Source organism: Cnephaeus nilssonii (assembly GCF_951640355.1).
Source record: "Cnephaeus nilssonii genome assembly, chromosome: 7".
NCBI classification, from domain to species: Eukaryota; Metazoa; Chordata; class Mammalia; order Chiroptera; family Vespertilionidae; genus Cnephaeus; species Cnephaeus nilssonii.
This window is the reverse complement of record NC_137078.1, coordinates 50,088,413-50,665,128: the sequence shown is the minus strand read 5'-3', so window position 1 is coordinate 50,665,128 and position 576,716 is coordinate 50,088,413. Positions and strand designations below refer to the sequence as shown.

At 39.2% G+C, this 576,716-nt stretch overlaps 5 protein-coding genes across 7 annotated transcripts; 2 read left to right on the top strand and 3 right to left on the bottom strand.

The window, feature by feature from the left end:
- Positions 1–13,675: 13,675 nt before the first annotated feature.
- On the bottom strand, positions 13,676–106,868 carry LRRIQ3 (leucine rich repeats and IQ motif containing 3). The gene is made up of 8 exons (XM_079777686.1): positions 106,820–106,868; positions 104,986–105,234; positions 102,612–102,935; positions 91,076–91,209; positions 77,101–77,257; positions 53,716–53,836; positions 18,628–19,351; positions 13,676–13,889 (listed from the first exon to the last, which is right to left on the bottom strand). The coding sequence occupies exons 2-8, from the start codon at positions 105,232–105,234 to the stop codon at positions 13,733–13,735; spliced, it is 1,866 nt and encodes a 621-aa protein (XP_079633812.1). The 5' UTR covers positions 106,820–106,868; the 3' UTR covers positions 13,676–13,732.
- A 221-nt stretch (positions 106,869–107,089) lies between these two features.
- FPGT (fucose-1-phosphate guanylyltransferase) lies at positions 107,090–116,720 on the top strand. 3 transcript variants are annotated; one of them, XM_079777687.1, is made up of 4 exons: positions 107,090–107,221; positions 108,497–108,664; positions 110,124–110,216; positions 112,878–116,720. In XM_079777687.1, exons 1-4 carry the CDS (start codon positions 107,140–107,142, stop codon positions 114,314–114,316), a joined length of 1,782 nt encoding a protein of 593 aa, XP_079633813.1. In that variant the 5' UTR covers positions 107,090–107,139; the 3' UTR covers positions 114,317–116,720. The 3 variants fall into 3 exon arrangements, with proteins under 3 accessions (XP_079633813.1, XP_079633815.1, XP_079633814.1); XM_079777689.1 differs by having other exon boundaries at positions 113,695–114,001; XM_079777688.1 differs by lacking the exon at positions 110,124–110,216.
- Positions 116,721–142,004: 25,284 nt separating this feature from the next.
- TNNI3K (TNNI3 interacting kinase) lies at positions 142,005–443,998 on the top strand (the record flags this gene model as incomplete). The annotated part of the gene is made up of 25 exons (XM_079777685.1): positions 142,005–142,044; positions 142,634–142,742; positions 161,064–161,149; positions 162,210–162,307; positions 181,702–181,812; positions 222,703–222,801; positions 226,708–226,846; positions 235,153–235,297; positions 235,384–235,488; positions 238,642–238,736; positions 239,342–239,491; positions 258,971–259,057; positions 259,615–259,671; positions 260,397–260,489; positions 260,571–260,628; positions 260,755–260,949; positions 261,698–261,802; positions 339,724–339,776; positions 340,093–340,145; positions 344,546–344,678; positions 360,406–360,515; positions 388,187–388,246; positions 391,033–391,202; positions 440,161–440,240; positions 443,879–443,998. 25 exons carry the CDS (start codon positions 142,005–142,007, stop codon positions 443,953–443,955), a joined length of 2,508 nt encoding a protein of 835 aa, XP_079633811.1. The 3' UTR covers positions 443,956–443,998.
- On the bottom strand, positions 365,690–381,031 carry LRRC53 (leucine rich repeat containing 53; the record flags this gene model as incomplete). The annotated part of the gene is given in 7 exon segments (XM_079776404.1): positions 365,690–365,863; positions 365,865–365,893; positions 365,896–366,142; positions 366,146–368,046; positions 370,747–371,262; positions 377,562–378,377; positions 380,944–381,031. Coding segments are annotated over 7 exon segments (3,771 nt in total).
- Positions 443,999–468,661: 24,663 nt separating the features above from the next.
- ERICH3 (glutamate rich 3) lies at positions 468,662–573,873 on the bottom strand (the record flags this gene model as incomplete). The annotated part of the gene is given in 18 exon segments (XM_079777824.1): positions 468,662–470,994; positions 473,897–474,022; positions 483,753–484,196; positions 492,397–492,633; positions 498,610–498,902; positions 503,081–503,267; positions 512,548–512,728; positions 523,979–524,197; positions 529,572–529,730; positions 535,433–535,561; positions 537,434–537,505; positions 543,867–543,992; positions 547,546–547,639; positions 572,895–573,017; positions 573,019–573,062; positions 573,064–573,147; positions 573,149–573,236; positions 573,818–573,873. Coding segments are annotated over 18 exon segments (4,995 nt in total).
- Positions 573,874–576,716: the final 2,843 nt, after the last annotated feature.

Sequence of the window (576,716 nt, the reverse complement as noted above, 5' to 3'; positions counted from 1 at the left end):
TCTTTCTTTGTTTCTTTCTCTCTCTCTCTCTCTTTCTCTCTCTCTCTCTTTCTTTCTTTCTTTCTTTCTTTCTTTCTTTCTTTCTTTCTTTCTTTCTTTCTTTCTTTCTTTCTTGGGTTCTCTCTCTCTTTCTCTCTCTCTCTCTCTCTCTCTCTCTCTCTCTCTCTCTCCCTTCCTTCCTTCCTTCCTTCCTTCCTTCCTTCCTTCCTTCCTTCCTTCCTTTCTTTCTTTTATTTTATTTTTTAAATTTCTTTATTGATTAAGGTGTTACATATGTGTCCTTATTCCCCATTACCCCCCCCTTACCCCCACCCCCACTCATGCCCTCACCCCCCTGTTGTCTGTGTCCATTGGTTAGGCTTATATGCATGTATTCAAGTCCTTTGGTTGATCTCTCCCCCTTACCCCAACCCTCCCCTACCTTCCCTCTGAGATTTGATGGTCTGATCGATGTTTCTCTGTCTCTGGATCTGTTTTTGTTTGACCAAGATTTTTTTTTTAAATTCCTGTGCAAAGAAGGAGTATTGCATTATAATTCTTTGCATTGATCACAGGTCAAGCATGATATATTGCATATAGTAGGACCTCAGTAAAGATTTGTGTGACAAAAGAATTGACTGATCCATTGTTATGGGCTGACTATAATACAAACTGAGTAAAATTGGATAACATTTTCCTGAGAAAACTTCATAAAAGTTTTATGTGTGAAGATTAGAAGACAAGATTCACAGGACATTTCTGAAAACTTCTGCCATAAGTATTTTTATATGTTCTCTAAATACTTAGTATCCTAGAATACACACTATGCAATATATAGTCTATACTAATAAAAGGGTAATATGATAATTAGACTGGACGTCTTCTGGACATCCTTCCGGACAAAGCCACGGTGGCGGGGGCAGAGGTCGTTAGGAGCAATCAGGCTGGCAGGGGAGAGTAGTTAGGGGCAATCAGGCAGGCAGGCAGGTGAGCGGTTAGGAGCCAGTGGTCCCAGATTGCAAGAGGGATGTCCAACTGCCGGTTTAGGACCAAACTGGCAGTCGGACATCCCCCAAGGGGTCTCGATTTGGAGAGGGTGCAGGCCAGGCTGAGGGACCCCCCTCCCATGCATGAATTTTGTGCACTGGGCCTCTAGTTATTATATATATTTGAGAACAAAGATCGTCTTATTTTTCCCTCTATTTTATTCAAAGCTACTTTTATGGCACATAATAAGTATTCAACAAACATTTTTTTAAAAAATAAATATATGAACCATAATCACTAGGTCATAGTTTATGTACCAAATTATGTACTGCAATTACTAGGTCACAGTTTATGGAAACTGTTATATATACAGCTTATACACTACAATGACAAAATGTGAAAGCCCAATTTTAATAATGGTCACACTAAATAATAGATGGGTTTTATGTAATTTTTACTGTCCAATAATCACATAGTATCTTTGGTTGCTATCTTTGTGATATATTTGTAGTTGAAGTCTGTTCCTTTACATCTGAGCAGTTCTGCCTCCATCTGCTAGTGATGCCAGATGGAGGAGAGGCAGGGAGACCAAGAGATTAATGAAGCAACTCATCAAGTTGTTCGAAAGGCAAAAATATATAAGAAAATCAAATCTGTTGAAATGCCCTTTCCAAAGAGTGATGGTTGCATATTCGTATAAGTTTAAAGTTTCTGAGAGGAAAAAGAAAAAAAAAAAAAAACTATGGGAAAACTTCTGGGAGATAAATTTGTTAATGATTTGTAAATATGTCCATCTTGGAAAAACACATAGTATTGTCGTCTCCTCAGTGTCTATGTTTCACCCTGCTAGCAGAGGACATTAACTCTTTCTGACCACAAGGGTCAAACTAACTACACTGGGGAGTACAGTGTCCATTAGTGGAAATGGCTCCCCAAGGCTCTTCATTGGTGATGGACTCAGACACCATGAAATAAGGGTGCAAACTAGTCTTTGAAAAGAAAAGTCAGTACTTCAGAACAGGGATATTGCCTGTTATTTATAGGAGGTAGGGAAAGGCAAAATCGGGTGAACTCTGCTGGATCTTGCAATACTTCAGAAAGAAAGAGTGAATTGGAGGGGAAAAACACACACATATCATATTTTCGGACAGTACCAGTCTCAGCCAGTGGGAGGTCAAATAAAATGTCCCTCAAACAGTACTGTGATGCAATAAGTTATGTTGTACAACTCACCATACAAAATATATTCTGATAGAAATAAATTAATTATAAGTGGTGGCAACGTAATGACAAAAAAAATGATATTGGTAATATTACAAAGAAAAAATAAAGAATGAGAAAATATGTTTAAATAACAATCATAAGATGTGAATAAATCTATATATAATCAAAAATAAATATTATTAATATAGGAATCATGGAAACATATTCATTAAAATTAGATTCCCCTCACTAAATATAATTCCTATTTGCTCAATGTTCCTTATCAGCTGCTTCTGAGGCAAGTGTCATGTGGATCTATAGTTGACAGTAAAATTCTCCCTGGGCTTAACTTTACTTTTCTCTAAATTTAATTTCTCAAGGTCAATTTTTTTGTTTAAGAAATATTGATCCAAGTAAAATGTCTGAAATCAAATTTTTTGCTAAGCTTGGCACACTTGGAAAAATATACAATTTTTGAAATGTCAATATTTTCATTTAGTAAAAGCAACAATCAGGACAGATCTAAAAAAAGATATAGATAATTTAAAGAACAGAGATAAGATATAGTGTTAAGGTTTCTTGCTGCATAATTTAGCTTGCTTTTTGCTTCTTACAGGAATTAGAATCGTTGTGAATGGTCTATATTTCTTCATTTAGCCCTTCACTCACTCATTCAGTAAACATTTATAAGGGTTCACTATATGCCCATCACTATTGTAATTATTAAACATACTACAGGCCTGGTGCACGAAATTCAGCACCCTCTCCAATATGGGACCCCTCAAGGGATGTCCGACTGCCCGTTTAGGCCCGATCCCAGTAGGATCGGGCCTAAACGGGCAGTCGGACATCCCTCTCACAATCCAGGACTGCTGGCTCCCAACTGCTTGCCTGCCTGCCTTCCTGATTGCCCCTAACCACTCCCCTGCCAGCCTGATTGATGCCTAATTGCTCCCCTGCCAGCCTGTTTGCCCCTAAATTCCCTCTCCTGCAGTCCTGGTCACCCCTAACTGCCCTCCCTTGCAGGCCTGTTCACCCCTAACTGCCCTCCGCTGCAGGCCTGGTCCCCCCAACTGCCCTTCCCTGCAGGCCCGGTCACCCCCAACTTTCCTCCTCTGCCAGCCTGGTCACCCCTAACTGCCCTCGCCTGCAGGTCTTATCACCCCTAACTGCCCTCCCCTGCAGGTCTGCCCTCCCCTCCAGGCCTGGTCACCCTAACTGCCCTCCCCTGAAGGCCTGGTCACCCCTAACTGCCCTCCCCTTCAGGCCTATGTCCCCCCCCAACTGCCCTCCCTTGCAGGCCTGGTCCCTCCCAACTGCCCTCCCCTGCTGGCCATCTTGTGGCAGCCATCTTGTGTCCACATGGGGGCAGCCATCTTTGACCACATGGGGCAGCCATCTTGTGTTGGAGTGATGGTCAATTTGCATATTACTCTTTCATTAGATAGGATTTATTAGATAGGATAGAGGCCTGGTGCATGGGTGGGGACCAGCTTGTTTGCCCTGAAGGGTGTCCTGGATCAGGGTGGGGGTTCCCTTGGGGCGTGGAGCATCCTGGGTTAGGGGCCTGTGGTGGTTTGCAGGCTGGCCATGCCCCTGGTAACCCAAAGCGGAGGCCCTGATATCTGGAATTTATTTATCTTCTATAATTGAAACTTTGTAGCCTTAAGAGGAGACCAAGGCAGGCCAGGGCTGCGGAAGCTTGGCTTCCTTCATCGCCAGGGAGGAAGCCTCCTGCTCTCTCCAGCTCCGTGGCTGCCACCATTTTTATTGAGATATATTTATCTTCTATAATTGAAACTTTGTAGCCTTGAGTGGAGGCCTGGCCGGCCAAGGTGTGTGGAAAGCTTAGCTTCCTCCATTGCCAGGGAAACCCAAGCCTCCTGCTCACTCCATGGATGCAGCCATTTTGGTTGGGTTAATTTGCATACTCGCTCTTGATTGTTTGGTGGGCGTGGCTTGTGGGTGTAGCGGAGTGATGGTTAACTTGCATATTTCTCTTTTATTAGATAGGATACTAGAGGCCTGGTGCATGAAATTCGTGCACGGAAGGGGGTGTCCCTCAGCCCAACCTGCATCCTCTCCAATCTGGGACCCCCAGGGGATGTCTGATTGCCGGTTTAGGCCCGATCCCACAACCAGCAGTTGGACATCCCTCTCACAATCTGGGTGAGAGGGATGGCTCCTAACTACTCGCCTGCCTGGCTGTCTGATTGCCCCTAACCACTCTGTCTGCCAGCCTGATAGTCCCCACTCAACTGCCCTCCCCTGATGGCCTGATTGAAACCTAACCACTCCCTGCCAACATGATTGACACCTAACTGCTCCCTGCTGGCCTGATCGCCCCCAACTGCCTTCCCCTGCAGGCCTGGTTGCCCCCAACTTCCCTCCCCTGCCAGCCATCTTGTGACAATGGGGTGGTGGCCATCTTATGACAATGTGGGGACGGCCATCTTGTGACGTGAGGGCATGAGGGTCAATTTGCATATTACCTCTTTATTATATAGGATATGGCATAGACTTTAAGTTTCCATGCATGTATAAAGATCAGAAATGTAGTCTCCTTGTGATGATTGGTTAAAGAGACTGCCCAGTCCAGCCGGTATGGCCCAGTGGTTAAGCGTCCGACACCCATGAACCTCTTACCTGCCACTCAGCATTATCTTTTTGTTTTCTTTAGTTATTTATCTCACTTTCTAAAAGTAAACTAGATAAAAACACCTTCTCTCTTCCGGGCTTGGAAATTATAATGTGTATTTTCCCTATTTAGGCAATTGAACCCAAGAGATGCTTCCTTTGGCTGAATGTCTTGAACCACTGCTTTTCATAGCTTCAGTAATTTTCAGTAGCTTTCATTTGCACATACACACTGGCACCTGTGTATTTATATATCCATGGAAACACATTCATACCCCCACAGACAATGGACACACCCAGTATGTACATTTCATGATGTGTTATGAGTTTTTCCCCCATATATTAAGATGACTATAATAGACACCTTTACAACATGACAAAGTAAGATGTACAAGGTCATTGTATACAGATTTCTGAAACACAAATCAGCCATGTTGTTGAGATCCAACTCATCTCAGAGGCCACGTGTTGTATTCTGAAGCAAATTAGATGAATAATTAAAAACCTGTGCTGATGGATTTTCTGGAGTTAGCATTCTTTGGCCCTTTAAATAGAAAAAAACTGATGTCTGCAGGATTAGCAGGTGGCTTTTCTCTTTTTCAAAGCACTGTATTTTGTACATCTTAGGGTTGTGGCATGATTGTGGCTGACATTTTTACAGGGAGCCTGACTGAAATCTTCATTCTAGCAGCAGAATGCCAGCAGGAGGGGCGAGGCGAGGCCAGGAAATGTGCAGTTAACAATTATGCATTCAGGTAGTGTTAGGGACTCTTTCCAAATCTGTGATGAAGTACTTCATTCTTTATTTAAACTCTCATAATCACTCTTCTTCTTTATCTAAAGAACCACATTTTGAGAAGAAGCAAGATTCTTTAAAAAACATCATCTCTCAAGTTTGTTTGTTTCCCTCTAAATATGTGAAAGAAGGAAGAGTAGGAGGTTTTTGAAATTACTATAAAAGGGGCTTTTAACCTAAAAGTTGATTTCTCAGCAGAACAGTTGAGGTAGTTAATTCAAAATATAAGGCAGAAAAGAGTGTGTGGGGTTTTTTTTCCTTAATATTTTAATGGTACTGAATGCCTGTATCTTAGTTTTATCAATCTGTAGAATATATTCATCAATCTGCTGTCCCTACACAGGTCACAGAAATGTAATAAAAACACATATATTAAGGGGAAAACTTTTGTTCATGTAACATCCAAAGATTAAATAGAGAACATTTAAAAATACCCTCTTTCATGAATTTTAACACTGATAATACAAAAATAAATAATATACAGAGAATATACAGTCAAATGAGTGGACCAGTATGTAATCAATTTGTCATAATGCCATGAAACAAGTGTTATCATGGAGCAGTTGGAAAAAACTCTTACAGAGCATGCCCCTTGATTCTGGAACAATCAGCAATTCTCCAAGTAAACAAGGAAGTTGTATGGGTACTCCAAGCAAAAGAACTTGAGAATTATAAATAGTTCAATAGCTAGAATATTGGAATTATGAGTTCTGCTGGCAGGAGAGAGCTAGAAAGGCAGGGGCTGGCAAGATCATGAAGAAGGTTTTTTTCCTGCTAAGTAAAAAGTGTTTTGACTTTATCCTATAGCAAAGGGGCCATTACCAAAGAGTAAATTTGCCTTTTAGATGGATATGCAAGACAGATTTGAGAAAAGAAATAGTAAGAACTAAACAAAACATTGACATTGGAGATTCAGAGAAGAGTTGCGAATGCAGAGATAAAAAATGGCCAAGATCTGATTATATAAGTTGTGAAGTAAACAGGGATGTTAGGGATGACCCACAATCTGTACTAATAAAAGGGTAATATGCAAATTAGACGGGACGTCTTCCGGACGTCTTTCCAAACAAAGCTGTGGGAGTGGGGGCCAAGGCAGAGGTGGTTAGGGGCGATCAGGCTGGGAGAGGAGCAGTTGGGGAATGATCAGGCTGACAGCGGGAGAGCAGTTAGGCGCAACCAGGTCATCAATGGGAGAGCAGTTAGGAGTGTTCAGGCCGGCAGGGGAGCAGTTAGGGGCATCCGGCAGGCAGGCAGAGGTGGTTAGGGGCGATCAGGCTGGCAGGGGAAAGCAGTTAGCGGTGGTGATCTGGCTGGCAGGGGAGAGCAGTTAGGGGCATTAGGCAGGCAGGCAGAGTGGTTAGGGGCAATCAGGAAGGCAGGCAGGTGAGCGGTTAGGAGCCAGCAGTCCTGGAATGTGAAAGGGATCCTGGATTGGAGAGGGTGCAGGCCTAGCTGAGGGACCCCCTCCCATGCATGAATTTCATGTACTGGGCCTCTAGCAAGTTATGAAAGGAAAAGTAGTGATTTTAGTTTTCAGCATGTTTACTTGGGTGCTATGGGGGATACCCAAGTAAACATGTGCAGTGATGGTTAGAAATATATTTGGATCTCAGGAGGCACTGTTAGGATGTGTTAGAATATTGGTGGTGTCATAAACTGTGGTCCTGTGTACTGTCAGCCAGGAAACATATATGAACCAAATAAATATACATGGAAGCATGAGTAACTCCAACATTTCAGGAAAAAGCAATAGGAGCCCCACAGAAGGTCAGAGGGTAAGAAAGGATATGAAGAAGAACAGCATGCGGTGTCATGGAAGATACAGTGGAAGAAGATATGTCAAAGAGGGGGAAACAATAGTAAACAATGCTTCCACATTCAAGGACAAAATTTGATTTAACCAATAGATTATTAGTGATTTTGTTAAAGGTGTTTTCACTGGAGTTTCATAGGAGGGAATGCATGTTGAGTTTATAGGATTGACATGTAAAAAATATGACAGGATGTTTGTGCATTTAAATAGGACTTGAATTGCCTAAGATATATATTTAGCATATAAGAATTCAATAAATGTGATAAAAGGGACAGATAGAAAACTACAACACAAAGGGAATAATGATTCAATTATTTAAAAATACACATTTATAATAAAAATAATAAATATATAAGCAGTTTTTATGTTATTTTTTGGATGTAAGCTTTAAGAAAGGTATTTTAAGGCAGTTCCCCCAAGGGAAGACTTAACTAAATTACACCTGAGGAAAACATCAGTGAATGTCTACCATGCCTTTGGAAATATAGGAAACATACTAAAATTAAAGATGTAATCTAGAGATACTTATTTTTGATTCTTCAAAATAGAAATAGTAAGTGGCACTAAAGGTCATGAGATTGACCTGTAACAGCACATAAATAAGAAAACAGAGCTAAAAAAAAAAAAAAGCACTGTGTGTAATATAATGCCTGTCTTACTACAAAGTAAATGAAACAGAGAGATGAGTAAAATAGTCTTTGGCTTCAAGAAGCTCATAGTTGTGCAGCAGGTGTGGCTCAAATGGCTGAGCATTGACCTATGAACCAGGAGGTCATGGTTCGATTCCCAGTAAGGGCACACGCCTAGGTTGTGGGCTCCATCCCCACTGGGGGGCATTAGTAGGTATCTAATAAATGATTATCTCTCATCATTGATCTTTCTCTCTCCCTTCCTCTCTGAAATTAATAAAAGGTTATATATATATATATATATATATATATATATATATATATATATACTAGAAGCCCGGTGCACGAAATTCGTGCATGGAGGGGAGTTGTCCCTCAGCCCAGCCTGTACCTTCTCCAATCTGGGACCCCTGGAGGGATGTCCTCTCACAATCCAGGACTGCTGGCTCCCAACTGCTTGCCTGCCTGCCTTCCTGATTGCCCCTAACCGCTTCTGCCTGCCAGCCTGATCACCCCCTAACCACTCCGCTGCCAGCCTGGTTGATGCTTAACTGCTCCCCTGCCAGCCTGTTTGCCCCCAGCTTCCCTCCTCTGCTGGCCTGGTCACCCCTAACTGCCCTCTCCTGCAGGGTTGATCACCTCCAACTGCCCTCCCTTGCAAGCCTGGTCCCTCTCAACTGCCCTCCCTTGCAGGCCTGGTCCCTCTCAACTGCCCTCCCTTGCAGGCCGGGTGCCTCCCAACTGCCCTCTCCTGCTGGCCATCTTGTGTCCACATGGGGGCAGGATCTTTGACCACATGGGGGAAGACATATTGTGTGTTGGAGTGATGGTCAATCTGCATATTACCTTTTTATTAGATAGGATTTTTATGAGGCCTGGTGCATGAAAATTCGTGCACTGGGGAGTGGGGGGTCCCTCAGCCCCGCCTGTGGCCTCTTGCAGTCCAGGACCCCTCAGAGGATGTCTGCTTGCTGGCTTCAGATGTCCTTAGCACAGCCATCAACCAGTTTGTGGCTGAGCAGCGCTCCCTCTGTGGAAGTGCACTGATCACCAGGAGGCAGCTTCTATGTTGTGTCTGCCCCCTGGTGGTCAGTGCATGTCATAGCGACCAGTCATTCCCAGTCGTTCCTCCATTAGTGTCAATTTGCATATTATCCTTTTATTATATACTAGAGGCCCGGTGCACGAAATTCGTGCATGGGGGGGGGATTGTCCCTCAGCCCAGCCTGCACCCTCTCCAATTTGGGACCCCTCGAGGGATGTCCGACTATCCATTTAGGCCCGATCTAAACAGGCAGTTGGACATCCCTCTCACAATCCAGGACTGCTGGCTCCCAACTGCTCGCCTGCCTGCCTTCCTGATTGCCCCTAACTGCTTCTGCCTGCCAGCCTGATCACCCCCTAACCACTCCCCTGCAAGCCTGTTTGCCCCTAACTGACCTCCCCTGCAGGCCTGGTCACCCCTAACTGCCCTTCCCTGCAGGCCCGGTCACAGCCAACTTCCCTCCTCTGCCAGTCTGGTCACCTCTAACTGCCCTCCCCTGCAGGCTTGATCATCCCCAACTGCCCTGCCTTGCAGGCCTGGTCCCTCCCAACAGCCCTCCCCTGATGGCCATCTTGTGGTGGCCATCTTGTGTCCACATGGGGGCGGCCATCTTGTGTGTTGGAGTGATGGTCAGTCTGCATATTACTCTTTTATTAGGTAGGATAGAGGCCTAGTGCATGGGTGGGAGCCAGCTGGTTTGCCCTGAAGGGTGTCCCGGATCAGGGTGGGGGTTCCCTTGGGGCGTGGGGTGGCCTGGGCGAGGGGCCTGTGGTGGTTTGCAGGCCTGCCATGCCCCCCAGTGACCCAAGTGGAGGCCCTGGTATATGGGATTTATTTATTTTCTACAATTGAAACTTTGTAGCCTGGAGTGGAGCCAAGCCTTCTGCTTTCTCCGTGGCAGCAGCCATTTCTTTTGGGATTTATTTATCTTCTATAATTGAAACTTTGTAGCCTGGAGTGGAGGCCTAGGCTGGACAGGGCTGCAGAAGCTTGGCTTCCTCCATCGCCGGGAGTAACCCTAGCCTTCTGCTCTCTCCAGCTCCATGGCTGCCCCCATTTTTGTTGGGATTTATTTATCTTCTATCATTGAAACTTTGTAGCATTGAGTGGAGGCCTAGGCCGGCATAGGCAGGCGGAAAGCTTGGCTTCCTCCATTGCCAGGGAAACCCAAGCCTCCCTCCTGCTCTCCATGGCCACAGCCATCTTGGTTGGGTTTATTTGCATATTCACCTCTAATTGGCTTGTGGGTGTGGCTTGTGGGCCTGGCTTGATGGTGTAGTGGAGGTATGGTCAATTTGCATATTACTCTTTTATTAGATTGGATATGCTCATAGTTGAATGGAAATAGTCAAGAAGGAAATTGTTCATTACCTGCTGTGTGTAAAGGCTATAAAAGTTCCATATGGAATGAGAGCATAAGAGAGATGAAGAGCAACAAACATTCAATAAATATATTGATTGAATGAATGAATTATATTCAGGTCTATCAGACTAAAAATTCTACTATTCCTTGATGGTATCCCTTAAATCTTAGATAGTTGACAAATCCTCTGATAAGTTTATAGAGAAGACTTCTGCCTCTACTCCTACACACTTACCTTTATTAAGTGCTTACTCTTTGGAAGGCACTGTATTACTTTATGTGTTTTCCTTATTTAAGTTTTGTAATAATATTACATGATATGAATTATTATTTTTATTAAATTCCAAGAAGATGTGTATTATTTCCAAATACCAAACAGAAAACTGGGAAAACAGAGAAATTATCTAATTTGTTATGGGAACCTACATCTGTCACACTTTTTACCACCTCACAGAATCTCCTTTAGTTCTTTATAAGAATAATCAGAAATAATAAAATGACTGGTTCATTAGTTATCTTCAAATTAACAGGAAAGTGGAAGCTGGTGACATGAACTTAAACAGATGGTTACCATTTTACCAAAATTAAAAAATTACTACCAATATTATTTAGCAGGCCAGCATAAAAGCACAACTGATTAACTGGTTATTTAATTTTTTAAAAATATATTTTATTGATTTTTTACAGAGAGGAAGGGAGAGGGATAGAGAGTTAGAAACATCGATGAGAGAGAGACATCGATCAGCTGCCTCCTGCACACCCCCCACTGGGGATGTGCCCACAACCAAGGTACATGCCCTTGACCGGAATCGAACCCGGGACCTCTCTCTCAGTCCACAGGCCGACGCTCCATCCACTGAGCCAAACCGGTTTCGGCTGGTTATTTAATTTTTGAAAATTTACCATAGACCAATATAATTAGAGAATTTTAAAAACTCCCATGTATAATTGATGAGTATTAATGAGAAATTTTGAATGGCATTAGCTACATTTTATTAAGTGAGCAATGTCATAATAATAGTGAGACATTTATCTTTCTAAATAAATGAAAACACTATTGAAAAGTGACAATTTTGTAAGGGATTTTTACATCTTTCTAATAATATCCTTTATTTTTCAAATTTTATACCATGTGTATGTGTTAAATAGACTTAAAACTAGTATATACCATTTCTGTATACTTTATGATCACAATTATCTATACTAATAAAAGAGTAATCAGATCAGGAGACCTTCCGGATATCCTTCAGGACAAAGCCGGGGGCTTGGCTGGCCAGCAAACCACCCTCAAACAGCCCTCAGCCCCTTGCCCAGGCCCACCCCGCCCTCAGCAGAAACCCTCACCCTAAAGGTGGCATGGCTAGTCTGCAAATGGCCATCTGCCCCTTGCAAAAGCCCACTCCACCCCCTGCAGGGACCCTTACCCCGATGGCATGGCCAACCTATAAACGTCCATCAGCCCCTCGCCCAGGCTGGCCACGCTACGCAACAGGAACCCCCACTCTAAAGGGGGTGTGGCCAGCCTGAAAACGACCCTCAGCCCCTTACCCAGGTTGGCCACACCCCCCAGTGGGGACCCCCACCCTTATGGGGGCATGGCCAGCCTACAAACTGCTCCAGACCCCTCGCCCAGGCCAGTCCCACCTCCCAAGGAGACCTCCACCTTAATCCGGGTCTCCCTTCAGGGCAGACCAGCCGGCCCCCACCCGTGCATCAGGCCTCTATCTATACTAATAAAAGGATAATATGCTAACAAAAGGGTAATATGCTAATTAGACCAGGAGACCTTCTGGGAGACCTTTTGGATGTCCTTCCAGACAAAGCCATGGTGTCAGAGCTGAGGCAGAGGTGGTTAGGTGTGACCAGGCCAGGATGGGAGGGCAGCTGGGAGTGATCAGGCCAGCGGGTTGGGGCAGTTGGGGGCAAGCAGGCTGGCAAGGGGAAGCAGTTGGGGGCAAGCAGGCTGGCAGTGGGGGGCAGTTGGGGGCAATTAGCCCAGCAAGGGGGTGCAGTTGGAGGAGAGCAGGCCAGCAGGCAGAGTGGTTAGGAGCAATCAGGCAGGCAGGCAGATGAGCGGTTAGGAGTCAGCAGTTCCAGATTGTGAGAGGGATGTCCACTGAGGGGTCCCAGATTGGAGAAGGTGTAGGCCGGGGTGAATTTCATGCACTGGGCCACTAGTCTATATAATAAAAGACTAAGCAACCATTATGGCAGGACGACCAGACATCTAGTCACTATGATGTGCACTGACCACCAGGGGGGCAGATGCTCAATGCAGGAGCTGCCCCCTAGTGGTCATTGTGCTCCCACAGGGGGAGCGCCCTTCAGCCAGAAGCTGGGCTCATGGCTGGTGAACGCAGTGGCAGTGGCGGGAGCCTCTCCTGCCTCCAGAGAGCCGAGCAGTAAGGAGCAGGGAGCAGGTGGGCGGTAAGGAGAGAGGGGTCCTGGACTGTGAGAGGGATGTCTGACTGCTGGCTTAGGCCTGCTCCATGGGAAGTGGGCCTAAGCCAGCAGGCAGACATCCCCCGAGGGCTCCTGGACTGTGAGAGGACACAGGCCGGGCTAAGGGGAGCCCCCTGCCCCTCAGTGCACAAATTTCATGCACTGGGCCTCTAGTATAATTATATGTGTCCTCTCCCACTCTGTTTTCATCCCATATGTGCAAAGGAAAACATCTAAAAATACGTATACAAAATCATATAATATCTAAGAAAGTTAATAGGAATATTTAACTTCTCTTTTATATTTTTAATTTCCTGAATTTTCATAAAACTATGAGTCACTGATACAGTGGTGAAAACTTTATTTTGAAAAACAATTCAGATATTGTTCTTTTTTAAATGAACAGAAAATATAATTAAATATATGAAAGCAGGGTAATGAAACTAATCAAAGTACACAGTGTCTTATTAAAAGTCAGCAGTTAGAATGGAAATAACTAGGGTAAGATTGTCAGAGAAACTGAAAATAGCTTTGTTATACTAGGATATGAAACAATATAAGCAACACCTTTTGTAATATTTCCTGCTATAAAGGAAATCTGTTTTAATTGTTCCTTGGACATCTGGATATATAAGGAACATTTGAGGTGTCAAGTCAACTTGATATAAGTTAAATTATGATCAATAAGAGAAACATTTTAATTACTCTTTATATTTTTAAGAAGATTTATATACAAATCCATCTTGTATTTCTTCTTTCATAGTATTATTTTAAAGTCCTTTAATTGAAAATAATGGCTATAATTCAAAATGACCATTGGATATGCTCTGGTATTGGTTCATTTTGTCATTCCACTAGGAATTTTAACAACCACCTTTGTTTTCACACTTTCAATTTTTGCTTTAGCATCTTGTAATCTTTCACAAGCTTTCTGAAAGGCAATCATATCACAAACAAATTTTTCTTCAGAGTGTCTTTTATACGTTTCTTGAGCCCTAAGAGAGAAAAGGAAAGATAGTGGAGTGAGGTATTTTAAATTACTAAAATCATAACATTTAGTTAGATAGTTAATGATAATTAGATATATTAAAAATAGACATATACAAATGGGAAAAAAGACCAAACTTCACTTATTACATATAATTTTATTATAACATTCACTAATATTCATTTTAGGCTATTATTTTTATAGTTCTATTGGCTATAACAGAATCCATACAAACCATGGCTTAGATTCCTAAAGAGGCATCTAAACCAGATTATGACATGATTTGCAGAACTTTTACTTAAGCCTCACTAAATCCAAACTTCTAAGAGTCTAGTTTTTTTGTTTGTTTGTTTGTTTTTTCATTTTCTTTTTGCTTAATCCCTTCACTTATTTCACCCAGCCCCGAAATCCTCTTCACTCTGATAGCTGTTAGCCTGATCTCTATGAGTCTGATCCTATTTTATTTGTTAATTCATTTTGTTCATTAGATTCCACATATAAGTAAAATCATATGGTACTTTTTTCTCTGATTGGTTTATTTCACCTAGCATAATGCTTTCAAGGTCCATCTATGCTATTGCAAAAGATAAGAGCTCCTTCTTTTTTACATCAGAATAGTATTCCATTGTGTAGGACTCCGTTATTGACTGGACTATGTCCCTCCAAATGTATACATTGAAGTCCTAACTCCCAGTACCTTAGAATGCAACTGTATTTGTAGAATAGGTCCTTTAAGAGGTAATTAAATTTAAATGAGATCATATGGGTGAGCCCTAATCCAATATGAGAAGATGAAGAGACACCAAGGATGTGCACACACAGGATGAAGGCCATGTGAGGACACAGTGAGAGGCAGCCACCTACAAGCCAAGGAGAGAGGCCTGAGGAGTAACCAAACCTGTCAACACCTTGATCTTGGACTTCCCACCTCTAAAATTGTGAAAAAATAAACTTCTGTTTAAACCACACAGTCTGTATAGTACTTTGTTATAGTAGCCCTAGCAGACCAATACAGACTCTAAGTTAGAGAAAGATGAAGCAGGTTACACTGTCAAATCTGGAAATGTCATGGACCTTAGATTAACTCATTCACTCCTACTCATTCATTCAAGAGTTATATATTATAATTTTTGTCATATTCCCTAGATTCTATAAATATAAAGATACATATAACATGATATGACTATGAGAAACTTATAAAAAGTAAAAAGAAATAAAGGTATTTAAATCTACACTAATAAAAGAGAAATATGCAAATTGACCATCACTTTGCAATGCTCACCAGCCAATCATGAGTGAGTATGCAAATTAACCTGACAAAGATGGCGGCAGCCCTGCCCCTCAGCCACTCTGGGCCTCTGGACAGCATGCATGCAGGTGCGGAGCAGCTGGGTGGGGCGGGACGCCTGCTATGAGGGGAAGGGCAAGGAGCGGAGGAAGCTTCAGGAGTGGCACTCTGGCCGGAGCAAAGACTGAAGGCTTCGGCCAGAGCAAAGACTGAAGGCTCCGGCCAGAGCAAAGACTGAAGGCTCTGGCCAGAGCAAAGACTGAAGGCTCCAGCCGCAGTGAAGACTGAAGACTCTGGCCGGGGTGAAGATGGAAGGCGGCCAGAACAAAGGCCTGGGTCCCGGGTGCCAGAGGAAAACCAGTGCCAGCAGCCAGGGGAAGGAAGGCCTATTGCATGAATCTTCGTGCAACAGGCCTCTAGTATATAAATAAAATGCTGTAGTACATAATGAAAGCACTATGCAACAAGACTGAGTGGAACATGGTTTAAGCAGGCAGAGGGAAGACAAGACAGGCTTCTGTGCTAAAATAAAAGCACAGAGGGTAGCACAGCTTGGCATCCCTGAGAAGTGGCAGCACTCTATTTGTAAGGGTCAGACAGTTCTGGTAGGAATAGTAGAGCAGATAAACCCAGAAAAACAGACTTATATAGATCATCATGTTCTTTATATATGTTTAAGGGAACTCAAAATCTAGATTTGGGAAGTAAAAAAGAAGCCTAAGTCTAAAAAGTCTAAAAATTAATTACCAAGTGACATTGGACAAGTTCTTTACATTCCCTCTACCTCATTTTCTTCATCTGCAAAGAGGGGATAATCCAACTCAGAATTTGGTAAAAGACTAAATGAATTAACACATTTAAAATCCTTAGAGGAGTGCCTGAAATTTAATCATTCCTTCTACAGGGTAGATAACAGTGGCATTCATCAGGACAGAAAATATAGGAAGAATAACTAGATAAGGAAAAGATTAGGGTTCTGTTTTTGTAAAATTGGGTTTAAAAAGCCTGGCTATCCATATGGTGATGAGAAGAGAGTTGAACAGAGAGAAGCAATGGCTTATGATTAAGAGTACAGGAAGTGAAGCCATTCTGCTTGGGTTAGAATCCCAGATCTACAACTTATTGATTGTGTGATTTTTGAAAAGTTATTTTAAGCTCTGTCTGCACCATTTTCTTCATCCTTAAGAAGGGACAATTCATCTCAATGGATTTAGTAAGGAGTAAATGACTTAATACATGGAAAATCTTTAGAGAAATTCCTAGACTTTAACAACCACACATTGAAAATCAGCGACAACTATTGTGTCTGGAGCTCTGGATAATAGTCTTGTCTGGACATGTAGCAGAGTAAAAGTCATGGCAAAAGGGACTTTGCACCTGTAATTAAGTCTAAAAAATGTATTGAAATAGCCATCCTATTCTACCTAATAATAGACAAATATGCAAATTGACCATACCTTCGCTATGCCCGCGATTGGCCAGGAGGTGCGGGGGGGCGGGACTTGGGGTGGCTGGGGTGGCCGATTGGGCCAGCGGGATGCTGAGCTCGCGTCGCCAGCGGCGGCTCGAGCTCAGCGTCTGCGCCATGGCTGTGCTGCGGCACAATAGGGGCCTCTGGGGCAGCGAGCTCACGTCCCACCATGGATCATCAAAAGCAGGGGAGCTGGGTGCCTGTCTGCTCAGGCACCAGCGGACAGGCACCCAGCTCCCCTGTGATCGAAAGCGAAAGCGTGTAGGGGACCCTACACGTGCATGATTCAATCATGCACTGGGCCTCTAGTAGATAATAATTATAAACTGTGGAAAAATGTTTTTAAAAAACCCCAACTATTTAAAAGAATTGAAGAGAAACACAATGATTTATTATAATTAAATAGTATACCAGGATCAAATAATTGGAAAATAAAATTATAAAATTAATTCCATTTTAAAATACCATAAAAATCATATAAAATACTTGGATGCAGACTTAATAAAAATACGAAAGGCCTATCTTTGAAGAATATATGTGGTGAAAGTAAAGGAAGAGCTAAAAAATAAAAGATCTTAGGCATAAATAAGTATACAAGAGTTTCAAATTTAAGAGGTAAAGCAGTTCCAAGTGATGAGAGGGGTTTTGTTATGTCTTTGGAAACGAATTTAAAGGTTTTTGGGGTACAAGAGTGTTTAGGTTAAACCCGTGGTCGGCAAACTGTGGCTCGTGAGCCACATGCGGCTCGTTGGCCCCTTAAGTGTGGCTCTTCCACAAAATACCACGGCCTGGGCGAGTCTATTTTGAAGAAGTGGCGTTAGAAGAAGTTTAAGTTTAAAAAATTTGGCTCTCAAAAGAAATTTCAATCGTTGTACTGTTGATATTTGGCTCTGTTGACTAATGAGTTTGCCGACCACTGGGTTAAACAATTGAGAGAGTTGTTCTTATGAATTTGGAAGTGAACTATAATTACAGCACTTGGATGAAGGAAAGTTTTATAAATCAAGATAAGACCACAGTTAATGAAGAGGGTAGTGGAGGAGGTCAATGGATGACCAAAATAAAAACAAGCAGAGATGATATAATTGGATAACTGCCTTATGTGCCACAGCTTCCTGATAGCTGATACTCAACTTCACAGCGGACACCCCGCTGTTCTGCCCTGAGCAGTGTCAGCACTTTTTCAAAGTATGGACAAGAATATTTTGGAAAACTTAGGACCAGCTTTTACCTGGTACATAAGTTTTTTAATTTCAAAGTCTCTTTTTAATTCATTCTTAAGTGCCCCTGTGGGTATTTTATACATTTTCTAAACTAGAGATTTATGGTTCACCTTTCTTCTTGCATGCTCCCTCACTCAACAGCAAGAATAGGGAGGTACTGTCTCAATAATGACTTCACAGGTTATTGAGATTTATCAGAATGCGTTTAGGTCAAGTATTTGAACCAGAAAGAAAATGAAAAAATAATTGAAAACTGAAGTCTTTAGACAGACAACTTTTTTTGAGTCACAGCTCTTTTCTTCATGTTGATACTCCAGCTTTATTTGAAAATGTTTATAAATAAAACTCAATAATACCTTTCAGGACAACACTATATTGCCTTATTCTTGTGTGCTTTCAAAGATAATATCGTTGTCGCAGTTTATAAGAGAAGATAATTCAGTTAAGATACATTAGGAAGCTTTTAACTCTGTATCCTCTACAAATTAATGATGGCCAGACATTCAATTTGCTGTGATAAACTAAGCTGATTACATCCTTCTAATACTGATTTGTATTTTGATATAATAAAAAATCTGAAGATAGAGTTGTTTTATTGTCTCATCTTTGGTAATATATTAGAACATATTTGTCACTTTTGGTTGTTTCTGTTTTCCAAAGTAGAATATATCATGTTGTAAAGTACTGTTTATTAGATCTCAACATTTAGTATGCAATATTCACATTAAATTAACTTAAACACTTATATCAAAACTGTACCTACCTAAATTCCTTCATGTATTTACATAAATCCCTTTGAAGTTTTTCTGTTTCTCGTTTTTGCTGAACTATCAGATATTTCTCTTTTAGGAGATCACTGTTCTTCTTCAATTGCTTCATTTTATTTACATTTTTGTCCCAAATAATGAGCTCATTATTTAAGTTTTGAATTAATAAACGGTCATTAGCTTTTTTGTGTTTTTCTTCTAAAAACAAAGCTCTCCTCTCTCTAACTTTTTCAAGGTATTTGGATCTGACCTGCCAAAGTTGGTACAAACCATCTCGAATTTCCCTGTTATCTTCTGCCATTCGTTTTTGTACAGCCCTTTTTTTCTTCTGTAACATTTCTTGAACATTTAAGCTGACTTTTTCTTGGGCAGTTTTTGCCATGGTTATAGCCATTCCACTTTTCTGGTGGCTTTCCTGCTTCTTTTGTTCTAAGTGATATTCATCAATATCATAAAGTGTTTTGAGCTTTATACCAGTTCTGTGTATCGTAAAAAACTCTCTTCTTGCATTCTTCTCCAATAGCAGGTGTGGTTGTGTAATTACTGGTTTTTGATGAGTAGTAGAAAATGGTTGTTTATACGTAGGCAAAGAAGCTTGTTCTTTCTTTTTCAATACTGCATACTTCAATGAATCTGAAGAATGTATGGGTAGTTTGAATACTGATATCCTAAAACTGGCATGTAATTCTTCATCCTCAATTTCATCTTCAGACTCCTGACCTACATCAGAAAGCAGACAAATATAATGCATGATATAAGTGTTAACCACAGTTTATTTTCTGTCTCAATTGTCTTGAAAGATACATTAATAAAATTCACAAGAACCTATTATTTATTTATATTAAAAAGTATTTTTCTAAACTAATGTTCCTTTTCAATTTGTGAAGCAATAGTGATTTTAGAAAGAAAATCACTATTGAAACATTTTAACACAGAAATGCACTGATTCCTATATTATATTTTTTAATTATTTAACTTGCACTGACTCAATAGCAGTATCTTATACTTAATCATACATATTATTTTTACATATAGCTATCTCATGTTTTCAAAGAACTCTGTATCTGTTTTATCTTGTTTTTCTTAACTCTGGTGGAGACTAATAGCTGCCAACAATGTTGTTTTTCTCTTCATGGGACACACAAAGGAAACAAATCTCTCAGCTTCCTTTGTTATTATTGTGACTATGAGACCAAGTGCCCTCAAATAGAGTGTGGCAGAAGTAATACATATCATTTCTGGTCTTTAGAAACAGATGTGCCTCCTCCTTCTTTATTCTTCTGATCTACCGCACACCTCGAAGATGGTAGTTAGAAAAGGTAGGAGGACCCTGGCTCCCTGAATCATTGCTTGAAAAACTACTCATTGATAAGGATTATCTAATTCACACTCTATGGAAATCAGAAATAAATGGCAATTATGTTTGAGTCAATAAAAATTTCTGAGTCTATCTGTATCATAGAAAACCTAACTAATGTAATATTTTCTGACAAACCTACTGATGAATTTAGTGGCAAATACTGGTTAAAAAGTTATGTTGATTAATCTCAGGAACAGATGTTTTCATGTTTGACTTTATTAAAATTACATCCTGCTAATTCTACTGTATAAGTATTTTATCTTTTCTAATAGAAGATTCTTCTAAAGCCTTTATATATCAAATCTGATGGTGGAGGTTGTATGAAAGTTAAGGTCTCCATGAAGAATGGCAGAACCTGTGGTCTGGGCAGGAAGTGGGGAAAAAGAGAACAGGTAAGATTTTCAATAGAGGCCACAGGAATGTCAACATTAGAAAAGGAAGCAGTGTTTAGAGCTAAATAGAGAACCAAGTCTTAGGAAGTAAAAAAGGATATAAGGCTAAAGTATCCACAAATAAATGTTAAGAGTTTGAGCCCAAGCCAGGCTGGTGTGGCTCAGTGGTTGAACATTGACTCATGAACCAAGAGGTCACCGGTTTGATTCCTGATCAGGGCACATGCTTGAGTTGTGGGCTCCATCCCTAGTAGGGGTGTGCAGGAGGCAATCAATCAATGATCATTGATGTTTTTATCTCTCTCCCTCTCTCCCTTCCTCTCTCTCTAAAATCAATAAAAGCACATTAAAAAGAGTTTGGGCCCAAAGCAAATTAGTAGAGACACAGAGAAACAAAGCCAGAGTTTCAGGTCTATAGTAAATAGGGTGTGGTCTGGGGCAATTATCTAGAAATAGCACTGTTTAGTGTAATTTGATTTTATATGTGAATTTTGGCATGGAAAAGCTGACTAAGAGTAAAAGATCAGGTATAGAAAATACAATAGTAGTAAATTACTAAAGGTTCTGGTCACCAAATCCAATTTGTGTAGGGGTAGGAAGGTTTTCCCACACAACCATGCAGTGCTCTGAAACCAGCTGGGTATCTTACAATTCAACTCAATTCTGACACTATCTACTAGGAGATATGGTCAGACACTACAGGGTAAGGGATTCAGTCCTACAAGATTGTGCACCCCTGCTTTAGGTGCCAATTGCAAGTCCAGGTTATGATGATCAATCAACTATAGACTGGCAGTTCTACTGACCCCTCCTTGGGTTCAATTAAGTTGTTAGAGTGGCTCACAAAACTCAAACATTTTACTTACTAGACTTCTGGTTTATTATGAAAGAATTTATATATATATATATATATAAAATCAGAAACAGTCACATGGAAAAGGTACATAGGGCATGGTATGAGGAAAGAGTGTGGAGTTTCCATGCTCTCTATAAGTATACTATTCTTCCTGAAATCTCCACGTGTTCACCAACTTTGAAACTCTCTGAGCCCTTTGGGTTTTTATGGAGGCTTCATCACATAGTCATAATTGACTAAATCAATGGATATTGGCAAACTAAACTCAATCTCTAGCCCCTCTCTCCTCCTCAGGGGTCGGGGGTAAGACTAAAGTTCCAACCCTCTAATCATATCTTCAATCTCTTGGCAACTAGCCCCATCCTTAGGCATAGTCCAAAATTAATCTAACAAAAAGACATCTTTGTTGTTCTGCTCTAATCACTTAAATTTAGGAGCTCATTTAGTCCTCTCAATAAACTTATGAGGTAAGTATAAATAATTGTTACCTTCATTTTCAGATAAAGAAATTGAAGCTTAAAGAAGTAGCCAATTTGCTGGATTTGATCCTAACATCTGGCTAACATTTTGCAGAATAATAAAATATATATAAAAATAAAAATAAATGAATGAACAAAAGTAAGTAAATTTTAATAGCCTGTTAAAACAAAAATATCAACATTCATAAAAGAATCCAGGGTATTATAACACAACATTGCAATGCCACATATAATCTGAAACATGTCATGTGAATAAAAATTATATTGTGAAGTGATATCCTTATCACAAAGGATATCACTTCACATAAAATACAGAAACCATATAACCATATAGGCCACTTAAGCTTTCTTCCTGTATTTTATTTGAGTGTTACAATAGTAAGAAGATTTATATTATAATCCCTAGAGAAAATAAAGATAACTCAAATAGAGTCAACTAAAAATCCAACAAATACATTAAAATGGACTATAAAATAAAATGGACTATAAAAAATCTTTGAACAATTCTAAAGACAGGGAAAAAGAAACAGAGGAACAAAAAAACTGAGGACATGTAACAAACAAACAAAAAAGCAGAAAAATAAAATGGTCCTGATCTAAGAGAATTAGTTTCCTTATACAAAGGAAAGAAACACAAGAGAGTTCACTTACTCAGTCTTTCCATGCACACATACTAAAAAAAAAAAAAAACACCATGTGAGCACACATCAAAATGTTATCATCTACAAGCTAGAAAGAGAGGCCTCAATAGAAATCATCCTTGCTGGCACTCCGATCTCAGATTCCCAGTCTCCAGAACTGTGAGAAAATAAATCTGTTGTTTAAGCCACTCAATCTGTGTTATTTGAATATGGAAGCCTGAACAGACAAATACAAAAGGAGTACCTTGTCTTCTGAAGTTCTGAGTACATGTCCCCACTAGTGTGATGTTGAATAATGGGAGTGCCCAGAGACACTGACTACCCTGATGGGGATGGAGTGGCTACAACCTCTGGGCTTCCTTTTGCCATAAATTTCATCTGGAGTCTTTGGAGATTAAGTGTGGTCTGACATACTATTCTACAACCATGGCAGTAGAGAGGGGCTCAGGAGGTAGTCTATCACTTAACCATGAGTTATTGTATGTGGTACTGTTTACTATTAAAAAGAGAAGGACACTTATTGGGGTGGAGAACAGACTATAATATACAGATGATGTGTATTTTAGAATTGTACACCTGAAATCTATATAATTATATTAACTATTCACCCCAATAAATTCAATTAATAAACACACAAAACATGTCACATAGCCCATGGTGTAGCCAATCTTGGGTGGGGCTCCCTCAATTCAGACTATAAATAAAATCAGATACTTCAATCGATTTTGGGTTGATATACATGTTTAATAATATTCTGCCTAGCAGCAGTGTGGCTGCTCTTCTGTAAATTAGAGTTCCATTACATTGAAATATAGAATGATATAAAAAATTCAATTAAATTTGAAGTCCATTCACATTTTCACATAAACACACACACACACACACACACACACACACAGAGAGAGAAATGCACATTTTCACCTACACACACAGACTCAATGTTACATTTGTCAATAAAAGAAATGAAATAAATATTGCATAGAATATTTCAGTTATTTAAAATGTCTGAATTACTATAAAAATTGTATTATATTTGTAACAGTTATTCAGATTTGTCACTGACTACTATGAAGATTATAAATGATTATTAAAAACTGGTATATTAGTTACATATTGCTACTTAACAAATTACTCTAAAACACAAAGGCTCTAAAACAAGAAAAGAAATATTTATTATTTCACAGTTTCTTGGGGTTAAAAAGTGTAACTTTGGAGGGTGGTTGTGACTCAGAGTTTCCCAATGATGTTATAGTCGAGATACCAATCAGAGTTGTAGTCATCCAAAGGCTTGACTGGAGTTGATTTGTTCTATGACTGGACAATTTGGATATACTGTCTTATAGCAGTGAGATCAAATCAACTAATTCATTTATAGAGAATTAGTTTGTGCTACAGCAGCCTATTTCAACTCTTAGGGCAAATTTTAGCTTTTGGAGAATAGAGAATATGTCATATATCTTTGTATCCTCTAATAAGCTAGCATAGTGTTCCGTATTTTTGGTATTCAATTTTAAAAACTCAACTATTAATTGGATATGGATATTTACACTCAAAACTATAATTTTTAAAATACAGGTTATACTTTTAAATATATTACTTTTTTTCAAAGGCTATATTTTATAAGGAAGTCCAGAGTCCCACTATAAGACTGAGGTATAGCAGAGGAATGAATAATTGGAAATAACTGATATGTACTGCTTTCCTCATCACATTAACTTATTCTTTTTCCCTTTCCCCTCTCTGGCATCTTTGATCTGCTTATTTTTCCTACAGACTTTTTGCTTCACCTTTCCTATGCATCAAGAGTCCTTGTTAGCCCTGACCAGGGAGCTCAGTTAGTGTTGTCCCCAGATGCCAAGATTGTGGGGTTCAATCCCCAGTCAGGGCACATCAGGAAGTAACTAAGGAATGCATAAATAAGTGGAACAAAAAATCAATGTTTCTCTCTTTCCCCCTCTTTTTCCCTCCCCGCACCTGCCCCCCGTCTCTCTCCCTTCCTCTCACTCTCTGTAAAAAAATCAAAAGAGGGAAGTTCATAGGATTACAGGCCTACATCAAGAAGAAGATTTTTTAATAAAAAATCTAACCCTACACCTAAAAGAACTTGAAAGAGAACAAGAAACAAAGCCCAGAGTAAGTAGAAGGAAGGGAACAATAAAGATCAGCATGAAAATATATGACGTAGAGACTAATAAAGTAATACAAAATACCAATGAAACTGAGAGCTCGTTCTCTGAAAAGATAAACAAGACTGATGAATCTCAACCAGACTCATCAAGAAAAAAAGAGAGAGGATTCAAATAAATAAAATAAGAAATGAAATAGGAGAAGTAACAACTGAATCCACAGAAATACAATGGATTGTAAGAAAATACCATGAACAACTATATGCCAACATATTGGACAACCTGGGTGAGGTGGACAAATTCCTAGAAATATACAATCTTCCAAAACTGACTCAAGAATAAGCAGAACACGTGAATCTATAATAATGAAAGCATAATATGCTAATTAGACCAGACAGCTGAATGACATTCCTTCTGGATGTCCTTCCAGATGACCTTCTGGATGTCCTTCTGGATGACCTTCTGGACAAAGCCAGGACTGTGAGGGCTGAGGCAAGCTGCCGCGGCTGGGAGGGCCAAGCCCCTTGCATGAATTTCATGCATCAGGCCTCTAGTAGATCAATAAGAACTAATGAAATATAAGCAGTAAACAAAAAATTCCCAGCAAACAAATGTCCTGGACCAAATAGCTTCACAGGCAAATTTTATCAAACATTCAAAGAAGAACTAAAACCTATCCTCCTCAAACTATTTCAAAAAAATTCAAGAGAAGGGTAGACTTCCAAGCTCTTTTTATGAGGCCAGCATTATCCTAACGCCAAAACCAGATAAAGACACTACAAAGAAAGTAAGTTACAGGCCAATATCCCTGATGAACATTGATGTTAAAATCCTCAACAAAATATTAGCAAACCAGATCAAGAATATATTAAAAAGGGGAGAAACCAAGATGGCGGCATAGGTAAACATCTAAACTGCTAACTCGCACAACAATTTCAAAACTACAACTAAAAGACGGAACAGAAATCATCTAGAACCACAGGAAAGCTGGCTGAGTGGAAATTCTACAACTAGAAGGAAAGAGAAAAGCTCACAGAGAATCAGAGGAGCTGCAAGGGGCTGAGGTATGGAGACATGTGCGCAGAGAGGAAGGGCGGCTGAGTGCCTGGCTGGCTTTCTCTGGCAGGAGAGGGAAGGAAGCCCCTGACTGCACTGAACCCCCATTCCAACTGCACTGAACCCCAGTTCCGGGCAAAACCCTGTGGACCCAGGCTCATACGGGGGGAGTCTGGACTGTTAGTTAGAGAGAAAGGCACACGGAGACTCGGAGACTGGGGGAAGCCACAGCGGGCAGGGGTCTGGAGGCACGCGCAAGGGCAAGGCTGACGGGAAGCCAAGACTGTCTGCTCAGCCCTGAGACTCCGCCCCATCCAAGCTGAGCACAGAGGCTTTTGCAATTTTGCAAGTCTGGTCCTATAAGGCTGTCTCCAGCACAGGTCTCCTGGCATAGACACAGCTGATACACATAGCCAATTGGCCTGGAGGTCAATTCCTCCCAGTGATACCAACAACAATCAAGACTTAACTACAATAAGGCTGTACACACAGACCACAAAGGGGTGCACCAAGAGAGTCCACCTCAGGTGACTGGGGAGGCCGACCCACTGGGCCATATAGGAAACCTAGCACACAAAGCTACCCTACCAACTCAGGGAAGCAGCAAAAATGTGGAGACAAAGTAACAGATCACAAATGAAAGAAATGGAGGAAAACAAATGACTGGATATAGAATTCAAAAAAACAGTTATAAGGTTTTTCAAGAATTTCCTAGAAAAGGCCGATAAATTTAGCCAGACCCTTGAGTATATGAAAAAGGACCAATTAGAAATTAAACATACACTGACTGAAATAAAAAAATATTATACAGAGACCCAACAGCAGACTAGAGGAATGCAAGAATCAAGTCAAAGATTTGAAATACAAAGAAGCAAAAAACACTCAACTGGAAAAGCAAAAAGAAACAAGAATCCAAATAGTTGAAGATAGTGTAAGAAGCCTCTGGGACAACTTCAAGCGTACCAACATCAGAATTATGTGGGTGCCAGAAGAAGAGAGAGAGCAAGATACTGAAAACCTATTTGAAGAAATAATGACTGAAAACTTCCCCCACCAGGTGAAGGAAATAGACTTACAAGTAAAGATAAAAATTATGAACAACAAATACATATCTATCAACAAGTGAACCTAAAAATCAAGTGAATTAAAAATCTGAGGAACAGAATAAACTGGTGAATATAATAGAATCAGGGGCATAGAAAGGGAGTGGACTGATAATTCTCAGGGGGAAAGGGGTTTGGGGGGTGCAGGAAGAGACTGGACAAAAATTATATACCTATGGATGAGGACAGTGGGGGGAGGGTAAGGGCAGAGGGTGGGGTGGTAACCAGGTGGAGGGGAGCTATGGGGGGAAAAAGGAGAAACAATTGTAATAATCTGAACAATAAAGATTTATTAAATTAAAAAAATATAAAACTAGGTTTTCTGATACAAAAAAAGAATATATTAAAAAGATCATACACTACGATCAAGTGGGATTTATTCTAGGGATGCAAAGTTGGTACAATATTTACAAATCAATAAATGTGATAATCACATAAACAAAAATGAAAGATTAAAAATAATATGATCATATCAATAGATGCAGAAAAAGTATATGATAAAATCCAGCACCCATTTATGATAAAAACTCTCAGCAAAGTGGGACTAGAAGGACCATACCTCACTTAACAAAGGCCACATATGAAAAACCTACATCCAACATCATACTCAATGGGCAAAAACTAAAAGTGTTTCTCTTAAGGTCAAGGAACAAGACAGGGATGTCTTCTTTCACCACTCTTATTCAACATATTACTGGAAGTCCTAGCCACAGTGGTCAGACAAGAAGACAAAATAAAAGGCATCCAAATAGGAAAGGAGGAAGTAAAACTGTCATTATTCATACATGACATATTAGAAAACCCTAAAGACTCCATAAAAAACTACTAGATCTAATAAATGAATTTAGCAAAGTAGCAGGATATGAAATTAATATTCAGAAATTGGTGGCATTTTTACACATCAATAATGAATCGTCAGAAAGAGAAACTAAAAAACAATCCCATGTACTATTACAATAACAAAAAAATGAGGTACCTAAGATTAAATTTAACCAAGGAGGTAAAATAACTGTACTCAGAAAACTACAGGGCATTAAAGAAAGAAGTTGAGGAAGATACAAAAGAAGTGGTAGCATATACTGTATTCATAGGTTGGAAGAATTAACATCACTAACAATGTCCAACTACACAAAGCAATCTATAGATTCAATGCAATTCCTATTAAAATACCAATGGTATCTTTCACAGATCTAGAACAAATATTCCAAAAACTTATATAGAGCCAAAGAAGATCCTGAGTAGCCTTATCAGTCTTGAGAAAGAACAACAATGTAAGATGCATCACAGTATCATATATGAAACTATATTACAAGGCCATTGTAATCAAAACATCCTTGTACTGGCTAAGAGGCCAGAAATAAACACACAATTATATGGTCAATTAATATTTGACAAAGGAAGCAAGAGCATACTATAGAGTCTCTTTGAAAAATGGCGGTGGGAAAACTGGACTGGGATCATACCTATCAGAGTGCCTCATTTTCTGTTTCTACAAAAGTACCTTACACATAGCAAATGCTCAATGTTACATGAATATCTTTCACATATATTATATTTATCTGATTGCTGTGTTTAGCAAAGAAAACATTTTTCTATTAAAGAGAGATGGCTAATACCCACAGAAACCAAATAATTCTCAGAAGCTTTTTGTTTTCTTTTTTCTGTTTCTTAAACAGAGGGCTGAAAAGAGTATACTTAAACACAAAATGATGCAATTCTGTTTAATTTGGTAAATAATAAAGGGGCATAAAATAACCTTTTGATAGGTCTCTGTCTTAGTGCCTTAAAATGTCTAACTCAGAATGACTAAAGAAAATGTGGTATATACATACAATGACATATATTTAGCTTTTAAAAAGAAGGAATTCTGCAATATGCAACAAATTACATGAGGCTTCAGGACATTATGGTAAGCGAAAAAATTAAATCACAGAAAGACAAATACTGCACGATTCCATTTATGTGAGATGTCTCAAGTAGATATTTAGAATTTTTAATTGCTACTTGTAATCATATTAGAGTTCATTTTTCTGGTTTTCTCATTCGTAAATTATTAATTTCTATCTTATTTCAATTGTAATTCATCCTGATATGTTAATAATTCTTCTATTTTAATTTCTTTTTGGATAATATACCTAGTATGTCTAAGACTCTGTGAGCATTTATTGAATCTTAGATCTCAAATCTCAATTTCAGTGTTTTAGTAATGTAATAGATGCCAATTTTCCCCAATGGCAGCTACTTAAAATTACATATGGTCTCAATGAGGAATTTAATAGCTTCTAGATTCCTAGAGTCATTTTGATTTATCTATCTATTAATTCATCTATGTATCCACCTTTCCATCCATCCATTTATGTTTTAGTAGCTTGAAAATTCAACTGAAATTCAATAATTACAACTATAAAATTTCTGATTCAAACTCCCTCCATTTCTTAATTTTCCCTCTAAATTTTTAGTTTAATTTTTAATTGCTTGAGAATTATGTTGTTTCTGTTGATATTAGCTATCTCTCTTTAATAGAAAAATGTTTTCTTTGCTAAACACAGCAATCAGATAAATATCATATATGTGAAAAATGTATATGTAACACTGAGCATTTGCTATGTGTAAGGTACTTTTGTATAAACAGAAGATGAGGCACTCTGATAGGCATGATCTCAGACCTCATGAAACTTCTAGTGGCAGAAAGCAGATAACAATCTCATAAACAAAAAAAAATATCATACAGGAATGAGGGCTCTGATGAGAATGAATAGGGTAAAATGACAGGGAGTCTAGTAATTTTACTGGGTATACAAGAAAGATTTTTAATAGGGAATTCAATTGAATCTCAAATATGAAACACAGGAAGGAATAAGCAGTGGGAAAATTTGGGAGAAAGTATGTTCTAAGAGAAATGAGAAGTTACTGTAAGGACAATAGGTAGGAGCACATTTGGCCTGTTAGGGATACAAAGAGAAAGTCATTTTTGTTGGAACCCTGTAAATAAGATACATACAGGTGGTTTTGAGATGTAATGAGAGAGGTAAGATGGATTATCTAGAGTATTGTAGGAAACTGAAAAAAGTTGGGATTTTATTATGAGATTTCAAGCATAGAGGAAGGAAAATTTGGGATATTTTTAATAGGCAGTCAATAGGGCTGCTGATAAATTAAATCACAGAGGAGACCAAAACAAATAAACAAACAAAAAACCCACAAAACAAACAAACAAAAAACCCACAATCAAGAGTGAATGCTCCTAGCATTTTGTCTCAACAAATGGTGATGCCATTTGTTGAGATAGGAAATATTGGGGAAAAATAAGATTTAGTGAACTAGGTTAAATATTCTATGTATTACTAATTATGAAGTTCATAGTTTTCATATTCAGACACAAGCTACCATTTCATTAATATGTCATATTTAAATTCTTTATCTTTAAAAATATTATTTCCTGGAGGAAAAAAATGGCGGCTGGCAGGACGGAGCTGAGAAAGAGGAAGTGAGTGAGTGAGGGTATGAAAGGAGTGTGTGTGGATGTGCGTGGGGTGTGTGAGAGTGAGTGAGGGAAAGTTAAATCGCGCAGGAGCAGCAGGGGCTGGACTACAGTCTCTCCTTGACAAGGAGAGCCTACCCCTGCTTCAGGCACTCCCCAGAAGGCGGGACTCCAGCACAGAGACCACGCCATCTTGAACGGCCTTTTTGAGAAATTCATCAACACCACCAACAAGACAGGCCTTGGAACTGCCCTGCGACCCAGCACACACTGCAGCCAATACCCTGCTACCCCAGCTGCAGACCCCCGGACCCTGGGAACTCCACCCCCAAAGGTACACCTTTCCGCAGCTGTAAGTGCAACTCCCCCCGCCCCCCAACAACAGAACTCTGGATTCGCACAAGCGCGCGCACTTGCGTGCGAGTTCCCCATCCCATAGGCAAGCTTGAACACTTTACTCCAATTTGCGTGTTTCTCCTTGGTGCTTGGAGACAAAGGTAACACATCTCTTGATATTTTAGAATTACAACAGCATAATGTACAATTATCCCAAACAAACTAACAAACCAATTCTTTGAATGTCTGGCAGCAATTTAAAAACGACATGAAAGGATTTAATCCCTTCCACTGTCTAGAGGGCCCCCTGGGAAGGCACCTAAGCATTCTATATTGGCCCCTCTTGCCCTTTGGGCCAAGAGTGACCCTCTTCTCGTGGTCCAGTTGCCCTCAGCGGTTGCCTGAGCTTTCAGTTCATGCCGAGGTTGAAGCATCATGGTGGCTGGTACCATGGATCTGTCTCTCACCCAGTGGAGTGAGCTGGGCCCTCTCTGGAGAAGGAACCTGGGTTCCCCAAAATATAAGATCAGTGCCCGGGCCTCGCCAGCAGGCGAGGGGATCCCAAGGCAGGTGCTGGGGGTGAAGGCCATGGGGGCATAGGCTACCAAGGAGACAGAACTGAACCTCACATCACACTGCTTGGCCCCGGAGGATGGCTGGTTAGCCAGAGACTGTCAAACCTCAGAGGGAAGGTAGGGGAGGGTCGGGGTAAAGGGGGAGAGATCAACCAAAGGACTTGTGTGCATGCATATAAGCCTAACCAGTGGTCATGGACAACAGGGGGGTGGGGGCATATGTGAGGAGGGGTTTGGGATGGGAATGGGGGATGAGGACAATTATGTGATACCATAATCAATAAAGAAATTTAAAAAAAATATTATTTCCCATTTACATGATTACTAATAATGATATGGGAAAAACTGAGGAAAATAACAACTTTGTATACTTTTTCTTAATTATACCAGATTACTTTTGAGGTATAGCCATTAATTCCATGAACTGCATAATTCAATGCAGGATAACTACTTTTTCAAATATAGCTTACCCTATGAAAAATAAATGTTTGCTAAAAAAAATTATCCTTATATTTTTACAGCATATAAAATTCCCTATTTAAGAGCAAAACACTGGACCACATTGTCATCAATTTATTTTCAACTGCCTCAACAGATAGTTTTAACTGTCACATGAAACTTTTAGAACTCACAGGAACACAGAAGCCAGACCCATTTCTGGTCAACAGAACTTATTTGGTTCTTCTAAACGTATTACAGATTGGTAAGCCATCTGTGAAGAAACAAATGATCTAAGACTATTTAAAATCAGTGCAGGAATGATCTGAATGTTCACAAATGGGTCTGAAGCAGTTGCTCTCTTCAGCAAAACTGCCTGACATCTTAGCACAAGCAGATGGCTTTGTGTGGTAAACAGCCTTTGAGGCAACTTTGAGTTCAGGTGAAGCAAAGAAGAATAGGAGGGAAAGAAGTAAATATAAACAAAACAATGTGACATCAACTTCTGCCATGCACAGAGTTTTCCCTGATTTGTTAGGCACATAAATATCATTGAAATTATCGTGACACAATGGCTATTTTCTTCCTTTGAGGTTTTCTTAGTAACAATACAAAAGGGTCTGAGGTTTTACTTCACCCATTACATATACACACATAATCCTATATAATAAAAGGCTAATGTGCAAATAGACCGAACAGCGGAACAACCAGAACAACCTGTCACTATGACGTGCGGTGACCACCAGGGGGCGTGCGCAGAACATGGCAGGCATTGACTGCAGTGGGATGGTGGAGCAGGTGAGTGGGGGCACCAAACCAAGGTGGGGCGCCGGTGGCTGTCATCGGTGCGAACCTCTATCTAGTGATTTCTAAAAATTCGTTGCTCCCATGCGCTGCAATCCCACTAAGCGCTTGCATCTGCTGCCGGCACCAGCTCCACTTGCACCCGCTGCTGGTGCCGGAGCCACCACTGGCACCCACGGCTAGCGCCCCCACCAGCCCCGATTGCTCTGCGCCATCAGCGGGCGCGAGCAGCTGCTGCCAGCCCTAATCACCCCTCAGGATTTCTCCACCTCCCCATGCTCCTGAGGGGAGATCGGGGCAGCAGCTGCTGCTCGTGCCCACTGCTGGCGCCAGCCCCAATTGCTCCGCACCTTCAGCAGGTGTGAGTGGAGCTGGGACCATCAGCACATGGGAGCGTTGACAGCGGGAGCGGAGCTGCTGGCAGACAGGGGACCAGGGGCTGTGGCACGAGGGGCTGGGCGGGAGCACGGAGGATGCACCGAGACCCGCCCCTGTGCCTACCACAGCCTCCAGGCCCACAGTTCCTTTGAAGGTTCACGAATTCATGCACTGGGCCCCTAGTGTGGTATAAATGGCCTAAGACAGTGGTTGGTAAACCACAGCTCACGAGCCACATGCGGCTCTTTGGCCCCTTAAGTGTTCTAACGCCACTTCTTCAAAATAGACTCGCCCAGGCTGAAAACCGACTTCTGCGCATGGGCCACGAAGTTTCGATCGCACTCCATGTGTGCGCCTGCACGTGGTATTTTGTGGAAGAGCCACACTCAAGGGGCCAAAGAGCCGCATGTGGTTCGTGAGCCGCGGTTTGCCGACCACTGGCCTAAGATATACCAATCCAAGGTCATCATAATACACAAAGTTTACAAAAAACTGTACATGTCACATGTAACAGAATTATATGGGGACTGATTGCAATAGGGTAGAAAGTTATAGAGATGTATAGAAATTTCCCCTCTTAATACCATTATACATTTTTGAAAATTAGATATATTGTGTGAAAATGCTGTACAGAAGCCTACTTCTCTAAAGTCTACATGGGAAAAAGTGTAATGAATTCCATGCTAACTACAAAATCTTATACTTAACAAAAAAAACCAACAACAACAAAACAAAACCAAAAAAACATGGCAAACATGAAAGCAGTAAACATACTTATAAGATGTATATTAATATGTAAGATATTTAAAATATTATTATTTGAACATTAACAAATGAGGTTTCTTACAAATAATTGTTTCAATTGCAAGGATATGGTTGCTGTTGCTGACAACATCTCAGATAAATATACCCATTGTTGACATCCAACATGCTTTAAAAATGTCTACATATGATTTTTTCAATATCTTTATTGAGATATATTTAATACTAGAGTCCTGATGCACGAAATTCGTGCAAGGGGCTCGGCCCTCATAGCCACAGCAGCATGCCTCGGCCCTCGCAGCCACGGTGGCATCTGGAAGGTCATCCAGAAGGTTGTTCAGCTGTCCGGTCTAATTAGCATATTATACTTTTATTATTATTATCCTATCTTATAAAAGAGAAACATGCAAATTGTACCTCTGCTATGCCCACAAGCCATGCCCATCAGCCAATCAGGAGCGAGTATGAAAATTAACCCAACCAAGATGGTGGGGGCCACGGAACTGGAGTGAGTATAAGGCTTGGGTTGCCCCTGGTGACAGAGGAAGCCAAGCTTCCGGCCTGCCCTGGCCACTGTTCAAGGAGTGGCTAAAAAAAAACAGGGAGGGGCTGGAGGCCTGGGTCACCGGGGGTCATGGCCAGCCTGAAAATGACCCTCAGCCCCTCACCCATGCTGGCCAGGCACCCCAGCAGAACCCCCTACCCTGAAGGGGGTGTGGCAGCCTGAAAACAGCTCTCAGCCTCTTACCCAGGCTGGCCACACCCCCATGGAGTAAGAGTCCCGCTGGGGGTCGTGGCCAGCCTGCAAACAGCCATCAGCCCCTCACCCAGGCTGGCCAGGCATCCCAGCGGGACCCCCACCCTGATCCAGGACACCCTTCAGGGCAAACCAGCCGGCCCCCACCCGTGCACCAGGCCTCTATCTATACTAATAAAAGGGTAATATGCTAATTAGACTGGGAGACCTTCCAGGAGACCTTCCGGACATTCTTCTGGACAAAGCCATGGTGGCGGGGCCAAGATAGAGGTGGTTAGAGGCCAAGAGGGGAGGGAAGTTGTGGGTGATCAGGCCAGGATAGGACGGCAGTTGTGGGTCATAAGGCTGGTGGGTGGCAGGGCCGTTGGGGATAAGCAGACCAGCAGGGGGGCCAGTTGGGGGTGAGCAGGCCATCAGTGGGGGTCAGTTGGAGGTAATAAGGACAGTGGGGGGGCAGTTTGGAGTGAGCATGCCAGCAGGGGGGCAGTTGGGGGCAAGCAGGCCAGTGGGGAGGGAAAGAGGGGGTGAGCAGGCCAGCAGGGGGGGCAGTTGGGGGCAAGCAGGCCAGTGGGGAGGGAAGGTGGGGGTGAGCAGGCCAGCAGGGGGGGGCAGTTGGGGGTGAGCACACTGGCACAGGGGGCAGTTGGGGGTGATCAGGTTGGCGGGGGGTCAGTTGGGGGCGAGAAGGCCAGTAGGCAGAGTGGTTAGGGGCATTCAGGAAGGCAGGCAGGCAGGTGAGCAGTTAGGAGCCAGCAGTCCCAGATTGTGAGAGGAATGTCCGACTGCCGGTTTAGGCCCAATCCCTGTAAACCGGCAGTTGGACATCCTTTGAGGGGTCCCAGATTGGAGAGAGTGCAGGCCGGGCTGAGGAACACCCACCTACCCATGCATGAATTTCGTGCACTGGGCCACTATTAGATACCATAAAATTAATCATTAAACCATTAAACTATACAATGTGATGGTTCTAATATATTAAGGGTTATCCAACTATCACCACATAATCTATATTTAAAACATTTTCATCACACACCAAAAAAATGTTACAACTATTAGAGTCACCCTCCACCCCCAACCACTAAAACCTCCTCAACCCTAGGCAACTGCTAATCTACTTTACATCTCTGTAGATTTATGTGTTCTGTACACTATTATAAGTAGAATCATATAACCTGTGTCCTTTTTTCATTATTCCAAAGAAATCCATTGCAACTTTACGATTTCTTCCCTTTTTAAGCTCACCTTTTATACAGTTTTCCTCCATCTCTACCTTTGCCTATTCCACCCTGAGTTCTACTGGTCCGACAATTTTAGAATAAAATATATATACCAATTAAATTCCTAGCCATAAACACTGAAAAACCAAATGAATTTCTGTCTGGGCAAATGTTGGCTCAGTATGAAGGTCAAAGTTTCTGCAGTTTACTGAATGACTATGAATCAGACTCTTGATGATATTATTATTTCACTAGAGGCCCAGTGCATGACATTCGTGCGCTGGGTGTGAGGGGGATCCTTCAGCCTGGCCTGCACCCTCTCGCAGTCTGGGACCCCTTGGGGGATGTCCGCCTAAGCTCTAAGCTGGCAGGCGGACATCCCCTGAGGGGTCCTTAGCACTGCCGCAGAGGCAGGAGAGGCTCCTGCCACTGCCGCTGCGCTCACCAGCTGTGAGCCTGTCTTCTGGCTGAGCTGTGCTCCCCCTGTGGGAGTGTATTGACCACCAGGGAGCAGCTCCTGTGTTGAGCATTTTCCCCCTGGTGGTCAGTGTGTGTCATAGCGACCGGTCATTCCGCTGTTCGGTCGATTTGCATATTAGGGTTTTATTATATAGGATTTTACCAACTTTGCTATTTCTGTAACCTGCTAAGAAACATGATGCCTCAGTCTCCCATCTCCCCACCCACCTCCACCATCAGGATCTTAGTATGAAGATCTAAACATCTAATCTGGTATCCTGAGGTCAAATCTGTGTGCTCAACTTGGACCACCCTGACTACACAGAACATACTAGTCTAATGTCTATTGACATAATGCTTTGCCTCTACCTCTCTGTTGCTTTTGAACCAGTGAAAAGCAAGAGCCACTATTGGATAGTGGTTAGGGGTATAAAACCAGGAGTAAAATCAGTTGATTTTCCAAAATGCCATGTCCTAGCATTTCAGAAAGTAATTTCAAGCAAGTTACTTCACTTCACAAAGCCACAGTTTCTTCACCTATAAAATGGAAGAACAAAACTGCTTACCTTAAAGATTAGCTGTGAGGATTGAGAGAAAACTGTTTGGTACACAGGAAAAAATTTTAAAATCTAGATTTCATTAGTTCAGCTATCAATTCCATTATGAACTCTATAAATTCTCATTTCCTTGAAAATGGCAGGCATTTCTAGTTTACCCAAAAGTCTTTCTCACACTCCCAGATGCTGCCTCAGAATTTAACAGTAGCATTCTGCCTAGAGTGCTGTAATTCATCAGACTAGACTATGAGCCAATACACTTACTATTTTTATCTGAGATAATAAGCTTCACTTAACCTTTTCTTATACAATAATTACAAATTCCTTTTTCTCTTTATTCAATATACTCAAACTGAATTTCTTTTTACTCTCAAATATCTCTTATACCTGACTGTTCTGAAACAAAACATAATTTTATATTTTTTAAATCTGAAACCTGATATTAATCCAGCTTTGCACTTACATTTTGGTTTAAAAGTCATTATTTACGAATTTGTCTAGTCACTATTCTTTCTGATTTTTAAAAATATGTTCATGTAGATGTAATTCACATACCAAAGAAATATTTTTATAGTGTGTGATTAGTGAAAGAACAGACAAATAGATCAATGGAACAAAATAAAGAAACTAGAAATTGATCCACATAAATATATTCAACACAGAAACAAAAGGCAAAACAATGGAGCAAAGATAAGTCTTTTTGAAAAATAATCCTGGACCAACTGGACATTCAAATGCAAAAAATACTAATTTAGACACAGAATTTATACCCTTCACAAAAGTCAATTCAAAAAATGGGTATTAGAGCTCAAAATAAATACAAAACTTCTAGAAGAAAAACTAGGAGATAACCTAGATAAGCTTGTGTATAGCAGTGATTTTTTAGATGCAAAGTGAAAGGCATGATACATGAAATAATTAATGTACAGGACTTCACTAAATTTAAAAACTTTTAAGAAAGACAATGTCAAGAGAGTGAGAATGTAAGTCACAAGCTTGGAGAAAATATTTCCAAAAGATATAACAGTTAAAGTTCTATTATCCAAAATATATATTAAAAAAATAACTCTTAAAACTTAACTATAAGAAAGCAAACAATCTATTTAATAAAATGGTCAAAAAACAGACACCTCACCAGAGCTTATATATGGATGGTAGATAAACATATGAAAAGATGCTCAACAGCTATGTCAATAAGGGATTTCAAATTAAAGTAACAAAGAGGTAACACTACACACCTATTAGAATAGAGAAAATCCAAAACACTGAGAGTAGCAACTGCTGGGAAAGGTGTGGAGCAGCAGGAACTCATTCATTGCTGGTGTAAATACACAGTGTCACAGTTACATGGGAAGACAGCTTGGCGCTTTCTTATAAAGCTGAACATAATCATACCAAAGGGTTTCAGAACAGCCGCTTCAAGGTATAGTATGTGGGCATATTCTTTATTTTGAGCTAAAAGCAATTAAGATCCTACAGGCTCAAGATAAACTTCTGCCACTTAACCCCTAACTACCTAGAAAATTTTAAATTAGAGGCCTGGCCCTTAATAAGAGTTATTTCCAGAAATAACTTTTTATGACCTATCTATAGGGCAGAAAAACACCTCATTACTGAACACCTGTTTTTCGTATTGATCTGAAGATTATCCTCCACCACTTTGAAGCTTCAGGCCTCTTACCATATTCCTTAGCTCAGGATGTTGTACATACCTCATTTTACCTTCTGAACCCCTCATGTATGTGGAGTTCCCATACATACATGTGTAATTAAATTTGGTTATTTTCTCATTAATCTGCTTCATGTTGATTTAATTATTAAACCAGGAGAAAAAATAAAAATAAAATAAAATAAAAACAAAAAAACAGGAGAAAGAACCTAGAAGTGCACAGGTCAATTTCTTCCTCCCCACAATGCTCCTCAGTATTTAACCTAATGAACTAAATATTATGCCCACATAAAAACCTACACATGGATGTTTACAGCAGCTTCATTCATAATGATCAAAACATGAAAGTAACCAAGATGTTCCTCAGTAGATGAATGGATAAATACACTGGGTACATATATTCAATAAAATATTATTCAGCACTAGAAAAAAATGATTTAGCAAATGATCTACAAGGACATAGAAGGCCACCAACATTATGAAACAACCAAATTTAACATAGCATTCACAACAGCAGAATACATACTCTTCTCAAGTACCCACATTTTCCAGGATAGATCATATAGTAGGTTATGAAACAGTTTTTAATAAATTGAGGAAGATTACATAATAAAAAGCATGACCTTTAACCAGAAGGCAATTAAACTCGAAAGCAATAATAGAAATTTTTGAAACTCACAAATATGTAGGAATTAAATAGTGTAGTCCTGAATGGGGATATGGGGTTCTCATAGATACATGTGTATAAAACAATATGAATGAAAACAAAAAGAAATTATGGAATTCAAGTACTGCAGTGCTCAGAAGGAAATTTACATCTATAAAACCCTATGTTCAAAATGAAGAAAGATCTTAGATAGTGTAACCTTCCAATCCTTAAGAAACTAGTAAAAAATGATAAACTAAACCCAATACAAATAGGAGAAAAATGATAAAGCAAACATAAGTAAATGAGAAAATGTAAGTTGGTTTTTGTAAAAGATCAACAAAATTGACAAATCTTTAGATAGATGTCCCCTTTTTAAATCTTTTAGCCAAGTTCAAAAACCCTGCCCCCCCCCCCCCCCCATTAAACATAGGCACATTTATTGGTCAAAAATTGTGTTTTATTCCCTTCAGCCAGTTAAGGTTTTTACATTTTTTAAAAAATGTATTTTATTGATCTTTTACAGAGAGGAAGGGAGAGGGATAGAGAGCTAGAAACATCGATGAGAGAGAAACATGGATCAGCTGCCTCCTGCACACCCGCCACCGGGGATGTGCCCACAACCAAGGTACATGCCCTTGACCGGAATCGAACCTGGGACCTTTCAGTCCGCAGACCGAGGTTCCATCCACTAAGCCAAACCGGTTCCATCCACTGAGCCAAACTGGTTCCGGCAAAGGTTTTTACATTTTACTGTTAGATGTCTGTGTGTGTGTGTGTGTGTGTGTGTGTGTGTGTGTGTGTGTGTGTGTGTGTGTGTTTAGAGGTTGCCATCACAGTTCAGATTTTATGTTTTTGCCTTATGTTAAGCCAGAAACTAGTAGAACAATATTTGAGAGCATGCAATCTTCTAGACTGCCAGAAATGTGTGTGATTTTATTCTTAAACCTGGCTTGTTAGGAGTTGACCTTGGGTCAAAGTAGCTTGTTGTTCAGCCAGCATTTGGTCAGAGGTTTTGCTTAAACCCTTTGTGCCAGTGAAGCTTGTGACTTATGTTAAAACATCTGTGTGGATGGGAAATACTTTTAAATCTATCCCATTTCCTCTTCTAATTGCTCCCAAGTGGGTAAAACCTAGCACATAGGCACAAACTTCTGGATCCTTAAGGTTGACTGTGATCCCTGGAGGGCTCTTTGCTCTTGTTTCCCCTGGTATCTCTTATTAAACTTCTGGTTGTTCTGTCATTTCACTTATTGCAACCAATATTAGGAAACTATGAGCACCCTCTTAATTGCTCTCCACCAAAACCTCCACTTTTTTCAACAATGCCTTTAGGCATAGAATCTTCCTTCTGTTTCAGATAAACTCAAACACTTCAGTCAGAGCTGCAGAACTCTTCATCCTTAGGGTCTGTCTCTCATCCTGGGAAATACTTCTGCTCCATTGCACAGGAGTAGGGGGGGGGAGGGAGGGGTCCACTCTCCTGCACAGGAACAGGGGTGAGGAGAGGGGTCCACTCCTGGGGTGGCAATCCTGCTCTATGAGCAGGCACCGGGAAAGAGGAGTGGTAGCCACTGGTCTTATTTGCTTGCCCCTCCCAGTGTGGAATCTCTGCTTTAAGAGCAGCTGGTGTGAGGGTAATTTAGCCCCAGTATTCTCACCCTATCATGCCTGAGGTAGAGGCTGGGAGGGGGTATAGGGATTCTCAGGCTTTTGTCTGTGCCTTCTGCAACACAGGGCTGGGTGAATGAAAAATGCCAGAAACCTGACCCTACAGGGTAAAACTGTAGTCTTATACTGGGCACAAGAGGAAAGAGAACCTGTAGCAAGGATGATGAGGACAAAGGAGCAGGTTACGGCTCAAATGTCACAGGTTTTCACTCTTCTTACCAAAATTTAATATATTTTCTTGAATAAAGTGTTTCTTTATTTGCTATATGTCCTTAGGATCATTTCCAGGAATTTAAAATAATTGATTTTTATAATTTTCACAAGCTAAAGGTGATTTTGCTGGGGAGAGTATGTGCCAGGCTGCCCCCTCTACTATTCTGGAAGTCCTCTTCTAAATCTGATTTTGATGAACTTGCAATATGACTCTAGGCTTTGGCCACTTATCATTTGTTTGAAATATATTGAATTCTGAAGTTATGAATATATTTTTTTCTTATATGAATATGGCTGAAAAAGGTTATATTTATAGATAAACAAGGGGCCCAGTGCATGAATCTGTGCACTTTGAAAGGAACTGTGGGCCACGAGGCTGTGGTAGGCACAGAGACGATTCTCAGCCCATCCTCTGCACCCCCGCCCGGCTCCTCCCACTGCGGTCCCTGGTCCCCTGTCCGCTGGCAGCCCCCCTCACACTGCCACTGCTCCCACGCACTGATGGCGCCAGCCCTGCTCACACCTGCTGATGGTGCGGAGCGACTGGGGCCAGCACCAGTAGAGGGTGTGAGCAGGGCCAGTGCAGTCAGCGGCTGCGAGCAGCGGCTGCCGCCCTGATCACCCCTCAGGAGCAGGGAGAGGTGGAGAAGCCCTCAGGGGTGATCATGGCCAGCAGCCGCCTTTCACACCCACTGATGGCGCCCAGTGATTGGGACCAGTGCCAGCAGCAGGTGCGAGTGCTGGGTGGGATTGCGGCACGGGGGAGCAAAGAATTTTCAGTAACCACCAGAGGTTTGCCCCGATGACAGCAACCTGTGCCCCACCTTGTTCTGGCACCCCTACTCACCTGCTCCATAGTCCTGCTGCGGGCCAACGCCCGCCATGTTCTGCACACAACCTCTGGTGGTCAGCGCACATCATAGAGATCAGTTATTTGGTTGTTCCGGTTGTTCCACTGTTCGGTCTATTTGCATATTAGCCTTTTATTATATAGGATATGGAGAGTAGTACCACAGGTAAACCTGAGTTCTGATACTTAGGTTACTTTGGTTTAGAAGGCTCTTCCTGTTTATCCAACCTTGTCATTCTTTTTTTTTTTTTAATATATTTTTACTGATTTTTTACAGAGAGGAAGGGAGAGGGATAGAGAGCTAGAAACATCGATGAGAGAGAAACATTGACCAGCTGCCTCCTGCACTCCCCCTACCGGGAATGTGCCCGCAACCAATGTACATGCCCCTGACCGGAATCGAACCTGGGACCCTTGAGTCCGCAGACTGATGCTCTATTCACTGAGCCAAACCGGTTTCGGCCAACCTTGTCATTCTTTACTCACTATATACTAGGTTCATAAGACTTCATTTTGAGCCTCAAACCTGAAGCTTATTCCCAATTTATGACTTTTGTTGTTACCTTTGCTTGACATACTTTTTCCTACAATCTTTACTTGGATTATTTTTATATTCATTGCAGTATTATTCACAATAGCCAAGATATGGAAACAACTTATGTGTCCACAAATGAAAGGATAAAGAACATGTGAAATACACACACACACACACACAAATAGTATTCAGTCATAAAAAGGTGAAATCTTGCCATTTGTAACAATATGAATGGATCACGAGGGTATTATGCTAAGTGAAACAGTCGTAAGGAAAAAGACAAATACCATATAATCTCATTCTATGTGGAGCATGAAACAAAAACAAAATAAACAAAACCCACCATCTTTGTTGGGTTAATTTGCATACTCACTCCTGATTGGATGGTAGGCATCACGAAGGTACAGTCAATTAGCATGTAACTCTTTTATTAGGTAGATATATATTTTCATCAGCTCTAGGCATTCAAAATCCAACAGTAAATAAGGCATATAAAAACTCTGTCCTTGCCGAAACCGGTTTGGCTCAATGGATAGAGCGTCGGCCTGCGGACTGAAAGGTCCCAGGTTCGATTCCAGTCAAGGGCATGTACCTTGGTTGCGGGCACATCCCCAGTAGGGGGTGTGCAAGAGGCAGCTGGTCGATGTTTCTCTCTCATCGATGTTTCTAACTCTCTATCCCTCTCTCTTCCTCACTGTAATAAATCAATAAAATATTTAAAAAAAAAACAACTCTGTCCTTGTGGAGCTAGATATTAATGGTAAGGATAATATTACATGTTTCAGTGTAACGTCTGTAGGATTGTGAAGTAAAAACGCCCTGTCTGTAACTTGTGAATAAGGATAAGTATTATATTGTCTTATTTATATTATAAATTATGTAAAACAGTTGATTGCTTTTGTTGTAAACATTATCCAAATACCAGTTTTACTAATTATTTGCTTGTAATAAATTGATATGTTTATCTTCTTTAACTTAAGTTACACCTATTACTCCTTCTAATTTTTATCTTATATTGCCTTATCAAATATATTTTTCTTTATGAAAATGATATATCACTGCAGGTCTGGTTTTTAAAGAGACATGATGCTTCATGAATGCTTTTTCTATTTTATATTAACCAATGTCACCCCAATAAATTCAATTTAAAAAATAATTTTTTACAAAAGAAATTAAGCCCTAGCCGGTTTTGCTCAGTGGATAGAGCGTCGGCATGTAGACTGAAGAGTCCCAGGTTCAATTCTGGTCAAGGGCACACACCTTGGTTGCAGGCTCTGGTCAAGGCGTGTACAGGAGGCAACCAATTGATCTCTCACATCAATATTTCTCTCTGTTTTTCCCTCTCTCTAAAAATCAATGGAAAAATATCCTTCTGTGAGGATTATAAAAAAATAATTAATAAATAAAATAAAAAAGAAATTAAGCCCAGCCAGTGTGGCTCAGTGGTTGAGCATCAACCAGTGAACCAGAAGGTCACAGTTCCATTCCCTGTCAGGGCACATGCCCAGGTTGCCCAAGTAGGGGGTGTGCAGGAGGCAGCTGATCGATGATTCTCTCTCATCATTGATGTTTCTATCTCTCTCTCCCTCTTCCTTCCTCTCTGTAAAATCAATAAAAATATATTTTTAAAAAGAAATTAAATATATAAATACCTTAATTTTTACTGAAAGGATATGGCATACTAGACAGACATTGTAACCCTTAAAGTGTGTATTATGTTAGTGTTTTTTAATCCTTTTATAGTGAGTATAGCTGGAAAATGGGCCCATCTTCTGCAGCTATATCAGAACAGCATTTATATTTCAAATATAGTTATGAGGAAGTAAATTCAAATCCTTTACAAAAAGTGTTTGCTGCTATGAAACACATTTCTGAGAACAAAACTGCTATTTTCTTATTCGAAATGCAAGGTCAAAGGCTTTGTTATCTGAGGGTCATTATATCAAAGAGCCTGGTCAGACTTATATAATCTTTCATTTTGCCCCCATTACATACTTTGTCTTGCTCTAAATCCACCTAGGAGTCTGATATGAAGACTCGAAAGGAGATTTTATGTTCACATTTTCTGCCTCCAACATTTGTTTTCAAATTCATTCAATTTATTATATCTTGCTGATTTCATTCCACTTGTGCTTTAGGCAATTTTAACAGTTTTTTTCCTTTCTTCTAAATTGTTTGCTGGAATGACTGAATTTTAGCCCAGGATATAAAATAGTATCAACTAAATCACTTCACATAAACAATTAGAGCAGACGCATGCATATAAAACTAGAAATCTTTGTTGCTACATTTAAAATTAAAAGCAAAAACATATTTTTGTATCAGTATAATAGCTCAAATTAGTTTAAAAATGTTTTTAATATTCTTCTTACCAAGAATAAAGAGGGTTAAGATTATATTAAAATAAAAGTAAGTATAACTTGATGGACAAAATATAGATTTTTGAGTCACGTACATTTGGACTTAGTTTTGATTCTAAGCAACAATGTCATACATTGCATTGCCTGCTTCCCATGTAGTTATGTAGGAATTATGTTATTATTTATGTCCATTTGACTGTGAGCAAAAGTGAAACATCACTTGAGCGTGAAAGCAATTAAGATCACCCTTCTCTCCCCTGCCATGTAGATCCTGGAGGCCATGTGTTCCATTAACATATCCTCAAGGTCCTACTGACACACATTGGTTCTTAGATGACAGATAGATGAATCCTTACTGTGCTAAGCTATTGAAATTTCAGGGTTTATATGAGATAGACGTTAGGATTAATTATGCTATAAATACAGAAATTGGTTCCATAACAAAAACCTTAAATATGGTCTCATCTTAGTGACCACATGGGAAAACTGATGTCAGAGATTGGAAAAATGGCAATCCAAGCTTTGTAGTAGCAAGGTAAGAAAGAGAGTATTAATTGCACTGCACTCTGTTTGGTAAGTCACCCTAAAGAAAAAAGAGCTCAGCAAACTAGCTGGTTTTCAAGGCAAAATAAAAGAGAATGGAGAGTTCAGAAATATAGGTCCTTGCATTTTTGGAAAGCTATTTGCTTTGGTAACCCCAAATAATAAAACATGAAATTTAATAACACTTTGAGACAAAGACCCAAACCTCTTAGTTGAAAATAATAATTCAGGATAGAGTGTAAGTAGGTGGGATTCTCACCTGTGGTCCCAGATAGCTTTATAGTAGCTTCCATTAAATTGCTAGAGTGAGAGAGATTGGAAGAAAGTAAGGGGGGAAAAAAGCAGCTCTAAGCATTGCATATGACTCCAAAGAATTTTTTTTAATTGAGATAATATTGGCTTATAAACTTTCATGTTTCAGGTGTGCAACATTATAATTTGATGTCTGTATATACCACATGGTACTCACCACCAAAAGTTTAGTTTCCATATGCCACTATACAATTGATGCCATTCACCTATTTTACACCTTTCTTTCCCTCCTGTAACCACCAGTCAGTTGTCTGCCTCCATGAGTTTAAGTTTGGTTTTTTTTACTGATTCCGGTAGGATTCAGGCCTAAACGGGCAGTCGGACATCCCTCTCACAATCCAGGACTGCTGGCTCCCAACCGCTTGCCTGCCTGCCTGCCTGCCTGATTGCCCCTAACCGCTTCTGCCTGCCAGCTTGATCACCCCCTAACCACTCCCCTGCCAGCCTGATTGACGCCTAACTGCTCCCCTGATGGCCCGATTGGCCCTAACTCCACTCCCCTGCTGGCCTGGTCACCCCCAACTGCCCTCCCCTGAAGGCCTGGTCACCCTCAACTGCCCTCCCCTGCAGGTCTGGCCCCCCCCAACTGTCCTCCCCTGCAGTCTTGTCCCCTCCAACTGCCCTCCCCTGCTGACCATCTTGTGTCCACAATGGGGTGGCCATCTTTGACCACATGGGGGCAGCCATCTTGTGTGTTGGAGTGATGGTCAATTTGCATATTGCCTCTTTATTATATAGGACAGGCGTCCTCAAACTACGGCCCGCAGGCCACATGCGGGTGTTTCTGACATTTTGTTTTTTTACTTCAAAATAAGATATGTGCAGTGTGCATAGGAATTTGTTCATAGTTTTTTTTAAACTATAGTCCGGCCCTCCAATGGTCTGAGGGACAGTGAACTGTCCCCCTGTTTAAAAAGTGTGAAGACCCCTGATATAGGATTATAACAAATCCTCAAAATAAATAGCTTGGCAACATCTCCACTTCTTTACTTCCATTCACTAGTAACCTTCACCAGCATGAGTTCTGTCTCTGCCATTTTGCAGAACTTTCTGTTTGTCATGGTCACCACTGATTTTCCATATTCCAATTCAATAAATACTGGTTTGTTCTCCTATCTCAAGACTTGTTGCCATGCACATTACCTCTCTCAGCTAAAGGTTGACTTCATTTACAACACTCATTCAAGATCACATAACAATATTTTGTGTGGGCACAATACACTGCTAGATGTTATAGAAGACAGAGAGAAGTAAAACCCTGTCATTGTTTTCAAGCACCCCTTTGTCAAAAACAACCATAAAAAGAGGTATAAACAAAGTGTGGTGAGATGCATAAGACCAAAGCATTAATTGTTATTATAGGGGGAGAATAACAGCTTAGTAGAGAAAACAAATGTAATTACTGTATTGCAGAATAAGTGGGTTTTAACAGGCAAAAATGGACACATTTTCAGATGGAGGAAAAAATATAAGCACAGTCACAGTGCTATAGTTGTTGAATTATGAGTGGTATTGTATAACTAGAACAGTCTTTGTGAAGAAGAAGAAATACTGAGACCCTTATAGATATGTAGTAATTCCTTGTTCCCCTCTCTTAAACACAACTTTCATGTATTGCTATAGAATTAATAAGGAAAATAACCCCAATCCTGATTATGTAAAAATTTGAAATCCACATCAAAAATGTTTATGATCTTTTATTTAAAGCTTGAAATAAGGAAATAATATAATCATATATATGTTTTTGAAATACTATGTTGATAGCAAAAAGATCAGTTGGGAGTCTCTTTCTGCAAGAAAAACCTAGTATGAAAATATGGCCTATAAATGGTTGCACTACAATCTAGGTAGATTCTCTATTTCTAAAGTTTTAAAGAGTAACTGATCTGAAAAATTGGTGAAGTAATACCATATGGAAATACGTTATTTGTGGAGCTTCATGGTCTCTGCCAGAAAGTGCATCCCTTCTCCACTCCTTGAACTTACCTGAATTGGCACAGACTAAGATATGGAATTGGGAATTTCCCAATTCACATTATCAAACACAGAATTTAATACCCCTGGACATATAATCTCACAACAAAAATAAAACTACATCAAGAGAAAAAAACAACAATCTGAACAACTGATGCTACTGAAAGCAAGTTAGACAAAATAAGAATTTTAAATAATGATTTAAATGTACAAAAAGGAACAGGAAGATAAAGCAATATGAAATAAGAATGATAAAAATAGTAATAAAACTATTTAAGTTAAAATATTCATTAGGTAGATGATATAAATAGTAAAATGAATGCTGCTGAAAAATAATTCATGAGTTTAAAGATCATATGGAGAAATTCTTCCAAAAAAAGTCTGGGAAGGATGAAGAGATATAAAAAAAACTTTTGAAAGTTATGGAGGGTACTTTACTGCCTCTGTATCTATCTTTTTTTTAATCAGGTTATAATGTTCTTTATTTTCCATAAATGGGTGAGATCATGTGGTATTTTTCTTTCATTGCCTGGCTTATTTCACTTAGCATAATGCTCTACAGTATCGAACAGACTGTCAAATTACAGCAGGAAGGCTGGGGTGTGTTGGGGAGAGGGGGAAAGAGATCAACCGAAGGACTTGTATGCATGCATATAAGCACAACCAATGGACACAAGACACTGAAGGGGTGGGATGAGGGCATGTGACAAGGGTTAGGGGAGGCTGGGGGAAGGTCAATGGGGAAAAAAAGGAGATATAAGTACTACTATATGTAATACTTTAAACAATAAAATAAAATAAAAAAATTTTAAAAAGAAAGATATGGAGGGTAGAAGTAACAGTAATTAGGTAAAACTGGTGTCCCAGAAGAAAGAAAAATAAAAATGGAGAGGAAAAATATGCAAGGAAATAATGGAAGCTATGCCAAATAGAAGAGATCAAGAGGAAAAAATATCTATATTGTTATATATCATAATAAAACAAAGACACCAAAGACAAAGAGACAATTTTAAAAGCTTCTAAAGGAATAAGAATAAAGTGGCCTCTTATTTCTCATTAGCAATCTAAATTTAAAAAAAAAAAACCCACAATAAAATAATATTTTTAAAGCACGGAAAGAAAATTTTGAGCAAAGACTAAATTTAACCAACTTATTTTTTAAATGTGGGGGTAAAAATATTTCTTTTATAAAAGGTGAAATGTTTTCTAGTATAGCCTCACATCATAAACACTTAAAGAAAAGTGAGATGAAATAAGATGAGAAACCAATCTAGGAGATGGTACATATATTGAAAGTAAGGTGGATCAAATAACTTGGTAATATTTGCTGTGTCTTGAATAGTTATTTTTTAAAAAGCTAAACCAAAATAAACAGAATAAAAGAAGCATATACATAATGACAAAATTAAAAGCCATATAGTAACATTGGGTTTTAGACAAGAAAAAAGACATTAGACAATTGGCGATTCATGAATATGGTTCAGAGATGAGTTAATGGTATTGTATCAATGTTAACTTCCTGGTTTTAATAATTGTACCATGATTATATAAGACAACAGCATTTGGGGAATGGGTGAAAAATATTCAGAAATAATTTGTAATTTTTGTAACATTTTTATAATTTGAAATTAGTTCAAAATAAAAAGTCAAAATAAAGGTGGGAAATATAGATGTCAATTATGAAAAAGAAAACAAGAAAGAAGAAAGAAATAGAAAGAGTAGAACTGGAAAAAAACGTAGAAGATAGAAAGAGGCCTAATTCTTTCAATAAATATATACACAAATGGGCTAAATAAGCAGATCCAGCCATTTGCTGTTTCATGATACATATATATAAGCAAAAAGTCAAAAGTAAAAGGATGGAAAAACATATTAGGTAAATTTTAACTAATATAGAGCTAGTGCAGTTAACACTAATATCAGATAAAATAGGTCTGAGGAAAAAACATTTTTATGAATAAAGAGGATAAATGCCCAGCCTGCATGGCACAGTGGTTGAGCATTGACCTATGAACCAGGAGGTCACAGTTGGATTCCCAATTAGGGCACATGCCAGGTTGTGGGCTTGATCCCCAGTGCGGGGCATGCAGGAAGCTGCCGATCAATGATTCTCATCATTGATGTTTCTATCTCTTTCTCCCTCTCCCTTCCTCTCTAAAATCAATAAACATATACTTTAAAAAAGAGGATAAATGCACAATGATAAAAGGTTCAATTCAATAAAAAAATTGTAACAATAACAATCATGCAGCTCTTTAATAAAATCACTTCAAGATGTAATAAACAAAATTTGATAAAATTAGGGAGAAGCCAAAAAATCCATAATTATAGTGGGATATTTCAATATCTCTCTCTCCCTTCTTGGTTAAGCATACAAAAGAAAAAATCAGCAAGAAAATAGAATATTTGAATAACAATGAAAAGTTTTATCTAATAGACTTAGCATTTATTATAACTCCATTTTAGCAAACACCAAGGAATAGGTAGAAGCCAGGATTAAAAAGGATCCTCCTTACAAAAACCATCTATAATAATCTATAATAATAAAAGCATAATAATAAAAGCTGGGGCTGTGAGGGAAGCCGGGGTCCTAGGTGCTAGAGGGAAGCCAGTGCTGGCAGCCAGGAGAAGGAAGGCCTACTCTTGCATGAATTTCATGCATTGGGCCTCTAATGAAAGTTATAAAAGGCTACTTCTTAGGAGACTGTCCCAGCCCTCTTCCCACTCAGTACTCCAGGCATTGCTCATCTTACAATTGAGGGGAAATACTAGTAAATGAGTAGTCCAAAAAGGGTCTGCATCTCAAAAACAGTGCTATTACTTAATATTAACTAAACTATAGACCTGGTACATGAAACCTGTGCACGGAAAGGGGGGAGGGGTTTCCCTCAGTCTGGCCTGCATACTCTCGCAATCAGGGACCCCTCAGGAGAAGTCTGACTGCCAGTGGGATTGGGCCTAAACTGGCAGTCCTACATCCCCCTCGCAATCCGGGACCGCTGGCTCTTAACCACTCACCTGCCTGCATGATTGCCCCTAACCACTCTGCCTGCCTGCCTGATCGCCCCTAACCGCCTCTGCCTGCCTGCCTGATCGCCCCTAACCGCCTCTGCCTGCCTGCCTGATCACCCCTAACTGCTTGCCTGCCTGCCTGATCACCCCTAACCACCTCTGCCTTGGCCTCCGCCACAGCGGCTTCATCTAGAAAGACGTCCGTAATGACGTCTGGAAGGTCGTTCGGCTGTCTGGTCTAATTAGCATATGATGCTTTTATTATTATAGACTAGAGGCCTGATGCATGAAATTCTGCATGGGGGGGGGGATATCCCTCAACCCAGCCTGCACCTTCTCCAATCTGAGACCCCTCGTTATTATAGATAGTAGAAGAAGGAGACTACCAAACTCCCTAAACTTCCAAACTAAGGTTTGCTGAGCCCATATTTTAGTAAGATCAGAGAAAGAAATAATACTAATCATTCTTAAATAAAAAACTTTGTATTTAAGGAAGGAGTGATACTGTTAGGAAGAAATCTTTTTCTCATGTTATATGACTTTGAATATATGCTAATAGGTATCAGTTGGCAAAATGGATTAATAGAAAGATACAATACCCCTATTTAAAAATTAACAGAAAATATTACTTGGTGAAAGAAAAGTAGTTTTTAACACTGGATTGATAAAATCTCATGCCAGGAAATAATAATAACAATCTGTTCAAGCAAAATTAGTACAATTTCTATTTGCTTTTAAAATTAAACATTTTTTAAAGCAAGTATAAGGTAATTTGCTGTTAGTTAAATGAAAAAAATATGATGAAAATGTTATTTTTACTCTAATTCTTCTAATGATTCAAGAAAAGTAAGATACTTTTCAACTCCTCCAGTTTTAACCAGATATAAAGAATTTTATATAAGTGGGTGGTTGCACAATATTTAAAATAACACAGGGAATGACAGAGTGTGTTATATTTCATAAATTCAGATAGCTAAGACAACCATGTGCCCATGCATGTGATTTAATGATTACATAGCAATACATTTACAGTCCTCAGCAGGCATCATGGTTAAATATAAAGGGCACTAGACTTTGGATGAGGAAACAGAGCCTGGAAATAGCACTAGCAGAAGAAAAGAAATAATAGATATTAGAAGGATAAATAAAATGGAATTATAAAAACAACAGAGAAAATAAATGAAAACAAGAGTTGGTTCTTCAAAAATATAAACAATATCAATAAGCTTAGCTATAAAGACCAAGAAAAAAAGAGATGATGGTTGCACAACAACATGAATGTACTTAATGGACAGTTAAAATTTGTTAAAATGGTAAGTTTTTGTCATACATGTTTTAGCATAACATTAATACAAGAGAAACACCTAGAACTGAGTAATATTTTCAGATTAAAAAGCCACAATAAATTAAATGGAAAGAAAATCCACCTTAGGTAACAAACAAATATGAGACAAATCACTGTGAAATTGCAGAACAGCTGTTATAAAGAGAAAATGCTAAAAGTTTGTCAGATGGGAAAAATAATAAACATGTTTATATACAACAAACTGAGAACTAAATGGCAATATACATCTTAAGGGTAACAGTGGAAGCTAGAAGAAAATAAAGCAATAAAAAAATTCAGAAGGAAGTTCTACACAGTCAAATTATTGACCAACTGCAAGTGTAGCATAAAGACATGTTTTGACTTTCAGGCTTTAAAAAATTAACCTCCCACATATAATTTCTCAGTAAACTAATGAAGAATACATTGTATTGAAATAATAAAATAAATCAAGAAAGAACAAGATGTAGAATACTGGAAACAAGGGTCCCAACACAGCATAGAGACAAATACATTCTTGAGATCACAGTTGATGAAATGATAGCCTTTAACATCGGCTTTAGTCAGTAAGCAGTTTTGAAGAATTCAGCAAAATGAAAGGCTAAAGTAGAAATAACTTGAAGAAATATGTAATGCACTTGGGGACAGCAGTGGTATAAGATTTTCAAGCAAGTTAAAAAAACTGTATAAGGAAGTAAATTTAACCCTAATATATTGTGTGGCTCAGCTGTAATATTTACATAGTCATAAAATTAAAATCCTCTCTAATAAAATGGTAATATGCAAATTAACCATCACTCCGCTACATAAGCCATGCCCACCAACCAAGCCACGCCCACCAGCCAATCAGGGTGAATATGCAAATTAACCCCAATCCAAGATGGCTACAGCCACAGAGATCAAGGTTTCCCAGGTAACAGAGGAAGCCAAGCTTTCCATAGCCGTTGCAGGCCTAAGCCTCCACTCAAGCTACAAAGTTTCAATTATAGAAGGTAAACGAATTCAAACAAATGGCAGCAGAATGGAGCTTGAGAGAGCAGGCCAGGGTTGCCGGCGGCAACAGGGGAAGCAAAGCTTTCCGCACACCCTGGCGGGCTCACCTGCTTAAGGCTACAAAGTTTCAATTGTAGAAGGAAAATAAATTCCAGATACCAGGGCTCCCCTTGGGTTGCCAAGGGGCGTGGCCGGCCTGCAAACCACCACAGGCCCCTCACTCAGGCTGCCCCACACCCCAAGGGAGCCCCCACCCTTATCTGTGACACCCTTCAGGGCAAACCAGCTGGCCCCCACCCCTGCACCAGGCCTCTATCCTATCTAATAAAAGAGTAATATACAGATTGATCATCACTGCAACACACAATATAGCTGCCCCCATGTGGTCAAAGATCCTGCCCCCATGTGGACACAAGATGGCCACCACAAGATGGCTAGCAGGAGAGGGCAGTTGGGAGGCACCTGGCCTGCAAGGGAGGGCAGTTGTGAGGGACCAGGCCTGCAAGGGAGGGCAGTTGAGAGGGACCAGGCTTGTAAGGGAGGGCAGTTGGAGGTGATCAACCCTGCAGGAGAGGGCAGTTAGGGGTGACCAGGCTGGCAGAGGAGGGAAGTTGGGGGCAAACAGGCTGGCAGGGGAGCAGTTAAGCCTCAACCAGGCTGGCAGCAGAGTGGTTAGGGGGTGATCAGGCTGGCAGGCAGAAGCGGTTAGGGGCAATCAGGAAGGCAGGCAGGCAGGCAAGCAGTTGGGAGCCAGCAGTCCTGGATTGTGAGAGGGATGTCCGACTGACCGTTTAGGCCCCACCAGGATCGGGCCTAAACGGGCAGTCGGACATCCCTCCAGGAGTCCCAGATTGGAGAGGGTACAGGCTGGGCTGAGGGACAACTCCCCACCGTGCACGAATTTCGTGCACCGGGCTTCTAGTATTAAATATTAGCTAACCCCCAAATAGTGATAATATAATTCTATTGTGATAATAGAGGAGGAGCATCTAAGCATATGAATTAGGAAGGATTTATAACTGTATAATCTGAATATTTGTAAAATGTTAAATGAGATATGGATATTTTATCTAGAATGCTCAACTTGAATCTCATGGAGTCTTATATTTATAGATCAAAATTAACATGTCCAATTTCTGAAAAATTTAATTACTCTTCATCAAAATCTACTCTTCAAATATAATTTAAAAATTCATATAACTAACCTTTTTGAATGAGATGTCTTGATTTTTTGCCAATATCTTTTGTCTTTAGTTCAGATAAAAGACAGGAAACATGTTTTCTCTGTTTATTAGAACTTACTAAATCAACAGGAGAAAGTATATTCTGTGGAAACAAAATAAAAGCAATGACACCAATGATAATCTCATATACTATATTTTAGAGTTCTCAAAGACTTCTCACTTGTTAAACATCATCGATTTTCATTTTAAAACAACAAAAACCTGTGAGACAAGCCAGAGTTAGGAAAGGTGAAAAGAATGCCATTGTGTGTTATTCTGATTAATTATTTTTCTATTAAGAGTTAATGACAATGCTCTAAGAGACATTAAACAAAAGGGGGACATTTCAGGATGATGGCATAATTAAAGGAACTAAGGGGGAGGAGAAATAAGAAATAAACAGAGAAGTATTGAGTGTTTAGTGATGCTGCCCAGAAAGCCTAAAGGAAAATTCAGAGTAAGAAAGGAGATGAAAAATTGCTTCACAGAACACTAAAAGGCAGTAAAAAAGAAAGAGAGAGAAATTGGACAAGAATCATCACAAGTCTTAAAAGTACAAATGGATCAGACATGTGTGGGAGGAACAGATATCGAAAGGAGCTTCACAGAGAATGGGCCACTCTCAGATGTAAACTGGGCTATATCTGTAAAGTGGCTGGGAATGTTTTAATAACTAATACTGTGTTATTCCTTTTTCCCTTCACAGTCCATCCAGGAGTGATTCAGAGGATCCATAAGGTCACGAACCCAGGCTCTTTAAAAATCTGTCATCTCTACCTTACTGCATCTACCTGGCTTCTATACTCAATGTTGACTCTGGAGTAAAATAGCTACTTGAGCTCCAAACACAATGTGTGTATCTCAGTCAGCAATATGGAGAAGAGGGTGAAATGATAAAATACAGGCCATGTGTCTTAAGAAACTTTCCATCCACGTCCTTTCAAATAACTTTAGTTTATTTCTCATTGGTCACCCATAACTACAAAGGAGAGTGCAAGAAATACAGCCTTTTGCTACGTAATTTGCTGCCTGAAGTAAAAGTGAGTATCTCTTACAAAAAGTAAAAAGACAAAGACAGATATTGGTAGGTAATCAATAACAGACTGCCACAGAAGGGGATATACATTTGTATTTTGAAAAACCTTCCTATTATGCTTTCCTTGACTAGAACCATTGGTCTTAATTCTGAAGACTCTAAATATATATCTTCAAATAAATCTCCTTTGGGAGATGTTTGCTTCTGTATATTTGTGTATGGAATACTTGTATAGTGCTTATCATTTGTCACTGTTTTAAAGCTCTGTATAAATATTAATTTATGTCATACTCATAATGACCATGAGCTATGCTCTTTCACCTAGAAAATGTCAGAGACATTTTACACTCAAGAAAATTGAAGTCATAACTTTCCTCTAAACCTACTATACTTACTTCTAGTTTTGGTGACTAGCACCACCTTCATCCATTGAGAGAAAATCCACAGAAACTCTCTAATATGTGATAGCTGGCAGAATTTTAAAATAGAGAACTCATTATCATATCCACCTTGACCTGACCACTTGTGCAAACATCCTTATTGTATAATTTAACAGAGACACTTGAATATGTGTCTTGGTCCCCTGTATTTACAATTTTCTTCCCAAATCCCTATACCATACAATAGATACATATTTAAATAAATATCATTGAGTTTCTATATTTTAAATTTTATATGTGACTAGAAGCCCGGTGCACGAAATTCGTGCACGGCAGGGGGTTGTCCCTCAACCCAGCCTGTACCCTCTCCAATCTGGGACTCCTGGAGGGATGTCCGACTGCCCGTTTAGGCCTGATCCTGGTGGGATTGGGCCTAAATGGGCAGTCAGACATCCCTCTCACAATCCAGGACTGCTGGCTCCCAACTGCTTGCCTGCCTGCCTTCCTGATTGCCCCTAACCGCTTCTGCCTGCCAGCCTGATCACCCCCTAACCACTCCGCTGCCAGCCTGGTTGATGCTTAACTGCTCCCCTGCCAGCCTGTTTGCCCCCAACTTCCCTCCTCTGCCAGCCTGGTCACCCCTAACTGCCCTCTCCTGCAGGGTTGATCACCTCCAACTGCCCTCCCTTGCAAGCCTGGTCCCTCTCAACTGCCCTCCCTTGCAGGCCAGGTGCCTCCCAACTGCCCTCCCCTGCTGGCCATCTTGTGTCCACATGGGGGCAGGATCTTTGACCACATGGGGGCAGCTATATTGTGTGTTGCAGTGATGATCAATCTGTATATTACTCTTTTATTAGATAAGATAGAGGCCTGGTGCATGGGTGGGGGCCAGCTGGTTTGCCCTGAAGGGTGTTCTGGATCAGGGTGGGGTTCTCTTGGGGCGTGGGGAGGCCTGAGCGAGGGGCCTGTGGTGGTTTGCAGGCGGGCCACGTCCCCTGGCAACCTAAGCGGAGGCCCTGGTATCTGGAATTTATTTTCCTTCTACAATTGAAACTTTGTAGCCTGGAGCGGAGCCAAGCCTGCTGTTCCCTCCGGGGCGGCAACCATTTCTGTGGCAGTTAATTCACCTTCTACAATTGAAACTTTGTTGCCTTAAGCGGGTGGGCCTGGCCAGGGTGTGCTTTAAAGCTTTGCTTCCCCTGTTGCCACCGGCAACCCTGGCCTGCTCTCTCAAGCTCCATTCTGTTGCCATTTGTTTGAATTTGTTTACCTTCTATAATTGAAACTTTGTAGCTTGAGTGGAGGCTTAGGCCTGCAACGGCTATGGAAAGCTTGGCTTGCTCTGTTACCTGGGAAACCTTGCTTTCTGTGGCTGTAGCCATCTTGGTTTGGGTTAATTTGCATACTCACCCTGATTGGCTTGGAGGGTGTGGCTTGGCTGGAGGGCATGGCTTGGCTGGTGGGCGTGGCTTATGTAGCGGAGTGATGGTTAATTTGCATATTACCATTTTATTAGAGAAGATGTTCTCTAATTTATTTATTGAAAATGATTTGTTTCAATGTGATGACTCACTGTGCAAGAATTTTTGAATGCTCATGACAGATACAAACTGGTCTTAGAATAAATCTCAGTTTTTGTTTTTCACTAAAAAATTTTTTTGCTAACCAATTCTTACATTTACATGACAAAAATATACTTTTTGATAGAAAAACAAGTAGGTACTTTTGAGCTCATGTATTCTTTTTATAGTTAGATTTTCTTACAGTTGACAAGAATAATTTTAATATAATACACAACGTCAACACTATCAAAATATAACTTTTAATAATGTTGCTTCTATTTTCATCTGGGTTCAAATCTTTCTATTAAACAAAGTAGGACAAAAAATATAGACAACTGTTTTGCAACCAAATCTGTAACAACCAATTGCAAATGCTTTTCAACCTCAAATTTACCCATCAATCCTATTCTTAACTCTTCAAGTTATGTCATCATTTTATATTTTCTTACTTCTAGACATTTTCCTCTATTTTAGTAATCTCTTTGTCTGTCCCTCCTAACAATATAATTCATCAAAAATCTTTGCCATTCTACCTTCTAAATGTATTTCAAATCTGTTCACTTCTATTTTCACTTCACTTCTAGTTTAAACTATAAAAACTGCTTCCAACCATAAATAGCCTCCTATAGGTTTCAGTCTTCACCTTGGCTTTCACAAGACATTTACATTTATTAAAAGTACATCTGATTATTCTTCTCTTTAGCTTTAAATCCTCTGATAGACTGCCTAAGGTGCTCAGTCTTTACTATAAGATACAAAAAAAAAACAAACCCCCCCAAAAAAACACCAACCAACCAACCAAACAAACAGCAAAATATGGTCCTTGACCACACAGCCAAACTCATCTCATTGCTACTAGACTTTGTGTATTATGCTCCTGCCACACTGGATTTCATTCAGTCCTTGAACCCAACTGAAATTAAACAAGATATTGCATGCCTCAGTTCCTTGTGCAAGCTCTTCTCTCTGCCTAGACCACTCCCCTTCCTCTACTTTGCATGGCTAACTTCTTACTGTTCAGATCTTAACTTTAAATATTATCTCCTCAGAAAAACATTCTGTGACAATCTTGTAAAAAGTAGGCTTCCTCCTACAATTCTCTATCTCAGCACCCTATTTATGTAGGTTATAATTTCAAATTGAGAGAATACAATGCTAGCTCAAGAATAATAATAACTGATACTATCTAGATAAAGTAAAGGGCGTGAGGAAGTTTCAGAGTGTACAGGTTTGTTTCTTTGAAAATCTCTCCAAAAATGTAGTTGATTAATTATTACTTTTATGACATTGCCATTCTACTCATAATACTATCTTTCCTAATACATTTATTACCTTGTATAATAGTTAACATATTATATAGTGATAATTGAGGATCATTCTGTATCTGGTTTACCTAAAGATCACTCTTTAAAAATAGTATAATGAACACTACATAATAAATATTTTTTTTTTGTTCAGAACTGTCAAAGTGCTAGTTTATTCTACCTTATATCATAGTTAAGAACATTTCTCACCCGTAGAAGAAATTTTACTGTCTGAGTACTGGGATTATGTTTACTTATATCAATATCCCTGCACCACTTTGAATTCTTCAACCTCTGTTGGCAGTACCAACTCACAAATGGCAGCAATAAAAATATTGATTAGTTTGAAATTTTATTAGTTTATTCAACAAATATGTATTGAGTGCTAACTAGTATATCCGTGACTATGCTAGGCATTGGCACGAAGTTATTATTTGGTGAATATTTAAATTCTATACTTCTCAAAAATATTTCATAATTTAATGACTTATCCTCTATGTGGATGTGAAAAACATGAGAAGCAAGAGAAAGATATTGAAACTGAGAAAAACACAGTAAAAAGCACAGGCTGAATGCTACACGCACTCATGATAAAATTATGTATTTTTATTAAACCACAAGTATTAATTCAATTGTTTAAAATAATAGTTTTCAATGCTGCTCAAGTAATCCCCAAAAGACACAAGTTCACGGCGTAAAATTTAATGATGGGCAATTAAACAGAGATTTCTAAAGGAAAAATACATACTTTTTTTTCTTAAGAGTACAATATATACCCCAAGAGTCTATATTTCTACACATATTTGAGTACTGTCTGGTATTTATGAACTGAGGAGAAAAAAAGCAACAGATAGGGACAGCCAACAGTTTACTAATGTTTAGGTTGATCTTCTATACCCTAAACACCTTAAACATTCCCAGCATTTTAAAGACTTTATACATTTTAAATTTGGGTTTAGAATCTGAAGAAGGGTTATATTTACCATAAGGAAAACATTTCAATAAGTTAACATAGAAGCTATGGCTTCTACATAATTATATTTTTAAAGTAAAACATCATAATTAACTTAAATATGCTTAGTAAACATATGTTGATAAACTATCAAATTGACTCAATATTTTCTAAAGTTGAAGTTATAGCCTCCTGCAACTCAGAATAATATACTCATTTTTGAAGTTCAGAATATTTGTAAATGCTGGTTTGTATAAGCTTTTGTTGCAATACTAAGGATTAAAATGACTATTTCAAATTCATATAATTATTCTCCCCTCCCCCAATGCTAGAGCAAAATGTGGATTATTTAATGGGTGGATTATATAATAGATGAATGATGTGATACATAAACTATATACATGTATATGTAGTATACATACACATACTCAGGGAATATATATTTACTAGAGGCCTGGTGCACAAAATTTGTGCACTGGCGGGGAGGGGGGTGTCCTTCAGCCCAGCCTGCACCCTCTACAATCTGGGACCTCTCAAGGGATGTCCGACTGCCTAAACTGGCAGTCGGACATCCCTCTCACAATCCATGATTGCTGGCTCCCAACTGCTCACCTGCCTGCCTGATTGCCCCTAATCACTTCTGCCTGCCAGCCTGATCACCCCCTAACCACTCCCCTGCCAGTCTGATCAACGCCTAACTGTTCCCCTGCCGGCCCAATTGCCCCCAACTGCCATCCCCTGCTGGCCCAATCACCCCCAACTGCCCTTCCCTGCTGGCCCGACCACCCCCAAATGCCCTCCCTTGCCAGCCTGGTCACCCCCAACTGCCCTCCCATGCAGGCCTGGTTCCCCTCAACTGCCCTCCTCTGCTGGCCTGGTCACCCCTAACTGGCCTCCCCTGCTGGCCATCTTGTGACCACATGGGAGTGGCCATCTGTGTGATGGTGTGATGGACAATTTGCATATTACCTCTTTATTATATAGGATAGGCTTAGTAAAGTACTAGCACTGACCCTGTTAGCCAGCTCACAAATTATTCAGTGCAGATCTCAATTTGTGTGACTTCACAGTGTATTGGCACAGTTTCTTTAACAACCTGAGTTCTACTGTCTTATCAAAAATATTTCAGCCATAATACAAATGCTTATTATTCACATAAAGTCCAATATTCCTATGGCTGGATAAAATGACTCAAAACAGTAGTTTACCAGGACTTCCAAATATACAAACAGCCTTATATTAGGTTCTTAAACTATTAAAGGAGGAATTGTCTGAATGTTTATATTTTATTAAACAAAGACTTAAATATAAGGACATGCCTGCAATTTATTATGAGTCTCTCAGAGCTTTCTAGGAGAATACTGTCAGCAAAAATCCATGCGTATTTGGAATATCTCTAAAACTAACGTAAGTAGACCAGAGAGCAGCAATGTGATTTCATAGTTACTATTTTCTAAGACACAGTACCTAAATTTGTTTTGAGAAAATTCAGTCCTATCAATTTCTAAAACACAAACCTTGGTCATTCAAAGCTTAGGCCAATATTGAAATAGCCATAGCCACTCTCTCTTACCTGGAACAAATAAAAATTCATTCTAAGTAAGTGGTAAAGAATGGTCATTTTATTGTTTTTGTTATCTTTGTTATTAGGAAAAAGAGGGCTTAAAGGGTTTTGCATTAGCAGTCTTTGCAAAGCAAATTTTAGATGATACATTTCACTGGATTTAAAAATGGTAATATTAGCTTTCTTGTATGAGCAAGTAAATAATTTCATGAACATTGTTATACAAGTTTCAAATTGTTAAAATATGCTGGCTTGGATGAACTAAGTGTATTTCTCTTGTCAACTTTACACTTGTGTGTACAGCTGATATCCCTAGTGTCCAATCTGAGTACAGGCTTTCATCCTGTTGTCCAGGGAATGATGGGCACAATTCCTTTTGACACTGATGAGAGGTGAATACATAAATTCAGCCCACTTCAGTGAAAATGGACCCATAATTTTTTTTTACCCTGAAGAAAAATACAGTAATAAAGTTTAAAGATGGAAAAAATACAGTCAAACTCTTGAGGTGTACCATTAGTTAATGATAGTCTGCAAACATTACATTTTGCCTTGAGGACAGTAAGTTCCAGATTTGCATTTAGGTGCTCATGAATTCTAATAATCATGGATCTCTATATGATAGCAAGAAACCTAAAAACACGTATGATAGGTTTTTCACATTTCACTGAACTCAAAAGTTGAAACTAAAAAGGAAAGGTGTGCGTTTTACATATTTTTTTCTACCTCTATTCTCCACTAAGATCTTTCTTGCAAAATGAGTATATGCATTTCCTATAAATATTTAGAAGTTGAGAATATATGCTATTTCTTACATAAAGACTTTGCACCAAATTTAAAAAATGTGTATCTTGTATAAAACTTTAATGGTGTCTCTGAACTAGTATTTTCAAGATTACATCAGCATTTCTAAGATTTGGGGGGGAAATTACTTGGCATAGTGTGTAAGAACAATTACCCTTATATAAGTATCCTACCACTAATAGTAGCTAAAGAAACATGCTATGAAAAAATCAAGGCTATGCAGCACAACATTTTTATTTTCTTAACTAGAGGCCCGGTGCATGAAATTTGTGCACGGAGAGAGGGGGTGTGCCTCAGCCCAGCCTGTACCCTCTCCAATCTGGGACCCCCCAAGGGATGTCCGACTGCCCGTTTAGGTCCGATCCCAGGATCGGGCCTAAACGGGCAGTCGGACATCCCTCTCACAATCCAGGACTGCTGGCTCCCAACTGCTTGCCTGCCTGCCTTCCTGATTGCCCCTAACCGCTTCTGCCTGCCAGCCTGATCACCCCCTAACCACTCCGCTGCCAGCCTGTTTGCCCCCAACTTCCCTCCTCTGCCAGCCTGGTCACCCCTAACTGCCCTCTCCTGCAGGGTTGATCACCTCCAACTGCCCTCCCTTGCAGGCCTGGTCCCTCTCAACTGCCCTCCCTTGCAGGCCTGGTCCTTCTCAACTGCCCTCCCTTGCAGGCTGGGTGCCTCCCAACTGCCCTCTCCTGCTGGCCATCTGTGGTGGCCATATTGTGTCCACATGGGGGCAGGATCATTGACCACATAGGGGCAGCTATATTGTGTGTTGCAGTGATGGTCAATCTGCATATTACTCTTTTATTAGATAGGATAGAGGCCTGGTACAGGTGTGGGGTCCAGCTGGTTTGCCCTGAAGGGCGTCCCGGATCAGGTGGGGGTTCCCTTGGGGTGTGGGGCGGCCTGAGCGAGGGGCCTGTGGTGGTTTGCAGGCCGGCCACGCCCCCTGGCAACCCAAGAGGAGGCCCTGGTATCTGGAATTTATTTTCCTTCTACAATTGAAACTTTGTAGCCTGGAGCGGAGCCAAGCCTGGGGCTCCCTCTGAGGCCAGCAGCCATTTGTGTTGGGGTTATAATTGAAACTTTGTTGCCTTAAGCGGGTGGGCCCGGCCAGGGTGTGCAGAAAGCTTTGCTTCCCCTGTTGCTGGCGGCAACCCTGGCCTGCTCTCTCAAGCTCCATTCTGCCGCCATTTGTTTGAATTTGTTTACCTTCTATAATTGAAACTTTGTAGCTTGAGTGGAGGCTTAGGCCTGGCAAGGGCAGGTGGAAAGCTTGGCTTCCTCTGTGACCTAGGAAACCTTGCTCTCTGTGGCTGTAGCCATCTTGGTTTGGGTTAATTTGCATACTCGCTCTGATTGGATGGTGGGCGTGGCTTGTGGGTGTGTCAGAGGTATGGTCAATTTGCATATTTGTCTATTATTAGATAGGATAACCCAGTAATTATTTATGATTAATTGACCTACATAATTTATTATTACACTTGATCTTAGGCAAAAGGCCGAGAAGCGATGTTTTATTATTAGTCTGTTTATATCATTAGCCTCTATCATTTCTGAGATAATAAATTTTATTATAATGACCACAGTATCTATTAACCCCTTTACCTTCTCTAGTAACCTCTTTACCTTTTCTATTTTTGAGGGTGTTCTGAGTTCTAGTATACTGGCAAGAAAATCCATTTTATTTACATAGTTCATAACTTTTTAAGATCCTCTTACACTCTATGCTTTATTTTTTACTTGCATGTTATTTTTAACCTATGGTCTTTAGATTCTTCTCTTCCCACATATAAAAATCTCAATAATAAGAATTCTGTTAGCTATCTTTTCATAGAATCACAGTAGATTAATATTTTCAGAAAATAACGGCATGCGTTATAAATTATAATACAAAATAACCTTAGAGTTTGAAGTATATTTATTGTGGATGCAATAAATATTATTTTAAATCAATATTTTGTTGAGTGCCTCCTATGTGCATATCACTGTGCTAGGTAAAAGGTGTCAAAAACAAATAAAACACAACCTGCTATAAAGCGGCTTCTATTCCTACAGTAAAAACCATTCATATAAAACAGCCACCTTCAAAGGAAATAGGACATAAATAAATTTAAATAGAAACAGATACCAGAAAACTATTAGCAGCAATATTCTAATTAATTAGAGAAATTAATTTCCCTGAATATTAAAAGAGAACAAGCCTTTGTTCTGAGTCTCATCAGCAACTTTATCCTTTTAGTTAATGCTGCAAGAAGCAAAGAGGAAAACAGATAATGAGGTATAATGCTGAAATAATCTCATTCATAAACAAAAGGAAGTAAAGATCATATTCCAGGAAGGATATTTGGGGCTGGGCATTAGGTGAATGAACAAAGGCATTTTAGCGCCTACTTTGAGATGGATACTGTCTGATGGCATAATTGTTGAAAGAAGGTAATGTGCTGAAATGCAGGTGCATTGGAGGGAGGATCCATAGCAGTGCTTTTTTATCTTATTATCCCTATCTATGAATAAGATTCAATGCTCTCAAATAATAGCTGACTGATTCAGAGTAACCAAGATCAAATATAGTTATTTTTACCAAGCTTAATCCTTCTACTGGAATCTCTCACAATATGCAGCAATGGTTCTCTTCTGAAGGAAGAGCTGTTTGTAATATATAATGCTCTATTTCTGAAGTTATCTTTTCCTTCCTCTGGAGCTACTAAATCTCCGACATAAAAACTCTACTCTCCTTCCAATTCTAAGCCTAAAGTTGGGGACAATAGGCCTTTCCAGACCAGTACTTACCATGAGAGTTCCCTATTAATTTCCTTTGCTCATAGCCTAACACTTCATCCTGGTAATCAGTTGTTTTTTAATCCTCACCCAAGGATATGTCAGCATTTATTGATTTTAGAGAGAGAAAGAGAGAGGAGAAAGAGAGACAGAGAGAGAGAAACACTGATGTGAGAGAGAAGCATTAATAGCTTGCCTTCCATATGTGCCCCAACTGGGGATCGAACCTGCAACCGTTTTGGTGTACAGGATGATGTTCCAACCAACTGGGCAACCTGGCCAGGGAAATCCTGGTATTTATGTTTTGATCTCATTCTTGATCATTCATCACTCTGTTGTGTTTTTGCAATGTTTCCCAGTTTTAACTTGATATCTTCCTTGAGCTATTTCCCAAGCCATCCAGTCTTTAGTATAAGTTTTGTTACTAAAACAATCCTTCAACTTAGCTCCTAGGTTTTGAAACCCGATGGGAGACAACATTAAGACCAATTTTCTATCTCAACTTGACCCGATTTCAATGTTGGCATACTTTTCATACCCTCTTCCCCTGTGTACATATGAGTCTACAAATTGTACAAATGGTCAATTGGTGCTAGCCATATAGACAGAGAATAGAGCTTACAGTACTCCTTGAATTTGAAGGTACTTACCAGACTGGCCACCCTTTGCTAGTTCCTATCACTATAACCACTGAATTTCCAAATTCTTTCTTGCCTAATCAATTTTGCTTCAATTAATATACCATTCCCTACAAACTCCAAGATAAAATGTATGTTAAAGTTGCAATTTGAGTGATATTTAAAAAACGGTAAATGTTATCAGAAGGTTAAACTCAATGGAAATCATCTTGAAGAAACAGGGCAGATGTAAAAAGGTATATAATACTCTATTTACATAAGAAAAACATGGGGCAAACAGGTAAGAATAAACAAGGAAACTGAAGAGAAATGTAAAAATACTAAACAAGCTGAAGTGTATTATTTATAAAATAATAAGAAAAAAACATTGAAAAGGTAAACTGAAACAAAATTTTAAGAGGCCCATAAATTACTGAAATCTATAGCCTCTATTATTATCATTCATACTCTGGAAACCTTCCTACATTCTCTTGTCATCTGTCCATAAAATTCACTACCTATAAAACTTTAGGCTAATGGTTATAAGATTCCACACTTTACTCTCTCCTTTATATTATAAATAAAACAATTAAATAATCATCCTAACATCTGGTTCTCCACCATCCTATACAAAAGTTTGAATAAAAAATGTAACTTAATTTTAAATAATTTAATATGCATAAATGCACTATATTAAATGCATACTTTTTCATATCTATACAAATAAAAGGCCTGTGGCCATGATGCCATAACACTATCATGACCAAATGAGCAGTGGCTCTCGTGGCAGGCGGGCGGGGTGCGAGCTACTAGCAGCAGAGAGCTATGAGCAGCGGAGGGCAGGGCAAGAGCTATGAGCTACAGAGAGCTGAGCAGCAGAGGGTGGGGTGGCCAGCTGAGGCAAGGGGAAGCAAGCTACTTGTGCACGATTTCATGTGCACTGGGCCTCTAGTCAAATAATAATTTTAATCCCTCAAGTGAAAATTAATATGCCCATTAACAGCCCTATCCAACTTCAGTTTCCATAATTCCTCTCACAAATCTCTTAGTATAGTTAGGATGATGTCTTTTCCATTCATACATGTACCAAACTAATTCTCACCTTCATAGCTTTGGTCAAGAAGTTTTGTGTGTGTGTGAGTGTGTGTATGTGTGTGTGTGTATGTGCGTGTGTGTGTGTATTTTTAATTTTACTTTCGATCTTTTATTTTTTGACATTCAATTATTTGTATGTTTGAACCCCCCCCCCCAAACATGGTGCTTAAATATATAGATATACTGGTCATTATTCTATTACCTCATCTAAACCAGAAATTCTTAAAGAATAAAAGATTCCACTCACTCTTGATTTGCTCATAGTATGCTGAAGTAAAAGAGCACTGAAATTAGAGTATAGTATCAACATGTGTAAGTATATATCTATTGCCTAAAAGTATACAGGTAAAGCTGGTTTTGTGATGATAAAGGCCATGAAATTTACACAATAACACATGGTCTATCAGTGATATAAAACAGTGTTCTGGTTGGGAGCATGTGGGAGGCAATCAATCAATGTGTCTCTCTCACATGTCTGTCTGTCTGTCTCTCTCTCTCTCTCTCTCTCTCTCTCTCTCTCTCCTTCCTCCTGCTGCCTCCCTCCCTCCCTTCCACTCTCTCTAAAAAGCAATTGAAAAAATATCCTTGGGTGAGGATTAACCAAAAAAAAAAAAGATATTGTGTTTGATTGAATAGACACAAGAAGAATATCATATAGAAAGATCTTTAAAAGATAGCAATATAATTAACATATAGCAAAATTTATATCCCCCTTGTAACTCCTAATTTCTATATCTGAGTTTTAAGTAATTTAATTTTTCTTTATTCACCTCAATGCACAAAATATTTGTGGAGTATTATTATAAGCACATTACACTTCCTTACCCTTTATCTTTTCCAGATTTGTTTTGCTATTATGTAAATCCTCTACTCAGTATTCTTTTTCTAGTGATCTCTCATTTGACCTTGACAACCCCACAGTTTTGTATCTAAGATTATGTATTAATCTACATCTCCCTTCTGCTTTTCAAAACTAATTGTACAATTGCTTGGTTTCAAATCCAGCCTATCCCCATCTAAGGGGGATATTGCTTCTCTCTCACATCAGTTTTTCCAGAAAGGAGATAAGCATAATAATAAATGGTGTCACAGGTTGGTTTTTCCAGAAAGGAGATATCAAAACATAGTTAAGTGCACAAAAGGTTTATTAGGAAGTACACACGTTATAGGAAAATGGAGGAATGAGAGTAAGCAGGGAAGAGTCAAAGTTTCTGCCAACCAACCATAAACCCCGGAGCAAAGTCTGTCTATCTGCAAGTCCCACACTGAGCAGAAATGGCCAGGTCCTTGTAACTCTGCCTTACTCAGGAATTGCTGGAGGGTGCCTAGAGAATAGTGTGACCTCAACTTGACAGCAGAGGTGGACCCTAAAAAAACTAACAGTTGGAGTTGTCAGCTAACTGTATTCCTTGCATCTGAGCAACTATAAATGGTAACTAATACTATCCTTGTCTGCTTCTGTCCTAGGTTTATTCATCTAACTCCAATTCTTCTCCATTTAGCCTCAGTAAAATCTTTTATTAAGGGGAACAGTCTCTATTTTATTTTTCCTGTCAGTGAGGAGCATATGGCTTGAAACCTAGAAAGCACATAATAAATACCTGTAAAACTTTATTAAATGGTAAGTTTAGCCCTTTTTGCATTGCTGAGGTCATTAAGCAACAGCTGTAGTTCTAAGCCATCATTATTGCTTCTAAGGATCACTTAAAAAGGCTGAATTAAACACAAATTAAATTATCCTTAGCTTCTGGTAGCCCTAGTATCTGCCCTTATAAACCCTTCTGATAAGTATCTCATACTTCTACCCCACATTAAAAGCCACTACTTCACAAAAGTCTTAATATTCAGGACAACTCCAATTTCTTTCATGAGCCCGTTAGCGGTAGAAAACAGGCTAATCTGAGTTTGAATTTGTATACTCCTTTCAATCCCACACTTTACATAATCAGTCCCTACCCAGTGAATGTTTCCTAGTGCTTTCCCTTCCCCTACAAGTTTCAGCATAGAACTTGCTTGACTTCAATTTTTAAGGCCTTGGAGTTTGTAACAGTGCTAAGAACGGTCTAAATATTTTAAAAAATACCCATCTGAAATGAACTGCATTGGTGATGGGTCCCCAAAATGACTGTGAGAGAACAACAAACGGCGATTTTTAGAGATGATATAAGCATATTGTTACAAAGCTTCTTTCTCAGAATTATATAAGTTAAAACAACATCCCAGAAGCTCATCGATAATAAAGGTCTGTTTCCAGTATAAGGAAGGACTCTCACTTCACGAAACAATACAATTTTAAAAATTTAAAATATTTATCCATAATTTTCTTAACACTTCACAATAAAATGAGGTGACTCATTCCACATCTCCTGAGTTTGATATAAGATCAACGTTCTCAATCAACCTTAGTATCATTTACTGTTAAATTAAAGAGGGCAAAAGTAGATTCAATATTTTGTGGTTTGCAAATGGAGCTGATTATACTTTCCCCTTCCTCCATATTTACCTGAACTTAAAGTAGGTACCAAAAAGCCCTTCAAATATGATTAGGTACTTGGATTTAGAAAATTAGGGCCACCTGGCCCTGCTATGCAAGCTGTGCTCTGCACAACTCCAGGGAATGACTTCCACATAGACTGTGATGTAAATGCACTCGTGCCCTGTGCAATGCAGGGGCCCTGAGGAAGGAGAATCTTTCTCTTTCCTCTGCTACTCACATTCACAATGTGATAAATCATCTCATTTTTCTATAGTCAAAAGAAAACTAAACTTCACCAAGGAAGATACACATATAAAAATATGTCATTGGGGAGTTGCAAATTAAAGCATCAATAAGATACCATTACACACATATTAGACTCACAAAAATCCACAACACTGACAACTCCAAATGTCAGTGGGGATATGGAGGAATAGAAACTTTCATTCATTTCTGGGGGGAATGCAAAACGGTACAGCAACTTTAAAAGACATTTTGGCATTTAAACAAACAAACATGCTCTCACCATCTAATCCAGCATTCATGTTCCCTTGTCTTTACCTTCACCCTCCCCCCCCCCCAAATAAAAAATGTTATGACTACACAAAAACTTTCACACGGATATGTACAACAACTTTGTTCATAATTGACAAAACTTGGAAGTAACCAAGATATCCTACAATAGGTAGATGAATAAATAACATGTAGTACTGAGAGGAGTTGGACAGGGTTAGGAAGACTGGGTAAGTGGGGGAAGAAAAAGAAAGTACAGACATAACTTCGGAGTGAGAAGGGCCAAGCTCCAAACTGCAAGGATGTTTACCTTGCAGGAGCAGAATGTTACAGGATTACAGGGCAGGAGGAATAGGGAAACTGAGACAGAAAAGTTAAAACAAGGCCAAACAGTGTGGGCAATTTACAGCCAGCTTGTAACTAACCTATTATCTTCCTCAGCCAAGGACACAGAGCAAATGGTTAAAAAACCTCCCTAATGAGAAAATGCAGGAAGGCAGGGAGAAAGGGAAAAGGGAAAAAAAAGGTCGTTTTACTCCTTAAGCAGAGAATCCAGCAGTCTCAAGGATTGCCAGGTGCTTTTCATGAATTCTGGGAAAGCCACAGCAAAGTAAAAAAGGAACCTTGAGAATTAATCTGTACCAAAATAGCAGAGGAATTTTGAAGTCTATGGACAGGAGGGTGTATGATGCCTCTGACCCCCACTCAACTTGCTCTTCATATTCGAACCTAAGAACCTGTCTGTGCTTCATGAGCCAGATATATAAGTTTGCTTGCTTTGCTTTTGCTTTTTCAATAAAGGTGCATGTTTAATTGCTTTAATAAATTGGCTTTTCACAAGGCAGTCAGGGTCTCATATAAATGCATTTATATGAGAAGACAAGGATGAAGGTTGGGGACAGCCCTCTCCCACTGACTCAGGGGGCTGTCCTGTCTGGTAACACCTCTCTGGTGTCATTGAGAGGTGCCTGTAAAAGTAGCAATGACATACAATTTAGTGCTAAAAAATATGAGCTATTAAGCCATTAAAGGGCATGGAGGAAACTTAAATACATATTACTAAGTGAAAGATGTCCATCTGAAAAGGCTATAAACTATATGATTCCAAATATATGACATTCTGGAAAAGGAAAATCTGTGGAAACAGTAAAAGAATTACTGGTTGCTAAGAGTTAGGGGGAGGGAGGGATGAATATGAAGAGCACAGAGGATTTTTAAGGCAATAAATCTATTCTGTATGATACTCTCTAATGGTAGATATATGTCATTATATATTTGTCACAACTCATAGACTGTACAAGTCAAGAGTAAACTCTAATGTAAACTATGGACTTTGGGAGATAATGATGGGTTAATTTAGGATCATAAAGTATAGAAAATGCACCACTGCAGGAAAGGTTGTGCATGTGTGGGGACAGGAAATACATGGGAACTCTGTACTTTCCACTAATTTTGCTATGAACCTGAAAGGGCTCTAAAAAAATAATGTTTATCTATAACAATCCTCTCTAATAAAAGAGTAATATGCAAATTAACCATCATTCCGCTACATAAGCCACACCCACCAGCCAAGCCACGCCCACCAGCCAATCAGGGCGAGTATGCAAATTAACCCCAACCAAGATGGCTACCAGAAGGGAGGCTTGGGTTTCCCCGGCAACAGAGGAAGCCAAGCTTTCCACACACACTGGCGGGTCCAGGCCTCCACTCAAGGATACAAAGTTTCAATTATAGAAGGTAAACAAATCCAAATGGTGGCAGCCACGGAGCTGGAAAGAGTGGGAGGCTTGGGTTTCCCAGGCAATGGAGGAAGCTAAGCTTTCTGCACACCCTGGCCGGCCCAGGCCCCCGATTAAGGCTACAAAGTTTCAATTATAGAAGATACATCAATCCCAAGAGAAATGGCTGCCGGCCACGGAGCGAGCAGGAGGCTTAGCTCCACTCCAGGCTACAAAGTTTCAATTGTAGAAGGTAAATAAATTCCAGATACCAGGGCCTCTGCTTGGGTTGCCAGGGGCGTGGCCAGCCTGCAAACCACCACAGGCCCCTCGCCCAGGCCTCTCCACACCCCAAGAGAACCCCACCCTGATCCAGGACACCCTTCAGGGCAAACCAGCTGGCCCCCACCCATACACCAGGCCTCTATCCTATCTAATAAAAGAGTAATATGCAGATTGACCATCACTCCAACACACAAGATCAAAATAGCTGCCCCTATGTGGTCAAAGATCCTGCCCCCATGTGGACACAAGATGACCACCACAAGATGGCCAGCAGGGGAGGGCAGTTGGGAGGGACCAGGCATGCAAGGGAAGGCAGTTGAGAGGGACCAGGCCTGCAAAGGAGGGCAGTTGGAGGCGATCAACCCTGCAGAGGAGGGCAGTTAGGGGTGACTGGCCGGCAGAGGAGGGAAGTTGGGGGCAAACAGGCTGGCAGGGGAGCAGTTAGACATCAATCAGGCTGGGATAGTAGTGGTTAGGGGGTGATCAGGCTGGCAGGCAGAAGCAGTTAGGGGCAATCAGGAAGGCAGGCAAGCGAGCAGTTGGGAGCCAGAAGTCCTGGATTGTCAGAGGGATGTCCAGTGGGATCAGGCCTAAACAGGCAGTTGGACATCCCTCGAGGGTTCCAAGATTGAAGAGGGTGCAAGCTGGGCTGAGGGACACCCCCCCCCCACTCCCGTGCACGAATTTCGTGCACTGTGCCTCTAGTAAAAGCATAATATGCTAATTAGACCGGACATCCTTCTGGATGACCTTCCGGATGAAGCCGCGGCAGCAGGGGCGAAGCCCCTTGCAAGAATTTTGTGCATCAGGCCTCTAGTTAACTATAAAAAAGAGAAGTGATTATGTGAAATATGATACAAAATAGAGGTTCCTGAAAGCAATATTTCCATATTTATATTATAAATAATGCAGGTATAATCATTTTATCCACAATAAAAAATCTTTTTTGTTTTATTATGTAAATAAACATGATTTCTGATTAGATAAAAAGAAAAACTATCAGAAAAAAAGGAATAATTACCTAACATTCTGACATTTAAATAGCACTATAAAAATATTGATAATGCTCTCATGTATTTGCCATGCATAAGTATTATAATTAAAGAAACTAGAAGCACCCATCAGAAAGGATATATGCACCCCCATATTCATAGCAGTACATTTTACCATAGCTAAGATTTGGAAACAGCATAAGTGCCCATGAGCGAATGAGTGGATTAAAAAACTGTGGTACATCTACACAATGGAATACTACGCCACTATAAAAAGGAAGGAATTCTTATTATTTGCAACAGCATGGATGGAACTGGAAAGCATTATGCTAAGTGAAATAAGCCAGTCAGAGAGAAATAAATATCACATGATCTCACTCATTTGTGGAATATAATGAACAGTATAAACTGATGAACAAAAATAGATCCAGAGACAGAAAAGCATCGATTAGACCGTCAAACCTCAGAGGGAAGGTAGGGGAGGGTGGGGGTAAGGGTGAGAGATCAACCAAAGGACCTGTATGCATGCATATAAGCCTAACCAATGGACACAGACAACAGGGGGATGAGGGCATGCATGGGGGGGATGGAGTGGCAATGGAGGGATAAGTACACATATGTAATACCTTAATCAATAAAGAAAAATAAATTTAAAAAAATAAAAATAAAAACCATGAATGAATAGCTGATTTATATATACCAAAAAAAAAAAGTTAGGTTACATTTTTGAACCTTTATTAAAAATTACTGTATAATATAGTAAAATACCAAAAGTTCATCAGGTTTAAAAAATAAATCTATAAACCTTCAGTAAAATATATTTAGTAATAATTGATGGAAAGGATTCACAGGAGAATTATATTTGAGAAAATTTTATTTTGTTTTACAAAAACATGGCAAGATTTTAGTAATGAGAAAAATGAATCTTTGGAAGGAAAAATCAATAAAATATGCTAGAATTAAACCAAATCAACAGTTCTAAAGCAAGTCTTACCTTAGTATAGGTAACTGCCATATTAGATTATATCTGGTGTTTCCAGGAACTATGCAACGCCATAAAGGAATACAAGATGTAAACACTCGCCGTTTGAGAAGTGGCGCCAAATAAGAGATCCCTTCCACAGAAATTCGATTGGATGGCTCTATTGATCCCTTTCCTCATTTTGCTGATGACTAGGGAGAACATATGCACTCTCTCTAGAAGTGTCAAGACAAAGGGTGTGATGTTTCCTGACCAACACTTTCTAACCTCTTTCATTCTTTCTGTTCCTTCCTAACAAAATATGACTAAACCAGCTTAAGGAAGTGTCAGATAAGAGAGTGTGGGTGGGTGGAAAGGGAACCACTAAGCTGCCTCAGAGATAAATATATAACAAATTGCTCCTCCCCCACCCCCTGAACCTCTTTCCTTTTGGCTCCAATGGGTGTGACTTTTTCTCATACATTATCCCTTCTAAAATTCATGGTTGCAATTTAGGAAATAAGTAAAAAGAGACTATTCGAGCTAACAAAGAATAGATAAAAAAGAATATCATATAGTCTAGCCCAGACTACTAAAAAATTACAATGAAATTTTAGGTCAAAGCCCCAGTTAGAAACTGCTTTGTTTACTATTATTCCTTGTACATATCTTCTCCTTGGTATCCTTTAAGGAAAAGTGTTGATTATGCCAAAGCAGATTTCAAATAATCTCAGCAAAATCAATAATAATCTAGATTTAGTTTCTAGATTTCCCTGAAAGCCATTATAATAATATACAGGTTTCCCTAAAATATAGAATTATGGTGGTTTATGTTAACCTATTCTACAAGAGATGCAACCATCATTTGACCAATAACTATAAGTCTTATATAAAAATAACATTTCTAGTGATTATTTCAGATCCTTAATTTCTTCCATTCTGACCAAGTTTTTCAGAGTCCTTCCTCTTGGCTCCTGATATTTGGTTCTATATCTCATTTAAAGTTTATTCTTGCACCATAAACTCTGGTGTTTCCATGAACTTCTGGTTTTGAAGCACAACGTTTATTGAATGAATGCAACTTGAACTTACTCCTCTGACTCTTTCAATGAATATAAGAAGTTGTGAACCCTTTAGACCAGGGGTCCTCAAACTTTTTAAACAGGGGGCCAGTTCACTGTCCCTCAGACCGCTGGAGGGCCAGACTATAGTTTAAAAAAAACTATGAACAAATTCCGATGCACACTGCACATATCTTATTTTGAAGTAAAAAAACAAAACGGCAAAAACACCTGCATGTGGCCGGCGCCGTAGTTTGAGGTCGCCTGCTTTAGACAAACCCTTCATCCCAAAATAGAAGCAGATTCAGCCATTGATCACTTTTACTAAATACTAAAACTTGAATTCTGTTCTTGACTAATCATTTTTCATTACTTTGAAAAGGTCATCTTTTTGTAAAATGAGCTCCTGATATTAAATGGCAATCTTTTCTCACCTCCTCCCTTTTACCTACTCCCTAACTCAAAGTTATTGGATCCTAGGTTCTCTTAAGCATTGTAGGGTATCAATTATCTCAGTATAGTTTTTAATGAACCAAGCTCCAAGTCACTAAAGATTAGATATATTAGCAATAAAAACAGTTAAAGCATAAGTGAGCTGAAGAGGGGAGTACAAATAAAACCAGCAGAAGATGGAACAACAATTTTATACAAAGTATTCGGAGATAAATCTTATAATTAAAGTTCATTTCAATTACTTTAAGAAATTAAGCTGAAGATAACTTCTATAATGTTCTATGAATGAGAGATATACACAATGAAAAAGCATAGAACAATGTATATATTTATAAAATATAAATAAATAGTTGTTAATAAAAATGACATTAATAATGATGTTAGCATCAATAACACCAATGAACTTTAGAAATTTCTCAAAATAATTAACATATTTTTCCAAAATATTCATAACATTCAAAACACTTCTAAATCCCAATATATAATGATATATTCTATATAACTGCATAGATATTATATAATATCCTATCTAATAAAGAGGGAATATGCTAATTGACCCTCATGCCATCGCAAAGATGGCGGCGCCCACAGCCAATAAGGAGGGAATATGCTAATTGACTGCCCCGCCCTCAAAGATGGTGGTGCCCACAGCCAGTAAGGAGGGAATATGCTAATTGACTGCCACGCCCTCAAAGATGGCAGTGCCCACAGCCACAAGATGACAGCGCCCAGTCCCCTCAGCCATGCCGGGGTGGCAGGGGCATGGCAAGGCCATTACGCGCACCTGCCTCCAGAGTCCCCCATTCCCTTCAGCCCCCCAGCCCCCAAGGGCTTGCCCGAGATGCAGGCAAGCCTCGAATGGCAGCTGCCCAGCCGCCCAGAGCCACCTGAGGCTCAGGTAACCAAGGCTGGCCAAGGATTGCGCTGCCAGCAGTGGTAGCAGCAGAGGTGTGATGGGGTGTCGCCTTCCCCTGATCGCTGGGTCGCCACCTGCCCCTATGAGAGGGGGCAGGCCAGACTGAGGATCCCCCTCCAGTGCATAAAATTTTATGCATCAAGCCTCTAGTAACCTTTATAATATGAATATTTTACTCCTATTGATGCCCATAATAGTCACTTGCCATAACATAACCTACATCTATGTATATGAATATATAAATATATGGATACGTGTGTATGTATATGGATATGTGTGTCTTTCTAAACATATATATATATATATATATATATATATATATATATATATATATATCCAAATTGGTTATCATCATATCCAAATTGGTTACAATATTCAGTGAAAGACTCCTCTGTTTAAAGCATATAAAAAGCAAGTGTCATGCCTAAAATAAGTAAGTTTATATTCTACATAGAGGGCCAAAAGACACTTCACATGAACTTTATAGTTTAATAAAGCATGCTGTCATCTGGGGCAAATTAATATAGTTGGCAGTGAGTGCTCATGAGGGAAAAGTTTTGAGTAGGATGCCTTTGCCTTTTAAAACTATGTTTTTATTCAATGAATAACTTGTGAGATTTAAGGGCTTGAGGATATCTCTGTGCTATATTTAGAACACATGTCCTCAATTACATTGAAATCAGACTAATGGCAGCCTAGACCTTTTTGTAGACCCTCCTAATAATTTTACTATAATAAAAATATTTGTAGCTTAGGCTACTCAGGAAAAGTCCACACATAAAAAAGTTTATCACAAACACAGTGCTTTACAAATTATAAAAAGTTCATTTTTGTTCATTATACTATAACTAGTAGCCCATTTGCAGGAAGAATCCTGCAAGCGGCCACTGTGGCCGCGTGCACTGCTGCTGCCGCTGCCGATGCGGGCGCCGCACCTCCACCCACGCTCTGCTGCCGCCCTCCCCGCTCCGCCCTGCCCTGCCCTGCCCCGCCCGGGCTTTCCCTCTGGCAGCCACCTTGCTTCCCGCTTTTCCTCCCTCTTCCTTCTAAGTTGTCTTCAGTCTTCACTCCTCTCTCCCTCCGCGTATGCAAATTAACCACTATCTTTGTTGGATAATTTGCATACTCACCCTGATTGGCTGGTGGGCGTGGCTCGGGCTGATGGGCGTGGTTTGGGCGTAGCGAAGGTGCGGTCAATTTGCATATTACTATTTTATTAGGTAGGATATTGTCTTCATTTCTACCATTACCTAATGTCCAAGTCAAAACAAAAAGCATAAACTCTGGTGTCAGGAGACCTGAAGATAAGTCCCAGCAATGTTACTTAACTGTGTAGCTTTGGTAAATTAACAAACTCCTCTGAGACTTAGTTTTCCTGTTTATAAAAATGAGATAAAAATACCTATCTTACAGTGTTGTGGAAAATAAATTACATATTACATGAAATATATCCAGTGCAGTGCCTGGTACACAGCAGGCACTCAATAAATATGCTTCTATTTCCACTGTGTCCTCAAAGCAGTACATAATTTAAAATCAAATAGTGAATTAATATTATGCCATATGTGGAATTATCAGCCTTTAATAAACTACATATTTATATTTTAAACTACTAAGAAGTAATTTTATACTACTATTAATATCTACTTATATTCATAAGAGAAATATATACACAAAGCATAAATTATAAAATGGTCATGATAAGTGTAATTAATATATCACAAAATTACATTTGTACTACATTATTATATGACTTTTCTCACATCAAGAAAATCACAAGTAGAATATTAACAATATGATACAATGTATTTTCCTTAAAATGTTACAAAAATTATAATTATAGTATCTTCAATAAAAATATTTCAAAGAAAAGTAATAAATTCATTTGACTTACATGTTTCCTTCGTGCAAGCTTTCCTGTTATATTTGTTTCAGGCTTAATAATGAGATCCTTAAAAACCTTATTTTCATATCTTCTGTGTTTGTAAGTCCATTTTGTTTTACATTCACTAATAAATTTTCCTTGACGTTTTTTACGCAAAAACAAGGGGCTGAATAATAAAGGAGGAAAGTAGTCATTTAGTATTTTAACCAAAATAAAGAGAAGGAAAATACATCTTAGAAAACATGGTGGTAAATTTAATGTAATATTTATTTTAATAATACATTATACTATTTAGGCACTAAGATTTTCCATCAACATTCATTATGAGATAAATGAGTGATGAGAAATCTGTGGTGACTTGAATCCATAAACAATTCTATACTTATATCTGACTCCACATTTTATGATATAACTAGAGGCCCAATGCACGAAATTTATGCAAGAGTAGGCCCTCGCAGTTGCGGCTGCCTCGGCCCTCACAGCCCCTGCTGCCTTGCAGCCCCACCCCCCACCACTGTCTTTCCAAAAGGTCCTCTGGAAGGTCATTCTGTAAGTTTGTTCTGCCAACCGGTCTAATTAGCATATTAGCTCTTTATTATATAGGATGAAAGAAAGAACATGACTAAATTATCTAGAAAAATATAAGGTAACCTATCTTTATTTTTCCTTTCCAGTGAAGAAGTTATTTTTATTTCCATCTAGGAAAATTACTGTAGAGTAGTAGTGTTCAACAGAATATAATGTAAGCCACAAAATAATTTAAAATTTTCTATATAAGTCCCACTTTAAAAAGATTGAAAGAAATAACTGAGGCTAACTTTAATATTATGGTTTATGTAAATATTACCTGATAAATTGATTAAACAAACTAATATCATACTAAGTAGTGAAGTTTTTTAATGTTATAAACTTCCAGCCTTTTGCAAAAGTTTTTTCTCTGATCCCAAAAGAGTTCTTCTTAGCTGTCTTTCCTCCTAGTTCTCTTTGGTCAACTTCAAGATGGTTTACAGTTCTCTTAACTATCCTATCTAATAAAGAGGAAATATACTAATTGACTATCACACCCTCACAAAGATGGTGGCACCCACAGCCAATAAGGAGGGAATATGCTAATTGACTGTCACACCCTCAAAGATGGCAGCGCCCACAGCCACAAGATGGTGGCACCCAGTCTCCTCAGCCCCACCGGGGACTGGGCACCAGGGACTGAGTCCCCTAGTCCCCTCAGCTCCCCCAGCTTCCCAGGGCCAGCCCAAGGCACAGGCAAGCCTCAAATGGCGGCTGCCCAGCCGACACCTGAGGTGCAGGCAAGCCTCGAATGGCGGCTGCCCAGCCGACATCTGAAGTGCAGGCAAGCCTCAGGTGGCAGCTGCCCAGCCACCCAGGGCCGCCTGAGGCTCAGGTAACCAGGGCTGGCCAAGTCTTGCACTGCCGGCAGTGGCAACAGCAGAGGTGTGATGGGGGCATCGCCTTCCTCTGATCGCCAGGTCGCCTCCTGCCCCCGAAGGCTCCTGGACTGTGAGAGGGGGCAGGCCAGGCTGAGGGACCCCCACTCCACTGCATGAATTTTCATTCACTGGGCCTCTAGTGTATAATATAATTATACTTGTTCTCTACTTGCTGAGAACACTGGTGATCAGAGCTCTACTATTCTCTGCCTTTTGAACTGGGTGAGAGCTTCTGCCCTACAAGTAAGAGCTGAGAAGAGGAGGAGAGCCCAAGACCTCTTAGCTACTCTTGCCTAGATTAGATTTTCTAAGATATTTTTCAATTTACTTTTGTAAAGGGTCAGATATAGAGAAATTTCTCAAAATATTGTTAAAAACCATAGAGAAATCAGCTGGCAATTAGTGGAGGCTATTAACAGTTGTGATGTCAAAGGTTTCAAAGAGCTTAACAGAGAAATCAGAAAAAGAGATAGTTAAAGAGAGCCCTGCTACAACCACTATCACCCCAAGGGTGGCTGCGCCCGGCCAAGGGTGTGCACGCTAAGAAGCAGTATCACAGGCTGCTCAATGTGGGGGGAATAGACTTCACTAAAATAGTCCACCTAGTCATTAAATAAATTAACAAGCAAAAAAATGCATCCTGGGTGAAGAGATCAGTATCCAGAGTTGTTACAATATGCTATCTAAAATGTCCAGTTTTCAACAAAAAACTATGACAGGCAAAGAAAGACAAAAGTGTAAACTAGACAGATAAAAAGAGCAGGCCTTTGGAACTGCTTTTGAAAGGGCACAGATGATAGACAAAACAGATAAAGGCTTCAAAGCAGCTATTATAAATATGCTTAAAGGAAATAAACCTTAAATAAGTAAAGAGAGGAATAATAATGATGTCTTCTCAAATACAGATTATTCATAAAGACACATAAATTACTAAAAAAGAACCAAATGAAAATTCTGCGATTAAAAAGTACAATAACTGAAAATGTTTGCATAAGTAGTTCAACAGCAGATTTTAATTGGTAGAAAGAAATCAGAAATTTTGAAAAGGTTGATAAAAATTATGCTGACAGAGAGAAAGATATTGAAGACAAGTTATTAGACCCACAAAGAAATCTGGAGTATCATTAAGTCCACCAACATAGGGATAATGAAAGTAACAGATAAAAGAAGAGAGAAGAAAATAAATATATATATTAGAACTAATGTCTAAAACTGTCTGAAATCTAAAGAAAACATTAATCTATAAATCTAAGGGCTCAACAAATTATCCTACCTAATAATAGACAAATATGCAAATTGACCATACCTTCGCTACGCCCAAGCCACGCCCACCAGCCAAGCCACGCCCACCAACGAATCAGGACGAATATGCAAATTACCCCAACAAAGATGGCGGCTAATTTGCATATCTAGACAGCATAGAAAGAAGCCAAGAGCTGCAGAAGGGTGCAAAGCTGCGGAGAAGCAAGCAAGCTGGGGGGAGGAGAAGGGAGGAGTGGAGGCGGGGCCGGGGGAGAAGGGAAAAGCAGGCAGGCTGGCAGAGAAGGCGGGGCGGGGGAGAAGGGAGGAGCGCAGGCGGGGCCGGGGGAGAAGGGAGGAGCGGAGGCGGGGCCGGGGGAGAAGGGAGGAGAGCGAGCGGGCTGGCGGAGAAGGCGGGGTGGGGGACAAGGGAGGAGAGCAGGCAGGGCAGGGTAGAGTGCAGCAGGAAACCCTATTGCAGGATTTTTCCTGCAACGGGAACGCTAGTAAAAAGAATAAGTGCAAAGATCCACATTCAGACACCTCATAGTAAAACTATTAAAATCCAAAACAAAGAAAGGAAATTTTGAAAAAAGCAAGAGAAAATGACTAGTTCTTAGTTATTCTATTAAATGTGATAATCAGATCCAATTATTAAAGCTTTAGTTCAGGCATGATCTCCTAAAAGTATTCTCTGACATTTCATAAGCAAAGTTAATTACATCTACATCCAGTCTACTCCAAGAAAATGATTCATTATAATGAGACTTTCTGATTTTGTTTAATAAACTGTCCTTTGAAGTAGGTAGTCAAAATGCATAGGTCACAGACACAAAGGTTGCTGTTAGAGTAGCTTAAATGCAAGTGCCATGTGTTGCATGTGATTTGTTTTGAACTATATATTTCTAAAGGAGACTTGTTTCTGGAATGGCAACAAAGGCTTAAGAGAGTCAGAACTGTCCTCATCTGAAAGAGAAGGCAGACAGGAGTGATCCTGCTATGAGAGCTTGAATCATCAGGGCATGGTACCCAGGAAACAAGACTATTATTACATTTCCTGAATTCTGTTTATGGATGTGCTGCTCCTGCCCCAAGTGCAGGAAGAACCACACAAGGTTAGAATGAGTCTATTCACCTCTGTAAGCCATTAGTTTGCTAATGAATCTAATGAGGACAAGAAGATGGTACTAAAGCTTGCTTGTGTATCTATGTAGAAGCTCACTCATTTTGAAAGAAAACAATCATACAAAATATTCTGCTTCTCATACCACTTCAAAAGTGAAAAACTAGTTTCTAAAAAGACTAAGATATGTTTATTTTTTTATTCTGAGTTTCAAAAAAATCAAAACATTTTGTAAAGTGTTAGTAAAATTAAAATTATTATGTGTAAACTTAAAAAAATAAATTATTCAGTCTAATTCTGACAAGTTAAGTAGAGGCATTATTAAACTCAGAAAGATATTATAAGACTAGATTCAATGTATTTTATTTGTTAAATTATTAAGTTGCTTACACAATCATAAAATATTTTCAGTCATTTAATAATATTTTAACAAAGATTATATTTTTGTTTAGCAAATAGTAGAGGAAAGGACATCTGTGTTCCAAAAGAGTATTAAACTGTATTATTTTAAAGCTGCAAATTTTAGATAACACTAGCTTGAATCTGTACCTTGTCTTTACAGATTATGATTAACGATCCAAACCATATGCAAAGATAGATTTTATTTTAAATTATTTATATCTGGCAAATTCACCTTACTCAAATATTTTCATAGGAATGTTGATCTAAATTTATCATTGAAAATAGGATTTACTTTGAAAAAAATGTGTGCTACTTCTATTTTGATATACCTATTTTCTAAGGTAGGAATTAACTTAATCTTTATTATATATAAATAATGTAGTCACTATTGAACAAAATCAGCATTCAAAATTACATAATTTACTATAAAAAATAGGCTATTATAATTCCTTTTCATAATTCCAAAATAAGGACTAAAAACGTACACTCCATGTAATAGTCAATTACCATCCAAATAATAGATGTATTACTGAAAAGTTGCCTCTAATGCTTTTATATTATGAAATCATGTTAGGTACATTATAAAATTCTTATAAAGAAAATATTTTATGTGGATAATTTGAAATGAGGCTAATAATTTCCTGCATCATATACATTTTGACATTACTATGTTGAGTATTATTTGATAATTCATACCCATTTAAAAACTAGTAGAGGTTTAATAGTGTATGTTAAAAAAATGCATTCATAGATGTTAATGTTCAAAGATTTTGTCTTAGAATCAACTATGACCTATTTATTCTTTACCCTTTCAGGGGACCTTCAAGTTAGTAAATCTTTTATTTATGTATGTATGTATGCATGTATGTATGTATATATGTATGTGTATATGTATCTTTATTGTTGAAAGTAATACAGATGTACCTTTTTTTTCCTCCATTGACCTCTTCTAGCCTCCCCACCCTGCCCCAGGCCTTCACCATACTATTGTATTGTCTGTGTCCATGGGTTATGCATATATGAATATAAGTTCTTTGATTAATCACTCCCCACCCACCCTCCCATCCCCACCTTCCCTCAGAGATTCATCAGTCTCTTCCATGTTTCTATGTCTAAGGAACTATTTTGTTCATAAGTTTATTTTTTCTTTAGATTCCACATATGAGTAAGATCATGTGATACTTGTCTTTCTCTGAATGACTTATTTTGCTTTAGCATAATAGTCTCCAGGTCATAAATCTTGTTTGTTCTCTTTTTCCCCTAGTAAGTTGCCCTTTAGTTTGATGAACCAACTGGTAGCTCAGTTGCAACCTATAGTCTAATTCCCTAGATTATAATCAACATTTTTTTTCTTTCACAGGGAGTCTTATTTGCAAACATTTGTCATGATTCCAGGATATTCATATATCAAATAATTATGGGGCAATTAACAATATAGATTTCAAAGTTAGTTATATCATGTTACCTACAACAAATTTCTGTAGTTTTATTTATGCACTTTTATCCTTCATATAAATTTTATAGTTCAGGAAAATTAAATTGATATTTTTCTAGCAACCTAAAAATTAGGGGAAAAAGTTTTTCTTGCTTTCTTGAGCACAGCTCCAAGCAAAGTTTAAATTCAACTCAAAAACTAGTAACATACATAACAAAACCAGCAATGAAATTATCCATCACATCAAAATTCAATTAAAATAGAAATTTTATCCTTGTGTTTTGCATAGTCTTCTATATCAGGATCAAAAACTTTTTCCATAAAGAGCCAGAGAGTAAATATTTTAGGTTTTTGCAGTATATATTTGGGTATGTTGCACACTCTTCTATATATTTATAATTCTTTAAAAATATAAAAAAGCATTCTTCTTGTGTAACAAGCCATGTTGGATTGTGCCCACAAGCTGAATTTTGTAAAACCTTGATCTATACCATATTCTGAAACATACACACACACAAACACAAACATTTTTTCTCCCATTCTACCTTATAGAAATTTGGAGAAGAATAGAAAACAAGTGCATATATACATATTTGGATATAGATTTATACATATACAAACTTAATTGTGAATTAAATTTAAAATAAGAAATTTGTAACTTACAAAAATATTCTAGAGATCCTAGAAAACATATTAGTCTTGCTTATTATAATAATACTAAAGGCCTGGTACATGGATTTGTGCACCAGTGGGGTCCCTCAGCATAGCCTGTGGGGATCAGGCCAAAATCGGCAGTCCAGCCGAAACCGGTTTGGCTCAGTGGATAGAGCATCGGCCTGCGGACTGAAAGGTCCCAGGTTCGATTCCAGTCAAGGGCATGTACCTTGGTTGTGGGCACATCCCCAGTAGGGGGTGTTCAAGAGGCAGCTGATCAATGTTTTTCTCTCATTGATGTTTCTAACTCTCTATCCCTCTCTCTTCCTCTCTGTAAAAAAAATCAATAAAATATATATTTTAAAAAAAAGAAAGAAAAAGAAAAACAATGAATAACTTAAAAAAAAAAAATCGCAGTCCAAAGCCACCTGCTGCTCCTCCTGCTGCTCCTGCTGATCCTGGCCCCACTGTGACTGCCACTGCTGCTGCTTGGTAGGCTCGCTGCCCCTCCGCTGTGGTCTCCGGGCTGCGGCGGCCAGCCATGATCCCTGCGTCTGGTGCCCATCGATCAGCTGAGTGGCACTTCAGCTGTGAGAACACACTGACCACCAGGGGGAAGCTCCTGCATTGAGTGTCTGCCCCCTGGTGGTAAGTGTGCATCATAGCGACTGGTCATTCGGTCGCTTAGGCTTTTATATATATAGATGGCTATGCAAACCAAAATGAATTTAATGTACATTTAGTGAAGCTGCATAGTACCTGAAGACCCTGCCATTCTGGCTACCTGTATTGATATATTGTTATCTCCAATGTATGCTTGACTTAAGGGAACAGATACTTCCTTTTTCATTTTCCTAAGAGCTAAGACATTGTCATATATCTTAGCATCAGCCTATTTAATGCTTTCTCCCTGAATTTATATTTTTTTAGGAATAATCCAAAAGCCCAAGGACAACTGCAGCAGAATGACAAGGTGTCATAAGTTAGTAAATGGAAGCTCCCTAAGCAAGCTCTGTCTCTGGTGGAGTCATGGTTCTGCATTGCCTCTCATTGCTACTTATTTCTCAAGTCCAATTATTGTGTCTTCCTGAATATTCTGTGAGTTTCCAGGATAAACCTCTAACAAATTACATTATTCCCTCAGTCATTTAGAGTTAGCTTCTATTGTTTGCAGATAAGAACTTGAGGGATGTCCGACTGCCCTCTCACAATCCAGGACTGCTGGCTCCCAACTGCTCGCCAGCCTGCCTTCCTGATTGCCCCTGCTTCTGCCTGCCAGCCTGATCAGCCCCTAACCACTCCCCTACCAGCCTGATTGATGCCTAACTGCTCCCCTGCCAGCCTGTTTGCCCGTAATTGCCCTCCCCTGCAGGCCTGGTCACCCCTACCTGCCCTCCCCTGCAGGCTTGATCTCCCCCAACTACCCTCCCTTACAGGCCTGGTCCCTCCCAACTGCCCTCCTCTGCTGGCCATCTTGTGGTGGCCATCTTGTGTCCATATGGGGGCACCCATATTTGACCACATGGGGGCAGCCATCTTGTGAGTTGGAGTGATGGTCAATCTGCATATTACTCCTGCTTTCTCTGTGGCCACAGCCATCTTGGTTGGGTTAATTTGCATACTTGCTCCTGATTGGCTGGTGGGCGTGGCTTGTGGGTGAAACAGAGTGATGGTTAATTTGCATATAACTCTTTTATTAGATAGGATAAAGAGTTTGGGGAGCTATTCCACTACTAAAATAAATTCCTTAGTTTTCTTTGTATTATCTTTGTATTAAATAAGTAAATGTAGTACTTTCTCTTCTTTTCATCTACCTTTTTTTTTTACTAATCCTCAGTTTGTCTCTTATAGTATCTATTAAATAATTATATTTATCTCACATAATTGCTGTGAGGATTGAGTGAGCTAATTATATTTAAAACTTTAAACATGAAAAAAGTATATTGCAGTAAAAATAATTTAGTAAGAGTAAAGTCACATGTTATTTTTGTAAAGTAATATACAAAGCTACTGTACCATTATATAAGATGTCTGCCTTCCGCCTGCTCGCCAGTCCCCAGTCCTGCTCCGCCACCACCCATATTGGTTCCCCGTGGTTCCCTGTTCATCATCCAGCAGTGATTGAAGCCTGCGGGCCGGGATGGGAGCAAGAGGCCATTCTGCCTGCTTGCCAGTCCCCAGTCCTGCCCCGCCGCCACCCACCTTGGTTCTCTGTTCGCCATCCAGCAATGGGAGCCTGCAGGCCAGGTGGAGGGACTGAGAGGTGGTCAATGCACCTCATAGCGACTGGTCGAGCAGTCATTCTGGTCATTACACCATTATGGTCACTGGGCTTTTATTATATAAGATACTATTATATATAGAAAATAATAATTCCACTAGGGTGTTTCTGGTTGATAGTAGTTTATGTATACTTATTGTCAAACAACTTTAATCATTATGATTAACACCTTAAGCACCATGTCAATCACCAGTGACTGACACTATACTTTCTGGAAAGGAAGACAAAACAGGCTTGGCGCTTAACGTGTTAAGCTAATAAGTAAAATTATTGGCAATGTTGGCAACCAGAATTTACATGGTAGAAGAAGGGAAATATAACATGGAAATAAGGGTAAGCAGTGAAGAACCCTCGGTGTTGGGTTAGCATTGGAGGTATCAGTATGTATTCACAATGAAGAAAATAATAATCCATTTTCTATTCAGTCTGGTGAAGTGATCTAGGAACCATGACACCCCAGAACAAGGAACACATCTAGTTCCATGATTTTGGTTTCCAAATACCATTCCCTCGTAAACAGCATAGGGCTCTTTGGAAAATAACTGATTCCAGGGCTGTGGAAAAGAGAGAATACAGCCGAAACCGGTTTGGCTCAGTGGATAGAGCGTCGGCCTGCGGACTCAAGGGTCCCAGGTTCGATTCCGGTCAAGGGCATGTACCTTGGTTGTGGGCACATCCCCAGTAGGGGGTGTGCAAGAGGCAGCTGATCGATGTTTCTCTCTCATCGATGCTTCTAACTCTCTATCCCTCTCTCTTCCTCTCTGTAAAAAATCAATAAAATATATTTAAAAAAATAAAAAAAGAGAGAATACAATTTGGGATATGGCAAACCTGACATTTGCATTTTTAACATACACATTTTCATCTCTTTATGTGTTATCACAAATGTCCTAAACATAAATACATTTCTGTCTCACATTGGACACATAACCTAAATTCTCAACCAAGTTAAATTCTTAATATTTCATCAACAAAACAGAAAATACAGGACAAACTTAAAAGTTCTAATGTATTAAATAATATACAGTGTACTAAAGTATCTAATATGGTACTTGACATATACCACACATTCAATGTTTGTTTCCTAATTTTTTCCATTCTTTTGTCTTTTTTATATCACATTGACCCAACCAATAATCCTCCCTATTACCTCAATAGCTGTCCTTACATAGGTTTAGAAAGCTGCCAATCTAAGCACAACACTTCATTCTAAAAGTAAAAGTGCACCTTCCTCAGACCCCCATGTTAAAATAGTATGACTTTAAAAATAATAACAGTAATCATAATAATTTTCTAAAGTTAGGCAGTATATAAAATTTAAAAGCTATATACAAAATTTCAAGCAGTTTAAGTGAACAAATTTCAAGCAAGGTGCAAAACACTGGGGCATGAGGGACATTTCTCATAGCTAGAAACAGATAGATGAGAACACTGATTGATTGGACCTTTAGGAATCCATAGGCACCTTTCAGGGTAGCTTTATATGTTTCCCAGTTCTTTCTGGTTTTGCTTTCCCATAGATGAATCCAAAAATGCTTTTATGGTTCTAGCTTCCACAGTCTCTCCATTTATTTATGTATCATCTATTAAGCAAATATTTTTGAGCACCTACCATGTATCAAGCATTATGGTGTATGCAGGGATATGGAGTGTGCAGTACATCTGGAGATGTAATTATACAGACATCTGCAAGACAGTATGGTAAGTGCTTGTGATAATAAAGGTATGTGATGACTATTGCATGGGCAAATATCCTAGTCATTTGCCCCTAGCAAATTGGGAGCAATTGAAGGATTTCTAAGTTGATCAATGAAATTACTCAGTGCATGTTTTGGTAAATATAATTGGAAGGGAGAAAGAAATCCAAAGAAACATTTTTCCATGCAGTCTAATAATGCAGAGAGCACAACATATAATAACCACAATAAAGATGATATTTTGGTGAAGGCCTGGGGTAGGGTAGGGGTTGGGAAGAGGGAGGTAAAGGGGGGGGGGGGAAACTGGAGAACATCTGTAATACTATCAACAATAAAATAAAATAAGATATTTTTAAAAGACTGAAGAGATCTTACTACTATTATCTTTACAGTATCATATGAGATAATAAATATAAACATAAGTATATAACATTAATATAAAAATAATAGCTAATAAGAATGCAATATCCATATTTGCCAGGTGTTATGTGCTTTATATACATGATCTCACTTCCCACAAGCAAACTGCTGTTAGCCTCTGATCTCTACCATTTAACATATCAGGAACTCAGACTCAGAGTAGTTAATTAATATGCCTAATGGAACAGCATTTTAAAGAGAGAAATAATCCAAATTTGTCTGTCTTGAACCACTCTGATATATTTTTACTAGTGGCCCAGTACACAGATTTGTGCACATTGAAAGAAAATTAATTAGAAGAAATATTTTAATATCACTATTTGTTCTTTCTCTATAATAGAAGTGTCAACCAAATTCAGGATCGACAATGACAGATCAAAACATGTGCGTGTGACTGGTGCCAGCGAGAACTTCATATGCATTGCGCATGCATGAGTCAACTTAGCCTTTTATAGATATAGAATAAACTTGCTTCACTAGACCTGCTTTCTGATGTAGCTAAACTTTGTTCCAGCCCAGTGAAGCACCCTAACTTCTCTTTCAGGTAATTGTCAGCAACACAGAGGTAAATATCAACATGAAGTAGATTATTATTGTAGATCATGCAGTTAGAACAAAGGGTAAAATATTTAACTGCAGCAGTGTTTGACTATATTCTGTGCAGTGAGAAAACCTAAAGTCATTTTCAAGGTCCACCATTTCTTACATCTTTTCAGTAGGGTCAAGTTTCTAAGCTTTCTAAATCTGTTTTCTGGCTAATGAAAAGAAAATAGAATTCTACCAAGTATCCTATCTACCTACTCCAGGACTTCTGTGAGGATCAAATGAGATGAGGCATGGGAAAATGCTTCACAGACATTTGGTTAAAGTATGAAATGTTTGCACCTGGCTATAAAGCAAATCATATTCCTGGGCTGAAGAAACTGCAAGGAGGCTAGTCGTCACTAGGGAGAGGAAGCCAGATGTTGCTACATGACGTCATTACCCGTTCCCACAGTGACAGTTTCTGGGCTGGGCTGGGCTGTGGATCGCATTTTGCACTATTGGGACTTGGCAACATCGGCTGTGATTTGGTTGGCTGTCACTCTGGGATGGCGGTGGGGCCTGTGTCCCACTTAGGGGAAGCCAAGTGTGGATGCTTGGTCCACGGTGCCAGTGTATGTCATGGCAGCTCCAGTGTTGAGTGTCTGCCCCCTGGTGGTCAGTGCGGTCATAGTGACCAATCAGATGGTTGGACACTTAGCATATTAGCCTTTTATATATATAAATTACAGACATCTCTCCCCACAAATCTTATTCAAATTCTATTCATGCTGAATTTTGAGATACCATTTCCATGCACAAGGTTTTTAATCTAATGTTACATGCATATACAGGAAATCTTGATTCTAAAAGTAAAAAACTCAATTGTAGGGGCATAGCTAAAGATAAGTCCCTTTAATTAGACCTTTATTTCATATAAAACTCACACTAAATTTAAAGAAAGATGAGACAGAAAAAATATTTTAAATAAATATGCACCTGTCAGCAGCTGCCTGATCCTCTTCCACATCTTTTATTCCATATAATTTTACTTGTTTCCACTCTGAGTCCAATTTCTCTCACACTTTTACCTTAGTTTGAAAAGTATATGGAACCTCTTCTTCAGAAGTTGCAGGCACTGTATTATGGTCAGTTTGGCTCCTTGATCCTCATACTTTTCTCTCTCTAAGAGGGCTACTATTATCTATGATTTAGCCATGCAGGCTAATGCAGGAGACCATTCTCTCTGCCTACCACACAATGCTGAATATCATTTCAATGAAACTTCCTAATCTGAGTTGCCCAATTCTGGATCTATTTTAATCCTACCTATATTTCAGGGGGAAATTTCATTTCTATCTTCTGTACTCTTTATCATTTAGCATCTGAAAATAAGCTATAAAAATTTTTCATTTACTTTATCATATGTGTGATGTTTGGCATGACTAATCCTACCTAATAATAGACAAATATGCAAATTGACCATACCTCCGACACACCCACAAGCCACGCCCACAAGCCACGCCCACCATCCAATCAGAGTGAGTATGCAAATTAACCCAAACCAAGATGGCTATAGCCACAGAGAGCAAGGTTTCCTAGGTAACAGAGGAAGCCAAGCTTTCTGCCTGCCCTTGCCAGGCCTAAGCCTCCACTCAAGCTACAAAGTTTCAATTATAGAAAGTAAACAAATTCAAACAAGTGGCGGCAGGATGGAGCTTGAGAGAGCAGGCCAGGGTTGCCGCCGGCAACAGGGGAAGCAAAGCTTTCCACATACCCTGGCTGGGCCCACCCGCTTAAGGCAACAAAGTTTCAATTATAACCCCAACAGAAATGGCTGCTGGCCTTGGAGGGAGCCCCAGGCTTGGCTCCGCTCCAGGCTACAAAGTTTCAATTGTAGAAGGAAAATAAATTCCAGATACCAGGGCCTGCGCTTGGGTAGCTAGGGGGTGTGGCCGGCCTGCAAACCACCACAGGCCCCTCGCTCAGGCCGCCCCAAGCCCCAAGGGAACCTCCACCTGATCCGGGACACCAGTGGGATCGGGCCTAAATGGGCAGTCGGACATCCCTCGAGGGGTCCCATATTGGAGAGGGTACAGGCTGGGCTGAGGGACAACCCCCCTCCATGCATGAATTTCATGCACCGGGCCTCTAGTATATATATATAAATTGATGACAGAATACCCTATCTTGTCTCCCCAAGTTCAGTGTTCAGAGATTCTGCCAAGAAAGGTGTTCCTCTATTTGCAAATGTCAGCTACTGGAAACAAATGCAAGGAACAAAGAGAAAGAAAAATACAATTAACCAAAATACAATGTAGATTGATATGGTAGCAGATGTTTCACCAAAATTATCTTCACATTCAAACAAAATATGAAATCCTCATATATGTTTCATGGTTTATATTTCTATTTCATCCCATTACATGAGGGAATTCAGTATGTTTTAGATTGTTGCTTTTTAATTTAAGAGAAACGACTATAGAATTACTCAATTATTAATTAATAAAAACTTTATTACTTATATACATATATAGTCAATTCTTTTTAAAAAAGGAAAAGTATCAAATTTTTATTATGCCAAATATTATAAGATATTACTATAAAGTCTGTGGTGTGTTCCTTAAAACTAATTCAAGTAATCAATAAAGTACCATTTTAATAGGAATGCAAAAATGAGTATTATTGGACAAATGCCTTTTTATCATTGATTTTCTTAACATCTTAGTTTAATATTCAAATAGTAGAGAAAATAAAACATACCTCAAATGTTTTCTAACTAGAAAACCACGTATCCATCTTTGAATAATCAAAACTGGTGAATTATGAGCCATGATTTCATTTATTTTTGAAATAACAAATTTGATGTTATTAGTTTCATCCTCATAGGTTGATCCCTGTATAAAGAAAATATGTTTAATAATTATATTTTATGAAATTATTTCCAAAAGACACTTTAAACTCGGTACTCTCTTGGTAGAAACTACTAACACATTCACAGGTATCTTAAAGGCACAGCAGTTGAATAATATACATTTTCACATATATTTTATTAGATCAGTAAATCAAGATTTAGTAGCACCGAATAACTTCAATTCTCTAACAAAATGCAAGATCCATGATGATAACTTCCTCTATTCTCTAGATCAGTGATGGGCAACCTTTTGAGCTTGGTGTGTCAAACTTCGCCAAAAAACTGAGCATAACTCGGGTAGTGTGTCACTTTGAGGAAAAAACATTATTTCGCAAATGTTTCATCCTCAGCATGAAACATGCCATGTCATCAGAAATGGCTATGCGTGTCAGTGCTGACACGCGTGTCAGTGCTGACACGCGTGTCATAGGTTCACCATCACTGCTCTAGATTCTTCTCCCAATCTGATAGCATAGATATCAACTTTGACCAAAGTATCTCAACCTCTGAAAAGTAGTTACATGAATAGGTATTCAGTGAAACTCTAAAAGTATTCTGTGGATCCCCATCCAGAAAACTGTCATGTTGGATTCATAAAATAATTTACAGTAGTTCAAAATTTTGTTGCAGCTTCACTACGATGTTGGACACTAGTATTGGAACACAGCACATCCCCCTGGGGAAAGATATATTCTCTCTTTCCTTTAAAGAAATTATCTCTAAGATCTCTCACCTGCAAATTGTTTACTTTTGGAAATATAGACTCCCTATATCTTTTCGATCATTTTACTGGTTAGTAATAAAGCCAATTTGGTTATGTTATGAATGTAAGGATTCTGCTTTAAAAAACTAAAATTTGTATTGTTTGAAAATCACCAAACCCATCATGGTATGAACACACACCTTTTCTGCCTATACCTTCAATCATCTATGGACTGCTAGAATAACAACAAAATCTTGCAGATTAGTGCTACTTTATGCCACCCCATAATATGATTGTAGGAGATCAAGATATGCCAACCCAAAATATGCTCCTTTGGCATATTCATTATTTTGAGTGGGTGACACTTGAAAAACAGCAAAAACAGGGAGGGGATTTCTCTGAACTTCCTTTATATGCCTAAAGGAAGATCTTCCAAAATGCATTCAAAATAAATCCTCTTGTCAATAGTTTCATCAACCAGGAAAGATGGTTTCTTATTAAGGGGAACAAAATGAGAAGATTACAAGGAAAGGAGTTTAAGAGAGACCACCACACCCAGATGAATTTTGTCACAAACTCCCATCTGTTCTTCTTAGGGCCATTCATCTTTCCTAAAAATCATTTACTCCCCTAAGAAGCCTACATTCTCTCTCCCCATTCTTTAAGCATTAATTCTAAGCCACTTCAGGAGTTACTCATTTTACCCTGAGTATCTCTGATGTATATATGAAGAAGACAGTAACAAACTTCCGTTTGTTTTTCTCTTGTTAATCTCTTTTATTACAGAAGTCTTAGCCAAGAACTCAGAACAGTAGAGGGAAAATTATTTTTCCTCCCCTACAGTAGCTTGGGGGCAGGGAGTTTGAGAGCATAAGAAAGAAGTGAACAAGAATATAGTAGGGAACTTAGGTGGCTAGTCTTAAGTGATCCTGGTCAGTTGCTGCAGTTCTCACCAGCAGAGAACCTTTAAGTTCACACTGCAGTTAAAGCAGAGTCTGGATTCTCACCAAGGCATGAGTAATTCCTTCTCTTTATAAACAGAACTAGAAGCCCGGTGCATGAAATTCGTGCACTCATGGGGTGGGGGGAGTACCTCAGCCTGGCCTGCACCCTCTCGTAGTATGGGAGCCCTCAGGGGATGTCTGACTGATGGCTTATGCCCACTCTCCACAGGGAGCAGGCCTAAGCTGGCAGTCGGACATCCTTAGTGCTGCTGTGGAGGCGGGCGAGGCTCCCGCCACCTCTGCTGCGCTCACCACCTGTGAGCCCAGCTCAGGGCTTCTGGCTGAGCGGTGCTCCCCCTGTGGGAGCGCACTGACCACCAGGGGGAAACTCCTGCATTGAGCATCTTCCCCCTGGTGGTCAGTGCGCATCATAGAGCAATTGTTTCGCCATTTGGAAGATTTGCATATTAGCCTTTTATTATATAGGATACTCTTCACCTGTGGGCAGAGTTAGTGTCCCTGCCAGAGAACAAGTAACCTCTACACTCAGCTTTCTGATGTCCTAAGACAATTATTTTGTAAAATGACAATAAAGCTGCAGTAAATTTGTACAAATGCCATCAACCGTTTGAAATCTGAGAATAAATGGAAACATCCTCTTTCTAAAGGGTAAGTAATACATTTCCTCTACTAGAGGAATATGGCTTGGGTTTAAATCCCAGTTATAAAACTTGCTAGCAATGTGATTTAGGGTAAGTAACTTACCTGTCCCCAATTCATCATCTGTAGAGATAACAATAGTACGCCTCACTGGGTTGGTGTGAGGGAATATCTGTAAAGCACTTAGAATAGGGCTAAAACGTTTCAAACATCCAAATAATGTTATCTGTAGCAGTTTCATAATAATATTTCTTAAAAGAATATATTTTAGAGTTTACAAAGAACCTATATACCTTCATGTATTTAATACTCAAAAAAACAGTCTAAACCAATTTATCCAAAGTATATAATGTAAAATTATGAAAAAATTAACTCTAAGGATAATTAGTACTAATATCTTCAATTTAATAAAAAGAATTAAATTATTATAGTAAAAGTTTAACAAAGAACTATCAACAATCAACAAAATAGATGGTAGAATAATAAAATACCTATGGTCTACCACTTGCTATTATAACCCTGAAATGAACATGGGGCTATTGCTAACCCTGGTATAAAACATGATGAGGCATTTCAAAAACATACTAAGGACTTTTGTAATATGACTCATATGGAAGAGAGTACTTTGTGTTCTAACAGCAAAAGTAGTTCTTCCTTGCCAGTGTGGCTCAGTGATTGAGCATCAACCCATGAACCAAGAGAGCACTGGTTTGATTACTGGTTAGGAAACATGACTGGGTTGTTGGCTAGATCCTCAGTAGGGGCTTGTAGGAAACAGCCAATCATGATTCTCTCTCACCATTGATGTCCCTATCTCTCTCTCCCTCTCCCTTCCTCTCTCTCTAAAAAATCAATCTATACTAATAAAAGGGTAACATGCTAATTAGACTGGGTCAACCGAACATCTTCTGGATGTCCGACTTCCTTCTGGACAGTTAGGGGGGAACCAGGCCAGCAGGGGGGCAGTTAGGGTTCAGCCAGGCCGGCAGGGGCGGTTACGGGGCAACCAGGCCAGCAGGGGGGCAATTAGGGGGCGACCAGGCCAGCAGAGGACCAGTTAGGGGGGGATCAGGCCGGCAAGCAGAGGCAGTTAGGGGCATCAGGCAGGCAGGTCGGTAGAGTGGTTAGGGGTGATCAGGCAGGCAGGAAGGCGAGCGGTTAGGAGCCAGCAGTCCCAGATTGTGAGAGGGATGTCTGACTGCTGGTTTAGGCCCCATCCCACAGAGACCCCCCCCTCCATGCACAAATTTCGTGCACCAGGCCTCTAGTAAAAACATATTTAAACAAAAAAAAAAAAAAACTATATTCTATTCATATTGTATGTAATTACCCAGATTCCCAATCAATTTTATATTTATTTTTACTTGATTTTAGAAAGGGAGGGAGAGAAACAATGATGTGAGGTACATTAATCCATTGTTAAAAGTGGGGTATGGAATTCCTCTAAAATTACTTATGCTCTATACTTCTCCCTTAAAGTCTGTTAATATTTGATTTATATATTTTGATACTGTATGTTAGGTGCATATATATATATACACATAATTATATAGTGACCTTGTTTGTCTCTTATTAAGGTCTTTGGCTTAAAGTTTACATCATCTAATAAATATATAAGCTATCCTTGCTTTCCTTTGTTTCCATTTACATGGGATATTTGTTTCCATTTACATGGAATATCTATTATTTTTCAGTCTATTTTCTTGCTCATATTGGGCAATTTCTACTATTCTGTTTTTCCTTTCTCTCATTCTTTCACCTTTCCCTTTCAATCTTATGTTAAATTCATTCACTAAGTGTTTTTGTTTGTTTGGTTGGTTGGTTATTGCCTTTCTGAGATCTCAAATCACTATTTATTCTTTATATCTGCTATTACTCTACTAAGATCTTCTATTTGCACATGTTTCAAGCATGTTTATAGTTGCTCATTGAAGCTTTTTTTTATCATGGGTGCTTTATAATCTTTAACCATTTTATCTTCTTGGTGTTAGCATCTGTTAATTGTCTGTTTTTATTTAATCTAAAATCTTCCAAATTCTTTTAATGTTAATCAATTTTTTATTAAAACCTAGATTGTATTATGTTGTAAAACTTTTAATTGTATTTTCATCTTTTTTTTTTTTTTAGCTTTCTTTGAGATTGCTCCATCAGAGGAAATGTGTCATTTTCTTGTGACTTCCAGGTGTAGGAAGAAGGTCAGGTTCCTCACCACTCAACCTCTATTAACACCCAATTGGTGAGAGGGCTCCTCATTTCTTCTGCTTGAGGATGTAAATTTCAACTTGTATGCGGTCTTCAATGACACTACTATGGGGGTGGCCTTATTATATCTAGGCAATGGTGAAAATCCTTATCTCCTGTGGTTGCACCTTCACCCATGCCAGTCTAGACTCCCCACTCAACCTTTGCTGGCATGGGTGAAGTTGCAACCACAATTTCTTCTACGGTTTTGACTATAATAGAGTGGTTATGATCTAAAAGTTATCTATCTTACTAAACTGAAACTTTCTTGGTCATTTAGACAGAGAGAGCCGGCTTCTGTTTGTATTATTGGGTATTTTGTTTATTGATTTGCACATTTTGGCTTTTCTGGGTTACTGTTTCTTAAGCTTCAATTTTAGGATATAAAAAAGAAAAAAAAGAAAAGCAGGAAACTCACTTCACTACTGTATAATTTCTCAGGTTATATTGTCTTAGCCATACAGTCTCTGCTCTTTCACATTCATAGAATTTTTAGGTTTGTTTTATATGTAATGCATTATAAAACAATACATAATTATTATATAATAAGTAATAACTATATTATATATATAAAGTCCAGAAAATTGAGTTGTATGCTGCAAGAGGAACATATATTCTATCTTCCCAGAAGTGGAATCCTGTATGCATCCTTTTTAACAAAATGATTAATTGAGATAAAGACTTTATGTTCTCTACTACTTTAATATTTTCTGCCCATTTAGTCTCATATTTCCAAATATATTTGTTGTATGTTTTTGTATAATACCATTTTGTACATTAATGCTAAACAAAAATATATTTATTGTAGCAGTTATTTTTATATCACTTGAAAGAGATCCTATTAATGCCATTTGATGATATGTGTGCTCAATTCTACATTAAGACTAATGTTAAAATCCTCTGCTTTATTCAACTTAATATTTACTTAGCATTTTACTTTCATTTTTATGATTTATTTTGGTTATTGAATTTATCATCCTAATAAATATCTTGCTTTTGGTTTTCACACCTATTTATAATATATTTACATTTATTTATAACTAAATAACATTCATAAATGTAACTATATAATAAATTTTTATAAATATAGTTTTACTTTTAACATTTTATCTTATGTTTTTTATATTTCATATGGGTTATTGGCTTCTTAAGCTTCAATTTTAGGATATAAAAAACAAAATCAGGAAATTCACTTCACCACTGTATAATTTCTCAGGTTACATTGTCTTAGACAGTCTCTGCTGGGCTATCTTTATTTTTTGGAAAGCAAAAGCATTTTAAGCTTTACAAACATTAATCTATATCACTCTATTAAGTCAAGCATATATTTTTTAAGAATGTATTTGTGATGCAATGTAGATTATAGGACTGTGAAACCAAGACAGACTTGAAATCCCCACAACTAAAAAAGAATGTATTTGTTAATTATATTTGATACATATGCATTTTTCTCTTCACATTTACATTGGAATGATAAACAAATGGATGCTAAATGTTTGAACCAAAAACTTCCCCTTGGAATATCAATGCTGCACTGCATTTTAAATGTATTTTTCACTGTTTAACAGCAAGTATTAACTGCCTTTGAAAAATCTATCTTCCTTTCTTCCTTATTAACAGAATGTTCTGAGAAGTTAACTGACTTCAACTTCCTTAAGGTCATGTATTTATGAAAGGGCAAGGAAGGGATCTGAGCCATAGCTATGTATGTCTTCCTTTTGGACCAATGTACCTCTTAAGTATAGTAATTCAGAGTTCTCAAGACATATATTTACAGGATGTCCCAAAAAATGTATTCATACAACGTTTGTAGAAATTACTTTTTGACAATGAAATGTATTTTAATAAATGTTGCATTTATAATTTATAAAAGCCCATTTACCATTGCAACCAAAAAAATTAAGATACTTCAGAATAAACTTAACCAAGGAGGAAAAAGTCCTATAATGGGAAAATTACAGGATGTTGAAAAAAGGGATAAAGATATAAACAAGTGGAAGAAAATACTGTGTTCATGGATTGGTAGAATCAACATCATTAACCCTTTGCACTCGCTTGCTTTTTTCTCAATTCCTTTATTCTACTCGGGATTTAATTTTTTAAATACCCCAGATTTTACGAAGCGTGGCAGTAGAATAAAAAACTGGAGTTTCTTTTCATACAAACTTATTTATTTGGATTTTTTATATTTCAAATTATTGATACATTCAAAGAGTATAAAAAGAGCTGCTACCGATGCTAACCGTGTCGAGTCACACTCGACATCAGAGTGCAAAAGGTTAAAATGTCTTTACTATCCAAAGCAATCTATAGATTCAATGCAATCCCTATTAAAATGCCAAAGGCATATTTCTCAGATCTAGAACAAACTCCAAAAATTTATATGAGACCACAAAAGACCCCGAATAGCCACAACAATTTTGAAAAAGAAGAACAAAGTTGGAGGAATCACAATACCAGATACCAAGTTATACTACAAAACCACTGTACTCAAAACAGCCTGGTACTGGCACAAGAACAGGCATATAGATCAATGTAACAGTACAGATACCCCAGAAACTGACCCAAGCTATTATGCTCAATTAATATTTGACAAACGAGGCAAGATCATACAATGGGGTCTCTTTAATAAATGGCGTTCGGAAAACTGGATAGCTACATGCAAAAAAATGAAACTAGATCACCAACTTACACCATGCATAAGAATAAACTCAAAATGGACAAAAGACATTCTGGATTTTTTATTGTCATAGGCACAAGTTTTAATCACACTACTAATTTGTTTCTTTTAGAATTTGTTTCTTTAATTTCTGCATCATTGCCCTCCAGTTAAAAGAACAATACTTATTGAAAGTATTGCATGAACTATTATAAAGTTCATAATTATTTTTAGTTTTCATTGTATTCTTATAGTTAATAACAAGTGCAAAAATAAATAAATTATTATCTTCATAGATTATAATTTGTTCATTCTCGAGTGTTTGTTTAATATTGCTATAAACTAAATAAAAATATTAAAATATTCAAAAAATAACCTTGTAAGCAGAATCCTATATAATAAATGGCTAATATGCAAATAGACCGAACAGCAGAACACCGAACAACTGGTTGCTATGACGTGCGCTGACCACCATGGTGTCGGCCATGGCAGGATGGTGGAGCAGGTAAGCGGGGGCACCAGACCAAGGCAGGATGCTGGTCTTTGGGGCAAGCCTCTGGTGGTTACTAAAAATTCTTTGCTCCCACATGCTGTGGTCCCGCTTGGCGCTCACACCTGCTGCTCACACCCACTGCTGGCACTCGGTGCTGTCAGCAGGTGTGAGCAACAGCTGCTGCAGGTGTGAGCAACGGCTGCCGGCCCCGAATGCTCCTGAGGGCTTCTCCACCTCCCCCTGTTCCTGAGGGGTGATTGGGGCAGGCAGTGCTCACACCTACTGACAGCGCTGGTCCTGCTCACACCCACTGCTGGTGCCGGCCCCAATAGCTCTGTGCCATAATCGGGTGGGAGCAGTGGGGGAGGGAGCGGGGCTTCTGGCAAACAGGGGACCGGGGGACACAGAGGGAGGGGCCGGGCAGAGGATGGGCCAAGACCCAACCCTGTGCCCACAGCAGCCTCATAGCCCACAGTTCCTTTCAAGGTGCATAAATTCGTGCACTGGGCCCCTAGCATTGCTTATAAGCAGAAATAATGAATAGAAATGCTTAAACTGAAAACTCAAATAGATTTCATTACCTCTCTAGATTCACAAAAAATCTGCTAGAACTTATAGGTATAGAAGTATACCTATATTGCTTTAATGCTTACTCCATTTTTATGTCTTTTAATCATACTTTGAACACAATATTTTTATTCAATCACTAGAGGCCTGGTGCATGAAATTCATGCATGGGGGGTGTCCAACAGCCCAGCCTGCACCCTCTCCAATCTGGGACCCCTTGAGGGATGTCCGACTGCCCTCTCACAATCCAGGACTGCTGGCTCCCAACTACTCGCCAGCCTTCCTTCCTTATTGTTCCTAACTGCTTCTGCCTGCCAGCCTGGTCACCCCCAACTGCCCTCCCTTGCAGGCCTGGTCCCTCCCAACTGTCCTCTCCTGCTGGCCTGATCCCTCCCAACTGCCCTCCCCTGCTGGCCATCTTGTGGCAGCCATCTTGTGTCCACATGGGGGCAGCCATCTTGTGTGTTGGAGTGACGGTCAATTTGCATAATAATCTTTTATTAGATAGGATAGAGGCCTGGTGCACAGGTGGGGGCCAGCTGGGGTTTGCCCTGAAGGGTGTCCCGGATCAGGGTGGGGGTTCCCTTGGGGCATGGAGCGGCCTGGATGAGGGGTCTGTGGTGGTTTGCAGGCCAGCCACAACCCCTGGCAACCCAAGTGGAGGCCCTAGTATCTGGGATTTATTTGTCTTCTACAATTGGAACTTTGTAGCCTTGAAGGGAGGCCAGGGTGTGCAGGAAGCTTGGCTTCCTCCATCACCAGGGAAACCCAAGCTTCCTGTTTGCTTCGTGGCTGCAACCAGTTTTGTTGGGATTTATTTATCTTCTATAATTGAAACTTTGTAGCCTTGAGCAGAGGCCTGGGCCGGCCAGGGTGTGCAGGAAGTTTGGCTTACTCCATTGCTGGGGAAACTCAAGCCTCCTGCTCGCTCCGTGGCCATAGCCATTTTTGTTGGTATTTATTTATCTTCTATAATTGAAACTTTGTAGCCTTGAGTCCAGGGCCGGCCAGGGTTTGCTGGAATCTTGGCTTCCTCCATTGCTGGGGATACCCAAGCCTCCTGTTCCCTCTGTGGCCACAGCCATCTTGGTTGGGTTAATTTGCATACTCACTCCTGGTTGGCTGGTGGGCGTGGCTTGTGGGTGTAGTAGAGGTATGCTCAATTTGCATATTACTCTTTTATTATATAGGATTATATAGGATTGCCTCTATTTCTGACATTTTCAATCTTTTTTAAAATTAAAATTTGTTTCCTTCAGCTTAAAAATATGTTGAAGTTAGCATCATCTCACATAAAAAGATGTATTAATCCTATTTCCTACAGTTAACATTATCTTTCTTTTTTCCCAAATTTTTCTGAAAAAAGGTTCTATACTTGGCATTATAATTTCAAATTTGTCCCTGCAAGCTATTGAAATTCCAAAGATGCAACCTTCTCACCATCAAAAAGCCTTTCAAATAGTTTTGTATCACTGCTAATTTTCCTTGGCCATTTAAAATATTCTTCATTTTTTAAGATGGTGGTGCCCACAGCCAGTAAGGAGGGAATATGCTAATTGACTGCCACACCCTCAAAGATGGTGGCACCCACAGCCACAAGATGGTGGCGCTCAGTCCCCTCAGCCTCGCCGGGGCAGCAGGCGCACGGCAAGGCCGGGCCCACCCTCAGGCAGGCCCAGCTGCTCCGCGCACCTACCTCTGGAGTGCCCCAGTCCTCTTAGCCCCCCAGCAGCCCAGGGCTGGCTCGAGGTGCAGGCAAGCCTCGGATAGTGGCTGCCCAGCCACCCAGGGCCGCCCGAGGCTCAGGTAACCAGGGTCAGCTGAGGCTTGCGCCGTCAGCAGTGGCAGTAGCAGAGGTGTGATGTGGGTGTCGCCTTCCCCTGATTGCCAAGTCGCCTCCCGCCTCTGAGGGCTCCTGGACTATGAGAGGGGGCAGTCCGGGCTGAGGGACCCCCACTCCAGTGCATGAATTTTCATGCACCGGGCCTCTAGTAATAAAATATTACTCAGCAATCAAAAGGAACAAACTACTGATTCATGTTACATTAATGAGCCTCAAACCCATCACAATAGGTGAAAGATGGCAGATGTAAACAACTACTTATTATATGATTGTGAAAGAAATTTTAGAGCCAGGACAGCAAGTCTTAGGAGATAAGAGAGGGTCCATGGGAGAGGAATGGATAGATGAGGGCTTGAGATGCCAAAATACTTATCTTATAGAGGACAGAAGAAAGTTGCAAGATAAAGGGGGAGAGGAAGATAGGTGCACCACATGGGCTTTGAACTTTGAAACTAAGTAGCAGAGTGAGCAATGAGGAAAGCAAGGGGGTCCTAAATTAAGGAAGGTAAAGAACTACAGTATATATAAATCAGAGACAAAGGAACATGGGACAGATATTAGATTATAGATTTTTGGATTTAGATTTTTCCTATTAGAGAGCAAGAGAGAAGGCTTTCTCCATTTGGGGGCCCCTGCTCTCAGGTGGAGTTTGTATATGCTTCCAATAAACTTCTACATTTTTATTAAAGAAGCCTTTAGTCCACGAGTTTATTCTTCAACCTTCGTTGGACAAGGGCTCATGAGAAGAAATCTACACCCTGAACCCCACGTTTCACTTCCTTTAAATTAAATGCTTAGTAAAGGAAATTTATGGAGAATGAAAACAGATCAGTGTTACCTAGGGCTGGGTGTTGAAGTAGGGATTACCTGCAAATGGGTAAGAAATTTTTGGAATGGTAAAAAATTTCCAGCATTGAATTTTGGAGATGGTTATATAGCACTGTTAATTTATTAAAATTATTGAGTCACATGTATAAAATAAGGGAATTTTACAGTATGTAAGATATATATACTTAAAGCTATTAAAATATAACGGAGACATTATATTTTTTTTCTCTACAATTTGGTACTTTTCTGCTCAACAATTTTTATGCAGTAAACATACAAGCTTTTTAATAAATTCACATATAACACATTACTAATGTATCACTAGTATATGATATCTTATACAAATGTTGCAAAATATTAGTTTTATATAATTTAGATATGGAGCTTAGAAGCTAAAATTTCATTTCTATAAATTTATTTAAGATAAAACATAAAGAAACCATTTACCTTTTTCAAAGCAGGGCAGAAATTAAAGAAAAGCCGATGGTTATATGTTTTGAATCTTTCAGGAAGATGAAAGTTCTGAACTATTTCTTCATCAGAAATAACATGATGATCCAATGCTTTGAGAGGCCATATACTGTTGACAAGAACATGTCTATATCCTTTTTTAAGGCTTACTGGGCAATCAAACATAGTGAGGGCAATGAGGCTTGGACAGGCAGATAACATGCATACATTCTTTAACTTTGCAAACCCATTGTCATGAAGATAGAGAAGTTTTAGGCTTTTTAATTTACTCCAAAATCTGACATCTGGTAGACTCTTTACCTGAAATATTATTAATAATAGTGCTTTAAATACATATATAAAATTTATATCAATTGCTTAGAAAATGAAATATATTAAACATATTCTAAAATTCAGTTATTTTCCCAAATTGAAACTTTCTCATTAGTAAACAAAAACAGAACTTCTAATTATCGAAATTATGACTAGTATAAAAACATAATATGCTGGACATCTTAAATAACTATCATTATTAATATAATTGAATTAATAAACATACATACCTCATCCAGTAAAAATGCCTTTGTATTAGGCTGACTCTTTAAACCTCTCTAAAATACTTCCTTTACAAAAACAATTGAAAAGTCAAATCAAATATGTGATAACATTACACTAATTAAAGATGAAATTTATATGATCCTTTCAACAGAGGCAGGAAAAAAGCTTTTGACAAATTCTACATCCACTTATGATACAGACTCACAGGTAGATAGCATGCTGAGAGATGTTGGAGGCTGGGGAATGGAGGGATTGAGAAAAAAAGAAGAAGAAACTCATAGATAGGGACAATAGTGTGATTACCTGAAGGAGGGGAAAAGATGAAGGACTATAGGGGAGGTAAATGGTGATGGAAAAGGACTTGACTTGGGGTGGTGAACACACAATACAGTGTACATACAACGTGTGGTAGAACTGTGCACCTGAAACCTGTATAATTTTATTAAACAGTGTCACCCCAATAAATTCAATAAAAATAAAAAAATTCTGAGAAAAAATATGTTTTTTGTATTTTCATACACTAATAACAAACTATCTGAAAGAGGAATTCAGAAAATTCCATTTATAATTGCACCTAGGAATATTTTAACCAAGAAGGTCAAATACCTATGCACACTGAAAACTATAAGACATTATAAACATATTGAAGAAGACACACATAAATGAAAATATATTTTATGTCCAAGGATTGGGAGAATACTATTAAGAATATCCAAAGCATTCTACACATGCCATGCAATCCCTTTCAAAAATTTCAATGGCATTGTTCACAGAAAGAAAACAAGCAATCCTAAAATTTGAATGGAACCTGAATAGACAAGAAAAACAAAGCTGGAGGCAATAGGTTCCCTGATTTCAAACTACATAATAAAGGATTAGTAATCAAACAGTATGGTACTGGCATAAAAACAGGTACACAGTTCAATGGAACAGAATAAAGAGCTCACAAATAAATACACACATATATAGTCAACTGATTTGCAACAAAAATAGTAAAGAAAATACAATGATCAGGAAAGGACAGTTTCTTCAATAAATAATGCTGGGAAAACTGGACAGAAACATGGCAAAGAATAACCATATGAGAATAACCAAAGAATAACCAAAACTGGACAGAAACATGGACCACTATCTTATACCATATACAAAAATTAACTGAAAATGGACTAAAGACTTGAAGGTAAAACGTGAAACCATAAAAATCATAGCAGAAAACATAGACGGTGAGCTCTTTAATGTCAGTCTTAGTCATGTTAGTGATACTTTCTTTTGTTTTTAAATCTGAAACCAAGACAAAGGCAACAAAAGAAAAAATAAACGAGACTAAATAAAAATTAAAAACTTCTGCATCACAAAGGATACTATCACTAAAATGAAATAGCAATCAACCAAATGGAAGAAAATATTTACAAATATGATTTGTAACCATGTGGTGATGAAAATTATATAGAGTATTATGGTGATCATTTCACAATATGTACAAATATTGAATCACTATTTTGCACCCCTGAAATTAATATAATGTTACACATCAGTTAGATGTCATTTAAAAAAATAAGGGGCAAGAAGTATTCCCAATCCAGACTATCTTTTTAAGAAGTAAACTAAATCACAGTTTATTTTATATGCTTTTAAGTTAAAATTTTTGCTTATATTTGAAATTTTACATTTCTACATTTCATATTTTTATTTATTTTTAAGTTTTTGTTTATGTCTTATATAAAAGACTATCTGTGAAACATATTGTGGATCAATAGTGCTTATTAAATATAATTTCATGTATCTGAAAATATCTGCAATGGCTATTGCTTACCTGATTCCCATGGAGATCAAGTTTGACTAATTTTATACAACTTTGAAGTGGACTAATATTGGTAATAAAATTGTTTGAGAAGATGCATACTGTAAGAGAGACACAATATTGCAAACTTTCCATAGATTTTAAATGAAGACCAGTGAACTTCACAAAAACAAAATTTTTCTGATCTTCTATTATGTTTTCATTATAGTGACTCCATTCTTCATGACTGATTAGCTCTTTTGTGATACTTGCATGAAACATCTAGAAAAAAATGATAAACTCCTTTAAAAATGTTTTTTCTACTTTCAAAAGAAATCCATTTATAATAATAAAAGAATAATATGCTAATTAGACTGGACATCCTTCCAGACGTCCTTCCTTCCAGACAAAGCCACAGCGGGCGGGGGCTGAGGCATAGGTGGCAGAGGCCCCTGGCCGCAGCGGCAGCAGGTGGGGGGCGGGGCCAAGGCCCTTGCACAAATTTCATGCATCGGGCCTCTAGTATGAAAATAAAAAACATTTGCTAATAGTGATAATAAAAATAGATAGAAACTAAGTTAATTTTTGTAAAAAAATCTGATTCCCATAAAATCTATCTTAAAGCATCTTAAATGTCTAACATTTATATAACTACAACTCAAAACTGTATTTTTGCCCTCACCAATAAATTAACCAGTAAGAGGAAGAAAAACTTTCTTATCCCTAAAATACTTAGAGAAAACGAAATTCAGTAAAATAGTTGATATGAAAACATCAACTATTGGCAAGACAACTAAAACAAACAAAGGAAACTATCTTAGCAGACCTTGTATAATAGTTTTTGCTAAAAGGTATTTTAAATAAATAAATTATTTGAATTATGAACTCCTAGCTCAGGAAAGTGGTATTTTTTGTGGGAGGGGCTAAAAAATGCAACTAAATGAAATTAAGGTGCAATGCAGGGTTTCAACTGTTATATTTATTTTCTAAAGAGATAATTAGCAATTACATTATACAGGGTGGGGCAAAAGTAGGTTACAATTGTTCATATGAAAAAGACAATAAATAATAAATAATAGCACAACAAACTCAACAGGGTCAAGTCTTTAGAAATAAAAACTAAGTTCATGGCAAGAGCTTGTACGGCCTCGAATGCCTAAGGTCCTGATAAAGACTTCAATGAAGACAGGCCTCTACAGTAAATCCAACTGCATGGTGTGACAGAGTGATGTCTGCATGCAGTATCGAAATACCTCGCTAAAGCCTCTCACTAATTGTGAGACCTTGACTAAGTCACTATTCTCATTCATAGCTCTCTGATGCGTCAAGATGAAGACATTGATCTATAAAACTCATTATAGACCTAGTGCTTTGCCAGAGAAATACACAGTTAACCCACCAAAAACACATCTAATAAGGCTGATTTATCCCCAGGAATGCTACTGCAAGTTCTTGATTAATCTGCATATACAAAAGGATGGCAGAGAGTTAACCAAAACAGCACAAAGGTAAAGGGCCTGGTGGCAGAATGAATGATACACAACTTCTAAAAACTGTGAACTCAAAACGGAGAGGGTGGATCCTGGACCTCGCGAAGGCCGAGAAGCCACACACCTGCAGAGAATGCAGGTTGTAAATGTTCCGATTATGTGTCTAGACCCTAGGGTTGGGGCCGAAGGCTTCCGATGGAGCCCAGAGGGGGAATTAACTATCTAGAGGTTCTGGGGAACTGCTCCTGAATGAAACAAACCAGGAGTCAGAAAAAGACAATCGCCTCCAGAGACCCCGCTGGAAGCTGGCGTGTCCTTTCGTCTTCCCCTTAGCGGGTCAGTTGTAGCAATCTTGTCGCCCAACCTGTCCCACTCACCGGGTCAACCGAGCTGCGAGGCCTTATGAGTTTGGGAACTAGAGGCCAGGCCCGCCACAGACTGAGAAATCGCTACGTGGCCATCAGCTCCAGAGACCATCACTAAGGAAACGGGGGCCAGGTTCCGGGATTACCCCATCATAGCTCCCCCAGCGCCAGCACCAAGACCTTCGGGGGCGTGGCTACGTGAGTGACGCACGGAAGGGGCGGGGCTAGGCGCAGCCGGACCCGGCGCGGGTGACAAGTCCAGGGCGCATGCGTGCTGCGTGGAGCGGTGGGCTACCTGGAAGTTTACAGCCGGCTGCGGCAGAGGCGGGGATATGGCCGGTGCACATGTCCCTCCGGGCCTGTCTCTGCGGGAAGCCACCCAGCAAAAGTTGCAGAGGTTTTCCGAGCTGAGAGGTACCGGAGGAGGAAGCCCGGCCCGCCCGGGCCCTAGAAAGGGAGGGTCCTTGACGTGCGGTGAAATCTGCTGGGCTGTCACTTCCGGGATGGTTCTCTCTCACCTGTGGGCCCAGGACGCTGGCCCAAGCGTAGCTAATACACCTTGAATGTTTTATTCTTTTCTTTCACTGTCCTTTCTTTACGTAGTGCTTGTCACTTTCTTTAACTTTGTTTCTAGTTTCTAGGTAGATAGGTAGATACAGGTATAGCTAGTGAAGCTATAAATTCAAGTTATGCATTTGGTTAGTTCATTAACACAAATGATTTAAGTAAATCTGAAATATCTAAAACATAGTGTTTTGACCTTTACAAATGTGATTTTTAGCCTTCTCCCACCTCCCTACCTACTTCACCAATTTGTTCCGTGATGTGAACGCTTACTGAGTTAAAATATATATATATACTAAAACACGGAGGGATTATGGATTATTAAAACGAGTGAGGGTGAATCAAAATGTTTTTTTTTTAAGGCTATGTCACTTGTCATTCCTTGTACAACTGTGTAATAAAATTCCTTATTTTTTTTATGAAGTTACTGCTTTAAGAATACAGGAAATAATACTAGGATGACAGTAAAACGTTCAGGACTATTACATTCTAGGTGATAAGTCCTGTTCGTTAACTAATAAGAACAATTTTTATCTTTTTTTCAATAAAAAAGAGCTTCCAGCTGTCTACCAAAAGTTTAGTCTGTCTTTTAATGAGTTCATCTGGGAGTTGGGAACTTTCCTATTACCCAAAATTGTATGTCATACTCCATTAGCCTTTGTAAAATTGCATGGCTCTTTTTAAGGTAGTAAAAAATAAAGTACCCACATTTATAAACAGCAACATTGTAGTAATGGATATTTGGGTTGAATCTTTCTTAGCCAAGGAACACTAGTCCTAATAATATGAAAATTGATTCATTTATTTGTTCCTTTGTCTTCTTATTTAAGAATTGAGATAATCTTTAGAAAATCAGTAATATTTCTCTTAATAGAATATCTAAATAAATGGGTCTGTAGATCATAAAAAAGAAGAAAGTAATCTAAAAGAGAAAAAAACATAATTTATGAACAGTCCTCAGAATTATTTTAATCACACTGACTACTAATTGCTTAATTCTCAAAAGCAAAAGATACATTTATGAAGTTGATAATATTACCTCTTTGTTTTCCCCTCTTTCCAAATAAGTAAACCTGTAACAGAGAATTCTGATATTTATCATTTCCGTGTTGTTTTTTCACATAGGCAAACCTGTGGCAGCTGGAGAGTTCTGGGACATTGTTGCAATAACAGCAGCTGATGAAAAACAAGAACTTGCTTATAAGCAACAGCTGTCAGAAAAGCTGAAAAAAAAGGAGTTACCCCTTGGAGTTCAATATCATGTTTTTGTTGATCCTGCTGGAGCCAAAATTGGTAAGCTTTTATGGTCAGATTTATATCATAGAGTCTAGGTAGAATAATCATTGAAGAAAAGTTTTCCTGTGGCATGTAATTTATAAACTGCATATCTTCTTTAGTCTTTACTAACTTTAAAATTTTTATGTGAATTCACTAGTTTTTAAAAAATGATAAAAGTCATAGCAACTTTCATATATATATATATATATTAGTCAATTTCAGGGAGGAAGGAAGAGGGAGAGAGAGATAGAAACAATTATGAAAGAGAATCATTGATTGGCTGCCTCCTGCATGCACCCTACTGGGGATGGAGCCTGCAATCCTGGGCATGTGCCCTGACCAGAAATGACAGGGGCATAGATCTACACTCAACTACTGAGCCATGCCTGCTGGGCAAAGCTTAGCAACTTTCTTATACATTGTGACTTACCATGAAAAACTTCCCAAATGTTATGTTATTTAAAAGACAATTGTATTAATTTTAATAAAATTTATTCAGACGGTAAATAATCCATTGGACCTTATCAGTCGGGTTCCTAAGATCCCTGCAAACTCCACATTTTCTTCAGAAATTTATGTAAGGAGATCAAAACAAGAAAAATATATACTACTTGACTTCTTGGGTCCACAATTGCAGAATACAAAAGAGCACAGTCTAATGGCTTATATATCAGAGATATTTACTTTAAAAATCCAATTTCCATAAAGTTTGCCTTTTAACCTGTCATTGCATGCTATTTTTGTGGGGGCAGTATTTCATGTAATGCTAAAACTGAATCCCCTTAATACCAGAGATAGGATATCTACATCTGACATTGGCATTGTTCTAATTAGCCATGTTTTAATCCTCACAGCTAGCAGTCAGTACTATATGATTCCCATTGTATAGATGAGATTTAGAAGCACAGAAAGTTAAATAACTTGCCCAAGGTAACTAGTAAGGAAACCAAATTCTAAAAAACTTTTTAAAAAGCAAGTTTAACTTACATATTTGATTGTCATAAGGGAGAATTATTTAAATGGTTTTTGCAATTTGTCATTCCAAGTGAATTATACATATAATACAGTGGGGATATATATATATATATATATATATATATATATATGTGTGTGTGTGTGTGTGTGTGTGTGTGTGTGTGTGTGTGTGTTTGTGTGTATTTACAGTTTTCTGGTGTTGTGGATTGCCTATTTTTTAATTAATTTATTGTGTATTAATATTTTCGGGAGAAGATTAGCTCATCATTTATTACCAGGTCTGATCTCTGGTTTTCATTGCTAATTGTTTGTTTATTTATTTAATTGCTATGAAATGTGTATTTAAATTGATTCTTTTGTCCATATTTTTGTTCTCTGCCTAGTTAATTGTAGCCAGCAAGCCATATCCTCAGAGTTCTGATACCTAAATTTACCATACTTACAAAATTTTAGTAGGTTTATATGAAATAAAGTGTACATTTTTAACTTTATTTTTAAGGTAATGGAGGATCAACATTTTGTGCCCTTCGATACTTGGAAAAGCTATATGGAGATAAATGGAATTCTTTTACCATCCTATTAATTCACTCTGGTAAAATTATACTTTACTGATTACCTTTGATATCTTAGAACAGTGGTTCCTAACCTTCTTTTGGCCATGACCCACCTAAGCATCACTAAAATCCTGATGCTCCCCCCGCACCCCCGCACCACCCCGTGACATATAATTCTTACTATTCAAAAAGTGAACTCCTATTCAAGTGGAGGAAGCCTTAAAGGCCATTAACTTGGTCTAAACAAGCTTCCAAAGAACATGGCATCCATGAAAGAGAAAAATAAAAGAACGAAAGGACAGTTGAAGTACTGAGGAAGAAATCACTAAGAAATTGTTTAAAAAATAATAATAATGTGAAGTGATATGAAAAAATAGCAAATAAGTTTCAAAACATATAATAGAGAACTGAAATGCATAAATATTTCACTATATATTTATATAATATGAGGCCCTTAGAACCATAAGAAATGCAAAAAATTCACTGTTAATTGCCCTTCTTAAAAATCACATTGTGCCCCATGTTGGGAACCACTGTCTTAGAACTTTCCTTTTTTTTTTTTTTTTTTTTTTGGTCTTAGAAGTTAGTCTGCTTTGAAAACAAATATTTTATGCTTTTTTTGATATTTTTAGTTTGTAAGTAATATTATGTTTTCCACAATATTTATCTTTAAAATTGTGGATCACATACATTGACTATTTATGGGTATTATGTTTAGTATGTATGTACAAAATTATTTTCCAAAGACAAAGCTCATCAAAATGTGAACATTTTTCAATAAGTCTTTAGAAGGGATTCTTGCTGTAGGGAAGAGGCTGGTTTAGCACTGTGATCCCCATACAATTGCCAGAAACCTTATATCTTGCATTTTTATTTGATTATTGGTAGACAAAGTCTACAATCGTTGAAGGAGTTACAAGAATAAAAAGGTGGTGACAAAACATGGAGTTGATGAGAAAATACCTGAGGGAAAATTACATATAAAAGAGGTCATTGTAAAGCAGAAAAGTAGGAAAGAAATAATCTCAGAACAGAGGGTAGGTGTTTGTTTTAATTGGAGAAGTTTAGTTGTATGAAAATATTTATTTTGTAAAAACCTCTATTATATTTCTCTATGAATTAGGTCTGATGAAAACTTTGTCATGGACTGGCACCGTGGCTTCCAACGCACTTTCTATTTCTTATGATTGTTATACAGAACAGTGATTTTTTTTTTAATTCTTTATTGATTTCAGAGAGGAAGGAAGAGGGAGAGAGAGATAGAAACATCAATGATAAGAATCATTGATCAGCTGCCTCTTGCACACCCCCTACTGGGGATCGAGCCTGCAACCTGGGCATGTGTCCTTGGCCAGAATCGAACCTGGGACCCTTCAGCCCCTAGGCCAATGCTTTATCCACTGACCAAACCAGCTAGGGCTGTAACGATGATTTCAAATAAAGCATCCAAGTTATGATTTTATGGCTGGCTGTAAAACATTTTCAAATTTAGCCCAGCTGGCATGGCTTAGTGGTTGAGCCACCTATGAACCAGGAGGTTACGGTTTGATTCCTGGTCAGGGCACATGCCCAGGTTGTGGGCTCGAACCCCAGTAGGGGGCGTGCAGGAGGCAGATGATCAATGATTCTTTCTCCCTTTCCCTTCCTCTCTGAAATCAATTAAAAAAAAAAAAGATGTCAAGAACATGTAGCAAAATTTTTAAGTATTACTCAAATAAAAACAATTAGTTTTCCTAAGCCATCAAAAAATTTTTCAAATGTATAGTTTTATTCCAGAACAAGTATTATTTAGTAAAAGTTAAATTCGATATCAGAAAATATATAGTTTAAAATATTTAATTCTTATAATGCTAAGCTTTGCTACTGGCTAGTCTTTGGAACAGTGTACTACATGCCAAGTGCTTCACATGTATAATTGATCTCATAAAACATGACAAGGCAAGTATTATTCTACATTTGCTTATTTGGAGTGTGTCCAAAGATAAAAAACTTAACAGGTAGTAAGCCTGAGTCTGAACCCAATTTTGTCTGACTCTCTCTACTATTGCAATACTGCCTCTCACTGTACTTACTAAACATGAAAATGATGTAAGCTATTTAATTTACTTACAAGAACACACTTCAAGCAATTAAGAAGTCATTAGGCTAATCTTAGAGGGAAAGCCTATTTAAATTAAAAAGAAGTATAAGTTTTAAAATGCTTTTACATAAATGCACCTTTGCTTCCTTTAAGTCTATGTAATAATTTGAGGAAAGACACTGCATTTGGAAAGTACAATTTAGTAGATAATGTTGAAATTGGTATATTATTTTTTTTGTGGCTTGCTTTTACCCCTGTAAAGTGGATTATTATTGTAGGAATTTAAATATGGTTGAAATTGTTTAAAATGTGGATTTGAGGTCATGGTCCATTTTATTAGCTATACAGTGGATTTAAAACAGTTCACATTCTCTAAAGTATATGGGAATTCTTTTCTAATTTAGAGTCTTTAAAACTACAGTATTTCCAAAGAATTGGGGAGAATTTTTCTTTGAATTTGTATTCTGGAGTTTATTATTCTTTCCTGAGTTATAGTAATACATTGTATATATTGAATATTTTTAGATACATTTTGAGTTACTCCTGATGCCCCTGGGTTTTTAAATTATTGAAAACATTCATAGAAACATTTTATGAGTAATTTTATTTAATTTTATAGGTGGCTACAGTCAACGCCTTCCAAATGCAAGTGCCCTGGGGAAAATTTTCACTGCTTTACCTTTTGGTAACCCTATTTATCAGATGTTAGAATTAAAACTAGCCATGTACATTGATTTCCCCTCACATATGAATCCTGGGATTCTGGTTACCTGTGCAGATGATATTGAACTTTATAGTATCGGAGAATCTGAGTTTATCAGTTTTGACAAGCCTGGCTTTACTGCTTTAGCTCATCCTTCTAGCTTGACTGTAGGTACCACACATGGAGTATTTGTCTTGGAACCTTCCAATTGTTTAGAATACAGAGACCTCGAATATCGGTGTTGCCATCGTTTCCTTCATAAGCCCAGCATAGAAAGGATGTGTCAGTGTAATGCTGTGTATAGACCTGGAAATTTTTCTCAGCAGGACTTGTCTGGGGGTGACACTGCCTCTCTTAAATTTGAATCTGAGTATGTCTACACAGACAGCCTATTTTACATGGATCATAAATCAGCAAAAAAGTTACTTGCTTTTTATGAAAAAATAGGCACACTAAACTGTGAAATAGATGCCTATGGAGACTTTCTGCAGGCTTTGGGATCTGGAGCAACTGTGGAGTATACCAGAAACACATCAAATGTCACTAAAGAAGAGTCAGATTTGGTAGACATGAGGCAGAGAATATTTCACCTTCTTAAAGGGACATCACTAAATGTTGTTGTTCTTAATAACTCCAAATTTTATCACATTGGCACAACTGAAGAATATTTGTGTCACTTTACTTCAGCTAGCAGTTTGAAGTCAGAGCTTGGCTTACAGTCCATAGCTTTTAGCATCTCTCCAGCAATACCAGAATGCTTTGGTAACACATCCTGTATCATTCAAAGTATATTGGATTCAAGATGTTCTGTGTCACCTGGCTCAGTTGTGGAGTACTCCAGATTGGGGCCTGATGTTTCAGTTGGGGAAAACTGCATTATTAGTGGTTCTTCTATCATAACAACAGCTGTCCTGCCTGCATATTCTTTTGTGTGTTCCTTAAGCTTGAAGATGAATGGACACTTAAAGTATTCAACTATGGCATTTGGAGTGCAAGACAACTTGAAAAGGAATGTTAAAACATTGTCAGATATAAAGTCACTTCAATTCTTTGGTGTCTGTTTCCTGTCATGCTTAGATATTTGGAATCTGAAAGTTACAGAGGAGCTCTTCTCTGGAAACAAGACATGTTTGAGTTTGTGGAATGCTCGTATTTTCCCAGTCTGTACTTCTTTGAATGATTCAGTTACAACATCCATAAAGATGTTAAATGCTGTGCAAAGCAAGTCAGCATTCAGCCTGAATAACTGTAAGCTGTTGTCCATTGAAGAAATGCTTGCCTACAAAGACGTAGAAGACATGATAACCTATAGGGAGAAAATTTTTCTAGAAATTACTTTGAGTAGAAAACTCTAATTTAGAGACATCTTAAATATTGCATACTTTGCCTTTCTTAATTGAGCTAGATTGCAAATATAGGAGTTTTCTGTAGATGCTTTTCTTTGTTTTATTGAAGTCATTTAATGAAAATTATATTAACATAATTGCTGCAGCATAACATCAGTAACACAAAAATACAGATAAACCATTTTTGAAGAAAGAATATTTCAAGGTTGTAAGTTCAGGAAAGGGATTTTTAGATGTTTATTACTATTTTAATATTTTTATAAATTAAGATGGATTTATGGAGCATTAGTTTGTTCTCATAATAATGTACTAGTTTTAAAAGTAATTTTCTAAACATATCTTTAGTTTTTCCCTTTTCTTTTGGGCTTCAGTTCCAAAAAAGTTCTTAGTGTTTATTGGCAGTTCTCGTCTCAGATGTAGGAATTCTACTGATTAACTAATAAAAATAACATACTATCTGATCTTCAGAGCACTGTAGGAATATTGTCAAAATAACATTTGCAGGGACAGACTTATAACTGGCAAATTTAGATTAAATTAATGCTTAAAATATTGTGATAATCTTAATTGATAAGTGATGAACAACTCTGAAATTGATGCTAAAAATCTCATTTATTGATCTTACCAAAAGGAAACAAAAAAGGGTATATGTGTTATTTTATCCATATAAACTTGAAAATGTGTTTGTATATCTTAAAAATGTTCCCTAAATTTTCATCCATAGGAAAGCATACACACCCACAAAAGTCAAATATCTGTGTGGGGAAGATGGTAGGAATAATTGGGATTCACTGGTAATAATATGTTTATTCCGAGCATTACTTTCATCCTCATACTAATCTCTTTAATAGAACTGTTAAATTACCAGATGGACTGATTTTACTTTTCATTTCTTATTTTCTGCCCATGCATTGGTAATGATGCTGAGAAGTAATAACCAAAAGATAGATAGCAGAAAGGAGCCAAAAGAAGAGAAAGACTAAGAAAATGCACACATGATAAACAGCTTTAAGAACTAAAAATTGGCTGGTATCCCAAGTTATGTGTACCTATCTATATATATATATAAAAGCCTAATATGCAAAGTGTCCCCTCGGGAGTTTGACCTGGAGTTCAATCGCATGCTATGATGTGCACTGACCACCAGGGGGCGGTGAAGAATGAAGGAAAGCCCCAGCTGGCAGCCGGAAGGCCCTGATTGGCCCTGATCGCTGGCCAGCCTTAGGGACCTTACCCGTGTACAAATTTCGTGCACAGGGCCTCTAGTTTTGATATAAGTACATAAGTGAAATGTGCTCATACCAAAGTCTAATAAGAATTACAGAAAATACTTGTAAGAGTTTGTATTTTAACATGAGTAAATTGAAATAAGAACTGGTCTGTGTCACTTTTATTGATGTATCCAATGACAAAATGAAAATAATTATTTGGTAAACCAGAAGTGACTTGTCTGTAACTCTCAATTATGATATTTATGTCTTGTTTTTTTCTTTTTTAAAGGTTCTTTCCAAGGACAAAATAAAGATATATAGTAGCTATTGTGTAGCATTTACTGATTTACTTGCACAGTTTTCAGAGGATATTATGTTATCATTTATTAAATGTTCAATATTGTATTTCTCAGTATAATCTAAATCTATAATTTTGTACAATCTAAAAGGCTATCAATTATTAAGAATCACCATTATTTTATGTTCCACAAAAAAGAGAAAACACTACCAATAAAATGTTACTCAATGCTTTCTTTGTTACTTGACATTTTTATATTTATTGGTGATCGCTTTTAAATGCACTTACATATTTTTATTATTTTACCTGCTTACATATACATATAAAGGATCAAAATACAGTATTGAAATATAGTCAGTCATTTTCTAAAACTTCACATTCAGAGACATTTTTTTTTCTAAAGCACTCTTCAATTGAATACTTATTGATGTCCACACGTTTCCACCTAGTACCATCCTCTGTACTGTCAAATGCATTTCCTAAGTGCCTCCATTACATTACTGTCTGGGTTTTCCTTCAAGCAGTGGACTCCAGATACCTGTTTTGCAACTTTTTGATGCTATTTGACAAAATTGAGTTTCATTTTTGCCTCAATTTAATCATATCTCTAGAAGAATGTGGATTCTACTCAGTCAGTGGGTGGTTTCTTACAAATTGATGGTCACCATTTTAAGCATAATTCTGCACAATGTCTGGATTCTAGCTGCTTTGAAATGTTATCATTTCCCAAGAATTTGTCAGTGTCTCTTGCCTTGAGATAAATTATTTGGTATGTAGTACCATCTATGTATCACCAATAGTGTTCCTAATTCAGTGAGGTGATAATCCTGAGCACGTATAAATAAGAAATTGGACATTTTCTTAGATTTATTATTTTATTTCATAAAATTACAGCCCTTAAATCATATACTCTCTAGTTTTGTAAAGGATAGCTACAATGTGTAATTAAACATATTTTATAAACTTATTGATGAGTTAATAATTAACAGTGACCAAGAGGGGCATGAAAAGCAAAATCCATCATTTGGTGTTAGTCTTCTACCTTCAGCATTTATTTACCAAACTAAGCAAAAAGGATATCAGGAATGTGTATCCATGTATATACTAAATTGAAATAAAAACTCAAAAATCTAAGTGATATGTTTAGAATCAAAAATGTTTAATGGTATTAATGCAGAATTCTCAGAACCTGTGGTGATCTATTCATCTCCTGAGGCTAAGCAATATTTCCTATGTTAGGTAAAGCTAACCAAATTGAGCATAGAGCCGAAATCCAAACTTCGCCTGCTGCAAAATGTATGTATGGCTCTCACATACAGCTGATAACTGGTGTACTATGAAATACCAGGGATGCCATTTGCATACACCATGTTGTCTTCTGGACTTGAGCAACTTGGAGACCCAGAATTTGGGCACCTTGATGTATATAGTCTAGCAGAATTAAGAAGGAAAGAAAAACCAAAAAAAATAAATAAATTTGTTCAAAGTTATCTGAAAGATTTTTAGATGTTATTTTTGTTGTTATTTAGCGAATGAAACAGTTTCCATCTATGTTAAGAACTAAGGGATAGAGAACCAAGATGGCAGCATAAGTAAACATGGTTCTCACTGCCTCCCACAACCACATCAAAATTACAACTAAAACACAGAACAACCATATTCAGAACCACCTGAAAGCTGGCTGACTAGAAGTCCTACAAGTAGAGAAGTAAAGAAGAAAGTTAATCGAGACTGGTAGGAGAGGCAGGGGGGCAGAAGAGTGGAACCAGCTGATCTGACATCCACATGTGGAATTTTTTTAATTGGGAGGGATATCTCCACTGCAGAGGCCTCCTGTGAGAAGCAAGGGGTCTCAGCCCCACACCAGACCACCAGGATAGGGTTCCAGAGCTGTGAAGAGAAGTCCCCATAATTTTGGGTTGCAAAAGCCAGCAGGGATTGTGGCGGAGTGACATGGAGGCTACTGGAGAGCCAGGCAGTTCCTCTTAAAGGGCCTGCACATGAACTTTACTTGGATTCACTCCCTCTGGGTTCCTGCACTGGGCAACAGCTTTGGGGGATCCAGGGACATACGGGGAGGAACTGGATTGTCAGGAACTTGGGCAGCTTCTTCCAGACAGGGGTGCTTGCAGGGGTCATTGTTCCTGTACTAGAACATCCCTCATCACAGAGCTGACTGGCAGCCATATTTGAGTTTCCATCAGCCTGGTTCACACTGTTTGCTCCATCCTGATGATTCCCTGAGACCTTACTCCATTCAGTTTGCAGCCCCATCTAATCTGTTTGCAGCTGCTTTTCCATATGAATAGCCTATCCTGAATCAGGCTTCAGGCTTTACTAAAATCTCTTAAACAGGCAGCAGTTGGCATCAGCATGCCCATACCTATCAATAACAGGCCCAAGACTTGGCACTAGCACCAGCCTGCCTTGCTTCACAGCTTGGCTTTGCCTGGGCACTTCCAAGCTCAATACAAGTAGCAGCCAACTGCAGATCCTTCTGTAGCTCCTGCTAGGTGGCCCCAGGCAGTGGCTGACTGCACCTCCTGGGAGACGCAGAGCCAGTGCACCCAGTGGACAGCTTCAGACCACACCAGATTACAACTCTACCACACCCATGAGTGATATGCTCAAGGGACAGAGTCAGCACCAAAGCCCCACTGAAGCAAGTCCTGCTCTGTAGATGCATCTCCTGCACAGAATCTCTTCCACTGTAGTTGCAGTTGGTCCTCACAGCCAATTGGCCTGGAGGTCAGTGTCTTCCCGAGATGCCAACAACAGTCATGGCTCAACTACAAGACTGTGCACACAGCCCACATGGGTGCACCTACAGTGTCCAGCTCAGATGACTTGGGAGGCTGAGCCACTGGGTCCTACAGGGCACCTACTACACAAGGCCACTCTACTAATTCCAGGAGTCATAGCAACTCTTCCTAATATCTAGAAACAAACACAAAGGAGCAACCAAAATGTGGAGACAATGAAACAGGTCACAAATGAAAGAAATGGAGGCAAGCAAACTACTGGACACAGAGTTCAAAACAATGGTTATAATGTCACTCAAGGATTCTAATGAGCTTCAAGGGACCTAAGAGAGCTTCATGGGACTTAGTGAAACTTTCAAGATAGTAATGAGAATTTCAAAGACATGAAAAGGGACCAGTCAGAAATTAAGCATACACTAACTGAATTAATTATTTATAGGGACTCAACAGTACAGTATTACAAGAATATGAGGAAGCAAAAAACACCCAATCAGAAGAGCTAAAAGTAAAAATAATAAAAAATATGAAGATAGTGTAAGGAGTCTCTGGGACAAGAAATATAATGAACAAAATAAACTGATGAATAAAATAGAACCAAAGGCATGGAAACATGGAACAAACTGACAAATCTCAGAGGGTAGGGAGGATGGGTGGTGGGAAAAGATTAACCAAAAATCTTATGTGCATACTAGAGGCCCGGTGCATGAAATTTATGCACGGGGGTGGAGGGGTGTTCCTCAGCCCAGCCTGCACCATCTCCAATCTGGGACCCCTCAAGGGATGTCCAACTGCCTAAACGGGCAGTCAGACATCCCTCTCACAATCCAGGACTGCTGTCTCAACTGCTCGCTTGCCTGCCTTCCTGATTGCCCCTAATTGCTTCTGCCTGCCAGTCTGATCACCCCCTAAACACTCCCATCCCAGCCTGATTGATGTCTAACTGCTCCCCTGCCAGCCTGTTTGCCCCCAACTTCCCTCCTCTGCCGGCTGGTCACCCCTAACTGCCCTCCCCTGTAGGGTTGATTGCCTCCAACTGCCCTTCCTTGCAGGCCTGGTCACTCTCAACTGCCCTCCCCTGCTGGCCATCTTGTGGTGGCCATCTTGTGTCCACATGGGGGCAGCTATATTGTGTGTTGGAGTGATGGTCAATCTGCATATTACTCTTTTATCAGATAGGATAGAGGCCTGGTTCATGGGTGGGGGCCAGCTGGTTTGCCCTGAAGGGTGTCCCGGATCAGGGTGGGGGTTCCCTTGGGGCGTGGGGCGGCCTGAGCGAGGGGCCTGTGGTGGTTTGCAGGCCAGCCATGCCCCCTGGCGACCCAAGCAGAGGCCCTGGTATCTGGAATTTATTTTCCTTCTACAATTTAAACTTTGTATCCTGGAGTGGAGCCAAGCCTCCTGCTCGCTCCATGGCCGGCAGCCATTTCTGTTTGGATTTGTTTACCTTCTATAATTGAAACTTAGTAGCCTTGAGTGGAGGCTTAGGCCTGCCAGGGAAGGCGGAAAGCTTGGCTTCTTCTATCGCCTTGGAAACCCAAGCCTCCCTCCTACTTTCTCTGTGGCTGTAGCCATCTTGGTTGGGTTAATTTGCATTCTCGCTCTGATTGGCTTGTGGGTGTCGCTTGTGGGCGTGGTTTGTGGGTGTAGCGGAGTTAGGGTCAATTTGCATATTACTCTTTTATTAGGTAGGATATGCATTACCCAGGGACACGGACACAGAAAATAGGGTGCTGAAGGCCTGGTGTGGGGTGGAAACTGGGTGGAGGGAAGCAAGGGGGAGGGGAAGGGAAGGAGACATTTGTAATACTCTTAACAATAGAGATTTTAAAAAATAAAACAAATTTAAAAAGAACTAAGTTATTAAAGGAAAGATCTTTATAAATTCACGTGCAAAATACATTTTAAAATTCATTTAGTGCACGTGAAATAATTGAAGCAACTATTAGTTGCTTAGTTTAATATTTTGTACCTCTAAAATTTTGTTTAGACAAAGCCAAATTCTATAGAGGTTGAGAAACGATTTTTATTGTTTATACTTGGTAGAAGTATATTATTAATATTATTTCTATTGAACTTTGTCAAAGGTTAATACACATTCTCCTTTCCTTTAATATCAATGTGTTAAGCTCCATATCACATACTAATATTCTTCATGTTTCTATTTGTTTATATTCACAGAAATTTCTATTTAGATTTTGTAATATATTATAAGGGGCATATTACAGCAGTCTCTGGTGGGAAAGGACCACTATCTGTCCCTGACATCTAGTTTCATAAGCCACAACCAAATTACCACATATTCAAACTTGCCAGTTTTGCTATAGTCCAGTAGAATGTAATTTGGTGTCAGGATAAAAACTGGAATAAAGCCCTGACTGGGCAGCTCAGTTGGTTAGAGTGTCATTCTGATACACCAAGGTTGAGGGTTCTGTTCCTGGTCAGGCACCTACAAGAATCAACCAATGAATGCATAAATAAGTGGAAAAACAAATGAATGTTTCTCTCTCTCTCCCTCCCCCCCCCCTCTCTCTCTTCTCTCTCTCTCCCCACCTCTTGCTCTAACATCAATAAATAAAGTTTAAAATTGGAATAAAAGAATAAGAAGCTGTTGATTGCCTATTGCATTGATATTTGCAAGAGGTGAAGATAGAGGATACCTGTGAATTAGTCACAATTATCATCCACCTGTAAGGCTTTTTGATTATTGACATTCGTATCTAAAGATGTTCATCCCAAGGGCATTATTGCACATGCAAGTAACTGATTGAAACTAACAGACTTAACGTTTCCTTCTGGGCTGGTTTGAGCAAATAGTCTATCTTTTGAAGCCTCTGGGTAAAGGAACCTAGGAGCCTTCCAAAGTATAAAATTCAACCATTCAAACAGAGCAATTTATCTCTGATTGCTGCAGACTGGTGCAATCCATCTACTGTCATTTCCCAGCTCTCTGTGCCAGAATTATATTCCTTCAATTGTGCTTCAGTGCATCACAGAAACAATCTAAACTCTGTCTATATTCTTCGGGCACTGTTCTATGGTGTGTTATACAGATCAGCATGTTCAATCTCCAGCCTCCTTAAAGGCTCTTAAAATCTTTGCTACAACCAACTCTGTGGCTAAGTAATGTAAATGGATTTTTTTTAAATGTCTTTTCTTCACTAGTAACCATTCTTTTCTCTCTGCAGAACAATCAGATGGTTCAAGTTAGTTTTCATTATATGAGAGCATCCCACTGCTCAGAAAAGAATTAAAGCATTTACATCTTGAGGCAAAAAAAAAATGTTTTAAAACACAACTCTGGAAATCAAGTAAGTATTCTTTTCATTTGCAGGTTGAGAAATGTTGCACTACTAAATGAAGTTTTACATGATTGGTTTCTTTCCTATTATTTTTAGCCTTGGGGTTTGAGAAAGTAAATTATATTCACCAATATGCTGTTCTTCAGAGAAGTTTTAAACATTTTTAATGAAATCTAGAACCAGAAAACTTTTAATACACAAAGAAATAATTATGATTATAACAAGTGGTCCAAGTGCAGATTTTAAATGTATAGGCACCCTGACAAGGTTGTAAATTAACTTATAAAATCCACTACTTACATATCACTGGGATCAATTTTTAATGAAATTTAGTAAGAAAGATCATCACTCATTATAACTGCTTAAAGTTGATAGAGTTTCTAATTAACTATTATCCTCTCAAAAGCTGTGGGTAAAATCTAGCCTATGAGAAGGGAGATAGAAAGTATAGAGTTTTAGAGAAATTCTTTTTTATTTTATACAACTGCAGATCTTTAAATGCAAAAGAAATATTTGCCTTAAGTTCTCTAGAGAATGAACAGTTTACAAAATTATCTATGCTTCTGGTATCTGCAATCCATCTTTCTCCATATCTCTAGACTACAAACATGCTGTAATTTCCCAAAAGGTAAAAATAAATAACAAGAAAAGCAAAACTTCTTTTAGCCATATTATATCATCAGGATACAGTCTCTTTTATCTTTTATTTACAGTGATTTTGAAGGTTTCTTTACTAGTCATCATAATATATTCAACACTGAATTCTAGCTTTGTACATATACTTGCCTGCTTCATACCTCTCTCTCAGAGAAAGAAATCCAATAGACATCTCTCTTGAGATAGCTCTCATCTTCTACCTATCAATCCTAATGATCTTTTCATCTGGGTAAATATCCCAATCATCCACCAAATTATTCAAGGCAAGAACATAGAAATCATTCATGATATCTCACATACTTTTCCCTCCTCCTTTTCATCCAGTTCTTCAAGTCAGTGCAATCAACACATTGAAACATAACCAAAATCTGCCGACTTCTCTCAACCCTATTCAAGTTACCATTCACCACTATATAACATCTTTTAATGTACAGTAATAAAAAACTATCATCTAATTCTTATAATTGTGTGTGAGAGCAAATTTGCAGATAAACCACAAAGGAAAGATATTTTAACAGATTGGCATTAAGTTGTATTGAGGGAAAAGGAATATTGTGGCCATCTCAACACTGCGTCACTTATTTGATCTCTATCTCATTTTGCTCCCCTGAAGACTGCCTTTTAGGATGATGATTCATACTACTTTCTAACATGGTACACTTCTTTTTCTGTGAAGTTTTGCTTGGTGATAGATAGTCTGCAGTCTCTTTACCACACACATTGTTGTTGTTGGTTTTTTGTTTGTTTGTTTACCTTTATTTAGTATATCTAATCAGATGTCAGCTGGAATTTTGCTTCCCTTTTAGATACTGTACATGCAACATTAGCTCAACCTCCATTCTAAACCCCATGAATATTCAAAATGTCTCCCAAGTATCTATGAATTATTGGACAGCAGATAATGTCTACACTTCCATCTCCAATACCTTTTCTTCCATTCCCTCTACAACTTGGTTCAATCAGGCTTTAGCCCTCATTCCCAACCTCCACTCCATTGAACCTTTTCTCAGAATTCCCAGTGCTTTCTATTTTGACAAACCCAGTACTCTTTCTGGTTCTGATCTTTCAGTAGTATTTGTCTGGATCCCTCCTTCTTTGAAATGCATTTTCTATTTAGCTTCAAGAAAGTCCACACTACTGGTTCTTTTCTCAACTCATCTGCCACTCTCTTCAAGTCTCCTTAACTTGTACCCCATCATCATCCTTACTTCATATCACTGGAAGGTCACAGGCCTTTTGGTTTAGGTTTCTCTATTCACATTCACTCCTTTGCAGTATCATACGTTCTTATAGATCAATGTGGTATCAACTTTGCTATATTTCTAATTACCAAAGTATTCTCAAAAAAAGTTAAAAATATATATCTCCCATAAATTGTGAGCATGGATTAAAATATCATTTAACCCATTAATGATTATATCAGTACAATGATAAAGTTGGTTTTATATGGTTCCAGATGTTAGAAGGAAGAAAATGTTTATACAATATTAGAAATAACTTCATCTAATAATAGAGTGGGTTCCCTTACAAGATAATAAAACTTCATAATACCAGAAGTGTTTGTGAAAAGTGACTGAAAGACATTTACCAAAAGTTTTCCCAATAAGTTCTTGTTTTAGGTAAGAGGTAGGGTTAGATAATGGCTACCGATTGAGTTTCCTGGAAAGCAGAATCTGAGATGGAGTTTAAAGTGTAGTATATTTCTTAAGAAGTGCCCTTAGGACTAATAATTGTACAAGTGAAAGGTTTGGGGTTGAGCCGGGGTCACACAGAACAGACTCAAGGCTCAGTGTAATCAAAATGATATTTATTTGAGGCACCTGAGTGCAGGTGGTCTGACTGGAGAAAGAGTCAGTGGTGAATTGGGGAGGGATCAGGCTTTTTATGTACTTAGGGAGAGCTACAGACGGGGCTTCGGTTTGACACATCTATCAGGACCATAGTTTTATGGCCTTGCCCTTTGTCCTTCTGCTGGAGCCGGACGTCCTTCCTTCGGAGGGCTGTACAGGAATTATGGTCTTCGGGCATTTCTGTAAAATAATCACTCAAGGGGAGCATGTTTGTGCAAGGCTTGGGCTTGTAGAATGAGCTTTCTTTAGTTAGCCCCTGCTAAGTTAGCCCTGTTTCTTGATTAACCCTTTCCCAAGGAAGGGGACAGAAGCAGAATTACGCAGACGCAGACTGGAGAAATCAAGTTGTGATGCAGGCCCGATGATAGCCTCCAGGAGGAGTTGTGACTCAGAATGGCACTTTAGTACTGGTTAGAGTTGGACCTGAGTGGCCACAAGTTATATCACATATTAATCATTATGGGATGTGGGCAACTTGGGGAGGAGTGTCTTGGGTGTGATAGCTCTCAGTGGTTGAGACAATTTGTGAATAGGGCTGACAGATGAAAGCTCTTTACTGACAGCACTCCCAGTAGATGAGGTAATAAGCCCTTCATTGAAGGAAGATCTGGGTGCCACATCACCAAACCTATAAAGTCCAACCCAACCTGGGTGTCCACGACAAAAAACCTATAAAGTCCAACCAATCCAATGCCAAGATTTCATTTTATTACAGCTATTTTAATAAAACATCGCATGTTCTAATTCAAGTAGAATTATAATGACTTCCAAACAAAGCAGTATTGTACCTGGTTTAAATAGACTCAATCTCTGATGAAACTGATAGGGGTCAGAAATAGAATACTGGTGACCAACTATAATTGTAAGAAATATTAATCATGTTTTGTTAACTGTGATTGTTTTGTTCTGATTAAAGAAGGCACATTCTAATCTGGCTGGGAGTTACACATGGGACCTGGGAGCTCACCTGGAAATGCAGCCCATCCTTCCCATCAGGGAAGTGCCTATTATCATGGAAAGATTAACAACCTTGTTGCAGAAACCATTGCTTCCAGTCCTTTGAAGACCCCCAGCCTTTGCATACCCGCAGGCCTTTGCAAATCTCCAGTCTGCATTACCTGTTTGGCATACCCTTTTGCCTACTTCCCCATGTAATCTTTGTCCTTCTACCCAGTATAAGCAACTGGCTTAAGGGGAGAGGCAGCACAGAATTTTGTGGATGACCTGCTGCTCTCCCAAACTGCCAGCAGTATGGGAATAGACGCTCATATACTAGTATGATTCAACCCTCTCTTTGCTTAATTGGCTCCAGTAGTGACAGGCAGCACGAACCCATTGATTGTCCAGTTATAAAACTATACTTTAATAGATGTGTCAATCATGATTGGTAGAAGAGCATTTTTTTATAATACTGTCACAAATCTACATGATAATACCAAGTGCCAGATTTTACTTTTGACTAGCTGAGCAAGCTAAAATATTCATAAATTCACATGGAGCCAGATGGCTTTCCACTGAATATGCATTTGAATAATTCCTGTACATTATTTATTCCAAGAGGTGCACAAAATGCACCATCATCATAGCAGGGACTCCTAAAAAGTTTGTTTTAGAAAGGAATCAAGAAATAACAAGTATCCAGTGCTAACTATATTTTGGGTTGAACTTTGATTCCATGTGTATTTGTGAATTACTGAGCAAAATAAATATAGTTACTTCCCAGTAGTCTCTAAAATATCAGGAATGTACAATAAGGCAGTTTCAGCAATAATGGCTAGCATTTGGTAAAGAAGACATTTCAACTCCGCAAACATGCTTTTTTTTAAAAAAAAATAATTTGCTTATGTCTTTTTTAACACTTAAAAAAGTTAGATTGATTTTAAAACTTTACTGTTTAATTCTATATGTTCTATTTAAACACATATTTCTGGGATTTGTTTTTGTTTAGACATGAATAGCTATCTTTTGTCTTTATAAGACTTTATCATCATCTGTGCTGAACTAAAAATTCAGTGTGCAGGTGGCTTTTTTATTGATAACGAAATAACATCACATATGACACTATTATATCAAACTGATTTAAAGAACAAAAAGAATGTGTGTGCTTTTTAAACGTGTTTATGTAGTAGGCTACACTCCATAAGCCTTTTTTTCCAAGGCTCTTAGTAGAAAAATAACATCAGTAACAAGCAAAATTTTTACATGAATACATATGTTATAGCCCATAGTCAGGTATTCGCTAAAGCAATGAAGAATCTTCGAAGTTTTCCAGTAAATAAAAACAAAACACAATTTTCTAGTTAAGCATAGAACTCAACATAGGGCAAAGTGTAAACATTGAACAGCATTTGAGCACAGTTCCAGGTCTACCATTAATTCGCTGGGCTTTGAACTAAAACCAAAAATCAAGATATATGAACACTAAGAGCCACAAGGCAATATGAGACTGTAATGGTTTAACAAAACTTACCAGAAATTTTTGGAAATTGAAATCTAGAAAAAACAAAATTTGTTCTAAATGGGTGATAATGAGCTTCCCATTCAATTATGATATACTAGAAGCCCGGTGCACGAAATTCGTGCACGGCGGGGGGTTGTCCCTCAGCCCAGCCTGTACCCTCTCCAATATGGGACATCCCTCTCACAATCCAGGACTGCTGGCTCCCAACTGCTTGCCTGCCTGCCTTCCTGATTGCCCCTAAATTGCTTCTGCCTGCCAGCCTGATCACCCCCTAACCACTCCGCTGCCAGCCTGGTTGATGCTTAACTGCTCCCCTGCCAGCCTGTTTGCCCCCAACTTCCCTCCTCTGCCAGCCTGGTCACCCCTAACTGCCCTCTCCTGCAGGGTTGATCACCTCCAACTGCCCTCCCTTGCAAGCCTGGTCCCTCTCAACTGCCCTCCCTTGCAGGCCGGGTGCCTCCCAACTGCCCTCTCCTGCTGGCCATCTTGTAGTGGCCATCTTGTGTCCACATGAAGGCAGCTATATTGTGTGTTGCAGTGATGATCAATCTGTATATTACTCTTTTATTAGATAGGATAGAGGCCTGGTGCACGGGTGGGGGCCAGCTGGTTTGCCCTGAAGGGTGTCTGGATCAGGGTGGGGTTCCCTTGGGGCGTGGGGTGGCCTGAGCGAGGGGCCTGTGGTGGTTTGCAGGCCGGCCACGCCCCCTGGCAACCCAAGCAGAGGCCCTGGTATCTGGGATTTATTTAGTTTCTGCAATTGAAACTTTGTAGCCTGGAGCGGAGCCAAGCCTGCTGTTCCCTCCAGGGCGGCAGCCATTTCTGTGGCAGTTAATTCACCTTCTACAATTGAAACTTTGTAGCTTTAAGCGGGTGAGCCCGGCCAGGGTGTGCGGAAAGCTTTGCTTCCCCTGTTGCCGCCGGCAACCCTGGCCTGCTCTCTCAAGCTCCATTCTGCCGCCATTTGTTTGAATTTGTTTACCTTCTATAATTGAAACTTTGTAGCTTGAGTGGAGGCTTAGGCCTGCAACAGCTATGGAAAGCTTGGCTTACTCTGTTACCTGGGAAACCTTGCTCTCTGTGGCTGTAGCCATCTTGGATTGGGGTTAATTTGCATACTCGCCCTGATTGGCTGGTGGGCTTGGCTTGGCTGGTGGGCGTGGCTTATTTAACAGAGTGATGGTTAATTTGCATATTACCATTTTATTAGAGAGGATAGCAAATTTTATTGGGATTATTGAAGGAGCATTAAATAATATATACAATTCCTCTCTTTAGCCAGGACGAATATATTTCATAACCTGTTTTTTTATTTCTAAGAAAAGTTTTCTTTCTTTGACCTTCTTTTAATTATAACTAATGAGGTAGGTGTCTAACATTAAATACTATCTTTCTCTTATATATATACTATAGGCCCAGCACGAAATCACGCAGCCCCGCCCACACGCATGCACCTCGCAGTGCCCGCCTCCCCATGCCCCACCTGCACACACCCTGCCCACCCTCACACTGCCCTGCCATGCTCACAGCCCGCCCACCTGTGCGCACCCCAGCCACCGCCTTGCCCGACCGCCAGCTGCCAGCCTTGCTGCTATCAGAGCCTGTGGGCCACAAGAGAGGGACTGAGAGGTGCTCTAACCCACTTCATGGTGACTGGTCGTTTGGTTGTTTCGGTCGTGACACCTCTGGCCTTTTATTATTATGACTAGAGGCCTAGTGCACAAAATTCGTGCATGGGTAGGGTCCCTAGTGGCCAGGCCCTCCTTTCCCTGGCTGCTGGCTGCCAGCTGGGGCCTTCCTTCATTCCGCACCACCCCCTGGTGGTCAGTGCATGTCATAAACACTAGGTCGAAATCCTGAGGGGACACTGTATATTAGGCTTTTATACATATAAGATTAGAGACCCTGTGCACTGGTGGGGTCCCTTGGCCTGGCCTGTGGGGATTGGGCCAAAACCAGCTCTCTGACATCCCCCGAGGTGTCCTGGACTCCAGCAGCAAGCTAACCTATGGGTTGGAGCATCTGCCCTCTGGTGATCAGTGTGTGTCGTAGCTACTGGTTGAACAGTTGAATGGTCCAATGGTTGCTTAGGCTTTTATATATATAGACTAGAGGCATGATGCCTAAAATTCATGCAAGAGTAGGCCTTCCTTCCCCTGGCTTCCCTCCAGCACCCAGGACCTCGGCTTCCCTCCAGCTGCTAGCACCCAGGACCTGGGCTTCCCTCGCAGAGGGAGGCCTCACCTACCCACCGCAGCTCGCCGGTTGGTGGCTTGGGCCTCCCTCTTTGGGGCGATCGTAGAGCCCTATGATTGATTGCCTTGCCGGCCAGAGGCTTAGGCCTCCCTCTGCAGGGTGATTATAGGGTGACAGCTGGGCCCTCGACCAATTGCATCGCACCCGCCTTGGCTGGCCTGGCGCCAGTGAGTTTCATAGCATGGTCCTGATGGTTGTCTGGATGGTTGTCCAGATGGTCATTTCACTGTTTGGTCATTCCGCTGTTTGGCTGTTTGGTCAATTTGCATATTACGCTTTTATTATATGGGATATATATATATATATATATATATATATATATATATATATATTGATTTCAGAGAAGAAGGGAGAGAGAGAAAGACATAGAAATATCAGTGATGAGAGCGAATCACATTTCTGCACACACCTCACTGGGGATCGAGCCCACAACCCAGATATATTCCCTGACCGGATATCAAATCATGACGTCCTGGTTCATAGGTTGACGCTCAACCACGGAGCCAAGGTGGCTGGGCTAAACACTACCTTTGAAACCTCAACAGACTAGAAGCAACATTTTTATGATTCTATTTATAAAATAATGCCTTTGTTTAAACCACTAACTTTCCTCACTATATTTTTGTCATATGTAATTTGCATATCTCTTTCACTGATAGAACACTGGCTTTTGTTACTTCCCAGGTGCTTCTCTCCTCCAATATGTATCTTTTTTGTTTGTTTTTCAACTTTCCTAAGCTCTCTTGATTTGACTTTCTTTTTTTCTTGTGAAATTCTTACTCCCTTTCCTATTCATATTTCTACCATTGCATCCACTTAATGTAATTTTTCAGTCACTTAGCATTTATGACTTTGCTTAACTTAATCTCATCAATTATTAGTCTCAAGAAAAAAAATTCAAGATGGAGTTTAAATTACTTTGGTCCCATCAGTTTTGTTTAATTTGTTTTACTGTGTAGAGCAATGATAGGGTTTTTAATGAACATCATCATCATAATTTGTCTGAATCCTCTGAAGTGATATAATGATTTAAAAATTGTGTCCAAGCTCTCAGTTTATCATATGCTTGAGATTAAATAGTTATTTCTGTTCCCTTTAAGATTTTAAAAACTCCACAAGTAGCAAGACCTATTTCAAGTCTGGTATATTAAAAAATCCCTCTGTAGCTAGCCCAATAAAACACTTTCCTCTTCTTAACTTATATAGTATGTGGTTTTTACACCACATTTTTTTTAATTCATCAAAAGCTACTTTGTTGGGTAAGTAGTATTTTTCAATATCATATTAAGTTATAAATTCTTTGCTGGCTAGGATCCTGCCTTTCATTTATGGAAGAGCTATATCCAAATCACTTTTGGAGTTTTGTTTTGCTTTTTCCTAATTCAAAGATCTAATCTAGCAGATTCTAATTTAGTTGATCATAAATGAGTCCTAGTAATTGTATTTTTTAAAAGCTCCCTGAAAGTCTGATTTGTAAATTATTGCTAGAGCATCACATTTACACTAATAATAGCCTAGGTGGTCATCACACCCTCACTTCATCATAAGATGGCTGTCACAAGATGGCCGTCACAAGATGGCCACACACACAGTGGAGGTGGGGCCAGGAGGCTGCTCCATACAGTGAGTCCTGGGGGTCCCACGGCTCCATGCGGCATGGAGGAAGCCAGTCCCAGCATCTCCACCACCTTGCGCAGAGGAGGCAGGTCACGACAGGGGAGGGCAGTTGTGGGCGATCAGGCTGGCAAGGGAGGGCAGTTGTGGGAGATCAGGCTGGCAGGGAAAGGCAGTTGTGAGAGATCAGGACAGCAGGGGAGGCAGTTGTGGGCGATCAGGCTGGCAGGGAAAGGCAGTTGTGAGAGATCAGGCCAGCAGGGGAGGCAGTTGTGGGCGATCAGGCTTGCAGGGGAGGGCAGGTGGGGGCCATCAGGTTAGGTGTCAATCAGGCTGGCAGAGGAATGGTTAGGGGGTGATCAGGCTGAGGGACACCCCCACTCCATGCACGAATTTCATGCACTGGGCCTCTAGTGCTTTTTTATAAATTACTAATGCTAATAATGGCAAGTAATGCAAAAAACCCTTATGATAGAGATAAATTTTTAAATGGAAGATGAAGAAAATAAAGAGATTAAAATTTCTTTAAATTATTCTTCCATGGAATTTCAAAATGCTCCCATGTATCATCTGCAGAATTGGCAATGACTTCATCTATATTCACTTTACCTCTTTTCAAGACCTTAGCAATATTTTCCTTACTGAAGGGATTGATTCTATTCAATTCAATTGGTTCAATTCAATTCAGTTTGTTTCAGTTTAGTTCAATTCAATTCAATCCAAAACAATTAAGTTTACACATATATCTGCCAAGTACTATGCTAGGCTTTTGGGAATGCAAATATAAATAAGACAATTTCTGCTCTTAAATTGCTCACAGCCTATCAGGAGAGACAAAGACACTAATTCTATCTTTGTAATAGGTGCTTTCATGAAAGTAGGTGTTGCATTCATATAGGCTTAACTTAGAGTAAGACTGGAGTGTTATTGGTTTGTTTTATTTTCTAGCTGCTCTTGAAATCATAGCACTCCCTTTAATTTCTATTCAGGTTATTCAAGATTTTATGTACTGTGAAACTTTAGCTTCGAAGGAAGCCAGGCTATTCCCACAACTAAAGTATAAAATGGATAGAAAAATATACAATTGAGTCAATGTCATTCTGATGGGTGTGATACTTAGCTGAACCACATGAACAGAAGGAAGATTTTGAACCTTTAACCACTTTTCAAAGGCTGGTGCCTTTCCGACACTGATAAGACGCAGGATGGCAGGAGGGGGGCATAAAAGTGTGTGGCATGATAACCATTATCACCATCGTTCCACTGTGATATAGGAGGAGATGTAATAAAAATAATGGTAGCTGTGCTTGGACAGATTACCTACTGAGATTGTTTCTGCTTAGAAGAACTAAGCAAAGAACTGGTAGCATGGAATTACTCAGTAGGCTCATAACAACCACATATTATATAGGTCTACTTTTGAACCTTTAAATAATTTTCCCTACCTACATCAAATCAGTTTTATTTTCACTTTGAGGAACAGCCATGGGTGAGTAATTGGTAAGTAAAAATAAGACTAACTTAAAGTAAGTAGAACTATTTTTGTTTCCTCCACCTTTTTTGTTTGTTTGTTTGTTTTAGTTTTATATAAGTGACACATTTCAGACATGGAAATGTTATTTTCCCAAAGGCAACAATTAGTTATTAACTGAACTATAATCACAACACAATGTTATTTCCTTAGCAGGGCAAATGACTCTTAGAGGGAAGAAGGAAGGATGGAGGATTGGAAGTGGCTCAAGTCATGAAGTTTAGATTATTCGGAAGGTTTTAATGCCTCAAATAATTTATTTCTCATTGGAATCTAGGCTTTATTAGATGCACCATCTCATTATCAATAATCTATATTGCTGTTATAGGACAAATGCTTTATTGCAATTGCCTGTTTACTTGTCTATTCATGGGCCACATAAGATTTTTGGAATGCTTGATACATACAAAACATGCTTATTGACTGAATAAATTAATCAATCAAACCAATGAAGAGCTGAACTGACAATTGAAAGAAGTCCTGTTAGTTTGGAAAAAGAAAGTCTTAGCCAATGACAGAGATATGACTCATCTCTATTTAATTTAAATTATTTAATAAAGTTCACTTCATACCCAGCAGCAAAGGAAGGCATAGCAAACATTAAGATTTTTGCATTTGTAGTTCTAGTGTATATTGGAGATAAAAATAGCAAGATTGTTTTATTCCTTATTTAATTTAATATACTCTCACAGAGATACTGAGAATACCTATTTTAAATTACTGTGATATTGGTTTTTCACACTTACTTTCATTATTATACCTATATTCTCAAGTACTATGCATTTTTTAAGATTAATATTGCCTCAACAGTGTTAAGATTTATAATGGTGATTTATAGTTTCATCCAACATACTATGCATTTAGGTATTTCAGTAAAAAAGAAAGGAAACTTTGTTGACAAGTAAGAATCTTGCAAATTATGCTGGTTAAAATGCACAAATATATTGTTTAAAAAGAAATCAAAGAATTTTTAAAAATGAATAGTAGTAGACATCTTGGCCAATGATCAGTTTTCCTTTTATGTAACTTGGTTTTAATATAAGTAATTTAATGTTTAAAAAAGAAGGATGTATACCAATTAGTAATTCTGGTTAGCTATTAATCATGTTTAAAGCAATGGTTATCTTAATTGCTTGTCAACCAAATGCAACCCATCAAACATTTAAACTTCTCTAAAATTTAGAAACATATTAATAAGAACTCATTTACAATGGAAAAATGATCTAAGTTTTAAGTGTAAATGACTCAGGCTCCTAACTGTGATAAGAATTGTTCCAAGTACATCAGTCAGATTCATGGGATATATGTCTTTATAATTCCTCTGTTGGAATCATAAAAGTAGAAGAAATATCAAGGTCAATTTTTATCTTTTTTTTCATCTTGAAAGCATCCTTTTAAATATTTATGAAGAGTGTAGTATAAAATATAAATAGCAGATGCACAAGTGTAGACTGGGATAAATAAATCATATGAACCCAAAATAAAGGAATTCAGAAAGAATGTAAATAGGCTGATTGAAAGAGTATTAGCACATGTCTATGTATGTGCTGAAGTAGTCTAATAAATCAGTTGAAAAGATGGAGGCATTAATGTTAGATTTAGGCAATTCAATGGAACATGAAGGTTGATCAAAAATGAATAGTTGAAGAAATAACTTATTTACTAAATCTATCCTGACATTCTGAATGAAAAAGAAAAATACCAAGCAAGTATAAAAGAACAAAATGCTTACTATTAGTTAGCCTCCTTAGAGAAGGCTTTTTCTTACGCTCTATCCCTTGAAACACTCAAATTGTCCTGTTAAGGAATTACTAATTTTTTATCATATTTATTTATTGTTTTAAAATTTTCCTTAATTTTTAAACATTACAGACTTCTCTGTTAAAACAGTTTTAGATTTATAAAAAAATTGAGCATAAAGTACAGATAGCAGCCATATACTCCTTCCTTCTCTCTTCACTCCCCTGCCACAATTTCACCTAATAGGAACATCTTATATTGGTTTGGTAAACCAATATTGATACATTATTGTTGACTAAAGTCTTCATGTTTTACAGTTCTGTGAGGTTTTCCAAATGCATAATGTCATGTATCTGCCATTACAGTTCTTACAGAATAATTTCACTAGCCTAAAGATTTCCAGTGTTCCAACTATTCATCCCTTCCTTCTCCCCTGCTGGGAACCACTGATCTTTTGCATTTTCCAAAATGTTATGTAGTTGGTATTATGTAATATGTAGCCTTATCTAACATTCTTCATTTAAGGTTCTTTCATGACTTTTTGTGGTTTGTTAGCTCATTTTATTTATTTCTGAACAATATTCTACTGTATGGAAATAATACAATTTGTTTATTCATTCTTCCCTAAAAGGGCATGCTGGTTGCCTCCATATTTTTGTAAATCACTTAAAATATGAGACTGTACATGTACAGTCAAATCATCTATTGCCCCCGTGATAACCCAGGATAGAACTCTGAAAAACTGAAACAATTATTTTTTCTCTTTACTCTAGTTCTCTTTTCTCTTAGATGGAATTCAAGTAGACATCTCACTTTAATCAACCTTAAAAGAGTGCCTTCAAAGTATGTCCCAAATATCATCTATATTAGAATCACTAGGAGTGTCTATTAAAATTCAAATTCCTGGGCCCAGAACTTCTGAGAATGGAGCCCAGGATTATGTTTATTTACAAAGTATCATTAGGTGGATTCTACTTTCACTAAGTTTGAGAAGATGAACACTTTTGTAATTAGGTTTTTTCTGTTTGTTTGTTTGTGGTTATTTAAATAATATACTAGAGGCCCGGTGAATGAAATTCCTGCACTGGGGGAGGGGGGCGTCCCTTAGCCTGGCCTGCGCTCTCTTGCAGTACAGGAGCCCTAGCTCCTTACCACCCACCTGCTTGCTGCTCCTTACTGCTTGGCTCACTGCTCCTTAGCACTGCAGGAGAGGCTCCTGCCACCGCTGCTGCGCTTGCCAGCTATGAGCCCGACTTTTGGCTGAGCGGCGCTCCCCCTGTGGGAGTGCACTGACCATCAGGGGGCAGCTCCTGCATTGAGCATCTGCCCCCTGGTGGTCAGTGCGCATCATAGCGACAGGTCGTCTGGTCGTTCCACCATAATGATCGCTTAGGCTTTTATTATATAGACTAGTGGTCTGGTGCATGAAATTTGTGCACATTAAAAAGGGAATTAATTAGAGGAAATATTTTAATATTGCTATTTACCCTTTCTCTATAATAGAAGTGTCAGAGATGAAAGAAAATTAGTAAAATGTATATGAAAATCTCCCTCCTGTTAGAGTCTGGGGCGTGCCACGGGACCCAGAGTCACGTCCCTGCCCACCCATGCATGCCTCAAAATTGTGCAAAACCCAGACCTGGCCAGCCCCACCCCTGTCAAGCCCCGCAGGGTCGGGGGCGCAGCCTCAGGTCCCCTGGCCTGGCGCTCACCCCCATCACCGGGGCGAGGGGTTCCGCCTCAGGTTCCCTGGCCCTGGTGCCAGGGGAGGGGATGGGGCCTCAGGTCCCCCAGCAAGCCCCGCTGGGCGGGGGGTGCAGCCTCAGGTCCTCCATCCTGGCCTCAAATCCCCGGGGGTGGTGCAAGGGTGTGAGAGCGTGATGACCTTTTGCATATTAGCTCTTTATTATATAGGATAACTTAAAATGTCTTCCATACATCTGGAAGTCTTAGAACTGAGATGAGTAGATTTCCATTTGCAGCATGTGGCCAACTAAGGTAGAGAAAAGTAATTTTTACAGAAATGGACTGAGTAGTGGGGAAAATATTTCCTGCTTCCATGTGGATTCTCTTCAGCATTCTTTATAAAGGAAAGCAGGAGTGTTATCCTGGATCACTTACTCATTTCAGCTCTTGGTTCACCTCACTAATGACACTCAGGAGGAGTAATCCACATTCTTAAAATGGGCTTATACATATTGTGGTTTTAGAACTAGGAAAGTATTATATAGTTCAATGATGTTTAATATTTTAGGTATTAATATTATCATTTCCTGCTATTCTCCCATTTTTTGAATAAAAGTATTGCCTCTGGGTATGGGAAAATTCAATTGAGATACTGATTGGATTTTCAAACTCATAGCAGAAATAAGTAACTTTGAAAATTAACCCTTTGCACTCGATTGCTTTTTTCTCGATTCCTTTATTCTAATGCTAACCGTGTCGAGTCATACTCGACATCCGAGTGCAAAAGGTTAAAGCTTTCATTTGTAAGAGCTAACCTTTTAGGGAAAACAAAAATATTTTTTAAAGTAAAAAGGAAAAATCTTAAAATTTTGTGGATCAACTCTCATGTTATATCCAAAAGAGGAAATTGGAAAAGAAAACGCAAAATGATATGAACTAACCTTTTCTTCCTTGATAGGGGTGGCACACACATGCACACAGTACATGGGTAGAAGATCCGAGATGGTGGAGAGAGGATATAAGAAAGGAAATCAGGAAAAATACACAAATGTAAATGTTGTACAGAAGGCCTAGAGGCCTGCCTCTCATCCCTATCCCTCTGGATTAATGATATGAAAACCATGGATTTTAATTTAATTTTTTTAAATTTATCTTTTTGTTCAAAATATTACATATGTCCTCCTTTATTTCCCCTTTGACTCCCTCCATCCCACCCCTCTCCTAGGCCTAGTGCACTATTATCCGTGTGAGACATAGGTTATTTTTAAGGAAATTTGAGAAAAGAGAGTATTTGTAAATTACTTTCCAAGACATAGCCCTGGGTAATTGCAAACCTTGCAAAGAATACCATCTAGTAAGATCTTCAGAACAAGGAAGCACTGAAGAAGCCAGGTGCTGAATTCCGTGATCCTGAGGGCAGCGTACCTGGGGAAAGCAAAGACTTTCTGACCTGAAAGAAAGCTGGTGCAATTAAGATGTCTGCCCTTTGAACAAAGAAAATTGAATGCATGGACCAAGTAAATAGAGGCCCCCAAAGCATAGCAGACATCAATAACCATGGCATATACTGATGAGGAAATATAAGGAGAGTTATATCTAGGGGAGTACGGAGATGTCCGTGAAGTCAGATACCTATTTCTCCAGCTCTATCTGACCAGTATGGAAGCTCTACCTTGGGAACTTCACTTACTTATTCTGAGAAAAAGTTGTGCAGAAACAAATTTATCTAAGTATTTGATTTAAAAAATAAACAGTTATTTGAACATTCTATATAAATAAATTTTGTATGCAAATTGTCCCATCGACCAGCAGTTCTTCTGGGAGTTCTATCAGGGGGCGGGGCTGGCCAGGGGAAGGGAGGGAGGCCCTGGCCAGTGGCAGGCAGCCAGGGGAAGGGAGGGAGTACCTGGCTGGCCACTGCCAGCCACTAGTGACCCTACCAGTGCATGAATTTTGTGTACTGGGCCTCTAGTTCAACTATCATAAAATCTATACCTGTTACATTCAAACTATAGTCTCTGGAGGTGAATCTCAACATTAAAATGTATACTTTATAGGTATAATTACATTATACAAAATAAGTATGTAGTTAAAAATCAGGTATCTTTTCTTTCAGAGTTTTTCATTCTATCTGCATTGTACCCTGGGTTCATTTATATCGATATAATTATACAAAGAGAAATGCCCTCATGAAGTTAGTGGAAAGTGAAAGAGAAATTATAGAATATGTATCAATAATAATATCTAGCTTGGACTTTAGAATCATAAAGATCAGAAATTATTCCAGACTCTACCACCTACAAGAGAATCTGTATTTTCTCAACCGTAATATGGGAATAATATATACCCGATAGGATTGTATGAGTATCTGCCATACAACAGGCATTTAGTCTTATTATCTTGTTAATGTAAAAAAACATTCAAACCTGTAAAGAATTTTTGTGAGTTTATTTGACCCAAACTGTCAACAATTGCTGTGAAGCAGAATCTCAATGTAGTGGGATAATTCTCTGGAGAATGGCAGGTTTTGTGTTTTTTTTTTAATCTTTATTGTTCAGATTATTACAGATGTTCCTCTTTTTCCCCCCAATAGCTTCTCTCCACCAGGTTCCTACCCCACTCCAGGCCTTTCCCCCTCCCCTAGCTGACCTCATCCGTAGGTGTAAGCTCTTTGTCCAATCTCTTCCCCCACCCCCCACAACTCCTTCCCGCCGAGAATTGTCAGTTTGTTCCCTTTCCATGCCCCTGATTCTATTACATTCACCAGTCTGTTCTGTTCATCAGGTTTTTTATTCATTTGATTTTTAGATTCACTTGTTGATAGATAAGTATTTGTTGTCACTTTGTTGTTCATAATTTTTTATCTTTACCTTTTTCTTCTTCTTCCTCTTCTTAGAGAATACTCTTCAGCATTTCATATAATACTGGTTTGGTGGTGATGAACTCCTTTAGCTTTTTCTTGTCTGTGAAGCTCTTTATCTGACCTTCAATTCCAAATGATAGCTTTGCTGGGTAGAGTAATCTTGGTTGTAGGTTCTTGCTATTCATCAATTTGTATATTTCTTGTCACTCCCTTCTGGCCTGCATAGTTTCTGTTGAGAAATCAGCTTACAGTCATATGGGTACTCCCTTGTAGGTAACTAACTGTTTTTTTCTTGCTGCTTTTCAGATTCTCTCTTTGTCTTTTGCCCTTGGCATTTAAATTATGATGTGTCTTGGTGTGGTCCTCTTTGGATTCCTCTTGTTTGGGGTTCTGTGCACTTCCTGAACTTGTACGTCTATTTCTTTCACCAGGTAGGGGAAGTTTTCTGTCATTATTTCTTCAAATAGGTTTTCAATATCTTGCTCTCTCTCTTCTTCTGGCACCCCCATAATTCTGATGTTGGTACGCTTGAAGTTGTCCCAGAGGCTCCTTACACTATCTTCATATTTTTGGATTCTTTTTTTTCTGCTTTTCCAATTGGGTGTTTTTGCTTCTTCGTATTTCAAATCTTTGACTTGATTCTTGGAATACTCTAGTCTGTTGTTGAATCTCTGTATATTATTCTTTATTTCAGTCAGTGTATCCTTAATTTCTGATTGGTCTTTTTCATATCCTTGAGGGTCTCACTACATTTCTTAGAGGTTTCTAGAAGATTCTTGAGTAGCCTTATAACTGTGGTTTTGAACTCTATATCTAGTATTTTGCTTTCATCCATTTCTTTCATTTGTGACTTTTTTTTTGTCTCCGCATTTTGGCTGCTTCCCTTTGTTTGTTTCTGTGTACTGGGTAGCTGCTAAGCCCTTGAGTTGATAGAGTGGCCTAGTCTTGTAGGTGTCTTATAGGGCCCAGTGGCTCAGCCTCCCCAGTCACCTGAGATGGACGCTCTTGGTGCACCTCTTTGTGAGCTGTTTGCACAGTCTTATTGTAGTTAAGCCTTGATTGCTGGGAGGAATTGACCTCCAGGCCAAATGGCTGTGATGACCAGCTGTGTATACACTGGAAGATCTGTTGTGCAGGAGACACCCTTATGGGCAGGACTTGCTTCAATGAGGCTTTGGTGCTCACTGAGTCTGCCCCTTATGGATGTGAAGAGTTGTAATCAGCTATGGTCTCACTCTGACCACTGGGTACACTGGCTCTTGGATCTCCAAGGAGGTGCAAGGTCAGCCACTGTCTGGGGCCACCCAGCAGGAGCTACAGAGACATCTGCAGATTCCTCCTCTTTGTATGGGGTTTGGAAGTGCCCAGATGAGGCCCAGCTGTGAAGCAAGGCAGGCTGCTGCTGCTAGGCCTTAGGCCTTCTTTTGGAAGTTCTGGGGCTCTCTGACCCAGCTGCAGTTTTAGGTGGAGAAAGGATAGGCCATTCATATGCAAAAGCTGATGTGCACAGCTTAGATGGGGTTGTACATTGGGTGGGGTGGGGTCTTTGTGAATCACCAGGGCAGAGCAAACAGCAGTGGCTGCCAGTCAGCCCTGCATCAGAGAGGTCCTTGGGTCTCCATGTCCCGCACCCCTGTGCAGGAACAATGATTGCTGCAAGCACCTCTGAGAGAAAGCTGCCCTTGCGTTCCTGTCCTGATGCCAGTCCAGTTTCTCCCATGTGTGCCTGGGTCTGCCAGACTCTCCCGGAACTGGAGTTCAGAGCAAGTGGGAGCTTGTATCTCCCTCCCGATTAAAAGAGCAGCACATACAGGTGCCTCTGTACCTCTTACCAGTCTCAATGTGCTTTCTTCACCTCTCTAGTTGTGGAACTTCCATTCAGCCAGCTTTCCTGCGGTTCTGGGTGGTAGTTGTTCTGCCTTTTAGTTGTAATTTTGATGTGGTTGTGAGAGGAGGCAAGTATAGGTGTGTATCTATGCAGCCATCTTGGTTCTCTATCAGAATGGCAGTTTTTTACCTTGTTTTATACATTACAATCAACCAAGTAGACATAAGAGGGATACACAAAATCCACTCGTGATAGATTAGGGATGTAGGAGAAAGCAAAGAGGGGGGGACCTCTGGGATTGGATAAAAAGTAAAATGATAGACACTTATTTTACTTAGGTGGGTCCAGGATAGTTAACAGTTAACAATTAACATGATAACAATAACAACGAAGGAGTTTGTGGTCTCAGTCCTGGCTCCAGCAGGCTCATTTGGTTGTGCTCTGAGGGGTCCAAGAAAAGGGAAGTTACAAATTACTCTGATATTTCTCAGGTATGTATCTTAGATGCAAAAAGACAATAGGCTCAGTAAAGTTGATCTTTGTCAGGGAAGATACTGGCCTAGGACTGAACTACCCACCATAAACTGCCTTTTAACTAAAGGTTTTTAATTTCAGACCATCCTTGTGGGCACTTTAGGTGTCTAGAGTTTTCAAGGTTGCCACTCAGGGCAGGCCCTCCTTGAATTAGTCAGGTTACCATGTGGCCCCTTTTCATCTACAATCTGTACTCTTATTGTTCTTGTCATTATTTTATGAAATGTTTTTTTTTGTAAAACTCAGTGTCTTAGATTCTTATCTATGATTCTTAAGGTCGGCATGAAGAGTAATTAGTATAAATAAATCATGGTTTATGTTGAAAATTTCTTCTTACAAACATAATTTTGTAGCTTTAATATAGGAAAAACTTGCAATCATTTCTATTAGTAACATGACATAGGATGTGGGTTTTCATTATTTATATGTAGAGGTAAATTCTATTACAGTCACTCTTCTCCAACTGCCATAAGTTTGGCTCAGGAGAAAATGATTCTGAAAGAAAATCTGAGGTAGTTTTTATAGTTCTTTGTGGACCTCATATATAACTGAATCACTTTATAGATATGGCTATTAAAGAACCGAGTCCCCATAAAAGCATATATCTCAGAGGAAAGGTGGAGGTGGATGGGTGGGTGGGTAGGAAGAGATCAACCAAAGAACTTGAATGCATATATGCATAACCCATGGACACAGACAATAGGGTGGTGGAGGTCTGCAACTGGGGGCTGGAGCGGGCTATAAGGGGTTAATGGAAGAAAAAAGGGGACATATGTAATATTTTCAACAATAAAGATTTAAAAATATTTTTTAAAAGTATACATGGGTAGGTAGTCAATTGATGGAGGCAAATAATCCTATTAAAACATTTACTATTTATTTTTGATATAGCACTTTTAAACAGGCTGATTAATTTCCTTTATGATTTTACCCTTGAAAGTACACACTATTTTGTTCTTTGTCACTATTGGGTGACATTCCATTTGGTAGTCTGCTTATTTTTAGCCAGACTATCAAAGTATTCTTCTACTGGACTGTTACAGCACTTGAACTTGGAATCTTGTAATGTGAGGAACTGCACTGGGGAAAAGAAGAAACATCTAACAAATGGGAAATTATAAATCTAGACCAACCCAAACTTGCACTGGTAAATATTTTATATCTTTAAATGTAATATGGTTCATTAATAGTTGTAGATAATTAACATTTCCTTGGAATATTTGTTAATTTTTACACAGGTGATAAAAGGATATATTATACAAAAGTGTTATGAATATTATCTGAATTCAAATTAATTTTTTGAAATAGAGAAAACAAATTTACTACAAAAATGTATTATTAGTTCCTATGTATAATATTGTAGGAAAAAATTGTAATACTGCTGAATATAGGGATCTTAGAATTATATCTTAACTACCTAGTATTTAGAACCAAAAAACTCTTTTCTAGAAACTGGAGATTGCTATAATTAAAAAGCGATTAAATCCAATGAAATAAGTCAAATATATATTTTATGTAAATGTATTATCCAATATCAAATGGGTTCTTAATCACTTCAATTCAATATGATTGCCTTTTAAATATAAACATCTGCATTTTAAGCTCACAGTCAGTAATTTAAATTAAGTATATAGAATTAAGAATAAAAAAGTTTTAATTACTTCTATATTATGATCTGTGTTTACAGTTTGCAAGACAATTTAAATTATGAGTTTATTTCTTTTTTTTTTTCCTAGATGAATGGAAAAAAAAGGTCAGTGAATCTTATGTTATTATAATAGAAAGATTAGAAGATGACCTGCAGATCAAAGAAAAAGAATTTACAGAATTAAGGCACATATTTGGGTAAAGTTATTATTTCTTTGTATAAGTGACTTCATTATTTATCTTGTTTAAAATATATCTCTATATATTTAAAAACAAAACCCTATGCAGTCATGTTCTCAGTCTTAGAATGTAAAGTTATCCTTTCTTGACCATATAAACAGATTATATCCTTAAAATATGGCTTCTACACTCCAATTACTGAAGTTTAAAAGGAGAGGAACCTAAGGGCTAGCCTTTGAATATGGTTGCTGATGCAAATAATCTTCTCTGGAATTAGATCTTTCTTGTAAGCCATGCCAGCAACAAACAAGACGTCTTTTCCCAATGGTGGCAGAATATTGGCCACATTGTTTTCTTTGCACGACTAGACTAAGTCTAATTTTAACAAACCCTCTGGTCTCTTGACATTGAAAGGATGTCTCTTAATGGAACTATTATTCTGCCCCTGAAAAATCATATAACAATGAGTTATATTGGCTTCAGGCTTTCAGTGGGTTTTATTCTAAGGTAATAATAGAAAAATAATCTGGCATAGTGCCACAACCTTGGAAGACATAAAACATTCAGAAAAGGGGGTCAGACCCTTATACTAGTATATACAAGCATCCTTATGGAGAAATTGAATCTGGCCTTGAGAAACTTGATGCATTGGGGGTGGGGAGGGCATTAGTTTAAGTTAGCTGCCTGACTGAGACACAGTTCCATGCAGGCCAGTTAGTCATGTTCACTTACAGCTGTGTTAGTCATATAATGCCCTCATGACAAAGAACTCCATGTTACTTGGAGAACAATTACAAAGCAATGACAAAATTACATTATATTTTTAAATTTCAGATATAGTAAACATAATAAACTCACATAACTGGCAAATAAAATTATCCAGTTATAATATAGCATATATGAAATTTGTTAGGGGTTCATACGGCCTTCATAAGTGTTCAGTTTATAGTTTGGGAAATAGCATATTCTTCTGTTATTTATTTGGCACAAAATGATTAACTCAGCATTGACACACGTGATGAGATACCCTGGTTTGAGTTGACTTTTGCAAGTATTATCCCTTGCTCAGATATGGGGAAACTTTTAAATTTCCTGTAAAGATGTGACTGGTACTTTGGTATAATAGATTTATACATACATATTTATTTTGTTGGAAAAGAGATATGAATATAGAACTTAATCATAAGTCCTCTAGCTTTTATTAACTAAGATAAATATACATAATGAAATGTGATCCAACTGAAGAGATTTTCCCCAATTTTATAAAGTCAAAAACCTTATTTATATGTTTTAATTAAGGAAATATTATACAAATATATCAAGCCTGATTTAAAAAAACAACAATATCCTCTTAAGGATTAAGCAGTGGGCTTGAGATGTAAATTTTTCTCTCACACCACATCAACAAGCAGCTATTTCGACAGCTCCCACTATAGCTGCCTTTCCCTACACTTTCACTACATGTGATAAAAGTGACCGCCTTTTTGCTGATTAGTATTAGAGGTGAGAGGCAAGAATCAGCAGCAGGGAGATTATAGTAGAAAATGTATTGTGCCAGCTATATTTAAGGTGCTATTCTAGACACATCAAATATAAGACATTATTTATCCTCACCATGACCATGCATGGAAGATAATATTTCTGGTGGATAATAAACTAAAGAACAGAGAGGTTGTGTTTGTTCAGATCATGTGCTGGCACTGTGATTTGTCGCAAGTTTGTTGTGACTCCATAGAGAGAGCTTTTCTTGTTTGTGTGTGTGTGTTTTTTAATATTGACTTTCTTTTTAATTTTTAATTTAATTTAATTTTTCCATCACCTTTTAGCCCATCTATGCCCTCCACTCATCACCCTCCACCACCACCAATCACAACATGTCCATTAGTCCACTCTTATTTTTTTATTTTTTGCTCAATCTCTCCACCCTGCCTAGCATGGCCACTCCCACTCCCCACAACTATCTGTTTGCTCTCTATTTATGCATCTGTCTCTATTTTGCTTGGTAGTTCAGTTTGTTTATTAAATTCCACATATGAGTGAGATCATATGGTACTTGTCTTTGACTGGCTTATTTCACTGAGCATAATGTTAGAGAAAGCTTTTCTTCCTGTAATACCTGCTTCTTGTTATAGGACTTCAAAATCTGGTTGAGAGAAAACACACACACACACACACACACACACAACTGGTTGCTTAAAACCCTAAGCAACCAGTTGACCGTTCAACCAGTCAACCATTTGACTGGTCGCTATGGCACACACTGACAGCCAGGGGACAGATGCTCAATGCAGGAGCTGGCCCCTGGTGGTCAGTGTGCTCCCACAGCGGGAGTGCCACTCAGCTGACCGATGGGCGCCAGACACCTGACTTACCGCTGGCAAGTGCAGCTGCAGTGGCAGGAGCCTCTCCCACCTCTGCGGCAGCACTACTGAGCAGCTGCGGCGGCAGGTGCAGTGGGGCCAGGATGAGCAGGAGCTGCATGGTGCCCGGCTCAGGCTCCTCCCCAGCCTCCTGCTGCTTCGGGCACTTCTACATCCCTTGGGGGATCTCAGACTGCCGGTTTTGGCCCGATCCCCTGCAGGCTGGATCAGGCCAAAACTGGCAGTCTGACATCACCTGAGGAGTCTTGGATTGCGAGAGGGCACAGGCCAGGCTGAGGGACCCCACCAGTGCATGAATCTGTGCACTGGGCCTCTAGTCCTACCTAATAAAATAGTAATATGCAAATTGTCCGCACCTTCGCTACGCCCAAGCCACGCCCACCAGCCAAAGCCACGCCCACCAGCCAATCAGGGCGAGTATGCAAATTACCCAACAAAGATGGCGGTTAATTTGCATATGCTGAGGGAGGGAGGAGTGAAGACTGAAGACAACTTAGAAGGAAGAGGGAGGAAAAGCAGAAAGCAAGGTGGCTGCCAGAGGGAAAGCCCAGGTGGGGCGGGGCGGGGTGGGGTGGGCAGGGCTGGGGTGGGGCTGGGCAGGGCTGGGCGGAGCGGGCATGGCGGCCACAATGGCGGTGGCAGCGGCAGCGGCAGCACACGCGGCTGCAGCGGCCACTTGCAGGATTCTTCCTGCAAATGGGCTACTAGTATATAAATAATTCACAGAAGACAGTCTATGACAAGGGCCAAGTAGAAAAAAAATAAATATAAAATAAAGATTTGGGGTCTTAATTGATTCATTGATTTCAAAAAGCATTTCAGATAAAAAGCATTCCAGCAAAGATATATAGGCAAGAATAAATGTGAACCATGGAAAGTGAAGAAGAGACAAGAAAAACTAACATCTTGACCATTTTATGTAAGTTGAGTAAGAAAGCTATGTCAGTCAGGTTAAGGGTTTTACAATCATGCAAACAGTTTTAAATCTAGCTTCTTCTATTTACAAACTCTATATCCTTAGATATTTCACTGAATCTCCTGAGCCTTATTTATATTTTAAAATGAGGTTAATAACCTCACAGGCTATCTGCAAAATGATGTCAATTAAATGCTGAGTACAGGGCCTAACACACAATAGGCATTGAATAATTGAAGGTTTTTATTACAATGATTGATTGGACAAATAGGGCAGTTTGAAAGACCGAAGACTATTATCGAATGGGAGTAACAAATAGTTTATTGAAAGTTAGAAGGTGAGAAAGTTAGAATAAAATGTTTTTATCTGAAGAGGGTGTTTTCAAAAGTAAAAATGTAAAATGTTAGAGCACTTCAAGATTATGCAAAATTCCAAAATATAAATTTTAAAAATTGTGATCAGAAGAGATTTAACAAGTTTTTAGGCACTCTATTAAAAGGCTCATCAAACTGGATGTCAAATTCCCTGAGAATAATGGTAGGGCATTTTGTAGAAAGGAAGACTGGTAGCCTGGTGCTAAAGCCATTAAGGAAGCCACAGACACATCCAATTAGCCAGAAGTGATAATAATGAAGCCAAGGAGAGGATTACCAGAGCCCAGGATCATGTTTCTCCAAGGGCTACGCACCTCCTATGTAGAGTAGCCGGCAGTGCTTGCTAAAATTTTAGATTCCATGGTTCCACCCCATCTCAAATGAATCAGAACCTCTGGGGATGAGTTCCAGAAACCTGAATTTTTAACAAGCTCCCCAGGTAATACTTGTATGCTAAAAACGATACTTCTGCTAAAGTTTGAAAACTAGACTTCTAGGAAGATATCCGAGTTACACTGAGAACTCTGCCTGAGGTGATATCAATGAAGGAATGCAGAACATGAGAACAGAAAGCTGGCAACTAGTATGATCTCCAGAGAGTTAATGGAGCAAGCAAACAAACAAACAGAAAAAAGGAGTACCCTGCTTTGTCTGATCCCATCAAGGCCAAGAGCATCATCCAGGAAAGAAAGTCAATTGTGCCTAGGGCAAAATTCACAGAATTTTCTTTCCTCTAGAATAAAATGATGGATGACAAGGAAAGAAAAGAATGGAGTACTGAGAATAGAAATTGTCTCACTCACTGGCTCACATACAAAAATCTTAAGGGTATTTGGGAAGATAAACTATAATATTGTACAAAATCACATTTAAATGAGTAGGACATTTTAGGTGTCAAATATGTGTTAAAATATTTCTCTTTCTCATCTTTATTCATGTTTTACACAATGTGAGGAGTATTCCTGTGATGAACAGTTGTGTTATGCTGCCTGACATCAGGCTTTCTCTAAAACAAGATAGCAGAAAAACTGTAAAAGATACACCCCCCCCACACACACAAAAAAAATGGTTTTTTTTTTAACACTAGAGTAACAGGTTGAGCATCACTGAGGTAAACAGGTTCTTCTGGGGTTTTATTTTGGATTTTGTTTTGTTTTGTTTTCATTTGCTGACAAGTTTCTTTATAGCATTGATGGTAGATCTTCATTTTGTTCATTAAGAGGCCTTTCTCACCATAGAGCACCAAGGCTTCTTCCTGTCAGCTCAAATACATAGTCTCTTGGTATAGCTTTCACCCATAATATAGTACAGAACAATATAGCATTAAACTTTAAAAACACAGAAAGACCTAAAGCATTATCTTGCTTATGCCAATTTATGGCACCTTTGGAATGAGAACTTGATATGAGTAAGAAGAGGAATGGAAATGGAATGTTCCTTCATCTTCCACAATAAAGTTGCATTCACTCATAACTTTTGACATTTGTTGAGCTAGTGGTTGGGTGATGGGAAGAGATGAGGAAAAATAGAAGGCAGAGAAGGAAGACAGAAGTGTACAGTGGAGGACCATTGTCTGATTATTTCGTCTATTATGTTCTCTTTGATCTTTGCATTAATCAATATAATGGCACTTAATTCATGGTGTTGTTATCCATTTACAGGTCTAACTACTAATATATGTGTTCACTAAAGACAGCCTCTTTATCTTTTTTAACTTCATTTATATTTTTTATTTATTTCTGATACCTATTTGTATAGCAATTGAAAGAAAAACAAACTAAAAATTTAGTGTCGACTGTATGCTAGGCATGCTACATGGTATTTTAATATGTATTAGCTCATATAATCCTAAATGTATACAGGGATGGGCAAAAGTAGGTTAATAATAATAAATAACACAGTAATTAGTAAATAAATTATAATACAAGAAAAAACTGTTTTGCATACTCAGAACTGTGAACCTACTTTTGCCAACTCCTGCATATGTAAAGTGCTTTAGCACAGTGACTGGCACATGGTAAATACTAAAAAATGTTAGTTAAAAACTATTCATCATTGTTTATATTAACAACACTATGAAGTAGATATTGCAATTTACATATTATACCCAAAGAAATGAGTCTAATCAAATAAAGCTGGTGTTAAATAGGCTGCACAACTGGTATGGTTGTGCTGGGATTGCATTCAACTCTACTTAATTCACAATTTTCATTATCTTGGTTTTCAACCTGGGCATGGGAAAGAGGTATAGATCAGAATTATCTTTGAAAAACTTTCATTTTTCCCATGCTACTCCACAATTTTGCTATATCCTATGTATCAAAATTATTCCTAGGTGTGGAACTAGAACATAGAATATATTTATGCCCCCACTCCCACTGTCTGATGATACATTTACTATTCTAGGATCTTTGAAAAATACTTATGTAGTGGAGTGCCACATGCAATTTTTAAAAGGTTCCTAATTAAATTATTTTGTTTCAATATGATTTTAAGTCATTAGCAATTTTAGAACACTGTTTTGCTAATTTCACTGTAAATCTTTTTGTCTGATTAATCTATATTATAAAATTTGGATCATTATCACCATACTCCAGAGAAGTTATAATTTTACAAAACCATGACTTGTCCACATAATCAAAAGAACCCTATTTGTTTATTTTTTCCTTAGTCGCCATTGCCCTAGGAGCTGTGTCTGTAAAGAAATTGCTACGACATATGTCTGCTATTTTGCTGCCTATGGAGTCTTGTAGGATTTTTATGGTTTCCCGTCTTATATTTAAGTCCTTTAGCCACTTTGAGTTTATTTTTGTGTATGGTGTAAGTTGCTGATCTAGTTTCATTTTTTTGCATGTATCTGACCAAATTTCCCAGCACCATTTATTGAAGAGACTGTCTTGACTCCATTGTATGCTCTTGCCTCCACTGTCAAATATTAATTGAGCATAATGGCTTTCTGGGTTCTCTGTTCTGTTCCATTGGTCTATATGTCTGTTTTTGTGCCAGTACCAGGCAGTTTTGAGAACCGTGGCTTGGTAATATAACTTGATATCTGGTATTGTGATCCCTCCAACTTTGTTCTTCTTTCTGAGGATTGCTGTGGCTATTCGGGGTCTTTCTTTATTCCAGATAAATTTTTGGAGAGTTTATTCTAGATCTTTGAAATATGCCATTGGTATTTTCATGGGGATTGCATTGAATCTGTAGATTGCTTTGGGTAGTATGGACATTTTAATAATGTTGATTCTACCAATCCATGAATATGGTATGTTCTTCCATTTGTTTATGTCTTCTTCTATCCTTTTTTCAATGTCCTATAGTTTTCCGAGTACATGTCTTTTACCTCCTTAGTTAGGTTTATTCCTAGGTATCTTATTTTTTTTTTGGTGCAATGGTAAATGGGATTGTTTTTTTTTTTTTTCATTTCTCTTTCTGTGAGTTCATTATTGGTGTATAAAAAGGCCATAGATTTTTGCATATTAATTTTGTATCCTGCTACATAACATCAAAATTAAAAACTTCTTCACAGCAAAAGAAACCATCAACAAAACAACAAGAAAGCCCACTGCATGGGAGAACATATTTGCCAATGATATTTCAGATAAGGGTTTAATCTTCAAAATTTACAGAGAACTCATACAACTTAACAAAAGGAAGATAAATGATCCAATAAAAAAATGGGCAAAGGACCTAAATAGATACTTTTCAAAAGTGGACATACAGAAGGTGGAGAGATTTATGAAAACATGCTCTAAGTCACTAATCATCTAAGAGATGCAAATCAAAACAACAATGAGATACCATCTCACACCTGTCAGAATGGCTATCATCAACAAATCAACAAATGACAAGTGCTGGCGAGGATGTGGAGAAAAAGGAACCCTTGTGCACTGCTTTTGGGAATGCAGACTGGTGCAGCCACTGTGGAAGACAGTATGGAGTTTCCTCAAAAAGTTAAAAATGGAACTCCCATTTGACCCAGTAATCCCACTTCTAGGACTATATCCCAAGAAACCAGAAACATCAATCAGAAAGGATATATGCACCCCTATGTTCATAGCAGCACAATTTACAATAGTTAAGATTTGGAAACAACCTAAATGCCCATCAGCAGATGTGTGGATTAAAAAACTGTGGTACATCTACACAATGGAATACTACATTGCTATACAAAAGAAGGAACTTTTACCATTTGCAACAGCATGGATGGAACTGGATCATTATGCTAAGCAAAGTAAGCCAGTCGGAGAAAGATAAATATCACATGATCTCACTCATATGTGGTAAATAATGATCAACATAAGATGCTGAACAAGAATAGATCCAGAGACAAATGGCGGTTTAGAGAGCAACCAAAGGACTTGCATGCATGCATATTAGCATAACCAATGGACACAGACAGTGGGGCAGTGGGGACTTGCCCTGGGTGGGAATGGCTGGAGAGGGGGTTAGTCGAGGAAAAAGGTGACATATGTAAAACTTTAGACAAAAGTAATTTTAAAAAATGAAAGAAAAAGAACCCTATTTTTTCTCATTTTAATATATCTTGACATTGAGTAGCTATATATTGGCCAATAATGACAATATCTCACTTTAAATTGATTAGGTTTAATAAATGAACAAAAATAGTCAGAAAATGCTGTTCTAAATGTTGCAACATTTAGAGAAAATTTTAAAAACAGAAAAAAAAATTAAGGAGGTTTTCTGAGATGCACCTTACTTCTTATTTTCTCCCTGAAAAGTTCTTCTGGGCCCAACTACAGATCACGATACTTATCCTCCAAATAAGACATCTACTTTTACAGAACTATAGCCAATTATGAAGTTTAGCTATTATAAAATGAATAAGCATTGCAGACGGAGCTTATCTAAGAAGAGTGAAAGTCTCTATCAAGTTGCTGATAGAATATTGAGGGAAGAATGTCATCTTTTGAAAGGTAAACTAGAGTAACAGTAATTTGCCCATCAGCAGATGAGTGGATTATATGCCAAATTAAACAAACAAACAAAAAACAGCAGCACCAACAGAAAGACTTCAAACCAAAAAAAGTTAATTTACATTGCCCAAGACTGCCTACCTTCCTACTTATTTTCTTCTTTGCCTAGTTAAAATCAGTTATGTCCTGAGCAGTGTTTCTCAGTGGTGTAGCATCGACCTATGAACCAGGCGGTCACAGTTCAATTCCCAGGCAGGGCACATGCCTGGGTTGCAGGCTTGATCCTCAGTAGGGGGTGTGCAGGAGGTGGCCAATCAGTGATTCTCTCTCATCACTGATGTTTCTATCTCTCTCTCCCTCTCATTTCCTTTCTGATATCAATAAAATATATATATTTTAAAAATTAGTTATGAATAAAAATTTAAAGGAATATTGTGTAAAAACCTTATGAAGCAGCTTGATCTTAATCTCTTGCTCTCTATCGCTCACTCTCTATTTCTGTCTCTTTCTCTCTGTGTGTCTCTCTAACTTGCTACCTCACTCTAACTTTCCCTCTTTTTATTTTTTTAAAATATATTTTATTGATTTTTTTACAGAGAGGAAAGGAGAGGGATAGAGAGTTAGAAATATCGATGAGAGAGAAACATCGATCAGCTGCCTCCTGCACACCCCGTACTGGGGATGTGCCCGCAACCAAGGTACATGCTCTTGACAGGAATAAAACCTGGGACCCTTGAGTCTGCAGGCTGACGCTCTGTCCACTGAGCCAAACCAGTTATGGCTAACTTTCCCTCTTTTATCTTCCCTCTGTTTTTCTTTTCTAGGCCACATTGCCTTCATGTTTTCTTTCTCTTTCCCTTTCCCCTTTTCAAATGCAAAGCAAAACAATAAAAAAGATAAAATAATTAATATGAAAGCTTCAGTAAAAATAATTATTATAGCAGCTAATATTTACAAAAGCCTTATGAGGTCATATCCACTTAAACCTCAAAATCCTATGAGATAAGAATTATTATTGTCCCAATGTTATCATCCTTAGCTATTCTTTATCTTCCACCATATCTCAATAATTGTTTATTGTATCTATGAATGAATAAATGAATGAATATACTTCATATCGTTAGTTTGCAGATTTGATCTGGAAGATATCAGACAAACAAGATATACTCCTTGGGATATATCTTGGGAAAAGATCTTATTGATGATTGTTTTCTATTTCTATTGTTTTTTGGGGAAAACAGCAGCATCCACAGAGAACTACACAGAAACTTACAGCCAGCCATTTGAAACCTAAATTATCAATTTGGGAACTAGATGATCCATAACAAATTCTTACCTACTTCTACCTCCCTTGGTCTTTCCTTAAATTTCAAACAATGAGTTAATTTAAAAAAATGTGTCTACCTATCGGAATATTTTGGACAGTAATGTATTATTTTTTGGCCAACTGTTGAAATGTTATATTTTTGAAAGTTTCCACTGGTGGTCATGTCAGATATTGTGTTGAAAAGATGAGGTCATGAGGAAGAAGTTTAATTGGATCACAGAACTGCCTACTTTCCTGGATAAAAGCTAAAGACTAAGAAAAGAGTTCATTATGCTACAAGAAAGAAAGTAACCTTTGGGTACAGAACTACAATTTTTTAATGATTAAGGAGAGACTTAGAAATGTATTCATAATAGTGACTTCATTTTAATTAGGAACTTCATTTATGCCCCAGCAAGCACTGTGAACTCATTAGGATATGTTAAGTTACAGTATGGCATGGTAGGTGATGAAAAATGTAAGGGGAAATTAAAAAATAAATTGAGTGTAGTGTATTAGAATACATAAGTGATGCTCAGTTGGCAGTGAAGTTGACATACACAGTTGCTTTAGAAGAGGCAAAATAAAGTAAAATTAAATATCTCTCCTAGGAATGATTGCTTTAAAATCTTGAACATTTTAATTTCATGTATCAAAACAGAAACATTCAGCTAGAAGTTAATGGGAAGTGAGAATTAGGATTCAAATATAGTTTCAAAGTAACTCTTTTTAAAAATTATGTTCCAGTTATTAAAGTTAAGATAAAAATTGTGCTATTAAAATTGCACTTGACTGCCAGATATTGTGAGAGTTTATTCTCTGTTGGTTTATTTTGTTGGAATTAATAGAAGTTGCATGAATTCAAGGAGGATAGAATTCAACAGCAGAACAAAGCAACAGGCAACAGCTCAGTTTTGAGCGAGGAGCTCTTTAGAACTGTATTATACTGAATTACTTAAGAATGGTCAAGTCTAGTTTAAGATTCAGTGAGCTGCTCTGGCAAGGTATTTTAGTTGGTTAGTGTGTACGCACAATATACCAAGATTTCGGTTTTGACCCCTGGTCAGGGCACATACAAGAAGTGACCAATGAATGCATAAATAAGTCAAACAACAAATTGATGTTTCGCTCTCTCTCTCTCTCTCTCTCTCTTTCTCTCCTTTCCTAATCTCTCTCCCTCCCTCCCCCCTCTCTGTAAACCAATCAATCATTTTTTTAAAAGATTCAGTGAGCTAAGGAGCTAAGAAATGATTGTTAAATAAAAACTCAAATATAATTCCTGCTTTCAATTTTATTTATGTAAAGAGTAGACATTCACTTGCTGTTATTCTTTTTTTTTTTTTAATAAAGCAGTGGACTTTAGCATCTTATATTTTCAGTTTATTTAGTGTTTACTTTCTTTGCAAGGCTGATAGGAGCAGTAGAGATAAGAAATAATGCTCAGGTCAGTTACAGATTCTCTCTAACTTGTATGTTCCCAAAACAGATGCACTAAAAAAGATCCAGGAATTAATAAGTAGTTTATATCAAGTAGACTGTTGAAAACAATCTGAAGGGAGTATTAAGAACCAAGGTGGGGCACACAGTTGGTATTCAGTAGGTATTATGCCAGACTGATCCAAATGCATTGGCAAAGTTAGATAATTGGTTGAATGATAAAATGATTTTAAGTACAACCTATTTTTTCCCCATTTGGATTTATTGTTCTTTTAATATCTCCATTGTTGAAAATATAGAGTGTCCCCAAAAATGTATACACACTTTAACAGCTGATAACACACTTAATTTTCACTCCCTTTCAGGTTAACTGATTTGAAATAATTGGTGAAGCCAGACTAAGCTTTGAAGCAAGAAAATTTAACCTAAAGTGCCATTAGACTTTTTTTTTTAGTTCTTACTTAATTTTATTAGGCTATTATAACTTAATATCTAAACCAGACAAGGACTTTATGATAAATCATAAATAAATGAGATTTTTATATAACATGTTCATAACAGCATTATTTACAATAGCAAAAAGGTAAGGCAACTCAAATGTTCATCAATGGATGAATGGATAAAGAAAATGTGATATATTCATCCATTTTGTTATGTGTCAGAATTTCCTTCCATTTTAAGGCTGAAAAATATTTCATTATACATATATATGTTTGCATATATATATGTTTGCATAATGTTTGCATATTATGTATAATGAAATATTTTTCAGCCTTAAAAAGGAAGGAAATTCTGACACATAACAAAATGGATGAACCTATGAACCTTGAGAACAACAGTATGCTAGATGAAATAAGACAGTCACAAAAGGACAAATAATCTATGATTCTACTTATATAAGGGACCTAGAAAAAATATTCAAAATGCCATTAGACTTTTTTATGGGGATACATAAAAGCTAAAATTTGCAACACAGAATCGGCAACAGTAGGCAATTGAGGGCACACAAATACCGAACAAAATGATTCTTGAGGTTTTCTTTTTTTTTTTAAATATATTTTATTGATTTTTTACAGAGAGGAAGGGAGAGGGATAGAGAGTTAGAAACATTGATGAGAGAGAAACATCGATCAGCTGGCCCCTGCACACCCCCCACTGGGGATGTGCCCGCAACCAAGGTACATGCCCTTGACTGGAATCGAACCTGGGACCCTTCAGTCCACAGGCCGACGCTCTACCCACTGAGCCAAACCGGTTTCAGCTGATTCTTGATGTTTTTTATTCCATTGCTTCATGTTATCAGCAGTGCCTGGACCAGAACGGGTCATCAGTTTGAAAATAGGCATTGACAAAAAAAATTATTCATTTCTGTAGATTCTTTTAAATTTTGAAAACTAACTGTATGTTAATAAACACTGGCTTTATAATCATTCAAAATGTGTAAAAATTTTTTGAACACCCGGTAGTTTCCCTATTTTATGATGTCGCTGGACTTGTGTTGCGAAACTGTGATTCTAGCAGTTGCTCTGAATCACTGATAAGTGTTACTCTCACAACCTGGTGGCCATTTTTAAAAACAGGGAAGAAAAGGTCATACATTTTCTGAAAATCCAACAGAGTTACTGTGACCATAAAATACTTACATTGTATCTATAGAATTAATTGTGAAAATCAGAAAATTTTACAGGTCATCAAATGTGAAAGGTTGACAATAAAACTTGGTTTGAAATTTTTGCTAAAATTCATGGAAGGGTCAGATTACAAAAGAAAAGCCAAATATTTACAGTGGACTTGATAACAATAGTAATAACAATAAAATAACTATTTGTGGGTAACATATACTGTGCCAGCTACTGTAGTAAGCACTTAACCACATTTATTCTTCACAACACAATGTCTTATGTGTTACTTTAATAATTTTATAACTGAAGAAATTGAGGCTTGAAGAGGTTAAATAGCTTGCCTAAATTGGAGAAAGAAAAGAAAAACGACTTAAAAGGCAGAAACAGGATATTATTTTAATCCTGGTGTAAACATAAGGACCAAGCTTTAAGAATTACCTACATTGACGAAATGACTTTTTCTACTTTTAAAACATTAAAATACGGCAGATATTGTCCTATCTAATAAAAGAGTGATATGCAAATTGACTGTACCTCTGCTACACCCACAAGCCACGCCCACCAGCCAATCAGGAGCGAATATGCAAATAAACACAATCAAGATGGCTGCAGCACGGAGAGCAGGAGGGAGGCTTGGGTTTCCCCGGGAATGGAGGAAGCCAAGCTTTCTGCCTGCCCTTGCTGGCCTCGGCCGGGGGAGGAGCCAGGAGATCAGAGCCAGCTGGGGGTCCCCTGCCCAGGGCCAAGCCTTGGCCGGGGGTGGAGCTGGGCGATTGGAGCCAGCTGGGGGTCCCCTGCCCAGGGCCTGAGCCTCGGCCAGAGGCTTTAGGCCTTGGTAGGGGTGGACCTTGCAATTGGAGGGAACTGGTGGCGGGGGGGGCCTGCCCAGTCTCCGAGGCTTTAGGCCTTGGCAGGGGCGGAGCTGGAGATCGGAGGAGATAGGTGTGAACTACAGAGGAAACACCTTTTCTGACCGCTCATTGGCTAAGCTCCCTGTATGCCACTGGTAATATTCTTAGTATTAGAATCCAAAAGGTGATCTAGGGCTTTTCCACCACACTCCTGGCGAAAAAAAACAAAGGCCCACTGCTGGAGGGCTAAGAAATGTCATATCCTGCCCTAGGCGGTTTGGCTCAGTGGATAATGCCTAGATTTGCCAACCGCAGGGTCCGGGTTAGATTCTGATCAAGGGCATGTACCTAAGTTGCAGGGTCCTCCCTGGCTGGGGCCCAGGTCAGGGCTCATGCAGGAGGCAACCAATCAAAGTGTTCCTCTCACTTTGATGTTTCTCTCTGTCTTTCCCTTTCTCTTCCACATTCTCTAAAAATCAATGGAAACATATCCTCAGATGAGAAAGAAAGAAAGAAAGAAAGAAAGAAAGAAAGAAAGAAAGAAAGAAAGAAAGAAAGAAAGAAAGAAAGAAAGAAAGAAAGAAAGAAAGGAAGGAAGGAAGGAAGGAAGGAAGGAAGGAAGGAAGGAAGGAAGGAAGAAAAAAGGAAGAAAGGAAGAAAGGAAGGAAGGAAGGAAGGAAGGAAGGAAGGAAGGAAGGAAGGAAGAAAGAAAGAAAGAAAGAAAGAAAGAAAGAAAGAAAGAAAGAAAGAAAGAAAGAAAGAAAGAAAGAAAGAAAGAAAGAAAGAAAGAAAGAAAGAAAGAAAGAAAGAAAGAAAGAAAGAAAAAAGAAAGAAAGAAAAAAAGAAAGAGAAAGAAAGAAAGGTCATATCCCATGAAAGACACATCTTGAAAATGCCTAAAGAAAGTTGTCATTTTTTCATGGTGAAGGGACTGGAGTCCATGTTGATAAAAACACCTTGGTGGCTGTGGTGACTGGCAGTGGCTACAGTAGCGGGGTGATGGGGCTGGTGCCTTTCCCTGATTAGCCCGGTCATCTCCCACAAAGGGAGGCCAGACTTCGGCTTAGGCCCGCTTCTCAGGACATCCCCTGAGGGCTCCCAGTATGTGAGAGGAGGCAGGCTGGGCTGAGGGGACCCCCCCCCCCAGTGCACGAATTTTGTGCACCGGGCCCCTACTCTCGTTATATAATATATATTAGAGGCACACGTTGAAAAACTAATTTCCTTAAGGATTTATTGCTACATAGGAGCCCCCTAGCTTTTTCTTCTTTTAGTATTAAGTTCAGTATAGTTAGCTCAAAAGAAAGTGCTTCCTTCCCTGTTTTTCTCTTCGCCTGAAGTTTATATAGTTCTTTATTTAACAGGATGCTTCCCTGTCTTCCCTCCACCCCAATACTTTGATTTCTGTCTTGTGATCTTCCTGTGTGTTTCATTTGCTGGATAATGGAAAGACCAAGGAAGAAAAGCGAAAGCAAGCTTAGCCTCAGGTGAGAGGAGTAGTGTTAGTGATTTAATTAAGGAAAGCCTTGCCTTATTTGAATAAAGACTATGGTCCCAGAAGGGTCCTGGAGAGCTACAGGTAGCCTTTGAAAACAAAAAAAAAGTAAAGCTAAAATTATTGACCTTGTGAGGTCCTTGGTACTCCCAGAATGGTTTTCAGTAGAAATGATGGGATCATATCCTTGGCCTCACAGGTCAATTTCAAGGTGCCTCCTGCCTATTTAAATAAATCTCTTGAAGCTTCAGGCTCAATTATTGCCAATCAGCCTCATCAACTACTGGTCACAGGTTATTTCCCCTTTTTATTTAAGGACACTGATGTCCTACAAACTTTAAGAGAAAAAAATCAATCCACCCAGCTTTACAAGCAGAGTTCAGCTTTTCAGAAAACCTTTACTATTTGAAATCACATTCACAAAAAAGGCCTTTGTGGATGCATTTCCAAGCATGAGTTGCTGAGAGCACTTTGTTCTGTACTACCTAATAGTTTAATTTCTCCAAGACATCTCCAATGCAATTGGCTTTGAGAGTTTAAATGTCAGGCTCAGGAAAAGGCCACACATTTTATAATGTGTACTGCACACATTATTTTGTAAAGGTACTGCACATATAAAATAGCTACCCTACCTAATAAAATGGTAATATGTAAATTACCATCACTCCGCTACGCCCACGATTGGGCCAGCGGGAGGCGCAGGGGGCAGGACTCGGGGTGGCCGGGGTAGCCGATTGGGCCAGTGGGACGCTGAGCTCGCAATGCCAGCGGTGGCGCGAGCTCAGCGTCTGTGCCATGGCTGTGCTGCGGAACAGAAGGGGCCTCTGGGGCAGCGGACCATCAAAAGCGGGGGAGCTGGGTGCCTGTCTGCTCTGGCACCAGGCCTTTCAGAAGCCTACGCCGCGCTGGAGGCTTCTGAAAGGCCTGGTGCACCAGCGGACAGGCACCCAGCTTCCCCGCAATCGAAAGCGAAAGCGTGTAGGGGACCCTACACGTGCATGATTCAATCATGCACTGGGCCTCTAGTATTGTTTATAATTAGGCTTATTTTAGATAGACGTTTAAAATAGTGGTATTTTCATCAGAAGTCATTTTTTTTCGCCAATTTTCATTGTGCTTGGGGAAAGTGCAGATAGAAGTGAGTTCAGTTAACTATATTTCATGAAATCCTGGGCTCCTTGCTATATTATATTACCAATGTTAGTAAAAATGACTCATTGGAGTTCATTTTACTTCTATAAATGGCATTCTAAACAAGTCAAGGTATGAGGTATAAGGAAAGCCTTGCCTTGTTTGAACAAACACCATTGCCCCACAATGGCCCTGGAGAGCTATAGGTAGCCTTTGAAAAAAAAATGTAAAGCTAAAATTATTGACCACCTGAGGTCCTTGGTACTCCCAGGATGGTCAACAGCGTTGTTGTTGGAAAGTTGATCGTGAAAATGCAGAAAGTTTGGAGGGTGGAAAAGTTCTGGAATATCCCCACATCTATGAAAACAACCACCAGACTTGCCATTGCTTACAAAGTGTTTCACTGAGATCCTCCAATATATCCAGATTTAGACACTCTCTCTTTTTAGCAGCACCCTGGAGAATAATACATTTTCTTTTTCTATTTCAAAATTCCAATGGGTTTTGAAGTTCTTAACTGGATGCATTGATGATGACATTCTGAATTTACAGTATCTTTTAAGTGTAAGTACTTTACAAATGACATGGAAGTCTCACTTACCAAAGACTATGCTATCTCACTGAAGCTTTGAGAGATTTAAATAGGCAGGAGGCACCTTGAAATTGACCTGTGAGGCCAAGGATATGATCCCATCATTTCTACTGAAAACCATCCTGGGAGTACCAAGGACCTCAGGAGGTCAATAATTTTAGCTTTACTTTTTTTTTTTTTTTTCCCCAAAGGCTACCTATAGCTCTCCAGGGCCATTGTGGGGCAATAGTCTTTGTTCAAACAAGGCAAGGCTTTCCTTAATTAAATCACTCACACTACTCCTTTCATCTGAGCCTGTACACTATCAGAGTTTAGACCTTCTTTATCTGTGAAACCTGACCCAGTCAGAGTACAAGGCAACTTTGCTTCAGGCAGAATTTGTAATACTTTTGGGAGTGTATTCTTTTCCCAGTCTCTTATCAGATGCTGACTTTTTTCTTTTCTTTTTGGAGTGGATTTCTTGAAATTTACCATAACTATGGTGTGAAATGTTGAGTGTGAAGGAAATATTTTATTTTCAAATGTCTATACTTTCTATATATACATAAATTTTAATTCATCAAGATGCCCTGAACCATTCAAATTTTACACAGAACAGACTGTGTGCATGAATCTTTAACATGGTCTCTCAAACTTTCAATATTACTTTATCTTGATTTTACAGTTCTTTATACAGAGATATATTCAAAATACATTTTCTAGGTACAAAAGAATCCTAGAAAAGATATACTTCTGAATTTATAGTAACACTAGAGGCCCGGTGCATGAAAATTCATGCACTGGAGGGGGGGTCCCTCAGCCCGGCCTGCCCCCTCTCACAGTCCGGGAGCCCTCAGGGGTGAGAGGCGACCTGGAAATCAGGGGAAGGCGATGCCCCCATAACACCTCTGCTGCTGCCACTGCTGGCAGTGCAAGCTTCGGGCTTGCCCTGGTTACCTGAGTCTCAGGCGGCTTTGGGTGGCTGGGCAGCTGCCATCTGAGGCTTGCCTGTGCCTCGGGCCAGCCCTGGATGGCTGGGGGGGCTGAGGGGATGGGGGGGCTCCGGAAGCAGGTGTGCAGAGCGTCCGGACCTGCCTGGGGGCGGGCTCGGCTGTGCTGCATGCCTGCTGCCCCGGCGGGGCTGAAGGGACTGGGCGCCGCCATCTTGTGGCTGTGGGCGCTGCCATCTTTGATGGCATGGCAGTCAATTAGCATATTCCCTCTTTATTAGATAGGATGATTCCCTTCTATAATTTTTCAAATGAAAGGTAATAAACTAAAAGATGAAATTTATGATCTGTAAAATATTTTTTTTCAGCTCTGATGATGCCTTCAGTAAAGTTAATTTAAATTACCGCACAGAAAATGGACTGTCTCTGCTTCATTTATGTTGCATTTGTGGAGGTGAGTGCTTGAAGCTCAATACTTTATAAACTAGTTGTACATATACTAGTATATGGTCAGTGATTTGAGCTGCTTAACCATCTATAAGAGAATTCCATTTATACTCAATTTTCTCTTTTGTTTTGCCCCTGCAACTCTGAAAACCTTCAGTTGAAGCAGTAAATACCAGGCAGATATTCCAATTGATTTAGCTCTGAGTTTGTTTCATTGTGCTTCTACCCTGAACCAAGTCACTCAGCTAGCTTGCTTGGAAATCCAAAGAGCATTTTGCAGGATTGGGCATGCTAGTGAGGGATTAGGTTAAATTCAGAAGTACTCAAAACATTATCAAGCAATTGCTTCACCATCTGCAGTAAGATATGTGGAAGGTAATAAATGCCAAGGATAAAATCTCAAAGTGAAGACTGATCAAAGGGAAGATTAAGAATTAATTTGACTTATGTTTTGTTTTGTTCACTAATGCATGTATCCCTAACACCTAGGATGGTAACTGGCATATAGTAGGTACTCAATATATTTACTTAATTAATGAATTAATAGTTAATATTTATTTTAGTTAATTCAAACTAGCATTCATTGAACTCAGCTTTTTAAATAGAATACTGATGTATAAGTATTGACTTTCATCAGATCTCTTAACCATTTCTGTCAAATTGATTGTTTAGACTGCTCTCATCCAAATAAGCTTGACTGCTAATGATGTTATGAAGATTCCTGTACAACTAGATTTTTATCTAAGCTTTTCCCCTAATAGTTTATTAAGATGATTTTTCATGTTTTTATGTTTTAAAACCATCTGATGATGAGAGCACTAAATAAAACAATGTAACACAAATGCATTAAAATGCACGGCATTGATACAAAGTTTTATAAGTGTTATAGAAATGTTCACTACTAAGTAAGGCTGTCAATTAATAGAAAACTTTAAAAATGGCCTGCAGAACAGCAATCTGACACTGTCATACATCAGTGTGACATTTGCCATTAACTCAGAGAGATTTTAAAATCACTTAGTCTACCCCCTCAACAGTTTAACCTTTTTAAAACTTTTCTCTTTAAGGCAACAAGTCTCATATTAGAACCCTTATGTTAAAAGGGCTCCGCCCATCTCGACTGACAAGAAATGGATTTACAGCCTTGCACTTGGCAGTTTACAAGGTACAGAATTTTTGTTCCAATAAGTATTGCATGAGAACCAAGAGTGTGTGTATCTTTAGGCTCCTTTTTTTTTTCAAATTAGTAATGATGGAAAACATTAACAGTGACCAGAATATTATAATACTGGATGGGCTTCTTGCTCTTTATTGAGTAGGTTTCATCTAAATACCAGACACATACTCTTTTTAATGCTTTATATATTTAACTCATTTAATTCTCACAAGAACTCCGTGAGGGAATACTATCGTCTCCAAGGTTACATGGCTAGGCAGTGGTGAGCCAGGAATGAAGACCTGGCAATCTGGTTCCCTCACCAGAGCTCCTTACCAGGAGACCAAGCTGTCTCTGTGCAGACGGGGATGAGGTTGCATTTGAAAAATTCATGAAAGAAGCACATTGAAGTTGCATTCTTTTTCTGCATGTTTTCCTTCATAAAAAAAATATCTCCGGGGTTCCCTTTAGTTTCCTTTTTTTAGTTTTCTACTTTTGCTCCAGTTATTTATTTCCTTATATCAGTCCCATGTTCCAACCTAATTTCAGTACCTGATCAGAAAATAAATGGAAAAGTGGATTGGAAAAACTGGGGTACTCAGTGGTGAGATAGATCTTTCAGATTTTCATAAATACATACTTATATAAGTTAAATATATGTAACTTATTCATTCTTTAATTATAATAAGGTTCTACTTGCTCTGCATTTATTATGAGCTAAATATCACAATAGGTTTATATACATTATTTCTTTAACCATTAAAATAATCTAGTGAGTTCCATATAGGTTTTATTTTATAGAAAAGGTTAAAGTTCGATTTTCTAGTAGATGCTAGAATAATGATTAAAATCAGGAACAGTGGGTCATACTTTCAGACACTCCTTGTTATATTGCATATTTTGTTTTGTCAATTTCAGTGCTCTGTGATATGATTTTATATCAGTTTTGTATGTGCAGGTGGGGGGAGGGGCAGCTGTTTGCTTATGTCAAGATCACTTTGCACTCTACTCCTTCCCAGCCTTTAGAGAGTTTACCACTGTGGGGAAAGAGCCATAACCCCCATGATTCAGATTCACATACTCCTGTGAGTCAGAGTGCAAGTGCTCTAATGATCATCCCTTTTCATCCCTGTCAATGCCTAGTCAATTTTTCTGATTCCTTCTGGGAGAAAGCATCAGGTAAGTGCTAAGTAGTCTTTAATACTTACTAGTCATTCTGCAAAACTGGAATGGAGCGGGAGTTCAGGGTGTAGGAAAAGTGTCTGATGCTGGTTTTCCTGCTAAATGACAAGAGGTGAAAGTAGGAGAGCTCTGATGACTAGGAAGATGCTGATGGCTAGTCGCGGCAATATGTGAAACCATAAATTCTGAATCTGTCTGGGAGATTTTTTCCATATTAGGTAATTTTCCTAAGATTTACCCTGTCACAACCACACAAATGGGTTCTGAATGAGTTAGAGCTACAATCTTTATGAGAATACTAAAGGCCCGGTGCACGAAATTCTTGCACGGGGGTGGGGGATGTCCCTCAGCCCAGCCTGAACCCTCTCCAATCTGATCCCCACAGTGGGATCGGGCCTAAATGGGCAGTTGGACAATCCCTCTCACAATCCAGAACTGCTGGTTCCCAACCGCTCACCTGCCTGCCAGACTGATTACCCTCTAACCACTCCCCTCCCAGCCTGATCAATGCCTAACTGCTCCCTGGCCAGCCCGATTGCCCCTAACTGCTCTCCCCTGCCGGCCTGGTCACCCCTAACTGCCTTCCCCTGCCAGTCTGGTCGCCCCTAACTGTCCTCCCCTCAGGCCTGGTTGCCCCCAACTGCCCTCCCCTGCAGGCCTGGGTCCCACCAACTGTCCTCCACTGCAGGCCATCTTGTGGTGGCCATCTTGTGTCCACATGGGGGCAGCCATCTTGTGTCTTGGAGTGACAGTCAATTTGCATATTACTCTTTTATTAGATAGGATATTTATTTCTCCCACCTCTGTTTATCAATTCTAAAATTCAATTTTTAGAGTTCCTTTTGCTGTTTCTACTGTTTTCTTATATTTTACAGAAGAATATAAGGACTAAAATTTTTTTTTGTAGAAATTTCAAACAAATTTAGAATCTTAGGATATAAGGTAGTCAATAATTATTAAAAGGCCATGATAGGATGAATGATTGATTATTCTACTTATTCCTTAATGAAGGTAAAAACAAATTTAATTTACCATTAAATACAGAAACAATGTAAAATAGCCATTCACACTTCTATTGTACTAAATTTAGTTCTAATTATCCCTTTCTTAACTACTGTAATATGTATATAATTCATTTTGGGTTCCAGTTCCTTTCCCCCATATATTTTAATAAATGTTTATTTTATTAAGTTTATTTTTTAAGTTGCCAGACTAGTACAAGAAACTCCTATTTACACATTATCCAGATTTACTAAATATTTATAGTTTGTCTCATCTTCATTATTATTTTTTTTCTTGAAACCTTTGAAAGTAAATTGAAGGCAACATTGCCTCATTATTACTAAAACTTTAATCTTTATTTCTTGAGATAAAGGAAATTCACCAACATAATCACAATGTAATGATAAAAATCAGAAAATTTAACACTGCTATTATCTAACCTGTAGTCCAAATTCAAATTTGGCCAGTAGTCCCAATGGTGTCATTTATAGCTTTTTATTTTTTTCTAGTTTAGGATTCAGTCCAGAAGTATGCATTTTTAGTTTTCTTATCTCTGCACTCTCCTTTAATCTGAAGGAATTACCTTGCTTCTTCTTGCTTTTCTTGATCTTAATATTTTTTATATATACAAAATAGTTATTTTTATGCATTACTTTGGATTTTCATAAACATTGCAATTAAACTTTATTTTGTTCTTAACATTCAAAAAATGAATAATGTGAGTTTTACATATTTTTATTTGATGTATCAGCAGCTCTTTCAATTACACACCCTGGCATATTGGGCCTACCACAGGACTGGGTATTGGTTTTTTTTTTTTTTATCAGTGGGGGCATCATTAATAGTAAGAATGGAGCAGTTGTTTAAATTTTGTCATTTGGATGGTTAGCCCTTATACTTTGTTTTGTTTTAATTTTTAATAGAGATTAGATTTATTGAGGTATAATGTATGCACAATAAAATTTACAATTTTAAGTATACTTTAAAAAATATAGTCATGTACCACATCACAATCATGATATCATTCACAAAGGTTCCTTCATAACCTTTTGTAGTCAGTTTCTTCCTTCATCTCACCTGGTCTCCAGAAACCACGGATGTATTTTTTAACACTATAATTTCCCCTTTCTGGAATTTTATATAAATGCAATCCATTAGTATGTTTTATTTTATATACTAGAGGCCCAGTGCACAAATTTGTGCACCATTGGGGTCCCTCAGCCTGGCCTGCGCCCTCGCGCAATCCGGGATTGGGTCAAAACTGGCAGTCTGATATCCCCCGAGGGATGTATTAGTGCATGAAGCGGCAGGCGGCCGGGAAGGAGCCCAAACCCAGGCCAAGCACTGCGCCACTCCTACTCATCTCATCCCTGCCGCGTCCGTTCGGTAGCGCTGCTATAGAGGCGGGAGAGGCTCCCGCCATAGCTGCTGTGCTTGCCAGCATTGAGCCCAGTGTCTGGCACCCATTGGTCAGCTGAGTGGTGCTCCCACTATGGGAGTGCACTGACCACCAGGGGCAGCTCCTGCATTGAGTGTCTGCCCCCTGGTATCAGTGCACATCATAGCAACTGGTCAAAGGGTTGACTGGTCAAACAGTCAACCGGTCACTTAGGGTTTTATATATTTAGACTAGAGGCCTGGTGCATGAAATTCGTGCACTGTGGGGGGGGGTCCCTCAGCCAGCCTGTGCCCTTTTGCACTCTGGGACCTCTCGCTACTTACTGCCCACCTGCTTGCTGCTCCTTACTGCTCAGCTCACTATTCCTTAGCACTTCCGTGGAGGCGGAAGAGGCTCCTGCCACTGCTGCTGCACTCGCCATCCATGAGTCCAGCTTCTGGCTGAGTGGCGCTCGCCCTGTGGGAGTGCACTGACCACCAGGGGGTAGCTCCTGCCACCACTGGAGCCACCACTCGCACCCACTGCTGGCACCCGGCACTGATGCTGATCACTCAGCGCTGTTAGCGAGTGCGAGCAGTGGCTGCCGACCCCGATCGCTCCTAAGGGCTACTTCACCTCACCCTTCTCCTGAGGGGCGATCAGGGCAGCAGCTGCTGCTTGCACCTGCTGCTGGCACTGGCCACAATTGCTCTGCATTGTGAGCTGGTGCAAGTGGGTGTGAGTGGGACTGGTGGTCAGTGTGCATCATAGTGACTGGTCATTCTGGTCATTCCGTAAAGGTCACTTAGGCTTTTATTATATAGACTAGAGGCCTGATGCACGAAGATTCATGCAAGAATGGGCCTTCCTTCCCTGGCAGCCAGTATCACTTTCGCTGTGGCCGGAGCCACCTTTCCACCTTCCCACGCTGCCCAGAGGCCTGGAGCAGCTGGGGCAGTGTGGAATGCCCCGCCCCTGGCTGCTCGGTGCCCGCGTATGCAAATTAACCTGCCATATTTGTTGGGTTAATTTGCATATGCATTCCTGATTGGCTGGTGGGCATCACGAAGGTAGGGTCAATTTGCATCTTTCTCTTTTATTAGTGTAGACTAGGGGCCAGTGCATGAATTAATGCACCTTGAAAGGAACAGTAGGCTGCGAGGCTGCAGTGGGCACAGGGGCAGGTCTCAGCCCATTCTTCGCACCCCCGCCTAGCCCCTCCTGCATGACCCCTGGTCCCCTGACTGCTGACAGCCCTGCTCCTGCCAACGCTGCTCCCATGTGCTGATGGCGCCAGTCCTGCTCACACCCACTTGCACCAGCTCACAGTGCAGAGCAATTGTGGCCAGTGCCAGCAGCAGGTGCGAGCAGCGGTTGCTGCCCTGATCACTCCTCAGGAGCAGGGTGAGGTGAAGTAGCCCTTAGGGGCGATCGGGGTTGGCAGCCACCGCTCGCACCCGCTGACGGCGCCGAGTGATCAGCATCAGTACCAGGCGCCGGCAGTGGGTGTGAGCAGCGGCAATGGGTTTGAGTGGGCAGGACTGCGGTGCGCGGGAGCAAAGAATTTTCAGTATCCACCAGAGGCTCGTCCTGATGACAGTGACTGGCGCCACACCTTGGTCTGGCACCCCTGCTCACCTGTTCCACCATCCCACCGGGGCCAACACCCGCCCTGTTCCACGCTCTGCTGCCTGCTTGCTGACGCCTGCCATGTTCTGCACACACCCCCTGGTGGTCAGCGCACATCAATGCAACCAGTTGTTTGGTTGTTCTGCTGTTCAGTCTATTTGCATAGGGTTATATATATATATATATATATATATATATATATATATATATATGGTTTCTCCCACTTGTTCTAATGATGTTGTGCATTCAGTAATTTATTTCTTTTATTGCAAAGTTGCAGTCTCTTATATGGATATTCCATAATTTCTTTAATCATTCACCTGTTGATAGGTACAGGAGTTATTACCAGACTTTCAGTATTATAAATAACACTGCTATTAGCATTCATTTGCAAATCTTCATTTGAACAAATGTTTTTATTCCTATTGGGCAGTACCTAGGAGTGGAAATGGTGGGTCATATCATAAGTGCATGTTTAATTTTATAAGAACATGGCAAACTTTCTATCAAACTGGCTTTATCATTTTCCATTCCCATCAGCAATGTATGAGAATTCTAGTTCCACATCTTTGTCAATACTTTGTATGGTCAATATTTTTTATTTCAGCCATTTCATTTGATGCATATTAGGATCTCATTATGATTAATTTGCATTACCCTAATGATTAATGTGTTTGGGTGGATTTTCATGTGCTTATTTGTCACCAATTTTTTTAGGTGTATTGTATATTCAAATATTTTTTTCCCATTTTAAAATTTGATTTATTGTTTTTTTGAATTGTAGGCGACCTTTATATTTTTGGGATGTTGATCCTTTGTTAGATGTACATTATGCAAAGTTTTCCCCACTCTATGGTTTGCCTTTTCATTTTCTTAACAGTGTCATTTAAAGAGCAAAAGTTTTATGCATTATAAACTAATGACTATGTATTTATGCATTTTTACAAATGAAGTCATATGCATTTTTAACTGATGCTCTTGTGATTACAGTTTGTATTCTCAATATATCCTAAGCACTGTCTGTTAATACTGGCCTACTTCACTTTAAATACAAAAATCTTTCAATAGTACAGTTCCACTTTATTTCCATTCTTTATGCTAGTGTGGCCAGGTACATTACATCTATACATGTTATCAACTCCAATATATTGTTAGAATTTTTGTGTTAAACACTCATGTCTTTTAAAGAAAATAAGAGAAGAGAAAATATCCTTGGATTTCAGCAGAATGATTATAATAATCCTATTTATGGTTTTCTTTGTACAATTCATTTTGAAGTTCATTGAGCTTCTTAAGTCTGTAAGTTTACGTTTGTATCAAATTCTGAAATTTTTACCATTATTTTTTAAAATGTGTATATTTGACTATTTGTTAATCTTCCACAGGTTACCATGTGTCTGTTTATTTTCTTCTACATTCTTTCTGTTCTCAAAATTTGATTATTTCTATTTATTTGAATTCAAATTCAGAAACAATTTCTCTGCAACCTTCCACTGGATGCTAACTACGAAGAATTATTCATTTCAGATGTTATACTTTCCAGTTCTAGTATTTTTACTTTTTTTAAAATATATTTTTCATTGATATTTTTACAGAGAGGAAGGGAGAGGGACAGAGAGTTAGAAACATCGATGAGAGAGAAACATCGATCAGCTGCCTCCTGCACACCCTCTACTGGGGATGTACCCGCAACCAAGGTACATGCCCTTGACCAGAATCGAACCTGGGACCCTTCAGTCCACAGTCCGATGCTCTATCCACTGAGCCAAATTGGTCAGGGCCTAGTATTTTTACTTAGTGTTAAAATATCATTGTAATTTCTCTGCTATCATTACTCATATTTTTCTTTATTTTTTCAGATTTTACTTTAAAATTTTTGAACCTAGCATTAATGGCTGCTTTAAATGTTTTGTTTTTTTCTAACATCTGATTGCCTCAGTGTTTGTTCTTATTAAATAATTTTTATCTTAAGTATATACTACATTTTTTGTTTCTTTATATATCTATTAATTTGTATTTCATGTTAGGCATTATATGTTGCAAGAAATCTTTATCATGTCATCTTTCTTTAATGGGTTTTGAGTTTTTATTTGTTTTGTTTTTGGTAGGCATTTTCCTATTCTTCCTACATTCATAATATATATTTGGTCTGTGATTTCTTCATAGGAACATTTTAAGAATAGTCTACATTCACCCAGCTGGAGTGGCTCAGTTGGTTGAGCATCATCCTGTGCACCAAAATGTTGCCAGTTCGATTCCCAGTCAGGGCACATATGGAAGGCAACTGATCAATGTTTCTTTCCCTCCCTTTCCTCTTTCCTCCTTCTTCTCTGTAAGCATGTCCTCAGGTGAGGATTTAAAATAAATAAATAGGCATACATTAAAAATAATAATCTGCCATTTTAAGGGTCAACTCAGTTAAAAGTAGATGGTAATATTTATAAACCCACTTATTTTGGCTCACATAATGCATCCTCTTGTACTAAATGCTGAAAAAAGAATGAGAGTCTCTTTTCATTTGGAATTCTAAATATTTATTTATTACATATATGACTAACTGACATATGAACTGAGACTACCAATACAAATCTTCATGTTGAATATTAATAAAATTTTATTACATTATTATATAAAGTTAAGTCAAATTTGTATTTTTTGTACCCTAATAAACTGTTTTGCATGATTTCTGTCATATTTGCAACCTACTTTGGGGCATACTTATTTATTTATTTACTTATTTATTTATTTTTAATATATTTTTTATTGATTTCAGAGAGGAAGGGAGAGGGAGAGAGAGAAAGAAACATCAATAATGAAAGAGAATCATTGATTGGCTGCCTCCTGCATGTCCCCTACTGGGGATCGAGCCTGCAACCCGGGCATGTGCCCTGACCTGGAATCGAACCATGACCTCCTGGTTCATAAGTCAATGCTCAACTACTGAGCCACAATGGGCGGGCTAGAGCCTATTTCTTTAGATGGTATCTGAATTGTACAGTACTCTTAAAATGAAACATAAGACTTTGTGGGGGAAAATGAGATTTATAGTTTCAAGGATCTTAAGTAAGACTGTTAATGAACAAAAGCATATTAGAACATCTCATTTGACCTCACACATACTTCTACTTTAATACACAAACTACTTAATAAAATTATTTAGTGAGTGAAAAGTAGCATTTTGATTAGTCAACTCTTTTTTAACATTTCATATGATAAAAGCAAATGCTGAATGATCATTGATTCCACCCTATAGATAGCTAGCAAGATATTCCCATTTTTCAGAAGAAGTTATTTTCTATGTTATCACAAAGGGAAAAGACATGGAAGGGAGAAATTTAAAAAATATATATATGTTTTTATTGATTTCAGAGAGGAAGGAAGAGGGAGAGAGAGATAGAAACATCAATGATGAGAGAGAATCATTGACTGGCTACCTCCTGTATGCCCCAAACTGGGGACCATTCCCCCAACTCAGGTATGTACCCCAACCTGGAATAGAACTATGACATCCTGGTTCATAGATCAACAATCATCCACTGAGCCATGCTGGCTGAGCAGAAGGGGGAAATTTTAAATTCAAACCCATGTCTGTCTGACTCATAGACCTAGATCCTACTTAACCATGTCTATCAGAAAACTGTATTTTATTCATGGTGATTCATAGCCTGGAAACTCTTGTATCTGTTTTCCTGATATATATATTTTTTTCTTTCTTAGTACATGTATTTGATTGCAAAGTTGAGATTTTTATTTCAACTATCCTAAAATCCAGGACCCAAAGCACATTTTTCATAGTTTCTGAATCCTCCATCTTTAGATCAAGATTTCTCTGTCTTGACATGACTGGCATTTTGGATTGGATTATTTCTTGTTGTGGGGGGCTGTCCTGAGATTGTAAGATGCTTATCAGCATTTCTGCCTGGCCTCTCTTGTCTAAAAGCCAGTAGCCATTTCTCCTATTCCAGCTGTTAACATCAAAAGTATCTCCAGATATTGTTCCTGGTGGGGGGAGGGGGGGTGGGGGAGGAAGGGGGGATTCCTGAACGAGAACTACTAATTTAGAAGATAAAGCAAATTGATATTTTTAAAATTCAATTTGCCTTTCTATTTGAACAGATAATTTCTTGATTAAAGATTGCATTTCCCCCAAGTGGGAATTTGTTAAGATAATAATAAGAAAGTTCTCAAGGAAAAAAACAAAATTCTGAAGAATAAAAAAGGAATCTCACTTTTTGCATACTTAACTAAATCTTCCAGTTGATTGCAACTTTTAAATACCATTTAATACCCCTATCTGGTTTGGCTCAGTGGATATAGCATTGGCCTGTGGACTGAAGGGTCCCAGGTTTGATTCTGGTCAAGGGCATGTGCCCAAGTCGTGGGCTAGGTCTGCAGGCAAGGGGCGTGCAGGAGGCACTCGATCAATGATTCTCTCTCATCATTGATGTTTCCATCCCTCTCTCCCTCTCCCTCCCTCTCTGAAATCAATAAAAATATATTTAAGATAAATAAATAAATATCATTTAATACTTAATCCTCACTTTAAGGAACTAGAGAACATTTATATCCACAAATCAGAGCATTGTTAAGATGGATTTCTTTATGCTCCCATTTCTTTTTAATAACTACATATTTTATAATATCTTTCTAAATTAACATGGTCTCAATAAACAGTTAATAGGATGATAACTACAGATGTTAACTTATCCTTCAATTCTTATATTAGACACCATTGTTTCCTGAGGAACCTTCCCTGACCCAAGTCTCGGTTAGGTGCTCATCCATTGTATTCTCTTTGCACCCTGTACTTGCCTTAGAATACTGTGAATGAGTCTAGACTTTATTATCTGGTTACTTCTCTACATCTTTTCCTAGGTTAGGGGTCACAGTCTTCCTTGCCTTCAGGAATGATGCAGGTAATGTAAATGAATGCACATGTTAGATAATATGTCAAAGTTAAGTAGGAATTAACACTTAGACTCAATATTTTTGAGATGCAGGAAGTGGTGGAGACTATGCAAGTTATGTAATTTATACCCCATGTAAAGAGAACAGTCAGTATTCAGGTCCAGCTAATCATTGCCATGTAGGAATGTAAGCCCAGTGTTGCCCAAAATTTCAGAGAATCAGAAATTATATTAAGTTTCCTGATATTTAAATATTGGCTATGAATTCAAAATTTTAGTCATAAAATACTATGCAGGGCAGTATACATCTGTTCCCCTGTTAGTAATCTCTCATAGAAATTATGAACACTACTGAAGTCAGAGATTAAATCTAAATGCTTATCATTCTAAAAGTATAGTTAAAAAAAAAAGAAAGAAAGCATAAAATGGATTAACAATAAATGGAGTTAGGGAAATGGCGGCTATGAGTATTGATTTCTCTCCCAAAAGGCAAAAGATTGGTCATTATCTTTTTAAAAAATCTTTATTGTTTTGAAAGTATTACATAGGTCCTCCTTTTCCCCCCATTAACCTCTTCCAGCCTGCTCCTGTCCTCCCCCACACCTCCCAGGCCCTCACCACCCCATTGGATTAGTCATTATCTTGAGGAATGGCAGGGTCACAGAAACTTTTTTACAATAGTGTTTTTTAGTCTTTTTGGTCTCACCTATTTGGATAAATAAAATAAATAAAATTTTAAAATAAAGAAACAAGAAGGGAAAACAAATTAAAGAAATTATAGTATTCAATTTGCTTTTCAAGCAGCATGTGTTTGCATTCTGCCAAACTCCCTGAGATTCTGATTTAGCCCCTCCCTGTTACATCATCACTGTATTATTGAATGAGAGGATAAGTATATTCAAAGGCCAGTTGGATGCATCCCACCAGAAGAAAGTGACTACGGGAAACTGGAAAGTAGAAAGTGAAGGTTCAGTGGCGGTGATAAGAAGAAATAGGTCAAAAGCAAATTTAGAGGCTTTAGCCTGGAAAAAGTGTCAGCACTTCTTCAAACTTTCAAGCAAAGTCAAGTATCTCCATTACACTAAAACCTTTAATAATTGATATCTTTTGTGAAGATAAATGCAGAATTATTTCAACAAGAGGCATATGTAGGTGTGAACTTCATGAACAGTTATTTTTATACTGATTAATGGATCCTTTCATTGGAAATGTCTATGACGCATGAGGCAGGTCTAGTCCATTAAAATTCAATGCCTGGGACTAAATACATATCATACTGAAGCTCTGCATGCTTCTTTGTCCTAGAAGAGACCTTAATATTCTCTTGACTACAAAACTGCTTTTCTTACTTTTCCTCTTACAAACACAAACAGGCTTTGACAATAACTGTAGTGGGTAAATTGGGTCAATGAAGAAAACTACTTAGAAAAGCACATTATTAAAATATTTCTTTGTATATCTCTATTTTTACATGTGGAAACTCAATCTTCTTTCCCAACCAAGTTCAACTCTGCCATGGAGCTTAATGTGACACTTCAGGGAACATCAGAATATTAGAGGTAGTTAGAATATTTCAGGAAACAATATAGCTCAACTCTGAGATATTATAGATTAAAAAATGAATTATTTCATGATTAAACATCTTTGGGGACTGAGACATAAGATGAATATTTTAATAGAGTTAGGTCAATCTTGGGGTAATGCATTTACTATCCTAGCTAATAAAGAGGGAATATCCTAATTGACCATTATGCCCTCACAAAGATGGCAGTGCCCACAGACAATAAGGAGGGAATATGCTAATTGACTGCCACACCATCAAAGATGGCAATGCCCATAGCCACAAGATGGTGGCGCCCAGTCCCCTCAGCCCCCCAGCTGCCCAGGGCCAGCCCGAGGCACAGGCAAGCCTTGGATGGCAGCTGCCCAGCCACCCAGAGCCGGACTGAGGGATGACCAAACGACTGAACAAGCAGGTTGGGTGGGGTGACCAGGCTGGCAGGTGGGTTAGTGCGGGACGACCAAACGACTGAACAGCAGGCTGGGTGGGGTGACCAGGCTGGCAGGTGGGTTAGTGAGGGACGTCCAAACGACTAACAGCAGGCTGGGTGGGGCGACCAGGCCAGTGTGTGTGGGGGATAGTTGGGGGCCACCAGGCCGGCAGCAGGGGGCAGTTAGGGCCAACCAAGTCGGCAGGGGGGGGCAGGTAGGGGTGATCAGGCTGGCACACAGAGGCAATGAGGGGTGATCAGGCTGGCAGGGGGAGGCAGTTAGGGGCAAGCAGGCAAGCAGGCAGGTGAGCAATTAGGAGCCAGTGGTCAGGATTGTGAGAGGGATGTCCAACTGCCGGTCAGACATCCCCTGAGGGGTCCTGGATTGGAGAGGGTGCAGGCTGGGCTGAGGGGGACCCCCCCGTGCATGAATTTTGTGCACCGGGCCTCTAGTAAATATATAAACCTATACTCATAAGGATCTTGATTGAGTTTACAACATTTTCACATAAATAATGCCATTTGACCCTTCTTATAGTTCTATATAGCAGGTATTAGATTCCCCCTTTTAAAGGTAAAAAACAAAGAGTTAGGGCTTTTACATGAAAGGCAAAATATTGGGAGTAGAGGAGTCATTGGGAGTTGAGGCTAACATGTCATACTGAGAAAAGCATAGGATTCAACGTCAAAAGACCTAAGTTTAAATCCAAGTTCAATTTCAATTTAAATGTACATTAAAGAAAAATATTTCATTCTATGCTATGCTATGTCAGTTGAGTTCTTGTAAGTTCGTAAAGGGACTTGGGAGTTCAAGAGATTTATGTGGAAAGATCAGCTAAAGCACTGTGGAAAGTAAAAAATGAAACATGGACTTTGAAGTCAAACAGACCTGACTTTGTATCTAGCTCCAACACTTACAAAATATTTAGGTTTCTACAAGTAATTTAAATTCTTTGATCCAAATTATCAATAGCTATAACATAGACATCATACAATTGGACCTTATATAACATGAGGTTAGGGGCAGCAAGGCAGTTGAAAGTTTGCATGACTTTGACACACCAAAAGCTTTACTGCAGTTGGCCCATTTCATCCACAAACGCAAGCAAGTACAGATTGAAAACAGCATTTTTGATTGGGGATCTCTCTTGTGAAACCATGATTCGGAATACAAAAATACTGTTTTCTGGTTGAATCTGAGGATGTGGAACTCTGTGAATCTGAAGGGCCAACTGCATTTGTTGAAGAAAAAAAATCCACATTAAGTGGACTCCTGCAGTTCAAACCATGTTGTTCAAGAGTCAACTGTAATATTTATCTTATGGGTAAGTTGTGGAGTTTGAAAAATGTGATGTGGATAAAGCATTTTACATTTTAACGAACAATTTGTAAGTAGCAATGATTGTTTTATTATATTCTCTTTAGCATGGCTTGGTAAGACAAAAGTTTTATTTTTATAGTACTTAGTGAAATATTGTTTAGATCAATCAGAGGTCAACCTGAGAAATCCAACCAAGATATGAAAGCATAATTTAGTACTTCTAACTCTTGACCTCACCATTTGACCATGCTAAAGCAATCATAACACACATTATTTTAATTCTACAGATTTTGGCTAAATAAGGAGAAAATACAAAGATAGTGGAAGAAAAGATGAATGTGTGTTTACTAGAATCTGTCTGATAGATAAATATGTCATATGCTTCATGATTTACATACAATTTATTTTAATTTAGTTTAGCACAGTGCTTACCATAAGGTATACATTCATTAATAAATATTTGTTAAATTAAAGAGTATCTATCTTTCTACTGATTTATAAGAGTTCTTCATACATTAAATATACAAACCATTTGTCTGTTTTATGTATTGTGACTATTTCTCTAATTTGTCATTTATCTTATATTGTGTGTTTTTAATACTTTCATTTGCTCAAATTTATCACATTTTCCTCTATTTAAAAAAAAACACCCCACACAATTCTATGCTTAAAAAGACCTTCTCCACTTTCCTGCATTTAAATGCCTGCTCATCTGCCGGGAAAAATGTTTTAAGGTAATGTCTCTCCCATTTATCTCAGAGACTGCTCATATCTTTAGCCCTCACCATTCAAAATTAAAGGTTATTATTGAGGTTAGAGTTAACTCCTATGAATTTTTTTCTGGAGGAAGGAGAACTAGTCAACATTTTCTAATTTTCAGTACTGGTTCAGAGTTTTCCTCTGTTTTATTCATTCAGTGATTTCAATGGATAACTAATGAAGTAGAGGAAGTGAAGTAATGGAGGGGTAGGGGGGCGTAAAAAGAAAGGAGAAAGAAGAGCTAAATGATGGAGTCAAATCACTAACTTGGAAGTTTCCCTGAGTCCCAGACTTCTATGTCCAATGGTAATGAGTTTCACTGAATATTGTTTGGCAAGTATCTTTTAAGTGCTTTATATGTATTGTCACATCAGTTGTGGATAAACAATTTATATGTGTATCACTTTAGGTTGAAACAGTTTTGTTCCCTTTTTTATAACCAAAGATATTAGTGTAGAAAGGTTCTATAAGTCACCCCAGTTTGCATAGTCATTAGCAGAGCTGGAATTCTAACTAGGGAGACTTAGTCTAGTATGTACAAACTTAAACCTGCATTGTAATTATCTCAAACTTGTAAAAAACAAAACATTTATATCTACCTCAAAAACGACTATTTCTTAGTCTTCTCTAACTCAATATCATGTCATTCCCCAGCTATCTATTGCACTTGGAAAAAATCTGAACACCTAATACAATGGCCGGTGAGACCCTACAAGAGCAGATGTCTTTGATTTCATCTTGAACATTACTCCTCTCCAGTCCCCCCTTTTAATCTTCTACTCAACACTGACTTTCAAATGCACTAAGCTTATCTCCATTTTAGGATTTTTACACTACTCCCTTCCTTGAATGCCCATCGCTGAAATTGTGGCTTGGATTTCTTTCTTCAGTGAAGCTTTTCCTGACTACTCAAATTAAAGTAGCCTACTTTTATCACTTGCCTGTTTTATCTCATAGCCATTGGTACATCACTTACACACAGTAAAAATATAAGCTCCATGAAAGCAGGGATTTAACTGTCGTACTCACTGCAGTGTCTCCACTACTCAGAGCAATGTTTCACACACCACATAGTCTCCATAAATATTTGTTGAGGGTCTAAAAAGTTTATTGAAAAGGAGAATGATGAAATCAAAGCTGTGTGTAAGAACACTTATCTGGTAGCCATGTAGAGGAAGGACTACAATGAGAAAAGGCTTACTCAAGGAGACTCGTTAGAGGGCTATATAAAATGGAGGGTGATAATAGAAATAAGGAGAAGAAATGTGATAAGTATTATTGAGTTAAAACCAGCAATAGCTAAAATTGATTGAGTTGAAGGGGCTCAGGGTCATTTAGAATAAGAAAGTGCCATAAATATAAATAAGGAATACCAAGAGATGACAGATCACCCTGAGAAAGTGATGAATGGGATTCACAAAAGCAGTTTTGAATTTCTAATTTGAGATGTCATTGGTAGGCAGGATACATGAGATTTGAACTTATTAAAGACTAGTGGCCCAGTGCATGAAATTCATGCACATTAAATGGGAATTAATTAAAGGAAAAATTTTAATATTGCTATTTGCCCTTTCTCTATAATAAAAGTGTCAGAGATGAAAGAAAATTAGTAAAATGTATATGAAAATCTCCCTCCTGTCAGAGTCTGGGGCGTGCCGTGAGACCTAGAGTCAAGTTCCTGCCCACCACCTGCATGTGCTTTGAAAATGCAGGTGACCTAGACTCGGCTGGCCCACCCCCATTGGGTGAGACACAGACCCAGCTGGTCCCCCCTGTCAAGCCCTTCCGGGAGGGGGGCGCAGCCTCAGGTCCCCAGGCCTGGCGCCAGGTGGGGGGCGCAGTCTTAGGTCCCCCGCCAAGCCCTGCTGGGCAGAGGGTGCAGCCTGAGGTTCCTCATCAAGCCCTGCTGGGCAGGGGGCACAGCCTGAGGTCCCCCAGCTCAGCACTGGGGCAGGGGGCACAATCTGAGGTCCCCTGTCAAGCCCCGTGGGACAGCAGACGCAGCCTGAGGTCCCTCACCCCAGCCAGACACCATGCAGCCACAGGTCCCTGCTATTCGGTTGTGACATTACAGTATCCTGGATAATTTGCATATTCCTCTATTATTAGATAGATAAAGTTATCAGATTTTTGTAAGAATTACCAAAGATGGAATATAGAATGAGAAAGGACTAAACTCCTAAATCACTAACTTTTTGGAGACAGTGACAATGAAGAGGCAAAGAGAAGGAAATCAGGAATATATGGCTTTATGAAACCAATATAAAAAGGGATTTTAAGAAGATGATCTGACTACAGAGATGAGGGAGATTATTGACATTTCATTTGGTAATCCAAAAATTACCTCTTGAAGCTGAGGAAATGGATTCAGAACTGTGATGAGGTCCTAATGTTGCAAGTGGAAGAAACAGGAATGGTTATTTCTCTTGATTATAGAGGGCAAGAGAAGGGAGTAGTCTGAGAAAAAGCAAAGTGCAATGAGTAAGGAGTATGGTGAACTCAGTTGGGATTTATGCAAGATTTGGGTCTACGTAGCTAGGGATTACTAAAGAAATGAGATCGGAGTTGTCAGTAGTGAATATCAATAACTTTTCCCAGAAATCAAAGGAAAAGATAGAGATAAAATTACCTTGGCTTCAGTAAAATAAATAAATAAATAAATAATAAAAATAAAAAATTTGTTGTTTTTGTTTTTTAATAGAGAAAACAAATGTCTATAGACTGAGCAGAAGGAGCTGATGGAATAGTAAAAGAAGATGAAATCTTTATTTAACTTTCTTGGTAGAATAGATGTGCAGAGTGGAAGATTTGGAAACTGGCAAACCTCATTTCAATGCGCTTTGCTTTATATTGCTTTGCATATTCTGTGTTTTTTACAAATTGAAGGTTTGTGTCAACCCTTCATCTAACATGTCTATGGGCACCATTTTCCCAATAGGATTTGCTCACTTCATGTATCTGTGTCACATTTTGGTAATTATGAAATATTTCAAACTTTTTCATTTTTATTATATTTGCTATGATGATTTGTAATCAGTGATCTTTGATATTATTATGGTCACTAGAGGCCCAGTGCATGATTGAATCATGCACATGTAGGGTCCCCTACACGCTTTCACTTTTGATCACGAGGGAGCTGGGTGCCTGTCCGCTGGTGCACCAGGCCTTTCAGAAGCCTCCGGTGCGGCGGAGGCTTCTGAAAGGCCTGGTGCCTGAGCGGACAGGCACCCAGCTCCCCTGCTTTGGAATGTCCGTGGTGGGACGTGAGCTCGCTGCCCCAGAGGCCCCTTCTGTGCCACAGCACAGCCATGGCGCAGATGCTGAGCTCGAGCCGCCGCTGGTGACGCGAGCTCAGCATCCCACCGGCCCAATCGGCCCCCCAGGCCCCCCTGAGTCCCGCCCCCCCGCGCCTCCTGGCCAATCGTGGGAATAGCGAAGGTACGGTCAATTTGCATATTTGTCTATTATTAGGTAGGATTGCTTTGGGGAATGAGCTGTGCCTATCTGCGTAAGACAGTGAACTTAATCGCTAAAGGTTGTGTGTGTTCTGACTGCTCTACCAACTGGCTGCTCACTACTTCATCCCTCTCCTCATGTCTCCCTATTCCCTGAGACAAAACAATATTGAAATTAGGCCAAATCATAACTCTCAAATGGCTTCTAAGTGAAGCAAGCATTGCACGTTTTTCACTTTTAAGAAAAAAACTGGATATGATTAAATTTAGTGAAGGATGCACGTTGAAAGTTAAGATAGGGCAAAAGTTAGGCCTCTTGTGCCAGCAGTTAGCCAAGTTGTGAGTGGAAAGGAAAAGTTCTTGAAGGAATTAAAAGTGCTACTCCAGTGAACACACAAATGATAAGAAAGCAAAAGACCCTCATTGTGGATATGGTGAAAGTGTTAGTGGAATATCAGGCCTGTGTAAACAGTGTCAGTCAGCTTGATGGAGACTCAGATATGGCACTCACCTGCAGGCTCTGCAGGGGGAGGGCTCAACAAAGAAACAATGGTATCTGCCAGCACTTCTGTCTGAGAGAAAGCTGCCCCTCCTTCTATTGCCCCAATGCCAGACAACTCAGCTCCTCCCCAGGTGCTCCTGGTGCCTCTAGCATTGGAACTCAGAGTGACTGAGTCTGAGTAAGTCCCTGTGTGGGCCTTTTAAGAGGAATGCCTAGGAGTCCAGCTGCCCTCCTACTCAGCCACAATTCCTACTGTTTATTACAGATAGAAGTTATGGGTTCTTCTCTTCTGGCCACTGGAACCATTAGCTGGGTGGGCTGGTGTGGGGCTGGAACCCCTCGCTCCTCAGGGAGGACCTCTGCAGCTGAGATATCCCTCCAGATTTTTTATCCACCACATGTGGTGTCGGACCAGCCCATTCAGCATCTCCATCCTCCTACCAGTCTTAATGTGGCTTCTTCTTTATATTCTCAATTGTAGGACTTCTGTTCAGCTAGATTTCAGGCTGTTCTGAATAAAGGTTTTTTGGTAGGTTAGTTGTAATTTTGATGTGGTTGTGGGAGGATTCCAGTACCGCATTTACCTATGTCACCATCTTGACTGGAACCCCCTACACTTTGTTTTTTAATGGAAGAATTTTCTTAACCAGCAGTATTTGAAATTATATGTATATGCATAAATGCAGTGGCCAATCCTGTGCCAACTTGACATTATTGCCATTGAGTATGTTTGAGATAGAAACACAATGCAAATAATAGTATAAATAACATAAAGATTACTTTGTCATTTAAATAATTTATTCTCACAAGCTCCAATGATACTCCCAACATTTTCACTATTATAATGAGTCAAGTTAAGAAAGACTCTATTGATTAATTATATATAAAGCACAAGACACATATGCATTAGAGAAGAAGCAATTACTAAACTACCATGAAATAGTCCACCACAGTCAGTTCAATACTGCAGTCACTAGAGAAAGGACATTTATTGGAGTGACCTACATGTAAGTTGGAATTCAATTTGCAAGAGCCTCACTATAGGTAAATGTCCTTTCTGTCTTTCATGGTCAGGTGGTATAGGATTGTAACGGAATGGCCTGTCATTTGTTCCTACGTTTTAACCATCTGAGAGCTGCTCCTTGCTATGACAGAAATCACTTAGGTTTTCTTTGGGTACCTAAACTCTGACAGTCAGGGAACCAATACATCCTGTTATACAGCATTCAGACCTGCTATTAGTATAAAGGTAACACTAAGGATGTGTTTCCTTACAGGATAGTGCAGAATTGATCACTTCCCTGCTTCACAGTGGAGCTGACATACAGCAGGTTGGGTATGGTGGTCTCACTGCCCTGCATATTGCTACAATAGCTGGTCACCTGGAGGTAAGTCACACCTTAGTTACCTGTTAAAGTAAACCTGCCTCTTTGTATTCTTGTTCACAACTCTTTTCAAATACCGGCTTCCTGGAAGTTATCTATTTTTTAGCTATTAAACCCACTCATTTATTTTTTGGATCAAATTAAGCTATAAATGTTCTTTTAATAGTCAATTCAATCTACTTCATAACAGTGTAATAAAACATCAATTAATATAAAAATAGCTTGATACACAGAGACTTTACAGCAGTAAGTAAGAGCCTCGGTTTAGGAGTCAGACAGTTCAGTTTCCATCACTTACTATGTTTACCTCAAACAAGTTACTGTACCAGTACATCAAGACATCTATCTATGTTTTCTTCATTTATAAAATAGAAATAGTAAACAACCTATTGTAATGATTAAATTAGCTAATCCATATAAAGCACTTCGCTGATTGTTTCATACAGAATAAGGACTCAATGAAAGATTATTCATTGTGCACTAGATACTAATCTAGTTGTTGAAGTGACATAACAAGAAAGACAGGCAAATATTCATTATCTTAGAGTTTAGTTGTTGGGAGTGAGACAGACAATAAAGAAAGTAAAATATTATACAATGTTAGTAGTGAGTACTAGGAAATAATATAATGATGTAAAATGAAAACAGAGTGATGAAGAAGTAGGCACCATTTTATAAGCTATACTAGAGGCCCAGTGTATGAAATTCATGCATGAGTAGGGTCCTTAGGCCTGGCTGGCAATCAGGGCTGCTTGGGGCCTTCCAGCTGCTGGCTCAGGCCTTCCTTTGTTCTGCGCCGCCCCCTGGTTCTCAGCGCACATCATAACGAGCGATAGAACTCCCAGTCTCCCGGTTGAACACCCAAGGGGACATTTTGCATATTAGCCTTTTATATATATAGATAGTGATGCTATGTATCATATATATAATAGCACATACAAAAGCCCTGAGATAGGAAAGTGCTAGGTGTGGGACATGAGTGAGGGACATGAGTGAGCCAAAGTTATTATTGTAGTGTGAGCTAGAGATGGAGTGATGGAGATGAGGTCAGGTGTCACACTGAAAGGCTCTTACTTTCAGTAAGTATTAGCATATTAATAGCAAAGTAGTTTTCTTCATGTTGACATTTTCACTCCTTACTATGTCATCTTATTTCCCACAAAATAAATATTTTTAGTGACATTCAGTGTATTAGTGAATTTGTGTTAATTAAGAAAGGGGAAATCCATATAGAATCACTTAAATATAATCTTTTTATAAAAAAAAAAAATAAACCAATTGAGGCCAATGATAAAGTAAATGAAAGGTAAGTATCAAGATGCCTGAGTGGAAGAATTTTTGATGTAGACCTTGAGTGCTAATGAAACACCTTCAAGCTCTGAATGCCAGGAAAATGACAGAATATGTTTTGTAAAGCAAAATCCTTTTTGCCTGGTGCTAAATTAATTAGATATGCAAGTGCTAGATCTAAAATAGGGTCAAAAGCAAGGTGGTTAAGAGCTTTTGTCTTTTCATCTCCTACTCAAATAGCTGTTTTCTTGATTTGTAATCATAGTTTGGAAGGAACTATCATATTGATTCTACAAGCCTTAGGGAAAATTCTACTAATATAATTCCCAATAGTTCTTTACTCTTGTTTTGCAATTCTCCATGGGTTCTCTATCTTCCTTTATGAGCTGTTGTAACATTTAATGACTTTTAATGTCACTCATTGATGGTGCATAAAACAGGTGTACATTTATTAGACTTTATTCTCTTCTTGTCTAATGGACTAAATAAGATATAGATAAGATAATAAAGGATAATGGTATCCCAAAAACCTCATATTTAAAAATGCAGAATTTTTTCTTTGACTTATTTCAAAACTATTAATTGTAATAAATACTCACTTTCAATGTGTTTTAGTTGCCCTCATAGTCATTCATTGATTTAACAGATATTTTTGAGCCTCTATTTTTTTCATAGCATAGTGCTAGAATATGGGAATGATACGAGAAAATATGACATCATATTTCCCCCTAAACACTTTATAATGTAGTTGGACACACAAAATGAATACCCAGGAAAAATTACATAAGCAATTTAAAAGTAAAATAACAATCTCTATATATAAAAAGCCAGCAACTGGAACGCTGTAATGACCAGAACGACCGGTCACCATGACGCCCACTGCAGCCAGCAAACTGGCCCAATCGGAGAGTGGGGCTGGCTGGCCAACCTCCCACGGCCCTTCCCTCCTGGCTGGCCCCATCCCCAGTGCGCCCCCACCACCTCGATTGGCCTGTGGCTCCTCCCCCCTACCAGCTTTGCCCTCAATCGCCCCCCCCCCACTCTGATCAGGGGCAGGGCTGGCTGGCCAACCACCCATGGCCCCTCCTCCAGGCTACTGACCCCTGATCAGCCCCCTCACCCCATTTGGGGGCAGGGCTGGCCAGCCCACTACCCACAGCTGGCCCCACCCCCAATCAGCCCCCACCACCCAGATTGGCCCGCAGCCCCTCCGCCCAGCCATCTCCACCCCCAATTGCCCCCCCCCCCACAACAATCGGGGTTGGGGCTGGCCGGCCAACCTCCCATGGCCCCTCCCCCAGCTGCTGATCCCTGATCAGCCCCCACCTCAATCAGGGTTGGGGTCCGCTGGCCAATAGCCCATGGCCCCTCACCCCAGCTGGCCCGGCCCTGATCGGGTCCTGATCAGGGCAGGCCAGCCAGCCAACCTCCCGCCATCTCCTCTCCCAACAGGCCCACCACTAATCTGCCCCCATTGGGGCTGGGCCGGCTGGACCCCACCTGTGCACGAATTCGTGCACTGGATCTCTAGTATGGTCATAATAAAGGAGGAGGAAAGAGTCAAAGACCAGAGTCAATTTAATAATTAGGAATAATTAGAAATATGAATGTCAAAGAACACAAAATTAGAAGCTATCAATGTGAACTAAAAGATTTAGGAAAGGACTTATGAGAGGGATTTGAAATTGGGCTGAGCTTTGAAGAGTGGTGAGAACTGAACAGAGGAAAGAAGAGGAATTATGTCCAAACATGGGAAGGAAGAATGATCTGAGCATATTTAGGTGAAAGTGAATAGAACAATAGCATGAAACATATTATGAAGAGTCCCTGTAGGTAAATTTGGATGTTAGAAATGCACCAGACTAAGGAAACTGAGAATGGAAGTCTAAGGAGTGTAATTCAATCCAATAAGAAATTATTATGGTTTACAATGTATAATACACAAGACTAGATGGTGTGGTAGGTTAATAGAACACAGAAGCTCCCACTCTTTAAATACACTTATAATCAATAGGATTTTTCCACTAGGAAATGGGGATCCATTGAAACATTTTGAGCAAGAGAATGATTAGAGATTTAATAAGTAATATGTTGAAGAGGATTTCATTGACCACATTATTTAGTATAGATCCCAGAGTGACAATATGATGTTTAAGCAGACAGAGAAAAGGGATTGGGTAAAGGATTCAATTTAGAGCAATAATCAATTAGTTCCAGACATGTAAATTTACTAATTAAATGTTCATTAATAATTTAGAAATATACAACTGGCATTCAGTGAAGTTGAGACTTAATTTAACTTTTTAGAAATCATATGCAGAGGTTATATCTGGAGCCATAACAATAGCTGAAAGGTATAAATTGGGTCTGATAAATGGCCAAGGATCGAGACTAAGAGAATATCCACAGAGACCTGAAGAATTAGTGAATAGCCATTGAGGAAACAAAGCAGGATGGGTCAGAGTGGTATAAGGAAAACAAGGATATTGTAGTATCACAATAATTCAGTGTATAGAGAATTTCAACAGATAAAGAATCCTGGGTATCAAGTGGTACAGAGAGACTGAGTATAATATATATATATATATATATATATATATATATATATATATATATATATATATATATATATATATATAGTATTTAATTACTGTACCAAAAATTTAGATGCTTTTTCTACTCTTATTTTTTTACTCTATTTAGAAGGGATGGTGACAGTGGAACAATGGGAGTTTCCTTTCATTAGTAGTCACTTTCTTTTATTGCCTACCTTTCTCTGTGAAGCAATAACTGATGCCAAGTCTGATAGGCCTCTTTGTCTGCACATATCAAATTCAGACCCTCCATTAGTGTCTCAAGTGTGTTTGTCCTCCCATATCCGTGAATTCTATTAAACAATTTTACAATAAAATTTACATTGACTAGGCAGCTGTCTTCTTCAATAATAGAAGAAAACGTGCTGTGGTTTCCTAGACATGCTGACTGCAATTGCAATTGGAGACACAGATTTAGATTTACTGTGCTTTGAAAAGCAAGCAAATATTGGTTGTCCTGGCTCTCAATACTTCTCCCTGACTGATTTATCCATCTATCAATACATATGCATATGCTGCTTTATGCAAGGCCCAACATCCTGTTGGAAATCCATAAACATGTGTTAAACCCTCTTCTCCCCTTTGAGTTCAGGGGGCATGTGCATCATGTGCTCTCTCAGCCATGAAGATTAAAAATATTAGCTGACCCTAGCTGGTTTGGCTCAGTGGATAGAGCGTTGGCCTGCGGACTGAAGGGCCCCAGGTTTGATTCAAGCCAAGGGCACATGCCTGGGTTGCAGGCTCAATTCCCAGTATGGGGTGTGCAGGAGGCAGCCAATCAATGTTTCTCTCTCATCATTGATGTTTCTATCTCTCTATCCCTCTTCTTTCCTCTCTGAAATCAATAAAAATATATTTTAAAAACTATAAAAATAAAAATATTAGCTGACATTTGGTAGTGCTTTATTATTCACATGCACTTGTCATTTGGTTATCCTGTGGGACAACTACCATTAGACTCAGTTTCTCAGTAAAGAAACTGAGAATTAGAGAAGTTAAATGATTTCCACAGGGCCATTCAGACAATAGATACATGAGATGGATAGGACTCAACCATGGTTATCTGACTACAAATGTGTAATCTTACCTAATAATAGACAAATATGTAAATTGACTGTACCTTCGCTATGCCCACAGCCAATCAGAGTGAGTGAGTATGCAAATTAACCCACCAAAGATGGCAGTTAATTTGCATATGAAGGCAGGGCGGGCAGCACCATGGCCTGCTTGGGGGGGTAATGGTCCATCGGGGGCGGAGGAAGCCCTGCAAGCAGCACCAAACACCGCCCACAAGGTACCAGTCCATCGGCCGGGGAGGCAGTGGGGTGGGCAGCGCCAGACGGCACAGGAGGGGTCCAGGTCCATCGCAGGCCCCAGGAGGGGCAGCGGCCTGCCTAGACGCTCTGGGGGGGTCTCTGGGAAGATCAGGGCCCTGGGGAGGTGAGACTGACCCGCCTAGCCACTCCCTGGGGTCCCTGGGAACATTGCAGGCATTGGGTTGCTGAAACACAGACCGCGCCTCTGGCCACAGATTCATAGCTTCGCGGTGATCGAGTGCAGGGATCTGCCTCATCTGCAGAGAGACAGAGGTTCTGCAGTGGCCCCAAGACGCGGGTGGGCCCAGCCAAGCATCAAGGGGCATGGAAGGACTCCCGGGCAGAAGGGCAAGGACCCTCACCCCTGAGGCGGGGGTTGAGGGGTGGTGCCACCTCAGTGGAGGGGTGCTGCACTGCAGGGTACTGGACTGACTGATGTGATTCAGAGAAGCTCCCAGTGCTAATGGGCTTTGCTCAGGTGGCCTTCACACTTCAGAGGCAGTGACTCCTGCTCCTGCCTTGACCCAAAGGCAAGCCCGCGACACCCTGCCCCATAGCAGAGCATGCCTAGGCAGTGAGTGTGAAGCCTTCCACCTGCTCCAGAGAAGCGGGGGCAGTAAAGAATGGGGGCAGGGGATGGGGAGAGGAAAGAATATGGAGCATCCGCAATGAAGAGGTGCTCGAGAAAGAGGCTCGGAAGCCTGACTGGAAGGTTTGTTCTGTTTGCTGGGCGGCTGCCTCTTAGGAAGCGCAAAGAGCATGGCTCTGAGGGCTTCCTGTGTGCTGAGTCAAGTTCCACAGCCAACTGGAATTGGCCTCAGTTTCCTGGTCTGTAAAATGGATGAAGCGCGTCCCAGTGCCTTCACTGAGCTTTGATGGCCAATTGAGATACTATATAAAGAAAATGAGGGAAGAAGTTAGAAAGAAAAGGAAGGACAAGCAACATAAAAGAAAGACTGAAAGGAACCTGTAAACCCATTGTCACTTAAATAGGGAATATAGTCAATAGTGTTGTAATGATGGTATGATGCCAGGTGGGTACTAGAAATACCGGGTAACACTTTGTAAAGTATATTATTGTCTAACCACTATTCTGTAACTAATATAAAACCTGAAACCAATAGAAAATAATATTGAATGTAAAGAAATGAAAATTGGAGTGAAATTTTTATAAATTTCAAAGTTTAAATAAAAGCTGTAAAGGAAGGAAGGGGAGAATTAAAATAGTGTTTTTCATTTTACCACTTCATTAAAAAGACAGTTGTCTTTATATGGTGCTTTTATACTTTTCTAAGTCATCATCTCATTTTAATTTCAGGGCAACTTAAAGACAAGATAATTATTCCGTCCACTATTCAAAGAAAGGAAATCTTGGTGTCTGGTCCTAATGATTCAATCGTCAAGCCCTTATTGTACAGCAGGGTTAGTAAAATTTTCTGTGCAGGGTCATATCTATACTAATAAAAGCCTTGGGGTGATCAGGCCAGTAGGGGAGGGTATTTGGGGGCAATCAGGCCCACAGAGGAGCAGTTAGGTGTCAATCAGGCCAGCAAAGGAGCAGTTAGGGGGCAATCAGGCATGCAGGTGAGCGGTTAGGAGCCAGTGGTCCCGGATTGTGAGAGGGATGTCCAACTGCAGGTCTAGGCCCGATTCCACAGGGATCAGGCCTAAACCTGAAGTTGGACATCCCCCGAGGGGTCCCATATTGGAGAGGGTGCAGGCTGGGCTGAGGGACACCCTCCCCCGTGCACGAATTTCATGCACCGGGCCTCTAGTCTTGTAAATAAAAGAACAGTTCCTCCCTGTGACTCTTGTATGTATTGCTAAAACAGAGCTTACATCTGTAGGACACAAAAAATATTCAGAAAACAAAACATAAAATCTCTATATTACTATCTAAAAGCCAGACATTGCTACATATACAACAACAACATTGATTGATTCAAGAATAACTTAATATGGCACTTATTATATGGGCACCAAAACCCATGTATAGATATAAACCCATTATATCTACACCATGTAGATATAATGCATGTAGGTGAGTGTATCACAAACACACCTACACACACATACACACATATACATATACCTTAAGTGTAAAACACTTTATACCTAGTCAAATAACTCTTTAAAAAGTTGTTATACTTGAGTGTTTCATGGTATAGTTTTTGCAGTTATCAGAAGACAAATCAATTAGCAAATAGAAAAAGCATGTCAGAAATAATGCAATATATAATGCATAGGTGTCGTGGAGTATTTTATTTTTCACAGAAAGGCATAGTTTCATATATACTTTGTGGAGGTCAGAGTATTATTTTAATAGTTGAATTGATTCTATCCTACCTTATCCCATTTTCAGATTGTAAACACTTATCCAAGCACTGCTTTAGAAATGCTTCCCAGTTATTATATAATTTATTTCTGATTTCAAGAAAATGCAATTGATGTTGTTCCAGTTCATTCTTAACTAAATAATGTAAATGTTTTAGGAGAGAATTTTGTTTACCAAGAATCTTCTAACTCTAAGTTATTTATTTTATAATGGCTTTAGGTTTTCCCCCAAAGGCACAAACAAGCAAATGCTTGGAATTATAAAATGTGGTTTCTCTCTCTCTCTCTCTCTCTCTCTCTCTCTCTCTCTCTCTCTCTCTCTCTCTCAAAGAGATAACTTACTCATGAGTTTTACAATTAAAACGTATCAGATCTATCTCCAATCCTATGAATAAGCAATAGTCCCTTGTGAACTTCATTTGGAATCAGAACTAATAGTAAAACACACACACACACCAGTTATATTTAATAGCTTTGAAATGATAATGGAGTACCAAACATATCAATTGACTTAATCCTCACTTGGGATTTTATCTGCATTTTCCATATGAGAAAACAGAGGCACAGAGCAGTTAAGTAACTTGTGCAAGGTGACAGCTAATAATTTGTAGAGCAGGTGTTCACACGCTGTCAAGGGTCAGAGCCAACTCTCACAGTGATGCACTGCCCTTCTAACCTAGGTATTTTATCTTTTTATTGCTAATGTAAATGACATTGTATTTTCTAATTTTTATAGTTTGTTTATAGAAAATGTATTGGTTATTATTTTTTAATTTTATAACCATTGAACTTATGGATTTATTATTTCTATAGATTTTTAGGTGAATCTTTTGGATATTGCTGGTTTATAATTAAATTTCTTAAGTGCAGTAATAATTTTTACTTCTTTTCCAATAATTAATCATCTTATTTTTCTCTTTCCTAATTGCCTTGGCTGATACTTCCAGCACAATTGTCATTCTTCAGTTGAATCATCTTGTACTCCCACAATGACACAATAGGTCATGGCACATTATTCTCCTAGCCTGCTATTGAACTTGCTTTGCTAATATTCACAAGCGAGGTTGGTCTACGGTTTACTTTTTTGGACCATTATATTGGTTTACTAGGGATTTTGGAATAAAACACCCTGACCGAATGGCTTAAATAGTTTATTTTCTCACAGTTTGGAAGCTAAAAGTCTGATATCAAGGGGTAGGCAGGTTAATTTCTTCTGAAGTTCTTTCCTGGACTTGCAGATGACTGCCTTCTTGCTATGTGTTCACATGGTTGCATCTGTGCATGTACATGCCTGGTATTCCTCAGTCTTAATCTCCTCTTCTTATAAGGACATCAGCCATATTTTATTAGGGACCACCCTAACTTAATAACCTCTTTAGAGGTCCTATCTCCAAATACAGTCACATTCTGCACATTCTGAGGTGCTGGGGTTCAGGGCTTCAATATATGAATTTGATATAGATGGGGGAACAAAATTCAGCCCAAAACAATCATCTTTGACAGCTTTTGGAATAAGTGCTGGATTTGTGAAATGAGTTCAGGAATCTCTCTCTCTCTCTCTCTCTCTCTCTCTCTCTCTCTCTCTCTCTCTCTCTCTCTCTTCCCTCCCCCTCTTTCTCTCTCAGATTCAGGAGTGTAACTCTATGTCATTTCACAGTATGCTGCACTGTTAACCTTATATCTGATAAGTCTCCCCAAATTTTGCATACAGTGAAACAAATCCTATATGACCATTGTGGGCTGCCATAATTCAGGTGCAAAACATATAGCAAGGGAAAAATATACCAACCAATTTATATCATTGTAAATTTTGGTAATATTACTTCAGTGAATGCCATTAATGATTGATAGGTATTCTAACACTAGTCACTGGCATTAACTTGTTGTAAACTTGTTCTGAATAGTCATTTGCAGTCCCATGATATTACACTTTGATATACATTCATGTCAAATGGTTAAGTCCGAAACAAAACCTTTATTGCACACATAGTCTTAAATAACCAAGACTTGATTTAAGAACACAACATCTTCTGTGGCATTCAAAAGTGGTTCTCTCAGAAGTTGAAATCAGAAACTCTATGCCCTAATTACAGAATGTGTCCTGTCTTACAGAATACTGTTTATTAAGGCAAGGAGGCAGGCTCCTACTTTCTAGGCTTTTGGTCTGGAGATTGAGAGAAGATCATAGATCATGCATTGTAATCAGTAATTTTATGATCTCAGAGCAATGCTTTAGGCATGTATCAATTATAAGAGTGGTGTAAGAGGACACTAGCTTGAGTGTCACTTTTATGTTTGGCACTTGAGTCTTTGCTAGAGAATCTATTAGCTACTCTTAAACATTAAGTATTGCTCTCAGGGTGAGGTAAAAGAGCACAAGCAGGAAAAGCTTTATAGGCTAATAAAAATGTAAATGAGAGGTTCATCAGCTTGTTACCCTGGAAAATGATGAAATAAACATTACCTGAGAAATTAGAATCAAAGATTATTGCTAATCAAATCAACCTGATGAGAAATTTCTTTGTAACCATTCTGTGTTGTATGTGAATTTTCCTCTTTATGCCAACTCTTCTATGCACTGAATTTGATTCCAACATTCTAGGTCCTCTATACATTAAAAAAGAGTTGATATATGATGATAGATAGATAGATAGATAGATAGATAGATAGATAGATAGATAGATAATATGATTTATCTATTTATCATATATTATTTTTATATTAATCATGTTATATAATGCATCAGCTAGGCAGAAAATTTATGTTAGATGTTTGTGGCAAAAAGAGACAGCTATATATTTTAACGCTATTCTCTCTGCCAGGAATTTGAAGGCTTCGTTTTGAATCAAGGTGTCTGTTGCTTGCTCAAGTCATATCCCCAGAGTTTTAGAGCCTCCAAGGTCCCTATGTCTCAGGAGGGCAGAGAATGATTACTCTTTTTTTCGCTCAATTAGAAATACATCAAAAGATCAATATTTTATACCTGACCTTCTAATATAGTAGTAAAGTACACAGTGAACACTACTTACTTTTTTTCAGGGATGTTTCATTCTGGGCTGGTATTTAGGGAGTAGAGGCTTTTAAGTATTTTATCTTCTCTGAACTTTGTGTGAGTTATTCTCCTTGATGGCTCCCTTTGGTGGATCTCCAAAGAACCTTTAAAAACTTGCTGAGGTTGGGGTGGTGGGAGTGAGAGGCTAGAGCCCCCATGACTGGCTCTCAGCAGCGTCCCTTTCTCACAGCATCTCTCTTATGAGGTGTCCTTCAAAGGCACTTAGCACCTCTGCCTCTCATCACTCATTCTAGCACAACTGAATATCAGATCAATTTAGCAATTATAAAGCATGGAACCAGTAAGGAAAGCACACAAAGCCTACTAGAGTCTCTCTCAGAAGCAATTCAAGTGTAACCCATTGAAGCATCTTTAACTTTGCTACCCTCTTTGTTTCTATGCCCTGAAGCAGGCTACTAACCAACTCCCTTAGCTAAATGCTGAGCTGTCTCCTAATTACTGCAGATCTCCACACCTGCAAAGGTCCTGCCAGGACTTGAAGAATCATTCTCATAATTCTTTCCTGAAAATATATACATTGAGCTAATCAGGAGACTTGGGGAAATTTTCAAATTAAATAAGACAAAGAACAATGGCTGCAAATCTTTTGTCTAGAAATGTTAAGGATATTCCTGTTGGTTGCCAGTATGTTGCTTCCGTTTTCTTTACATTCATATTGCCCTTACTCTCCTGGACTTAATGCAGTAGTATTCTGACTTATTAGACCTGTCTCCCAATCTGTTATAGTTCACTTCATTCTAAACATTCCTGAAAATTTATCAGCTTCTCTGAAGCATGGTAAAGTCACCCCTCTGACCAAGAAAGTTGCTGACCCCACAATATACCCAGCAGGGGATTAAGTCATAATGATCCAGCTCACCTATATTTTCAACCATGCGTTCTCATGCTCTGCATCTTTCAATCAGTGATCTAGATTAAATGAACTGTTCCCCATGTTTATGTCCCTTTTCATATACCTTTTTATCACACTATAGTTTCTTTATAGTTTGCCTCCCCCACACATCCTCAAACTTCAGCTGAAACGACACGAACTTCATGAAACAGCTGGATCCCAATAGCCTGAAGTGTTTCCATGTTTCCATGTTCTCAACAACCAGAGCCCTTTATCTATACATTTTTCATGGCATCAACTCTGCTTGTTTTATAAACATGGTTCTATGTGATTTTTTATGCATTTTTTTAATATTATGCTTTTCCATACAGTAGGTTTTTAATACATGTTTGCTGAGTGAATAGATTAATGATTATTCAAGAGTTGTTTCAGACAACAACAACTCTTGAATAGAAATTATACACAATGAGGAAAATTATTTCTCCTCTCAATAAAAGCCAAAGAAGAGTTTATAATAATACCAATTATTAGAAAAGTAGCTTACAAAATCACAAGTAATTTTCATGAATAGCTTCATACAAATTATTCTTTAAATCTATAAAATAATAATCAAGTTTTGTCTTGAAATTTTTCTTTCTGCCCATTCTGTTGTGACCTATATAAAGGAGTAATTTGGACATAATCCAATAATGAAGTTTAACCCTTAACAAAAGAGTTACAGGGCTTAAGTGTATTCCACTCCACAAAAAAGAAGTCCAACATACACAAAAGGGAGCATCGTTAGTCTTTTAGACTCATATGTCTTTATATATGACTTGGCTGCACTGTCCTAATCATTCTGATCAATAATGTTGTCTTTAATCTAACATGAGAATTTTCTCTCTGGCATAAAATCAGTTACTGACTCAGATACCTGTGCTATCACTCGGTCTCAACATTGATAGTTTGTGACCCATTTATGAACTGTCAAGATAAATAAGGATCTTCAGATTACTTATACCTGCTTTTTTTTCCCCTTCCAGTAGCCTTACACTTAGAGAAATACTATATGTCTATTCCCTCTCTAACTTGATTTTATATATTTTGTCACAATAGGTTGCCAAACTGAATACACAGCTTCACACTGATTATACTTAGAAGGATTGAAAATGTGTTGTTTCAATAAAGGACCGTCATTTGGTTTAGATGCTGACAATCTCATGAGCAAATATGATAACATAAAATTTTGAAAATCCAGTCAACAAGCTCTGTAATTATAATATTTTATAGTAAAAGCCTTTGAACTTTTTAGCTTGATGTCTTATTGTTTCCATTAGATAGTTGCTCCTAACTTTTCTGGCCATCCCCAGGAAAGAAGAAATCGGTGAATCAGGCAAACTTAATTAAGTGCAGCTAAGCAAGCACTCTTTGAGCCCCTCCCACATATGATAATACACCAGGTATGGAGTTACAGGGGTGCATTCTTTGCTTAAGATATTGTGCCATTCTACATTCCTTTTCTTTCTGCAAGAGATCAAGTCTGAGCCCTCACTGGAACTCCTCGAATTTTTGAGATTTTTGTCTAATTTAGGTAATTAAACCTTTTAAATATCTCTGAGCTTATATAACATTTGTAATTAAACAAAACCCAGAACCAATATGTGAATAATACATTTGCACTTTAAGTCTTCTGTCAAAATTATGATGAAATATTTCTGCATTTCAGGCCTTAAAATTTTGCATATGACCTAGCAAATCCACTTTTAGGAATTTATTTCTTTTAAATAATAAGAAATTGAATTGCAGAGCTGCCCGTGTAAAGATCTAAATGTCCAGCCATAAATATTGTTTAAATCAAAATGGTGCATGGGTACAATGAGATACCATGCAGTCATTAAACATGACATTTTTACAATACTATATGTTGACATGGGAAAAAGCTCACAAGGACTTTGTTAAACACATATAATTTTATTTAAACTTTATTACTACATTTAATTTTTTCTTATCTTATTAGAGTGGATATATTTTCTAAAAATTTAAGTTTTCACAAATGGCTACAGAGTTAATGGCTACATAACTCTCCCCACTCATTGCTACCCAAAGATGAACACTGTGACATTTTCTTTCAAATATTTTTTTTTCAAAAATGGGATCACACTAAATACTTTTATAACATTTTTATTTAAAAATATGTAACAGCTTTTTAAATGGGCCACAATATTTTAAAACTATTTTTTTTTGTTTTTAAATGTTTTACTGGGGTGACATTGATTAATAAAATTATATAGGTTTCAAGTATACAGTTCTACAATACATCATCTGGATATTATATTGTGTATTTAACATGCCAAGTCAAGTCTCCTTCCATCACCATTTATGCCCCCTTTACCCTCTTCTACCCTGCCTAACCCCCTCCTGTCTGGCAATCACCATATTGTTGTCTGTGTACATGAGCCTTTTTTTTTTTTTTTTGCTCAATTCCTTCACCATTCTTACCCAGACCTTAACCCCCTACCCTCTGACAGTTCTCAGTATCCATGAGTCTATCTCCACTTTGTTAGTTTATTGTGTTCATTAGATTTCACATATAAGCAAAATTATATAGTACTTGTCTTTCTCTGACTGGCTTATTTCACTTAGCATAATTCTCTTCAGGTCCATCCATGCTATCACAGAAGGTCAGATTTTTTTTTTTAATGGGTGAGTCGTATTCTGTCGTGTAAATGTACCACAGCTCTTTTATCCCTTCATCTACATTTGGGCTACTTCCAAATCTTGGCTATTGTAAATATCACCACAATGAATATGGGAGTGCATATATTTTTTTCAAATTAGTGTTTTGGGTTTCTTGAATATATTCCCAGAAGTGAAAGTGCTAGGTTATAAGGCAGTTCCACTTTTAATTTTTTGAGGTAACTTCATACTGTTTTTCACAGTGGCTGCACCGATCTGTATTCCCACTAACAGTGCACCAGGGTTTCCTTTTCTCCACATCCTCGCCAACACTTATTTTTTGTTGATTTATTGATGATAACCATTCTACATTTATGTTTATATCTCTTTGTGGTTTTAATTTGTGTTTCTCTGATGATTAGTGATGTTGAGCATCCTTTCATATGTCTATTGGCCATCTATATGTCTTTTTTGGAGAAGTGTCTACTCAGGTCCTTTGACCATTTCTTAATTGGATTGTTTTTTTGTTGTTGTTAATTTTGCTATTTTTTTTTTGTAATTTCTTAAGATGAATGTATAGCTTAACTCATTGATTTTTTTGCCATTTTCTAGCATCTATTAAGAGTATACATTTCGAACTTCTATTTTGGCTATATTGTTCAAGTCCCGCTATGTCATATTTCATTATTATTCAGTTCAGAATATTTTTTTTACTTCTACTCTGAATTCCTTTTTACCCACATTTATTTAGAAGTAGGTTTCTCACTTTAAAAACAGTATTTTTAATTTACATTTTTCTTATTGATTTTTAAATTAGGTGGTCAAAGAATTCTGTCATTAGCTTTTTCAGTATTTGAAATGTATTGAGTATTGCTATATGGACCAGTATATAATCAATTTTGTGAATGTTCCCTGTGTTCTTGAAATAAATATGTATTATGCAGTTGTTTTTTACATGTTTTATATGTGCCAATTAGGGCAAGCATTTAATTGTGTCTTCCATATTTTTAATACTTATTTATTTATTTATTTATTGGCTTAGTCCACCAACTAAAGTTTTAAAATATCCTACCATGATTGTGGATGTTTGTTTTGTATTTTAATTCCATAAGGTTTTGCCTAAAGTATTTTGATACTATGCATTGCTATGTATGCAGAAATTTAACATGATTATAGATTCCTGAGAGAATTGATTATTTTCTTACAATAAATTGAAATTATCTCCAGGATTACTTTATTTAACCCATGAAGTCTAATGTTTTCTCATATCAATATAGTAATATCAACCTTTCTTGCTTAGAATTTATTGGGCATATCTTTTTCTATCCATTTACTTTGAACCTTTATAAATATTATGTGTTAGCAGTATCTCTTATAAATAGCATATAGTTGAAGTTATTTTATCTTACTCAGATATTATTTTAAAAAAAAATTTTTATTGATTGATTGATTTTAGAGAGAGAAAGGAAGGGAGAAAGAAAAACACTGATTTGTTGTGCCAGTTATTTATGCTTTCATTGGTTGCTTCTTGTGTGTGCCCTGACCAACTGAGCTACCCGGCCAGGACCAGATATCATTATTTTATCCTCAAGATTAATCTCTTTGCATTGTGTGTTATTTCTTATACGTTTATAGTTAAATCCATCAACATATTTTGTACTTCCATTTTTTTCATCATGTTTTATGCCAACAATTGTCTGTATGTGTAATGGTCTATTTCTGGATTCTTTATTCTGTCCTTTTATTCTATTTGTTGTATGTCAAAACTACATTGTCTTCATTGCTGAAGCTTTATAATGAGTTTTGGTATCAGGTATAAATGTGCTTTTCTTAAGATTTTATTTGCTATTTTGGTCTTTTATTAAATTCCATTATACATTTTAAAATCAGATAGTCAATTTTTGTGATGTCTTTTGATACAACTATGTTTTTAAATATACCTTACCCTCATATTCAAAATACACTCATTCCTTCCAACATTCCTTCAAAGCCACATTCCATTACTACTTTATGCTGAGATTCCAGGATCTCATCAAATAAATCAGGTCTAAGTGTGGATGGAGACCCTTGAATTCAGTTTCTCTACTATGGTTTATCTCAGTCTGAATGCTTATGAACTAGAGACAAGTGCCCTGCCTCCCACATACCCAGCATACATTGGCAAAATAGTCATAGTCTATCATGATAGACACACCTGTTTAAAAGTAGAAAATGGAGGTATGCAGCAGATAACCTGATACTGGTGTCACAAAAACTCAAACACCACAATATGGTCAGGTAGTGCAAAAAGTAATGAATGGTAGTAGTGAGTTGTGAAGGCTCTAGGTCGTTTATACAATTTGGAGGTAAGCATTTTAAAGTAATAAATTGTTGTGTGTGTAGGTTTCACTTAATTGTAAATGTATAACTACAAACTATTATAATTTTTATAATGTTATATGTTATATTAAATTTTCTGAGCATTCCACTTTGCAAATTAAATCATCTAAATTTTTAGAAGTATCATAAATCTGGAGTAGATCAGGTCCTAGGCATTTAGCTAAATCATCTTCTACTCTAGCTTTCTTGCCATTTAAATATTTAAATCAAATCATAATTTTATACTTATCAAGCTGGGGCCATAAAAACTAAGGCTCTTTTCCCATGTACTATATAGAACATCCTTCCCTTTACCTATGTGGGAGACATGTGAGGGAATAATACCTAGAATAATACCTAAGATCAACTAAATAGTAGACACCTCACAGATGATAAAATTTCATAAAATATTTTAGTTGTTTTCATTTTAATGCTGAAGGAATCAGGAAGTATCCATTTTGGCTTATAAAGAACATCAGTATTTTTTCTTAACAGTGTCATAAATAAGACACCAATTGACAGATTTATTGTTGATCTGTGTTTAATATAAACTTGTTTTTAGAATATCGGAAAAGTGGTGAAAGGAAGCTTGACAGCTTTGTAGAGATATATGGTCTGAAACTCTGTAGTATATCACTCATTTTAAATTAAGACTTGATATTATTCTTTCTGAATTATATCAGAGGTAGAAAGAGACAGAGTGCGGTCCTGTTCATCATAGAAGGAAGAAACAAAAAAAGACCCTCCTGAATCATTGATTTTGTGAAACATGTTAAATTATTTGCCACTATAAATGTAGCCGCCTCTATCTTGAGGTGTACTGACAGGTGGTGACCTCATGTGTTTGGATGCTTACGGTTTCTGTATTTTGCACCTTTATGACAGAACATTGATGTTTATTTTTTATTTAGATAATTTATCAATGTATAAGTTTGTAATCTGTCTATCTTGGTATTTTATGTGAGCCCAATATTTTGCAAAGATGTATTAAATAAGTAGACTTTAAAAATCTTGAAATAGTTTTTTTGATACTTTAGATTTTCATAGTAGCAGTATATCATTGGCTAAACTATTGGAAAGTAATAAAACATAAAGCCACCTATCTATAAAGACATGTTTTATTGAGTGTTTTCAATATTCCAGTTATTTTCTAAATACTAAATTGATTACTTTATTATTTTTCTTCACATTCAAAAATATTTTCCAAACTTCATAGCTAATTTTGTGACTTAGAGTTCTATATATTTGTTTCCATTTAGAATTCATTCTTTTTGGCTATAGAACTATCTTCTTTGCCTTATCTTTTGTAGGCAGGATTAAATGGAATCTGTCATAATTTTCAGAAAGCAGAAATGTAAGTAACCCATTGGATATCTAGGGACATGGTAAGAAAGAGAAACATTTCTGAGAAGATGAATTAAATCCAAGTTGTGAACCACAAGACTTGTTTTTGTGTGATAAATTAAATCTTACCTTTTGCAACAGCATGTGTGGACCTAGAGATTATTATGCTAAGTGAAATAAGCCAGACAGAGAAACACAAATACCATATGATCTCACTTATTATATGGAATCTAATGAACAAAATGAACTGATGAACAAAATACCAGTAGAAAAAGAGGTATGGATACATGGAACAGACTGATAGTTATCAGAGGGACAGGTGTTGGGGATCTGGATGAAAGAAGGTGAAGGGATTAAGCAATAAAAAGCATATGTATATAACACATAGACACAGACAACAGTGTGGTAATAGCCAAAGGGAAAGAGCTTTGGGGGAGGGGGAAGAGGGCAAAAGGGGGATAAATGGGGACAAAAAGAGACTTTGCTTTGGGCGATGAGTGCACAATGCAGTGTGCAGTTGCTGTTTTGTTGAGTTGTACACACACTTGAAACCTGTATGGTTTGTGAACCAGTGTCATCCCAAAAAAATCCATTAAAGTAATTAAAATAAAATAAATAATGATAACAAAAAAAACTAGCACATTTACAAAATCATATATTTCACAGTGTATTTAAATAGCTATATCAGAATCTCAGCTAAAGGAGTTTCTTTAAACACAACTTATACCTGACCTCCAGCCAATGTTAGTTACTGTTCCTGATAGAAAATCCTTGAGTAGAATTACAGAATTAACACTTTAGTATTAGAGCTAAAGTTGTGAACCACTATGTGCTAAAGATTGAAGCACATAGTTGGTAGATGATTTGCTATGGGGCAAAGTGAAAGTCAGGAGAGTGCCTAGAGAAGAACAAAGAGATATAAAATCTGAAGGCCAAAGCTTTGGTGCTCTAACTCTAGTAAAGAACATTCTTCCATTAAGATATTGAAATAGAATTGAGCATATTTATTCATAATTCCTATCTCAGTTTTTAATAGACATCAGTCATGAGTCAGTATATCTATTAATTAAAAGTATAGGTTTGCTCTCGAGGGCAAATTTAGATTTAAATATCAGTTTTGCTATTTATACCTTGTTGGCCTTAAGTGGTGATTGCTTTAGCTCTAACTTTAATTTTTTTTCTAACATAAAGATAATAACAGGATTTATTTTGTATGTTTTGTGAGGAATGAATGTGACTAAAGAGGATTATACCGTGACTACTATTGATATATGAGCATTCTGTTTTCTTTATTTAGCATAAATTTGCAAGTGTGGTTATGAATTTCTATGGAAATGTATACAGGAGCATTGTTAAAAATATGACTATAAAATTCATGCACATTCACTTTGCTTTTTTTGTGTTAAGAACACTTAACATCAGATTGATCCTCTTAATAAATTTTGAGGTGCACAATATCATATTGTTATCTATAAGCACTATGTTGTACAACACGTTTGTAGAATTTATTTAGCATAACTGAAACTTTATACCCATTGAACAACAACTCTCCATTTATCCTACCCAATAGCCCCTGACAACCACTATAGTATTCTGTGCTTATTAAAATTTTACTACTTTAGATACATCAAAGAAAAGGAACCATATAGTACTTGAACTTCTGTGACTGCCTTATTTCACTTAACATAATGTCTTCCAGGTTTATTCCAAGTTGTTGCAAATGGCAGGATTTTGGTATTATTTAAGGCTGACTGCTATATTCCATTCTATATAATATTCTATTATATTCTAACTAGAGGCCTGGTGCATGAATTCATGCATGGGTGGGGTCCCTCGGGGTGGCTTGCGGGGATCAGGTGGAAACCCACAGTCCAATGCCGCTTGCTGCTCCCGCTCATCCCGGCCCCACTGGGCCTGCCACGGGCTCGTGCCCAGTCAGTTGCGAACGGGATGCGATCAGCCCTCCGGGTGGGCAGTGGGATGCCCTTGCTGGCCCAGGATCTGGATCTGTCCTGCTGACATTCACACCGGTTGTTGGGAGCCACCTGGAGGCCACTTTTATATTGTTTCTTCGTCTAGGGAGGAGAAACCACCACAGTGCCCAAGGCCAACTTCCAAGAGGCCAGTGGCACTGTTGGGATCATGCCGGTGGTACAGGTCTGTCGGTGCCTGGCCCGTTCCCCAGAGATTGGACCTGCAGGACTACTGAGGGAGTGAGTGGCTGCCGCTCAGTTGGTGGGCCACAGGGATGGGTCGGTCAGCTGAGCAGCGCTCCCGCTGTGGGGGCACACTGACTACCAGGGGGCAGCTCCTGCGTTGAGCGTCTGTCCCCTGGTCGTTCAGTTGTTCGGTTGCTTAGGCATTTATATATATAGATATGTAATGTATATTATATGTTGTAATACATCATATTATAATATGATATGATATTCATTATATATTATTTATAATTAATATATTATATGTACATATTATACTATACAATAATATAAATATGATATTAAAATATGTATTTCTCTCACATTTCTTTATCCATTCATCTGTCAGTGGGTATCTGGGTTGTTTCCATATTTTGGCTACTATGAATAATGCTGCAATGCAGGTGGGAGCACTGGTATCAGTTTGAGATACTGACTTTATTTTCTTTGGATATACCCTGAAGTGGGATTTTTGGATCATATGGTAGTTTTACTTTTAATTTTTTGAGGAACATCTAGACTGTTTGCCATAATTGTTGTACCAATTCACATTTCCACAAACAGTGTACAAGGGTTACCCTTTCTTCACATAATTACCACTACCTATCTTTTGACTTTTGATCATAGCCATACTGAGAGGCATGAGGTAATATGGCACTGTGGTTTTGATTTGTGTTCCCATGTTATTAGTGATGTTGAGTATCTTTCATATACCTGTTGTCATTTGTGTGCCTCTTTGGAAAAATGTCTATTCACATTCCTTGCCCATTTTGAATTAATTTATTCTTTTTGCTATTGAGTTGTGTTAATTCCTTATATATTTTAGATATAAACCCCCTATCAGATATATAGTTTGTAAATATTATCTCCCATTTGGTAGCTCTCCTTTTAGTTTTATTGTTTCCTTTGCCTCTGCTTTCCTAGTTCATCTCATTGGGCCTGCTAAGCTCTTCTGAGAAGACTCAGGGTTTTGTTTTTTTAGTACCAATCCAAGCCCAAGAAGACAGTATTCAACAGCTTCACCCACATTTTACCTGGTCCCTTACTATGCAATTGAGAATATTTCAGTGTCCTGGACTCTGGAGCCTGGTATTCCTCTAGTATTTGTATGTTTGGAACTTCTTTCACCTTTATTTTGGATAGCTTCTATGCAATCTTCCAAGCACAATTTAATCCAAGCATTTCTCTTTGGGGAAGTTGTCCTCCCACCCCCACCGCCCATCCAGTACCTCATCCTTGCCCCACAATGCCAGGTTTATCTCTAGCATACCTCTTTTAGTATGTTGATACTAGAGGCTCTGAGCACAAATTCATGTAACAGTGGGATCCCTCGACCTGGCCTGTGGGATCAGGACGAAACTGTCTCTCTGACATCCTCCGAGGGGTCCTGGATTGCTAGAGGGCACAGGCCAGACCCAGGGACCCCACTGATGCATGATCAGGGCCGGGGAGGGATGCAGGAGGTTGGCCAGCCGGGGAGGGACCACGGGAGGGCTCCAGGGCCTGTCTTGCTCAGTCCCGATCGTCTGGACACCAGCAGCAAGCTAACCTACCCATTGGAGCATCTGCCTCCTGGTGGTCAGTGCACATCATAGCAACTGGTTGATCTGTCAACTGTATACCCCCTGGTGGTCAGTGCACGTCATAGCGAGCGGTTGAGTGGCCTTAGCATATCGTTAATATATTACGCTTTGCTTGGTTGAACGGTTGACTGGACGACCGGACACTTAGCATATTAGGCTTTTATTATATAGAATTATATATTAATTTTTCTTTCACCCTGGAAAATAAACTCATTAAACACAAGACCAGGAATCTTTCTTTATCTCCTATGCTCGACACGATTTTCAACCTTTCCCATCTCATGGCACATATAAACTAATTAATAATATTCTGCAGCACACCAAAATATATATTATGTTTCTTGCCAATCTGACAAAAAAACAACAACTATCATTTTGACTCATTCATACTGGATGGTTATTTTGGGGTTGGCTGTTTTCGTTTTTTTATTTGACAATCTAAGGGAAAAAAGGTCAGTATTCCTGACTAAATAGTCAGGTATTAGATGTTTTAAAAATTCTTGCGCTCTGCAGTTGAAAATTGCAGCATTAGGCACTTACAAATGAATGAATGGAAGACTCAATTTGGAGTTGTCTGGAGGCACAATTTCCTCACAGCAATTCCCAGGCCTGGCTTTCTGTTTAAGCTCTTCCATTCCTATCTTCATCTTGTCAAACTTCTCCCTCAACCTGGAGTCCTGGCTTCTAGAGCTTCATAAGCTTAACTGATTCCTCAGAAGATTGTCATCTGCCTTCTGGACTATAGTAGTGCACTCAAGACTTCAACTACTGGGCTTCTTCAATGGATTCAGACCTTAGGGTTGCCCCCTCAGAGCTAGACTTGCCTTGCTTTCAGACATGGTAGCAGGCATGATTTGGCTCCCTTGCCATCTCTGTACTTGCTCTCTCCTTGTAGGAGTCTTCTTTCTCTCTCTTTTTATAGGGTAGTGTTCTAACCCAAAAGCTGAGGAAATGAACATTTATAAAGGATTTGCTTTAGTCAACTCTTTTGCTTATTATCATACTGTCTCATTTAATCCTCACATAAATGTATTGATAAAGAAATTGAGTCTCGCCCTAACTGGTTTGGCTCAGTGGATAGAGCGTCAGCATGTGGACTGAAAGGTCCCAGGTTTGATTCCGGTCAAGGGCAGGTACCTTGGTTGCGGGCACATCCCTAGTAGGGGGTGTGCAGGAGGCAACTGATCAATATTTCTCTCTCATCGATGTTTCTAACTCTCTATCCCTCTCCCTTCCTCTCTGTAAAAAATCAATAAAATATATTTTTTAAAAAAAGAAATTGAGTCTCATTTAATTATCATATAAAGTATATTAATGAAGAAACTGAGGAACAAAGAGACTAACTTTTAAGTATCAAATTCTAAACCAGGCTATCTGACTCAAAAGACTGAGGGTGTAAGGGGAGGGACCCTGCCACCTGGGCATGTGCCCTGACTGGGAATCAAACTGTGACCTCCTGGTTCATAGTTCGATGTTAAACCACTGAGCACCTTTGGAATGATTACCTCAGGGAAGCTAACAGGAAAAAGTCCATTGCTTAAATTTATTTCCACTTCTAAATTTGGCTTTTTTGTTTTCAAAAGATTACTCCTATGATTCCTCATGCATCTTTTGAAAATTATACTTCCTGTTATCTTTTATTTTTCATTTGTCTTTGGTGAAAGGCTAGAATATTAAGGGTATATTTCAAAGGAATTTAAAAAGCAAGAAAAATGTTTTTAAAACTTTTCAAAATAAATGTTTTCTTTATTGATTCTGATTAGGACCTCATTTTCTATGGCACTGAAAATATTATATTTAACTAAGTAACAGAAAATTTTGTTTAAAAATTTGCAATAAAGAGTCACTTTTTTTGTCATATGTTTCTATCTTATTTGTTGCTATATCATTTGTTTCCACTCCTGTTTTCAAACCTAATCAATTATAGTTCCACGCATTACTTTCTTCTTTGTTCAGAACTTTTATATTATTGGTCTGCTCAATTTACTTTGTACCTGAACTGGCTACATAATTTGCAGATCTCAATGAAAAAAAAAAAATGGAGCTCCTTAATTTAAAAAAACAGGGATAATTTCAAGAAAGTAATAGTAGAGCATTAAAACAAACATGGGGCTATTCTTAATATGGGGTACTGTGTGAATGTATATGTTGCACACTGCGATGTTGATTCTACTTCCTATTTAATTTCTTAAATATTGTTGAAAATGTTCTTAGCAAGTAAATAATTGAAATAAAAATTAAGTGAAAGACTGAGAATGGAAAATGTATATATATTTATATAATTGTCTGTTTTTCTTAATTTGATTAGAATGGGAGTATGCCTTTAGTTACATAATAATGATGATACTACACAGAGTCTTAAGCTGTATGTTATATTTTGCTGGCTTTTAAGAAAATTATTTGGGTCATTCATAGTTTGTACTTGAGAAATAGAGCAGAGGAAGAGAAAGCAATTTGAAATTTGTGTTTTTTAAGTCTCTACCTCTTTGCTTATTCACAATCACAAGTTTCCTTTTACTAAACCTCCACTAATTGTGACCAAAACACAAGAATATTAAAGGATATTTCTGAAAAGGAGATACAATTCATTGGAATCTCTATACTATATTAATGTTGCATGTGCTCCATGATTTACATACAAATTATTCATGGAAAGAAATTAGGTTTTGTTTTGATTTAGTAATGGGAATGTGGCTCCTAGTGAAAGTGGACTCATACTGGCAATTTTACAAATAAAGGTATCTTTAGAGATGAAAAAGTAATCAGAGACATTGAAGATTCCGTTATTATTCTAGTTTAATTAAATACTTTCCTAAGCCTAGTGTTTAAAAACATACATTTTTAGACCAGCAAATATTTAAAAGTTATTTTAAAAATATGATGTAAATATATATTTGTGTATTTAAAATTTATCAAGTATTTCCAAGCAGAAAAATGTATTATTGTTGCATAATTCAGTCAAACAATTAACTCCTACATTTTTATATTACACTGTTAGTAAACTGGACTGAGCCTTGATTTGGTGAATACTGTAGCTTTGGTTCTGTCAATGTATATTTGATAAATAGGACTGAGTTTAGCTTTTTAAAAAAATTAAATCCAAAAGAAAACAAGATTGCTTCCCCCATTATTATTGTTTTCCTGAGGCAATTTTGCAGCTATGATTATAAATAAACTTCTATTATTAAGTCTTATTTCCCAAAAGACAAGGGGGGAAAAAATTCATCATTGGTTCTCCCTTGTGTGTTTCATAGTTTCTGGCAATATGTAAACTTTAAGAGATCATGTACCCTCACCCTCTTTAGGTTTAGACTTTTTGAAGCTTATCTTGACTTTCTAGTAGTTTCTACATATTTTTCTTCAAGGAAATTTAGAGTATAGAAGATGTAAAAAAGTGACTAGGGAAGAGCAAATTAAGTTAATAATTGTTTATTGAGCACATATACAAAAGAACAGAGGCTAGCTGTGGTAGAAATTGAAAGTATAAAATATAGCTTTGAATGCCATCTAGGAGCTTGCAATCTATTTTCAAAAACTGAAATATAACAATATACATTCATGTTTTCTTTCATTCAACATTCTGCAAATGAGGAACTAATGGGTTTCCAAGATCGGTGTTTGACAATAGTAGTTTAATGGTGAGTAATATTATATACGATTCCTAGCCTTGTGGAGCTTATGATCTGGTGGTAAAGATAGGCAATCAAATTCTCAGACAAGCAAACCTAAAATTGCCACTGTGATAAAAGCTGTGAAGGCCAACATGGTGCTATGTCTAAAAGAGAGCAATTTGGTCTCCATTCTTCTGCCCTTTTCCCTCAGCCTGTTCTTCTGACAGGGTAGCCTGTGTGAGTCTTTTAAAATGTGTATCAGATCATGCCACTCCTCTGCTCCAAAGACTTCCCGTATCCTTCAGAGAGAAAAAGTACTTATTTCCTCTCCAAATGTACTTCTCATTTTTCTTATTCACCTTTTAACCTTAAGTTCCCCAAACATACCAGCCATGCTCCTGCCTCAGGGCCCTAGAACTGCTCTTCTATTTAGACAGTTCTTCCTTAATAACTGAATATCTTAGTTCCCTACCTTTCTTGAAGTCCTGGTTCAAATGTAGTTTTCTCAATAAGGTCTTTCCAGATCATCTCAATTAAATTAAAACATCAAATATCTGGAACTCTCTAATCTCTTCCTCCCTTTATATTTCTCTAGTATTGATCACTATATAACATAGTTTATCATTTATTTCCTTTATTGTCTACATCCTGAGCTAAGTTACAAGCTCAGTAAAGACACAGACTTTATTGTTGCTGTTTTCTCTAAATTATCCTGTTTCTAGCACAGAGCCTGCCTGGCATATAGTATAAATTATTACTTATTGAATAAATAATCCATATTCATGAATAATCAGAGAGAATCTCTCAGAAATTTGGTTTATAATTCAAGGACCTAAGTAGGTGTTAATCAGCTAAAGAGAAGAAGAAATAATAATGATAGTAGCAATGGTAGTAAGAATTGCCTTTAGTACTTTTACTAAGCCACTTACATATATTAAGTCTTGATCCTTGGCTTTTCCAGACTTGTCCCTGTTACTCCATAGTGGAAGTAACAAGAGGAAGTTGACAAGGAACTTTTTAAAAATACTCATTTGTAGTTTCTAGAGATTTGATTCAGTCATTCTAAGGAGGGTATCTGTAATACATTCTTTTTATAAGCCTCAATGTGACTCTAAAGGATATTAAATCACTTGTCTTGATAATTAGTTCAAGGAGCCTAGAGGTCTAAAAAGATTTCATAAGATGAAGTAGCTTTTAAAAAGTGGTAGAAGTGCCCTAGCTGGTTTTGCTCAGCAGTTAGGTGCACATACCTTGGTTGTAGGCTCAATCCCTGACCCTGGTCGGGTACATTCAGGAGGCAAGCAATAGATGTGTCTCACATTGATGTTTCTCTCTCTGTCTCTCCTCTCCCTTCCACTTTCTTTAAAAGTCAATGGAAAAATATCCTCGGGTGAGGATTAACAACAACAAAAACAGTGGTAGAATTTAGCAAGTATATGTTCTATGCTAGGTACTGTTGGATGATCAAATATGTTTGAGGGATGAATGAACTGATTGATCTTTCCTTTCTTTCTACTTCAAATCCCAAGTTTATAACCCCCTCTATAGTTTTCTGAATCTTCTCCAAACAGAATTTATAATTTATACCTCCTTTATTCTGTTAGCCCCTATGGTATCTCCATTAAATCCATATTACTTTATATCATAGTTATTTTGTTTTGTTTATTCCACTTCATGTTTCAATGCCTTTTAGCAATTAATGCTTTTGACCCCCAGAACCTAGCACAGTGCTTAGGATACATAGGTACTCAAAAATATTTGCTGATTTTGTCCTCTTTTAATATCACAAGTGGGAAGTAGTTAACTATTTTAATGTAGATGTCAGTTCTACATTAGTAGTGAATTGAGAGGTACAATAGTATATTAGCTAACTATTGCTGCATAACAAAAATTTACCCTAAGACTCTGTGGCTTAAAACAGCAAACATTTATTGTCTTGCAGTATCTTTAAGTCAGGAATCTCAGGGTGTCTTAGCTGGATCCCCTGGCGTAAGGTCTCTTATAAGGTGTCATCGAGTGGGGCTGGAGTAATCTCAAGGACCAAGGAAAAGCATCCACTGAGTTCATTCAATAAATTAAACAAAACACAAAACTGCTTGAAATGATTGGAAAGCGTGGATCTTAGAGCAATGGTTTTGGGCTATAACAGTATAGTATGCTTAATGGTTAGGCATCTGGATTCTGGAATCTGCTTGCCAGGGATTTTTTTTGTATTCAGGTTATACCATTTGCTAACCATATGATGGGATTCAGAACTTGAGTCCCATCCAGAATTGTTTCTTGGCTCTTTATTTTTCTGAAGCCAAAACTGCTTGGGCAAAATTGATGCTGTACTTCTTTTTATTTTTATTGCAGACTTCTACTTTTAGCCACCATAAATATATCTTTGTTTAGCACAACCAATGGGATGGTTAGTGCATTTACCACCATTATGTCCACTGTTTTCTGTCCTGATTAGATGATGTGTGTTCTTCATTTTAATAAATGCCTTCTCTAGAAAGAAAATTACCTGTAATTGATTTCTATAACTGCCAATGCATAGTGTTTTATAATCAGTTAAAACATTTTTACAACTGTGGATTTACTAATGTATTGTGTTACTTATTTCAAGTTCTTACAGACCAACATTTTCAATTACATTTTTAAATAAAGAGCCTGTGAGATACAGTTGATTACCCATGTTTTTATATTAAAAAATAAATTAAGGTAGTATTTTGCAGTTTACATAATAGTAAGTTTTCTGGCTTATTTAATGATGAAGCTCAAAAAAGGGAGTACTATATATTTCATATATGTGCTTGTAACAGGACTAACCCTTGACCTGAGACTTAATTTTCAGCTGCTGTTTTTAAATTCCAGCTGCTGAAAATTAATTGATCATTGATGTAGTTTTTAGGAAGATTATTATTAGTCTCATCTAAGAGACAAAAATCTGTATGTGTTTTTCCTTATGTTCTATAAGTTGACTCCAACTCACCTTCAAAGTATTATTTAGAAGTTGATTTTTCATGTGGAGGCAAATCACTTGTTTTCAAAATGCTTTGGCAGAAGGGTTTCTTTGGAGAAAATGGGAGTAGTTCACCAGTGGGAAGTAGTTAGCAGGTGACGAGGTGGTGAACAGAAGTCCTGAGAAAGCTGGTTGTCAGGTAATAATTGTTCTTCTCCTTGATTATGATATCCAGTTTGGGGAGGAACATCAGTGAGAGGGAGCCTAACTTGTACTCCAATTTTCAAACCTCTACCATCACAATAAAGTGAAAAATGTTAGGTCTCTGGAAAACTATATAAATAAACCTCATAAGAAAAAATGTGACTCTTCAAATGCATAGAACATGATGTTTTCATAACATGGTGAACATTTGAAGCCTGTTTTCTCAGCCAGGGATTTAAAAATAAGACCCTCGCATAAGGAAATGCTGGGGGGGAAAAAAGGATATATAAAGAAGGAAATAGCACTGCAAGGTGATGATTAGCTGGAAGGCTCATAAAAGTTTGGCCGTCTTCTCTTAAAAAAATATGTCTTCTGTGCATTTCCTTAACAGGCATTTCTTTGTTCTCATTTTTCTTCTTAGATGACTCTTCTCTTTCCTTTGCTGGCTCCTTTGTTTATCACTTTCTAGCCGTAAATATCCCACCAGTAACTCCGCTTACCTTGCAGAAGTAATGCTATCTCCTGTCTTTAATTATTACCTCTGTAAAATAATACCACATGTATCTCCAGCCTTCTCATCACTATTCTTTATCCATTGGCTTTCTACTTATGTTCTCATTATTTCCTAAAAAGTGATAAATGTATTTAATTGATGGAATTCCTTTATTATATGTATACGAGTGGCCTGGTGCAAGAAATTCGTGCACATTAAAGGGGAATTAATTAGAGGAACTATTTTAATATTGCTATTTGCCCTTTACCTATAATAGAAGTATCAGAGATGGAAGAAAATTAGTAAAATGTATATGAAAACCTTCCTCCTCTAGAGCGTGCCACAGGACCCAGAGTCAAGTCCCTGCCCACTCACGGTGCCTCAAAATCACGCGAGACCCAGACCCAGCTGGCCCTACCCCTATTGGGCAAGATGCAGACCTGGCTGGCCCCATCCTTGTCAAGCCCTGCCGGGTGGTGGGGGAGGGGAGGGGCAGCCTCAGGTCCCTGGCCCAATCCCAGGCGGGGGGCACAGCTTCAGGTCCCCTGGCCCGGTGCTGGGGCAGGGAGTGTGGCCTGAGGTCCCCCATTCTGGCGCCAGGGTGGGGGGCACGGCCTGAGGTCCCCTGTCAAGCCCCACCAGATGGGGGATCCTCTGCCCCAGCTCAGCACCATGCAGCCTCAAGTCCCTGCTGATTGCTCGTTAAGGCTCATTATGGGAACTTGGCCGCCACTGTGGGTGCAGTCATCTTGTGTTATGGAAACCTCACCTCCGCTGTGGGCACCACCATCTTTATGATGGTGTGATGGTCAATTTGAATATTCCCTCTTTATTAGATAGGATAAGTTAATATATACCTAAGTTTTATTTTTACAACTTAAGAATGTGGAACTTCCCTTTAATTTCTTTGATAATATTATCTTGTGGAATCATTTTTCTGAGTAATTTTCAGGCCAAATTTAATTTTAACCTGAAATAATATGAGAAAGATCACAGACAAGAACATAATTTCTGTGACAGCCTGAAGAAACTATTTTCCAATAGGTTTTTGTATTCAAATATTTAATTAGAGCTATGTCAGATTTTTTTAAAAAGTCATTACAAAAATATTCAACTAATGTTATAAGTGAAAAACTCTGTAACTACAAGGCAGAGTGTTCTCACCTAACATTTGTAATGCGTATCAAGAAGTGAATATATATATATATTTAAAAATGGAAAATTCTACTGAAATTAAAGCATAATGTCAAAAGAAGTACTTATTAAATCTAAAAATGCTACCATCTGAAATTCTTTCTAAGTAATATAAACCTTTGATACAAATGGATAAGCAATTATTGGTATCTTTAATTGGCACCGCTTTTGATAGTCATTTAGAAACTTGAAAATTATTTTCATATCTTGATTAAGGGTGTGGCCCCAACTGAAACAGCTTGTGGTGTCTGATAAGAACACGATGAATGGCCAAAGGGAACTGGAAGAAACTTGCTCTTGCAAGTAATTAATTTGAGAATCAGAAACTTTAGATGATGTTCTTACTTCCTAAATTTATAAAGGAGAGAAAGTTTTATCTTCACATTCATCTCCCTTTAGAGGCTTCCTCTTCTACGGTAATCATCTGTTGATAACTTCTCATCTACCCTCCATCACCAGCTCTCCCATATGCTGAGTCACATGATTCTACCATCTTAATAACTCTAAAAATCCATTCTCTCTGATCTCCAGGCTACTACCACAACCTCAGCTCATTTTACCCTTATCTCGCTTTTCTTAATTTACTGCAGAACCTGTTACATGATTACCCTGCTTCCAGTCTTGCTCCCTCCACAATCCATTTGCTATATTATTACTAGAAGGATCTTTTTAAGATGCAAATAAGAACATACTTTACTCCTACTTAAAATCTCTCTGTGAGTTCCTATAAACTAAAATTTTAGAAAGAATGCTAAATTTTTTATAGTATATGACTCTTCGAGATCCGTAATGTACAACTTCTACTTAGAATAAGTTTTAACTTCATTTCTTTTTTTAGTCAACTGGGAACAATTACATAGTCACGATCATGCTTACTGGTAATATTGCCTGTGTGGTCATTTTTTAAAATTCTTGAAAAGTAATATTAACCAAGAGCTTTATCCTCTACAGGACTATTTGAGATGACAAGGTAAGGAATTGCTAGTTGGCCTCAAATAATAACACAAGAAGAAAAACAGCATGAAGTAAAATGGTTCTTTGGACTTCCATAAACTTGAGGATAAACTTTAGAATAAAGTTTCAGTTGGGTCCACACCCTTAATCAAGATGTGAAAATAATTTTCAAGTTTCTAAATGATTATCAAAAGCTGTGCCAATTAAAGATACCAATAATTGCTTATCCATTTGTATCAAAGGTTTATATTACTTAGAAAGAATTTCAGATGGTAGCATTTTTAGATTTAATAAGTACTTCTTTTGACATTATGCTCTAATTTTAGTAGAATTTTCCATATATATATTAAAAGTATATATATATTTACTCCTTGATACCCATTACAAATGTTAGGCGAGAATGCTCTGTCTTGTAGTTATAAGAGTTTTTCACATATAACATTAGCTGAATATTTTTGTAATGACTTTTTAAAAAAAATCTGACATAGCTCTAATTAAATATCTGAATACAAAGTTCCATAACCTTACAGGCTGAATAATTTGGAACTTTATTGTCCATATTTTCAAAATGGTGTTATTGATAACAATTCCGTAAGATGATTGTGAGCATTAAATGAGATAGATGTGCTTATATAGATACTAGAGGCCCGGTGCACAAAATTTGTGCATTGGGGGGTGTCCCTCAGCCCAACCTGCACCCTCTCCAATCTGGGACCCCTCAGGAGATGTCTGACTCCCGGTTTAGGCCCAATCCCGCAGTTGGACATCTCTCTCACAATCCAGGACTGCTGGCTTCTAACCGCTTGCCTGCCTGCCAGCCTGATCACCTCCTAACTGCTCCCCTGCTGGCCTGATTGGTGCCTAACTGCTCCCCTGCCAGCCCGATAGCCCCAACTGCCTTCCCCTGCTGGCCCGATTGCCCCCAACTGCCCTCTGCTGCCAGCTCGATCGCCTCCAACTGCCCTCCCCTGCTGGCCTGATCTCACCCCCAACTGCCCTCCCCTGATCTTGTGAAGACATGGGGGCAGCCATCTTGTGATGACGTGAGGGCGAGACGCCACCTAGGCTTTTATTAGTATAGATTATCATAGTAAACATTCAAGAAATATTTGTTCCCTTTGCTTTCTAATGTCTTATTCATATTTATAGGAATAAAAAAGGCAAGTAATAAAGATGAGGTTTATGCAGGGGACTGTATCAACCTAGGGTAAAGGTGGTTGGGAAATAGAGTGAAAATACATAAGAAGATTATTGGTTGCCAAAGAAGGTAGGCCCTGTGTTGGAGGAAATCTGGGAAAACATGCAACTGGAGAGGCAAGTATGTGTGTGTGTGTGTGTGTGTGTGTGTGCGCACACGCATGTGTGCTATCAAAATAGTAGTAGCAATAATAGTTAGAAAATGTATAGATCAAGATATCTCAGAGCTTCCACTTACTGAAAACTTACTATTATGTACCAAGCACTGTGCTAAGTGCTTTGCATGAAGTAACTTAAATACAAGGGAATTTGAGCAGACAATGGAGATCAAAAGGAAACACAAGTATCAGTGTGGAAAGTGCAACATAAACACTTAAGAGATAAACACTTCCCTATGTGTTGTATCGTAAATCAGCGAATGAGATACAAGACACCTTAATAAGCCAGTTAATTAGGAGTCGTTTATTGTGCGTGGCCCAGAGGGAGGTGTCTCTTCCAAATCTTTGAGCAACACATACAGGAAGTTTCCCATATTTATACTTTTTGAGCTTCTTTGTTTGTAGACATTACAAAGAGCTCTGTGTGAATTATAGTTACAGACAGTTTAACCTTGAATACTTAATGAATTAGTACTTGGCATAAGAATATGGGAGTTATTATCAGTATTAGTCTACATTAGTCTATTACATTAGATGGCTAGCTTGCAAGGTCAGACAGTTAAGTTTATCTTTTTCTATTATTTGAACTAAAAACAAAGTCATTTTATAGAATAAGAGACTGTCTTAAAGTGACAGAGTTTATAATAACAGAGTTTACAGAACTATGGACTATCTAACAATAGCAGAGAGTTTCAAACAGCAGTTTTTTATACAAGATGGAGGTTATTATGCTTCATATGGAGGTAGAGAGTAAACTCAAAGAATATGATGTCAGTCAATCTAAAAAAACACAGAATATTAACAGACAAGTAGGAACAAATGCTGGAGAAATATTAAAATAAGGAAAAGACTAAGAAGTGTCCATTGGAATGGGCTATTAGGAGGATTTTGATGTCATTTTTTCAGAGACATTTCCCTGAAGTGGTGAAGTCTGAAGCCAGATTGAGGTGAGCTGGAGAGTGAATAGGTGGTAAGGAAAAGGGGACAGAAAGTGTAGACTACTCTTAAAAGAAAATGGTAAAGATTAAGTGAGACAGCAATAGTTTGAGGGAACATAATTGAAAACTGGTTATTGAATGTTAGAACTGGAAATAACTGTAAAATATCAAATCTAAAGCAAGTTGCATATTAATGTCTTTGCGATCATTTTGGATTCATGAAGCATACATGTTAGAAAACATTTTCCTCTAAAGCTTTGGTAATACAGACTTTCCACTAAAGAAAACAATGGTATAAGCACAAATATGAGGAAGGAATCCAAAGAAGTCATAGGGAATGAGATAGTCCTGAAAGCAAAGAAAAATTTAATTTCAAAGTATATATACTTATTTAAGTTAACTAGGCATAAGACACTGTATTTAATTTTGGCCATTTTTACTAAGATTGATTGCCATTTTACTTCATTGATAATTTACTTTATTTTATTTTCTCTTTCTTGGGACATTTAGTTTCTCTTGATATGGTCATTTGTTATCCTTCTCTATCACTTACAATGACTTCCATAAAATGAAGTATAGAGGGGGAGCTAAATGGGACCAAATAAAAAAAGCTAAAGTCATACTGTAGAAAAAAAACATTCAGCAAAAAGAATAGTGGGTGTCTCTACTCTTACAAGCATTACTTTTAGAAACTCTGAAATTTTAAAATAGTAACTTCTGGCTATATCAGTTAGGAGGATTAAATTTCAGTGCCTCTGATAAAAAATTATTTAACCTGAAGTCAAAACTTCTTATACTCCATTGAGACAGTTTTAGAATATAAAAAGAAAAAGTTTAAAATTGTATACAGTGGTAATTAATGGAATAATTAAGGTGTAAAGATAAGTAATATAAGCATTCAGAGAAAGAAATGCTCAATATGGTAAAGTATTTGCAGAAGGTTCTCATGGAGAACGTGGGAACTGAGCGTGGCCTTCACACTGGGTGTGTGGCAGACAGAGAAAGAGAAGGGAGGCTTTCCAGGAAGAGGAGCAGGATGTACAGTAAGTGTTGAAATTGCAACCTGGAACTCAAAGGGACTCCACTTGGACCTTTTTGGGAGTCAACTAGTAAATAAAAAATAACTATAAAGGGTAATTTATGTAGTAATTCCCCTACTATCAAAATAAAGAGCTCTGATCCATTTTCTGTGCTCATAAAACAATCACTTCATGGGAGATATTTTATGGTGCTTATCTTTCCATCAGTAAAAGGTACCAAGTTACTAACCTATATTTGAATCTTTACTCTTAATAATAATAATACTGATATATGTGTTAGTTATACAAATATAACCATTATACAGTTAATTTCCTTAAAGAGTTTAAACATTATTAAGATAGCCTTTCTGACCCTGCAGGTATTGTTCAGTGGTTGAGCATCGACCTATGAACCAGTAGGTCATTGTTTGATTCCTGTCAGGGCACATGCCGAGGGTGTGAGCTCAATCTTCAGTGCAGGGTGTGCAGAAGGAAGCTGATCAATGACTCTCTCTCATCATTGACGTTTCTATCTCCCTTCCTCTCCCTTCCTCTCTGAAATCAATAATATATACATATATATGTATTTTTTTAAAATAAAAATAGCCTTTCTGTGATAAGAATTGTTTCTAGATTACAACTTTGCTCATAGTTTTGCTATCGGTGAGGTTCCTCGGTGTCCCCACCTGTTATTGGTGGAACTGGAGCTCTTGGAGTGCCATGGGAATATGAGATATTGTGAAAAGCTATATTGATGATGAAACATTAGGGGAGTTTCCCTCCAAAGTCCCATCTCCCTCCATTTGGCCATGGAAAACGTCCCATTTTGTCTTCAGTAGGGCTAAGATCAAAGCCACTATCCTGAGTTTTCACTCCATATTAAAGTCCAGTCCAGTTCAGCATCTGGCTAGGTTAGCTTGTGATACCAGCTGTAGTCTATTGCCTGTGGGGTCCACATGGCCATGGGCTTTGCTACTTCTAGAACTATATGGCAGGTTAGTGCAGATACTGAGCAAGTAAGAAACAAGAGCCTAAACATCAAGAAAAAGAGACTATCTTGCAGATTTTGATCGGGATTTTTGCTAATGAATCCTTCAGAATTTTATATGCTTGCCTTGGTTCCACCCCTCCAGCCAATCCATGGTTCCCCAGGCTAGACTGACAGGCAAGTAAGCACCTTCCTATGTCACCCTGAATTTACTGCACATGCATCGATTCCCTTCCCCCAGTGATTTGCAGGGAATGGACTGGTGGTTCCCTGTGGAGCATGAAGTTGCAGCTTCTTGGTGAATCTCCCAGATGACCATGTTTATAATGTCTGGCCTCCCCTTGGCTTTCTTCCTATTACTAATGTTAATAACTAGCTATTTATGATGGTAACAATCTTGTTTTTGAGGAACAAAAATAAAACACTATGTACTGTCTTAAAAATTGTAAGGCAACGGGAATTTTATGCCCTACAGAAATCTTAATGAGATCATTTATTTTAAGATTCCAATCACAGTTTCTGCCAGTTGGGGTTTGCTAAAGGTTAATGTAAAGTAAATGATCAATACGTATTTGTTGAATGTATTATTTAAAATTTCTACCATATAATTAGTTCCTAATTTTAATGATTAAATTCCCTTATGATTAATGGTAGATATATATTCCATTTTTTTACTAGAAATACAGTCCAATTTAATAGTTATTTGAATGTCTATCACATACTTAGCATAATGGCAAAGTAGATTCAGTCTGTAACTTCATGTGGTTTCAAATAGTAGACAGTGAAGTTTATTTACCAACTTTTTAAGGTTCTGAAACTTTTTAAGGTAAGGGAAGCATGAATAAAATGATTATATATATATATTTTTTTTCTAACCTAAGTGTTAATATGAGTGCATTTATCTTAATCGCATGATAGGCATATTTTTTCATTACATTATATTAAATTCCCATAAGATTTATGGAAGATGCTTTCCCCATAATGATTCCAAAAATTATAAAAATCAATAAATGCAATTCTACTCATAAGTAACATGAAATTATTCAAATAACTCCAATATGCATTACTTTCAATGGTTAAATACTTCCTTACATTTTAAAACAAACTCAATAAAGCATACAATAATGACTGTATGGTTTCATTAAAACTTACATTTGACAGTTTCTCAGAAAGCCAACACTTCATAATTAATAAACACTCAGCTAAAGATTAACTTTCTGAATGACTGGATAAGTACAAACTTAGAAAGAAAAAAAATTGCTTTGGACTATTGAAGCCTAAGAGCTGTTATCCATTAGAATGAAAGTTAGTTCTGGAACCCTGCCTAAGAAATTGGCTCTATAATGTTAACATTAGAGATTCTTTTTTGCAATAAAAAATCATGCTGTCTATTTTATGCTATATTTAAAATAAGAGAAATTATAAAAAGCTTCATTTACCTTGATCGTTAGTGACCTCTTTTAAAGGTTCCTGAGATTTAACTTACAGGCATGTGAAGTCTAAGATATAAGCGCTTGATACAAAAGGCTCTGGCATTCATTTTAAAGCTGAATCTATAGTGCTTCTAACTGACAGAATACTTCCTCCTATCTGAGTCAGTTAATTCATCTACTTAAAGGTTAGTGTTAATGAGATCAAGGTCACAGGTGGGGCTTGATGAAAAGAAACTTTGAAGTCAAATAGACCTAGATTCTAATTCCAGGTCTGGCCTTTACTGGCTGTATGACCTCATAAGTTACCTAGCCTTCACAAGGCTCAGTTTCTTCACCTTTAAAATGAAACAGCAGCACCTGTCTTTCTGTGTTTGGGGGTAGAACAGTTAAAGGATACTCCAGTTACTATTTATGCACTTAGTGCAGGGTCTGATATATAATATGTCCTTAAATGTTAATTGCGGTCTTAATTTTGTAATATAAAAACAATTCACTTTACACATTGTGTATTCTATTAATCATTAGTCACCAATATCCAAATATCAGCAAAAACATTACCGTGAAAATGTATAGAAGTGTATACACCTGCATATATTTTGGGACCCACCAGAAATTTTAGATGATCCAACAAGAATTCCTTATCCCTTCTTTGAAAATAGTAATTAGTTCTAATACTATCCCTAGGATTGAATAATCTATGAGGATAATCATGTGAAAAAACAATTTTAGCTAAATAAATTTTGTTTGATACAGGAATAAGTATATGATTAATGATTGAGCTATTTTTAAAAAAATATATTTTATGGAGAAACCAAGATGGTGGCATAGGTAAACACCTAAACTGCTGCCTTGCACAACAATTTCAAAACTACAACTAAAATACAAAATGGACATCATCCAGAACCACAGGAAGGCTGGCTGAGTGGAATTTCTACAACTAGAAGGAAAGAGAAAAGCACACTGAGACTCAGAGGAACTGCAGAAGGCAGAGGTACTAAGGCGCGCACGTGGAGAGTGTGGGCAATTGAGTACGTGGCTGGCTTTCTCAAGTAGGAGGGAGACAAAAGCTCCCGACTGCACTGAACTCCAGTTCTGGGCGAGACTCTGGGGACCCAGACCCATTCGGGGAGAAATTGGACTGTCTGGCAGCTGGTGGAACTCGAGGGTGGCTTTCTCTCAGAGGTGCTTGAAGCGATTACCACGGGACACTGAGACACAGGGGCCTATTAGGGCAGGGCTGACAGGAAACCAATGCTGTCTGCTCCACCCTGAGACTCCGCCCCATCCAAGCTGAGCACAGAGGCTTTTGCAAGTCCTGTCTCATAAGGGTGTCTCCAGCACAGAAGTTCTCCCAGTGTAGACACAGCTGATCCTCACAGCCAATTGGCCTGGAGGTCAATTCCTCCCAGTGATACCAACAAAAATCAAGGCTTAACTACAACAAGACTGTGCACACAGCCCACAAAGCGGTGCACCAAGAGTGTCCACCTCAGGTAACTGGGGAGGCTGAGCCACTGGGCCCTATAGGACACCTAGCACACAAAGCCACTCTATCAACTCAGGGAAGCAGCCAAAATGCAGAGACAAAGAAACAGATCACAAATGAAAGAAATGGAGGAAAGAAAATGACTGGATATAGAGTTCAAAACCACGGTTATAAGGTTTTTCAAGAATTTTCTAGAAAAGGCTGATAAATTTAGCGAGACCCTGGAGGATATGAAAAAGGACCAATCAGAAATCAAGCATACACTGACTGAAATAAATATTATACAGAGATCTAACAGCAGACTAGAGGATTGCAAGAATCAAGTCAAAGATTTGAAATACAAAGAAGCAAAAAACACTCAACTGGAAAAGAAAAAAGAATCCAAAAATTTGAAGAGAGTGTAAGGAGCCTCTGGGACCACTTCTAGTGTACCAAAATCAGAATTATGGGCGTGCCAGAAGAAGAGAGAGAGAGAGCAAGATACTGAAAACCTATTTGAAGAAATAATGACCGAAAACTTCCCCCACCTGGTGAAAGAAATAGACTTATAAGTCCAAGAAGCACAAAGAACCCCAAACAAAAGGAATCCAAAGAGGACCACACCAAGACACATCATAATTTTGCCAAGAGCAAAAGACAAAGAGAGAATATTAAAAGCAGCAAGAGAAAAACAGTTAGTTACCTATAAGGGAGCACCCATACGATTGTCAGCTGATTTCTCAACAGAAACTATGCAGGCCAGATGGGAGTGGCAATAAATATTCAAAGTGATGAACAGTAAGAACCTACAACCAAGATTACTCTACCCAGCAAAACTATCATTCAGAATTGAAGGGCAGATAAAGAGCATCACAGATAAGAAAAAGCTAAAGGACTTCATCACCACCAAGCCAAGTATTATATGAAATGCTGAAAGGTATTCTTTAAGAAGAGGAAGAAGAAAAAGGTAAAGATAAACATTATGAACCACAAATACATATCTATCAACAAGTGAATCTAAAAATCAAGTGAATAAAAAATATGATGAACAGAATAAACTGGTGAATATAATAGAATCAGGGGCATAGAATGGGAGTGGACTGACAATTCTTGGGGGGAAGGGGGAAGGGTGTGGGGGATGTGGGAAGAGACTGGACAAAAATCGTAAACCTATGGATGAGGACAGTGGGAGGGTAAGGGCAGAGGATGGGATGGGAACCGGGTGGAGGGGAGCTATGGGGGAAAAAAGAGGAACAATTGTAATAATCTGAACAATAAAGGTTTATTAAATTTAAAATATATATATATATATATATATATATAGTTTCAGAGAGGAAGGGAGAGGGAGAGTGATAGAAACATCAATGATGAGAGAGAACCATTGATCGGCTGCCTCCTGCACTCCCCTCACCAGGGATTGAGCCCACAACCTGGGCATGTGCCCTGGACTGGAATCGAACCTGGGACCCTTTAGTCTGCAGGGCAACCCTCTATCCACTTAGCCAAACCAGCTAGTGCATGAATTAGCTATTTAAAACTGTGGAACACTCAGAAACAAAGCTTGAGGCAATTGACTAAAGATTCACTTCCTATTGGCAGTGACTTGCTCCATGACTTTGAGAAATTTCCTAATTCCTTGGGTACTCAGTTTCTTCTTCATTAAAACATAGGGGTTTGACATATAATGTCCATGGTCCCTCTTTAGTTCTGTGGGGCTGTGATTCTCCTAAGGCAAGGAAACTTGACTTAGGAGGCAGTTTGTTTATAGGAACAGAAAACGTGTTAGAGGGTAAGTCCATTGAGCTCTTAGATCCCATCTTCCTGATTTGTCTTTTCAGTCTAATAGACTTTTGAAATTTCCCAAATGTGTATTATTTGGCGAACTGAAGAATAAACAGTGCATTAGGAAAATCCACAATTAAAATGAACACATCTTAAGGAAATTATTCCAATTATTTTTCCAGAGAAGAGAGAGTTAGAAATGGGTCTTGGGAATAGAAGAAACCTGAAGGTTTGTTGGTGACCTATGGCTTTTGATAAAGACACCTTGGCAACAGATACTGGTAGTGTTTTTCACTTGCTCATTCATTCATTCATTCATTCATTCATTTAACAAATGCTTAGTGAATCATTAATATTTGCATGGCCACATGCTAGGGTAGGATTATAAAGATGAATCGGATATATATATATTATCCCTAAAGCACTTTCTCTTTAGTAGGGGTGATAAGGCATTATGAAAATTCTTTAAATTTTCTAAATGGCATGAAAAAAGTTATATGAGATTTGAGAGAAAGGAAGACAACTCAGTTGGTAGGAAGCGAGGGAAATCAAAGAAATTTTAGAGGAGATGGTATTTAGCTTGAGTGTAAACATCTATAGATTGGACAGAAGTCAATTCCTGGCTGAGGAAGTAATATGAACAAAGACTCAGAAGGGGCAGAAAATAAATACAGTTTGATTATACAATTGGGTTTATGATAGCGAGGAAAATAACTAAGTAAGACACCATCAGATTGAGAGGACCTTGAATGCCATATAAAGGGCTTGGTCTTTATTATCTAGGCAAAAACAAGCCTTTGGAGGTTTTGGAGAAGGAAGTTAGAAGAAAAATGTGTTTCAAGATTCCTGAAGAAGAATGTATGGTGGTTGTAAAATGAACATCCATGGGCAGATTCCCCAAATAAAACTCCTGAGAGTCTCTTTCTTTTCCAGGCTGTCGATGTGCTGCTGCAGCATGGAGCTAATGTCAATGTTCAAGATGCGTTTTTTTTCACCCCATTGCACATTGCAGCATACTATGGGCATGAACAGGTATTTCCAAAGGCTGGGAGACCACCTAAGCGCTTTAGGCTTTTGTTGAACTGTCCTAGCTTCAAAGAAACGATATTTAAGGTATCCTTTGAATTATTTTTCCATATTCTTATTAGCTCCATCCTTGAGGAAATTGTAGATCATTAGAAGCATTGCAGTTGCTGAGTTATTAATTTTTACTGATTATTTTAGTAAACAGGGGAGGCTGAAGAGAACACTAGTAGGTGTGCAGCCACAGTCAGCCTGAGTTTTATAAATTGCTAACTTTAATACCATGTGATCTTCAGTTTCTTCATCTAGAATGGGAAAAATATTAACAGAATCTACATCAGAGGGTTGCTGTTATGACGAGCTATTAAAGTGTTTGGCAAATGCTTAATAAATGTCACTGTGTTGATACCAATGATGATATCAGTCAAACAAATCACAATATCCTTTCCAGTAGTTCTCTGAAAAAATATTTTCAGAAATTGTGTTTCCTTTTTTTGATTGTCACGGGATATGGAAAGCTGAAAAACATCTCCTGAAATATGTTCTAGTTTCCAGAACTTGTGAATATAACCTTCAGAGGCACTTTGCAGGTGTGATCAAGATAAGGACCTTGAGATGAGAGATTATCCTGGACTATCTGGATGGTCCTGATATAATCACAAAGAAGTAGGAAGTCAGAGTGACTAATAGGTGATGTGACAATGGAAGCAAGAGGTTGAAGTAATGCAGGATGGGGCTTCAAGCTGAGGAATCCAGGCAGCCTGCAGAAGCTGAAAAAGCAAGGAAATGAAAGCCTCCAGAGAGAATGCAACCTTCATTTTAGACAGCTGACCTCTAGAACTATGAGAGAATAAACCTGGGTTGTTTTAATACCATAAGTGTGGTAATTTGCTATAATGACAATGGGAAATTGACACTGGAATAACCTAGATAAACTAAAAAGCAATCACTAAAGGTGCTTTAAATATATAATTTTCTTTAAACACAATTATATGACAAGCACCTATTTATAACATTTGATATCTATAATAATAAAAGCATAATATGCTGATTACCAGTAGACTGGACAGCCGAACGACCTTCTGAATGACCTTCTGGACAAAGCCGGGCCTCCAAGGGCTGAGCCCCTTGCACGAATTTCATGCATTGGGCCTCTAGTTCTATAATAAAGTAATATGTATAGAATAACTTAAAGTTTACAATGTACATTCACTTAATACATAATTTTATTTGACCTTCAGGTCAACTTTATGAACTTAAGTTGTAAGTGAGCTCATACTATAGGACAGGCACTGTGTTGAGACCTTTATTTGGATTTTTTTAAAAATTTAGCCAGAACCCTGAACTTAGCTGTCATTTGCCCCTTCTTATGAATGCTACATATGGAGCCCACTCGGGTCAGGGAGCATGCCAGAATTATGCAGCTAATAATAGAAAACCTGGAATAGGTATCCAGGCCTGTCTTATCCTAAAGCCCATATTCATTCTGGTATACCAAAGAGCCTCTTGCTATTCCTCTTATACCAATGAACCAGATCATGAAGTCCAGGCAGTTTGTCTAGTGTTGGAGCTAGAATTCAAGGACAAGTGCTCTATGACCAAAGTCCATTGATCTTCAACCTTAGCATATTGAAAATGTGGTGAAGGCCTGGGGCAGGGGTTGGGTGCCAACTAAAAGGGATAAGTGGGGGAGAAAAGAGGACATCTGTAATACTTTCAACAATAAAGATTTAAAAAAAGACAAAAGTTTTACACACTGCTTTCAAACACTGCCCTTTAGCCATTCTCAAAGAACTAAATAGAATCAAATAAAATAGAAAAACAAACATCACTGGGAAATCAAAACTTACGTGATCTTTTGACATCCCACTTTCACTCTTCCTCGTTTTATATTCTAGATCACTAATCTGACTCCGTTTTTGAGTAGGGTGATACTTTTTTACCGTTGTAGAGGTCATTCCACTGTACTGCCTGAGGATCCCAAGTTGAAAATCAAACTTACTTCTGTCCCTGTGCTGTTCTAGTCATTCTGCCTTTATTTTCTATTCTAGCTGGCATTTGCTTGGACACTCTCAGGCCTGTGAAGTGTGACTTATAGCTAGGGAAGACTGCTCAGTTCATTGATGTGCTGCACAAAGGGCACCGGAGTGCACTGGAGGACTGGGCACTGAAAATGCTTTTGAAAGTACAGGGTCCAAAAGCCCAGGCGATGAAAAAAGCCCATACTTTTCTGACTTCAGGCACAGGCAGCATATACACAACACATGTTATCTGTAGAGTCATTCTCTGGATATTAACCTCATCACCCAGCAGAACTCGAAAGAGCTTCTATACATGTTTGCTGTAGAGCTAAATTTGTTTACTTCCCCTGAATATATAGTCACAGACTTATACAATTATGCTAAAATGTGGATGGTCCTTTTACGATAAAGGACTCGCTTTCTGTATGCAAAGACAGCACATAAGTAATTTATGGGTGCTACTGTCATTTGCTAAAATATGCTGACGAGAGAATGGCCCATTTAATATATAAATGTGTCTGATGTGCCATGTTCCTTGCCATTTGTTTATTTACTTATTTTTAAGTAGAAGAGTAGATGTTTTGTACCAAGAGCAATATTTCCTAGGTATATAATAATACTGCTTAATAGACAATCGATTTTGAAGATAGTTTAAATCTGTCCATTATAAAGTCACATAATCAGAATTTATGGAGTCTGTGTAAGTGGAAATATCTGCTTAGGAGTGCAAGGTTCTTGAGATTAAACTTCTACTGCTCTCATTTCTCCTGAATTAAATATTGGTCTACCCAGTAGCCAACAAAGGGACAAAGTATACACGTTTCACATAGGTGCTCTCACTTCTGCCAACATTTATTAATAGGCACTTTTCTAAGTGCTTTATAAGTAATAAGTCATTTAATTTTCACAACAACTCTATGAGGTATAACTATTATTATTCTTATCTTAGCAATGAAGAAACTGATGTTTCAAAAATTGAATAATTTATTTAAGGTGACATAGCTAATAAAAAAAAAGTCTAAACTTTGCTAGTAGAACCTTTGTTGCTTACCACTACACTCAATAGGAAGTTTCACCACACCCCATTCAGCTAATATTTTTGCGTGGACTTTCTATCAAATATGTACCATATTCCTGAGAGGTTTCTACCCAATACATGTTTATTTGATGCCATATAGAAAGTTGAAATAGTTTTAGAACTTAAATTCACTTATACCTCAGTGGTCAGGACAAGTGAGGGGTCTTCCCATAACTGTCATATTAAATAACTTACTTCTGGGGGTCACTGTGGTGACTTCTAAAATTCTCAGTGAAGGAGGCAACATCAGGTTTAGAGAAATTATTTGGAAGATTCCTAAGTGAATATGTAAATAATTCAAATGAATCCCAATTACCTGAAACAACCTCTGGCCGACTCCTAAATTGTTAAATACTTCGTTTCTCTCCATCCATTTGGAAGTGATCTCAGCTTAATGGGGAAGATACCCAGGACTAGGGCAGCTATCTCCCGTTTACAAAAAATCCAGAAAAGGACATAGAAGTCCATTAGCAAGATGACCATGAGTGACCTATGAATGGAGGTGCTGTGAAAATCAAGAATCAAGGGAACACTGCTAGCTCTAGCCAGAAGGAGACTTTCCAAAAAATTTTTTCAGTAAATTATGGGTGAATTCAGAGGATTATTTATATACAATGAAGACCCCGCCCTAAACATCTTGTTAGATGATACAATAATAAATTATTTGTTTTTTAGATCAGCTGAGTTAGGATTTCCTGTTATTTTCAGGTAAAACTAACTTAAGAGAAGGCATTAATATGCCTTCTTCCATATTGCCAAAAGTTTTGCATGATTTTTTGACTTTTGATACTAATTTCAAATGAATGGATCCTTTAGGTAACCCGCCTCCTTTTGAAATTTGGTGCTGATGTAAATGTAAGTGGTGAAGTTGGAGATCGGCCCCTGCATCTAGCAGCTGCAAAAGGATTCTTTAATATTGCAAAGCTCTTAATGGAAGAAGGCAGCAAAACAGATGGTAAGATTATATATTTAGAAGACCTTTGCCCTCTTTTCTTATTTACTAGAAAATAATCTTAAGGAAGATTAATTCTGTTCTTATGTAATAATTTGTTCTATAAGTCATAACTTATTATACTTAATATATTAATTAAATCTATGTGTTCATTCTTCTTTATACATTTTAGCTCAATTCTTAATATATTAGGTGCTGCAGTTAACAGTAAAGGGGTTGTCCTAGGTAAATGATTCCTATTTGTTGTTATTCATTAATCTTTTTCTTTAATTGGGATCAAGTTTATACACAGAAAATTTTTTAAATCTTAAGTGAATATTAACTTAACTGAATATTTACTTATGCATACACCCATGTAAAAAAAGTCATGTCAAGTTATAGAATATTTTCATCTGGAAGGTTGAACTCTGGAAATTTCCCTTGTGCCTCCTTCTGAGTAAATAGCTTTCACCACCATAGGTAATCAATATTTTGACTTCTGTTGCCATAGGTTAGTTATTTTTCTGTTCTGGCAGTTAATAATTTTGTGACCACCTTCTTTTGACCAACACTATGATTTTGTCTTTTATCTATATTGTTGCATGAATTATAGTTCGGAATTTTAAAATATGTATTTTTCAATTATAGTTGACATACAATATTATATTAGTTTCAACATGTATACAATATTAAATTAGTGTACAACATGTATATGTGTGTGTATACATGTACACACACATATAGTTATGAGTGAAATTACTAAATCAGAAGGTATGCACATGTTTAACATTTGAAGAAATTTCAGAGTTTTCCAAAGTGTCAGTACCTCTTTTCACTCTCATATCAATATATGAGAGTTCCCCATACCTCCCCTAACATTTGATATTATTATTATTTTAAATAGAAATGAAATTAGAGTATGATACATTTTGGGGGAAATAGCTTTAGAAAACTACCTAAAGATTTTAGATGTAATTAATAGAATAGAATTTCCTGCAACTTTATATTTTTTAAATTATAAAATGAGTTTTTAGAAAATTGATTGAAAGTAGAGCATGAAAAAAATTTTCCTTTTTCTTTTTCTCTTCCTCATAAACTTTACTTTGACATAGATTCCCTCAGAGTTACATCTTGTCATTAAATTCTCTCAGGCAAATCCAACATTCTTTCATTGACCCCCCAAGAGACCTAATTAAAAGCCCGGCTGTAAGAGCTGCTGGCCTTTGCAGCAGAAACGATGCACATTTATAAAAGGACAAGGTTGTCAAAGCTCTAGAACTTCCAGTTCCTTGGTCCAAAATTGAGACTGATATTCAGCTAATAAAGCTAATCGAAGTTTTCATTTACTCATAAGGAAAACACAAAGGCTTCCAGAGACAACTATGAGGAGAGGCTAAACAGAGCCATTTTATCTTGTAAAATTTAAGAAACCTAGTTTGTGTCATTTTTTATGAGCCAGTGTGCAATAACTTAGGCATCTTTATAGCATTAGCATAAACAACCTGTGCTGTCAGGATGCAGGGAAGGCTGTCCCTGAACCTTGTTAAGTAGTCTCTGGGATTCTGTTAGCTTAGAATAGGCAGAGGTACACCTCTGTGAACCACTGAACACATAATTGTGTTTTTGAAACCGCCTCACTCTTCCAAGGAGCCAGGAACTGCTCACTTTTTCCCTTTTATTGTCAATGCCAAACTGCTTTTTACTCATCTTCGTAACTCCAAAGCTCGGTGGTGTCAAAATGAGTGTCATTTATGATCAGCATGTCTCCAGGATCAAAGGACTCTTCTACAAAAGGTATTGAAATGTGTACTGCACCTGAATTCCCCTTACGCCCCAGCCTCATGTGATATAATTATGAGCATTTTCTTTCTGATTGACACAAGCTCTACATGCCTCCTACTCAATCATTTAAAAACTTGAGAGACAGCATGACTCAGATTTTTAAATATATTTTTAGATGATCTTTTAGTACACACTTGATATTTAAGTCCCTTTAGCACTTCAACCAATTTCAAAGAATAAACCAGAAGATCTGTAATGGTGATGGACATTACACATTTATTATTAGCTAGTTCACTGATTCCAAAATGTAGCTAAGCCTCCAGATGATCTATTTACTTACACAGGATCTGGCCTATCATAATGGACCTAGGAGGAAGAATAAATGAATGACCCCAAAAAGGAGCACAATTTGAAATCTGATATTTTCAGTATGTTTCCTTGGTAACAGAATGCGACAAATGAAAATAAATTTGGGTTACAAAATTAGCCAAAATGCAATTCTGAAAGTACCCTCTTCAGTTTAACATGTCTGGGAGACTGACCTACTCAGTCATGTATCTTTTAAGTCTCCATCTTTTTTCTTATATCTCTCAGGGCAATGAAAAGGGATAAATGTAATGCTTATTGAATGAGATTGAAAAGGTCAAAATATTTTTGAACTCCCTAAGAAGAAAATGGTGATACATTTGTCACAATCTTTAAAATTCAGGAAGTTTAAATTTGTTATCCTCTGACTGTTAAAATCTATAGTTACTTTAACATGAAACTGAATATTGTAGAAAGTCATAAAATTTCTAGGACATGGTCAATAAGAGGAAGTATTTATTTTTTAAAGTATACCTTGACAGAAATATTACACAAATTTATTATTGAAAATCTAAGACACACTTGGGAATTGCTTTAGAGAGCTAATGATATGTGCTGACATTGCTGTTAATATGAAATTTTTTTATCTTTAAGATCAATAAACAGACATAAGCAAGTAATAACATCCATTCACTCACCCCTTTATCCAATCTTTCTTTCAAAAGACATTACTGAACACATACTCTCTTCAAAGTAGAGGAATAGGCACTAAATATTTTTCAAATACCAATGATTCACAAATATTGTTTTGCTTGAAATTTTACTTTATTTAAATATTTCAATAAGATGTTAAGTTAGAGAAAATAGAATATCATTCACACATCCAATTTCCTCAGAGAAGATAAAATAACAAATACTTTTCTTGTCCTTGCAAATTGGTCCAAGACAAAACTAAGTAAATCACAATGACTGAAGCATAAGTAGAAGTGTATACACCTGAGCTCTGTACCTGATCCAGATTTCTCCTGACTTGTCCCTTTGGTTGGCATTTACTAATTGATGGGAAAAATATCTAGGCCATTACAGGTAATTCACCAAGTGGATAATCTTCTTTGAAGTTTCTCAATTCAACGATCTACACTAATAAAAGAGAAATATGCAAATTGACCATACCTCTACAATGCCCACCAACCAATCAGGAGTGAGTATGCAAATTAACCCAACAGAACCAAGATGGCGACCGGCAGGAAGGTAGGGAGAGAGAGAGTGTGAGTGAGGAACCCATAGAGGAGAGTGTAGACGTGTGTGGTGTGTGTGTGTGTGTATGAGCTAGGGTCAGTTAGATTCTGCAGGTCTTCCCAGGGCCTGCCTAACCGGGCAGTCCTAGACGGTGGAACCCCGCGCACAAAGCGGACACTTCTCGGTGGCTGATGCGGATGCGGAGACCATGCCATTTTGAGAAACAGAGCTGCCTGAGACTCGGATCCTGGCTTCTGACACAAACCAGAACCCTGCAGCCACTAGGAACAGAGAACTGCTATCACAGCTTCAGACCAACAAACAACAAGAATCCAGACTTCCCGGCAGATTTCCGTGAGTCAAAGAGCCTATCCCCCTCCTCGCAGGTGTGCGGATAGCGCCATAGTAACTGATAGACCTGCCCCTCGCCCAAGCTGCAGAGCGCCCTCAGCCTCGCGATAGTGCCAAAGTAACTGATAGACCCGCCCCTTGCCTAAGCTGCAGAGCTTTGCGCAGGGACGCGCTCCCCCTTAGGGAATTTGGCGCGCAGGACAGAAGCAGCTCCCCTTTGGGTGAATCTGACAGTGCGTACAGAGGGCTCCCCTTCGGGGAATTTGGGAGAATTTGGCTTGCGGGTCACATCTCCCCTTCGGGGAATCTTAGAGCGTGCACAGAGGGGCTCCCCTTTGGGGAATTTGGCGCGCAGGACGGACTCCGCCCCCCTTCAGGGAACCTGGGAGAGTGCACTGAGGCAGCTCACCTTCAGGAATTTGAGAGTGTGCAAAGCCCTAGCTGGTTTGGCTTAGTAGAGAGAGCACACACAGGACGCAGCTCCACTTCAGGGAATTTGGCACGCCGGACACAGCTGCCTGGGATCCCTGACTCACAGCGCATTCACACTAAGAGCCAGCGACCCCAATTGTTGGTGCATGCACACACAGGGACCCTGATTCTCAATGAGAAACCGCACAAGGCAACAGAGACTCTGACACTCGATTCTTGGTGCAGACACAGGGAAACTCTGACTCCTGGCACATGCTAAGGATCTCAATTTCGGCACATACCAACAGTGTGGTGCAGACAGGGCCCCTGATTCTAAGTGTGCACACGAGACCACATGGAACACTGGGGACACTGACCCTGGGCAAGTCTGGTTCCCACCAACCAAAGGCAGCCACACATCCTAGTGTCAGAGCACTTCAGTGAAACTCGGGTGGTGCGAAGTCCCCACAGCACACGGCCCAGGTCCACACAAACGGAAGCTTGAGCTTTCTGGTGATAGCCAGAATGGGGAAACGAAATAACTCACAGAGGAAAGAAAATGTGGAGTCGCCAAGAAAGGAAATTAGTGAAACTGAAGCTTGCAACATGACCGAAAAGGAGTTCAGAGTAATGGTCGTGGAATTTATACATACATCGGATGGATGAGAAAATCAACAACTTATGCAAGAATCAGGAAGAAATGAAAAGTGATATAGCTACAATCAAAAACACCATGGAAAGTTTCAACAGTAGACTACAAGAAGCAGAGGACCTAATTAGTGAGTTAGAAGATCAGGTACAGAAACAAGCTCAATCTGAACAGCAATTGGAGAAAAATATTAAAAAGCAGGAGGAAAGCCTAAGGGAGCTTTGGGACAACATGAAACGAAGTAACATGCGTATAATAGGGCTGCCAGAAGGACAAGAAGAGCAGCAGGGATTAGAAAATCTATTTGAAGAAATAATGACAGAAAACTTCCCAGATATGGGAAAGATAAAAGTTATGGAAGTACAGAGACTCCCAAGCAGGATCAACCCCAAAAGACCCACACCAAGACATGTCGTAATTTCAATGGCAAATATAAATGATAAAGAGAGAATCTTAAAGGCGGCAAGAGAGAGACAGAGAGTTACCTACAAAGGAACACCCATCTGATTACTCAACAGAAACACAACAAGCTAGAAGAGAATGGAATGAGGTATACAAAGTGTTGCAAAGCAAAGGACTGAATCCAAGAATACTATATCCAGCAAGGCTATCAATCAAAATTGAAGGGGGAATCAGGTCCTTCGAAGACAAAAAAAGGCTCAGGGAGTTTATCACCACCAAACCAGTAATGCAAGAAATGCTAAAGGGAATACTGTAAAAAGAAGAAACAAATTAACCCAACAAAGATGGCGGGTTAATTTGCATACACAGGCGCAGAGCGGCCAGGCAGGGCAGGACACCTGCTATGAGGGAGAGTGCGGGGGGTGGAGGGAGCTACAGAAGCGGTGCTCCAGCCACAGCAGAGAAGACTGAAGGCTCTGGCCAGAGCAAAGATGGAAGGCGGCGGCCAGAGCAAAGGCCTGGGTCCTGGGTGCCGGAGGAAAACTGGTGCCGGCAGCCAGGGGAAGGAGGCCTATTGCACGAATCTTCATGCAACGGGCCTCTAATAGAAGAATAATGTTGGGTGGGGCCAGGGATGGCCAAAGGCAAATTATGAATTAATAGAAGATTGTGCTTCATTCTGCTTTACAATGTCCCCTCTGGACCTCAAGAACTCTTATGTGACCTCCAGATGCTCTGGACTCCCTACTGTCCTCAGGCATTGACTCACAGTATTGACTTTCCCTGGCTTCCAACAGGAAGTGAACAAAGGAAAAGTATCATAAAAAGGAAGATAATCAAAACAACTAAAACACTCTTCTGAAGGAAGGGTGCCCTTCTGAGTCACTCATTAATAGAAAAAAATCAAAGATTTATTTTTCAGTAACAGCTTCTGGAGGAGTTCAGTGATTTTGCTGAAGAATTTCCCTGTGGCTTAAGATCTTGCAGGAAAATAAAATGAGAATAATTATCTAAAAATATAGCAGCTACAAGGCCTAAATTCATGTTCATTACATATCAAATGATGATTATAACAACAGTACAGTAGTATTGAATTAGTACTTGCACATTTTTAAATTAACTATTTTCTTCCCTTTTTTTCCCCTGTCATTCATCATTAAATTTTTTCCCCTTTGATTCTTTTGGTTCTATGAACAATTTGTATATATATGAGGATTAATTGGGTTTGTTAAGGACTATTATTTTCTATCTTGAATAAAGCACTCTGTACAGATGGGATAATAAGATATTTTTTAAATGGCTATAAACCAGTTGATTCAGTTATTTTAGTTTTTAAAATTATGCTAAAGCTAATCCAGAATTGGTGTTCAGTTATTATTACTTTAGTCCTGTAATTCTTGACTATCCAACTAGCTTTTAAGTTATATGAGGGTATTGACTCTATGCATTGATAGCTTATTGGTCTTAGCACTTAGCGAATGTCTAGGAGGGAAATTAGTAAAAAGGAAGAGAAGACATTTTTATTAAGTGCCTAATATGTGATAGGCATCATGCTAGAAGCTTTCCAATTATTCTCTCCTTGAATCTTTTCAGCATCCCTGCAACAATTGTGTTATTACATCTATTGCTACTGAGAAGAAATCAATACATCTGACATCTGGCACAGTGCTAGTGCCTAGTGATCATTTCATTCTTGTTGAGGAATGAATAGGTATCAGTCAGGTCTTCTCATTTGCAAGCACTGGAAACTAACTTTTGCTAATTTATAAAAGGAATATGTTAAAGGATATCAAGCAGCGTGCAGAACCTTCCCCAATACAGGGTTGGAAAGCCAGTCCCGGAATCCTCATAGTGAAGAACGATATCCAAAATCACACTCCACAACTAGTCCTATGAAGATACACGGCCACCCTGCTTGGCACACACAGCACCACTTGGATTCTGGCACCAGCAATGCAGGGCACTGAGTCTGGGGCTGGATCACTCCTGCTAGAAACTGGCTGGCGCTACTCCGCCAGTGCTGCATTGCCCAGATAGCTTAGGCTTTGCTTTTTTTCATGTCATCAGCTCCAATGTCAGAGTCTCATATAATGTGTTGCTGGGAAGAACCTATAGATAAGTGTCCAAGGGCACTATTGAGAGTGAAAAGGTCACCATGAAACACTATGCTAGACCAGTGGTTGGCAAACTCATTAGTCAACAGAGCCAAATATCAACAGTACAATGATTGAAATTTCTTTTGAGAGCCAAATTTTTTAAACTTAAACTTCTTCTAATGCCACTTCTTCAAAATAGACTCGCCCAGGCCGTGGTATTTTGTGGAAGAGCCACACTCAAGGGGCCAAAGAGCCGCATGTGGCTTGCAAGCCGCAGTTTGCCGACTACGGTGCTAGACTAACAGGCCTAAACCAGAACATATGGTCACCCTCTGCCAGTCCTGTTCCCTCGCTACAAAGGAAACTTGGAAATATTTTCAGCTTTTATGATAGAACATGGTTTTGGCTTCTTTTAGTACAGGGAATTCACCAAATGTCAGAATAGGTTATAAGGCTGGGTGGGCCGAAGAGAAGGACAAATGCCCACTACTGAGTGAGCAATTGGATGTTAAATAACTGTCTACAGTAATGGGATTAATGAGGTCTGTCTCACTCTAAAGCTCATTGGTTTTTATCATACCTGCTCTGTATACCATAATGTGACAATTCTCAGTTAAGGGTGCATCGGAACCTCCCAAACAGTGTTGTAAACATACAGAGAGCTAGGCCCCTCCCTAACTTGTTAAACCCAAATCTCGGAAATGGTGCTCTGGCCAGGAGCTGTAATTTTTAACATCCTCTAGAGGAGGAGAAAATCAATTTGAAATGAGATACTTGTGGAATTAAAGCCATGAGCACCTTTTAGGTGCATATTAGTTTCCTGAACTATTCCATTGTGCAAGGTAGATTTGATTAGATGAGTTCCATAGAATTTATGGGAACTAGAAGAAAGCCTGCTTAATGTGGTAATAAGCAATAGAATATAATTATAACTTTTTAAATTGGTTGCACTTAATTTCCTTTATTATTATCATTAATTGGCAATTTCTAGGAGTCTCTCAGGCACTTGGGAAAAATCCCTGACACTACCCATGAGAAGGCTAAGGAACAAGGGCTTCCAGGTGACATGCCTTTTTCTTTCTCACTGATGACAGTGAATGCTCAGGACAATGAAGACCACGTCCCACTTCATTTCTGCTCTCGCTTTGGACACCATGATATAGTGAAGTTCCTGCTTCAGAGTGATTCAGAAGTCCAGCCTCACGTTGTTAATATCTACGGAGACACCCCTTTGCACCTGTGAGTATTATGTATAATTCTATAGGTCCTCCAGGTATTTGACATGTGCCTATTTACTGTAATCAAAACATGTTCTTTAACTCTAGGGCATGCTACAATGGCAAATTTGAAGTCGCCAAGGAAATCATCCAAATATCAGGAACAGAAAGTCTGACTAAGGAAAACATCTTCAGTGAGACAGCTTTTCACAGGTAAATGAATATTTAAATACAATAGCCACTACACTTAGCAGACACCCTATGGCACCTGCAGTTGTGTACATACAGCAAGAACAAATAGTGGCAGATGTTGCAATCAGAGAGCAAGAGCAGAGGGTGGGCAGGAGACAAGGTTCCCAAGCTACAAGCACAGAAGATAAGGTAGAGGCAGATGCTGCTGTTAGTACAACAGATGGGGCCTGTGCCAGATGCTGCATTCTTGGCAGCAGCCCCAAAGACAGGGACTGATGTTGCCAAGGCAACAGGCATATCAACATCTGTAAGCATATTGTTTCCTTTCCACTTCACTCCACAGAAAGCTGCCAAAAGGGGCAGTGCCCATAGTCCTCCTCCTACAAGAATCTCATTACTGGAATTCATTAGCATTAAATGTGACACTTTTTTCCTAAGCACATAAACCTTATGTGCAAATGTATCTACCTATCTAAGACATCCATCTGTCAGCCTATAAAAGCTTAGTCAGGGTGGCCAGTGAGAGACCTAGGAAGGCATTAGCTCCTTTCTAACCATCTATGAGAGTCCTTTACAATATGCTTTTTGCTCTAGAAAAGCATTCTGAAGGAGCAGCTGGATTTGGAAAAGTTGCAACAAAGAAGGAAAGAAGGGAGGGAAAGGAGGAGAGAGGACAGGGAAAGGTAGCTAATAACTCAGAGCTATAACTTCCTAAAGTGTCCATAAGGAACAGATTTAAAACCTTCATTTTTAACAGGTGACTATCCTATATAATAAAAGTGTAGTATGCAAATTGTCCCCTCGATCGTGAGTTGTCCGGGAGTTTGAACAGGGGGCGGGGGAAGGGAGGGAGGCCCCAGCCTCTAGTTTGGCTATAAAAATGAAAAGAATAATTTTAATTTAGTAAAACTTGAATATAAGATAATTTACCTGCACATTTCAGATATCTTGGCCAGTTTGTAACCCCTAAAAAATAAACCAAATAAGCCTGGGACTCTATATTTATGTAGTGTTTCTATTACAGTGGTAAATAATTAAATGAAGAGGCCCTTTTTCATACTGCACTAAAGTTAAGCTTGTGCTTCTGCATTAGGTATCAACCTGTCAAATTCCACTTGGATTTCCAGATTTTTCTTAGCAACCAAGAGGTCAGCGAAAAGGGAGGCAAAGAAAACTACCACTTATGGAGTGATTATATGCCAGATTATTTGTGTCTGTTATCTTATTTAAACCTCTAACCATTTTACAAAGTTGGATTTATTATCCCTCTTTTACAGATGAGAAAAATTGAGGCTTAGAGAAGCTAAGTAACTTGCCAAAATTCTTATGGCTAGAAAATCATGTAATAAATGCCTGCCTAATTCCAAATCCTGTACTTTTTAAATATGTCTTCATGTTCTAGTACCAAAATATTGTGTCTGTTTTCTATACACTCTGTAACAGAACATATTCAAGAACTTTTCAGATCCCACCTTCAGTCGAAATGGATCAGTGGGATCTGTCACTGAAGGGGACAATTAGCAGAACTGATATGTACAGGTTGCTGGTGTTCTTTTTTCCCATAGGTCATGCTTGTTAAGGCTGATACCTCAGGCTAGTTTTCAAATCATTTTGCTATTCAGTCCACATAAATTGGAACCAACTCTAATCAGAAGATGATTGTCACTTCCAGAGAATTGCTTATATGACAAGATTAGCTGACAGATGCGTTAAAAGTATGTTCAGTTGTTTTATTTTTGTGCAAGCCTGTGGCAATTAGAAATAACATGATGTTTTTATTCTAGTCATTTTAATCATAAAGTAAACTTCCCTTTTACATGAGAAATTTACTCAATTATGAATTATTTTATGTACTAATCACAGTGCTTTGTATATAGCAAGCACTCAATATATTTACTTCTGTGATTGTTTTCATATGTATATGTATACACAGATATGTCCTATATAATAAAAGCCTAATATGCCAAGTGTCCGGTCATCCATTCAACCAATCAAAGTGTAATATGCTAATGATATGCTAAGGCTGCTCAACTGCTCACTATGACATGCACTGACCACTAGGGGGCAGACAGTCAACCAGTTGACCAGTTGCTATGAAGTGCACTAACCACCAGGGGGCAGACGCTCCAACCGGTAGGTTAGCTTGCTGCTGGGGTCCGGCCAATCAGGACTGAGCAAGATGGGCTGGACACGCCCTGGAGCCCTCCCACAGTCCCTCCCCGGCTGGCCAACCTTCCACATTCCTCCCTGGCCCCAATCATGCACCGGGAGGGGGGGGGGGAGTACTTCAGCCTGGCCTGCACCCTCTCACAATCCAGGACCCCTCAGGGGATGTAAGAGAGTGGGTTTCAGCCCGATCCCCCAGGCCAGGCCAAGGGACCCCACTGGTGCATGAATTTGTGCACTGGGCCTCTAGTATATATATATTCAGAACTCATTATTTTTTGTAAATAGTTGCTTTGAAAGAAACAATCAGGCAATTCAACAATGGAACATTAAAAGTGCTGTATTATGGGAACTATTTATTATGCAACTAATCAATGCTGGTAAAGTCTATTGCAGTGAGATGGTAGCTTTTTATTCACTCAATGAATTATTCAAGAAAGTTTAATTAAGAACCAGCCTTGTGTTGGTGCAGTAGGAACATTAAGATGACAAGATTTCTTCTCTTCTTAAAAGAATTCTGTTGTAAGGTATCAAGGTAAGCAGAGGCACTCCTACAAACACCCCAGCATCTAGAGTAGCCTGGGTAAATCAGGGCTGTATTTATTTTCTAGGGCGGCCATAACAAAATGCCACAGACTCTGTTGCTTGAAAACCAGATGTTTGTTTTCTCACAGTTCTAGAAGCTGGAAGTCCAGATCAAGTCATCAGAGGGTTTGGTATCTTCTGAAGTCTCTCTCCTTGCCTTGCAGATGGCCACTTTTCTGCTGTCTTCTGTTTCTGTAACTGTGTATGAATCTCCCCTTCTTATTGGGATACCAGTCATATTAGGTTAGGACCCACTCTAATGGTTCAATTTTTAACTTAATTACCTATTTAAATTGTATCTCTTTAGATATGGTCACATTTTGAGGTTTTGTGTGTTGGGGTGTCAGCATATTAACTTGAGGGGCATGCAATTCAGCCTATAACAAGGGCCTTCTATTTTCTTTATGGTATATTTTTTTGTAGTGCTTGTACCTATGGCAAGAACATTGATCTGGTTAAGTTTCTTCTTGATCAAAATGTTGTAAGCATCAACCACCAAGGAAGAGATGGGCACACAGGTAAGGCTGTGGTGAGATCATCACGAGTTTATGAGGCATATCCAAAACTGTCAAGAAAAGTAGTATGCTCTAGAAGAAAGGGGGCAGTGGGAGTGGTCCACTCCAGCGGGGAGGGATATTTTATCAATTGCATCATTTAGAATTGATGGTGCATGGTGATAACAATAAGCAACTGACTTTGAGGTAGTTTCACTGTTGTGCTAAAGTATCTCCAGTCAATGAATTCCTTGTGCCCTGCACCAGGAACAGACTAACAACACTGCCCTCCCCTTGGTTGGCTGATCAAAAAAAATACTTGATTGGGTCTTTGTTCTTTGATATGTACAAAGATGCCAACCTTTTTCTTGGTAATTACAGTAGGTATAAAAATACTAGGAATTATGCTAAACAAAAAGGCAGTCTATATAGGTCAACTAGAATAGTATACTTCTTTTGCCTAAAGTATATCTTGTTTGCTCAATAATGGAATTAATTCATTATTAAAGAAGTAAATCCTTCCTTTGTATCTCTGGCAACAAATCTATTACATGGTAATGACTGTCTTTTGAAAATTGGGATTGTTTTCCTCTTTTTTCCTTTTGCACTTTCATTCTATTCTATTATAGGATTGCACTCTGCTTGCTACCATGGTCACATTCGCCTGGTTCAGTTCTTACTGGATAATGGAGCTGATATGAATCTAGTAGCCTGTGATCCCAGCAGGTCTAGTGGTGAAAAAGATGAGCAGACATGTTTGATGTGGGCTTATGAAAAAGGTATATTTTTCATCATTGCATCTCTCTAGTAATACATGGAACTGTGTGCATAGATTATGGCATCAATAATTTCTTTTGCTTGCATGAGTTGTACACTCCCATTTCTCTGTAAATTATATCTGAGTCACTGGGGACTTGCATCAAAGAGTCCAATAGACCATCAGTACGGAAGGCAACCCCTGAGCTGCAGATGAACTGAAGGCATGCTTGGTATTGGCACTTTGTAAAGAGAATGAGCTCACATTCCTAGATACTAGAGAAACAAAATCGTGATGGATAATGACAGTTACTTTCTTAGAGTAGACATAGAGTGAGTCTTTATCTCTTATATGGGGGAAATTTTTATGTGAATTCAAATTTTTTAAAAGGAAATAAATACAAAGAAAGAAAGGGAATGTTTGTCAGATCTGCTGACAATGCCTCTACTTTAAAAAGTAAAGGAGCTAATGATTAGTGTTTAAGTATAAACTTACTGGAGTGCAAAGTGGTGCAAGCTTGGGCTAGGATGGGAGAATACCTGGGTTTAAATCAAGCCATGCTCTTTTATCTTAGGCAAGTTATTTATTATTGCTGAACTTCAGTTTCTTCATCTGGAAAATGAGGACAACAACAACTCCTCTTTTACAAGATTGTAAAGAGTAAATGAGATAGTATGTGCAAATTGCTTACAACAGTGTCTGGCATAAATGAGTACCTAATAACTGTATTTTAGTAATGATAACATTGGTAATAGCGGTAGTATAGAAATAAAGATGATTAATAACAAATTCTTAATTTTAAGGGAAAGGAAACTAGAGACAATTAGAAGGTGAACTAGCATCTTTGTCATTGTTATTAAAATATATTGTGTCTTAGAAGCAAGCTGTACATAAGCAAGCTTTATACACATGAGGCCGTATGGAGTTTAAATTTCTAGAGGACATGGAACAATAGACATTGTAATTGAAATCAGAGAGCTACAACTAAATGCTGTAAAATATGTCAGACTTTGATATCTGCATTACCTTATTAGGAAGTTTAAAGTATGTAAAGAAGTGTTTTCATCTTTTTAAATGCTAGAATCTTAGCAGTCCATACTAAAGGAGAACAATTACTAAATTGGAAGATTTATCAGGCTACCTGAAGTAAAACATGAAAGTCCATTATTGAAAGGAGAAATGGAGTTTGATGGATAGAAATAGGCAGCTATTATAGAACATAGAAAAGGAGAAAGGAAAACATACAGGTTTGCAGATTTCTAGTAAAAAAAAGACATAGTAGTTACTTTAATAGAAACAAGTGAACAAATATGGAATATTAGGGACTTTGTAGATATACTAGTAGCCCTGCTATTTTTATTTGTGTTTTATAAATACACACGCACACATATATACTTGCACATTGTAGTTCAATGAATTTTCACAAACTGAACTCACTCTAGCATACAGATGAAGAAATGGGTCATGGCTAGCACCCCAAATCCCTACTTACATTCTCTTCCAATCACTCGTCAAAAAGGGTACCACTGTCTTCATGGGGCATATATTAGCTTTGCCACTTTATGTATTTTATATAAATGGAATGGTATGCTATATATGTCTTAGTGTCCAGCTTCATTTGACCCACAATTTGTAAGATTAATCTAGGTTGTTGCAGATACTTGTAGATCATTCATTCTCATTGTATAGTATAATGATTTGCAACTATATCACAATGTACTTATTCATTCTACTGTTTAGGGGCATTTGAAGAATTTTCAATTGCAGATTATAAAAAATGCTGTTGCTGTGAACACTCATGTACATGTCTTTTGATAAGTATCTGTAAAGATTTCTGTTAGGTGTAATGACCTGTTGCTTTGTATAAAAGAAATTTCAGGTAGTTCTATATTTGAGTATCAGTTGGAAAATCTTACATATCCTGAGGCTTCCGAAGGCCTTACTAATTTCTAGTTACTCAACACGTGGCATTTATTTAGATGGTTATCAGTGTCTCTTAAGAAATTTGAGTTTCAGAGAAAGATTATTTACAAAGCATTAGTCTTCTGGAAGACAGCTCAAAAATAGCTGCTGCAGCTAGCTCTTCACAGGCACTGGCTTTGTTTGTGTTTAGTTGATTGAGAATGATAGTTGAAAACTGGTTTTATTTTATGTTTTTTGTGGATCTACACACTTTATAAGACAAGAAATCATGGTATAAGCTCCTTAGAGTTTCTACCAAATGACAACAAAATTCCTTTAGCTTAGAGGATTTAGTCACTGGTCTCTGCAACATATGCCATGCTTGTCACTCTTATTTGTTCAACTAATGTGCCAGGCACCAGTGTTGCAATTCATTATTACCATGAATTTTAACAAATTGAATGTTAGTACTCAGGAGACAGATGGATGGTTTGAGTATGTTCTTAGGATAGAAGAAATCAAACCAACAAAATGGAATTGTTGCTATTTTTTCTTGCTGGAGAAATGTTGCATCATTTTCATGTGTTCAAGGAGGATTGAAATGGCCTTCTTAAAATATTGTCAACAGTACACTGTCCCTGTTTTATTTAGATAAAGAAATGCTTTCCTCCCTAGCTGATTTGGCTCAGTGTACAGAGGCATCAGCCTGGGGACTGAAGGGTCCCAGGTTGAATTCCGATTGGGGGCACATGCCTGGGTTGTGGGCTCGATCCCCAGTGGGGCGCATGCAGGAGGCAACCAATTGATGATTCTCTGCCATTGATATTTCTATCTCTCTCTCCCTCTCCCTTCCTCTCTGAAATCAATTTTAAAAAAAGGAAAAGAAATGCTTTCCTTTCTTGCTCAGAGAGGGACTCAATAAATTAATGGGTGTGGCATACTAAGGATTTCCCTGGGCAAGTTGGAGATGGAGAAGAAGAAGCTCTAAAACTTCACTTGGAGTTTCTTCTTTCTGCAAAAGAAATTATGTAGAAATGGCCCCATCCAGGACAGATAAACCAGGACTGATAAACCAGAAGGGACCTCATAACCAAGGTCTATCTATTTGAAAATGTATAATTTTGGATGGGTCCAATTTGAATAGCTCATCCTACTTTAACCTCTCAATAGAAAATTGAGAATGTTTTTCAAAAACATTAACCTCTGTTTGGATTATTCTAAGACAAATTTTCACCTGACCCAACAAAACTTTCAGTTGATATCTCTGATATTCTGATATAGCAGTGGTCGGCAAACTGCAGCTCACGAGCCACATGCGGCTTGTGAACCGCGGTTTGCCGCTCTGTTGTCTAATGAGTTTGCCAACTACTGTGCTATAGCATGTTGAGGGGTGCTTTGCACTGTTGGAAGAGTTATCTTTTTCTTTTTTAGATACTTTCAGAAAAGAGCTGAAAGTAGGATCAGATATGAAAAATACTTTCTATTTACATATCCCTTTTATTTTTATTTAAGTATAGTTGGTATACTATACTGTATTAGATATATTAGTTTCAGGTGTACAATTTAGTGATTTGACATTTTTATACCCAATGTGATGACCCCACTAATTCTAATAATCATCTGTCACCATGCAACATTATCAAAATATTATTCACTCTATTTCTCTTCAGCTTTTTCACCCATTCTTTCACCCCCTCTGGTAACCATCCCTTTGGTCTCTGTTTCCTATGAGTCTGTTTTTGTTTTATTGTTTCTTTATTTACATAGCCCTTTTAACCTAAAGATATCAAAATAAATCCTGGAAATATTTTTTCTTGTGACCTTGATTCTACACAGAACCCTACTGGTTAAGTTTCAGTATTTCTCTACCATTCTGCTCAGAGCTCCAATTTTACAATATTTAGAGTGTTTCCCATCCTTAAGTCTGCCTCTCTCCCGCCAACCTTTTTTTTTTCTACGCCATCTGAAAGTAGCGATAGCTGTCTCACTCACTTGGATTTGTTCTGCCCTTTCCCTGAGGTACAAAGGACTTGTATGAATCAATTTAAATTGGCCAGAAGAAATAGCCAGCAGCCTGCTTATGTTCAAATCCTCTGTCCTAATCACCAGTATGGAAAAACCATTGAAAAGACCTACACATAATCTTACATCCATTGCATTAAAGATGAAACTGCCAAATTGAAAAGATCTCTGCCAATTAGAATTGAACACATAGCTCAATAGTGTGTCTGGCAGTTAGATTTGAAAAGGCTGCCTTTGACAAAGAAAAGCACTCCTTTATGGCAGGCTGTTTAGGGCCAGAAAATCACCCAAACTAGAAACAGAACTGAAACTCTGTTTTGCTAAAACGTCTTATTTGCTTCAGCACTGACACCAGTTAAAGTAATTTGCAGAGGGTCCTATCCCAATATCTAATTGCCCAGAATACAATATTTGTATACGGCAGTCCCACTCTAATTCACAGTGACAGGGAGCTGCAGTTGGAGAATCAGTGAGTAAGTGAGCAAAAACAATAAAAATCAAGGCTCCTATTGCATGATGTATACTTTGTTCATTCGTTTTGACAAGTGTACTATGGTGTGAATTATTTATAGTAAACATACTATAGTGTATTCTCAAAAAGTAATAAAGTCTTACAGTGGTGAATTTCTATAGTTTTCAACCAGTTAAAAATAACTAAGAGATAAGGGTGTCAGAGGAGTAGAAGGAAGATGTGGTGGATTCATGAAATGTTTTGATAAATTTTCATCAATGAAATAATAAATATTCAAGTTTCTTCTATATTGAATTCTATATTTGGACTTTAGTGAACCTACTTAATTTTGTGAATCTAGTTTAGTGTGCTTGCATGGATTAGGGTAGGGTAGAGGAAGGAATACACAAAGGATTCAAATGGTATTTAAAAATCTATGTGTGATTTTGTGTATACTTGTTACCTTTCTACATGTTTAGTTACTCTCTCCTTTAAAAAGAAATAAAAAAAAATACTGATTCTCATTAGAAGAGGAAAAACTTCCATTCTTTTAGGGAGTTACTACAAAAGTACTTTTGAAACATAATACATAAGAAACAACATATATTAAAATGGATAATGGAAGAGAAAGTACATTCATTAAGCACCTATTATATATGCATTTATCAAAGTAACCCTTTAAATTGGTAGGTTCTTTCTATTGGATAGTTTGAGACTTAGAGCTGTTAAGTAAGTCACACTTGCCCAAACCACACAGCTCTTAAGTGGAGAGCTGGTACCAAACAGAGGTCTATCTTATTACAGAGGTCAGTCTCTTTCCATCTGACTCTAGAATCAGATAGATCCAAGTCCCAATTTTATCCTTAATAATTAATTATCTTGGAAAAGTTATTTAACCTCTCTAAGCCTTAATCTTTAAACTTAAAATGAGTAAATTAATAACAACTTTACAGAATTCTGCTGAAAATTAGGGATACGATGTAAATGTCTGGAACATAAATTCTCAATAAAAATGGTGGTGTCTGTTATTAAGTGTGTAGCAGAGGTTCAGTCAAGTTCCACATAACTCCCAAACCTCATGGTCTTTCCTAATTTACAACATGCTTTAGTGTCTGGAAAGAAATATGACATAATGATGCATTTAGATGAGGGGCATCCGCTACAAACCTGCTCATGAAGGGTTTATATCCCTGCCAAACACCACTGACAAACTTGGGATATATGAAAACATGTGTTGTTTTGGTGTATTGATATCTCTTATTTATGACTCAAGTAATAACATTCATTTTAAAACCTCAGGACCAAAGCAAATTCAAGGAGATTTTGAAAATCACTAATCAAAATATTGTGAAAGCAATTTAAAACTATTACTCTAATATGTATATTAGCATGCAAAAAAACCCCCCACAAATTTGCAGATATCTTTACTACAACGGTCAAGGAAAAGTGTCAAAAAAAACAAAAACAAAAAACATGCAGCCATGTTTTAAAACCACACCAACTGACATACTCAATCCCTTTATTTGGGGATCTGAGGAGCATGTGTAATTCAACCCGCCTACAATTGAACTTAACACTTTTTAAAAAATTTTATTTTATTGTTTAAAGTATGATACTTAGTAGTACATATATCTCCTTTTTCCCCCCATTGACTTTCCCCCAGCCTGCTCTACCCCCTGTCGCATGCCCTCATTCCACCCCTTCAGTGTCTTGTGTCCATGGGTTGCACTTATATGCATGCATACAAGTCCTTCGATTGATCTCTTTCACCACCTCCCCAACACTCCCCAGCCTTCCCGCTGTAATTTGACAGCCTGTTCAATGCTTTACTGCCTCTGTATCTATCTTTTAGTTCATCAGGTTATAATGTTCTTTATTTTCCATAAATGAGTGAGATCATGTGGTATTTTTCTTTCTTTGCCTGGCTAATTTCACTTAGCATAATGCTCTCCAGTTCCATCCATGCTGCTGCAAATGGTAAGAATTCCTTCTTTTTTATAGCAGCGTAGTATTCTATTGTGTAGATGTACCATAGTTTTCAAATCCACTCATCTGCTGATGGAAATTTAGGCTGTTTCCAAATCTTAGCTATGGTGAATTGTGCTGCTATGAACATAGGGGTGCATATATCCTTTCTGATTGGTGTTTCTAGTTTCTTGGGATATATTCCTAGAAGTGGGATTACTGGGTCAAATGGGAGTTCCATTTTTAGTTTTTTGAGGAAACTCCATACTGTTCTCCACAGTGGCTGCACCAGTCTGCATTCCCACCAGCAGTGCATGAGGGTTCCTTTTTCTCCGCATCCTCGCCAGCACTTGTCATTTGTTGATTTGTTGATGATAGCCATTCTGACAGGTGTGAGATGGTACCTCATTGTCATTTGGACTTGCATCTCTCAGATGATTAGTGACTTTGGGCATGTTTTTATATGTCTCTTGGCCTTCCTTCTGTCTTCTTTCGGAAAGTATCTATTTAGGTCCATTGCCCATTTTTTTATTGGATCATTTATCTTCCTTTTATAAAGTTGAATGAGTTCCTTGTAAATATTGGAGATTAAACCTTTATCGGTGATAACATTGGCAAATATGTTCTCCCATACAGTGGGCTTTCTTGTTGTTTTGTTGATGGTTTCTTTTGCTGTGCAAAAGCTTTTTATTTTGATGTAGTCCCATTTGTTTATTTTCTCTTTAGTTTCCATTGCCCTAGGAGCGGTATCAGTGAAGAAATTGCTTCGGCATATGTCTGAGATTTCACTGCCTGTGGATTCCTCTAGTATTTTTATGGTTTCCTGTCTTATGTTTAAGTCCTTTATCCATTTTGAGTTTATTTTGTGTATGGTGTAAGTTGGTGGTCTAGTTTCATTTTTTTGCATGTATCTGTCCAATTTTCCCAACACCATTTATTGAAGAGACTGTCTTGACTCCATTATATGTCCATGCCTCCTTTGTCAAATATTAATTGAGCATAGTGGTTTGGGTCAATATCTGGGTTCTCTATTCTATGCCATTGGTCTATATGTCTGTTCTTCTGCCAGTACCAGGCAGTTTTGAGAACAGTGGCTTTGTAATACAGCTTGAAATCTGGTATTGAGATCCCACCTACTTTGTTCTTATTTCTCAGGATTGCTACAGCTATTCGGGGTCTTTTTTTATTCCATATGAATTGTTGGAGAGTTCTTTCTAGGTCTGTGAAATATGCCATTGGTATTTTAATGGGGAGTGCATTGAATCTATAGATTGCTTTGGGCAGTATGGACATTTTAATGATGTTGATTCTACCAATCAACATGATATGTTCTTCCATCTGTTTATGTCTTCCTCTATCTCTTTTTTCCGTGTCCCATAGTTTTCCGTGTATAGGTCTTTTACCTCCTTACTTAAATTTATCCCTATGTATATTATTTTTTTTGTGTGTGATGGTAAATGGGATTGCTTTTTTAGTCTCTCTTTCTGTAAGTTCACTATTGGTGTATAGAAATGCCATAGATTTTTTTGGCGTTAATTTTGTATCCTGCTATATTGCTGAATTCATTTATTAAGTCTAATAGTTTTTTGATTGAGTTTTTAGGGTTTTTTTATGTACAATATCATGTCATCTGAGAATAAGGACAGTTTTACTTCTTCTTTTCCAATTTGGATGCCTTTTATTTCTTCTTCTTGTCTGATCACTATGGCTAGCACTTCCAGTACTATATCAAATAGGAGTGGTGAATGTAGGCATCCCTGTCTTGTTCCTGTTCTTAGGGGAAATGGTTTTAGTTTTTGCCCATTGAGTATGATGTTGGCTGTAGGTTTGTCATATAAGGCTTTTATTATGTTGAGGTATGATCCCTCTATTCCCACTTTGCTGAGCATTTTTATCAGAAAAGGGTGTTGGACTTTGTCAAATGCCTTTTCTGCATCAATTGATATGATTATGTGATTTTTGTCTCTCAGTTTGTTTATGTGATGTATCACATTTATTGATTTGTGGATATTGTACCATCCTTGCATTCCTGGGATAAATCCTACTTGGTCATGGTGTATGATCTTTCTGATGTACTGCTGGATCCGATTTGCTAGAATTTTGTTGAGGATTTTGGCATCTATGTTCATGAGGAATATTGGCCTGTAATTCTCTTTCGTTGTGTTGTCTTTATCTGATTTTGGTATTAGGGTGATGCTGGCTTTATAGAAGGAGCTTGGAAGTGTTCCTTCCTCTTGAATTTTTTGGAATAGTCTGAGGAGGATAGGTTTTAGTTCTTTCTTGAATGTTTGGTAGAACTCCCCTGTGGAGCCATCTAGCCCCAGGCTTTTGTTTGCTGGAAGCTTTTTGATGAGTGCTTCAATTTCTTCCATAGTTATAGGCCTATTGAGATTTTTAAATTCTTCCTGATTGAGTTTTGGAAGGTTGTATTTTTCTAGGAATATGTCCATTTCCTCCAGGTTTTCCAGTTTGTTGAAATAGAGTTGTTCATAGTATTTTTTAACAATCCTTTGTATTTCTGTGGGGTCTGTTGTTATTTCTCCTCTTTCATTTCTGATTTTGTTTGTTTGGGTCCTCTCTCTTTGCTTCTTGGTGAGCCTGGCTAGAGGTTCATCAATCTTGTTTATCCTTTCAAAGAACCAGCTCTTGGTTTCATTGATCTTTTGTATTGTTTTTTTTGTTGTTGTTGTTGTTTGTTTGGTTTTTTGTTTGTTTTTTGTTTTGGTCTCTATGTCCTTTATCTCCACTCTGATCTTTATTATTTCCTTCCTTCTGCTTACACTGGCTTTTCTTTTTTTTTAATATATATTTTATTGATTTTTTTACAGAGAGGAAGAGAGAGGGATAGAGAGTTAGAAACATCGATGAGAGAGAAACATCAATCAGCTGCCTCTTGCACACCCCCTACTGGGGATGTCCCCGCAACCAAGGTACATGCCCTTGACCGGAATCGAACCTGGGACCTTTCAGTCCGCAGGCTGACGCTCTATCCACTGAGCCAAACTGGTTTCGGCACACTGGCTTTTCTTGTTGCTCTCTTTCTAACTCTTTGAGTTGTAGGGTTAGGTAATTTATTACCATTGTTTTTTGTTTTTTTGGAGTAGGCTTGTAGAGCTATGAACTTCCCTCTCAAGACTGCTTTCACTGTGTCCCATAGATTTTGGATTGTTGTGTTTTCATTGTCATTTGTTGCCATGATTTTTTAAATTTCTTCTTTGATCTCTCTGGTAACCCAGTCATTGTTTAATAGCATGCTATTTAGTCTCCATGGGTTTTATTTTTTTTTATTGTTTTTATTGTAGTTGATTTCCAGTTTTATGCCACTGTGATATGAGAAGATGGTTTATATTATTTCTGTCTTCTTGAATTTGAAGAGACTTTGCCTGTGACCCAATATATAGTCTATCTTTGAAAATAACCCATGTGCACTTGAGAAGAAAGTATATCCTGTGGCTTTGGGGTGAAATGTTCTGAAGATGTCAATTAATTACATCTGGTTTAGTGAGTCATTTAGGATTGATGTTTCTTTGCTGATTTTTTGTTTAGAGGATCTGTCCAATGGTGATAGTGGGGTATTAATGTCCCCTACTATGATTGTATTGTTGTCAATCTCTCCCTTGATATCCTCCAGGAATTTTTTTATGTATTTGAGTGCTCCCGTATTGGGTGCGTATATGTTTACCAGAGTTATTTCTTCTTGTTGGATTGCTCCCTTTAGTATTATGAAGTGGCCTTCCTTATCTCTTTTTATGTCCTTCACTTTGAGATCTAATTTGTCAAATATAAGTATTGCTACCCTAGCTTTGTTTTTCATTTCCATTCGCCTGAAAAACCTTTTCCCATCCCTTCACCATCAGTCTGTGTGCATCTTTTTTTTTTTAGGTGGGTTTCCTGTAGACAGCAGATATATGGGTCATGTTTTCTTATCCACTCAGTTACCCTATGTCTTTTGATTGGGGCATTTAATCCATTTACATTTAAAGTTATTATTGGTAGGTACTTGTTTGTCACCATTTTTATTCTTTACCCCTGCATTCCTTCTTCGCTTCCTAGTTCTCCTTTTACAGCAGACCCTTTAGAATTTCTTGCATTGCTAGTTTGGTGGTAATAAATTGCCTTAGTCCTTTTTTGTCTGTGAAGCTCCTGATTTCAGCCTCAATTTTGATTGATATCCTTGCTGGGTACAGTATTCTTGGATTCAGACTCTTCCTTTGCATGACGTTGTATATTTCATTCCATTCCCTTCTGGCCTGATGTGTTTCTGTTGAGAAATCAGTTGAGAAATCAGATGCTAGTCTGATGGGGGATCCTTTGTAGGTAACTTTCTGTCTCTCTCTGGCCGCTTTTAAGATTCTTACTTTGTCGTTGGTGTTTGCCAATTTAATTATAATGTGCCTTGGCATCGGTCTTTTGGGTTCATTTGATCTGGGACTCTGTGAGCTTCTTGGTTTTGTGTGAGTTTTTTCTTCCCTATATTAGTGAAGTTCTCTTTCATTATTTCTTCAAACAGGTTTTCTATTCCTTGCTCAGTTTCCTCTCCTTCTGGCACCCCTATTATGTGGATGCTGTCTTGTTTCGTGTTGTCCCAACGTTCCCTTAGGCTCTTCTCCTGCTTTTTAATTTTTTTTTTTTCTAGAAGCTGCTCTGCTTGGGTATTTTTTCCTACCTTGTCTTCTAGCTCACTGATGCGGTCCTCTGCTTCCTCTAGTCTACTGTTGATGCTTTCTATTGAGTTCTTTATAGCAGCAATGTCATTTTTCATTTCTTTTTGGTTCTTCTTCATTTCATCTTGGTTCTTACACATATTGTTGAATTTGTCTTCCATTCTTTTCATCCACCTTATGATCATTTCTCTGACAGGTTGCTTGCCCCCAATTCATTTACTTCCTTTTCTGGTGATGCCACCTTTTCTTTCATATGCAGGCTGTTTCTTTGTCTTCCCTTGATCTCTCTTCTCCAGGTGTCTGGTTATATAGTTCTCTCTCTCCTTCATGGGGTTGAGGCCTTAGTCTGAGACATTCAGAGGGACTCACAAGTCTTAAACCAGAGATGGGCAGAAGGGGGCGGTGGGTGCTGGGAAGACATCCCTCTGCTAGAAGTGAACTTAATACTTTTTTAAAAAAAATATATATTTCTTATTGATTTCCAAGAGGAAGGGAGAAGGAGAGAGATAGAAACATCGATGATGAGAGAGAATCATTGATTGGCTGCCTCCTGCATGCCCCCTACTAGGGATTGAGCCCACAACCCGGGCATGTGCCTTGACTGTTAGGGCTGATCAAGCAATTGAATTGATACCCCTCCCCCAGCAACTGACTTTTCAGGCCACTTCACTATGGATATTCCCTTTGCTGAGACCACATTTCACTTGCTTAGACCACATTCCATTATCTCCCCTTTGGGTATGCATAAAGAAGTCCTGCCCAGGAAAAAGCCCGCCAAAACTCCTTTAAAAGCCACTGACTCCTGTCACTGGGTGCTGGAGCCATCCAGGCTCAGTCACCTGGTGTACAGATGATCGAATAAATTTGTAATTCCTCACTATTCTGGTCTTGTGCATTCCTCCTTTGGTGACCTAACATTGTCCAAGAATTGAACCTTGACCTGGTTCATAGGTCAACACTCAAACATGGAGCCATGCCAGGTGGGTGAACTTAACACTTTTTTGTCTTCATCAATCAGTTTCTCCTACAGTATCCCTTATTCACTCTGTCATTTTAAAGCAGTATCACCCACTTAGTCACCTAAGTCTGAAATCTGGATTGATACTTGACTACTTTTTCTCCTTCAGTGTCCCCTACCCCATATTCATTCAATGAAGAAGTCTTGTTCATTTTACTTCATAGATATATTTGAATCCATTCTTTCTTTATTTTTGCTACCACGATTTTAGTCCATACCATGATCCATTTTATAGCCTCATAAGTAGACTTTTAAAAAAAAATATCTTCAGCATCTTTTGAATCCATTTTCCAACTATAGTCAGAGATATATTCAAGGTACAAATAGGACCATATTATTTCCCAGCTTACAACCCTTCACTGACCCACAGTCACCTATAGGAAAAGGTCCCAGTTTGCTATCATGGCATATCCTGTGCCTTTCCTACCTCTCAGATTTCATATTCAGTTATTCCTGTCACCTGGATGACTTCACATGCCACAAGCATCATCACATTCACCAGATCACTATTCACTGGGTATTCACTCTGTGACAGGCACCTTGGAAACACTCTATTCACCTTAACTCATCAAATCTGAACAGTCACCCTGTGAGACAGTGAAACACAGAAATTAAACTGAAATGCGTTGTTTTCCTCTGGGCAGTATACAAAGGCGATTTCCCGGGTTCTTGTCCAGGTGGATTTGAAGAAGGAAGCCACCAACAAAAGGTGGTATAGGAAAAGGTGGAAATTTACTGGGAAACAAGCACAGACTCCCACATGGGGAGGGGGAGAGAGACCCACTAAGTCCCTCTTTCTTAAGATTTATAAAGGCTGTGGTTCTTTGTGTCCTGATATTCCCTCTGATTGGTCACTATAGTAGCATCAAGACTCAAACCCCCAGTGGGGTCCTCCTCTTTTTTTTCCCTACTCTCTGTGACTTTCCCCTTTATTCTGTGAATGAATGGCGTTCTTTCCCTTTATTTTGTGAATAAGTGCCTTCCTTCTCCTCTATTCTGTGAATGAGTGACTTCTTCTTTCTTTATTCTGTAAATGTATACCTTTTGGCAGCTCCCAGCCTCCCAGCTTTGCAGCCCTGCAGTTCTTTCCCATGGACCCCTAATTCCTAAAACTCTCTAAACCTGCCTAATTTACCCCTAAAAACTCTTTTCAACTGTATCTATGCACATGATGGCAATACAAAAGTATTGGTTGTCCCTACACATATCACATTATTCTATGTTTCCAAGCCTTTTATCGTGCCTTTCCACACCCTTCCATTCTCTCTACCCCACTTCACTCTTCACATCTGATTTCTACTTAGCCTTCAAGAATCAGTTTATGGATTTCCTCTTCCAGAAAGTCTTCCCTGACAGTCCAGCCTGTACATATGTCTTTTCTTTATGTTTTATTGTACCATATGCACATCTCAATCTCTGTACTTACCACTTCAGATTAAAATATTCTCTCTCCTGCTAAATTGTAAACATCTTGCGAGCAAGCATCTGAGCTATTAAATTTTGCCTTTCAGAAACTTAATTCAATGGCTGATTCCCAATAGATGCTCAATACATGTTTGTTGAGGTGAAATTGAGTAGGAGCACATATTTCAGTTATAACATTCTATTCCGTGTGTCACTAGATGGCATCTGGTCAGTTGTAGTATAGTTGATGTTCTCAAGAATACTAATTACCACTATTCTGTTGTCTCTGTAGATATTTCTTTAAATATAACAGGTTTCTAATCAACTGCACTATCCTAATACTCAAATTAATAGGAAGAAATATTTAAAAAATGCTCCAAATAAAGTGTTGCAGAATTTATCAGGTGACTGGAAAATACACAATGAGTACTAGAGATTCAGGAAAAACCCTTTATTTAAAGCAGTGCTTCTGGCTCAGGGGATTCGAAGATCCAAAGCCTGAACAACCAATACAATGAGATCACCCCCTATATATATTTCTAAATCCTTTGTTTCCTTATTTCCTGGCTTTTGTGGCGGGCTTTCACAGCCCCTCCTGAGTCAGTTAGAATGGGCAAGTTAGATTATATCTGAATGCCTGGCCTGGGTGGCACCAGCGATCCCCCCCTCCCCCCCCCCCCCACTGGGCCAAGCTGCCAAATTCCCAGCCAGTGGCCCCTGCAAACTGGAAGCACCCAGGAAAACAGACTATTGCCTAAGGAAGGGGCAGTGACTTAATTATAGGCTAACAAGAATGTGCACTAGGACACTGGTCACTGGCACAGATTCAGATTGCTACCCCCTCCCCCAGATTGCCCCCTATATTCCTCCTCGAAAGCTCTTCCTTCTATGCATTGGAACTACAAAAATTTTCCCTCTTGCTGGGATGCTTTTCTCCACTCTTTTTGCTTAATCAACTCACACTGATCTTTCAAGTCAACTCAAAAAACAATTCCTCAAGGAGCTCTTCCCTGACCCCTTAGCCTATTGTAAAATAAGCACATGCACAGCATCCTTCACCTTTCCTTCCTAGAGCTTGGCTAAATAAAATCCGAGTGAACATTTACATAATTAGTTTTTCTTTTCTATTAGATAGAATTCTTTACAGGAGTCAAGAGCATTTCAACATTATCTTGTACCAATCAATCATTCAAACAAAAACTGTATTACACACCTACTATATGATAGTCATTGTTCTGAGACCTGAAGTAAAACAGTGAGTTAGACAGACAATATCTCCCTGCTATTAGGAAGTCTGCTTTTCTAGAAGGAAGAACTAGGCTGCAAGCAAGAAAACAAATAGAAACTATCAGATAATGATAAGTGCTATGAATAAAATACGAAATGCAATGGTGAGTAAAAAGTTTAAGGACACAATTTAAAATTGAGAAGCCATGGAGGGCTTCCCTGGGAAGATGTCATTTGAGCTGCTTCCTAATGGGCGCTCAATAAATATTTGTGGAAGGAAAGGAAAGGGGAAAGAATGGCCAATGGAAAGCAGAGGAAAAAAATGAAAGAGGGAAACTAAAGTGACTTCATTTGAATATAATGTTCTTTTGCAAAAACATTCATGCTTGTGCATTCTTATCTCAAGGTGAAGGGCTGGTGGCATTCTTCTTTGGGCCTGGTGACTAAGGGACAAAGACAATGGAGGAAAGGGGATGTGGGCTCCCTCTCTGTGATACAATATTAAACACCTTTCAGATTCAAGTCATGAGAATATGTAGCAAGTTTAGAATTTTCATTGCCTCTGATTTAATTGACAGTGTGTGGGACCAGGACTGACAGGAGGAAGATGAGTCATAAGGGCAACCATCAGGAGCCATGCCACCCTCTGATCCTACCTTTCAACGCTTCTGGAAAGTTAGTTTTTAAAATGATGAGAAGATAGTGGAAAATTGAGCAAAATCTTATCCAGTTATTGCTGTGAACGTTTTATTCTTTGAGGCAGACTGCTCCTTTGATGACCCGGACATGTGGGACCTATGAGGTCAAATAGAAATTCCTTGGTTTCTCTAATCAAGACCAAGTCTCCAAGTTCTCTGCTAAACCTTGGACCTAACAGGCCTCAGAGTTATAAAGTTAGGCAAAAGATTTCAATACTGGTATCATTTACCATTAATATTCAGACTTGATTCTTAAAAATAATTTTTATACTAAGGTTTCTTCTATGTTCTTAACATAATTTCTCATAGAATAAATTACATTCATTGTTCCTAAGATGAAATGGTGGGACAGAGAAGCAACCTTATAGGGAAATAATACAATTTATACATTTTCTTCTTGAATAATATATGAATCCTCTGTTGAGTGACCATGAGGTAGATACTAAATTGTCTTTGTAATAGCCCTTAGGGTGGACTTGTAGCCTTAAGCAACAAAGTAGGTTTTAAAATAAAGAGCTATTCAGAAAGTTGAAAGCAAAGAGCCTTGAAAGGGATGGGGGGAATCTCTCCAGGTGTAAGGAGTAAAGGGATACAAGAAGAAGACAAATGAAAGGAAAAGCATGAAATGTGGGGAATACAAACAGGACTAGAAGAGTGGGGAGCAAGCAATGAAAGAGACTTCAAGCCAGCAGTAGAGTCTCATTTTCCAAAAACCCTCAGGGGCTCCAATGAATAATACTCTGAAAGTTCAAATCATTATTATAGCTGCATTAGGCTAATAGCATAGCAATTTCCTATTTGGGTAAAATGCTTGGATGTAGATAGTAAATTCTGAGATATAGGAAAACATTTTATTTAATTAGTGGAAGTTTGATTATCTCTGGATGTGTTCCATTAGTGTACCTTGGTTATCAGGGTGAATCCATTATCAGGAGTCTGGCTTACCACGTCTATTTAGTGAGTTCCATCAGAGCATTTTTTTTTCTGCTTAACTGTTTGTGGCCACATTTCAGGGATCTAGGCGCCAGGAGTCTTCAGGTTTCCTTGCATGCTAGTACACATCAGTAGTTTGTCAGAGTGGTGAGAGCTGTGGAGAATTTCCCCTACGTGTAAGCCTTTGCCCACTGTTAACAGGCGGTGGGAAATCAGGCGGAGATGCCTTCCAGAACTGAGAGGGCCTCTTGGCATTTCTCTGGCAGCCTCATGCTTATCATCAGCCAGAACCCAGGCACTCATTAGGCTCTTGATGAAAAGCATCCCAAAGAAAATGCCAGCAAATCGTGCCACGGTGCTGGCAGGAAATTAAAACTGCTCAGAGCAAGTGGCGCCAAGAGAGCTGTTGAAATGAAAGGTAACGTCGAGGGTGTGATCACGGACTTACTCAGGCGTTCAGGATTCAAGATGTGGATTTCTGCTTCGCTAGGGAGAGCAGGAGTCCTCTCTTGGCTTGTCAGCTGCAGTCAGTCCAACAGAGGAGCTGAGACAGGCCAGGCGAGGAGTGGGCTCAGTGAATTAAGCTCTGTTGTGCTTGAGTAAATGCTTGGGATTTGGGTTGTTTTCTTTCCCCAAAGATGCCTCTCCTAGGAAAAACAGAAATAAGAAAAACATTTTTGTGTGTTTTGTTTTTATTCCTGGTCCCAAATCCTTAAAGACCAAATTAAGTAAAAGAACGGCTCCAAAAGCACCACAGGTCCTATTGAAGAGGGGGCAGAAGGTATGGAGAAGAGCAGACAGAACTTCAGAACCTAGGAATCCAGCAACGGGACAGATGAGGGAGTATTTTAATCCCAGATTTTTATTTTTTATTTTTTATTTTTTTATGATATTACTTTTGTCCTGAGGCTAAATAGCCTTCAAAGACGGGGAAGAAAGGGAGGTACTCAACAGGAGGCAGCACCAACACACAAAGGGCACTAAAATTGCCATCCCATTGGGTGTGGTAGGCAGAGCAATGGGCCCCATAGATGCCCAGGTCCTAATACCTGGAACCTGTGAGTACGCTGCCCTACGTGGCAAAGGGGATTTAAGGCTGCAGGTGGAATTAAGGCTGATAATTATCTGACTTTAAGAGAGAGAGAGAAAGATTACCCTGGATTATCCCAGTGGGCCCAATGTAAGAACAGGGGTCCTCAAGTGTGAAAGAAGGAGGCACAAGCAAGGTCAGAGTGACATGCTGTGAGAAGGACTCAGACAGACATTGAGCACTTTGAAGAAAAATCTAGAAAGAGGGCCCAGAGCCAAGGAATGTCGGTGCCTCTGGAAGTTGGAGAAGGCAAGGAAACCGGTTTCCCCCTAGACCGCTAGAAAGGAAAGCAACCCTGCCAGTGCTTTGATTTTAACCTAGTGAGAACTGTGTTTGACTTCTGACCACCAGAACTATCTATAATAAAAAAAGGGTAATATGCTAATTAGACCCGACGTCTTCCAGATGTCCTTCCTGACGAAGCCGGGGCCGGAGGGAAGCCAGCCCAGGTCCCGGGTGCCTGCGAGTGGCCTGTGGGAAGGCACCCCACATCTCTGGTGCCTGCAGGCGGCCAGAGGAGAAAAGCCCGGGTCCCAGGTGCCGGAGAAGCCGGTGCCAGCAGCCGGGGGAAGGAAGGCCTACTCTTGCACGAATTTTCGTGCATCAGGTCTCTAGTAACATAATAAAACCGTATTGTTTAAGCCACTAATTTTTTGGTAATTAACAGTAGCAGTAATAGAAATGGAATATATTGGTATTTATGAAATGTATCTGAAGTTCCATAAAGGAGTTAACAAGTTCCTTTACAATTCTTAGGGCAAAATAGTAAGATGTGAAAAGATCCAAAGGGCATATTTATGTGTTAGAACTATTAGGCATATTACAAATTTTATCTTACCTAATCTTTACAACAGCCTATTGAAGATGCATCATCAGTTCTAATCTGTAAATGGGGATGTTTTAAAAATATATTTTTATTGATTTCAGAGAGGAAGAGAGAGGGAGAGTTACATAGAAACATCGGTGATGAGAGAGAATCATTGATCAGCTGCCTCCTGCATGCCCCACACCAGGGATCAAGTCACAACCTGGGCATGTGTCCTGACCGGGAATCAAACCGTGACCTCCTGGTTTATAGGTCAATGTTTAACCACTGAGTGACGCCAGCTGGGAGAATGGGGATTTTTTTTTTTTAAAGAAAAATAAAGCATATCCTTCAACTAATTAAAATCCTTAGTGGCTTCCCATTTCCTTTACATTAAAATCCAAACTCCTTATCCTACCCAATAAATCTCTACATCAATAGTATAAAGGTTAAACAACTGATCAGCATACCTGGGACTTCGTTAGAAAAGTAATGCTGGGGACAGACCTTGTAAATCAGAATGTCTGGGGGTTGCACTCAGGAATCGTTGTTTTAAAATGTACTCCAGGTGATTCTTATATACCCTAAGACATTGATGAGGCACTATTCCACATGATGTGTGCTTACCTACTTCTCCAAGCAAGTCCTGTACCACTCTCATCCTTGCTTGCAGGGTACCAGACACACTGGCCTTCTTTCATTTCCTGAACATGATGTGTCTGCTCATGGGACCTTCATAGTATCTGTTCCTTTTGCCTTGTAGGCTCTTTCTTTATAGGTTTGCCTGTTGGGTAATGGCATTTGGGTCTTGTAGTCTCACTGATTGTGAGCACAGGAGAGTCCAGAGAAAGAGTGCTAATATGACTGGCTCCCCATTATTTCATTACTAGAGGCCCAGTGCACAAAATGTTCAATCACAGCAAATGCATCTCTCCTTCCTGATTACCGTATGTGCTGTTCACCAGTATAATGGTCTCCTTAATATATACTCCCATAGCTCTTGATTTTTCCTCAGTTAGAAATTCTCATTACTCATATTATTTGTTCAACTCCAGTAGGCTTCTTAAGGGTAGGATGATAGTTGCCTTGTTTGTTGTGTCCCCAGTAGCGAACATAGTGCCTCATCTAGTAGAATCTTAATGAGTGATTTTGAATGAATGAATGAATGAATGAGTGAGTGAACTAAATTTCTATTGCAATATATTATCTCTTAAAATACATCCTATGTTTCAAGCTACCTCTGGTCATTTTTGGATTGGTTGGTAAGCTGAATAAATCAAGCAAAAATTAAGACCCTCTGTCCTTTTTCTCTTTTCATGAAGGACATGATGCAATTGTCACACTCCTGAAGCATTATAAGAGACCACAGGATGAACTGCCCTGTAATGAATATTCTCAGCCTGGAGGAGGTACCTTGTCCTTATTCAGTTTTTGTTGTTAGTGCAATATTGTCCTGAAGGTAAAACTATGTTTCTATTACTATCATTCTGGGATGAGGGAGGAGAGCATGTCAGATTAGCTTTATTTTAAGAAAACTTATGGCTGGGTGAGGCTGAAAATAAATAAGCCCCAACTTTCTAACTCACCAATCTACAATTCCTTCAAGTTTAACATTCCCTGGATAGGATGTTTATGAGGCTCGTTCATGACTAGGAAGGCCTGGGAAGGCTGAGAGAAGTCATTTTCCATTTCAGTTACCTATTAAGGCATCAGGGAATGCTCATATCCAGATACAAGTTAAATATGTTGGAGTCTGCTAGACCTTGGATTTCTAATATTTCTATGTGCTTTCTAAGTAAATATTTGCTGTATAGTTTTAATGTCCGGTCTACAGTTTAAGCTATAGTCTGACTTGATTTTCCTAGCAAATATGTCACCTACTTTTTCAATAATGTTTAACTTCCACATAGAAAAAAACAAACACCTGATTGCTACTTTCAACACCATAATGTAATTTGATTTCTAGATGGCTCCTATGTGTCTGTTCCATCCCCCTTGGGGAAGATCAAAAGCATGACAAAAGGTATTTTAATATGGTACAATTGCTATATTTTATTACTAAGGATAACTATTGCCTCAACTATGATAACTTTCTATTTTGTTTTACATAGTATAAATGACTATTTTGTAAGTATAAACAATACTATCAACAAGCCATTCTTTCTGTAACCTCACTTGCTGTTCTATTTTGTGTATGCCTCTGTTCATTAAGGTATAACAGTGAAAATTTTAATTCAATGTTCCAACTTAAACAGTTAAACTACCTAGAACTTGAAGTCTTTTAAAATTATTTTTTGGTTTTGCGTGTTTCCTCTGAATGATTCATGTGCTTATTTCCTGATATCTAATTGGTATGTATCCCTTTGAGGTTCAGTCTATGGATCTTTGGCTAAGCCTATTGTGATGGGTTGCAGGGCTTGACCAGATAAGACTCTTTATCATGATGTGGTACGGACTGTGCTCCAGGATTTCGGTGGTATGCAGACAAGCTAGTTGTTGATCAGATCAGGAATAAACTCTTGGCCCTGATAACAAAGGTTGAGTAACATAGAGAGAACTAACATCCTTTTAATGCAGGGATCATTTGTAATAAGGTTTTCATATCTCCTAGTAGTCAATGATAGCTGAAAAAGTAAATGTTACTAAGGAATGATATTTTTGGTTCCGTAATTTATATTTCCACATGCACTTGTGCACATCCACATGTGTGCTTTTTATCTTAAAAAATAAAACAATTTCTGTTTGCAGAGAAGGCAGATGTTCTCCTCCTAAGGGCTGGATTACCTTCACATTTCCATCTTCAACTCTCAGAAATTGAGTTCCATGAGATTATCGGCTCAGGTAACCTAAGAAATTCCTAGTCAGCTTTAGTGTAATGAGCTCAGGATAATGTCTTTATTTATTTCTCTTAAACAATTTTAGGTTCTTTTGGGAAAGTATATAAAGGACGATGCAGAAATAAAATAGTGGCAATAAAGCGGTAAGCAAGCAATTGAGAAAATGAAACATCCGAGTGAAACTGTGAACTTTGAGAAGCGTGTGAATGGTGAGCCCCTTGTTTTGATTCATCTGTTGACTGAGGATTTCCTGTCGATACCGTCTCCAGGTATCGCGCCAACACCTACTGCTCCAAGTCAGACGTGGATATGTTTTGCCGAGAGGTGTCCATTCTCTGTCGGCTCAATCATCCCTGTGTCATTCAGTTTGTGGGAGCTTGTTTGAATGATCCCAGCCAGTTTGCCATCGTCACTCAGTACATATCAGGGGGTTCTCTATTCTCCCTCCTTCATGAACAGAAGAGGTATGGGGCTCTTATTCTGAGTTATTATTTTATATACCATTGGAATTACCCCGGCAACAAACACCTCAGAGGCTTTCTGCTTGGAGTAAGACTTTGCCTTCTGAAATCTCTGAGTGCTAGGAAATGTGGCATTTTAAAGATGGCTAATAATTTATTCCCAATAATTAGAGAATATAAATACTTCAGCGCTTTCTTAAATGGAATTCAGTTGGAGATAACAAATTCAAGGAGTTTAAATCGGTAACTGAAGATTGTAATCTTTAGGCTAAATTTGACATACCAGTAAAGTAGATATATGTAAACTCAGATAAAATAATTGCCAGGGGTCATTATTTACAGTTGTTTATTTTTTTTAAAGTTTTTAAAAAGAGTGGTCTTTCACATGTCTAATTTGAATTCACTTTCTCTATCTATGCATATAATAATTAGAATGTGGTTTCCACTCAGTGATTATAGCAGATTTAATTTTTATGATACTAGAAAGAAATTTAGTATAATATTATAAAATAAAGTAGAATATTTTAAGTAAAAGAGTTTGGTATTTGAATTGATTTGTAATTAAACAGTATCTGATGTAGAAAAGCTGCTTTTTAAAGATTTGTTGAATTTTTAGCTTATTCTGTAATAGAGCAAAACAGGCTGAAATTATACAGAAGAACAAACCACATATACCATTGATTTATTTTAAAAAGATATGGCATTGGCTTTGACCATTTCATCCTCATTAAATGTTATTTTTAAATTCTAGGATTCTTGATTTGCAGTCTAAATTAGTTATTGCAGTAGATGTTGCCAAAGGTATGGAATACCTTCACAACCTGACACAGCCAATTATACATCGTGACTTGAACAGGTATTTTTCCCCCCTGAATAATGAATTTAGAATTGTGTAACTGACTAGAAGTCCAAAATGTATTTCATTGAAGATGCATTTTAGATTTATTACAGATCAGGGTTTTCTGCTCTGTGGGTAAGGGGACAGACTCCCATAAGCCTGAGCAATATAGTTGTGTCATTGAGTTTTACAGAAATAGAAAGCTATATAACAACCTCTCAGGGATCTTTTGAATACATTAAAAATTTCCAGCAAGGAAATGATATCTGTGAGATTCACCAGCTAACTAGTTCTTAGATCAGTAAATTCAGATTAAGGTTTGAAATTGATCACTGGTATAGAATGTCATGCCTCAAACAAAGTCAGATGCTATATATAGGAGGACCTGGTATAAAATTATCTGAAACACTACTTTTGTGCTACTATTTTGGTATTTCTCTAATTGTAAATTCAATTAAATCACAGCATCTCGTTTACCTGGTTTTTATATGAAAATGTTTTCATATGGAATAGAAACTTGAAACAAATATAGAATCAAAGGGTTCCAGAGGTGGAATATCAAGGGATTTCAAAAATAATTTTTTAAACAGTGAAAGTTTTCTCTAAAATGTGCCTTAGAAGAAGGCCCGTATACAACATGGATCAGTTTTAGTTGAAGGCAGAGTTCAGGGTAGATAATTGTTTACTTACCATTTTTCCCTCCCAAGGAGAGAAATTCCTGGGCTGCTTCTGTGGAACCCCAAAGATTCTGTTGAGAATAGCTGGACAACCACTCATATAGTTTATGAAACATATCAGAATATCAAAACCAATGACTTTCATTTCATGATTATCAATAGGTTCATATAGATCCCACTTGTAGACTTTTGTAAAACTACTAAATATTAACTAAATAAATTAAGTACTCCACTTTGTCATTTCTTCAACAAGTATTTGGTAACTGCTATGTTTGGAGCCTTTATACTTGGCACAGTAGAGTTTGCAAAGTGAAACTGCCATAGACTCCATTCTCAAGGAGCTTTCATACTTTGGCAGAGGAGAAAGATATTTGCCTAAATATATTTTTAGTTATAAAATAACAAGTTCTATAAAAGAGATAGTGGAAAATTTCTATACACTTTCAGAAAGAAGAATATTCAGTACTTCTGAGGACTTTAGAAACAACTGCATGGAAGAGATGCCAGCCCTGGAGGGTGGATAGGATTTGGAGAAGTGTTTTAGGCTCAGGGAAGACATAAAGGAAATAGAGATTAGAAGGTTAAAGGCATACAGAGGAACAATATATAGTTTCATTTTAGTGGATGAAGTGTATAAATATATATAGTGTATGTAATGTATGAGGCAGACTATGGGGGAAATTTTCAGAAAAATAAATTGGAACAAGAGCACAGAAATCAGAAGTTGCTAGCCTGTGGTAAATTTCACTTCGTTCTGTAAGCAAGGAGAAGGCACTGAGAATGTCTGAGCTAGGAATCACAAATGTGGAACTGTACGTTGGAAAGATCAATTGAGCATCTTTGTAAAACATCAACTTGAAGGGGAAGTCAAGAAAATAGTGAAGCCGCCGAAACCGGTTTGGCTCAGTGGATAGAGCGTTGGCCTGCGGACTCAAGGGTCCCAGGTTCGATTCGGGTCAAGGGCATGTACCTTGTTTGCGGGCACATCCCCAGTAGGGGGTGTGCAAGAGGCACCTGATCGATGTTTCACTCTCATCGATGTTTCTAACTCTCTATCCCTCTCTCTTCCTCTCTGTAAAAAATCAATAAAATATATTAAAAAAAAAGAAAATAGTGAAGCCATAGTTACAGTAATCTAGATGAGAAGTAATGCAAAGCAAAATTTCACATGTGGCAGTAGAAGTGAAAGGAAGAGACAGATCTGAAAGATAGAAGAAATAAAATAAAAGAAACTAGATATGAGCATGGTGGAAGCTTAGTTCTTGGAAGTAAACATATGGAGAACTCTATTTATAGTTATTTACTAGTTTTCAAATAAAATTAATTTCTTCACTATTAGACATTAGTTCTTTCCTTATCTTTTAAAAACATTTATGTTCGTAAACAAGTTTCTTTTCATTTCAGTAACAATACTTAGGAAACAGATAACAAAAGGTAATAAAGTAGCGTAATGCAAACTGGTAACCTGTGAGTTTTAGGAGTATTACCTTGTAATCCCAACCATTTTTGCATGTGGTATTAAAATAAATGAGTGACCATAGAAATATTTTTTCTAGCTGTAACTCTTCACTTGTGGGGCAATTGAATGTGTGTTCTGTTGCCCTGTTAGTAAGTACAAGTTGTTACCACCAGGTTATAAAGCAGGACCAAAAGTAATATTGATTAAAAATGAAAATAAAACATTATTAAATAACAAATAAAGGTTTATATTTACCATTTTTTTTGGTCTCTAAACTAACCCAAAGTCTTAAATTATATAAAAAAAGTCTTCAAATTTTATGAAACATTGTTTTATATGTGTCTTCAACATAAGAAAGCCCCAAACTATTGCATTTACTATTTGTGGGTTATTTTTTATTAATCTTTAATCTGGCAACACTAAAACAGTTGTTCAGATTAATGCAGATAAAGTATTGCCCAGAAGAGTGTAAATTCTTCGCCTCAGAGGGCTTACTGCAGTCTGGTTGGGTACATAGAACATATGCCCAGGAAGCAATTTAATTGCTACTTAAGGTAGCAAATGCTAAAGGACCAAAATGATTAAACAGCAATTTTCAAAGGATTTCAAGTAAGTCAAAGATCAAAGTAGAGTGAAAAGCTTCTTGGAGGATGTAGAGCTAAAACTAGACTTTGGAGAATAAGCATGTACATGTCCTGCGTCTTTTTACAGCATACTAATCTTTGCATTTCTACAATACTTAGAAAGTCTGGCTGAAAGACGAGGAGAGAAAGGTGCCCATCAGAGCATGAGGAACTCAGACATGTTTGTATTTGTAGTGAAATGACCTCTTTACATTTTTCTCTCCCCCCACCATCTGTGCATGTCAGGATTTCCAAGGAAGAAATCCAGTGCTCCTAATCTCAGAGAGGATGTTCAATCAATGCATCAATGCATTTTTAACTGAACCAAATTCTTGGAGAGTTTCTATGAATGTCATTTTAGGAAGCACTGGCCTACTTGGTGCTAAAGAGAGTCTGATTAACTTGCCCAATGCCTTTTATAGTTCTAAAGGAAAGGGGCTATTCATGTTAATTGACCAGCCCAGAGACAGAGGATACTTTTATCTTTGATTTTGTGGTTGGTGATATGTTTGATGAAAGGAAAGAACTCTGCCTTTCTCCTGGCAGGCATCTTACCATACAGGTCTGAAAATTAATTGCCATCTTTAGTATATTCTAAGAAGTTGTTCAAGGAATGAGTAAGAAGAAGTGTGTGTTTTTTCCAATGATGGTGAGAATGAGGATAATACCTACCATTTATTTAGCACTTAAATTATGAAAGGACCTCTGCTAACCCCTTCTCATGTACATTCTCATTTAGTCTTGCAACAAGCTATAATATAGTTATTATCTTAGTTTTACTGGTAAGGAAACTGACTAAAAAGTACAGGGTCACATCACTGTAGTGTTCTTAACATCGTGTTATGCTGGCGCAACAAGGACAGCAAAACCAAGTCAGAATGGGAAGATCGAAGGAGGAAGGTGATATTGAAGGAGCATCAGCCACGTTTATCAACCTTGCACTTTGTAGTTCAGTCCTTAACAAGCTTAACTCCTACATTCTAAACCATATTTTATATCCTCTTCTTGTGCTTGTGTTCCTGCTTTGTTTCTTTTTCTACACCTCATGTTCTGTTACTGTGGAGCAGAGGCTGCATATGAGGCACACAGGTATTGGCCCATCATGTTTAAATATTTTTAAATGCATACAGCTATATGCAGGGACGTATGTTCCAATTTGTTGTAGGCCCCACTGCCTAGCAACTTACCCACTGACACCTGGCCCAATTTATTCATTCATTTTGTGGCATTGAAGCTTGCAAAGCATGGTTTACAGCTAAAGGCTTTAAAAGATTTTTACTTAATACTAGCAACTGTCTGTGTTTTCTTGCAAAAGTACATTTCGCAAATTGTTTGACCTTAAACCAAACCATCATTGCAAACATATATGGATTAAATGAATGATCTTTTTTTCCTGTATAAAGTCTGTAGTACAGCATCCCTGTCAACAATGGAATAGAAACACTTCCATCACAGTGACCAGGGCACTCCCATGGGAGGTGCATATGAAAGCACTTTGTAAACTATAAAGCACCATAAAAATGCCATTTGTTATTGCTATTAATGCCTCACTTGTTCTCTGATATGCTAAGAATGGAAAAACACTCTACAGTATTCTCATACATACAGATATTTTTTATATAACACAACTAATTAATTGGAGGTCTAGGTCTAGATCTGAGAAAGACTCACTGTTGGCTTTTGAGTGTCAGCTCATTCGGGTGACTATAAAGGAAAATAATTAATGATAGTTTAAAAATAGCCAACTTACTGATGACAAATGACAGCTAATTTAAAATGACAAAGATGTAAGGGCTAAAAGAATTTTAATTTTAAAGATGACATTTAACTAAATTAGTGAAGATTTCAGAAAATATCAAAGAAAAAAAACTATTGGTACAAAGTTTAATAATTATTTTTAAGTTGAAGTGTGCACTTGCCTTTAAACTGAATACAAAATATAAAAGACATGCATTTTAGAAAACAATCAAGTACAACTAAATGAATGATTAATTGTCTTTCTAATTATCTAACTCTTAATACAGTTGTTTCCCTCAGTTCTCATAAAGTCCACTCTTACCTATTCTTCTCACTTGTGACTTTTCTAGTAAGCAGTTATACAGAAAGCATTTAGCATTCACTGGCAAATACCATCTAGCAGAGAATTCTGAATAGAAACTGCAGGCCAATTAATTTATTACATTACAATGCTTACTAGAGGCCCAGTGCACAAAATTAGTGCACAGGGGCAGGGGTGTGTGTCCTTCAGCCCAGCCTGCACCCTCTCCAATCTGGGACCCCTCAAGGGATGTCCAACTGCCCATTTAGGCCCGATTGCCCCGGGCCTAAACGGGCAGTCAGACATCCCTCTCACAATTCAGGACTGCTGGTTCCCAACTGCTCACCTGCCTGCCTGCCTGATTGCCCCTAACTGCTTCTGCCTGCCAGCCTGATCACCCCCTAACAACTCCCCTGCCAACCTAATTGATGCCTAACTGCTCCCCTGCAGGCTTGGTTGCCCTCAACTGCCCTACCCTGCAGGCCTGGTCCCTCCCAACTGCCCTTCCCTGCAGGCCTTGGTTTCCCCCACCTGTCCCCCCCTGCAGGCCTGGTTGCCCCCAACTGCCCTCCCCTGCAGGCCTGGTCCCCCCAACTGCCCTCCCCTGCAGGCCTGGTTGCCCCCAACTGCCCTTCCCTGCAGGCCTGGGTTCCCCCCAACTGTCCTTCCCTGCAAGCCTGGTCACCCCCAACTGTCCTCCCTTGCAGGCCTGGTTTCGCCCAACTGCCCTCCTCTGTAAGCCTAGTCCCCCTCAACTGCCCTCCCCTGCAGGCCTGGGTTCCCCCCAGCTGTCTTCCCCTGCAGGCCTGATTGCCCACAATTGCCCTCCCCTGCTGGCCATCTGGTGGCAGCCATCTTCTGTCCACATGGGGGCAGCCATCTTTGACCACATGGGGGTGGGCATCTTGTGTTGGAGTGATGGTCAATTTGCATATTACCTCTTTATTATATAGGATAATATGTCTTGAAAGAGAAGCCCATCAAAGCTTGTGAAAAACTTTACAACTCTACTTCTGTAATTCTCTAGTATAAAATCCGTCACAGGGACATTTTAAATTTTGTCAATTTTAAAAATTTATTTCCACTTTAAAAGTAAATTAATTAATGTGTTAATTAATTAAAATATCTGAATGCTTGATATGGGCCAGAGTCTATGCTATGCCTGGGAATACAGCTGATAATGACAGACCATAGCACTTTTCCATCTTAGAGCCCAATGAAGTATTTCTCAAAATTTTCCAATTGAGAGAACCATCTGGGGCCCTCATTTAAAAGAAAAATTCAAAGACTCTTCACTTGAAAGCACAGATAGAGAATGTCCTGAACTGGGCCTGATAATCTATACTTTTAAACAAAATGCCAGCTAATTCTTCTGATCAAACAAGAGGAAGAAATACTGTTTCAGTGCAGTGGTTCTCAACTCTGGCCACATGGTAGAATCTGTGGGTCTGTGGGAGAACTTTAAGAAAATTCTTTTGCTACTTAATTTAGAATCTCTAGGAGTGAGCCCAGGTATCATATTTTTAGAGAGCAGTTCAGGTGATTCCAGTATGCAGGCAGCATTGGTAACTGCCTTTTAGTCTAATGCTGATTACATCTCTCAACCATTTGCCATACAACCTCATTCTTCTATGCTGTTGGAATGGAATGGGAATATTGTGGAATCAAGTCACAGTGAAATCTTAAATGCTTTGAGAATTATTTCCCTAGTACAGTATAATAATTTATTCACTCATTCATTCATTAAATCAATAACGAATGTAAAAGACAGAAATCCACATGCCCAGGGTACCTATGGCACAAAGATCCAATCATTTACCAGGGAGTTGTGCTTATGCATAAGGCATTCTGGAGCTATTTTATAACACATGGTTGATACTAGAATGTTTCCAGGAGTATGGAATCTTCATAGGCAGCCAAAATAAGAATAGAAGTTTTAATATTGGACAATTATAGTACACACAGTTCACATAGATATTCAGGGCTGGAAAATTTTGGAAAATTACAGAACTATCTATACTAATAATAGGGAAATATGCAAATTGGTCAGGATGCCCTCACACATAATGACCGATTAGCAGGCTGTGTGTGCAGCAGGCGTGGGTGGGCGGGGACTTGCAGCGTCAGGGACTTGCATCACACTGTCACAATCCATCACCAGGAGGGCCTCCACATGGCCCGGCCCGGGGGCAGCCCCCGGTGAAGGTGCGCGGAGGCCTGCCCAGCGCTAATGTGACACTGCCTGCATGCGTCCCTAGCCAGGGACATAACGCTGCCTGCGTGTGTCCTCAGCCTGGGACACGGTGGGGGGGCAGTTGGGGGTGAGCAGGCCAGGAGTGGGGGGCAGTTGAGGACAATCAGGCTGGTGGGGAGGCAGTTGGGGGTGAGCAGGCCATTGGGGGGGGGAGTTGGGGTCAATCAGGCTGGCAGGGGCGGCACTTGGGGGCGATCAGGCCAGCAGGTAGTGTGGTTAGGGGCAATCAGGCACGCAGGCAGGTGAGCAGTTAGGAGCCAGCGGTGCCAGATTGTGAGAAGGATGTCCAACTGCTGGTTTATGGGATTGGCCCTAAAACAGCAGTCGGACATCCCTCAAGGGGCCCCGGATTGGAGAGGGTGCAGGCTGGGCTGAGGGACACCCCCTTGTGCACGAATTTCATGCACTGGGCCTCTAGTATATTCTATATAATAAAAGGCTAATATGCAAATTGTCCCCTCGACCAGGAGTTCCACCGGGGGTGGGCTGGCCTGCCAACCTCCTGTGTCTCCTCCCTGCTGCCAGCCCAGTCTGATGGGGCCTAATCAGGCGGGCTGGCCAGACCCCACCCATGCACGAATTCTTGCACTGGGCCTCTAGTACATAATAAATTAATATATACTATATATAAAGACTTATATGAATGTTTATATGATTATTATAAACCAATGCACATATAAGCAATCACATTTCCATGTTGTTGTAATGCTTCCAACCATTCTGAACTGGAGTTCTGAGGGAATTAAGCTCTATGAAAAATGATTTGAAGAACAATTTTATCAATTCTCTCAGGGATGAGACATAGCTATTACCATTTGGAATGAATAGAAATTAATTTGTTATATGCAATGGGTGTCTAGGGCTTAGGGACTCAGAGCTTATAGTTATGAAATGTTTATGTCCAAAATAGTAATTTGACTTTCTATTACCAAATTTAAAAAAAAACAACAACAACAGTGTATAAAAGCAATTAGTTGTGATCTGTTTCAACTTCATTACTATTTCGAGTAATGATTAAAAAAACTAAGTTATACAATTTTTAAGATGAAATTTGGATTTGTTAGGATAGGTTACCTGCTACAATAATAGATACTCCAAGATATGTAATGTTTCCAAACAATAGAAGTTTGTATATTGATTATATGAATAAACAGGCTGTTTGGGGAATCCCTATTCATGAAGTCATTCAGAGTCCATTTTTAGTATCTGGATTCCAGGTTATCTTTGGGGATCATCTCCATTAAAGTGAGCATAAAAGGGACAAGAATATGTGAGATGTGCATGAAATGCTTTATGAGCCACCATTAGAGTAGCATTCATCACTTTCAATCACATCTCATTGGCTAGAGCTCAGTTGTATGATCAAGACCAACTGCAAAGGGTACTAGGAAGAATAGTCTATCTGCATGCCCAAAAGAGGAAGTGAGTTTTGGTGGGCAGCCAGTATTCTGTGCTACATTTACTAGTAGACGCTGTTTACACTAATGACAACAGCTACTAGAGTTTGGGTAAAGACAATAGCTGAAAAGCCTGGTCTAGCGTGTCATGAATCGATTGCACAAATATGATGTTAATTGCATACCAAATATATTTAGTTTTTAAACAAAGTGTCAAAATTTATAAACTAATATCAATAATTGGCAAATGTAGTGAAAGCTATTTAATAAAATGTATTATATATGGATTAATTTTGTAATAATTCACTTTTATTATTTGTGGTAAAGACATGAGACTAGCTTTGGGAGGGCAGAGACATATGCCCCTGAATCAAAGCAGGGTCCAAGAGTAAAAACATGTACTGTATTAAGATATAATATGAAATATGCTTTATAAAGTCAAAAACATACATCACAGTTTCATGTGCTCCATGTCTATAACAACACACACATACACATACACCTATTTTTCTTTGAGTAAAAATTGAAACACAGGAAAATTATTATTATTATATTCAAGAACCTTATTGCACTATATTCAGTAGAGAGTTTCTCAACCATTTAATTCTACAAATTATTCTACTCCTCCTTATGAGCTTTACTCAGGTGTTAATTTTCAGTCATAATTTCCATTCCCATTTCTGACATCTTTAGTCTCCATGTAAAGCCAACCTGTCTGTTCTCAGCCTTGCTCGGGATGGAGAAATTCCTTTAGTCCTATTGACTTTTTTTATTGCTGGACTAATAACAAAATTGACACAAAACCAAATTAATAGGAGAAAAACAAATGTAAAACATTCACAAGGGAGATCATCAATGATGCTCAGAAATTATTAAAGCAGGCAGCATTTTATACTTATTAAACATAGAAAATAATACATTTGTGAGTATTTTAAAACAGGCTTTGTTTTTACAGGCTTGTTGGCCCTGAATTCTATAATTCTGGTGATAAGAGTATCTTTCTTAACCCTCCTACCCCCCTGGAGCAAGGAGGGCACTTCTCACAGGGGAGTTTTAAGTGTTCCATTTCACGGAGAAATGAAGGTCAATATGCTCTTCTTACACCTGCTGCTTTTCAAGTAGCTTTCATTCAAAATGATTAATATGCCATTGTGGGATTTTGGGGGGCTGTATGTCTTTGCTCCTGGCAGTTCCTTCCTCTGAAACTTCCCTGGAAGTTTCACACATTAAAAGTTGAGCTGATAGATTATTTCATCTCATTGAACCAAAATCTTAGTCCTGATAATAGGTCAGTTCAGTTAAATTTATTTTAGGAGGTGGTGATGCAGGCGAACTCCCAAAGTTAGGGTTATAAGGTACAAAAATTAGGTATTTAAAAGTGGCATTTCTATGGAAGACTAAAAAGAAGGCAATGGTCAATCATCAGAGCAGACGGTGAATCCAGTCTGGGTCTGGACCACAGCCAGTCAAGAAATTTCCAGACGTAGGAGTTGAGGAATCTTTTGTAGTTTGAAATGTCTCTGATGTTGTCATTGGGAGCACAGGTAGACTTTTTCAGTGAGTTACATATCAACAGGCATGAAGATCGACCAAACATGATATATGCTGGCAGTTTCTGTGAAGTTTATTTCAAGTCATTCATCTAGTTTGCATGGTTTCAGAAAAGGGAGCAGTTTTAGTTCTCAGTGACTTCAGGTCAGAGAGTGAGAGAAACATTGGAAACATTAGTTTGGAGAGTTATAGCCAAATATCAGGAAACTAGAAGAATTCAAGGTCCAATCCAGCTTATAAAGAAGAAAATCACAAAGATAAGTAATAGAACTAGACTATGATATCAAATTAAGTATTATAATTTCTACTAAGACATATTTTTTCTCTCTAAAATCACCCTAATTTTTTTTCACTAAAGATAGCCAAATTAAGATTCATTTGTTTGAAAATAATCTAGTTTCAATAAACCTGGCCTGATTATTCATATACATGCAATAAGAATAGCAATTGATCATGTAAGCTTTTTTAAATCTGCTTTGCTAGAAGTTTTCATAAGGAATCTCTAGATTGAACTTTTAATAATATTCCAAACCTAAGAAGCCAAGAAAAATATTCGTCATCAGACTTCATTTGTTAATACCTTTAGATTTAGGTCTTCTTGAGGTTTCCAAAAATATCCTGAGCTTCTTGTATCTGCCCCGGTAAGGTTGCTGGGAACACTGTAAGCAAAGTAGCAGGCCTATATTTCTAAGGGCTTTATTCAATTCTACAAAGTCAACCTTAGTTCCTTAGAGCTGTCTGGCCACATCTGATTTTCTGTAGGTCTCTCACAAACATGATATTCCAGTCAAAGTCTTGGTAAAAATAATCAAATTTCTAATTGAGTTCTATTACAAGCAGAACAGATTCTTAGTGAACTTATGTGAATAACTATATTGCCATGAAAATAAGAGTGCTTGCTCATTGAGAGTCTTTGAATTTTGGAGGGATCATATCATGATATAAATGTTTCAGTTCTGTTTACAAAGGCATAATTTAACAAATTCCTGTGAGTTATGGGTAGTTTAAGAGGAAAAAAAGTTTCCTTAAAACAAAGATTAAAGAACCAGTAATATTTCAAATAAAAATTTATAGAAATTAAAATCATACTCAATTAATGCAGCCCCATGTATTCATTTATGTTGCTCTCTATCTTTTGTTAGCAGTTTTATGAATTCCGTTTTGTTTCTTTAGTATTCTGTAAATGCTTATCTAGATCAATGGTATGACCTGAAAGTCACCAGAAACCTATGTTTGAGCATACTTTGAACCTCTTTGGAGAAGAAGCATTTTTGCAAAGGCATCAGAGTAAACTAGCTGTCTGTAAATGATACAGGACTTAAAATGGCATAGTTAAATATCTGATTACAATGCAGTTGACAAGAAAATTTGGTTACTTCTGTAACACACATTTTAAGATAGTGACTAGAATTATGACTGACAACATTATATGAAGACGTTTCAGGTTTTTAGGAATTTCATATAATTTTTAGAACACTCATATTAATAACTTTCACCCATCCAATGTAAGTTAAGAAAGTTTATCACTCTTTATTTGACTATGCTCCCAATGTAATTTAACATACTAAGTAAGTATAATTAGTTTGATATCTTCCTTTTTATAAAAAGAGAACAAATTATTTAAAATGTTCCAGAGACATTGCAAAAATATTTCATATAGATGAGGTCAGAAAGACTTCATTTAGGATTTTATTAGGAGAAGTTTTCTAAAAATAATGAAAGATTTTTAAATAGACCAATAGGATCATAGGTCACTGTGAAACACCACTTAGTTACCCATTTAATCATGGTGACAATTAAAGACTTCTCAGGCAAATACAGAGAGTTAAGTAGTTGTAAGCAAAATTGAGCTCTTTCAATATTAAGACCTAATCAACACAGTGTGAAGCACAGTTGCTAAGACAAAAATCTTTGCTTTCTGAGAAGACTACTTTAACAGGTAAAGAAAAACCTTTTACTATCCATATCAGAAGTGGAGCATAGTCCAATAAAGCTTTGTCCTCTTAGCAAATAGACAAAACCTATGATTAATATTAATGTTCAATATTTTGCCTTATTTGGAAATGATCTAGATATTTAATGAATTCTTATTTAATTAATTTAATACAACTCTAAAGTTTCAAGCTACCAAAAACATTTTGGAAGCTGCTTTTAAGTACACTTATTATAAGCATAATTATTATACCTAAAAACTCTTATCTCATTTAAATTTATTTGATTTATTTATTTTCAACAATTATGTTTTGGTAATTTATGAAAATTTTATTACACCAAGTTACTTTTTTATTTTTTGCTAACAAACTTTGTACTAGAGATAGCATAAACATATTTGACTTTTAATAAACCTAGGTATAATAAAAGCATTATATTATTTGTGCATAACTCTAAAGATATGCCTGTTTTAATGAAGCCAATAAATCCAAACCAGCCATAAATTGAAGTCTTTCCCAGATCATGTGAGCCTGAAATTTATTGGAGTTAGTTTTTATAGGTCCCTACCTATATAAGTGCTTAATTCTTAAGACAATAAATAGAGCTCTTTACAGATTAATTTTGATAATACCATCCAGAGGTAGAAAACTATCATATATCTACACCATACAAACAGCGCAGGGAAAAATTAGGCTTATAGTTGTTTGTATGGAAAATAATACAATAATTAATAATAATAAAATGAACTGTGTTTTGAGTACTCACAACTTTAAACCTACTTTTGCCCCACCATGTATGTAGGCACACAGAGACACAGAGATCTTATAGTATTTATGGAGAAGATTTTTATTTGCCCAATTTCTCCTTTTAAAAATGTTCTTCTTAATTGTAGGGCAATTATACTTCCAATGTCTTGATTTTTCTTATTACAATATCATCAGATGTCTAAAGGCAAATAGGAAGGGGTCTGAATGGACTCTGATTTTTGTTCTAATTTCTGTCTTTTCATCTTATTAAGGAATCACAATGGCTAGCTGTCATGTGAATTTGAGAGCTCTCTAAAACCTTTGTTGAATTTAGAAGTTTTTCCAACTCAATAGATCCATCTGGCCATTGATGAGTAGCATCTGTTAATCTTAATAGCGACTCAAACCAATAAACCTTTTTATGTGCAAGAGGCATTTCCTAAGGTAGTGCAAAAAGCAAAAAGCAAAAACCAGCCTTCACAAGTTCCAGATAGTTCATTCCCAGACTTTACCTAAGAAAAAAACCTAAGGAGCCCTGTCTCCAAATAGCCATTCTAAAACATGTGAATCAGTCCTTTTTCCTCCCTTTGAACAGAATAGGGTTTTTGATTCCCTAAACTGGACCCACAGCCCATTCGACTGTCAGCCAGATGTGTATACATCCTCTGGCTGGTGGGACCAGAGCGAAGAGTCTTATTGGTCATTAAGAAAAGGAAAAAGAAAACAATGATCATTTCTGGGAGGAATGGAATCAACAGAAAGCAAGAGTACTCATCCCAAGTTTTTACCAAAGTCACTTATGCTTAAGCAACTAGCTCTGCAAACATTTTCAGCTGCTAATCTAAATTTAGAGAGAGGAAAGGGACTCTCACCATTATTCGTTTCCACTGGGCTTGGCAGACAGAGACTGTGGAGGCCGACATGGTAAGAAATCTTACATTTTGCTGACACTTGTCAGATCTCTTTCTCTGTGGTAGTTCCAGAGAGAAAAGCAGTTTTCCAGCCAGTGGAGTCTCCTGACTGGTTCACTAAAACTGTTGCAGAGGAAAATCACCCTGTTTTCCTCTCTCAGTTCTTAGGACTATACTAACAATAACATTGACACAGACCAGATTTACAGAGGAAAAACCATTTTAATGCATGCACATGGGAGATTATAAATGACTAGTGGCCTGGTGCATAAAATTCGTGCACATTAAAAGGGGATTAATTAGAGGAAATATTTTAATATTGCTATTTGCCCTTTCTCTATAATACAAGTGTCAGAGATGAAAGAAAAGTAGTAAAATGTATATGAAAATCTTCCTCCTGTCAGAGTCTGGGAAGCGCCGCGGGACCTAGAGTCAAGTCCCCGCCCAACTACACGTCCCTCGAAATTGCGCAAGACCCAGACCTGGCCAGCCCCACCACCATTGAGCGAGATCCAGACCTGGCCGGCCCCACCCACATTAAGCCCCCCTGGGTGGGGGATGCAGCCTCAGGTCCCCCAGCACACCCACAGGTCCCCCGGCCTGGCGCTGGAGCAGAGGATGCAGCCTCAGGTCCCTGGTGCATGCCGGGCGGGGGGGTGCAGCCTCAAGTACCCTAGCACACCCTCAGGTCCCCTGGCCTGGTGCTGGGGTGGGGGCATGGCCTGAGGTCCCCCATCAAGCCCCGCTGGGTGGGGGGGTGCAGCCTGAGGTTCCCTGTCAAGCCCCACTGGGCAGGGGGCATGGTCTGAGGTCTTCTGTCAAGCCCTGCCAGGTGGGGGACACAACCTGAGGTCCCCTGTCAAGCCTTGCCAGGTGGGGGGCACAGCCTCAGGTACCCCGGCTGGATGCTGGGGCGGGGGGTGCAGCCTCAGGTCCCCCACCCCAGCCCGGTGCCACGCAGCCTCAGGTCCCTGCTGATTGCTCATTCTGGGAACCCCGCCTCTGCTGTGGGCGCAGCCATCTTGTGATGGCATGAGGGTTATTTTGCATATTACCTCTTTATTATATAGGATGATCAGAGAGATGACTGAAGCAGGCAGATTTTCATACTCTTTAGATAAAGAAACAATAAATTGGTGAGGATTTGACAGGTCAAAGACAGGTTTGGATGCTCATTTAGTAAGGACTCTAAACAGAAAGAGGGATTAGGGTAATAATTAGTGAAGAAGTAAAAAGGTTTGTTTATATATACACTTTGTCCCTTAATTCCTTAACTCTGGTGTTGAGGGTGTCTATATTAGCCCCCCCAAACCCTCACCCTGGGCAAGGAGAGCACTTTTCACAGGAGAGATCTATTTCTTGCATTTTCAGGAGACAAAGAAGGGTCATGTACCCTTCTTGCACTGGATGCTTTTCAAGTAACTTTCATTCAAAAGAATCAATATGACATTGTGGGATGTTTTGGGGCTGCTTGCCCTGGGCTCCAACAGCTCCTGGAATCTCCAGATAAGCAGAGAGTTCCTATTAACTTTCAAGTTCCTACATATTATTTATTTATTATTTTTAAAAAATATATTTTTATTCATTTCAGAGAAGAAGGTAGAGGAGAGAGAGATAGAAACATCAATGATGAGAGGGAATCGCTGATCAGCTGCCTCCTGCAGGCCCCACACTGGGGATCAAGCCTGCAACCCGGGCATGTGTCCTGACTGGGAATCAAACGGTGAGCTCCTGGTTCATAGGTTGACGCTCAACCACTGAGCAACACCATCTGGGCACTACACATTATTTAAATAGAACTTTGCCATCTAACTCATGATCATCTTCTCTCAATGTAGATTTATTCCTGCCCTCTTACCTGATTCTCATAGTTCAGAGGGAATTTGCAAACATTTTCAACACATTTTGTTTGGGTTCAAGTTCTCATCCCGAACCAAAATAGTAGGTCCCTTCCCCTCTCTTCCAATACTAGAATGTTCTTTAGTCCTGATCTTCCTCTCTTTGTCCAATGGAAATAGCTAAAGTTTACTCCCAGGCCCAGGTATAATGTTCTTCCTCTTTCAGCTGCCTCCTGAAAAATCTCATTTAATTTTGGCTACATCCACTAATTCTAAAAATAGTGCTCTTACTTAACACCTCATTAAGTTAAATTCCCTTAGGCAATACTCCCTTTAAACTAAAACAGGTATATTTAAATCAGAGGAAAACTCATTTATTCTGCCCACACTATTATATTGCTCACACAAACCTGGTCAAACCTGCCATCTCTCACTGTAACTTCCACTAGAATCTGCCTCTCCATCTATGAGTCTGTCTGTATTTTGCTTGTTAGTTCAGTTTGTTCTTTAGATTCCACATATGAGTGAAATGATATGGTACTTGTCTTTCTCTGAGTAGGCTGACAGCTGTCTGGGGTGGGGTGGGCTGGGCTGGGGGGTGAAGAAATTAAGCAAAAAAAAAGAGAGAAAATTCATGGACATAGGCAAGATTGGGAGGGAGGTGGGGAAGGTGAAAGAGTATAGGGGAGATAAATGGTGATAGAAAAATTAAATTAAGAATTTTAAAAAAGAGTATTTGGGGTGGGGGGGCAATGTGGGAATAAGGGCACATATGTAATACCTTAATCAATTTAAAAAAAAAAAAGAGTATTTGCCTCAGTCATCCCAGTCAGACAAACTCCTGAATCTCACATTTTAGGGATGGGTTCTAAGCCATCATAGCCATTTGAAACAATATACAGGTTTATGTGTGTGTGAAAAACAAATACACATGTGAGTATAATAAAACATAGAAAGTCAGGGTTTGGTGGTGGAAAATGGGAATTCTGTAATGTCCAAATTCACTTTTGATTTTACATAAAAATTCTACTGCTTCACACTGGAACCTGGCCTCAGGATTTCCTATCCCAGTGCTTTTTGCGGTGATGTGGTTCACTCTGCTACCTCTTTCCTTCATAGGACACAGCCACACCCTGAGAGTCCCAAAAACCGGGGGGCAGGAGTGTTTTTCCTGTGGCAGTGTCACCTTCGCCCACCCAAGGGCTGAGCATACACTGGTAGAAGTGATGCCCTTCTTGAGCCTCGAAACCTTTCAAATGCTTCCCTGTGACAGGTGGTGAACTTACTGGCCTGCAATTTTCTAGTGTTACTGGTTCCCTGCATTGCCATTTTCCATTCTTTGGGGAATGGCCTATATAAAGTCAGCTTTTGAAAATGTCAACAAAAGCTTTTCTCTGTTTGGCCTCATTTCTCCTCTGCTCTCATTTCTTGGGAGATACTATGAGTGCCCCTCTTGGTACCTTGCCAATTTCCTGAGTGTCTAACCATTCAATAATGGTATTAATGCTGCCTCGTGGCTATCTCTGCATTTCTCATTCATCATTTTCAACCCTTGCTTGCTGAGATTCATTTATGTTGTGTTCTTAAGGTCCTGGAGTTTAATTGACTGCAACCTGACTAGTAACCCAAGGCCAGAATTTCTAGCTAATAAATGAGGAACATTCTTAATAGGTTGATATTTCTTTGCCCATTGATTGAATTTCAAATAGCTTTACCTTGAATTTGGCCTAGAAAAAGAGATCCAGATAATTGTAAACTGCCTTGGCTTGCTTAATATTTTTTAGTTCAGATTTCTTCCTACCAGCCTTGAGAGGAAGCAGCTTTTCAAATACTGCTAGTCTTCTCTTGAGATTGTAGAATGGACCGCTCTAGACATCTGTGTGGTGTGGGCTACCACCCTATTGGAAGGCCACAGGATGAACCGACTGAGAGCAGGGATTATTGAGCCAGACCAGTGGTCGGCAAACTCATTAGTCAACAGAGCCAAATATCAACAGTACAACGATTGAAATTTCTTTTGAGAGCCGAAAACTGACTTCTGCGCATGGACCACAAAGTTTCAATCGCACTGCACGTGTGCGCCCGCACGTGATATTTTGTGGAAGAGCCACACTCCAGGGGCCAAAGAGCCGCATGTGGCTCGAGAACTGCAGTTTGCCGACCACTGAGCCAGACCATGAAGGTTCCAGTAGTTCCATTACCAGCTCCTGTGACCTTGAACAATCTATTTAAGAAACAGTTTTGTTTTTTAATTTCTAAGGTGCCATAATAATACCTATCTTACTGGGTGTAAATGAGAAAATACATTATCTATTAGTGTCATTATTTTTCATCTTTATTCTTCTAAAAGAATGGATGACCAAGTTTCTTTACTGAATTAAATGTTTCTAGGGCCCTGTCTCTCCTTTGATTGTATTACCACACACTTTGCTTGTAATATATCAGATGGCTAATTTCTTCCTGTCATGAATATCTAGTAGGAAACTGGAATGTTTATAAAAGAAGGACCAGGGAATTCTCTTCCTATATGCTGCCTTCATGGAGACCTCTCTATTCCTTCATAGTTCAAAGTTGCATCAGGGATTCAGTCTTGACACTCCCATTAATTAAGTAGATGCAGATCTGGAACAGAATTTGTATTAAAAAACACATGTGAGGGTTCACAGGGTTATTTCATTATTCAAGATCCTTCTTCTCCGGGATTCTTTTTCCTAGGACTCATTAGCAAAACTTAAGCGTACAATTTAAACACGAGCCATTCAATTATTCCACAGTCATTTGTTGGTGAATATAATGGCACAGAAGGGAAGCCCCTTCAGAAGCACATCCCACAGGTCATGCCAGGCAAACAAGGTCAAGTAGCAGAAGCCCTGGTTTTGCAGAGGGTGTACGGAGCCCCAAGTGGGGAGGCAGCTTTCCTTCCCTATGCCCAATTAGCGCCCCCAAGGATTCCACTCAGCCATCGTCCTTGTCCTTCTCACGATAAAGAACAGAGGATGATGTTCTCATAGTTAGCATTGAGAAGGTTGTCCCCTGCCCTTTTTTCTCCAATAGTCAAAGAAAAGGAAGAGTTCATCCCATGACACCTTCTCAATTCCTAAGAGAAAATCATTTTTCTCATTTCTATTCCTGTACTTCCTGTGTCACTGTGGTTATGTCACTTGACTTCTTTCTGCCTCAGGTTCCTCATTTGCCGATGAGATGATGTCTACGTCCACCTGTCCACAGACATCCTTGCAACTAGTGGGGGTGTCAGGACGATGCATGGGCACTTTAGAGGGAAGATTTGACCAGAGACATCAGTATATCACTTATATGAGTTGCAAGGGAACTGATTTGCCAAAAAGTCTCAAAACAGATTTATTTCCTATCCAGCTGCTAGATCTGGACTGCTTGGGAGTAGTCTGGATTGTTTTCCTCCCACTGGCGGCGAAACGAGTTGTGGTTACTAAATGGTGTGGGGAACAGCATGCTCCTTTTCCAAAAGGCTTCATATTACCGTGAGCAGCATGGAGAAAAGGGCAGGCCAGCCTCAGGAAATGATTAGAACTCTTTAATCCCAGAGGGATGGTCTTTGTATCAATTACATTTTAAGCCTTGTATGTGAAGAACTGTATTCTCGGTCACTAAGCCCTCATTTAATGGTTTTTAAAACCTACAGAACATGGGTGAAAAGCATGCCTGCTGCCACAGATGAAACAGTATTAGAGCGTTGATGATGTCGGGCTTCTTTTCTTTGGGGAGGGAAATCTCTCCTAAACTCTTAAAATAGCAGTTGGTTTTCATTAAATCTATTCGGAGTTAAGGGTCTAAGGATCTCGAGTGACCCCTCTCCTTGGGACTAGAGCACATTTTAATGGGCTTTTTCCTGTCTGTGGTCCCTGAAAGGTTTAGCTGCTGGCAGACCTCCTGAATGGCTGGGATTTGTAAAGGAAAGAATTGATTACCTGCTTCTTCTAATTCTTTCTCTTTCTTTAATTTATTTTTCCCATTTCACACAAAGAATGAGAAAGATACTTTGAGTCTCCTTCCATTGAGATATGGTTGGCCTCAAGGGCACACATTTTAGCATTGAACTTTTATTAACCTCTTCTGGGTTTGACGAAGTTTCTCCTTTTTTGCTTCCTAAATATGAGGCTAAAGAGCTGTTATTTGCCAAGCTTTTTCCTCAGCACCATAAGCAATAGAGAGAAAAAAAAAGATTTTTTGTTTTGTTTTGTTTGGCTTTTTCAGTTGAATCCCATTTGCAGTCTCTATCTAAAAAGGTAAATTATAGGTCTTAACACATGCTATTCGCACTAATGGAACATTCCACCCCTGCACTACCTCCCCATCTCCTTCCCCTCAGTGCCCCTCTGCACCACTTTTCTCCTGGCCAATTCCTGTCACTTCCTCCAGGAAGCCCTCCTATATGATCCCACCATGCACTTGCTTATCTCAGGATAGCACTCTATTAACCTTACTCATGTCTTTGAGTGTATTTTCTATAACACACTAAGCTTAATCAGGACAGGGGCTGTGAATTTTGTTCCATTTTATTCCTAAATGCTTAACACAGTGACTGGGTCCTAGTAAAAATTCAATTAATATTTGTCAAATGCATGAATGAATTATTAATGTTTCAAGGACTATCAGAGTATTATATATCAAACTTTCTTTGCACCAGCTATTCCTCTCAGTGTTTCACAGGCATTAGCTTTCTGAATACTCAGAACTCTGTAAATGGCTTTTTTTCAAACAAGTAAAGACAGAAAGGCTTAAGTAAATTAAACAAATTACAGCTGGTAAGTTAAAGTCATCTAGTCCAAAACATAGAGATATATAGTCAATTAAGTCATTTAGTCCCACAAACCAGGAGCAGCTCTGACTGAATAGCAAAGCAATAATTGCTAGATTGCTTTACCAAGGAAGGCATAGTTTATAGAATTCCTAGCAGAAATGAGAAGGTAGTTTTCATTTAATATTGAACAATTCAGTGACATTTAATAACATGAAAGTCATTATTTTTCTCAGTTAAGACTGTAATTCCACAAGTGACTTGCATGGCTGTTTTGTGCTACAGATAATTATTCGCATCCTGGTCACTAAAGCCTGTCCATAAACACAGTGAAGACATTGAGAAGAGAAGGTTTAATCAGTTGTATGACTGCTAATTTACTCAGGTGCAAAGTTTGCCAAATAAACTGCATTTGCAGTAATAGACATAGCCCAAGACTATCTGATTATTTTTCAGAAAAATACAATCCCCTGAGATTCTAGTGATTTCTAGTCACCACTGACCATGTAGATTTGAACCAATGCCTGCTTCTTCTGAACCGATTGATTTTCTTTCTCACAGGCAACATTTTAATTTTTTTAACCTGCAGCCTTTCTGTGCCTGACTGGAATATTTTTGCATTTGATTAATGTTTTCATTTGACTTTCAATGAGGTCTCAAAACAGTTTGGCTTGTCACAGTCACATTATCTAAATATCCTCTGAAAAGAGTATGTAGAAACTAAAATCAGATTCATGTGAACCTGAAAAACCAGTGGCGACATTTCCTGAACTTGTTATATTTTTATGTCTGAATTAATCATTTCACAATTTTGTTTTATAATGATCCTCAGCTTCCTAAATACAGTGATTATTAGATACCTTAATGGAAAAGTTTCAATTTTTAACTGACCTAAAAGTTATTCTCTAGCAAGAATTTGTGTTCCTTTTTTTTTTTTTTTAATATTCCTTGTGGTTTCAACAGCAAATACTATATTATGACTTTTATTTGTATTAAAAATATTTTCCTTTGGTTCTTTATTATTATTACTAGAGGCCCGGTACATGAAATTCCTGCACGGGGGGCGGGGGGAGATCCCTCAGCCCGGCCTTCAATGACGCCAGTGTCCTGCGCCCTGGCCGGCTTCTAGCCAGAGGCCCACCCACCTGCCCTCCCTCCCTCCACGGGCCAGGGTGCGTGGGATGCTGGGGCTCGTCGCCAGGGCGATGCCGCCAGCATCCAGCATCCCGGCCGCTATGGGCACCATCATCTTTGTGACGGAGTGATGGTTAATTTGCATATTACCCTTTTATTAGATAGGATTATATTAGAGAGGGAGGTAGGGAGAGAGAGAGCAAGAAATGTTGGTTGCCTCCCATACTACTGGGAACGGGACGCAACCCATGATGTTCTAATGCTCCAAACCAGTGATCGGCAAATTCATTAGTCAACAGAGCCAAATATCAACAGTACAACGACTGAAATTTGTTTTGAGAGCCACATTTTTTAAACTTAAACTTCTAACGCCACTTCTTCAAAATAGACTCGCCCAGGCATGGTATTTTGTGGAAGAGCCACACTCAAGGGGACAAAGAGCCAAATGTGGCTCGTGAGCCGCAGTTTGCCGACCATGGCTCCAAACCAACTAAGACATACCAGTCAGGGCCCCTTGGTTTCCTGAACACAAATATAGTCATTATTTTCACTTCTCAGGTACTCTTCACTCCTAGTTGATCAGAATTATCCTAACCACGGATTTAACTATGTTCAGCTTTCTGTCTACATTCGACTTTGTGAAGGAAAACACACAAAACAGTACATACCATATGATTTCATACCATACGATTTCATTTACATTTGATTTTAGAGAATGCAAACTAATTTCTAGGTTCAGAAAGCAGATCAGTGGTTTCCCAGGGCTGCACTAAGAGAGGGGTGCACTGCAGGGGGAGCAAGGAATTCTGTTCGGGCGACAGAATGTTTTGTATCTTGATTGAGGCAGTAGTTTCACAGGAGTGTGTCTGTTTAAACTCATTGAATTGCAGTCTTCAAATAGATGGATTCTTCCTTGTCATGGGGACACAAGTAAACTGTCTAATATAAGTGGTAAATATACAAAGTAAAATCCTTTAGAAGAGATATGCACAGTACTATAAGTTTGCACCTTTAAAATCATGAACAAAAGATATTTAGTCCTTTTTAAAACCTTTAAAAAGGAGAAATAATCACATGCCAAATAATCTCACTGAGGATTTCAAAACCAATTCTAGCTAAAGGGGAAGAATCAACATAACTGAATTGGAGGAAAAAAGGTTTACTCAGATGCCATCACTGAGTACAAATCTGTATCGCACTAAGGTCGAGTTAGCTGTCTGCAAATGTTAGCATTCTGTCAAAGGACCACAGACATTGACAGGAAGGGAGATGAGAGGGCGTCTTTGAAAATACGCACTTACCTTCTATTCACTCTTGCTGGTTCTGGGCTGACGCAAAAGATTTTCAGTGCATCAATGTAATCTGCAGCCAAATGTGAAAGTGCATATATTGAATGGCTAAGGAAAGGTCTAGAGAGAAAGAGAGAGAGAGAGAGAGAGAGAGAGAGAGAGAGAGAGAGAGAGAGAGAGAGGAAGGAAGGAAGGAAGGAAGGAAGGAAGGAAGGAAGGAAGGAAGGAAGGAAGGAAGGAAGGAAAGAAGGGGCCCAGAGTGTTTATATATTATTTAAAAACTGGTGGGTTGAGGACCACATTAGACCTCAAAAATTGCAAAGTGGGCAATATAACGTCTGAAAAGGAAAACAAAGCCCAAAACTGCCCTCATACCCTAAGTTGACTAAAAGCCATGTGCTCCTTCCTAGATGTGCAGCATGAAGCAGTGGATTATGGGGATGCAGACAGAATGTCTTTTTCCATTTTCAAAATGTCACTTAAGAGAGAAGACATCTATGGGATCTAATGAAAACTGATGCTGTGACTCATAGAAAAATACAATACATTAATTTACAATCAAAATCATGGAAGTGAGATTGCATAAATAATAATACTCGTGGGCAAGAAATATAAAATCAGGCTTCCTCTTCAAAATTAGAACTGGAGAGCATTTCTACCTCAGTCTTAAGAAATGAAAAAGTATGTCACATAACTGGTCTGTGAAAATGTTCTCATGTACGCTCTAATCTAAGGTAAATTTAGCCCAAACTCAGAAAATTAGATTGGATAATTGTAAATTAGTTGGGACAAGGAAATGAGCAATGTGAATGTTCAGGCTTCAACAATATACACAATGAAGGTATCTGTGATAAACTGAATCTTATCCTGATGAGTATGAATGACTTAAAAGGTAAACAGCTCAGATGGTTCTTATTTGAGCAGTGGTTTATTTATTTCGCTAAAGTTAGCTGGGTACTAAGCACCTATACACATTGTCAGAGCAAGACAGGTTAGCCATTTCAGAGAGTCATTTTACTTATAAATGTTAAAATGTCTATAGATAAGCTACACAGCATGAATCATCTATATTTATACTTTTAATTTAGCAAATACACTTAATGAAGAATGTTTGCTACAAAAACTACAGCACCAAAAGAAGCTGAAATTGCCTAGCTTCAAAATCCTACCTTCTTTGTTCAAATATCTCAATAATAAAAGATTACATAGACCTAATTATATATTTTTTCTATATTGCTCTATATTTTTAGACTATTTTAAGGAAAAGTATGGTGTTTTTGGTAAATAAAACTTACACTAGTGAGAATTAAGGAGAATATACTCTAGGTAAAAGAATAAAAAAAGCAATAAGTAAATTAAGGAACTTAAAAATTTTTATTTTTAACATTTGATCAATAAAATGATGTTAAAAATCATAGATTGGTCAAATTCTTATATAACCAGGAGGTTACACAACTTTACACACAGGAAGTTTCTGCCCTGGAGGCTAATGCCAACGTGTTACAAAGAGAGATGTCTTACAAAAGGGATTTATTACAAAAAGAGAACTTTGAAACTTCTCAAATTGAAGCTCTTCTCCCAAAAGTTGGGCTTGGCTTGCCTACAATAGCTTTCAGTATTATTTCTTACAAAAGAAGTTCTGTAGGTTTTGCCCAACTATGCAGAGATGGAAGTTTGAGATGTCAGCGGTAGGAACAATGGGAGCATCAAAGAGAACCTGTAGCCCAGGTGTGGCCGAAAGATTGTGTGCTTCCACGTCAGAAATATCCAGGCTTAAGCCAAGCTCTGCCACTTCCCAGTGCTGCAGTGGTTGACAAGTTATTTGTAAACATCAGCTTCTTCACTGATAAATAGGGGAAGTATCTACTTCGTAGCAGTGTCTGCACATAGTAGATATTCTATAGTATTAATATTTAATGCCTTCATCTAAAATGGTTCCAGAAGTAACTTATTTTCATGTAAGTATATCGAATTCCAGCTCTCATATCTCTGCTACAAAAAAGAGTTACAAAGACTCTCTCTAGAGAAAAATACTTAATAATTATTTCTTTTTCTTCCCATCTTCCCACTTAAAAGAGAGAGAAAAGGATGAGGAAGAGTTGGAAGAGAAGAAGGAAGATGAGAGGAGGAAGAAGAGGAAGGGGAAGGAGAAGGAGAAAGCATGCAGAGGCAATGTCAGTGTACAGGAAGTAATAGTTCAAAGGTCATTATTAAAATTACTAGAGGCCCGGTGCATTAAATTCATGCACAGGTAGGATCCCTAGGCCTAGCCGGTGATCAGGGCCGATTGGGGCCTTCTGGCTGCCAGCTGGGGCCTTCCTTTGTTCCGCACCACCCCCTGGTGGTAAGCACACATCATAGCGAGCGATTGAACTCCCTGTCTCCCAGTTGAACTCCTGAGGGGACACTTTTATATTAGACTTTTATATATATAGATATCTTCTAACAGTTAAACCATAAATAATCAGTCTCCCTCTCTTTTCCTCTCCTGCAGTGTCAGACCTTATCTTAACTCAGCCATCTGAAGTCTGGTTAAATAAAAAGAAAATATTAGCTCACCATAATAATTCATAGATGGATAATCAAGAATTGACACTATTCTGCTTTTGTTAGTATATTTCTAAAGGATAGCTTAGATATTCTGACTTACTTGAAAAAAAATAGACAAGGAAATAGTTCTCCTATTTGGACATTTTGAGGGTATTTTATTAATTTGACTCTTGGAGAATCTACCTGCAAATTATAGAGACAGATTCTATTCTAAACTTCCACACTGCCCTGAGTAGCATCTCTCAGGTAAGTCTCCTCACCTTCAGCCTTTCAAATTGGGTAACAGCTGCAAAGGCCAGGGCATTGCAGGAGCTACCATTCTTGCTAAGCATTCTTTTTCCCCATTATGACATTTGCTTGCTGCCTGCAGTAGGCAGCTAATGCAAAACTTTTATCTTCCAAAGCACTCATGTCACTGTGAATTCATTGTTGGGGGCATACCCTACCTCATTGTTAGCTAACAGACAAGGGAATGCACAACAGATTCAGGACATCATAAGACAAATTTCAAAAAAACTCTGGAAATATTATGAAGAGTGGCTTAGTACAGGAGCACTTGCCATAGGTTAGGAAAAAATTAAAACAACCCAGAAACAAAAAAAGATAGATACAGAGACAGTAAAGCAACAAACAGACTTTCAAATTACAGGGGGAAAGTTAGGGAGAGGTGGGGGAGATAAGAAATCAAACGAAGGACTTGTATGCATGCATATGAGCATAAACAATGGACGCAAAACTCTGGGGGGTGAGGGCATGTATGGGTGTGGGGTGGGGGGGTAATGGTAAGATATGTACACATATAATACCTCAATAAATAAATAAATAAATAAAATTTAAAAAAAATCTGGAAATATTATGAAGAGTGGCTTAGTACAGGAGCACTTGCCATAGGTTAGGAAAAAATTAAAACAACCCAGAAACAATAAGGCTCTGGATTAAAATAGTAGCAATGGGAAAGCAAAAGAATGTACGGATTATAGGTCTATGGTAGATGTGAAATTGACTGGATATGGTAATTAATTTGAAGTGAAGGTGATGAGGAAAAAGGATTGAAAGATAAGATTTTAGTCTGGGTGGCTGGATAGATGGTGATCACACATTAAATTGCAAGGTTATTAAAACTGACTTCAGCCCTAGCCAGTTTGGCTCAATGGATAAAGAGTCGGCCTGTGGACTGAAGGGTCCCACATTTGATTCCAGTCAAGGACACAACCTCAGTTGCAGCCCTTCTCACCCCCTGGTCAGGGGTATGCCAGAGGAACCAGTCAGTGTGTCTCTCTCATATCAGTGTTTCTCTCTGTCCCTCTTTCTTCCACTTTCTCTAAAAATATCAATGAAAAAAATGTTTTTGGGTGAGGATTAAAAAACAAAAACAAAAACTGATTTCAGCCATGTAAGATTGAAATTCTAGTAAAATAATCATATCTACTTTATGGAAAATTGTGATAAATATGTTAAAAAGTATTTGGGAATTGCTTGAATTTTATTTCCCTTTTGAGGCCTATTCTGATCTACCTGTCCTCCTAGATCATGTTAGCTGCTTCCATTCTGTACTCTTATGATACTTGATTCCTTCCCTATTTTAGTACTTACTTCCCTTTATTGAAATTGCCTTTTTTATTCTGTCACCTCGATTAATCTGTAGGCTTTGTGAGGGCAGGGACCATGACCATTTTTCTTATCTTAGTGTCATTATACCAAGTGTAGGGAATAATAAATAATAGATGCTCAAACACTGTTTGTCAAGTGATTAGTGGTGCCTTGTAACCTTTGGAATTTGTAAAGGGCTAATTGTACATTTCAAAGAGGTTGTAGCTATAGCTATGGGATTAATTGACTTTAGGTAGATAATCCTATAAATAAAAGGCTAATATGCAAATTGTCCCCTTGACCAGGAGTTTGACCAGGGGGCAGGGCTGACAGGCCAACCTCCCATGCCCTCTCTCCCTGGCCAGCCCGGCCCAATCGGCCACGATCAGGGCAGGCTGGCTGGACCCCACCCATGCACGAATTTGTGCACCAGGCCTCTAGTCCAAATATAATAGCAGTAGAGATAAGAGGTGATGCAAGATGAGGAGCAATATATTAGAGAAGGGAGAAGGAAACAGTCAGAGGAACAAGGGGTAAAGGAAAGGGGAGGTATTTTAGAAGAAAGATGTCAAAAGTATCAGGTACCTCAAAAAATCCATCAGGGTGTCTAGGGAAAGGACAGTGATACTGGAGACCTGTGAATGGTAGTGGACAAAGGGGAGCATCAGCAGAGCAAAAACACAGGATGAACATTATTATTTCAAGAACATGTTTAAAAAGAATGTAGAAGGCACCATAATGATCTCTACAATCACTGGGTACTTCAGTTCAGTGTTTGAATTCTAGCCAAGTGTGATATGCCACGAAAAAACACACCTCTTTGATAAAATAAGTTTGGGTAAGGTTGAGTATTACCTCTCACTTTTAGATATGCAGAAAATACATTAGAAGTTCTGTAGTAATTATTCAATTTCAACAAAGCATTTCACCAACTTCTTGGACAACTTACAACTTATTAACATTCCAAAGGAAGTCATATTCCCTGGAATGAGGTTTGAGATATTCTGCTTTGATTGTGTGACTGCCAACAGGCTTGTGTTCTCTCATTTTAAAAGGTATTATAGTGGGTACTGTCAGTGTTCAAGCCAGAAATCTTACTGGTTCAGATGACTCTGTGAATGTGATGTACTCTTTGCGTTCCATTGAAGTGCGCTCCATTGTAGTAGTGATAACATTGTCCCTTGACATTCTTTTATTCAACCAGCATTTACAGGATGCCTACTATGTACCAGGCACTATGCTCAATGCTGAAGATACAGGATTAAACAAGATGGCAAACCCTGTTTTCATGAAGCATACAGATTAGAGAGGGGCAGGGGATGGGTGGGTGTAAGGAGAAACACACACAAAAAATAAGCAAGATAAGTTTCAGATAATGATTAGTGCTATAAAATGCATAGAAGGCATAGAAAGTTTAGGGGGACAGAGGGACTGATTTTAATTGTTGCTCATGGAAGACCTCTATGAGAAGGTTACATTGAGCTGAGATCTGAATAATACAAAGGAGCCAGCATGGTAAAGATATGAGTGGGATATGACTCCAGGGACACAACAAGTATACAGTGTAGGAGTAGGAGCTACCAAAAGAGACCAAGAAGGCCTGCCCAAGAGTTAAAGGAAAGCTGTAGTGTCATGGGGTCCAAGAGAAGGGCATATTATAAATAGTTAATAAAGAGTTACCAGCTGTGTTAAATGCAACTGAGAATTTAGGTAAGATGGGGCAAAATAGTGACCACTGGATTTGTCAGGATTGGAGTCACTGGACACCATGACTAGCATAGTTTTAATTGAGTCGTGGGGACCTGTAAGAATAAATGTTCCTGATCACTCAGTGTTTACTATGTATCAGGTTCCAACTAAAGGCTTTTACATGTTTTGCACTTACTAATAACCACTATGAATTAGAAGCAATTTTTATTCCATTTTACTTTTCAGGAAACTGAGGCAGAGAGACATCAAATAACCTGTCTCACAGTTACTAAGTGACAGTGCTGGGATTGAACCTAGAGAGGCTGGCTCCAGCATCTGAGTCTTCACTACTTCACTGTACTACTTCTCTAAAACCAGGTGATAATGGAAGGCAGGGCTGTGGAGATAACAAACACATTTTGCAAAAAGTTTTGAAGTGGGAAACTGAGAAATTGGTTTATAACTGGAGGGGTCTCTGGGCCAGGGAGAGCTTTTAAAAATGAGAGCTACTAGAGCATGTGTGTATGCTGATGGAATAATCTGGAAAGAGGAAAATTTGATGTTGAAGGATAGAAGCATTTCATTGTGTGAACCAAGACCTTGAACTTAGCTGGAAGCCTGACAGAAGTAGGGACTCGTAGGAGTCTGCTGAATTCCAATAAGTTACTTAACCCTGGCAAGTAATGGAACTGGGATTTATCCCCAATCTGGATGCCTGGTTCAGTTCTCAAGCCACTAGACCATGCTGTCTCATAGCCCTTAGTCTAGTCTACTTCTCATCTAAAAAGTAATTTTCTGCTGGTTCTGTCAATAGCCCTCTCCCCCAACCCTACCCCCCTTTTTTTTAGATGCAGAAGCTCTGATTCAATTTCCTGCTGGAATGGATTCTCTACAAATAAGGATAATCCTCCATTTCATGTTTACTCACTTGGTTGACTTCCTGTATTCTACACTCTTCCCACAACAGGCTTTGCAGTTTTTGTATTTTGAGACATTTAAATTAATGTGAGTTGGCATTGTGACCAACTACCTCCTAAAATGCATAATTTCCCTCCTTTATCATTTTTTAAGCAAGTGGATGAGTTGCAAAGGAGCTACATTAATGAGATGTTTAATCTGAAGTTTTAATTTTGTGAATGTTGGGAAACATAATTAAGGTTCAGGCAGTACGTAAGTGTCTTCAGGAATATAAAAACTATATTTTGCATCTAGAATTTTGGGAACACTTTCTGCTTAAACACAAACCTCTTACACCTGTGTTCCTTTTTTTCTCAAGTGCCCTGGACACTGCGAGAAATCAGAACCTGTAGTCCTAACAGAGGTGGCCAATAAATAACCAACATGGCTGTTATTGTGACAATTAGCAGAAAACAATGTACTGGAAGGGGTGCGCTGGAGGTGAAAGGAAGTGGGCACTGGTTTTATATTTCTTTAGTCTCAAAATTGTAGGGTGGTTATCTTCCATTTTGTTCTAGATGATATTTCAGATCATTAAAAGAGTGGAGAGAGAAAGGAATAATGAATTAGAGGGGATACCGATAGGATGGTAAAGGCTTCTAAAGGCTTCTGGGGAGAAAGGTGAGCACAAAGGACTTCAAAGCTTAAGAAAAAAAATCATTTATGAAGCATATCTCTGGGTCAGTATACCACATAATTATTAAAAAAAAATTCTTACACAAATGTGGTACATCCATCAAGATGGATGAGGAAAATAAAGCAAGCTTACTTCACTTTAGATGATGAAGAACTATTGGTGTTCAAGCATCTGAAATGGCTATTTCTGACCTAGATTTAAAAATGGAAATTAATCTCCCAGGCAATTTCTCTTTCTTAGGCTATGTCTACACACACAAGTCAGTTTGAACAAAAACAAAAAACAAGGCGACTCAAGTAACAAATATTAAAATTGATATTTCTAGCCTTTTTTAGCTGTAGGATAAAAACAGTAAAAATGTATTGATTTATTCATTGCTTTATGCATTCATACAATAAATACTTATTGGGCTTATGTTAAGTTAAACCATATGAAATTGTTCTCTCTTGGTCAAAATGGTTGCAAATCAACAATAGCCAGTGGAGAAAATTTCTCTAATGATTGAAATCAATCAATACATACTTACTGAACATGGATTATAGATTCAGGATGTCCCAGATGTTTCAAATCAGCGGTAACAAAGTTTTTAAGTATGACAATCTCTTTTAAGCAGACCTTAAGGGATGCTATTGAACCTTTAGGGTCCATCAAGTGAGAGGATGCATAACCAAACTGACACAAAGTCAATGACACAAACAATTTTCTGTATTTTATTTATCACAGTAGTGTTGCATATATTTAAAAATAATAGCATGCACACACACATTTGTATGTATGTGTACATTTATAGTTAATTTCTTGACTTGCAAGACAGAAAATGATTTTCATTTACATAACATGCTTAGAGCTAGGGTTTTAAATGATATTATCAAAACTTGTTCTTTCTCCCTATATAGGCTTTAGTTACTATTGGTTTTATTGTTGTTGGTTTAATTCTTAATCCACTCTTGCAATGTAAAGAGATCTTCTAGATCCATATTACCAATATACACTGAGTGGCCAGATTATTATGATCTCTGAATGCATAATAATCTGGCCATTCAGTGTATATCCTATATAATAAAAGGCTAATATGCAAATTGTCCCCTCGACCAGGAGTTCCACTGGCAGGTAGGCCGGCCAACCATCCATGTCCCCTCCCCCTGGCCAGGCTGGCCAGACCTCACTAATGCATGAATCCATGCACCGGGCCTCTAACATATAAATATTAGGCCTCTATATCATATATATATATATATATATATATATATATATATATATATATACACACACACACACACACACACACACACACACACACACACACTGAGTGGCCAGATTATTATATGTTCAGAGATCATAATAATCTGGTCACTCAGTGTATGTCCTAAAACTATATCATTGGCTCTAACTGGTCTTGCTTTGGCCTCATGCTTATCCCTGAGCCAATCACTGTACATAGAAAGATGTGATGTTCTGATTGGCCACATTGTTCACATACTGCTCCTAGAATCCTAGAGCAACATGAAACTCATGACCTAAATGTGAGGAAAGGGACTCCCCTAGAAAAATAAAGAAGTGTGAGTACATGCTGATCAAGCAAAAATAGCAGTTTGCCTCTGTGTCACCCCTCTGAAATAATTCCATTGCCACCCTAGGGACCATGGCCCATGGGTTGGACATCACTGCTGTATAAGACTATACAGTGAAAGATCTGTATCCTTGTCTTGTTCTCATATGTAATTGGCTTGTTCATTTAATCAGCAAGAATTGAGAGTCTACTGTATATTATGTTTTGTACTAGGGGATTCAGATTTGGTCAGGACATCATTTTTATCCTCAAGGAGCTCTAGACCTAGTAGTAGAAAGACAATATTCCCGAGTGATAAACCAAGTGTTATGAGAGTGTAGAAGAAAATGTAACCAACTCTGTGCAAAGAACATGAAAGGGCTCACAGTGAGGCTTGAGCAGGAACATGAAGGAATAGGAATTTTCAGTTAGAACAAAAGTAATAAAGTGAAACATCAGTGACTAAACAAGCCAGGGTAATTTGGTGCATAATTGGGAGACCTAAGCAATCAGGGCTATATGAGTTGAGAGAGCAAGGGAAGGTCAGGAGGGAGAACTGTGTGCTCACACATATGTCAGACACAAGCACCAATGGGGTGAGGAGAGTTGGGAGCAGTTTAAATCATTATGGGGATTTAGAGAAAAGCCCTATACATTTCAGACCACTGTTAGATAGTGCAACTTTCCTCCAGAGCTATGGAGCAAGAGAAGCCTTCTAAAAAGGGAAGAAAGTGTCCACCAATCCCGTTTGGTGCGAGAAAGAGGAATGGGGAGAAATGCATATTATTGCAGTGATGTCTTTCGGAGCAGGGTACTGGACCATTTCAATCCTTTGGCTTATAAGGAAGAGAAAAGTTTTGTGTGATTTTTACAGTCTAAAAGAGAGCCAACCTTGGTAGCACTTAGAAATAGAATGTCAAGAATATTGAAAAGTTTTAAAGTCTTAAATTCAAGAGTCACTTTCTTACTTTTCAAAGCTGACAATGAGCCTCATACTAAAAGGAATTTTTAAAGTAGTTATTCTGTACTGGCAAAGGGATTGAGCCAGCATAGACTCTATGGGTTTTTTCTTTGGTGTAGATATAACTTTGATAGAGACATATTTATTTCTATAACTCATTCAAATCCATATATATAGATACATATGACACATTGAATGCTATATTTGGTTGATTTTCCAGGTCATAGCAATTCTGTTACTTTGTACATTGCTTTGTGATGAGCTAAAGAAAATATTTTTAATGCATTCACAGCAGGCCAAAAGATTTAAAGTTTTTTCTTCATTTATTGGTTTTTAAACTTAACTATATAATTCAGCCCTTTGTTATTCACAAGTGGTATTGAATCTTTAATAACACTATCAATGAAAAGGCATGTACCTGTCTGCATTTGGTAACAAAAAGGAAAATATATAAATAGCTTGCCATTGTTTGGTAAATTCCGCTGCTCAATTATGGGAAAGCTAAATAATCTATACTCCATGTGAACAAGGTAGAAAAGAACATTTAATGAGCTATAGAGGGAAGTATTTCCAGAGTACTACACTCATTTTCATAAATGTTGCCGGAGAGGCAATTGCTCAAATATAATTGTCCCATTAGGAGGTTAAGAGAGATAATAACAGCTTAACACAGACGGAAATAACAAAAGAAATAAGATGTCAAATATGATCAGATCTGTCTTTGACATATAAATTCAAACAATAAAATTGCTAAGTAATTATTTAAAAACTCAGCTTATTTTATTTTTCAATCTTAAATTCTTCAAGCAAGAGTCTGCTAGTACATCTGGGCTTTGGATCACCCGTAGTATTTGCATCTGGAGGGGTGTTTGTTATTTTCATATTAAAGAATGCAATTTTGGATCAATGCTTTTGACTGTCATCCTAAATGATATTCATAGAAGTGATACAAAGTTTAGATTGGTATATATTGAACATTGAATGATAAACTCAATGTGGAATAATCTGAGTTTTTCATCCTTTATATTTTTTAGTTTCTTTGTTTTTTAGTAGCTAACTTTTGTTTCATCATAAAGACTTATTCAAGTGTAGATAAATGAAAATAGCACTGGGTCAAAAGACCTGACTTCTTATATCAGCTCTTGACAGTTGTTTTGTGAATCTTGGAAGTGAAAGAATGGGGTAGTGTTAAGATGATATTTCAGCAGGCAACCCTAAGGCCTGCTTTGATGGTGATTGGTGATTGTTCTGCTCTTCTTTTAGAAGTCCCTAAGGAAAATTTATGTACAGAGAACAATGACAAAGCAAGGGATAGTAAGGGATTAATAGCTCAGAATTTGGCCCCTAAACCTACAGAAAAACTTATTTCTGATCTGAATAATATGGAAAAATAATATTTCCCCTACTCTAGAGATAGAGTTGAACCATGGCAGGTCAAATCTAAACTCCAATCTTTAATCATTACCCCTTCCCCTCTCCTGACATAGATTAGTTTTGCATGTTTTTTCAGCTTTATTTATATGCATTCTTAGATAACTTTTTTTACATCTGGCTTCTTTTCTTCAACATTATTTTTGTGAATTCATCCATTTAAAACACTCTATAGTATTCCATTCTACAAATAGATTTTTCTCTCCTAGTGTTGATGGATATCTGGGCTATTTCCATAATAAGAATGTATTACTCTGAACATTCTTTACATGTCTTTCAGTGGTCATATGCATGCACTTCTGTTGGTTATTTATTTAGGAATGGAAGAGGACGATTCCCAAAGGGGAAAATTGACTTCACACCTTTGCATTTACATCTCTGTGTTTCCTTCTCCAGATCTTAGATGCATAATTTTGCATTTTTAGCTGTTTTGTGCCTTTAAATAGATTTTTTAAAAGTATTTTGTATAGCTCCTCTCAGAATGATGCTTGATCTGCTATTACCTGAAGTGGAACTCTTATGGCACAGCCTCTTTTAACTGATTTTAACTTGTCAACATTAAGCTTCAGGTTCAATTCCATATAGCAAATAAGATTATATTTTGTTCTGAATTTTCTTTAACTTCTGTATCACTGCCAAACTTTGGGTATCTCATTGCTAATTTAATTGGGCATTGCTGAACTTACAGTAGGATTAAATAGACATTTGATCAATAGATTCAGAACAATAGCAAGTTACCAGAAGGAAAAGAGAACATTGTACTGGCTGTAACTACCAAAACATCTACATGAACAGTGAAAATAAATCAGTGGCATTGTTTATACAATGCCAAATACTTAGAATTGGAGAAATTCTTAAATAATCTACTAATTAGTGTGCTGTTTTTTTATGAATCTTTGGCATCATGTATACAACCACATGGAAATTGTATTTGTTAGAATTCTTGTACATAGGTCATGAGGAATGTAGTTGAAAGACTTGGCTGAAGTCCACGCCAATCACGTTACCATGGATAATGAAACATAAACTGAGTATTTGTTTATTAAAGTTTTACTTTCTGTGCTTCATTTTTCCTACATTATTGTTATCATTACCATGCTGGGAATAAGGAACTGAAGCTTCTTAGCAATGTTATCTACTTAGAATGGGTGTCAGCTAAGAACCTGATCCCTACTCCAATAACTAACTATTTGAGCTAGATTGGCTGTATCCTACCTATGCTTAAACCTCATTTCTGTCTCTAAGTCAGGATAGTTGGATAAGGATTCTAAAAAATAAGCATCTCACCAAGGAACAAGAGGTAATACATATCTGAATCACTTGAAAAGACTTTATTAAATATAATTTTTTTTACCCCATTTCTTTTATCACAACCAAGAATGTATCAGAATCCACACCTCTTATTAATCCCTAGCCTTTTGAGACCTATCACCTTAGGAAATACTGGATCAATATTACAGTCTTATTTGCTTTTGTTTCTCTATAACTAGTGCTCTATCACTCTGTGCTTATTCAATTCCTCTAAGGATTGTTAGCTTAACTTTTCATATCCAGTGTCTTTTAACTTTGTCCCTTCTTCAAGTAAGTCCCTTAGATATTTGACACTGCTTGCTGAAATCCAAGTCCCCATCTAATTCTCTTGGCCTATGCCTGTGGTTCTAAGACTACCATCTGGAGGGCTTATTAAAGCACTGGTTTCTGGACTTTATTCCTAGAGTTTACAGTAGTTCTGGGTCAGGTATAAAACTTTGCATCTCGAACAAGTTCCCAGGTGAGACTGATCCTGCTGATTTGGGAACCACACTTTGAGAACCACTAAACTATGCTGATCCCCCCAGACTTTGGACTCATTTTTCCTAAGTTCTGTTCCCTATGGTTCATCTCTTACATGAATCTCCTATGTTTTGGACTCTAATTCTTATCTGTATTTATAGTATATGATTCTCTACTAACTAACCTCATGGTTCTAACTCTGATTTTTCCCAGACCCTGAAGAGCAACTAGAGCTGTTAGCTGATTTGATTGATTGATTACATGATTTATTGGTTCATTTATTAATTTCATCATTCATCACATATTATTTAATGCCTATTATATGACAGTCATTGTCTATACAAAATGAGGAAAAATATACTCTTTATTATTAAGAAGTTTATACTTTAAAAAGGAGGGATCATTGAGTACATTAATATTGTCACTATGATACAAGTCATATAATATTGGTTAAGCCTTGGGTTCTACAAAAAGACAGAGATGAAAGATCTAACCCTGACTACATAGGAGCAGAGAAGACTTCTAGAAAGAGAGGGTGCCTAAATTGAATTCTGACGTACCATTTGGAGTTATCCAGTTGATGAATAAAACAAGGCACCCGGAGAGGGTAGGGCAGTGGTCAGCAAACTCATTAGTCAACAGAGCCAAATATCAACAGTACAACAAATGAAATTTCTTTTGAGAGCCAAATTTTTTAAACTTAAACTATATAGGTAGGTACATTGTTATTAACTTAATTAGGGTACTCCTAAGCTGGCCTTTGCTAAAAACTCAAGGGGCCAAAGAGCCCCATGTGGCTCGCAAGCCACAGTTTGCCGACCACTGGGGTAGGGCATATATAAATAGCTGTGAAGAAGTTAACAATCTCAGTGTGGCTGATCAAAGGGTAATATACAGTATATGAGTCTAAAAAGAACATGAGGATGAATAATTAAGCAAGGGCCAAAATATGCTGGGTGGTTTAGGCCAAGCAAATGAGTATGGAGCTGTGCAGAGTCATTGAAGGAGTTTAAGTAGGTAAATGATCTGATCATCTTTACATTTTTAGAATTAGAAAATGTGAATACTACTACTCAAAGGGAAACATTCAATGCCCTAAGACAGTGAATGATAATAAAATAAAGTGATATGCAGTGAACTAAAGAGGTATTTAAAGCCTAATTATGATATAGCACTATACAACTTCATGACATAGAAAAGTGCCAAGGAATATTTCACTATCTTGTAGCAGAACCAATTGGCACACCAGGATGAAAAACTGCAGAGGCTAAACAAAAGAATGAGGTGTTAAAGAAGAAATTTTCTAGGAATGGAGAGAACGAAACATTTCTTGTGAACTACTAAGTTCCCTGTAAACATCCTTGAGTAATGTTAAAATGTGCCAACTGAGGTAGTATTATTTCCTCATGATTTTCAAAAAGTCATTTGAGTGCTAATCTGAAATTTTTACATCTAAACATTGATCTTTTGCTTTTAGGTGCAGCCTCACATTTAGTTATACTTTGTATTGGTTTCTGCTAATTAGTTGTTGGCTTCTATACCAACTGCTACAGATTTAGCCATTTAAAAACAATATAAACTTATTTTCTCACAGTTCTATAAGTAAAATCTGGGTTGGCTTGGCTTTTCTTGTTTCTGATTTTACAAAGAAACAAACAAACAAAAAAATTGAGATATCCATCAACCAGGCTCTTACTGGAAGGCTCGGGGGAAAACCTACTTCCATAGTCCTTCAAGTGGTTGGCAGATCCAGTTCCTGTGGTTGTGGGACTGAAGTTCCTATTTACTTGCTGGCTATTAGTTGCAAACTTCCCTTAGTCCCTAGAGACAAACTTTTCTCCAGTCCTTGCATGTTGACTATCTCAGAGCCTGAGAGGCATGTTGAATCCTTTTCATGCTTGGCATCTCTCTCTGACTTCTGCCACATCTCTGTGCCTCTAGGCCAAGAAAGTTCTGTGCTTTTAAAGGCTCAGGGGATTAAACTGAGCCCTCCCAGATAGTTTAGTATAACCTCCCTATTTTAAGGGTCTGTAGCCTCAAGTACATCTGCAACGTTTTTTTTTGTCACAAAAGTAACATATTCACAGTTTCAGGGATTAGAATATGGACTTCTTGGGTGACCATTCTGCCTACCATAATTCATATTAAGGCTTTTCATTTACTAAGATAAACAGAAATTATAGCACAGTGTGAAAGGCCTGTGTCATTTACCATTGTCATGGAAGTATTTTTCTGCTTCTCCCCTACTTAACACAAAGAACCTCCATAAATAGCCCTCATTAGGTAACTTCTTAAAGATTGCTCTTTGCTTCTTTTTAAAAGAATATATCTTTATTGATTTCAGAGAGATAGAAACATCAATGATGAGAGAGAATCATTAATCAGCTGCCTCCTGGACCCCCCTACTGGGGATCGAGGCCACAATCCCAGGTGTGCTCTGACCGGGAATTGAACCCTGACCATTGAGCAACAAGGGCTGGACTCTCTTTGCTTCTTTCTTTCTCCTCTTTAGTTACTCCATTTGTCAAAGATAGGGTCTTTAGTATCAGTGAAAATGTATTTGTGTCAAAGCTGTCCACAATAAATCAGTTGTTGATTTGAGCTCTTTTTAACCTAATGAACACATCGGATTAGCATATATATTTGGAATCACAGTGTTCAATGAAAGGTGAAGTTAATGGGAGAAACAGTGAAGATTATTTTGCTCACATTTTTGCCATCCCTTCCCCCCCTAAAGTCAATATAGCATGAAAAATAATTCATCTATTGATGATGTGGTTAATATACACTAGAAAGTCTACCAAGGGCTTCTAACTCAGAATTCCTTGGAAGATGTAATTGAATAATATTCTTTATTGCAATTATTATGCTGCTTTGCCTTCCAGCAGGGATTTCTGCCATATCAGATACACGGAAATGTGATTCTGATACATAATGTGAAAAGGAAATATGATAGCAGGTATCAATAGGAAATTAAATTAGTAAGTTTTACTAACAATTTTTTCAGGGAAACTTTTTTTTAGGTCTTATGATTAAAGATTTTTGCATTTGGAACAATCACAAGTTTTATTTTCTTTATCTAAAAATATATGTTGGAGTAGAATTTAGGCTTGGATCCTTATGTCTTCTCCCGACTTACATACTTTCTTAACTTTGAAATACTTGAACTGTCATGTGTTATCTTTTAGTTATTCTTTTAGTGTTATAGAAAAAAATAGGAACACAAGCCACAATTCTTGATTAGCAAAATGGCTAAAAGAATATTTTTCCTGCCTTTGTTGGCCTTTTTCTCATTTCTTTTATTTTTTAATTTTAATTTCTAGAAAAAAAGAAGAAATTCATTCTTTATAAACCTAGACCCTGTGGTGCCTGAGCCTGAGAGGAAAATTTAAGTTTTTGGGACTTTTGGCTTCTCTATATTTGCTATAAGCTAATGTAAGGAGACACCACTTATGATGCCTAAATAAGAACAAAGGTAGAATTGTAGCATTATAATAGCTGTCTACTTTTTTGGAAACCATGTAGGCATGTGCCCATGATTACCACCAAGTATTTCTCAGTTCTGTAATGTCACTCATTCTCCTAGATCTCACTCATGAATGTGAAATACTTTACTCTCTGCTTCAGTCACTCCTGGTAGCAGCAGTACTACCCCATGGCCAATAATAACCATCCTTCTCCAAGAAATCCCCAGATTTTTAGAAAATTTTCCTCCATCACTTGAAGAACAAGATGTTCTCTCTCAACCTTATCACAATATAATTGCTAGGTCTGAGAGATTTATACCTCAAAACAATCAGTCATCCTTGCTTCCTACCACAAAATTCTACAGGTATGTGGGTGGAGCTTTGGATGCTAAGCTGATGACAACTTTCAAGTATGGCTAGCCCTTCTTATGAAGTATTGGCTTTAGAAAAGAGGTTATGATCACTGAAATTCCTTTACCTCTGTTACTAAGTAGCTTATGGACTAGACCAAGTATTTCCATTTTATTCACACTCACTTTCTTCTATAAAAAAATGAAGTTAATATTGCCATCTGTACAGTGTTCCTATGGAGAATAAATGAGGATATGTTTATAAATATCTTCCATACTGCCAGGTATGTAGCAGATATGTAAAAAGTATTAGTTTCCTTTCCTCGGTTTTTATTTGCTTGTTTTTGTCACATTTCCATTTCTATCTTCCCAGTCATTCTCTCTAGGCAATCTACACCCATGTGATACATTTTATCCTCCCACGAATCAAGTTCAGAAAAGATAAACACCCTAATTTTGTGTTCCTTATTAATCAAGTTAACTCGAGTTAGTCACAAGTCATGGGCCTAGAATGTTAAGTCCTTCTTCATTTAATGTGCCTTGATAGACAAATCAAAAGTCCCTTCTTTAAATCCAAATGCAACATGGTGTTATATTTTTTAAATTCATCAGGCTAAGGTTATATTTTGACATTTAACTTGACAGTTTAATAACCCAGATCTGTTTAAGACATTTTGTGGTATGGTGCTTTTTGTAGAAATCTATTTCTACTCATTATACATACCCCTTAATTAGGAAAATATCCTCATTCTATATAAATGTAGAAGACTTCATGAAAGATAACACTCATAGAGTGTCTCCATATAGCAGGAGAACAAAGGGTCTTCATAGTACCCATATTAGCTACTATTCCATCAATTAAGATTACACTGGCATTGCAATTTATAAATAATTTTCCATCTATTGCTCATGTGATCGTCTCAATAGTCTGTAAGATAGTCAGGAAAGACACATTTATCAACAATTTGTATAAGAAAATTGAGGCTAAGAGAGGTTCTGTTGCTTGTCCAAGATCATATACCTAATAAGTCCAGGAACCAGTGTTCAAACCCAAGTTTGATTGAGGATAGAACCTAAGGTCCTAACCATTGTGACAAGGAGCCATCCAAATCTCTTACTCAAATTGAAGTGCTGTTTGCTTTAGTCCATGTTGCCACTTTTAAAAATCATTATTTTTAATGATTTAATATTTATTCATAGTATGACAATGACATCTTAACCATTTTCAAGGAAAGTGCGGGGTTTCTATACATTCCAATTCTTTGAAAGTGGATATCCTAAAACCTCTGAAATAGGCTGGGTCATAGATACTATGAAAACACTTATATCCATTAATGGTACTTCTGTATATTGTTTCCAAGTGTAATTATTTTTTTATACACTAAACATCTAGGTCATATTTCAGAAAAAAAACAACATTTTGATGAGATTATTCTAAAAAATTTAAAGCTGGGGTAATATAAGTGGATTGCCTGTTTTTAAGATTCTTTAGTGGACCAGGTCCATGTGGCTCAGTGGTTCAGCATGGACCCATGCACCAAGGGGTTGCCAGTTCAATTCCCCATCAGGGAGCATGGCCAGGTTGTAGACTTATTAACCCCAGTACAGGATATGCAGGAGGCAGCCAATTGATATTTCTAGCTCCCCCTCTCATCTCCACACTCTAAAATCAGTAAAAACATGTTTTCACACTACTGGCATGGCTCAGTGGTTGAGGGCTGACCCATGAACCCAGGAGGTCACAGTTTGATTCTGGGTCAGGGCACATGCCCGATTGTGGGATTAATTCTGAGTGTGGGGCTTGCAGGAGGCAGCCAATCAATGATTCTCTCTCATCATTGATGTTTCTCTCTCAATTCTCCCTCTCCCTTCCTCTCTGAAATAAATAAAAAAATATTTTAAAATATTCTATGTAATAAAAGCCTAATATGCAAATTGACCGAATGGCAGAACAACTGGTGGAACAATTGGTCACTATGATGTGCACTGACCACAAGGGGGCAGACGCTCAATGAAGGAGCTGTCCCAGCCCGCAGACCCCAGGCCAGCCAAGGTGGGTGCCAGTGGGCTTCCCCCCAATTGCCCCACTGGTTGCCCCACAGCTTGGTCCTGATTGTTGGCCATGCCTAGGGACCCTACCCATGCATGAATTTTCTGCACTGGGCCTCTGGTAAATATATAAAAATATATTATAAAAAAAGACTCACTTATGAGACATTGCTTTCTCATGTCAATGTTCCTCACCTAAGATTCATCCTATCATAAAATCGTTATTTTTAAATATAAGGAAGAGTTCATTTTTTAGAGCTTTGGTGTTTGTGTGAGGTTCCACGCATACACTTTGAATTCTGTATTCTGTAATATGTAAACTATTTTATTTCATACTTCAGATTACATCTGTGTATATATTAAGTTTGAATGTAAAATTTTATGTAGATATTTTCTAAATAATGTTTTTCTCTTTCTTTTATAATTGGTGCTTAGATAGCCTCATGATTTTATTGGGAAAGTCAGTGAGTGAAGTTGTACCAACATTCTGACTGATTCAGCAATTATCCTATATAATAAAAGGGTAATATGCAAATTGACCCTAACAGTGGAACGACCAGGAATGACCAGTCGCTATGACACACACTGAGCACAGGGGGCAGATGCTTAACACTGGAGCTCCCCCTGGTGGTCAGTGTGCTCCCACAGGGGGAGCTCCGCTCAGCTACAAGCCAGGCTGATGAATGTGAGCATAGTGGTGGTGGTGGGAGCCTGCCTTCTTGGCAGCACTAAGGATGTCTGACTGGAGCTTAGGCCCACTCCACAGAAGGAGCAGGCCTAAGCTGGCAGATGGACATTCTCCGAGGGCTCCCAGGCTGCCAGAGGGATGTCTGACTGCCAGCTTAGGCCCAATCCCCTGGGGAGTGGGTCTAAGTTGGCAGGAGGACATCCCCCAAGGAATCCTGGACTGTGAGAGGGTGCAGGCTGGGCTGAGGGACCCCCCCCCCCCCCCGAGTGCATGAAATCTTGTGCACCGGGACTCTAGTTTCTAGATACTCTAAGAAACAGGTTCTATGGAAGTGCCTCAACCCCTGACTTCTGCTAAAGATGCTGAGGCAAAAAAATTAGTTGAGTAGGAGTGATTTAAACCACAAATGAAAGAGCAATTTTGTTTTAAAATAACTCTTGATTGCTGAATACAGTAATGGGTTTCTACATGATGAATTACTTCTGATAAAATCTATTAGAGGACCCAGGCTCTAATCACATCAATAAAGGCAGTTTCTACTTTTTAATTCTATATTTCTACTTACAGAATTTCACCTCAAAATATAATATTAAGGTAACTATTAACTCCCAATTTCTTATCTTAAAAATATAGAATGTAAGGCTTCCCAGAAAGGTTATATTAATTTCCTCCAAAGTCATACAACTAGTTAATGGTAAACACAGGTTAGAACTTATGTGACTGACTCTTAATCTAGTGGTCTTTCCACTTCTCTAGGATCCCTCAACATATTAATCACCAAAATTTCATGTGAAAATAAATGTTGTAGCTCTTAAGAAATAGAAAAGTATATTTCATTTCTAATACAATAGGAAATTTCTATTTTTATCTGCATTTCCCCCTTTTCCTCAAGTTATACTACAGTTTTCTCATCAACCTGATTTCAGACCTTGTCCTGTATTTCTTTGAAAAGTTCACAAGCTACAAAACTAAGCCATGAAAGATCAGAAATAAACTTGACATCTAAGATGGAAATGGAAAATAAAAACTACCATTCTTCTAAGACACAGTAGCATAATAGCCATGATGATGAGATAACTGTCAGAAGCCAATAGGGATCTTGAATTGAGATTTATTCTTTGAAGGCCTAACTATGCTCTTATGGTGCTCTCAAAATCAGTAGTGTCTTATGACTGATCACAGCCTGAGACTGGCTTTGAATGATCTCACCAAGAGTTTCAAACAGACTGATTTCTTTCAGTGCTCACTCATGCCCTGTGGGGATTAAGAAATTGTTGAAAAGAAAAGGTTTCTCTCCTTGACAAATGGTGGGTTATTGTAGAAGGCATTTTTTTTTTCTTTATGTAGTTGTACCTTGGAGCATATGTTGCATGCTAAGTTTCAGGGCTAGAAAGTACTAATAGTCTTCCACATTTTGATTTTATAGTAAAATTGAAGGTGCTAGTGAAATGCATAGCATCACTAACTCTATAGGCTCCTAGGCTTTTATGACATCTACATACTATAGGTTTATATTTTGGAAGATTTCTCAATAAAGGACAATAGTGTGATTGTTCCATTAAATAATAAGCATGGCTGTAAGGCCCCTGACAGTTGAGGTTCTATTTAAATGCTAATTATCATCATTATAATGCATTTGGGATGCAACTAAGTGTGGCTACCCTGAGATAAAATATTTTTATCTAAAAGAGAGGATAATAACCGTGGGTAAAACTTACTGACTCTTGTAGGTATCAACCAGAGATAATCCTCAATTAGAATTTTTCTTAGTACAAAAGTGGCAAAAAGGGGTCTATTGAGTATGTCAGATAGGTAAAAAGAAAAATATGGTGTGGCCCTGGCCAGTTTCTCAGTGGTTAGAGCTTCGGCCCACAGACCAAAGGGTCGAGGTTTGATTCACAGTCGAGGGCACCTACCTTGGTTGCAGGTTTGATCTCCAGCCCTGGTTGCCCTGTGTGCATGTGGCAACCAGTCGATATGATTCTTTCACTCTTTCACATCACATCGATGTTTCTCTCTTTCTCTCTCTCTCTCTCTCTCTCACTCCCCCCCCCCCCCCCCCCATTTTCACTCTTTCTAAAAATGGATGAAACAAATATCCTTGGGTGAGAATTAAAAAAAACCCAAACTATATATTGTGCATTGAAGAAGGACCTCCCCTACCACACACACACACACACACACACACACACACACACACACACACCTTGTCCAGAAATGATGGCCTTAGAAAACTATGAGCCTTAAATTCACTAAAACTTTCTTGATTGCCTATTATGTATTTTGCATTGAGGAGATAGAAAAACAAATAAGAAGCGATCACTGCTTTCAAGAGGATAGGGTAAGTAAAGAAAGAACATTCGAAAAAACAAGAGAAAACCATATGGGATATAGGTAAAGTGGAGAGATATTAACATCTAATCCTAGGGAGGAGTAGGCCTGAGGGAAGAAGAAATAGAGAAGGTGTATTTGAATATGCTCTTGAAGGATAGACAGGATTTAGACACATAAAAACATGAAGAATGGGCACTCCAGATATTAGGATATTAGGTAAATTAGAGAACTGTTACCTATTAACATCCAAATACCTATTGAATGTACTCCATCAGTTAATGGCAAGTAACTAAAATTAATTTACTAGATTCAACAATAAGATGAGTAGATGAGTCAAGGAGGCCTATGACTTCATCGTGTTTCTCACTTCAAGTTTCTACCTATGATAATTTTTTTAATGTTTAATTATTTATTGTCTTTAGAAAATTAATAAACAGCCCTAACCAGTTTGGCTCAGTGGATAGAGTGTCAGGCTGCAGACTGAAGGGTCCCAGGTTCGATTCCGGTCAAGGGCATGTACCTTGGTTGCAGGCACATCCCCAGTAGGAAGTGTGCAGAAGGCAGCTGATCGATGTTTCTCTCTCATCGATGTTTCTGACTCTCTATCCCTCTCCCTTCCTCTCTGTAAAAAATCAATTAAAAAAAAGAAAATTAATAAACAAAAGAAAAATAAGTTCACTGATTCCATGTTTTCTTGCAGATATTGCAATAGGTCTATTCCCATCATAGGCAAACTTCTGGCAAAAATTAGAGACACTGAAATATCTCTATTTCTGCTCCCATTCCAAATGCTATATTTACTAATCTGAATTTCTAATTATTATCCCGTTGCAATGTTGTTTTCAAGGTGACTTCATGGCTTTAATGATGATCTTTAATTTTTATCTTTGTCTTCAGACCTCTCTCTCTGCTCTAGATCTAAATATCCAACTACCTGTTTGGCATTCTCACTTGGATAACTAAAAGAAGTCTCTGGCTAGAAATATCCAGCATTGGATTATAGCATTGTCCTTCTCCAATGTTTCTTACCTCAGGAATGGTACCACCCTTTACCCAGGTGTACATACAAGAAATTTTAGTCATCTTGCATACCACCTCTCTCTCACACCTGTGTTCAATCATACCAAGGCCTTTTATTTTAACTCATAAATAACTTTCAAATTCATCCACCACTCTCTATCCCTATTACCACTCTCTTAGTTCAAGCTACTAATACCTCTACCTTGGTGACTGAAATAGGCTCTGAACCAGCCTCTTCAGATTTTGTCTTATTGACATATGATTCTTTTCTACTTTGTATCTGGGGCAACTGTTGTAGTAAATATAATCCATTGTGTTACTCTTTGGTATTTTGTTATATTAACCCCGAACCCCAATGAATCATTTCCCCTAAGAATATATATCCCCATGTAGACTGCCCTTACCCAACTCGAGGCTTGGACAAGTGACTAAATTTGGCCTAAAGGAAATAAAAAAACATGACACAAGCAGAGGTTTGCTAAGTACTTGTTCATGGAGACTTGTTGTCTGGAACACTGCCATTACCACATGAAAAAGTTTAAGTTAAGAGCAAGGAGGAGGTGGTAGATGCAGCCAGGGTATATGGTTGCTGAATATTTTGGATATTTTAAACACTAAATATGATCTCACCTTGACTCAATAGCAGCAGACCACATAATTTTGTACTTTTTCTTGGTCATACTCAATTCCCTGTTTCTTAAATATAGGTAACTAGTAGCCCGTTTTCACGAAGATTCGTGCAATAGACCTTCATTCACCTGGCTGCCTGCACCAGTTTTCTGCCGGCACTGGGGACCCAGGCCTTGGCTGTGGCCACCGCCTTCTGCCTTCTTTCAGGGTCGGGGCTTGGCCCCGGGCCGCGGCCTTGGCTCTGCTGCACCCCAGCCTCCCTGCTACGGATCGTAGGAGCCTACCCCCTGGTCGTTGCCTGCGATCCGTGCAGGCTCCCCGCTGGTGCCCAAGGCCAGGAAAGCCTCCGCCCGAGGCTTTCCCGGCCTTGGGCTCGGCCGCACCCAGCGTCCCTGCAACGGTTTCCTGGTGGGCGTGGTTGGTGGGCGTGGCTTGTGGGTGTAGCGAGGGTATGGTCAATTTGCATATTACTCTATTGTTAGGTAGGATGAGTTCTGAGTGACCCAGATATAAAAAATATAGATAATTCAGAAACAAAAACAGTCATTATGGCTAAAAAATCAATTTAATACAAATGTATGATACTGATATAAGATTGACAATGTCAACTTGATTAATTAATTAGTTGGTTAATTCATTCATCCATTCATCTGTTTTTTCTTTCATTTCTATAGTAACCATTTATTTAACCATTTATTAAATGTTTATGATGTGTCAAACATTGTCAGAGCAGAAAAAAGAAATAAGACAGGCTCTTCTACAAAGCATATACATAACAAGTGGATAAATATATTGATTACGTTCACAATTGTGTTGAATACAGGGGAAAGTCCTACATCTTAGTGCAAATCACTAGAACATGAGACTTATTTAACTTCTCTAGCCTCTTCTCAATATAGTCACACAATACATTTCACTATATAAAGTACATTTCATACCTGATCCTAAACAATTCCAAGCTATATAAAGGAAACTATAGTTTCTAAAATAATGGTAATCAATTACAAAAGGATGGTCTCAGGAAAGCCACATATTCTTTTTTTTTCATTTTTAAATATATTTCTTATTGTCAATAGTATTACAGATATCTCCCATTTTCCCCCTCCCCCCTCCTCCCAAGCCCTACCCACCCACTGAGGTCTTCACTACCCTATTTCCCTTGTCCATGGGCTATGTGTATCCTATCTAATAATAGACAAATATGCAAATTGACCATACCTCCGACACACCCACAAGCCACACCCACAAGCCACGCCCACCATCCAATCAGAGCGAGTATGCAAATTAACCCAAACCAAGATGGCTACAGCCACAGAGAGCAAGGTTTCCTAGGTAACAGAGGAAGCCAAGCTTTCCGCCTGCCCTGGCCAGGCCTAAGCCTCCACTCAAGCTACAAAGTTTCAATTGCAGAAGGTAAACAAATTCAAACAAATGGTGGCAGAATGGAGCTTGAGAGAGCAGGCCAGGGTTGCCACCGGCAACAGGGGAAGCAAAGCTTTCCGCACACCCTGGCCGGGCCCACCCACTTAAGGCAACAAAGTTTCAATTATAACCCCAACACAAATGGCTGCCAGACCTCGGAGGGAGCCCCAGGCTTGGCTCCACTCCAGGCTACAAAGTTTCAATTGTAGAAGGAAAATAAATTCCAGATACCAGGGCCTCTGCTTGGGTTGCCAGGGGACGTGGCCGGCCTGCAAACCACCACAGGCCACTCGCTCAGGCCGCCCCACACCCTAAGGGAACCCCCACCTGATCCGGGACGCCCTTCAGGGCAAACCAACTGGCCCCCACCCCTGTACCAGGCCTCTATCCTATCTAATAAAACAGTAATATGCAGATTGACCATCACTCCAACACACAATATAGCTGCCCCCATGTGATCAAAGATCCTGCCCCCATGTGGACACAAGATGGCCACCACAAGATGGCCAGCAGGAGAGGGCAGTTGGGAGGCACCCGGCCTGCAAGGGAGGGCAGTTAAGAGGGACCAAGCCTGCAAGGGAGGGCAGTTGGAGGTGATCAGCCCTGCCGGAGAGGGCAGTTAGGGGTGACCAGGCCGGCAGAGGAGGGAAGTTGGGGGCAATCAGGCTGGCAGCAGAGTGGTTAGGGGGTGATCAGGCTGGCAGGCAGAAGCGGTTAGGGGCAATCAGGAAGGCAGGCAGGCAAGCAGTTGGGAGCCAGCAGTCCTGGATTGTGAAAGGGATGTCCGAATGCCCGTTTAGGCCCGATCCCAGGGGCCCCATTTTGGAGAGGGTACAGACTGGGCTGAGGGACAACCCCCCTCTGTGCACGAATTTCGTGCACCGGGCCTCTAGTCTATATATATAAAAGTCTAAACAACCATTATGACTGAACGACTGGAACAACTGGAGCAACTGGTTGACCAGTCACTATGACACACACTGACCACCAAGGGGCAGATGCTCAATGCAGGATCTGCCCCCTGGTGGTTAGTGCACTCCCACAGCCAACCTCCCACAGGCCGGCAGCATCAGTATTTGGCTTTCATTACTTCCGCATGTGGCCCAACAATCATCGCCTCCTCTCCCGACCCCACCAGGGCCTTTGGCCCCGGGCTGGGATGGGGAACCAGAGGTGGGTGATGGCGGATATGGCCCCTTTCCCAGGGGGGCCAAGGACTGGCTCCCTCCTTGAGTCCAGCGTCCAACCTCCTGTGCCCTGTCTCTCCCCCCAGTTGGCAGGCCCTAATTGGCCTGGCCCTGATCGACCCTGATGGCCGGTGACACCTAGGGACCCCACCAGTGTATGAATTCATGCACCAGTCCTCTAGTCCTATCTAATAAAAGAGTAATATGCAAATTGACCATCACACCAACACAAGATGGCTGTCTCCTTGTGGTCAAAGATGGCCACCCCCATGTGGACACAAATGGCCGCCACAAGATGGCAGGCAGGGGAGAGCAATTGTGGTATATCCTGGACAGCAGGGGAGGGCAGTTGGGAGGGACCAGGCCTGCAAGGGAGGGCAGTTGGGGGCCACCAGGCCTGCAGGGGAGGACAGTTGGGGACAACCAGGCCTGCAGGGGAGGACAGTTGGGGGTGACCAGGCCTGAAGGGGAGGACAGTTAGGAGCAACCAGGCCTGCAGAGGAGGGCAGTTAGGGGCAATTGGGCTGGCAGGGGAGCAGTTAGGCATTGATCAGGCTGGCGGGGGAGTGGTTAAGGGGTGATCAGGCTGGCAGGCAGAAGTGGTTAGGGGCAATCAGGCAGGCAGGCAGGTGAGTGGTTGAGAACCAGCAGTCCTGGATTGTGAGAGGGGTCCCACAGATTGGAGATTGGAGAGAGTGCAGGCTGGATTGAGGGATACCCCCCATGCATGAATTTTGTGCACCAGGCCTCTAGTAAGTATATAAGTTCTTTGGTTTATCTCTTCTCATTCCCCCAACCCCACATTGAGGAGATATGCACATAATCTTAAATTTCAAGAATATTGTAAAGTTCAATTTGTTAATATTCAAGAAATTAACTGTTGTCCTCTGATGAAATGTCTTTAATGCAAAACATATATTTTGTTACATTTCATATAACCAAAAAATAATAAAAAAAACAAAATTCAATTTTCATGAAAGTTAACTGGAGGCTCTTTGAGTTCTATATGAAGAATGTTAAGAGTTCTGTCTAATTTGAATGCAAGCAAGTGCCAAGAAAATGTATGTTTATAGCAGGGTACTACATTACACTTGGTGTTTTAGTGTGCATCCAAATGATGTTACTTTTTAGTGTTATTACTAAAAATGCTCAAGATATCTTGCAAAGGGAATCGAAAAGACTATGTAAAATTAGAACAACATATATATATGAGTAAAACCAGTTGTAATCAGCTCTTTCAGCTGCAGGATGGCAGGAGACTTAAGATGGGTAGATTTTATTTTGCATTTAGAATGCTTTCCAATGAATATCACATATTGAATTTCATAACAAGGAGCACATCCTTTTAGATGGCTATTTGCTATTTGTAATAGCATAGGAGCATTCTACAGTTTTAACCTCATCAAAACCTACTGTAAATTTTTTGAATTAATGAATCATTGATTTTATTGAGATGAACAATTTTATAAGTGAGTCATTATGCTTACTATTATTGTACTGGTAGCATCTGAATTAACCATATTTAAAAGGCCTTAGAAGATTTTACTTGAAATGTTCTAACCATACATAACAATCTAACGTGGTTATTTTACAACTTTGATTATATAGTAACAAATGTATTGTACCTTTTCTCTAGTATTTATATTTTGACATTGTGATGTAAGAGTCTAATAGCATTTTATTTTAAAGAATAATATATATGCATGGAGTTTTGTATGAAAAAATTATAGCAATGAAAGAAACATACGCCCATTTCGTCTAGCATACTAATCTTAGCCTTTCTTCCAGCTATACTTTAGATTGCTATTCTGCTCATGAACTTAATGGACCGATAATTTTTGAACAATGTTGAATGATTTACATTGTTCTGCTTCTATTACCATTCCACAATGCCCATTTTTAAAGATATGTATATAGAAATTAAACTTAGTTGAAGAATAATGATTGTGTACTATAGGGAAAATGTTACGTTAGTACAGGGATCTAAACTCAGTAATACACTTTTCCTGTCATCAAGGAATTTAGAGTCTTATAAGGAAAACAAGCAAGCAAATTAGCAGTTTCAACGGCATCTGACCAATCATGAAAGTCTGTCAACTCTCTTTTGAAAATAGGTCCAGAATTGGACCATTTCTCACTACCATCCTCATCCAAACCTCTGTTATCTCTCAGCTGGACTATCACAGTAAATCTTTAATTCTCTTTCCCCTCAATTTTGCTCCCCTCAATTCTTAATTTTATTTTCAACAAGCAACAAAAGTCATTTTTTAAAAGCCAGTTCGTGTCACTCCTGTGCTCAAAATGTTCCAGTGGCTCGCTAGACCACTTGCAATAAAAGTCAAAATCCCATCACCTAAAAGGTCCTCCATCATTTGGTTCCTCCTAATGCTCTGACATGAACTCTTATTACTCTCCTCATGGTTTTCCAATCACACAGGCCTTCTTGCTGTTCCCTGATCACTCCAAATGTGCTCAGTTGCAGACTTTTGCACTGGCTGCTTCATCTGTGGTAACATTCTTCCCCTATCTTTCTACATGGCTATCCTCCTCACTTCCTTCCACACTCAAATATCACTCACCATTGAGGCCTTCCCTGACCATCATAGGTCAGATAGCAACTCCCATCCTATAGCTTCTCCTGCTTTCCTTACTCTCAATTTTTTCCACACAGCCCTCTCACTTTCTGACAAGCCATTTATTACTTTGTTAAATGGTATGTGTTTTTTTTTAAGTAAGCAATTAGCATCTTTAATTTTTGTGTTATTTTTAATACGTTTTTTATTGCTTTCAGAGAGAGAAAGGGAGAGGGAGAGAGAGGTAGAAACATAGATGAGAGAGAAACATTGGTTGTCTGCCTCCTGCATGTCCCCTACTGGGGATTGAGCCTTCAACCCAGGCATGTGCCCTGACTGAGAATCCTGACCTAGAATAGAAACAGCAACCTCTTGATGCATGGGATGATAACCAACTGAGCCACAATGGCCAGGCACATTTGTTAAATGTTAGTTGTCTTGTCCCACTGTATCTAAATTTGTGAGTGCAGGTACTTATCTGTTTTGTTCACTGCCAGTTATTGCCTAAAGCAGTGTCTAATTGTTTTTAACTTTTACCATTCCTTCTTTCATTGTTTTGCTTGTTATGCTTATCTGTTAAATCTTTCCTTACTTAAAAAAATCTTTCTGTACAAAATTTTATCTTATAATACTGATCTAAAACACAGTTACATTTATCATCATAATTATTATTCTGTTTTACTACTTTCTGGTTGCTATACTTTTTTACTTTCCTGATTTTTTTTTTATATTCCCTTGCTATTTCCTTACGTCTTTTGTGTATAGAGTAAGCTTTTTAAATTTTTTCCTCCAGAGATTTGGACAATATACACTCTCTTCTTAGTTCTATAGTCATCTTATATTTTTATAAGCCATTATTAAACCTTTTATCTCTACTTATTATGAGGGTGGAGTCCTAGATTTTGGCCAAGCTGCGACTACTCCTGATGTGCAGCCATGTCCAGTGTTCCTTTCAGGAGAGACTATGCTTTAGATGGTTGGCATGAGGAGTTCAGTGGACGGAAGGAGCACAAAGGATTATTAATGTGGAAAGGGGAAACTCCTAGCATAGCCCAGACTCATTCCGGTCCCAGACTCTTTCTCAACATCTCAGTTCTGAAACTTTTGGCAGAGTATCAGTTACTCTTTTCAGAGCAGCATGCCTGGGGTTCAAGTGTCCAAATATGGCACATGATTGGGGAGAGGGAACTTTTCCTGCTTTGACATGAAGCATATGACACAGCATTGAAATTCAAAGACCAATTCATGTTTGTGCAGTGACCTCCGGTGAGAATCACCTTGGATGTCATGGTGGGTGCTAGCAGAAGAGACGGGTGCGGAGCCTCCGGAGGGCTGTGCTAATGATAGAGACTAATGAGCAGAGCTGAGGCAGGGGCTGTGAAACAGACATAGAGCCACTGAAAGGAGATGTTTGTTGGCAGTGTGACATAGCTCTGAGCATCCTAGAGATTATTCGAGTAGACTTTCCCAGGAGTTAGAGGTTTAAATTAGTAGGTGCAGTTATGGGAAGATACCTTATATAGTTAAATCCAAGAACCATATTATAGCTTTGGACTTCCCTCATTGAAAGCAAAGACTTTAATATACTTTTATTCCCCACTCCTTAATATTTTCTGCTTTCTATCTTATTCCTTAATATTTCTAATATGATCTGAAATTAGATTCGTGGATTTTTATTAATATATTTTTATTCTTATTCAATATCTTACCTTTCAAGAATAATTTTTTACCCATGCAATTTTATTTTGTTATATTCATCATTCTCATTTGAAAAAAAAAACTATTTTGCTGATAGTAATGTTCTCTGGAGTTCTGTTTTACTCCTTTTTTTTTCCAATTTCTGTCTTTTTATTTATTTTTATTTATTTCTTCTAGAGTAAGACCCATAATCTATAATAATAAAAGCATAATATGCTAATTAGACTGGACGTCCTTCTGGACGACCTTCCGGGTGAAGTCAGGGCTGCAAGGGAAGCCCGGGTCCCGGGTATCAGAAGGAAGACAATACCGTCAGCTGGTGGAAGGAAGGCCTACTCTTGCACGAATTTCACGCATCGGGCTTCTAGTGTGTGTATAATGTGAGCTTTTGAATATGTGATAATTTCCTACCATTATTTTTAGATATTAATAAAAGTTTAACTATGTTGTCTCTACCTTTTTAGTCTGCACTAAACTCCAGAAGCTTAAAGGAAACTGCCTTCTGGTTATCTCCTCTTGAATGTTCAAAATATATCTCAGAATATATTGGATAATATAATTGTGTCAGCATGAAATTTCAGGGAAGAATAATGGCATTGTAGTTATGTAGGTGAATATTCCTGTTCTCAGATGATACATAATGAAGTATTAGATGTTGTGGCAACTATGAAAGTATGCCACTTAGATCTCCTATTTGTGGGGAGCATGATTGACTGCTCCAGGAGCTGCTCTCCATGTCATTTCTTGTTCCGTGTATCTCTCAAAGTTTTATCTCTAGCTCTAGCTCTAGCTCTAGCTCTATATCCATCTATCATCTATATCTGGAGAGAGAAAGACAGAGAGAGTAAGGGAGGATAGGGAAAACAAATCTGTCAACATATTAACAACTGGAAAGTCTAAGAGAATCATATGTAGGTGTTCATTGTACTATTCTTTTGAATATTTGAAATTTCCTTTAAGTAAAATTTTAAAATAAAAAACTACCAAAAATATATCTTAAGTTCAGCACGTCTATTGAAGAGACAAACTTGTTGGTTGCACACAACTCTTTGCCTATTTTAGTATCACCTCTTTCCATTCTTTTCAGTAACAGATCCTTGATTTTATTTGGGGTGCAATACATCTAGCTCAAATTTTTATTTCAATTAAAGCATCATCTAATCTCTAAGTACTAGCCATTGAAATACAGGCACATGAGTTATGTAGGACTTGTGGGGCATCTTCTGAAAAGGGATGAGGTATTCCCTCTTTTTCCTCCTCCTTCGGGGCTTCTTGACCTATGGATGTGATGACTAGAGCTCAAGAAGTGATCTTAGACCATGAGACAACACATCAGAGAGAATAAAGCAGCAAGGAAGGAGTCTGGATTTCTGATGTCTGGAGTTAGCACCAGAGCCCAAGACTTTATCTCTCCAGGATTCTTTAACATGAGAGAGAAACAAACTCCTGTCTGGTTAACGACATTGCTATTTGTTGTTGAATTTATTTCAACAGCTAATGTAATCTTAGACTAATATAGCATCTGAACTAACGACTCAATTTCCATTCCTACTCCCAAGGCAACTTTCTCACCAAATCATTCTTCTAGATGCTTAGAAGTAAAACCTTACAAAAATCAGTTTTCATTTTCTTTTGTTGCCATACCAAATTATCACAAACTTAGCATCCTAAAATAACACCCATTGATTATGTCAACAGTTCTGTGGGCATTCTAGGTATGATTTAACTGGGTCTTCTGCTGAAACTCTAAAAGCTAAGTCTCTCAAGTCTGAAATCAAGGTCAGCAGGGCAATATTACCTACTGGAGACTCTAGGGCACAGTCCACTTCCAGGTTCATTCAGGTTGTGGACCAAATACAGATGCTCGCAATTGTAGGACTGAGGTCCTGTTTCCCTGATGGCTGTCTGCCAGCAGAAGGTCTTTGCTCCTATACACCTCCAATATTTCTTCTCATGCAGTCCATGTGGCCCACCAGCAAGGATGAGTGCAGGCCCTGTAAAGATTTGAATTACTCACCGACTTCCTCTTTTGCTTTTAAATTCAGGTGATTGTATTGGAAGTTTCTGTTGCCACGTATCATAACATAACCATGGGAGTAACACCAGGGAGTGGAACATAAGGGACTGGATTCTGCTCACCATACATCCTTGACTCCTCTCTATCTCTCTCATCCCACATCCAGTCCATCAACAAATCCTATCAGCTCTAACGTCAAATGTATCCATCATCTGACCACATTGAATTCCCTGTACTTCTTTCACCATAGCCCATCCATCATCTCTAACCTGGATTATTGCAGTAGGCTACTAGATATTCTCCATGCTTCCGCCTTTGTTCTGGTTATTGCTAGAATGGTCCTTTAAAAATATGGGTGAGGTCACGGCACTTCTAATTCAAAAAGCTCCAATGTTCCCCATTTCACTAATAGTAAAATCTCAACCCTTTACAATGAATTAAAATATCTTGCAAGCTCTACCCATCACTTCTTAACTTCAACTCATACCATGCTCCCCTTAGCTCAGTCCCCTCCAGCTGGCCTCTGGGCAGTTGCTTAAAGTGCTCAAGCACGCTTCTTCCTCAGAGCCCTGTAACTGGCACTCCTTCTGTCTGGAACACGGCATCAGCTATCATTCTGCCTCACTCCTTGACTTTCTTCAAACTTCTACTCAAGATCACCTTTTCAGAGAGGGCCTCCTGAGCCACCCATAAAAACCAAAACCTCCATCTCCATATGCCCTTTGTGCCTTATTCTGTTTTGTTTCTTTTCATGACGCTTAACACTGTATAAATTATATAAGTATTTGCTTGTTTGCTGTCTATCTTTTCTTCCTTGAAAGTAAGCCTCATGAGAGGAACATTTTTTTTCCCATTTTGCTTACTGCTGCATCCTCAGTGACTCTAACAGTGCTTAGCATATAGTAGCCTCTCAATAATAATTGTTTAATAAAAGGGTGGGAATTGAATGTTTTAATTGAATCCTATTCACCCAAACTGCTATTTTTTTGTCGTCCAGCATGCAAAGTTGCCAGGATAAAACCTAAAGTAAACATAATTTGTATCCCTTTTGTTTAACTTAGTTTCTTTCTTAGATGGTTATGGAATATCTTCAATCATTGACATGTTTTTATAATTTACCAGGGTAGTAGATGTGACTGAACTGTCTCACATAACAGGTGATAATCATAAAGGGGAATTTGGATACCTTCTCCTAGTTTCTTATTTGCTTCTGGTGCTACTCAGCTTCAAAGTTCTATATTAAATTAGCAGTGAAATATTTTTCTATCCAGTTCACATATATTAGTGTCTTATGCCTGTCATAGCAAATTATTACAAACTTGTTGATTGCACACAACAGAAATTTATTCCCTTGGTGCTGGAGGCTAGAAGTCCAATATCAAGATGTCAGCAGGGTTTCCTTCTCTCCAGAGGCTCTCGGAGACACTGTGCCTGGTGCCTTGACTTCTGATATTCTCAGCCACACCATCCCAATTTCAGCCTCTGTCTTCATATCACCCTCTCTTTTTTATGTCTGTTTCTCCTCTTCTTTCTCTTATAAAGACACTGTCATTTGTTTTAGAGCCCAGCCAGATCATTCAGGATGATATCATCTTGAGAACATTAACTTAATTACATCTGCAAACACCCTAATTCCAAATAAGATAATATTGACAGGATCTGGGGAATAAAGGATAGAACTATTTTTTTTGAGGCCACCTTTCAACCTGCTACACTATCCCTGCTGCAATTAAGGATGTTCCCTTAAGCAGATCAGCAGATCACTGATTTGTGCTATTGTATATTATGTGTATACCACAGTGCTATTGTGAATTTGTGTGTGTGCGCGCACACACACACACACACACACACACACACACACACACACACATATATATATATATATATATATATATATATAATAAAATTAAAGCATAATATGCTAATTAGACTGGATGTCCTTCCAGACAACCTTCCGGACGAAGCCAGGGCTGTAAGGGAAGAAGGGAAGCCCGGGTCCCAGGTGCCAGAGGGAAGCTGGTGTTGGCAGTTGGGGGAAGGAAGGCCTACTCTTGCACAAATTTTGTGCATGGGCCTCTAGTTGGCTAATATGCTAAGTATCCCTCCAATAGTCCGACCGGTTGCTATGATGTGCATTGACCACCAGGGGGCAGACGCTCAATGTAGGAGCTGCTGTGATGCTCACTGGCCATTTAGCAACCAACGGCACTATGGACCTGGCGCCCACAAAGCAACACTTGGCTTCCCCCATTGGGACATAGGCCTCACTGCGACAACCCACCAAATTGTAGCCAACACTGCCAAGACCCCATGGCTCAAAATGTGCCCAACAGACCAGCCCATCCTGGAAACAGTTGCTGTGGGTGCCAGGTAATGACGTCACATAGCAATGCCTGGCTTCCTCTCCCCAGCAACTAGCTTCCTTAGAGTTTCTTCAGCCCAGGAACATGACTTGCTTTATAGCCAGGTGCAAACATTTTACACTTTAACCAAATGTCTGTGAAGCATTTTCACATGCCTCATTTCATTTGATCCTCACAGAAGTCCTGGAGTAGGTAAATAGGAGACTCGGTAGAATCCTATTTTCTTTTCATTTCCGGGGAAATGGAGATTTAGAAAGTTTAGAAACTTGACCGGACTGAAAAGAAGTAAGCAAAGGTGGAACTTGAAAATGACTTAGGTTTTTTTCACTGTGCAGAATATAGTCAAACATTGCTACAGTTAAATATTTCACCCTTTGTTCTCCCTGTGTGATCTACAATAATCTGCTTCATGTTGATATTTATTGCTGTGTTGCTGACAATTACCTGAAAGAGAAGTTGGGGTGCTTCACTGGGCTGGAAAAAGTTTAGCTAAGTCAGAAAGCAGGTCAAATTAAGCAATTTATATATATAAGCTCTCACTTATATATATAAGCTCTCACTGGTGCCAATTGCATGCGTGTGTTTTCATCTGTCATTGTCGATCATGAATTTGGTTGACACTTCTATTATAGAGAAAGGGCAAACAGCAATATTAAAGTATTTCTTCTAATTAATTTCCTTTCAATGTGCACGATTTCATGCATTGGGCCTCTATACACACACACACACACACACACACACACACACACACACATATATATATATATATATATATATACACATTTGGGATATGTGTGTGCACATATGGATGTGTATTTGGATTTTTTTGATACTTCAGAAGGAAGCTCAGGGATACTCAATAACCTTTGTCTAAAACTTAAATATTCAGTATATATTAAATGATATAATCAATTGGTTTTTAAGCAAAAGTTTCACCCTGTTTTCTGCAATCAGCTAGAATATTTTGATAACATACATAGCATATCATTAAAGTAGCATAACGGAAATGGGTGGCAAAACTAGGTATGATTTCATTTATTTATTAAACACACATTTATTTTTTAAATTTATCTTTATTGTTGAACATATTACAGATGTCCCCTTTGTTTGTTTGGGTATTTTTTCCTCATTGACCCCCTCCACTCCATACCACCCCTCTCAGGCCTTCACCACTGTATTGTCTGTGTCCATTGGTTATGCATCTAGGCATGTAAGTTCCCCATTAATCACTCCTCTCCTACCCTCCAACCCCACCTTCCTTCTGAGATTCAACAGTCTATTTCATGCTTCTATGTCTGTGGATCTATTTTGTTCATCAGTTTATTTTGTTCATTAAATTTCACATAAGAGTTAAATCATGTGATACTTTTCTTTCTCTGACTGGCTTATTTTGCTTAGCATAATACTCTCCATGCTGTTACAAATGGTAAGAGTTTTTTTATATTTTTTTTCCAGCTGTTTAGTATTCCATTGTAAATACACATTTCTTAAATGACTGATATATGTCAGGCACCATGTTAAGTACAGAGGTCATTAAGACATATGCTGGGGTTCTTGTCTCAGTGTTACAAAGGGTTCAGCAATCTGGAGAAAGGGGCTGATGCATAGATGATTAAGAAGGAGCCCAAGGACGAAAGATAATTTTGAAAGGCATTGGGGGTCAGAGGATCTTCAGCTAAAGGAACTAAAGACTACCCCTTGTCTAAGGACCCATCAAAGGGTAGCATTTACAGAAGCATTATCAGTTTGGGGAATAGCCTACAGCTGTTCAGGTGTTTGGCCAACAGGAAGCAATAAAAATGCCCTGAGCTGTCTGGCAGCAGACAATCCTATTCAGGTTTGGGGAAGTGCCTTTTAGTCTTTCCAACAGGTAATTACATTTGACTCAACCCTTGTTGAGCTCCCAAGCTTCACCAACCTCTTGATGAAACTCTTGTAATTATATGACATGTTGGAATTGGTTCCCAGCAGACATACATATTATACTAAAAGATTTTACAATATCTTAGAGGGGTATGACATAATATAAATGATTGTACACCAAACATAAAATAGTAAGTATCCTAGAAAAGAATGAAATTAAATGGCATGGGAGCCAGGAAAAGAGACAAAAGACAAAAATTTTAGAAGAGAAAAAAATTAATAGACCACTTCTTAAAGTAGTTTTAGGTTCACAGAAAATTTGAAAATTTGAGAAGATACATGCATAGTCCCCAACATTGTCAACGTTCCAGATCAGAGTAGCACACTTATTATAGTTGATGAATATGGTTATATTGTACATTATTATCACCCAGAATCCATAGTTGATATTATAGTTCACTCTTGGTGTTGTATATTTTATGGGTTCGAGCAAATTTATAATGCAATGTGTTATAGTATCAGACAGTTATTTCCAATGTCCAAAAAACTCTCTGCGCTCTCATCCTGCTCTCCCCCTTACCCTGACAACCAATGACCTTTTTACTGTCTCTATTGTTTTTCTTATTACTATGCATTTACGTTTCCATCATGTCTTTTTATGGATTGATAGCTCTTTTTTTAGTACTAAAAGTATTCCATTGTTTGCATGTAGCACAGTCAGTCTGTTATCCATGCATCTACTGAAGGGCATCTTGGTTGCTTCCAAATTTTGGAAATTGTGAATAAAATTTTTATAAACTTCCAGGTTCTTATGTGGACATAAGTTTTCAGTTCCTTTTGGTGAATACTAAGGAGTGTGATTGCTGGATCTTTAGGTAAGGTTATATTTCATTTTGTCAGAAACTTCTAAATCATCCTCCAAACTGGCTATATCATTTTGCATTCCCAACAGCAATGAATGAGAGTTCCTGTTGCTCCACCTTCTCACCAGTATTTGGCATTCAAGTTTGCATTTTGATCCTTTATCACATATGTATTAAGTGCTTGAATAAATATATTTGAATGAATTTTTATGCAAGTGTAACTATCAGAGAGGTAGGAATCTGTGTAAGTACAAGCCAGAAATTATGTGGAAGAAATCCTAACATATTTGGAAAAATAAAACTGCAAATAAACATTTGCTAGACATTTCTTACGTTTAAATATATCCATGTAAAAACTGCCATTTGAAAATAAACATTTGGAATTTCCCATGATCCATGCTATGTACCTAATTGTTCAAACAAAAGGAGGAAAAGAACAATAAAGGATTCTGGCAAGCCCGCCAGAGGCAGGTGCTGGGATTTGCTTCCATGAAGTGTTTTCCTTGACTTTGCCTTTGGGGAGAGGCACAGGGCTCGAGAAGTACTTCAAAGAGATTTTCTGGTCAGCTGCTTTTTGCCAAGCCATTGTAGCTTTCTCAAAGTTTGCAAAATTATCAAATAACAGCATACATGTCCCCACTCTTAACGTTATCAGGAAAAAACACTGCAAACAGTACCACAACTTTCAGAATTCTTAAATTCTTCTGTGCATTCAAGCTGTAACAAGGCAACGTTGGCATTAAGATGTAATGTTCCACAGATGCCATTCTAGCAAGAGCTGTAATAAGTGTCAGAGGAAACATTATCACACTAGAGGCCCGGTGCATGAAATTTGTGCACGGGGGCTGTGTGTCCCTCAGCCCAGCCTGCACCCTCTCCAATCTGGGACCCCTCAAGGGATGTCCGACTGCCCGTTTAGGCCCGATCCCGGATCGGGCCTAAACGGGCAGTCGGACATCCCTCTCACAATCCAGGACTGCTGGCTCCCAACTGCTTGCCTGCCTGCTTTCCTGATTGCCCCTAACCGCTTCTGCCTGCCAGCCTGATCACTCCCTAACCACTTCCTTGCCAGCCTGATTGATGCCTAACTGATCCCCTGCCAGCCTGATTGCCCCTAACTGCCCCCCCTGCAGGCCTGGTCACCCCTAACTGTCCTCCCCTGCAGGCCTGTTCTCCCCCCAACTGCCTTCCCCTGCAGGCCTTGTCCCCCCAACTGCTCTCCCCTGCAGGCCTGGGTCCCCCCAACTTCCCTCCTCTGCCAGCTGGTCACCCCTAACTTCCCTCACCTGCAGGCTTGATCGCCCCCAAATGCTCTCCCTTGCAGGCCTGGTCCCTCCCAACTGCCCTCCACTGCTGGCCATCTTGTGGTGGCCATCTTGTGTCCACATGGGGCAGCCATCTTTGACCACATGGGGGCAGCCATCTTGTGTGTTGGAGTGATGGTCAATTTGCATATTACTCTTTTATTAGATAGGATGGTAGCTCTTTCAAGTTGGAAATGGGACTTTCACCAATCTTTGAAAGTAATAGTTTGGCTTCAAATTTACATGCCACCTTAAAAGGGGGAAAATGGTTTGTTCTTAACTTGTACTGTCCACAATTTTTATTACTTTTTCTCATATTGAATATATTTTATCTCCACTCATAATCATCATTAGTTACTTAACTTTTTAAAAGACATTTAGCAGAGTTCAACTATAATCTAACTCCTGTTTTCCTAAATCCAATGTTCTTTCTACTACACTATACTCATAAGAGTTTAAACTAGAAAAAAAGAAGTGACAAATTTCTCATTTGTCAAAATGAGAAAATTGGTATAAACTTCATGAGGAGAAGTGACTGATTGCTAAGGAAAAGAGTACTAACATCACCTGAAAAGCTGGCAGGAGTATATCAATGCGCGCGCGTGCATGCGCGCACACACACACACACACACACACACACACACACACAGTTAAAAAAAATAGGCAAAGGACCTGATTAGACACTTCTCCAAAGAGGACATTCAGATGTCCAACAGACATATGAAAAGATACTCAACATCACTAATCATCAGAGAAATGCACATTAAAACCACAATGACATATCACCTCACACTTGTCAGAATGGCTAACATGAATAAATCAACAAACAACTGCTGGCCAGGATGTGGATAAAAGGGAACCCTGGTGCAGCCACTGTGGAAAGCAGTATGGAGTTACCTCAAAAATTAAAAATGGAACTGCCTTATGACCCAGCAATTCCAATTCTGGAAATTTATCTCAGAAAACCCAAAACACTAATTTGAAAGAATATATGCACTGTTATGCTCATGGCAGTGTTATTTACAATAGCCAAGATTTGGAAGCAGCCGAAGTGCCCACCAGTAGGTGAGTGGATAAAACAGCTGTGGTACATTTACACAATAGAATACTACTTGGCCATAAAAGGAAGACAATTTTACCCTTTGCTACAGCATGGATAGACCTGGAAAACATTATGCTTAGTGAAATAAGCCAGTCAGAGAAGAAAAAGAACCATATGATTTCACTCATATGTGGAATGCAATGGACAAACTGAACTAACAAGCAAAATAGAGACAAAACTCATAGATAGAGAGCAGGTAGACAGCTCTGGTAAAGGGTTGGGGGGGCTGAGCAAAAAAGAAAAAAATGCAAAAGAACTTGTGGACACATAAGTGTGGTGATTGTGAGGGTGGGGATAGCAGGAGGTGGAAGAGGGTATGGGGGAATAAATGGTGATGAAAAAAAATAAATTTTAAATAAAAGCTGACAGGAGTAAAGATATAAGTCATGTCATAGAGGTTGGCTTTGGCTGGGCCTTCTCAGGCCCACTGTGTGGATTACTACCCTAAGCCCTCTCCCATTGAATGTCCTCCTCATCTCCAAACTCTCTAGGGAGCAACCTTCTGAAAGCTTCTTTCCTAGTGCAACAAAGTCAGAAAGACCAAAAGGAACATGCAAGTCAGGGAAGAAATAAGAGCTCTAGATTTCTTCGCTTTTTATTTATTCAGTTAAATCACTTCTTCTTAAGAACCTGCACCTCCTAAGAAAGGACTTTTTAAATTTGGGGCTAAATAAAGCCTTTTGAGATGTGATCACTAATAATCTTTGGAACCATAAAACATTAGCACATCTTCTAGAAGACCTAAGGTAATTTCTACCTCTTTACTTGTCCTTTTGCTCTATTTAAGATTGTTCACACATCTTTATCTACATGTCATAAAGTGAAAATATATGTGTATTTTGTTATTATTATGTAAGGAATGTATCATTTATTTTTTGAATCCTCACTTATTTGGTCTTGTGAGAAATTAACTAATTACTTATCTGATTCTGACACTTCATTTTCTTTATTTCTTTATTGAGGAAACACTATTTGTCAGACTTATAAACCTTTTCACATGTATTATTTTATTTAATCTTTATTTTTTAAAAAGCCCTCAAAATGCAAAAGAGAAATTTGAAGCTCAATAAATTAACCACCCTCAACGTCATTTAGCTGGTTAAGTGGCAGAGCTGATATTTTAACAAAAATACTTTGATTCCCCACCCCTTGCTTGTTCCGCTGTTTACAATGCTCTCCAGCCAGCCTACAAGGGCCTGAGTTTGGGGTCACTCGGAGTCATCATCTGGAAGCCAGACACTCAAACTGGTGTTTGCATGTGTTTCCTTGACTATATAAGGTGTGTGGGTAACCTATGTAAGACTTGTTAACTCCATCATCATTGAGTTCACAAATAAAAAACAAAACTTTTAGTACTAAAATGTTTTGCAGTGCTGGGTAAGTGCAGAATATAAAGTGTCTACAGCATGCTTGATAGTTTGTAGATGTCTTTAGCATACTGATCACTTGTTACTTCCATGCTGAATGCAAAGTCTTGGGAGCTGTTGGTAAACTTGAGTAAAATCACTGGGTATCTTTTGGTTTTGTTTCAGCTGGTAGATTCATGGATAACTCAGTCACATGCAGCCAACACCATGAAATATGCATGTTGTTGAACTATTGAATCACATATCACATTTTCAATTAACACGTTCTCATTAGATTTTCTAAACGCTAGCAGGGCAGTTCATCCTTTCATGCTTCAGCTTAGCTCCTCCTCCAGATCCCATAGATTCCCTCCAGTACCACCACACTTACCTCCACTGCCCTTCTTCCCACGCCTCACCTCTCTCCTTCATTTAGTCCCTTTTCTTTCTTTCTTTTTTTTTTTTTTAGAATTTATGTTTCTTTTTCTTTTAATATATTTTATTGATTTTTTACAGAGAGGAAGGGAGAGGGATAGAGAGCCAGAAACATCGATGAAAGAGAAACATCAATCAGCTGCCTCTTTCACACTCCCTACTGGGGATGTGTCCACAACCAAGGTATATGCCAGTGATGGGCAACCTTTTGAGCTTGGTGTGTCAAACTTCGCCAAAAAACTGAGCATAACTCGGGTAGTGTGTCACTTTGAGGAAAAAACATTATTTCGCGATATTTATAATTTAAATAACATAAATGTTTCATCCTCGGCATGCGGCCGCCTCAGCGGCTGCATGTCATCAAAAATGGCACTGACACGCGTGTCAGAGGTTCGCCATCGCTATTATATGCCCTTGACCAGAATCAGACCTGGGACCCTTTAGTCAGCAGGCTGACACTCTATCCACTGAGCCAAACTAGTTAGAGCATGGTCTCTTTTCCTTCCCTTTTTTTGTCTAGCCTTTATTCCTTAGTCATTATTTTTGTCCTTTGTTGAACTTACTTTTTTAACTTATAAACTTCACTATTTTAATACTCATTCTCTTTGCTTCCATTAAAAACAATATTCAAAATCAATGTTTCTAAACTATTGTGGTCGATTATAAATTTAGTCCATAATTTTTAATTTAACTTTTCTTAACCATTCTGTGTGACCTGCTAAACCATCTGTGGAAGAAAGTAAATGAATTCAAAGCCAACTAGATGTGGATTCTAATCTTAATTCTGACACTTTTAACAAATGTTTTAAGAAAATCATTTTAAGCTTCTCAGCCTCAATTCCTCAGCTATAAGATGAAATATTAATACCACCATGTAAGGCTACTGCAGAGACTAAGTGAGAGGAGGAATTCAAAATACATAACTGTGTAATCTTTGGAAGTTATTTAACTTCAATCTATTCATGTTTAAAATGATATAGTAATTACATCTAGCTCATTGGGTTGTGTAACTATTGAAGTGGTTAACATATATCGCTTAGAACTATGCTTATCACATTGTGATATATGTGTTACTTACTATTATTTTGCATCATTTTGTACATTTCATTCCATTCCCTTCTGGCCTGATGTGTTTCTGTTGAGAAATCATTTGATAGTCTAATGGGAGATCCCTTATAGGTAACTTTCTGTCTCTCTCTCTTGCAGCCCTTAAGATTCTTTCTTTATCATTAATATTTGCCTTTGTAATTACCAGGCCTAGCACAAAAAGGAAATCTTCTATAGGTAGTTCTTTTCTACAAATGATATACAATAAATACATTCTTAGTTTATTGACTTGCCTAAAAGGAATAAATGCTCAATGTGCAGAAAGCACAACTGGGCAGATATAGACATATTAGAAAAGCTGACCAATAGGACATAGTGACTGATTTTTTTAGGGGGTTGAAGAACAGGAAGGAATAAAGAATGATTCTCTGGTTTAGATTTGGGTAACTCGACTCATGGGATATCTTACACTAAGAGAAGCAAGCTTTGGTCAAGAAAAAAAAAGGAGGAGGACTCAGGATATTAAATGGTACAAGGGCTTCAGAGTCCATTGCATTTAGCAATATAGAAAGTCACATTGGAAAGAAGGTTTATTGAAGTGGTAGAGAGAAAATGAGACCAGTGGATTGAAGAAGGGGTGGTCAATAAAGAAGTAGAAATAGTAAAAGTAAGAAAGCCCTTCAAGATTGATTTCTGATTCGTCCTTTTTCATATCCTTGAGGGTCTCACTAAATTTCTCAGAGGTTTCTAGAAGATTCTTGAGTAACCTTATAACCGTGGTTTTGAACACTATATCCAGTATTTTGCTTTCATCCATTTCTTTCATTTGTGACTTGTTTCTTTGCACATTTTGGCCGCTTCCCTGTGTTTGTTTCTATGTACTGGGTAGCTGCTAAGTCTCCTTGAGTTGATAGAGTGGCTTTGTGTAGTTGGTATCCTATAGGGCCCAGTGGGCTCAGTCTCCCCAATCACCTGAGGTGGACACTCTAGGTGAACTCCTTTGTGGGCTGTTTGCACAGTCTTGTTGTAGTTAACCCTTGGTTGCTGTTGGTATCACTGGGAGGAATTGACCTCCAGGCCAATTGGCTATGATGACCCGCTGTGTCTACACTGGAAGATCTGTTGTGCAGGAGACACCCTTATGGGGCAGGACTTGCTTCAGTGGGGCTTTGGTGATCACTGAGTCTGCCCCTTGAGTGTGTCTCTTATGGTTGTGAAGAGTTGTAATCTGCTATGGTCTCACTTTGACCACTGGGTACCCTGCTTCTTGGATCTCCAAGGAGATGCAAGGTCAGCCACGGTCTGGGGCCGCCCAGCAGGAGCTACAGAGACATCTGCAGATTCCTCCTCTTTGTATGGGGTTTGGAAGTGCCCAGACGAGGCCCAGCTGTGAAGCAAGGCTGCTGCTGCTGCCAGGCGGTGGGCCTACTTTTGGAATCTCTGGGGCTCTCTGACCCAGCTGCAGTTTGTTTTAGGGGAAAGGACAGTCCATTCATATGCAAAAGTCGATGCTCAAAGCTTTGGTGGGATTGTATATTGGGAGGGGCAGGGTATCTGGGAAGCACCAGGGAAGAGCAAACAGCGATGGCTGCCCTAAACCAGAGAAGTCCCAGGTTCTCCACATCCCGCACCCCTTGCAGGAACAATGATCACTACGAGCACCTCTAAAAGTAAGCCGCCTTCGCGTTTCTGTCCCAATGCCAGACAGTCCAGTTTCTCCCCATATGTGTCTGGGTCCCCCAGAGTCTCACCCGGAACTGGAATTTAGAACAATCGGGAGCTTGTATCTCCCTCCCGGTTTAAGGAGCAGTACATCCAGGTGCCAGCACTTTCCACGCCTCCGCACCTCTTACCGGTCTCAATGTGCTTTCTTCACCTCTCTAGCTGTGGAATTTGCACTCAGCCAGCTTTCCCGCACTTCTGGGTGGTGGTTGTTCTGCCGTTTAGTTGTAGTTTTGATGTGGTTGTGAGAGGCAGCAAGTATAGGTGATTACCTATGCCGCCATCTTGGTTTCTGAAGAAGTTTTTAATTCAGTAAAAGTTTCAATAATGTACCTAGCTCATGGGTCTTGCTCCTGTGGAGTTTTATAATCTCATTGGAGAGCAGCACTGTGAAAACTAGGATAAGAAGAACTCACTCGATGGCAGGTGAAAAATGGGAATATTTATTTAGAGGAAACGAAGTGAATTCAAACTTGGAGGAGACCACATGAACCAAGGGAAGAAGAGAGGGAGGAAGGGGCCAGGGGGGTTTTGTGGGGACAGTCACAGAGCATCGACAAAGGGTTAGAACTAAAAAGCCCTAACCCGGCATGGCTGGTACCTTACATTTCTGTGACTAATACTTCTATCCCACAGGGATAGACTCTCTAGTGTCTTGAAAAAAACCAACAGCTCCTCTTCTCAGCGACTGAAGAGATGCTGACTAGTTCGGCGAGTTTTTAAAAAATAGACTCCTCGTTCATTTCATCAAGTGTCCTTGATGAAAGGCATGTGGAGCTAAGTACATTTTTAACCTGTCCTTTTGCAGAGACACGGGGCCATTTAGTCCCTCTGTGTCCATTGAGAGGTGTGTGTGTGAGAGGAAGGGGGTGGGGCGGGGGGTGTAATGGAGAAACCACAGTGAAAGCTGCAGCCTCAGAGTAGTCCAGCAGGTGAGCAATTTCCTTTCCTGAGTTACCTACAAATCCCTGCTTCCCAAAGGGCTGCACACAGATTCCCCCGGAGCCCTGCTTTTTTAAACACTCATTCCTGACGCGTCTGAGGGGTTCGAAGGGGACAGGCCTCAGAGGTGGAGCTCCGCAGCAGAGCAGCCTCTGCTTGTCAGAGATAGAGCCGCCTCGCCCGCTCGCCTGGAGCCTCCCAAGTCTGAGGCAGCTCGACTTCATGCGGAAAACCTTCGTTTTGATAAAGCTCTTCTCTCCGCTGTTATTTTTAAGCTCAGCTCTCCTCTGTGTGACACACGTACATCCACTTCTGGGTCTTCTCACAGGAAACTTGGCGCACGATGTATCTATGGTGTCTGCCGTGCTGAACCCATGCGATTTCTTAACTTGTTTTTTTGTAGGTATTTGTCTATTCTTCTTCTCCCCTCTCTGTGTCCCTGTTCCTTTATTCCCTGTCAGCGTCTAGCATTTAATACGATTATGCAGAGATGGGAGGTTATCACAGACCTTTGTATCCGACTATTAAATAGACGCTCAGAAGGCCCATAGCACATTGCCTGAGAGTGAGTGTTGGATCTGGTTTCTTAAACGGGAATGAGAAGAGCCCTAGGACACTTTTTGGTACAAGTGGTTGACACCTTTAGCATCTATATCTCCACACTTAACAGGGCTGGAGACAGGCTTGGGAGCTCAGAAATCAGAGAAAAGCAAGTACGTGATGCAGGAAGGAAAGAACTGTTATTTGTCAGGAGATCCATGAGGTGACCTTGACAAAAAACAAAGCTCTTAAAATTCTTTATAAAAAGATCATTTAATGATTTCTAATATCCCTTGGAATTCTAAAATATGACTTGCTATATCTCCTGTTTGTCTTGGTCCCCCATGTTTCTGCTTCATGGACATTCATATTACTTTCCCATCGGTGTTTGGTTTTAGAAGACTTGTGTTCTGTTGTCAAATGTAAATGTCCAGTACATTTCAGGGCTTATGTACAGCATGGGATTTACATAGTTTTCGTATTTCTAAACGTCAGTGTTCAGAAGCATCACTAGAAAGCAGTATTTCAGTGATAGCTGAGCAATAAAATCTGTACATGTCTTTGATGCTTTGATTTTTGTGACTTTTTTAGTAACCAGACTAGTTAATTATTCTTTTCCACACTTTGGTAGCACATATTTTGTCATTTTCTTCATTTCTCAAAGTTTTCACTATGTGCTTTGTGGGAGAAAATTTCTGCACACTGTCATCCTGTGATCCACTCAAACAGAGGTGTCACAACCAATAGTGTGAAGAGAAAATCCTCTCCTCACCCATTGTCCCAACACTTTAGGAAAATGTTAGACTCTGTGAAGAAAATATAGTCAATATGATATTTTTCAATATCTGTCCTCCCTTTTTCTATTTCAAATTAATATAAAACAAATGATGTTCCATGAATACATAGCTGTGCTCCTGTGATATTCTTTTTTTAAAATATATTTTCATTTATTTCAGAGAGGAATGGAGAGGGAGAGAGAGAAAGAAACATCAATGATGAGAGAATCATTGACCAGCTGCCTCATGCATGCCCCCTACCGGGTATCGAGTCCACAACCCGGGCATGTGCCCTTGACCAAAATCGAACCCAGGACCTTTCAGTCCAAAGGTCAACACTCTATCCACTGAGCCAAACCAGCTAGGGCTCCTGTGATATTCTTGATCATCACTTCAGCATTCAAAAATGTTCCATTTTGCAGTTTGCATACCTAAGAAAGATAAGCAATAACTGTGGCCATACTTAGAAATGACAATTATACTTGCTTGTTGATTCTAGGGCATTAACTCCTGGAAACCTCACAATCAATAGTGTGTGTGTGTGTGTGTGTGTGTGTGTGTGTGTGTGTGTGTTTCAGTCATTTTCACTCTTCAGGTTGCATTTCATGGTGCTGAGCAAATAGTATGTGGAGAGAGGAATTTTTTTCACATTACCTTCAATAAATGAGTTTAACTGCAATACAAATCTTATAATCCACCTCTTCAATCCCACTGGCAGTGGGACAAATCCTGTAGCTTTAGAGGTAAGCCTTCAAATATACTTCAACTGACAGACTGGAGTTTGTTTTAGCAAAAGTCAAGGTTCTGCAATCCTTTGCATTTATTGGAGTTTTCTGTTTCCGTGGCTTCCAAGTTAGGCTTTCCGTGTTCAGAGGTTCATGATGTGGAGCTTTGGTCAATTCCTTCTCTCTTACCTAAATTATGTTCAAAATCTGTATACTGCTGTTCTAGAATGAATCCGGGGACTACTGCACGGTTCGCATGGCTGTGCCCTTGCATGCCTTTTCTAAAGAGCCAAGGGCTGGTGTCACAAGTCAGTCCGCGTGCAGCCAAACCAGGGTTGCTTTCTGGAAGCACGCGGAATGAAAACTACAGATCTCAGTGTTCGTGAAGAACTGCTTTCAAAGGGATTCAAAGGGAAACCTAGGCTCGGGCTCCGCTGGCTTTCGGCAAGGAGGGGTGGGCACCCGGATGAAATCAGATTTACAAAACAGAGTTTCACAGGCCTCACTTTTCTTACAGGGGAAGAAGAACCAAAAATCCTCTGGTTGTGGTCGTACTCCCGAAGTAATAGTTTATGTTGAGCCCTAAAGTACAAAGGAGAGGCTTTATTTGGCTCTGAAGCCAAGCATGTGATTTCTGATGTCACTGACACAATTGTTACCTGGTTTCTGTGTGCAGCCCAAATTTTGAGGGACCTCAAGTGGTTGCGGAGGGTCTGATCACCACATAACATACATAATACAGGAATATCAATAAGGTCTACAGACCCAGCTGTGCCATCTCCATGTTTTGGGGCTCAAACCCAGCACCTCCAGCAGTTACGCCTCATGAAGATAATGAGTCTTTAATTATTGTTTGTTACCTAATAATTGAAACATGGGGCTCGGGGTGCAGACTTCTCATGAATTCTTGTCTGATGAAATTGAAGAATAAATTCATGGACTAACATTTCTTGAGTAAGAAATGTGGAAGTTTTTGGAAGCATATACAAACTCTCCCTCGGGAGGGGTCCCAAATGGGTAAATCCTGCTCTATCTCCCTCTCTCTAATGGGAAAAAATATTTTAAAAAATCTGTCTTGTATCCCTTTGTCTCCAGTTTATATATGCTATAGCTCTTTGTATGAATATGACCCTTTCTAATTGGACCTTTCCTTAATCTAGGACGCCTGTGCTTTCCTCATTGGTCACTCTGCTACATAGTATCAGTTTCAAAGGTCAAAACCCACGTGTTATCCCCCTCTTTCTCTCCCTCTTATCTTGCAACATTCCTCTATCTTCCGTGAAAATATGTTTCCCTCTTCCCTGTACCCTATGACTTTTCCCTATCCTCTGTGAAAATATGTTAAGCATTTTGGCAGCTTGGAGCTATTTCTGCCCTTCACATATGCATTCCTCTCCCATGGACCCTCTTTATTCCCTAAACCTGCCTGTTTTGTCTCTAAAATTCCTTTCATCATGAGGTAAGAAGGAGAGATAGAAAGATACCAAGAAAGAGAGACTACAAAACTACATCTGTGTGTACAAGTTGCTGATCTAGATAACTTGAAAGCATGTTTTAGGAAATGGACACTAATCTCTAAGGCAAGTAAATGTGAGTTGCACTGCATTTCAAGGGTCTGGTTACATTACACTCGAAAAAAATTGGAAGCAGTACAAGGAATGGGGCGTCCCATACTCAGAAGTAAAGTGACCCCAATGAGTGTGGCAGTGGCAGGTGTTCAGAGGGGTTCAAGGGTAGCTCAAGAGGAGAGAGCAATGTGGTTGCTATGCTGAAGGTCAAGAACGTGGTACTCCCAAGAGAAGCCTGAAGCAGGAGTGGAGTTCTGGATCATCTCGCCGCAACATGGGCAAAGCTGTGGCAGCAGGCAGATCCGGGGCTCCTCAGCATTAGGTCAAAATGATTGCTTGTCAGGCAGATGTGTTTGTAAACTAATGACTTTCACAGTGTGATGAGATTGAAAATGAAGCCTAATTGCTTCCACTGACTTAACCCTTGGAATGCTTCCAGGCATGCCGACAGCCATGTGTCTTTAATCATGTAAGTTAATCACCTTCAGGCACATATCAGAAAACAGTGGCTTGTGGGAAGTCTGGGAAGCACGAGTGTTCTGTTAATCAGTTACACTTCAAGGCCGTCAGTCCATTCAAATAAGAACACTGAGAAGTTGGCCACAGTGCCCTGGAACTAGTGTGTGTTGGTAGCAACTGACACAGGCAGTTACATGGCTCTATAATTCAGAAACGAAATGAAATAATATTATGCAGGGTTTTTTTTAAGTGACTTTAACAACAACAACAACCTCTTCGTGGTAGCAGAGTGAGAGGAGCAAGTCACCTTGATCCTCCGAAGGCCACAGTGAACCTCAGTCCAGCTCTGGGAGAAAATCAGAATTGGAAAATGGTCTAATAATCAGGCCAACCTGATTAATGGTGACAATTAGTATTGGACTATAGTGCATAACCAACTGATTATGAATCATTTGAGCACTTTAGGTAAATTTTCAATACAGGCAATTAAAATGAAAAGACTCACGATGCTTACATAATGACTTCATTAAATTAATTCAGTTCTGAGGTTGGAGAAAATTTTCTTTTGTCACAAGGAACCAGCAGAATCTAACTTCCATTCCCTTTTGTTTAAAAGAGAACTGGAGAAAACACTGAACACACACACGCACACACACACACACATTGAAAATGGCTTATTCTTTTCTGAAAGTGAACTGTGTTGCTGTGGAAGAAAGAACTGAAGGTCAGAGCATGGACTGAATCCCCTTCCTTATTTGGACGAAGTAAATCTTGTTCTCAGTTATATTTTGTACTCTGCTAAGTGCATGCATTGTTAAGGTTTAAAAAAAAATGTATTGTGGAGTGATCTGGAAGGGGCAGACACTTCAGAGAGATAAATACTCCATTCTGTTACATAAACAATTGACTCAAATCACGTGCTTCATGATAAAAGACAAAGCTGGAGCCAAGTCCAAATACTGTGTATCAGTGCAGTCAGGGGAACAAAGACTCCTTCAGGTGAAACGCGGTCATTCAGTCAAAGCTGTAATGGTTTTGTGAAGGGAAAGGAAGAAACTCTGTAGGTCTAAGCGTGAGCTTTATAGTTTACACAGTGCACTTGCCTTTAAGTCATTCAAACACTCTGCAAAGTAGATCCCATGTGTATTAATAATAACCAATGCCTACTTAGCAGGTCACCATTTACAAAACTCCAAACATTATCTCTTCATTCCTCTCATAATTTTCAAAGACTCAGAAAGTTGTCCAAAATCACAGGACTAGTAACAGCAAACAAACAAAAAACCCACACAGGTATTTTAATTCTAGTATTTTGTCCTACACACTATCTCCTGTCTCTCCTATTTCTTAAGTCCCTTTATTCTACTTCATTAATGACCTTTTTCAGGGTTAGCTCTTATAGTCATTGTATTCTTTTCTACGTCTCTCACCTAGAGCTGGAATTTAAAGTGAAAACCACTTTAAATTCCAGCTTATGTGTGGTGATGATGTTCCTTCCTTTTACTTTATATTTCATTCCCAGTGAGACTGTGGGCTCTTGGAAGGCACACACTGCCGTTTCTAGCACAGGACTGGGCTTTCACAGCAGGAAGGATAAGCCTGTGCATATCCCCACACTGGTGAACACCGTCCTAGCACATCCTTCTCCTAAAAGGCAGGATGACCAGGGGCAGCACTAACGCCCTTCGAGCTGCCGTCGCTGCAAGGTTGACTTGGCACATTCTGCTCAGCCACTTGCTTCTGAGCTCAAGCCTCACTTGACACAACAAAATTACAAATTACCAAATAGCATGGACTTTCAAAATTCTAGGCACGTAGATGAAATCAAATGTTAAATTCAGAAACGACGAAAATTACTGTAAGAATTAAGGACTCGTTGACCTTTACTACTTACTTCACTTTCTATAATGCTTTTACCACTACTTACTGCTATTTGGAGAGCTTTCATCGGTGGCATTCACCCTTAACAATGTTTCCTGAGAGTTGAGAAAGCAGGCATGTGTGCATATGTGTGTGTCCATAGCTTATGTGTACACATTTGTGTATTACAGTATCTGTTCACCAGTGTTCTCCTTTCCTCAGCGTAACCTATCTCCTCGCATCTGCTGCCCCTTACCTCTCCTGGAGTCTCTCCTCTCAGGTGGTAAGACTTGGGCTAAGGAGCTAACTCAACCAATCACTGACAGGTTTGCTAATCTATCGAATTCAAATCCAAAAGGTCTGACTCACAGGACTGTTTCCCACCAAATGTTATATGCCTGAAGATGTTCTGTAAAGTGCCATACATAACAAAAGACTGTCTCTTTCCAGAGTTTTATACAAAAGCAAACAGATAAAAATGAACACCCCAGGTGGTCTGCTCGGGGAGAAAAAGTCTTAGAATGCCCATCACCTTTCTTTTATTTCTCTCTTCTGATCCTAATGATAGTCTTCATGGCCCTGACCCTCTTCATGTGTCTGGTGTCCTTCCCAGGTCAGTTAGCAGGTTCTCTGTTCCTAGTGACTGTGCCTCATTCACCTACAAACGGCATACCAGCCACGCTCTGGGAGGGTGGAAGTGTAGTCCTGACGTGCTGTGTCTTGGTGGTCCAGAGGTATTAGATTTATTTCCATGCAGCTTATCAGCTTCATTCTCATGACCTTACAGTTGTACTTTGAACACAGGTGTTTGGGGCACTTGCTGGTAAGCCTCTATTCACCCAAGCAGAATTTCTGGAATTTCTCTCTCTATATCTAGTTGTATCAGTCCTCAGGGAGTCAGCTTCTCCTAAAAAGGGCAGACTTTGGAGAATGGAATTTGAATGCTGCCTTCACCTCTCACCAGCTGTGATACTAGGCATCTGATGTAACCACTCTGAACCTCAATTATCCATCCATAGACTAGATATGCTAATACCAACCACATAGTGAGCTCATGAGGAATGGAAAAATCTCAAAAGTACCAGTACCTACCCACAGGAAATTATCATGAGATATTTACTCCCTTCTGTCTTCATGGCCACCCTCTCTGTTACTGCCCCACCACTCCCACAATTTTCATTATTCTCACTCTTCTCAAAAAACTTGCAGTTGCCAAAACCGGTTTGGCTCAGTGGATAGAGCGTCGGTCTGCAGACTGAAAGGTCCCGGGTTCGATTCCGGTCAAGGGCATGTACATTGGTTGCGGGCACATCCCCAGTAGGGGGTGTGCAAGAGGCAGCTGATCGATGTTTCTCTCTCATCGATGTTTCTAGCTCTCTGTCCCTCTCCTTTCCTCTCTGTAAAAAATCAATAAAATATATTTAAAAAAAAAACTTGCAGTTTATGACATGGCTCAGTAATAGACTCTTGACCTTATCACTAATAATAATTATATCACTCCTACTGTCATAGCTGGTTTCAGCTCCCTGAGTACCATCAACCCCAATGCCAACGACCCAATGCTGTCGCTGATTGGTATGAAGAAAAAGAATAGTTATTTATCTGGTGAATCCAATCTTGACAAACATAACATTAACTTTAGTCAAACTCCTCAGCCTCCCAAGTCAGCCACTGTCCTTTTCATAAAAACTCACAGGATTTTTGGTATGACAACCCTTTCTAATTGGATATGTTATTGCTTTGGGCTTAAGAATTCTAAACCAGAGAACTTGAAAGCAATTCTTGGTTTTTGTTCTCTTTTTTTTCCCTAAGTCTAAGCTGCTCCAAGATTTAGACACTCCTTTCAGATGTCTTCATGAATTCACCCTATTGTTTTTATGTTTGTTTGTTTTTCACTGTACCTTCTTACTTACAGGCATGGGGAACATTTTTTTTCTGCCAAGGGCCATCTGGATATTTATAACATCATTTGAGGGCCATACAAAATTATCAACTTAAAAATTATGTTGCTATGAAAAATGCTCCTAGATTTATTGAATGTTGCATCCCACCTGCAGTTGCCTTGGCAGGACCAGACCAAATGATACTACCAAAGGACCAGACATTCTCCCCTTGCTTTCTCCTTTGGTACCTAGAACCCAAAATAGTCTCTACTTTCAGAGCATTACACCCTATGTCTAAAAACTTGCAATCTCCTTGTATTAATTCAGGAATTCCTCCCCTGGCTTTCAAATTCCCTTGTAATCCAACACCTCATCTACTCAATTTGCCCCCATTATACTCTAGCATGTCCTCTCCAATTTAGTAAGTATATTCTTATTATTTTGATTACAGACTATCCACATTCCTATCCCTTGGCCTTTACCAAGAGAGTCTTCTAACCTACATTTCTTTTCTCCTTTATCTCTGCCTCATTTCCTATTCAATACAACATACTAGTAAGCTCACAAACTCTTTGCCTGTTCACCACTATATCTCAGTATATAGAAAATTTTCTGGCACATGATCAGCTCTCAGCCAGTATTGGTGACTGTCCCTCAAGGCCCACTTCAAAGCCAGTTCTTTTTTACATCTACAATGTTTTATTAAATTCTTGTACTACCCACATTCATCTTCATTTTCATTAGCTGATTATATGCTCTTGAAGATGGAATCTATGACTTGCATCATTTGCTTCTCGCAGAGTGTCTTGATAATGTGAGAAAGTAAATATGCTTTGGGGAAAGGTCTGTAATGACACAAGTATGATTCATAAAATTAATTGATCACTTACTATTTGCCAGGCACTATTCTAAGATCTGAGACGGTGGCCTAGATGAACTGGGCTCTGTATCTTCGCTGCCACTGGCTACTTATATGACCTCGCGTAGATAGACAAATTCTCTGAGCTTTGGACAACTCCTTTATAAACTAAAAGGGTTTAACTAGGTTAGTTTGATGTCTCTTCCAATTATAAGATTATCTGATTTTTAAATATGTATTGATAGATTCCTGAGTGGTGGTCCATAAATACTTTGCTGACTAATGAATACTATAACCTTTACCCTTCCAAACTCATGATTGTGTATTTTCAGTTTCTTTTAATTTATTTGTTCTTATTGAATGTCTTTCTTAAGTACAGCAGAGGGAATATAGTCAATTCACTAGTTTGTGGGACAAATGACCTCTCTTTGGTTTGTCCCAGCCTTGGTTTAATTCTTCAAAAGAGTACTCTTTATTTAGCTTGAATTCTGGGTTGGAAAGGAGAACATTGATGACCTTTAAACACTTCTCTTCCCTAAGATCTTCAAAAGTAACTTAGCTAGTTTTATCTCACAGGCCTTAAAAACACTCCTTTGTCTTGAGATTGTAGCAAAAGCGTATTGGCCAAGACATTTTTCATAGAGTCCCTTCTCATGTCAGGCCCTGCCTTGAGCAGTCCTTGTGCTTAGGGTGCCTGCAAGCTGGCGCCCGGCTCTGACACCAGTATGCTCATAAATGCCTTTACTCATTGCCTGTAACCAAATTGTGTTATCAGATGAGCTTTAAAGAGCTAATAATCTGATTTTCAGCTAATTAGTCTTTTGGACAACTTTAAAAAATTTATCTAAAGTAGGGTATTTTGTATACTTTCAAAATCAGATATAAGATAATCACAAATTTTAAAATATTCCTTTTGAATTGGAAAACTAAAAAAAATTAGAGCCACTAGCCTGAGATCTCTGTTAGCTTCTGGGGCTTGTTTAGATTCTGGGATAAACAAATGATTACTGTTGTCCTCCTGCTTGAGGGGCCAGTCAGATTAGGAAATAAAGTTTACTCAAAGTCTGTTGTGTGTTTTTTACAGTCACAATATTCTTCTCTATGAAGATGGGCATGCTGTGGTGGCAGATTTTGGAGGTGAGATTTTCATGTATAACTCCTCAAATGATATCAGTTTCTTCCTTGCATAGCTTGTGCCTCGTATTGTGTGACAGACATTAGATTCCACCCTGACAACTGCACTTCTCTAAGTCATTAAAAGTTCAATGACCCTGCTTTTTGTTAAGTATATAATTTATTTTCAGTTTTCCCCCTTGGATATCCTCAGCTAAAATAAAGGAACTGAGAAATTAAAGAAGATAGAGGGTTCTTAAGGTTTCAACATTTTAGCTGTAATCTTTGACCCTGGTTCTAAGATATGTCCTTTGACCTGGATTTGTTTTGTTTCCTTCAGAATCAAGATTTCTACAGTCTCTGGATGAAGACAACATGACAAAACAACCTGGGGTTTGCTGCTGCTTGTGTTCCCTAAAATTGTGAAACAATTAAAATGTGTGCACTCAGCATGAGAGGAAGTGAGATGAGAGCAGCTTTAAGTGGAAGAAATGCCATTGTCCCAGGGGCAGGATAATGTTTTGTGCTTTTATTTTCAGTAAGCCCTCAAAAAACCCATTTCCAGGCAGCCCCAGAGGAAAATAGATTAGATATATATATTTGGAAAATATTATGAATAAGATAATACAGAATTTGTTCCAAATGTAACTGAAAAGTACATGGCAGGCATGCATAATTGGCTTTCATATTCAGATCTCCTTATTAAGTAGTATAGTTAAAACTTAATAGGTAACTCACTAGAAAATTTGTAGCTCATCAGCATCTATTGACAATTCATGTTCCACTTTAACATTATAAGGCAATAGGTGGCATAGCCAAGCATTAATGTTTAAGTAAAACTAGAGGCCCAGTGCATGATTTAATCATGCACCTGGTGCACCAGCTGGCTGTCTGTCCGCCGGTGCCCCAGGCCTTCCGAAAGCCTCCAGCGCGGCAGAGGCTTTCGAAAGGCCTTGCGCCGGCGCAGACAGACAGACAGCTCCCCCGCTTTGGCTTTTGATCGCGGGGGAGCCGGCTGTCTGCCTGTCCGCCGGTGCCCCAGGCCTTCCGAAAGCCTCCGGGGCAGCCATGACACAGACGCTGAGCTCGCTGTGCCACTGGCGCCGCGAGCTCAGCGTCCTGCTGGCCCAATCAGCTACCCCGGCCACCCTGAGTCCCGCCCCCTGCGCCTCCTGCTGGCCCAATCGTGGGCGTAGCGGAGTGATGGTAATTTACATATTACCATTTTATTATGTAGGATAGTATAAGCTTTAACATCTGAAGCAAGCATCATGGTACTCAAACATGTCTGCAATTAAATTCATCACCTGCCCCCTCCATACCTCTACACCCCCAAAAATGTACACTTCTCTTTTTGAATTATCTGTGTTATTTAATTACCTAAGCTGGGGTTAATTTTTCATTCCTTCCTTTTCCTGCTTCCACTGACACATTATTCAATCATTTTTTTCTGATAGTTTCTTTTCTTTTTTTAAGTTCATACCAGTTTCTCTTTTTCCACTGCCTCAGTTCAGGCCCTCAGCCTCTCTTTCCTGGATTATGGCAATAGGCTTCTAACTCAGTCCTCTCTTCCAGCTCATTCTTTGCAAAATCAGCCAAGTGTTGCGTTTTGACAGTTTACCTCCTCCTGTAAACCATCAACAATGCCCACTTCCCACAGGCCAACATCCCAATTCCTTTGCCTGGAAGCCCCCTGCCATTCCCAATCTGGCCCCAGACCCCTCTGTGACCTCCTGTCCCATGACAAGGTCTCTCGAATTCCCTGTGCTCCGGCACACACCCCACTTAACCATCTTGCAGACACACCACTCACTGTCACATCCCTGTGACTCTGAAGTGCTCCAGGCACCCGTCCTGGAGGAAGTCTTCTTTTCTGGCCAGGCCCAGGAAGTCACATTCATTTTCAGTACCTTTCCTTCCATAACCTGCCCACCTTTCCACCTTGGTGGCATTTTGCAATGCTGGTTTGTACTCTTATTCATTCAACAAACATTTCTTGAGGGCCTACCAGGTGTCAGGCATTGGACAAAGGGCCAGGAATGCAAAATGTGGATAAAAGCCTAGTCCTTGATCTCAAGGAGCTCATTGTCTAGTGAGGAGAATGGGAATTTAAAGCAGTGTGGAGGTTCAGTGATACAGTGTGACATGGTGATGGGAGCTCAGGTGGGATGGGTAGATGTAAATCAGATGTGTAAGAAACAGAAGGGGGCCCTAACCGGTTTGGCTCAGTGGATAGAGCGTCGGCCTGCAGACTGAAGGGTCCCAGGTTTGATTCTGGTCAAGGGCATGTACCTTGGTTGCAGGCACATCCCCAGTAGGGGGTGTGCAGGAGGCAGCTGATCGATGTTTCTCCCTCATTGATGTTTTAACTCTCTATCCCTCTCCCTTCCTCTCTGTAAAAAATCAATAAAATATATATATATATTTAAAAAGAAACAGAAGGGGGTGTCAGGCAGAGTCAACAATAGTGTGAGCAAATACATAAGGGAGGATGAGAAATACCAGACTTCCTGGGAGAACTTCATAAGCTTGGCACTGTTGGCATGTACTGTGTGAGGAAGAAAAAATGAGAGATGAGTTAGAGATGAAGGCAGGAAAAACATCATGGACCATGTTGTATCCAAGTAGGACTGTACATATTGGTTTCCCCAGTTAGGTTTCATTCATCCGTTCAGTAAATATTTTTGAAACACGTTCTAGGTGCCAGACATTCATTTTGGAACTGGGGATATTAGAGCAGACAAAATAAAGTTCTTGTTCCTACTAGAAAAAGATAGACTCTGAACAAGTTAACAAAATAAGTGGTGATAAGTGTCATGAAGGAAAAACAAAGCAGATGTATGAATGGAAAGTGATGGGGGTGCCATTTAGATAGGATGAGAAGGAAAGACAACATTCCATAAGAGACCTGATAGGCGAGTTATCCATGTAAAGGAAAGAGCAGTGTAGACAGGGGAAACAGTAAGTGCAAAGGTCCTGAGGCAGGAGAGTTCTTTGTGTTCAAGGCCAGAGTGACTGGAGTGAAGTAAGCAAGGAAAATGGTAGGAGATCAGGGTGGTGTGAAAAGTGTGTCCGCTTTTGATAGGACACAGAGACCTCATCTGGTACCTGGAACATAGAGATAGCTAAACCGTGGTTCTCAACCCAGGTTGCACATTTAAATCACTTTGGAAACTTTTTTAAAGCATACTATTTAAATTCAATTCCCAGAAATTCTGATTTTATTGGCCTAGTGTTGAGTTTGTGTACCTGTATCCTTTAAAAGTTCCCTCAGGTGAGTCTAAAATGAGGCCAGTTGAGATTCTCTGACTAAACAAACATTCATTGAATGGAATTGAATTGCATTTTACCAACAGTGAGTTACATCCTTTATTGTGGCAGCAGCGTGTAGTCTTTAAGCACAGCACTACGCTAAGTTTATTCTGAAGACTATTTTGTTTCTTACCAGTTATATGGCCTTATGTAAATTTGCTAATTACTCTATTACCTGCCTGTGAAAAATCGGGCATACTGTATGCCTACTCCCACTTATGCAATGTTGTGACACAACGCATAATCTCTTGTATGAATGGAGGCTATTTGGAATGTGAAAGCTCATGTGGAGGAATAGCATGTGAGCACCATAATCGGAATAAAGATGTTCTTGGAAAGCTATAATTATGCATGATTTCAAAATAAGGTAGACACTTCAAAAGAATTACCAGCAGCCAGCACTACACACAGAATTTCAGTAAAAATACTGGTTTCCTTCCATGGAAATACAAAGAAAGAAGGTGTTTGGCAAAGTTCATTGCTATGATTATGGAGCCAAGGGGTTTTAGAGCTGAAGGGCTTTCCTCCTATTATGCCCGTGAGGAATCTTAAATTCCAGAAAGCATGAGAGACTTGCCCAGAGCTCCCCAAATAGTGGCAGAGCCAAATCTTGAAGTTGCATCTTCTAACTCAAAATCTAGAGCTGTTGCCTAAACCACAAATAAACCAATTTTATGCATTTGCATTTCAGAATGGAAAGATACCTACAACTGAAAAATACATAATTGCAAGAGAAAAGAATATAAATAATGCCATCTAAACATGAGGAAAGAACTTTGTGCAGAGAAGCTGCCTTGTAACATTTCATGGGCTTTCTTTCTGGGCTACTGCACAAGCAGCATTCAGAAATAACATGTCTGGGCAAACAAAGGAGATAAGACAGACCTGATCCTGCCGTGAGAAATCTACTTCATAGTATATTCTGGGCACTCCCCAGAGGCCTCTTCTCTCCTCAGTCACGAGGGTACTATCTATGGGCCTCATTTAGTGATCTCCTAAATTATAACCTGCATATCTAAAGGAGGGAAGGTGCCTCCCACAGTGTGTAGATTCACTACAAGGGAAATAGAGATTTCCTGGATGAACATCAAGGCTCGCCACTCAGAAACTTAATGGCTTCTGGGGGAAAGATGATCAAAGATAAACAAAAACAACAAAAGCTCTGCTGTTGTGAACCTCGCTTAATAAGAGACAGGGAAACTCGATGATTAATATTGTTGCAATATTTTTGGAAAAATTATGGATTTCATAATCTTTCGATGATTAAAAAAAGTCTTTTGAAAAACTTAACAACAGTAAACACATTATTTATTGGACAAATTGAATGTAGTACAGTGTCAATGTTATTTTCCATTTTTGTCTTTTGAGAATATTGGGAAAACACTTAACAAGTAAGTCCTCACTAAGAACAACACTGTTCTGCAGTGGAAGAACTAAACACATGGTGAATAAATGACCTGTGGATGTTTCTCCACACACAGAACCTCCGCTGGATGGCTCCTGAGGTCTTCACGCAGTGCACACGCTACACCATCAAAGCGGATGTCTTTAGCTACGCTCTGTGTCTGTGGGAACTTCTCACCGGCGAAATTCCATTTGCTCATCTCAAGCCAGGTAAGCCAGGATGCAATTAAAGTTTTTCTTGTTCCATGCACTTTTACAACTCCAAGAAACACTTTTTCCCTAAAAAAAAATGAATGTTCTTGGTGGGTTAGCAAGGTGAGAGGTAAATAAAGAATCTCAAATTGTTTTAAGATGTATGCCCAATCCAAAAAACATAATGACCTCATTCTGTGATTTTAGACATAGGCACACAAAAGTGTAGGTATATTTTATTAACGTTCAGTGCTTCGACTTACCTGTTGTTAATAAAACAAGCAAATGACTATTGCCATGTGACATGTAGGTACAAATAAGTGGACAGTGCAATACTTATCTTTTGATATTAGACTAGAGGCCCGGTGCACAAAATTCGTGCACTGGAGGGGGGGTCCCTCAGCCCAACCTGCACACTCTCAAATCTGGGACTCCTCGGGGGATGTCCGACTGCCTGTTTAGGCCCGATCCCACATGGATCGGGCCTAAACAGGCAGTCAGACATCCCTTCCACAATCCGGGACTGCTGGCTCCCAACTGCTTGCCAGCCTGATTGCCCCTATCTGCTTTTGCCTGCCAACCTGATCACCCCCTTACCCCTGCCAGCCTGATCGATGCCTAACTGTTCCCCTGCCAGCCTGATTGTCCCCAACTGCCCTCCCCTGACAGCCCGGTCACCCCCAAATGCCCTCCCCTGCATATTCCCTCTTTATTAGATAGGGTTTTTTCTTTAACATATTGGACAGTGTACCTGCCGTGGTCTTGACAAACCAGTAAAAATGTAAACCCAAACTAAAAGTGTCATAAAGTAAACTCCTTAAACAGGAATTTCATGAGACCTTGGAAAGGTGATATTATGTGGTTGTTTCTTCCTTTTTTCTTCTCTTTCTTTTTCTTGATGTTTCATCTTTTGTCCTTTCTTTCTTTTTTCCTTTTATTCCTTTCTTGTCCTTTCTTTCTCTTAACTTTTCCATTGGTAGAATTGTCAATACTTGAATCTGTCTTGCTTCCAGAAGACGAAGAAGAGGGAAACACTGTCATCTGAAGAAAAAGATGATCTATGTTGGGATCGGTGGTGTTTCTGGTTTTGCTCTTTTCCCGGTTTGTTTGTCATTTCTGCCAGCCCTGGCATCTTCAGGACTTGTGGGTGGGCACTTCTTATTCATGTCTACAAAACCTCCCTGGCTTGGTGAAAACTGTAGGGGAAAGGCCTTCCTGGGTGGGCTCAAGCCCTGCCCAAGGTGTTGAGGAACCAGGGTGGGGAGCACTCGCCACCACCCTTGAAGAGCCAACCTCTGGACCTCGGGGTACTCTCCAGTAATGTAACTGCAATGTCGCCATTTGCCTTCAGAAATTATTTGTAAGTTACTTCCGATGTGAAACCCTACCTCAGACATTTCCATGGTGGTTTCTAAAGATTTTAAGCAAAACCCATTTACCTCCCTAATCTGGTCAGAAGTTTTTACCCAATGGGATAGGTTTGCTGGGCAGCATCACCCAGATATCACCCCCCATCTCCAATCACTCGGCTGGGGGCAAGGGAAGTTCCAAGGTATAGGTGTGTGTGGGGGGGATCACTCCATGGGGATGCAGGCCCTTTGGAGGCTGACACCCCAGGCTGCCGCTGGGAGGGGATAGCTCTGCGGGGCGTGGCTGCCTCCCAGGCCTACACCCCCTGGTTGCGGATGGGAGCTGATCGCTGCGAGGGGAGGGCGGATAGGGAGCGCGGGCGCCTCCCAGGCCCACAGCCCAGGCCTCAGCTGACAGCGGATCACACCAGGGTTGCGTGGGCACCTCGCAGGCCGATGGCCCGGGCTGCGGCTGGCAGCGGATCGCGCCCGGGGGCACGGCCACCTCCCAGGCCAACAGCCCGGGCCGCACGATGCCTGCTCTCAGCGGCAGCCTTCTCTGGGACTGGGGGACTCTGGCGGGCCTGAGAGGACTGGGCGCCGCCATCTTGTTTCTATGGGCGCCACCATTTGTTGCAGAGTGATGGTTAATTTGCATATTACTCTTTTATTAGATAGGATTTCAAATGTGCCTTTTCATTGTGAATGGAGGGGTGAGCTGAAAGTGGCAACACATAAAAATAACCTGTCAAGAAGAGAATTACTTTTCTGAACAATTTTACATTACATATATGGATACATTCCAAAAATGGAGCTTTGTAGGTGAGCCTAATATTGTTGATAATATACTATGTCCATGTAGGTGGTGGAGGTAGGAAATTTAATTACAGGATTTGAGGTTTAAAGAAAATTTTATTTTCATCTGTCTCGTCACTGTGTCTGGGTGTCTTTCATGTCTTGTCACAGTGTTTACTTACTTGTGTCCACTATTAGGCTGGAAAGTACTTAAGGACTTTGCATCCCCAAAACCAAGCATGCATGAAAAGTTGTTTTCAAATTAAATCATAAATAATTTTAAATAAATTATATTGTAAGCACCTAGTGTCCAGCCTGTTACCATATATCAGAAGAATAAAGTCAAAAGTGATCTTAGGGAAAGACGCATCTTACAAACGTGTATACTCATAAGGTAAAGCCTTAACCAGAATCACAATAATGATTAGCACTTATGTACAGAGCAAAAACCACATTTTATATTTTCTTTTCAAGGTATCGTTCCCTTTAGTACCATATGTTCTTTCATTACATTCTGCATAGTGTCTAATGGAAAGCTTTTCAAAAATTATGTGGTCTGTACATAGTTATTGAGGACAATAATTATTTAATTGTCATCTCTCTATATATACTTTTTCATGGTTCCAAATGAAGATATTTACCATTATTATAGTGTGGATGTAGAACTCTATTTTGAATTAAACCAACATGCCATTGGTAATGTCTTGCTCTGACCCATTGCTATCTCTTTACCCCTTAGAATTTTCATTCTGATCAAGACCAGCGACTATAGTAAAAAATGCACTTATGCTAAAGAATCCAGAAATGCTAGACATATTGTGGCATTTTTCATAAGAAAGAGATACATCTTCCTCCCTCTCATCTCCTTTGGCATTTCATTCATATATTCATGTTGATTTTATATCCTAAATACATCTAAATTTATTCACTACTTACCCCATCCACCACCATCTTAGCTCAAGCCACCATCTTTATCATTTATACTGTGATAATCTTTTTAAAAAATAAAGTTTATTAAAGTATAATTTGTATACAGTAAATTTTATCATTTTAAGATGACAGTTAAATGAGTTTTAATAAATATATACAGTTGTATAGCCACAAATACTATCACAAGATAGTGCATTTCTATCACTTCCATCAGTTCCCTGGTGCCTCCTTGCCTCTTAATCCACTTTTCCCACCTCCAGCCCCTGGCAACCACTAAACTCATTTCTGTGCCTATAGGTTTACATTTTCCAGAATGTCATATAAATGGAATTATGTGGTTGCATTCGTCAGTAATTAATTCTTTTTTATTCCTGTATGATATTCCATTGTGCTTATGCATTGACAAGTTGATGATCATTTGAGTTATTCTCACTTTGAGGCTATCCTATCTAATAAAGAGGGAATATGCTAATTGACCCTTGCCCTCGCAAAGATTGTGGCACCCACAGCCAATAAGGAGGGAATATGCTAATTGACTGCCCCGCTCTCAAAGATGGCAGCACCCACAGACACAAGATGGCGGCACCCAGTCCCCTCAGCCCCGCCTGCCTCCACAGTCCCCCAGCCCCCTCAGTCCCCCAGCCACCCAAGGCCGGCCCGAGGCGCAGGTAAGCCTCAGATGTCGGCTGCCCAGCCACCCAGGGCCACCCAAGGCTCAGGGAACCAAGGCTAACCGAGATTTGTGCTGCTGGCAGTGGCAGCAGCAGAGGCATGATGGCGCATCGCCTTCTCCTGATTGCCGTGTTGCCTCCTGCTCCTGAGGGCTCCTGGGGCCTAGTGCATGAAAATTCATGCACTGGAATGGAGGGTCCCTCAGCCCAGCCTCACAGTCTGGGAGCTCTCGGGGGATGTCCGACTGCCACGGAGGCAGGAGAGGCTCCCATCACCGCCACTTCACTCGCCAGCCATGAGCCCAGCTTCTGGCTAAGTGGCACTCCCCCTGTGCAAGCACACTGACCACCAGGGGACAGCTCGTGTGTTGAGTGTCTACCCCTAGTGATCAGTGTGTGTCATAGCGACTGGTCATTCTGCTGTTCTGTTTATTTGCATATAACCTTTTATTATATAGGATTGCTAAAACCACTCAAGTCTTTGTAGGGATGTTTCATTACTCTTAGGTAAATACATGAGATGGATCACTAGATTTTATGGTAAGAGTTTTTCCAAGGTGTTTGTGCCATTATGGTTTCCCACCAGCAGTATATGAGAATTTCAGCTGCTCCATATCCTTGCCAGCACTTTTTAATTATTTATTTAAAACAAAATATTTGTCACTAGAGTAAGTGTATAATGCTATATCATTTTGTTATTGTTTTATATTTCTCTAACAACTCATGATGTTGATAATATTCTCATGTGTTTATTTGCTGTTCACATCTCTTTATTCAGTAAAGGGTTTCTTCAAATTGCCTTATTATTTAGCTGTAAGGGTTCTTAGGTTCTAGGTAGAACTCTTTCATCTGCTATGTTTTTTGCAAGTATTTTTCTCTAGTCTGTGGCTTACCTTCCCATTTTCTTAGCAATATCTTTTAAACAGCAGAAGTTTTTAATTTCAATAAAATCTACTTAATCAATAATTAAGTCAACTTTTTTGTGTATCCTAACTAAAATATTCCTGTCTCACCCATGGGCACAAAGATTTCTTCTTATGTTTTGTTATAGAAAACTTATAGGTTTAAGTTTTATATTTGCAAGATTGAGTTCCTTTTTTAAAAATTGTAAAAAGTATTGGTTGAGTTTGTTATTCTTTTTTAAAAATATATTTTATTGATTTTTTTACAGAGAGGAAGGGAGAGGGATAGAGAGCCAGAAACATCGATGAGAGAGAAACATTGATCAGCTGCCTCCTGTACACCCCCTACTGGGGATGTACCCGCAACCAGGCTACATGCCCTTGACTGGAATCGAACCTGGGACCCTTCAGTCCACAGGCTGACGCTCTATCCACTGAGCCAAACTGGTTAGGGCTGTTATTCTTTTGTTAATTTACTGGTTTGTTTTTTATATACATTTCCAATTTTTCAGCATGATTAGTTGAAAAAAATGTCTCCATCCATTAAGTATGTTTGGTACCTTTTTTTAAAAATCAATTGACCAGATCTATGTGTATCTATTTCTGGACTCCATTGATATGTCTACCTTTATACCACTACCAGACTATTGATAGATTATAATAAGTCTTAAAATTCAATATGAACCCTCCAACTTTGTTCTTCTTTGTTAAAATCGCTTTGGGTAAGTCTAGGTTTTCTGTTTTTCATGTAAATGTTAGAATCAACTTTCTATTTCTACCAAAACACACACACACACATGCACACACACACACACAACCATGCTGGAATTTTGATTGGATTGCATTGAATTTATAGGTCAATGTGGGTAAAATTGACAACTTAAACATATTGAATCTTCCAAATGATCAACATGTTGTATCTCTCCATTCATTAGGTCTTAATTTCTGTCATCAGTGTGTTTTAGTTTTTATCATACAAACCTTGCACATATTTTAGACCTATTTCTAGGTATTTTGTTTCTTGATTATGTCACTATTTTTAAAGTTATCCTATGACTTCCTATGTTCTTAGAATTAAATCTCAAAATTCTTAATATGCCCTGCAAGACCTAACTTTGCTTGTATCACTTAACTTCCCCAGCTCCAGTGACTCTTGCCTTCTCTTGTTGCCTTCAATACATTGCCCTTTTGCAGTTTCCTTAATAATTCAGTTAATGATGACACCACAAAGATTGCTCTGAGGATTAAATGAGATGATGCTTGTGACTGAACTTTGTCAATTGAAAACTCTGCAAATGTAAGAAGAAAGATAAGGGTAAAGGGTAATACAGGGTTAAGGTTTCCTAGGATTCTATACTTGAGTGGAACTCATTCTCCAAGAAGCCCATATAGACACTAAAAGTCACTTTGGCTCTTCTCTTTCCTTATTTTTTTTCCTTCCCTCCTTCCTCCCTCTCTTCTTTTCTTTCTTCACCCCCCCCCCCTCCACTTTGCTTATTTTCAGTCTCACTTTCTAAATATTTCAAACCTATACACTTACCGCCCTCTTTACTGCTACTTTCTATTTCATATGCAGAATACTGCACAGTATCATACATGGTATCCTTGTCTCCGGTTTTGCTCAGCATTTTTTCCCCACCAACTGCCATTCTATAACTAGATTTAGCTTTCTAAAAACTCAAATTTGATCATCTGGCTTCCCTTCTTAAAATCTCTAATGTTTTTTTCTTTGCTCTTAAGATAAAAACAAAATTCCTAAAAACAATCCACATAATTATGCCCCTGCTTTCCTCCCCCCATCTCCCTGTTGCCACTTGCAGCCTCTCCAGCCACATTTCTATTTCATTTCCCCAACATGCCCCATTTCCTCTGACGTCCATGTCATTTGTCAGAGATACTCTTCCCCTTTTTTCATCATACTAACTCCAATTTACTTTAGGTCTTCAATATTACTTCTTTCAAAAACATCTTTCTTCATTCTTCAATATTGACTTAAGCTCAGTCTCCTCCCTGCCCTAAGTCATCATTTATCATAGTATTTACATTTCACTCATACGGTTTTGTTGTTTTCTCTACTCTTTATTATACTTTGCAAATTAAAAAATGAATATTTCAAAGAGATGGAGATTCCCTCTCTCGTGTACCCACAGAAACATTAATTATTTTTGGAGGAGAATATTACATAATGTAACAGTTAAAAGTCTTGCCTAAGAATAACCGGATTCCAATATCCCAGATATTAGAATTTATAGTACGTTATTAGAAAGAGAGTGCGCCTATGATAGATGCTGCATTTTTAAAAGTGGGACAGTGGCCATGCATCAAGAAACGAGACTGTTAATATCATTGCAGTGGTTAGGCAATCTAGCATATGTTTAGCAATAAATCATGTGAAGCATCACATTCAGTATAAGCTGCATATTAGCCATTTACCATGAGGAACAAATCCATGACTACAATGTGGGACAGCATTATCAATTACAGTAATAGCAACATTACACATGGCTCACCCTCCTGGATATGGCAGAATCCTATCTCCTGGGAGAAATATAAAAGTGGGGCACAAATATTAGCATTGACTCTTCTGCAAGTAATGGATATGCATTCAGAAAAACTTGTATTCGGAGTCTCTTTTACATAGTATATCTTTAACTTAACCTTATAATTCCAGGTTTAGAAAGAACTATGCCCACAGGGCCAGCAGAAGCAGGCAAATGTTCTACACAGCACAGTGTGATGAACAGGAAATCACATGCTCTGACACAGTGGGGCAGGGGCTCACATCTCCAGCCAAATAGCACCATGAAGGAACATAGAGTGCCTGCTCACTGTTACCATTCAACTAATTTCTGTGTATTTGTTTAAAAATTTAAAGATGTTAGAATGTTGGCCATTAACTCAATTCTTAAGGAAACATTCTCCAGGCTAACAGTGTATGGGCTGAAGAACAGTTGCATAATATGTAAGAGCATGAATCTTGTGACCTCATGTAAGCTACTTACACAAGCTGTATGTAGTTCAGTACTTCAGTTTCTTTCTTTTTAAAGTGGTGATAATAATGGGACCTACCTCAAAGGGTTTGAATGGTGGCTGGCATTAGTAAACACTCAATAAATAAGTATTAGCTATTATTATTATTGTCTTTAGGTGATCATTAAGTACTCCTCTGGCCAAGAACGGTCCTAGAATAAAAGGGAAACAACAAGGAATAGGGCATTGCCAGGCCCTCATAGTACAGAGAAGGCCCAACTATACTGAAGCACAGTGTGCTTACTATGCTCCCTGGAGGGTCTCCTGCCCAGACTGGTGGTGGCAAAAGGATATCAGGGAAGGATTCTGAGAGCAGCTGATACCTGAACTCCATCTTTAAAAGAAGAGTACTAATTCAATTAGTAAATAGTGGGGAGATAGAGAAGATGTCCCAGCAGAAAACAGCATGGGTGAGGTGCAGAGGTAGGAGAGAGCCACAAATACAGTCAGACTTCGGTTCTCCAATGTCTCCCATCTTGAACAATTCAGTTCTTGAGTAAGTTGTTCACAGGAAAAATGTCTTGGTTGTGGAACAAAATTTAGGTTCTCTTTCTGACAACCCTTTCATGCTGATACATCAGCTTGACAAAAAGCATCCCTCAGGCAACAAAGAATGTGAGTCGTTTTACCACTAAACCTCCTGTTTTTAATATCACAGGAAATTGTGCTGTGAATATTTTTGTGGGTTTGTTTGTTTTTGGATTTGGTTTTTTCGTTGTTGTTTTTTACTTTAGTTGCTGGTGAAATGGATGACTAGCACAATTTAAAAACATAAAGAGCCTACTGTTGCTAAGGTTGTTAAAGAAACAATGATCACAGGCAATTGAAGAGTTTTTTAAAAAAAACCACCTGTTGTTGCTTTGGATAAAGGAAAAGCAATTATCCAGTGATAGCATTCCTGAGACAGTGATATGTGGACAAGCCAGATGCTGCACACTGACCTCCTGAAAGATACCCCTGAACCCAGTGCTGAAAGTGATTCCTTTAAGGCTAGTAGGGGTGGTTCATAAATTTAAGAAAAGAAGTACATGTTTATAGATTAAACAGTACAGCAAACATGTACTGTATATAAGAAAGGTTAAAACATGGAATCATTAGGGGGTCTAGAACATTCATTCCACTTACAGTATTTCTAATGGGAAAAAATAATTTTATTTTTTAATAAATCGCTTCTCGAATGGCCTTCCAGAATGAATTAAGTTTGAGGAAAAAAGGTTCCACTGTAACACAACAGGGATGAATCAGAGAATAAAAGGGAATCAGTAGCAAGACATGCTGTAAATGTAAAACTAGAGCCAGATGGCGGAAGGGCCTTGTGTGTCAACGACGAAAGACACTGTAGGACTTTAAGTAGGGTAATAGTACAGTTATATTATTATTTTTTAAATGCTGCAAAGCAAAAGCTGGATTGGAGAGATTCAAACCATAGACAAGGAAGTCAAGTAATAAAGAAGAGGATGTATAAAACCTTAACTAGAGTAGTGGCTTTGGAAGAGAAAGGAGAGGTTAACTTCAGGAGGTGGGAGCTGATGAATTGAGGTGGGAGCACATTGGGGGAAGGGAGGTGGAAGAAGTCAAAGATGACTTACAGACTTCTGGCTTAGCCAGCAGGGGCATGATGAATATAGAAGAGAGAAAATTTGTGAGATAAGTGATTAGATTAGAAGGAGAAGGAGCCAATGTCTAAAGCCAAGCAGAGAGGAAAGAACAAGGCAAAATAAAAAAGGAGCTAGTATGACCTGGCAAACAAGAGCTGTCCTGGATACTCATCAGAGAAAGAAACCAACACCTGCCTCTCCAATTTGATTTCTCTCCTGGGCCTGTCACTCCTGATATGTCATGAAAAACTAAAGAAGAAATCTGGGATGAATTAATCCACCAATATAAACTTTATCCAATCCCATTTTCTTCTAACCAGGTAACCAATTTTGCAGATCACTTTCAGATTAGAGTTTGGGGCCAAAGAAAAGAGCCTCTGTTTTCCTTTTGTTTTCCTGTGTGGTGCCAGCTGGTTCACGAGGAGACTCAACACTGTGCCCTGGGATTCCTTAATGCCAGGCTCTAAGTCTGAGATGTGACAGCAAATTAAGAACATCTGCCAATTTATTCTAGCCAGATTTGGGTGAGACTTCATATTGAGACTTTAACTCAGAGTTGCAAACTGCAGTCCGGGAACCAAATATGGCTTGCAGACGTTTTTATGTCTCACATATGGCTTTAAAAAATATGAATCGAAGTACATTTAGAGATGCAGTTATGTCATAGGTCTCATATTTATAGCCATTTGCTACCTTTGCTTAAATATTTGATGATTATGTTCTTCTCCATATATGATTAGAATTCTAAAATATCCTACATATAATAACCTCAAAAGGCATAAGCACACTGATGATGTGGACTGTGTGCTGTCAAGTTATAGGAAAAGAGGAGTGAGCTAAAGTTCTGAAATCTTATGTTTGCTGCGCTAACCCTTATCAGTTTTTCACTGAGAAGAGCGGAGCCAGCCAATAACTACACAGATCAAATCGGTCCAATGGATGGTGATATTTCTGTGAATATAGCTGATATTAACATTCCAATACTTCATTACACTGACAAAGATTGCAATGAGAACAGACAATGGTGCAAATTAATCTATTCTTCTGACAGTCTGTAATGAGAATGGGATGTGGTTTAAAAAATTAAGCCATTCTTAGTACAATCTCAAGATTGCAATCTCATGGTCTCTCTCAGATGCTCTACGCTCTGGTGATACATCATTGAAAAGTGTCAGTTTAACAAAGAATGTCTTCGCTCCTGCTGAGACGGTAGAATGCATGTGCTTTGTTTCACCACACCCTGCCCATTAAAAACAATGAAGTTGAATCAATTGTGTTTTTTATAACACACGTACACACAATCCAAATTGGAAAAAACAACAACATTCTGGCGATTTTATCTTAGTCAAAACTTGGAAACAAAACATGGTACTTTATTGCTCTCCTTTTTAAAATGTGAATGCCTACATTTCCTTTTATAAAACATATGAGAATAAGAGATCAATTACTTGCCCTAACCGGTTTGGCTCAGTGGACAGCGTCAGCCAGTGGACTGAAGGGTCCCAGGTTCGATTCCAGTCAAGGGCATGTACCTTGGTTGCAGACACATCCCCAGTAGGGGGTGTGCAGGAGGCAGCTGATCGATGTTTCTCTCTCATCGATGTTTCTAACTCTCTATTCCTTTCCCTTCCTCTCTGTAAAAAAACAATAAAATATATATTTTTAAAAAAGGAGATCAATTACTTTAGGAATTCAAAATCTAGTACCAATTTATCCATAAGCAATGTATAGCTAATTAAGTTCGTCATGAAGAGCTGCATAGTCATCCTCCCCACAATGGCCGTGGTTTGTAGCCTTGTAATTCACAGTAACTCAATGCAATGTTTTACTTGATATTCATGCTCCAAGAAAACCCCAAAAGGAACTAAGATTTCTGGTCTAGACAGGACAGAAAACATACAACAGTTCTCTAGGCTCAGGATAAAAGAAATCAGAAAGATCCTTAGAGATGTGGGTAATAATTATAGCAACAACAACAGCTAACCCTTATTAGGAACCAACAATGTGTCAGATGCTTTATGTACTCTGTCCCTTCTAATTCTAAGGGTACCCTGTGGTTTGGATCCTATTTGGGTAAGATATATGCTCAGTGTCACATGCTAGTAAGAGGTATAGCCAAGATTTAAGTGCATGGCTCCCTGTCCCCAAAGCCCATGCTTGTCACCATTACACTATTCCCTTTCATCTTTAAATATCTAGAAATTAATACTCACAAAGGCAAACTAGCTTAATTAGGATCCCCCAGAAAGTTAAAAGTAAAGCCAGACTGGAAATTAGGCACCACATTTTCTTGTTAAAGGCGTTTCTTCATAGTCATACTGCTTCAGTTTATGGAAGCCCCTCCTCCCCAAAGGCTTTGAACAAAAGATAGTATTATGTACTAAATATGCTGCCAGATCTCAATAACTGACCTGATTATATTGTAAGTTGATATTAAACTAAACATTATATTCATTCTGCAATGTTTCTTGGTGAATAGGAATTATTATCGGTCCTAAAAACATAATAATGAGCAAGATATTAATTGGCATTAATCCTTCATCTTCACTTGTTTGTACAAATACTGTTTCCTGACTTCTATTTACCATGATCTATATTATTTCCAGTGAACCCTTATTTTGAACTATCTCATTTATTGATTCATTCGGTGCATATCTATTGAATGCCTTCTAATTGCCTGTCACTGTGCTGAGCACAGGAGATACAATGGTGAAAACCCACAGTCACTGACCTCAAGAAACTTGTGATTTATTTGCAGAGGCAAACAAGTGAAGAGGTAATGAAGTGTAAAGCATTATGTGCCATTGTAGCACAGGGTGCTGTGGCAGGACATAGGCAGGATACCCAGGAGAGATCATCTAAACTATGACCTAAGTGACAGTAGATGTAATGCAAGAAAAGAGGGAAGGGAAGAGGACTCCAGGAAAAAGAAATCACATTTCACAAGTGAACCATGAAAAGCAGATGAAAATAACTAATTTCTTCATTAATTAAGCATCTATTTACCATATTTATTGAAAAGTGTAACACTTTATTTTTTTCTTAGCCTACTATCATTCACATAGAATGTTCAATACATTTTGTCACATGAATAAATGAATGAAGGTTATCACATGTTATGCCTAATGCCTGGTCTGTTCTTCACTGGCCTCTTTTGAGAGACAACACTGGCAATCTCCATTCATAGCTTTGCTTTTCTTGATAACATTTTGATTAAAAAAAAAACAACACTGAAGCACTGAAATCCACAGATTGACAGCAGTGCTGTGTTAACCCTTGAGGCTGACTCACAAAATTGTGTTTAATTCAACCTCTTTGGGGATAATGGGAGTGGGAGACAACGATGCTGTAGAATTGTGCTGTCTGATATGGACGTCATCAGACACACATGGCTATTTAAATTTATATTAATCAAAATCAAATTAAATTAAATTAAAATGTCAGCTTCTCAGTTACACTAGCCATATTTTTATGTGCCTAATAGCCACATGCTACCATAGTAAACGGCACAGAATAGCAGTTTCATCATTGCAAAACGTTCTATCCAACAGCCCTACTCTAGAAGCTAGATTGTAAGCTTTACTAAATCATTGATAATTATTTCAGGGTAGTGCTGATGAAAGAATAGGTGCTCAATACAAAGTTATTGATATTTTTAATGTAGCTTTATTCCCTTTTAATAGCAAAGTTTTCTTTGTGAAAGTAGAAACCAACATTTACATAAACCATTTAACATATTTCATGTAGCAATCAAGGTAAGATATGATTAATGGCCTTACAGTAACTTTTCTGAATCTGGAATACCAGAAAATTTCCCAGCTGTTAGTGTAGCATGGCCACTTAGGCAAGACTGACAGAGCAATCTCAAAGGTGACAAATTTCAATCCCATGACCCCTCATGTAGCATTGCCCGCTTTATGGCGGAGGGGCTAATGAGTAGCACCAGTGCCAAGAGTGCGTAAAGCAAAAGGGAGAAGGAGATGCCAAGGCCTTGCAGAATCTACTTTGAATAATGAAGAATTAAATATCATTCATCTTAAACCGATTTTCCAGATGCAGTGCCAAGAAGCAAACAAGTAACTTTATATACTTGATATCAGAGTCTAAAAGAGTTTCAGAGGAGACATTTGGCACCTGCATCTGAGTTTAACACACTTTATGAATAGTCCCTCCCCACCCATTAGGATGTGTATAATTAGTTTAAATATGTGCACTACACTGGTTTATGTGCTTATAGCTGCTCCAGCTCAACAATATCCAAGTGGTCATCAGTTTGTTTGCTTATTTATTTACCACATTCCAAAAATAATGAAAAATAGTCAAGAGTAGCCGATGCAAGGAGCCTAACATGCCTAGTTTTTTGTAACACAAAAGACACATTTTATGTCATGTTAAGTTTGCTGCATATGATCTGATTGGCCTTTTTCCCCCTCAGTGTTAGCAGCCATAACTCTATCTGATAGTGCTAGAAATCGTGGGCAAATGTGACAGTGCAACTATTCTACAAAGGAATTGGAGAGAAAAGAGGAAATGAAAGTTTTGACTGCCCTCTATCTGAAACCATTGTATGATTAGAACAGCTGTTGCAATGAAATATTAACATGGTAGGCAGGTAAAGAGCATGAACTAAGATTTTAAAGACAAATAGTAAATGTTTGGAATGAGCTGATATATTTACCTCTCATATTAACAGAATCTATCATAAAGTGAGAAAACCTAATTCTGGTGCAGGTATAATAAAAACTTTCTTACACACTTGGTATTGAATTTATAAAATAGCACAATTATTCAGGAAAACAGTTTAACAGGATGAGTTAAAAGTCTTTAGTTATCCTCTTAGATATATTAATTTCACCTCTCAAAATATCATAAGTAATCTCTGAAATCAAGAAAGTCATATTGAAAAGACATTCTTTGAAGTATTTGCAGCCAAATTTAAGCAACCTAAAATTGAGGAATGATTAAGCAAATCACACTAAATGTAGAGTCATTAAAAATATGTTAACATGGAGTTTTAATAACATTGGAAATGCTTATATTTAACTTAAGGGGAAAAGTATTACATAATTGTATATTAGACATAAGCTCAATTATATAAATATTATATAAGATGTATTCAAAATATTTTAGCACTTGTTTCCTCTGAATAAAATTTTATCCTTTCTAATTCTCTTAATTTTCTAAAATTCTACAAAGAATAAGTATAAATTTTACATTTGGCAAAATTAGATACCAATTCTGACTGACCCATAAATAGTAAGTTACACTGCATATAATTTCACTAGATCAAATCTATAAACAGAATTTAATTGGAGGAAACTGAAGTGGAGAAGTAGTGGGTGAGGTCAGACCTCAAGGTACTAAGATATAGACAGATGCTTATGACATCACACTCTAGAAGACAGGAAGCAGGAATGGTATGGATCTTTAGCCTCCCACTGGTACAGAGCAATTTTTCTAGGGAGTAAAAAGAGCTTCATGTGTTGTTCACAGTGTTTTCAATGTGAAGTGGCTGAAGAGAGCATGGAATCTGGAACTATGGGCTACAGCAACTACTAGTTATATTTATTTTTTTTCTAAATTAAAAACTTGTTACATACACATACACACCACACCTAACAGTAACACACGCCATACCTTGTGCAGTTCTTAGGGGGATTGGAAGAGCTTATATCTATAAATACCATGATGCCTGATACAAAATGTATTTAATAAAAGTAGCTATAAGCTTGGTTTCCAAGAGAGTAGAGAAATCGCTGGTTGCAGAACAGAAAAATAATTAGCAATCAGTAATCTGCAGCAAAGTCCCAAGAATCATAACACAGTAATGGGGAGTTTGAGATGAGCAATATTCAGAAATCCAAACAGGCAGGCAGCACTAGGGAGTTCAATCAATGAGTGGTATTAGCTAAAAAGATGAATCTGAAGTCTCTGATATTTTTAATATCTTTAAATATTAAAAATTAAAATCCTAACATTCATGTAACCAGTCATGGGATTTGAGCTTAAAAAATAACCTATATTGCCCAAGTTATTCAAAGTGAAAAGTTCAGTGGCACCCCTTGTCTTGCTATGTATAGAGTAAGCTCGTTTAGCCTGAGATTTATGGCATTGTACAGTCTGGTCCAATCTGCCTTTCAGTTGTTATTTCCTATAACATCATGTACATACCCTATCCTTCAAACCCACACACTCAATCACTTGCTATTTGCATGTTCCTTTGTATGCTCCTTTGCTCCTGTTCATATTCCTTCTGCCCACTATTTGTTGACCAAACAACCAAATGAATGAACTTATTAAGATACACTTTTAGAATCAAATTATCCAATGTTTTGTTTACCCTTTTAAAGAATTCTTTTTTATTCTCTCCTGACGATGTACGGATTGATCCTTGATCATTGTTGCCTGTTCATATGTTTCTTGAAATGAATATGTGAGCTTCAAAACTGATGTGATTCTTTGGTTCGCAGCGGCGGCGGCGGCAGACATGGCTTACCACCACATCAGACCTCCCATTGGCTATTCGATTCCCAAGCCCATCTCCTCTCTGCTGATGCGAGGGTGGAATGCATGTCCTGAAGTGAGTCATTTCTATTTCCGCCTAGAAAATGTGTTATGGTCAAAATCTGTCACAAATAGTGTAACACCAAAGTCTTCTTTCAGGGTGTATTTTAAGGCTGTCGAGGCAGGAAGACTGATCTGCCTTCTGCTCTTTCATCACTAATTGCCTCAAGAAGTCTTGAGGAGCTCATATTTTTTGCTGCTGCTCTCTGATTTTGAAATGTTTCTCACAACTGATTAGTAAAAGAAAAGCCAGGGGATGACAGATGACTCACACTCTCAACTCAGCTGCAATTTTATTAACTATGCTTGAGCCACATTTAGTCATTTTCTGAAAAAACAAGTTTAGCCCGAGACACAGGCCTTGGGGCAGAGGCCTCGGGACAAGAGGGCCTTCCAGCACTGGGTCCAGGAGGAGGCAGCAGACTGGCCCTGGCCCTTCTCTAACTGAGTGGCTGTGATAAAGTGGTTAAGAGCATAGATTTAGAGTTCAAATGGAGGGATTTGATATTATGGAAGGAATAAGTAAAATATGGTATGTAACCATTTTAAAATATGATCATTGATCTAAGAGAGTAGAAGGAAATAGTCACATAACCCCAGAATGAATTCGCAGACCATCTGTCTGCAGGAAAGGATTCTTATTTGTACCAGGCAGACTGATGTCTACTTTGTCCTCAGAGACTGACAAAGGAGGAGATTCCACAACTTCTCTCCTGAGAGCAGTTTAGTACAGTGTCTAAGAGTCCCCCTGACAGTCGGTTTTGTTGTCGATTGAAATCCTTGTGTCTAGACGTCAGTCCACATTGATTCTTCTGAGTGGAGAGAATTAGTTCCCATTCTTCACACTGGAGCTCCTTATACAGAAAGGCCTAACAGCCCTTATTCATCCAGCTCCAACCACCCTAGTTATTGCTGTCTTTTTCTTATAGGTCTTTGTTTCTGATCCTTTCCAGGCACTTTATCTCTCTTTGACAAAGAAAGGAGCAGAAAAAGAGAGGGAGACGATTGTTATCTCAGAAAGCATCTCACTGTAGGAGAAATAGAAGAAGCCCCAGTCCAGATGTTAGGAAGGAGAAAGCAACTTTCCTATTCATTTTCAAAAGGCAAAACCCAGACCAAGTCCATACTCAATCCCACAAGTGCACAGAGAACTCTTATGAAGAAAAATGAAGATTATTATGGGACATGAATTGAGTATCTCAGAAGAAATAACCTCTACTCCTGACCACTTAATCGGACAGATTACATATTTATTTGTGTAGAATCTTTTCTCACTACCAGAATGTTAGCTTCATAAAATCAGGGTCTTGTTTTTGTTTGTTCATTTTTGTTTGTTTGTTTGCTGTTATAATCTCAGCACCCAGAACCATACCTAGTACATGCTCAAAAGCATTTGTTGAGTAAATGAATGACTAACACTATTGGTTATCAGTGCCTCCAATCATCTCACCTGGACTTTGATGTCCAGAAAAACATGTCTTAAAAATTGCATGACTTAAGATAATTTGGGATAAGCTTTCCTTGTCTCTCAATGTGAACTTTAGGTATATTTTCTAGAAATAAATACGCCAAGTACCTAATCCAGAATTTCCTTCTCTATGTGGGATGTGAGCTTTTCCAAGGTGTGCCATAAAATAATAGTCCAGGGGATCCCTTTTACTTTTATGAACTGACTTTTTTCATGACTATAGGTAAGGGGCATATGGAAGTTTTAATTTGGAGATAAAAGCCAGTCATTGGAAGCTTCTAAAAGTATTTTGGGGGTAGAATGGATACCTAAGTAACAGATTGGGAAATGATAAAGAGAACCAGAATGGGGCCAAAAGAGGGAATATACTATATTATATGCACTAACACACACACACGTACACACTAAGAGACCAAAAATCAAGTACTTAGTGGAAATGTTTTATTGCTAAGCTGTGAAGACTTTCAAGCATAGGTCTGGGCTCTGGGAATGAGGTTCAGGGAAGAGAATAGGGAGAAAGCAGAGTAGGAAGTCAAAGTCACTGATTGGCAACATCTGGGCTTGTCACTCAGGTGGACTCCAGCTTGGTTGTGGTATCCACCTCAGCATTATGCAATTGATCTTCTTCTGTATGTGACATGCCTGAGTCATCATTACATGGCCCAGTACGGTCTTCACCATGTCAGTGGGCAGATAGTGAGGAACAATGGGCTAGTTTTCATTCTTTCCTTCAACAATTATTTACTGAATCTCTACTGTATGCAGCCCCAGGAATAGGTACTGGGTTTCCATGCAGATGTGCTCCCAATTGGAGTTCAAGGCCTAGTGGTCAAAAGGAGATTAACCAGATAAGCATATTAACATTTTTTAAAGTACAAGCTAAGATAGAGGAAAAAAGATTAGAGGAGAATATACACTAAGGAATACTAGCAAGTAGGGAGCACAGAGCTAGTGCAGGTCAGATAAGGCTCCCTGGAAGAAACCACATTTGAGCTGAGATCATAAACATAAATAGGAGTTTGCTCAATAAAGTGGTTGGTGAAAGATTAAAAAAAAACAGTCCCCAAAAAGAGATCATGTGCAAATTTGTTGTGAGAATACACAGGAGAGAGACTCAGTTATTGAAACACTGTAGCCACTGAGGGGTTAAGTCTTATACCAGGCACCATATGAAACCATTCATCTTTAGATCTAAGACACTAACATCATGCTGCCCTGGTCATTATTTTTTAGATCATCAACTTCACCACTCATTTTTTCTCATATGTCCATTTTTGCCTCAATTCTTGAATTTGAGGCACCTTATTGTTTTCGTAAGTGTGTCTTCTTAAGTGAAGATCCATAAAGATAAAACATAATCAAGATCCATAAAGATAAAAGAAAATGAGAATGCCAGCCTATTGGAGATGGGAAATGCTTATTGAAAAACAGTGAGAGGTGGGAGAAAGTCCTCATAGCAAAATGGGATCAGATTTTAGAAAGCCTTGGAAACCAGAATAGGAAATCTGGACATGAAATTATCGGCACGTATATTTTTGTCTCGAAAGCAGTGAAGAAATACAATAAAAAGTCATTTTTTAAAAAAAATTCATCTGAGTTTGGTATGAAAGATTTATTCATTTAAAGAAGTGTATGTAGTTCCACAGCGAGGCAGGCACTGCATTACCTGCTAGTGTGCTTTGGAAGAGCTAAGCATTGTTTCTTCACGTGTGGGCTGCATATTACATGCTCCAGAGTACCCTGGCATGTTTGTTAAAACGAAGATTCTGGGGCCCTATTCTAAATCCACCGAATCAAAATCTCTGCCATGGAGTGGGAACTCGCATTTTAACAAGCACCCCAGGTAATCTGTGCCCCATAAAGACAAAGAACGAGTGGGCTGAACGGAAGCAAAAGACACTGAAGTCAGAGCATCCAGCAGACTGCTAGTGCAGTAATCCAGTTGATTACAACACAAAGACTACAATGGTTACCATGGGGATTCAGAAGCAGGGGGAAACCTGAGAACTACTTCAAAGGAGACATAACATCACAAGGAGGTGAAAGACTGGACTTAGGAAATGGAAGAGAGAAAAGAGTCCGAGCACTGTCATCCCGGACTTCTGAGAGGCTGCCAGGGACCAGAGCACTCATTAGGCCCATAGATATCAGGGATATTGTTGGCAGCAAGAGGAGAACAAAACCAAGGGCTCTGCATTAAGGTGCGGGTGCTTAAAAATATAAGCAAAGGAAAAAGAAAAGATAGCTAACAAGGAAAAAAATAACCTGTTCTGCACAACCGAGAGAGCTGTCAATTAGAATAAAGTTATTGGACAAGACGTCAGCAGAGACGCTCCTCTCACCTTAAAGGTGCTTAACAAAATGAAGTGGGAACAGGGGAGGCAGACAGGTGGCCCAGGGTGGAAGCTCCAGCAGAGAGTCGGAACAAAAATAGGGGGGAGAGGAGTTGGAAGTTATAACCAAGAAAATTTTGGACCCTGGGAGAAAAGAGCAAGAAGAGAGATCATAAGGTTAGGGACATTCAAAATAAGAAAATTGTCATTTGCTGGCCGTTTTGAATAGGAAAGAAAACAGAAGGTAGGTGGGGCATGTAAGCATTATTTACATTGTTCTAATCATCTTTTAAGCTTTATAATATTGCCAACTGTTAGACATAGAGACCTAGACAGATACAGAGGTGAAAAGGGAGTTAGTTGCCTTTGCAACCTTCTTTTTTCCCCAATATGAAATGTAAAATAGTCTATGCCTTGACGATATGCTTTCAACAGTTTACTGGGATATTTGAGTACCCCTCTATCTTTTAAATAAATGTGGCATTGAATGAGAGATGCTTACTCTGACATTACTTTTAAATCTAATATTTATAAGCACATTTAATTATTGTGCATAAGAAGGAGTACTCACACCAAACAATAGTGGCATGCTAAATTAAAGAAGTCAAACCTTGAAAGCTTATATATTAATGGGTTATTTAGTTTTCAAAATCTTAATAACAATTGGCAATAACGCCCCTTAAAATTCCTTTTGTTCAGGACCCATTGTGTTGATCTTGAAGCTCCATTTGTTCTTCTAAAATGATTGAAGCCAAGATCTCCACCTAGTGGATTTATAGGATTTTACAGAAATCCTTAAGTGTTTTTGTGGGGGTTTTTTTTCTCTTAGAGAATTAACAGGTTTTAAAGACTTCTACTTAAGACCTACCATAATTGTCAACAGAATAGTCACCAATAGCTGAAATATACCAATATGCATATCAGTGAGACTACAGTTAATAAGCAAGGCTCAGTTTTTATTTTCATACCACAATTAGGAAAGCAGATCAGGCGCAAATATGAATATATAATCATCTCTGTAGAAAGCAATATTGTAATACCACTAATTGAGATGTGTATAGTAATTTCCATAAAATAAACATCAAGGGTAAATCTGCTCGAGTCCTTTAATCTTTCATTTGCTTAAGCTTTTTTAAAAAAATTCTCTTTCTTTTCCAGGACTAGGTTATACTTTTCCTTCCCATTTTTCCCATTCCTTAGAGAAGAAAACTCAATTAATTGTGTCAAACACATCTTGTGGCTCCATCTTTGATTTTTGCATTCTATTCAACCATGTACTTTTATTTCATTGATAACAGAGTTACTGAGGATTTTTTTTTTTCTCTCCAAAATAATGTATTTGAAATGCATGCAAAGGCTGGGGGTGTTTGCGTGTCCTTTTGAAGAAAGCTAAGGTAGAACATGATTATTATTTGAGTTATTTTGCTCACTTTGTTCTGCCTCTAAAGGTGATGTATTCGCATGTTCTGCAGATGGTGGATACAGTGTGTGTTTTAGAGCAGAGTTTTCAGCTTCATTTCTTCTTCTAGGAACTAGAGGCACCTCATTGTCTGCCTCAAAACTAAATGTCTTTTAACTGTGGTAAGAGGGACGTGCTTCATGTGTCTCCCCTGTCCCTGCGCCTTCTCTGGGTGCACTGTTATCTTTACCTGGAGGAATTTTCGGAGCCTCTCTCAAACCGTGCATGTTACTATGTATTGGAGGATCTGTTTCACTAGGAGGTAGTCTATTTTCGATTTCATGGGAACTCGTGGTCCTCAAATCCTCAGCTATAATTGTCATCTCAACAGAACTTGAACCATGTAATGTAAGAGTTTGACTTTTTCCATTTTCCCAAGTTTGCTACTTTTCTTTTAAGGTATTCTGTCTGGTCTGAATTAACAAACTAGAATTCGCCTTGCTTTTATCACGCATGTCCCCCTCCTCTTTCCCTCCTATTTTTATCTCTGGCGCTTCGGTGCCATCATCTCTGGGCAATGCATGTGTGCGGTCAGTGTCTTTTTTGCTACTATTGGGTAGGTGCCAAATGCCTTGAGTCCTAAGAGATGTGCCGACATCCTTGGGAAGTTCCAGTCTATTTTGGTACCAAACTGAATTTGTCTTCATAAATGTTAGGTTGTCCTTGGATTGCGTTTGGGGAATGAGAGCAGAATCATACGTTTCTGTTTTAGGAAGTATTTTTTCTATATCAGTCCCCTCATCCATAACACAGCTCTCCATCATCTGATGTGATATTTGGGGTTTTGTCAGTAACGTTTTTTCTTCGTTTCCCGGTTGTTCATTACTTGAGTGTTGCACCGCATGTTGTAACATTTGATTTTCATCGACAGTATGTTCCGTGTAAGTGTCAGGCTTGTGGGCACCGACAAGTTGTGCTTGATGCTCTGAGGACAAAGAAACCTGGTTTAGCTCCCCGGTCATAGAAGTGTCCTGCTCTCTGTGCTCCGTGGGCTCTGCTGCCCCTGGCTCGGCAGCCCCCCTGGGATGGCCAGATGCTAAGAGATCGCTTCCTGTATTTCCCAGAGGAGCTGGTAAATAACCAGAAGCTGCCAATGTGAGGTGAGTGGCACCCTCCATTTGCCCAGGTGAGAATGGAGAGTGGGCGTGCCTACGTTCAGCTGCCTGGGGTGTGAGCCCAGGCGCTGTTACGGGGCTTCCGTCAGGAATGGGACCAGGAGGCGGACAGTCACCTTCCGCGGAGCTCTGGGGGACCACAGATAGGCTGTCAGCGTGGAGCAGGGGAGCCTTTTCGGTGTGTTTATTGTAACGGGGGGCCTGATGCGGGGCCTGTTGGAGAGGCAGCCTCTTGGAGGTGACTGCAGCATAATCGTTACTCTCTGGCTGGTGGGGGAAATCTGCAGAGGACAGAAGGTTTATTTTGGCTCCTTTCTCAGAAGCTTTGGATAGCGTATTAGGAGGTAACACTACTTGTTTGCGTTTCTTTGGGAGTTCCGGCAAGGACTTTTCTGGATGGACTCTGACTTTTCTAAAAGGGTGTAAATTTAATTTGATCCTTAAATTTTGCTTTTTAGTTTTCCCTCTGGGTTCAGATTGGTCGCTTCTCCTTTTTTCCGGAATCTGTGCATCAGTAAACCATCTTCTTCCTTCCATTCTCCCTCGGGGACTGCTAGATTTTTTGAGATTCAAGTTGGTCAGGTGGTTACTTTGAATTTTCTGCTGTTTCGAATGGGTTGATGCTTCGGTTGACGTCACCAACCTATTTTTTTCAACTAAACCAGGATCATGGGAGCTAACATTCTTAGGGGAATATGTTTTCTTGATATTTGTCGATAATCCTGATAACTCCATGTTATCTTCACTCAGAAGGAATTTTTCTATGGCTCTATAAATTCGGATTTGCTCTTTCTCAGACTTTGAATGTTCTCGATGGTTTGGCTTCCTTTCTTTTGCATAATCATTAAATTGGTCATAGGGCACATATTTGCAGATAAGAGAATTGTTTGGCTGAAAATACTGAGGCCTGCTCCGTTTTAACAGTTCACAAGGACCATCGTATTTTGACCTATGTTTTCCTAAGACCTTTTGTACATAGTGTCCCTCAGGCTCACAAGGCTTGGATGATGAGCTTGTAATAAAATGTCGCTGCCTATGCGGTTTTAAGCCATTGTCTCCTTTTTCTATTGGAGGCTGCCATGACTCATTTGTTAAATGCTTTTCAAGACTTTCTCTTGCCAAGGCTGAAGCGGATGTTGCATATCTTCTACTAAATATGTCACTGCTGATATCTGCGGAACAATAAATGCAGGAATTTAACACTGAGCAGAGTTTTATGACCCAACTAAACAGATGCTTAGAAACCTTATCTGAGGTGTAAAAATTATTCCTCTGATTATGGCAATTCTTGAATATGTTCTAATTTTTAACCAAGCCCACAAAGGACATATGGCAATTTGGTGTGTTTGCAATAGCATTCTCTATGGTCACGTTTTAATCAATTGGGATGCTGACTTAAAAGCTGTGGAATTAGAAATGAAAATGTTCAGAGTTGTACATCTTTTAATTAGTTGTTAAGTTAGTTTTAAATATGAATAATACTTAAATCTTAAATCCTTTTCAAATAGCCATAGTAAGTTTCTTTTCTGCATCCATTTCTCAGTTGGAACGAAATATAAGAAAGAATGTAATACAATACTGAGTAGTGTTGAGTTTTAAGTTTCAACAACAAAAGAAAAATACTTGTCATACTCTTGGACTTATCAAAGACTGATTAATATCCCAACACTTAATGCAGTATTCACTAAATATTTGTTACGTGAATAATAATTTTAGAATATGGCCTGATCTGTATTACAAAAATCCCTGCGTGGGACTTTTACATGGTGCAGGTTAATGACACATGTTAAATAATATTAATGACAAAAACATTACTAAGAGTCAGGCATTGTGCTAAATATTGGACATTCATTATCTCATTTCATAATCAAGAGAATCTTAATCCATTGGACAAATCCTATTAACCTATCACTTTTACGAATGAAGAAAAAAGAAAAGCTTAGGGAGGTTGAATGTTTTCTGCCAGTCACATGTCAACTTAATGATATGGGCACAACTGGACCCCAGTCTGTCCGACACTAAGCCCTATCCTCTTAACCACAGTGCATATTAAGTTTAAAATTACATCTTATCAGTATACTTTTTCAATTTTGTGAAATTGTTTGTTTTATACAGAGGAAGAAAGAAGTATTTCTGTTCACTGGTAGAAAGGGGGAGGTGCACTACGCCTCAGACTAGCATCTAATATCAAAGGTCTGCCTTCAGCTTCCTGGGTGACCTTGGAGAAGCCACTTACCGTCTGGATATCAGAAGAGGAGACTAGATGGGAACTTTATGTGGATATAACTTTATGCAGTGTAAAATTTATGTGGGTATAAAATTATTCCGGAGAAAGAGTTTGTAGCCTTTATCAGATTCTAACAAGAGTTCTACGACTCAGAGATAAATATGAAGAACTATTTGACTAGATCCTCTCTAAAGTCTCCTCTACCCCTGAAACATTATCATTCTCTGCTTCCAGGCGAGAAGGCACCATCAGAGTGATGCCGCTTCTTCCTGAGGTCTGCTCTGGGACAGGGATGGCCTTGGTTGTTTTCTCCTCAAATACCTGTCCTCTCCAGCTTTTGTTCAAGGCCTGGCATGTAACAGGATTTCAAATCTTTCTGAAAAGTAATCATATTGGTTTGGCCAACCAGTGTTCTCTGTGTGAAACAGGGGACTGGGTGTTAAATGGTTAAGGAACCATATTCCCTTTGAGGTATGATTTTTCCCACAGAGAAGTTAAGGCCTTGGGCAAAGCTAAAATGAAACATATGGCTAAGGTATGATTCTATCAAAAGGCTAAGAGCTTATTTTCTTTATAAAATAAACCAATCTGATCTGATTTTTATGGCAGATGTTTCTTTCCTCCGCTATTCCTCTTTTGAGTCAAATCATCAGTCCCCAGAAACTAGTAAAAACTAGAATCTGGGAATGCAATGGAATAAATTCACACCCTGCCTTATGCTGCACGTGAAATAACATCCAGTTTTATTTCCTTTCCCATTGTCCCCAAATCCATCCTTAGGCCCAGATCCCCGTGGCAGGAATTTCTTGGTGCACGGAGTACCTTGTCATTCAGATTCGGAGAGAAAGCTCTGCTTGTTGTAAACCAATTCAGATAAATGACAGGAGCCTCTTTACAGAGCAGCTGTCAAAGTTTTCACTGCTGAGCCTGAAAGCATCGCCTTACTATTCAGGAAGAAAAAGGAAGACATTTAATTCATTGCCTCCACCTAAATATTGACATCGCCCATGTACAGTGGGGAGATGTCACGGCCAGATTCGCTTGGCTCCCAACATGGGACAATGAATTAAGTCCTGACTTTGCCTGGACTGGGAAGTTATCATCGCTGACAGCTCAGCAAGCAAAGTATGTGTCTTGACATCATTCCTGAAATGAATCACTAGCATGAGAAGGCCCATTCTTCTAACATGTCATGCTCTGGGAAGGTTGCTTACTGCAGAATTGGCATTACAGCTCGAAGGATGTTGGAATGGAAGCCAATATTCAGCCTCCCATAAATCTTAACAGCACTATTGCTATTTAAAAGGGTTCTTTTATTTTTTTTTTAACATCGTTAGGTGTTGGATCAAAAAGTTCTCTTTAGAACAGGCACAGCAAGTACTCTCAGCTGCTATGAGGGTGGGAGTTTTCTCACCCCAAACACACATGCACACACATACACGCATGCACAAACACATACACATGCATGCATGCACAAACACATACATGCATGCACACATGTACAGACACGCAGTTTTTTTTTTTTTTAGAAAAGGAGTAGACTGGCACTACATTGATTTTTATTCTCCTGTTAAGGAAATTCAAAGAGCCTACCTGCTTCAGAGGAATTTAAATGAGTGGGATTTTCTCAAACAAGACAACTCACCTATTGTTCTTGTTACGTGCCGTGGGAGCATTTGAGCTTGGACTTCCCCAGGCTCAAGGTCCCTTAGATTTTCAGCTCTCTCTGGACAATATCTTGTAGGTAAGCCTGCTTCATTAAAAACTGCCGTGTTCCCAGGAGGCGCTGAACATCCTGACTGCAGCAATCTGCCACCGAGGCCAACGAAAGTGCTGTCGGCCTCCTGCTCCTTCCCTTTCAGGTTTCTAAATGGTTCATCAAGGGCTGTGGACTCAGAGGTCAGTGATGCTTGATGGCTGCTTCCCTGTAAAGGTGGCATTTCCCTTCTGGACCCCACAATGGACGTGACCTTTATCTTGTTTTCCTGAGTTAAGTGGCAGTTACAGTATCCCTTAGCGTGGTAATTCCTTGCCTCATGAGCACACAGGGATTCACCAAAGGTTCTGCAACAAAGCTTTTCTGATGTGTGTTCATTTGCTTTGCCTTGTTGGAGTTTCCAGTTAAATACAACTAAGCCTAGGCAAGTGAGACCAACAGCCCCTGCGACAAATAGAGAGACCATTAAAAGATAACATCATAGGAAGAAACATAGAAATCACCAAATGTGAAATCCACAGATATCAAGGTCGATGGCCTAAAGGGCATCTGAGTGGATGGGAGATCTATCACCATGTGGAAAAGTGTCAGTTCAGACAAAGGTGATATTATTGATAAGTTCTGTTTTCTCATTTGGATCTTTACTTTGTGTCTATTTAAAATGATTTTAAAAAAATACCATCTGGAATGCCTTTGGTAGAAAAAAAGGCTTTTTAAAATATATATATTTTTATTGATTTCAGAGAGGAAGGGAGAGGGAGAGAGAGATAGAAACATCAATGATGAGAGAGAATCGTTGATTGGCTGCCTCCTGCAAGCCCTCACTGGGGATCAAGCCCACAACCCAGGCATGTGCCCTGACCAGGAATTAAACTGTGACCTCCTGGTTCATAGGTGGGTGTTCAAACACTGAGCCATGCCGGCAGGGCAAAAATAATAAAAAGGCTTTTTACATGGACTGAAATTCACTTGATTTAAATAATTCCTACATTATAATTATTTTCCTGCCTGTGGAAACCAGTTTAATTCCAAATTTCCTATTTCTCAATCCCACAGCCAATCTCTAAAGTAGTCCACATTAAGGATATACCCTGAAGTGATCATATACCATGATCTCCTCCTCAAAAAGAAAATTTGATTCTATATGGTATTGTTGTATTCTGAGCATCCCTAAAGACTCACCTCTAGCTCAGAATACCTTCATTGGCTTCCAATTACAAAAGGCCAAACTCCTTGACATTCAAGGCTTGGTGCAACAGGCTATGGCCTCCCTTCCTAGCCTTGTGTCTCAGTATTTTTCACATTCAAACATTATTTTTCAAACCTTTCAATCTATTAATCTTAAAATGTACTTCTAAGCCTTTGTGTATGCTCTTGGTGATGCTTGTGATGCTTTCTCCTCCCTCTGTTTATTTGAATTTTAGTTACCCTTTAGAATCTAAATCAATACCTCCAAATGTATTGATATATTTTCTATTTTTTAATCTTGCAAAAACCCCTCCCTTCTATGAATGTCCACAACAAAATTATTAACATCTAAGTTAGAAAGCCTGGAACTGTTGTTTCTTATCCTATGTAGGTATAGCTTATCCTCTGAATAAAATTTTAAAGTTGATGTTTTAACATCATTAGGTGTTGGATCACAAACCTAATCACAAGTGTGGAGTCTAACCTGCTTCTCCCTTACTGTTTCCGATCTCAACAAATGGCATCATCAGCCACCTAAATGCTCAAACCAAAGCCTATGAGTTATACCTCAGCTCCCTCTATATCACAGTGATTTCTTTTAATCTTAGCATCTAAAACAGTATAAAATTATTCTGCTCACTTATTTTCTTGTTCACTGTCTGTCTTTCCCTGCTAGAATTAAGCACTATGAGAAGATGAACATTTTATTTTATTCAACATTGTATCTCCAGTGTTCATAACTCTGGCACAGTTGAGGTACTCCAGAAACATTTATTGAATATTCTTAAATAAACAGAGGAATTCTGTTTATGAATTCTAATAATGAAAAGCGCTGACAAATCCCCAAAATGGTAATCAGGAGGACATGGTGTCAGTATTGATTGATTTAGGAGCACATATCCTAAATCTAGCTCTGATTATAACTTGCTGTGTGACCTTGGGCAAGTCAGTTTCCCCAGAGGATTCCATTTTCTGTAAATGACATTTCCAGATGAATGGATGATAAGAGATGTGAATGAGATGATAGCATTCTAGGCTCATTGCATCATGCCTGGTTCTCTCCATGGCAGACAACTTGAATGGAAACATGATGATATTTTTTGAAGAAAGAAAAGGGAAGGTGTCAGACATGGTTTTTTCCTTTTTTCTCTGTTAAAGGTAAAGATTAGCCATAAAGAATGGCAATTTCTGGTAAAATCCTCCAAACTTAGTGTAGTTTACTAGATCTTGAGGTCTTATAAGTCGCATTTTAATTTATTTGACAACAATACACTCTCGGAGAGTGCTATAACATTGAAATAATTTAATTTCTATTAAATACACAAATTTTTGCAAAGTAGTAGCAAAAGTTATATCAGAATAATTTTATTGCCAGTTCCTGGAGTTTGATTTATTCCAAAGGAGGCTTTGGTTTTCAGATGTTAAAAATGTCTGAAAATAATATAATTTCTGATACACTGTCTCTCTCACATGGAGTAAGAAAACTCAGGATTCAAAGCTTTGTTCTGACACTTTTCTTGGGCAACTTTTCTTACCTCTCTGAGCCTTATTTTCCATCTCTGCAAAATGGGGATAATTAATACCACCCAGAGATGAAATGACATAACATATGTGACATGTTTCATCCAGTATTTTGATGTAGTAAAGTTCAATGAATAGTTTCTGTGGTTTATGCTTACAATTGCTGCTCTGTTATTTGAGTTTTGTATTACCCTATATGTCCTACAACAGTCAGCTGTTAGGTAAAAGCATTCCAAAAAACAAATCATAAAGAGAATATGACTGATGCAGGTATGAAACCAAAAAACAAAGAAAATAAATACCTAAATTGTCTTAAATATATACTTCAGACATTGAAATGGAACAGCCATAATCTGATTATAGGGTAAAGTTTCCCCTCTAATTGTGTCTGATTGGCAAAGGAAGCACTGTTAATGTTAGAGCTATGTCTGTGCTGCATCACTGGACCGGTATGGTTATTTTCTGTTTGTGCAGAGAGCAAGAGCAGCCAATGAAGCTTGTAGGCAGACTGAACATGATATTAAGAAGATGGTTGAATTTTCATTGCCATGGGCATTGTAGCTATTTTTAAAAAATGTTCTGACAGTCTTTCTGAGTTGGAAAAATGAAACAAAATAAAAAGCAAAATTAATGATAAGTTCTCACTGAAGTATTAAAACCACCCTACAGCTTCATGAAAGCTTTCTCTGTTTATCCATCAGGAGACAGAATAAGAAGTGTCCAGATGTCAGAGTTTGGTGCCAAATAACCACCTATTAGTTTTAAATTAACTGATCTTATTATTTGTATTATTATTAATTACTAGAGGCCCGGTGCATGAAATTCGTGCATGGGGATGAGGGTGTCCCTCAGCCCAGCCTGCACCCTCTCCAATCTGGGACCCCTCAAGGGATGTCTGACTGCCCGTTTAGGCCCGATCCTGGTGGGATCAGGCCTAAACGGGCAACCGGGATCTGGCCTAAACGGGTAATCAGACATCCCTCTCACAATCCAGGACTGCTGGCTCCCAACTGCTCACCGCCTGCCAGCCTGATCACCCCATAACCACTCCCCTGCCAGCCTGATCGACACCTAACTGGTCCCCTGCTGGCCTGGTCACCCACAACTGCCCTCCACTGCAGGCCTGGTTCCCCCCCCCAACTGCCCTCCCCTGCAGGCCTGGTCCCCTCCAACTGTCCTTCCCTGCAGGCCTGGGTTCCCCCCAACTGCCCTCCCTTGCTGGCCTTGTCTCCCCCAACTGCCCTCCCCTGCAGGCCTGGTCTCCCTCCAACTACCCTCGCCTGCAGGCCTGGTCCCCCCCAACTGCCCTTCCCTGCAGGCCTGGTCCTCCCCAACTGCCCTCCTCTGCAGGCCTGGTTGTGCCCAACTGCCCTCCCCTGCCAGCCTTCCCCCCCCCCAACTGCCCTCCCCTGCCAGCCTGGTCCCCCCCAACTGCCCTTCCCTGCAGGCCTGGTCCTCCCCAACTGCCCTCCTCTGCAGGCCTGGTTTCTCCCAACTGCCCTCCCCTGCAGACCTGGTCCCCCACAACTGCCCTCCCCTGCTGGCCTGATTGCCCACAACTGCCCTCCCCTGCTGGCCATCTTGCAGCAGCCATCTTGTGTCCACATTGGGGGGGGCATCTTGTGTATTGGAGTGATGGTCAATTTGCATATAACTCTTTTATTAGATAGGATGATGATTTATCTATAACTGGGGAAGAAAATGGAATCAGAGGCCAAATTAGCGTTCTAAGTCTTTTTTGCCACAATCTACAGGCATAGATAAGTCACCACACTTTTACTTCAGAAGGACTAGGATCTTAATGGAATAAACTGATATCAAATTTCAGTTTTGTAAAAGAAGAGTCTCTTTTCAATACAGTATCTTTAACAATTACTCAATGGAAATTACATTACTATAATTTCACACTATAACACAACATGCATGTAGCTATATTTATAATTTATCAGAATTTATTCATGCAAATTAAACTTCCTATCATTTTGACAAAATCTTTGGAATCCTTGGAATTTGTATCTTTCTCTACACTAATGCAGAGTTGTTAACTTTTAGCGAAATCCTCTCTGAAAATAGATACTTAAAAGATATTTAAAATCACCCTTGTTATAATATTTCCAAAACGATGTCTTACAAAACATAATTCAGTGAAATCCTCTGTGACAAAAAGTGTTTATGGTCAATAAGTTTGAGCAATGCTCTGCATTATATCTTCCTGTTCGATTCCTGATGCTGGTGAGCAGAGGAAAGCCCATGGGAAATGCTGCAGAAAAGAAGCCCATTGCACTTTGCCTAATCCAGTGTTGCCCAAACCTATTTAAACCCCACAACATATGTGCTTATATGTGCATCTGTGCTTGTTTTTATTGCAATATCTATTAATTATCTTCTAGAACTAGTATTCTAAGAAGCGTATTTAAGGAAAAACTATCCACTGTCCTATTATTTCTGTCTTTTATAGTAAATTATTTCTTAGCACACATAATTACTGACATGGCTGCATAGTTTTTAAAACAATTTATCTTTCTTAGAGAATTTAAATTGACTTCTGAGTGAGTTTGATTGCTGCTGGTGGTACAGACCTGATGCTGGTCTCCATCTCTCCTGATTATAAGTGTAACTTAGAAGTTAAAAACCTGATGTTCAATTAATTTGCTGGAAATCTGCTATGAAATGATTATTTAAAGTTCATATTCAAAATACATCGTTCCAGTCCTGGATGCAAGTCCCTAGTATTCCAGATTTGGAGAGCCCTCTTCCCCTCCTCCCAACACACACACACACACACACACACACACACACACACACACTCTCTCTCTCTCTCTCTCTCTCTCTCTCTCTCTCTCTCTCTTCTCATCACCATGGTTACCTCAGGTGCAGAGGATTTTACCATGCACTGCAAGCATAGGGGGAAACCGCACAATGAGGGAGATAACTCCAGAAATCTCACGCACGCAGATTTGGTCTTCCACTAATGACACCAAGAATCACTTTATATCCTTCATTCAGTGAGATGTAATGACAGCTGATGCATGATTTAATTTTTTTAAATTACTATAAAAATTTAAAGCGTTGAATATTTTCCTCTCTTTTATCAGTCTGTGAAGGTATGGGCCAAGTTTTAGAAAGAGACAAACAGAAATCTTGTATTTCAAAACCACAAACATGAGAAATCCAAGGTACAGAGAGGTCAAATGACTTGCCCAAAGCCACACAGCAAGTAAGAGCAAAGCCAGGAGTCAAACCTGGGCAATCCAACTGCAGAGCTCCTGTGCTGTATGACCCCTGAAGAGGAGGGTGCAATGATTGTCATAACAGCATCTCCTCATGCACTTGGTAAGGCCCACTGGCTCTTACCACAACACAGAGGGGCACGCACACATATGTGAGTGCCTTGAAGAAACTATGTCTCATAATTTTACTAATTCCTCTTTCCCAGCCTCTTAATGGATACACCAGTCCTCTTTGGCGTATGGACAATTGATAAACTATAGATACTATTCCCTCATTACAAACAAGAATACTGACGTCTACATAGCAAGTTAACTTAGGATCACAGTGCTAGTTATACCGGGACGAGAGCTCTTGAATTCTGGTGCAAGGTTGTTTCCTTTATGTTAGCTTTTCTGCAACAGGACATTCTTGTAACCTGTGCCAAATCAGCTAACGTCCTCCTACGTCTATGGATACACTCTCCCTTCCACAAGCCCTGCTTTTCCTGATTGCCTGAGCGAGGCATCATTCAGGTTACGTTAAGAATATGCCGAAACCGGTTTGGCTCAGTGGATAGAGCGTCGGTCTGCGGACTGAAAGGTCCCAGGTTCGATTCCGGTCAAGGGCATGGACATTGGTTGCGGGCACATCCCCGGTGGGGGGTGTGCAGGAGGCAGCTGGTCGATGTATCTCTCTCATCGATGTTTCTGGCTCTCTGTCCCTTTCCCTTTCTCTCTGTGAAAAATCAATAAAATATATTTTAAAAAAAAAAGAATATGGACAAGAGGAGGGAGAAGAGGCGGGTATACGTCTTCCTGGCCTACCTGCAAAGACAAGGACAGTCAGCAGGGCCACATCCTGTCCCGGGAGGAGGGGACTCCTGTCCTTTAGAACCACAGTGAGGTTGGACGCCGTGGCATCACAGTTGGTGTCAGACAGCCTCAGCACACTGTTTGCACCGGCCACCGCGGCGGGGGAGGGCTGGCAGTTGAGGTCCTTGGCATTCCTGAGCTTGCGAGCAGAAGACTTCATGTAGCTCCTTAAAAACCGGGCCAGGGGATAGAGATCACACGTACAGCTCCACTGGTTCTTATCTAAGCTCAGAAGGATTAAGTGCTTCAGTGGAGTGAAAACATCGGGCATCTGGGCCAACCTGTTTCGGGAAAGGTCCACTTCCTGCAGCTGGGGCAGGGGCCGGAAGGCATCTCTCCCGATGTGGGAAATGAAGTTGTTAGATAAATCCAGGTGCCTGAGACTGCGGAGATTTGTGCCTCCAAAAGCACTGTCTGTCAGATTAGTGATCTGATTCCCGTCCAGCTGGAGCCGGGTCAGGTCCCGGGTGTTTCGGAACCAGGCCCCGCGCAGGGTGCGGAGGGCGTTGTTGCTCAGCGCCAGCACCTGCAGGCTGCGCAGCTTGCTGAAGGCCTGATCCGGGAGCGAAGCGCTGGATATCTGGTTGTGCTCCAGCAACAGCGTCCGCAACTTCGAAAGGCCTTGCAGGGCATCCTCCTGAACGTCCTGGATGCCGTTTCTGCTCAAGGAGAGCAGGGCCAGATTGAACAAGAGGGACAGATTGGCGCTCTCTACAGAGGAGAGGGACCCATCCGTGCTGATCAAAACTCTGGTGGTCACGGGGGCTGCTGTGGGGGAAGAAAAGCACAGGTTAGAGAGGCAAGATACACCCAAGTGGGAGGGGAGGAGAGTGGAGAGCGAAGATAATCAATACCCTGTGCACCATCTTATCGCCTGGGTCAGAACAATACACAACATGGAAACGATGCCCTGATTTCTCAGTTAAAGGGGAAGCTGGGCTCTTTATCAGAATGATGGATTTTTATATTCTTTGTTACGGTGACATGTTTATTTGGGAAACAGAAACCCATCTGTTCCTTTATATGTCAAAGTTAATTCATTGTTTGGGATTATCATCGTTGATGGTTTTTTGAAGGTGGCTTTTCAGGCTTCCTCCCTGTGAGTACTGCTGCAGCCCGCTGGCCCAGGACTGGTTCACCCCAGAGCCCAGGCCATGTCTGAGCTTGCTGGCCAGTTTTCCCCTAGTAATGTGTATGTGTGCTGTGAAGTCAGTCTCTTTTTCTCTCAAACACAAAGGTATGCTTTGGGGGTGGGGGCGGGGGCGGGGAGTGAGAAGGAGCCCTGGTGTCTGCTTTTTTTAGCTCCAGGCTAAACGTTGGCAACTTGGTAAAGGATCTATATTCTCTCCAGACAAACCCGAGGATCTGTCAGTGGGGTTCTCATTATAGTCTGGGCCATCTTGGCCTCCTGTCTAATATCTGTTCCCTCCAATAAAGTCCGTCATGTGATGACAGGTGGTACTCAGGGCTTCCAACTGTTAAATCCCTTCACCATAATCACCTCTGAGCCATCACTGCTCTGTCATTAGAAATCAAAGCTTTTTAACTCAATAAAGATATATTATAATCAGGAGTTATTGTAACACATCTTTATCATGCTAAAATTGTTTTGACTGCAACTGACAGTGTCAAAAGGATAGAAGGGTCCATTGTCCCCGGGAGGTCTACAGGTGATATTAGAACAATCAACCATGAGGGAAGCAAGTCACAATCCCCCGATGAAACTCAGACTGTATCCCTGACACAAAGAGATTAAAAAATGTAGAAGACAAAGGATTTTCACAGTGCCGCCTTTGTAAGAATTTCTCCCATCTTTGCAGCACAAACAACCTTAAGTCATGGTATTTTATTTTTAGCATGTATTACTGGTTATTTGAATTCTAATTAATTCTGGCCAGTTCGACATTTTGTTTCATCATTGTTTTTGATATGGTTTGAAGGAGTTTAGTTTCTATGGATCCTCAGTCCTCTAGGGATTTGTGGACTCTGAGGGAACACACTATTGCTTCTGTCAATTACTTCTTGTCTAGGACTCGCTGGATGCTCCACTCACAAGTCATCCATTTACTTCTCCGTTTATGAAATTTAACTTCACAGTGTTGGCATTCTGTAAATGAGAAGGACGATACAGAGGTGCAGCAATGTAAATGAGCACTATTTGTTTCTTATAGACAGCAGTTATCTCTGGTAAAAAAAAAAATACATATATACAAATGTAGTGAAGTCAGGAAATACAATTGAGAAGGCGGGAGTTTAGTGTTTAAATGCATTCAATGCTGATTGGAAACAGTGTCCAACCAACTAGCCTTGAAACTGTCTCTCTCCTGTCAGGAATGGCAATAACAGCTACTGCTTAATTCCCATTTTAGAAATGATAGAAATCATTTTCTTCCACTCCATCTTAACTCAGACTTATTCCTGAAAATTTTTCATTGGTGGAATTTATAACTTGTTTATCTCTTCTTGGATATCAGGATGTAAATCACATTCTCCTCAAATTTGTTAATAAGGTGTCTTATTAAATTGTTGACTTAAGCAAGCAATATGTAATGAATACAGGCAGCATATCTTGTTAGCATTTCTACAGCTCATTTACCACCAATAAAAAAAAGACTAGACTTTCAAAATTAGATGCACTTTGATAATAATCTATTTTGCTGGTACATCACTTAATCTTACTAATGCTGAACAATTGCACTTCAGGTTTCTGATTCATTGATATTTCTTTCAGCTAGTGGTAGAGTTCAAATCTGTACAAAGTGTGGACAAAAATATAATTAAAGTGATCTATTTTTTTTTCTTTTAGTAAGAAAAGTGTAGCTATATGAAATGGTGAGATATATATATATATATATATATATATATATATATATATATATATAAAACCCTAATATGCAAATAGACCAAACAGTGGAACAACCAGAACGATCAATCACTATGACACACACTGGCCAACCTCCTGTGGTCCCTCCCCCTGTCCATCCCCCTGCTGACAGGCCCTGATCAGCTCAGCCCCAATCTGCCTGGCCCCAATCAGCCCTGATTGCCGGCTAGGCCTAGGACCCCATGGGTGCACAAATTTTGTGCACCAGGCCTCTAGTTCTCTTATAATAGCAAAATATCTCAATTACCTCTGGAAGCTTTTTAATTTGGTTGAGACCGCCAGGAACAGGAAAATAAAATAATGTTATCAGTCTTTAGTCACTGTGAATGGCTTCTCTTTAAAAGTTTACCTCTTTAAGCTGAGCCCAGAAAGCAATCAGTACATTGAAAAGCATGGCAATGAAATTGCCAGGGACACTGAACACTGCTTTTTAGTCATTGGTGTTATTACCTACTATATAGGTTAGCTGGTGACAGAGGGTTACGTCTTTGGTGCACACCGAACATGATGCAGGGCAAGCCGCCACCAACCGCAGCATGATGGCAAAGAGTACGAGCCATCCACCTGAAAGCAAAGGATAATGCACATCATAATGTTGGCATTTATTATCCATCATTTCAATATATTTAGCTCATGAAGCATTTTTAAAAATTTTTTGAAGCTTTATTTCATTTCTTTTCCCTTTCAAAGAACATCTTGGGTTCTCACAAGATGCCAGATAAGTGGCTAGAATCTCTAATTTGTATAGAATTTAAACCAAACTAGTAAAGCATTTGACCATAAGTTCAGAGAGCTCACCTCCAGGACACACTCAGTAATATAGATTATTAAAAGATTGTTACTTTGTAAAATACAGTTTTGAGAAGCTTCAGACATATTTAATTCTTTTAATGCTGCAATTCAATTTGCGGCTTAGAAAACTGAAACTCAGAATGGTTAATGAACTATCCAAAGTCACATAGTATTAGATATTTAACCTCAAGTCTTTTAACTCTCAATCCAGTGTTCCTTCTAGTATGCAGAAGCTAATCTCAGGCACTGAATCTTATGTAATCACAACTGAATTATCCCTTATGGATTTGGATGCCACATTTAGAAAGGGTGTATGCAGGAACATCATGGTCACAAACTCTCCTGAGCTTTGACTCCAACTCTGCTATTTACTGACTAGACTATCTTAGATAAACTATTTAATTTTTCTTATTTTCTGCCTTTTTATGTTTAAAATGGAAGTAATATACGCCTACATTACAAAATATTGTAACAGATAAATGAAGTGCTCTAAGTGTTTCGTAAATGTTAAATCTCACCATTATTTTGATGCCCTTTTAATCCTCTAATGAAATATTAACACATTGTAATTTGATATTTAAAAATGGCTATTCACCTATAACTCTGTCACTGATTGATTAAAAACAAAAACTTGAAGCAAATTGTAATAAAAATCCTCTACCCATATGATAAGATAGTTTGAAATAAAATATAAATAAAACACAAAATCATTCATTTTTATCATTCATTCAATAAGTATTTATTGGAAAACTTCCGTAGAACAGGGACTGATCAAGGCACTGGAGACAGAACAGTGGAATACAATAAATCCCCGCCCTTATGGGGTAGACATTCTGTGAGGGGATATAAACAATAAACAAATACATGTGAAAATATGTATTAAGTCACTGGTGATAAGTTCTATGGAATAAATAAAGCAAGAAAGAGAATAGACAGATTTAGCTTGGGGGCTCTAAATATGGTGGACAAGGTGAAGGTGAACACACTGGTCAATCCATGTGGAGAGAATGGCAAGTGCCAAGTCCCTGAGGGGATGGTGTGCTGGGCCTGAGGAAGTTAGCTGGTCAAGTACAGAAGGGAAGAGAAGGTCAGGGAATCATAGGGGCTGGCTCTGCATGCCTTACAGATAAATACAAGGGCTTTGGTTTTTCGCCCTAGTTAAGATGGAGGCTTTTGTGAGCATTACTTGATATGTAGTACATTTAAAAATGATATTTTGGCTCCTGTGTTGTTTACTATAGCTTCGTAATATACAGTGTGTCCTCCCAAAATGTAACAGCTGATGGCTCAATTTTAAAAATAAAATGTATTTTAATAAACACTGCTTTTATAATTATTCCAATGAATTTTGGGGGACACCCTATACTTTGAAATCAGAAAGTGTGATGCCTCTAGCTTTGTTCTTTTTCAACATTGCTTTGGCTATTTGGAGTCTTTTCTTATTTTACACACATTTTAGGATTATTTGTGCTATTTCTATGAAAAATACCATTGGAATTTTGGTAGAGAGTGCATTGAATCCATAGACTGATTTGAGCAGTATGGACATTTTAGCAGCTTTAGTTCCATGAGCATGAAATATCTTTCCACTTGTTTGTGTCTTCTTCAATTTCCTTTATTGATGTCTTATAGTTTGTAGTGTACAGGTGTTTAAACTTCTTGTTTAAAATTATTCCTAGGTATTTTATTATTTTTAATGCAATTGTAAATGGGCTTGTCTTTTAAATTTCTCTTTCTGATAACTTATTATTAGTGTATAGAAACACAACGTATTTTTCTATATTGGTTTTGTATTCTGAAACTTTACTGAATTTCTTTATTAGGTATAACAGTTTTGGGGTGGCATCTTTATGGTTTTCTATATATAATATCATGTCACTCACAAATAGTGATAGTTTTACTTCTTCCTTTCCAATTTGGATACATTTAATTTCTTTTTCTTGTCTAGTTGCTATGCCTAGGACTTCCAATATCATGTTGAATAAAAGTGTAAAGAATGGGCATCCTTATCTTTTCCTGATTTTAGAAGAAAAGCTTTCTTTCAGCTTTTTACCATTGAGTGTAATGTTAGCTGTGGGTTGGGAACATACTTTAATAGGCAAAGAACAGAAGCAGCAAAAGTAGTCCGTCAATTATAATAATACTAGAGGCCCAGTGCATGATTAAATCATGCACATGTATGGTCCCCTAGGTCTAACCTGCCATCCAGGCCATATCCACTGCCCCGCAAAGCCTAGCACGCTCTGCGGACACTGCTAGCAGCCTGCTCCCTGCTTTTGATGGCAGGGGGTCCGCTGGTGCCGGAGCGGACACACAGCTCCCGCTTTCGATCGCGGGGGAGCTGGGTGCCTGTCCTCTGGTGCACCAGGCCTTTCAGAAGCCTCCGGCATGGTGGAGGCTTCTGAAAGGCCTGGTGCCGGAGCGGACAGGCACCCAGCTCCCCCGCTTTTGATGGTCTGCAGCGGGACGTGGGCTCGCTACCCCAGAGGCCCCTTCTGTGCCATAGCACAGCCATGGCGCAGCCGCTGAGCTCACGCTGCCGCTGACGACGCGAGCTCAACGTCCCGACGGCCCAATCAGCCACCCAGGCCACCCCGAGTCCCGCCCCTCTGCGCCTCCTGGCCAATCGTGGGCATAGCGAAGGTACAGTCAATTTGCATATTTGTCTATTATTAGGTAGGATAAGCAAGAGATGCCGGTGGTTTAGACAAGGGGTAGTCAGATTCTGGATAATTTTTTATCATGATGCAATTTAAAAGACAAATTTGAGCTCTACTAAGCTCATGATAGGTATGCTGGAGTAAATAAACCATGGCTTACTCTCAAAACACTTTCTAGCTAGTGATATAGACATGTAAATACTTAGTTATAACACAAGGAAGAATAAAGTAAATCCATATAGAGGGGGAAATTATTTAGTGGAATCACTTGGACATTTTAAGAAGGATATGTCTTATGAAATGGGCCTGAAGAGAGCAGAGATTTTCCACAGGCAGAGAATAAAAATTAGATAATTCTAGTATGAAAAAATAGTAAGAAAAATACTTTGTATTAGACAAGGGATCTAATCTCAGTTCAAGTCTTTTAACCTCTGTGGGCTGCTTAGAGCCTGCCCCATGCATATGCAGTTCAGAGTTCAGCCAGAGATTTAGGCAGAGTTTATATGCAGATCCTAGAACTAGCATTTCCAGGCTCTCTTCTTCCAGGATCTCTGTTCATTGCTTTGGATGGCCCCAAAATTCCTGTCCCCTGGTGTGCATGCCAAGGATGGTTCCCCCCATCCTGGATAAGGGCAGAACCTGTGAACATGATGAGGTATTACTCCCATAATCATGCTTCCTCATATGGGCAAAAGGAAGATTATCCTGGGCAGACCTGACCTATCAAATGAGCCTAGAAAAGCAAAGCAGTTTTCTCCAGTTGGTCACAGAGGAAGAAGTTAGAGAAACTTGCTGGACAGGAAAAGGCAAATGGCTATATTATGAACTGCTTATCGGGGCCAGGTGGCAAGGAAAACTGTGAACATCCTCTACAAGCTTGAGAGTCATCCCTGAGCAATAGTAAGAAAACAGAAACCTGAGTCATAAATCCACAAGGAAATGAATTCTAATAACCAGTGAGCTTGAAAGAGGCCCTTGAGCCTCAGAGAATCACAACACTAGATGACACCTGAATTTTAGTCTGATGAGACCCTGAGCAAAGGACCCCATTGATCTATAATGGACTTCCGACTCATGGAAACTATGAGACAATAAGTGGGTATTGTTTTAAACCATTATATTTGTGATCATTTGTTATAAAACCATAGCTAGTACACTCTGCTTGCCCTGAATCCTGTCTCCTGATTCTTTAAAAAAGCAAACCTGTTGCAGATGTTTCATCAGAATTCTAGTCTCTCCCTAAGATTCAGATGGGGCATGCTCCCAGGGTAAATGTTGCAAGAATAATAGTAATAAAAATAATAATATTAATGTGGGAAACTTATCTCATGCCCTTCCTTTCTTCCAACTGACTTTCTTCCAGAATCTACCTGTGTTTGTTCACTCTACTGCTTTCAAGTAGCTATCTTTTGAATTTTGTCCAGAGTTTATACTTGTATGGGGCAGGGTTGATTCAATATATGTACTACTTGTCCATTCAGATTCTGCATACATTTTCTGGTAGATTAAAGGCAAGAGTATAACAGAGAGAATTCAGAGATTATCCTATAGTTTGGGGCCTCTGCAAGTGAAAAGATGGACTTGCCATTTGCTGAAGTAGGAAAGACTATGAATATAAGAAATTGCATGTATACGTTTAGAGTTGAAGGGAGAATACTGGGCTAGATATAAAGATTTGGGAGTTGTTTTATAAAGCTAGGAGACTGAATTAAATCTTCAACAAATTAAATAGAGGGAGGAAAAAAGACCTCCAAACTGAGTCCTGGTACAATCCAAAATTTAAAGATAAAGGGAAGTAAAACCAAAAGAGAAGACTGAGAAATAGCAAGTGAGAGAGGAGAAACATGATAAGAAATTAATGATCGCAAATTCAAATGAAGATATTTCAGGGACAAATGAATGATTTGTATTTACTGCTGTTTCAAGTAAGATGGGCATTGAGACTTAACCATTAAATTTAGTGATAAGGAGGTAGGTCTTTGCGTCTTTGACAAGAGCAGTTTCAGCAGAATGTAATAGAAGAAAGCCTGATTGAGGTAGAGGACAAATAGAAGGAGGTTAATAGGAAACTGTAAATTTAGGCAAGACTTTAGAGCAATTTTGGTAAACAGAAAAGTGGAGTAATAGCTTGAGGAAGAAGTGGAGTCAAGAGTTTTATTTTATTGTTGTTTATTTGTTTTTAACTGGGGTGAATTTATAGTATGTCTGTGTGTTGATGGGATTAAATAATAGAAAGGGAACATCAATGATGCAAAAAAATAAAAGGGAGAATTATTGTTAGAGCAATTTCCTTTAGTAGAGATAAGAACCAGTACACAGTGAAGGGATTGGATAGAAGTAGGCAAAGTGCATCTATTGAAATAGAAGTGGAAGTACATTATGTGGGTTTAGACATAGGTGGGTGGTCAATATAGGAGTGGGAACTAGAGGTTTGAGGAAAGAGGGGAAGATACAAAATAGCCATGTGGAGTGTGAGAGAGTAAGCTAGAAATATGTAGAAGGCTCTCTAGGCTGTACTGATGGTCCATTTGAAGTTAGAGGGTCATGAATTTGAATTAAGACCAATCAAGATGTATTTAATTAACATGGAGATTTTTCCAATAGTGTACAAAATAAATGATAAGGCAAGGGAGTTGAGGCTGTGTGGAAGAGACCGATTATGATTGTCAATGAAATCTAAGCAAAGTAAGGGAGAAAATGAGGTGAGTGAGTGACAGTGACAAGATAGCAGAATGAACAACAACAACAAAACAGGGAATATAGATTAGACAATAGATAACTAGATGGAACAATATTAACAGAAACATAGTTTTTAAGTTTGAATAACATATATGCAGGGGGCAGGGGGGGGGAGAGTTATTGTACTCTTCTTTCTTACTTTAGTGTATATTTGAAAATGGCCATAATAAAAAGTTGTTTTTTTTTTAACTGATAAAATGGTTTGTGTGGTCAAAGATTTTTGACACCGTGGTTCCAGAAGAAAGGACATAGAGTCCAGAGAGTGATCTGAGGGAGCTTGAGAGGACAGAGTACAAGGAGGGGAATCCAGCCTTGTTAGTAACAGGGCCTAGGGGTATTACCAAGGGAGCTAAGGGACTAAGGGAAGGTGGAGGATCAGATCATTGCAAAAGAAGAGACCAAGGAACCCAGAGGTCAGGCCATTGTAATAATTATCCACATGGATAATAAAACACTAAGAGCATGATAGTGAGCAGTGACATTAAAACCTTTAAAGAATGAGGGAGAGTGACTCAACAGAATAACTGAAAAAGCTGGTAGTTTTTAGAGGAGAAAGCACTTGAAAGTGAGGAAGACAAAGACCCACATTCGCCCCATCACGACCCCCCACCAACCTAGAGGTACAAGGAATATGCAAGAGAAAACAGCTTCCACTTGGGAGAGCTGTGGAGAAGCAGTATCCTCAGGGGAGAGTTAGATATTAAGGGAGAAATTGTTCTACTAAAAATCTAAATTAGTTGGTTATTGCACCTGAATGTTAAATTGGGCTATCTACCTCCCGGCAGTGAAAGTTTCATAAAAGGATAAATGATAGGTTATGTAGTCCTTAGGATCTGACAAAGGAGGTATATAATTTCTTCAGCAGAGACCAACATTTTCAAAAATTCCCCTAGCAACTAGAACAAAGCAGGAAATATAATCAGATTATGATAAATGTTTGTTTAACCAAACTCATCAGACATGGAGGTTCATAGTGGACAATGTCCTTAATGGCACTTTTTGAAGATAAAAAGTTTATCTTAAACCCATAAAATAGGACGTGGTCATGAGTTTTCTATTGATCTTAGCTTTGAATCTGAGATGGTATTTTCAAAAGTGAAGCTAATTATAAAATTAGCTTTAGCAATTCTTTTCCTATAGAGACTTGGACAGTATAAGGCACAGAAATAGTTAATAGTTTTTAGTATTCACTTTATTCTTTCCTTTTGAAGAGGAAAACCTGCCATTTAAAAACATGCAAAGCTAATTAAAGCTTTTCCACTATTTTATTATCTGAATGTAGTTGCAAATTCTTACTTAAAACTCTTATCAGGAGACTCAACATCCCTCCCTGAACAGCAAAGGAACATTCAATTAACACTTCAATACAAGTGTATTTTAAATAAAAATATACATTTTTGTTTATCTCATTCTTTACAAATGCAAATACCTTATTTTAAAATCCAAGCAGTGTTGCCTCTCTTTTATTCTTTGGGGAGACAAGTCCTTTCTTTATTTTACAGGGAAGACCTGAATTTTCTGAAGTTGTCACCAAGTTAGAAGAGTGTCTCTGCAACATTGAGGTAAGAAATTTAGCTTCTGAAATGAGTTCATTAAAAAAGCCCTGACTGTCCAAGGATGGGGGGAATGTAGGTAAGATGGTGCTTATGGAAACAGAGTGTGAGGGTCCATAACTCCGTTATATGTCACCCTGTTAATTAGGCTCCTAGGGTGGAGCAGAACTGACTGCATCGAGGGGGACAAAGCAAATCCAGGGTGAATTCGGAGCCATTTCAACAACAATCAGGCAGGCAAATGGACACAGGCATACCCAGGTTTAAAAAAAAAATTGATATGTAGAAATTTGAAAATAATAACAAATATGTTAGAAGGTAATTATTTAAACTAATTTTTCTATATACATGTTCCTACATATAGTGACACTTAAGCTAAAATATTAAGCCATTGTTCATTTATGTTCAATGAGAAAAGGAAAAATTATCACTATAATTAGTGCATACATTAATTGGGAGGCATTGCTTTTATGCTACACATATATTGCACAAAGTGAAATATGTTGGTAATCAGGTTAATGGAATTTTCTTCCCTTAATATCAAGGAGCTGCTTGGTTTAATTTTCTCTATAATTGCCTTAATTTTCTATACACCTGGTAAGGAGATAGCATTTGAAAATAGGCAAGGAAGTAAAACATGAGCACTAATTCAAAAATAATATATTCCCAAATGCAAATGAGAGTTATAGAAGAGGGGAATGAGCATCACACATACAGGCCTGCATATATACGCACATACGGAGAGAAGGGGCATGAGGTGGGGGGAAACAGCATCAACCTGAGATTGCACAACTAAATCTCAAAGTGGAACTAGTCAAAGAATGTTTTCTTCCCCTCCACCCCCACAAAAATCTCAACATAGTCACTGGAATCTAGTCTAGTGGAAAAGGCTTTCTGGTCTACAATTGCTGCCTGCTGTGATCTGCAGTGATGACTCTTGCTCATGACTCCTTCCTGGATCCTCTAAAGAGGTAGCCTTTTATGTAGAAGGAAACTTCAGTCTTTGGGCATAAAACGTCCTTTCCCTTCTCCTCAGTCCTGAAACATACCAAGTGGGGAGAAGTCATATATTTCGTGGGGCTGCAGATGCCCCACCAACAAAAGCATCAGCCAAAGGCCTTGGCTGTTGAGAGATGCATTTAAGACTTGATTTCCAAGTAGTCTCTCACTTTGAACCTTTATGTGTGAAATATGGTTACTTCAAGCCTGGGGATATATCCAATTAGGTCATAGGGTAGATTCCAGAAACAGGGACAATACTACGATCTGCCAAATTAGCTTGTCTTGTTATATTGACCAAGCCTCTTAGCACAACCTCCTCTGGTGGAGAAGATGAATAATTATGGACAATATGCAGAGAGAATTGGCTGGCCTGGGTTACACTAATTGATGGACCATAATCAGCTTTCAGGGGCTTGATGTATGGAAGTTTCATAGGGTTTTATCCTCTCTACTCTTCAACACTTTAGTCAGTGGTTTAGACCAAGGGCAAGAAGGCACTGCTCATCAGATCTTCACTTAAAGTTGAGAGAGACATCTCTGTTCTGAGATGGCCAAAGGAAATAAGACCTAGTTACGTCCTTTTAAAAGGATAATTAAAACGGGGACAAAAACTTTAGAAAAGAAAGATCAAAGTGGTGAACAGATTGAAAATCATGTATTTGAGAACCAATTAAAGGAAGCAGGGATGCTTGTCCCAGAGAAGAAAAAATTAGGATGAGCCCAACAGCTGTCTTTAAGTATCTGAAGAACTATCATATGGCAACGGGATTGGCCTTGTTTTCTCTGGGCCAACATATGGATATGAAGTGCAAAAGTAGATTTGGTTTATTTTGAGAAAGAGCTTTCTAATGGTTAGAGCTGTCCTAAGATAAAGAAATCTGGAGGCAGTGAGTTCCTCATCACTGGAGGTTTCCGTCAGCCTACCAAGCTGACTTCAAAATGATACACAGAAGAAATTTGATCATTGAAGAGTTGGAAGGTTTGTTTCAACACCAACATCACATGATTCTCAGAGCTTTACTTAGAAGTGGCTTGGCTGCTATGAAGAGCCTAGAATTTATAGATGTTATTTTTTAAAACCAAAGTCTACCATCTTCATGTCTTGTGAAATTATAATGACAATAGCACTAATGTTCTCCACTGGGTTAGGTAGGATGAAAAAACAGCAAGGTTGTAAAAAACTCAAGAAAACTACTCTCCTATTTTTCCTCTTATCTTTCTCATTTTCTTTCCTCATACTTTTCTATTTTCTAGTTATGCTTAACTATTTGTAACTATTTTTAAAAAGTCTTTCACAACTCTATTTAGTCCTCATACTTACCAGACATTATTCTTCGTTTTATAAAATGGACACATTCTTGGAAAAGTGTAAATCCATTTTATGCAAAGGGAATAATTTTATGTAAAAGTAATCATTTTAAGCTACAATTTAAAGGACTCTGCCATGAATCTTATCACCATTGAAAAAAAATGTAGAAAATCTTTTAACCATTAAATAATAACCTTTTAAATATCTATTTCATGAATCTGATTTGAGCCTACTCTGTTTTCTGAAAAATGAGCATACATTTAATGGGCCAGCTCTGAATATAGAACTAGGTCAAAAAGTAAAGTAAGCTAGCCAGATGTTGCCATCAGAGGCTGAAAGGAAAAGCCAGAAGCAAGCTGAGAGGAATAGAAATTAAAATATGAGAAATCCTAGAATAGAAGGTTAAAATAAAGCCATATTCTATCCTATGCCTTTAAGCCTGTTGGATTTATTAAATAATTGAAACTGCTCCTCCTTCACTCAGCTGATGTCTCCTGCATCGAGTAACAGCAGCGGGTCTCTCTCACCTTCCTCTTCTTCTGATTGCCTGGTGAGCAAAGGAGGACCTGGCCGGAGCCATGTGGCAGCTTTAAGGAGTCGTTTTGAATTGGAATATGCTCTAAATGCAAGGTCTTATGCCGCCTGGTCCCAAAGGTAAGGGGTAATCTAAGCAACAGTCTGATAGGCAAGTTGGATTCTGGAATCTCATCAGGATAGTCACCCAATTTAATTAGTATCGGGGGATTCACCACCCTTGTGGCAAACTTTGAAAGAGGAATTTTTGAGCCCATTTCTTTAATAATATTATGGCCAAAAATAAAAAAAAATTATTATCAGTTTAGGTTCTCTAAGTTTCAAGTAACAGCAATTAACTCTAGCTTAAGCAAGAATTGTCTAGCTACAGCAACAAAGGAAAGTTATTGAAAATATTCTGGGGTTATCTTACAGAATCCAATGAAGAATTCTTTATGCAGGAAATAAGAAACAGTTTTGCAGATCTGAGCACCGAAAGGTCAACATTCTAGAATTAACCTCATGGCCCAGCAATTCCACTCCTAGGTATATACCCATTAGAACTGAAGACAAATAATTGTATTCAAATGTTTATAGCAGCACTAGACACAATAGCCAAAAGATGGAAACAACACATCCATCCATCACCAGATGAACAGATAAACAAAATGTGGTATCCATACAATAGAATATTATTCATCCAAAACTCAAGGATATATAACCTTAGCATTTATTTCTTGCTCATGTGTCTGTGGGCTGGTTTTAGATGGGCTTGACTGTGAGCTAGAGGTTGAATTCAGGTCTGCTCCTCCACCTCTCCTCCTCTTTGGACCAGTACATACCTGAGGCATGTTCTTTTCATGGGCACACACTAGGAACCCAAGGGGACAAACCCAAATTCACATGCACATTTAAAGCCTTTGTTCAGTTTGTATCCTATGACTTTCCATTGACAAGTCTCATAGCTGAGTCCAGCATCAACAGGGAGAGAAAATATACTCAACCTCTAGTCAAACTAGAGTCTAGTAGGTATAACTGCAAAGGCATGTGGCAAAGAGCATATATACAAAAAGCAAAATAAATTAGGAACAAATGCAGTCTGCCATAAGAGAGAATGTGATTGGCCCTTTTTGGATATAATGGCCACCTCTGGTCTAAGCAAATGTGGTTGAAGTGGAGGTATGGTCATATTTCATGAATATAAACATGGTGGCCAGGGACCCTTGTTCTGGATGGGGAGCAAAAGAGGCAATCACTGTGAGCCCCACAAATACCCTAGAAAGTGTGCACTACAACCCATGGAAAATCAGAAAAGACTGGCTTAAAATCTCTGTTCTTCCACATGAACTCCAGAGCATTTACACATGATCTGTTACCCATGTGCACTCACACACACTGTCATCAGAGTACAGATATTTATCATTAAGGTGGAGAAAGATTAGCAAGGACCTGACACCATCTACAAAGAGCTACTGTTGCCTTTTTAGCCGCAGTTGTTATATTCCTGGTCTAACGAAAGAGTTGTAGCTGCAGCTTTGAAGAGATGAGAATCTGAATCATGGAGCCTTTAATCTAGGAATGTCATGAGATTAAGTATCAGCAAGTTTGACTGAAAACCGGGCAAACTGAACACAAGGCTTTATTGGATTCCAGTCTCTCACATAATTTCATAAGGGGCTCACAGGCCAAGATTAGATTAGTTTCAGTCACAATATCATCTTCTAGTTCCATCTGATCTTCTTATTCTTTGCTTGTGGTTTTAAAATTAATCCTCTGAACAGTCAGATTTTGATATTTCCAAAGCACAGTCAGCTGAGGTCTGTCTGCTTGAGGCAGAGGTTAAGAGGATGGGCAGTGGAATCAAACACATCCGAGGTTCAGGCTTAACCATACCATTTACCAGCTCAGTGACCTTGGCCAAAGTCACCTACCAGCTCTTAGGATTGTTATTGGAGAGGCAGTGCTGTCACAGGAGTCAGTGATTGATGGAAAGATACCAGAAGACCGAAGCAAAGGATACAAGTTCCTATAATACAAGCAAGTCAAACAACTTATAGTTCTTAGACAGCTATACAGCATAGGAGACACAGTAGCACTCCCAATTGGGTGAGTTTGGGATGGAATGAACACAGCTTCTCTGACCTTCAAGAACCCAGAGCGGTCTACCACTCTTCATAAAACTGCTTGAATGGGGTGGGGAAAACCCATTACATTTTTTAAGATGCAGCTTCTGATAGTCTCATAAGGTATTCTATACCCTTCTTCATGACTGTTATGGAACTGTGTTTGTCTGTCTACTTGATTCAAATTTCTCTAACAACCTGGTATACTCTAAGCATTTGCTGTGAGTGTGCATGGAAGATCAGTTTGCTAGTTGTACCTTCCCTATAGCAAGCTCAGTCTTCAGACTGCTTGCAATGAACTCCAGAATAGGTAAAGCATTTACTAGTAGCTAAAGTGTAAGATTCACCAAGATAAGAATATCTGTTTTATGCATAACTATATCCCTAGCACCTTGCAGTGTGATTGGCATAAAGCCAATACGTAATAAATGTTAAATTTTATAAAGAATTGGATAAATTGTCTCCATAAATCATAATTATTACTAATTTGGGATATAATCAGTGAACAAGCTTTAACTGTTTTCTCTATTTGTTTCATTTAAGTGGCTTTCACTATTGAGCATCTACTGCATGTTGGGTACTATTTTACGGCAAACACTTTAAATAATCATCTAAGTGAGCCCTAGGGAGTAAAGTATTCCAATTTTTATAGCTGAGGAAGTTGAGGCTTAGAAAGGGTAAGCAACTTTCCTAAGGTTATGGAGGCAGAGTGGGAATTCTCACCCAGGACTCTCCTATGCTTTCAGAATTTCTCTGGTACAGGAGGTGGCACTTTGCAGGTACTTGATATATGTTACCAGTACTTATATCTGCTAGACTTCTTCCAGTTTCTTCTGGAAATGGGTCAGAGAAAGAATTCAGCTACTCCTCCCACGCCTGCCTTTTCAGCTTGTGTATATGAAAGACACAGAGCAAGTGAGACAAGAGATCAATAGGTTCTTAAAGTCAAAGAGCCTGAGGATGCAGGAACTGATGAACTAACTCCAGCAGAGTCAGGAGTTTAACAGCCTGGAAGACAGTGGCTCTCAGCTTTGGCTTTACATTAGAATCCCTGGGGAGCTTTTACAGGCACCAATGCCCAGGACCAATTAAACCAGAATCCATGGGGGTGACACCCAGGCACCAGAATCTTTTAAATTTCCCAGGTGATTCCAATATACATCTGAGTCTGAGACGCATGCGAGGAGAGAATGCTACACTGCTAGCCTGCCAGTCACTCTGTGGGAAGGGGATGCAACTGATAGAATAAATGGAAGAGGAAAGTGGGAGCCCAGGTGAAACAGCAGCTGGGACCAAAGGAGAACATTGTGAAGGCTGATTACCCGGTGGTCGCTCCCAAAAGTCCTTGCAATGTACTAGTAACCTCTGATCTAAGAGGCATTCTAACTATTCATTAAAATCACACAAAGCGTAATTTTTAGCCTGGCATCATGCTTTAAAAAAAAAAAATGAGGACAAGATTTGGCCTGGAGTTCTCACTAATGTATGTTCCCAGTTTCGGGTCTCAGAGCCTTCAACACTTATCTTTAAAGTGGTACATTTATGTGTTACAACTTTGGTTATGAAGTTTGCAGCCTATAATTTTCTAATTCTTTATTTGATGGGGGTTTTGGTTGGTTGTTTGCGTATTTGTTTTTAGTGATGATTATTTTCCTTTATAAAATAAATGTCAAGATGGGAAATGTATCAGATATTTGCTCCACAGGTAATAGGAATTCAGTAATTCTGATCTAGCAAGTCTGGCTCAGTGGATAGAGCATCAGCCTGTGGACTGAGGGTCCCAGGTTTGATTCTGGTCAAGGGCATTTACCTCGGTTGCAGGTTCCTGCCCCTGGTCAGAGGCATGCAGGAGGCAACCTATCGGCGTGTCTCTCTCACATTGGTGTTTCTCTCTGTCTTTCCCTCTCCCTTCGACTCTCTCTAAAAATCAATGGAAAAAATATCCTCAGGTGAGGATTAAAAAAAAAAAAAAGGAATTCAGTCATTCTTACTGAAATGACAAATTGGTGAAATCTGAGATTGAGGAAGGCATTCCTGAAGTTCTGCCTTTTTAAAAATATTTTGTGTCTCTAGATATATTTGGAAAACTAAGCATGTGGCACTTGCTCCTCCCACAGGGTCTGAAATCTCCCATCTTGTAGATGGATTATATCATGTAAATTTAGAAATGGCAAAGTGATGCACAACCTTTCAGATGCGAAAACCAATTAGTGTTTGTGTGGGGCTGGGGCTCTGAGAATAGAATGCTATGACCTAGTTAGCTGTCCAGGAGAAGAAAACCAGAGATGCGGAGTTGGGAACTGTAAAACACATACATTTGGAATTAATTTCTCACATTACGAAAGGGCCCATCAAAGGGTTCCTTTAAATAGAAACCTTGCATAGTGCACTTAAAATTCAATTCAACTTACAAAAGTTGAATATAAGTTATAAAATTTTAATGTACACACAGTGTTTCTGGAACACAGCAAATGAGTAAGATGATAGCATCATGAAACTGATGTTCCTAGAAGGAATGATAAAAGAAAAAACAAAAAACAGTCATGAGAGGATCGGGTCCATTTGCTGTTGTGGAGCAGATATTTATCAAATAAAAACCAGTAGTGTCTCCTCCTTATCGCCGAAGGTCAGATACTCCTCTTTTTAATACCGCCTCTCCTATGTGCTATTTTGTACTGAAACTTCCCTCTGCCTCCTTAAATGTTCTCTTTTCTTCCAAACCCTCCTTCATCTCAAATTTATTTCTCTTGCCAGCTCATCACAATCTAGTTTCAGCACCATGTTCGTGATCTCTGTAAACTCCTCCCATCTTGTTTCTCCCTTCTTGAGTTTCCTTGTGATTTCATGGCTTCAACTCTGTCCTGTTTTTCTGTCTCTCTCTCCCACCTCCCTCCCTCTAACACACACACACACACACACACACACACACACACACACACACAAACACCTTCACACATCATACACACATCCAATTACACACAGTTCACCCCCAGATATGTCCAACCATGACTGGTCTGCTTCCTTTGTAAAGTCTCTAATTCCTCTCCCCTTCCAGCTTCCCCATGTCCTAATCCACTTACCCCTCTTCTGCCAACATATTCTTACTTCTATAGAACTAAAGTATGCAATTACCCTACTTTAAAACCATCAATAATTCTCCATTGCCTCTAAAACTTAAGTGCAAGTGTCTCTTCCTGGGAGCCAAAAGGGTCAATGATACACGTTTCCATTTTAACTCCCACGGAGCATCATACATTCCACTGGTGCTAGACAGAGAGGGATACTGTCACTCCTCAAAGGCATTCTAGGGTTTGGGAAACATGTGAGGCATTTTTGGTAGTCCCAATGACTAGGAAGGTGCTAGTGATGCTTAGTGGGCCTGAAGACAGAGTGTTGAACTTCTACAATGTTTTGGACAATTCTACAAAATAAAGAATTTCCTGCACAAAATAACAATAGAATCCCTGGTGACATCCATTATAGGCAAACAAAAAGTTCTACCATTTTCCATTCAGGTCCTATGTTTTACCTAGTGTCAGCCTATTCCTTTATTCTAATTTTAAATCTTAATCCCCTCTCTACCTTGCCAAAATATTAATCAGCCTTCAGTATTAGCTCAATCAGCTTAATCATAGGGAGCTTTTTCTGGGGCTACCTCATCTCCACCCAGGCTTTTCCAAGGGCCACAGCACTTTGTGCCACTTTATGCACTTACATTATTTTGTTTTATATTGTAACTATTTTTAATTTCCCATTAACTCATAAATAATTTAAGGACAGAAATTTTCTTCTTTTCTGTTTTATTCAGGTGCCTACAATATCTTCTTTATAATTTAACTGTATGTAGTAAATATTAAATTTTATTTATTTATAATAAACTAGGAGAATCATTAGTTGGGCTATGAAAGTTTTTGACCCCTACAGTTCTGTCAATTTCAAATCTCTTTTTGTCCAAAAATAATGAACCACCAGCTAAGTAAAGCTTCTTTCCACCCCACTTCCTCATCATTAGGGCATATTGTCCACCTATTTCTTTTTAATAAAGAAAAGTATAGAATGTGTGAGAAGAGAATTGACTGACATTCATTCTCAGTGGGGTTATACAAGGAGAGGTTGCTTTGAGTTGAGATAATTAAGAAAGAAGAGGCAGATGATGGAGATGTAGTTCCGATCTAAAGAGAACAGGATGAAGAACAAACATGAAGTAATGACTACGAATATTTTTTTTCCTTTCTTCTTAAAAAGAATAGGCATTCCTTTCCCAACTGATCTGTAGTAGTAGTTCTTTCCTATATCAAGGGTCCACATTTAGGTAGCTCCGTTTTCAGTTTTCTATTCTGTTGCATTGGGATATTTATTTACCCCTGTGCCAATAGTGCACAATTTAAATTGCAAGTCCTATATCTGGTAGAATAGGTCTCATCCTGATTATTCTTGACCATTCTTGGTTTTTTCATCTTCCATATAAATTTTATAACCAGCTTGCATTTTCCACACACACACACACAAAGGGTTTTGATTAGATATTTTAAAACTATAGATCATTATATAGATTATTTTATTGAATTTCCCTTTTCATGAACACAGCATATTTTGACATTTATTTAGATGTTCATTAACATATTTTAGTTAGATTTTATAATCTCTGTGAGGGTTTTATACACCTTTTGTCATATTGATTGTTATATTCATTGTGATTGCTGAAATAATTTGAATTCATTGTTACCATATTATTTTATTCTCTGTATCTTCTTCTCACCTTATCTTTTTTTCGTTGTCTGTATTCTTTTGGATTACTTGAATATGCACTCCATTTTTCTATTCTTTAATGAGTACCCTAGAAACTTTAACACATTATTTAACACATTCTATATTCAGTATATTTGTTCTACTCCCAAACAAAAATGATATCTTAGAACATTTTAGTTGCATGTCATTCCCTCCTGAATTTTATATTTCTGTCCTTACTTTAATCATGATTTTTAAAAATTCCACATCACAGATATTATTTACTTGTATTATACAGTTATGGTTTATTTAGACTGACCCATATTTACTATGTAATTAATAATTATGCTTATATTTCACACCTTCCTCCTAGATAATTTTCATTTTCTTCAAATGTATCTTTAAAAATTTATTTAACATAACTCTGTTAGAAGTAAACATTTGAGCCCTGGCAAGGTGGCTCAGTTGGTTGGAGCATCGTCCCATACACCAAAAAGGTTATGAGTTCAGTTCATGATCAGGGCACATACCTAGGTTGCAGGTTCCATGCCTGTTTGGGGCATCTACAGGAGGCAACCAATGAATCAATGGATATTTTTCTCTCACATTGATGTTTCTCTCTCTCTCTCTCTCTCTCTCTCTCTCTCTCTCTCTCTCTCTTCTCTCTTTTTTTAAAAAATAGGTTAAAACATACCCTCTGGTGAGGAGGATTAAAAAAAGTAAACACATTTTTCCTCCTGTCATGAAATATATTTTAGTTGATGTAGTATTTGAGGTGTTTAATTACTTCTGACTTGCACCTTCAAGATACATTCCACATGTTTCTGAATTGTTCTTATTAATATTTTACTTGTGATTCTATTTGTTTTCAATCTGCCCTTTCTAACTGCTGTTAGATTCTTGTTGTTTTTTATATCCTACAATTTAACTATGTTGTGAATAATTATAGATTTAATTTACTTTTCTTGCTTTGAATTTGTTGGGTGCATAGGATCAGAGACTTGGCATCTTTCATACATCCTGAATAATATTCAGCCACTACCTCTTCTAATATTTATTTACCCCATGTTCTTTATTCTCTATTTCTGGAAATCTAGAAGTATTTTAGATTTTCTTACTCTATTTTTCAAATTTATCAATGTCTTTTCTTTTATATTTATTTCCTACCCTATGCTTTCTGTATGCTCCTGGTAATTTTTCAAATCTATCTTCAGTTCACATATACTCTCAGTAGCTAGATCTAATATTACTTCAATTTATTTCTAATTTCTATTTTTGGTAGAAGTTAAATTTTTTTGCAACTTCACTGGACAGTTTTGAAAATGTCTTATTTCCACGTGCTTTTAATTGCTTTTTTATTCACATATATTTATTTTATATTCTATATTTGAATATCTGATATTTCTAACCACTGCAGTCTTTATAAATCTAATTATTTAGTTTGTTGCTTCTGCTCATTCTTGCTCCTCATTTCATAATGAATTTAGAGATTTTTGTTTGTATTTTGAGCTCATGTTCCTTCAAACTTTATCTCTGGCAACCCCTCCTCCCCCTGCTAATTTGGTGTACATGATTTCATAAATAATTAGCTTTTGCTGATTATCTAGGGAAACTAGCCCCCCAGAAACACTTTAAAACTTCAACTTGGAGTCTTTTACAAAACATGTGTAGTAATGTTTTTGTTCTAAAACTTGTATCTGTGTGGGCTTATGGATCAAACTTCTCAGGATAAATATATTATTTCTAATTTTCTCGCCTTTCTGGATCCAAGGATGAAGTAGACCACTTATCCTCTACATCTCTGTGTTTAGAGTGGATTTAATTTTTCCTGGTTCACTCTGGGGTTGTGCTTTGAGAACTTTTGCTTTTTACTGGTATTTCTTATCTGACCGCCCAATTTACTTGGGCCCATGCTATGTTTCCCCATGTGGTCCAATAAAATTCAAGCCTTAGACCAGCAAGACTCAGTAGGAGAGCAACTTCAGAGCACTTAAACCCATCTGGAATTATCATTTTAGCCAACCATTTTATTGGTATCTACACTGAACTGTAAACATCAGGAAGGCATGAACTTCTCTCCTTTTTGATGCTGTATCTCCAATACTAAGAACACTGTTTGGCACATGATAGGTGCTAAATACCTATTTGAAAGAAATGATTGATCATGATAAATCCTTACAAACATTATGGCCACTCAATTTTCACAACAATCTTATTAAGTAAGCCTCAGGGTTTTCATCTTTCAGGTTAAAAAACCCTAAAACTCAAATAATTTAAGTAATTTGTATAAGATCATATAGTGGAAAATGGTAGTTAATAGTTGCTTCAGGGCCTGCCTGGTAGTGTTTTAATTATACCATACTGTTTCTGGAGAATAACCTTAACCAGCACGTTTGAAATCCTACCTAATAAAAGAGTAATATGCAAACTGACCCTAACTCTGCTACACCCACAAGCCACACCCACAAGCCACGCCCACCAGCCAATCAGGAGAAAATATGCAAATAAACCCAATCAAGATGGCTACAGCCACAGAGAGCAGGAAGGAGGCTTGGGTTTCCCCGGTAACAAAGGAAGCCAAGCTTTCCGCGTGCTGTTGCAGGCCTAAGCCTCCACTCAAGGCTACAAAGTTTCAATTATAGAAGGTAAACAAATCCAAACAGAAATGGCGGCAGCCACTGAGCTGGAAAGAGTGGGAGGCTTGGGTTTCCTGACAATGGAGAAAGCAAAGCTTCTGCAGCCCTGGCTGGCCTAGGCCTCTGCTCCAGGCTACAAAGTTTCAATTATAAAAGAACACAAACCCCAAAAGAAATGGCTGCCAGCCACGGAGCAAACAGGAGGATTGGCTCCGCTCCAGGCTACAAAGTTTCAATTATAGAAGATAAATAAATCCCAGATACCAGGGCCTCCGCTTGGGTCACTGGGGGGCATGGCCGGCCTGCAAACCACCACAGGCCCTTCACCCAGGCCGCCCCATGCCCCAAGGGAACCCCCACCCTGAGCCGGGATACCTTTCAGGGCAAACTAGCTGGCCCCCACCCGTGCACCAGGCCTCTATCCTATCTAATAAAAGAGTAATATGCAGATTGACCATCACTCCAACACACAATATGGCTGCCCCCATGTGGTCAAAGATCCTGCGCCCATGTGGACACAAGATGGCCACCACAAGATGGCCAGCAGGGGAGGGCAGTTGTGGGCGATCAGGCCAGCAGGGGAGGGCTGTTGGGAGGGACCAAGCCTGCAAGGGAGGGCAGTTGGGGGCAATCAAGCCTGCAGGGGAGGGCAGTTAGGGGTGACCAGGCCAGCAGAGAAGGGAAGTTGGGAGGGACCAGGTCTTCAGGGTAGGGCAGTTAGGGGTGACCAGGCCTAAAGGGGAGGGCAGTTAGGGGCAAACAGGCTGGCAGGGGAGCAGTTAGGCATCAATCAGGCTGGCAGGGAAGTGGTTAGGGGATGATCAGGCTTGCAGGCAGAAGCGGTTAGGGGCAATCAGGAAGGCAGGCAGGTGAGCAGTTGGGAGCCAGCAGTCCTGGATTGTGAGAGGGATGTCCGACTGCCCGTTTAGGCCCGATCCTACTGGGATCGGGCCTAAACGGGCAGTCGGACATCCCTCGAGGGGTCCCAGATTAGAGAGGGTGCAGGCTGGCCTGAGGGATACCCCCCATTCCTCCGCCCCCGTGCACAAATTTCGTGCACCGGGCCTCTAGTATCTATATAAGAAGCAGGAACTTCTCGCTTCTGATTTTGGCTTTGAGGAGAATCAGCTGGGAACTATCCAGAGTGCTGAAGAACCTCACTCTATAGCTGGGCCCCATCCAATGGAACACAATGCACTATCAGTCTATGCAGGGAATATTTCCCTTCTAACTCTGACTACCTCTGATACTAGCCACTTTACCTCAGCTTATGCCTGTCCATAACAGATACTTATAATCAGCTGCTGGCACTGACATAGACCTAACCTGAGCACAACAAACCAGATTAGCTGCCTCATTCACTAGCATGCCATGGCCTAACCCTGCCCTCTCTATCTTCTTTGATCATGTCTCTGGAAGCTAGCCTGACTCCCTGGCCGTATTTCCAAAACAGAAAAAAAACAATCTACACTAATGAAAGAGAAACATGCAAATTGACCATACCTCTGCTATGCCCACAAGCCACACCCACCAGCCAATCAGGAGCGAGTATGCAAATTAACCCAACCAAGATGGCTGCTGCCACGGAGAGAGCTGGAGGCTTGGGTTGTCCCCAGCGATGGAGGAAGCCAAGCTTCCCGCCCTGCCCTGGCCGGCTCTGGCCTCCGCTCAAGGCTACAAAGTTTCAATTATAGAAGATAAATAAATCCCAGATACCAGGGCCTCCGCTTGGGTCACTGGGGGGCATGGCCGGCCTGCAAACCACCACAGGCCCTTCATCCAGGCCGCCCCATGCCCCAAGGGAACCCCCACCCTGATCCAGGACACCCCTCAGGGCAAACCAGCTGCCCCCCATTTGTACACCAGGTCTCTATCCTAGCTAATAAAAGAGTAATATGCAAATTGACCATCACTCCAACACACAAGATGGCTGCCCCCATGTGGACACAAGATGGCCACCACAAGATGGCCAGCAGGGGAGGGCAGTTGGGGGGGACCAGGCCTGCAGGGGAGGGCAGTTGGAGGGGACCAGGCCTGCAGGGGAGTGCAGTTGGTGGTGACCAGGCCTGCAGGGTAGGGTAGTTGGGGGTGACCAGGCCTGCAGGGGAGGGCAGTTGGGGGTGACCAGGCCTACAGGGATGGGCAGATGGGGGTCACCAGGCCTACAGGGGAGGGCAGTTAGGGGCAATCAGGCTGGCAGGGGAGCAGTTAGGCATCAATCAGGCTGGCAGGGGAGTGGTTAGGGGGTGATCAGGCTGGCAGGCAGAAGCAATTTAGGGGCAATCAGGAAGGCAGGCAGGTGAGCAGTTGGGAGCCAGCAGTCCTGGATTTTGAGAGGGATGTCCAACTACCCGTTTAGGCCCAATCCTACCGGGATCCAGCCTAAATGGGCAGTCGGACATCCCTCGAGGGGTCCCAGATTGGATAGGGTGCCGGCTGGGCTGAGGGACACAGCCCCCCGTGCATGGATTTCATGCACCGGGCTTCTAGTTATAATATATAAAAGGACAAACTCTTTCCCTCTAGATACTTGGGGACCAGTTTTAAGGCTAACTCTATTTCAGTATGATTTCTTTATGAAGCACATAGTAAAACTATACTCTTTTCCATTTGCTCATAAATATATTCTCTACTACAGTAGTCAATTACATTCACTGTATTTTTAAAAGAACCGTTTAGCTGATATTTTGGGGCAATAAATAGACTGTCTAATAATGAGGATGTCATGAGTTCTTTAATCCTGGAAATAAAGAAAAATACTTCAATTTTTAATTCATAAACATAAGGAAAGCCCAGAATCGTTTAGATGATTCTGCAAATGAATAATTTTAATATTTATAAATTTAAGGAAACAAAAACAGCATCTTTGGCTTTTCAAACTGTTTCTTTACTTATTAAATACTTACTAAAAATATGACATCTGTAGACTTTGTAAAAGACCCCAGTGAGTACCAACACATCACATTAGTATCAAACTCTTACTTCAACAATGTCTTCTGAGCTAGTAGAACATGTTGCCTTACTAACTCACTTAAGTTATATAGGCCTTACTCACATTACTATATAATAGTAATTATATAGTAATTATAATAATATATTCCTATTACTATATAATAGGCCTTACAATAGGCCTTACTCACATTGTTTATATAATGAGAAGGGCTTAGACATGGCTTGTCTAATCCAGGAACAAGACAGCTCTTTTCCTGGGATAGTTATCACCTCTGGGATGTAAAATGTTTTGCAACACTCACTTGCTGAAGGTCAAATATCAAACTCATTAAGGGTCTGCATTGGAAAAAATATAAAAGCAAAAGGAAAGCAGTGAGAATCTAAGTTAAGTGCCATAATACCTGCCAGTTGCTTTTTATCTCTTTCTTTTTTAAGCTCAAATCTTCTTGAGGTGCCCATAATTTTTTCTAATGAACAAAAGCAGAAAATTCCTCAATGACATGGGGTATGGGGTTGAGACAGAAAATAGCTATTCATGTTGATGAGGGTGTGAAAGAACTTGGTACACCTTATCATTATGTCCCTTAATGTCATATAATAAAGAGGGTAAATTAAGGAAAGTGGAAAGGGATCTTGCAGGAAGTTAAAACTATTTGCATGGAGGCCCAAAAAATAAGCATAGTTATCTATTTACATTTACATAAAATCTCTTCATCACAGACCCAGATGCACTACAGTGAAATAAGCAAAGAATTCCTGTATGCACACATATACACACACAAAAATAATAATAAAAAGAAGGCTATAAATTGATTGCTAGTGCCCTCTGATTTTCCTGCTGCTGGTATCCCAAACATCATCAGAATTATAAATAATCTGTGCTGAATTGCTGCAGGGCTCTATGTAAGAACTCCCTTTCAGTTGATGTAGTCCTAAGGCAATATCATGGCTATTTTCTGGTTGCTTTGCTCTCTAGCGCCACCTAGCAATCAGTTGACAAACCTCGTGTGGGCCCTCCAGCCATTCTGACTGCTCTAGAAAGGAGAAAGGTTTGGAGATTTCACACTGAACAAAGCCTTTCAACCTTAAAGTTAGGAGCATGTGGAAAATGTCATTCCTTTCTTTCAGTCCCTTGACTTTTAAAACCACCCTTAGTTTGAAACAGATTTTCTCCATGAAAAAAAAAAAAAGGAAAAAAATAGAAGAACATTAAATAAACTTCTGTTCAGAAGAGAAAGTGATGAAAAATGGGAAATTAATAAAAGTGAAGATATGAGAAGAGCCCTCTGTGTGTAAAAGTGGCACCTTTTTTTTTTATAAGCTTTAAGGACCTGCATTTATTGTAGCATAAAGCTTTGCATGCTAAGAGTGTGTGAGTGACACATCTAGGTTACAACATATGCACTTGAGAGAGAATGAGATGCAGCTCTTGCCACGGCTATTCGGATGCTGTAATTTCCTGTTCTTTTCTATACTTCAGTGGTGCTTGTTAGCAGCCTGAAATGGGCTCGCTCATAACCCAAAGGGCCAGCCAGAGTATTCTTCCCTCTTCAAGAATTGTGTAATACTAATTAACGAATTCCCAGCCACAAGAACGAAACCTGCAAAGATCCGCCAGAGGCAAACGACTAAATCAATGGTGACAGTTCTCAGTTTCCAATTAGATGAAATGACATTGGGACAACGAGTAGCCTGACTTTCTAATGATGAGAGTTTTATGAGTTTTTCATTCCCGGAAACGAAGAGAGACCCTGTCCCTTCCTCCATTCATAACCAAAACAAGGGCCTACACCCACTCTTCTGTACATCAAAGCACACAGATCCTGCCTTTGGCAGTGACTGTTACTGCGTAGACTGAAAGTAACACTGGGTCCGAAAACACTGCTTTTGAGACTGCTTCTCTTTTACTGAAATGTCTGACAGGACACAGCATGGGGACCAAGAGAACAGCCGGCCTAATTAAATCTGTGCAGGCAGCAGCACCAGCGCTGTTCCACAGCCTGACTTCAGCTCGCCCAGCCCAGCTCCCTCCTCACTCCAGTGTTTGTGCTGTGAATCTCTCGCCAGCATGGCAACTGTTGCTATGTTTGCAGTAATAAGAAGTAGGTGATGCTGTGTCTCTGTAATGATTCAGATACAAAAGCAATGATTTCTAAATAGATTTCTGAAGCAGCTCTTACAATGGCACTGCACAGTTTAACGGGTTTAATTCCTCGTTGATTTTTTTTTTCTTTTCTCCTTTGGTAGCTCCCACGTGGACTCAGTCCAACCCTCATATAATGCAAAAATGGCAGCATCCTTCCTTTTGCTTGCTAGCATTTGAAACAGGAAATTTCCTGTTAAAGAAGACATTCCACAAGTCATAGTTTCTTATTCTTTCCTTGGAAACTAACAGATTGAAGTGTTTTTTTGTTTGTTTTACATTTAGGCAAGAAGCTAATACAGCCTGAAAAAAAATGTGGGCCCAGAAAAAACATAATTCCTATATTAACCAAAGTGGAATGAAAACCATCCACCATTAATATTCATGATATTAGCTGAGCATTTTCTATTAATGAGCAGATGTTTTAAAGGCCTCAGTTGCAAAGAAGTACGAATTCACTAGTGAAGTTATGTTTACCTTCCTGCATCCTCTTCCAAGAAGATATCAAAAAAAGGGAAATCTTCTTTTTTTGGCCTTAGTTGGGCACCTATGTTCACTGCCCCCATACATGTCACTGAATGCCAACACAGGCTAGCCCTAGAGGAGACATGATTGCGATAAGACCACCTGCACTAATGGCAATATTAGCCCCACCCAAAAGAAAACATATGACATGTTCAGACACTACTCTGCATTTCTTGTATGCCAGTCTTATTATTGACTTACCATGTCTTCTACAAGGTAAGATTTATTTATCAATATTCCACAAATGAGAAAACTGGAGCACAAAAAGGATTTGCAACTAGCAAGCAGCAAGGCCATGGTTGAGCCTGGATCAGCCTGACTCCAAAGCCCACGATCTTTTCGCTGCTTTCTGAGCTGCTGTATCGTGAGAGAGCTGCTCTCATGCTAATCAGCCATGTGGCATGGGCACGGCCCTTCCTGCCTTGGGTTTCAGATTCTCCTCCACAGGGAAGCATGTGAGCTGGATCCTTGGTACTCAAGCTGCAGCTCATGGGCCAGAAGCTTCACCCAGGACCTTGTTAGAAACTCTGACTCTCAGGCCCCATAGGCACCTACTGAATCACAGCCCACATTTTAACAGGATTTTAACCGATGTGAATGTACATTAAAATTTCAGAAGCACAGGACTGGACAGTCTTTATGGACCCTACCCCTCCAGCTCAAATATATTTAAAATGTTGTCCCTCTTATTTCTAGATTTCTAGATTCAACCTCTCCTCCAATGTCACATCACTGCTCCCCATAAGCATTCCTAATCTCGTCCTCCCACCTGATAAAATATTTTTCTCTCTTCTAAGAAAAGTTTTATTCATTTTAATTGACTTACCACTTTTGACTTAGTATTATGTCTATGTTGTATGTGTTCCTTGAGGGGGAGACCCATCCATGTAAAATAATTTTATACCTCTACACCAGCTGGCATAGTACATTATACTAAAGAAAATCTGTTGAAAGAAATGTTGAACAAGACATTATCTTAATTTAACTGCAGATGTCATCTAGGGCTCTGATTGCAAGGTCCCATATCACCCATTATGAACTTTTCAAAGCAAGCACTCTCCAGGAATTCTTTAAATGTGCATCCAAAGAAACTTACAGTAGCACACATGACAAGAGTGGTTTTCAGACTTTTTCACCGCCCCCATCTTTTTAACACACAAATACATGAAAGATTCAATAAAGACCAAACTCAAGCAGATTCAATAAAGACCAAAGATTCAATAAAGACCAAACTCAAAATCTCCTCCTCTAAGAAGCCTTCCTAGATACCCACACCTGGTTATACACCCATCATGTTTTTTGCTGTCTTATCCTGTGCATATCACATCAGGGCATAGAAACTATGTTATGATCATTATAATATGTCACCTGCCCCCTTACACACACACACACACACACACACACACACACACACACACACACACTTTATATTGCTTGAAGTCTTCTGTCTTTCATCTTTGCAGTCTTAATATTTATCACAATGCTTGGCACATAGTAAGTTGGTAGATATATGTATATTGAATGAATGAATGGCTTAATCAATGCAAACTTTTTAAATGTAAAGTCTTTTGTTGTTGTTGTTGTTGTTTTTTTGCTCCACGTTAGGTTGCATTGACACCAAGGACATGGAGAAACACAGTTCTGTGGTGAAATTTAAGAAATACTAAAAAAAAATTAAAAAATAATAAAAAAAAGAAATACTTGTTTAGCTATGTTGGCATTCCCTACCAATATGGTACTTTAGTTAAGTGTCACATGAGCTAGTCATCTAGGCACATGGACTCTGAGACTTAGAAACTCGAGTGCCTTTGGGATGCCCAAGGTTGAAAATTGAAACTGTTTGCTTTTTTCCTCTCTCAGTAAGTCAGACAACCATTCATTCAACAAATATCTACAGTGCCAGGAGTTCACTAGAGACTGGAGATGTCAAGTAGAATACATAGTATAACCTTTCCTCTCTTTAAGTCATCTAGAATGAATGACAAACTCCAACTGTGTTTATAACACAATTTGATACATACAATAATGGGCATGTGACTTTTAGGTCATGTAAACACAGAAAGAGGCATTACTGATTATGGACAGATAGTCCATTGGCCCACTGTCTGTGGATGTAGGTTCAGAAGTCACCCATTTGTCCTTCTCTGGAAAGAACAGTAAAATTAGGGAGAAAGAAGAAGACTGGCTATGGACTGCCTGGCAATGAATCCATTCAGAAGAGGAAAATCACTGGAAACATAGAATGAAAGATAAGGAAAGCTAGTTGGGCATGGACTCATTAACGGCACATGGTGTAAATTTAACAGGGTTTGTGGGAGAAAGTTATAAACAGAGAATTATCCAACTGCACACAATTTCCTGAGCTCCTGTTATCCCTCTGAATGATCTACTCTATAGAATGATCCTATTCTTTTACACTCCATATAGTTAAAAGGAAAATGGAACATCTAGGAACCTATTTCATGATAAAACTTCCTAACTGGGTTTGTGAGGAAGGGAAAGTCTCTGGAGTTGACTTTTCCGTATCTTGGACCCAGGGAGCCAGCCCTTTCCTATCCTTCTGAAAGGGGAATGAGAAATGCTTTCAGGCCATCAGATTTGTCAAGATAGGGAATAGGAACTGGGCAGGGGAGAGCTCATATTCTTCCTTGCCTACTCAATACATTATTAGTTATCTAATACCTACTTAATCAGCTTTCAGCTAACACTAATGTGTCCTATAGGAAAGTTTCCAGCAGAAAGTAACAGAAAACTCAATGAAGAGTTGTTTAATAGAACAGTGGCTTGTTTTTCACACATAATAAGAACTTTGGAAGGAGATAGTCAAGGGCAAGTGTTCTGCTGCTTGTCAGACAGTAGAAGACAAACTCATTTTCTTCCCTTCACCATCTTCAGCATGTGGGTCTGTCTCTGTCATGTTTGCAGCTACATGGTTACAAAATGACTACAACCTCCCAGTTGGTGTGGCTCAGTGGTTGAGTATCGACCTATGAACCAGTAGGTCACAGTTCAATTCCCAGTCAGGACACATGCCTGGGTTGCAGGCTTGATCCCCAGTGTGGGGCATGCAGGAGGCAGCCAATCAATGTTTTCTCTCATCATTGAAGTTTCTCTCTCTTCCTCTCTTTTCCTCTCTGAAATCAATTATATATATATATATATATATATATATATATATATATATATATATATTTAATATATATATTTAATATATATATATATTAAAATGACTGCAACAACTCCAATCATCATATCTCCATTTTTAAAAGGCAAAGGGGGCTAGTGTATACCAACATGTTTTTCTGTCCTATATCCTTTTAGCAGGAAATCAAAAGCCTTCCGACAGTGACTTAATTTGTCAGAACCTGGATCAGGGAAAGTGTCCCTTAGAAGAGAGGCTGAGAAGGAAGAGGATGATTTTCTGGTCACACAAGTGAGAACTGGTGAGCTACACTGGACAGGGGTATGCACCTTGAAGCCAGAGATATTTGTGTTCAAATCCCAGTTCTGCCTCCTAAGAACAGTGTGAACTTGGGCCTGCCTGACCTTACTAAAAGAGGTATCATAATATTACCTGATAGGTTTTTGCAAAGATTGGGGAAAATACATATACAAGACTTAATAATATCATCCTGTGAAAGTTTATGTTGTTCTGTTTTAAACTAGAGATAGTCCACTATTTCATAGTTCCACCTAGAGAGAGATAAGCACCTTCCTGAGGCTGAGAAGAGAAAGCCTATGCCTGCCTGGATTTCAGAATCCTAATTCAGGCACTCTCTTTTCCTTTTTATCACTTACTCTCTTTGAGATACAAACACTCCTTCTTCTCTTAAATAACTGCCTTACCCAGGTGTTTCTTGTAGTTTTTCCTCACCTATCTACACAACTTGTTTGGCAAATTCAACAATGTTGACCATTCCCCGAAAGCTACCATTTGGATTAAAGTCATGGTTGCTGCATGTTTTCTACCAAGAAGCTATTTACATGAAAATGACAGAAATCAGGAGAAATGACTTTCAAGGATTCAATTTTTCTCCATTTATAATCCTTGAAAAGCAAACTATAATTAATTGTGAATGTGCCTGCTAAATGCTAGCATACTACATGAGAATAAAAAGGATTGAAATTGCCTGAGAAACGACTAATTTAAATACATTTTTTCTAAATAATAATAATAAATAGTAATACACTGATTTTACCCAAATGAACATTTTTTCATGTATATTTTTTAAAAAGCAACCCTTTATTGCTCAGGCAAGATTAATCTTACACGCTTTTCTTCAATACTATTTTTATCAGATCAACATAGAGTAAAAAAAAAATTGAATCATAAAAGTAATATAATTGATAACAAAACATCATGTTAAGATGTTGGTTGTTGTTTTCCACATATGGTATATGTTAAGGAATACAGGGAAGAGGAGCACCAGGGGCAAAGGCAGAGAGATGGAAACCCGTGTGGTACATCTGGAGAATAGTGAAGCGTTTGGAGTAACTAGAACAGAAATTGAATATGCATAGAAATCTAAAGCGGGAAGAAGTAGAAATAAGAAAAGAACACGAAGACAAGTGAGTTCAATATCCAAGGGGAGCTGGAAGGAAGAGAACAGCCTTCCTTTATGCAGCTTCCCTTCCAGTCACTAAAACCTCAGACTCTTCACCCAAGAGGTAAGCGTGCAAGGCTCTGGTGGAACTCGATATAGCAACCAGTTGTGTTTGTTGAAAGTGCGCTGGGGCATGACTAAATTCTGACTAACCCTAAATGAGCATGATTTCTGCAGCTGTGTTTAGAATGGGTCACTGGAAAGACGCAGGTGGGTAGACAAACTGTGGTGATACAGATGAGACCTGAATGACACAGACACAGTCAAGTTCTGCCTTGAACCCGAGATTGCGCAGCACTGCAATGTGGCTCTTGGCACTCAGCTAATACTTTATTGATGACACCGCTCATGTGGTCACCTGTTTATGGGGCTGTCTCTTTCAATAGTGAGGAAAGGGAAGTAAACATATAAAGAAGCTGACAACATGATTTAAAAAGAAGGACTTAACTTACCCAAAGGTTTCACAGCTTCTAGTCTAATCTCCTCATTGAAAGGTGGGTGATGAATCCGAGACCTACTGAGCTAACTGCCCAGCATCTCAGCCATATGCCTTATTCCTCTTTATATGCATCTCCACTCCCATCTGCCTTCATCCTTTCGTGCCTGGAATAGCACTTGGCACATGGTAGTTCCTCATCAACAGTTCATTGAGAGAAAGAACCAACACCTACCACTGACAGAGTGTTATTTATTCTGTTCTGTCTTCCCTGCTGGGAGTTTCATACTATGTTCTTCAAAATGGGCATTTCACCGCAGCATGCCTCCCTCCATATGGAAAACTTCTCTCCTAACAAGGCTTATGACTGGGCAGACTGTGTGAGCACCCGCACTTGGCCTTTGCTGCCTCTCATCCAGGGAAATGGCACAACATGGAAAACCAGAGATGACTTTTGCCATCTCAGGAGCATTACTCATGACAAGATATTTGAAGGGGAAAACACACTCTTGGCTCCTTAAGGCTGATGCTAGTTTTGGATTGTTAACAAAGGCCTTGTCCCAATAATTTGTTGTTAGATCCATTGAGTACACAGGTTGCTCAGTCAATGCTGCTTGCCTGGCCCGAGACAACAGCAGAGGTGCCTGGGGTGAGGGACTGGTTGTGGAGAAAGAACTGGCATGACCTAGCGGGCCACTAGTGCTTTTCTAGTTCATTCACTCAGCTGAAGTTTTTTTTGAGCACTCATAGTGAGATTTAGGCATGTGCTTGACTGAAGCCCCATCCTTTCCCTTAAAGAACAAGTAATTAGAATCCGGTGCATATAAGTGCTCTTAGCAAAGTGAGTCTATGAGTAGGTGGAGAAATGGGGGCACTGCTAGGAGTTGACAACCTGATGGTGACTCTCTTGTAATATTCCCTCAGGAGAAAATGTTTGTTCAGCAGGCACATATCTGCAAGACTAGTTTCTTTTCCTTCTTTCTTCTTTTTTTTTTCTCCTCCTCCCTTTTTCTCTAAACCAAACCTAAGCAAGTCTGCATTACCCAGAGGCAGCTGGAGCTCCAATGTGGGCGTATTAAATGTTTAACATCTTGTCACTTGCAAAACTGATGGAGTCATCCTTTTTGTTTCAGAGTTTCATGTTTAGGGGCTGAACAGCTAGACTGATGAGCATTGCCAGAGAGAAATATTTTTTGAGAAGTAAGTGAAGCTGATGACACGTTACTTTACAGTTTAGTGAAATTCAGCAAATCTAATTCTATTATGCTGTCAAAGTTTCACAAAAGGGAGACCTGGGAGCATATTTAAGATGAATCTTTCAAGATTTCAGGAGCCACACCACATCTGCAAAAATCCGACGCACCTGGTCCTGACAGTCCTTTGTTTTTTATACATGAAGGGGAGTAAATAACCTTCCAAGAACTAATTAAGTTTAAATAAAGTTATCTTGGTGATGTGGTGCCTGCCTCTTCTCCCTTGAAAAGATTGTCAGTCAGTAAACCATAACCATGTGTGTTTTTTTAAATCAAAAGCTTTTCCAAGTTTTCATAGCCAGATTTACCCAGGCACACCAAAATAGAAGCTTCCTTTACAAATCATAGAATGGAGAACTAAAAGACAGATTTTATAGAGCATTCAAATCCAGATCATTTAAGCCCTTGTTTATTTTCACAATCACATAGGAGATATGGCCTAATAAATTCATTCTTACCAAAATGTTGGGAGCAATTGTTTTAAAGCATTTACCTACAATTTTATATTTTGTTTGAGGTTCACAAGCTGATAAACTGAAAGGGCTTTATGATGCTTTTGGCAATTGGTGGGGCTAAAATGTTTATTATTAACTCCAAGAGAAATATTTACGTGAGGGTTTATTTATATAGAAATTTTTCTCTGCTATTTAATAATCATGCACTGAAGAATCAAATTCTCACCAGAATGTGTTAAAAACTTAACATTTACTGTACATTAATTTAATATTCTTAGCTGGTAGAAATTGAATATTCCTCCATTTTAAAGGTAGCAAAACTGGTCAAAACAATTAGGAAATGTGCCCTGAGATAGAAAGTAGGGATGCTTGGGTTGACCCCAGTCTGACTGACCCAAAAGCCCACATGTACTCTTTCCAGAAAGCCTAAAAGATTCCGTTTGGAACTCATGATGAAAACAAAGACAAGGCTGTGGTGAAAATGTAAGGGGATTTTATGAACTGAATTGTGTCCCCAAAAAAATCTATCCCACCCCGCTCCACTACATCAGACTGTGACCTGATTTGGATACAGGGTTGTTGAAGATGTTAAGATGAGGTCATACTGAAGAAGGGTGGGCCCTTAATCCAATATGACTTGCGTTCTAATAAGAGGAGTGAGACACCCTGGAGAAAGCCATGTGAAGACTGTGAGACAGAGATAATGCATCTACAAGCCAGGCCATGGGGAAGTCAGAGACAGGCACAGAACAGATTCTGCCTCAGATCCCTCAGAAGGCACCAACCCTGCCAACACCTTGACTTTGGACTTTTAGCCTCCAGGACTGTGAGAAAATAAATCTCTGATGTTTTAAGTTTCTCTGTTATAGCAGCCCTAGAAAGAACACTAACATAGGGAAAAACAGGGCTTTCTAGAGCCCAGGAAGAAAACAAGCCAAGACTTGATTTGAGTCCAGTGCCCTGCATGAGGAGCCATAGTCATTTGTTATTTTTCCTTCATCATTTGTGGTTATTCAGAAAACCCACACTCACCCCAATATGAGATTTGAAGGACATATTATTGGTACCTTCTCAAAAAAATATATATACGTATGACTAACCAAAGTTAGAGTTATAAATTCTAACACTTTATAATGCCCATATGTGTTACAAGGACACTGGGAGAGGATGTTTTAGCTGAGGTTTCACCGGGGTCTCTATGATGGTTGCTGTTGGCAACCAGTCCTATAACAGACGCAGCAAAGGCCTAAATGAGGTCAGGAGTCAGGAAGAGATTGCAGGTAATGGAGGTCAAACACAACTGATGTCAGGCAGGTGACTGACATCCGATGCAGTCAAACTAAGAGGATCAAGGTTAGAGGCGGGCAGAGACCACAGGTGAAGGCTGGAGACGGAACACTGATGGAAATAATTAAAAGCTGCATTTGACAAAGACATTTGAACAAGGTCAAAAAAATATGGCAAAATCCAAGGTGAATCTGAGGTTTTCATCTTCAGAAACTTAGTCTTCTTTCTTTAGAGTGGAGATCTTCAAGTTGCTAAAAGGACTATACTTACCCATGCCATCCTAATACCCTGTGGAGCCAGTTGACCTCCCTTATTCCTCGAGATGCAGATATCTGACTCAGCTGAGAAAGAGGAGCTTGCCTTTCACAGGATGTGAATGGGGAGCAGCATTGATGTCTTTAGGAGCCTCAGAGGGAAAGGTGGAGAAATGGTCCCACTTACTGACTGATGAAATTATCCTCTGGGGATCTTGGAGTTAGAACTGGGATGAGGATGTGAATCTGAAGTGCAAATCATTCATATCTTTAATTGATGATAACCTTGGTATTTCAAGATTTTAAAAATCTTGTTGTCCTGAAATTTTCCACTAGCCGGAGAAAAGATTAGCTAAAGCTTAGACTAGTCAGTGAATGCTGATATCCAATCCATTCACTTGTTGTTTTTTTCAATTACTATTTACTAGACTAGGGAGAGGGTCCAAATTTACAGGTATTTTGTTGAATGATGAAAATAAAGACAAAAATAAAATATGATACTTGATTTAAGAGGATAGCAGTCTAGTCAGGAAGACCTTATCAAATCCCTACAATTCAGTACATTAAGTGCCTATAATTGATAGAGCAGGTCTTTCTACTCTGAGGCTTAATAGGTGAGGGAAACTGTGAGGAAGTTCATTGGGGTTGGAGCCTATATATAGATGAGATTGGAGGAGCAGACCTAGATCTGATGCTAGGGGCCTTGGCCATTGGATCTCAGCAGTAGGAGGCATGGTCAGCCTTGTTTTATAGGAAAATCATTTCTACAGCTTTGCTGTGGCCTAGAAAGGAAAGGGGGATTCCCAGTGGAAGAAGAAATCAGTTATAATATTGTCAGAACCAGGCTTTAGTTAATCTTGCTAGGTTTAAAAGAGGAATGACAAGTGATGGGGTGTATTACAGGTGACAAATGATAACATGGGACCTGCTTCATATATAAAGGTGGTATTACATATTCCCCAACACTAATTCAAAACATTTATTTCTCCAGCTATTTTTATAGTATTTACTACTAAATATTACCTAATAGAAGAGCAATATGCAAATTGACCGTACCTCTGCTACACCCATAAGCCATACCCACCAACCAATCAGGAGTGAGTATGCAAATTAACCCAATCTAGTTGGCTGCGGCCATAGAGCTAGCAGGAGGCTTGGGTTTCCCCGGCAATGGAGGAAACCAAGCTTTCCTCACACCCTGGCCGGCCCTGGACTCCACTCAAGGCTACAAAGTTTCAATTATAGGAGATAAATAAATCCCAACAAAAATGGCGGCAGTCACAGAGCTGGAGAGAGCAGGAGGCTTGAGTTGTCCCCCCACAATGGAGGAAGCCAAGCTTCCGCAGCCCTGGCCTGCCTCAGCCTCTGCTCAAGGCTACAAAGTTTCAATTATAGAAGATAAATAAATCCCAGATACCAGGGCCTCCCCTTGGGTCGCCAGGGGGCGTGGCCAGCCTGAAAACCACCACAGGCCCCTTGCGCAGGCTGCCCCACACCCCAAGGGAACCCCCACTCTGATCCAGGACACGCTTCCGGGCAAACCAGCTGGCCCCCACCCATGCACCAGGCCTCTATCCTATCTAATAAAAGAGTAATATGCAAATTGAACATCACTCCAACACACAAGATGGCTGTCCCCATGTGGTCAAAGATGGCTGCCCCCATGTGGACACAAGATAGCTGCCACAAGATGGCCAGCAGGGGAAGGCAGTTGGGAGGGACCAGGCCTGCAAAGAAGGGCAGTTAGGGGCAATCAAGCCTGCAGGGGAAGGCAGTTAAGGGTGACCAGGCCTGCAGGGGAGGGCAGTTAGGGGTGACCAGGCCTGCAGGGGAGGGAAGTTAGGGGCAAATAGGCTGGCAGGGGAGCAGTTAGGCATCAGTCAGGCTGGCAGGCGAGTGGTTAGGGGGTGATCAGGCTGGCAGGCAGAAGCGGTTAGGGGCAATCAGGAAGGCAGGCAGGCGAGCAGTTGGGAGCCAGCAGTCCTGGATTTTGAGAGGGATGTCCGACTGCCCGTTTAGGCCCAATCCCAGTAGGATCGGGCCTAAACGGGCAGTCGGACATCCCTTGACGGGTCCCAGATTGGAGAGGGTGCAGGCTGGGCTGAGGGACAACCCCCCTGTGCACGAATTTCATGCACCAGGCCTCTAGTTAAAATATATTTATTACTATAAATATTATATATCAGACTATAACATATAAATATAGTAATAATCTTTATTATCACTATAATGGACATGCCCTCATACACCCACACTCTTTCCCCAACTCCTATTATAACAGGATAAGGCAGCTTATTTTTGGGATTTTTCAGACTTGGAATAGTCTATAGATGGCATGTCCTTATAGACAGTTCTCACAAATAATCTCAGTAATTGTTAACCACATGATAGAAAATATTTTCCCTAGCAACCTCTACCCAAATATGACAGAAGTCTAAAAGAAATATTTACAGTGTATGTTCCCATGAGCAGAATTATGAGTGAACACTGATAATAATTTTAAACAAAACAGAAACATCATTGTCCCCAGCTTGGTTGATGTTGATTATTCAAAGCTTGTCCCCATTTTTCCAGATGTGTCTCATTATTATGTATCTCAGGAGTCATTCTCAACACCTGTGGGCACTTTCCATGTGCAATGAATCTGTGGAGGTAATTCTTTTAAAGGAGGTTAATAACATTAATCCCATTTCACAGATGGGAATACAAGCAACTGGTTTATCATATTTTCTGAAGTCAGATAGTAAATCAGTGCCTCATTAACATTCATTAAAAATTTCATTCCATTCAATTTCAAACTAAGCTCCTTCCCTAAGGCATGTAATTAGTATCAAGAATTTTATGGCATTCACTGCTCACTGATTCATATGTCAATTGAACCCAAATATTGTACCACTATGTTAGTGGTACAAGACTTGCCAGGAATGAAGAGTGGGTGATCTGAGGCAGCCTGTTGAAAGTAGTTCAGAATGTGTAGGGCTGGCCTTTAGTAATAATAGTTAGCAACAGTGATACTTATGGAGGGCTCCACATGGGTAAGTCCCTGTGTTGACCATATGATCTACTGTTTATAACTCATAGTGGCAACCTCAACTGGAGCCCATTTTTTAAATGAGGAAGCTAAGGATTAGAGAGTGACTTGTAAGGAAGGCAGCCAGTAAGCAGAAAGAGGATTTGGGACTAGACCATCAGAAGCGAAGAGTTCACGGTCTCAATCACTAAGCCAGTGGTTCTCAAATTTTAGTGTCCATCAGAATCATCTGCAAAACTTCTTAAAGCACAGGTTGCTGGGCCCACTCCCAGATTTGCTGATTGGGTGGGTGTGATGAGGAATCAAACATCTGCATTTTTAACCTGTTCCCAGGGGATGCTGAGGCTGATAGTCCAGCTACCACATATTGAGGACCACTGCTCTAAGTGATGCTTAATGTAATCATCTTTGACTGTGTTCAACACACAGTAGGAAGCCATTCAAAGTTGTTGAGCCAGTGGTGACCTGGCCAGAGTTCTGCTTTTGAAAGATTAATCTGGCAGCTTTGTATAGGGTACTAGAGGACAGATGGCAGCGCAGGAGGTTCCCAGCTAAGACAAGTAGAAACAGAGACAGGAATAGATGTTGAGAAATATTGGCTCAGTGGAGTGGAGTGAGAGGATTTGCTGATCGATTGAGGAGAAAGGGGTCATTGCAGATGACTCTCTACTTTTTGGTCCAGGTGACTAGAAGAATTGTTGAGCCATTAATAGAAAAAGAGAGGACAGGGTGGAGATCTACTTTCTTGTGTATTGCATCTCCGATTTCCACATAACTTGTTCCTGTTTGCTCCCTTTATTTATTGCTTTTATTTGTGAGAGTTTTACAGCATTTTCCTTCTTCTTCTTTACCTATGGGACTGATGTATCCAAAAGGCAACCACAGACTTTTGTCTTCTGCTGAGAAGCTGTCCTTATTCTAGAGCAGTGGTTCTCAACCTCTTTAATGCCACAACCCTTTAATACAGTTCCAGCAGTGGTTCTGTCGCGACCCACAGGTTGAGAACCGCTAGCAGGGTGGCCTAAGACCATCGGAAAACACAGTTATTTACATTACGATTCATTAACAGTAGCAAAATTACAGTTATGAAGTAGCAACGAAAATAATTTTATGGTTGGGGGCCACCACAACATGAGGAACTGTATTAAAGGGTCGCGGCATTAGGAAGGTGGAGAACCGCTGTTCTAGAGGATAAGTCTTCAACATCCCCCATCAACTACTCCTTTTGAGCATGGCAGTGGAGCTCAGGCTCTGCTCAAGGGTCTTAGTGGACTCTACTAATCACGACTAAGTTTATGGTTTCTGTGTTGCACTTGAAACCTACCTGGGGAGTATAGTGTCAGTGATGGAGGCCTCATAATCCATCATCAACAGTGTTCAAAATAATATCTGTGGTTTTTTTTAGTTTAAAATTATTGTATTTTTTAATCTTATGTTTAGGTTTTGTGAAATTTCATTTCCATAAGTAAAGTATGGATTTCAAAACACCATTTACCAATATGCATCTTTGAAGAAATATGTAGTCTTCAATTTAAAACAAATTACTTTACCTTACCAGTGCAATATTTAAAAGTCCTTAAATTGATTTTTCTAAACTAAAATAATAGGGAAGAAAACTTCTGAAAATCTCTTTGTCAAAATAAATGGTTCTACAAAACAATCCTGCAGAATGTATCTTTAAAAGAAAATTTGATGTAATACATGGAATTTTTCCTAAATAAAGGCAGAGATCCAGAAAGAGGATATATTATGGCTGGAGATAAGCCAAAGACTAACATTTATAATGTTCACCATTCTATTGTGAAATGTTTGTCAACTCTACCTGGATTACGAATGACAATTTGTTTTGTCCCCAAAATTTACTGAACTAGGATCTCTAGTGTGAAAATAGAACAGCATGACATTTAAATATACTTGCAGAATTCTCTTGCCGCATACTTAGCTGAAAAACTCAAGACCACTTCCCATGATTGCCACCATCTTTCTAGGTCCCTTCGAACCCCCCTAAAACTTCATGAATCCTCTTCTTTTTGGCTTCACGTAGAGAAATAGCACCTCTCCTTTCTGAGGCTGCCACCTCCCTTTCTTCCAGGCCTTGCCCATCCATCCAGGTCCCAGTCATTACCTCCTCTGCCTCTGCTTTTTCTCTCTCAGACCCTTGCTTGTCTCCTACCTCCTCTCTCCCTTTTGTCCTCTGGCACAAAATTTGTCTCACAACTTTAAGAAAGCAACAAGCTTATTGTTTTGCCTCCATTTTTAATTTACTAATAGCAAAGGAGAGCAAGAAAGGAAGGGAGCATTGGAACATAAGAGGTGTTTAGGTCTTGGTCCACTTGGTAGAGAAGAAATGCTAATGTCCTCTTCCCTAGAAACTGTATCCAAGACAAGTCGGGACCTACATGTCATATCAAGAGGCCACACCTCTGATCACCCATAGCCTTGGCCTCAGCTACTGCCCACTTTTGTCCTTTCAGTCACCATGTACAATTTCTGAAGAACCACATTAAATCACTGACTTCAAGACTTGAAGTTTCCAAATGTTCTTTACTTGTTATTCTTTTTTAAAAATACAAAGGAACCCTCCTCTTTCTGGCGCTGGTGCCTGTCAGAGCTGCAGTTGGTGCTGGGACTATGGACTGGAGAGAGTGCAGGTTCAGTCCCCTCCAAAGTGAAACATGTCTGCGCAGTGGTGTGGGGACTTGAAGCCAGGCTAACAAAAGGCAGGGAAGCCCCTCACTCAACTTAGACCTGGAAGTTTCATGTGGCACTGATTCTTCTTGGGATGTTTGAGGTTTTAATTTGCTCAGTTGTGAAGGGTGGTGACATGGAAGCAGAGGTAAAGAGACCTTGCATAGTCCCCAGTGGTCCCGGGTGGTGTCAGGATCCTGCCTATCAGAGCACAGATCTCATTTCTCTTTGTTCTTGGTTCCCTGGCTTGACAGTGTTCTTACAGGTATTTTTCCTTTAGGTGACAGCTCAACCCCAAGCTTCAACTTCAGAACATTTTTATAAAATGTCCTTTCTCCATCAGCACAGGGATGTGCAAAGGGTGAAATTATGGTAGATAGGGAGGCTGTGCATAGTAGTGGTGAGGAGTATACTCTCCCAGGTGGATTAGCTGAGTTCATATTCTGGACCTGCCACGTCTTATGTGTGATGTTAGCCAAGCTGATTAACCTCTTTGTATTTGCTTCCTCATCTGTAAAATGGGGAAATAATAGTACTGATTTTATGATTATTGTGAAGATTAAATGAAACAAACTATGTAAATCACTTAAAAGAAAATCTGGCCCATAGTTATACTGCTCAATGAAATACGTGTTTTACTACAGCAATTTTCAATCTTTTTCATCTCATGGCACACATACACTAATTACTAAAATTCTGCAGTACACCAAAAATTATATATTTTGCGATCTGACAAAAAATGTATAATTTTGAATCATTCACACTAGATGGCAATTGTTGTGTTGGCTGTTGTTATTTTTTTATTTGGCAATCTAAGGGAAAAGAGGTCAGTGCCCCTTATTAAATAGTCAGGTATTACAAGTTTTAAAAATTCTTGCGGCCCATAGTTATACTGCTCAATGAAATACTGTTCTAATATAATAAATTCCTACATTATTACACACACAAGCAAATATATAGAGAAATATAAATTAGATAGATATAGATAATATCAAATGCTAGTTCCATAAAGCCTTTTTCATTTTTTTTTCTTTCTTCCTTCTTTGGATTAGCAAATCATTGATAAGGACTCACTGTATTTCAGTCTGGGGGGGATAAAGTGATCAGATGGACCCACAGAGCTGGTAAATAGGCCATTTCAGCAAAACATGATACATTTTATATGAGGGGCACAGGATCAAATAATAACTGAATGAATGAATACAGAAGTGAGTGAAGGATTCTATGTATTTCTATTTAAATATCAAGTGTTTAGATCCTTGAGGATAAGTAAAGGTTTCTTTCAAAATCTGTGCTCCTCCATACATAATGCCATTTCTGCTATGAATCATAACTACTCCAAAGTCCAGAGTGATTATAAGTCTGCATCCACCTGTTGTTAATCTTCCAAACGGGTAGCTGGGTTCCAGACAGAGTCAAACATCCAGATGAGGGAGATATATCAAGATCCTTCCAAACATAGGCGGCAGAAAGTAATTACCATCTGCCTCAGCTCCTACCCTTCTCCCTCCCTGACGCTCCTGCTGAGAGTCACTGGCCAGGGGTTGTTCCTTTTTTATTCTTTCTTCTTTTTTTTTTTTTTAATCTGGTGTAGCTGTATTGGAAACTTAGAGCAGGTGAAGCATTCAGGCCCATGATGAATCGAGGCCAGACACAAATAGAAGGCTGTAGACTCAAGGGCTTCAAAGAGAGACATTTAGGGCAGTTCTGTGCTTGGAGCTGCTGCTTGCACTTGCTAACAGCCAGAATCCAAAGGAGGCAGCTGCTGCAAAAGCACATAAATAGAAGAAGCGTGCTCCCAGCGTTCCTATGGGAACCCACGGCAGTTCGGATACCCCGTTCCCCAGGCACGGCTTCTTTTCAGCTGGGTGTCTTATATTAAAAGGGAGACCAAGGGGTACACTTTCAGAGTGGTGCTTGGGGGATATTTGTAGTCGGGGTTGCATGACTAATTCTCACAACACAGTATGGAAGGGTTACTCCTGAGGATATTATACATTTTAAGAGTAGCATGAAAACGAGGGAAATCTGTCTTTTTCCTTCGTGTTCTAAAAATGTAAGTGGTTTATTATTTTCTTTTGTCCCTAAAGTAGGGGTGTGTGTGTGTGTGTGTAGCGGGGGGGGGGGGGGGGGGTGGGTGTTAGAGAGACAGACAGACAGTCAGAGAGAGAAATGTCTAAGGAGTCAATCCAAGAATAACATATTTATTTTATTCAAATAATACTGGAATATCAATTGTGTGGTTCAAATCTGGATTTAAATTGGTGATTTTACAGGTTCAAAATGTGCTGTCTTCTTACCTTAGCTCCTGACCTCAGTGGAAACTTTGCCTGTAAAGGGAATTCAAGATTAGACTGGGAACACATAAAACCCAGCACTGCATGGTACAAAGCTTCAAGAGGTTCATGACCAGCAGCACGAATTTCTAACATCAAGTCCAGTTGTCCACTGGAGATTGAAAATACAAATTCCCAAAGAGAGGGAAGAGCCCCATGTGTCTCCTTCACTCCAGCAGATCACAGGGCTTTCAGAGCAAGAGACAATGAGCCCCTGTGGGCTCCAGTCCCTCTCCCTCAGGCAAATTACCTGACCTTTGTGCCCTTCAGTTTCTTCATAATAACAATAATGCGTGATCATAATAATACCCATTTCACATGCTGGGAAGATTAAATGTTAAATTAAATGTATAGGTGAAATAGATATTCCAACACCTATGATTTTTAAAAAATACTTTTATGGACATGATCCTAACTGATACTGCTGTGAAACGTGTGGCTTTGTAAAGACAAGTATTACAGAATTGTGAGTGCCATATTTGCGGCTTGCTATATTCTCTGGGTTATGTATCTAAGAGGACAAGGCATTTCTCTCAAGCCATGGTTCCAAAGGCATGGGTGAATTTGGAATTCTTGCTTTCACTAGAGAAGGGTTTTTGCAAAAGTTTGACATATGGCAAGAGCCCACTGTGGCCAAGCCACGATTACAATCAAGTAATTTTTTGCTGCAGTGTCCACAAAAGCTCCAATGGATTCTTCTATGTAAAACATCTTTAAAACACACAGTAACTATGTGGAAATTGGCCCCGGATAGTACTTGGAAGCACTTGGAAGAGCCTGTTGGGTATTTTAGCAGCCTGATCTCTGCCCCATTCAGCTGGTTATGGGAACCTGCAGAGGGGATGTCCCTGTGGACCTTCCTCTCATTCAATTATTTAATAGGTATTTTATTTAACACGGCTGTGGGCTGAGCACTGGGGGAGACAGCAAGCAAACAAGGTGATGATCAACAATGTCTGGCTCTTCCAACAGGAGGGGCAAAGCCTCTACACCTGGCACTGTGTGGACGCCAGGGCTGCTGCCTGGTCCCACTGGCTGTGGCCAGACCTGTGGTAGGACTAACTGGTGACTGACTGAGGGGCCTCCACAAAGCCATTCCTATTCAAAAATTGTACAAGAAAATTCATTATCAAAAAGCCACAATCTCTCCAGAAAGAAGCTCATAAAAGATTTCCCATTTTGCTCAGTCTGGAGGCTTTGGGCATTCTTTAATTTCATAAATTCATTTGTTTAGCAAATACTTATCCAGATCTTACACTTCAAGGCTCTGTCATACAGCAGCAAATGCACAAATAATCTCTCCCCTCACGGAGCTATTGTTCTAGTGGAGGAGAAGTGTGATAGACTTTTTTAAAGTAAATTATGCAGCATATTAAAGCAAGGGTGTGGGGTACAGGAATGCAGAAAAAGATGTGATTTGCAATTTTAAACAGCATGGTCAGAGAAGGCCTCACCCAGAAGTAACATTTGAGCAAAGATGTAAACACAGTGAAGGAGAAAACCACAGGCCCCTGGGGGAGAACATTCCAGTTTGTGGGAAGAGTGTGCACAAATTTTCCGAGGCGAGATGAAGTCTGTGAACTCGGAGAAAATCCAGGAGACCAGAAGGAGCACAGTGACCATAGGGGAGAGGAATAGGAGACAAAGCGGAGAAACGATGGGGGTGTGGCAGATCATGAAGGAGCTGCAAGCCATGGGGAGGACCTGGGCATTTACTGAGGCTCAGATGCTGCCCCTGCAGGGAACTGAGCAGAGAAGCGACAGGATTAGGCCGCTTTTATCGCACTGAGAGGAATGGTGGGCAATTAGTTTGCTCTTTAAACCTACTTTCCTCTCATTCAATTAATAAGTATTTTATTTAACATGGGCTGTGGGCTGAGCACTGGGGGAGACAGCAAGTAAACAAAGCAGTGATCAACAATGTGATCAAGAACATACTAAAGAGGGCAGCTAACCAAGTGTTGGTAAGAAGGAAGCCTGCAAAATGCATAACATTGTTCAATGGAAAAAGAGAAAGGAAGAATGCTTTAGGCAGAAATGGTAATGAGAATGAGAGTAATATGTCTTGGGATTCTTTCACATCATTTTCATGTATATCATTGCATAATCCACCCAAAAATCCTACATATGTGATAGGTACTATTATTATCCTCCACTGTATAGAAAGGAAAAACGAGGCACAGGAAAGTTAAGTAACTTGGTCAAAAGCTACAACTAGGCAGTGCAGGTGCCAGTACTCGAAACCTGACTCTGTCTGACTCAGACCTTGTGCTCCTAACCACTTGGCAAACCTGCCCAGGGACCGGGGCTGAGAGAGGAAGCTGGAGAAATGACCAGGACTTCAGTTCTACCAAATTCGTTATTTAAATATATTGAGAACATATTCTGTGCCAGGCCTCAAATGCCAGGGCTACAGAGATCAATAAGAAAGCATAGCTCCCATTCTGAAGGAAAGTGCAATCTGGTGTGCCACATGTGAAGGCTTAATAAATACCAAAGCAAAACTGACCATGGAGGTCCAGCGGTGTGGAGGCTCAGAGCACTCTTACAGAACCCAGTCATGTTCCTGCCAACACAGAAGGCAGGAGCACTGGCCTGCTCGGCAGGAAATACCCACCCCTGGCTGGCCCCAGGATTCAAAGAAGTACACAGCACGTCATAACAGAGTGGGGTAGGAATGTATCTCCCAGCCCTTTATTGGCAGGAGAAGAGTTTTTCCACGAGAACAAGGCGCCTTAGCAACATAATACCATTTTGCTATTCAGGGTCTGACAGCAAAGAATACACAGAGGAGGAGGGGAAAGCTTTGGTGGTGTGTGATGAAGCAAAAGGTCCCAGAGGTTTGGCATACATGCACTTGTAACATTACAACAAACATCGCTTGTAATTTGTAACCTCCTTAGGGTTTTTCAAATGGTTTGTGAAGATCAATGTTCTGCATGTTCAAAGAGTTTAGGGAGTTTTCAACCTTCCCATCCAGACTGGCCTGTCATAAAGAACAAAGGAACATGGAATTTCTTGCAGGGATCTGAATTCACACAATGGAGCCTAGAGATGTAACATCATCAAAGATGGACTTTGAACTTTCATCAAATCGAAAGGAGAAACGAATATGTACTCCTTTATAGGTGCCTATCTAGTTGTTGCTTTTATCTTTAATCAATAAAATTGGACTTTTAATTTTTATTTATGTACCCACACAGTGGCCATTATTATAAAGTAGTAGTTAAAAGCGTGGGCTCAGATAGCTCTGAGTTCAAATTCAAGTTCTACCATGTATAAGCCATGTGACCTTGGGCAAGTGAGTTGGGCTCTCCAAGCTTCAAATATCTCATCTATAGGATGAAAATGAGAATATATAGTGTTTCAGTGAGGATTAAGTGAGAGTACAATTTGTGCATGTCTGATACACAGTAAACATTGAATAAATGTAAACTATGTATTTTTTTCTTTTGCCATTAGCACATTCATTTTAGTCTTTATTATTTAACTTCTAGGAAAAACTAATTGAAAGGTGAGTGGAGACTCTACTTCCATTAAGCTAGAATTGTTTGGCCCCAAAGTGGAAGGCCCCTTAGGGGAGAACCCATATCGGGTTTACCTGTTGCTCTAAAGGAAAGGTTGATAAACTATGGCCCATGGGCCAAATCCATCTCCCAGCCTGCTTTCTATTTTTTATTTTATTTTAGTGGAATACAGCCTCACTCATTTGTTTGCACATTGTCTGTGTCTGCTTTTGTGCTACAACAGCAGAGTTGAATACTTACAACAGAGACCATATGATCTGCAAAGCCTAAAATATTCACTATCTGACCCTTTACTGGAAAATTGTTCTGACCCCTGCTCTAGAAACATAAAACATCCATTCTTTCCAAATCACATAGCTCTAAAACTGCACATTGGAAACTCATCTCCCCATGGAAAAATATAAAGGCTACCTTCCAGGAGTCAACACATTTATTCTGACTAGTCATTGCCAGGGGCTGTGTGAGGTCCCAGAGAATACAAGGACTAATAAGGGTCCCTCCCCATGATCAATCCAGAGTCCAGTTGTGGATCAGATGAATATGCATCATGAGACAAGTTCTGTGCCAACGATGAGAGCAATCGTTGGGTCAGCACTGAGGGCACTGTAGTTGCTTCGCCTTTTCTATAGGGCCATCACTCTGTCACAGAAGAGGTGAAGTTTGAATAGAGACTCTCTCCACTGTGCTGGGTTTCACTTTCATATCTGTAAGACTGCATAAGAACCACTGGATGGATGATGAAGGCTATAACAAAGAATCATTCTCAGATTTCCCTGGCAAAGATGTGGAAGGTGATATGGGCTGGACAGGGAATAAGAACTGGGAGACTTCTGCAGAGATCACTGCTGTAATGCATGCAACAGTCAGGGGAATACAGCTTGTCCCTGAGAGTGGCTAAAGAAATGGAAGGAGGTTGCTCTAGCCGGTTTGTTCAGTGGTTAGAACATCGGCCCACACACCAAAGGGTCTCAGGTTTGATTCTTGGTCAAGCGCATGTACCTGGTTGCAGGCTCTATCCCTGGCCCTGGTTGGGGTGCATGCAGGAGCGCAACCAATCGATGTGTCTCTATCACATTGATGTTTCTCTCTCTCCCCCCTCCCGCTCTTCTCCCTTCCATTCTCTCTAAAAAATCAATGGAAAAAAATGTCCTTGTGTGAGGATTAAAAAAACAAACAAAACAAAAGAAATAGAAGGAGGTTGACCAATGAATTATATGTAAATAAACAAAGATAAACGAAGAAAGTTCCATCATTCATTTATTCAATAATTTATTTTAATACAATAATTTATTTAAGGCACTAGGAATCAAGGCACATTAATAAGCAAAACAGACAAGTTCCTGCTGTTATGCAACTGACATTCTGGTCAGGAGAGGCAGGCCATCTTAATTTGAGTTCCTCCAAAAACATACCATGACACAAAGATTTGAGTGTAAATTGCTTTTTTGGGACATGATTTCAAGAAGCATAGGGAAGGAAAAAGAAGGAAGAAAAGAAAATAAGGGGTATGTTAATGAATAAGCCACTGCTATGGGTAACCCAGGCTTAATCTCATTTTGCAAACTTAGAAGAGCATGCCTTAGAATTGTCAAAGGAACACTAACTCCCTCTGCCCTCCTTTAAGAATAGAGACACAGGAGACAATGAGGGTGTACAGAAACCTCTGAAGGTGACTTTCAAAGTAGTTCAGGTCTATAAACAGTACTATATCTGCCTACACAGGTGACAAATGATGAATAAATATATAAGAAAACTGAGATGGTGATAAATGCTATCAGACAAGGCAAACAGCTTGGTGGGATAAACAGTGACTGAAAGGCAAGCTTAGATGAGGTGGGTAGAATAGCGAAAACAAAGAAGATCACGGGAAAAAGCATTTAGGAGAACTAAAAAGAAAGTGTAGAGTTCATATGGCAGGAACAAAGAGAAGAAATAGAGAAGAAATAGAAGGTGAACAGTGGGTAGGAGGCAGGGGCAGAGTGGTACAGAACGGCTTTACCAACCCAGACAAAGCATTAGGATGTTGTTCTATACGTGTTGACTGGTCACAGAGATTGTGAGCAGGGACATAACATGTTGTGATTAACGTTTTTGTTGTTGTTGTTGTTAATACGCATCTGAGGATATTTTTTCCATTGATTCTTAGAGAGAGTGGAAGAGAGAGGGAGAGACAGAGAGAAACATCCATGTGAGAGAATCACATCAATTGGTTGCCTCCTGCAGAAACCCTGACCAGGGCCCGGACCGGGGAGGAACCTGCAACCAAGGTACGTGCCTTGTCCTGAATCGAACCCAGGACCCTTTGGTCCACAGGCAGACCTTCTATCTACTGAGCCAAACTGGCAAGGGCTGATTAACATTTTTAAAAGTTCATCCTTGTTGCTCTTCTCTCTTTCCTTCTCTTCCGTTCCTAAACGGTTTAGTTCACAAGCCATTAGACAGGACTGGGCAAGGTCAGCTTCCCCACGGGGGACAGAGCAGGATATCTGACTCTAAGGCAGGTGCAGAGAATATCCAGGAGGATGGTGAGGACGGTGGGTGGCAGCTACATGGCATGGCATGTTGGAGCCAGAGCTGGAGGAGGAAAGCGTCTCCATATGGGCTTGGGGCTGCCCAGCCAAGGTTCTAGAATTCAGGCATAGCACAGAACATGAGTAGAATGAGGAACATCACTCAGTGCTGAGTTCTGGAGCCCAAGAGAGATGAGGAGGGCGGGCAAGTGGGGGATAGACCAAAGAAGGGTGTTAGAACACAAGGGGGCAAGAAGGGCATCCACATATTGGAAACAATGGGTATGGGATGTTGGAGCCCAAGTGGGATAAAGGAGGTATCCGTGTGTGTGTGTTGAGGGAAGGGGTTGTGACAGCAATAGAAGATTTGTACATTCAGAGGCATTGATTAAATAAGTAAATATATTAAGGAGTGTGGGGAACCAGGTTCCTCACCATCAGAGAAGAGCAGTATAGTTATGGAAAGGGAGAAAGCTGGAATGGACCCTGTGATGTTGATTGGAATTGGAGATATGGGTATGAATTTATAATTTGAGTGCAGGCAGAGATCTAAAAATGTTTACCCATGCATGTATATCCATGCATGTTGTCTAGCTTCGCCTACTTGATGAGAAGGCCTGGGAACAGCAACACTTCAAATGGCAAAGAGCACACCAAGCACCTAGATTGTGATTTCTAAATTCTCCACCCAAAGGAAACAGTGTTTTGAAGAAATGGCAGATTCCAAGGTTGGGATAAGGAATGTACAAAACAAGCCAGGAACATCTTATGTGGGAAAGTAAAGAGGTACTCAGAGAAAGATGGGTGTATCTCAAAGGGAGAGCTACTCGATTTCCTAGGTCTTTATACATACCTCTATGTCTACCCCTGTCCCCGGGAACCCCCTTCCCAGGGGACTATTGCTTGTCCTTTTCCTATGTCTGGGAAGGTGCCTTTTAGAGCAGGTATCATGTTCCCAGGCACTGAAATCAATCTGTACATGCTTACATCACTATCTACCCCAGAGAGTAGAATCCATGCCCATCACGCTCATATCTGTACGCTTAGCACTTAGCATAGCACCGGCATTGTGCTTGATAAACAACATTGGAGAGAGAAAGACAGATGAAGTTATAGATGTAAATTTAGAAATCATTTATAGAGCCAACAGAGGTAAGTGGGGAAAGCAGGAGATTTGGACACTGCTTGGCCTAGGTTTGAATTACAGCTGTGTGACCCTGGGCAAGATGTAAACTCTCTGAGCCTGGTTTTCTTCACATGTAAAATGGGTTGTCAGGTGGAGCCAATGTAATCAAGTTTGTATGGCACTTAGCAGGTACACAGCAGATTCTAGTTTCTTTTTCCCCCTTAAAAATAAGAATAAAAGCTATCAAAGAAGACTAGAAGTTCAGGACTCCAGGTTATACTCCTGACTTCACTGTAACCTTGATATATTAACCCGGATAAGTTATTTCACTTCACAAGGCTTCTTGGTAAAGTGAGATGTGGAAAAATGAGGGAGTGAGGAGTGGGCTTTATGACCGTCCTGCTACCAAGATCTCAGAGCTCTAAAATTGTAAATGCTTTCCTTTTTTTTTGGATGATGAGTACAAAAGGTAAAGGTTAAGAAAGATTTTGCTATATTTAAAGCATGTTCTTCAGTTTTAGCAGTCAAGGCATGCGAAGTCCATCTTATGCTGGATCGTACAATTGACTCATTTATACCTGCTTAAAGTATAGGTAACTTGAGAAGTGGTGGTGATGTTACGCTACTGTTGAGCATATTAATAATTTATGAGCCATCAAGGAATTAACACACATTTTCAATTCTCACTGAATTTTTTCTTATTCATAATTCTTTGCCTAATTGCTTTTTCCTTTAAAAATGGGGGAGCTGAGACCTTGGATGTTTGCCTAATGGCTCAAACACAGCCATGACCCATTGCCAAGTCTTTTAGTCCTTTTATAGCCTGGGGACATTTGCCATTGAAAGAAAGCTGATGGGTTTGATTTTCCTGAAAGAGATATTTTGTACTGAACTCTGACCCCATTAAATACTTTGGCCATTGCCCATTCACTGTAATGAGAGCAATAAATTTGTTTTAATTTAGGACATTATCAAGTAGGGAATATTGACAAAAACAAAATAATGTTTTGAAAACAGCCAGAATGAAATCATGAATAAATAAACATATTGAGCTTAGCTGATAAATTAACAAAATGCTTATTCATAAGAGTCTGACTGGACTATTTCAAAGTTAGGCCAAAGGTGATCCCATTTCTAATGGAGTCTCTTTAGGCCAGAGAAAAGTTGTGCTGCGCAGAAAAACATTGCAAAGCCTCAGAAGGCATTTATCCCTCTGACAGATCTGTTTTAAATAGATCTATTTATTTTCAGCTGAATGCCAAAGGGAACAGTCAGATGACTCTAGTAGCCTTTTCTATGACAAGGCATTTATTTTCCTTGTGTAAACACCTTTATTAGGGATCTCAGAGGGCTGTTTCCTCCACCTTTCTTTGTATTAGTCGTGTAGATATTAGTGTCAAAAGAACTGAAATTCTGGTTAGATGTTACTTGTATATGTTTCCTTTTGAGTGAGAGAAATGACTGCTAACTTGGATATATTCCTTGTGAGGAAGGGGAAGAAAGGGGATAGGGAGCATTGATCCTCGTGTTAACATTCTCATGTAGGTAACATCATTATGACAGATGGCCAAAAGAAACAACAAACCACCCAGCATATTTACAAGGCTGTGAGGCCTTGGATATGCTGCCTTATGCAAAGTCCAAATGGCTAAATCTTCCAGGTTACAGGTAGCCTGAGGGCATTTTCAGCTGCAAACAAACTAATTGGACCAACTTGAGTGAAAGAAGAATTTGCCTGAAGTCTTTAATCATACTGATAACCTAACGGTTTTCCGTTCAACATAGCCCAGGGCAGTGTTTAGGAGGAGGGATCCATGCAAGATCAGCTTAGGAAAGCTCACACAGGATCAAAAACACACACACTGAACTTTCTAAAAGAAAGTATGTTGTGTTTTGGCATCACTGCATGGGGACAGGCAAGCCAATGTTGGGCAGGGGGAAAGTAACATCCTAATATATAAAAAGCCAGGTGCCATCACGACCAAAACGGACAGATAACCAAACAGCAGGCTAGGGAGTTGAGGGAGCGGGAGCTGTGGGCCCCTAGCCACCCGAGGCATCACCCGAGGCATGGTGGCAGGAGGAGGGAGCTGTGGGCCCAAACGACCAAAGGACTGTTCTGGCTCTCTCACCATGGTGGGGTGGGGCTGTGGAGGCTGAGGAGCCTCGTGGGGCAGGGGGCTGTGAGCATGGAGCTTCCCGGGGTGGCTGAGGCAGAAGAGCGTTGTGGGGTGGGGGGCGGCGATCACGGAGCATCGCAGGGCAAGAGCTGTAAGTGTGGAGCTTCATGGGATGGATGAGGTGGTGGAGCATCACGGCAGAAGCGGAGGCCGAGGAGCGTCGCGGGGTCGGGGTGGCTGAGGCCGAGGAGTCTTGCAGGGCTAGGGCTGTTAGTGTGGGCTTCGCAGGGTGGCTGAGGCAGAGGAGCATCGCAGGGTGGGGGCTGCGAGCGTGGAGCCTCGAGGGGCGGCTGAGGTGGAAGAGCATCGCGGGGTGTGGGCAGCTGAGGCTGAGGAGCCTCGCAGGATGGGGGCTGTGAGCATGGAGCTTCAGAGGACGGCTGAGGTGGAGGAGCATCATGGGACATGGGTGGCTGAGGCCGAGGAGCCTTGCAGAGCTGGGGGCTGTGAGTGTGGAACTTCGTGGGTCAGAGGCCATGGAGGTGGAGGAGCAACGCTGAGTGGCAGACATGGCCCTGATTGCAGCTAGCCCTAGGGACCCTAACCGTGCATGATTTAGTCATGCGCTGAGCCTCTAGTGTTTTATAAGATCTAGCAAAACACAAAAAAGCCGATCTGCTTTCTGATATGATGAGGAATATTTCTCTATGAGAAATTCAATGTTCATCTTTATATGCAAAAGGCCCAAAACTCTAACTTGTCACTAAGTCAGTGAGCTCCCCTGATGGTAACAGACCAGTAGTTTGACATATGCTATGATTAAATGTAGTGTGTTTCAACAAAATAAACTGATGAACAAAAAAGATCCAGAGACATAAAAGCATGGAACAGACTGTCCAATCTCAAGGGAAGGCAGGGGTGGGTGGGTGAGTGGGAAGAGATTAACCAAAGAACTTGTACCCATATATGCTTAACCCATGGACACAGACAGTGTGGTGAAGGCCTGGGGCGGGAGGTGAGGGCAGGTTAGAAAGGGTTAATTGGGGGTAAAAGGGGACATATGTAATACTTAAAGATAAAGATTTATTTTTTAAATGTAGTGTGTTTTAGAAGAAAGAGCCTGGACTAGAAATTTGAAGATCTTTTGTTCACGTTCTTGTTCTGCCTCTGTTATGTACATTATTCAAACTTTCTGAGCCTAACTTTCCACCTGCACAGAATGGAGGTAAAATTAATGCCTTCCCAGACACCTCCTTTTTACCTCATAAAGTGAAAATGTTTTAAGCTAATCAATAGAAAAGTATGTGCAAGCTATAAAGCCCTCTGCAAATCTAAGAAATTATTATTATTATATCATTATGATAGAAGTTAATGCTCCAGGTCTTTACTCTTTATGTGGTTGCTGTAATTTCCCTTTTGCTTTCAAGTCATGCGGACTATACTTATATATTCACTGCAATTCACCAAATCTAAGGTCCCCAGCTCTGCAAAAACCACACTTGGACAAATGTGATAAAAATGGACTGTATGCCCATCTGAAGTTTTCCCTGGAATGCAATTCAGTCAGAATCCATTATGGCACTAGCAAATATTCTGAGATTTCATGAAATCCCACAGCCAAAACCATGATTCATTGCTCCGATGCCAAAGCATTTGGCAGGCTATATTTGGAAGACACAATACTGGCCACTTTTGAAGTTTGAAATGGGTCCATGTGGACTCACTGTGGTACTGCCTGCTACCACGCTCTGGAGAGATGGCACCAGAAGTCCTCCAAGTCTCTTCCGACAGAATTTTCCTTCTTCCTTTTGGGCCTTGGTTAACAACATACCTTTCTGGATTAATAGATATCATCGTGTTTTAGGGTTTTTTTCCCACCCCTCGGGCATTGCAACATAAATATTCTACATGTATCTTATATAAAACACTTTGTGAAGCAGTCCGGATTTTCCAATACCTAGCATGCCATTTAAACCTCTAATGATGGATTTAAGTGAAAGTGACTTCTTCACACTTTTCTTTTGCTTCATCGTTGATGGTGGTGTGGTTCTTCCTTTGAAACTGAGCATTAAAGGAGATCGTCCTTTCAAGCAAATGGCACAGTTCAGTTACAGTTTTTTTCCTTCTTTAGTTTTTGTCATTTCAGTCTGATTTGCAGGAGGAAGTTAAGGACAGAATAATCACCTATGATCACCCTACATTTCCTGTAAGTCAAATGGAATACATATACACAAAAAGCTACAAACACCACGTGAGTTGTAATGGTAATGTGTGGCCAGGTGTGCTGTGGCATGTGAGTGGGAATCAGGCATTCAGACCTGGCCAAATGTCAGACACTTCAGATAAGGAAGATAAAAATCTTCTGCCTAAGATGGAACTATGAAATCTCACTCTGCCTTTCCAAAACATCAAAGCCGGTTTCACAAGTCTACAGGGTTCATGAAAACCTTTAAAGAACCACGGAATGTAAGAGATAGAGGGACCTGGGATGTCAGGTCATCCAGGTGACCACTTACATCCTTCTTACAGCACCCAGGGCCATCAGATGCTCCAAACACGGTTTGAACACTTCCAGGGATTGGAAGTACTCCCTTCTAGAACAACTCAGTCTATGTCTGGACAATTCTATTTTTAGGAAATGGGCTATTTTGTTTTAACTATACCCAATGTCTAAGGCTCAGCTTAACCCTGTGGGTAATGTCACCCACATGGAGTGTGTACCAGTCCTGCATGTCAGCCAGTGACAGTCCAGTCTAACCATTTGTTGGCCTGGCACAAGTCTCCCCTTCTTGGTTACAAAGTAATCAGTGGAAACTCTGTCCAGGTTCTGTGAAATCCAGGTGTATGTTCTAGCCTATGGATTTCCCCCTTTAAATGTACCCCCACCCAAAAGAAATAAAGCAAATCTAACATGACATCTTTATTCTTACTAAACCCATGATAGCGTCTAGTAATCAGTAATTTGTTTAAGTGTACAGAAAAACTCTGTTTTAGTATTTATTTTTTTCTGGAGTTTTGTCTGCAATGTATATTAACCCACTAATTTAGATTATAGACTCTTCCTTACTCCTGCTTTGAAGAATTTAAGCTAGCTTTAGGGTATATTCTATCTTCTAGCATTTTTTCCATACTTCATAGCTCTTCTGTAATTTACATTTATTTCTCATTGGATACTTTTTGCCTAATGTGCTTGCCATGAGCATAATTTTCCCTGCATTCAGTTCAGCCAAAATAGCCTCACAATTTCGTTTTGAACACCCTCCTTGTCTTTGGTCAGGGCGCATAGTTTATTCACAGACCATGTGACTATTAGCAAACATGCTAGTTTGTGCTGACAAGCCATGGCCTAAATGACATGCACACACAAATGTACAAATCACATATGGGGACTTGGGTGAGAACTATCCTAAGTAACAGACAGCCTGCTGGGTAGTCTACACCTATAAAGCATGGATTGAGAAGCAAGAAATATGTTTTCAATTTTGGTTCTGTTCTTCATTCTAGATAAATTATTCATTTCCTAGTGCAACTTTGTAGGAGACAATGGCTGATGATTATGCTGATCTTTACAAATACATCACAGAGCTTATATGAACTGTTTAGCCTAAAATGACTGAAACACTTTTAGCACTAAAATAAGATATATCAATATGATGTGAAAGTATGCAAAAGGTAACCTAAAGACCATATTATTCTCTTTGAGAGAGAAAATTTCATTTCATTCTCACAAAAAGTATACATGAAATAACCCATATAATAGTGTATATTATTCACATATATGCCTCTATATGATATACAGTATCCTTTTAGCATAAAGAAGCCTACCTAGTTGAATAGTAATATTGAAACACTGCAAAACTGAGTGCCTTTCTTACCTGCCATTAGTTCACATTTACTTTCATTGAATTCATGGCGCAGCTGCATCCCTGGAAATGCTTATTTTCACTGACCACAACTTCAGCAAAGAGAGGGCCCGCTGTTTCTGTTTAAACTCTGGGCTTCTGTGAAACTTCTGCTGATGTCGGGATGCACATGGGTTGAGGACAACCAGTTTCATTGATCAGAGTCTGGTTTCTTCTGCTTTGTTTGACTTGGGCATGCTTAGCTTCCATCTGTCTGTCATCCTGTAATAGCATCCAGAGCCAGAGTATGTGGTATCTCTTGGGCAGGAAGGTTAAGTCCCCTGGCACAAATTGCATTCAGCAACTGAATAAATAAGGCAGCTTGAAGATGGGCTTTTATTCATAGGAAACCAGATAGCCTTTTTGATGATAAAATATTTATTCTCTATTATCTTGTTGTTGCTAAGACTACTGTGCATAGCACATTTCTTAAAAGGAACTAGGGTGCTCAAGAGGTTATGGGTATTAGTAGAATATATTTTATTTTGAAAAATATCCTGAATGACATTCTATTGCCCAGAACTGAGTGTGGTTTGCCATTTAATGTGGATTGAGATCACAACAGGTCCCGCTTTAAGTCAATACTTTTTCTTCTTCCTTTTAATCATTGCTTTCCTCTAAGAAACAGCATCTTTCCTTTATAACTTAAGAAAGTGAGGCCAGCCCAGCCAGTGTGGCTCAGGAGTTGAGTGTCAACCCAGGAACCAAGAGGTCACCAGTCAGGACACATGCTTGAATTATAGGCTCAATCCCCAGTAAGGGTGCGTGAAAGAGGCAGCCAATTTATGATGTTCCTCTCTCATTGATGTTTCTATCTCTCTATCCCTCTCCCTTCCTCTCTCTCTAAAGATGAATAAAAACATATTTAAAAAAAATAAAAGAAAGTTAGGCCAACCCTGGCTGGTGTGGCTCAGTTGTCCCGTGCACTGAAAGGTTGCTGGTTCAATTCCCAGTCAGGGCACATGCCCAGGTTTCAGGCTCAATCCCCAGTAGGGGGTGTGCAGGAGGTCAGAGGCATGAGGAAGTAGACGATGGATGTTTCGATGTTCTACTCTTACATCAATGTTTCTTTCTCCTCCCTCCCTTTCTCTCTCTCTAAAAATCAATTTAAAAAATCTTTAAAAAAAGAAAAGAAAGAAAGTGAGGCCAAACATGGAGTTATTTGTACAGTAGTAAGTGAATTAATTGTGGAAATTTAGAGAACTCTAACTTCTCTGAGTGAACATTTGGCAATAACATTATTTAACATACTTGTATTATTTTAACTATTTACAAAGAACCAGCTAAGCCCTGTGGGAGATCCAAAGGTCTTAGATAGGACTTCTGCCCCTCAAGAGTATCTGTTTAGTGGGGTTCACTAGCACACCCATGCAGATCATTCTTCACCACGGCAGGCTCTGATAAGCACTGTGAAAGGAATGCGAAGTGCTAGAGGGTATGGGGTTCAGACTGGGGGTTTCCAAGAGGACTTTGAGGACATGCTGTCTTTGAGTTGGACCTTGATGAATAATCATAGTAGGTAACATTAATTGAGTGCTTACTAAATGCTAACACTGTTCAAAGGACTTCAAACTTATTAACTCTTCATTCTCATGATTAACCTTGTAAGTCTTGTATTCCCATCTTATAGTTGCTTACACGCAGGTATAGAGCAGTTAAATGAATTTGTCAAAGGTAGTAGAGCTAGTAAGTGATGGAGTCAAAATTCAAATTCAAGGAGTCTGGCACCAGAATGCTCATTCTTCACCACAACACCACGCTGCTCCCTGTCAGGGATAAAAAAGACATCACCAGGTAGATTCAAGTATGGGAGCAGCTCAGTTACTGCCATGAAGTAGGGAAAATTCTGGAATGTTTGCAAAGTCCATTAGTGTGGCTTGAACTTGGGAAAAGGCAGGGGGGCGGGGCAGAAGAGGGTGCTGTATAATGCAAGATACACACAAAATACAAGGAGGATTCGATTTCAAAGAAATTTGAACATCAGCCTGAGAAACTACACGGGGGGGGCGGGGGGCAAGGTGTGTGCATGGTAAGATTTTTTTCACAGGAAGACCATGTGAAGGGGAGGATTGAGTGACCGGAGAGAAGGACATCACTTAAGGATCTATTAGTTAATGAAATCATTCAAAATCTAATTTTTTTAAGTTCCAGTCACTGTTCAGAGTGTTGAGTATGTAGCAGGAAATAGGGAGACAAGATAGACAAGGCTTCCAACCTCATTTTGTAAAGAATATGGACAGTATATAAATAAATGGATAAATAAGCAAGATAATTTTATGGAATTCTGAAAGAAAGAAATAAGTTGATGTGATGTGATGGAAAGTGACCATAGGCAGAGGATGGCCACTTTGGAATGGTGGTCAGGGAAGACCTCTCTGAGGAGGTGACATTCCAACTGAGGCCTGAATGGCAGAGGAGCCAGGCATGGGTGAAGGCAGGACAAGGGTCCAGCCAGACAGGGTGTGGGTTCATCTAGCATTCCAAGCAGAGTCAATGCAAAAGCTCTGGATTGGGAAGGAGCTTGGAGAGTTGATGGGACAGAAAGGATGCCCCAAAGAAGTGCTTAGCACAAGCTGGGGAGTGGCGTACCTGCAGAGGCCTTGTCGATGCGGGTAACGATTTGCATGGTACTCTAAACGAACTGGGAAGCCAACAGAAGTTTTTCAGTAGGTGAATGGCTTAATCTGTTGTATATTTTGAAAAGGTCACTCTGGATAATGCACAGAGATGGATTTTAAGGGGACAGGAGTTAAAGCAAGAAGATCAATTAGGAGCCAAATTGCAGGGGTCCAGACAAGAAAGAGATTACTAGTATATGGCCTAGACCTTGAAGGAAGAGAGAGATGGATAGATTAAGATTACATTTTGGAGGCAGAGCTAAAACGTTTTAAATTAGGTGAGAGATGTGAGAAAAAGAACGGTACCAAGGATGAGTCCAAAAATTTTGACTTAAGTAACTGAAGGATGCAGTGGCAGGAATTGAGATGGAGAGAAGTGGCTTGGGGAGAGGCTACTAAGACTTCTGCTGTGGACATTGTGAGGGTAGTCCTGGAGATAACTGTGCAACTTATTTGAGGATGCTAAAATGTGGATAAGACAGATGGATACAAGACAGATATCTAAGTAACTGACCGATGTGATGAAATATTAGTGTGAGGGTTTTGATAACTTTAGGTTTTGAGTCTGAAGAAGTAGGAAGGTGGCAATGCCATGAATCAAAATGATAAAAAGAGTAAGAGGAGTGTGGGGAAAAGAAGGATTAATGAGGGCCAGGAATCTGGAAGAAATTCCCTTTTGAATAGTGGATCAGCACACATGCTTTTGGAATATAAAACCTTGGGTTTGAATTCTGTATGAGCCATTTATTAAACATGTGTGTTACTCAATTGCTCCATCCTCAGTTTTCTAACCTATGAAAGGACAGAAATGATTTGATAATGATAAAATAATGATAAAAATTAAATGAGATTATGTATGTAAGTGATTAATACATAGGAAGCATGTGACATATATTATTGTCACTCTCTTTTAATTGCCACCATAACAATAATAATACCTTCTGGGATGTATTTGACTTATATTGGTTATTAGTAAGATAATAATGTTGTGGTTATTAGTTCCTTTAAAGTAAGGCTTGCAAGCATATTAACCCAGATTTTAGATTCAGTGCTCCTTTTTGTTATATTTAATTATTAAAACAAACTCAAAATTATTTAGGTACTTGTCCCATCTAAATAAACTGAGGCTCAGAAAGGGTGATATGCCCAAGGTTACAGCTGGGAATTCTAGCCTACCTGGAGGAGCCAGGACTCACACTAGATCTGACTTACTCCAAATACAGTAGCCCTCCTCCCCTCTTATCCACAGAAGATACATTCCAAGATCCTCAATGGATGCCTGAAATCATAGATAGTACCAAACCCTACATATACTATGTGTTTTTCCTATGTATACATACTTATGATAATGTTTACACTACTCTTGCACTTTGGGGCTATTTAAGTAAAACAGGGGTTACTTGAAACAAGTACTGGGATACTGCAATAGTAGATCTAATAACCAAGATGGCTACTAAGTGCATAAGGAGAGGGTAGCATATACTATATTATTGAGGAATTCTACTCCAAGTCTTATTCCTTGGATAAGTGGTTATGCTGGACAAATGGATGATTCAATTTAAAATTCATGTATTGTTTATTTCTGGAATTTTCCATTTAATATTTTTATTCTGTGTTTGATCATGGGTAACTGCAACCATGGGAAGCAAAATCATGTACAGTATATGGGGGGACCACTGTAACTCTGAACCCTTCCCTGAATTGGTAAAAAACATTTTTGTTTCAGTTTGCCAGTTCTCTGGGATTTATGCTGAGTGAAAAAAATCTGTTTTATAAAAATGTTCTTAGCAAACCACCACCATGGTTTTCACAGTGTGAAATGGTGCATCTCCTTGAATTTTCCAGTGCTGGACAACATTCCCCTCAGGGCCTGTCTTTGGAGGAGATGAAGAGAAACCTTCAGTTCTCACCTGTTGACAAATATGGTAAGTGTACACATTCTTCAGACTAATTAAGGAAACTGCCCAGGAAGGTGATATCTATTGGATAACGAGGTGGGAAATTTCTATTTTGTAATAACTAGAAATGAAGGTCGCTTTAAAAATATTACAAAAGTGCAAAGTTTGGTCTTGAAGTTGTATAATTCTACATTTACCTTTGAGTTTAATAATGTGTGAGAGTGTGTGTGTACATGCATGTGTAAGTGGGTGTGCAAGTATATGGGAGTATGTGTGCACATGGGAAAATGTACAACCTTTCTTAGGAAAATCATCTCCTGCATCCTGTGGCATTTCAAACACACCGTGTTGCCGCTTTACTGAGCCCATGCCTCTAAGCCCCACATCACAGGGATGTAGGGAGGGAAGGAAAAAACATGAGATGAGTTTCTACACTTATATCATATGCTGGGGGAGTGAGTGCTTCCCTTTTAACAAGCACCCAAGGGTAAAAGGTACACCCAGCCATTTCCTCAAAAAGGTGGAGAGGAAGTAAGGGCCTCACTGATGAGATCCATTTTGCACAGGACTGCTTTAAAAGGAATTAACAAAGCTCTTTGAAATCGTTAACACAGTTCTATGCAGGTCCCTGAAGCCAGAGGGTGGACAATCGCCCTTATCATCAGCTGCCATATGAATATGCTGGGCCCGTGACCTCCTTTTTCCAACCTCTAAGCCTGAGAGGCTCTACATTATTTGGAATGTTAGCACAACGGGCTATTTATTCATGGGGACTTCCTCTGACAATATGGAGGACTGGAAAGAAAAAAAAAAAAGTATGTCAGTTAAAGAGATCAGATTTATTCCAAGCACCAGGTTTGGGGAAGAATAAGTTGGATGGTGTGTTCCCAGTGCTGTGATTTAGATGGCAATGGAGCCCGGAGGCCCTCAGCTTCGGGATCCTCACCAACACACCTCATCTGCAGAGTATGGCTACCTCAGGCATTGGGAAGCTTTAAGACACAAGGGGAGAATTATTCTGGGTAGATGCAGACAAACTACGTGGGAACACACCCAAGGAAGGAAACGCTGTGCTTCTGCTCCCAACACATGCACAGAATGCAACTGAGTGCTTTTTGTCATCAGTTTTACTACACAATTGGCCAGTGCAGTAACGGGAGATGTTCTCTGAGTGTTACATGTTTGATAGATATGATATCATTTTCTCAAACCTTTACAGATGGGATTGCACAACCACAAAATATAGGGCACCCCTAGAAATGTGCGCTTTAACTAAAAATCTTACCTTTCATGATAGAGTTTCAAGATGAAGTATTTCTTTGATTCAACAATCTGTTTCTTAAAGGAATAAGACTTGGAGTAGAATTCCTCAAGATGGAGAAATAAGACAAAGGGATGCAATAATACAAAAGTTGCATTTTTCTATGCCTATCTGTACCAAGGCTAAGAGAAAACATGAGGGTGTTTGGATGGAGTGGGAGCCCCAGTAGACAAAGAAGATATATTTACTGCCCTCCCCTATAACCATCAAATTGTGCAAGGAAGAACCTTTAATTGCCCTCCATTTCCACTTCATAAACCCATCGTGGTTTAACAGCAACTTTATGAACTGTTTCTTCTCCCCAGCCCCACACCCCAAAGAGCAGGGCTAGAGTTCACCCTAAAGTAACAGAATATGTGCAGACATGGTTCAGTCTTTTCCTAAAGCCTGTGGTCAGATTTCACTTGGGTGCCCCTTACGCTGAGTGGCTACCCAAGAGCAACATATTTGTCCTTCAACTCTGGCAATGACAGCTTCAGTAATAAACGGCGACATCCATGCCCTGCTGGTTTCGCTACACCTCCCTGAAGGAGAGCCTGCCCACGCTGGAGGGATGTGCGCTCACAATCAGATTTCCATTGGAGTGATGTGGGGAGAGAGGCATGGAGCATTGCGAGGCAGTAAAATCCCTTGTGGTACATCAGAAGGTTGATTACAGTAATAAAAGGATTATGACCTTACTAAAGCATCTATCCATGCCTGAATGAAGTCACAGTTTCAGGCTGGACAAAAGGAATATTTTTGCTCTAGGGTGTCGATTTTGTTTGAGTCCACCCAGAATTAGGACTCAGGAACGTGTGTCCTGCTTCCCCTCATCTCAGCCAGGGCCAGCCCCACTGAAGGCCGGTCCGCAGCAGCAGCAGTTATGGCTTTCCTCACAGGAGAGTTTATGTACTGCCTAAGAGATTCTGACAGAGATCTTTCTTATGAAAATAAATATGGCTATTCAGCTGCATATTGCTAGAAGTCTTGATGCAAATGTAGATGGCTGAGTCCTGAAAACTCGGCTATCAAAGGGGAGCGAAAGCAGCAATAGGTATTGACAAATGTGCCCATTTTTCCCAAAAGCAATGAATAGCTTCCTCGCTAGGAATGCAAAGGTAACTGCTTCCCTGCCTTGCCCTGAGTTCTCTAACATAGAGGCCAGATCCTGAGCCACTAGCTCATTTTCTGGATGCACCCACGTCTATTGCTTCCATGATCATCAAATGCCACTGGTTTTTAGACCTAAGCATTAACATGCACTTAAAAATTGGGCTCTTAGCCCTGCCGGTTTAGCTCCGTGGTGGAGCATCAACTATGAACCAGGAGGTCACGGTTTGATTCCGGTCCGGTCGGGGCACATGCCTGGGTTGCAGGCTCCATCCCCAGTGTAGGGCATGCAGGAGGCAACCAATTATTCTCTCTCATCATTGATATTTCTATCACTCTCTCTTTCTCTCTCCCTTCCTCTTTGAAATCAATAAAAACATATATATTTTAAAAAAGAAAAAAAGAAAAAAAAATGGGGCTCTTAGGTAGGAAAAAACAAACCAGAGCCAACCTACTCCAGAGAATGGCTCTTTCCTTTATCCCTGCTGCCATCTCCACCTTCCCTTTTTAGCCATAGTTTTGTTTGTTTTTAAATATATGTTTATTGGTATCAGAGAAAAAGGGAGAGGGAGAGATAGAAACATCAATGATGAGAGAGAATCATTGATCGGCTGCCTCCTGCACGCCCCCCACTGGGAATCAAGCCCACAGCCTGGGCATGTGCCCTCTACTGGAATCGAACACGGGACCCTTCAGGCCGATGCTCTGCTCCATCCACTAAGCCAAACCAGCTAGGGCTTTAGCCATAGTTTTTTAGTGCTCACTCTGTGTCAGACCCTGTACTGATTGACTACCAACCTTATGAGTAAGTACTACTGTTTCTCCCATTTGCAGATAAAGACATGGAGACTTAGAAAGGTTAAGTTGACAAACATCCCAGAACCAGTAAATAGGGAAGCCATTGTTTAAACCCAGAGTTGCCTGCCATGGAAGCCCATGTTTTTAGCCACCATGATATACCATCTTTCTGAACTGTACCCTTCTTTATTCCAAACTCAACATGCCACCTTGCCAGCTGGGATCCAAAGCAGACAACTAGCATGTATTTTCCTCTGGTCTCAGCTCTCTGTTTTTATTTTGAAATTTGCTTTTGTTTTACAACTGCTTGCCAGCAACCCTTGTCTGGACTCCGTTTCCACGAACCAGGAGAAGATGCCTGGCAGCTGTGCATGGCACTGGGTGAGGCTGGTGGAGAATAATGGGGAGATGGACTCAAAGGCCAAGTAACAGCTGAACTTCTTTTCTCACGCAGGCTACGTGTCCGATCCCATGAGCCCGATGCATTTGTATTCTTGCCGGAATAGTGGCAGCTTTGAGGACAGCAGCTGACAACATTCTGCATAGACCTAAGGCGAGTGTTCCCCCCAGACAGACACAGCAGTTTCAACCATTGCAGACTTGCTTCCAAATAGAATATTTTACCCTATAAAATCTCCTTAAATTTGCTTGTTTACACCAGTCCTATTTAATTCCCTACCACAAGTTGGGCTTTGGATCCATAGCCAAGGAATGAAATGCAAAAGAACCAAGACGGAATGTATTTGAAGAATTGGTTTTAATTTTGCAAGTGAAAAAACAAATTTGTGTTGTTACTTGAAGATGGGGCCTACATCTGTGGTGGGCACAATTATGTTTTCCTAGACTGAATTATGTAGACTTGTACTTGAGAGGCATGGGTTTGATTTCTTAGAATACTGTTTATTTTCTTATCTCATTATGTTACTTTTAGTGTCCAGCTTGGTGATTAAAGATTCTTTGGTGGCATATAAAATTGGTTCAGAAGTGTGTTTCATTCCAACAAGACTGCTACTAAGTATACCTTCTTTTATACATATTGGTAGGAAAAAAGCCATGACCTTCAGATCAAGAAACTTGCATAAATATAGCACTTAATAATTTAGCCTTCTTTTCTACATCTCCCCAAGTTCTCTGTGCTCTGCGTGGTCAAAATGTTGCCTTCAGGAGCAAGGTGTCATAAATGCAATTGGTACAATTATGAAACTGGCCCACAAGTGCAAACCTGCCATTCACACCAGAGTCTGATATACAGTAGTGCATGGGGAGGGTATCCAAGGTACCTGTTGCCTTCAGAAAATGACAACTCTGCCCTCCATGCTCATTTCAACCAGGAAGACAGAACTGCTTCCACCAAACAAAATCGTTTTGCCATTGCAATACAGACTTGGAAAAATAACAGGCAGGAAACCTTAAAAATTCAGTGTGTTGAGTACTGCTTTTAATATACATTTGCCAATGACACATCTAGTAAGATTAGTGAAGGAAGATTGGGTGTCCTCTAAACCAAGGTTTCTAGATCTCCGCACGAGTGACGTTGTGGAGGGGATCCTTCTTTGTGGGGCTCTTCTATGCACTGTGGGATGTGTAATAGCTTTCTGGCCTCTGCCCCACCCAGATCCTAATAACAGCTCCCTTAAATTGCATCAATCAAAACTGTCTCCAGATCATTCTAAATGTGCCCTGTGGGACAAAATTGTCCCAGGTTGGGAACCACTGCTGTAAATCCTGAGAGGACCACTAGGAGCCCGAAAAGCAATAGGGAGCCTGACTCTGACTGGCTGCACCTAGGCAAATCTGCCTTTTCCTCCTCCTGACTAATGTGGACTCATTCACAAATGGAACTGAATAGAAGTACTGATGGCTCCTTCCTGGTGTGTGACAAGTTCCTTCATCCTCCCCTCCACCAATTAGAAAATAGGTTTCTGTCCAGCCGGTGTTGCTCAGTGGTTGAGTGTTGACCTATGAAACAGGAGGTCACAGTTTGATTCCTGGTCAGGGCACATGCCCAGGTTGTGGGCTCAAACCCCAGTAGGGGGTGTGCAGGAGGCAACCGATCAATGATTCTCTTTCATCACTGATGTTTCTCTCTCCCTTCTACTATGAAATTAATAAAAATATATTTTAAAAAAGAAAATAGGTTTCTTGAGGGCCATTTCTATCAGAAGAGTAACTCTACCTCTAAATCCCTCTAAGCCATTTCTTATGACCTCTGGATGCAAAGTCAAAAGTCCGCACATGCTCTGAATAGTTTCTGGATAGCCCAATGTGATTCCAGAGGTAGAGGTTAAAACCATGGGACTTCTAGTTAGATGTATCCATTTGTAGCTCCCAGCCTTTTTATTTCCCCACCCCACTGTAGTCACAGGTACTCAATCTGCCATGCCAGTTACCAAGGGGCTTTATAATAAGCAGAAATGAGGACCCTGAAGTGGCCATGCAGGCATAAAGCCTCTGGTAATGACAGAAAAGAGGATAAGGGGGGTGGAGAGGGGCGGTAAAGAGCACAGCTTCCCCTCTACTCCTCCACATTCACAGCAAGGGAAACAAACAAAAAGTAAACAAATGGGACTACATCAAACTAAAGAGTTTTTGCACAGCAAAGGAAACCATCAACAAAATGAAAAGACAACCTACTGAATGAGAAAACTTATTTGCCAATGATACATCTGATAAGGGGTTAATATCCAAAATTTATAATGAACTTATAAAACTCAACACACACACAAAACCCCCAAAATATCACAATTCAATTAAAATATGGGCAGAGGACCTGAATAGACACTTCTCCAAAGAGGACATATAGATGGCCAATAGACATATGAAAAGATCCTCAATGTCACTAATCATCAGAAAAATGCAAATTAAAATCTCACACCTGTCAGAATGGCTATCATCAATAAATCCACAAGCAACAAGTGTTGACAAGGATGTGGAGTAAAGGGAACCCTTGTCACTGTTGGTGGGAATGCAAACTGGTGCAGCCACTGTGGAAAGCAGTATGGAGTTACCTCAAAAAAATTAATAATTGAGCTGCCTTATGACCCAGCAATTCCAATTCTGGGAATTTATCTGAAAAACCTGGAAACACTAATTTGAAAGAATATCTGAACCCCTATGTTCATTGCAGCATTATTTACAATAGCCAAGATTTGGAAGCAGCCCAAGTGTCCATCAGTCAATGAGTGGGTCCGGGGGGGTGGGGGGGAAACTATGGTACATTTACACAATGGAATACTATTCTTCCTAAATTTTACCCTTTGCAACAGCATGAATGGACCTTATTTCATGCTAAGTGAAATAAGCCAGTCAGAGAAAGACAAATACTATATGATTTCATTCATATGTGGAATTTAATGAACAAAGTGAACTATCAAGCAAAAGAGAGACACACTCAGAGAATAGGCAGACAGTTTCTGGTGGGGTGAATGTTACGGGAGGTAGAGGGGTTAAGCAAAATGAAAAAAAAAGAAAACTCATGGATATGAATAACAGTATGATAACTGCAGGGGAAGGGGGTAGATGGAGGTGGAAGAGGGCATAGAGGTGATAAATGGTGACGGAAAAGATAAAAATATTAAATAATAAATAAATAAATAAATAAATAAATAAATAAATAAATAAATAAACAAACAAACAAACCTTTTTCTGTATACCAAAAAAATGCCTACATTCATACTACTTTAACTAAAAGACTTACTGCATGTGGAATGCTGAATGTGTGTATAATCAGGACAGTGCTGGGGTAAACCAGGTGTCCTCCCAGGGTCTCATTGGATGGAGGTCATATCAGAGGAAGGACTGTTGGCTTCTGAAATACCCCTCTTATAGAGGAGAATTTTCTAGAGAAATTTTGTTAGGCTTTATTTCTTTGTTTTCTTTAATTAGCCACCTCCTCTCTCCACACTGTATTTCCTTATGTTGCTGCTTCCCTCTGGCTCTTGTCTTGTCAGGTATCTGCAAATAATGAGACTAATGTGTCCTGATTACTGAGAAAGGGAAACTTTTCACAGACACCAACCAGTAGCTCATAAACCCTTTTCATTACTGCACTGTTAATGGGGCCCAGGGATCATCTTGGAGCTTGTCTCAGAACCATGGGTTTTTTTGTGTGTGTTTTTTCTCCTTGCTGAAAAGTGTCTCACTAATTGCTTTCTTTTTCGACTGGTAGAATGAACTTCTATGATCATGTTTTTGCATGCTTAGCACATTAAATTTTTTTTTCCATGTGCATGCAGCACTGAGCTCACTTAGATGTTCAATTAGCTATAATTGTAAGCCAAATTACAGCAGCACCAGGAAAGAGTTATTCCAACAGAGTGATTATTTGGGTTAAATTATTTCCAAAGCTGACATTTCCCTGGGAAAGGCAGGAGGGGGGGGGGGGGGGGGGCGGGGCAGAAGAATGCTAGTGGTAGGAGGAAAGGCAAGTACTAGACAATCCATCTCAAAGGAAAGACCTGATTTCTCTCTCTCTCTCTCTCTCTCTCTCTCTCTCTCTCTCTCTCTCTCTCTCTTTCTCATCTCTGTCTCACTCTCTCTTGCTGTCTTTCTTTCCTTAATTTCCTCCCAACCTCCCTCCCTCCCTCTCTCCCTCCTTTTCTCCCTCCCTCCCTCTCTCCCTCCTCTTCTCTCTCCCTCTCTCTCTCCCTCCTTTTCTCCCTCCCTCTCTCTCTCCCTCCCTCCCTCTCTCCCTCCTTTTCTCCCTCCCTCTCTCTCTCCCTCCCTCCCTCTCTCCCTCCTTTTCTCCCTCCCTTCCTCCTTTCTTCCTTCCTCTTCTGTCTTGAAAAATGAACATTGGCTTTGGAGTCACCCAGACCTTCTACAATAGTTGTGTGACTTTGGGCACATTCTTTAACCTATCTAAGCTCCAGTTTTTTATCTGTAAGATGGTGATAATGAAATGTAGCTTATAGAGTTGCTGTAAGGATTACAAATACTATAAACTGCTTTGTACAATTTCTGGCATATCACAGCAGATATCATTGCAAATGCTGGTATTGTTCATTATTACTATTAAATCATCACGCAGCCAAAGAGCTGGACATTTTATTTCTTATGGGCAAATAACCATTAGCGTGCTTAAAAATCCCACATTTGCAAATAACAAGCTGCCAAGCTTATACTTCTGAGGCCATTTGAGCCAAGATCCAGCAGCCTTAGGTAGCAATGTCTTATTGACACCTGATATAAAACCAGCACAGAATTCCCCAAACAAGGGAGGTGTTGAGTAAAAATAGAAAGAAAACATGTATTGAGCACCTACTGTGTGGCAGGAACTGTTTTAGATGATTTTAAGTGAATTATTTCACTTAGTTCTCTGGAATGGGAGAATTTTACTTTTCAAGTGAGTAAAGTAATGGATCTGAGTGTACAATGGAGTCAGGTTTCAAAACGAGTTTGCCTTCCTCAGTATCCATGGTTTGCTCACCACAAAGAGCTGCCTCCATTGTGAAGGAGGAGAGAGAATAAAAAATAGCCACTGTTCACAAACCAGAATTGTGGTAAAAGCAAACAGCCCTGCAGTCCTGAAGAAAATGCGGGAGTTTCCCTAGGAGAAGTTTCAGAGACCAGAAAAACAAACCTTTTCTGATTGCGATGGCTCCTTATTGCCAAGTAAAACCAAGCAAGTAATCATCATCACTTCCTCTGTTTTAATTATGGAAAAGAAGGGGCTGGAATAATCTCAAGGCTCAGAAAACACACATTGTTATTTTCCAGGCAGAAAGAGCCAGAAATGATTGACAGAAGCAAGACTCTCTCCATGATAAGCAGAAACAAAATAAGCTATGAGGGCAAAGCACAGCAATTAGGGAAGCCAAGGAGCTCCACATTTTCTCTCCTCATTAGCACACGGGGTAGGGAAAACAGGGGAGATGGTGTAGCCATTACCAGTAGCATTTGAATACCTTATTCCTGCCTCGTTTGTGTTGCTTGCAGTTACTCAAGCTTAGAGCCTGAAGAGCTCCCCCTGATCAATTTCCTTCCATATTTCAAGAGTCACAAGGGCAAAGATGAGCCCTTTGACATTTGCAATTCCTTCACTGGGTATAAGCTGAAGGCTCAGCTGCGGCAATGACAGACTGTGGCCCAAGACTGTCAGCTCAATTAGCGCCGTATGCAAAACATGATGGAGAAGCCAAGTTCCTCTCCCTCCTTTGGCCATCCCACCTTGTATGAGGCTAACTAGAAATAAAAAGAGCAGGGGTTGCACATTTCTCCTCAGGCCAGAGATCCCAGGCAGCACAGCGGCTGACCCAGTGGCGGGCGCTAATTAAATTAGGCTTCTTGAATTAAAACCCTGCCAGGGGCGGGAGACCCTGCTGAGGAGGACATGTCTCCAAAGCACTCCAAGTTTAGCTTATGTTTAATTAGTGAGATTAAAAGAATATCACCTCAATTGTCTGTCTTTTAAGCAATGGGCTCATAAGCGGAAGAAAGGTATCTTCAGCCATCTTTAAAGAAGGTTTCGAAGCTCACTAATTTTACTAATCTCCATCTCTTCTTTTATCTCAAATAATCAGGAAAGGGTAAGATTCCAGCAAGACCATAAAAATGCAATAAAAATAATTTGAACATTGGCCTGCTCTTTAGTTTTTTACCCATAATAATGTATGGTCTGCTTAACGCCGCTTCAAAAATTAATCCACAGTGAAGAGTATCATTTTCTTCGTTTCAGGGTTTGTTTGTTTTTCTTTCCCCAAACTCAAATTAGTCTAAGGAGAAAGAATCAGTGTCAAGATTGAGGATAATTTGAGGTGAGCAGAATAAAAATGAAGGGGACCCTAGGTAATGTATGTTTATCCTATTCCAGGTATCACACTGAAAGGGGCAGAATGGCACAGAGCAGTTCTTCAACTCTAGCGTGTGTCAGAGTCCTTGAAGGGTGTATTGAAATGCAGATTGCTGGGCCTTTGCAACCCACCCCAGCAGTTAACACTTGTAGGCCTAAGGAGTTAACCTTTGACCAATGGGAGACCAGAGCCAGGAGGAAAGCTTTCCAAGTAGGGACCCAAGAATTTGCATTTCCAACATGTTCCCGGAAGATGCTGATGTTGCCGGTTCTGGGGCCACACTTTGAGCACTGGGATAGTGACTAAGAGGGTGAGCTTTAGCATCACGCTTGGGGAAGGTCTGGTTCTCTCCCCTCTCCCCCTCATTGTGTGACCTTCCATCAGCAAGTTACTGAGTCTCTCTGATCCTCAGACTCCCCATCTATAAAGTGAGATAATGAATGGTTCTTGCCTCATAGTGAGGACTAAGTAAAATAATGCATGAAAGTCACACATCACAGTGCCAGGCACAGGATAAATGTTTTGTAGCAATTGGCCATTCTTTATATAACAGGACTGAGAGAGGAATCAACCATGAACCAAGGGCTAATCATTCATTTTCCAGGTCCTAATGAAATGGTTTTGGCTTGAGAAAATGTAAGTGTTATAAGACAAGCCCTAAATTAAGATCCTGTTGAAATAGGAATTTGTAGGGGTGAAATAGGCAGCTTTAGGGAATTTTTAAAATTAAGGGGTCCGTGGAAAAACACACACAGGGCTACAGAGTTGCAAAAGTTACATTTCCATAAGACAAGGAAGTTGGGAGAGGCAGCAGTTACGTTTCCACAAGTTAAGGAAACTGGGAGTAGCAAAAGGTCTATATTTACAAAATAAAGAAGGAAGAAGAAAGCCCAAAGGAAATAGGAGAATAATAAGGGAGGAGGGGAGAAGGGCCTCACTCGTCTCTTGTGAGGTTTGACCTTTGAGCTCAAGAGTTGCTATAGTGACCAAATCAGAAGGGGATAGTGACCAATCAGAGGGGATATCAGGACACAGAGACTTGCAGCCTTTATAAACCATGGAAGGAGGAACTCGGTGAGACTCTTTCCCCCTCCCCACGTGGGAGTCTGTACTTGTTCTTCAATAAATTTCCACCTTTGCTACACCATCATCCGTCCATGGTTTCATTCTTCGACTCCTACCGACAAAGAATCCGGGAAGCCATCTTGCCCAAGGGAACACAGTGTGTTCCAGTCCAAAAATCTCGCATCACTGTGGTTGGGGCTATATAACAAGTATACAGTATATGAGGATAACACAACAAGCACAACATGGATAAAGTTAAAACGAGATTTGCAATGCAGTTAAATTAAATATAAACAGTTAATTACTAATATCTCCAAGAACATGTATTAGACACCTCTTAGCATCTTGGCCTCACCTATGTCATTGGCCATCACGTCACTGACCATCACCATAACCAACTTCCTGTGGACATAATCTGACCACAGCTTGCCTCTTGTTAGGACAGCACCCTATTGCCCTGAACCTCCCAGATCACGACCATAGAGCTCCTCTGTGGCCTTAGGAGAAAGACAGATACCCCAGGATACCCGAGGTTCTCTAAGCCTTTGCAACTCAACCCAGCAGTTAACACTTGTAGACCTAAGGAGTAAACCTTTGATCAATGGGAGACCAGAGTCAGGGGGAAAAATCTCTTCCTTCTCTACAACAACCCCAATGGTCCTGAGGCACAGTTCTTAGAGCTTCAGAAGACAATTGATGAGACTGACAATCTGATACCAAACAGCATCCAGCTCAATACCACACTTCAGGGTTGGGTCTCCTTTTACTTCTTCATTGCAACTTTCCTCATTCCTGCTTCTGAGGGATTGCCCTCACTAAAGAAGTAGTGGCATATGAGCTTTTGCTCAGGCTCTACCTTCTGGTGAGACCAAACGAGGCTGGACAGCATACAAATGAACTGGATTTTGACCACTAGTTCTATTAGTATAGGTAGCTAGATATTACTAAAGAAAGGGAGCAAAGGGACTAAGGCATTAAGAAACCTAATCTACTAGGAAGCTACAGCTTCACACACTCCCCAGGGGATCACAGTTTTGCCCCACAGAAGGGATTAATACCCCTCCCTCCCCCTTATAGGGAGGAAGGACTGGCTTTTCAGTCTCCCCAGGGTACAACTGGTCCATTCACCCAGACTATGGGGGAGGAATAACAGGGGAGGTGAGCACATGCCCAGTAGAAGCCAAGATGGCACAGAGGGAGGTGCTTCTACTAGGAGGTCTGTGTAGTGGGAACCAAGATGGTGACCATAAAGGTCTGTCTATCTGGCCTGGAAAATGGATTGGATTGGATAAGGGACACAGAACTCTAGGAGATTAAGGAAATGGATTGATTAGGGGGAAGATCCAACACAAGCCCACAAAGGATTAGAAAATTGGTTTGTTAGTTTGAAAAAGCACCTAATCCTTTCCAAGCCCAAGATAATATAACTCAAGCTTCACAAAGTGCTCTCTCTCTCTCACCTGTGTTCACTGTGTTTGTTCACGTATTCTCTTTCTATGGTAGCCATGTGTCCCTAGCAGCCCTGTGGCCTGAGCATAGTGCCAGCCGAAATGCAGCTGGGAACAGACTATGCTAGTTGACTGGGGACAGAATGGACTAAACTGGACTAAGCTTTGAGATTTTGTATTCGATTGATGAAGACAAGGCTGAACTTTTTCCATGGCGAGATTGACACAGATGAGACACCGGAGCTGAATCCAGGACAGTCCTTGGTGTTTGCTCCAGCTTCAATTAACCTTACCACTACCCCACAACCTCCTGAATACATGGGTCTCTGGAACGCTTTCCTTGTAACCCCATGAAAGGAGTTCATTTTCACTGACAACAGTTCCTCTTTAGTACACATTTGTTTGAAGAATGAAGAACTAAGTGATTGCAAACTTAAATGAGAGTAAGAGTGATTTAATAAATGAATAAAGGGGTACAGTAGGCTGCTAGGCTAAACCTTGTTTCCTTCAGCTCTTGTTTAGCCTTGTTTCTTTCAGCTCCTTTTAAGTCTCCTATTGTCTTTGTTAAAAGACAATCTGAGGCATATTAAAAATTTGAAGAGGCTTTTTTTTTGGTTGTTTTTTTTTTTGTGTGTTTTTTTTAGCAAAAAATCTGTTCTAATCAGGCAGTGATTAGAAGTACTCTACTAACAGGAACTAGAGGTGAGATTTTTAGAGAAAACAGAAGAAAAGCAAACAAATCATTTGATTGGCTGTAGCTTAAGGGGTTACCTTATTTGGGAAGACTAGTTAACTGTAATTGGTTGAACTTAGGTTTTGATTTCTTAACCTTGAGGCATTGAAAGGCTTAGGTTTCAGTTTGCTTATTGAAGTTACTGAGGTATTAGAACTGCCTCAGTCTAATGGCCTCCTTTGTGTAATTTAACTTTGTTTTAGTCTGATATGTGTGGGATGTAGTACTCAGTACTACTATGCTTGATCATGTTCTTTATAAATCCCCGCATTCCAAGCAAAATGAATACTGTTACTAGGGCTTTGCTACCTTTGCTCTAAATTTCTATAAACTGAGATTTTTCTCTCCCTTTTTGATTCTTGTTATTTCTTTTATCCTACTAATCTGCTTACTCATTTTCCTGCTTTATTATTACACTAGAGACCCAGCGAAAGATTACATCATGCACGTTTAGGGTCCCCTAGGCCTAGCCTTCCATCAGGGCCATGTCCACCGCCCCTCGACGCCTCCCACGCTTCATGGACACTGCCGGCACCCCACATGCTCCCAGCTCGTGCCCTTCCCCCCCACGCCGCCTCCCCCCACTGCCGGCCAGGTGCGCCCCCGCCCCTCCCCCCACTGCGGAAGCACCTCCACTAGCCACTTGGGGACCCGCGCCTTGCTCCCCACACCCGCCCACCCGGCACTCATCCCTCGTGCCCTCTTCGCTGTGCCCACCCACCGCCCACTGCCTACCTTGCTGTGCCCTCTTCGCAGCACGCCCCGCCCCCTCCCGCCAGCCCTGCGTGAGCCTCCAGTCCTGACCCACGAGAGGTGCTCCATGCACCACAGCCCTTTTATGATATAGATTCCTATTTAGCCTTCTCATCATTACTGGTATTCTTTTCCTTCCTAGTTCCAGGTTCAGTGTCTCTCTGCAAGTTGGAAATGACTTTTTATATGTCCTTCAGGAAGTCCTGTCATTTGCATAAAAATAACTGGCTTCCTGGCATGGCCAGGAGGGTAGTAACTCTCAAAGCAAACTCTGTCTCCATGGTATTTCTTGTTCTTTCAGTTTAAGCATCCCTCACACCATTGGAGGTCTAATGAACAAAATGTGCTTTGATTGCTTTTGCTTTTAGCTCCTCAATGTTCATTAAATATGAGCTTCACGTATTTTCTAGTACCAGTCCCAGAAGAATAAGGAAGCAATCACACAAGTTTTGTTATAAGTGGAGAGGAGCCCCACCTACCACGTTATAGCCCCTCCTAAGGTACAGTTTAATTGGCTGCCCATCCTTCCCCATAGTTCACAAAGAGAACAAGGAAACTGAATGAAAAAAAAATCAACAAAGCGCTGCTAGGTTGGAAAGGCACCAAGTAAAGGTAAAGAAAGATGAGGATGAAATCAATGGAGTAATGGCGCAGGGTTGAAATTTTGTTTATTGCTCTGCAGAACCCCAAATGTCTAAAAGATTTTTTAGTATCCACATATTCACCAAAAACATTCCATCTCCTGGAATAGTCAATGCATTTTGAAGACAAGTTCAACTGTTCAAATCTATGCAAAGCAAGCACATTTAAAAAAATTCTAATAATTAAAATAATTGGCTAGCTAAGAAAAGACCATCTCAGTTAATTGGTCTCCACTGAAGAAACATTAGGCTTTAGGGAAAATGCGTGTTTAATATAAGTAATAAGTTATTAATACAAATGGAAATTCTGCAAAATGTAAAATAGTTAGTGGAAACTTCAAGTTGCTTGCTGAAGCATAATTAGTTTGTTCCTTTCCTCCACCCTATCCATTAAGCTATTAATCGATTTAAAATATTAATGCAGCTCAAGAATCACAGAGACACCTCCTTATTTGCTTTTATTTCCATCAAATGTCTTAACTACTATATCGAAAATGATTATTCATAATATAAGCATACATTGCAATTAATCAAAGCCATACTCCAACAGGGTGTTTTACAGATGTTTATAAATATTCTTAGTGTTCTTAGCCTGCTTAAAGAAAAAACAAATCTACTTTTATCCCCTTATAATTTTAAGTGATCTACTTTAAAAGTCACGTTTCCTCCTGTTTTTATAGACTACACCAAGTTCATTTTTCCTGTGGTGTTAGTTTACGGTGTTTATTTGTAAATGTGGCAGTAATAACTAACAACTTAACACCGTGCACTTAAAGGGAACTTTTAGTTTTGTCTCCAAAGAGAAGATGACTGGTTTTCTAGACCTTCAGGCAGCTGCCTGTCACCCTGCTGAGTCACTCAGGGAACTCTTAACAGAGTACACAGCAGGCAAATGAGCGTTTGTTATCACTAGCCGGGCGTTGGCCCACAATCCTTTGGAGAAGTAGGATAAACCATGACTGTGCCTCAGAGTCCTGTTCCACTCTCATAAAGGCCTGATCAGAGACAGGTACAGCATCCTCCTTCATACCCCTTGCCTCTAGAGTCTAGACCTTACCCTACTTTCCACTCTACTATGTTTTTTAAAGCTTTTTATTTAAATAATGATTAATTCATAGGAATTTCCAAGATTGTATACAGAGATGTCCTATAAAATTGTTGCCAGAGAAATCAGTGGGTCCAATTTCCCCTACATTAGTGGTAGTGGTGTGGCTCTTATGATATCTTTAGAAAATGAATTTTCTAGGATCTGAATGGGAGAGTGAATGGTTTTTCCTGGCGTGGAATTACATTTCCCAAGTTTCCAAGTTCCAGCCCCTTAACCCAGTTTTGGAAAAGGTGTAGCCGGGGGTGCAGTAGAGCTAAAAGTGTCCAAAATGTCTGCTCCTTGGTGGAGCTGGATCTGATGTCGCATCAGGCTAATTAAAGTCTATTAGTCCATTGTGTGGGTCCCACATGGCTGTGGGCCACGTGGGCAAATGCAGGGGAATGCACACCCTGCAACAGGAGAGCAAGGGGCACAGGCAAGCAGAGAGAGAGGGGGAGGGGAGAGAGAGAGAGAGAGAGAGAGAGAGAGAGAGAGAGAGAGAGAGAGAGAGACTCCTTTGTTCAGGAGCTTAAATATTAAATTTTCCCGTGCTTGCAGTGGCCACACCTATTTTGGCCACTGATTTGTTCCCAAGTGTGACTGACAAGAAAGCATCTCCCCATGTCACCCAGACCTTATTGGGCATACATCTATTGTCCAGTCCCTTCCCCCAACAATCTATAGAGAACAGACTTGGAGAATGTTAACTGTAGCTTCCTGGCAAAGCTGTGTAAATGGCACGGCTATATTATCTGGGCTTCCCTTTACTCCTTTCCTGTTAAATAAGATTGTTATAAGAGTATCCAGTTTCTCCCAAAGGAACATCTTGCATAACTAACTACAGAGCAATATGGGAACCCAGATATTGACATTAGTCCATTCCCCATTTTAAAGGGGCCTGTTACTCACCCCTATGTAAAAAGAGGCCTTGCGCTCACCTTATTTTACCAGCTGCAGTGGACAAGTTACAAGAGAGTGAAATAAGTGAAAAATTAGGTATTCAGAAAATCTAATCCTTAAATTCTTTGCTCTGCTACTCTAAAGTTTCATACAACCTAGTTGTTTCCTTGACCCATATGTGAACTCTTCCTTGAAGATGAAATAAGGGGAGAAATACCACTAACCAGAGCATTACAATGTTAAGTGCCACTAAAAAGAGCATTACAGTGTTATATGCCAATAACAAGTGCATTGCGATTTTAAAATCTCTTCACAACCATTTTAAGACAATTGTGTTAAACATCGTCATTTAGGAAGCTGTGGTTGTGGAAAATTTTAGTTTCATTGCTAGTATCTTCATAGTCAAGACAAACCTTATTCTGGGAACTTGAACTTATGAATATTTTAAAAATATATTCCCTTACTTTACTCTTAAATGATGTAATTATTTTGAATATTGTGTCAAAAGTCTGCCTTTTTTCATATCAGACTTGATACATTGACAGCCTTCTTACTAAAATATGAGTAGGTCCTGCACAAAACTTAACATTTTATTTTATTGCTGAACTTTCAGGGAATAAAGAAAGGTGTTTGTTGTTGTTGTTGTTTTTGAAGTGGGGCTACAACCATCAATGGTCTGGGTAAGCACTAGGGAAAAGCAAGGTTGCCCTGAAGGCAATAGGCTGTTAGTACTACAATTAAAGACTAAGCCTTGAGCCAATACTGATGGATTTATTAAAGACTGGCACATTAACTGGACCCTGAAAAAAATTATTCAGAAATTAAGATTAACTCAGTACTCACAAACATAACCACTGTCAATGAAAGTCAGCAGAAATAACAAACTACAGAGTCAGACCACCAAGGATACCAGAGATGAGAAAAATCAGTTTCAGAATAGAAAACAACTCCATGTAAAATACTTCAATTTAAGAAATGAAATGATACAAAGTAGGAAAAAAAAATAGAAAACAGCATGTGGCCATCAAAAATAAACAAACAGATAGGTTTGAATTACAGACTAAATACAACTTTAAGAAATGAAAAATAAAATTGTTGAAAACAAGTTCAATGGATGCATTAAACAGAAGATTAGACATGGGTACATTTTAAAAAAGAGAATTAGTAGATAGGTCTGAGAAATTACACAGAATGCAACATTTAGGAACCAAAACTTAGAAAAATCTCAAAACTTTTTTGTTCTTTTATAAAATAAGAATTTAAATGCTTGTCTATCTTCTGTTTGCTACTAGATTCTACTTCATGAGAGCAAGGTACGTATGATAACCTATACCAATTAGGTAAAATTGATACTAGCTCTGTCCCTTTCCATCTCTTTCCCTCAGGCTACCCTTGTTTACTTTATTTTTCTCTTCATTGGTTTTCTTCCAACATGTTTGTTTATTATACCCTGACTTTCCCTGGATATAACTGTTGGGAGGTGAGGTGAATATACACTGATTTGTCCCTTCCCTCACCTCTGAGGACCAGCTGAGGTGTTTATCTAGGTGTGGCTTGGATGAGTATGGAGCTATTTATCATACTCGGGTTAGAGGAGACCCCTTGACTTGAGTGGCTCAGGGTGCATAACTATTTTACACTAAGCCTTAGGAGACACACTGGCGAGAAAGAGCCCTGAGCACAGGCTCTCCTACTGAGAAGAAGCACTGAACACACAGAGGCTGTCCGTAGGCTAAATCGGCCACAAATCTACAAACACTCAGCTGGACAGATCTTATAGTTTGCAAATGGAGATTAAGATCTCACTCATCTATGGGAAATAATGAACAACATAAACTGATGAACAAAACAGATCCAGAGACAGGGAAGCATCGATCAGACTGTCAAACCTCAGAGGGAAGGTAGGGGAGGGTGGGGGTAAGGGGGAGAGATCAACCAAAGGACTTGTATGCATGCATATAAGCCTAACCAATGGACACAGGCACCAGGGGGGTGGGGACATGAGTGGGGGGGCGGGGTTGGGAAGGTAATGGGGGGATGAGGACAAATATGTAATACCTTAATCAATAAAGAAATTAAAAAAAGAAAAAGATTTTTAAAAAGATTTGAAAATAGAATCTATTGAGTGAGAAGCATTCCCTTCTAGAAGAGACCTCAGTGGTGAAGGGAAGGACTTGCATAAGCATCTTATAGACCAATAGGGTAGGTCTCTAATACTGCCTCTCAGGTGACAACAATGATCCCAGCATTAATTCTATGATTGGAGAAGTAGCCTGTGCCGGAAGCCCTCATCTCCACAGGAAGGGCGGGGCATACTGTTTCGGCTAACAGAGTAGATTCTAAAGCAGGGGTTCTCTACCTGAGCTGTACAGGAGCTTTAATAAGAAAGACTGGCACCTGGTCCTACTCCCTGGAGATACTAATCGTCTGGGATGCAACCGGGCATCAGGATATTTTTAAAGTTCCCCAGTGGATGCTAATGTGCAGCCCAGGCTGAGAACTTTTGAGAACAGTGGCTCTCACACTTCAGTGTGCATCAGTATCACCTGGTGGGCTTTTAAAAACACAATTTGAACTCTAAATTCTCAAAGTCTGGTCCAGCAACATCAGCGTCATGGGGGGGACTTGTTAGAAATACAAATCTCCTGGCATCTCCTGGCCCTAATGGATGGGAAAATCTAGGAATGGAGCCCAGCAAATTCCATTTAATATCCCTCCAGGTGATTCTAATGCAAGCTGAACTTTGAGAACTCCTTCTCTGGATGGAGCCAGTTTTTCTGGGTTAAATCCCAGCTGTGATACTTCCAAGCTCTGTGCCTTAAACATGTTACTTCATCCTTTTATGTCTTAGTTTCATCATCTATAAAATGGGGCTACCTTCCGCATAGCACTGTGAGGCTTAGTGAGTAAAAGAGTAAAAGAATAAAACAAGTGAAATAGTAAAAGCATAATACCTGAAGCTATATTTCGCTAATTTCAATTAGGCTTCTGAAGTCACATTGCCACCTACCTTTTAAAATCAGTAGTTATTCAGACTTGAAATCTGTGGTGTAAAACCTTGTCTACATATATCAATCACATGCGGATATTTTTTTTAAAGTTCCAATGCCCAACTCTCACCCCCAGAGATTTAAAATGTTAATGTGCAACCAAAGTTGAGAGTCGGTGATTTAGATTTGAGTTTGTTAAGCCCGTTTGTATATGCTCAGATAGGTTTGTAATTTGTTGAGTTCAACTGGAGAGTTCTGTGCTAAGCAGGGAGCCACTAGCATTATGATTAGTTCAGTGGGGAGAGTTTCTGTTCATTCTCAGAGATTTTCTTTGCTCTAAATGACAGGTGTGTGCGCATGTATGTGTGTGTGTGTGCTCGCACATGCATAAAATAACGAGACTGTGGGATTTCTGCTGTCTCTAACTATAAGCCTCTGCAGTCTCAGTGGGGATTCCAAACAGGCAATGACAGACCTTGGGGATGTCTATAATCCAGACAGCCAAAAATGTTTCACTCACACTGCATTTGAAATCTGGTAGTTCAGTTTTTGTAAAGCAAGAATTGAATTAGCTGTTTGTGTTTTTAAAAAAAATCAAGCTTTAGAGAATGAATTTGATTAGAAATTAGGATTCTGTGTCTCTAAAAAGAAAATCTGTGAAGCACCGCTGTGAAGAGAAATAAACTCTAAAGATTTTTAGTCTTGTTTTGTCCGTAACCCATTCCTCAGACACTCTAGGGCTCTGCTCTCTCAGTCTGATATCCAAAAAGGAACTGGTAGAATCTTTGATCTCTACTGTCCCTATCAACTCTGACATTTTATGAAAACATTTTCTCTTCACTCAACAAATTCATATACTCCCTGCATTCTATTAACATCAACAATAATTAGGCTTAAAAAATTTTAGAACTTATTACTTCAATCTGCATTGCAGTTCATTTAGTCACTCATTTACCAGACATTGAGCACGTGCCATGTGTCAGACACTGTTCTTGGCACAGGAAATAATAGAACATGGGCCAGAAGAGACCAAGTCTCTTCTTTATGGAGCTGACATGCTATTGAAGAGCAAGTCAGCCTGTGGTACATGAAACGTGATCGACAGCTCCTTTTCCTATTCACAACAGCTCACGTTGGCATTTTAACAGATGTACCAGAGAGATGGGGAAGGAGGGATTATAAACCTAGCTAAGATTTAATAATAGCCTTAAAAAGAGAGGAAGATTTTAATAATTCCTTGTGCTTGTTTCCAAATTTTTCTGTTTAAAGCATTATTTTTGAAAACTAAAATTTCTGTGGCATATTGCGGAGGGTGGGGGCGGTGAGAATTCGTTTACATAGTTACAGACTATTATTATTTTTTCACAGTTTGTAGCCTTGAAGAACTTATGTTTTTATTCATTTATTTCTTTTAAATCTTTATTGCTGAAAATATTACATGTGTCCCCATTTTTCCTCCATTGACCTCTTCTAGCCTGCTCCCATGTTCCCCTCTTGGCCCCAGACTTTCCCCACCCTATTGTCTGTGCCCATGGGTTATGCATATGTGCATATGAGTTCTTTTTTTTAATCTTTCCCACTCACCCACCCTCCCCTGCCTTCCCTCTGAGGTTCCAAATTCTGTTCCATGCTTATATGTCTCTGGATCTATTTTGTTCATCAGTTTATTTTGTTCATTCGATTCCACAGATGAGTGAGATCATGTGATAAGCCTCTCTCTGCCTGGCTTATTTTGCTTAGCATAATACTCTCCAGGGCCATCATGCTGTAGAACTATTATTTACTTGAATGCTTGTTAGCACAGGTTGGCAAACTATACTCCTTAAGCCAAATCTGGCATTCCACTATTTTTTTTTCTTAAATGAAGTTGTATTGGAACACAACCACACTCATTTGTTCAAGTATTATCTGTGGCTACTTTCACCCTAAAATGGACATATTGGGTAGTTACAACTATACGTCCCACAAAACCTAAACTACATACTATATGGTTCTTTACAGAAAGGCTTTGCTGACCCTGCTCTTTAGCACTGGGTTTCTGACTGAGTACAACTGCGGACTGCCCTGCCTGTGTACTCACACACACTCAAGGGGCACGCTTCCTTCCCTAGAACTAGCCAGGCGTTGTACCAGAGCTCTGCCTTCTTCCTTGTAGCAACACCAAGCCGCATGGCCCTCTGATTTACTCTTCTGAGCCATATCACTTTAATACTGTGTAGCCAAAACAAATTGCACATTAATCAGAATTTCAGCATCCACTTGTGGTAGCTGCCATGCCCTGTAGCTTGAGAAATGCAGCTCTGTGCTATTCACCATGTCCATTTCAACAGGCCTCTTCCAATATTTCTGCTCCCTGAGAGAGCTTTGAAAAACTGTCAGTACCCCCTCACACAATTTTTACCTTTAGTTGATATCTACAAATGTTCATATAAGTGTAGTCGTTACAGGTATAATTTCTAGCATGTTATAAAATGGAATGTTTTAAGATAAAATAGTTACATCTCTTCCCTAGATGCGTACAAAGATGTGCCATCACAATTGGATATCACCTTTATCCATGGGTTGGATGTGGTGGGGGGCCATCCGGACACCTCCTTCATAGTCGATGCCTTCCTTCCCCCGCTGCCCAGAGTGAGGTCGGCTGCTGGCTCAGGTCCGAGTCTCTCCACAGGAAGTGCTTTGGACTGAAAGGAGCTACCTAGTTAAAGGTTATGCTCCCTTCTGGGGAAGCAGCCAACGTCGGTGACTGGTGTGTTGTGGGGACACAGACCTAGCCCTTTACCTCTTCTGCCATCTGAGCTCCAAAGCTCCCAATGGGATGGGCTGCAGCCTCTGGGGTAGCTACACCACAGCCCGTCTCTCTCTCAACCCAGTTCCAAGTCCCTCGCTCCCGGCAGTGTTATTTACAAGGGAAGTCCCCAACAAACCTGCACACAAACCTCTGTTCTGGAGTATTTCCCAGGGAACTTGACCCAAGACAGTTGTTTTCCAAAGTACATGACTAAGCTCTTCTTTTGCATTAGGAAAATCTCACATTATTTTTTTCCTAATTAAATCTTACATTTTTATTCCACTTTTCCCACCAATTTGTATCCTATTATATTTTGATGCTTGAAAGTCTTTTCTTGATCACCTCTTGTCATACTTTTCTGTGACTATATTATATAAATTAAAATTTAATTTAAAATTTAATTTAATTGTGAACATAGGGTTTTATGTGTTAAATTCTTCAAGGCTGGGCTATCATTGCACTAATTCTTAACATGCATTTGATCAAAACAACATATTCATGTATTATAAATTTTGATAAACACATTAAACAGAAATAATAAAAGTAGAAATGCATCTGTTAAGGTAGAGATTTCTATTTTTAATTAGTTTTTGCATCTGTGTACAAATATAATTTACTGCTAAAAGAGAGTGTTCAACATCAGTTGTATTCCATTTTCCATTTTATTTGTGGAAATGCACTAATACAATATTTGCATGTCACATAAGTAACAGATGGGAATGGAAGTGATTTTATTGTGTTGTGCTGCAATACCTTCTTTGAACTCCTTCTGAGTGATTTACCAAAAATCACAGGCTGATAAAATTCCAAAAAGTATTTTAATGACTTATAACTGACAATGTAATTAGGTCCTCATGTAGTTTTCTTTTTAAAAAAATATATATTTTATTGATTTTTTACAGAGAGGAAGGGAGAGGGATAGAAAGTTAGAAACATTGATCAGCTGCCCCCTCACACCCCCTACTGGGGATGTGCCCCCAAACAAGGTACATGCCCTTAACCGGAATTGAACCTGGAGGACCCTTTAGTCTGCAGGCCGGTGCTCTATCCACTGAGCCAAACCGGTTAGGGCATGTTTTCTTGAAAACAAAGAATTGAAAGCCACTTGACTTGCAGAAGATTTGTTAACCAGGCATGAAGTTCATTCCTTTTCTCAATACCGACACTATTCCAAATTGTTCCTTTGTCACTTGTGACATTCCAGAGACAACACAGGAAAATTGGAAATGAATGAAGAGTCTGCATCTATTGTGAAGAGAGAGTGGGGAACTGGCAAAAGGGAAGACTATGGGTACAAGCCACTCCTCAGGTCCATTTTATGACAAAAGTGCACGAGGAGCTTGAACATACGCGAAGGAGCCTGGCCAGTGGATTCCCTGAACACCTTCATCTCCTGTCAGAGGCACATCCACACCAGCTAGAAGGTCTCTGTGGCACATTCGTACCAAGATCCTGAAAAACTGCGAGATACTGCCTATAACTTTGTCTTTAACAAAACCTTTCATACTAAGTAGATATTTAATAAAGACCGGACACATTTCACAAAGGAGGCAGAGAGCTGGTCCTCAAAGACTTCTCTATCCCACATGTTTTCTGTGTACCTTATTTTTCCTCATAAAGAATGGAGGTATTGCTTCATTCCAAAATATAGTAAGAATTGCAAAGATTGTTAAATAATCTGAGACTTCCAGAAGGAATTTCAAAAGGAATGTGCGTTCTCAAATATCATTTTATCTTACAGTGTTTTGTTTCCTGTTAGTTTGAAGAGCATACTGTTCCTGTCATAGGGCATGCTATAAGGAGGAAAAAACTTAGAAAAGAAAACAAAAGGGAGAGTTTAAGAGCGACTTTTAAAGAAGTCTAACTGTTTTTATTTCCTGTTCTCTTGTACCTCTTGCTGCTGGCCATGATGACAGGGAACTTCTTTGAAATGACACAATCAGGTGCTGTAGAAGACTGGAAGGAAATATTATCCAAGGTCATAAATGGCCTCTCCTCGCTGTCCTTGAAGCTGTTGGAATATTTCATTTACTATATGAATTTTTGTGAAGCTTTCTTTTCTTTTTTTAATCATTTTCTAAGAGCAATAACAGTGGCAAAATTATTAATCTTAGAAGTGTTAAGCAATTCAACTATACATTAAATTTACAATGCAAGAATGCATAAAGTCATAGAAAAGGCTTAACTCAAGAAATTTAAGTAGCCTAATTTTGTCTACCTTTACTTTGGCTGTCTTATTTTCCTCTTGAATTATTTAAATAATTTACTGTATTCTTTGATTGACAGTGATTGGAAATATAACTCTCTTCTTGATGATATGGGATATATTAATGAGATTTAATCTTTCCCCTTATGTAACAACCCACTGTGTCATTTAAAGAAAAGTTCCCTGCCCTAGCTTGGAGGCTTGGTTGGTTGGAGCATCATCCCATGACAAAAAAGCATTGTGGGTTCAATGCCTGGTCAGGGCACATACCTAGGTTTCAGGTCCAATCCCCGGTGGGAGCACATATAGGAGGCAACTGATCTATGTTTCTTTCTCACATTGATGTTTTTCTCTCACATCGATGTTTCTCTCTCTCTCTCTCTCTCTCTCTCTCTCTCAAATAAAAATTAAAATTAAAAACAGTTCCCCATCACCATGGCCAGCAACAAGAGGTTTAAGAGAACAGGGAATAAACACAGCTACATTTCTTTAAAGTCATTCTCAGACTCTTCTTTCTCTTCTTTCTCTTCTTGGTAATTTTTTTCCCTTTCTTCTATAAGTAAATAAAAATATGTACAGTACTAGTAGAGGTTCACCTATAGCATCTTAGTGTATTCCTAGAAGGTAGTATATGTGTTAAAATAGTTTGGAGGAAGAAGACCTGAGGTTGACCATGTCTTTAAACAAGCTGCTTAACTTTATTGAGTTTCTACTTATCTGTGAAATACTGACCATAATTTTCCTCTGAATGATCGCATGTATGTGAAAGACATGTATGAATGCAGACAGTCAATATAAACACATATACTCAAAAATACAGTCCAATGAAAGTAATCCTCTCTGCTCTGCTCTTTGGAATTTAAATTTTGTAAGAAAAAGGCAAAGACAATTTTTAAAATTGAGTCTTATTTATAAAGAATCATTCACATGTCTTATCTGTAAACATATGGTTTATTTATGATTTTAATAATGAAACTAGAAAAAATCAGTTCAATAGAACATACAAATAATTTTATCAACATAGTATTTGCTGAGGAAGAATCCATTTGGTCAAACTATCACAATGCTGAATTTCATAGTTAAACCCACATGCAGATTGTAGAATTATGTTACAGAATGTTTAAATGAAATGTATTAAATATAAAAATAATCCAATGCAATTTCCATTTAACACATTTTACCAAAACCCTTCTTCAATAGAATTAACAAGTTTACAATCTTTCCCATAAAGTGCTATGCATTCAAAGTGCTCTGTAGCATTGAGGTTGAGATCAAGGAACAAATACTGTAGAGTTCCATTGTAATGCAGCTCAGTAATCAATGAAATCAGATATAATGTAGATGAAATTCTCTCAGAGGACAGAGATCTATGATGTGCCATCAGTGACACATCCTCATTAGGGGGTGGGGCTGAAGGACTTCATATACATGTCATCACAGCCATAATAAAAATGAGTTTAAAGTTGAATTTATCACTTTTATAGTGAGTACCCTTTCCTAGAGAAAGAAAAATAGAAAGCTACAGAAAAAGTGATAGACATAAACAAAGAAAAAGTTCACAATATTTCTACAATCCATTTTTTGACTGACACAAAATCCTCAATTCAATCAATTGTCCACCACAGCATATTTCAGACATTAGAGCACATCAGCATTACCTGGAAGGCTTGTTAAAGCCACCCATTGCTAGACCCCACCCACAGAGTTTCTAATTTAATAGGAATAACATGAGGACAGGAATTAGTATTTGGGATAGTTCCAAGTGATGCTGATATCTTGATCACATTTTGAGAACCACTGTAGGCAGCCAGCATGGATTATAAGATGATTTAGAGCAGCAGCTCTCAATTCTGACTACATAGTTGAATCAACCAGATTAAAAACAACAACAACTGATGCCTACTCCCATCTAAAGCTAATTAAATCTAAATCTTTGGGGTGGAACCAGGGGTTGAATCATTCATGCATTCAGGAAAATGTCTCATGAAAGTCTAATGTGTAGTCCAGCTGGAAAATCACTGTTTTAGGAAATTTTCTTTCACCTCAGGTAGAGAAGAAAAGATAGCCATATGTGCCCTTTGGGGTATCGGTATATGAACAAAGACGTCTTCAAGGAAATCAAAATCTTCAGTAGGCACACTGATACACAGCTATTGCTAGCAATATCAGGGAGTAATTCAGAGAGTGATTGTGACTGTTGATTTACAATGCACTCCAAGGTTAGTTCACAGGTCTGAAATAACAGAATTTGGGAAGGTGAGCAGCACTCTAATTTAATCCAACTTTCTTTTCTATTGAATGACATCAACCAGTCTAGAGTCTAGAATGTTGGTCTATGTGTTGATGTGCAAGGTTTACCTGCTATAATTATTGTTACTCATTTCACTCAGCTCAATTATTTACTACTATGATTAAAATTTGAGTAGCCCCACAAATAAGGCCCCTAAGGACAAAATCTCATAAGCATTTACCAGTCTACCTCAAGAAGCAAAACTACAGAAACACACACAAAAAAAACAAAGGGCATTTTGAAATAATATTTCCATTTTATATCACCCTTCTGGCATAAATAGAAGAAATGAATATTTGTAAGTGATTATACATGGCATGGGATCATTTTACAGGTTCGGGGCAATCTTTAGTATTGAGTATACATAGAAGGATCTTTAGAACTCATTTTCACAGATGGAGTCATTAAAGCCCCAAGCCACAGTTTTTAAATAAAACTCTCATGTATGAAACTGAGAGTAATATTTTATTATAAATAAAAAGGAATTACACATACCCTAGATGTCAGAACTGGGCCTTTCAGGTGATCTTTGGTCAAAGTCAGGCATTGGAACACTATGAATTTGACTTGCATATAGACGCCTCAGCTATGTTGAATGTGTGACTGCCTCAGAGTCCTTTATTAGAAACCACTGCCCATAAGAAGGGTCCCACATATCTGCCAGGTATTCTCAAGGTGCTTACTGTGCTTCCGACCAGAATGACACACTAGAAACCAGCTCGGATAAGCACAGTTTACTTAATAAAGATAAAATCAAAAGTCCTGGCAAGATGCTTGGGTGAATCTTTCTCCATTCTTGAAGTCTTCCAGAAGACATCTTTAAAATATCTTTAAAAAAAACACAATAAAAGAGAGAGTAGAACTATGAGTATAATCACTCAGGATAGTAGAAACTGGACACTAAAGATATGGAGGCATCAAGGAAATAGCAGGCAAACAAGGAAATGTTAAAAATAATTTTGGTCTTTTGTTACCATCTTTAATATTTTACATATATTTTATATATATTTAATATTTTAATATTTTAATTTCTTTTATATATGTATGGCTCTTTATGTATACATATATTTTAAATTTCATAAAACTGCAGAAATTAAGGAATGGAGCCCATTTAAGGGCAAATAATCCCAGCCATTCCTTTCAACTCTAAAAGGGGAATGAATTCTGGAACAGTTGCTTTCTTTCCTTCTGTGGTATGTCCCTGGGGCACCTTCACCTCTGTATTGCACCTTTGGGGCCCTGTAAGGGAGATAAGAATCTCACTGTTTCAGAGAGCTATGCTTGCAAAGGCAAAGGATGTGATTTAGAGTTGCAAAGGGAATAGAGTGGGTCCCTGTGGGTGCTTTGGCACCACCTCCATCTTACCCAGCCCAGTCCTGATAGGCTGGGTGCTAAGCAGCACAGAACTGAAACCTGTGTGCTATGTGTATACAAGGACTGATAAGGGATGAGCCAGCCCAAGAGAGAGGGGACCCAAGGTGGGGTATCTGCTTAATCTTGCAAACAGATCAGGCCTAAACTCACCATCTGCCATGCAGTCTCTTAGGCCTTCTTGCTGTTCAGGGAAACATCTGTGTTCTCACTTTCTCTCTGCACTGTGTGCTCTTGTTTCTCTTGGATTCCAGGGCAATTGGCTTTTCCAGGGAGTATTTCCACATCCTGTAGACTCTCTCTACTCAGCTCTGACTCTGTCTGTTGGGATAATCCCAGTTTGACATCTTCAGCCTTGCCTGACTCCTGCCCCCCACCATGTCCATGTCTCCCCATCTCTGCTTCCCTTCCCTTTTGATCTGGCCCTAGCTGAGGGGCCTTCTCTTCCAGGTCTGAAGATTCTCTTAGAGCCCCCACCTCAGCCTCTGATGCCTCAGTCACTGTCACCTCCTCCACTGCTGGCACCTTCTCCACTGCTGGCACCTGCTCCCTGCTCAGCACTATTTCCTCTGCCAACACCTTCTCTACAGGTGCTGTTTTTTCTAGTAGCTCATCCACTTGGTGCCAAGTTTTCTCATCAGCAACATCTGAAAAGGAGGAGGCTGTATTTGCTTCTGTTTCTCCCTCAGCTGTCTTCAAACCTGCCAACACCTCTCTCTTCTCGTCAGCCATTCCTGCCACTCCTCCTTCCTGGAGATCTTCTTTAGCCACAATCATTCTTCCTTGTAAGCTCCCAACCCCCTCTTTGTGCCCATTCTTCATCGCTCCTGTCCCCGGAGAGCACTCTTGATCCACCTCTTCCTCTGGGCCCTCATCCATCACTTCCTCACTTAACTTTTCTACCATCATGGACCCTCCTTCAAAAGTATCTTCTTGGGTCATCGCTGTGGCCCCCACTCCTTGTCGCCCTTGTAAAGACCCTTCCTTTTCCCTTCTTTCCAGTCCTGCAAGGCCATCTTGATCTTCGGCTGCGTGCTCCTGGGCATGTCCTGCTGGGTCTCTTTCAGGAGCTCCTAACACACCCTCTCCCTCAGGGCCTGGCCCCTCATCCTGATCTGACGGAGCTGCCTTCTCACCGTTCTCCCTGCAGAGCAGCTCTGCTCTGTCTTTATGCCCTGTGTCTCCAGCCTTTCTTAGTCTTTCCCCTCCTCCCTCTTTCCTCTCACCTACTGTATTTTCCAGTGACTTTTCAAATCCAGGTGCTGCTTCAAGCATGGCCACCTCCCTCTCTCTCGGTGAATCATCCCCTTGTGGGCCTGTATCTTCAGTCCATTCAGGACCCTCCACGGGTGCTGCATTCTCAACATCACACTCCGTTTCATCTGGGGATCCCGGTGTCTCTTCCATGGGTCTTACTTCCTTCACAATTCCCCCCTCTTCCCCTTTAAACTTTTGCTCTTCTGCTAAAATATCTTCATCCTGAAGAGCATTTGCCCTTGTAACCTCTTCTCTTTCAGATCCAGTTTCACCCAGAGGTGTTCTTGGCCTCTCAGCTTTCCTCCTCTGTCTTGCTGCATCTAATTCCTCCGGTAATCTTTCTTTCCTATCATCTTTCTTATTAGATTCTACCTCAGTCTCAACATCCTTCCTTTTCTCAGCTTTCTTACAAAGTTCTTCCAAACTTTCCTCCAAAATCCTCATCCTGGTGGTTTCGGCCTTCTCAGAAGTGGAGAAACTCAAAGGTGTTTCGGTTCTCATAACTGTCTTCCTCACTTTGGCTGGTTCCTCGCCCCCAAATATTGCCTCTTCTGAACCATCCTCTCTCTTGAATGCAGTGTCATCCTCAGGTGCCATGTCCCCTAGGTCTATGGATGCTTCCTCTTCACTGTCCTCCATGTCTGGCTTTTCAGAGCCTGCCTCACTCACAGCCACCCCTCTCTCAGTCTCTCCCTTCTCTGGTGTCACAGCCGGAAGGGCTGCTACCTCCGGAACACATTCTGAGATCTGAGCTGCAGCCTTGCTGGCAAACACTGCCGTCTCTGAACTCTGCTCCTCTTCAGAAGCTGCCTTCTCTGTCTCCAGCACTGTCTGCATCAAGGCCTGCTGTTCAGGAGCCTCTTCTTCATTCAGACTTCCAGAGGCTCTTGCTGCTTCTTTTCCCATTTGGTTTAACCCCTCTTCATCCAGCTCTCTAGCCCCTTCTGCCTCTGCCCTGCTTGCTATGCCCTGACGCATCTCCCTTTCCCCAGTAAACAGTGCTACTGGAGCTGGCTGCTCTGCTGTTGGCTTCCACTCCCCCAAGGGAACCTCATTAATCCCTGCTTTACTCCCCAGTGTTACGCCCCCTTTTTCTGCTAGTGTGTCAGCATCCCTGTGTTGGGGAACCTCATCTTCTTCCACTGCTTCTTCTTTCTCTAGTGTGTACATTTCTGATGCAACTGGCTTGGATTCCTTGTTTGAGGTGAGGGCTGTGCTTTCTTCCACCATTAAACTCCTGTTCGGTACTATAAAATAAGGTTAGAAAACAAGGTGACTTTAATCAAAGTGCACAGAGAGGAGATATTATATGTAATATTATGTACTATAAGAGATATTATATATAATATCAAGGGACCATTGATATTATATATAAAACATTTCTCTATTCTATGATGATATCAACTATAACATGCATCAAAATGGCTTTTCATGATGAAAAGAAATGCTATCAAATTTAATGGATACATTGATATTAAAGAAAAATTGAACATCAGAAATGTTGAATACAAAAACTCCATGTCTTAGAATAATAAAACCTCTCTCGCTCATACACACACACACACACACACACACACACACACACACACTACCCCTCCTACTTTCATTTGAAATATTAGGAACTGCAAAAAATTATGCAATAAAAAAGTCTTCAAATGGATTTCTTATTATTTAACAAGTATATATATTTCTGTTGAAATGTTCTACACAAAATAAAGGCATGTCATGCCACTCACCCAAAGCATTTTTATTTTCACACCATAAAATAATACTTTGAAAGGTAAGAGCTTGCTTCTAAAATGGTTATCTTAATAATTTTTATCAATTTAAATTTTTTCACTTATAGATGACACTGGACTAAATGTTATAAAATAAGTTATCATACTAGGGTGTCAACCTCAAAATTATGTCTATCTATAAAAAGGTAAATGTGTCTTCCTCATTTATTTATTTGCTTGACTTTTTGAGCAGCCATTTCACCTCCTATCCCATTACCAACAGTCTACCAGAAACCTAAAGCCCTGATCTTATTCACATTTTCTGTAGTCTGATACCCCACCCAAGACAGTCTTATCACTCCATTTCCTCTCCTAATACAAAACATGGATGTCTTTCAGCTATTACTAGAAACCATTTTGAAGTAAGGTAATAACTGACATTACATTTTCCTTAAAAATGCATTCAGAAGGTATCTTTTAATGACAGAAATTTCAGGCCTAGCAACAGAGTTAGTGTTGACTTTTATAGACTGTCCTCAGCATATCATAGTGGTTATTTACAAAATTGTACATAGAAGGTCCCAGAGGAAACTGTTGAACCAAATGTTAACTCAGAGAACATGCAGCCAATTCACCTAAAATAATATTGTCCATTTTATTTCATTACAGATTATTTTCTGATTTAAAACAGTGAGAAACTACAAAGCATGCCAAGTCTCTTTAATAATATATCTGTTGTTATTCAAATTCCTACATGAAATATATTAAAATTCAGTTATGAAAGACATTTAAATAAAGTTTTCTGTTTTGCTAAACTGGCCTCTAAAATTATGGATTATTTAAAGAACATTCAGGAAAACAGGGGGATAAAAGTGCCTACCCACCACGTAATAATATACTATGCCTAAATTTAAAAAGAGAACGTACTAATGGCATCCAGCTGAGCTATTATATGAACACACACTGTTGGGGAGTCAGACATGACATTCCCAAAGCAAGGGAGAAGGAGTAATTGAAGCCCTTCTAAGAAATATCAGTACAAAAATATGACATGTTTTTTTGATGGTTACCTCACGGGCTTTTGAAAGAATGACTATAAGAGAACAAGCAATATTCACAAAGAGGGGTGATTTGGTTTAGTGGAATGAGTACATACTTGGGAGTCAGACAGACCTGGGTAAGAATGCCACCCCTGTAACTTACTAGTTGTATGAACTTGGGAAATAATGCCTCGCTGAGCCTTCATTCTCTAATCATAACATAGAAATAGAAAAGAATTTCACAGAATTCTTATGACAGTAAACCATAAAATGATTAGCACAGTGCCTGGCACACAGAAAGCCCTACAAAATCTTCCTCCCATATTTCCCTCCCACTGCTTACAATGTATTATATGTTCTTACTTTAACCGGATTTGATCTAACAACTACTGTGCCTGCATTGTAGAACGTTTGGGGAACTCCTCAGGTTTAATGCCCAGTACAAAAGATTTGGATTCTCCAAGCACAGGGTCTTTGTCATACAACTCAGCCTACTGCATGTTCAAATGTCACCTGGCCCTCTTCACATTGCCTAGGGGGACTGGGAGCTCAGGAAACCATAAGCGCAAATGTTCTAGCTACCGCTATTTTTTTTGTGAATAATAAAGTTTTTATTCTCTGACCTAGAAGTCTTGGGTCTTCTGCTAGCATTCATGAAACGATGGCTGGCTAACTTGTTTGCTTAAAAATAGGGTAAAATCTCAAATACCTCAAAGTGCTTGATGACTACCATTAAAATTTTGAGGTGGGGATAATGTGACCATATGATGAATAAAAATAATACTCCCCCCCCATAAGCATATATTCAAATCAGGGTATTTTTTGAAAAGTCTCCCACTGGCAAATGGGAATCCTGATTTCAAGGACAGAGGATGTTTGAGCAGATATGCATGAGTCACGTTTGTTGGGTCACTCTAATTGGCAGCTGGAACGCTCAGCATCAAGAGCCAGGTCATATGCTGATGGCAATAAATTATTTCCTAATTTTTAAAATATAGAGAGTTCAAATAAGTCATTCTGAAGTGGGCCTTGGCTATCCATGTCTTCAACCCTCCTATTCAGTCAACTAACTGGGAGGCAGTCTATAAAAAGAAGACTGGATCTGAAAATCCCTATCAGTGTTTTTTATAATCCAAAATTCCTTTTTTTTTTTTTTCATTCTAGGCACCAATGTATTCAAAAATTAACATTTGCATCTGTTATCAGCTTGAAAACTCCCTTTGAGGCCTCTCAGCCCCTCTTGCCATCACATTCATCAGTTGAAAAGAAAATAGACCTGGAAGAGGAGGAACAAGGATAAAAAGATGAGAGATGGAAACGGGGCTGACTTTGGCAGAGGATTTCTGAAGGTTTTTTTGTTGGTTTTTTTTTAGGTATGGATGTGCCCTTACCTGCCCCTGTGTCAATCTCCAGCTTGGTCAAGAGCTTCTCCTCCTCTTCTGTGCTGTTAACACCAGACTCAGCATCATAGGGGTAGTGGCAGCCAGGTTCCACAGCTCCACCTAACATCTGTCCAACTGATTGCAGATTATATGAAATATCAAGAGGTATAAAAACAGGTCATGGGAACATTGCTATTTCACATCATTTCAGCATATGGGGTTGATTTTAAAGCATTCACATGAATATGTAACCTTGTTTTTAAAATCTATTAATTAAATAGTTCCAAGCTATGGTTTTAAAAAGAAAAGATACTAGATTATGAAGTAGAGATACCCAGGCAAAGAAATGCTTGCATTAAAAAAAAAATGACAACAGCCAGAAGCAGTGACAGATATGCCAAATGCACATGCAATAGAATGACTGGAAAAGGAGTTTGGTTGCCTTTTACTTTCCTGAAAGGTGTGTTATGGCTTTTAGAACACAAATCACCACTGCTATTTTAAATTGTTAAAACTACCAGAGCTGACTATACTATTTTATTCATTAGTAGATTTTAGTGATTTGACCTCAATACTCATTCCATGTGGACAGAGCAAAAAAGCTATTGCAAGATTCCTATAAATTTGACATTAAAAGCTGTTATAGAAATTCCTGTTATCTGCAGGTGATTACTAGCACAGAATCTCAAGAACACAATGACCGAAGTTCAAGTCCCATACTCCATACTAACTGTGTCACTGTGGGCAAGTTTTTAGCCTAAGCCTAAACCTCAGTTTACCCATCTGTCAGAGGTATATCTAATCAATGATTATTGGGAGAATTAAATACAGGGGCTGGCAAAAGTAGGTTTACAGTTGTGAGTACATGAAACACAGTTTATTCTTGTATTATTATTTATTGGTTATTGTATTATTTTCCACACAAATAACTGTAAATCTATTCCACCATCCCCCCATTAAGACAAATATATATGGAGCATACTTATCTTTCACTATTAGCAAGTGCTTAAGCACTTAATAAACAATAGTTATGATCATGATGATGATGAGCATGGGTATTATATGTAGCATCACCCAATGTGGTATGATTCCAGACAACACTGTAATATCCATTAAGTCTTTAGTTTCTGACATGTCCCTGTCTCCATTCCTTGCCTATCATCTGATGAGCCATGTCCCTAATTCCCTGACATCTAGCATTATACTACTTTATGGTTAACAAAGCTCACTCAAGTAACACTCGATCTAGACCTGCCCTCCTAGATCAGAACATGATCTCTTCAGAATACCCTTGCCTTTCTTCCTCTCTGCTTCCCTTTTTCCTTCCTTCCTTCCTTCCTTCCTTCCTTCCTTCCTTCCTTCCTTCCTTCCTTCCTTCCTTCCGTCCTTCCTTCCTTCCTTCCTTCCTTCCTTCCTTCCTTCCTTCCTCCCTCCCTCCTTTTTTCCCTCCCTCCCTCCCTCCCTCCCTCCCTCCTTCCCTCCCTTCCTCCCTCTCACACTTCCTCCTTTCTTTCATACTTTCTTTCCTCTCAGATATTCTGATTCATTTGAGGGACTTAGAGAAAAACATAACTAGAATGTGGTCTCTTGCTTGGTTTAAGGTTAATTCTAAGTTAGTTGCTTACTGATCCCTCTGTGTTTAGAAACAGAGTGCAATGTCTGTCTTAATTAGCTTTGGGGCAGGAGGCAATGGAATGACTTAACTACATTAATCTTAAAGGAACAAGAATGGAAACGAGAAGAGGTGCATCATATAGTTCAAATGTATTCCCTTTAAAAGTTTTTTTGAACATCAATTTTCCTCATTCATATAATATGCCAAATAAAAATGTTTTTTAATAGTTTAGAGATGACATCAACTTATGAAAATTAGGTTATAGTTGGGTTTGTTATCAAGTCAACCTTTATTTTAGGAACTTTAGAAACATAGTACATGTAAGTTAAATATCATCTTCCTCATTCCAATAATGTTAACACTGCATAACTAGAGAGTTTAAATAAGCAGTGTTTTAGGTTTTTGCATATAAATCTGCTTGACTGACTGAGCATTAGAAATCCCAAGGATGGTAGAAGAGGGCAAAGGGAGGAAGTCTGATTTTTGTAACAATTACTTGGAGCTTTGTTTCATCAGAGCCAACAAGACACCTAAGGTTTATTTCTAAGTAGTCCATAGGCTGTAAAGAAATATGGTTTATTATACAAATATCAAATCATTATGTTGTATACCTAAAATTAATATCATGTATTATACCTCAATAAAAATTTTAAGAAATAAGTTTACACGAATAATAAGCAATAATGAAAATAAATAATTAGCAGCTATTGAACAAAAAAAAAAATTATTCTAAGAAGCCAAACAGCACTAGCATAATCCGAACATTACAACTCACTCAGGATTGACAGTGTAGCATGAAGTCCCTCTGTCTCAGGACTGTAACCACCACTTGCCCATGTCTGCTGGCTTGCCCTTGGAGGGTTACACTTTGGAAGTAGATGAAAACCTGTACAGTTAGCTGTGGCCTGCTTCTGATTCAGCAAGAATGAGACCCTAGCCTGAGCATCAAGGGCTTATTAGGTGTGAGACCAGAAAATGCCTCACTTGGTCATTTTTTTCCCAGTTCTTGTGAAACTGAACCTTAAAAGCAAGAATTTGGCCAGTGTCCAACCTTAACCATTTTTGACCTGTCATAAGGGAGGACTGCATGCTGAGACTCCCAGACCAGCAATCACTTTGTTCTCTCTAGTTAGCCCTTCATCCCTCAAGGTTCCTCTCTTTTACCTCTCCATAAAGATGACCATGAAAAGCAAAGGTCATTGTCAGATCTCATAGCTTTGTAGCAAAACAGAAGAGGGTCATATAGCGAATTTCTTAGAAAAGCCTTTTTGTCCACTCAAATGATATAGGATATTTCAAGATGTTTTTAAAACACTAACATATTCTCGTGTTACAATGTTAGCTTTTTTATTATAAAAGCGTATATTTTAAAATAATATATACTGTATTTTCCCTAAATACAAAAGTAGTACACATTCATTATCTAAAGCTTAAAAAGATCAAAAGTACAAAGAAGAAAATAAAAATTGCCCTAACTCAGAAAGAACTATTAATTAACATTTTATGGATTTTTGAGTATTTTTTACTCTACTGAATATAGATAGCATTTTGTATCCCATTTTATTCATGTAGCAATATATTGTGACGATTTCACATACCATTAAATAAAACATTTCTTCAATAACTGCATAAAATTTTCTAATGTTTACTAAAATTTGGTTAACAAATTGCCTATTTGATATTGAGTTATATTCTTTTGTGTGTACATGATTATAAAGCTATATTAAATACCACTTAAAATCATTTATTTATTTATTTTTTACTATTCCCTTAGGATAAATTCCCGAAGTTGCAATTGTTGGGCCAAAGAGTATGTTTTTAAATGCTTTTGATAAATTTCTATCATCCTTCAGAAAAGGAGATATCAATGAGCAATTTTACCAATAATGATAAATGGCCTTATGTCCCTGTACTATTGGCAACAATGTCACAATTTCCACCAATTCTTTCTATATTTGATAATTTAGTAATTAAGAAGTGGTGGCAAGAATATGGTTTTCAATATTAGTAGGCAAGCTTTCTAAATTAATTCCCTTTCCTCTGCTTGTTTTGAAACAAAACAAACATATTCCATCTTAGAATATGCTAAGAATCCTGAGTAATTCAATATCAGAAGAAAGTTTTACCAAGGACTTTTCATCTGAATTTTAAGAATGTGAAAAGGCCATAAAAGCAGAAAACCTATATATCCAAGTTTGTTCCAAGTTCCTGGTCACCTTGAAAATTATCCCTGTGCTTTGATCATTCTTTGTGTAGCCAATCAATTATCTCCCCAACAACTCACCATGACAAAATGCATGACTAACATCATCCACCTACACAGTAAAGATGCTCCTGCATTGCCTTTGGCATTGAAACATAGCCCATAAACACCCAGGATTAATTATAAACTCAAGACCACAGCTGTTCAAAGGTAGCTGCTGCAGAAAGCTACCGTCTATCCTCCTCAAAGCAGCTACAGTGATCTTTTCACAACTTTGGATCATGTCATTTCTACACTTAAGCTTTTCCAATAGGTTCCTGTCTCAGAATAAAATCCCTCACATGGCACAAAGTGTCACTCTCAACTGTCGTCTTTGACCGCTCCCCGGATTGTCCCTTCTTCTCTTATTACATTGGCCTGCTTTCCAATCCTTCACTCAGCAACTGTGCCCCCAACTGAGAGTCTGCATTGGTTGGTCCCTCTCTTTCTTCTTACTTCAGATGACAGAGTGGCTTACCTCTGCACTTCATTCAGGTCTCTGCTCAAATGTCCCCTCCTCAGAGAGCCCATCCTTAAAATACTAACCCTTCCTCAAACCATCACTCTTTTCCCTCACCCAGATTTATTTTTCCTCTAATAATTTGCCTAGATACTAGAGGACATATTTATTTTCACTTGCTAGATACATCTCCCCCTAGAATATAAATTTCATTATAGTCATGGACTTTGTTATGTTCACATGAAGAACTGTGTGGATTAAGCAAATACCCAACACATATTTATTGACCAAAAAAAATCTATTGGAACAAACAACTACATGCTTTCATATTTCACTCAGAAAGTGTACTTATTTATTTATGTATTTTCAGATTTGGAGGAATTTCTTTTTAAAAATTTATTTGTTATTAAATTTATTGGGGTGATGTTGGTTACTGAAATTATATAGGTTTCAGCTATATGATTTTATAGTACATCTGTATATTGTTTTGTGTGTTTACCTTAGACTGCAACACAAAACACATGGCTTTCTTGTCCTTTTATCAGGATTATTCTATCTTGCTTGCATGATAATAAAATTGCATTTCACTTTAGTCACAACATTATTTAGATTTGAATTACCTGGCCAAGCATCACGTCTTCTCCTGATTCACATACAAAAGTATAAAATGCCTACTTCTGTATACATTTTACATTATACTTTATACTACAATGCTTTATTCTTAATATTTTATTTATATACATAATGTATAACTTATATTAACTTCACAAATTAATACTTCTGAATTGTTCCACCATTAGGACATATTACAAAGATTGTGTCACAATGCATTGAGGCAACTTAAGCTAAAAATAAGAGAAAAATAAACACACTAAAATAACACTATGTCTTATAATACTAAATTGACTCCCAAAGACACTCTCATAGAAGCCAGCAATTATAATTTTTTACATTTTCTATTTCACTGCATTCAACTCATCTTTTATATCAGTTTACCTGATTGTTTGGTGCACTGAATGAAGCCTAATAGAGATATATTATAAAATAATTATAAGGAAAAGATCAGTTTATATTTTCAACCTTAAAGGTAAAAGGTATTGAATGTAGTAATTTGCTAATTTAGCTACTGCTATGATTTTAGGTGAAAACAATTCAGATTAAGTTATGTTAGCTTATATACTATAAAACATCATTAATTGTATGTAATATTTTTGCCTATAGACCTATTTTAATATAATCACAGTTTTTATTCTGTCCAGATTTAAAATGATTAATTCAGCACCAGACAAGTATGATAGATAATCTTTTATATATTATCTCAGCCCCCATTGCATTTCAACCTAAGGGTTTAATCAGGAATCTAAGTAAAATATACACATTTCAATCTGCACCAACCTTCTAGTCTAATTCATGTAAGGTGTGTTTTGCAGCATAGTCATCTTAACGATCTTCATTTCAAGCATGTAACTTTGGTTCCATCTCTCTCTCCCTGAGCCATCTAACTGATGACTCAAGAAAGAACAACTAGCCATCATCTCTTTATCTGGCATCAAAATCAGTATAACACATGATGCAATCACTTCTTAGATGATTTTATCTATAATTTTCTTAGAAATGTTTATGAAGATCTTTGAGAATTTTTATGACTTCTTTTATTTTGTTATTTCAAATATTTACATATTTATTGCATCATTTCTTTTAGTATATTTTAAAAACATCAGAACCCAACCGTTATAATCTACTCATTCTTAGATTTTAATAGCATTAATCCTTCTGCATCACTCTGAATGTTTTATATAGTCTTTGTTTTGTTTTACCTACTAATTTTCCACTGTACTTCATAATATCTGCCTCTTGGACTTCATAACACAAAAATTTTATTATTTTGTGGGAGGTGGGCCATAGAACAAATATATCAGTTCTTGCACAGAAAGCAAAATTTTTTTCAGAAAATTTTCAAAGTTATAAAAAAGGCAATACAAATAATTAGCATGTTTAGTAAATAAGAATAAAGTACAATTATGTGTGTTGATATGAAAAAATACCCAAGAAAAACTGTAAGTGAAAAAATCAAGCTATAAAACAAAATATATCATGTTTTCATCTGCATATAAAAATAACATATATGTATATGTAATATGAATACATTTATTCATGTGTATATAAAGAAAATTTTCTGGAATCCTTTATAAAATCTGTTATCTACCATTAAATCTCTAACTCTTGGGAAAGAGTAGAGACTGGGCAAGTAAGACTTCAGCTTTCATTTTATTCTCATCTGTTCCGTATTTTTTAAACTTTCCAACCAATCTTTTGCAAAAAAATTTTGTTTAGCCAAAACCTTAAAATATTTATAAACTTAGATCCAGAAATTATACTTCGTGCTACCTACCCTAAGAAAATAATTAAAAATTTGAAATTACCATAAGTGGTAGTATACTAGAATACTACTAATAATAATGAAAATAGAAAAAAAAGTATAAATATCTAACAATGAAGAAATGATTAAATTATGAGAAAACCACAGGATGTAATAAGCAGCAGACATTAATCATATTCAGAAAGATTACATAGAAACATAAAAATGCTTAGGATATAAAGTTAAGAATAAAAAGTATACATTTTATAAAAATACTAGAGGCCCAGTGCACAAAATCTGTGCATGGCTAGGGTCCCTAGGCCTGGCTGGCGATCAGGGTTGATCTGTGGGGCAATTGGCGGGGTGATTGGGGGGGCCTCCCGCTGGCACCCACCTCTGCCAGTCGTTCTGCCGTTCAGTCGATTTGCATATTAGAATTTTATTATATAGGCTGTCAACATAACTTTGTAACTCTAAGTTTAGGAATAAAAAGCCTGACCAAATGTTAAAAGTGAGTTTTTGTGTGATAAGTTTATGAGTAATTTTTTTAAAACTACCTTTCCCTATTTTCTAAATGTTATGAAACTACCTTTTCCTATTTTCTAAATGTTTCTAAGCTGTTCATGAAAAATAAATACTGATAAAGGGACTCAGTACATATATTAGAGTTTAAGAAAGATAGTCACAAAACTTACAATCTAGTCTGAACCTTAATAAAAAGATAATAAAATGTTTTAAATTATAGATGTTATCAAGTCAAGAACACAGAGTTCCCATCATATTTGAGAAAAATAATAAGTGTACACACGTACACTTCACAAATCCAGAAAAAATGAAAACCTACTCTCTTCCACATGACATAATCAGTATTTCTGCTATTCTATCCATTGCTAAAATACAGCCTACATGTGTGCATCTTACTTTACAGAAAAAATGTCTACTTTTATCAATCCAGGTAAACAATCTAGTTAACTGAAGTGGAAATAAAAATAATAACGTCAATGTTACTACTTGAATTGTATTATCTTTACCTCTTTTGATCAGCAGCTTGCCAAACTGTACACATTTTCTAGATTCTATATTATACATACCTGAACTGAACAATGAAATCCAAGATCAAAGATTTGAATTATTTTATAAAAGAGTTTTAAATATCTATAATAATAAAAGCATAATATGCTAATTAGACTGGACAACTGAACGACTTTCCAGATGAAGCCGGGGCTGTGAGGGCCGAGCCCCTTGCATGGATTTTGTGCATCGGGACACTAGTAAGACTCCTAGCTTATCTATGGCAAAATCCTCTTGACAATGTTGGATACACCTGTGTTATAATCCTACGGCAGAGGTTGGCAAACTTTTTCTGTAAAGGTCCAGAGAGTGAATTCTTAGGGCTTTGTGGGCCACAGGGTCTCTGTTGCAACCACTTCGCTTTGCCCTTGTAGTGCAAAAGCTGCCATGGAGAATATGTAAATGAATGAGCATGGCTCTTTTCTAATAAAACTTAATTTGTAACACTGGCATTTGAATTTAATATAATTTTCACATTACAACATATTTTTCTTCTTTTGAATTTTTCCCCAACCATTAAAAAAAAAAAAAATTAGCTCACAGGCAATACAAAAAGAAAGGTACTAGGCCAGATTTGGCTCATGGGCTGAAGGTTGCAAACTGTTCATTCTAGAGTTTATTTTTTAACCTCTTTGAAGGTTCTCTCTTTTGCTGTATCCCACTGTCTTGGATGATTTTATCCTCCTCTATTTCACCTTCAAAATCATATTTAACCTTTGAAGGCTTCCTCAACAGGTCCTTCACAAAAACTTTGAAGGTGTCTTTAACCAAATGGGACTTCTCTTCCTTTGAAATCCCATAGCATTTGTACCTCCTCTGGTTTTACATATGGCTACTGAACTTTGTCCAGTTTCTGGGGTGCCAAGCCTTCCTTTCAACATTTTATGGGAGGAATCCTCTCTTCCATATTTTTATTGACCATGGTGCCCTGTACATAATAGAAGGTCAATAATAACGGTTGAAGTGAAAAATGACCTTGTCAATTCCTAGATGTAGGAATTGGTTTGATAACAGCTTTTAAGGCTCTAAAAGAAATATAGACATGAAAAGCATTTATAACTTTTAAGACACAGATGGGTTTTTAGTAATATTGAAATGTGAAAACAAATTCTATCTTGGAATCAAGTAGAATGCCCACCAGGTTGGCCAACGAGACAGATGAGCGAGAGCAGGGAAAGGATCGAGATGCGAGTTACTGGGCACAGGGTGCTTGCTACAGGAGAGCCAAATGTCTGGCAGACAGAATCAAACTGTTCACAGGACACAACTCAGTTTTTTCACTGTCTTCCAAAGCAGACCTTTCATGTGTCTAAGGTACTGGGACCTGATTATTCTGGGACACTCACCCTCTTCCCTGTCAAATGGAACTGTCCTACACACCCAGGAACCCCCTGGGCTAGGAAGTTACTAAGCTTCAGAGAAGCACTCAAAGTGAAGTTTGGAGGTTTCTATGAAATTTTTGTATTTTTATCTAAATCTAAATATGTTTATTGCACAGATACAATAGGACATTTTTTGAAACTGCAACAGTTCTACTTAAATTCAAATCCTAGGAATGTTTATTCACCGTCTGATCCTTACAAACTTACTTCCTCTAGCTATGATTTTGTCATCTGTAAAAAAAAAAAATGATAATGGGACCTAACTTATGGCGATTGAGCTGTTGTGAGAATTAGCTGAGTTAATATATGTAATTGCTTAGAACTGATACATAGTAAGCACTTATCATTGTTAGCTCTGGACGTCTATGAGTGCATATATAGCTAAAGACACATAGCATTGCTGGCGTTAACCTCTAAAAAGCCACACACACCCTTGTCTTCAAGACACCTGCTGGGTTTTATTTGATTCTTGAGATAGAATTACCATAGGAAGACATTTACAGAAAATAGGAAACAGGCTATATAAGAATTATCAAGTTATTTTTTAAATGCAATAGAAGGAAAACAGCAAGCTGAAAATACATGTATGATTATGTGACAAAGAGAGAAATAGAACACAGTTGAATCCCTCTGGCATTATCACAATAGTATTTCCCAAGCGTTGGCAGAATGCAGTGACCAAAATCAACTTCCATGCATGGGGACAACGGCAGGCCAACTCAATGGCCATACTTACCACCTTTCTCCACCCTACAGAGACCTGCCTTTTTGTCCTTCCCCTTAGCAGTGCTTCCTTTCCAAAGCTTATTCCTGTAATTTTCCTTTTCTTCCTTGGAAACATGTTCCTGGGACTTCTCAGATAAGCCCTCTGCAACTACTTGGGTTCCATTCTCTGTTTCTTCTTCAAGAACATTCTCCAAGCTTTCCTCTCTTGGCAGAGGCTTGATCCCCACATCTGCTTTTATGATTTTTTGATCTTCAATTTCTAAGGAATCCTCAATGGGAAGGTGTGATTTTCCTGGCTCATCATTTTCACTCAACTCCTGAGAAGATGAACTTCTGACACTTTCGTCTGCACTATCTTCAGCGTGCGTTTCCCTGTCTTCCAGTACAGATTCGTCTTCACTGCAGCTAGAGTAGGGGTGACTTCTGCATGAGGAGGATGATGCAGTTTTTATATCTACAAATAATTAAAATGGTGTGGTGTCATTGTTTTTATAAAGCAACTGGTTTAACTGTGGGAATTACATTAATAACTAACCTTACTAAGATTAGTTAATATAGTTTAGTCGATTTGATCCCCTTTCCCTATATGTTCTACATAGTTGTCATGATTAAAAAAAAAAAAACACCTATGTAATCTGTGAGTCCATGGAAGTTTTCAACAGGAAATCACATTTAACTAAAAATTAACTGTATTTTTAGAGTGTCATTTTATTGGAAAACCTTTGTAAGTATATTTTGTTATAGAAAAAACACAGTAAATTTTTGAGATGATGCCCGTGTGTGTATGTGTGTGTGTGTGTGTGTGTGTGTGTGTGTGTGTGTGTGTATGTACTAGTATGTAGAAGAAGATGTTGTATTATTTCAGGTTCCTCAGAAGCAAATGCTGAGATGAGGATTCATAGATAAGTGATATATCAAGGATATAAATGCTCCAGTAGAAGCTCTTACAGGTGTGGGGGAACAGGACAGGGAATGGAAGAAGTCAATCAAAGGACCTATTTCAAGAAACATTTAAACAGTCTTATCTCACAGGGACCTCCGAAGTCTAAATTATATTAGCATTTTTCCTCCCTCAGAGGAGGAGTTGGCTTTCATACTCTGGTCTAGTTCACTCTAGGGGGGTGCGTAAGTTCCTTGGCACTCCTAGGCTCTTTGCCTCAAGATGAAACAACTCCAATTGTCCACGGCTACCCTCTGAAGAGGGCAGAGGGTGCAGAAGCTGGGGATAGGCACACTGAATCTTTAAAAGAGATTCTAGGAGATCCAGGCAGTACATTTATGTGCTACTACAGATATGCAATCTAAAGACTTAACACAGCCACACATTAGGTTAGTAATTACTCCCCCAAAACACTTTTAAAAAATCTCCAGGAAAGTGACATACACACTGAATCTTAGTCAGGATGATGCACAGCCTAACCTACAAGTCATGGCATATGCTGCTGAGGACCAGAGAAATACAAACTTGTTTTTAACTTTTTAACCAATATATGTGTTTATAATTGTTTTTAATAGAATATATTTTTAAATGCAGTATCCTACACGTGCATGTTGCCTAGCTTTCTTATTTTCTCTTTTCTGTGTGCTCCTGACTCTTTTTTTCCCCTGTTTCTTTTATTTTTGCTTGGCAGCTACACAGATGGCTGTAGCAGTTGATGCGGAGTTTAAGGGAAGAATTGCCTGTCTTCACTCTTATCCTTTTCCCTCAGTCCCACCAGCCCCAACATCTCTCCATGACAGGTCTTAGCATTTTAAGTATAGTCTCAGAGACATATCAGAGTTTCCACAAAGATTTCGAGAGCTGCTGCACAGCAGTAAATAACAAACTCTGGAAAGCCTTTAAGCAACAGAACCCTTAAGTACAAGTCCATTTATTCTTATCTCCCAACCACCTTGACAGGTACCAGATGACCATAGTTTGTCAAAGAAATCACACACTTCAGCTTCTTATTCTTTATCTCCACTTTATGAAATCAGGATATGTCGTTTTGCGTATTAGTTCAAAAACTTTAGAGATGATGACATCCCCCTCTCTCAAGCATCTCACATTTGTTTTGTTTTCAGTAACAAAATAACTCCAGTTGGCTAGTGGTTTGATCAATGGCCTTCATTAATTGCACAATTAGCTAGGGCACAAGGTCATATTTGTTTCAAACTTCCAAAAATATTCATGTCTACATTCTCAATAGTGTCATGATGAGTTCCACTTTGGCTCTGAGAGTTGTTCACCAATAAATAAATAAAAAGAGTGCTTCTCTATATTTCTTTAGTAGCTTCTATTAATCGTTTGATTTCCAAAGGCTAACACACACTATGGTTCAATTTTGAGTCAGTCCTTTGGAGAATGAATGGCCTCAAAGTGATGAGAGCAGCTGACCTCCCATATAAACTCATTTCAGTTTTCAGATTTCTCTCTAACCTCACCATATAATTTTGCTTCACTCTCATTCTTTACTCTCATTTTCATACAGACACTGGGGCAAGACTTGGCATATGAAAAAATGCTCAAAATGTGTTAGGGCTGTGGAATTGGATTTTCAACACTAATTTTATTTATTTTCTTAGAAAAAAAGCAAGTTTTACATAAAGGAACTTTGAGGGTGTATTTGTGAATGTTTTTGTCATTCAGAGGGAACAAGTAATCTCAGAGTCATGTTGGAAATCAACTTTTCCTCCCACTTAATTCCATTTGTCTCTCCAGTGTTCCCTCCAGGTATTGATGCTGAAAGCATCTGCTCTTAGTCTTCCTGATTAAAAAAAAAATGATGTGCACATGTTGCCTGAGACCTTGGCTAAAGCCAGCAAGTGTGGTGCCCCGTTCCATGACCTAAGCAGGATCTCTGACTTGTCTCTCTCTACATTCAGTGAGTCACTAAATCCTTCACTGTCCTCTCTTTTCATGTCATTGATAACTATTCATTGATAACTTCCTTCTTCTGCATCACCACTATTTTACACAGCATAAGACAGAAAAATTTGGATCACCCAATGACATACCATACCATATATCCCAACCCAGTGGGCTCAATACTCTTCTGAGCTCTAATATGAATTATGTATCTCTTTCCCATTCCTTAGTCTAAGGGATTGACTAAGCAAAACCTACATAAATTCTACTCCTATTTTCTTCAAACTAACTATGACACATCAATTTATATTTACACTATTACTTGTATTAATACTTCTACGTTGATTATATTTATATCCATAAAAATCTGTTTATATTAGATACTGTGGTTCAGTCAATATTTTCATGTACAATAATGCTGATTAGACAAGTGCTTTGTATTCAATAAATATTGTCAAATGAATATATGCTTAATGAATATATAAATAGAAATCATGAAATTCTATCTATGAATAGTAACTAGTTATTAGTATTATGGGAGAGCATGTAGCTTCATACTGATCATTCATTACTCAATTCATCAATGAGACAAATATATACATTACTTTGTAAGAATAAATATTTACAGGTAAATGTAGACATAGCAGGAAGGAAAGAAAAAGAAAATAAGAATAAAAGTTCCTTCATCTTTACCTCTAATTTCACTTTATAAACATTAAAACAAACACTTAAAATACTGAGAATATAATAAAATCGTGTGTCACATTGTGCTACTGCCTAAGTCTTTTTACATTTATCCATTAATCTAGCCAACCAGCCTGGCATTCCATAAGATTTTATTGGGTGCCTGGGCAGTGCCTTCACTTTGAATCTCAAAGCTATAAAAAAATATTTCATGGAAAGTATTTTATATGAACTAAAAGATGCTGCTTCATTTAAATATTTATCATGGCCCTAACTGGTTTGGCTCAGTGGATAGAGCATTGGCCTGCAGACTCAAGGGTCCCAGGTTTGATTCTGGTCAAGGGCATGCACCTTGGTTGCGGGCACATACCCAGTAGGGAGTGTGCAGGAGGCAGCTGATAGATGTAAATATTTACCATGACTTCCTACTTCAACAACTGAAAAGTAAATATAGATTAAGTGTGGGGAAGCACGGGACTTGGTGGGAAAGTCTGTAAGGAGGATTCTCTGAAAGGTCGGAGGCCTCTGGGCGACCTTGCCAAAGGTGGCAGCCCCTGATTTGATTTTTCCAAACAAGTCCAAGCCCCTGGGTATTTTACCGGAATCTTTATGTTTAGACTTCAAAACATCCTTGCTTAAAGGACGCATATGTTTTCTCAAGGTTACTTACCCTGCTGATAGTATCTACTAGTTAATGTTAGTTCAAGCTGCTGTTACAGTAAAAGCCTAAGGAGGCAGGCGAATGAAGCTACTTGGTGGCTACAGCCAAGCAGTCCCTTAGCCTCTCTTTCACAGAAACATGTGTCAGAGTAATCATTCATCCGTTGTTCAGGGTCTGCTGGTCAGTCCCGGCAATTAATGAATTCTTGCCATTAAGAAAAATTAAAGTTTGACCAATCATGCAAAAATCACACATATAGACTTTGACCAAAAGGCCTCCTACAATCTTCCCTTAATATTTTCTGGCCCAACCAGCAGACATGTTACACTGAAGTTCACAGAGGGTGGTTTCATAGCATGTATAATATCAGATAGAAGGAGCAGCCTTTCCCCATATGCATCTCTTCAAGCCCATAGGCCAAGAAATGAAGAGAGAGATCCTTGCAGTCGGTAAGTCAAGTAAACAGAATATTTTTGTGACTCTGGGATTTTAAAATTCTATATGGCCTATTTCTTCAACAGACTGGAAAATGGCACAAGGGAAATGTTATCTTTTTTTTTATTAGTAAAACATATTTGCTTTAATTTTTAAGTTCTTCTCTTTGTATTCTAGGAACGAACACTGTCTCCCCACTCCCCACACTCTTCTCACATCTTTCTCATAAGGAGCTACTTAGCCTTTAGCTGTTACTCATAGGCACTATCAGCCAAACTGTCCATAAAAGGATGAAAGTATATTCTCAGTATCATGACACTGTCCCCTCAACCTTACAACATTCATTTATGACGATATGTTTTCATTTGGCGAATTAGCAGCTGGGGTTGCCAACACAAATGCAGAAAAAAAGAAGCTGTCCTTCTTTATAAACGATGGGAAGTCTCACACATCATTCCTAAAGCAGGGTCTTCTCTGAGTCAGCTCTCAGTCCCTAGCACTCTATCACTCACATCCTGTTCAGCACGGTGTATTCATCAAGGCCGGCGGCGCAATTGTTAGCTGGCAGTTTAAATGGGGCCAACTTGTCACAAGAGTGACAGCCTGGGCAATTGTTTGCCCTCTGGGAACAGGTGCAGGCAGGTTCAAATGAAACACATCCAAATACTAAGAGCAAGATTCTTAATCATGTCAATAAAAGGGATGTACTGGTGTCTGGGATTCAGTGGTCACAATATGCCTCTTACACTTTTGAAGATGAAGTGATGTCTGGCTTTTCAGTAGAGTGTTCCAAGGAATCTATCATGACATTATCATTTTTAATACATGCTACTTGTTTGCTGGATGAAATCTGTAATTCTGATATTCCACACACTAAAAGGCATGCTTTTAAATAGCATAGGGTCAGGTTATCAAAACAAAGGGATGGAAAAATAAACAAGCATGACGGTGGAAGAAAGAAAGATTAACAAACATCTTATTTCAAAATAATGTCAAAGTTTTGATGTATATACCAAAGATACAAAGGAGCTCTAAAAGTATAGCTTAAAAACATCATTATTGAAAATTAAAACAAAATTATTGGCCAATTTAATTATTGGTTCTTAAATTCCTCAACACTTATGGACTAGATTTTATACATTCTAATAGCTTTCACTACAGCTATTTAAAATATTCTATATTCTATATCTATATAATGCAGCAAAGCTTATACAAATTTTTTCAATAAAATTCCAATAATAATCATATAGCATAAATGTAAGTAGATTTTATGACACTAACAAAAGTACCTTAGTGTTCTTGGTGTTAAAAAAATTAATTGTACTTGCTTAATAGTTACAAAAGATCTTTTAGGAAATCACCTCTGTGAGCAATAACAAAGATAACAGCTTTCATTGGGTAATTAACTTAGATGTTATCAATATCTATAATTTGTGTGTTCTGAACTGGCATAATTACCTTGAGCAAAATTTAACACACACACAAAAAAAACATAAATATAAACCAAACTACTGAATGATAGAGTCTCATAAAGTAAAGACCTCAGTGAAAGCTAATGGAGTAGAAATGTGTCAGAGAAGGAGGCGTATGAGCTGGAACTGAGCAAAAGGCCTGGGAATAGATTGGGAAGTCTATCCAGAGAGGAGAAACATGAACTTGGGTAAAATTTTAAAAACCTCCATTTTCTCTGTTTAAAAATAAAACAAAACTAACAAAGGAACAAAAACAGAGACTAGAGAACAGGATTTTAAAAAAGCTCAAGATAAATGCCTCTAAAATGTTTATTCTTAAGGAAATATAATCCCTTTATTGAGGGGATTTGCTTTAATTTTGTGTAAGGGGAGATTTTCTTATTTGGAGAAACGTTATATTTGTATTTTCCAGAATTCAGGCTCTGCAGTTGGTAATGTGAGTTCTGACTGTGAGAGTTACTTAATCTCACCATTTCCAAATTTATTTGTAAAATAGAGATAAAAAGAAAGTGCCTGCTTATTGTTTGAGGTAAATCAGATGATTCATTGAAAATATTTAGCACAGTGCTTAAGCACAAAATATAATCTTAATAAATAATAACTATAGAATGCCTTTCTAAACACAAAATTCCAATTATTTATATATAAGCAGTATTCAGTGTTAAAGCTTACATATCATTGTCAGTTATTCCATAATTACACGTCTAAATGGCTTAAGTTTTCCCAAGATCCAAGTATTGCCTACACCCTCTGTTAGAACATAAAAAAAAAATATATCTTAGAAAAAAAATCTGTCTGATCCAAGAAATCAAGCTAATTATGTAGCACAAAAATAATATCAGATGACCATATATTAAATGAATGTACTGAATCTTTATGAAAGCAAAACTTGCTAATTTCCCACCATTATTGAAGAAATTAAAAAATTGAGTCCTGTATTTTGAACCAGTTATACCTATATGCAAACACAGTTTCAATCCTTTTCCAGGTGCAAGTCATTTGTATAGTTTCTTTAAAATTTGATTCAGATGACTCCACTTTTCCATGGAATTCTTTAATTTTCTCTATTTCAGACAGGACTATATACTTACCCAATATTGACATTCAAATTGAGAAAACAACTTATATTAGGCACATGTAGAAACTTAAAAGGTAAGTAGTAAGAGAATTTATAGAAAAGGTCTACTTTACAAAATGTTGTTTATAAAACAATATTCAATGTTTGACCATTAATCTGGACTGGTTCTTTCAACTGTAATAAAAATTAGAGTAAATTTTGTTTTCACGTTTATTGATAGGTAACACCATTCTAAATGTTTACATTATGTCTTACTCTTTACTTTGACTGTCAGAAAGTTTAGGATTAAATTTTTGGTTCAAGCACAGTCATAATTTCATCTGTTGTTCCTAGTAAAATTATCTTCTTTTTAACTCTAACTTCTGTTCTTTATCATCTTGTATATGTGTGCATGGAATTTTTGAATAGGCTTACTTGAATTTTTTCTTGAAGAGAGCAGAACTATAAATATTTGCTTGGGTGATTACTTGATTACTTAGTTTACTCTTATTTTATATTATCCTAATATAGTCCTTAAATTCAAAGTTTTGAGATTTTATTAGAACAAATTTTGAGAGGTGAAAACAATGAGGAAAGTGAAGAGTAACTCAAAAATTCATCATAATATGACCTCATTCTCTAGTCTAAAGTAAATGGGTTCCTTCTTTGATTGGACATAACTTCAGTGAATTAAAATCTTTAAAAGGGTCTTAAAAATTTAAGATAGTCTCATATGATGAGGGTTTCTTTCTCTAATTGAAAAGATCTGTGTTTTCCCTGAGACCATTCAGAGTTATTTTAGGCTTGAAGATTGTGTGGAGGCCACTTTTGCCAAGAGAAATAATCCTTCCATGAAACTAATATGCCATTATCATGTGTTCAAGGTAAATTGAGGAAAACAAACAAACAAACAAACAAACCCATGAACCTAAGACAGGAATCTTCAACTTTTCATTTAATTGAGTATAGGCTACTGTTCATTTCTCCAGAGCCACAAAATGGTGTGTGTGTATGTGTGTGTGTTGTATAAGGGGGGGTAGTTTAGGATAAAAAAAAATAATTTTCTAAGTAAACAGCAGATGTGTCACTATAAGCTTTACCTGACATCCAGCTGAAAAATCTTAGCAAACTAAGGAAAGAAGAAGGATTAAAGAGTCACTCCATAATTTGGATATCTACAGAAGACTGATTGATTAGCACCCTCTGGTTGGGGAAACATGCTCTAAACATTTCCTTAAAAGAAGATTATCTCATCTATAATAATAAAAGCATAATATGCTAATTAGACCGGATGACCTTCCGGACAACGCTGGGGCTGGGCTGCGAGGGAAGCCTGGGTCTCGGGTGCCAGAGGGTAGCTGGTGCTGGCAGCCAGGGGAAGGAAGGCCTACTCTTGCGTGAATTTCGTGCATTGGGCCTCTAGTTAAATATAAAGAAGAAAATTGGAATGCACACTTGTTCAACAGTCTATGTCATATGATAAACTAAACGACTTGCCTTGTTTATCTTCTTCCAATTCACTATCAGAGCATCCATCACTCTCATCTTTCACACTGTCATCAGCATCTGGTGCCTCCTGTGATGAGGTTTCACTGTCTTTTTCAGGGTCTAAATGATCTTTTTCATCGTCTGATGGTGACTTTAACATTTCATTCATTTGATCATCAGCCTGTCCTTCTTTATTAGCTTTCTCATCTTGTTTCTCCTCGTCTACTTCAAAATCTTCTTCATATTCTGAGAAAAAAAAATTCTCCACTATGAAAATGAAAATAGAATCCCTAATATTTAACTGATTTCACTTATAATATATTTTATTGATTTTTTACAGAGAGGAAGGGAGAGGGATAGAGAGAAACATCGATGAGAGAGAAAATCAATCAGCTGCCTCCTGCACACCTCCTACTGGAGATGTGCCCACAACCAAGGTACATGCCCTTGACCGGAATCGAACCTGGGACCTTTCAGTCTGTAGGCCGACGCTCTATCCACTGAGCCCAACCAGTTAGGGCTTAACTGAATTCACTTTAATGAGAACTTTGACTTGATTATCCTCTTTTCTTGGGGTCTTTCTTCACTTCTATTTCACACAATTAGTGAACATGGAAAACTAACAGTGAATGATCAAGATTGCAATCAGTTATATATAGAAGAGCACAAAAGAAATGAGGCTCCAAATGACAAGTCTGAAACCTAATAAGAGTTCATTTACAAAAGGACATCATCTAACAATAACCAAAATGGATAAGAGAAGAACTTGATAGAAAACAATAAATTAGAAATAAATTAAAAATGAAAAGAATAGGATCATAATAATGAAAGTTAATTTGCAGATCCAGTGAGGTCATATTTCATACAAAAAATGTTCAAAATATTTGGATATCAAGTTAATGAATAGTGAAGTGGAAAAATGTAATTAATCAAGTCCAAAGGCCCTGAGAAGTAACACTGTGAAAAGCACATTTTTTTTTGAGAACCAAACGGACCTCAAGAAAAGTTATTATGAAGAATTCTATACCGAGGCCGGGACTGCAATCATATGCATTATTCATCCCTACAATCAATTAAATAATTATATTCCAAGGGTAAAAATTCGTATAGCATAGAATATTACTTTTCCAGCCACTAATTTGCTTCATTCCCTGCAGCGGCGCAACAAGTCTGCAGCAGAAAAAAAAATTGTCACATCATATGAACTCCAGCTGTCCCTTGTGGTTAGAAATTTTCACCTCTCATATTTAATTGTTCCCCTTTTCTTTCACTAAAAACTAACAATCTTGGAGTAACAACATGCTGAGGATAGAGAGTAAAAGGATTTCGTGCAGAATCAATTAGGCAAATAAACAATTATCTTTAAGATGAAAATTACAGGGAAAGTAAAGGTTTCCCTATTTTGAATGTTTTAGTTATTAGGTATTCTGATTTATTTTCCAGTGGTGGGGGCCTCTCCGGTAATTGTGTGAGAGTTATCCACCCTGTCCAATGAAAGAAACTTAATTTAGAAATGCAAGCCCTATATATATATATATATATATATATATATATATATATATATATATATATAAAAACAACAACCCTGTTAATGCAAAGACTGTATGAAGGAGATGTAAGAGGAAAAGTGAAATCAGAAACTTAAATAAAAGCAAAGAGAATTCATCACAAGATTATTTTCATGAAAGAGATTTAATACGAAGAACATTAAGTGAAAATTATTATCAGTAAGAATTATAAAGCACACAAGAAGATGAAGAATTTGGTTAATATTGCACGAAGCAAACAGGAAATAGAATAAAAACAAATGAATCTTTTGATTTAAATTTTCAGGCCAAGTAATAGAATAATTCTTCACTTAGCCCAGTTAGCTATCAATCAATAAGCCTTTATATGGAAGAGGAAAACACTGGAAGATAAAACATATTACAGTAACACAACACTTACCATCAACGAATCTCCACTTTTTGTTGAGAAAATTAGACATATTTTCAGAAGAGCTACTGTACTCATAGAAGTTTTTATACATAGTCCTCAGTACTGTTTGTTTCAATATTACTGGTCTCCATTGCAATGGATTTTTATATAGGATTTGATTAATTATATGAAATAGTACAAAATGAGTGGAATGGAATCAAAGGAGAGCAGAAAGGCATTTGGAGATTGTGGAAAACTTTGTAAAAGGAGAAGTTTAGGCTAGCCACAGAATGCACACACAGGGAGAAACACACACATATATCACTTTTCAGATATTTGCTCCTGGTCACAGGATAAGCAGGGGGCCAGAGAGCACTTGCGTGAATTAGGTAATTCCACCAACAATACTAAATAGTATTAATTCCATCAATGGGGAAAGATGAGAGTTTTTGAGTCGGCAGTCACCTGTCCAAGCCCAGTTCAAACACTTAAGCAATCTGCCTCAAAAAGCTGTGGTACTAAAAGCAATCAGCCCTAGAACATGCTTAGCACAGTGCCACAGCCAGTAGGTGCCTACTCAATATTAGGCATTTAGTAGTAATAGGGATTGTGATTGGGGGATGGAGGGAGTTGGTCGCAGAACAAGAGAAATTACACACACAGTATGTGCTCTATACACTTTGAGGAAAGCACCTGATTAAAACCAGCAATGTACAAATGTCCACAATTAGAACACAATTACAGTTATGTTATTGAAGCAGAGCAGAAAATTGAAGGAATATGTAGTGACCACATGAATAGTCCCTGCCTTCTATTTTGCAGGAGCTTCTGTGTTTTTCCCCAAAGTATGAAATGTAAGGCTGCCTTGGTTTTATTTTACCCACCACTATCATCACATCTAAATATCAGCCTTCTATGAACCACATTCTCTTAGTTTTACAGATCAAAGCATGCCTCCTGTGTCATCCACTCCCGTGTTTTCAATATGAATGAACTGGTGGCATGCTTTCTGGATTCCTTTTCATGATTTCATTTTCTCCCCCATCTCATCTTCCTGCTTCCTGAGAATTTAATTAGCTTGTTGTTTACCATCCTCACTAATGAGGAAGAGAGTCAGCACGAGGTCAACATCAATCCAGCTGCAACCCTCCCTCGCTGACCTCCTCAAGCTTCTCGTGCTCTTCCCATCAGCCACTGTTCTGCAGAGAGCTGAAGCCTTGCTGCTGCTGCTGCTTTTTTCTTTTCTTTTTTTTTTTAAATGGAAATGGGCAATTAAAGTCCATTAACTAGCCAACCCAGAAGAAAAATCCTTGGAAAAGCTGTATTTTAGGCATTAACTATGCTACTCACAGCACTGGCCATGTTGGTTTGAGAGAGAATAAGTGAAGAAAACGAAAAGCCTCAACTGAACATGGCTTTAATAAAACTACAGGTCTTGAGATTTAAAAACAAATGGGAAAACATCCCATTTGTGAATCTCTCTGTTATTGATGTTGCTATAGATATTTCTAAATTCTCAGTCTAAGATAACAATAAAGACTAGAAGGGATGTGGAGAGAGAGAGGTAACTGGGCCAAAGTGTTAGAAGGGAAATCTTTTTGAAGATAGTCACATGATTTCAGTAACAAGCAAGCATAGAATCCAGTGTCCCGCCAGCCCTGGGATTACTGCCTTGGATTACTGAAACCCTTGGGCAGCAACAAGAAGCGGCGAGGAAGATACCGAGGATGCGCCTTTTCCTGATGCAGCCTCTTCACAGGCCATCCCCAGCCCAAGGCCTTCGCTCCTGCAATCCAGGCTTTGTCTTCTGCATACAAGGGGGATTCTCAGGCAGCTCCAGTTCTTTCTTTTTCTTTCTTTCTTTTTTTAATAGTTCTTTATTGTTGGAAGTATTACATATGTCACCCTTCTTCCTCCATTGACCCCCTCCAACCCACCACCGCCCACCTCCCCAGGCCTTCAGCACCCTATTGCCTATGTCCATGGGTTATGCATATGTGCATACAAGGTCTTTGGTTGATCTCTTCCCACCCACCCTCCCACCCTCCCCACCTTCCCTCTGAGATTCCCCACTTGTTCCATGCTTCCATGTCTCTGAATCCACTCCATTCATCAGTTTATTTTGTTACTTAGATTCCACATATGAGTGAGATCATGTGATATTTGTCTTTCTCTGACTGACTTATTTCACTTAGCATGATACTCTCTAGGTCCCTCCATGCTGTCTCAAAGGATAAGAGATTCTTCTTTTTTACTGCTGCATAGTATTCCATGGTGAAAATGTACCACAGCTTTTTTATCCACTCATCTACTGATGGGTATTTGGGCTGTTTCCAGGTCTTAGCTATTGTAATGGTGCTCCTATGAATATAGGGGTGCATACATTCTTTCTGATTGGTGTTTCAGGTTTCTTAGGATATAGTCCTGGAAGTGGAATCACTGGCTCAAATGGCAGTTCCATATTTAAATTTTTGAGGAAACTCCATAATGTGGTTTTAATTTGCATCTCTCTGATGATCAATGACTTTGAGAATTTTTTCATATGTCTCTTGGCCATCTGTATGTCCACTTTGGAGAAGTGTCTATTTAGGTCCTTTGCCCATTTTTTAATTGGATTGTCTTTTTTTTGTTAATTTGTACCAATTCCTTATATATTTTGGATATTAACCTGTTATCAGATGTATCATTGCCAATATGTTCTCCCATACAGTAGGCTCCCTTTTCCTTTTGTTGATGGTTTCTTTTGCTGTGCAGAAGCTTTTTATTTTGATGTAGTCCCATTTGTTTTTCTCCTTAGTTACCTTTGCCCTAGGACCATGGTCGGCAAACTGCGGCTCGCGAGCCACGTGCGGCTCTTTGGCCCTTTGAGTGTGGCTCTTCCACAAAATACCACGGCCTGGGCGAGTCTATTTTGAAGAAGTGGCGTTAGAAGTTTAAGTTAATTTCCCTTGTTAATCTCTTCTGTCAGTCTAACTTTTAAGGACCCAGCCAATGAACCTAAGATGGGTAAAGGGAAAAAGTTTTTCTTCTCCTACGGTTTGAATCCTAGTTCTGCTACTTTTTCTCACTATGTCTGAATCTCAGTTTCCCAACTTGTAAAATGAAGGCAATAATAATAATAATAATAATAATAATAACAACTACCACATGAAATGATGAGGATAAAATGACACAGTGTGTGTAAAGTGCCTGGCTCAGTGCTCACTGCCTGGCCCTTTTAGTGTTCCTATTACTACTACTTTAGTTATGTATGTGGAGACAGGGAGGGAGAGAGAGAGAGAGAGAGAGAGAGAGAGAGAGAGAGAGAGAGAGAGAAGAAAAAGAAGAGGAAGAAGGAGGAGGAGAAAGAAGTGAAGGAGCAGAAGAAAGAGAAGGAAGAGTGACAGAGGAGAGGAGAGAATAGGAAAGGGCAGGGAGGGAAGGAGAGGAGAAAAGAAGAAGGGAGGAGAAGAATAAGAAAACAAAAAGGTGAACAGTAGACTCTAGGACCCCAAGCCTATGGCAACTGTTTCTAGCTATGGAATACTCTACCTCCATACAATCATATAGATTGTGCCTACCTGATGCCATCAATAATCACCATTATCACCAAAGCAAGTACTGTGCATTCAAATACTCAACAACAACAAAAAAATAGCCATGGTCAGTGTGCTCAATGGTTAGAGCATCAGCCTGTGGACTGAAGGGTCACAGGTTTGATTCCCAGTCAAGGGCATGTACTTGGGTTGCAGGTTCATTCCCCAGCCTGGTCAGGGTGGGTGCAGGAGGCAACCAATGGATGTGTCTCTCACATCAATGTTTCTCTCTCTCTCTCTCTCTCTCTCCCTCTTTTTCTCCCTCCCTTCCTTTACCCCTTCCTCCCTTTCACTCTCTCTAAAAAATAATCAATGGAAAAATATCCTCGGGTGAGTATTAACAAACAAACAAAACCCCAAATACTAAAAAAACTAATAGGCAAAATCCTGTTTGGTTAGCATGTCTCTCTCTGCAGAATTGAATAGACTAGAGCCTCTGGCTCATGTACGCAGCAGCCCTAAACTCCCCTTCCTCTCCTCTCTCCCTCAAGCACCTGCAGCCCCTGCGGAGTTAGGCCTGCCCGCCTCTAAGGTAGGTGACACGGGGCTCCACGCAGAACAGTGGAGGAAGGTGGTCAGGGAGTCCTCACGTGTCATAGGATCACCTACATGCCAGAACAGTGACAACATTTAATGGAGAGTTTTGCAAATTTCGATAATCACATTTTAAAGACTGAGGCAAAAGAGCAACCGCAGTAACAACAGAACCCTGTGTCACCCGTTACCTTACCGTATTTAAAAATATTTTCCTGGTCATCTTCCCAAACATGTTGTTTTCCTTTACGTTCCATTTCTTCTACAGCAGTTCTTACATCTTCAACCCCTGTTTTTTCTTCCTCGGCTGAAAAAAAGACTGAAGAAGAGGTTTTGCTCCCCTCCATCTCATTCCTTCTTGGGACGATGTATGCTCTATCCTTCCTCAGTTTCCCCTCGCCCTTTGGTTCCTCTCTTTTCTCAAGACTTTTTTGTTTCCTAGGTTTTGGCGAAGTTGGTTTTTTGTCAAGGCCCATTGCAATAATGCACCTATAAAAAATATTAACATAGGATGTTTATTAACTTTTATACATAGCAGAGTGGAACTGCAAAGATTTTAAATCATATACCTCTTATTCTTGTAAGAAATATTATAAGAAATATTTTAGTAAGGTATATACCAGTAGTTAACTAAAGTAAATTCTTTTCTTTTTATTAATATTAAAATCTCACAAAGAGCACAACAAATTCTTAATAACTTAATAATAATAAACAAGAAAACAACTACTAAGAACTTCCGTCCCAAACTAAAATTAGTGCCTTAAAACATATTTTGGCCTTATAACAGAGTCATACTGTATATAATTCAAGTCCTTAAATGAGAATTATATGACAAAAGAACATCCAGGTTTGCAAGCACAGGAAAGCTGAGATAAAATATTCAGAAAAAGAAAGATGCTATTCAGTCCACGATAATTTATTATTCCAACAACACAACAACAAAAGACTTACATACCAGGTTGACTCTGAATAAATATGATTGATATTTTAAGAAACAGTCACATGTTGTTGTGCCCTTTAAATAAACACCTCAGGAACCTTCATGCTTATTTTAATAGAATTGTCATTATTGCATTTAGAATGGCCTTTTGAAACCTGTACCATAGTCCTTGGTGACTTTCACTGGATATAAGCTTTGTTCTTTAAAGATAACAATAGTTTGTAGAGGTCATAAAGTCATTCAAAGTCAAATCTGGTGAATCAAGCAGATAATCTGCATGCATTGAGACATTAAAAGTAATTTTTAAATTAGTTACAACAAGTCACATGAGTAAATTCTTCCATAGTTTTTTTCCTATCTCTCAAGTTAATTTCAAAATAAAAATTCTAATAATGATAACATATACATTAATAAAATGATGGTTATCATAATAAGATTACAGAGCCCTCCCTCTGTGCCAAGCTCTTTGCTATGTACCCTAGATATGCATTATTTTACCAGGTTTGTTACACCACAGACCAATAAATTGAGAACTATCATCACTACTTTTCAATGAGGAATTTGAGGCTTCAAAGGTTCCATGACATGCCCAAGCTCACCCTGCAGGTGAGTGACGGAGCTGGATTCCGGCTCAGGACTGTTAAACCCCATGACCTCACACTGAAGTACAAAAATATTGCTAGGTTACAGGCATAGTCCTCTCAGATGACTAGCCACACAGACAAATATTACGCTGCTGGGTTTACCACCAGGGAAAGTATTCCCACTCCCACCAGAAATTAACAGAATCTGGAGAAGTTTTCACCAAACTCTAAAGACAATCCATGACCTGGGAAAGGGGGCTGGCACTTATCAGTCCTTCTCTAGAAATACACACGTCCCTTTATCTACAGGTTACATGGCTATCTGGGAACTGAATCAAATAGAGTGGGTAGGTAAAAAATGATCAGAATGCAGTCAAGACTTGTCAGTCTAGGAAGACTAGAAATAAAAATAAAATTTGAAAATTGCCTCAAGGTGAATCACATCCAATGACAATTTCTTAAACTCAAAATTCACTGAATTCCAGCCATCTCCAGTCTAGGAATAGCATAAGAATTAATTCTCCCAACAAGCAAATATGAAAACTTAGTTATGTTACTTATCTTTTGAATATCTCCCCATAAAATAAAACTAAAAGGCTCAGTACTCAAAGTAACTATCAGGCTATAAAAAAAATGAGATAAGAATACACTTACCTCACCCATAGTAAGCATAATAAATACTTGACTTCAATGATGATGTACTTAGCACATTACTTTCCTTAAAATAAAGGTGTCATGAATCTTCACAGAATATGATTACCTGCATTGCCTTCTGTTCAAGCTGTTCTTCCCTTATCCATGGCAACACCAAATCCATTGATTTGGAGCCTCTGCTATGCTATTACTTTACGTTTATGTTGTGACTCTGTAGATGCTTTTTTGCCTCCCTACCGCATGCACAGACTTTTTATCGCCCATCTGCTTAAGGGAATTGGACAAAGTGAGTAACATCTGTGCTTTCCTCGTCACTGACTACCTAGTTGACTTCTGAGTATACTTTGAGGTGTTGATTACTAAACTCAAAGCTGTCTGCCTTCTATTTGGTTAGGCAATCCTTCTTCCGGTGTTTTGCTCTAGTAACTGAAAATAACTACCACGTCTTTTTGAACAGTTCCCATGGTTGTGGGATAAATACAACTGTTTAAACTCCACACTTTGTAAGTATCCACTGCTGAGCTTTTCTTGTTTCCTGCGAACCGTAAGCAGGTAATTCCTAATCAATATGGTATTCGAATCACCTACTGTTTTATTTTATCATAGTAAAAGTTCCAGCAACCATTACTTTTAAAATGAACTAAAATTAATTTCATTTTTAAGAAATTGAACAGCCCTTAAAATAACTAAAATTATTATTATGAACGTGACAATAAAAAAAAACAAAGATTATACAATATTATAAGTGAATCAGTCTCCTTAGGGGTAGTTCTCGATTTTCATTGGAAGTCTGCAGTATCTATACTCTCTGGCCTTAGCTCTTTTCCAATTATGTCTTCAACTCACTCCAATCAAACTAGCATTCCTACCCTCCACTGTAACTTGTCCCAAGATCAACAATAACCAACACTTTACCAGATCATGCTCAATCCTCGTTCTCCATTTACTTCATTTATCCACACATTCAGCACTGTTGGTCATGCCTTTCTTTTCAAACATTTTGTTCATTTCTAAGACATCACTCTCTAAGTTCCTTTCTAATCCCTGGCTTTCCTTCTTAGGCCTTTTGCTCTCCCTCATTTTTGAGCTGGAGTGACGTGGAGCTCATTACTCAGGTATCTTCTCTATTTGCATTCCATTCTTGAGCAATCTCATCTCATCTTATGATTTAAATGTCATTTATATGCAAACCACTCTCAAATTCATATTTCTAGCTTGGACCTCTTATTGGAACCAATAAATGTCCTAAATTTAATTTGCTCCAAACCAAAATCCCTCCATTCCACTTTCAAACGTGTCCCCACTCCCCCCGCCCCACGGTCTTCTCCATCATAGTACAGTTAACTGGACATCTTCCCAGTTGTTCAAGCCAAAACCTTTTCAATCGTCATTTACTTTGCTCTTTAATCTTATGTCCTATATTCAATCCATCAATAAGTTCTGTAAACTTTATCTTCAAAATATATTTAGGATTCAATCACTTATCTTTCTACCATTCTCCTCTAGATTGAGTAGTTTCCACCCTTCCATCAACCTCCTTAGGAGGAGCTACTGTCAAATCATGACAGGTCATTGCCCAAAACTTACCACAGAAGCTTTACATCATTCTCAGAATGAAAGTCAAAGCCCCTGTTTTTGATCTTCGGACTCCAATGACTTGGCCTCACTGTCTCTCTGGCCCCTTCAGAGAGGCCTTTCTGACCATAATATATAAAATAATCCTACCCCCTGACCTTTGACCCCCCACTTATTGCCATATGGTATATATTAACTTATTTATTGGGATGTTATTTCCCCTTCCCCCATTAGAATGGGCTCCATGGCAGGGAGGGGTACTTTGCTTGGTTCACTGCTGCTTTCTAAGCTTGGCCTAAGACTCAATTCTCCATGAGTACTTCCAAGGAAAAAATAAAGGTTGAAGCAAGTCTCACAATTTCAAACAGAATATTCAGTACAAACATGGATAAACAACAATCAAAGCTGACCTTTTATTATGCATTTTCTGAGATTAAAACTAGGGGCATAAGAATGATACTTGGGCCACACAATAATGTAGTCACAATTCTAAAATGCATAACCTACAATAATCGACCTTAGAAGCCAGATGCTTGCACATGCTTTGGGGCTCAGCCCAAAAACAGCTACTAAGAGGAATGAGAAAAAGAAGGAAAAAAGAAAAGAAAGAAAAGAAAAAGCCTCTCTCTTTCACTTCAGAAACAGAGCTGAAAGCATGGTAAGGAAAGGATCAGATAGAGAGGGTTAAAGGATTTAAAACACCACCAGCTTTTATCCCTGTTATACATCTGGAAGTCTAATTTATATCCTATAATGTCTAGTACAATACACAGTTAAACCACCTTTAACTTATGTATTTTAGGCTCATTTACACTGATATATTTCTCAACAAATTGTGCAGAGAAATGTATGGGTAAAAGCATAAGAAAATGTAGCAAAACGTGCCCTCTCCCAAAAGACATTTGTTTCCATACTTGTAGCAAGGCGATGATCTCTCCACACACACAAACCCAAAGTAGCTTCCTTTGCCTCCAAGTCTGGAACCTTTCCGATGCTTATATTCACAGCAGGAGCTCAACCTGTTCACCTGCATCCCGTTCAGGAAAAAGGTGAGACTGAAGGGGAAACCATGGTGCCTTTTGGAAATAAACTGAAAGGTCTCTGGAATGAAAAAGAAAAGAAATTAGTGAAAACAACTGATTTTGGACTAGCATGTTCTAAACCACATTTTTCTATTAGATAAGTACAATATCATGGTCTAGATCACCTTTTAACTTGGGGACACTTTTTTATCATGAAAAAATACATTCTATTATCTTTATCTATTAAAAAGTACCCCACACCTAAAAAAAAGAAAAGAAAAGAAAAGAAAAAAGTACCCTACGCTTTTATAAAACTGATTTTTAGCAACATCATAATACCTATCATTGTATGGCACTTACTATGCCCAGGCATTATCCTGATTCTCTTGAGTGTGCTATTTCTCACCAACCACATGAGGTGGGAATATTATCATCACTAGTTTCTACATGCAGAAATTAAGGCTCAGAGAAGTTCAATAATTTACCCCAAATCATTCAGTAATTGGGAAAGTTAGCATTTGAATCTAAGCATCTCTCTAGATTCCATGCCTCAATCTCACTGTTACCTACTGAAAAAGTACATGACAAAGGGCTAGTGTGAACTCAGTAATACTTTTAAATAAAAAGTGTATTTTTAGTTGTGACTTGAAACATCCTAATTCATACATATGAGGCAGACTTATTCTATCTCCAGTCCATTTCAATTCTATCTGAATTTGAGACCTCTTTTTGCTTCCCCCCGCCAAACCACTCCAAATTAAAAACCACTGCTTGCAATTAATCAGTTTTACCAGTAATTTTCCCAAGTCTTCATAAGGCTCTTAGAAAGGTCTCACCCTAAAGTTACTGAGCCCTACATCGGAGACACCATATTCTGCAGAGTGGCTCAGAAACCGCTACTCCTGACGCTTCTACTTCCTACGAAAGAAGCCTCTCTGGGCCCTTCACTTCTACTAAAAATAAAGATTTTTTTATTTTTATTTTTTTGCAGCTCTGCTATGTACACATTTCCTATTGTTGCATTTACTGCAATATATTAAAATATGCTCACACCAGCAGTTCTCAAACTTCCATATACATCAGAATCACCCGGAGAGTTTATTGAAACACAGATTGCTGGGCCTCACCTCACAGCTTCTGATTCAGTAGGGCTCAAGAATTTGCATGTCTATCAAGTTGCCAGGTGAGGCTTATGCTGTTGGTCCAGAGATCACACTTTGAGAACCCTGCTCTAGAGGTTTGCTGCCCTACATGTTTATGAAATCCATGGGAGCTGAAATTGGTCATACTCATCTTTGTTTCCCCCAATCCCAGGACTGTGGCATAGGAGGCCCCCAATAAGTAATTAGTGAGTTCTTATTTTAACCTTATTCTTTCACAGTCACCTAGAGATACTACGTTTATACCACAGCATGCCTGTAAAAATAAATATGAATCAGAGGCTAAATACATCTAGTAAAGAATTGAGTTATTGAGAAAGTAATTTTGTCACCTGTACATTAGTATTTGTGATGTGAAATTAAACTAGGAAAGAGAAAGTTGAAAGGATAGTGTCTGGAGAAAATAAGCTGCAACAGATTTTAAAATTCAATTGTCTTTATGGTTTTTGGACTCCTTAGTGGTGACTAAAAAGACTTCATTACAGAAACTTGAATGGGGCATTCACGTGATTCATGTGATTTATGACACCCGCAGTACCCAGCCCAGGAAGAGAGTGCACCCAAGGAAGTCCTGGGCACAGGACATCAACTTCTAGATGTGACTGCTCTGCCATTTTACGGTACTGTGACTGGAGAGCACATCCACCTATTATTTCATTCCTTCACCCCCCCCCCCCCCCCCCCGCAAGCACACTGAACAAGAATTGACACCCTCTGCCTTTATTCCCTTGTTAATTATTTTATAACTAGAGGCCCAGTGCACAAAAATTTGTGCACTGGGGGAGGGGGGTTGTCTCTCAGCTCGGCCTTCATCCTCTCACAATCCAGGACCCCTCAGGTAGAGTCCCAAAGCCTGGTCTGAGATCAGGGCCTATCGGGGCTTATCTTTCCCTGGCTGCAGGCAGCTGGCCCCACCCCCACCGCTTCCACTGCTTGCCATCTGTGCAGCACTGTCCCCCCTCCCCTGCCACCAATGGCCTCCCTCTGCAGGCGACAGGCATGGGGTGCGATGGCTTGGCTGGCCTGGGCCTCTCTCTGTGAGGCGACCACTGGCCAGCCACACACCTGCCACAAAGTCGCCGAAGGTGGCCTGGGCCTTCCTCTTTCTTTGCTGGGGGGCACGGCCAGCCCTGCCAGGGGCCGTCTGCCTACCTGATCACCCCTAACTGCTGGCCTGCTTACCTGATCACCCCTAACCACTTGCCTGCTTACCTGATCACCCCTAACTGCTGGTCTGCCTGCCTGATCACCCCTAACCACTCTGCCTGCCTGCCTGATTGCTCCTAACCACTTGCTTGGGGGCAGAGCCCTTCGAGGGGCTGTCTGGCTAACTGATCACCCCTAACTGCTGGCCTGCCTACCTGATTGCCCCTAACCACTTGCCTGCCTACTGATCACCCCTAACCACTGGTCTGCCTACCTGATCACCCCTAACCACTGGTCTGCCTACCTGATCATCCCTAACCACTCTGCCTGCTTGCCTGATTGCCCCTAACTGCTTGCTTGGGGGCGGGGCCAGCCCAGTGAGGGGCTGTGGTGGTTCTGGTCTCTGGTTGTTCTGATCATTTCGCTTATGGTGGCTGGCCTTTTATTATATAGGATTTTATATTTTAAATTTTAGTGTCACTTCCCAACCCTGACTTGATGGTTTCTACCTAGAGAAGTGGAAAGAAGATTGACCATTTCAGAATCCTCATCTATGAAATGGAGAAGGCAGGCGGAGTGAGTGGGTGAGGGAGTGAAGTGGAGGGGGGTGACCCAGTCTACCCACTTCATAGAGCAGTCTTAAAGGTTATATACAGTGCAATATGGGAAAGCATTCTGTAATATTTATAAGATGTAGTTATTCATTTAAAAATTCAATTAAAAATTCATGACCTCCTAGACCAATGGTCGGCAAACTCATTAGTCAACAGAGCAGCAAACTGCGGAGCCACAGTTTGCCGACCACTGTCCTAGACCTCAGAATGTGAGCCGATATAGTGAAGGATCAAGATGGGCAGCACTATTTAGGCACTAAGGAGAAACAAAAATACTGAAAAAAACATCAAATGTGGTCTCCTCCTTCAAGAAATTATAATTTGGCAGGAAAGACAAAATGAATATATCAGACTTCTAGAGTGAGGTCACCAAATCCTCTCCTCTTAAAATGGTGTCTCTGTAAATGTACCAAAGGCTTAAACTGAGCAGCAGTTATTCATGAAAACTTACTGAACTTTTGGTAAGAAGAGTGGAGATCTGCGGCATCCTTGCCTGGGGCTGCTCGCATCCCTCTCACCTGCCACTATTTCATCACTGCAGTTCTAACAGGGTAGGGCAGGCCATAAATAACCAGCAGCTTCAATGTCAGTGGGAGCTGACTTGATTTGGAGCAGAAGGCAAAATAACCTTGGCCAGTGGCTTTTCCACTAATAAGTAGCAATCTCGGAGGCAAGCTAACATAGAAAGACAGGGGTTTTGCTAGCCTGAAACTGTAGTTCTAATTAGGGCAAGCATCAGGCCAGTGGGCTAGCTGGAAATTCAACCATGGGATATAGGTAATAAGGCAATCACAGATGCACTTGTAGGGGAGCAAAATTTGCCACCCCAAAATGTGTCTCTGTGGCATAAGGATTATTTTAAGAAAACAAAAGACTCGTAAAGAACCTTTCACATTCCTCCTAAAAGACGTTAGAGGACCTGCTCAATAAGAAAACTATCATCATACATAACTATGGTTTAACACGAACTAGATTAACAGACAGGGATGAAGCTAACAAGGCCCATTTTGATTAAAGTTTTCTTTCTGTCCCATTGTTTCTGCATGGCCCACAAACATTTATTTACCCAAAATTAACTCTTTTCATCTATCTGTGAATTGCCTTACTTCCCTTAGTCCAGAATGACATATATACCTTATCTTGCCTAACTATCTTTGGAATCTCCTATGTTTGTGCAGATTTCCTGAATGTATGTGTTAGATTTTATCCTGTTAATCTATCTTATGTTATTTTAATTATTTGACCAGCCCAAAGAACCAAAGAAGGGAAGGGAGAAATTGTCCCCTCCCTCACACATTCAGTAAGCTTTATACACATCCTCTCGGCGAACGGAAAATGGCACGGTTTGGAGGAGGCTCAACCTATTCATACATCCCTAGCCAACTGGGAGTTTGCATCCATGAATAAAGGAAACACAAGATGGCCTGGTGGAAAATCAGAGTTGGAGCAGACCTGAAAATGGCCTGAACTTTGAATGTACTCTTTCTTTGTTTTTGTTTGGAATGTCCACTTATATCTCTTTATTCTCTTTTTTTAATTCTTTATTGTTTAAAGTATTACATATAGCATTACATATGTCCCTTTTTTCACCCATTGACCTCTCCCCGGCCACCCCCACCCCCCCCACACACATGCCCTCACCCCTCCCCTAGTGTCTGTGTCCATTAGTTATGCTCATATGCATGCATACAAGTCTTTTGGTTGATCTCTTACCCCCCTCCCTCTCCCCTGCCTGTACTCTTGAATCCACTATAGCAGGATGGACATTGCCCTCTAAAAATTCATGACCTCCTAGACCTCAGAATGTGAGCCGATTTGGAAACTAGGGTCTTTGCAGATATAATTAGTGAAGGATCAAGATGAGATCATCCTGAATTTTGTCCTCATTCCAATGACCTATGTCCTTATAAGAAGAGGAGCGGCCACACACAAAAACATACAGAGAAGCATGAATGTGAAGACAGGGCAGGGACTGGAGTGATGGAGCTACAAGCCAAAGCACGCCAAGTATTGCAGGAATCATCAAAAGTTAGAAGAGACAAGGAAGGATTTTCCCCTAGAGCTTTTAGAGGGAATATGAACCTACTGACACCTTGGTTTTAGACTCTGGCCTCCAAAACTGTGAGAGAATACATTTCTATTGTTTTAAGCCACCAATTTAGGGGACATTTTTTTACACCAGTTCGGGAAACTAATAAACCTGCAAACATCCACTTGCACAAGGTGGAGACTTTACTGGCTCAAAGTTTTGAACATGGCCTTTGATAAATCACTGGATGATCACTAAACTATGAAGACACCAAGACAACCCTAAGAAACTAGCCTGAAAACTGAAAAATATAATTTAAAAAACGATGAGTAGAGACATCACCAGCTGTATACTAAGGAGAGAGAAAATGAATTTCACAGATAAGTTACTAAACAAACAGCAACAACAATAATCTTCAAGAGAGAAATGTCAAAAGCCAGAAACCACAGTTGCTCTAATACGTAATTTTAAATGTTCTGTTTTCATCAAGAAATCCAAAAACACATAAAGAAACAGGAAAGTATGACCCATACTCGGGGGAGGGGGGGAGCTATCAAACCCACTCCTAGGATCTACTCAAGAGAAATGAAAACAGACATCTATATAAAAACTTGTATATTTGTAACAGCATGATTTATAATATTCCTAAAAGTGGAAACAATACAAATATCCATCACCTGGGGAGAGATAACTACGTATTCAGTGACATAAGATCAGAGAAACTATTGATATATGCTACAAATGGATGACTCTCAAAAGCGTTATGCTAAGTGAAAGAAGCAAGACACAAAATACTACCTATTATATAATTTCATTTATAAGAAATGTCCAGAAAAGGCAAATCTGCAGAGGTTGCCTGAGACTGGCTATGAAAATGGGAATTAACTGCCAATGGGCACAAGGAAGCTTTTAGAACTAATGGAGATATTCTAAAACTGGTTTGTGATAGATAATGGTTGCACAATGCTACAAAATTCCCAAGTATTAGTAAATTGTACACTTAGAATGAGTGAATGTTACAGAATGTAAGTTACAACTCAATAAAGCTATTTTTTAAACAAAAAAAACCCTCAATATATGATAACGGAAAAAGAGAAATAAAAAAATTAATATAAGTCTCAGTACAATGAAATGCTTTGCTTTTAAGTATAGAATAAGAGCCGTTGCCATCAAGAGAGATGGATAACAGAGTCACTGAGAAAGCTTCACAGCCTTATTCTGAATCTTAAAAGATGGGGAAGATTTAAATTTAAAATCCTATTTTGAATTTCAAATCCATTGTTCTATTGTAGACAAAGGAAATATCACACAAAAAGATAAGTGAATGAATTGGGGGGCAGGGGGAGTACTTGGGAATGCACGAATAGTTACAACAGAATCGGGTTTGGAAATGCAAGATAATGGGGCCAAAAGGAAGAGATTAAAAGGGTCAGAAAATAGTTACTTTTTTCTTTGTATCCACATGAACCCAGGAGGCCAAGGTTTGCCTTGTTTGTTACGATGCACGTGGCAAATCAAAAGGCCTGTGAAGAACTGCATTCTCCACAAGTTGTAGAAATGTTCAGCGGCTTCATCGGTGTACATAATAAACAATCAATGTGCGGCTCGATGTCTAAAATCAAACCGCACGACATCATGAACTACTATGGGAATAAAAGATGCACTTGCCACACTATTAAATAATTAATTTTATTGTTATTTCTCATCCAAAAGCGAGACAAGTTAATGAATGCCACATTTTTTAAATGAGTTTTCTGCTCCAAGCATAACATTAAATGTTTTCTTTTCCTAACAGAAATCTTCTCAAAACCTATTCACATTTCATTGAATCTTACACAGCTTTGATTTTTAAAAAGGGCAGATTCTTTTCAGTTCAGCTAAATTGCTAAGATTGCTGAACCACAAGTCAACTCTGAGCCACCGCACTTTTCAATTTTGAATAATTACTTTCCTGGCAATCAAGAACAAGCTGAGACAAAATTATTGTGTGGATGGGATTCAATTACTTATGTCCCCATTGCATCCTATAATTCAAGACTGTCCAATGACATAGCAAAAAGACAGTCCCAGGACCAGTATGTATGCAAAATAACACGTAACGAGGTAACACTCTCTCGTAACCTTTGACTTGGCACATTAATCACAGTGTATATCGTCTCCCAGAAATTCATTCAGCTGAGTCTTACTGTGTTGTTGTTGCTTTTGCATTTGTATGTACCATGCTTTCCAGCAGTCAAACAGACATTATATATGCATTTTTTTAAATAAAGAGTGATCTAAGACCCAGGAAGAGTTTCATTATGTTAATTCCAATTTTAGACCACAGCTAATTCCAGTAATTCTTCTAAATTAATAGTTGAAAGTTACACTTTTAAAAAATGAATGCATGTATCTATGCCAACTATCATTATACCCATCGTATGAGAATGTAGGAAGCTCTTTGCTACTGAGAATAGCTAACTGGAGCTAGATAGTACTAATCAAAGGCCCTGCACCTGGTCAGGAGCTGCATCTGCTCTTGACCCTGCCCACAGCTGCACATGTGACCTTGGGAAGCCTGTACCTCTGGACTCCTCTCATTGTTCTCATCTACAGAATGGAAGGAAGGAACTCTCAAACACTACAAAAATGAGGCAAAAGAAAATTCTATCTCAGCCAAATATATAATATGGGGGGAAATATTTCCAGCATTATTAAGCATTATTTTTATAAATTATACATATTTTATAAAGTAAAAGATATTTTTATAAAGTAAAATACAATGTATTTTTCTTTAAATTAAAGCTAGCATTCAAGTGTTTGCCCTTTCTTATGTTGGAAAGTGTTAATATTTAATCCCTAAATATGTATAGTTTCTCTTTAAGTACTTGAATTTTTTAAATTAATATTACTGTTTTCTTGATGAGGGAAAACAGAAAAGCCAAAAGCAACAACTCCATGCTTGCCTCCAACTCCTCCCTTAACCCCTAAGTCTTTATCAAAATTACTCACATATAAATATTTCTCTTAATTAGTGAAAACTCCATGACTTTCTAAAAAGAGTTTCTCAAGCAAGTAAATCACAAACAGCATAACCCTGTAACAACTCTTCCTTTGAACTGCTGTCCCACAGATTAAGTAGACAAAAACCACTTCAAGTAAAATATGTGAAACTCTATATGCAATATAAAAATTATTTTATGCCACCAAAATATGTCTTTCGGGAATATCGATTATTTTAAAAGTATTTTTAAAAATATGTTTTTATTGACTTTAGAGAGAGAGGAAGGGAGAGGGAGAGAGCGAGAGAAACATGGGTTGGCTGCCTGGGGATGTACCCTGACTGGGAATCAAACTGGCGATCTTTCCGTACATGGGACGGCGCTCAATCAAACAAACCACACTGGCCAGAGCGGGATATTGATTATTTTAAGTTGATTCTTTTTAAGAAAGGAAACATTCAGGAAGAACTTAGGCCTTCTCCCTTACTGCCCCAAACAATTCAGGCAGAGGGCCTGTTCCAGAGCGGGAGCTGCCGCCGCAGGTCACTCTGATGTAATATGAACTAGGTGTGGTCGGGAGACTCAGCAGAGCCTCAAGATCGAAGTTCAACCTGTTTCCTCTCCTCTCTGCCTGGCCCAGCAAACATTGCTTAAATTGTTTACTGAACCTTTGCTTTTCCAACACCACGTGAATGGCCTTCCTACCCTTTGAAGTCCTAGACTCCTACCCCTTCTCCTTTGTTCAGAAAGGCACATAAGCCTCAATTGCCCACTTTGTCTCTGGGCCCCACATTCTTATAGAAACCCCTCCACCCTCGATGTATGGAATTGAATTTGGTTATTTTCCCCTATTAATCTAGCTCACATCAATTTAATTCTTATTCCAGCTAGAACTTAAAAGTGTAGAATAAAATTTTTCCCTCCCCAACACTAACAAACATGAAAGTGAAAATGTATTAAATGCATTTGGCTCAATTCTGCACCATGTTATTTAGGTGTGATTCCCCCTAAAGTTTATTGGGTTTGTGATTTTATCTCAACATACTTCTAAAGAACAAATTGCCAATCTTACATTTTTCTCTTGGAATAATGTATGATGTAGTTCACTATGGCAAGCCAAATAATTAACTTGTAATTTGGGGACAGTTTATTTGTGCAACATTTTCATGATCATATATCTCTATCCCCCAAATTAATCTGTTACTGGGTTAAATCACTTCAAGTTCTTTCTTTCACAATCTGTCAGAGTGATTGCTGCTCCAGTTTTAATCACGGAGCAGTAAATCCAGATTCACTTTGAGGCAGCTGTTTTATAAGTCCCTGGCTATGCATAATTTCATAGAGAAATTGAAGTCATTCTGATATCAACAATAGTTTACCTATAACATTAACTTCAAGTACTTAAAAAGAATTCACATTGTATGTATACCTTTTTCAAGTAGTTTGCCTCTGTAGACACAAAGGTTTTCTCCACCACAGTGCTGTTGATAAACTTTTATTTCATCTCGGAAGTCTGGGTAATCATAACATAGGTGTGCAGTCTTCCCCAAATAGATCATTGTAATGACTGCATTACTATGCAGTGGTGTTTTATTAATCCTTCTTGAATCCTAGAATAAATAAGAAAGGGGGCTTGTTAACTACTTACCCTCTAACAGAGTGTGATGACATTGTAATGTGAAGAATAGAAAAGTCTATTTTTAGGTACCTAGCAACAAAACCTTTATAAAACGTCAATCTTCACAGAGCTCAAAAAGTGAAGCCCATTACAAAATACATCTCTCTAACAGTTATAACATATACATTTTGGCTTTGTATTTTTAATTAAATGCTAAGACTTGTACAAAATTTGTCACTTTTATTTTAGGTCGTGTGTTTTATATATAACCATAATGTCAAGGATGCTAATGGGAAACTGCTCTTTGCTCTTTGAGCTGGTTCTCAAAAAAACAACAACAACACAACAACAACAAATCAAATTAATTAAATTTTGGTGACATAATTTTGTTCTAATTTGAACTGACTTAACAATTGTGATTGTGATTTAACAATTGGTTTTGTAATTGAGCGCTTAACATTCCAGCAATGACACCTGAGTTTATTCTGATGCACACATTTGAATCCTTCTGTGGTCACTCCGAGGATTAACGACAATGTATGTCCTGTGCCTGGCATTATCCACTTTCACAGGAGGCATTCCATTCAATGACAATCAACATTATTAATATTATTTTAAATATCAAATATACCCAACAACAAAAGACCACCTCAGGAACCTCATACCTGATATTCTCTGTCATTGACCAATTTAAATAATTTATAAGATAAAACAACTTAAATGCCAGAGGTGAAAAGAAATGTCCTATACCTTAACTTCCCTACATATTCTAAAGTATTTTTCACAATAGTGAATGAGCATAGTGTTTGCCTAATCTGCAAGAGGAAGATGAGGAAAGACACTTAGAAAAAGGAAGAAGAGGAGGAGGCAGAGAAATAGGAATGGCTCACTGAAAGACTTTAAAAGGACCTAGAATATTTTGGGCTTCTGGCATCACACAGAGACCAAACATTACTTTTAACCTACTTCATTTTTCTAAAAATCAATTCTTAGCTAAATGAAAAATGTGAAGAGACCAACTTTTAATGAATCCAAGGCAATTATTTGAGTTTGATTTCATTGAATTACGGATGGCTTGGAAGCATGCATTTTCTTAAAGAATAACAAAGCTGCAATAAAAATTTCTGAAGTAACTACTAAAATAGTTCCATCTTCAAACCCATCCCCTTCTACCTCAATTCTATTTCTCTGAAGCAAAAACCAGAGGAAGTAAATCTGATAAATGAAATTCTATAAATAATAGTGTGAAAAGTATAGAGCGGGGCTGTGAGGTTTAAAATTTAAGCAACTTGTCTTGCCTGTGGCCACACAGAACTCCCAAACAGAAATATTTCAGGAACATCAAGAGCCATGAAGGTAAATAGAAACAGGTCCCTGAGTCACAGTCAAAAGCAAAGGGATGATGGCAGGGCTGGCTCCTCGTTGCAAAATGATGCCACGTGTCCTCTTGCCTGGGCGTATGGAGCTGTGACATCCATGTGTGCAGCCCAATGCAAAACCACCAGCCTAAGGCAAATCCAGCTCCAAGCTCCCACTGGAACATTTCATGACATGACGGATGAAATAAGAGCATCCCCCTTTTGTTAAGCAATATTTTCTAGAGGGACATGGATTCGGAGGCTGCCCTGTAAGCCTCTGGTAGATGAGCACTATATAAATACAAGGTAATAGTAGGATTGGAGTGAAGCAAAACCTGCCTCTGTATGCAAAATGAGAACTAGAAGAACATTTAAAATAAAACAACATAACAGCTCTTCACCCTTTTCATTTACTCTTATTCATATTCTTTTCTCTGCTAAAATGTATTCCTGATAGCAACATCTTTTTTTTCCTGGGTCTAGTTGCTTGATTCCTTTAAAAAATATTCCCCAGTTATTGTCACCAAATAACCTTTCTGGGTTCTAATGAGAGGCCCAAATGACAGCTCATGATTAAATATGTGTACTAGGAAACAATTGTTTCTTTCAGTTGACTAAATTGCCTCTGTACTTACTGTCTTCCAAGGTTAGAATGACCGCAGACTGATGAAATTTTGACAAGCTTTCGTGGCCTTCTCTGCTATCCTCAAGCAAGAAGCAAAACCCCCCATCCCTAGCTAATTTTGCTCAGTGGTTAGTGCGTTGGACTTCGGACTGAAGGGTGGCAGGTTTGATTTCGGTCAAGGGCATGTATCTCAGTTGCAGGCTCGATTTCCAGCCCTGGTCAGGGCTCATTGGTAGGCAACCAATCCATGTGTCTCTCTCACATTGACGTTTCTCTCTGTATTTATCTCCCCCTTCCTTCCACTCTCTTTAAAAATCCATCGGGGGAGGGGGGGCGGGGAAGGCGGGGGTCGGATATCATCAGGTGAGGATTAACAACAACAAAAAATGTCCATAAAAATTCAGCTCCACGTTAAGAAGAGCAGCAAGGCCTCATGGTCCTACACAACTAAGAGTTATCTTTCTGACTTCCTCTTCAGTTGCTTATGACTTTCCTTCTCATTTCTTTTCTGAAATCTCAGGCAATTACAATCTGTGCTGACAAACAGCAAGGCCCTTGAATGGTTAAGGAGTTAGCCCTTATGTATTTGTAATATTTAGCACTCTATTGATAAAACAAATCCCCACTGGGGTCTCCTGTATCTCTGCCCAGGCCCGTGTGGGGTGGATATAAGAGATTTCTATAGATGTCAAAGAGCCTGTACTTGTTGGTAGTGTTGGGCAGTAATTCCTTCCCAGCCACTTAGCCAATCCCTGATGAACTCTGGACATCCTAAAATCTTACCTGGACCACTGCAATAAACTTCTAGTTAGTAGGGTGACCATAAAATGTATTTATTTATTTTTAAAATATATTTTTATACATTTTATTTTCTTATTATTTTTTAATCCTCACCCAAGGATATTTATTTTTCCATTGATTTTTAGAGAGAATGGAAGAGAGAAGGAAAGACAGAAATATTAATGTGAGAGAAACACATTGATTAGTTGCTTCTTGCACTCACCCTCACCAGGGCTCAAGCAGGGGAGGAGCCCTAGACTGGAATCAAACCTGGGACCCTTCAGTCCACAGGCCAACATTCTATCCACTGAGCCACACCGGCTAGGACACCATAGAATTTATAATCCAATCTAGGACACATGCTAGAAAAAAATGAGCATTAATTTGAATTGTTCCCGGAAAACTCTATCTGGCTCTTGAACTCCAGGCCAATATTCCCCAACCCTAGTCACCCCGGGATCAGGTACCAGACAACTCAGGACAGCCCTTAGACCTCGGAGCCTGCCAAAAGTATTCATACTACCCAATCCTAAGCCTGCTTACCCTGCCATCTGGTTCCATTTCTCAGAAACACAACAATGGCTCTTGCCTATATATTCTTCACACTCCTTCAGCCTCCCAGCTGACCCTGGTGCTGTCCTCTGTTGCCCTGTGTGACATGCTGTGATGGTTACCTTTGTCTGTCACCTTAGCTGGGCCACGATGCCCAAATATGTGGTCAAACGTTCTTCTGGACAGAACCCTAACTAATCCGTGGCATGTCCCCTCCTCTTGGGGACTCAAGTGACAACCTGTCTCTTCAAAAGCAATCATCTCCTGATGTATGGATCTCAGTATACCGGAATCACAATAAAACCTACATTTTAAAACAGCCAAGCAAAAAAATACACCTGATCTCATTAGGAAAGAGAACTAATGAGGGGTTTAAGCAGGAAAGAAGCATGCTGAGAGGCACTTCACAGAGCTGACAATAACATCATTATGTAGACTCTGCTAATACTGAGATGGACTTCCCTTACTCTTTTTTCCCCTTTTTGCTTTTTAACACACTGATCCCTAATTCTATATGCTAGCTTCCTACTCATCTTTCAAAGCCCATTCCAAATGCCACCTTCTTTCTGAAGCACTCTCCAATCTCCTCATTCAGAATGACTATTTCCTTCCTCTATGTTCCCATTGTGCTTTATTTATACTGCTATGCTTGTTCTCATCACAATGTATCATGGTTAATTGCAGATATTTCTGTCTCTCTTGCTAAACTGCAATGTTTCCAAGAACAAGGATTTGATCTTATTTATGTTGGTAGCCTCGGCACCTAGCATAGTGCTTGTCATTATCAATAAAAGCTAAATTGAGCTATTTGTTGATTTAGAGCCAGGATATAAGTATGTTGATGATTGCAATAGCCTGGTTAAGAGTTAGGTAGCAAGCATCTGAACTGAAGACATAGTAGTGAGGATGAAAAAGGTTTACCAGATACATGAGCCATTGTTAATGTGTAGAGCTGTGCTGTCTGAGATGCAGCCACTTGCCATATTTGGCTGCTGGGCTCTTGAAAGTTGGCTCATTCAAATGAGAAGTGCTGTAAGTATAAAATACTTATTGAATTTAAAGACATTGCATTTTAAAAATGTACAGATCAGTTCTTGCCAGGAGAAGCTCTTTGCCCTCTCTTTCACAAATCATATAAAATTTAAAAAGACTTTTTTTTAATTGATAAAGATGATGATTAAACAGGTTGTTATCTGAAAGCCTGTGTTTTCACATTTATAAACATTATTGATGGGACCATCCACCTCTTCAGTAGTCTGTTGTATAGTGTAGGTGACCCAGCAATCCTGAGTGAGAACACAAGAATCTTCAGATGGGTGAAAGAAGCCTCAAAGGAAATTCTAACTAGTCTCATAGATTCTGTAAAAGCAAGTCCTAGAACAAAGCAACAGGACATAGAAGCAATGTGCTGTGCTGTGAGATCTACCACACCTCACCAATTGGCTCATCCCCTAGGGTCACAGATCACAGAATCCAGGGACCATGTTCTACACATTCATAGAGGAACCAATGATGGGCCACCAGCAAGCTGTATTTCTTTGCCATCTACCTCTTTCTTTCCTTTTAAGAGCATTTAAAAGATGCTTGGGTCCCAGCCAGCGTGGGTCAGTGATTGTTGACCTATGAATCAGGAGGTCATAGTTTGATTCCCAGTCAGGGCACATGCCCAGGTTGTGGGCTTGATCCCCACTGTAGGGCATGGAAGAGGCAGCCAATCAATGACCCTTTCTGATCATTGATGTTTCTATCTCTGTCTTCTTTTTCCTTCCAATCTGAAATCAATAAAAATATATTTTTAAAAAATAAAGGATGCTTTGGGGTGGTACTCATAAAATAATATAATGAATTTAATGTGTAAATTAGTCATGAGAGTCACCTCCCCTTTAAAAATCAGTTCTACATAAAAATAAAATAAATCCAAGTACTAAAAGTAAAAGTACATGAGTCATCCCATTATGCCAATTTTATTCTATACCCCAGGACCCAGGAGCTAATGAAAAATACAAGGGGCACCTAGAAAGCTATCAAAACTGTGTGGGAAGAGGAGTACATATCCTACCTAATAAAAAGGGAATATGTTCATTGATCCTCACATCATAGCAAAGATGGCGGCGCCCACAGCCAATAAGGAGGGAATATGCTAATTGACTGTCACACCCACAAAGATGGCAGTGCCCACAGCCACAAGATGGTGGTGCCCAGTCCCCTCAGCCTCGCCGGGGTGGCAGGCGTGCGGCAAGGCTGGGCCCACCCCCAGGCAGGCCCAGCCACTCCACGCGCCTGCCTCTGAAGTCCCCCAGTTCCCTCAGCCCCTCAGCTGCCCAGGCAACCCTCAAATGGCAGCTGCCCAGGGCCGGCCCAAAGTTCAGGCAAGCCTTAGATGGTGGCTGCCCAGCCACCCAGGGCCACCCGAGGCTCAGGTAACCAGGGCCGGCTGAGGCTTGCACTGCCGGCAGTAGCAGCAGCAAAGGTGTGATGGGGGCATCACCTTCCCCTGATCGTTGGGTCTCCTCCCATTCCTGAAGGCTCCCAGACTGTGAGAGGGGGAAGGCTGGGCTGAGGGACCCCCCTCCAGTGTATGAATTTTCATGCACTAGGCCTCTAGTTTAATAATTATAATAAATTGTCAAGATCTAAGCCATGCTGATGGCTAGATTAAGAGGTGAAGCAGAAGAGACACAAAGGAGGAAGAGTTAAAAGCAGATGGCAAAGCAGCATTAAAATAGAATGCCATGGAAGGCAAGAGAGGGAAGTTTCAAGGAAGAATCAATAAAAGCATATAATGCTACTATCTAAAAAAATATGATAAGTAGGAAATAAAAACTAGGATGATAGAAGTAAGTCTAAATACACTACCAAATAAAATAAATGTAATTGGGCTAAGCTCACTTATTAAAGGAACAGAGATTCTCAGCTTGAAATAAACATAGAGCACCCATATGTTGCAAAAATACATGTAATGCCTAAAGCTTAAATATACAGAAAGTAAAAGAAATATATATTAAATACTGATCTAAAGAAAATAACGAAAAGAACTATTAGCCAAAATAGGTTTTAAGGCCAAAAGTAGTAAATAATAAGATCTTTTTTAATGACAAAAAAAATCACATCGCCAGTAAAATAGAATAATCCTAATTCTGAGAGCACATAAGATGTTTTGAACATTTACAAAACAGAACTTGACATTTACAAAACAAAACAAGGAGAAAGTGACAAATCTAAATTATAGAGAATGATCATTAGAATTCAGACACTGTAAGACCACACAGATTGTTTTAAATGCTAAGAATATAAAAAATATATATGAATGACAATTTACACTTCTTATTTATTGGGCATTTATAGAATGCTGATCCCAACATTTAGAGAAGCACATTCTTTACAAAAACTGAACATATATTAGCCTACAAAGCAAGTCTCCACAAATAGCAAAGCATCAAAATCATACAGAACAAGAATAAGAAGCTTTTTAAAAGTAACATTCAGGGAACACAAAAGCAGTACTTAGAGTTAAAATAAGGCAGTAGAAGAAAAAACTCAGCAGTATGTGTGGAAGATTAAATTGAAGAAATCTCCCAGCAAGTAGAACAAAAAGACAAAGACATAAAAAATGAGAGAGAAAAGCTAAGAATATTAGAGCATCAGTTTAGTAGTTACATTCCCAAGCTAGGGATTTTGAAAAGAGAGAACAGAAGGTGTTATTTTTTTTAAGTTTTCTTGTTGTTTGTTGTTTTATTTTTTACGACCAGGGCAAACTGAAGCCTTGTGATTCAAGAGAAAGACATGCTAATGTCTTTCAAAGCAAGGCTGGTGTGGATGCCATACTGCTGCATTTCCAACCTCAGGGCAGAATGCCCAAGGGAAGCTGCCTCAGTTGCCATTGTCACCTCTGTGCCTGTTAACAGCTCATTCACCTGACCACATTCCTGTTGATGTCCACTGGCTGCCTCACAGGAGGACCTCTCTAGATGCCCTGTCTCTGGTGAGCCCCATTTTCTTAGGACACACTCATGACCTGGCTTCTCTGACTTCCACAGAAGTTCTTAAAACTATTTTAAAAATTTACACCAATCCCAGACTGTGACTCAAAAACTCTATTCAGCATGTTTTCGCCAGGAATATTATCATTTTGTTACAATGCTAGGTTTGAGCTTATTTCTGAAGATTACTAAAAGTAAGTGATAGAACTCCAAAGAAAAGCATGGACTCAGTTAACACAGATGTCAGTATGAAAGTTGCTCTGGGAAGCAATAGGGGATGTGATAGCTCAGGACTAGGGGGTTCAGAACATGACAGTAACATTCTACTTTGTTCAGAAGTTGTGGTGTAAACATGAGTGTTTGCTTGATTATTGTTTAACTTGTACATATAAATTTTATATATTCTTATGGTTTATAAGACATTTAAACTTTTTTAAAGGATGAACAGTAGAGTTTATCTCAGTAATATATTTTAACATCAAAAAATCAAATGCTGCCATCAAGTGAGGATGTTAAGGAAGCCACTATATTTGCTAAGTGGGAGCCACATCCTTAAAGACAGTATGTTTGTTGGCCTGGGGGACCAGCAGGCAATGGGTTCACAATAAGTTGGTAGATGTGGTAGATTCTATTATTGCTCCAATATCTACCCCCAATCTGTGTGAGAGGATGATACTTCCCACTCTATTAATGTCGTTTGGTACTAGAACTCAAGTGCAAGTGACATGTGTCAGTTCTGAGTGGAATCTTCAAAGAATTCCATGGTTCTGCTGTCCATGAGGCCACATACCTCAGACAGGGACAATTCCTCGAATCTAGGTCCCAGAATTACAGTTGACCAACAACAGATAATAATGAGAATAAGAAATAAACCTTTGTTGTTAGAAGCTGAGTTGCCTGGGGTTGTTTCTTAGACTCAGCTATACTACTCTTCAGAGAACTTTCAGTAGGAAAGGAGAAAACAGAAGTCTAAGGCTACAGAATGTGAGGAAAGGATTTGGTAACTTCATATAAGGCCTGGGATGTTGAGTGACAGAGATGAATATTAAAGAGAGAACAAAAATACCAATTAGGAAGGAGAATGACAATGTTAGGTGCCATGGGCAATGGAAAAGGATAAGGTCAAGGAGACAGGGTGGAGCCTGTGCCTCAGAGACTGGACCAAAGGAAGAGAATTGGGGAGAAATAGAAGTGAAAGGAGGAAATTTGAGCAAGCATGAGGAACATAGTCCCGAGTTTTGGAGGAAGTTATTGGTGAGTATAGATGCTAAGAGTATGATGTAGACAAAGAATAAATAAAGCACTTAAGAATGAGTTTGGTTATAGTGGCATTTTTCACAAAACTAAAACAAATACTTTTAAAATACAAAAGACCCAAAACAACAAAAGCAATTTTGAGAAAGAACAAAGCTGAAGGTATCATGATTCCTGGCTTCAAACTATATTACAAAGCTATAGTAATCAACACAGTATGGTATTAACATAAAAACAGAAACACAGATCAATGGAACAGAATAGAGAGCCCAGAAATAAATTTGCAAAAATATAAAGAATTAATTTATAACAAAGAAGCTAAAAATATATAGTGGGCAAAGGGCAATCTCTTCAATAAATGGTGCTGGGAAAACTGGATGGCCACATGCAAAAGATACTAGACTACCGTCTCACATCGTATACAAAAATTAATTTAAAATGGATTAAGGACTTAAAATGTAAGACCTGAAATCATGAAATTCCTAGGAAAAAAACACATAGGTGGTAAGGTCCTTGATAGGTTCCTTGTCTTAATAACTTTTTTAGATATGACTCCAAAGGCAAGAGAAACAAAAGCAAAAATAAACAAATGGGGTTATTCAAAATTAAAAAGCTTTTGTACAGCAAGGGAAACCATCAACAAAACTAAAAGGGAACCTATTGAATGGGAGAAGATATTTGAAAATCATCTATACTAATAAAAGGGTAATATGCTAATTAGACCGGACATCTTCCCGACAAAGCCATGATGGTGGGGGCCGAGGCAGAGGTGGTTAGGGGCAATCAGGCTGGCAGGGAAGAGCAGTTAGGGGGCTACCAGGCCAGTAGGACAGAGCAGTTAGGGGGCGACCAGGCTGGCAAGCAGAGGCAGTTAGTGGCAATCAGGCCTGCAGGCAGAGTCAGTTAGAGACTATCAGACAAGCAGGCAGGCGAGCAGTTAGGAGCCAGCAGTCCCAGATTGCGAGAGGGATGTCTCATATTGGAGTGCACTGGGCCTCTAGTTTATTTGATAAAAGGTCAATATCTGAAATATATATATATATATAAAGTTCACACAATTCAACAACATAAAAACAAATGACCCAATTATAAAATGGGTAGACTATTTAAACAGACATTTTTCCCATGAATACTATAAACGGCCAACAGGCACAAGAGAAGATATTCAACATCACTAATTATCAGGGAAATGCAAATAAAAACCACAATTAAACATCACCTCACATCTGTAAACATCAAATAAGTGCTGGAAACAATGTGAAAAGAAGAAAATCCTCATATACTCTTGGTGAAAATGTAAACTGTTGTGGCCACTATAAAAAACTGTGTGGAGATTCCTCAAAAAGTTAAGGTTAGAACCAGCTAATCAACTTCTGGATATTTATCTGAAGAATAAAAAAAAACACTAGTTCAAAAGGAGATATGCACCTCTAGGTTCATTGCAGCATGATTTATAATAGTTAAGACAACAATCTAAGTGCCCACCAATGGATGAATGATTAAAGAAGATGTGATACATACACACAGATACACACACACAGACAAACACAGATACACACCACACACACAGAGACACGCACATACACACACACACACACACACTGGAATAGTACTCAGCCATAAAAAAGAAGGAAAATTGCCATTTGCAACAATACAGATAGACCTTAAAAAATCTTAGACAGAGAAAGATAAGTATAGTATGATTTCATTTATATGTGGGATATAGAAAACATATTGGTGGTTACTAGAAGGGATGAGTCTTGGAGAGAAGGTGAAATGGTTGAAGGGGGTCAATTGTATGGTGATGGATGGTAACTAGACTTATAGTAGTGAACACTATGCAATGTATACAAATATCAAATTATAATGTACTCCTGAAGTATAATATATATGATCTTGTATACCAATTTTACCACCATAATAATTTAAAAAACAAGAGTGATGTTGGTTTTAAAGAGACAGCATGAAGTCTATGTGCATGTTGGTACTACATTCCCTGATTCTCATTCAGTGAAATGTTGACCCAGCTACCTGCTAATCACAAAAGTTACATATAATTACAATTAGTTGTATATCTACACAATAAAAATTAAGAGATATTTTGCCTTCATACTAGCCTGTACATATATAAAGTCTTACTGGTCTTAGGGACTATTCATTAGTATTTTGAGGAAATTAGTACAACAAAGTACAATATTTTTGAAGAACATTGAAATGAATTTTTTTCTAAGTGTTATAAAATAATTTGCCAACAATCACTAAGAGTGATTATTAAAAGCTTACTAAAAGTTATTTTATATAGTATATTGTTTTTCATGTTTAAGTTTCTGAATTTTCACAAATTAAATATTAAAATGTTTCTGACGTGTGATTGAATGAACAAATTAAAGGAAATAAGTAATAAATTAAATTTCCAAAATAATAAATAATTTGGAAATGGGTTATAGTACAAACTAAATTTGATGTAAAGATTCACTGGATTTTTTAAAATCAATTGTGCAATTAGTTTCTGAATAGCACTTCTCAAATATTTGATTGCAGATTCATTCAAGCTTGCAATTACATTAATAAAGTATTATATTTCTTTGTTCAAGTAATTTAGCCTTTGATTTCCTTAAATTCTTTTACTGCAAATCTAGAAATTTAATAATGCAATGCTAAATTAATAAATGAAAACTTGATTCCATAATCACCCTGGTAAGGACTGGTTCTAAGCCATTTGGAACAGTGGTTGGCCGAAATCTTCTCCTTCTCCATGTTTCAGATCTATTTTCCCTTGTGATTTTTCCATTCGGGGAAGGAGGTGGAGGAGGAACAGGCATCATGTAACTGTTAATGTTCAGAGGTTGATACTGTTTCATTCCCTGTGAATTGTCCATGGAGTTCCTGAGCTTCATCATTGCCTTCTTGCCCTGTAATCACATTCCATGCCATAAGAACCAGTGAAAGAGAATTAAGTGGCAATTCAATGTCACCCAAAATTAGAGACAAGAGTGTATGATTGACATTGCAATGCAACACAACTGATATAAATAGGCAAACTCAAAACAATCCATTCTGTTTGAAGCAGCCATACCAAATTAAGTTTTTATGAATTTCTAACATTATTTTAGTGTATTTTTAAACCAAATATACAGTGATAGCATCTTTAGAGTATTTTGGGGTTTTTTCCTCAACAATCCCTAAATCTAAGTATAGTTAAACAATTTGGAATCAAGAAATTTAAAGTGTTTACTTTGAAGCAGGGTTGAAGAGTCTACTTAACAATGGGGTCTTAGCACTATTTTCATATTCATTTCACCCATTCAGGTGTTATAGTAGTCCTGGAAAATACAATATCAAGGTACCAAGTACAGAGGCTAACCCAAAGACTCCATTCGGCTTATTTTCCCCTAGAAACTCAACTCGTAAATAAATGCTACCCAAGACAACTACACAAGCACACTGATGGAAATGTAAGGATACATACTAGTACACACACACACAAATACACATTATGTATAACAAACTTAGTTGAACATCAAGTCCATCAATAGGAGAATGTTCAACTAAATTTTTTTTTTCTTATAATAGAATCTCAGCAGGCTTCAAAAAGAATTGTGTGAATCTATTCATAAAAAGATCTATGTGATATAATCCTACATTTCTTTTAAGTAATTTATATATGGATTTTTATAAAATTAGGGATATCTAGAAGAATTGAACATAAGGTTTTCATGGAGATTTGGATATTTGGGGAGGATATCGCTTTGTATTTTATATATATATACTAAAGGCCCGGTGCACAAAATTTGTGCATGGGTAGGGTCCCTAGGCCTGGCCGATGATCAGGGCCAATCAGGGCCTTCTTTCTGGACACTGGCTAGGGCCTGCCTTCATTCAGTGTCACCCCCTGGTGGTCAGAGCATGTCATAGCGAGTGATCGAACTCCTGAGGGATCACTTTGCATATTAGACTTTTATATAAAGAGATCTTTATATTATTTGAAAGTTTGATCAACATGTATTACCTCAACAATTATAAAGCACCAAAGTTATAATCAATTATTATGTCACTTTGTTCAGGTATATTTGAGTCTTTAGATTTTCAAAAATTGATTATTTTTGTGTCTATGAAGTAGTTTTCCAAACTTTCAGTCACCTTTAATCATTTTTATCCACTTCATACTAACTTATTTGGCATGGTTTTAAAATCATTTTTCAGTCAATTTATTCTTGATTTTGAGATGCTTAAATAGTGAAAAGTTATTTTTAAGAAAGGAAAATCATTCTCCAAACATTTATCATTACAAATTCATAAAATCAGGTCAAATAAAGATATATGCCATACATATTTTGATTGAAGACAACATTTATGTGAACAGAGAGGGATTTAAATAGAATTAACCAAGAAGTTGAGAATTATTAGAATGGTTCATACTGCAGGTTGTATGTTCTCATTTTACTTTTTTACATTTTTTCTTTTTTTGTGATGGTGTGCATTGATATTGTAATCATATCTAATAAAAGTAATATGCAAATTGACCATCACTCCAACACACAAGATGGCTCCCCCCATGTGGTCAAAGATGGTTGCCCCCATGTGGACACAAGATGGCTGCCACAAGATGGCCAGAAGGGGCGGGCAGTTGGGAGGGACCAGGCCTGCAAGGGAGGGCAGTTGGGGGTGATCAAGCCTGCAAGGGAGGGCAGTTAGGGGTAACCAGGTCAGCAGAGGAGGGAAGTTGGGGGCGACCGAGCCTGCAGGGAAGGGCAGTTAGGGGTAACCAGGCATGCAGGGGAGAGCAGTTAAGGGTGACCAGGCCTGCAGGGGAGGGCATTTAGGGGTGACCAGGCCTGCAGGGGAGGGCAGTTAGGGGCAAACAGGCTGGCAGGGGAGCAGTTAGGCATCAATCAGGATGGCAGGGGAGTGGTTAGGGGGTGATCAGGCTGGCAGGCAGAAGCAGTTAGGGGCAATCAGGAAGGCAGGCAGGCAAGCAGTTGGGAGCCAGCAGTCCTGGATTGTGAGAGGGATGTCCGACTGACCGGTGGGATCGGGCCTAAACGGTCAGTCAGACATCCCTCGAGGGGTCCCAGATTGGAGAGGGTGCAAGCCGGGCTGAGGGACATCCCTACCCCCCCGCATGCATGAATTTCGTGCACCAGGCCTCTAGTAACAAATATAAATTAAATAAGTAAAAATAATAACAATAAAATGTATGAATGGAAAACTTTCAGAGGTTGGGGAATTTTTAATTTCTAAGTAGTTATCAGTCAACTACATATCTTATTTGGAAATGGTCTGATAATTTTTAAAAAATTATCATGCTGTTTTTTACCTCACATGTTTAGCCCAAAACATCTTGAACATATATTCATGACAGTACAAAAAGTCTACCTTATTATTTTAAATATACTTTAATATAACATTTTAAAACAATGCCCTATTATATTTGTAGGTATTTTTATAATTGTTCACTATTATAATATTACTAAATATTCTTGAATTTATTTCTTTTCACATATGTGTTTATTCCGGGGAAAAAAATGCCTATATGTTAAAATGCTTGAGCATGTTCATTTAAAATGTTGACAGATATTTCCATATTGCTTTCACAAGAGTTGTACCAATTTCTATTTCTATCAATAGTGCATGAGAAACTCTCATTCTGAGGATAATCATTTTCAATCAAGTCATTATTTTTACTCAATTGGATTTCAACCAGCTTGTTTTTTTACCAAATTGCTTTTACCTAAATCAAAAACCCTCACTCCTGACATTTAGAAAGATCAACCTGCTTATGTCTGTTGCACCTTTGAACAATTCCCATATGCATACCACATCCTTCTTTAATCTTTAAGAAAGCAATACAAATTTAGTGGGTGCTCACTACATACTCATCAATCATGCAGACTACTATTCTTTAGGAATTTCTTGTCTGATTTTATATTAAATCATTTTTATCATCAATGCCACTGAAAAAAATTAGATGTATTTTCTTTTTCCCATGTACATTATAATATAAAATCTAGTAAGTTAGAGACTTTTGCCTGCCTTGATAATTGATATATCACCAATGCTTAGAGCAGTAAGTATCCAATAAATATTTATTGAATGAAAAGTGTAAGTTTAGCTAGTTTAAATTAATATGGGATTGATCTCAATCTTGTCAGCCATGTAAGTTACCATTAAATGCTTGTCCCTCAACCACTCACATCCCCCAACTTGAAAACAGGAAAATAAAAGTCTCTATGCAAATTTAATTAATAAATCCATACAGTAGTTAAGAGCAGATATGGAAAACCCCCTGAAAGAAAAACAAATCCCTCCCTAGCCAACAGAACTTGAATATTACCTGATAGATAGTATTCACATATCTTACAGGAAAATATGTCTATCAAAGTAGCATAGTAAAATAATACTTATAGGAGCATAGAAAAGAATATAGTCACCTTGGAAAACATGGAAAGTGCGCATCCAAGTACTATCTAGGGTAGAGGATGTATCACCCATTGGACTTTGAATATTTCTAGTCCTATTGGCAAAGTTATTCTTGGAGCATACAGGGGGTTTTAGCCAAAGACCTTTGAGTTTTCTGGAACCTTTGGCATCCCATTCCTAAAATGAGCTAGGTGCATCATGCCATCTAAGCCTGATGCAGTAACATTCCATTGCACATCTGCTCATTCTGACTCCATGCTCACCAGGCAACCGTCTCATTGTGACACGGCTTCCCATGTAGGTCTGCCTACAGGGGGAGGCATGCTGCTTCTACAAACTGTGGTTATTTGGTATCTTGTGGATTAATGGTCCCTGGTTATGATTTTGCTCCTCATTCCAGTTTACTATAGGGAGAAAAACTAGGTCATTGTTTTCATTGTGAGTTATTTTAGTTAGCTGAGACAATCTCTCAGGACCTGACCATTCCTGAACACTAGCTGAAACAGGAAATGTCTAGGTCTCTAAGTAGAGACCAGATTCTAGAAAGCGTCAACCTAATTGACTTATGACCCAATAAGTTCCTGCTTAGCTCTACGAAGTCTTCCCTAGAAAATGTGCCACCACTTTTGGTTTAATTTCCCCTGCTGTTTTCTGATAAACTACTATTAAATTATAATGAGGCTTGTAAAAAGTGCTATATAATCTGAAAACCAAGTAAATGGATTAAAATATTAGTTATCATTTTTATCATTTTTAGAGTTATATTTATACTCTTACTGTGAAATAATCATTTGTATGAATTAATTCCTTAGTGTCAAGGTTGTCTTTGTCAGTGTTAGATAAAAATACCTTAATTTCATGCATCTTATGTTTCCTAAAAAAGGAATGAAACTAAATTCACCCATGTGAACATAATGACTGTTGTATTAAGACACAGGTTCTTAAGCTGCCAATGTTTCTCCTTTGTGCTAGAAATACAAACAATACCCCCCCCCAAAAAAAAATACCCTCCCTAATTACTGAATGTCTTAATTATATCTCCCTGTTTAAGGAACTCATTTTTATGATTACTATGCCTCCTTCTGTACTCTATTAAAATAACTGAAATTACCTGAGTCATACATAACCTTGAAAGGGAAGCAGAGTCAAGCTCCTGTGTGTGATTCATTCAGCATTTTAAAAAAGATGGACATTCTTTTCCTTCTATACCCAACGTTCTCCAGAGTCAAACTTGAAGCAATTTCATACACTGATGGTAAAGTAAGTCAGCATGCAAATGCAAACCTATTCTTAGAAAGTTTCATTTTCTAGGTTTCATGCATTTAAAATGTAAAAGCAGTCAACACTGGGTTTATTCTCACAGAAGTCATATCTGGCTATAAAAAGGTCCTCTTTGTTTTTCATACAACCCTTCAAATTAATGAGATCACTTTACATTATTACATATATTCCTTACTCTTTTTGCTCACTAACATGGAAATTATAGGCCTTCCCATTTGAGTAAGATAATTAAATAGAACATCATAATAAGTGTTTAACCCTTTGCACTCGCTTGCTTTTTTCTCGATTCCTTTATTCTACTCGGGATTTAATTTTTTAAATACCCAAGATTTTACAAAGCGCGGCAGTAGAATAAAAAACTGGAGTTTCTTTTCATACAAACTTATTTATTTGGATTTTTTAATATTTCAAATTATTGATACATTCAAAGAGTAATTTGCACTCGACATCCGAGTGCAAAAGGTTAATAAGTGCACAATACAAATGTCACTGAGTAGATTAATTGAATCTAGCATCTTAAATACTGTGATAACCTAATACTCTAATCAAGAATAAAAAGATATTCCTTGAAGGGATAACATTTACCCCAATGGGAAAAGGAGCTTCAGTTTCCAGTGGTGAGGTTTTGGATCTGGACCCTGGAGTTACCTTTGGAACAGTTCCTGCTGAAGGATGACTGGGAAGAGGCTGTAATCGAATTGGAGGCTGCATAATTCCTGGGGCAGTGTGTGGTCGAGGGGCTGTCTAGACAATTAGGGGAAAAAAATCCATTTAAATTAGTACTTTGACATGTTTCCAGAACCAATTAATAACCCAACAAATTGACTAGAGTAATTAATGGTGCCTTTTTACGGAACAGATTAAACTTTAATTATGTCCTTCCATTATACATGCCCTTATGACCTGAAGTATTTGTTAAAACATATGGCGTGGAAGTTCTCCACATAACTAAATGCCACAATTATAGAGGACTCTAGACAAAGGAGATGTTCTCTGTCAGGTTCCTGTATTTTATTCATACTGTAAACTCACTGACAATACCTAATTTATGCTGTGCATAGATTAGCTTTGCTCAATTAAATGTTAAGTTGAATAATGTTCCTATTTTAGAGATCTAAAGGAATATGATTGGAATGGACTCATTTCTATTTAAATGTTTGCAACATGAATTCTGTGAGTCCTCTAAGTCTTAAGATTAGTTCCGAAGTACAAGCAATATGATTCAAAATAGAGGAAAGGTAAATGCTTAACTGTAATGCATGACTATTAGGTCAACCTCTTCCTTGAAATATTAGGAAAACAAAAATGAAAAGTAGTAACTGGCAACTTTGGAAAACATTGTGAACAAAACTGAGATTTTTTGCAGGCTGGGAGTTTTCCATTTGCCCCTCTTCTGTGCCTCTTCTCTCCTGCTCCAGCCTCTGGGAGTCATTTCTCTATGGACTATACCAACTGACCTCAGATTCCAGTTAGATTTGGCCAAAGGCACTGGCAGGAAATCAAAAGATACGAGGAAATGAGATGGGTGATTTATTTCTTCTGGACCCTTCCCACCAAGGTTGCGATGGGCCAGCTGGAGCCCTCCACCAAGTCCACAGCCCTATCAGGAAGCCCTCTCCCAGCTTACAAGTAGGAGAGGCTCTCTGTCCAAACCCTCCCTTCCCCCATAGGACAAGGTGGTGTGCTTCCCCATTGGGCTGACCCCAGCAGGCTAAACATCCCTAGTTGTTTTTCCTTACCCTGTCTGCTCTTCGTAAATAGTTTCTTTATTAAACCCTTCCTAATTACCCTATTTGTGTGAGCCATCTGTTTCCTGCTGAGACCCTGACTGATACACTTTCTAATCCAGAAAATACTGTGGAGAGAACCAATCATGCCAGTATGGAACATGAGTGCTGACTTTTGTGGCACTGACAGAACATAATGAGTTTAGTATAAAGAGCAGCAATGTTTCAAAAGCGAGGAAAAAACAAGGCTTTTGGCCCAGTTGTTCTAATATAATAAAATAATAAAAAGCCTGTTAAGAAAAATACATGCATTTTTAGACCAGAGGGTGTGAGGATAGTATACAAATGACTCATAATGAGGTTTAATACATTGACTCTAAAGAGTGGTGAACAAAATATTCAACTACGTAAAAGTGTAAATACATTTTTAAAAAATGATAGGGCAGCTCTACCACCAAAAGTTGGTCTCCATGCCATCCTGACAAGCATGTCATATGTGATAAATATCCAATTTTATTAAGTCAATATATATTGAATTCCAATTATAGGCACTATGAAGAGATTAAAAAGTAAATTTGGGGCCGAAACCGGTTTGGCTCAGTGGATAGAGAGTCAGCCTGCGGACTGAAAGGTTCCAGGTTCGATTCCGGTCAAGGGCATGTACCTTGGTTGTGGGCACATCCCCAGTAGGGGTTGTGCAGGAGGCAGCTGATCGATGTTTCTGACTCTCTATCTCTCTCCCTTCCTCTCTGTAAAAAATCAATAAAATATATATTTTTTTAAAAAGTAATTTTTGACATCTAAGAGTGACACAAGACAATTAGTGCCAAATGACCCACACAAATACTACCAAAGGGACAACACAACAAGCATACCTGGGAACTCACAGCAGTTAGAACTAAAGTTATCTGGAATAAGCCAATGAGATGGAAAAATTAAAGGTTCCAGAAGCAGTTATATTTTATTCAAATGGATGAGCAACAGAAGAAAATGGAGGAGAAAAGCAAAGGACTGGTAAATGTGAACATCTGAGGAAGTAGAGAGCCAGTTGTAAGCCAGACCTGGGAAGTTAATAGTCCCCAATTTCTGTTTTCCTTTCTCCACAAGTAATAGAATTTTAATCAGGAAGCACTGCTATTACAAATAAAGAGTGCATTTTCTAGCATCTCATGTAATTCTGTATAGATATATGCTCAGTTTTAAGTAATAAGATGTGAGCAGAAGTGACACATGAAACTTCCAGATCATGCGCTTAGAGTAAGGTGACCAGATGTCCCGCTTTTGGCGGGACAGTCCTGATTTTTAACAATTTGTCCCGCGTCCCACGGCGTTTTAAAAAAGTCCTGATTTTTGGAAAGAATGCACGACAAGCTAGGGAACGGCAGGAGAACTGGAAGGGAATATACGGTTTTCAACGGCCATGTGGCTATTTAGCCAGGATATGAGTTTTATATTATTTTTGTTAATTTTATAATGTTAAACTTTAATAATAACAAATAATTGTTGAGAACTGATTATCGAGAACTGCTTATCAAAGTTCGCATTGTTGATCAGTTGTTAGAATTAGACCACCATTGTTTGGACTTAATGAACAATGGCATTTTTGGGGATTGGCAACGATGAAAACATTTTGTAACTGTCTCTCAGACGATACACATCGTATTGCGTGCTAGTAAGCTAGTTATCAAGTGATGTCATTACAAATCAGCTATTCAGATAATTTAGGTAAGTAATTTATTTATTTATTTCATAAATACATAAATTTTCTTGAATTTAGCAGACAGTACTCATACTATTTATATTTTATAGTGGCGGCAAAAAGTCTAGCGCCGGCCTTGAAAGTGACACTTACGACTTACTTTACGGCAAATTCAGAGGAAAAATAATACAAGTTAGTATTGTTATTATTTAGAAAGAAATATAGGATTAAAATAATTTTTAAAATATAGTTACTTTATAACAATCAAATTAATTTAATTTATAAACTAACAATAAAATATGTTCATGTAATTATGTAACTACTTACTGTGTTTTTAAGCAATATCTATATCTATGTACCTTGGTTGCGGGCACATCCCCAGTAGGGGGTGTGCAAGAGGCAGCTGATGGGTGTTTCTCTCTCATCGATGTTTTTAACTCTCTATCCCTCTCTCTTCCTCTCTGTAAAAAAATCAATAAAATATATTTAATAAAAAAAAAGAACACCCCGCCCCCTCATCAATGGTGTCCCGCTTTACCAATGTTAAAATCTGGTCACCTTAGCTTAGAGGGGCGTCTGAGCAGTTGATGACTTTATAGAGTAGAGATGGCACACCAGCTGAGATCCATGCATGCGCATTGTCTACACACAAGCCTATATCCTAACCAAGACACAAAACCCAATGAACGGACAAGAACCACACTGGATTTCATGAAACATAACATAAGCCTATTTGAGTCCAAAAGTGCAAGGTCGTAACACCCACCCACAAAAAAATCAAGCTAGAGGTTTCTGAACAAGGGAATCAGATCACCCAAAAGAATTCCTTTGAACTCGGTGAAACAAAGATCCCTTAAGACTCCTGTCATATAATCCAACTGAACACAAAACATTGAAAATCGAATGTAGGAATTCAAAAAAGCAGTTTCCTCTAAACTAGGACATGATCAATGGGCTGTTGTGCTCTAAATTTTACTTCTCCGCATTTGCATGCAGATATCATTCAGTTAGATGAGTGTGGCAGTCAAATGTTTAACTGATTACATTTATCTCTAAAAACAAATCTGCACCATTCAACCAACAGCTGTGAGCTACAAACTGTTGTAGTTCACATCAAAAGCCACGTTAAATTGGCTATATTTTAAATTGTTCATAATATATTTTCTTGGAATAAACATGGCACTGTAGCTTAACATTTTCAAATCTGTACCAGAATGTGAATCGAAATTGACTACCTGGTGATTATTCAGCTTAGCTGAGCATTTCTAATTCTTAGTGGAAGATCTCTGGGGGTGCATTTTCCAAGCCTGTGCAGAATTAGTTGAATGACTTTCCAGAGTTTTAATGGGAGCAATACAGCTAAACGCTTATATGTTATTTTGAAAGTTTAGGTGCAATTAGTGACCAAACGCAATAACTATTCACTGGATGCTTTCCTTATTCGCTCAAGAAAGTTAAAAGAGAAAAATCGATGGCAGTATCCCCAAAGGATTTTTTTTTTCTTTGTCTCGATGGCACTTGGAGGTCAGGAGTCAAATTTAAAGGATATGTATCCAGGTTGGGAAAACAAAGAGGAGGACTTGAATTTCTGTAGAATGGAAACTACAATGCCAAGATGACAATAGGTATCCCTTACAGTGCAGACTCGCCACAGGGGGTGACCAAGTGAAGAATTGTGGCTTACCAGATAGAAAGGCTTCTGAAGTGCTGGTGTCAGTGTTTCCTGTAATTTTTAAATTACTTTCTCATTCCTGCCACATTAAGATCTCCTGGATGTATCATAAACTACTTATTGAGGGTGTTCAGCTGGAAAATTGAAAAGAAAGCCTTTCAAGGGTTTTTCCACTTGGAAACAGGTGGGAAGATAGAAAACAGCACTTGATTGTTTCTTTTGTTTCACCCAGTTTAAGCTTTTGAGAGTCTAGTGAGTTTGCCACCTAATAAGAGAATTATTTGTGTACATATGCATTTAAATGAAGCTTGGAAATATGGTAGCAACAAAGGGAAGACGGTTGCTTTTCATAACTTGAGCTGTTCACCCGGAAATGTCAAAACATATTTACCTTCTGAAAAATGTCAAAGCTTAACACTATATGTGATGAACAATGAACGTGCTTTAGCAATCTGTGAAAGCACTGCAATGTCTCCATAAACATTGTGCAATCTAAAAAAAAATGTTCATGCTAACAAGGAAATACATTAGGCTACACAAAGCAAGAATAAAGACGTAATCAAGCAATTCACTTACAGCTTAAACCATCAACCTCCAGCAAATGTTTTGCAAATCTTTTCCTGTATCTATATTGTTTCAAGCTACCTTACCTTCCTTCAAGCAAATACCACCTCTACTGTATAAATGAATCAAACTAGAAGGAAAGGTCAGTGTGCAATTTCTTTAAATAGAATTCCTGCACATTTAATTATTTTTATTTTAGAGTATGTGCACATACTTTTGATAAACGAAGTACAAATATAAGTATATGGCCCCAAATGCTATAGATTACCACTGAATTTGTGTGCATAAGTAAGCGCTACAAGTAAGGTGAGAGTCGAGGGAACAACAAGAACAAAATGCAGAGGTCAGAAAATATAGCACAAATATGGAACAACTAGTAGTTCAATTTGCTGCATTGCAGGACGCTAAAGGGTAATTGTGGGGATAGCTAAATTGAGGTCATATGGTTCAGGGTCTTAAATGTCAAGTGAAAGAGCCCGTGGTTTTCTATAGGTGACACAAAGCAAGTGAAGGTATTTGGGCATGTAAATAACATAAGTAATCTCTTCCTAAAGCAAATTGACCTAGCAGTAACAGGCAAAATGAATTTGACAGGGGTGATGTTGATTAGAGGTGGGCCATTCAGTAGAGACAAAGTTGAATAGATATAAGACTATGCTTTTATTCAGCAGAAGTCTCAGTCTTATACAGACATCTACCCAGAGAGCATTCTTTCTGAGAGTAGTAAGAAATTATAAATGGCTTTGTTGGGATGGTACATGACAGAGAGTTTAATATAACTCACCACTGTTATTGGACTGGAATGTCCTTCATCAACCAGAACACTATAGCCACGGTTAGTCTTTGGGCCCACTGGGGGGTGGGGAGACAGCACTGGCATGTTTTTTTCTATAGACCATCTTGTGGGCTCTCCCTAGAATAAAAGAGTAATTTAACAGATTGATGCATAATTAGAAAACTAGGTTAGGTTAGTGCCTACCAGGTAAAAAATACTATATGACTAAAGAAGTCCATTGTCATTACTTTCAAAATGTTCCTTCTGAGGTCTATCAGGATAGGCAGAAAAAGTTTCCACAGCTTTTCTGGGGAGGTGGGCATGGTAGTGATAAGCAGGAAACCGAGTCTGCTTTATTCAAAGAAATAGCTACAAGAGCAGTGTATCCTCAGTTTTAGTAAACGCATTCATTAATCTGCTTTAAGCAGATCACTATAAGAAGCATAATGTTCCTCACTACTCTGATCAGTAGAGAATACCAGAAAGTATTAATTTTCTACCTTAAAAATTTATTAAATAGCTGGGTGGGCATGGCTCAGTGATTGGGCGCTAACCTATGAACTAGGAGCTCATGGTTCAATTCCCAGTCAGGGTACTTGTCTGGGTTGTGGGCTCGATCCCCAGTGTGGGGCATGCAGGAGGCAGCCGATCAATGGTTCTCTCTCATCATTGATGTTTTTACCTCTCTCTCCCTCCCTCTTCCTCTCTGAAATCAATAAAAAAATATATTTTAAATTATTAAATAATGCCCTAAGAAAAGGTTGTTTCCATGTTACATAAAAGAAGCCAAAACATACTAGTAGGTCTTTCACTAAGTGCAGCTATAAAGTGAAAATTGCTACAAGTGAAAATCATACAAGGAGGAACTGGAGTGTCTATCACAAATCTTCCAATGCTGTAACCTGCCCATCTATCCAGTTAGCGTGCCTGGCACACTGGGTGAGAGTGGATCACACACCTCTTCAGGCAGCACTAGTCACTCTTTATTTCCAGTAACCATTTTTCTCCACCAACAGGTCCGCAGTAAATTATAGAATCTATAACTCAGTCCTTGATGTAGGACAAATTTGGCAAAGTTGAATTAACCACAAATCTCTACACACTAACTCTTCTCTGATCTTGAAAAACTGACCCGTCTTCTGTTATTTAACAACAGTTTTGTAACAAGATTCTCTTTTGACCATGATAAAATAGAAAGATATGAGTCTATCAGGCAAGAGGGAAACATTACTATCTTATATAGCAAGTCATTCTACAGAAGCTTTACAAATATTCATCAGTTTGTGAAATGTCTTAGGCCTCACATTTGTAATACAACACAGAAAATGAAGAACAACATGTACATTTGAATGGCTCAAGAAATTGAGTAAAACTGCCAACCTACATTGAAATCTTTCCAACATGCCTAATTGAATCTCTGGTCTCTTGGTCCAAATTTATATATTTCCTAAGTTTACTTCAAAGAAGAATATCAAATACAAGAATAGAAAACAAACAGAAAATTTTGAAATACTTTATACAAAATGTCTAAATCTTATGCTCTTGTTTACTAAGGTAGATTTTTCCTACCACGTATTCTCCAGGGTCACATTTGCATGAAAATGTACCATTGGATAATTCTTAGAATGTCCTGTTTCCATCACATCAAAAACATCACCATTAATTTTTACCTTCTTAAGACAAAAAAACAAAAATCCTAAGGCCTCTAATACATATCAGCCAAGAAAATACAAAAACTTAATTCCAGGTCTGAAAATAATGTTTTCAAGTTTTTCTTTGAAAGTTTTCAAGTTTTCTTTGTGCTTTATAAAACATTTTGCCCGGGCAGCTCCTATTTTGTCATGATCTTTTGTAATAATGGTGGGCAAGATTTAGGCTTGGAGAAACCATCATTTGACCTCAGCTATGAGTTATCCCAAAGTGCCCCAAGAAACTTGAATAATAGCATCATTGGCTTCCAAAATCGTAAAATAATATTATGAGATGAACGAGAGTTATGTGGCTTCTTACCTTAAATCTCTGAATTCGCTCCTTTCTGGCTAAGGTCTCCAGTTTCTTTTTAATTTCAAGCTGATGGTAACGCTAAGCATACAGGAAAAATGGAGTAGAGATTCATATCAATTACAGCAACAATTTTTTTAAAGGAAAATAAGCCTACCAACTAACTGAGTCTCAATTACCCCTCCTGTCATTGAGATGGAGAAGAATCACCTGCTTTAGTGTGCAAGTGGGAATATATATTGGTACAACCCTTTAGAAAGCCAATATAATATATCTCAGAAAGCCAATATAATATATCTCAGATAGGTAAAAGTGTCCCTTCCTTTTACCAATAAATTTCACTTCTAAAACTTAGGAGGAAATCTGGATTTTTTTTTTAATGTACATACAATGCTATCTAAATGGTTTTTTATTCAAAGATACTATCTAAAAGGTTTTTGTTGCCGGGCCAGCATGGCTCAATGGTTGAGCACCGACCTATGAACCAGGAGGTCGAGGTTCAATTTCCTTTCAGGGCACATGCCCAGATTGCAGGCTCGATCCCCATTGTGGGTTGTTCAGGAGGCAACCAATCAATGATTCTTTCACATCATTGATGTTTCTATCTTCCTCTCCCTCTCCCTTCCTCTCTGAAATCAATAAAAATATATTTGAATATATATATATATATATATATATATATATGAAAAAGGCTTTTGTTTTTGTTGTTAGTAGTATTGTTCTCTTCAAAGCAAAAATTCAGAAGCACTATTAACCTTAAAGAGAATGGTTAATTTTTTGGCATATCCATATAATGGAATAGAATATAATCATTAAAATTGTTATAAATATTTTGTTTAAAAAATGGAAAATATATGTAATACACAAAGAAAGGAAGATATAGAATTGCACAGAAATGCAATTTAATTTATCAAGTTCATATTATGTGCCTGTCCCAAGCTGTTGGGGGGCGGGGCATTCTGTGTACATCATCTCTTCCTGAACAACTCTAATTGCTAAGCAGTCTTATTTTACAAAAGAAGAAACTGAGGCAGAAGATCATGAATTTTTCCTCAAATCACACAATGGTTGAATTTTTACTTGTTGTTGGGTTTTTGTTTTGTTTTGTTATTGGTTTTTATTTTCCACAAAACCATAGTCTTCTCAAAAAATATCATGCTTTTATTAATGTATAAATATGAATAGAGACTAAAAGAAAAGCAATTATCTCTGAGAGGAGGCATTAATGTGGTTATTTTCCTTTTTCATACTTTCTTATGCTTTCCAATTTTTCTATAATATATTAGTCATGTAATCGGCGTATATTTTGGGTTGAAATTATTCATACACATCTGAGAGCACTGTAAAGTGTTTTTCCTCTGTTCTTGAGCCCCTCCGGCTGCCCTGAGACTCTGCAGACTCAGTCATTCCCTACCTCAGCATCACACTTCCCTTTTCTGTCTCTCCCTTTCCTGTTCTCTCTCCCACTTATCACCAAACTTGATTAGATTCTATGTCAACCACTTTTCATCTTCCATTTATTCCCAATCACCAAAGTCTCCCACTCCCACCACCCCTCATCACCACCACCCCTGGACCTACTTTCACCAAGGCCACCACTGTCTTTGTCCTCTGGATCAAAACCTAATTTCTCATGTCCCAGTACCCATCTTACATAACCATTCTGCCACTTGTGAGACTCTCCTGGCTCTCAGGCATGTTTTTCCCCCACTGGAAGGTTCTTTTCCAGCCTAGGTTGTTGTTGTTCCTGATGTCCTGCAAGGAACACCCCCCCCCCCCACGCCCCCCGCCAAGCTAGGAACCTCAGAATTTCTCTGGGCTCCTTCTTCACCCCTCCTCACTCAGCCAGTGCCAGTCTTCCTCCCTCTCCCCTGTCTCTGCAGACAGCTGCATCTCCCCAGTGTTTCAGCTACTGCTGTTAGCTCACACCCTTTGGCAACAGCTTCCTAATTGACCTCCCACCTCCAATCTTTTCCAGCTCATTAATCCATCTCCCACATTTTTAGCAACATCATCTTTCTAAAACAGCTTTGCTCATTTGTTTCAGTCTCCTGATAAAAAATGTTTCATCGCCTCATCACCTATACTCCAAACCTAGTTTAGAATTGAAGGCTCTCCAGAAACTGGGCCCCAACTTATTGGAGAGTGTCTCTTCCTGCCATTCGTTCAACCAACCCACTATTCAGTCTGTCTGGCCTCAGTGAGCTTTCCTTCCCATCCGCAATGTCCTGTCAGATCTCTGTAACCTCACTCCCTGAAATGCCTTTTTCATGGTTTCATGTGAGGTCTCATTGTTTTCAAGGTCCAGTTCAAATAGCAGGATCTCTGTGCAGCTTCCTCTGACACTCACAGAGGGAAGCCACCAATCCCTGCTTTTTTGAGCTCAGTCTGTCCATTCCTTTCTTCTAGAATTTGATCACTTTCAACAGTGTTTTTTTTTTTTAATTACATCTTGCAGCTATACATCACATAGCGTCATAATGATACATAGGTGAGCCTGATACATATTAATGTTTGTTGCATGAATGAATACATGAATGTTAATAGAACTAATTAGTAACAGCATCAGCCTAAACTAAATGTGGCAATTTAGAGAGAAATAGTCTATTTGTTAATTGATTTATATATTATATTTTGTAATTATATATTATACTAGAGGCCTGGTGCACGAAATTCATGCATGGGGGAGGTGTCCATCAGCCCAGCCTGCACCCTTTCCAATCCAGGACTGCTGGCTCCCAACTGCTTGCCTGCCTGCCTTCCTGATTGCCCCTAACCGCTTGTGCCTGCCAGCCTGATTGATGCCTAACTGCCCTCCCCTGCCAGCCTGTTTGCCCCTAACTGCCCTCCCCTGCAGGCCTGGTCCCCCCTAACTGCCCTCCCCTGCAGGCCTGGTCCCCCCTAACTGCCCTCCCCTGCAGGCCTGGTCCCCCCCCCCCAACTGCTCTCCCCTGCAGGCCTGGGTCCCCCCCAACTGCCTTTCCCTGCAGGCCCAATCGCCCCCAACTGCCCTCCTCTGCCAGCCTGGTCACCCCTAACTGCCCTCCCCTGCAGGCTTGATCGCCCCCAACTGCCCTCCCTTGAAGACCTGGGCCCTCCCAACTGCCCTCCCCTGCTGGCCATCTTGTGGCAGCCATCTTGTGTCCACATGGGGGCAGCCATCTTTGACCACATGGAGGCAGCCATCTTGTGTGTTGGAGTGACAGTCAATTTACATATTAGTCTTTTATTAGATAGGATTAGCTAGGCTAGAGGTGCACAGGTGGGGGCCAGCTGGTTTGCCCTGAAGGGTGTCCCAGATCAGGGTGGGGGTTCCCTTGGGGTGTGGGGTGGCCGGGGTGAGGGGCCTGTGGTGGTTTGCAGGCTGGCCATGCCCCCCAGGGACCCAAGCGGAGGCTCTGGTATCTGGGATTTATTTATCTTCTATAATTGAAACTTTGTAGCCTTGAGCAGAGGCCAAGGCAGGCCAGGGCTGGTGGCTTCCTCCATTGCCGGGGACAACTCAAGCCTCCTGCTCTCTCCAGCTCCGTGGCTGCTGCCATTTTTGTTGAGATTTATTTATCTTCTATAATTGAAACTTTGTAGCCTAGAGTGGAGGCCTGGGCTGGCCAGGGTGTGCAGAAAGCTTGGCTTCCTCCATTGCAGGGGAAACCCAAGCCTCCTGCTCTCTCCATGGCTGCAGCCATCTTGGTTTGGTTAATTTGCATACTCTCTCCTGATTGGCTGGTGGGTGTGGCTTGTGGATGTAGCAGAGGTATGGTCAATTTGCATATTACTCTTTTATTAGATAGGACTAGAGGCCTGGTGCACAAAATTCATGTACAGGGGGTTGGGGGGGATCCAGTCTGCACCTTCTCCAATCTGGGACCCCTTGGGGAATGTCTGACTGCCGGTTTAGGCCCAATCCCTAAGCTGGCAGTCGGACATCCCTCTCACAATCCTGGATCACTGGCTCCTAATTGTTCATCTGCCTACCTGCCTAGTCGCCCCTAACTGCCTCCCCTGCCAGCCTGGTTGCCCCCAACTGCCCCCCCTGCCAGCCTAGTTGCCCCTAACTTCCCCCCCACTGGCCTGGTCACCTCTTACTGCCCCTCCTGCCGGCCTGGTTGCCCCCAATTGCCCCCCCACTGGCCTGGTCACCCCACACAGCCTGCTTATTCAGTAATTTGGTCATCCCTCACTAACCCCTCTGCCAGCCTGGTCATGGGCAGCCATCTTGTGAGGGTGTGAGGGTTAATTTGCATATTACCTCTTTATTATATAGGATATTACATTTTTACCATTTATTTCAGATATTTATTCCAAACTTTAAGAATACACAAAGATGCTTAAATAATAGCATATTTACCAGTTACAATGTGCCAGTTATATGAAAGTTTGGAAAACCTCCAGGATCAAGGCTAATATAGAACTTCGTGCCTACTGATTAAATTTGAAACTAGGTATCAGTTGATTTTACACCATACTATTTTTTTAACATTAGTTATAGAATTGCAACTAATCCTCTCTAATAAAAGGGTAATATGCAAATTAACCATCACTCCGCTACATAAGCCACGCCCACCAGCCAATCAGGGTGAGTATGCAAATTAACTCCAGCCAAGATGGCTACCATTGGGTTTCCTTGGCAACAGAAGAAGCCAAGCTTTCCACACACTCTGGCTGGCCCAGGCCTCCACTCAAGGATACAAAGTTTCAATTATAGAAGGTAAACAAATCCAAATGGCAGCCACGGATCCAGCAGGAGGCTTGGCTCCGCTCCAGGCTACAAAGTTTCAATTGTAGAAGGTAAATAAATTCCAGATACCAGGGCCTCTGCTTGGGTCACCAGGGGGCGTGGCTGGCCTGCAAACCACCACAGGCCCCTCGCCCAAGCCAACACCCCAAGGGAACCCCACCCTGATCCGGGACACCCTTCAGGGCAAACCAGCAGGCCCCCACCCGTGCACCAGGCCTCTATCCTCCTATCTAATAAATCCTATCTAATACAAGGGTGATATGCAAATTGACCATCAATCCAACACACAATATGGCTGCCCCCATGTGGTCAAAGATGCTGCCCCCATGTGGACACAAGATGGCTGCCACAAGATGACCAGCAGGAGAGGGCAGTTGGGAGACACCAGGCCTGCAAGGGAGGGCAGTTGGAGGCAATCAACCCTGCAGGGGATGGCAGTTAGGGGTGATCAGGCTGGCAGAGGAGGGAAGTTGGGGGCAAACAGGCTGGCAGGGGAGCAGTTAGACATCAATCAGGCTGGCATGGGAGTGGTTAGGGGGTGATCAGGCTGGCAGGCAGAAGCGGTTAGGGGCAATCAGGAAGGCAGGCAGGCAAGCAGTTGGGAGCCAGCAGTCCTGGATTGTGAGAGGGATGTCGTCTGCCCATTTAGGCCCGATCCCATCGGGATCGGGCCTAAATGGGCAGTCGGACATCCCTCGAGGGGTCCCAGATTGGAGAGGGTGTAGGCTGGGCTGAGGGACAACCCCAATCCGTGCACAACTTTCGTGCACCGGGCCTCTAGTACTTTCATAAGCAAGTGGATTTAGGGACCATAAACAGTGATTCTACGTAATTCATGCACATGATATAAGCACAAAATTAATTCCTAAATTAACATATCACATACATCTTAACTAAACACAACACTTGCTCAATATAATGGTAACATAATTTTCAGTGGCACTAAACTTAGTAGTGGTTTACTGATGATTCTACAGTTGTTCATGAATGTTTACTGCACCCACAGGTCAATGGTTTTATGAGCCAAGTTTTCTGATTTATTGCTGTATGTTCAAGCCAAGAAGTGACATGCTTTTTCACAGAGATTAAAATGGTATTGATGCTTGAAACTACAAATTTCATGGTGCAAGGATAAAATAATTTATCAAGTTAGCTAGATATCCTACTAAAAATGCCATGTCAGATTAAAAAGAAATGTTGTTGATTGTAAGTCCATGCTGACCAATGTGGCCTAAAGTAGGAGGGACAGCAGATGTTTCAATGCCTATTCCTTGAAATTTAGCATACGGCTGAGCTTCGGAGCCTTAAAAGAATAACAAATCTGAAATAATTCATGGCAGTGGAATTACTGATATTTAAACAGATGTCACTTTTTTTTTTAGCAAGTGGAAATTGAGGTACAGATGGTGAGGGTGGTTTTGTTTTAGAGTAGCCATTATGGATTAGAAATCTACATTTGTTAAATTAAATATCACAAAGTATATAATGGTGTCCATATTTTTCTCAAACTGAAATGGAGAAAAGCTTACTTTAGTCTGTTGGCTCCTTGCTACCTAGAGAGATATAGAGCATTTCTCAGGTCACCTTATTCCATTCATTTTTAATGAAATACAAGAAGAATGTCTCTGCCTCGGGAATACAGAAGTATTATTAATTATCATATTAGAAAATATCAGTTATAAAGAAAAGAGTAAATACTTGTACCTCCATATCAAGGACCTTATGGAAAATAGCCTGGGCTAAGCACTCCCGGATGTATTTTTGGTGATCCCTCTTCATGATATTTAGTTTGTATTCTTTTTCAGAAAGTATTCTTCCATTTCTTGTGATCTGTCATGAATAAATAAGACACACATAGAACTACAAAGCAGAAAATGTACTGTTAGTCACCAAACAGGGAGAGATAGAGAGGCAGAGTTTCCTAAGCCTAAAGGAGTACACTACTGTGGTTGATAAACTTTCACTTTTAATCAATATTTCATAAGGCAAAAGAAGAGAAAGGCAGTCCTACATACCCATCACCATGAGAACACACACAGATGGTGCACTTGTTGTTTAAAGCAAGGTTTTCATTAGAGTAGCAATTTTCGTTTGATGGAACCCAGGTGTTCTCTTCATTTCTCTTTTTGCACACATTGGGGAGGAAGTGGCAGGGTGCTACCCTGATACAGTGAATAGGAGCAGCGGTCACAGGACTGATGACCTCATAGGAAATTTACTTTGAAAGGCAAAACAGGTAAGCTACAGAGGCTCTCATCACTTTCTTTTTTAAATAATTGGCTTCATTACTTTGTCTTCACTCTGCTTTTTCGTCTTCCACTCTCCAGCCCAGAATGTAATAGAATTTGTTGTGATTCACATTTTTTTTTAGATTATGCAGTGCTGCAGCTATAAAGTTATTCCAGATTGGTGTCTATTGACACCATTGCAAGTCCCAGGAATGGTAGTTTCTGTTTTTTTATTTACAGTTGACCCTTGAGCAACATGGGGTTTAGGGGGTACCCACCCTCACACAGTCAAAAATCTGCATGTAACTTTTGAATCCTCAAAAACGTAATTGTCCTTCAGTATCTATGGGGAATTGGTTCCAGAAACCCTGATAACACCAAAATCTGCAGATGCTCTAGTTCCCTATGTAAAATGGGGTATTTGAATGCATATAGTCAGCCTTCCGTATCCATAGATCAAAAACAATATAGGTATTTATTGAAAAAATCCACATGTAAGTGGACCCATGCAGTTCAAACCTGTGTTATGTGTTATTCAAGGGTCAACTATACTTGTTTTTCTTTCCTTTTAATCCTTCCTACGGCAACATTTTTTTATTTTATTTTTCTGTATGTTCTCTAAACAAAGGGTGTTATTTTTTCTGGATTGTTCATCTTCTTCCTTTCCACTTGATTAAGTCTGCTCCTCTTTTCAGGTCTAATGTGCACCCACATGTTTCTCAATTTTGATAACTGTAGTTTTTTTAGCACTGTTGTTGTAACATATTGGAGTGTTGTGATTAAGTTGTGCTACAGTGATTTGACTACTGATAATCTTTTTTTATGAATGCATTTTCCAATGAATGAAAGGGGTGTGGCTATAGAAAGTACACTTGGGATTAACTTTTTGCACTCAGATGTCGAGTGTGACTCGACACGGTTAGCATTAGAATAAAGGAATCGAGAAAAAAGCAAGTGAGTGCAAAGGGTTAAAATTCAGTCACAGTCTTTGAAATGTGCTGTCCATGGGATATCATGTCATGTGCTCCCATTGGAAAAATAGGTTGAGAATGTGCTGCACTGCCTCTTCCCCTGCAGTTAACATGTGTCCTTGTTATCTTTCTCCTGGGAGTCCTCTGATCTCCAACTAGACTGGAAGTTCCTACAGGGCAAATGCTCTTCAACTTGAACCTGTCTCGGATTACAAAGAAGACAATTGAAAAACAGATTAGAAATTTTGATGGGGATTACATTTAATCTGTATATTGCTTTGGGTAACGTGGCCATTTTAATTTGGTATAGCCACAGTGGAAAAGAGTATGGAAGTTCCTCAAAAATTAAGAACGGTGTTACCGTATCAGCAACCCCTCTTCTGGATATCTGCCTAAAACATTTAAAAACATGTATTCACAAAGATACATGCATCCCTATGTTCATTGCAGCATTATTCACCATGGCTAAAACATAGAAACAACCAAAGTGTCCTTCAACAGGTAATTGGTATAGAGAAGATGTGGTACATATATACGATGGAATACTACTCAGTCATAAGAAAATATGAAATATTGCCATTTGTGACAACCTGGATGGATCTTGAAAATGTTATGCTAAGTGAAATAAGTCAGATGAAAAAGTCAAGAACCATATGATTTCACTCATATGTGGGATGTAAAACTGAAAGCAACAAATGAACAAACAAGAAAAGCAAACAAAAACTCATAGGCACAGACAACAGTATGGTAGTTACCAGAAGGAAAGTGGGGTGAGGGGAGATAGAAGAAGGTAAATAAATGGTGATAGAAGGAGACTTGACTTTGGGTGGTGAACATACAATTCACATGATGTATTATAGAATTGTACACTTGAAACCTACATAACTTTATTAACCAATGTCACCCCCAATAAATTTAATTTTAAAAAACTAAATTGATTGGCCTCACCCCATTAACTTCTGACTCAATCGGTCTAGGGTGGGGCTCTACAATTTGCATTTTCTAACAATTTCCCAGGTGATTGCTGATTCAGGGACTATATTTGAAAGACTACTCTAGAGAAAGAGCTGTACCTTCCTTACTTGAGCTGCCATGCACATAACCAATGTTCAATTAAGTGCTCGTTAATGATGTCGATAAGTAAATACCAAGTCCTTCCTATTTACACAGAAAGCTCACATATTGTTATCCAAAGAAGTAATGTTAATAGTAACCACAATAATTACAACCATTTATTACACATCTCTAATTGCCACAACAATCCTGAGGACTGGGTATCATCATCTTTATTTATAATTGAGAAAGCTGGAGCTGACAAAGTTAAGTGATTTGCTAAAGTCTATGTCTTGTAAATGACAGCTAACTTCCAGCCAGATCTGTCTGATAACAAAGCCCCAGGAGGCACAAAGCAAGCTCTCTGGGACCTCCCAGCCAGAGTGCCAAGCACATAAACAATTAGAACCGCAATGCATATCCTTTCAATAGCATAGCAACAATAGTTAAGGAAAACCACTGTGTTTTAAGAAGGTAAACTACAAAACTCTTTAGTCATCCTTTCTATACCCACACCCATTTCTTTCTATGGAAAGCTATAGCACTTTTTAATGGCTTTACATTACATTTAGAGGAATGGGATTTTTTGTTTTTTGTTTTTTTTTTGTGTGTGTTTTTTTGGAAATGATTGTTTTGGAGCTAGCAAAATACATTAATGTATCAATAAACCACCTTAGAAAATGAAACTGTTTTTAAAAATTCAAAGAGAAATTTGAACTGTTTGTGTCTTCCACAGCAGATTCTGTGATGACTGAAAACAATGCACTTTTTTTCCAAAGACAGTCAAGTCCTCTCTACCCTTAATCCTTAATAGTTCTTGGCCCATAGACTGTATTCAATAAATGTGTTGAATAAATGAATGAATAGACAAAGAAGTGAAATATGCTGTTGAAAACTCAGGGGTTTTCCTCAGTAATTTATAAGTTGCCTTAGTAGTCATTGTGACCTCCTTTCCTATCTTTTGAAAAACAACCTCAACAAGTTAAATCAGAGCTTTGCAAAGGAAGCAATTTTTCTGAAATGGGGGTCAGGGGAGATGTCCCTAATTAGTTCAAAGACAAACCAGAAAAGGGAGAGAATTATTGGACTTAATGAAACAAAAGGGCAGGTAGAGCGTAAACCAAATCTTACCAGCCCTGATCTTAAGAGATGCCGCCTTATCCTTGTATTGTTAAAATATCCAGTCAGGTGTTTGTCGGTAAGACTATTATATGCTGCAAGTAATCTGAAACAGAAAAAATGAAACCATTAAGGTTTTACGAAATGCTGCTTGATAACCAAGGCAATTCTTGACTTTCTCATTCCCAAACTGTGCATAATCTTACTCAGCCAGCCAGCCATCCACGTGTGCATTTAATAAACAGGTACTATTGAGCACCTACTGTTTTCTAGGTTTTATGACAAGAACTGGGAGACAGTCCTGATGTTTATCCCGAAGACAAGTATGAAAATCAGACATGAACAATTAGATTGGTGTAAATAATCCAACAATGGAAATATGTTAAAAAGTCACGGGGACACAGAGCACCAAGTCCAGTTGTCAGGGATGTCCTCAAGGAGGAAGCCTAATGGAGAAGACGGGGTCCTTCAGAGGATGCTTCATTCTCCTGTTACACCCTAAACCCGTGGTCGACAAACTGCGGCTCGCGAGCCACATGCGGCTCTTTGGCCCCTTGAGTGTGGCTCTTCCACAAAATACCACGGCCTGGGTGAGTCTATTTTGAAGAAGTGGTGTTAGAAAAAGTTTAAGTTTAAAAAATTTGGCTCTCAAAAGAAATTCCAATCGTTGTACTGTTGATATTTGGCTCTGTTGACTAATGAGTTTGCCGACCACTGCCCTAAACCCTAACTCACAATTACCTGCACCTCCTCAACATGTCCTCTCGTGTCTTCTGGACCCAGTGCACAGTCCTGCCACTGCAAAGGGCTTTCCCTCACCTGTCGGCTAGTGGCCACCACCTGTGATGCACAAGCATCTCTTCTCCCAGGAACGTTTCCTGACACACACAGGGTGTGCTACCCTACCTTCCTCTCCACACCCCTCGGCCCCTGAATTGCATTACCCATCACACAATAAGTTATAGTTTATTTCTTAGTCTCTTCTGCCAGATTTCAAGGCCAGGATGGTATGTTATTCTTGGTATTCCTGTTGGTGTTATTTACTGTGTACTTAATAATGATGTGTTCAATAAATGAAGGCACAATTTTTGTGTGGGACTTATTCTTACTGCTATAAATTTCTAAGTTTAAGCTCAGCAGTTTAAACTTAATTACTTCATATATATCCAGACAATTTCATTAATTCCAGAACCCGCCAAAAATTATTGATCACTTTTGATTTTTAGGGTCTTCCATCTTAAGAGTTAAAAGAGGACAAACTGGTTCCTTGATTCCATGCTCTACCTCAGTAGATGGTCAATTTAAGATTGTAAGGAAAAGTTTGAAGCTATTTTTTCTAAGTTTTAACCTATATTTTATTAAATATTACTACCTGACAAAAGCGCATGCGCATATATATATATACACATGTATGTATACATGTATGCAGATATGTGCATCCATATATATATATACATATATATATACATATATACATATATAAACATGAGTATATGTATATATAGAGACCAAGACAGATAGAGATAGGCAGAAAAAGAGAGAACACAAGCCTAAATACAGCCCTAACCTAAAGCTGTCTTTAAAAAATACATATCCTATTACCTGTAACAGAGATTTACAATTTGTACATTTTACAAGCAGCTGATCCTTAACTTATTCCTATACTGGAACAGGGACTCATATAGAGAGTCAAGGAGATGTCATTAGCAACCCTTTTATTTAGCTGTTTGCCCTGCCTTAATTACATGGAGATGGCGTTGTGACCTTTTCCTATCTCTTTTCTCTTTAGCGCTCATCTCGGGAAAGTCCCGTGCTGTCAAATGGTAAGGAAATTTTAATTTTGTGCACAAAAGAGACCGAAAGGCAGTTACAAAGCCCAGAAGCCCAGGTGCCACGTGAGGGTTGCAGACATAGGAACAAGTGTGGAAACCATTATTTCGCTGGGTTTATGTAAAAAGACAACCCAAGGGCTTCAGTAAAGCATATACAAAACGAGCGCCGGTAATGCTTTGAAACGATCTTTTAAATGAACTGTCTTGGTCTCCTATAGTTCATCAAAGGTTTCCTGTCTCCAAAAGGTCAGCATCGAAGCCCTTACCCTTTCTGAGTCTCAGAATATCTCTTCAGCAACTCATTTCAGAAAGGTGAGCAGGTGTCTCTCAGTCCTAACAATCACGATTCCACAGGTCACAGAATCTTCAGATAAATCATTAGGCTGGTATCACGTACAGCCTTTTGTCTGTTTTCTCAGCTCCAGGTGTGTGTGTGTGTTTTCTTTTAATAAATGGTTCTGGAATAGCTGTGAGTGCTAAAACCCTGATTAGATGAAGTAGGGTCAAAAAGATGGGATAACATGGACCTCAATTTCCCTACTGACTGAGAAAATATGCCCTTCTTTTAATCCTCCCTTTGTAACTTTTTAAAATATTTAGGTGCTAATAAAAGTGCTTAGCCAGCTTTGGCACCCAACTCATTTCAATTCTGCTCTCGCAGGCTCTTACTAAATGAATATGTATGCATAGTGCCCCTCCACTCTTACAGGTCAAATGGATCCAGTTCAATTGAAACCTTTGCACACACCTGTTTTCATACCTTTCCCTATTTAGGAATGATTAAGGGTTCAGGTTGGGATGCCATTTGCAAAGCAATTCTTTCCATGACTATCATCACACGACTTGAGGATTAACTAACTGGATCTATCCAGGCATCATTTCTTTATCACACAATGCCTGAATTATTTTTTAAATATATTTCTATTGATTTCAGAGAGAAAGGGAGAGAGAGAGAGATAGAAACATCAATGATGAGAGAGAATCATCAATTGGCTGACTCCTGCACATCTCCTACTGGGGATCGAGCCTGCAACCCAGGCTTATGCCCTGACTGGGAATCAAACCATGACCTCCTGGTTCATACGTCGATGCTCAACCACTGAGCCATGCTGGCAGGGCAATGCCTGAATTATTTTTAACTGAAACTTTAAATGAACGAATTGTTTGATAAGAAGAGTAAGTTATATACAGATTTAGTTAAACGGTTGTTACAGACTGTTTGTCCCCGGTTCCCCACCCCCAAATTTATATGTTGAAATTCTAACCATAGTGTGGTGGTATTAGGAGGTGGGGCCTTTGGGAGATGATTAGGTCTTGAGATCAGAGCCTCGTGACTGGGATTATTGCTCTTTTCAAAGAGACCCTATAGAGCCCCCTGTTCCTTCCACCATGAGAAATGGCCATGGGAGTGTGTGTGTGTGTGTGGGGGGGGGGGGGGGCGGGGAATGGGGTGATATGGACACATGTAATACCTTAATCAATAAAAAAAATTAAAAAAAGAAAAGAAAAGGGCTATCTATGAACCAGGTGGTGGGTCCTCACCAGACACCGAGTCTTATGGCACCTTAACCTTAAATTTGCCAGCTGCTAGAACTGTGAGAAACAGGTTGTTTAGGTCACCCAGTCTATGACATTGTGTTATAGCAGCCGGGACAGACTAGGACAGTAGTCCACACAAACATTCCCACCGTGTCCATGTAAACGTCATGCTTGCCCTGCCCATCAAACCTCCTTCACAGGCGATGGTAGTGCTTCACAGTACCTGGTCTGCCTGACCCTTCCCAGTTGCCCGGCTTCGTGTGGCTGCGTCCGGGCTTGAAGCCTCCCTAGCTTTGATTCAGGGACAAGAGCTTCACGGACCCAGTCACAGACTTGGAGCTGCTTCTGCCTTTGTCCTCTCCATTCACTGCCACCGTTTGTGACATTCCTCCCGCCCCCCACTCTTTTCTTTCTTGCCCTCAGTGGTCCCCTGAAGTCACCTTGCCCTGGGCTTGGTGATTGTGCTGCTTCTTGGGCTCTCCACTTCCTCTGTAAGTCACTTTCGAATCTGTTGTCAAAGCTGGACTTCTTGGTCACCCTGCCTCAGTCCTGCGATCCTCTCTTGCTCCTCTCCGTAGGATCAAGGACTGTGCTGGTTACTCAAAGGCCATGCTATTCACACCAAGTCCCATAGCGACTGGCCAGACCAGTCTAACTGGTCAATGGGATGGACAAGATTAGTTACTCACCCCCTCCCTCCCCCCCCACCTCTTACTCCCCTCCCTCCCTCCCTCCCCCCCCCCCCCCCCCCCCCCAGTTTGCTGGGTGGAGAATGACCCACTTTCTGGCTCAATGCCTGGAGAAAAGTCCTCCTGGAAACAAATGCACACCCACACCCTGTGGCGCCTGAGGGTTAGAGTTGTGGCTGCTGAGTCACTGGGGGTGCTGCCTTCCCAGCTGCAGCCTCTCAATGCTCAGTCCTGAAAACCCTGCCCCCCACCATGTTGAATGTCTAAATGGGGCTCTGAAGTAATGAAGTCGCGATTCCTATCAGACCCTCCATCTGCCCGCACAGAGAGAGCATCTATCCCATAAAAGTCCCAGCGACTAGGGGAGGCACTGCAATATGACTCATCGAACGTTTCTTGAGTACCATTTTCACGGCTTGGGACGAGGCACTGGGACTGCGAGATCTTCACTAAAAACCCCAGTCCACTAGGGAGGTGTGCATGTGCAGACAGAGAGAGTGTGTGCGCACTTGATTTCTTCCTGTGTTATAGGCCAATTCATTCATAGATGGTTACTGAGTGTCTGAGTGTCCCAATATCAGTCCCCATCCCACTCTGCACATCACAAACCACTTTCCCACACAAACTCTTACTTGTTTTCTTCCTAGGTCCCTGGAATGTGAATAATACCTATTACATATCTTCTATCTTTCTAAAATGGAAAAGCTCCAAAATAAGATTATTGCCTAATGTTAAATCTGTCCTAGGAAAACCTAAGGTAAGGTGTTGTGGACACACTGATAGAGGAATTCCACAGCCTGCTCTCCCAGCACTGCCTGGCCCCACACTCTCTACCCTTGTGGAGGGCAAGGCCTGCAGTGTTCAGACTCCAGCTCCAGTTTGTTAACGTAAAAAACCATTGAAATCTGTAAAGAATTTTTGTGAGTTTATTTGAGCCAAACTATCAACATATGCTGGGAAGCAGAACCTCAATGAATTGAAATAATAATGCTCCAGAGAATGGCAGGTTACACCTGCATTTATACACTGCAATCAAAGGAAAGGGACTTAGGTGTGTTACATGAAATCCATTGGTGATAGACCAGAGAGGCCGGAGAAAGCAAAGCAGGGAAACCCCTGGGATTGGATAAAAAGTAAAATGGTAGACACATACTTAGGTGAATGCAGGTACAATTAACATAACAATGAAGGAATCTGTGGTCTCTGTCCAGGAGCCCAGGCACAGTAGGTTGTGCCCTAAGGGGTCCAGAAAATGAAAGAGAAGTTACAAGTTACCCAGACATTTCAAAGGTATGTTATTATAGATGCAATAAAACAGATAGGCTCAGTTAAGGTAAAGGTTGTCAGTGAAAATACCAGCCTAGGATGTAACTGCCCACCATAACTGCTTTTTGTTAAAGTTTGATTTCAGACCATCCTTTGTGGTTACTTTAGGTGTCTGAGTTTGCAAGACCGCCATGCAGGCCTTCCCTGAGCTTGTCAGGTTAGCATGTGGCCCCTTTAGTACACAAGTTCAATCCTGTCTCCACCATTTGCTGCATCTGCAATGGGAGCCAGTGAGTTACCCTGCCTCCACCTCAATGCTTCTACTTGCCACATAACATCCTGCAAGTGGTTATTTATGCATTCTCTATGAAGAGGAAGCTTTCTCTCCACTCCCTTTGCTCCCTGAGCCATCACTAGAATCACCTTCAAAAGTCCCTTTGCAAACCATATATTTGATGAGGAGTTAATATACAAAATATACTAGAAATTCATAATGATGGAAAAATATGAATCATGAAATAGTCATGGAGAAATGTTATTCTACCTAGTAAAGAGAAAAATTTTAAATGAAGTTTCTTATAGACAAAGATTAACAAATATATAACTTCCATTTATAAGTAGCTATAATATTAACATAAAATCAATGTACTGATATTTTTAAATCTTCTTACTCTTAAATATGTTATACTAGTGGCCTGGGACCCACAGGGATCGGGCCTAAACCGGCAGTCAGACATCCCTCTCACAATCCGGGATGGCTGGCTCTTAACCACTCACCTGCCTGCCTGCCTGATTGGCCCTAACCACTCTGCCTGCTGGCCTGCTCGCCTCCACCTGCTCCCCCTGCCGGCCTGCTCACCCCAAACTGCCCCCTCACCAGCCTGATCACCCCAACGCCCACCCCCCAACGGCCTGATCACCCACAACTGCCGTCCTATCCTGGCCTGATCACCCACAACTGCCCTCCCCTCTTGTCCCCTAACCACCTCTACCTTGGCCCTGCCACCATGGCTTTGTCCAGAAGAATGTCCAAAAGGTCTCCTGGAAGGTGTCCCGGTATAATTAGCATATTACCCTTTTATTAGTATAGATAGAGGCCTGGTGCACAGGTGGGGGCCAGCTGGTTTGCCCTGAAGGGTGTCCCAGATCAGGGTGGGGGTTCCCTTGGGGGGCGGGGCGGCCTGGGCAAGGGGCCTGTGGTGGTTTGCAGGCCATCCATGCCCCCATTGGGGTGGGGGTCCCCAATGGGGATGGTGTCAGCCTGGGCGAGGGGCTGGGGCAGTTTGCAGGCCAGCCATGCCCCCATGGGGTGAGGATCCCCGCTGGGGAGGCGTGGCCACCCTGGGTGAGGGACTGATGGATGTTTGCCAGCTGGCCACGTCCCCCAGTGGGGACCCTCACTCCATGGGGGCATGGCCAGCCTGAGTAAGGAGCTGAGGGCCGTTTGCAGGCCCCTCCCTTGGCGGCCGGCCCAGACGACCCAAGCCTTCCACGCTCATGCCGGCTCCATGGCCGTGACCCACAGGCCGCTCCTTCAGCGGCCGACCAGGCAACTCAAGCCTCCTTCAGTGGCCCCCCCAACGACCCAAGCCTCCCGTGCACCCTGGCCTGCTCTGTGGCCGCTGCCCACAGGCCCCTCCTTTGGCGGCCGGCCCAGGCAGGCGGGAAGCTTGGCTACTTCCATCACCAGGGGAGACCCAAACCTCCCGCCCACTCTGGCTGGCTCCGTGGCTGCCGCCATCTTTGTCCTGCTAATTTGCATACTCACTCCTGATTGGTTGGTGGGTGTCATGCAGTGATGGTCAATTTACATATTTCTCTTTTATTAGTGTAGATGTGTGTATTTCTACACTCTGTTTTACACTGCAGGTTCCCTTAACAATCTTGTTCAGGGAGAATATAAAAATCATTTTGGACATAACCAATTTTATTTAGCTCAAATTGTGACTTAGGCCATTTAAATTAATGAAGTTTGTGTAGTTTCTATTGCTGCTGTACAAAAGGATCATGTCCTAGCAGCTGAAAACACAACGTTATTGCCCCATAGTTCTGGAGGACAAAAAGTCCAAATGGGTCTCACTGGGCTGAAACCCAGGTGTCGGCCGAGCTGCATTCCCTCTGGAGGCTCTAAGGAAGAATTGTTTCTCTTTCCTTTCCCACATTCCAGAGGCTACGTGATCCCTTGGTTGCTGGCCCCCTTCCATTGCTAATGCCATCAATGGCAGGTTGTCTTTCTCACGGTGCCATCTCCCTGTGTCTGGCTCTTCTGTTTCCCTTTTCCTCATTGAGGGGCCACTGTGATTACTTCCCTTGTGTCCATCCAGACTGACCCAGGACAATCTTATTTTAAGGTCAGCTGATTAGCAACGTTAATTTCCATCTGCAATCCTAATCCCCCTGCTATGTAAAGTAACCTAGTCACCTGTTCTGAGGATTACAACATGGGCATATTTCAGGGGCCATTATTCTGTCTACCATGGATTTTTCTTATATGCCAGATGCGAGGGAGCAGAAACCCTGGGCACTGAATGCAATGGTTAGTTGGCTATAACACACATTGTCTAGTGATCAATCATGCCGGTGACCCACACTTTCCAAAAAGACACTTCCCGGACAGAGAAAGACAGTGTTAAAACCACACCAAGATGTACAAAGCAAGTTAGAGCCTACCCACCCTGCTGATCTAATCTCGATGTGCCAAATGTGAGCTCTAAAACAAATGAACAAGAGGTAGCCTAGGAGCATTTTATTTTTCCTCACAAGGATAAGAGTACAGAGGTAACTTACTTTATCCAATATGCAAAAAGACACATTAGTCCTTAGTATGTAGTTATATTCATGTGAAATGTCATTTATTCAGCACTTAACATATTTCATTAAATTTACATATTATATGAAACACTAAGCAAGAAGACATTTTGCCAATTATACTGTGGCATGCCATGAATGGTAAGCTGCAAATTATTTTAATAATGTTAAAATGTGAAAACAATCATCTTAGTACTGATGAAATAGGTTAGCATGCATGCTTGCTACTGCATGTATATAGATATGTCTGGGGGAGAAAAAGGGCATATACAAGAATATGGCAGAGTCCCTACTATTAAGAACCTGAAAATAAGATTAGAGAGAAAGATTTTATGCATAAAACAATTAGAAAGCATACAAAAAGTATATTTAAAAAGCACTAACAGTGGTGCTTTGGAACTGGCTCATACTGGCTCCTATAAGATAATTGTTAAAATTTTCAGGAATTTTGCAAGCCATTGTTAGATTAAAATTGGCCATCATGGGAGTATTTACACCTTAGAAATTGGCAAACATTACAAGTCTAAGCTCTTTTTTCTTTCTGAAAAGCCAGTTTACCAGCACACTACTAACAAAATTTAAAAAGTATGTGTCAAGATATATCGCAGGAAAAAAAAAATAAGATGATTCGTTACATGAGTCAACATACAGACATACGCTTTACATACTTTTAATCCAGAAATTAATTTTTTGGATACAATATTTGACCAAAGGGGCTTATATACACATTCAACCATTTCCTATCCCTAACAAATGGAACACAAGGACTCTGGCTGATACATTGACATTTCTCAGTGGCATTTCAATCAAAAAATGTTATGCAAGATATCTCTTTACATCGCCACAAATGGAAAATTTCAACTCACCTACCAATCTGGAAAAACTGATTACACCATTTTATATTTAACAGAATCAAGTGAGACTTAGGTGAATGAGCACAGTTTTATTACTAAAGATGAAAAACCCAATCGAGAGGTGCTTTGCATTTCAGAGGTCACTAAATCTGTGATTTGTAGAGAGTGTGACCGTGTTCAAGAAGGGCTCACATCAGTCCTCCACTACCACGGCAGGCTTCTAGCAACGGCGGTCAGGTGAAATGTTCCTGCCACAGGTACTTGTATTGGGAAGGCAAGTTAAACAAATCACAGGCTGCTGTGGCTTGATTGCCTTTATGTTGCAGTTCACAAGGAATGGAGCTCCATCCCTCAACCCAAAGACCGCTCTCATTGTCCATCAGAAAAGATTTGCAAGTACCCACTGAATTACGGCTCTCAGAAGGAACTCATCACACTCAAGCCACCCAAACAAGCCTAAGATTTTGAATCTCAGCAAGATTCTAAGCTAGGAAGTTAATAAAATCTAAATTGAAATAAATTCCCCAAATAAAATATCTGGAAACTGCACAGAAAAATAAAGAAAAATTAAGCTTCTTAGCTTTCTATCACTAAAACTGCCTATTATTGATGAGAAACAAAATTTAGCAACTATGTGACCAGATACTTTAATTCTTAAGAGGTACAATTTCCCTGCAATTAAAGGCAAATAAATCTATATCAACCATGTCCTTCCCAAAGTCAATTTGATGAAATAAAAAGAGATGAGATTTGAATTCAGAAGTCTTGAGGTCAGATTCTAATTCCACCCCTTATGGATGGATAATGCTGAAGACTTCCATCTTCTTCCCCTTACAATGATCACCATCACCTAAAATGTTGTGACTACTTCCTGAAGTGACTGATCTAAGTTTACTGGTATGGAGATGTATTTTCTTGGAGCTACTGGGTTATAGAAATTATGTGGAAATGACCACATAAGATCTAGCCAACTCCTTCAGTTTATATTCAGGAAACTGAGTTTCATCAGTAAACTCAGATCAAAGACCTCAAAAACAATGCCATAGTAATTCCCACAGAACTCTACCTATCCCTTTCTGAGGGTCCTGGTCTCACTACCTGCCACCAGAATTTCTTTCCTCCATGTTTAATCACTCCCTTTAATTTCTTATAAGATTCCTTCCTGTGTCTCTCCCAAAAGGTACGGTATGGAGCCATGCCTACAGCAAACACTCAGCCAATACTTGTGAATCCTATCTAATAACAGAGAAACATGCAAATTGACTGTACCTCCATTACGCCCACAAGCCACGTCCACCAGCCAATCAGGAGCGAGTATGCAAATTAACCCAACAAATATGGCGGTGGCCACAGATCTGGAGCCAGCAGGAGGCTTGGGTTGACCCCACTGATGGAGGAAGCTAAGCTTCCCGCCCACCCTGGCTGGCACTGGCCTCTGCTCAAGGCTACAAAGTTTCAATTATAGAAGATAAATAAATCCCAGACAACAGGGCCTCCGCTTGGGTCGCTGTGGGGCGTGGCTGGCCTGCAAACCACCACAGGCCCCTCACCCAGGCCACCCCATGCCCCAAGGGAACCCCCACCCTAATCCGGGACACCCTTCAGGGCAAACCAGCCAGTCCCCACCAATGCACCAGGCCTCTATCCTATCTAATAAAAGAGTAATATGCAAATTGACTGTCACTCCAACACACAAGATGGCTGCCTCCACGTGGTCAAAGATCCTGCCCCCATGTGGACACAAGATGGCCACCACAAGATGGCCAGCAGGGAAGGGCAATTTGGGGCAATCAAGCCTGCAGGGGAGGGCAGTTAAGGGTGACCAGGCTGGCAGAGGAGGGAAGTTGGGGGCAACAGGGCCTGCAGGGAAGGGCAGTTGGAGGGGACCCAGGCCTGCAGGGGAGAGCAATTAGGGGGGACCAGGCCTGCAGGGGAGGGCAGTTAGGGGTGACCAGGCCTGCAGGGGAGGGCAGTTAGGGGCAATCAAGCTGGCAGGGGAGTGGTTAGAGGGTGATCAGGCTGGAAGGCAGAAGCAGTTAGGGGCAATCAGGAAGGCAGGCAGGCAAGCAGTTGGGAGCCAGCAGTCCTGGATTGTGAGAGGGATGTCTTACTGGGATTGGGCCTAAATGGGCAGTTGGACATCCCTCGAGGGGTCCCAGATTGGAGAGGGTGCAGGCTGGGCTGAGGGGCACACACACACACACACACACACACACACACACACCGATGCACGAGTTTCGTGCACCTGGCCTCTAGTTAATGTATAAATCAATTAATGGAAACAACATATATTAGTCCAATTCCTTGACACATATCCTTAAAAAAAAAATCCATGTGTAAGGATCACATCCTTTCTTCTGCTTCAGGAAATAACTGAAAACAGTCTATAACAAAAGAAATTTAAATGCATGCTTTAAATACTTTGTCCTTTTTAAAATGCAGAATGCTCAGTGTGGATGAGCACGCTGACAATGTTAGTTTTGTTTATGTCACATAAGTGCCTTTACAGTGTACTACGAAGTTTCCTTAGAAGAAAAAGTTTCCATGGAGGCAGACAAAAAAAACCAGCCTTTTGTGGAAACTTGAAGAAAGAACAATACAGAAGAGCAATTGACACAAGGGTCAATTATTTACCAACCCTTTATAAGAAAACTCTGCCAACGAAAATTAGACCATGAGTCTTTGCTGTCTGCCACTTTATGAAGGGTGACTGAACTGATATCATATAAATGATTTTATATTCCATTCTTCATTCTTTTTTATTTGCATCCAAACCAGCCAGATCTCAGCAATTATGCTAAATATTGATTTACAATTTCATCTATTCTAATGATGCAGACAGATGAGAACCATGATATTATTTTATTTATAGCCTTAATATGATGGTTTGAAGTGACCAATAAAAACAAAACTAATCTCCGACGGTGCTGACTGTTGGCAAGATGGTTTTGCACTGTTCACAGATGCGTCCATAGGAAAGCAGTGTGTGGGAGTCAGTAGGCATTAAGATGGGCCATTTCCCCATAACATGCTCTTCTTTGGATACTTGAGAATCTTACATCTTTGAATGGAAAATAAAAACTATGGCCACTTAAAAATACGCATTAATAGAAAAGTAGTATCCAAATTAAGAAAGATAATAGGGCTATTTGGAGCAAAGGTGACAAAAGGAAAAGTTCTGGAAATCAATCATTTTCATCGGTAGCATTTACTGATCACTTAAATTTCTGTAGGGGACACAGTAAACACTTATATGACATTCACTGTATTTTTTTAATTCTCAAAACAAATCTGCAAGGTACTATTATCCTCCCTTGTCATAGATGAGTAAACTGAGGTATAGCTCACAACTGGTTCAAGAGAGATCCAGGATTCAAATCAGGGGCTGTTCTGCTTTAACTACTAACTGAATTGTGTTCTATGAAGTACAGTCAAATGCCCCGGAGAGGTCAGCCTAGAGAAGGAAAGACATGTAGAGAGTCAGAGAAGTGGATGGTTGCCCTGTGAAAGGTGCTAAGAAGGCAGGATCATCACAATGAAACTACGGGGATGGTATTTTCACTCAATAAAAGGAAATTGTTTAAAGATCAAAGGGATGACCTGTAGTATTGTATGCCCAAAGGTCCTGGAATTGTATGGTTTTATGACAGCAATGGAGGGTTTTAAGCAGGGAAATGAAATGAGTTAAATGTTCTCTCTTTTTGACACCTATATCCTCCTGCTGTGTCTTGAGAAGGCGGAGTATGGTAGTCAGGAGTTTGACCTCTCAAGTCCAATATCCTGAGTTTGAATCTTCACTGGATTGTTAAATAGATTAGCAACCAGGGGCAAGGTACTTAACTTGGATGTGCTTTATATCTTCCTCTGAAAATGGAAATGGTAGCAGTGTTACTTTAGAAAGTTATTTAGAACATTAAATGAGTCCATATGTATAAAGCACTCAATAATTTACATAGCACACAGTAAATGCTCAATGAATTTTAGGAAGTTATCATTGAGTATACACCTCCTCTCCAATCATCAATTTAAACCCAAACTGAAATAATTCTATGCAGGTAAATGTAACTACTTTTTGAAGGCTTCTACCATGAGTAATTTCTTTCCATATTTAACTTTCCCCATTGGCAGAAAGCCTTCCTTGAAAGAGACAACACTTAAAATCTATTTCTCCCTATTTATTCCTCAAAGAGTGGTTAATCATTATCCTCTTAGGAAGAAGCTCATGTAAATCTGACCACTATCTTTTTGAAGTCAGAAAGACAGGTTCCTTAAGTACCTTTATCTAAATTTTTTTTTTAATTCCATGAGGGTGTTAACTTGGTCCTATTCACTAGGGCCTAGTATTCTAGTTACACAGAACAATGTCTGGAACATATTTTTTAATGTAAAAGTAAATAAATATTGTTTTTGTAAATCTTCAAATGCCTTTCTAGCTATCAATATCCATTGTGAGTTAACAAATTAGAAAAATGCGGTATTTTAGGAAAAGTCTGAAAAACTTCCATGTTATTCTATGTATTCCCATATCAAGAACTGATTTAAGCAAACTTAATAAGTAGGTAGGTGCAGGTTGCCTTGCATACAATCAAGCTTCCTTCCCTTTGCCTTATGTCACTCCTGACAATTCTTCTCTACATAGTAATCCTCGGTGTTGTCAGGTTCTTCCTCCTCCTCTCCCTACCTCCTTCTGTTGCTTTTCCATACACATCTACCCTGAGGAAAGCAAATGTCTGAATTGTTCAGCACACATACTGAAATTCAGTTTAGGTGCAAGATGTTTATTAGGGGCCAATATTTGTGAAAGGAAGAAAGTAGAAGCAGGATTGCACAGAGGAAGAAGTCAAGATGCACATAAACCAAGCACCGCCTTGGCCAACCTGAAGTGGCCAAGCCTCTCTCCATATCCCTCCATGCTCAGTCACCCAGGAAGGATGTGACCTTGGACAAGGTGGTACTCCGAAGCCATGGCAGGCCCTGAAGATGCTGACAGCTGGATAATCTACAGGCCACTCTCTACACATGGGAAGCAAGTCCTTCCCAGACCAGCCAACTTACACTACACAAAAACAAACAAAACAAAACACAGACAAAACAACAAAAAGAAACAGCCACCAAAGAAGATCACAACAATAAAATACCACGTGTATTGGGTGAGGAAGGGTAACAAATTAACCTCTTTAGAAATCTCAGTTCTCTAAAATGTAATTTTTATGTGCAATAGTGAGGTTTAAAATAGTAAGGACATCTGGTCAAAGGTTAAAGAGGTTGACTAAGTTTTAAAGGATCAATTATTTTTAAAAAAGTACCCATAATATTTTCACCAGTCCTTTTACCATTCGTCAGTGTCCCGAATTCTCAGATTAGATAAGAAGAATAAATATGTTAGAGAAGTACAAACATTCATATTTATTAGAATTCTCAATTATCCAGATTATGGGTTCTTAAAAGGGCAACCTCATTCTTGAATTATGCTGAGGTGGGTCCGTATTAATTTTCTTTGTAAAAATACACAAATTTAAGAACAGGTTACCATTTAAAATGAATTAGGTTAATTGAACAAGTGATTTATGCCTGGAAACGAATTTCCTCATCTTCCCTCCCAATTAGTTTGGGATATCTCTGTTTATTTTGAGCTGTTTATTTTTTGTGTTTTTGGCTGATGGACTTTAAAAAATGAATCCTAAAGATTTAAAGATATGTTAAGCAACTTTGTAATAATCATTTCATGATATAACTGTATATAAAAGTGTCACATTGTACACCTTAAACTTACACAGTGTTATTTGTCATTCATATCTCAAGAAAGCTGGAAAAATAAAACTAGGGGAAACATTTAAGCAACATGTTCTTTACACAAAGATAAAAATAAATATACAATGGTTGCCATTCAGCGATTCTCTAATATGTGCCAATGTTTCTACAAGAAAGGTGTTTTTTTACCCTCCATTTGTTGAAAGAATAAAGTGAGGCACAGAGAAATTAACTTTCCTCAGTTCACCTGGGGCAAACCTGAGATTCAAATCTAAGTCTTTCTGACTCCAAAAATATTATGTTTTCCACTATAGCATGCTTATCTCATAATTTTTTAATGGAACATTGATTTTTTTTCTTTTGGAATTTCATTCCATTTCATTTAGAAAAAGAAGAAAAAGAAAGAAGAGAAAATTGCAGACAGTTCCAATCCTTCAGACACTTCAAGCCCTTCATCATGTCTCCTGTGAAATGCTGCCTATCCACACTCCCCACTGCGGTCTCTACATCCCCTTGGCTCTGCCTCCAGCTTCCGTGCTTGAGCTCCCCTGCACTCTGACATAGGGCTTTGGGATTTGGTTCCTGCTCCATGCTCTTGCATTTGGCCTTGTAACGTCAGACTTTTCTTTTCTTTTTTATTTCTCTGAGCCAATCTCCTCACCAAGGACTGGAACCTCAAAACCCCTCTTCAGCCAAAACCGGTTTGGCTCGGTGGATAGAGCGTTGGTCTGCGGACTGAAAGGTCCCAGGTTCGATTCCGGTCAAGGACATGTACCTTGGTTGCAGGCACATCCCCAGTAGGGGGTGTGCAGGAGGCAGCTGGTCGATGTTTCTCTCTCATCGATGTTTCTAGCTCTCTATCCCTCTCCCTTCCTCTCTGTAAAAAAATCAATAAAATATATTAAAAAAAAAAAAACCCTCTTCACAAACTGCAGCCTGAGGTCAGCCTGACCCACTTCCTATTCTGGAAGATTCCAGCCTGGGTCAAAGCTCTAACTCTCAAGTTTTAGAGGGGGGAAATGTAGGAACGAAGAATAACGGTTATAACCTTATGTAAATCCTTATGAATTGTGGTGAAATATGAAAAAAAATAGAATCACTCACTTCCACACTACTTGTGAAATAAATAATAAATGCTATTATGGTTTATGCCACTATTTGTTTGGGTTTCTCTTACTTGCAGTTGAACATATTCCTAATTGATACTATCACCCTTTTGCCCCCAAACCGCAAAACTCAATGAAGGTCAGTGACTTTGAAAAACTTATTTAAAAAACACACTACTCGTGTTTTGTTTCAAGAACTCAAATGAACCGGAAGCTTGGTGACTAGCACATAATAGGCACTCGGTAGATACTAATTAAATGAATGAGCAAAAATGTGCTCTTGGAACTTTTCATAAATGATCACTAAGATAGGAGATATATGTCAGCGATTATTGAGCTAAGTTCAGGTCATTGTTCTGGAGCTACACGAAGGAGCAAAATATGTAGAGAGTTGTTTCCACCCTCAAAGGCTTTGTAGTTTATAAGGGAAATATAAAGATGACTGGAATGGGAGGCGGACGTGTCTACATGATATCTTTTTGTGTAACTTCAAAACAATGCATCTTAGAAACACCTTTTCAAACAGTGTTGCTTCCTTAGCATAGCTTTAAGAATAGGAATAATCCAGAGGAAAATGGAGAAGAAAGAAAATACAAAAATACTAACTATGATTATTTATGGATGGTAGGATTTCAAACAAATTTTTTTCCTCCTTGTATTTTTCCTGCTCAAAGTATAAATTTTTCAAAATACAGATAAGTACAAGTAGGAAAAGAGAAAACCACTTGTATCCCTAGTACCAGAGATTTCAGATCCCTTCTAAGTTTATTATTCTAATTTAAAGCAGCTTATTTTTATTTGAATCTAAACAACAGAAAAAATATTATTATAAATATCTTGAAGCAAGCCATCAAGAGAAACAACTTCTCAATATGAGAGCCACATAATATTCACAAATATAAAATATTACAATATTTTGTATAGAGAGAATACCAAATTAACTGCTACTATAAAACAATGATTCAATTCAATTGAAAATCCTTAGTTTTTAATGCTGTCTCATAACTACTATGTGCAATTTATATTGCCTGTTTAGTTCCCTGCTGTTTCGTCCCTGGCTTCAATATTTTGCCTTAAGAATTCTCATTAATTTATATGTTTATTACTATTATAAGAAAATAATAAGAGTCACCAAAAAATGGATTACCAGCTTAAAATGTTCAATTTTCTATCACAACTAGTGTTACCCACTGAGAGGTGGGGAGTAATTTGATTACTAATCAGACTTAAAAAAGAAAAGCTCAATACTTACCAGTAGAGATCATTGACGTATTGTCTTAATTATTTTTCCTCACTAGTCCTTTAATCGTATTTTCTATTTGCTTTTATTTTTATTTCTTTTTTGAACTTTTGGCTTCCAATCTCCACCCTCCCTGACCTCATATTCTTAAATCATGTATTCTCAATGACTCTGCATTTCCCATAAAGACCATCTTCAGCTTTTGCAGGACCAAGTATTAAAGAGCAACAGCAGTTGCAAATAGTTGTATTAGTGTGCTAGGGCTGCCCTAACAAAGTATCACAGACTGGGTGGCTTAAACAACAGAAATTTATTGTCTCACAATTCTGGTAGGCTGTGAGTCCAAAATCAAGGTGTCAGCAGGATTCGTTTCTTCTGCGGGCCATGAGGGAAGGACCTGTTCCAGGCATCTCTCTTTGGCTCATGGATGGCTGTCTTCTCCATGCATCATCACAGTGGTCTTCTCTCTGTGTGCATGTGTGTCCTAACCTCATCTTTTTTTAAGGACACTGATCATGTTAGATTAGGGCCCAACCCACCAACCTCATTTAACCTTAATTACCTCATTAAAGACCTCCAAATACAGTCAGATATGAGGTACTGGGAGTTTGGGCTTTGACATTTGAACTGAGGTGGGAGGCAAAATTCAGACCATAACACAGGCATAACCAGAAATGTGACCAATTTAAGTACGTAACGTGGACTTAGACAGAAGAAAAAAAGTACATATTTGCTGAGTACAGAGAAACCCAAACTGCCACACTTTGATTCTGAATGATCTTATCTGTCAAACAGAAAAGAATCATTGGTGACACATCTAAAAAGGGGAGCAGATACCCTCAGGATCTTACCACATTCATGTAGATAGCTGGGATGGGTGAATAGAGGTTAACAAAGCTCTCCAATGAAAGTCCCCAGAGCATGGCGAAGAAGAAAAAAAAAATTGCAACTCACAATAATCTGCCCATAGACTAAAAAAAGTTAACCATACAAAAGGGATAGGGAAATAAGAGTGGGAGTGAGAGGAGACCTGCAAGAAAACAAGAAGTTGTTAAGGAAACCAGAGTCCTACATCTACATTTTAAAATGTTCTTCACTTTTAAAGTATCTTTCCTGTATGTTTGTGTGGTTTTTGTATGTTCTTATATTTCCCTATAAAAACAATGACTTGACAACAATTCTCAATAGACTTTTAATCCTAATACCTGAGACAGAGTTTCAGTAAAGCATGATTTTTAAGCTACATCTACTGAACTTGTCACCTCTTTCTCTCTTTTCTCCAGAAAAACATTAATCCAGAAAGGCAAGCTCTCAGGTAATTTACTTAAACCCAGATATATTTTCTGATAAAACAAAATGCAATACTGCTGTTGTCAGTGAAGGATACGTTCCCTAATTGGGACATTTGCAAGAAGAGAGCGAGTAAAAGAACCAAGTAGCTTCTGCTCAGCTGAAGACCAGAGGTATAATGGAGTCCTATCTTACATCTGGGTTGACTTTTTCAGTCAGTATAAGATGCAAATATACTATGTAGTCAAAAATATCCTTAAAATATCCAAAAATATCCAAAAAAAAGTACAATACACATGGTTTTGTGTATACCACTCTGTTCAGTAATTCTTTGCATGCTTAAGTTTGATAATCATGGAGATAGGCCAAAGCAAGGAACTAAACAAAAATCAAAATGTAGTATCTGCATACCAAAATAATTAATTCTTTTTTGAGGGCATTGTACAAGTCTTCTCCAAAGCAATCAGGACTAGCAGTTGATCATTTAAACAAAAAATTAAGTTAATGAAGTAAATGTATAGAAATACATCCATCTTAAATAGTTTAATTAAAAGCATAAATATATGTCCACTCACTATTTTTATTTGTAGTGCCAAGGGTTTTACTTTGAACATGATTTAATTAATTGTCCTCTTTATCCTTTTTCCTTTTTTAAATATAAATCATACACATATCATTTGGGATTTCAAGTTTAGGGAAAGGTGAAAAGACATTTGCAAACCATTATGAATGTTGAATCCTAGATTTTTTTCTTTTTTACAAATTTTGCCTTCACTTAATTTTATTTTATTTTAAACTTATGAACATAATAAAATTATTCCAATGTACATACCATTTTCAACTAATTGTATGGAAAAATCAGTAAGCCATTGGAGGAAAAGATCCAATAATCCAATCTGCATACAACTTCTCTGGGTCTATACGAAAATTAGTAATTAACATTTAAAATATTATGGCAGTATTATCTTATAGAATCTGAAGTTGTCAATGGAAATTATATCTCAAGAATACATAAACCCCAGGTCAATTATTTGAGGCTGATTTTTTAATTGAAAATTTAGTCAGAGAAGTTTTAATTTTTTTATACTTTGAAAAAAAAAATGTAATCTATATATATAAAAGCCTAAGCAACTGAACTACCAAAAGACCAGAATGACTGGTCGACCAGTAGCTATGATGTGCACTGACCACCAGGGGGCAGACACTCAACGCAGGAGCTGCCCCCTGGTGGTATGTGCGCTCCCACAGCAGGAGCGCCGCTCAGCTGACCGACCTGTCCCTTCGGCCCACCAGCCCGGTGGCAGCCACTCACTCTCTCAGTAGTCCTGCAGGTCCAATCTCCAGAGAACAGGCCAGGCACTGATGGACCAGGGCTGCCAGCATGATCCTAACAGCGCCAGTGGCCTCCTGAAAGTTGGCCTTGGGCACCACTGCCCCTTCCCCTCCCTAGATGCTCCGCAAGGAAGAAACAATATAAAAGCGGCCTCCAGGTGGCTCCCAACAACCAATGTGAACATCAGTGGGACGGATCTGGATCCTGGGCAGGCAAGGGCGTCCCACCAACTGCCCGGAGGGCTGATCATATCCTGGCCACCCTCTCACCTCCCTCGGGACCCCACCTGTGCACGAATTCATGCACCAGGCCTCTAGTTATTAATAACTAAAGTAAGTTGGAGGGATGTCCGACTGCCCGTTTAGGCCCAATCCTGGTGGGATTGGGCCTAAACGGGCAGTCGGACATCCCTCTCACAATCCAGGACTGCTGGCTCCCAACTGCTTGCCTGCCTGCCTTCCTGATTGCCCCTAACCGCTTCTGCCTGCCAGCCTGATCACCTCCTAACCACTCCGCTGCCAGCCTAGTTGATGCTTAACTGCTCCCCTGCCAGCCTGTTTGCCCCCAACTTCCCTCCTCTTCCAGCCTGGTCACCCCTAACTGCCCTCTCCTGCAGGGTTGATCACCTCCAACTGCCCTCCCTTGCAAGCCTGGTCCCTCACAACTGCCCTCCCTTGCAGGCTGGGTGCCTCCCAACTGGCCTCCCCTGGGGCCATCTTGTGGTGGCCATCTTGTGTCCACATGGGGGCAGGATCTTTGACCACATGGGGGCAGCTATATTGTGTGTTGCAGTGATGATCAATCTGTATATTACTCTTTTATTAGATAGGATAGAGGCCTGGTACAGGGGTGGGGGCCAGCTGGTTTGCCCTGAAGGGTGTCCCGGATCAGGGTGGGGTTCCCTTGGGGCGTGGGGTGGCCTGAGCGAGGGGCCTGTGGTGGTTTGCAGGCCAGCCACGCCCCCTGGCGACCCAAGCAGAGGCCCTGGTATCTGGAATTTATTTTCCTTCTACAATTGAAACTTTGTAGCCTGGAGTGGAGCCAAGCCTCCTGCTGCTCCCTCCGGGCGGCAGCCATTTCTGTGGCAGTTAATTCACCTTCTACAATTGAAACTTTGTTGCCTTAAGCGGGTGAGCCCAGCCAGGGTGTGCGGAAAGCTTTGCTTCCCCTGTTGCCGCCGGCAACCCTGGCCTGCTCTCTCAAGCTCCATTCTGCCGCCATTTGTTTGAATTTGTTTACCTTCTATAATTGAAACTTTGTAGCTTGAGTGGAGGCTTAGGCCTGCAACGGCTATGGAAAGCTTGGCTTCCTCTGTTACCTGAGAAACCTTGCTCTCTGTGGCTGTAGCCATCTTGGATGGGGTTAATTTGCATACTTGCCCTGATTGGCTGGTGGGCGTGGCTTGGCTGGTGGGTGTGGCTTATGTAGTGGAGTGATGGTTAATTTGCATATTACCATTTTATTAGAGAGGATGATACAACAAATGGCTTTTCATAACTGGGCAACAAGTAGGATTGCAACCCTTTGTTTCCAATCCTTTGCTTTCAACATAACTGAAGGAAAGACCTAACTGAGTTGTCATTTGAAAGATCTTTGAAAACAATTTTCAGTAATAGAACACTATGTGATTTTTGGCATATAACTCTAAAGGAATTCAAGGATTTGAGTGACATTGTATAACAAATCCCTTTTCATTTCTACCTACTTATATGAACAGGTTTGCCAAGCAAAGGGCTAAGAGAAGACATCCCATCTATAAAAACAAAAGAGCAGAATCTCTAACAAAATAAGAGAGGAAGTAAACAACAAAAAAAAAATGAGCACATTCAATTCACTTTATTTAACCAGAAACAATTTACTTCTTTAACAAGAGGTTAATTAGGGACTACCCAATTGGAAATCAAATACATAATGACTTCAAATCTGAAATTCTGTGTTACTTACTTTGGTAGTGGGAGTGGGTGATGAGCAACAGACTAGAATGTGACTACAAAATACAAAGCATAACACTGTTCACTAATGAAAAAAGCAGAGACAAAGTACAATGGACGCTCCCACTAAATAACATGGCAGATTTGTGATTTTGGGGGAGTCATTTTTGGATATACATATCTACTATTTAAAAGTGGACAATTTTACTTACAGTAGTTTTTACTTTGCTTTTGATGCAGGGCTGAGTTACCAGAGAGTACCAAGGATATGTTAATTCTATACCACACTTCAGTATATTGTTACTACAGAAACACTTACTTACATTAAAAAAAAAAAGTGTGAATTAATAAGTTTAAACAACAACAACAAAAATGCTTCCAAGTCTTGGCAGACTCTTTCCAAACACACAACATCTTGTGTGTTTTTATCTTGTCGTGGTAAACGATAATATTCCCCATTCTCCCAGTTCTACAAAGCAAATTTACATACGAATGTGACTCTTCCTACTTAAAAGATCCAAGGATTCAGAGATGATCCTTTGAAGGAGCCAAGAGAGCATTATCACTTTATTGTCATGAATGACTGAGGGGTATAAAATCGCCATTCCATCTCTAGGATTAGTGCACAACCTACAAACAAATGGCAACTTGGGGTGAGATTTAGCAAACCAGAGAGACTACCAACTGAAATTCTCCACTCTAAGACAATTTCATTGGAGATGGCAATGCCAGAAACGGTGCTTTCTACTTGACTTCCCCCAAATTGAAATGCAGCTCAGATTCAGTCTTTATTATAATCTGTGGCAGAAGTTTTAAGACTACTTTTATTGACTCCAAACTCTATCTGAACCAAGTCAGCACAGGCCCTTTGCAATTTGTACGTCAAGTGTCTCCTGCTGTAATTAAGTAAGCAGCAGAACTCAAAAGGAAGCCCCCAGAGAAAGCATCAGGGCGTCACTTATTGATCGGTGAAATTTTAGGGATTTAAAATTTCTGTTTTATTGTACAATTGCACTTTATTACCACTTTATCCTTCACATGTAATAAGTACAAACTGCTTCAGTAATGATGGAAAAGCTTTCTCGGCTTTAATGAAACCTTTTACTTGCTACTGAAAGTTTTATTATTTCCAAATGGCAGCACAGGCAAGAAAAATAATCACTACTTATATTGAGGGAAAAACTTTAGCAATTTGAATAATTTTGTTCTTGGGTGGATTTTAAGACATTTAGAGTTGTTATGTTTATTATTTTCATTTATTCATTTATTTTTGATGATCCGAAACCAAAATATATATGTACTTATACACACTATAACAAAATCATTTCCTAATCATATATTAAGAGACTAGATGTTTGTGTGCAGCTACCACCTGTAAGATGTCAGTCTGATCTGGATAAGAATTGCTATATATTTAGGGCTCCCACAAACTTCAGCTGTTGGCCAGGAGTGGTAATGTAGTACGATGGTTTAAGCCCATGGGCTCTGAAGCTGGACTACATGGCTTTGCGTGCCAGCCCTGAACCTGCCTTCCTGTGAGATCTTTAGAAAGTTCCCAGTCCTCACTTTCCTTACCTGTAAAAATAAGGGTGACTAGAACCTGCCTTATGGAATAGATGCGAAGATTAATAGAGGTATTTCGTGTAAAACATTAGACTAGAGTCTGGCGCAAGGTAAGCACTTGATAAATGTTAAGCTCTAATATGGTTTTCCCATGTGAATACATCCACCTCTAGACCGGATGTTCTGTCAGATGATGCCATTCATTCAACAAACATTCCTTGAGCTTTACTTTATGCAGCACATTTGTCCTAGGTAAAGGGGGCACAAAGACTAATGAGATATGGTGCCTACACTCCAGGAGCTTCCAATTTTAGTGCAAAATTATTGTTGACATCTTAATATCTTTCTCGAAGAGTACTGTGAAGCATACCCTTTCACTGGATCACAAATTTGTCCTGATCCAAATTTGTCCTTGGAACTAATGGAGCTTCGGAAAAATTTCACTTCCATTTCTGAAATCTTAATCATGCACAATTTAATAAGCAGCTACAGGTTTTTCCACATTTTAAGATAGATGATTAAATGGTCTAATCAGATTCTAACTTAGCTAAAAACTTGAAAAACATAGGAAGACAACCATGACTGACACATTCATTTTCCCGAATGTGGACATACTGCAAACAGCCGCTGCAGAAAAATAGTGCCATCCACATCCCACACGGTCCACGGCTAACTGAAACTGCACGGGAGTTCAGCATCAAAGCACTGAAGCACCTCGACGAAATTCAATTTGAGATAAGAACTTTGTCTAGTCATAGCTGCATCACTTTCCAGAAAGTTCTAAAACTGACTTCCAACATGGCACCTTGTATGCCTTTAGTTTTTTCAAACATTTGTGTTTATGTCATTACACTCAGAAAATTCGTTAAAAAAAATTAAATCTTTTTTTAAAATACATTTTATTGATTTTTTACAGAGGGGAAGGAAGAGGGATAGAGAGTTAGAAACATCAATGAGAGAGAAACATTGATCAGCTGCCTCCTGCACACCTCCTACTGGGGATGTGCCCGCAACCAAGGTGCATGCCCTTGACCGGAATCGAACCCTGGACCCTTTAGTCCGCAGGCCGAGGCTCTATCCACTGAGCCAAACCGGTTAGGGCAAAAAAAAAAATTAAATCTTTAAGTTTGACTATAAATCCAAAGCACAAAGACGAATGCGGTATTTTAGACATTACAAACTCCAAATGATCTTAAATATGTTGTCCTCTGCTAATTTGCTGCTCTTGAAAATGTGCAATAAATCCAGTTACAAAGGAAAACATCTTCAAATTAGTTGCAAGATCAACTGGGATACTACCTACTCACTAGATGTATCATAATAAAAAATTATTTATTATGCATTACATTGCTTAATTCAGAAATTGCATATTCACTCTTCCACTAAAAGGACCAAGACTAGAGGGGGGGGGGGCGGAGGAGGGCAATAGCCAATAATGACTTTGTTAACTTTCTAGAATGGATTGAATAATCGCCTAAATATGTCTTCGGAGGAGGAGTGCAACGGAAGATCACCTGTAAACACACAGGCACACAACTCCCGTTTCTCCTTCCTTTTCTGTGTCATACCACCTTCCCTGGTCAAAATGCTAGTAAAGGCCCCTTACGTTCCTCTGGGGATTGGGCAGATAAAACCCCAGAAATGAGAGGCACTCCTCACAATGCAACCACCCTCAACTTCAAGTCAACTCACACTTCGTGTGTATGCCAGATGCCACAGAGAGAATGTGTCTATCTCAATCCCAAACCTGCCAACGAATGCGTACTTTGGTGACCTCTACGTTTGCATTTAAGCACATACGTTCCACTCCCCGCCACAGGGTCGCCTTGACCCCAGCTAAGGTCCCTGCGTAATGGATGCGTTTCTCACGTCCCCTTTTTAGATCTTCCACAGTGAACATTTCAGAGGGGATGAACGTGAACGAAGCGAGGAAAGGGGGAGGGAGGAGACACGAAGCCTGGGATTTCTGCCATCCTCGCTGCAACCCAGAATCCCTATTATTTTACTCCTCGCCCCATCCCCCCTGTCGCTCTCCCCTTCGCCCCTTCCCTCCGCAGCAGGAGGGAGAAGGAGGGGGCCGCCGCCTGAAGCCGCCACCTGCCACGGCGTGGAAAAGCTGCAGTTTAAAAAAAAAAAAAAAAGCTGCCGTTGTCACTTACCCAGAGGGGTGAGAATGGCTCATTTTTGCAGGATCGTTTTTTGGACCCCGCGGCAGGTGCGGAGGGTGGCTGCCTGGGGCCGCTGCACGCTGGCGCCCTGGCAATCGCGCTCCCGGGGCCTCCGCACTGCGGTCGCCCGTTCGCGTGGCACCTGGGCTGGGCTGCCGCCGCCCCTGCGCCCCAGCCACCCGCAGCCTCCCGGGCCCCCACCCGCGGACGGTATCCACAGCCGCCCGGTTGCTAAGGGAGGAGAGAAGGCAAGCGCCCAGGTTGCGGGGAAGCCAAGGCTGTGCTGGAACCCAGCCCGGGGGAGGCTCAGCTTCTAGCCCTTCTTCTGGGCCCCTAAGTGAGAGGAGACCCAGCTCCTGGTCTGTTGCTCCGGGACGCGGGTTCCCCAGCACCTGGAATCTGAACACACACACACACACACACACACACACACACACACACACACACACGATGTGCTTAGGCTGGTGTGTTTCCTGCTAGGCCCTAGGGAAGGCGGGGAGGTGGCTCTGGGCACTGAGAAGAGCAGGGAGCAGCTACAGTGTGCCTGTCGCATTGCTTCTTGTAAAACAGACCCTCGATTGCAAACGCAAGAGAAAGAAAGAAGCCTTTCTCCATCTGCTTGGGGTTTTTATGTTGCTTCTGCATCTGCAAGGCGTTGTAATCGGGTCATTTCCTCCTTGTAAAATTCCCATCTTTGCTCCTCGCTGAGTCCCCACTCCCAGGAGGCTAGCTGTTCCGATGCTCAGAAGGCAGGGAAGATGCAGTTCATAACCGGTGCTGGAATCAGTAGTTGTATTTGGATCCAGGAGGTAGAAAGCAAGGCTTTGATGCAGAAGCCTAGATTTAAGTGAGAGGGCCTTGGTGTGGAGGAATTTTAAAGCATTGGATTCAGATGACCTATTCCTAGTCCTTGCCTTGCTTTGTCAGGGTTTTTGCTGGGTGACTTGACCTCTGGCCCCAGGTTCCTCATGTATAGGTGACAGGTTGGACACATGGAGCTTTAGTCTAACTCAGCCGCACTTGCAAGTGATTGTCACCTCATTAATGTCTTTCTGCTTTCCCACCCATCCTAAAGGGCCACTGAACAGGTCAGAGCCCAGTCCTCTTTGCACGACACTCAAGACCCTTCATCAACTCTCCCCAGCGTCTCTCATCAGCTTCACTGTGACCATTTTCCCCACCCCTGCTACCCTAAACTCTCTCTCAAAACAAATCTTGTGCTATCCCTCTAACGGGAACATACTTCCACCCTTGACTACCTGACAAACTTCTATTCATTCTTCAACACTACCTTCTTTGATGTGCCCAAGTGTACTGATGACGCCCACCTCTGGGCCCCATACTGCCTGGACATAGCTCACTTTTATACTCACCCCCTGTGCTGCACCGAATGGTCTACGGCTGCCTTTTCTACTTGAACATGAGCTCCTCTATTTTATTTTTCTGTATTCTCAGAAGCGAATAGCAGTTCAAGAAATGCTTGGAGTATAAATGAAGGAAACATTTTAAATGTCTTCAAAATAGGAGCATTTTTATTGAGTACTTACTAAACGCTCTCATTTTCCATACTATCAGAGTTTTCTGACCTAAAGGACCATAGCCATCCCAATGTGTGTGTGTGTGGGGGGGGGGGGGGGGAGGGTGTCTGGCTAATAGCTTAGGTTCTGAGACTGAGGGCTCAGACTGATTTGGGGACCAGCTGGCTAGAACTAGAGAGAGGCAGAGGTTGTCAAAGAAGGAAGATGCGAGATATGAAAGTAGCATCTTAAGCTTAAACAAGGAAGCCCTATAAGTACTTACTCATTGTGCAGGCATTAATAGGACTTGGGCTCCCTCTTCCATAAATGCTTAACCCCACAGACTCCTGATTCCCATTTCAGGGTGTTCTTAATGCTCACTGTTTCTAGGTTTCACCTGGATAAAAATGGGGATGGAGGGAGGAGGGACTAGGGAGAGACATTATAATTTGTCCAAGTGTTGCCAACCCCTAAGGATGGTGTAAATAATATAATCTTATATAGGTACCAGTTGTTATATATTAATTTATTTGTGCAAATAGGAAATGGCATTCTCTCACTGGTGGAATGAGGAAGTAAATTAAAATACACTCTTTAGATGTTCGGGATTCTGTAGAAATGAATCCCTGGCACTAGGAAGACAGCGAGGTACCCTCAGCAGCATGCATTAATTCATAAATGGGGCTTGAGTTTTTCACCCCTGTGAGCAGCACGATTTCACATCCCTGATGAAAACTGCAAGAAAGCTACTAATTTTCACTTCAGAAAATGTTCACTGTGAAAATGTATTGGGAATTTAGCCAGAAGGAATTTTTATGTTAATTTCTAGTATGGAGATAGGGAAAGGAGAAAAAGAAAAATACTAAATTAAACTGTTTTAGAGACCAAATAGTCATTGGAGTCATTTTCATTTTCTCACAGGAAAACAAGTCCCCGGATGTCCTTGGTAGTATCAAAAATTTATAAAAAGATTTCTGTTTTGTAGAAAGACCTGTGGAGTTGGGATTTGGAGGACAGGAGATTAATAGAGGTAGGAGAGTAGAAAAGACAAGGATTACTCCTATGATGCTGTTTGGATCTTTGCTTTGACTGAAAAAGATCTGGACTTAGGAATCACACACACATCATCTAACCAACCAGTGACCACCAGGGCTTGGAAATTATGGCCCAAGTGCCAATCCCAGCCCCCTGCCTCTTTTTTGTATAGTGCACAAGCTAAGAAGGGTTGCTACAGTTGCAAATGGTTGGAAAAAATCAAAAGAATAATATTATATGATACATGCAAATTTCATGAAATTTACATTTCACTATCCTAAATACATTTTTATTGGAAGACATCCATACCTATTTGTTTATGAATTAACTATGGCTTCTTTGGTGGCAGAATTGAGTGGTTATAAGTGACCTGATAGCCAAAAATAAATAAATAAATAAAAATCTAAAATATTTACCATCTGGCCCTTTACAGAAATAGTTTGCTAACCCCTGGACTATGTTGTCACTGCAATCAGAGAGATAATTTACCCTCATGGACTTTGAAAACAGATACCACATCTTTTACCCTTTTAGCCCCAGCACCTATCACAGTGCCTTTCACAGTGTTCAAACAAGGAATGAAGGAATGAATAAATAGATGGGAGAAGTAAGTTTCCCCATAAAGGTTTATCTTTCTCCTACAGTTAAAGGTCAAGTCATCAGGACTTTCTCCTCAGATGTAACAGACATGCATGATGATTTGATGTGACCCCAGAGCTACCTTCTTTTATCAACACTACATCAAACCCCAGTAGGAAGTAGACAATGTAAGCATTTCAGAAGAACACAATATGCAGATGGTTAAGTTTACCAGAGCTTCCTAATACCTGACCTCCTCCAACATTAGCTTGTGTCACTCAGAGGTGTACCACTGAGAAGCTGAAGAATGAAGAGCAAATGTCCAATGATTTAACTTCAAATCTGAATTGTTTTCCAGCCTTCTTTAATAAGCCTCCTTAATTAGCTTAATTCCAGTGAACCATTTAGTGAACCATGGGAATCAGGTATAGGAAAGGCTGAGAGGGCATGTACAGTGGACAGAGTGGCAAACTCAAAGGGTCATCCCTAATGTAGAGTTGTGAGTAATCAGATAGGCAAGGTTTCTCCTTGTATCCCCATTTCTGAGTTGGATAGAATCTGCAGATATATCAGTTGAAATAGGAGAGTCAATGAACTTCTTTAGTGGCCATGGGAAATCAATGGTATTTACTATGCTTGAGGTCTCAAAGATGAACAGAATTTCTGTCTGCCCTCAAGTCTG

Bases quoted from the DNA above. Each gene is read 5' to 3' on its own strand.
- FPGT (XM_079777687.1), top strand. From the start codon at position 107,140: ATGGCCGGTGCACATGTCCCTCCGGGCCTGTCTCTGCGGGAAGCCACC. The intron at 107,222-108,496 runs GTACCGGAGGAG...TTTTTCACATAG, and splicing joins GAGGTTTTCCGAGCTGAGAG to GCAAACCTGTGGCAGCTGGA. The intron at 108,665-110,123 runs GTAAGCTTTTAT...TTTATTTTTAAG, and splicing joins TCCTGCTGGAGCCAAAATTG to GTAATGGAGGATCAACATTT.
- LRRIQ3 (XM_079777686.1), bottom strand. From the start codon at position 105,234: ATGTTTCATGCAAGTATCACAAAAGAGCTAATCAGTCATGAAGAATGG. The intron at 102,936-104,985 runs GTAAGCAATAGC...ATAATATTTCAG, and splicing joins TTGATCTCCATGGGAATCAG to GTAAAGAGTCTACCAGATGT. The intron at 19,352-53,715 runs GTTAGTTATATG...TTTCTGATGTAG, and splicing joins AAGACATCTCATTCAAAAAG to GTCAGGAGTCTGAAGATGAA.